Source organism: Aythya fuligula, chromosome 14 (genome assembly GCF_009819795.1).
Source record: "Aythya fuligula isolate bAytFul2 chromosome 14, bAytFul2.pri, whole genome shotgun sequence".
In the NCBI taxonomy this organism is placed as follows: Eukaryota; Metazoa; Chordata; class Aves; order Anseriformes; family Anatidae; genus Aythya; species Aythya fuligula.
Window position 1 is genome coordinate 5,642,763 of NC_045572.1, and position 421,511 is coordinate 6,064,273.

Sequence of the window (421,511 nt, forward strand, 5' to 3'; positions counted from 1 at the left end):
TCCTATTTGCATCAGGTTTTGCAAAGCCTGCAGCCTTCTGCGAGCAAGGTGCGAGCACGGCATCGGCGGAATGAAGAAAGTGCTGTCTGCTGGCTTCCGCGGGCCTGAGGAGAGCGAAACTGGCTACCTAGCTGTGAAATCGCCTGGGGAAGGAGACCGAGAGAAGAGACTTGAAGCAGCCGCCGATGTTTGCAGCAGCCACCCCCCGTGACTCCAGCGTTAGCTGCTGCATTGGCACTGCCCGCCGAGGCAGCCTGCAAAGCCTGGAAGCAAGCTGCTGCTGCTGCTCCTCCTCTTCATCCTCCTCCTCCTCCTCCCCTGCCCGGCTGAGCTGCTCCCTGCGCTGAACAACTTCCAGCAGGGCATCGCAGCAACCGTGCCGTCGTGTCTTAACGCCAGGGGGATGCGGGGCTCGCCTCTGCAATCCTCCCTCGGAGCGAGCCCCAGCTCCGAGCTGAGGCTCGGTGTGTGAGAGCGGAGCGCTGTGCCTTGCCCCAGCTGTCGCCTGAACTTTGTCAAGGACTCTTTGCTTTGTTTTGTTCTGTTATTTCTGGACCTTGTGAGAGGGAAGATCTTCCTCCACGCTTCAGCCATGAGCGGCTGCTCGAAGAGGTGCAAGCATGGGATCGTCAAATTCGCCCAGACCATTTTTAAGCTCATCACAGGCACTCTCAGCAAAGGTAAGAGAAAAGATTCTGATTCAAGTTGTTCCGCTGTGCTCTCAGCTCTGCGGGAGTTTTGTAGCCTCTAAGGAAGCTTGCGGTAGTTTATCGTCACTGCTTCAGAGGTGCTCTGGTGCAATTCAGGGAATTGGCTGCTCTGGAGAAGTTCCTGCGTGTGGTCAGGCTTGGAGCCGAGCTGTGAGCCTTATGTAATTGTTTGGAAGTTGTGTAGTTTGTAACCTCTGGTTGCCGACTTGTTATAGTCTGTGTCTGTTCCAGGCTATTTCGGTGTGCTGGGAGATGCTTCTGGGGGAGCTGGTGTGCAGCTTCAGATTTGTGAAGAGTTCATAACTGCCGGCGGATCAGTACTTCTCCTGGGTGTCTTTTTTTTTTTTTAAACTTTACTGTTTCTATTAGTTGTTTGAAACGTCTGTGTGTTGGTTCAAAATCTAGGTCACTGCTTATTACGTGCTCCTGAGTATCTTTGGTTTATCTACAGTCTGCTTTTTACGTACACCTCATACACCTTTACCATGTGCAGGTGGAACAATACAAATCCTAATTACGCTTCTCTCTTACCTCAAATCAAACAATAAAGGACAGAAGTCCTCTATGCTTCTCCGTATTCATATAATCTCAGTGGTAGTGTACTGAGGTAAGTTATCACACTGCTATTTTTGTTAGTCTCTTTTCATAGTGATGCTTCTCAGCGCCCTGTACTGGATAAATGCCTGTTGGTGGTTTGTTAGGGTATTTCGGATAATAGTGATATTATGCTCTACTGCTGCTTCACCATTGAAATGTGGACGGTATTTAGGTCAGGGGCAACCTTGTACAAATTCTTACAGTGTGTTTCTGGGGGTAATTTTTAGAACTTCCAATAAAATTCTGACTAAGTTATCAGAGGAGAGACTTGTGTAAGGCTGAGGAGTCGCTCATGCATTTTGCAAATGTCAAATCTTCTATTTTCTTAATCTTTTCATAGCCAAAGAGCAAAAAAGAAGTGTGTACTTTCCACGTAATATTAGTCTTTTGTGGTGTTGTGTGCCTGTCTGGAGCACACTTGCTCCTGCATGAATTGTAGTGTTTGAGTTGTTTCTTAGGGTAAACTATAACCAGGCAGAGGTGACTTCTAAAACAGAAAAAGCGCAAGTACCAAGAACTGAAATGTAATTGTGGAATCATAGAATGGTTTGGGTTGGAAAGGACCTTAAAGACCATCCAGCCCACCCTGGCACCTTTTTGTAGGAACTGGGGAAACTATTGTGTATCTGGAAAAAATACAGTTTGAGGCAACTTCCTCATATAAATCTGAAAGCCCTGTATTTCACATCAAGAATACTGGACAGGTTAGTTGTTCTTACAATTTTAAATCAATCATGATTTTATCTTCTTGTATTTATTTTTTCTCTTCCCCCCTTTTTTCCTGTCATTCATAGACTGTCAAACATCAGAAGAAAAATTAAATATTTTTTTTGAAGTCCCTCAAAGAAAGGGAGGAGCTGTCAGGTGTTGGTTATAATTCAGGATTAACACCAACATATCTCTCTAATGTTATAAGCAAAGGAGAAATTCAAGTAAATATAGCAAAAGAAATAACTATTAGTATAACTAGAGAAGTAATGGTAGGATACTAACTGCAAGACCTCATTTTCTCCATTGAAATTAGCATGTCAGTAAGGTATATTTGCTGTACTTTATTTGTATTTTTTTATGTATGGTGTATTTTTATGTATGCTGCTATATTTGCTAGTGATGGACAACAAACTGTTCTCTTTGCTTGAGCTCCCCTTCAAAAAAAGGGGGAAAATCTGGGTTTGGGCGGTGCTCCTTAAAGGTAGGGCAATTCATCTAATGGGGCATTATCAAGCAGTCCTTGTGTCTTTACTGCTTGTCTCCCTTTTGCAAAGGGCTACATCAATATTGGAGTCGGACAGTAGAACAGCACTCTGCAGTGATCTAGAAATCACAGTGGAAAATGTCCAAGGCTTTTTTTCATTTCTTCTGAAAGATGCCAGAATTGTGCTATCATTGTCTCCCTCCTTGGCAGCCCATGCAATAGTATAACACTGTTCTACCCACATCTTTCCTGTGACAATGTCTCATTTCAAGCTGCTTGGACTAGATAAGAGTGGTGTTCTGGGATTCAAAGTACTTAAAACTCTGATAAACTATTTTTCCCCCTACTCATCTGCTTTTGTGTTGTACTGGAAGAATCAGATTCAGGAAGGAATAAACCATGGGAATGAGTTTGATTCATAGGTATTAGAGAGATGCTGTAGTGAAAAATCAACATCTTGATAACAGTATCTGTGAAACTCTTAACTAGAAAGAAAATAACTGGAAATCTGAATTAGGGGTTCTAACTGTAAAAAAAAAAAAAAAAAAAAAAAAAAAAGTAGATGTTACTTTATACATTTATGCCACGCTTATTGTTTTGCATTTCTTCTAGTGAAACTTCTGCAGGTAATCAAAAAAACAGAAACAGCTGTGCATTGTTTTGTGTTCTTTAATTTAGGCAATCTCCGTGCTAGTGAATATTCAAGTTACATCTTCTGTGTTCTTTACCCCATTGTTTCATTGCTTTCATACTGTTTAATGCCTTTTTTTTTTTTTTTCCTGTTTTTAAACACATTTGATAGGTCAAATCCTTTGTGAAGCACGTGATTCATTCTCTTCTCCATACTTCCACCTTTTTGAGGTTTATTAGAGTGGGAGATACTCTGCAATTCAATGAGGTGCAATCCTTAGCACTCAGTGGTTTCTTCTTGTCTCAACAGCAGCAGTTTTTTCCCCTTGATTATTTTCAGTAATAAAAGGAGGATCTCTGAGCTGCAGCTATTAGGTCCTTCCTTCATCAACAGAGTGTGATGAGACAGCAGCCGCCTCCTGGTGTGGGCAGTGAGGGGGAAGACACACCTGGTCTCACAGTGTGTCACCAGCCTGTTGGGTATGTCCTGACTTAAATCTACAGTTGCAGCAGGTCTACAGGGCTTTAAGCCAAGGAGTTCATAGCTGGTACCTTTGCAGAGCTGGATTAGCAAATTTTGCCTGCATCCCAGGTTCATTCTTGCTTGGAAGGGCTTAGTGAGCAGAATGATCGAGCAAGTCTCTTCTGTATATATATGAAGGTACTGCTGATGCCTCTGGAAACACAGCCCTGCTCAGTGACCAAAACTGAAGCTGGAATGAGACTGCTTGGTCTCTGTTAATGTGTTCTGATTATCAATGCATGAAAAGCAAGATTATTTTAGGGATCAACTCCTTCAAAATGTTCCTTTGCTGGGGCAGATAAGCTTTTGCAAATTAACTACCCTTTCACCTTCATTCCCGAGCTGCCCCTCTTTTAGTTAAATGCTTGCCAAAGGCTCTCATTTGTGATTTCTTGCTTTTCCCATTTCTGTTCTGCAAAGCAATTCATCTGGAACTGTTAATTTGTCCACTTTTCATAGTTTTAATTGCCTAATTATCTGTTCCAGTGCAACGATAAAGTCTTCAAACATTTTGCTCTCCCCACAGCCTTCCCTAGTGTGAAAGAAAAGTTTTATTGCACTTGGTCTGTTTCGTTGCTGCTTTGTGAATCCAAATTACAGCTCTTCTTCTGAGATGTTATATGAGATGGGAAAGAAAGTGCATGGTCCCCTTTAGTCATACATGGGCTCTGTCTTCTCTCAGTGGAAGCTAATCTTGTTCCTTTGGGCATTGCATTAGATTTGGCTTGGTTTCTTCAGCCTCTGAAAATGTAAGGATAAATGTTGCTAGATGCCCTGAAGACATAGGAAGGTTCACTGCAGTTGTTCAAGTGATGCCAGGGATCCTGCACCCCTGTGCCATTTGAAGACATTTCATTCTTCTGTTGCTGTGTAGCCCCCCTGCACCCCTGAATTCTGGATACTGCCCTCAAACTTATAGAAGCTGTTATTCAGAGAGCTCTTGTAAAGGCTTTAATGCACATTCCTTCTTTATAAAACTTTCTGGGCTTTGTAGTTCTTCCTTAGTAAGGAAGGTGGTTATAGAGGCCAGGCAAATGTTAACGTACTTTTACACTGAATGTCTGATCTTGTCCGCGTGTTTTTATGACCACCTGGAGTAAATGCAAATTTCTGTACATAAAACATTGCTGTAAACTCTCATTGAGAGAGGGGCTGCCAGTACGACAAGCGGAATAATTGTCTTTCCCATGTGTATTGCAGAGAAGAATCTGCAGCTAGTGAAGCTTCAAGGTTCAGTACCTGATCCCAGCTCCACCTGATGAAGATCTCCAGTGTAATTGCCTCTTGCCTGAGGCATGCGTGTGATGCTTGTGTTTTGGTTTTAGAAAACCTAGTTAACTTTGTTCCATAGGTACCAACCCTTGCAACTGTATGAGTTAATAAACCAAAGACACTTCTGCTTGGCATGTTACACATGTCTATGAAAAAGCACTACAAGCAAATCCATCTTTTCTACGAATGCTACTAACCTTAAGTAGTCTGAATATACATGTATGTATAGATATGTATGTGTGGTTTGTCTTTGTCTTGCTCCAAATGAGATTTGAGAACCAAGAAAGAGGAGGAGCAGAAATACCATAGCCTTCCTTTTAAAACTTTTGCAGACTTGTCCTTGTAGAAACTAGTATCTCTGCAAAGACAGGGCTGAATGTGTATAAGAAATTTATTAAGAACTTAATTGTCTGCGAAGGTATAGCCCCAAAGAGTGAACATGTAATACCATTTATCTGAATATAACAAGAAAATGTGTTCTTGTCTGCTGGGAAACTGTGCGATAAGGTTTTGTAATGGTATTTTGCAATACGCATGTGTCTGTGGTGTCTTAGAGCCATGAAGGTTGTTAAATCTTGTTAGTAGGTAGGTAACCTGTCAGTGGGAATACCAGCAACTCTTCTGTATTCTGCGCTAATGACATCCTAATAACGAGGTTATTTTTTGCATAACTAATGAATTGATATATAGATTCTCTAATGAAAAAAGGGCAACAAAGCAATGCTTAAATTCTACAGTGTTGAGAAATGTACAAGAATGTAGTGTCTAGACTTGTGGGGCTTCTGTTTGGTTGGTTTTGGTGTTTTCTTTCTTTTTATAGCTAGTGGACTACATGGGAGATATGCTGCTGGCAAATGGGCTAGGGAATTTAGACCGTGCTGTAGCTTATTGATATGCTAATTTACCGTGTCTGTTCTGTCACTTAAAGTGGAGTAAAATGAATATTCCACAGTATATTTTGACCTATCTGACCCTGTTATTGCCCACTTAATGAAAGGATATAAGCATAAATGGGTAACTTCTGAAGGTAGCTCAACATAAGTGGATAGTGACAGATTAAATAATCCTAGTATTAGGTTAAATTAGCACATGAAGTGCAATTTCAAGACATAGTTTTCTTTTATCTCCAGTAAGTTATCTCTAACAGCACAATGCTAAAAGGTGAAAATAAGGTAAAAACTTGTCAGTTTGTTTGGTGCTCACAGCCAGCCTTGAACTGCAAGTCAGTCCTCCTTTGGGGCAATCTCCTGTATGCATTCTCATGAATTATCCCTGTTCTGTGTAATGGTTTTATATGCTGCCTGCTTTACTGCTGGCAACAGAAATTTGAGGTGCTTCTTGTCTATGCTGGGTACCAGGTAAACCTGATGGGAACTGAGCAAGAGTCCCGTGGTTAGGGATGCAAATGAAATTCTGGCCTGTCTTGACTTTATGGTGGTATTTGTGGGGTTCCTGTCCATGTAACTTTGTTTTCACTGTTTTAGCATGATTAGTAAAGCTAATGAATGGAAATGTAATTGGAAGCAGACACTGAAAGGTTTTAACTGTGGTAGCACTTAAGCTCATGATGTAATTGGGATGAATATTCATGGACAACTTCTTCCACGCTTGTACAGCTTTACTACAAACCCAATATAATTTGACTTGCACTTCTCAGCTGGTTCTAACTTCCAATTTAATTCTTAGTAATGCCTGCTTCACAATGTTTGGTTTGCAGGGCACGTGGGTGGAGTGTATTAATGCTGATAACTGAAAGTTAAGTAGTCTGGGGTTTAAAATAAGAGTGATTAATGCTGTCCTTTATAAAAGTGAGACCTGGTGAAACAGCCTTATGCTGCAGAATGAAAGGGAGAAATTACTTCCCCAGGCTTGATGAGGTGCTCGTCTTGTGAAGGTGAGTTTTAAGAATTTAAAAATGCAGTCCTGTTATGGAACTGGAATAACTGCATCTAGCAAAAGTTAATACAGTTTTGCATCTTTTGCAACCTGAAAAATGTCACTAGCATTTAAAAGGCTAGTAAAGAGCAACTGTGTAATGTGCCTGCCTTTGAGAGCTTTGAGTGACGCCTTCACCTGTTAGGGAAGTTTCTTTCAGATGTGCAGTAATGGCACAATGCTTTCTTTAGGTTATCTGAAATGAGGGTGTTTTAATTTGCCACTTGTAAACTTTTTATAGGTAGAAGTTGAGATGTTTGCATTATCTCAGTAAGACTGTTTAAACTGAGCCATGGAAGAAATAAAGAACAAACGCATCCTTTGTGGAAGGCATACATGGTGTTTGACTTGGTTGATCAGCAACCATCTTAGGCTGAAACTGCTAACTCAGGCTGTGCACTGCCCCTCTTCTTTATGGGCTTCTGAGAGTCACATGTTGTAAAAAAATCAACTCAATCACTTGGTGTGGGGTGACTAGCAGGAGTCAAAACTGGACTACACAGTAAGGACCCAGAAGTGCATTGCCTATGTCTTTGTGGATCCAGCTTTACTCGCACAAGCTCACCTGATGCACTGTAAGTAATGGCTGAAATCTTTGTGACGTTTTCAGACTTTGTACTAAGGTTCTGGTCTTCATCAACCAGATAAAGTTTTATAAATGTGTTTGGTTTAGCTGTGGTTTTGTATGATCTGCTTTTGATATCACTGGCGGTGACATTTATGGTTTTGTTTAGTTTTGCCTATGCCCTCCTAGTTTTGGTATAAATGCCTTTTAGTCTTTGTATAATGCCTTATCTGTTTCATTTATTTATTTATTTTTATTACCAAAAATTGTATGTTTCTGGACGTGTTCCATAATGTTCTGTGACTAAGGCAAATATTCACCCTAGTGTCACTTAATCTGTCCATTTGAAATTGGAAATGTGTGTTGTCTATAAATGAAATCAATAATAGACAGAAGGAGCCACATGACTGGGAATACCATTCTCTGTTTTAAGTGGGTTTTGTATGTTGAGTTGGAAGGGTAGTGACGGAGGAGGAGGAAGGTGGTTATCCCAATTAAACAAAATGTTTTTGATGTACGTGTGTTTCACTCTTCCCTCTAGGTTGCAAATAGGCAGCATTTCTCATGGTCTGTAGGCAGTGCTGGTGGAGCATCACTCAGGTGTCCTGGGAAGCAGAGGGGAACTTTGTAAGCTTTGTGACCAGTTAAGTAACAAATTCCTGCTCTTAATTCCCAGTGTTACCCTGTGGCTTTGGTACCTATAGGATAAAATAAGTAGATTCAAGTCTTGAAACCTGGGTAGGTTGTGTTTAAATACGCTCACTTTAACACATCATCCCACATTTGTAAAGAGTTATTTAGCAGTTTGGAATGTTCAGTGTCTCCTTTAGTGATAGTAAACAAAGTAAATGATAAATATAATGGATCATCTGTCTTTCAAGAACTAATGAAATGATAAATAGCAGTGCTTAGAGAGGTGCAACGTAAGTTTTTGTGAATGTAAAAGGCAAAACCACTGGCAGCTGTCCATGAAAAAGTGCTGTAGTACTGCATGGTAATGAGTTATGGAAATAAACTCCCAGTTTAAAAAGAGGATGAGCAATTTTATCACATACATTTTGGTAAAGACAAACCTCTTACTTCAGAAGAATAAGCATTGATGACATCTATATCAAAATGCTTAGCCTAATATGATAAATATGGCTCTTGTCACACCATCCTTAAGTAGTAAAAAGGCAGCTGTTGATTGAAAAATTGAATAAAACCATCTGGATTCACTCTAAGAGGAGGCTGACACAAACAAAAAACTCATTTCCAAACATAATATTGAGGGAAGCTAAGTAAGCTTTAAGGTAATAAAAGACAAAAAGTGAAACAGACTTCTTGAATTCCTTCTGCTTGCTGTGATGTATGGATTGCTGTCTCCTACCTGTTGCACCTTATTGAGGGAGCAGCAGTTGGTTGGGTTGTGTGTTCTGGGGAAACTCGTAACTGTCAGGAAGCTTTTGGCTTGGCTCTGAAAATGTTTACAAGCTTTCTGACTGATGAATTGTGTGTTTATGTTGATGCTCTGAAAGGGATATTATCTCGTGCTTCCTGAGAAGCAATTTGAGACTCAGCGAATAAAAGCATCGGACGAATGCAATCCATGCCGCAGACGCGGTAACTCAGGATGCTGCCGTGATTGCCATCGGCAACATGGTGAGCGGTGATAACTCGAGTCCTTTCACTTCTCAAAAGGCCTCACTCGTGCAGCCATGGGGATGCTAATCACTGCTTCAGAAACTGAAAAGTGCAATTTGCATCAAGGGCTGGCGTTTGAATTTATGGGTTCATACCTCATGCTGTGTCCTGCGTTCATCTTGAAAACAATTCCGCTCAGTGTGAGTTTTCTGTCTCCTCATAAATACAGGAAAATATGAGAAGCATTTGCTTGACAAACATTACCCCTGCAAAATCATCACTACAAGCATAACATATTTGCAGTATTTCATGAAGATGCAGAACATCAAGGCCACAAGACACTTGCCTTCACAAGACAGCTTGTGGTGAACCAAGTGTGTGTTTGTCATTATGTCTTTAGGATGAGATATCACTGCAGGGGAAACTTACTTAACCTGCAGCATAAAATATACTTCATCAAGGCAGGAAAAAAAGGGTGCACGTAGCATATCTTACTTCTTAGCATCACTGTTTTTTTGTTTGTTTTTTAGGAATTTTTTTGTGGAGAGGGGAATTATGGCTTAAATGCTTATTTAAATATTACTGTCTGACATGAAGCTCCTAGCACAAACAAGGAAATGTTACTTAAACTGAGAGCTGCTTGAGATGGAGTGCAACAAATCCAGCAGAAGGGTGGTGGGGATGTGCTCCTGTAGCTCTGAGAAGCGTCATCCCGCATAGCGAGGGAATGGATGTGGAGAGCTGGAGTCTGCTTCTGTGCATCTTGCTCTTGTTTGTGGTTCCTTGTTAGTTTCAGAGAAACTCAGTGTGCTACCAGTCCTACAGAGCACAGCTTAGCCTCTTTTTTTTTTTTTTTTTTAAGTGCTTTTTAGCAGCTTAATTATTTTAGTCCATTTCAGGACTTACCTGGCTTTGCTGCACACTTGGGGCATGACAAAGATACATGTAGGTATCTAAACTGTACGTATAAAAACAGTTTCAGCAGAGGTGGCACGAACTGGATGTTGTTTGATACGGTTTGGTTTGGTTCATTTTCTCCATAGCACAACATCTGCAGGCTTGATAAGCTCAGGTAGCTGAAGAAATACCATGTGATTTTGTAGTGATCTTTACTTGAAAGGATGATGCTCTGGATCAGCTTCTATGGAGCGAAAGTCTTAAGCAAAAGCTCTTCTTGTGATTTCTGTTTGTTGGCAACTGATGCCCTGGAAATCCCTCACCATGCATAGAACTGTAAAGACAGAGTATGTTCATTTCAGGAGCTGTGTGTTTTGACACTGACTTTAACTCCTGTTGAACTTTACATGTTGGGGTAAATCCCTTTACAAAGAATTGAGACCAGGAGAAAGCGAGTTTTATGACAAGGCTATCTTTTCCCAACGAGCAAAGATACTTGCTTTGCACTTAAAGGCTCTGTACCAGAGGCAGCAGTGTGATCTATAGCACATACAGTAAGCCATAACCCTCACAGTATGCAAATGATAGCCAATTTATAAAAGAGCTTTTTGACCAAGTTATTGTCTTAAAATCTACAGAGAACTTTAATGAGATTTGCATACAGTTCTGAGCAGTATTTATTTTTAAATGACTGAGACTTAGCAAACAACTTGTCCTGTAAAACAGCTTATCATCAGAGGAGTTAGCCCCGTAACGAATTTGATGCCCAGTATCTCTTGCTTGCTCTGTTGATCTGCCTTCCAAGAAAGATCTTCCATGTAAGTGCAAAGTTTTACACAAATAGCTGTAACAAGGGGTGCAAAATGCCTGATCGATAGCTGTAGCAACAACCAGACCTCACGGCAGAGCCTGTTGTCTCTAGCACGTCTGCATTTTTTCCTTGAACAAAACTAAAGGCCTTTAGCTAGTCAAAGGTTATCTATGTTATAAAAAATCTCTTTTCTGAGAATAATCTGATGGATGCATCTTTCTGTGTTGGAGAGACTAGCCTGAATACAGACTGTGCTTGAAAACGTGAGTGCCACAGAAAGCAGTGGTTTGATGGTAATTGTGAACTTATTCTTGGGCTATGTGGTCTTTGGTCTTGCCTGTCGTGACAGCTGCATTCAACAATACTGCTTTCTGTTGAGTCTGTTCCAGCAAGAAATGCTTAATATTAGCGATCCGTAGACACGGAGATGCTTCTTAGAGGTCCATTTTCCTTCTGTTTGGGAGCACCATGACTATTGCAGCATTCATCTATTGTGCACGGAGCTCTAAACTTAAACCACTGTGGTCTGGTCTCCAGCACGTGTGAAGTGGCATTGCTCTGTGCAGCACTTCCAGATCTGTCCATTCATTCTGGTATGTGGTGTTCTGCTGGAGAACAAACACTGTCATCAACATTTCTGGGTGGTGAGGGTTTGTAAATACTATCCCAGAAAAAACATAATGTTCTTGCTGAATGTATATATATTTGCCAAGTACAAGACCACTTGGTTTGCATTTGAAAAGTACAGCGTAACTGCTTTGTCTTTGTTCCTTGGAGGTATTTCAGTAATTTCTGTCTACTGTGGGTATATTCTAAGGGACAAGTGTTGGACAACATTTGAAAACCTGGTTTCTCTTTAATTTGATGCATATAAATTGCGGGTTGTTCCTGAAATATTTGAGGATTAAAAGGAATAAGGTATTTCAGGGGAGTTTCTAGGTTATTGTGAGTACAACTTTGATTCTTTCTGACTTCTGTTTGGCTCAAATTTCTGTCCCTCTACGTGGGCAAAGATATAAAGCATTAAAAAAGAAAGCAACTAAACAACAACAAAAAACACATTTGCATGGTAATGTAGCAATCATATGTGCACTTAATGCCAACTGTAGAACCCAATGAGTTCTATCAGTGAAGAAAATAAATAAAAAAAACTAGCATTGTGTATCAAAAAAACTAGTATGTTCTTTATACGTTGCTGAATATTGCAGTCTGAAGTAGTGTTTCTTGCGATGAATTAAACTAGTCAATAACACTTTGAAATTACACAACTCAAGGAAGTTTGATGTGATTAATTTCTGACCATTTGGATTGGTTGAGATGTTCCAAAAGAGCTAAAAATAGTCCCAGAAGCATGGTGAGGAGCTGCAGAAGAGGATGCAGGGAAGTGTTTGTGCTAGGTAAGACATTTGTTAATTTATATGTAGGTTTTTGGTTTTCAATAAAGCCTTTGTTTTCTGGTTTGAAGGGGAAGGGAAAAAAAGACTTCTGGTACACTTCAAGTAACATTGCAAGTACTGCAGTGCAACTAGAAGGTGTGTAAATGCTGGCTTTAATAAAGAGCAGCTTGACAAAGTGCCATAAACATCCTTTACCTTTTAAGAAGTAAGTGTGGTATAGAGTTTGGCATGAGGCTCTCCTAGCAGTAGTATAACACAAGCTCTAGAAGTGCAGTTCTTATTTCCACTCATCAGATGAAAGCGGGAGGTACCCAGCTCCTGGATGGAGGGGATCTCCAGGAGAGCGCACACAAAATGTTTCTGTTGAGCAGAGCTTGCTTAGGTATTAAATTCCTTTGGCCTTGCTCTTGAATTTGACTGATGCTATTTTGTAGGGCCGTATCTGACAGATGAAGAGTTGAGTCCAACCTCTGTTCTTTGCCTTCTAGCCAGGGTAACTGAAGCTGCGTGAAGCAGTGAGCTAGCAGAGGGCTCTGTTTGCCTGCCACTTGCAGTTAGTTCTGCTGCATGCAGTAAATCCTGTTTTCCTGTAAACTGAAATGCTTCCTTCCAGTACTCCAAAAGTGTGTAACTGTACCTTTTTCATCTCTTAACCCACTTTCACCTTTTTTCTACTTCATTTGTTGATTAAGCCTCCTTCTAGTCTTTACAGACTATCTGGCAAAATGAGAATAAACCTAAAGCCTGAGAAACGGCTCACAGAAAAAAATGCATTTGTTTCCCTCCTTGCAGAACACAAAAATGACAACTTCCATTCAACTTGTGTCAAATGGTCCTCTATGCACCAAAACTAAGATGAAAGATAATAGTTCTGAAAGCAAATGGAATAAACTAGGCCATAAATAACCCAACTCTGGGTGTTCTTCCACTTCAAACACCTCAGCCGTTACAGAGGTTCCAGTGTGCACTTCAGGTCAAGACAGTCAAGAAAAAACAGCGAAACATCTGTTTGCAAAATGTCGTATCCCATCTAAACATGATTACTTCATGAAGGATTCACTTCTGACACCCCCTCTAAGGTAGAACATCTTTTGTTCTTAGACAGTCTGCTACCTTGTGTCTTTATTGCACTCTGTAACTTCCCCAACACAAGCCATTTGCTGTGCAAGCAACTTGAGTAAGCGCTGTGTCTGCGTACCGAGCTGCTGGGGCCACCTGGTGCCCTTCAGGGATCAAACCAACTGCTGCCCCTGGAAGTATGACCACTGGGGGAGTGAGACTGACTGCAAGTGAGTTTCAAAATGTGACATTGTTGAGGTTGTCTTTCTATTAACGGTTTTGTTCACTTCTGTAAATATCTTCAGTTTTGTTTCTAAACTTTTCTCTATGAATTGGATGTAACTTTAACATATGTAACTGACAGATTTTTACTGAGGCTGTGCAAATTCAGTTCTTCAAGGGTTTTCTTGCTGTTGCCTCTTTATACTTGTGCAGTCATTATCTTGCCTGTGTCCACTGAAGTCCTTTTGCACAGCTACAGTCGTGCTGTGATGTAGTCCACACTTTTATCTCCCGTCAAGGTAGGATGTTCAACTGACTGAAATACTTCCTGCTTAATGAAAAAGTTCTTCTAAGAAAGTTAAATATGTTTTACGTCGTTCTGCTTTCTATGGCAGACGCTGATAGTAACCTCTTGACAACAAATATATGGATATAGTTCTGCTGCCTCTATAAAGCACTCAGTAGCTAGAGTCAGATGAATTGAAAGCCAATTAAACTAGTAGTGTATGTGCACAAATACTACTTGCAAGCTGAGCCATTCCTCTTTAGGAATTAAACTCTAGGTGGAATTGAACTTGTTGCTATAGGAATGCCTTGTTGCTTCTTGTTTTACACAAACTCTGAGTTCACTTGCAATGGTTTTTTGGTGTAAGAGGGCGTAAGGCAGTGACTGTCAAGCATTGGATTGTAGGCTCTGAAGTCAATACCACAAGCACAAAGAACTAAGGGAGATATTGGTTGAAATCCTTAAGAACTAGAAAAATGTGTGTGGCTCTAAAACATCCTCTCGTAAGTGAACCTAGATTTAAAATACCGTGGAAAAAGTTTGTCATTCATACGCGGCTGTAAACTCAGACGATTACACTGAATTCCACTACTGCAATAATATGTGGAGTCCAGTAACAAATGCCTCCTTCTTTGTAAATACTGGCTCTTGTCAGCAGCCTTAAACCTCTTAGAATAAGCCCTGTGGACTTACCAAGGTAGTTAAACAAGTTTTTGAAAATGGCATTTACACTGTGAACATATTTTGGCATGTTATAAAACTGGTAGATCCAACAAAACTGGTATCAGTGCATCCTACTGCTGGAGATGTACTGGCCAAGTCCTATGGGCTCCAACTGATGGTGCACGCTGCGATGACCCCGGAAGATCGGCAAGTAAAGCATGAAGGTGTGTAAGGGACACAGGAGGAGGAAGGATGGTTGGCTTGATAAGGCACAATAAAGCCAGCCAAAGAAATATTCCATGCAAGCAGTTGTCGTGGTTCAACCTTACTAATATGTGTCTTTGCTCTGCTGCAATGCTACACTAATATTAAACAATGCATTACGGAGATCACAGCACTCCCTTATGTATTTCATTAAAAAAAAATAAAAATCCACCCAAGCCAAATAATATGCGGCAGCTTTTAGATAGTATTTTATCCACTGGAAGAAAGTTTGTTGGTCCATGTTCGTGCAGTAAACGCAGTTTCCATAGGCCAATAATCAACAGAGTTGTTTCCAGCAGACTCCAGGAGCCCTAGTGCAGCTATCAGGGTAAGCTACTTTTACTTTACTCTTCTAAAGTCCTCTGAGCAAAACTGGTTTTTGAGCTTAAATCAACTTTCTTTTCTGTATGGAAGCCATTCTGTTTCCTGTGCAGGAATTCAAGTTGGCATGTTTTTTTATAATGAGGGCAGCAATAGCCCCTTGAAAACATGGTGTGAAATCTCAAAACAGAGGGTTTGCTATTTTTTTAATAGTTTTGTTGTTTCTGGTTTCAGGGAATTGATGGCAAAGGATTATTTTTTTCTGCCTTGTTTGCTGCAGTGTGTTACCACACATAAGAAACTGCATTGTATTCTCATTTTTTCAGCTTGCACAATATTTAAGTTTTTTGTTTGCAATATTAATGTTACCATTGCATGAGAAGTTCCTGTTGCCAACATCATAAAACTGGTATTTCAGTTTGGAGATGTTGTAGGAGCAGGCAAGGGAAATGAAATAATTTAGGTGCCGGTGTCTACATTTTAATGGAGATGACCCTGTCATAACTAAAGAATGGCTTCAATTTACACTCAGTTCCAAGTCCTCTGTGTACTAAATTGTCTTGGTTGCTATCTCCCCTCCAGGTAAAATGTGAACAAGAACTTCAGCTTGTTTGTTGTTCTCTATGCTTGGTCATAAAATGGATAAAACTTTTCTCTGTAACTTAAATTTTACATCTACCTGCCTGTATGTTTTCTTCCTAAGTTGATTAGTTCATTCGCTTTTGCCCTTGCTTCTTGTTGAATTTCCAGTAATATAATGGGAGAAAGTGAAGAAAACTGTTTGCTGCAGACATTTGTTTCAATGATTTTGTGCTAGTGCTCCCGAGCCCCCGCATAGAATTAATTCAGTAAGAAGCCTTTATAGGCAAACCTGTCTCATGCCACTTGGCAGGGAGGACAGAATGCTTATTGTAATGAACATCAGTTGGTTTTAATTTGGTTGCTAAACATTAAGAACCAACTTTCTTACATTGGTGAAGGAAGATATGTGCAAGTTGTGACCCCCATTCTCCTCCTACATGGGACTCCCCTTGTTGGAGCCATGCAGACCATGAGTGTGCAGGGTGGCTCTTGGGTGGAAGCCTAGGCAGGTAAGAAGAGACCCGTTGGCTCAGGGCATCACACTGCTGCAAACTTATCTGGATCCCCTAACGGGATGCTTCTCCACATGAGTTGTGGTTTGAGAGGAGGAGGGAGACTGATTCAGCATTGAAGGAAAACTTGGTGTGCTCTCTTACCTGGTTCCAGAGTCACGGTCATGTCCAGAGTTTTGCTTTCACAATGAAGTAACTACAGGTTTGTTTTGTTCTTCCATGTGGCTCCCTTTAGCCCATGGACAAGTCCTGTATGACTACAAGTGGTTTGCATTCTTGCTTCTGTGCTGTTCACCCAACTACCAAATTTTAAATAAGTTTAAGAAAACTTCAGCCATTCTTTCTGATGTTTTCTTTCAGGAAGAGTAGGGTCTAAGGTGTCTTTAAAAAAAAAAAAAAATGAGAGAGAAAAATAATGGGGTTGTTTGCAATCTTGATTTGGTATTGGCTGCACATCTGAAGCAGCTTAACTGTTGCAGCAATTCCATTACAGGTGCAGAATTAATTATACATGGAGAAATCTTGTAGCACACTTGCTGGATTCACCCAGTTGTACGCTGGGCTAGTGCTGGCTGATGGTGTTGTAGCTGGGATCCTCACCTGTGGTCTGTCATTGCATATACATAGCAATCAGCTGCAGTCCTGTGCCATTTTCAGATCAGAGCAACATGGTTTATAATGCCTTGGCAATGCTCCTAATGCCATTTCGAACTGCTGCACTGGGAGTTCATGTCTGCAGCACTGCATGTTTTTTTGGGACTGCCAGAGAGCAGGGTGCTGGTCGTGGAGCCCCCTAGCATCCTGCTAGTCTCATCAGTGATCAGAGACATTTCTGAGCAGGTTGAAGCAAGCAATAAAAGAACTCTAAACACTCAGACTAAGTGTGAGAAGTCACTTGCTCAGTGTATTATTTTTAAAAAATACATTATGCTAATCTTTCCAATGGGGGACTTTCTGGTCTCTGCATGATGTTCCTCTGCTCTGTTGCAGCAGGAAGATTTGAACAGCTAATGAAATCAAGGAACAAGAAGTTAATGACTTCTTGTCAAATTCATTAAACTTGGAAATAATCTTTTAGACCATCTTCACTCATCCAAAATGAAATGTCGTAAATGCAAGTCTTTTGTAAGCACCCTAGTATCCTCTGGTTTTAATCAAAATGTGATGCTTCTGTAATCATGCCTGCTGGGGGTATGGGAAGGCAACATCGCTGCCCAAGCTGCTCTCAACACTGCATTGTTACCAGGCCCTGCTTTTCTCTCCTCTGGGCAGCTGCATGGTGTGGGACTGATTGTGTTCCTGTGCCTGGGGCCTTCCTGCAGCACGCTAACAGGAGCTGGAAGAGAGGAGAAGCATGCTTCTTCCTGACACCCCAATTACTGACCAGGGCTTTTCCCTACAGCTTAAGGTATGGGGTACCTGCCTGTTTTTCAGGAAACTCTTTTGAAACTCTTTTTAACCATTAGCTGGTATTTGGTGCATCTCTGGCTATCCCCAGATGATCCAGTGGAAGAACTCCTGTTCCAGACCTGCCTTTTGGGCAGGATGGAGCCGTGTGTGTTGATGGATTCTCACTGCTGGTCCAGCAAGTGCAAAGCAGAGGATGTGATGTGCTTGTATGTGTGGTGTAGTTTCCCTGTTATGCAAATGCTGCAAGTTATGCAGGCCAAAGAAATTATTTCAGTCCACCTCAGAATACACTTTGATCTTTATTTTGGTGTTGTATGCAGGTAGTTATACTCATAATTCTAACAAGTCCTATTTCCATATGTCTCTGTTTTGAAAATGCTTAAAATAGTGTGAGAACGTGTCCTAAACTTGAGTCTGCAGCAATACATTTTCTACCAAATTTACCTTGTATCAGAACAAGACTATGCTGCACTGTACATGTAATATACATTTTACAGACATAGAGATGAGAGCTGAAGGCTTTGAACTCAGTGCAGGATGGAAATACTTCATGGTGAAAAGTTTGGTGTGTAGCAAGCAATTTAACAGCACTTGTGCTGTGACAAGCACCCAATAAATACATGTCAGCACAGCTTGTTACACGCTGCTTTTCAGAATGAATTAAGTAGTAAATGGCACAAGATAGCAGCCAGCAGAAGCTGATTTAAGAAATGAGGGCTAATGGCTGCCTGTTCAGTACGGGGCTCTGTACAGCACCTGTGTGGGAGCCTGCTGCTGGAGCACAGCTGTGGGAAGGCAGCTGACTCACGTCTGAATCAAGCCTTGGCTCCTCCAAAGGGCTAGAATGATTACCTTCTCCTAGTCATCTATTTGATTAATAATAAATGATGTCTTCTGCTAATTTAAACTAATTGAGATCTTGGCGATTGGAAAGGAGAGATCAGCAGGTCCTTTCTTCCCTAAGGAAGCCGCCTTCGGGGCAGAGGTGATGGCCTGTGCGCAAGCAGGAAGGCCCAGCTATTTGGAACATACCTGGTTGGTAGTGGCAGGAGGTGTGTAAAATCCATGCCCAAACCTGCCAATTTACTTCCTTATTGCTTGATAAGGAAACACTGCCAATGCTGGCAAGGGCCAGAGGCTGCATCAGAGGGGATTGTTGCTGGCAGAGGGGCAGCGTGGGTCTGTCCCCTCAGGCCAAAGTGCTGGGTCACATTGCTGCAGCCCGCAGAGCACTCCAGCCATCAGGCCTTCAGGGTCTTGGGGTAGGTAACTGAGCCTGCTGGGATCCTTGAGCATTTTAATTTTTTTTTTTTTTCCATGACTGGAGGTGACTTGGCAGCCTGACTGAGTGCCAGTGTGTTTACTGACTCCTTGCTTTGGGTTAGGTAAGAACTGACTCTCAGGCCAAGACCTCTCAATCCCCAAGAGCAGTATATGCTCAGGTGAGTTATCTGGCAGTGTTTAAGAGATGCAAGTTGCAAAACGGTCAAGCAGTTGGTTGTTCTTGGAGAAGCTTCAATTTCTTGGGTAGAGGACCAATCTGCAAGTCCAATGGGATTGAAAAATAGATGGTGAAAATGTTATGTTATGGCTTATATTATGAAGGAAGAGGTTTATCATCACTTTTCTACCCATACATAAAGTATATCTAGTATTTGCTTAGAAAAGCCAAGTTTGGGATGCTTTGTGTCTGTTTTTGCATGTTGTGTAATCCGTCTTTTCCCTGATGGTATTGCATAGGATTTTCATTCTTTGTTTCCATGATCCTTGTCTATAAATACTTGTCAGAAGATGTATTACACTGAAGAACTAAACCCACGCAGCAATACCATGTTTCAAATGACACTACATTGACAATGCAGAGAAGATTAGAGACTGAAGTTGAGATTTAACATGCAAGTAGCTGTGATTAATGACAGGTATCCAAGTTGGCTTAAATGAGAAGTGAGTTTTAATTTGATGGGTTGATTAGTCTCATTATAGTTGCAGCAGGTACAGTACTTGTGTTCTTTTTGGGTGGGGAGAGAGCAAGGGAAATGGCCAGAGCTGCAGTAGAAAACCAATCCTAAAAGTATGCCCCGAGGCTGTGTTGGTATGCTGACACACAGTTGACTCCTTCCTGTCGAGTATGGTGTTACAGGGTCATTTTGCTGGGATTCAGCAGTGATGTATTCAAAAGTGAATTGGAGCAAGGTGCTTCTCTTCTTAAAATGGTGGTGTGGTGATAGCTATAAAAACAGACTTGTATTTCTCATCCTCTGAATTCAGCACAAAAGGGATTCTAACTTGATTTGGACTCATGGTTTTCAAGACAGACTGAGACTGCCATCTCAAAGCAAAGTATTTTTGATGAAGAATTAAAGGTCAGAGAGGCAAAGCTGCAGTAGACTTGGTAAGGAATACATTTCTACCAAGTTCCACAAAGAATGGTCATGTGAAACAAACTTCTGTCACAGTGGTTTTTCTTTGCATAGAGCCTTTGTTGAACTATTCTCTAAGCATATAGTTGAATGACATTGTAGATATCTTCCTTTGGAATTTATAGGCTGAGCTTCCTTATGAAGGCGGTTGTGCAGGAGGGAAGTCATTGAAGTGAGGAAAATAAGTCTCCAGCAAGTGGAGAACAGAAAAAGAAATCACTACAAAAGCAAACCCCACGGAAGGGGAAGATAAATTGGAGCAGAAAGAAGAAAATAAGTGCAGCAAAAAAGATATGCCCAGTGCTGCATCCCTGCTTAGGCAAGGTGAGACGCCCATTTGTTTCTGCCACACCTGCACACAAACAGCAAAGAAATCCCACCATTTCCTGATGGAAAAGAAGTATTGATATGCAGGCTATACTCTCCAATCTGAAATGAAAACTCAGCGTACCTTCTGCTTATCTCTTCAGACATGTTCATACTTTTAATGGTCCTGGAGAGCAAATTAATATTACTTAAATCAAATTTGTTTTACAGCCTGCTTGTAACTTCTTCCAGAAAAGCTGGTTTTTTGTGTGTGCGTATTTTTATTTTTTCCTTTTTGCTTGTAGCTGCACGGTGAGAAGTGCAGAGACGTTTGGGTGGTAGGTGTGTGTGTAATCTGTGTGAACATGCTGGTATGCTGAAGGATTGCTACTGGTAATATTCAATGGCAATGTCCAAACACTCTTTTACCGTATTCAAACCCCAAATATTGTATTTATTAACGTGTGTACAGGCAAGGGAGTCAAAAGTTGCTGTCATAGTTGAACACTAGCTGGATCTTGAGGGCTGGGGATCGGTCTGCAGAGAAGTCCCCTGTTATCAGCTGAATAGGCAGTTAATAGGGGTTTTCTCATTAAGAAAAGACTTTCTTTTGCCAGATTGCAGTGTCTGTAGCTCCTTTTGATCTCCCTGAAAGATATGGTTTGTTGGGGTGTGTTTTCCTGTTTTATCTTCATCAAATGTCAATGCTTGTACTGGCCATAAACATATTAAGGGCAATAAATGGCTTGTTATAATTCTATTAGTTATGCAGTGGATTAAATATTACGGTATGCTGGATAATACTATGCACAGGTAAAACGAAGGTGAAGAGTTTATTAGTGAACTGAATTTTGTTTTTTCTTTATTCGGAGCTGCATAATCTCAGAGTGGGCTGAGGAAAAGTGGCAGTTTCAGGTGAAGGCAGTTAAATGACAGGGATCACAGTCGTATATGAAGAAAGGGGAAAACAGCAGGTTGGGAACAGTGGGCATCAAGAAGAGATTGCAGCAGGTCTGGGAAGCTGGGCTGCAGAGCCTCCCGGGAAGATGATATGTGAAAGCTGCTTGCTGCTGGAAAGGGAAGGCGATGATCCTGATTGTACAAGAAGATAAGACGAATACAGATAGAGCAGTGGAAGCATGTAGGGATGAAATCAGAAAGACCAAGGAGCAAAATGAGTTATTACAACTAGCAAGGGACTTAAGAGATGCAATAAAAGATTCTAAAAATATGCTGCAAATGAGAGAGATGGCGGGAGAGGAAGATAAACACTGAGTGGCTCAGAGCTGAAGTGATGGCTGATTCTTCCTTTAGCCTCCACAACCCAGCTAATTGTGACTGGTTGCTTCCCACCATTAATTGCCACAAGGAAAGAGAAGCAAGATGGGAACAAGGGCTAAAAACGTTAGCTAAGTCAGATAACTTAATTTAAAATCTGTGTGACCTTATAGCTGTTAGAAAATACTGCTGACAATGGGTAGAGAATGGGGGAAACTGAGCAAAATCAACTGTATATATGATGTGGGGCAGAGAAATGAACTTTGGAAGTTATAACCCATTTGTGCTTTCATTAGCAAAACTTCCCTGGTGGGGATATTGGAAGCAGTCAGTGCAGTGCTTCTTTCTTTATTAGTGAGGCTTTGTTTTGAAATGACTGTACCTGACACTTCATAACCCAAGTTAGGATATACCACACTATTGACATTGCTGTTAAAAATCCATTTAAAAATTCCATTTTCCCTGTGTCACCCAGTACTAATAGAAGCTGGATCTGGTGATTTACTGCTCTGGGCAGGTACGTGCAGCTGGAGACACTGCGTTCCTACAGTTGGCAAGGTAAATTGACAGAAATTGGCATTTGGAATATCACAGCTCTGTACATGTTCATAGAATAAGTGCTAATACTTCATGCAGTAGTGCATAAAAATTATCAGTGTTACAGGAGAGGGGTTACACTTTGTCTCTCCTTTGGCTGGTGATGTCCGAGCTCTTACCCTTAGCTTCCCAAAGTGTTTTTATCTGATTAGTTGAGAGGTGATTAATTTGGTCTTATGCTTTTTTATCCCTTTCTTAATGTTCTTCCTAGCTTGGCAGTGGTCATGTAGAGCATTTGGTGATGTGTGTGGTGTATTTCAGTGTTTGTTTTGTTCTGGTAGGGCTTTTTTTTTTTTTTTTTTTTTTTTTTTTAAACTGTGCTACTTGCAATAAAGTCAGGAGCCAGTGGCTGATTTTGACGTGGAATTGAGTTGGGTTGAGAAGACGGGCAACAGAACTACGCTTGAGCTGTTTTTTCTTCTTTCTTTTAATTCATTTTTGTCCTCTGAGAAATATTTTTCCTAACCTCTATGTACAGCAATATACTTATGCATATTAATTTGGGATCATGAAGTGTCATCAGCTTGTCTTTACGTTTAAATTTTTTATGCTACCTTTCCATAGTCCTGATATTTGAAGGCTGTATAAGATGCATGCTCTGAATGCTGTCTGAGAGTCTTTAAATGTCACCTGGTTGGATGATTTGCTGCATTTCCATATAGATAAATTCTGTACCAATGTGAACCTAAGCAGTGCTGATCTTCAGAACATAAAGTAATGGAAGAAGCATGTTGTTAATCTTGTTCCAAAACAGCTACTGTAGCTTTTATTCATAACTTTTAAAAAAAGAATAAAAATTGTGCTTTTCCATTTAAGAACCAGCTGGGTCCCAGACTTCCTAGAAGGAGCTCCTCAATTTTTTTTTTTTTTTTTGAACATCTGGGTACCACAGGAGCCTCAGTTATGAGGTGCTCGATGCTGACAGCCCCACACGCGGCTGGCACAAGCTGGGATTTGAATCCCCTGGTGCGTAAGGCATGGAGCTCGCAGCTGCTGTCAGCAGTGCCTCACTTGCAGCCTGCTGCAGCTCCCTCCCAGTGGCCTGCAGATTACTTTTACCAATGGGGCTGGGAATGTCTAGGATATGACAAGAGATGTGTGTGTTTAGGGTTCACCTTGCCTGGAAGGCACCCTTTTTTCCCCTTGGGGGGGAAAGAAGGGGGAAGAACACCAGCAACTTGCTTTAAGAACCAACTTGCTTTAAACTTTCCAAGCTTGTCTATTCCTAAAACAGTCACCTACAAATAGCTGCGAAGTAGTAGCAGGATTTTTTGGGATTGTGACAGCTTTATGCAGTACTTCTTTACGTCCATGTAGATTTCTGAGGTTGGAGTGCAGGGGTGGAAGTGCTGCGTTACCTTCACCTCCTACCTTAACCCTCACTGGTGAGACTACTGGTGTGGTATTGTCCCAACAGTTCTTAGACTACAGCTTTAAATCCTGTTCTCAGTATTGGTCTGCCACATGAGTTCAATGTGATCTGTGTGTTTCTGTCATCTCCCTTGTGTTTGCAGGCTTCTCTGTGCCCTGGCCAAGCAACCTCTTTTAGCTACTAAAAAGTTTTTGTGGCTTTTTGAACGCAATTTACTATGTGACTTCAGAGAGGTGATGTGACAGGCTGGAGTTTGATCATCTGTATGCAGTGCCTGCTTGGACTAAGGTAAAAATGAGGTGTCATTCAGCAGCCCTGGCCTGAAGCTGCTGCTGCGGCTGAGTCAATTAAACATCTGATGTTTCTGCTGAAATCAGCACTAACAGCACCATTGACACTTATTTCTCATCACTGTGGTGGAAATGAGATGGCTTGTCCTGAGCTGGTGCCTCAGGAAGCTGCTTGCAGAGCCCCAGCCTTGAGCAGCTTATGGATGTGGTCACAGCCAAGTCAATTCACTTCTTTCCTCATCTGCAGAGGCAGAGCCTCTCCGCTCACACATGTGGCTATGCCAAGACCAAGCCAACAGGTCCTGCACTTAACACGCAAACAGTAGGACATGGTTAAAGAACTATCACCTCAGGAAATGCAGAAGTACCTCACCGGATGGCAACTTCAGGGGAACACACCTTGGATAAATCACTTCTTAAGCCTGTGCTGAGCATTTACCTGAGGGATGCTGGCAGCGTATCCAGTCTTCTCCCAAGCTTCTGCTTGGGAGAAGACTGGAGTGCAGCCCTGCTGGGGCTTTCCAGGACAGACGCTGCCAGGAGCGTTTGCAGTAGGGCGAGCAGTGGTACTTGGTACTTGGCCAGCCCTGCAGCACACAGCAAGAACACTGGGGAGCTGGGAACACTTCTGGGATGCAGGCAAGGGCACAGCACCATAGGCTGACAAACCCATTTCTGTCAGGATAACTTGATTCTTCCAGTCTAAATCATCTGCTTGCCTGGGGTTCTTTGGGCAAGAATCCAAGGTTAGGCAGTGCTTTTACCAGGTCATAAAGAGCCACCAACTGTTTGCCTGAGGTGTGGGGAAGTACTTGAATGTGCTTTCAGAGTGGTGAGGCTCCATGTTAACCTGGCATTTCTGAAGAGGGAATCAAAAGGTATTCCAGTTCAGGCAACTTGTTTGACTGTAACTTATTTAAACACCTTCAAATGTTCTGTACGTTAGTGCCACCTCGTTGCTCTGCTGAAAGCCATCAGGAAAGCAATGAATTATTTCCTGTCCACTAGTGAGGCATGAAGAACTATTTCGGTGGCTATAGAGGGAAAGAAAAAGCAGCTATAAAAGGAACAACGGAGACTTCTCAAATTAATATCTGCAGAAAGGCAGGCTAAATCTTCTGGTGGCAGTGTAGGACATCTCCCCGTACCCTGCTTCAGTGTAGTGTCCTACCTATAGGTGGAGCTGGGAAACCTACACTGTTGTAACCTGCTGGCAGAGTGGAGCAGCCACTGGTGTGCTGCTGTGCTTTCTGCAGCAGTCACCTCGTGGTTTGGTTTTTACTTAGTAGAAACACTTAAAGAACACCTTTGGAACTTGGAAGCTATGTGAGTGTCCAACTGATTTGCATTTATACTCATTTATTTGTCCTGCATCTGAAAATCTGCCTAGAAAAACTGAAAGACCTGCTTTTTGTGGATTATAATATTCCTCATGGAAATAACTGCTGTCTTTGCTACAGAGAGATCATTTGTCTACTTTGGCTATGAGGGATAATGGTGGTCCTTGCCAGAGAACGAGATTTGGGCTACTATTGGTTGTCTAGCATTACTAGTGACTGATTTAGCCTATAATTAATGAATTAAATACATGCATTCTGTTTTGACTTGGCTGTAGACAGTCTGGAGCCCCCAGGTCTATTGCATTTTTGAACAGGACTTTACTGTTGCACCTTGTGTACCAGAGGTATGGTGATTAAGGAGGCATTGGGGAGGCAAGGACAATCGCCAGACAAGGACTGTATATTTTGAAACAAGACACTGGAACTCATGATAAGGAAGCGGCATATGGACAGAGAAACAAATGGGACTATAAATCTCAAAACTGGACATTGGAATTCATGATAAAGATATAACAAACAGAAGAATTAGCAACAACCAGCTCTTGCAATTAAGAAACATGCCAACTCAGCAGATTCCTGACCAAAGGTGAAAAGTACACTGTGAGGAAGACTCGGGGTCTTCCTCCCAAAGACCCCTGCCCACGTCCCGAAGACCCCTGCCCACAATTCTTGGGAGGCTCTGCGCAGGCGCAAGGTGCCAAAAGGCTAATTAGCATGAGAAGCGAGGGAAGGTGGGGATAGGTAATGAATATGTATAGGTGCTTGTAGAATATTGATAGATTGATTGTATAAAGTCAAGACTGCTTTCCGCTTTGGGCATGCACGATAGGTGGAGAGATCTCCCGTGCATCCAGCGCTGCAATAAAGAATATACCACTTAAAGGACTTTCGGCTTCGATCTTTGAATCAATGGCATACGGTCATCTCCAGAAACAGGCAGGATGAGTGTAAAACTTGTATAGGGCAGTCGGGCTGCATAGACAGAAAGTGTTCTAACTTAAACCATGGTTCATCAGGCTGATGCTTTCCTCCTCCTGTGCCCTCTGAGAAATTACAGATGCCCTGGTGCTCTGTTAAGCTCTTCGGTCGTGTTCATATTTCTCGTTGATGGAGGCCTAAAACTGTACCGCCACAAACTCCGTGTGGGAAAGAAGACAGGCAAGGTTTGAGCTGAGGAGCTCTCTGCAGATAGTCCCACGCATCCTGAGGTACAGCAACAGCCAGCCTAGAGGGGACCTCACTCCAGAAGCATCTTGGAAGCAAGGGGAGACCCTCTGGAAGCAGGCAGGCTCATTACAGCTCGGCTCCAGGGCCTTAGTTCATGCTCTGACAGCCACTCAGTCACCTGCACGAGCACTGAGGGATCTAAACAGCCTTCATAAGTTCTGTTGTGGCTTTGAACCACCTTGCTGTGTAGAAGTGTATTATTTGGGTTCCTTTGGAGATAATCAGTCAAAAGGATTTTGATTATTTTCTCATTTCATAGGTTTGAGTAATTATTTTTATTTTATTGATGGATGTTCTTGGTAGTGTTCCGAGCTTCTCTCAAAACCCATTTCAACAAGCAAAATTAGGGTTAGGTGACCAGTAGTCTGTGTTAGTCAGTGTGCTCAGTCCTTCTGGTCCTTCCTTTTTTGAGATCTACTGGCACAGGCATGTAGATACACCAACATCAAATATAACAGTATTAATCCCATTTTATATAAATAAAGTAACAGTAAGATATATATGTTTATAATACAGCTGCTTTAAAGCTTCTTGTAATGTATATCTTCAGGCACCTGATGCTTCACAGGGGAAGTGTTTCTGCTTTTGTGTGAGGGGAGTATGAATAAAATGAGATCTTTGGGTTGATTATAGATAGAGGCATGTGATCAAAGGGAAAAGGAACATATCTGTGCTGGTTTGGGTATGGCAGCATGTGAATGTTTTTCCTGTGTGACAGCTTAATTTCTCTGCATGTGTCATAAGACACCTCTAGGGACTGAAGTGTTGGGTGTAATGAGACTACTTGTATTTGTTTAAGAGGTGTATGGATATTTTTAGGAAGCTTTGAAAGAACAGCTTGTCAGTCCTTCAACTTTGACAAGTTTTTTTTTCATTGCTACTTGTTCAAGTAGAGCACAATAATAAATTGCCACTTCGTTTAATCTGTGTTTCCTTGGCTATTCTACTTGGAAGTTGAGTAGTCACCTCTCTTTATCTGCTTTTCACTAGTTTTTTTCCTTTTCCTTTATTAATACTCTAAAGGTTTGGAGAATTGGGGTCAACAAGGAGAAAAAACATCTAATTTAGCAACTCCCCAGTATAAACTGTATTTATCAAAGCTGACACTTAAGCCTTACAGAGGTGCTGTAAAAGAAACCTTGCTCCAGGAGAACTAAAAACACCCCCACAAAACCCACAAGTGCTTTCACAGCATTTTTACAGTTCACAATTACTTGAGGGGGGTAAAAAGAAAACTGCTGTTCGCTCAGCGGCTCCTTTCACGTCCCCCTTGTGCTCCTGAGTTTCTGAAGAACCTCTGAGATATTCCCAATTACTGTGGTGGCTCAGGTGCTGTGAGCCTCCATCGGAAGCAGCATTCACACAGTGGGTGAAGGGCAGTAAGCAGGTCTGTGGAGGTTTTGTGGTGCACAGCCATCCCTTGGGACCGGGCCCTGCTCCCAGCTTGGACTGAGGTACTTCATAGGAAGTATTTTGCTGCCTCTCAGAATAGCTTTTTATTTTTTCCCATCAGATCTATTGCAGACTCGGCAGTGTAATCCAGTCACATTAAAGCAAAACCTAAAGGGTTTAGAGCTTCCTTGCATGCTGCTGTAGGAGGCTTATAGAGTTCTCTCAAAATTCACTCTAGTGAGTTACAACTCAGCAGATGGACAACGAATAGGAAGATGTTTACAAAAAAAAAAAATCCAGAGTAATTCAGTAACCTGGCACACTGCTAAAATACTTTTCTGCTCTGAGAACACGTCAAGGCAAAGGCTCTGTGACTGCTTCTCGTGAAGCAGAGCTGTACATGGGTGATGTGTTACTTAAAAATAAGAGGAGGCTTTTGCAGTGCTTGTATGCCTATGTATCTTGCTTTTTTTCTGCATTAGAGTTTTAGCCTTCCTGCATCGAAATCCCTCCTTTTCATATGGATTTGGAGTTTCCAAATTGGTGTGTGTTTTTCCCCTGCACAGCTGTTCTCAGAGCATCTCCTGCCCAAACAGGAGCTGGTACCTGACTGAAGGAAGAAGTGAGGGTGGTTCTTTGTGCGATATTTTTCATCATGTTCTTGCAGTGTGTACACGTAGGAAGGAAAAAAATGTTTTCATGTAATAGTTTATTTTTGGAAGGGGTAGATCTGGAAACATGGCTTGCACTCTGGATTTTCCCCTGGTGCTGTCAGGGGAGGCCACGGGCAGGGACAGGAGGAGGATGGGGCTCCCAGGTGGGAGCTGCAGCAGGAGCTCCATGCTGTTGCTCTTCCCACTGAGCTCAGTGAGATCAGGAGCAGCGGCTGCTTGGAGACAAGTCGTCACCTCCTGAGCATCACAGAGTCACCAGGACCCTGGGGATACGGGGCACAGGGACCACTGCCAGGAACAGCAGCATCCAGCCTTCATTCTGCACCACCCAGCGGGGAGGGCAACAAGCTGGGGCAGGGGCTGTGCTGAGCGAGTGTAGTGGAGACATGAGCACCTTCTAGTTGGCAGATGGAGGAGACTTTTTAGCTGCTGAAAAGGAGTTTTGGAGTAAAGTTGTGGAAGAACCTGTTATATAAATCTCTCCATCTCTTTACAGTGAGTTTGTTCACCTCCATTTGTACCAGACCAGCACATTACCTTTAATACCTGTCTTTCGCGTTTGCTTGCTAGATTTTTTTCAAGCATTTGCCATACTCTTGCCTCAGCTTCAGGTGGACTGACAGGGCAGGATCTCTTCCCCTTCCCACCTTACTGGTGAATGCATGTGTAAGTTGTACTGCCATTTTCCTGAATGAGAAGGATCAGAATTGTACACACACAGTGCTTCAGATGCATTTCACCATGGTGTTGTATGGGGATGTAAGTGCTTTCCTCCTTGTTGTGGAGATAATTTTCCTCCTCTATGTGATGTTTTTACAATGAACACTCCCACTCTTTAAGTCTCAATCTTGAAGAGCGGGTCATTTTTCCCTGTGGAGATTTCTGGTAGATAACCATTCAGATTCCAAGTGTTGAATGAGCATTGCTGATGTTAATTGCTCTTTTGTACCATCCTGCTCTAATTTTGAATCGCTGATCACAATGAAAAGCAAGTTCTGATAACACAGAACCCAGTTCCAATAATAATGTTGTAAAATGCACATAATGGGTTAACATCAGCCCTCCTGTGTGGTATTTCTCAACAATAAGCAATAGAGAAATTGGAGCACATTAATGAGAGTAACTTTTTTTTTTTTCCAACCACAGATTCACAAATTTAAATTTGTATCTGTGCCTGAAATGTTCGTGTGAGTGATAGCTACTGCCTAGTTCATGAACTGTCTGATCCCACAGCTTGTGTTAGTGGTGACCCACGCGCCAGGCAAATACGGCAGGCAGGATGCAGCTTGTGTTCCTCCTGTGTCTGGCAGCAATTCAGAAATTGGTTGAAAGCTATTTTCCGAGAAGAGGAAACAAGTCTATGCGTGCATCAGAGCATTACTAAGAGTCTGGGTGCTAGAAACAAACACGTCTTTAACATAAAATATCATTGTGCTAGGCAGGCATCCACGGTGAGCATCATTTGGTTTTTGGAGGCTGCCTGCCCTTCTATTGACACCTGCAGTATTGAACAGTCACAAACTGCAAGTAGAGATGGACAGAACAAAGGCAGTTTAATATCTAGCAACAGTCTGAGCTAGATATTTATTTTCTACTGCCAAGCAGAAAGAACAGAAACATACTGGCTGATTTTTACCAGGATGATAATCAGACATCCACCAGTGAACATGAGCGTAGGCCAAAGGAAAGTGAAGAGGAGACCTCTGGGGGGGTAAATTCTGCTCAAAATGACATTGGTCTGTGTTCCTCCGGGGTCATAGTAGCACGGGAAAGTCTGGTATTTCTTGAAATTGCTTGCGATGGTTTCTATTCGTGCTTGAACCTCTTTGGGGTTCTCAGAGTTGCCTGGCACATAGGAGCACTGGAATAAGAATTCAGAACACTTTGTTGTAATGGATGCTCTGACACAGGGTTTGCAGTAAAGTCACATGGGGTAAAACAAGCATGCTAGTGCTGACAAAATCTTCTGCGGCTTGGCTAGCATCCCCAAAGGTGGTCTTGGCCTGCCTGTGTCCATAACCCCTTTGCCCTGCTTCCCCGCTGTCTGCCAGTGTGTAGATATCCCAGCCCTGCAGACTTGCGGGTTTGAGTGATGTTAGTGGCAACCAATACTGCATATGTGCTCAGTTAAACTGCAGCTGTGGGAGGTGCTGGATAGCAGCTGGGGGTGATAAAGGAATGTGCTCCAGTACCTTGGGATTTCTTTCCAGCGTGTCTTCAGTCTGATAGAGCATGACCTCCTGTCCCAAAGCTGTCAGATTAACCCACACCTGGAGACAAGGATAGTGAGTGGCACCCTCGTCCTCTGAGCCCTTGCTGTTTAGGCAGGGGTCTTTGTCCTCGATGGTGGCTCTGAGCACCTTGCACACGGTTTCTGTTGTCCAAACACTACAAAGACAAAACAAAAGGTATTGCTTTGAAATGCTTTGGCAGCACCCATTGTGGGTCGTGTGCTGGAGGTGTGTCTGTAAGGGCCAGCCATGAGTTGGCACTGGCAGCGTTTGGGGCTGCTCAACACCCATGTGGTGAGCTCTGCCCACCCCAAACTGATGGCTGCCCTGGAGAAGGGCTGCCACAGGGCAGCCATGCAGGAGTCCTTACAGTTGTTTGTTGGGCATTCTGTTAGAAAGTGAGGGTCTGAAAGTAGGAAAGGTTCATGCCTCGTTTATTGGCTCACTCTGCTCTTCTCTTCCATCTTCCATTCTTGTGAGCTCACCAAGACTATAATGTTTATTCATTGTAGAGTGTGCTAACATAATTTTTGGCACTGTTTTAATAATTATATTTGCAGACAGCAAAAAAGAATCGGCCTTGTATTCACGATCAAGTGACTTACTACCTTTTAGTGTAGAATGGCACAATGGTGATCCCAATGAAGAAGTACATCATCATGGAGCACGCAACCATCCCCAGCCCCAGGCACAGGGCTCTCGTCTCCCCTCGCTTCTGTGCGGTCACCAACTTTTTTCCCAACATGACTTACTGTTCTGAAACCTGAGGTGTCTCCAATCCTGGTTTTTAAGAAAAGAAACAAGGGCAAATCATTATTAGGACTGGCTACAGATAACGCAGTTGAATAACTTTCTGAAATATCCCTGACATATCCCATTTTTACACAACCCAGAACTTAAAAAATGCTTCTTTTTTTGTTGTTACAAGTAGATTTATTTATTTATTTTCTGATATTTATCATATACTGTTTAATAAAGCAGGGGATGAGGGAGCAGGGAGGGAAGGCTAGAAGGTTGGGTTGGAAAACCCCCAAAACCCCGTTACTTTCAGGGAAAAGTTTTAACGGCTCAATTGTCCTCAGCCTTGGTTTGGGATGATTTATGCTGCTGCTCCTCTGAAGTAAGAGGCACTGTGTTGTGTATTGGTGGAGGCTGCATGAAGGGAGAATCCTCCCACAGTTGAATCCTTTTTATACTCCGTCTTCAGTATGAGTCCGAAACATGGTTTGCTCATTCCATGAGAGTTGAAATAGTTAAAAACTTCTTTCTGGTGTCTATTGTTTGGCCCTGTCCATTTGGGGCTGCTTAAAACTTGCTATCCAACCAGATAGTGGAGAAAAGCTCTTTTTTTTTTTTTTTTTTTTCATGACACAAGTGGTATGATGCCACTGCCCAGGTGCCCACGATCAGGGAACACAGCATTACAAGTGCTGCTGTCCACCACAGGTGTGGGGGCATGGCTGCTGTTGCCACTAGTGGATGTGTGGAAACCCTGCAGTGGTGGTGGCGCACTGGGGAGCTCCTGGGCTGCTCCCTTGGTAAAACATCAAAGCATCAACACGGTCATTTTTACATTGCTGGAGAGGTCCTGAAAATACTTGCTGTGAATCCATATTCTATTAAATCACTGCAACTGATGTATAGGACTTACGAATGGGTTGAACTCTAGGATTGTTATGTCCTACCTATCTCCAGGACCTATGTCTAGCTGACAGCTGTAACTAAAGGCTTGTGGCTTTTATTTATTTATTATTTTTTTTTAATAAAAACACTTTGCAAAGCATAGGTAGGGAAAATGAAAGAGACTGACAAGATGAGTGTGTGTTTTTTTTGGGGGGGAGGGGGGGGGAGAGGGAGGTGTGAAGAAGTGAAATATTAGGAGGAGAAAGGGAAATTGTTACACATATTCCACAACAGGTTTCAGTCCTGTTCTCATGTGCAGGACCATGGTGCACAGCTTCATGCAGTAACTGGTGCATTTTCAGGATTTCAGCTCAGGTGGTTTTTTATACATTGAGTTGCAAGTACATAATATCGAAGTGACAAGGTTGTCCTGAGGTGTCACTGGGAACAAAAAGTGTTGCTATTGGAATAGTGAATTTGGGCCCAGTCCATATTTAATTCTGCCATAAGTAAAATCTCAAGGTCCACTGTGAATTTTCAGAGTGTTCAAAATATTGGGCCGTTGTACAGCGCAGAATCTCCTTGGTGTTAAGCCACAGTGCGTGCCTTTGCCTCCTGTGCAACTTGGGCAGGGGCAGGACAGAGGGGAGGAACGTCACAGGCTATGACACCAGACAATACCCGAGCTCCGGTTCCTCCTGCCACAGCGGGGAGCTGGTGATGGGCACCTGACAACCTGCTGTGTTGGCCAGAAATCCTGCCAAGCAGTGAGGATGATTAATTGTTAATCAGTCCTGTTGGAAAAGGAACAAGTGAAGAATTGGTACTGCCAGGATGACTTGAGGAGAACTTGCCGTGCTCTGGCACTGCCAATATCCAAGTTTTAGCTGAGCCACAATGTTTGCTTAGCTGTCCTGCTGGTGGTGAGGAGTATGGGATCGTCAGCCCCCAGGTTACGTGCAAACAAGAACTATGGGGCTAGTAGCCAAAGAATTAATAAGAGGTGTAATTGCCCCATTGGTGTGCTTAAATGTCAGGCACATATATAGCTGATGTCCCACTAAGCTCATCCTTCCTGGTCATTTCAAACTGCCCAACCACCTCTACGAGATTCTACGAGATGAGAGAGCCCCTGGATGGGAAAGTGTGTGTGGTTCAGGGGAGGGGAAGGCGTTTGCCCAGCACAGGGTGCGGTGCTGTTCTCTGTCCTGGCACCACGTGCTCTTACCCAGCTCCTGAGATGCCTGCTCTGCCCCACGAGAATAAGGGCACATGAATTATGCAGAGAATGTTAACAAAGATTGCTCTAAAAATATCTGAGTGCTTCTATAAACACTGAGCCCAACAGGCTGGGTCTCGAGGCAGTGTAAATCAGAGGTGCTGACACCGCTGTGGTGCTGTTGGACCAGGCGAGCTGAGGAGCGAGGTGCGTGCTGTGCTGCCTGCGGAGCTCTCGGGGCTGTGAAGTACAGTGGGGAAACCAGCAGAATCTGTAGCACTACCCTGTCTGTGTGCAGAGCTATTTCATTGGAAACTCATGGAATAAAACATGGGAAAGTTACTGAAGTAAACCCCGTGTGTGTTTTTTACTCCCTTTGGGGTACAGATATCTTATGCTGTGCTGAAAGCCCGGCTTGTGTTGGTTCTCAGGACACTCGCCTCCTGCATGCACGTGCGTGGTGTGTATGTGGAGTTGCCTCAGTGTTTAGAAGGTGAATTATTTTTTTTTGACCATAAATTATTCTCTTCCACCTCTGAGCCCCATCACTGTATGTTAGGAGGAGTGTTGAGAGAGCTCACTAAATGTTTCCTCAAACAAAATCATCAAGTGTTTGAGAACTGAAGTGCTGCAGAAGCCTCGCTAGGCCCATGACGTCTGTGAGTGTATTTGAATTAGAAGATGTTGGAGCACGTAACGGGGGTTTCAGTCTGTCTTTCAAGAGCAAATATAAATGTATCTTTTGCACTGAAGATTGCAGGGTGCCTCCATAATTACTGGGAAGATGGAAGCTCCAAATCTTTTCAGAACGTGCCTTCTCCCTAATCTTTCTCCCTCAGTCTCGTTAAATTATACAGTACATTAGCTGTGCAATTCCAGCGTATAATCACGGCATTGACAGCTGCTGGTGCTGATCTGAAGGATGCCATCTGCTCAGGTCTGGAGCCGAGGCCCCTGCTCAGATTAGCAGCTGTGTGGGAGGCACGGGGGGAAGCCCCTGCCTCCTTCCAGCTCCAGAGGAGCTGCCAGTGCTGTGGCCTCTGGGTGGGAGCTCTGGGCTGCCCCTGGGTGCAGAGGTAGCCAGGGGATTGCAGCTCTGAATGCCTGCCTCTCTGCTGCCTCTCCCTCAAGCAGAAGGAAGTGCTGAACCCTTCTCTCAAATGTAAGGTGGGAATAAATATTAACAGGGAGATGGTCACTTGTTTGAGCTGCTTTATCCTGCACCATCTGGTGAGTTGCCAGCCAGCACTTCTCTGCTGTCAGTTGAGCAGCGAGCGATGCCCCTTCACGCTCAGAACAGCGCTGCAAGCCGTCTGCCTCTAAAACAAGAGGAGGTTTCAAGCAGGCTCAAACCCTTTGGCCTCCACTGCCTCTGAACACCAAGTTGACATTTGCCTTCTCATATTGTGCCAACTCCCTGGTTGTCTGGTTCATTCTCTGAGCACCTTGTGCAGATGCGATGAGCTGCTGGTGTTGCTGGCTGTTTAAGAACAGTGTGTGCTTTGCCAGTGTATTGGCCAAGTGCATCAGTACAAGGCAACTGCAGCTTTTAGGCCTAAAAATATAAGTTCGTTACTGGTTATTTTGCTGTGGCAAAGCTGTGCAGTTAGTGTTTTCACTAGTGTCTCTTAATAGAATTAGTCTCATCAGTTGCGTGCGCTTATTTGTTTCTGTGGATGTTTTTAGCAGTTTGGATTCTTCTTCCTTTGTTTCAGTCCTGTCCTTAACCTTTTTTCTTCTCCTGCCCCACCATTTACACCCTAAAAAACACTTCTTACATTCCAGAAATGAAGTCAGAACTGCATCACACTGGCACTTGGTTCTTCCTTCCCTGCCCATCTCCTTTTTTTAGCATTTAGAACTACTTCTTGCTGATAACAGGGTTTTTTGTTTATTTGTTTTTTTTTTTTCCCAGTGATGCTGGGTCCTGAGAGTACCGATTTTACTCACTGCAAAGTAAGAGACCCATCGCTTAAGGTGTGTTCTGCACCTCTGGGACCACCAATATTGCATGCACAGTAAGGTGATGCTGAGCCTCAGAAAAGTGTGCACAGAAAAGCTGATTCTACAGCATACTCGTGCAGCTGTCTTGGAAACCTGAAGAATCAGTATTACATCTGCATAACATGATACAATTACATCCATTTTATGAAATATGCAGTGTCCATTTGCTTTATTTAAGAGCTGTTTACCTGATGTGACACCAGTGTGAATTAAGTTAGCTTTCTGTTTAAAAAAAAAAAAAATGCAGTTTAAGATTATATTAATGTTAGATTTTAAATCCGGTGCTTCTTTTTAAAAAACAAAAGTAAACTAAAAGCTCAGTTTAGTACTTCTGAAATCTTTCTGGGCACCTCTCTGGGTTTCTGTGTAGCACAGGACTGTACAAAATTATAAAGTTTGAGGGGGTTTCAGAGAAGGCAGCACCCAGTTCAGGTGGTTCCTCTCGCACTTGCTCTAGAGGTGAGAGGAGCACTCTGCAGTACTCCCTTAGGGGCTGTGCTGAGCACCCGAAGCCACAAAGCTCCTGGGAGTGGAGATCCCCTGCGGCTGTGGCCTCCTGAGACCAGGGCTTGCGAAAATGCCACCGTTACCTTTGCTAGTAATTATGGAGAACTATCAAATCGCATATGGTTACAGAAGAGAGAACAATTTAGCCTGTGTACTACAGAAAAGTTGTGTGGGTTTCCTCTGCAGTTTCCCACTGCTTTTCGAAAACCAAAGCTATTGCATGCTGAGAAGGAAAAAGTTGTGTTAAAAGTATACTTACTGTTTCTGATGAAATGCTGCTTTCTGTGATGAGAAACCCTTCTGTTACATGACAGACCAGGTATAAGGCCTCTTCTGGGCGAGGCAAAGCCGTGCAGCTTCAGGCTGAAAGGGATTTTTGGGGGTGTTTGCAAGTTTTTTTTTGTTTTTTTTTTTTTTTTCCTGTACTTCTCTGGGTTTGCATTGCTGTGGCTGAACTCGGCACAGAGTTCCCTATTGTGAGGCTGGCTGTAACCATACATGGTAAGGTATGAAAGTGCTGTCCTTTTTCAGATTAATTGCTGAAACCAGGAAACTACAATGCTGAGACCAACCACAGCTGAAGGGACTGAGCTTTCTCATGCACCAGGACCCTTTACCACACGTCCCACATCCCTGTGGCTTTGTCTTCAACTGCTCTCCTACTCTTTTTGTGCAGCCTTTTAGATTAGAAATCCATTGGGTCCTTCGGGTAAGATTGGAAGAACTGACTTAAAACTGCCTGGAAGTGTTAGGAAATGTTTTCCAGAAGTTCCCAAGCTGTGCTCTATAGCAATCTGCCCCTCCTGGGGTCCCAGGGAAGGTGACAGGAGGGCAGGGCAAGGGCTGGGGGGCCCTGCAGGATGAGGGCAGCGGGGAGCTGGGGCAGCAGGAGCTGGGAAGTGTGGGGCATGGGAGGGGAAAAGCCGATCGCGGCCTTGTGCAAATGTCCGTGTGCTTATGTGCATGGGTGGGTGTGGAAGCATGTATCACATTCTTCTCATGGAGGCTACCTGGCTCCTTGTTCTCAAGCTGTATGAGACCTGCAGCAGGGATGCAATGAGCACAAATCCCCTGCGAGCTTCAGGGCTTGGCTCGTTCCTTCCTGTAGGGCCACGGGAGTTCACCCCGGGCTTCGGTTGTGTTCCCAAAGGTGCAGGTCGCCTGCTGGAGGTATTGGTGATTAACACACAGGAAGGTGAGAAGTGCTGGGGCCGGCTGGTGGATGGATGCCGTGAAGCAGTGCCAGGCTGCACGTGTCGCTGTGTCACCTGTGCCCAGGGAAGGGCCCCTGCAGGGTGGCTTCCAATGGAGCATTGCTGTGAAATCCAGCAAGGAAGTTAAAATGCACACTCATTTGGGGCTTTTTTAGTTCACCAGGAAGCAGCAAATGGATATCCTGATATCTCCTGTATCCAGAGTAAATAATGAGCAGCAGTGAACCTTTCTGACCTTTCCCCAGTATTCCTCAACTTTCACCTGGGAAGACAGAGGGAACTTGGGCAGCAGCGGGAGATGATTCCCGTGCATGCCAAACCTGAGCAGTTGGTCATTAAAGCTGTTTCAGCGTAAGCTGGTCTTTCATGCTTGCTTTTGATAAAAAATTGGAAGCTGGCATGTTCACAGAGTTCAGGCTGTCTGAAGTTTACAGATGAATCTCCCCCCAAATTACCTTTTTTTATTACTGATGCGGAAGAGAGCACACAGAGGTAACATGGATTGAGATAACTGAGTTAGACATTTACAGCTAAGTAAGATGAAGCCTGCTCGCATCATTTAGATTGGGAAGATTTATGATTGCAGTCATTTTTTAATATTTGAGAAATGATGTAGCAAAATCTGAAGAATGGCATTTGAAGCTTGGAGAAAAGCCCTGTGAACAAAAGTTATTTTCAGCTAAAACGTCATCTGGTTTGGTGGACTTCTCTGTCCTTGTCTGATACTTAGGAAACCAGCCTGGACATTTCCAAGATGCTTGCTCTGGCTCAAGCAGAAGCCATGCTTTTAATGAGAAATTGTAGGAGTGATTTTTGGGCTGCCTGATTCAGGAGTCAAGGCAGAAAGCAGGGCAACCCCTGAGTCCAGGTCTGGCTGTCTCCTCCTGCTGTCCTTGATTCAGCTGACAGATCAGGGCGGTACAGTAGCGGGCCTGTATTTAGTGGCTGCACTAAGGAGTTTCATCACAAAATTAACACAGACCGTTCCACAGGCAAAGCACAGGTTCACTTGTGAAGTTCCTCGGTGACCGAAGGAGGCGGTGTTAGTGCCCCGGCTTGGTGTGAAGGCCCCTGGTGCTCCAGCTGAAGGGAGGAAGCTGTACTCCAAGTGTGGTGCTGCACCTCGCCTCTTGTGCTGCTTTTGCTCTCAGGGGTCCCTGCAAACTAACCCTCAAACCCAGTGTATGTGGGCTAACGGGAGGCGCTGTGCTGGTACCCACTGCTGGCCATCAGACATCTGGCAGGCTGCTGTCCCGTGCTGGGTGACGTGTGTGTGTGACAGCTGCATCACTGCAAGCTGAACGTTTGGTATAATGTGAACTGTAATTCTCTGCTAGTCTAAAATAAACCTTGTCGTATTAGAAGCACATCGAATATTTATTTATTTATTTGTTTGTTTGTTTGTTACTTGAGGAGGTGAGGAGCAATCCTTGTGTTCAGTGTTCAGTCGCTGACTATAACTTGGGAAGAAAAAGGAAGAAAAACACTATCAAGGGTTGACTTTCTGGAACTGCCAGTGCTCAGTTTTGAACGTGAACAAGTTTTCTGTCAATCTCTTGCATCCCACTAACTTTATTTTAATGTATGAAACCCTTGGGCTAAAGCAAAAATAAACAAAACTTGAGGGCTGATTTCCTGTGTTTCTTTTTTTAAAATAAGCAGTGCATCGACTTGAAAAAGCTGTGGTGACTGTGAGTTAGTGAAGCATCTGCGTTTAAAGTAGAGCTCCAGAACTGCGAGAAGCTGTCAGACCAAGAGGATTAAGATAGATATTCCTGAGGAATTATTTTCTTTGCAAGTGCTAGTGGAAGAAAAAATGTGAGAGAAAGCATGAGTTTACAGCTCTGAAAGAGAAATCGTGCAAACGTTAGCATACAAAGACTGAACTTCTGTAATAAAAGATAGAAAAATAAAAAAATTAATATAAAAATATAAGGGATCTGCAGACCTTACAGCAGTGGCAGGAAAAACAGCTTCTGGCTTTTATTTGTTGTACTACTCTGCAGTGGGTACGCACATCTTTGTCCTTTGTGCACTCTCTTTATTGCCAAGTGATTTGTTCCATCTCCTTTTTGTGTTTGTTAGGTCCCAGCCATCCTGGCTGTGTTTCAGGGCAGAGGGCTGTTAATTCTCCCAAGGGGCTGGACTGACTCTGCTGTGAGCCTGAAGCTGTGAGGAAATTCGAGAGAGCCTAGATCGACTGCACGTGCTGCTGAACAGAGCAGTTTGTTGCTGTGGCGTTTCAGAAGTTGCTTTGTGCCTGCAGGTGACCTGTCACACAGGGGGCTGTCCTACGCAGTGGGCAGGCTCACAGGTAGATCTCCTGCAAGTCCTAGTCACAACTTATAAATAGTGCCTACAGGCAGGTAAAAGGGACGTGAGCTTGCAACCTGTAAGCTCCCTCGTAGCTCTAACACAAAGAGCAGCTCAGGAGTTAAATAGAAAACAAGTTTCTCTTAGTTGGTCAGATCTGCTCATTTTGTGCCGATCATCCATATGGGTTGTTTTCATGTTGGAGAAGAAGAAAAATTGAATGGCTGTAAGGCAGAGGCAGTTTAATCAGTTTTGCCATTTTATTTCCAGGACTTTCTGTTGCTTCTAAAGAATCAGTGAGCTGTGAAATGAGAACAGTTGTTTGGATCTTCAGAAAGCACTGCAAAGTTATTAGCTTCCCCCTTCCTAATTGAAATGTATTCATAGGGTACTACGTTGTCATTTTTAATGGGCATCATAAAGAGAAGCCGTGGCTCTTGAGCAAGGAACAGACAAATCCTGAGAACGACGTGAGCGAGAAGGGGCGAGATGTCCCAGGCATTGGCATGTCTCTGTCAGATGCAGGCCAAATTCCCAAACTTGGCTGCTCCTGTTAAATAACCAAATTAACAGGCTGCCGGGCGGATTTGCTGGTAACTCACCACTTTCAGAGCAGTACTCAGACTTGTCTGCAAATATTTAAGCAGGAACTTTGTATCATTTGTTCGAGGTCCCACTTCAGTGTCGTGGCTGTGTGCTGGGGGTGAACCAGCGAGTGGAAGGCAGCAGGGCCCTGGTGGGTGCCCTGTGCGGTGCTGTGCCTGCCGTAAAGCTGGGGGACCTCGTTTCGCTCTCAAGTTCTGAAACTCTACTGCTGTCTCAAAACTGGAGCCAGAGAAGATGCTTAACTGGTTCCTGAGTGGATGCTAACTGATTTCTGAGAATAAATGCATGGATTTTATTCAGGGAATAGGTGCATATGCTTTTATCTCAGTTTGGATCTTGCATGTGTAATCAGTTCTTAATAGCATTACTCCTGACAGAGGAGCTTCAATAGCAAGAAATAAACAAAAACAATCCAATTCTGCAAGCCCTTCCTCCTTCCACTCCTCCCCCGCCCCCCAAAACAAAACAAAACAAAAAAAAAACGGGGGGAGGGGGTGGAAGTTATTGATGAAGGAAAGTCAGGATGGGCCCAAGGACCTGGCTCCTGTCACTGTCACGGTCTCACTGTACTGTGCCTGGCCGCAGTGACAGTCACATGCAAATCTGAATAGTGTGTTCTCAGCATGGTCTGGACCTGGTGCTGCTATTGTTGGAAGGTGTGTCACAGGCGTGTAACGCCTGTGGTTAGCATCCTGGATGCTGGTGGGAGCTTTCCGTGAAGGCAGACCAGAATCTGCCTCCAGGGAAGGAGAAGCAGCTGGGAGCACAGGCTCATGATCAGCTCCTCGTGCTTGAGTTAACACTGGCACAAGTGCGAGGCCTTTCCTGAACTTGGGAACTTCTTGCAGCAACTCTCCGGTAGCATTAAGCACAGTGCGTAGGGTACACGATGCTCCTCCGAGGGGGGTGGAGGGCTGGCGGGCAGTTGGTGCTGATGGGCTCTGCTGCCAGCTCTGAAGCTGCTTGCTGCAGCAAAATGGGTAACTTGTGCTTATTTCTTCTGTTAAGTGTCGGTACTATGCCTGAATAAGGGCTTTGAACTCCTTATCTATTAAATGGCAAAGATATATCTGTTCTTACTGTCTTAAGGCCGAATAGATTAATGAAACGTAATTCCTTAATGGAATAATGGAAGGTACTCACCATATTAGCTGCATATATCTCAGTATGTAGTGAAAGGAAAACTGCTTTTTTCCCATGTATTTTGTAGTGCTCCAAGTGACAAAAACACAAGTGGAAAAGATGAAAAATGTAAAGACCCTTTAACAGAAGGTAGTTAGACATAACAGTTCATGGTGTTAAGTTAGCGGATGGCAGTAACGTTTCTGAATAGATGAACAGAACTGCACGGTACTGTATAGCAGAAGAGATCAGAAGGGGGCTGTTCTCACTCCTTTCTTTTCACTGTTTGTACTGAAGCAGAGGTCTGGTCTCCTGCCCAACGCAACCCTGAGAACACCAGGACTATGTGCAGTCCAACAGGTTCTGGAAATTGCCCATGCAATTTAGAAACAACTGCCCTAAGTTAATCAAATTTAGTGTCATTTGAACGATTTCATTTGCTGCTTAAGTTCTGGACATCAGGCAATCTTGTCACGGCAGGTTGTGAAGAATTATTTTTTCTGGTTTGGGGGATAACTCCTGTGTTTTGGGGAGCCTGGATATCAATAACTTTTGTACAAGCATACAGCACGTTTAAGTGGTGTACTATGTTGCTGCCTATCAAATAATACTTTGAGTCAGTGGGTAGGGCTCACATGAGGTGCCTGTTGAAATCCCCCGGTTTGAAGAGCCTCATGTTGTGTATCCAAACCCCAAAGCTGTTCCCTTGCTGGAAGCTCGGCTCCCAGTGTGCTGCTGCTGTCTTGGGCTGCCTGGGGCAAGGTGGGTCCTGCCTCCCTGCTGTGCCCACATAAGGATGCCGCTTGCCTGCATTGGGAATGGGAGGTTGAGAGGGGAGGCTCTCCCCTTTGGCTGCCCATGCTCCCCAAACCTAGTCCTGGAAGGGTATCGCGCCCTTGCTGCTGTCAGTTACTCTCCCTCCAGAAAGAAGATGTAAAATACAGCATTGCAAAGGGCAGCTTGCTTCTTTTTTTTTCCCAGAATTAAATTGCTTAAAGGCAGGATTTAAAAAAAAAAAAAAGTAATATGAAATGCCCTTTGTTTCTACATCACACCTGTTCTATAGGGAAAAGTTCCCAGCGTTTTCTTTCTTTCCCAAAGTTCAGATTGATAGAAGGAAAGCTTCCTTTCCTTAATATTATTCTTTTGTTGCAGAGGGTTACTGTAAGGAAGATTGTCATCTATAAATAATAGCATTGATCTTGTGTTCCCTAAAGCAGTTAAATTTTCTGTTGGAGCACAGTCCCAATATCTAGGCGTTTTATGTGCTTTGCTGTACACTTTTCATGAAAGTAACACAATTACTTTTAGTTTTTCCTATACCTGGGGAATTTTAATCTATTTCCAAGTACCGTTGCCCCTAGAAGCTAACTGCAGACACATTGCGGGCTTGTGGAACTACATCTGCAGTGATTACAGCCTCGCCGAGAGGCAGAGGCCGTCGGGTTTGCCTGTGCATGGGAGGAGGTGGGCAGGCTGCTGGCTGCCAGCTGCAGGGTGCCTGCGTGGGGTGGCAGCTGGGGGGCACAGAGCCGTGTGGGGCTTGGCAGCTGCACTGGCTGAAGCTTGCTGGGCCATGTGGAAATAAAAGCCTCAGCTGCTGGGTGCAGAGTACAGGAAGGGAGAGCTGGAGGGATAAGTGGCAGGAATTTGGGGGGGAGAATTGATGGGAAATGGTCTTTTTTTCAAGCATCAGAAGCCCTAACGTCCTGTCTGGACAGAACAGAGGCAGAAAGTGAGGTTATTTCCCACCTTCCCCACCTTTTTCTGCTGGTCACACTACTGGGTTGGAAGTCTTTTTATTCTGCAATCTTGGTCTTTATGAATCTAGTACAATGTCATTCCTTTTTTTTTTTTTTTTAAATTGATAACTAAAAACTGAAGTTATCAAGTCTTAAGGCCCTGACACTGGGCAAGAGGAGCATGTATTCGGGGAAGGCAAAGAGGAAAGCTGCTGTGCTGCTTGGTCACTTCAGGGCTGTTTTGGCCCACACTTGTGCTGCAGGGCTGTTTCTGTTGGAGCAGCATCTTGGTACTGTGGCGTCCTGGTGGCATGAAACTGGCAACACAAGTAGCTCTGGTGCCACAGGGACGTGTTTGCATCTCGGACAAGGGAAAAGTGAGCTGATGGAAATACCTAACACTCTCACACTCTGCTACAGAGAGCCCAGCAGAGTTGTGTGTGCATATCTAGGTTTCCCAAACAGAAAAGTGGAAGAAAACCTAAAAAAAAAAAAAAAAAAAAAAAAAAAGAAAAAATATTGTTGGCCCTTAGGATGTGTATTCTACTGGAAAGATATAAATAAGCTGTATTTGTACACAAGCAGCTGACACCTGGAGGTCTTACCCAGCTCCTCCCTAGAAGGGAGGTTTGAGTATATACCAGCACAGGCTTGATTTAGGTTGCCCAGGTTCAGTTAGAATACATTGGCTTCTTTTTCACCAATAAAAAGGTGCTTCAGTGGGAAAATTGCTTCTCCTGTCAACGATTATATGTAAATGTAGAGAAAATCGATTGACGTTGGGTTTAATTTTAATAATCACCTTGGTCTGAGTTTGTCACACTTCAAAGACGAGGATACCAATGTCGCTGCTAGAGGAAGTAGCAGAGATTAGCTTTGCAGAGAGAAGAAACCGCCAGACCTTACTCTGTAATGGTCAGCTTTCCTTACTTGAACTCCCCTGGACCATGTGGCTATTACTTCTGGTTTCTAGTTTCTTGGTTTCTGTGTTATTGCTGCTGACCTTGCACTGCTGCAAGAAGGAAAGGGTGATGAACCAAGACCGAAACCTGTGATCATCCACAGACATTGATGTTTGTGCATCCTGCTATCTGCAGGAACTGGCACTTGTACAGGAGAAGGTTCTGCAACACCGGGAGGCTTTGCTTGGAGGGGAAGGAATGAGTGCTCCATTTAGGAGGTATGATTTGGCTTTCTGCTTGATTTTAAAATGAGAGAATTACTGAACGGTCACAGCCAAAATATTTTGGCACATTCTTTCCTTCAGGAAGGGCTGTTCTGCTCTCCAGGGGGCAGCTGGGGGGCTGGCCATGTTCAACAAGCCTCTCTGAGAAAGATGTCTGACCCAGGGCCCGGTGGGATTTCTTCTCTCTGATCTATCATTCTTAACCATGAATGCAAACGTGACTACAATAAGGACACTCCTTCTATTCCAGTAAATCCAGGTTGATTTTTTTCCCCCTGATCTGAAGTGCAGCAAGTGCTGACGCTCACAGTTTGTAGCCTCCTTTTACAGATCCATTTGCTCACAACAGCAGCTTGCAGGAGGGAACCTTTGCAGCTGAGCAGAGACCTGTCCAGAGTGAGATGTTTGTTGCATTAAAAATAAATACTTGAAGAATTGGATCCCGATAGTCTGAATTTCCTTTTGCCTGCAGAGCAAAGGAGCTGAATGCTAAAAATTTACTCTTGGTCTTCTCAGCCTCTTTTGGATCCTATGGCACTGTAATTGGGGAAGAGCTCTGATTTGCTAGAAGACATTGGAACCAAAACTTCATAACACTTCCCTTGGCTTTGTGCTATCAAATCTGCTGGAATATCTTACCCCTTCCAGTGTCCTAGGGGAGCTTTTTAGTTATATAAAGTAGAGATGCCTTTGAGACGGGACTAGAAACTGGCCATCCCCAGCCCCAAAGCAATGATCTGGGCTCACAATACAGATACTTGCCTCTTTCCTGAGAGAGAGATTTTTTCTCTCATGGGTTTATTTGTGTGTGAAGTAGAAAAGCTTCGGCATGAGTGAGAAATTCAGAGGTGCTTGTCTGTCATGTTGTAAAAGTGAAGGGAAGAGGAGGATGCGTGTGGATTTGGGAGGTGAACCCACAATGCCTCTGTCCAAAACTTTGCTTTGAATTAAGAAAAATATCTTTTTTATTTGAGCTTGGGAAATAAATCCAAATCAAACATATTAGTTCAGCCTGCACGTGAAATTATCAAGTGTTTGTACATGGCTAATTATCAGTGGAGCCTAGCAGTGACTTAGGAAAACACAAGACTTTATGTTAAATTTCCACTGGTCTCATTTAGGGTGGAAACTGAGCTTATAAACCCTAGCCCTTCATTAGTGAGCTTCATTAACAGTGCTATGCGCTTTACTGAGAATTTCTGAAACATCTTACAGGATTCGAAAGCTTCTTGATGAAATGCTATGGCTCGCTACTTTAGGGCACAAACAGTGGTGAGGTTTAATCTCTGTTATCTCCTTTGTACTTGCTCAGCAGTTCTGCATTCCCCTTGGATTTCTTTGTTCTAAGCGAAATTATTTTATCTCCCTCAGGTTCTTTCAGTCTGTTGCTTTTCTCATTCAATTTTCAACTGAAAGAGCAGCTTTTCAGGCTGAAGGGTGAAAACTGCTGCCTGAACTTTGTGTGTGACCAGTTAAGGGACACTGCAGGGTTCATGAGGGATGCAAGTGAAATCGGAACGCTGCTGTGGTAGGCTTGGAACCGGCTCCTGATTATAATAAAAATAAAATAAAAAACAGTGCTCCTGATTTTTATTTTGGTGGATGGTGGTGTCCCCAGTGATAGTTAGATAGTTTTTAAGCATTCATCTATAAGGGAGGATGAACACTACGTGTGAAGCAGAATGCTGTCTCCCTGGACTCAACCAACTTGAACTTTCCAACTTGACTTCAGTGGCAGCAGGAGTTGTGCTGACAGCCTGTGCACACCTTCAGTGGGGTTATCTGAAACTTGGTGTGATCAGCTAAAGTGGGATTCTGACAAAAAGGAGAATCTGTAGCTGCAATATTTCTTGCAGTGCCTGGTTTGCTGAAAAGTGGCTAAAAGGAACTGGGGGAACCAAGCCAGTGCTCCAGGAGATCAGTGTCTGCAGTGTCTTTTCTCCGGCTGAGTACGGGTAACTTTCGGACCGACAGAGAAGCTCACAGAGTAGTGAATGGGAGGGGACAGACCAAGTGCATCTGGTGTACCATGAGGTACTCTATATACATGGCTAGAATTTGGCCCCAGTGCCCAAGTTCCCCCTGACAAGATAAAAGAAGGCTGCTGTCTGTTTTTCTGTGGGCGATAATGAAGTTCTTGTACTGAAAATCATCATCGGGTATTACTGCATAAATTGTTGGAGGCTAATCAGGCTCGTTATGGAAATGAGAACCAATAATGTATTCAAGTTATTTCCCCCACCCTGCCTGTGGTGCTGATGCTCTCCAAAAAGCTTACGTATGGATTGCTAGTGCTGACACGGTAGGTGCAGGAAGCAGCGGGAGCTTCCTGGGGCTGCCTGTCCTTTTTGCCACATGCTAAACAGCTGCGTGTGTAAGGTGCCCTTTACATCAAGTGGTTTACATCTCGCAGTTGAATTTACAAGATCAGATTTCTGCAAAGGTAATTATGCCAGGGTAACAGCTGCATATGGGAACATCTCCACAGTTTCTTCAGTAAAATATTTTGGAAATAACTACATGCTAGCCAAAACCTCTTCGAAGTCTGCGCATACTGGCAGGTGTCTATCCTTGGGAGCAGGCGAGAGACTTTCAGCAGGATTTTTGCAGGGTTTGCAAACTTCTTGTAGGATTTTAGAGCCAAGTGCAAGATGGCAAAATGATCCATAAATGAATATAATTGAAACTTGGATAAAAAGACAGATACAATCTGTAGCCATGTCGTGTGCTCGTAGTTCAGAACCTGCAGCACCTGTCTGCATGTTGTTCACCTGGTGAGACCTCTTTGATGCCTAAAATAAGAAAATGGCATGAGTTTCTCATATGATGCCCTGCGGCTTTCTTTCATGGGCCAAAAAGCAAATGTATGCAAACTGTTAGAAAGCCGGACTCTGGCTGTGCTCCTTGGGTTGGTGTTCGGGAGACGAGATGGCACCAGAACCCGGTGCATGCCAAGGCCTCGTGATGGTGCAGCATCCTGCTGTCCTGACGTACTGCCTTGTTGGCCTGCGTTGTCACCATGGGATGCATCAGAGCCCCTTGCAGTCCCCTCATGTTCTGCTTAGAGCGCGGGTGCTGAGAAAATAGCGGGTACCCACAGCAGGTGCTCTGCAAGAGGAGCGTTTTCTAATTCCTCCTATTTTTCTCTTTGCGTGTACAAAGTAAGGCTTCTTCAAAGCATTGGCAAGCAGACAGATGCAGTTAACTGTTTCAGCTTTAAATTCACTGATACTAGGCTTACAAGCTCAAAGAGAGGTCTCTGCCAGACATATCTGTGGGGCAAAGCAGGTGGTGTGCATTGCACTAAAAACCCTTGCTTCCTGTAGGCTTCTCTCATGTTTTTTACATTGCAGCCTTCTGGAGATTCACACTGAGCCTTTTGGACTTGCTTCTAAGACTCCAGTCAGTCTTCCGAGTCCCTCTGGCAGAGCCTTCCCCCACTTTCCACCTCAGGAGCCCAGGCTGCTGTTTACTGCCAGCTGGCTGGCCTTTCCTGACCTGCTTTATCACCTCCAGGCCTTGCCCATGTGACCCGGTAATGCCTTCAAACTGCTGTCCTTTTGCTGCAGTTCTGAAGAGTGGTCAGTCCTTAAAAAGGGAAGGAGAGGTGGAGGAAAGAGTGATGCTTTTCCTGGTGGCAGCAGCCCAAGTGAAAACAGGCCAAAGCTTGTGATGTTTGGTGAATGGAGCCAAGTCCAGTTGGAGGCCAGTCACTAGTGGCGTCCCCCAGGGCTCGGTGCTGGGGCCGGTCCTCTTTAATATCTTCATCGATGATCTGGACGAGGGCATCGAGTGCACCCTCAGTAAGTTTGCAGATGACACCAAGTTAGGTGCGTGTGTTGATCTGCTTGAGGGTAGGAAAGCTCTGCAGGAGGATCTGGATAGGCTCGACCGATGGGCTGAGGTCAACTGCATGAAGTTCAACAAGGCCAAGTGCCGGGTCCTGCACCTGGGGCGCAATAACCCCAAGCAGAGCTACAGGCTGGGAGAGGAATGGTTGGAAAGCTGCCAGGCAGAGAAGGACCTGGGAGTGATGGTGGACAGTCGGCTGAATATGAGCCAGCAGTGTGCTCAGGTGGCCAAGAAGGCCAACGGCATCCTGGCTTGTATTAGGAACAGCGTGACCAGCAGGGCTAGGGAGGTGATCGTCCCCCTGTACTCAGCTCTGGTGAGGCCGCACCTCGAGTACTGTGTTCAGTTTTGGGCCCCTCGCTACAAGAAGGACATCGAGGTGCTTGAGCGGGTACAGAGAAGGGCGACGAAGCTGGTGAGGGGCCTGGAGAACAAGTCCTACGAGGAGCGGCTGAGGGAGCTGGGCTTGTTCAGCCTGGAGAAGAGGAGGCTCAGGGGCGACCTTATCGCTCTGTATAGGTACCTCAAGGGAGGCTGTAGCGAGGTGGGGGTTGGCCTGTTCTCCCACGTGCCTGGTGACAGGACGAGGGGGAATGGGTTTAAGTTGAGCCAGGGGAGTTTTAGGCTAGATGTTAGGAAGAACTTCTTTACTGAAAGGGTTGTGAGGCATTGGAACAGGCTGCCCAGGGAAGTGGTGGAGTCACCATCCTTGGAAGTCTTCAAAAGACGTTTAGATGTAGAGCTTAGGGATATGGTTTAGTGGAGGGCTGTTAGCGTTAGGTCGGAGGTTGGACTCGATGACCTTGAGGTCTCTTCCAACCTAGAAAATTCTGTGATTCTGTGATTCTGTTTCTTGAAATTAGCTTGACTGAAAACAGCGTGGGATCTCCAGCACCCACTGCTTCATGCAGCATTGTAGGGGGATGCTGAAAACACTAGAAACAGGCTTGTGAGAGACAGCGAGAATTGGTGCTTTGGGCACAGAGTAATATGGCCTAGAGAATTTTGAGAAGCAACACCCTTTGTAGACAAGTGATATCAGCATGTGGAAGATGGTCTTTCATTTAGCGTAGGAGCTCAACAAAAAAATACACGTGCTCAAGTTGTAAAAGACGTGATGGCTCTGGGGCAGGCCTGAGATGTCGCTGGTGTGTGCTAAGTCCTCTGAGCCTGCCGGTGGTCTTGTGTGAAGGCTTCCAAGTAAATGTGCTGCGATGCCTTGCTCTAATACTAAATGTCTTAAACCCAAAGAGCATTAGTCTGCAGAATCTAAACCCGAGGTGAAGGATGGCTTCCACACTGGAATAGCGCTGCTGCCACCGCCTCCCCTCTCTGATGACAACAGGCTTCAAACCAGGGCACATGGTTGCTGTCTTCTGCTGGCAGCCAGCTTTGGGGGCTTTGTTTTTTCCTTTCTTTGTGGACTGTGGTGTCTCTAATGACAGTCAGATTGTTTTGAAGCTCTTATCTGTGAGGGTGGATGAACACTTGCCATGATGAATGTAACTGCTCAAGCTTGTTGCTATAGGGGGGCTGGAATGGCCGAAGCATGTTTTTGATGCAAGTATTTTTCTGCTATGTCATTACAACCACTGTCTGTTCTACCAAGGAACAGAAAGAAGACCAATGGAAAACGAACAACAGGAAAGAAGAGAAATTGTGAGAAAAGAGTTTACTTAGAGGGGGAAATAGAGGATGATAAGGAAGATCAGAAGAAATGAACAACGGTATTCGTGCTTCCTTTTTCATGCCTGTGACAGCTGTGGAGCGCAGTAATCGGGACTCTGTGGGGATGATATCTGGCTAGGAAGATTAGTAACAGGAACCAAAATTTGTCATAAGACACTGTTGAAAGCCGATGTTTCCATAAGTACGTGTTCAGATCACACCCCTCACTGAGCTTTGCTTATCTCTAAGCCTGTGAACAGCTTTTGGAAATGGATGCTTGTTTGATTTTTATTCCCCAGTATACTGCAAAGAGGTAGATAAGGAGCTGAAATACTTAAAAACTTCTTTGTCATCCATCACTCCATCTGGTCCAGGGCTTAGCGCACGTACCTGATCCTCCTCTGCCTCCGCGGTGCCACAGAGCTAAACCTCCTGGGCCATGGTGGGCCTCTGGTGTTTATTTGGAGTCTGGAATGGGGGCAGCAGTGTGAAATCAGGAACTGCCTTGATTTGTTGAACCTTTTGAATTTGGCTTCTCTCATTAATTGCTTCAATTGCAAAGCACACTGCCTGCTAAGTAAGCTGCTGGGAAGTCTGTCTGTTACCCATGGGGCCTCCATAACAGCAGGAGAAGCACAGCTAATGCCAGGTACCCTTAGCTGGATGAGGGAACCCAGTTTCGGGATAACCTGTGATTAACTGGAGATAAAATCTTTGTTTACAGTGAATGGGACTGGTTTCTTGTACAGATGTCTGCTAGCAGCAGATCCTAACCAATATTGAGATTTACACTGTCTGCTTAAAAGATCTGTTTTATTTTTGAGGAAGTAGTAAAGCTGCCTGTTTAGAACCTATTTAGGACAGAAATCTGAGTTTTGTGAGCACTCTGTGTGTTTGTTTCCAAAGTGCAAGTTACAAAATACTACTTTATGAAAATCTTTTTTTTCCACGCTTGCTGTTTCAAATTCTTCCCTGAGAAACGGTGACCCCAGTTTTGAATTCCTCCTGTTTTGTAGGCGTATTCTGGACTTGCAGGTTGAAATTTACTGGGCCAAAATAACTTCTTTTGTTGATGGTATTTTATCAATGATTAAGAAGGGCACATCATAAGTATCTTAAAAAGTAAGGTAGGATGAGGAACACAGACTCTGACAACCACTATAGGAAAATTAGGATATCTGCTTATATTCGGTATTTTGTATTTAAAGCAGCACAGAGCCTTTTGGATTTGGGAAGCACAGTATGTTTCTGTGAACACAGCCAACACTTCAGGTATCTTATCTGTATTACACTGATATTTGCTGTCCCTTAAAAATAGGTTTAAATATGGGGAAAACAATCAACCAAACAAAAAAACAGAAATTGTTCTTTGCCCCTTGCCACCTGGGCTGCTAAATGAATCTGTGCCACTAGGATTATAAATTACTGTCACGGTCACTTGAGTTGGTTATGGGGTCTTTAAAGCTGGTTGGCTCCCATCACTGGGGTGAACGCATTGCCTTGATGTCAGGGATTAGCAGCGCTGGTCCTCAGCTGAAAGGGAGGATTTACCAGCAGTGAAGGATTCCAGGTACTTGTTGACAGCTTGCACTGCAGAAGATCAGAGTCCATGGTGCTTGTATTTATTTATTTTTTTAAATAAAAGTATTCGTTAAGCTTTGAAAACTTATTGCATAAAGGATGTTACAGAAGAGAGTGTACAAGAGGATGGATTGGTTTGGCTGTAGCTGTACGAGTTCTAGCATAGTACAGATATCTCCTTACTTTCCTTTTGTAAATACGTTGATTGGGAGGAAGGGAAGATGGTGTAAATGTTGTATAAATATGATTTGCAGTGAACAGGATTAATCGGTAGCTGTGACTTTTTGTGCTGAGGATGCTAAGCTATGAAGTTGTGCTGGCAGGGAAAATTCCCCAGAAACCCTTATATAACAAAAATTGCATTTGTCCCAGGCTCTCAAATGCTTGAGGAATGTCTAATGAGCTGGAGGTGGTGCGATCCTGCTGGAGGCTGCTCAGAGCCTTGGCTTGCCTCCGTGACCTGGTGCGGTTTAGGCGGTGGGGCCGATAGCACTCGTTGGGGCGGTAGCTGCTGTTCCTCCTGGCCTCCAGCACAGAAAGGGCTGCCCACACGGGCTGTGGTCAGCAAAAGTTTCTCTTCTGGGTTCTTCTGAGATGGTGGCAGTGGTTAGAAAGAGCCTTTAGGATGGAGCAGGATCCATGAAACAGCTCCACAAAACTGGGAACACTTTTTCATGATTATGTTTTTAACCCATTTGTTGTGCTTAAGTTATCAGCCTCAGCACAGGGCAGCTGTACTTCTGAAACCTGTACTTGTGAAACTCCTTGTTGCTGAAATGCAGCAGATGAGCATGCATACAGTTCTTATTCTCTGCCATTGCTCTCTTCAGAACTGAAGGAAAAAGGGGACTCTGAAGTTCTTTACATTAAATTGGTTTTAAAGATCTTTGGTCCTTCAGTGCAAAATGGAGTCTGTGGAGACTTGGCCCACAATTTGTTTCACTATTTAATTATTTATGGTCACTAACTGATGGTAATTTGAGGAAGCTGACTTCAAATTTCAGCAGTTTTCAGGAAGTGATGTATAGACCTTTTTATTCCTAAGATGAATTTGCCTGTCAATTAAGCTCAAGGAGCTTGTTCGTGAAAGTTGCACTTTTAATATTAATCAGAATTACTGCCTGGTATTGCAGCTACCTTTTCCATCAGAATGAAGGGAGAGAGCTTAGCGTTGTTTCCGTTGGCATTGTTTTCTTCCTTTCCCCTTGCCTCCCCTTCTCTTGCATTTTTTTCTTCCTCTTCTGAAGTCAGCAAACACTTTTTCGCGCTGCTGGGGATTGTTTTCTGGTAACACATCCTCCGCACAGAGCACCGTGCCTCTTTCTAATGGATACCAATGACACAAAATCAGTCTTAGATGTGTAAGCACCTGCTGCACTCTGCAGATCTCACATTAGTTTATTCTGTTTTGTTCTTGGTTTTCTTCATATTACACTACTCATGTTCCCACATGGGAGACATTCTTTGGCATATTGTTTGGAGACTGCACTTCCCTAAGCAATGTAACATTTGTGTGAAATTCTTACTTCTTTAATCCCCACAATTCGGACTTTTATGTGACAATTTGTATTCGGTGTAGATATAAGTAAGGATCTGAGTTATTCTGTGAAAGCACCTGGTCATTTCATAGAATCATAGAATATCCTGAGTTGGAAGGGACCCTTAAGGATCATCAAGTCCAACTCTTGACACCGCACAGGTCTACCCAAAAGTTCAGACCATGTGCCTAAGTGCACAGTCCAATCTCTTCTTAAATTCAGACAGGCTCGGTGCAGTGACCACTTCCCTGGGGAGCCTGTTCCAGTGTGCAACCACCCTCTCTGTGAAGAACCCCCTCCTGATGTCAAGCCTAAATTTCCCCTGCCTCAGCTTAACCCCGTTCCCGCGGGTCCTGTCACTGGTGTTAATGGAGAAAAGGTCTCCTGCCTCTCGACACCCCCTTACGAGGAAGTTGTAGACTGTGATGAGGTCTCCCCTCAGCCTCCTCTTCTCCAGGCTGAACAGGCCCAGTGACCTCAGCCGTTCTTCGTGCGTCTTCCCCTCCAGGCCTTTCACCATCTTCGTAGCCCTCCTCTGGACACTCTCCAACAGTTTCATGTCCTTTTTATACTGTGGTGCCCAGAACTGCACACAGTACTCGAGGTGAGGCCGCACCAGCGCAGAGTAGAGCGGGACAATCACCTCCCTTGACCTACTAGCGATGCCGTGCTTGATACACCCCAGGACACGGTTGGCCCTCCTGGCTGCCAGGGCACACTGCTGGCTCATATTCAACTTGCTGTCTACCACGACCCCCAGATCCCTCTCTTCTAGGCTGCTCTCCAGCGTCTCATCACCCAGTCTGTACATGCAGCCAGGGTTTCCCCGTCCCAGGTGCAGGACCCAGCACTTGCTCTTATTGAACTTCATGCGGTTGGTGATCGCCCAGCTCTCCAACCTATCCAGATCCCTCTGCAAGGCCTTTCCACCCTCATTCGAGCCCACAACTCCTCCAAGTTTGGTGTCATCAGCAAACTTGCTCAAAATACCTTCTATTCCTACATCCAGATCATTTATAAAAATATTGAAAAGTAGCGGCCCTAAAATGGAGCCTTGAGGGACCCCACTGGTGACCGCCCGCCAGCCTGACGCAGCCCCATTTACCATAACCCTTTGGGCCCTGCCCGTTAGCCAATTGCTCACTCATCGTATTATGTTTTTATTTAGCTGTATGGTGGACATTTTGTCCAGTAGGATCCTATGGGAAACCGTGTCAAAAGCCTTGCTGAAGTCCAAAAAAATCACATCAGCTGGTTTCCCTTGGTCCACCATACGGGTGATCTTATCATAAAAGGAAATCAGGTTAGTTAGGCAGGACCTACCCTTCACAAACCCATGCTGGCTGGGACCAATGACTGCTTTGTCCCCCAGGTGCACCTCAATAAGTTCGAGAACCATCTTCTCCATGATTTTACCAGGCACTGACGTGAGACTGACAGGCCTGTAATTGCTAGGGTCTTCTTTCTGACCCTTCTTGAAAATCGGCACAACATTTGCCAGCTTCCTGTCTACCGGGACCTCTCCAAATTCCCAGGATCATTGAAAAATAATTGAGAGAGGTTCTGCGATGACGTCTGCCAGCTCTTTCAGCACCCGGGGATGAATCCCGTCCGGACCCATGGACTTGTAGGGATCCAGGTGGAGTAGCAAATCCCGCACACGTTCAGGGTCGGTTGGGAGTTTGTCATCCCCACCGTCCCGGTCCTCCAGCTCAGGGCACCCTGGGTCCCGAAGCCCATCATCGGCATTGAAGACAGAGGCAAAGAAGGTGTTAAGCGTCTCTGCTTTGCCTACGTCATTGTCTGTGAGGAGACCTTCCCTATCAAGGAGCGGCCCTATGTATTCTTTAGTTCTCCTTTTTCCATTCACATATCTAAAAAAAACCTTTTTATTTTCTCTCACAGACACAGCCAGCTTCAACTCTAGGTGTGCTTTGGCCACACGAACTTTCTCCCTGCAAACACGAACAGCATCCCTGTATTCTTTCCATGACACCTGGCCCTCCTTCCAGTAGCGAAACACTCTCTGTTTCCGCCTAATCTCCATTAGAATGTTCCTGGTCAGCCACGCCGGCCTCCTGCCCCGCCTGCCTGACTTGCGATATTTAGGAATTGCCTTATCTTGTGCTTCTAGGAGGCATCGCTTAAAGAATGACCAGCACTGGTGGACATTGAGGCCTTCAAGAGCAGTTTCCCAGGGGACCTTGCTGACTAGTTCCCTGAGCAGCCTGAAGTCCGCTTTCCCCATATCTAGGGATGAGGTTTTGGTGGCACTTTTCCTTCTGTCACTGTAAATTTTGAACTCAACCACTTCATGGTCGCTATGACCAAGGCGGCCACCAATCACCACATCTCCCACCAGACCCTCTCTGTTTTCTAGCAACAGGTCTAGGAGGGCTCCTTTCCTAGTTGGCTCTGTTAGCACCTGCACCAAGAAGTTATCATCTAGGTGCTTCATGAACCTCCTGGACTTGCTCGTGTCAGCTGTGTGGCACTCCCAGTTAACGTCTGGCAAGTTGAAGTCCCCCATAAGGACAAGGGGAGTTAATCTCGAGGCCTCTCTTAGTTCTGTAAAGAATAATTTATTGGCGCTATCGTCCTGGCCAGGCGGTCTGTAATAGACTCCCACAACGACATCCCCTTTATTCGTTCGTCCCTTGATCCTTACCCAGAGGCTCTCAACTTTGCCATTGCCGACCTGAAGTTCCACCCAGTCCAGCCCCTGCTTCACATACATCGCCACCCCACCACCTCGCCTACCCTGCCTGTCCCTCCTGAAGAGCCTGTAACCATCTATCGCAACACCCCAGTCACAGGACTCATCCCACCAGGTTTCGCTTATGCCGATGATGTCGTAGTTGCGGGACTGGGCCAGGACTTCTAGCTCATCCATTTTATTCCTCATACTGTGTGCGTTCGTGTAGAAGCACTTCAGGTGCGTCTCCTTACACTCAGCACCTTGTGGAGCTGACCGAAGGACCTCACTGACACACAGCCCCTCTGATTCTAGCGTACCATCCCTTAGGTCTTCACCGGCGTGCCTGGTTTTAGCCCCTTCCCCCTTCGACTCTAGTTTAAAGCCCTATCTATCAGCCCTTCCAACTCCTGACCAAAGATCCTTACCCCTCTCCGAGAGAGGCGCATCCCATCCGGTGCCATCAGGCCCAGTGTAGCATAGACCTTCCCGTGATCAAAGAACCCAAAGTTCTGCCGGTCACACCAGTCTCGAAGCCACGAGTTTATGTGAACAGCACGCCTTTCAGCTTCGATCCCCCCTATCGGAAGGACAGAGGCAAACACAACCTGCGCCCCTGATCCTCTAAGTAGTCGCCCCAAATCCCTAAAGTCTCTTTTGATCGCCTTCGGACTTCTCGTTGCTACTTCATCGCTACCAGCCTGAAAGACCAGTAGCGGGTAGTAGTCAGTGGGCCATACCAGGCGCTTGACTTTCTTGGCAAAGTCTCTCACCCGAGCCCCAGGGAGGCAACAGACTTCTCTGCGGGTTGGGTCCGGTCAGCATATCGGTCCCTCTGTCCCTTTCAGAAGGGAGCCCCCCATAACAGTAGCCCTTCTTTCTTTTTTGAAGGATGATGTGGCAATGCGATGTGTAGGTCGCCTTGTCTTAGGCACCCCCTCCAACTGGGACGGGTTTTTATCTACTTTGTCATTCAGATTGTCTTGTTCTAGTCCTTCATATCGATTATTTAAGGGTAGATGAGAAGGTGAGGTGGGCAGAGAGAGGGCTCGCCTACCACCCCGAATAGGCACCTGCCTCCATTACCCCCCTTGATCTAGGTCTCCTCCCGCTGCCTGGCAGGAGGAGGGAACCTCCGTCTTCTGCATAACAGGAAACGCCTGTGCTGTGGCAGGCTCATGAGCCTGCCTCAGAGAGGGTAGAGTGCACCTCCACCAGTCAATTTCCATCTCTGATTCCCTGATGCTCCTGAGCCTGTTCACCTCCTCCCGGAGCTCCGCTACCTGGCTGAGCAGTTCTTCAACCTGGGCACACCTCCCACAGGCATACCCACCACTGCTGTCAGACACCGACAGAAGGCTGGGGCACACAAAGGAGATGCAAAAATTGTTTGCTTTCTCAAATCTTGGGGATCTTGTTACAGCCTCTCTGGCAAGGCGTTTCAAACCAAAAACATCTTAAAGAGGAAAATTCTGCGCAGTTTCTTGTAGCCAGGATGTTGCTCACTGATCTGGAACTGCAAAATATACAGCTTTTAATACCTGAAGCTAGGTTAGCCTCTGAATTGAGTAGATAATACTTGCCTGTATAACAGAGTTGTTGAATGTTTTGGATTTGCATTTTTTAAGCTTCAGTTCTCTGATTTGGTTCACACATATTTAATTGCTGTTATTTTAATTACCTGTGTTACTTGAGAAAGATTTTTCAGTAAAAAAAATGATTTTTCAGCCAGCACTTCCAAAATTAGTCTCATTTGATTACATTGGCCCTTTATTTCTAAGAACAATTTACCTACTGAGGATCAAAAGGAGCAAAAATAGATCTCTGCAGCGAGGTGTATTTGTCAGTACGGGAAAACATGCCTAGCTTTCTTCTGTCCTTTTAAAGCAAGCAGAGAGAAAAGTCAGCAGATGAGCTGGTAGAAAGGACCCGTAATGCTAAGCAGTGAGCGGGGCTGAGGGCGTTGAGCAGGACATGGGAGGGGTCCCAGCTGCAGAGGGTGGCGAGGGCGACTGGTGCCTGTGCGCAGCGGCCGAGCTCTCAGCGTGATGGGGTGTCCATCCCATTGTCTTCTGTTTTGGGGTTGAACTTGGCTGATACTGCTTCATACAAGCAATGCTATTCTTTATGTCAAGGTATGGCTCTGTGTTAGAGGAACAGTAGTATTTAATGATTGCAGGCCACCCATCTGTGGTCTTCCATTTTACCCAACAAGCTCTAATGTCTGGGCAGCATTAGATTAGAACGTCCTAAGAAAGTGTCATAGTTTTGTTGGGGATTTGGGTTGAGAAACCCAGTCACCAGTTAAAAGAAGTGAAGGGAATAACGATGAGTCTTTATTAAAGGAAAAAAATCTGGCTGTCAGAATCGGTAAAGGATGAGTGTCTTTTCCACGTGCACACAGATAATATTGAGAGGATTATGAGCTTACTCAAGAGTTCCCAGGACTCCTTCAAGCAAGGACAATCCTTCACAAAGATGATGATAATAAAGTTTCATTTATTACCTTTTTTTTCTAATATTAGTATTCTAGTAAGCACATGGACATCCAAGTATGCTATGTATGATGTAGAGTTATTTGCTTATTCAGGTACTTCCAATAGGATCAATTTGAGATTCTGTGTATGTTGGGAAAATTTACTGTCCTAAGCAGTATTAAAGCATGTGCTGTTAGAAATTAAAGTTATGAAATAAAACAAATTTAGTATATATTCACCTCCAAAAGTTATAAAATAATGAAAACAGGGCTGTTGTTTTCTCCTGGGGTTGTTGTACAGGTAGGAACGAAGGTTGTTGTAGGAACGAAGGTTGTTGTAGGAACGAAGGTGACTTGCAGCAGGCTTGACAGAGCGATGTGACCAGATGTGACCACACAGCCGAGTGTGTAAGACACAAATACATCTTTCAGCTTGGTGTCCTGGCACATGATGGAACCAGGTGGAACCTCCACTCATGCTTCAAAAGAGGCAAAACTCTGTGTGTGTGTGTGTTTTGTGTTTGGTTGGTTGCTCCCCTACCCAGGTTTTCAGCAATGAAGGATGTCACGAGGTGATGAGGTCCAGCAGTCCGGCTGGTTAAGTGTTGGAAAAATAAACAGGGAACTGGCAGAATAAATTATCTGAGCCATCAACATGGTGCTGGAGACAGAAAGGACAATGTAAATGTATTGGGCTGTTCTTACATAGAAGACGTGGAATTAATCTGTCAAAATTGTCCCAATAACTTCATTCTCTGTTGTGTGAGAGTTCCAGTGAGGAGTCAGAGCCCCTCTCCTTGTCTCACCTTGCAGACTGTGCATACCCTCACCGGACTGGCTAACCAAACCCTCCGTCTTGCTCAGGCCCCATCAAACAGGAATCCAGGCCTGCTCTGAAGCCAGGCTTCCTGGTAACAGGGTTGACCTCTGTAGAAAGGAAAAGGAATATTATCCTGGCTTTCACCTGCCTTCATTTATTTTGTCATAGAAATAAAAAATGCCAGCAAAACAAAGACCAAAAATTCTAGAATAATTTTTGTGTCCTAAGTAATAATTTTAAAGGCATTTGCCTTTGAGTCTTTATTCTATTAGAGTTCAAGAGATGTTTGGACAGTGATCTCAGACACACAGTCTGATTTTTTGGGGCGGTACTTTGAGGACCCAGGTGCTGGACTCAGTGACCCTTGTGGGTCCCTTCCCACCCGGAGATCCGGTGGTTCTATGGTGCCTGCACGGTGTGTGCCCCAGCAACTCGGCTGCACTGCCCAGGTGTGCTCTGGCTCCTTTGCACATTTCAAAGAATTAAAAGGGTGGCACCAGCTATTGCCCTCGTGCTGAGCGACTGAAGTCCAGGATTAATGCTTTCAGGCTTAATACAATTTTTATAACAATTAGTTTTTGTGTATGAATTTTTTATATTTACAAATTGCATTTTATATTGGTGCAAGGAAACAAGCCAAATGTAAAATAAATAGATTAACTCTGCTTCTAAAACAAGTGCTGAAGGTAAAAATTTATTCAAGCGCTGAGCTTGTTTTTTGCTGATCAGCCTCACACTGAGGGGAAAAATCAGCAACATGAGGTTTTTTAATTATTTTCTTGTGGGAATGTGCTCGTTCCTCAGCTGTGGGCCTGTTGTCAGTTTGTGGGCACAAACCTCCATTAAAGCGTGTTGCTCTGAAGCTCTGATGTACATAATTGAGCAGCAAGCCTCATAAATATCCTTTTAAATATTTACTCAATTATAATTTAATTTTAATCTTACTGGTGTGTACCATTATGTTTTGAGCGTCTTTTAAAGCAGTATCTCAGTTCTGTGAAAAGGAAGTGTTCAGGTTTTAGTAGTACATCAGTGGTATAATGCAGGCTAAATTAGTTTACATTTCCCTGTTCAGAGGCTTTAAAACACTGTCTCTGCTGAAATATGCATGCAGTAATTGAGATGGATTAAAAAAAAAAAAAAAAAAACAACTTTGAATAAAAATTAGAGAGGTGAATGGAAGCCAAAGTGTGAGTGTACTACATTGAACTAAGTGAATTATTTCAAGTAGTTCAGATGAAATCTTGGTATTATGGAATAGCACTGTGCGTGGCAGCTGGGGAATGAAGCTAGGTGTCAGCAGAAGGAGAAACCGAAGCCACAAGGAAATGTTGCTGCTTGAATGCAAGAAAGTGCAAATAACCAGGAAACAAGCTGTAAAATCCGAGCATTTTTTGTCTCTGTCTCAGATTGCAGCATTCTTACCTATCCGGAGACTCTGTTGCCCAGACTCGAAGCTTCTGTTGAAATTTCACATTCGATGCTATAAATTGACTTCTTACTTAATGTTAAACCAAGGAGCTGTTGAACAGCAGCTATAATTGAAGGTGTAATTTTGTATGCATTAAGAGTTCTGTGTAGGAAAGCATGCAAATCTGGAGGATGCTGTAAATGACTTCAGTGGTACTGCTTTATGGAGATGTATTTACCCATTACACTGTGACTGCTTTTTACCAGACAGTGAAAGCATTAAAAAAAAAAACAAACTTTTGTATACTCTTGTGCTTTTCAAAAGCCTGGCTTTAGTGTGCATTAAAACACTGAGTAGTAACTTAAAACAGTAAATCTCAAATGATATTTGAAAGGGTCGCCTGTTTTTTTAGTTTATTACAGAGAAGTGCCAAGCGAGTGCTCAGCTACAGGCCTGTGTTAGTACCCTGAGACATTGTTTGCAGTTTTTATCATTGCTTATTTACACTTCTGTCTGCTCATATCTAAGGCAAGCGAAGAAAATCTTTCTTTTGCACTTCAAATATTTTCCTTTGGAAATGTCACCAAACCACATGCCTTTGCATGCGGCAGTGTATCTGTATTAATAGCAAACGGATCAATGCCTTCGAGTAAAACATCAAAAGGGCATTCACTTAATGTACATGTATTTAACTTCATTTCTTTGTTTCTGAGCTTTCTAGCTATTTTTATTACATTGCTTCGGCTTGTTCTATATAATGGCATTTGTTTGCAGCAGAAGGCACAAGCACAGCATGCTAGGAGTACCAGCCAGGACGATTAGTGGAGGAGATGCTGTCATGTGGGCTTCAGGGACCCGGGGCTAGATTCCTTGAAGTGGCACAGCCTTCGCTGAGCCGGTCTCCAGTTGTCCTCTGTCTCTGTGCCGTTGTTGCAGGGCCAATGCGGAGTGCAGGCTGCTCTGGTAAGCCTGCATGCACTGTGTTCACTGCTGCCACCGCTGCTGCTGCTCAGCTGCGTGTGTGGGAGCAAGTGACTCGTGCCAGGTCGTTTACTGAGGCCAGCAGTGAGGTGAGCTCATGTCTGGGTGCTTGGTCCCAGCTCTGTTGGGTAGCCCAGCAAAAATCTTCTCCACAGGGTTCTGTGGCCAAGAAGGCCAACAGCATCCTGGCTTGCATAAGAAGCAGTGTGGCCAGCAGGGCTAGGGAAGTGATCGTCCCCCTGTACTCAGCTCTGGTGAGGCCGCACCTCGAGTACTGTGTTCAGTTTTGGGCCCCTCACTACAAGAAGGACATCGAGGTGCTCGAGTGAGTCCAGAGAAGGGCGACAAAGCTGGTGAGGGGCCTGGAGAACAAGTCCTACGAGGAGCAGCTGAGGGAGCTGGGGGTGTTTAGTCTGGAGAAAAGGAGGCTCAGGGGAGACCTTATTGCTCTCTACAGGTACCTCAAGCGAGGCTGTAGGGAGGTGGGGGTTGGTCTGTTCTCCCACGTGCCTGGTGACAGGACGAGGGGGAATGGGCTAAAGCTGTGTCAGGGGAGGTTTAGGTTGATATTAGGAAGAACTTCTTTACTGAGAGGGTTTTTAGACATTGGAACAGGCTGCCCAGGGAAGTGGTGGAGTTACCATTCCTGGAGGTTTTTAAAAGACCTTTAGATGTAGAGCTTAGTGATACAGTTTAGTGGAGGACTGGTTACTGTTAGGTCAGAGGTTAGGTGATCTTGGAGGTCTCTTCCAACCTAGGTGATTCTGTGACTCTTGCTTCAGTCAGGAAAGCAGGGGGACAGTGTGCTCTGCTTAACACCCACTGATGGGTAACAGGGTCATCAGTCAAAATGCTGCTTGTGGTGGTTTTATTTCTTTAAACATTCTCTACATGGAAGATGTGGTTGTACCAGGTTGTACATCCTGTGGGTGAGGGATGAGAAGCAGTGCGGCCCTGCCTTCTCCCTGCCCTCCTGGAAGGTGATACTGGGGTCTGTCCCCTCCAGACCTGCTGCTGAACCTGTGACTGGCTCTGCTCAGGCTGAAATCCCACTGGAATTTGGGGTTCTTGGGAATGGGATCTGTAAGAAAGGGGGGTGAAAACGGTGGTTCAGTTACGGTGGTCTGCCTAAATGCACCTATAGCTCTGAGTGGTGGAAAATGATTCACAATCACCACTCATCAAGCTGCTCAGCTGCTTTCTTTGTTGTTTTTCTAAGCCCTTTAGGAAGGAGATGGCTAGCAACCCTGCTCCTCTCACTGGTTGACACAAGGAGACCAGGAAGGGAAAGTGGAGAGGAAGCTGAATGTGAGCCCTGCCCCAGGGCTCTGTGCACTAGGTCCTTCTCCACCCTGAGTTTTTTTCCCCACCAAGAGGCAGTGCTCCCCGTGAGGTCAGGGAATCGTCCTGGTGCCTTGCACACCAGTTGGGAAATGGGAATTTATTTTGTCTTTCAGGTAAAGCTTTTTTGTGCCAAGTCTGTGTAGGTAGATGTGAGAGAATTGACCTGTGTGTCAGGCAGCAATAACAGGAATCCTTTTATTAATAAACGAGTAGCTTTTATCGTCTGAATAACAATTATAAGGGAGGAAATGTCCGGCTCTGAAACCCACAGCTGCAGCATGCCAGCAGGACGGCTCAGGCTGTAGTTTTGATGCTGCTCACCCAGAGTCATGCGATTTTCTGTTATCCTAGAAGGGCTGCAATCCAAGCAGCATGCCCCGTTCAGCTGATCCCATCTTGGCATCTCTTGGCTTCAGAGGGATCCCCAGCCCAGCCGGGTGCCTGCGGGGCAGCTGCAGTAGTGCTGGGCCCTGCAGCTGCCCCGAGCAGAGCCAGGCTCAGTCCCCCGGGAGCTCCTGGGCAGTGGGCATGCTCTGAGTGATGCCTTTCTGAGTCGCTTTGTGCACCTTCCTGCTGGTAGAAGCAGTCTTTTCCTTTGTTTTCCTCGCCCCCAGACCCACATTACGTGCCATGAGTGACACCTGAAGCACCTTTATTTCCAGAGCTGGACAGAGGCTGCTGCAGAAGGGAAGGCTGCAGCTCCAGCGAACACAGCGGGGCTCAGGCTGTTCCACCAGGGGTGCATGTGTTGAATTTGCAGTGCTGCTTGCAGAAGTGTTTGCTGTTGGAGAGCCCAGCTGCATGCAGACTCCTGGAACATGCTTAGGAACCTGCCGGGTATCCAGCTTGGAGTTAGCAATGTGCCTGCTTCTCCTGGCCCTCGCCAAGGGAGGACACCAGTGCACCACACACATCCGTATTCATCTGAACATTAGCAAGCAAATGCAGGAGTTGTGAGCTTCGGTCTCTATACTTTTTTTTTTTTTTTTTTTTTTTTTTTTTTGTAATGAATTCCACTGTATGAAAAGTTTATCAGGGGAAAAAATGGTTCAGTGTTCTTGGATCACCATAGGCTAGCTGTAGGATCCTTTCTCACCCTCACACAGAGTGCAGCAGCTCCCCTGAACTACGTGTTGCTGTGCTATGTCCATTTGCTGGTGAATGATTCGATTTGGCTGAGGCAGGACAGGCTGATGCCATCGAGATGCTGGATGCCTCGTCCAGATCCACCCTGTGCCTTGCTACGAGAGAGGGAGCTTAAGTTTGCCAAATATTATTCTGTGCTCGCAGCAGCAGTCTGCCTCTCTCAAATGAAGATTTATGTTTTAGCCTATGTTAGCTGCTGAGGTTTCTAAAGAATTTGTTATTGAAGACTGTGGAACTCAGTAAAATTGTCACTTTTCTTTTCCTGGGTGATATTGGCTTGGGTATTTGAAACAAGTACTTTTGTCATAAGTTTCTAGTTTGGTCCCAGGAGAGAGTGTGGGCTGTAATGCGTTCATGGGGGAAAAAAACAGCAAACTCTTTTAACCTTTGAGAGGATGCCCTTGACTACTCGGTGCTAATTTTCATTAATATTGATAACTGTAGATGATGCTCTGTCAATGTTACAACTCCAGAGTGAGATATCACATGTTTTATTAAAGCATTTTCTTTCCCGAATATTTAGCTACCATGTCATTCAAGATCCTTTTACTGGTAGAGAGAAATTCTGCTGTGTGTAGATCTGTAATACCATAGTTTTAAAACCTCACCTAGTAAAACAATTATTTTTAACAGTGCAAGCCATCTGAAGTATTTTACAAGTTATGCAAATGTGGATAACCTTTCAGGATTCATGGCTATGCAATTGGCATCGCACAGTAAAATGCTGTAGCATTCCAGTACACGTTTGGGGCTGCTGCGTGAAACTTCCCTGTGAACACGGACGTGGTGCTACATCTGTTGTGTGCCAACCAGGGAGTAAGGTACACCAGGGCAGGGAGTAAGAAGCTGCTCTCCCTCCTGCAAGAGTGCAGTGGCTGGGTTTTCAGTATTGGGATTCAGCGTGGTCTTCTCTAACCCTGGAAGTTGGAGCTGTGGTCAGGTGTGAGGAAGACAAGGAAATGTGGGAAAAAATGAAGAAAGCTGGGCTGGTTCAAATAGACGCAGTGAATTCAATGCAAGCATCTTTGACAATTGAACAGGAGGTGCAAAATTTCTATGTGGTTAATACTAAGTTAGTTCAGTTGGAGTGGCCATTGGAGAAACCAGAGCTACCTGTGAACAAATCATTTTGGAAAGTATTTGAAAACTGGATTTCACTTTGGGCCTTCAGAGGATGTCAGTAATCTTAGTCGAGCAGTTTTCAAACCTTTTGTTCTCTGGGCAGTATTTATTTCACTGCAAATTTGAAGAAACTGTGTTATTACAAATAAAATGAGTCATGCTTAAATATTTCAAGTGGAACAATTCTATATGTAGTTTAATTTCATGCACTAATACTTTTCCTTAGAGAAAGTCTTGAGTTTTCAAAACCCTTAAACCTGTGGGACTTTTCATTTTACTGACGTTATGCTAGAAATGATATATGAAAACCAAGCCATTCTTGCGAGTAGGGTTCTCAGATTAGATACCCTAATTATGTCCTTCTATGCCTATTGTAAGTCAAAAATGTGTAGAACACAGAAAAAAACAATGCAAAGCACCCTTATTTAAATGCATATGTATATATTGTGGAACACTGGACTATTTTCATTAACGATTTAGGGTGAGAACAAGATTTGCTCTTCTAACATCTTGCTTCATGGTGAAAACTGGCAGTCATCTCCTGTGTTCGTAGCATTTTTTTCAATTAGTTAATGGAAGGATTTGAGTGGAAAAAAAAAATATATTGGGCTTTTGGTCTCTCCAGGGTTATTGTTCTGTTTTTCAAATTTTTTAACAGCTGTATTTTTCAATGGCAAATACTTGAAAAACATTGAAGGGTCTGTGGAACTAAATGTGGACAAACTGGGCTCGATGGATTTAGATTGGACTGAAGTTTGGAGATCTTCATTAACAAAAAGCAGGGGGTCTTAAGAGTACCTGGCAAGCTTTTGACACTTGGGAGCTGTCAACCCAAAGCACCTTGGTACCTTCTGTTTCTAACCTCCTTCCAAGTTCACTCTTCCCCTGGTTCCCCAAGCTGATGTGAGCTCTGCACCCAGGCAAGGACAAGGGACAAGCATCCCCTCGGGTCCAGTGACAGGGTTGTAGGACGTCCTGCCATGGTCCTCAGTGCTGGAGCAAAGGATCCCTTGAGCTCATCACTGGTCCAGTGACTTGTTGCATTGCAGGTCCATCTGCCAGTCAGGGCAGTGAGCTAGGGGATTTTTTGCCTGCTGCCTGTGACCCCTGCGTTGGGAGAAGGCAAGGCGTGGGCCGGTCGAGGGTCCCTTCATGGCCACCCCTCCAGAGAGCGGCCAAGCCCCAGTTGTTTTGGCTGCCAATAACTCCGTGCTTTGTGTGCTGCTGAATAGAAAGGGCTACAGGAGATTGCTTCGCTGCTACTGAGGAGCCTGAATACTTGAGAACGTGCTGCGGTGCTGCTTGTTTTCTGATGCGTGACGCTGCTTGGATTCACTGAAGGGTGCCTGTACGGCTGCAGACAGCTTTTTATCTTTGTTAAATCCTGATTACTTTTTTGTTCCATTTGGGTTCCATTTTTGGATTACATAAGGTCATTTTGGTACAGTAGGAGCTATTAAAAATCTTAATATTGATTGCGCGTTGAAGTTAAATTGACTGTAGTCTGAAAGTATTCCCTGAGCACATGGTGCCACAAATAACCAGGGTTCAGCAAATGAGTGTCAGAGCACGTCTTGCTGGGTAAAATGCTTGGAGAAGGATGTAAATTGCTATTGTGTTTAACTCTGTGCAGTCGTGATCTAGGGTTGAGAGATGCTGAAAAAGCCTCTTTTGTATCAGTTCTGTAACTTCTATTGGAAGTAGAGGAAATAACACTGGAAAGCAGAATGAGCATTGCTGAGAGGGTGTGTGGGGATGGCTGGAATCAGATCTCATACCTTTTTCTTTAGGTTTTCTGTACAACTCCATTGCATCAGATTATACCCTGATAACACCTGTCAGGTTCTTTCTTTTCCTGTTAGTGTCTCTGCTGCTGCTTTTCCAGATGCCAGCAGGCCCAGCTGGCACAGAAGGGAGCACAGAGGCCGAAGGAGCCAAGTCAGACCAGTACGCCTGCGTGTTCCCGGGGCATCACAGGGGTAAGAGCTCAGAGATGACTTGGGTTTTCAAAGGCCTTAACTGTGAGTGAGCTTTAAAACAGACATCTCAGGACGAAAAACACAGTAGTTTGAACAGATGCTTTTCTGCTTTTGTATTCTGAGCAACCTAAGTGGGGGAAGGAAAGTGACTACAAGGACAATAAAGGTAATATTAAATTTTGAAGCAATCTGTAATGATTCTTGTATCAGGTAGCTTCAAGCAGGAATTGTTTAGAGGAGGTTAGTGAGGATAGCAAATGGGTATATATGCGGAGCATTAACTGGCTGATTCCTCGAAAGTGAATCCTGAAATTACTGCCAAACTAGTACAGGGTGCTGGGCACAGGAGACTGGCTACACAAGATCCCTGGTTCACCAAGTGCACCCCATCCTGTCCCCCGACCCCTCAGAGTTCCCACATCTCTGCTCTGCCTTCCTCTGGAGTCTTCCCAAGCCTCTTCCCTGTGCTTGTCCTCCTCCCTCCTGAGCTCGGTCTCTCTTCTTTCACCTTCTGTTACCCTTCCCAGGCTGTTGGACAGAGTCTTGCCTCTAGGCTTATTTTCACCTCTTTTCAGTATTTTTTTTAATACATAAATGTGTGAATGCACCCACATGCATCAAAATGTGTGAGCTGTCTACCAACAAGCAGGTGTGTATTGAGTGGAACAGGGAGTGCAAGACTTAACAGCTTTCTTCTTCCATCCCTCAAGGTTTAAACGTGAGCTCAGAAGAACACGTGCTCTGTGCTCTGGGTGCGAGCCCCAGGAAAACAGAAAGTTCAGTTGTCCACTCACTGCTGGGGATCACCTACATCCCAGCTCCCTGCAGACAGTTTCACTTTTTATTCTACTTTCTGCAGTGGCAAGGAAAGGAGAGCACTGCCTACAAACAGGCCTGAACATTAGATACCTGGAAAAACTAATGTCAGGTTGTTGTTGTTGCAAAGACCTGCTGTTCCGTGAGGCCCTGTAGGTTTACTAATCCTCACCAGCAGCCTAACGCATTCCCCTCTGCCAGTTCCCTGGTTTTTGTTTTGTTTTGTTTTGTTTTTTAATAGTCCTTCCGCAGCTGAGGAACTCCTAAATGTTTTTATAACAGCCGTCCATCTAACCCAATAACCTTCCATACACAACGCTGAGTTCAGCACTGAGAAATTGCTGTGTCTTTTAGCATTTTTTGACTTCTCGGTGTCAGAGGATGTTGAAGAGGTCTCCTGATTGCCTCCTGCACCTCCTACTGCCACTTCCAGACATGTTTTGGCTCCTAACAAAGGGCTACTGAGAAATAAAAATGATTTTCTTTTTCTCCTCTTGAGCTCCAGTTAAGAGGTTCATGTCTGATAGGACCCATGGCACACCTCTCTGCATTGTGGTCACAATTTAGTATGGGAGCTGCAGATCTCATCACTAGCAGTCAGCTGTGTGTTACTCTAGGGCCAGTGGGCATTCAGCTTCTAATTGCAGCATGTTTTGTTGCTCAGCTCAATTGTTTCTGCTGCTTTCAATAATGTAAGCCTGCTGCAAGCAAGTTCTGTCTCCATTATGCCTAATTAATAGTCGCCTTTTCCAAAGAGTTTCATATGAGGCTTTGCCCAGAGCCAGACACTTCAGCATTGTCCAGCTGCAGACCTCGTGGAGAACTCGGCCAAGAGAGCCAGATGTTACCTAGAAGCAGTTCTGCACACTCCAGCACTTTCTGTGCCCTTTATGCTCTTCCAAATGGCCATTGTCACGGTCATTCTCTTTTTAGACCAGCACAACTTGTTAAGTCTGGTGGGTTGGACCCTGCTGCTCTGGAAATCAGCGAAAGGAGGAGCTGAAAATGGTCCTACATCTTAAAAGTGATCCTCACAATGTATTTCCTGAGGAAGTTCTGTGCCGGGGTTGCTTTGGCCTAAGGTGATAAATATTAATAGTTGTGTCAATCGCAGCAGCATGCTGAAATACTGTCTGTATTGCAGTCATCACAACTTTTAGGTGCTGAGAGCAAAGACAGAGAGGAATCAATTAGCTTTGCTCTGCTCTTTCATGTCTCACACAGCTTTATGCCTTTTCATTGATATAACTTTCTCTAAAGTTCAGTGATAGTGGGTTTTATATGTATATATACACTAAGACACTTGTTTATCTGTTCCTGGTAAGCAGTGACTATGAATTCTATGGGAGGGAGCTTGAATTTGTCCTGGTGCTTCTCTTTGATCTGACCAATCGTGTCGGAGTAAGAGAAATCACAGCAAGGAGAAGTTCTGCGTGCTGTGTCCTTTCTGCTTGCCACTGCTGAGGTGCTTCCTGTTGCCCCATTTTTCCCGAGTGATGCCTGCATCTGCACACAGGTCCTTGGGAAGCACCAGGACCATGGGGCAGGGCATCCCTTGCAGCCTTGTGGTATCACTGCGTGTGCTTCGCTTTAATGCTCTATCTCTACTGGGAGCAAGAGAGGAGCAGGGCCAGGTCCTGTGCCTTTCAGTTCCTTTGAATTCCCAAAACAAGAGGCTATTTGATTTTCAAGTTTGCAGTCTCCAGCTCAATAGAGAGCCCATTTTGTAAGATTAGTGGCTCTCAGGGAAATGGTACAGAGAGAATGGCAGTTTGAGGTGGCAGGGGGAGAAGCCAATATCAAGCTTTTCTTCTTAATGTGGGATCTTTTGCAACTGAGAAGTGTCTCCTGAGCATTGCTGAAGTGTGATTCGACCCGATTTCCAACCTTCTTGTATCATATTAACCATTTCTGACAAATGCCTGACCCCAAATGAGAGCAGAGGATATTGCATCGAAGCTTGCAGGTTCCCCAAATTACTGAACTATCTCAGAGTAAACAAAGCAATGACTGCCCTTGTTGCTCACTGAGTTGATTCTGGGATGCAGTTCTGGTTTTGGTCCCAACTCCACCACGATTTTGGAGATGCCATGATCAGGGCTGGGAAGGGCCTTTCAGTTTTGCAGCTGTGTACCCAGTGTTGGCAAATGGGGAACCATTTTAGACTGGAATAAACATATAATTTTTTGGTATTTTAGTTGCCAGATATTATGCTGGAGAATTTTCTACATTTTAAGGAAATTTCCCATTCTTTCCGAATGATGGGTTTTACTGTGGACACATGTAGAATAAATGACAGAAATAAAAAGAAGCATTTGGAAAGGGTAGATACCAGCTACTGCAGGACTGAACAGTGTTCAGTGAGGGTGCAGAGATCCAAGTGCGGGGGAACGTGTGTTGGAGCACACCCAAACCCTCCTCTTCTACCTTCTAGAAAAGCCAAGAGACAAAGTTTGTTGGACAGGAAGGGGGGAGGCTGTGTTCCTTGTGCATCTTCAGTTACTAAATGCACTCGGGTGGGAACAAGTCAGCCTCTGTAGGAACAGGGACCGGGACCCAGGGATCCCCCCAGGCCATTACTGCCACACAGACAGGGGTGATGCACTGCTAGGGGCTCGGCTGTGTCTCTTGGGGTTGTTCCCGGTGGCCAAGGCAGTGCTTTGGCTGAAACTTGGTGTTCAATTTGACTTCAGTTTGCCAAAGCCAATCACAAATTTCAGTTCCATTTCTGTGGTGAAGGTAATAGTTACAGGGAAAAGATTTCTTGGGCGTGACCTAGCTGGCCAGGTTATTACTGCTGTAGTAACATGAAATGAGAGGAGAAGTGTTGTTTCTCTGGTCGTCTCTTTGCTGGGAAGCAAACTTCTTGTCATCTGTGGCTGTAAGGAAAAAGCCTGAATCAGAAAATGGGCAAATTTGGAATCTGTGCATGCCTAAAGGAATTACGTTACTTCATAATATGGAAAAATAAGTGGTATCTATTTTTCAGATGGTGAACAAAACCACCATACGGGTCCCTGTTAGCATATTCTCTCCGGTAAATCTTTGGAGACAGCTTCCTTCTGCTGTGGGAAGCAATGCAGAGCCATTATCCGATCTGCTCCATGCTATAATTTTGTAGTCTGTAGAAGTTTGCTTGAATTTGGACTCTTTTTATGCCTTGCTTTCAATACCCCATCAGGAAAATGTGAACAACAGTGCTGTAAACAGCAGGGAAAAAAAAAAAGAAAAGAAAAAAAAAAAATATATATATATATATACATATATACCAGCTGGTGCCTGGATTGTGGCCCTTGGCCTAGTATGGCTTTGAAATGCTGCCAGCAACACCATGTGGCGGTGCGGTGGCCCAGCGCTGGCACAGGTGCCTACGCCACACTGCGCCTTTTCCTTGGGCATAGCATGGAGCATGGCTCCTGGTGCCATCCCCAGCCTTCCCCCCGAGCATTTCAGCCCCGCTCGCCGTGGGCTCTGGGTGCCTCTGCCTGGGGGCTCGGGCCTCCCGGCCTCCTCCCTGCCGCAGCATGGAGCCGACAGCCCCAGCTCCTCTGTCACAAAGCCCGGTGCTTCCACCGGTGCTGCCTGGTGGCAGGGACCTGCTGCTTCCAGCTGGTGTTGCCTCGCACGTTGGGGTCGGATGGGGTCTAATGGGTGAGAGACGTTGGTGACTGAAGCCTTCGTTCCTTTGCTCAGTTGTGTGGATTTTCTGATCAGTGGTATCGATCACAGCTTGCCCTTCGTGGAGGGATTAAGAACGTGGGATCTCACCTCTGTCTGTCTCGTCTGTTCTCTTGACTTTGGAAGGTGTTTTTTGTTCTGGGGGTCTGTTCTGCACTATCAGAATGAGCTGAAACTTTCAAGCTGGGGCAAGAGAGGTGGGATGAGACAGGGAAACGAGCTGTAAGAAACCTGGCCAAATAGCACTGCAAAGGCTCACTTCTCCTTGCGAGCAGCTGTTAAGTACAGTTCACTACAAATTCAGGTCAGAGGCCTGAGCAGCTGCGTTTCTGCCTTCCCCTGGTGCTCTCACAGGGAAGGCTGTGAAGCAGGAGGAAGCAGGACGGCTCTGCGGGAACCTCTGCTCCCTGCTCAGCTCTGCGAGCCTTGCCTGTGGGGAGCAACATCCACGGCAGGGTCTTATCTTGCTTAGCCCTGCTCCAGTGCTGCTGGCTCGGGGGCTGCAGGTCCCCGTGGGCCGTAAAGAAGCTGAATAGATCCTGTAGCAGCATTGCCCGGGCCAGCAGGAGTGCTTCTGCCCATCCCCTTGGCCACTGAATTTTCCCTGAACACCAACCATGATTTCCTCTGACCCTCTGTGTTTTTAGCCAGCTCATCTCACCCACCCAAAAAGAATGTTTAACAGCAACCAACAGGCTCTAGTAGAGATTAGGTCAGTGGGGTCAGTTCCAAAGGGCTTTTTTCCAGCTTCATTGACCTGGTTCCTTACAAATCACACCCTGTCCTAACACAGATACCGGCCAAGTTCCCTCCCTTTTCTCAGGATAAATCCAGCTCCTAAATAAGCAGCCTGATCATTTCAACCATCAAATAGCTTGACAAACATTTATACTCCAGTAGTAAATAAGAAGTATGAACAGTCAAGTTGAATATCTCTGAGAAGAGTATCAGTGTATGTTGTATCATTTTCAAGAATTTGAGATAAATGTGTTTTGAGCTAATCTGAAGTATTCACCCAATTTTTTATGGAAAATACTTACAAGATACTGTGTGGCTGATATCCCGCAGTGCAGGAGCTGCCGGTTTCAGCTCTGAAGTCACTGACGGCCCCTCAAGAGAGGTCTGGAGCTCTGGAGACTGGGACATCCAAGTGTCAGAGCACTATTAGCAACAGTGTGGAAATAATCTTTGTGTTCTTAAAATAACTACACCTCCAGACTTCTAATAGATATGTCTGAGTAAGTAGTGGTGATTCCTCCACCCTTTACCAGGGATTAGCTTTGGAGTGGTGCCTTTCAACACATCCTCTAAAGAAACAACGTACTTAAAAGATATCTTAATGTGAACACAGCAGCAAGCTGCAGCCTGTAATACAAAGGGTGCTGTGTTACAATGAGAGGATTTTATATTTAATACAGCCGTAGGGAAATTCTCCCCCTTTTGGGTATTTCTAAAGCTTGTAGTAATGTAGCAGTGCAGAAAGAAATTGGAGATTATTAATCTGCTAAAATAATGTATTCCTTCAGCCACGCTAGGGAGTTTGAATGTTTAATTTCAATATTTGTCTGGGGAGAAGCAGGAACAGTGCTGAGGCTGCAGCACTTGGTGCTGGCTGGGGATACTCCCCCAGCTCCCGGCAGAGGCTGAGGCTGCAGCTGCACAGGCTTGGAGTAACTCAGCCATGGCCGTATTTTGTCTGCTGCCACGTTTCTTATTTATTTTAATTCATCTGCATGGTGCTTTATCAACAGACAGGACTAGAACCAAGAAATTCAACCTGAATATCCCTTTTGTGCTTTGTCTGGCTTGTCTGTGCTGTTACTTGGATTCGATGTCTGTGTAGGAGCCCAGCTGGGAGAGGTGCAGAACTGCAGTGACTGGAGGCTGGGGTGAGAAGATGCTTTGCATCCCTCTGCTTGCTGTCCTGCACACGCTAAAACAGCCCTTTGAGAATGAGCTTCGTCAGCAGCTGGCTTTACGAGAAGCTGCACTTTGAGCTAAACCTGGGTGGAAAAGTGCGGATTTTCAGAGGCCTGAAGAGTTTTGTGCTTTGTGCCCCGACAGTCAGTGAAGCTGCTGGTCAGTAAGCCTTAGGGTACAGTCAAACACCAAATCTCTTTGGTGATTGTCAGGAAATTCCCTTTTCATCTTCCTGGGAGGGCGGCAGCAGATGCTCGCAGCACAGCCAGCACTCCTTTTCAGGGCAATGCTGGACTCTCAGCTCTGGAGTGAGCTGACTTTGCTGGCCTCGGCTGTTGGGCAGATGGCAGCAGGGATTATCCAGCACAGCCGTGCCATTAAACGTGTGAAACAGCTATGGCACGGGCCCTGCCGTTAGCGTGTGAGCTACGCCTGGCTTGAGAATCGCAGGAGAGCTGCTCCCAGTGGTTGGGCTGGCTTGGGCCAGAGGAAGCATCTGGCCTGATGTGTACAGATCACTTTGTGCTCCTCATGTCCTCCTGTTGTCCAGTGCTTGCCATGGCGGTCTCTGGGCTAAAACTCTCCTTAAAACCTTTGGCATCCCGTGGGATGTGAAAGTTGTTTCTGCAGTGAGAGACAGGTCCGTATGGTACAGTGTGTCAAGGATGACAGTCAGCAATGTCCCTGTGCCACATATTGCTGGGCTCGGTTCTGCCTCGAATTGTCTACATGGTGCCCGGAGCAGGAGTGCCCCTGCTCAGAGGACAGGAAGTGCAAATTCAGCCTGACATCACCAATGCATCCCCTTTTTATTTATTTATTTTTTTTACAAGAATGTCTCCCTCCTTTGTTGGTGTTCTCAGACAGAGCTGTTTTTATGATGGATATTCATGTTGTGGAGGATTGCAGAGCATAAATTGCTATCCCCCTCTGTCTCTTCTTTCGGTTGTGCATTTCAGGAGTGCAGAGATCCTAGCGACAGCTCACAGCGGCCATATTACAGAGCTGCTTCATCTTCCCTGGGTGCACAGCACAGCGGTAGGAAGGCTTCTGCTCCACACGTTTCTTCAGAGCATGCAGGGACCGCAGGGAGGTGTGCGTGATCTGTAGCTGTGCCTGGCACTACAGCAGCCCGATGCCACTTACACTGGCACAAAGATGAAAACCTAGTCCTTGTCCCCACGTGTCGGTGACCTGCTCCTGACCTCATCGACCCAAGCTTTCAGCAGACAATGTGTGGTGGCCATCCTGATGTAAGCAAAAAGAACATTTTCTTTATGATGCGCCAGACTCTTAAGCAGGGTCATTTAGACACTTGTGTTCGTAGTCGCAATAGCTTTTGGCACAGCACAGTATTTAATGCCTTCTTTAATGTTTTATTGGATGGCAGCGTTAGTTCGTGGTGAGGCACCTAGATTGTTGGAGGAAACAGAGCCATAAAAATAAGGAAGCGCTATCATTATGACAGCAACAGCCGTTGCTGCCAGCCATTAGTAGCAAGCTGACTGCATCTCAGAAACAAATTGTACCCTCCTGTGGGCCGGGGCAGTAGATTGTTTTCATTATGTATGCACTATATACAGTGTAGTAAAAACTGATGGCAGTCACTTTGTTTTATAGCCACATGGCACGCTACTGGGTAATCTTAAGGAAGAAGCTCAAGTCTTGGCATCGCTATTGAATTTGTTCAAGTAAAACCGACTGTGCTCTCCTGTAGCGTGGCTGCAACACGTCATCACCTGCGGGGTGGTGGTTGTGCCCTGCACAAGAGGTCAGAGCCCTCATCCTATCCCATCCCATCCCATCCCATCCCGTTATCCCCAGCCATGGGGCCGCAGCCAGCCCCCTGGTGGTTCAGCAGTGCTGCTCTGGTGCCCACGCAGGTGTCTGCCCGCAGACCTGGGCACTACGCTGTGTGCCGTGCCACACTGTGCCTGCCCGCGTGTTGGGGAGGGCCAGCAAAGTGGCTGCCGTGCCGGAGGGCAGGTTGGGGTTCTTGGATGGACAGTGTGGCTGAGGCAGTGTGGGGCTGAGTGGGCATGTGGTTGAAGGAGTGAGGATGAAGTAGGTAAAGGAAGATGGGCAGAGTTTGGATAAATTCATATCTTTATCTTCACTGGATTGCTGCTCCACTTCACAGTCTGTCTTTCAAAAACGCTTTAAGTGTTTTGCTGAAAGCCTTGGGCTTCCTTGACTACATTTCTCACTTCTTATTGGAAATAAATGAAGAGGAGAGCTTGCACCTGATCTTTCTCTATCCCACTATGCAAGGTCTTTTTGGTTCTCTACTTTTACCTTGTAATTTCCAAGTGAAAAATCTTCTGAGACTTCACTGAGACTTCTGGCTTTGCTTTAGCATCCTGGCTCCTGCAGCAGCTGTCGAAGCTTGAACCCAAGTGCCTTTTCCTCTCTAAGTCTCTTAAGAGGATGCCCTCAAGTCACAGGAGCCATGGTTTGCAAGTAAGTGACTGTGGTCCCTTTTCTTCCTGATGCTTGCCAGATGTATGATGATGTGTTACCAGAAAAAGTTAATGAACGAGGAAGGTGGTTGTTAAAAATTCACATTTAAGCTAAGACAAAATTCTCCTCAAGTGCTCTGCCACCATACAGACCAGCTTCTGTTAACGTGAGATACAAAGAGGGATGAAAAAGCTCAGGTACGCAGCTCAAGCCCTTCCCTTTTTGCACTGATTGACCCTGTCCTGTGTGAGCAGGGACTGAACTTCAGCTCCCCAGGGTCACGGTGTCAAGGGCTGTAAAGCTGGGCTGGCTTCACTGCACCAGGGCCAGCTCACCCTGTTGGAGGTCTGGATCTCAAAGCTGCTGTGGAAGGCCAAGTTACTTGAGCACAGAATGTCGAAGCACAAAGGATCATGAACTTGTATGCAGAACATGGGCAATGCTTGCATGTTACCTGGCTGTGCAGAGGCTTGCCAAAAGGATGCACTGATCATGCAAGCAAATCAGCAAAAAATACACATTTGCTGTCTTGAAAATAATGCAGCCCAGTTAATTTAGCCCCAAGTAATCTGTATAGTTGCCAGTTGTAAATGGAGCTCACCAAATAATAAAATGCAGATAGGAAAAAGTAAGAGACTCTTCAGGATGAGAGGAAATCTGGACACGAGTGTGTCTGTGAGATGGCGTTTTTGCCTGTTCTCTCACTCCATCTGTGGCTTGGTTTTCGGAAGGCCTGGGTTACCTCTGGGCACAGCACTGGTTCTTCCTCACAAATAATCTTTTTCTGAGACTTGCATCCACTTGGCTGTGCCGTGCTGTGTTGTGCTGCATGCGTGCTCACTTGTCAGGGTGCAGTTTGTGCTTCCAGTGGCTGGAACGAGCCTGAGCTTCCACGGAAAGTGCTGAGCGCTGAGCTGCTGGTCTTAGTTCCAGAGGGGGGCACAGTGAAGTCTGGTTAAATCACCCTCTCTTTAGTGTGCAGCCACTTAAATAAATGTTTCACGTTGGCTGCATGATGCTTCCAAAATACAGCAGTTGTCTGTAACCGCTGCACAGGAAATAAATAATCGATGGCATTTATAGCAATCAAAGTGTAATTTCTGCTTGCATTTTCATGATGGAGCGTTTCATAAAAATAATTTATTTCCCACACTTGTGCTCAGAAAAGAGCCCTAGGCTCTGTGGAGTAAGAAATCCTACAGTGTTACGAATTGTGCGAAGTTCATTCCCAGAAATGGTCAGGATGCTTGTGAGTACTTAATGAGTAATTGTGAATTATTACGGGTGCCCCATGTGAATGTCGAGCCTTTTGTTTGTTTGTCTGGGGACTCTTTTTGCTTCTGTTTTGCTGCTTGCAGTAGTTCACTTTAATGAAGCAAACCTAGCTAATAGTAAACAAATATTTCTTTTCTCTCCCTCTTCCTCTCCCTCTTCCTCTTCTCTCTCTCTCTCTCTTTTTTTTTTTTTTTTTTTTTTTTTTTAAATATGTAAGGCATTAGGCCAAGTTGCAGCACCTTTGTTTAGTGTTGTCTTAGTGGGCTAAGGACCTAACTGCGTTAAGCAGAGCAATGGCCAGGTGTGACTGCAGATGTTTTACAGCCCCCAGTGGCCCAGGTTTGGATGCTGCAGATGATGTGAGCGATGGGGACGGGACAGGAGCAGGAGGCAGCATGGTTGCTGCCCCGGGCTGTGCATGTCCGACACCAGGAGCAGGTGATGCTGTGTCACTGGTGGCACCCTTGCTGCTGGTTCCCTGAGACCTTTTTGGTCCCTTGTGTCTTTTTGCTCCATCTGTAAGCAGAGCATGGAGCTTGCTTTCTTTTGTACGAGCGCAAAGCAGTGTGTAGGATTAGGGGTTTCCTCTGTGCTGGTGTTCTCACTCCGGTTTACTTGAAGAAGGAAAAAAAGACTTGTAGGGAATTCTTTCTTGATTGTTAGTAAGACTGTTGTTATTCCTTCATCAGAAGAGAAATCCCCAGTCCCACAAGACTCACATCACCTTTCAGCCTGCAGGGCCTTGCTCTGGAGCTCCCAGTCCTTGGCCATTCCTGCCCCGGGACTTCATAGGGCTGCCATGCTGCATGCGTGCCTCCAGGACCAGACTCCTGGGGCTGCTTCTGTGTGGACAGGCTTGGGCAATGCGGCTAGCAAACGTGACGCCCATCTACAAGAAGGGCCGGAGGGCAGACCCGGGAAACTACAGGCCTGTCAGTTTGACCTCAGTGCCAGGAAAGCTCATGGAGCAGATCCTCCTGAGAGTCATCATGCAGCACTTGAAGGGGAAGCAGGCGATCAGGCCCAGTCAGCATGGCTTTATGAAAGGCAGGTCATGCCTGACGAACCTGATCTCCTTCTATGACAGAGTGACGCGCTGGGTGGATGAGGGAAAGGCTGTGGATGTGGTCTACCTTGACTTCAGCAAGGCTTTTGACACCGTCTCCCACAGCATTCTCCTCAAGAAACTGGCTGCTCTTGGCTTGGACTGGCGCACGCTTCGTTGGGTTAGAAACTGCCTGGATAGCCGGGCCCAAAGAGTCGTGGTGAATGGAGCCAAGTCCAGTTGGAGGCCAGTCACTAGTGGCGTCCCCCAGGGCTCGGTGCTGGGGCCGGTCCTCTTTAATATCTTCATCGATGATCTGGACGAGGGCATCGAGTGCACCCTCAGTAAGTTCGCAGATGACACCAAGTTAGGTGCGTGTGTCGATCTGCTTGAGGGTAGGAAAGCTCTGCAGGAGGATCTGGATAGGCTGGAGCGATGGGCTGAGGTCAACTGCATGAAGTTTAACAAGGCCAAGTGCCGGGTCCTGCACCTGGGGCGCAATAACCCCAAGCAGAGCTACAGGCTGGGAGAGGAATGGTTGGAAAGCTGCCAGGCAGAGAAGGACCTGGGAGTGATGGTGGATAGTCGGCTGAATATGAGCCAGCAGTGTGCTCAGGTGGCCAAGAAGGCCAATGGCATCCTGGCTTGTATTAGGAACAGCGTGACCAGCAGGGCTAGGGAGGTGATCGTCCCCCTGTACTCAGCTCTGGTGAGGCCGCACCTCGAGTACTGTGTTCAGTTTTGGGCCCCTCGCTACAAGAAGGACATCGAGGTGCTTGAGCGGGTGCAGAGAAGGGCGACGAAGCTGGTGAGGGGCCTGGAGAACAAGTCCTACGAGGAGCGGCTGAGGGAGCTGGGCTTGTTCAGCCTGGAGAAGAGGAGGCTCAGGGGCGACCTTATCGCTCTTTTTAGGTACCTCAAGGGAGGCTGTAGCGAGGTGGGGGTTGATCTGTTCTCCCACGTGCCTGGTGACAGGACGAGGGGGAATGGGTTTAAGTTGAGCCAGGGGAGTTTTAGGCTAGATGTTAGGAAGAACTTCTTCACTGAAAGGGTTGTGAGGCATTGGAACAGGCTGCCCAGGGAAGTGGTGGAGTCACCATCCTTGGAAGTCTTCAAAAGACGTTTAGATGTAGAGCTTAGGGATATGGTTTAGTGGAGGGCTGTTAGCGTTAGGTTGGAGGTTGGACTCGATGACCTTGAGGTCTCTTCCAACCTAGAAAATTCTGTGATTCTGTGATTCTGTGACTTCACCCTGGGTCCCAGATCTGAGAACACAGGGTGAAGGGATCCCAGCACTACGCCCTCCGCTCCCGCAGAGCTGCAGGAGGGGGCAGTTGGGCAGTAAGGCCCCAGCTGGGCTCAAATGGGTGATCAACTTGGTGCCTACAGTGAGAGGGTGCCAAGGAGAGCAGGGAGCCTGTGTCTGGGCACAGGCATGCCTGGCGCAGAAGCTGGAGCCTGCAGGTTGTGAGCAATAAATACAAAAAGGCAGCAGGGATAGGTGTGGAGTCTGAGGATCAGAGCAAAGGAATTGAGACCAGGGCCAGGAAGTGCATCTTGAGCAAGGCCCGGTGTTAATCTGCCAAAATCGCCCCAACCCTGCAGCCAGGTGCACTGTTCGATGCCTCTGCTTGGCCATTGTTGGGGAGGTGGCCAGGAGAGCAGTGTGCTGCACTGCCATGTGTAATTACATCAAGCGTTACAGTAATCATTAGAGGAATTGTTTCAATAAATTCAAAGTTTGGTTTTTAAGATTCTGAGCTTTGCAATTGAACATATTCCTCAGAAAATACCGCTGGCCTCGCGTCTCATCTCATTTGCTTGCAGCAATGTATGAAGCGAACACAAGCAGTTATTTATCTGCGTGGGTTTGGTTTATTATCTTTCCCCATTAATTGCTTTTCTTCCCCCATTCCCTGAATAACAAAAGTCCCATAGGCAGACACAGCAACCACTTCAGGGTGTTAGTGCCTTATGGCTTTGTCACAAGCAGAAGGGCTGCAGCAGTGTCTGTGCAGTGCCACGTATCGTGGGTGCACGATGTGCCCGGGGGACTTGTTGGCCTCCTGATGAAGATGAGAGCAGCCAGGTGAGCGGTAGGTGCACACGTGTGTCAGAGCTGCGGCACAGGGACATCCCCACCCTCCTGCTGCAAGAGTTGCTCATCTGCACATTTCTTTCCTGAGTGAACAGTGGTTTTCAGAGCCATTTGGTTAGGCTGTCATTCACTCAGGGGCTGCAGAGTTCCAAAACCCCCACTAAAGCATTCTCCTCAAGAAACTGGCTGCTCTTGGCTTGGACTGGCGCACGCTTCGTTGGGTTAGAAACTGGCTGGATAGCCGGACCCAAAGAGTCGTGGTGAATGGAGCCAAGTCCAGTTGGAGGCCAGTCACTAGTGGCATTCCCCAGGACTCGGTGCTGGGGCCGGTCCTCTTTAATATCTTCATCGATGATCTGGACGAGGGCATCAAGTGCACCCTCAGTAAGTTCGCAGATGACACCAAGTTAGGTGCGTGTGTCGATCTGCTTGAGGGTAGGAAAGCTCTGCAGGAGGATCTGGATAGGCTGGAGCGATGGGCTGAGGTCAACTGCATGAAGTTCAACAAGGCCAAGTGCCGGGTCCTGCACCTGCACCTGCGCAATAACCCCAAGCAGAGCTACAGGCTGGGAGAGGAGTGGTTGGAGAGCTGCCAGGCAGAGAAGGACCTGGGAGTGATGGTGGATAGTCGGCTGAATATGAGCCAGCAGTGTGCTCAGGTGGCCAAGAAGGCCAACGGCATCCTGGCTTGTATCAGAAACAGTGTGGCCAGCAGGGCTAGGGAGGTGATCGTCCCCCTGTACTCAGCTCTGGTGAGGCCGCACCTCGAGTACTGTGTTCAGTTTTGGGCCCCTCGCTACAAGAAGGACATCGAGGTGCTTGAGCGGGTGCAGAGAAGGGCGACGAAGCTGGTGAGGGGCCTGGAGAACAAGTCCTACGAGGAGCGGCTGAGGGAGCTGGGCTTGTTCAGCCTGGAGAAGAGGAGGCTCAGGGGCGACCTTATCGCTCTCTACAGGTACCTAAAGGGAGGCTGTAGCGAGGTGGGGGTTGGTCTGTTCTCCCACGTGCCTGGTGACAGGACGAGGGGGAATGGGCTAAAGTTGTGCCAGGGGAGTTTTAGGTTAGATGTTAGGAAGAACTTCGTTACTGAAAGGGTTGTTAGACATTGGAACAGGCTGCCCAGGGAAGTGGTGGAGTCACCATCCCTGGAAGTCTTCAAAAGACGTTTAGATGTAGAGCTTAGGGATATGGTTTAATGGGGACTGTTAGTGTTAGATCAGAGGTTGGACTTGATGATCTTGAGGTCTCTTCCAACCTAGAAATTCTGTGATTCTGTGATTCTGAAAGGTTTACCTGAGCTATTTGAGATCTTTTTGGCCATTGTATTTGAGCCTCTCAGTCTTTAACAGGTTTATTTTTTGTGGAAGCTTTGTGGTGAAAGGAAATGCTGCCGTTTCTGCAGTGTAAATGAAATATGGAAATGGTCACCCAGGGACTGCAGTGCTGAGAAGGTTCCCCAAGGGGCCTCCTCCGTCCCATCCCCTGAGCCATTCCCATTCATTTCCTATCCGAGGTCACTCTGGGACATGCTGTGTCACCAATGTGTGGGTTTAGTCGGGCTGTTCCTGTGCTTCAAATTTTAGAGCAGATACTCTCTCTCAGAATTGAGGTTCCCTTAACCTTTCTTCTTTTACTTCACTTTCAAACTAAAATAAAATTAATGCAAGGACGGGCGCTTTAGTTTTGGCTCAGGACTGTTGGCATTAGGAACGACTGGGTACAACGCGTGGTAACTAAGCCACTTCTGAAAGCAGTGTGGATGTTGTTTCCTGACTGTTCCTGTGTAGATAAAACCTGAGGCTGCAACTTTGGAAAATCCCTGCCTCTTTTCACAGAATCCTTGCAGCTACACCGTTTTCTTCATTTCCTTTAAACTGTGCAGCCCCAAAAACATTTTTCTCATCTGCAGGTGCTGCCATACAGGGTTAGACCAAAAACCCCCAGAGCTCGGAGACCCATTTTAGGTGGTGCAGGCACCAGGTTTATTTCCCTAAATAAACTCTCAGGCTCTAGAGGGCAGCAGTCCTGCAGCTCACTGAGCTCTAGGGGTGTGAATTAATGAGACTTCGTGGACTTCTTTTTTGTCTGTGATTTTTTTGTCTTTTTTTTTTTTTTTTTTTTTTTTTTTTAAAGAATAAGAATTTAAGTCTTGTAACAGCTGTAGGAAGCATCCCCCAGCCCAGCTGCATATTACCCAGTGAAATATCTTCCCTGCACCCAGCTTCCACACCCAGCAGTCTCACCTGATGCCTCTGTATAGCTGCCAGTGTTTCTCTGGGTAGCATCTGTACTCTGGGGCTTGCTCTTCCTTCCTAAGCATGGCAGGCTCAGACCCGTGCTCTGGGCTGCAGGGACCTGCTGCTGCTCTTTGCAAGCTGCTGGATGGATGTGGACAGAAGCTCGCATCTGATGGAGGATGGCTGCTTCTACATGGAGAAGGCTTTGGGTAAGCAGGGTCGGTAGATGTGTGTGTGTGACTTTGCTGAAGATGTTTATGAACTGTGACTGCCACCTCTTTTACCCACGAAAAGATTTGGTGCCATCTGGTTTTGCACAGACCTATGTGAACGTGTGAGACATCACATGCTGCAGTGCGGGAGCTGCTGAAGAACCAAACTACTAAATAATGTGGCTTTACACTGTACGTGTGACCTCAGGTACCCTTCAGCCACCTCAGCTCTTGCTCCAGAGCTCTCTCTCACACCTGTAACCTCACCTCCCACGTTCTCATTCCCCACGGGCACGTACCTGCTGCCGGGGCAGGGCACTCCCTGCGGGTACTGTGCCAGCACCCAGACAGCTGCAGGGAAGCCCTGTGTCCACAGCACTGTGCCTTGAACGGCTTGAGTTGTTACTGCTCTCATCTATTCTTTGCAAAACAGGGGCTGGAGTTGTACTGATGCAGTTTGAGCCATCTATAAATTTGTCTTCTTGGCTTTGAGCCCCTCCCTGCAGCCCAGCTGTGCTGGGGAGCTCAGCTATGGGTGCTGACCCCTGCCACTGCCCTCGTGACACCTCTGATGTATCTAAAACCGAAAGCATCATCCCTCCATCTATACAGCTATCCGCAGTGCTTCTGGCTCTTTTCTTTCTCAAAACTGGCAGCAGCAGTACCTGGGGCACGGTAGCTGAATGCTCAGTTAGTGGGCTGAAAGCCAGCTCCAAACCTTCTCCATTTCACCCCTTTTCAGCAAATCCTGCCAGGGGCTGAGCTGTGCTCGCCCTGTGGAGGTTGAGGGAGGGAGCAGGTGCTGCTTGCTCAGTCGGGTCTGTAAGGCAGCTAAGAGTGCTCTCTGCTGTCTGCATGCTGTAAAGGTACGCTGTCCTCATGGAAAGGAGGGTGGCCAAGGGGCCAGGAGAACCCCTCTGCACCAGCTGAGGGGCCCTGGGAGTGGAGATGCTTCGGCAGCCCTGGGCCTGCTCCTGGGGCTGAGCCTGAGCTGTGAGCTCGGGGCTGCCTGGGCTGGTGATGGCAACAGGAGGACCCTGCTGCTGTTCTGCCTCCTAGCAGCAAAATACTGGGGTCCCATCACTCACAATTTGGGAAGGAAATGATGTGGTGTGTGGGGAAAGGTTAACAAGGCTGAATGTAACTTAGAAATTATTTATGTAGAACGTGAATTATAGATGGATATAAAGAAGAACAAAAGCTCGAGTATATATTGCATTACAGAGATGCTTGAAAATGTGTCATTCAGGGTGCTTATTTCTACTGAATTCCTGATACTCCTTAGGGAACCCGAGCCTCGTTCCTTAGGGACTCCGAGCCTTGCTCCCACCACTTTGAGCCCGAGCTGGTGGCTGCGGGGCCGCCTGGGGCACAATGTGTACCAGACACCTGGAACCCCCCGGCTCCCTGCTGCCAGCCCAGCCTGGGGCAGCACCAGGACAGCCGGGGGTACCTCTCCGGGTAAGCAGCTGAGCCCTTGGCCTGGGTGAGGAGGAGACAGGGACCAGAGGCTTCCCCCCAGGCCAGTGGCAGTGCTGGCAGCAGCAGTCCAGGCAGGCACTTCGTGGTTTCCTACAGCAGAGGGTAGTGTTAGCTCTGCCTCTGCTGCTGGAAACCCGGATCAGTTCTGAAGGATCAGCGTGCCTCCAGTCTTGGTGTTCCCAACTGCCAGGAGCTGTAAATATTTATAGCGGGTGTATGTAAGCATCTTTGCCACTTTACTGACAATGTTTTTTCCATGAAACAAATGTAATCCATTAGCACTCTAACTCTGTACTGCAGTGCAAATGTTTAGCCTGCAAGGCTTTCCGGGCTGCTGATTGCCTGACAGCTTTCTTGCACCACCTGTAACAGCCTCCTTACTTGCATTTTGTCTTCATTCAGGTAAAACTGTCACGCCTTTTGCAGAAATATCTATCCTCTGATGATGCCACTTCCCAGATGTATGAGATCAGATATGCAAGATCCATAAAGCAAAACCTAATTAATGACAACCACATAATTACTGTTCCCATAGCTCTTGCCACTGGCAGGCACATCGGGGATCTCCCCCTGGCACAGAGCAGTGGGCAGGAGCCCTCATCCTGCATGTCCCCTGTCCTGCAGCGCTGCACTGGGGTGCTGCAGGTGGTCAGAAGTGGTGCAAGACTGACACAGACTGCTCTGCCAGCTTCTTGGGCTTCGGAGACACAGAAGTTGCTCCCAGCAAGCTGGAGGCTCAAATCTTTGAGCAGCACTGTGTGCTGCATCCCTGGGGCACCCTGCATGCCTGCCATGCTTGGAGGGGTATTGACAAATAAGAAATAGCAAAATAGTAAGCCTTTTTTTTTTTTTTTTTCGCCCTCAGTAGTGTAAAAGCAGTGTCCAACTTGATGCTTCACCTAGAGATAAGATATTTGCTCTTACATATTGAGATTTGCTGGAGAGGAGGAACAAACCCCACTGACACAGCTGAATTTTTAAACTTCAAAATGTTTCCTCTTTGCTAGAGAGATGCTTGGGTTCTGTGGCATCACGTCAGCCCCCGCAGGGAGTTCAGGAGCTGCTGGGGTCGGTGTGCTGCTGTATCGCAGGGCTGTGCAGCGACTTGCTCCTGGTGAGTGGGGCGCGTCTGCTGTGCTGCATTGCTGTTTCCACGTGGCTATAAGGATGCTTCCCTGTAACGTATCATTGCTGTTTCTGGCACACATTTCTTTCCTGTCTCTTGCCTTAGAACCCAGTGGTTCTCTTTCCCAATCCCCCCTACTTTTTAAAAAATTCTTATTTTTATTTTTTTTTCAACTCCTGTTTGCTCCTGTCAGGCTCCTTTGGTTTGTCTTCTGCTGGCCGTTGCTGCTGGCTGCATGGCGAGCTGCAGGCCACGTGCTGGCCCTGGGGTACATGGCTGATCTCCCAGGTAGGCTGTAGAAACGTGGTGTTCAGTGCTGCCAGGAATCACGTTTTTCATGCACCTTTGACTTCCACCCACACTCTGTGCTCCTTTCGACATTCCTACAGAGACTGGTACCAGCTGTTCTGAAGCTGTAAGCACATTCCTACAGCTCTTTGTTTAGGGGAGAAAGGAAGGGAAAAAAAAAATCGGAAAAGCCTGCTTACCAGAAAGCTGATTCTGTCACCTCCCTGAAGGTAAGCCTTTCCACACAGAAGCAGCCTGGTCTTGAATGCTGGACGAGGGAACGCTCAGTGCTGAACAAAGAACAGGTTTAGGGCCCGACTGCTTTCCTTCCCTAAAGGGCTCTGACCCCCTGAGCTGGAGCAGTCAGACTGTGCGTCACTTTGTGTGCTCTTCTTTCTGTGGTGAACGCAGAACCTTTGTCACTTTGCATATCTTTTTAATTCTTTTGAGAAATCTTGAGAGATCTCTGCATTTATTAGTTTAGCTTCAGTGCTGTCAGTACGTACTGCCTGCTTTCATAGAACCATTCAGGTTGGAAAAGACCTGCTGTATCATCCAGGCCAACCTTAGCCTAGTACTGAAGCCCACCACCAAACCATGCTGCTGGGCTCTACAGCACCATGTTTCTTGAAGACCTGCATGGATGGTGACCCAACCACTTCCTTGTGTGGTCTCTTCCAATGCCGCACAACCCATCCAGTAAAGAAATCTCTCCTAATATCCAATTTCCCGCTATCTTCTCCTGAACTTCCTTGTAGATACTTCTACACTTAGAAACGCGAAGGTGCCCTGAATATGAAAATCAGGGCTGGAAGTTGCACATGGAGCCCAGGAGTCAAAGCCTCTCTTCTTAAGAAAGAGTTGTTCTTGTAACGGAGAAGGGAAAAGGATCCTTTCCCAAAATATCAGTCTGAAATCATCACGGAGTTCCAAATGAATTCTTGTGAGCTAGAAAGATGAAGTATTCAACAGTATTTGCCACAGAAGATTAAAACTATGGGATTTGATGTGACGAGTGAATTACAGTGCTGAAAATAAATTCTGGGCTGAATTCTGTGACTCTGGTGTTTCCAACCAACTGTGTTCAAGCTACAGCAAATCTGAGTGGTGTTATACAAAAGCCAATGATCTTCTGAGTGGTAAAGGACATACATCATCAGCTGTCACTGAATTTACCGCAGTCAATTAGCATATAACAGCTCTGCCAGGTTACAAACGAACACGTGAATTATTGTATGTATTTACGTGTGTGAAAACAAATATTACTTGTTTTCTGTATAAAAAAGTTTCCAATGGGACTGCATTCAGAGAAAAAAAATCCTCCTTAGCAGGAGCTATATCCTGCAGTGCCTGCTGCTGCCTTAGTGCTGCTGGTGCTGCACGGAGGGGAAGGCAGCAGGGGCTGTGCCGCAGGTGTGTGGCTGGAGGAGGTGACCAGGAGCCGTGTCAGGTCACTGAGACATTCCCACAGGGCTCTGCCAGCAGCTTGCAGGTGGTGTGACGGGGTGGGGAGGCCAGGCAGGGACAATCACAGTTCTGTAGGCCTGCAGGGAATTTAGTGAGGGCGTCTCTCCTTGCAGGTGTCAGAGCCATGATCTCTCCATGGGCCCTTTCCATGCAGGGTGCAGAGTGCTTGTCTGCTGTGACAAGTTCCTGTACGTAAAATGTGCCTTTTTATTTGGGAGGATGCTTTTATTGGAGGGTTAAAAAAGGGGAAACCCATATGGCTGTGCTTTCCTTTGTCTGCCGTCCAAACTCTGGTTTGGTCAGGATTTTAAATATTTCCCTGTTACCTTTGGGACTGAAGCTGTAGTGCTATGGCTTGGAGTGACACCCCTCTGAGGTATGTCTGCATTTCGGGATTCTCTTATGCAGGCTCACCAGTCACAGGCTTATGCAAAAGAGAAGTATTTTGTCAGCTTTACACTGAAACCTGTGTGCCTTCACCCCTCTGCAAGGCTGGGCGGTGGGCCTGGAGTGGGGTGGGAGGCTGGGCTGACCCAGGCAGACCCGGCCAGTTGTACTGGGCCTCCGCCCTCCCTGAGCATCACTGCTGGGGAAAGAAGGGTGGCAGCAAGTGAGAGCCAGGCAGCTTGGCTTCCGAAACCAAATCACTTTGAGTCATCTGAGCAGAGGAGCAAAATTCTGCACTTCAGACCTTCTCCTGGTCCCTACCGCTTGCCACTGACGGAGCTGTGTCTGTCTCTGTTAAGCTGCGAGGAAGCCCCCACCTTCAGGACGGATGGAGGTGCAAATAGGCCGTCACCTTGCCTGTTGGCAGCAGTGAGGCTGTGCCGTGTCCTCAGGTCACACAGCAGGCGGCTGGGGCCTCCGCAGCTCTCTGGGGCCTGTGAGCTGCGAATGCTGCTGCACACAGCCCTCAGCAGGGGGTGGTTCTGCTGGTTTTTAACTTTATGGGTTGTTTCTGTTCCATTGACAAGCACCATAAAAATGCCTGCTCTGTTGGCAGCAGTATACGTGACCTGGTTTGGGGGGTTTCTTTTTCTGTTTTCTAAACAGCCGCTAAGAGTTGGAAAGCTCTAGTTGTGCAAATAATACTCGTCTGTACCTGCCGTGTGGTCATCCACAGATCTGTGTGTGTTTACCTAAAGCAAATCCGACAGCCAGCCCTGTGGGTTTCACGTTGCCCTGGGGCAGGTGAGGTGGCCCTGTGCCAGCCCCCAGCCCGCAGGTACCGAGCTCCTGGTCACAGCGGGGGGCAGTGGGAGCTGCTGTGCCCTGCAGCCCCCAGGCACCGGGTGCAGCATGGCAGCCACAATCTCTCCTGGCGTTTCTAGAGCACAAAAACTGGTCTGAAGAATGAGTTCTGTGCAAAATCGCTGATGGAAGATCTTCATGGTCCCCTCCTGCCAGAACAGCAGGGAGAGGATTGCCCTGCTTGCACCAGAGAGTAGCGATGTGCCTACCTGCATGCACAGTGTGCCTCTGCTTCGCTCCTCGGGTGATTTGTGGAGGACTTTCTGCATTTGCTCTGTGCTTTACTGCCTTCTATGCAGCTTGGGCATGGTGCAGAAGAGTTGTTCCATTGCGAAGTAAGAAACCAAACTTACCTTCCACGCTTTGAGCACTAAAGTTAAATATTGCCAGGAGAGGTCAGAAAGCTCACCCGAGAGGCTGAATGACCTGACTGCCCAGAGGAGGCCCTGGAAAGATGTGCTCCTTGTGAACCATCCCCAGGGATGGCCCTGCCTGCTTCTCCTGGTGACTGCTGGCAGTCCCTGATGGCACCAGTCTGTGCTCAGCTGTCAGGCAGGACATGTTATTTTTCCAGTTCACTTGTCACTCTGCACTTGATGAATATATAAGTTCTTCCACTTGGTTCCAGCAGTCACCCTCTGCAGTTCTGCCATGAAGAAGCGGGATGCCATGTGCCATACGACCCAGGGGCTTCTTTCACAAACGCGGCAAAAACACGTGGCAAAAGGTGGTAAGGGAGGTGGTCAGTCCTGTCTGACACGGCGAGAGGCACAGCTGCCCCACCATCTGCATCATTTCAGCAGCCCCCTCCAGTCTGACATTTCCTAAAATCCAGGGTACTGCTTTCTGTGTGCCAGGCTCTTGGTGTGCTTCTGTTTGCCCACGACACTGACGGAGCTCACAACCTGCATTAATATTTGTGCTCACTGAAACTCATTAATGGTTTGTGTGAAGCTCAAAGCATTTTACAATGATATTTTGCTGACTTTTATATCAGCTTCGTGAGTCTCTTTTTGTCATATAAAAATCATTATTTCAGTGTTTTGTTTCAAAGTTTCGGGGTCATTCATACCTGTGATAGAAAGCAGGGTAAAAGCCAGCAGCAATTCCAACCCCTGAAAGGTGCATTTTTGCCTTGTTGCGTGGTGAAGTCCTTTTGCAGGCCATCTACAGGCAGCTACAAGAAGTGGCATTTCTTCCCATAGTACCGTGGCCATGTTTGCAAGGGTTCCATCCAAAACTTGCATGTATAAACATCATCTTCAAGTGGTAAATGGGACTGTGAATAGGCTTGCTCTTCCTACAGCCCTGGAGAGCTGTGCTTAGTAAGAATTGCCATCTCTTCCTGGTCAATCTGAAATATCCCTATTTAGGCCAAGGAAATTATAACCTGATATGTTCAAAACTCCTTGAGGAGTTCTGAGGCCATGATCCTTTTCAAACAAATGGCATCAACCAACCCTTTTAGCTGTCAGGAGCGCAGTGGCACACGAATGGCACTGACCCCATGAGTTTCACAGCACCTGCAGACACTGCCCTGACCTGCCTGCCTTCATGACTTTCAGCAGGGTTCTTTTTTATTTCTTCCCGTGCCTTTGTCATGTATTCCACATTGTTTTGAGGACTGAGTAATTGTTTTCTGTCTCACAGTGTCTGTTCACTGAGTCAAGCCCAAAGCTGGGCATGCTTTTAATCTTAATATTGCCAGTAATTATACCAAACTGCACATCTTTCTTTTTCCTCTGCAGCTTGTATTGAATCAGTCTTTCAGCGGGAACTGTGCTTTCCTTAAATGTTCAGTTTCACCAGGTTGTGGGCTGTTTCATTCAGACGTCCACAATAGTTTCAAGTTGACCCTTTACAGGAGCACCGACAGGTAATTCCAAAAGTGTTGTCAGAGAGCTGTGTTGTATCATCCTCTGCTGAGAGCACCCAGGCATCGCTTGGGCAGTCCCCCTGCCTGCAGCCTGGGCTGCCCAGCCAGAGCTCTTAGTGCCCTGCGTGGCTTTCTCCTCTCCTTCTGCTGCTCCTGGGCTCTATTTTACTTGGTGGTTATTTTTGTAGTTTTGGTACAACATCTTGGAAATGCTGGAGATTATTCAGAGCTGTGCTTTTCCTGTCTGTTGCACAGTTTCTTTTACATTTCTCTTGTTATTTGATCTGTGAAATCATTTCTGAAATCTTACTCTTATGACCTGCTGTTTTTCACTTTTCTCTTTAAATCCAAGTCTTTAGTCTAGTTATGCCTTGCTTTCATTGTAATACTTTCACACAATGGGATTTTTCTGAAGGCAGACACAGCCTTGCCTATAGGTCTGTATTTGTCAGCAGCCTCTTCTGTGAGCACGGTCGCTGTCTTACAAGAAAAGCTGCCAAAGTACCCCGGTTCTGTCTGGCTCATTAATTTCAGAGCAGTCCAAAATGCTTCAGCAGGCTCTCTCTGCTTCTGCAGGCATCTTTAATATTAGTCTGTCTCCTAACAGGTGCATTTCAGATCGGCGATATTCTTCAGACTTGCAAACTGCAGGTTAATAGCTTGCCCTCTCGTCCTGGTTTACTTCAAAGATATTTAGGAAATCACTGTCTTCAGGGCTTCAGGGCAGCATTAAGAAAGAAATCTGTCTTCTACGTGTCTCCCCTGTGCTGGAGTCCAGCTCCTTGGTGTAGACACCAAGCCTGTGTGTAGATGTTCCAGGGTCTTCACGTTTCCCCAGTGAGTGTCACCTAGGCCAGGAGCTTCGGTTGTTCCACCTCTTGCCTCTTTTCTTTCTGCCTGGTGGCATCTTCCCCAGCCACAGCTTTGGGAAACTCCCTCAGCCATTCAGTGCAGGTGTCAGGAAGTGTCTTTGGCCAGAAGGATGGAAGTGTTGATGTCAGTTTTAAGCCTGTGAATTGCTTGAGGGGTTTGGAAGGCGCCGAGGACTGATAGCACCCGGAGGAGTGCCGCGGTACCCTGCAAGAGCTTGTCCTCTGAGCTCCTCTCCCAGACGTGTCCGTGGTGGTCACTCGGGCTCTTTGTGGGCTTTCTGTTGCTGTGTGGGGTTTCTCACCAGGGCTCTCTCCGGTGCCCAGTCCCAACCAAATCAGCACGGAGCAGGTTCGTTGGCTGCCTCACGTGTGTCCTTGTTCCAGGAGGTGATGGCTTGCACAGGGCCTTGTCTTCACGTGCCCGGAGTGTGTTCCAGGTGAGGAGGTAACCGAGGAGGGAGGCGATGCCTCAGTGCCTGGAGATGTCCATGCTCAAGGGGCCTTGTGGCCTTTTAGCTGGATCCAGCAATCACAAGCACCTCAGTCACGTGGAATTGAGCTATTTATATGCCAAGAGAGCCGTGTATGAGGTGGATGCTCCAAAAGAAAATGAACCCAAGGACCCATTTGAGCGCTGTTTCCTTAGCGGAAGGGTGTTAACTTCTAAAAGAAAGGAGTTTTCACCTGCCACAAAGCTCATAAATTATTTTTCAGGTGAAGCTGGAAAGCTGGAGAATAAAAAATGTAATGAAGGACTACAGCCTAGCAGGGAGGTAGTTCCTGGAGGCTGGAAGTGCTGACGGATGTTCGCTGTGTGCCTGGGAAGCATTATTTACTTCAGAATGCGCCTTAGAAAAGAAAACCACGTCTGTTTTCTGCCGAGATGAAATGCTTTTCCTGGCTCTTTATGTATGTATGTGTGCATTGGGGGGGACTGGATTCATGGTGTTTGGAGGCACAGGCTGCCTTCCTCGCTCCTGGAGTTCCTGCTCTGCTCCTCCAGCCCCCAGCACCCCATTGGATCCCGCTCCTTGCCCTGCTCTGCCCAGGCTGCTGGTCTGGGACATCCCCGTGGTGCCCAGGCTGGGGCTCACTGCCCGTGCCCAGCCCGAAGCAGCTCCGAGCTCCTCTCCCCGCTGGCAGAGCGCTGTCCCAGCCGTCCCGATGGAATAATTGCCTTCTGAGCGGCCCCGTAACTGCAGCAGCACAGCGGGAACTGTATTCTCTGTGCTTGTTTTACTGCTGTTTGGATTCCTTTAACATTAGAGCTCACTTTGAGGTTTGTTTCCATTCAGCAAGCTGTGCAGGTGGCAGATGTGACTTGAGAAATGAAGAACTTCCCCTGGCTGCCCACTGGCTGCAGCCCGAGTCGATCGCAGTTAACCCAGCCCAGCTGGAGAGGACTCGGGCAGCTCTGCGGCCAGCTAGGCTTTACCTGCCTCTGTGTTTGGGGGTGCTGCCTGTGTAAGCTGGCTTGATTTTACCTGCAAGTTTGGGGTGTGCTTGCTGGGAGTGAGGTGAGGAACCAGCCGCAGCAGCCCCACGGGGGCAGCGAGCACAGCACCAAGGTGGCAACGCCGAGGAGGTGAGACCCAGGGGTGAGGGGGCTGCTCCTGGGCCACCTGCGGCCACCAGGCAGCCTCCAGCTGTGCCGCAGTGGGAAAATGGGAAAATGCTCCCCAGGCAGGCACAAGGCTGTCTGCGTTGCTCTGAGGGTGTCCGCGCACTTGAGGTTTCTGATAGCTGAAGACAGTCCTCGCTGCCACGTTATGAAACTGTCCCTCTTCTGCAATTGTGCTCTTAGCAGCCGTTCTTTAGATGACACCAGAGGATGCTGTTCTTCGCTTTGCGTCTGCAGAAGGACACGGATGCTTTAGGTTTGCTGTTCTAATTACAAGCAGGGCTATTTGAGTGTCTGGTTTTGAAACAGAGATCTGTGGCAAAGCCTACGAGTTTCTCCATGCCATTTGTTGGAACAACACGGCCAATATCGTTCTGATACTGGAATAATCAAGTCCTCCTCACACCATTGTTACCAACCTGGAAGGGGGCTTGTGTTAAATACATTTTTCTTTGCCACAATTTACTGTGTGCCCAGTGGGTAGGCTTCAAACAGTGAATTACTTTTTGAACTTCAGAAAATAAAGCTGGAACACGTAGCCACTAGTCTGAAATACCTCAGTGTGAAATAAAACCACATCTTTCTGGGCTTACTATGTCTTAATAATGCAGAAGAATATTTTAGAATCCGAAAGTGTTTCTGAATGGACACAGGTGAGGTTTCACTTTATTACAGTAGAGGTGGTATAGAAAACGCCCTGGCTTTTTAAAATATTTGCTTCTGTTTATTGTTTTCCTTTTCTGACTTAAACGCTTTAGAAGAAAGAAAAAGGCACTGATCTACTTTAATGTAGTCCGAGTCTGTATTTTTCAGCTGAATAATCTGGCAGTTTTTTCTGTCCATGGTGACAACACAGATAAGACTTTTCCCATTTCCTGGACCTGCTAGTCTGAGTGTTTCAGCAACGTGCAAGAGCTGAGGTGTCCCTCTCCTTGTAGCGGATGGCTAGCTGGGAGCATGGCGGGTTTGTGACCGGTGCCTTTCTGATACGGCGATTATAGCTATAGCCTCGAAACAGCCAATGTGAAGCACTGGCAAAGACTTCAAATACCCCATTTGTGGTTCCTGCTTTGTTTCCTGCTTCTTGAATGTGCTGTGTATGATGTCCCCAAACTGAGCTCTGACAAGGCGAGTGTTAGCAGAAAGCTCAGCCACGGCCCTGAGCAGCAGGGCTGGCACCCGGGGGGGCCTCCAGCTCCAGCCCCATGCTCTGCATGGGGAACAGCTGGGGGCTGTGCTGCGGGGTGCCCCGTTGTTGGGGCTGAAACCAGGGCAGTCCTGTCTGAAGAGCCGGCTCTCAGCACGGAGGTCTCTGTGCTTGGAGGTCTCTTTCACAGGTGTTTGGAAGCCGCAGGGGCAGCCCTCTGCTTGTGTTCAGTGAACACCAGACCCACCTATAGCTAAATTTAACAGAGGGTCCCTCTAGCTTCATGGAAAGTTGCATGAAGTAACTGTGACTGCTCCTTTCCCTGCTCCTGATATGCAAAAAATCCAGGATGATCACTTACCAGCTCCCCTGTGGCCTCTGCCAAGCAGCACATCAAAATGTGTGGGATAGGATAGAAATAAGTAGATGTTCCCAGCTTAAAGATGAAAGGGAAAATATAAGACTGCAAGAAACCTCCAAAATGGATGGCTTTGAACCAAATTCCTCGCTTTAATTCTTGACCATTTTCAAGAGGTATTTGCATAAATCGCTGTTTTTCCCCCTGACATGGATTTTCCTGCAGAGTTTTCTGCAGAAAAATTATGGAGCTCTGAGTTTTTGACAGTTCAATCTTCTGCCCTATTTTACCTTTATGTGCTCTCCAAGTTTAGCTGTTATTCACCTCTGCCAAGAGCATTCTAAAGGCTTAATATAAATCTTGGTATGTGCCGTTTAATCCGTGAAATGTATGCCTAATTTTCCTGCGGAATATCCAGCAGACACACACCCAGGTGATTTTTCCCTTCCAGCTGTAGCTTGATGTAAACCCAGAATATTCACTGGCGATTGCAGCCTGCTGGATTTCCATGGAAATGGCTCCTGCTGGGGGAAAGCTGCAGGCACGGAGTTACAGGTAAGCAGTGAGCCAGAGCCCGTTGGTGCCTTTTTGTTATGCTCCCTAAGCTGGTGGATGGAGGCAGAAGCACGTTTCCTGGAACAGAACGACAGCTGAGCCTGGCAGCCCTATTTAGTCATTGCCCTGAGCTGCACCAAGCCTGTGCCAAGCTGCCAGCGGTGTCCGGGCCTCGTAAGGGACTTGCCAAAACCCATTCTGCTTGGGAGCGCTTGGAGAGCTCACCCAGCCATCTGGTGGGGAAGAAGACGTAAACACGGGAATTAATTAACTGTAACTAGGCTCTGCTGAGCTTGAGCAAGCTGAGATTTTTTTTTGAGGGTTGGTAACGTGGGTGAAAACTACCTGGTTGCGGGTTTGTAACTCCCTGTGACGAAGCACAGGGCTGCGGGAAACTGCAGAGCAGATGGGAAGATTTGCCCAGTGCTGCCGGAGAGATGCAGCCTTCCCCGTCCTCTGGCTCAGGAGCAGCTGGATGGTTGTCTGAGAGGCTGCCAAGAAAATATTCTGTGGGAAAGCAGGTGTCTGGCGTGGTAACGTACACCTCTGATTTTATCGTGTTTTGAGTTCTCTAATGGCAGGATTGAAAATCCTTCTCCCGCCTGTTACCCCAGACTCGTAAAGGCGAATGGAGTAACCCAGGCTGTTTGAACGCCCCTTTGCTCCTATAAAATAAGAAGTGATGAGCCTTTTTTCTTTTTCAGTGACTAACTTCTCAGAGGTAGATATTCATTGTGTTGGGAAGTTCTGTCGGTGCCTCATGGCAGACCCATGTGCCTGTTCTGTCCCCCTGACAGAAACGGGACCTCTTCCTGAGAGGTGGCCGGTGGAGCCACCAGCCGCGGGGGCTGCTGCTCTCTGTGGTGGTTTCCACTGCTGCGAAATGTGGGGTGAGCTCACATCGTGGCAGGGCTGTTTGTGTGTTTGAGATGGTGTGGTCACAGAGAACAGGGATAGCAACAGAAAGGAGTCCAGTCAGCACTGAAGACACTTCTGGGGAGTCTTCTGGGTCATCTTTTTTCTCTCTTTGTAGCCCATGATGGGCTATTGCTAGCCCACGACACTACTCATGTGTAGAAGTATTTGTTATGGTGGTATATGAACAACCTCAGCTCCAGAAGATTCCAAAATACAACGCTTGATTTTTCCTTCAGGTTTTGTTATATATCTTTTTTAAAAGGTGATTTGAAGTTTCAAATTGAAATCCAATTGCATGTGTATGTAGGAAAAAAACTGATATTTTCTGAATCAAGACAACATCTGTGTATCTTATAGCTGTCTTTTTGTGACTGTCATAATGTTCATGTCTTGAGCGACTGATAATTGCTTTGAATCTTTGTAATAAATTATATTGAAATGCTTTGTGCATCTATACTAGTCCTGACCAAAGTGTTGTACCAAGGTACTTTTAAATTTGCTTTTGTAGCTGGCAAAATGTAGAGGAAAACTAATATTCTAATATTAAAAAAAAAAAAAAAAAAAAAAAAAATCATGAACTGAAGAGAAAGTAAATATTTTGTTTTGGCTTGGGACAGAGTCTAGAGGTGGATTTTTCTGTTGAAGTGTCTTTTAGGAAATGATGGAAGATCAAGCAAGCATTCAATTGCTACATAACCTACCCTTACCTTCCTTTCAAGGAAAAAACAAAACATAGAAGTATTAAAATTGAAGTATTTCTGCTTAACAAGTGGAAGTTAGACCCTGGGTTCACAGCAGTACCTCTGAGACCTGCCCTGTGCCCCTTCCAGATGTTGAGCCTCAGGTCCCTGCAGCCGATCCCGTGCTGCTACCCGTGGGCTCGTGGGCAGGTGCCGTCCGAAGGCAGAGCCAGGCAGATCTCTTTGTGCTCTTAACTCAAGTTGTGAGTCTGGTGCAGCCCACCAAGGCTTTGTCTGGGCTGGGCAGCGTTCGGTCAGTGATGTGTGTGCTGCTTGAATCCCCTGTGCATCACCACACCTGGTCACGTAGTGGCTGCTCGGTCCTTCCTGGGCTGAAGGTTTGGAGCTGCTCATGTACGGGCTGCCCGGCAGTCGGCCCTGACCGTGTCCGCTGGGGCTCCTCGGGGAGGGCTCGAGCCTCCCCACCCGGCAGGGGTGGCAGGGGTGTCCTGGTGGGGGATGATTGCACCACGGAGGGACGCTGGAGGCTGCAGCATGGATGGGCAGAGCGCTAGGGTCAGAGAAATGGGGGCAGTGGAGGCATGGATGGTGAGGAACCAAACATCCCCTGTGCAAGCAGAAGAGTTGCTGGAAAGTGGGATTTGTGTGGTTGAGGGCTCTCCGTGCAGCAGCTGGAGGCGTGCTTTGAGGAGCAGAGCATGTTCCAGCAGCACTTTACAGGCGCATTTGTGTGAGCAAGATGAAGGAGGCTGCCCGCAGAGTGCACGTGGCTCCAACTCGCAGCGCTATTTACTGTGTGGTGATTTATTTTGGACTCCTGGGTGCAGCACACCAAACCTGGAGACCCATGGGGATTTTTCAAAAAATAGAGGGTTGTTAAAGGACTGGGAGAAGCAGCTTATGCAGCTTATGAAGATGTGGGGGATAAGTCTTCGGAGGGCAAATCAAATAATATATTTTTGAGAATTGCCAGAATGAAATAATGGGCATGGGCCAGTGAAAGTGCTGGGGGAGGCACAGCACCGTGGGCTGCTTGTACTTCTGTTCACAAAGCTAAGAAAAAGAGCCACACAAAAGCAGAAATTGAAGGGATACAGGCTGATCCTCTGCCTCATTCCAGCAGACTGCTCCCTGAGTAGACTTCCATTTGGAGAAGGCGTTCTGCCACCTACAGCTGTTTGGTTGCTCTTTCTCTTTGTGCACTTTCACAGCCTAAACTTTTCTACACTGGAAGCAAATTTCCCCAGGGTTCCCATTCTACCTTGCAGTGTTGGTTGCGTGGGAGTTAGACCTGTTAGAGCAATTTGAAGTATAATCTGCTATTAGCAGTATTTGGGGCTTAAGTGACAAACGGGTAATTATAAATAATAACTCTGTGAGGCCTGGGTGGAATTAGGGAAATCACAGTGAAATGCCTGGGCTGGGGTCCTTGGAGCAGCCATGCTGGAGCTGGAGTCCCCTGTCTGTACTTGTGCACAGCAAAGCACACGGGGTTGCACTGGAGGAGCTGCAGCTGCAGGAATCCCCATGAATTCAGGTTGTTAATGTGGAGGCACAGTCCCCAGTGAAATGTAATGCCATGTATAAGAGAACAGCTCTTCTGTCTGCTTATAATCAGCTCAGGTTTGAAAGCTGCCCTCTGTATTAAATATTTCCATTGAAGTTTCAGACCAAGAAGCCAGGGATTTGTTATATTTTTATACTTTTGTCTTGTTACCAGCTATGGAAGACCTACTGCTTTCTTTTTTTTCTTTTTTTTTTTTTCTTTTTTTTTTTCTTTCCTTATGGTAAGCACACTTTAGGATCAACCTGTCTGCCTGACTGGAAGCTCATGTATGCAAAAAGAACTGCTTCTGTGTTTGAATCCTCACTTTGGTGTCTTCCTATCAGATTTGGTATTGCATTTGAAACCAGTTTTACATGATTAGACTCTTAAAATGCATTTTTCTACAGCTGGAGGTTTGCTGGCTGTCTAGGAGTGTAGGGTCCTGAAATTGTTGCTGACACCTGCGCTGTTCTGAATGCATATCCACTGCTGGGGAGCTGAATCCAGGCTGTTGATGAAGGCGCTGGTGCTCTGCTGATCCTGCTGTAGGTGAAGGAAAGGCAGCAGGAAAAAGTTTGGAGAGAAACAAGGAGATAGAGATAAGAAGTGACCTAGCCACCTTCTGTCTGCACGAGTCTCATTTAGATTTTGATAGCAGACTTGACTTCCAGTCACATCTGATCGAGCACCAGCCTGGAGGCAGGATCTGTGTCAGCATCCCTGGGGAGCACGGAAGGAGAAGGGATCGGCGTGAGATCTGCTTCCAGTCAGGTTCACCCTGGGCAAAACTCTGCCTCTCGGGGCTCCCGGCACAGGGTGTGCAGCTCACGGGAATGCCCACGGCCCTTCTCTCTGGTTGTGGGTGTCCCTCCACCGCCACCCGCTTGACCCTACGGTGGATTGCTGGGCGAGGCAGGTTCCTTGGGTCTTGTCCTTCCCGGGAACTTGCTTCCAGCAGGACCTGGAGGTGGGGACCGGAGCTGCTGCCATCGAGCCCAAAGACAGTGAGGCTCCAGCCCTTTGAGAAACACTGGGTTTTGGAGAGCTGGGAACAGGAGCAAAGTTCCTGATGTATCTATGGCACTTGCTCCAAGGTGCAGTGGCACTTCCATTCCTGTTGCCCCGAATGGGTCAATAGTTGTCACTGAGATAACGGCAGCTCCCCGCAGCTCTGGGACCATGAGCGGTGCTGCGAGGCCTGGGGCTGGCCCCTGCTCTGCCCTGCAGTGAGCGCTCACCTGCTTCTCCCGGTAGTTTCTGGCTTCTCGTGCCGCACGTCTGGGCCTCCAGGTTCGTGCTGTGCCACTTTCAGCTCTGCCAACTTCACAGCTGCTGGGAAACTCCTCCATCACATCCCCTCCTCCATCACGTCCCCTTCTCCCAGGAGCTGGAATGTTACAAAGGCTTAGTTGGAAATCTGCAAATTCATGCAAAAGGCTCCCAAGATTTCGTTTATAATTTTGGGTTTCGGTTCTGTGGGGAGTAGAAGATGGGTGTATCAGTGGTCTCGTAGAATGAGGAACTGGAGAGCATTTGTAGTTCCAACACTGGTTTCTGCTAATTTTCCTCTGGTCTGGGGAGTGCAGTCTGACCCCAGGTGTCTGAAAGCCATGGGAAAAATTAGAGCTAACAGCAAATTGTTATTCATTAATTACTGTTACTCAATTGCACATACAATATCTGAATGCCTGTGCATATATTTAAAAGAACATTGCTGTCTCTTAGGAGGAGAATTAAATTCTGCTGTTCTCGAGTTAAAAACTAATTGCTTCTGCAGAATTGAATCTGGGCTCGTTGCTTTGCAAGGGCAGCATTTCCTTGCCTTCCGTGTAAGAAAGCTTTGGGTTTGCATAGAGCTTAAGCGTGTGTATATATATATATATATATATATATATACATAGGTGCATCAAGCACGGCATCGCTAGTAGGTCAAGGGAGGTGATTGTCCCGCTCTACTCTGCGCTGGTGCGGCCTCACCTCGAGTACTGTGTGCAGTTCTGGGCACCAAAGTATAAAAAGGACATGAAACTGTTGGAGAGTGTCCAGAGGAGGGTTACGAAGATGGTGAAAGGCCTGGAGGGGAAGACGTACGAAGAACGGCTGAGGTCACTGGGCCTGTTCAGCCTGGAGAAGAGGAGGCTGAGGGGAGACCTCATCACAGTCTACAACTTCCTCGTAAGGGGGTGTCGAGAGGCAGGAGACCTTTTCTCCATTAACACCAGTGACAGGACCCGCGGGAATGGGGTTAAGCTGAGGCAGGGGAAATTTAGGCTTGACATCAGGAGGGGGTTCTTCACAGAGAGGGTGGTTGCACACTGGAACAGGCTCCCCAGGGAAGTGGTCACTGCACCGAGCCTGTCTGAATTTAAGAAGAGATTGGACTGTGCACTTAGGCACATGGTCTGAACTTTTGGGTAGACCTGTGCGGTGTCAAGAGTTGGACTTGATGATCCTTAAGGGTCCCTTCCAACTCAGGATATTCTATGATTCTATGATATATATATATATGTGTATATATATATATGTATATATATATACACATTTTTATATACATATATATATATGTATATATATGTATATATATACACACACATTTTTATATACATATATATATACACATATATATATGTATATAAAAATGTGTATAAAGTCTTTCCCACTCCTGGCAAGTAGAGAATACCCAGAAATTTTGAGCGGGTGCAGAGAAGGGCGACGAAGCTGGTGAGGGGCCTGGAGAACAAGTCCTACGAGGAGCGGCTGAGGGAGCTGGGCTTGTTCAGCCTGGAGAAGAGGAGGCTCAGGGGCGACCTTATCGCTCTCTACAGGTACCTTAAAGGAGGCTGTAGCGAGGTGGGGGTTGGTCTATTCTCCCACGTGCCTGGTGACAGGACGAGGGGGAATGGGCTAAAGTTGTACCAGGGGAGGTTTAGGTTGGATCTTAGGAAGAACTTCTTTACCGAAAGGGTTGTGAGGCATTGGAATGGGCTGCCCAGGGAAGTGGTGGAGTCACCATCCCTGGAAGTCTTTAAAAGACGTTTAGATGTAGAGCTTAGGGATATGGTTTAGTGGGGACTGCTAGCGTTAGGTCAGAGGTTGGACCAATGATCTTGAGGTCTCTTCCAATCTAGAAATTCTGTGATTCTGTGAAATTTGGGACTGGTGGGATTTTACAGTGTTCTGCTCAGAAATAAATGGATAAAAAAAAATGAGATAAGGACCTCAGTCACCCCTCTAGGTGAAAATCTAGACGAGCTCCTTTGATGTCAGTGGATTTCCAAGAGTATTGGTAGGGTGGGGATATGGCTTCAGCTCCTTAGCCACATCTTCCAAGTGGTCTCAATGTGTAGGAAATGAATTTTAGCACCCAGTTCAAGTACAGTGGTCCTAATTCAAGATGCTTTTTAATGTGATAAACTTGGTAAGAACCCTGTGGCTTTATTTGGTTGTATGATTAAATATTTATTCTTGATTTATCTGGAGTTGCCTGGAGATAAATCATTTTTCTTTGTGTGTCAGTTTCTGAGGATGCGAAAATGTAATTTATATGCACACACAGTGTTTGTGTGCTGTAATCCCGTGGAAGGAGATGTACTTGCCCAGTTTTTATGTGCAAATATGTTTGGGGGAAATGGACTGGAAGCTTAAAATCCAAAGATGGACTGGTTGAAATTGAAGATCGTCATCTCGAAGGGATAATGGGTACAAACCAGGTTGTCTCATTTTATCTTTCTGGAGGGTTTGGGTGAGCTGGAGTGAGGAGGATTTGAGCTGGGTGTTTGCAGCACTCCAGAGCCAGCCTTTTGCTCCCCAGACCTGCAGTGGGCTTGGGGTCATGCTGAGCCTGCTCGGCTCCAACCCTCTTCCAAATGAGGTCAGAGTCTGGATCGCTGCCTGCTCTTGAGAGTCCCTGGGCTGCCAGATCTACTGAAAATGTTTAAAAAGCATCTCGTGAGGCTTGCAGGAAGCCAGCTGGAGGGGGTGATGGATGCTAGCCTTTTATATTGGTATCTCAGAAGAGCACGGCAGGAAAGGAGGCATGGGACACACTCTGAACCAAAACGACTCGCGAGCGAGATCCGAGCTGCCAGGCAGGGACGTGTCCTCCTGCAGAAAGGTGGTTTCCAAGGGGCAGCACGGGAGAATTGCGCTGCTGGTCGCATTGCCCCGACACGCAGCCGGAGGGGGAAGGCTGCAAAAACGCTGCTCCCTGCACAGGTGCAGAAACTGGGGGCAGCTCCACTGGCTCCACCTGCATGGAGTGTTTGGGGAGCTATGGCCAAGTGTGCAGTGGGACCAAAACGAGTGGTGTAGCTCCAGTCTCACCGCGTGAGCCTTTCATCACAGTACCCTTAGCCTTATTCCGGGGGGAAGGCTGCTTTGAGCAGCGGGTGTCGTCACGTGGCAGGCAAAGCATGCGGGGCTCCAGCGTTTGTCCTCTCTTCTTCCTCTGAGGATGCAGAAAGCTTTGATGTTTGAACATCTATTCTAGCTTTTTGCAATAACTTAGTTTTTTTGTTTTGTTTTGTTTGCTTGTTTGTTTTTTTACTTTATTTTTCAGAAAGTGTAGGAAACATTATGCTTTCAGTTATTTATCTGTGTAATTTTGTGAAGAAATTGCAAATATAATTAAATTTTTTTGGGGAACCCATGAATTCGAATGAGGCAACAATAAAGGGAACAGGGTGATTAAGGAATTGTGATTCATTTGTTGTACATCATTACAGCTAAAGCTTTGTTGCTGAATTCCTTGCAGATGGAGTCACTGAACTATGATTATATTTCAGAAAATGAAAGGGGACAAAAATAAAAAGGCAATAAAACAAATTAGTGGATGTCTTGAGGGACGTGATTATTACTGACTATGTTTTATATCACAAATGTTCCAAAACTCCAGCACTTTAAATTATCCACCCATGAAGGAAAAACTCTTATTGGTATCAAAATCTTCATTTAGCTCTTGTTGCATTCTCTTTGAAGTTCCAAATTGGCAAGAAAAAAGTCAAATAGTCTTTTAGTGGTATTTTAAAATGAAAGTAGTGTAAAACTGTGCGAGTTCCTTGAATCTCTTAGAAACATCTTAGAAAAAAAAAAAAAAAAAAAAGTATCACCTGGGCATTTACAACTTACGTACCTTAATATGACTTATTTAGTAAAATGGCTGATATGCTTGTTATGGTGTTGTGTTGGATTTTGTCATCAGGTTAGAAGCTGACCGGATAGCTCGGTGGCTCGCTGCACCACCAGGGAAAGCTCTCCCAGTGCCATGCTTCCCACGTACATGTACGATGGCACCACTGCCACTGCTGAGGCTGCGCTGGGGCTGCAAACCTGCTGCCACGGGAGGGACCGTGCGGTAGCGTGGGGGATCCTCATGTGGTGATGGGACCTGGAGGCGTCTTGCTGGGAGTGCCTTGTGGCTGGCTGCTGCCAGCTGAAGCCCGGTCTTGCTTTGTGTGCGCGATTTACCCTTTGATCAGTGATGGAACCAAATGTTCCCATTGCCCAGTGAGTGCTAAAACCTCGTGTTTCTGTCACTAAAATATGTGACTGTAAAATATCGCCGCCTGCTGTATTCACGTCAGGAATTGCCTCGCCTGAGCTGGGCTCACAGGCAGTGCCCAGCCCAGGTGTGAGCGCCCAGCCCCTTCCCTGCAGGCAGGCAGTGAGCTCCTCGGCACGAGCCCCGCACAGAGCCACGGTGCTGAGTGGTAACGGCACAGCTACGTGCTCCAGGAGCTGATCTTGGAGAGGTTGGACCTTAAGGGTTTTTATTTGCCTATATAATATTATACAGCCATTAATCTGTCTATATAATATTATACAGATACACACAATGAGGTTTTAGTGCTTTCTCCTTGTTGTAGTCTCTCTCCTGCATGCATTTTGCTGAAGGGCATTGCTAGGTGCTTATGCAGGGTTGGCCTCACTTCATTTCCTTTTGAGGGATTTGAAGGCAAGGTTGCCTCTTGTGGTGACAAGGCTGGAAACCCATTTCTGAGGCCTGCTCATTTCTCCTGGGTGGTTCACAGAGGAGGAAGACATGTGACAGGGGCTCGCTGGCCACCAACAGCGCTCAGAGCCCGCTGCGGTGGGTGCCGTGCCATTACCCTGGGCCAAGGGCTGCCTTCGTGCTGCACCAGCAGCAAACCAGAGCTGATAGCTTGGCAGTGGTAAGGATGAGGTTCTGCTGCCCAAATGTAAGCGATGTCAGCTGGGCTGGGGGCGATGTCTCGCACACCTGAGTGGCGCAGCGCTGGGCGCCTTCCCTGCCCGGCGTTGGGAAGCAGGGCAGGACCTGGACGAGGCCCAGGGGAGCGAGGACGCCGGCTGGCATTCAGAAGCGAGGTTAAGCCTCACGGCTGCACACAGCAGCTGTGCACAGGGCTCTGCACCTTCGTGTGAGCGTGGTGCTGGGAAGGGCCTGCTTAGCTAAGCTGGGCAACAGGGGTCCTGTCCCTGGGGAGCAGCAGTGCCATGAGCTGCGGGGGCTGTGCTGCCTGCAGAGCTGCTGCTTGTTGGTAGCGCAGCTCAGAAATGCGGCTGCTGCTCCCCCTCATCTCTCCCCTCAACTGCGTTTTTCAAAGCTAATGGTCTTTCACAAAGAAACTCTGTGTTCTCTGACAAAACTGAGGTTTGACCTTTTTTGTTGGTGGTGGTGCTGTTTTCCTCTTTTCTCCCTGCTTTTCCCTCGCTTGCTTGCTTTTTGCCACAGTGGAAGAAAGAAAGAGACAGAACAATAATAATAAAAACGAGACACAAATAATTGAAGGCTACAAAAGGTGCCCAGTTGTTAGGTGCTTTTGCTTTTGAAGCACAAAGGTTGTTTTAATGGCTTTCATGGCAGGACTTTATCATTTTGTCACCTGTCCTGGCACAGCAGGGCAGGGCTCTGCATGGCTGCTGTGCTGCCTCCCCACATCGCTGGCAGCTGGGCACCACTTCCCAGCCCCACAGCTGACTTACAGCCCCGCTGCTGGGCAGGCTGCGGCTAAGCAGGTGGTTTGGCTCACTGTCATCTCTGCCATTTATTTTCTGGGGTAAAATTATTCCTTACGTAGCTGCTTGCTCCAAGAAAGACATCTCTGACAAGGTATCAGGTCGGTGGGAAGCTGTAAAAATGGCACAAAAGCGTCATGTCCTGACCAAAGCATTCTCAGGCAAGGACTCTGGAAGGCCATATCTGGTTAGGAAATCACATGGAAGGGTGAGTGTCTGGGTGTATACATGTACACGGTGTTCAAATACACACCCACACAAGTGACGCTGCCCCAGACATAGCTGCAGCCCCACGGCAGCTCTGGTGGCCAAGGCTCGCCTGGCTGCTACCGGCTGCCTTGCCAGGGCCGAGCTGTGACAGTGACAAGTGTCAGTGTGGCCACAGCCACCATGTTGCAAGGAGCAGGAAAGCTCCAAAAAATGTGCGTTAAGGAAGCTAAAAGGAAGCCTGAGGTGCCACTTGGCAGCCCCTGGTGAGATGACCTAAAGCAGCTGCCTGGAGAGAAAAAAAAATATCTAAAAGAAAGGAGATAAAGAAGAGTGGAACACTTCTGTAATGCAGCTTTTCCTTAACGAGGGAGCTCTCCAACTAGGGATCTGCTGTCCTGCCTGTGTGTTGTGCCTCACACCCAGTGGGATGTAGTGGTTCCTGGACCCACAAGAGTAATGTGTGGGAGCAGCAAACTCTCATCCTTTCTCCTCCAGAAGCCAGCATCTTCTGTCTCAGAGAGAGAACGAAGCGTGGCCAGGTTTGCAAAGCTGTACTCAGTGCCGTTCCTTCCTGACCCCTCTAATGCACGCTGAAGCACGATACTTCCCTGACCTCATTACTGCTTCTTGCATAACTCACTGTGCTCGCCCTTATGCAAGTATCAAGTCCCTTTGAAATTCGGCATCTGCGGGCCTGGTTTCAATAGTCACAGTAATGGATCTGATAATCCTTTGGAGAAGAGCAAGGTTAGGAGATTAATGCAGAGTTTGGTGGTGAGCTATTTTAATTCTCAGTAAGTCACAGATACAAGGGCGTAGAAATAAAAATCCTGCTCAGCTGGCTTGATTTTTGAAGTGTTATTTCTTGAGTCCCGGTTCAGTCCTGCCCTTCTTGGCCTCTAACCTTTCTACGGTGATAGCGCTATGTCACTAAATTTGTTATCTTCCAAATTGAAGAGCAGTTTTTTGTATGGCATTGCTGCTGAGACCGAGATGGGAAACCCACCACTCCCCAAAAACACCTCCACCTGCAGGGCACACATGGTGCTCAGGCAGCAGATGGGGACAGCGATGCCATGGAAATCAGTTTTAGGAAGCAGTGCAAGCTGCGATCACTCCTTGGGTGGAGAAATAGACTGTGGGACAGTTGTCAGCGGCGATGGATCAAGAAACAGGGAAAAGGCACTGGTGATGGCTCTGCTCGTTGCAGGGCTGTGGTTGAGGCATGGAGAAAGCTTGGCCAGGCTTGTAACCTCTTGGGCTGACAGTGGGAAGCAGAAGGGGAGCTCGTAGGGCATTCTGGCCCACCAGTGCCTGGCCAAGTGGAAAACAGTGCTGTTTGCAGTATGCTTATAGGTAGAAAGACAGAAAATTAGCAGATAGTTGGAGGTCATCACCCTCAGATCGTATGGTCATGTTCTCAGCTGGAAAAGTTTGGCTCTGAAGCCAGAGGCGGTGCGCCAATCCACAGCAGCCGAGAGAAGTGACTGGTTAAAAGTCACAGACCAAAAGGACTTTGGTGTTTTGTTTTCTCCCAAACGTGAACTCCAGAACCTGTGATGCAGCCCTTCAGCTCACTGCGTAAGGTGTGCCTGACAGCGACAGCACAAATCACGGGGGCAGTGCTTTGTAGGCAGACAACCTTCAGCCGAGCTTAAATCCCTGGTGATGTATTCCCATGAGGTTGGCTCCTTAATGCCTGGCTGTTGTGCGAGGAGCCCTGTGATGCCGCTGTGCACTCTGCGTGCCCCAGGCACAGCAGCTCCTGGGGCAGGGCACTTGTGGAAGCCTGGGGGTTGGAAATAGCAAGGAATGCTGTTCTTGGGCAGCTTGCTTTGCAGCCCTGGTGGTCTAAAGCTTTCCTTCCTGTGAAAATATTTTTAGTCAAGGTTGTGCTTTGGTTAAAATACGAGGAAGGATGGAAACAGTAGCTGCAGGGAGAGAAGTGCAGATATTTTGCTTGAATATATCGAGGCCATCTTACAGTTTCAGAATTATTTTTCACCCAGAATATCCCAGCAAGCTAAGGGGAACTGATAAAATGCAGTTTTCCTGCATTTGTGTTTTGCCCCAACCGCGTGGTGTTGGTTATCTTCTGCATCATGGTTCCTGCAGGCTGAGGACGGACTTCAGGGCACCTATACACGGGGTGGTACCCTTGTCCCCTTGCTGAGGCAGGTGTTCCTGGCTTGTGTGCCATTTTCTCATGCACCTCTGGTGGGTTCAGCTCTGAGCTAATGCACCGTGAGCTCGCCCAGAGGGAAGCCACAGCTGTCCCCATCTGCAGCATCCCGGGGCATCGTGTGCACTGCCACTCGTCGTTTTGCCGTTTCTGAGTCATTGCGGGGAGATCTGCCCCACTGTGCTGCCCTAAAACATACATAAAAGGAAGGAGATGTGCAAATGTGTGAGCAACACGGGGATGCCAGGGTAGCCTGGTTACGGCAGCTGAGCAGCGAGAGCTGACACCCGCCTGGAGCTGGGAGGCAGCCCCGTGGCGGGGACAGATGGGACACGGGGCTGCTGGCAGGGCTGGCACAGCTGCGCTAGTGTGCCTGTACTGGCAGGTGACAGCTGTCAGCAATCTCCTTTGGTTTTGCTGAGCACGGCACTAGCAGGAGGCTGTGATAGCCAAATGTGCCCGTGCTGCTCCTCATCGAGCTGGGCACCAGCAGGGGAGAGAGAGGAGCAGTGTGGGGAAGGCTGGCGGGAGGCAGGGGCTGCCATTAAACTTCTGTGAGCAAATGGCAGGGGAACGGAGCTCGAGGGCAAGGCGTGAGAGAAGGCAAGGCAGATTTTAGCCATGCCTGCTGCCCAAAAGCTCGAGTTGCACTGTGCCCAGTGATCAAGGCCTCCATGCACGAAGCCAGCGGGGCAGGAGGCTGCTCAGCGGGCATACCTGGTGCTGTGTGACGAGTGGTGCTGGGAGGTGCTGGGGCCATGGCAGCTGAGCTGGGCTTTCTGCTCCAGAGATCTACGCAGCAGAATAACATCTCTCCAGTTTGCTTTAATGGCGTTGGACCTGCTGTCTTCCCCCAGCGTGCTAGGGGCTTGTTGAAGCATCCACTCAGGTCAGCAAACACATGGAGGAGACGTGGGTTAGCCCAGCGGCTGGTTTATCAGCAGCTGCTGCCGGCTGGTTTGTAGCTGCCAGGTTTGCAGGGCTGCTGGGTTTTGGTGACCACCACGTGTCCACAGGCGTGCACGATGGCGCTGGGCTAGCTGCAGGCAGGGAGTGGGCGCTGGAGCAGGTTCCTCAGTTCCGAAAGCGGCTGGTGGCAGCCAGCTGAGGTGTTTGCAGTGCAGTGGATGTGTGTGACCGGCTGTTCAGGGGTGTTGGACAGGCTCCTGATGCTGCTGAGAGTGGCAGTAAAGCTTGGAAGGGTTAATCTGGGCCTTCCCCAGCCTCAGCCATTGCCCCTGCCTGTCCCGTGCCAGTGCAGCCTGGCCTGGCAGATCAGAAGTGTGCTGCTTTGTTCTTAATGCTGCAGGACAGCCGAGCGCCTGTGTGGCTGGAGCCGTGTTTCTGTGCCCACAGAGCTCACATAGTGCTGCACTCGGCTGCCCCAGGTCATGCTTGCACTGGGATGGCCATGTCTGCTGTTCACCTGCCAGCTTCCCTTAGAAAGGAGGGGTTGCATTCCTTGTGTAATCACATTGTCTCATGTAGACCAGGCCTGAGTAATCTGTCTTTTGGGGTAGAAAATGGTATCAGTATAACAGCAAGAATTTTTAGAGGCCAAATCCATCTTGTTTCAAAGCCAATATGAAAAGCAAGCTATGATTTCTCAAATGCTGTATTCAGTTTTACATTGTACATCTTGGTTTGTTGAGTCTTGCCCCTTCTCTGGTGTTTTAATCTCTCTCCTAGCTTCTTCCCCCATCTCTGCTTCTCACCTGGGCAATGCAGCAATTCCCAGTCTGCTGGGGCATTATCTGTCAGGGACATATCCAAGAGGAAAAACAATTTTTATGGCCCCGTGTGGTCCCAGTTCCTATCAGCTGTTCCCTGCTGCAGTGCTCTGTATGAAGCAGCTCATGCTCACGGCCCTAGGGATGCAGTGGGGAGGACAAGAATAGGTGTCAGGGGTGGTGAGTACCAAAACATAGCCAAAAACTGGAAAGTAATACAGGTTTCCTTTAACGAGTACAGGGAGAGCCTGGGTCCTGTGCCAAACCAGCAGGTCTCAGTGGAAATGGGAACTGCCCTCAAAATACTAATTTTTTTCTCTGTGGCTTCTTAAGCCATCAGGATTTGATTTGAGAATCAACCTAAATTTCAAAACAGAGCTTAGATGAAGCTGCTGTACTGAGCTGACTAGTTTCAATGCACATTTCTTATGGCTCAGATTTTTTAAAAAGAAAAGCTCTGGTCTCACAGGATTGCTTGAAACTTGACAGCTTGCATACTTTGGGAATCGTTTCTGAAGGTTGGCTGAATAAGCTGGTAAATGCAAGTTTCTTCCATAGAAGTCAGTGGATCTTCACTTTCATTGGCACAACTGCAAGCAGGTTTGGGAAATTGGATAACTTCTGGAGGAGCAGAAACAGCACCAGGCCATTGGCTGTGCCCAGTCAGTAAGTGTGCTGTGCCCTGTGCAAGGTGTGCAGCTGTAACCAACGTGCAGGTTGGGTCCCCACTGCAGGGACTCGTGGCAGGAACATCTTCTGGAGCAGCATCACACACAGGGCGTCCCATCGTGTCTCAGGGCAAGGAAAAATGTCCTGGCTCAGTGCCTGCAGGCTCACATCACTGGCTCACATCTTGTGCAGTTAGCGCCTCACACTATCTCTGCTCAAGCTGCTCGAACTCCTGGGCTACTGTGACCTTCTGGGCATGGGCCTTTCTGCAGAGCAGAGCCTGGCAAGGGAGCAGGTTCATGGATGGCCGGGCAGTGGCGCTGACCCGCTTTGTGCCAGGGTCCGGCACCGTGGGAACACCACCACGTGGCTTCGTATGGGGGAAACTTGAAATGCGTGTTGTGATTTCCAGGCCTACAGGACGGCTTTTACCCCTATACCAGAATCAATCCTGTCCAACTCTGTTTTGCCTGCTAGGCCAGTTGTGCGGGGCTCAGGGTGGTGTGAACAGATGCTGCAGGCTGCTCAGTGGAAAATGAGATTTGGCTGCAGGTGTGCTGCTGGTGGAGGGGTTTTGTCAGGTGGCCAAACCCATCTTCAGTCCCTGTGCAGCATGTGAAGGCAATCTGTAACCTCACACCTGCACGCTTGCACTTGTTCACACAGTTTTCTTTTCATTCTGTAAGTAAACAAAAAAAAAATGCTATTCTAAGAGATGGCTGTACTTCAGCAGCAGGTTGTTATTCTATTTTTCTCTTTATTTTAGTATTCATCCATTAAATATCTCATAATTGAAACAAAAGTTACAGATAGACATAGTGGATCATGTTTTTCTGAGGACTCCGTGCATGTTAATGTGCTCACTGTGCGTCAGCAGTCATACCCCGTTGCTGGTTTTTTGAAACGATTTGCACGTGCAGTTCCCCAAACAAGTAGTGGGGCTGCTTGTGGTGGGCCGAGTTGCAGGGATGCTCCAGCCTTTGCACGAACATTGGGGTATGCTCTGCAGTGTTTGTCCTGACTTTGTGAGGTGCCTTTGGTTCTCCGGTGGGTTACATAACCCTGAGCTCTTATCGTCACAGCCCTCTGCTCCCAGCTCCGACCAGACTTCGGACTGGTTTCTCAGAAGTAACTTGTGAGAGGGACGTAGTAATTGAGGTCAGAGGAGCTGCACATTTGATGAATTGTATGCTAGGAACGGCATTAAGTGGTCAACATCCAGCTGGAGATGAGTTTTTATCGCAAGCCTTTGTTGCTGAATAATTAACTGCGCGCTCGCCTCTGATGGCCGTTACTGCAGAGAAGTGGCTCCTGCCTTCACAATGGGCTTCCGCAGCTTTTGCCTCTAAAAGCAAGATTGTGATGAGCTGCTTTTATGTCTCCTGAAGGCTTTTTTTCCCATTCTGTGGCAGCCAGCTAGCTTGGGGGAGGGCTGCGTTTTGATTAAAACCTCGGAGCCTGCACACCGCAGGAGGAGACGTGGCCTCCTGCGAGCCGGTGCTGCTAACGAACCGATCGGTGCTGCCAGTGGAGGAGAAGCCCTGGGATTCCTCATCTGCGTCTTGTGCTTCTGTGAGGGAGAGAGCCCGGGGCTTTGTAGGTAAGGCGAGACTCTTTTGTGCCTTTGGATGCATCCGGGCCGCTCTGGGGCTATAAGAAGGCACCCGCGTGTGTCCCAGGAGGAGCTTTGTGCAGCCACAGCCCAAACTTTGCCTTTCAGCTCGTCCTCACGTGCACACTGGGAGACCTGGAGACGTATCCGTCGTACAGTTTGGTGTGTGATGTGACTCAAAACCAGAGAAAATCTGTTGCAGGAGCCTGCAGTGCTTGAAATGGTTCATTTGCCAGCAGTCACGGGTGGGTTTGCTGCTCTGATGGAACAAGTTTGTGTTGCTGTGTGCTGCACGGGTCTGTGTGCAGGCCTGCTCGGTGTCCGGCCAGCCTGGCCTGTCCTTTATCCACTCACTGGTTTCTTCTCAGTCTTGCTTCTCGGTTTTTGTAGATTTTCTCAGTGATAAGATGACAAGCGCTCAGGTCACGTAGGGGGTTTCGTGCTCTGACATTACTTTTCGCTGAGGTTTTTTATAGCCGGTAAGCAGGCAGTGTGACAGGTTTACCCGTAAGGAAGTCTTCGTCCAAGAAAAGTGCTCCTAAAAGTTTCCTCTTGAATGAAAGAGCTGGGCACAGCTAATGAGAAATTATCATTAGAAATTAAGGAAAGAAACAAGCCGGTAAAGTGCATGCAGTGATAACTGAGCCAGGTTATGCCATGCGATGGCATGCTGATGAGCTGGTGATGGCATGGAGTACTCACAATGAGGACACAAATACAGAAAGGGAGACTTGGGATAGATCTTTCCTAGAGTGACAGATTAAATTGTCAGACAAAATCCCCCAAGGGAATTTTCCTGCTCATTAATTCACGTGGCAGCAATCACAGGTGAATTTAGAAGGGCAGAAGTAAATTCCTTCTTTGTTCTCCAGCCCAACCCATTTTTCCTTTGCTGGTCCCCGGGACTCCTGCAGGAAGGGCTGGTGAAGGGCAGTCCGTGATCAGCCTGGCCTGGGGTGTCACCCCTGCCCTCTCCTTCCTGAAACAAACCACGATGTGAGGGGGGAGGATGGATGTCACAATAATTGGTGCCAACGGTCATGGCTGGGGCACGGAGGAACAGCGAAATTCCCAAACCGCCCTGTCGGAAGGGGCTGAGCAGGTCACGCAGGCTGAGCACGGCAGCGGGCAGTGAGGAGTGCTCCCTGGAGCTCCGGAGCCATGAGCAGCGCTTCGTGGCAGCTTCACTGGTCAAAGGTGGTGGCTATGGGTTAGAACCTGCAGGTGGCACTTGGGTAAGGTCACGGATCTGCTTGGTGCACAGCACAGCTACTTTATGCCTTCCAGCTGCTCATTATACTAATGAGGCACTTGATCTAGACAGGCACAGCACCGCTCCTGAGTCATTTAATACTTTTGATTTAAAGTTTGCTTTCTCTTTGCTTCTGAATTCAGAATGTATTTGTTGTTCTATCTGCATCCTCTGGGGCGGTTACCCCAGTTTTGCCTGGGTAACAGCCCCACATGGGCAGCAAGGCATCGCCTGCTCAGGTCTCTCCCTGACCGCCCCCAGGTCATCACCTGTTGGCACAAACTCAGCCTCCAGGGGTGTCTCGAGGATCATCCTAAACTTCGGAAGGCCCAGACTCCAGGCATCTATGCCCAGAGCTGGTCTCTAAAAACCAGGCGGGGGGGACTCTGTCAGTGTTTCACATTGCTTCTTAGCCACGGCTGCTGAGCCAGCAGGCAAGGACTGCTACTTGCTGTGCTTGGGAACTCTTTGGGGCTGCTGTGTGATAAAGCTCGCTTTGCTTCCTACCAGTAAGGCAGGACTAGAATGTTTGTGTTTGAAATATGGATCCTGCTGCCAGTAATGGCACCGCTCTGAATTTCTAAAAGCTGCTGGTGTGGGAAGACAATAGGATTTTAATAGCTTCCACTGCGTACAGGAAGATGTTTTGATCCCAATGACTTGTTTGGGGCCATACAAAGCAGTTGTTGCCTGGGAACTCTTGCTGTTTCCTAATGGCACGAATCAGTTGTGTGCTCTTTGCTTCCAGACATAACCTGGCTCTGCGGAGAGGACACTGAGCTGTGTGTGGGAGCCAGCCCCGTTTCCTGCCCCGGCACAGCCCAGCCCTGCAGTAGGATGCAGCTCCAGGCCTCCCCTCACTGGCCTGGGTTTAATAGTACCTGGCTGCTGGTTTCCAGCACTGCTTGGGTTGGGGTGGGGAGGCCAAGGCAGAGGGGAAAAATCAGGCTGCTGATCACACTGAGTGACCTGCAACCAACAGAGGAGTGCAGGCACATGGAGCCAGTGACAGGCCGGGCTGCCTCGCTGTGCTGAGCGGGGCCAGCCTCATGCAGACACCGCCTGCACGCTGCTTCTTGAGCCGCTGCTTCCTTAGGCGCTGTCGGGCACCGGACCAGAGGGGGTTTCCATCCCTTGGCTGTGCTCCAAGACAAAAATAACAAAGATCTCAGCTTCTGAGCTCTGGAGGCATGCAAGCAGGGAAGGCAGCTCTCACCTTTTCATAAAACTTAAAGGCAGTCAGGCTCAAAACTGGGGCCTGATACAAGCATCATTGTATCTGGGAAGACTGTTTTTGTTGTCAGAAACCTGCAGCAAAGACCAGAAGTGTTGTGGTCAATGAGAGTATCACCCAGCTGCCTGCCCCAAGCTGGGAGCAGCTCACGGCCAGAGCTGCCTGTGTCTGGGTGCTGTGCTGTGGCAAAGAACCACTGGGATGGGATTTATGGCCGAGCGTTTCTGCTGGTTGAGGAAAGGAATAAATCCACATTCCCTGCCAGTGCGTTGTGATGAAAATAATCCCTGCTGACAGCAAACGCGGAGGTGGGTGTGAGCCTGTGCTGCTTAGATAGAGGCAGGTGCTCACAGGGGCCGAGCCCAGTGGGGTGAGGCTGATCCCTGGGGCCTCAGCACCCAGAACAGAGGCACAGCCCCCCAGGGGACCGGGGGCAGGAGCCCCACACAGCCACCCCAACCACCCCGCTCCTGCTGGAGTGCCCCAGGCCTGAACACGGAGCTGTTCCGTGTGTGAACTGGAGCTGCTCAAACACATTTAACCTGCTCTTAAACCATCTTCAGGGCGGCAGGTCCTCAGATTACAGCTGCCTGCCTCGCACAGCCACGTCTGTCCCCCATCCCTCAGCCCGAGTGCTGGAGCTGTGCCGCGGGGCTGACAGCTCCACGTGCAAATCCTCCTCATGTCAAACACAGTGGGGTGTTTGCCTCTTTTAGGATAAGAGGAAATGATATGCAGGGCTGGGACTGATCACTCACATCAGGTTTTTTTTAAGCTGTCAAGTGCTGTGAAGCAAAGCAAGGACAGAGTTAACAACGTTGGTGCAATTTTATTTAGCTCCCTTGTGTGTCTGCCTTATGACAGCCTCAGTTACATGATCACACCCTATTTTTTCCACAGGGCACCATCCAGTGAATGGCAGCTCGAGCTCGTTCATTATTTCTTTGTGCTCATCTCTCAACCCCTGCCTCTCCCCAGCTAGTTTCTGGGCCTCCTCGAGGGCTCCCCATGCGCCCAGGAGGCTGCCTCGTGCCGCGGTGCCCGGAAGCTGTGTGAAAGGTGCTGGCACGTCCCAGGAATGGCAGGGGTTATTCTCCATCAGCGAGCTGTGCTCAGTGATCAATAACACTGCGTGTATATTTGGGAATAGAAAGAGCTCAGCTGACAGTAACGTGCATTTGTGCAGTAACTTAGTTTCATTGCAAAATCCATCCTATGCGTAGATGGTAATAGAAAACGGCTAGCATTGAGTGTGTCATTTCCAAGTTTAGGTGCAATTAACTCAGACAACTTACTTTTGGCCTTTTATTTCTCACTCGTGAAATCCAAAATTCTTTGTCAAGTGCAAAGCCAGCGCTCAGCTCTGCCCCGTGGCCTTGCCTGGGCTGTGTGGGGCTGAGCCTCCTGCCCCATTACCTGGGATCAGGAGCTGGGCTGTTCCCCGTGTCCGGCCAAGGCTCCAGCTCGGCCCCTGCAGATTCAGCCAGGATGGCAAAGCTGCAGGGGCTCGGCAGCAGGAGGGTGGGAGCTCTCCTGTGCACCAAAGGGAGTGTGCTTGTTGTTTGTTACCGACCTTAGCTCTATTCCCCATAGCCCCAGGGAGATAAGTTGAATTACCTGTCTTACCTTACCTGACCCTAACTGGCACCCCGAGCACTCAGGAGGATGGCAGCCTCCCCGTGTCCTCCAGCACAGAGTCGAGGCCATAGCAGCGTGCAGTGGCGGTGTGATGTGGTGCCTGCACTTTTGGGTGCCTCTGCAGCCTGCTGGGGGTGAGAGGCAGCCCGACAGCACTTCTGAGTGCTGGGGGAGAAGTGAGGAGCCGGACCCCCGCAGAGGCTGTGCCATAGCCTCCAGCAGGGAGACTGGGACCAGAAGCAGCTCCCTGCCAGCCTGGGTGCACGCAGCAACCCGTCGTGTGTGAGCGAGGATAAACGCTGCCGTGGTAGGGCCTGGGGAAGAAGCGAGCAAAGTCGGGCTCAGCTGTCCCCCGCGCAGCCGGCCGAGCCTCCTGGCAGTGCTGGGGGAGGCAAAGGGCAGAACCCGCAGAGGGATCCTGAGGTGACCACTGCTGAGTCCCCTCTTGCAGCACCGCGACAACATTGCTCCGGCTGGGAGCAGCAGGCATTGCAACCACGGAGACTACAGGAGATGTGCCCCTGCCTTTAAGAAAATATATTAAAAAAAAAAAAAAAGATTTTTTTTTTTTCCTCAGAGCATCTGGATAGTTTTCAACTTTCAAATGTGATAGGTAGATCTAAAAAAAGCTGCAGAAATATTTTCACATCAGGCACCTGACGTGCCTAATTCCTCTGTGTAGTAATGACTAATGGCTTGAAAACAATTGCTGTATTTTTTTTTAAGAATCCCTATATTGGTAAATTTGCACTTCTGTGATTGTAACACTTCACTAAACTATACAAATTTTATTTATGATATAAAGGAAGAATAAAATCTTTTTTTTTTCCCCCTTAAATTAAGCTTATGACCCCTCCATTACTCCAGCCTGTCTCCTACAGCTTTTCAACAGGTGAGGAAATAGTCATCAGAAAAACTTAAAAGCTTTTGGGTACTCAACATCCTCTTTAAATGCAGCAGAAATAATTTCGGGCTGGGGAGAGGCGAAGCCTGCCTTCCAGGGGTGAAGCCTTTCTCCAGGGGTTAGCTTTGCTGCGCCGAGCTACTACTTGTTACTCATAACTGGCTGAATATTTCTCTGAGCTGCTCCTGCTGTTGGAAGTCCCTTCTGTAGGCGATGCCATCACAGTGCTTCTGGAAGCACGTGGCAAATCACAACATAGTGCAGGCAGCATCTGCATCAGGCTCCCTGGGAAGCCTGAGGCGATGGATGCTCGCTGGGCACCGCTGCACTAGTAGGCAGATGGAGGAAGGCCTTTGAGCTATTTTTGCCTTCTCAGTTAAACACGTTGGTATTGGAAACAAAACCCAAACTGCAGAGAAGGGAGTGGGCTGACTGCAGCAGGCGTGGGTCCATCCTGCCAGCGGGGCTCCCTGAGCCAGCGGGAGAGCAGCTGTGGTCTTGCAACAATGGTGTCTTCTGGGTTCAAGCTGTTCCCTGTTTCTCTTTTCTTATCTTTTAATTCCTGCCTCTCCTCTCACTTGCTTTTCCCTGGCCTTTCAAGACCTCCTGCATCTGAGCAGTAGCTACCAGGAGCGAGGTTTCATGGCCAGCGCATGAGTCCGTCCTGCAGCGGGCAGAGCACAGCGCAGGCAGGGGGCGGTTGCATCCCCAGAGCACCCATCCTGTCGTCTCCTAGCCGTAGAGCAGAAAGAAGGGAGGAAATCAGCTCTGCGAGGCAGGCAGTGTAAAACCTCAACTGCAGACCTTAAAAAACAAACGACAGAAAACATTTATAAGAAATAAGTCTTAGGTTGTGGTTTGTTTTTTGGTTTTGTTTTTGTTTTCCATTAGCTGTTGTTTTAAGTGTGATGGCTATGGAAGGAAAGAGAATGAGCTGGCCCCATTGTATAATTAGTCCAAATTAATTAGGAGCATAAACGAAGGGAGGGAAGAAGCAGCGCTGACTGGTTCTGCTCTGCAGAGAAGGGCGACGGCAGCCAAGCGCGGTGCGCACCAGCTCCCAAGCAAGTCACATGCATCTCAGGGGGGTGTGTTTCCATGGAAATTTTTTTTATTTCTGGGGAGGCTGAAAGTCTCTGTAAGAAATGGGAAAAGTCATCCGAAAACTACCATTTGAGAATGCTGCTTTGGAATAATAATGTAAATACCCCAGAGCCACAGAGAGCCTGCTTCAGCGTGGGAGCCCAGCGCCATCTCCGAGCACATCTGAGGAGTTTAATTAGAGGAGAGAGAGACCAGAGAAAAGGGGCTGTGCTCGGCTCCTCCCGCTGCCTGCCTGGAACATGAAACAGCTCTTTGAGGTTGATTCACATGCCTCAAGCCTGGCTTAGGGAGAAGAGTTTTCCCATGTTAATATTTTGATTTTCAACCACGTAATGGTTTGGGGAAAGAAATATTGATAATTTTCCAAGCCTCTGCCTCGCGCAGGATTTCAGTGGTGAGGTGTGTGCTGCTGAAAGGCACCTGTGTGCAGCACACTCCCACTTCCCGATGCTTTCTGAAGCTTTTGTGGTGCACTTCTTCAGCGGCTGTTGGGTTTTATACGAGCTGTGGGTTCGATACTTTTATCCCTGGAGCAGTGTAAAAACAGCGATGTCTTGTAAACAACTTGAGAGCGCCAGCCTCTTTCTGCTTCACATTAAAAACTGCTAAAACACACAGACACAGAAGACTCTCCATCTGTGCCACTGAAAATCAGCATTTTAATTGATGTTTAAGAAACCCCAGGCTGAGGGAGCAGAGCAGGGGAGCCTAGGGGAAAGGCGTGTTGGAAGGCTGTAGGAGCTGATCTCCAGTGACCCGGTTGCAGGGTCCCTGCAGGCAGCTGGGACCTGTAGGGCACACTGGGGCTGTAGGGGCTGAGGTGGGGACCTCAGCCCCCAGCTGCTCAGGGGCCATACGTGGTGCTGTGCTGGGATGGATTCCTTAAAGTCTTCAGTCGGTGCTTTTGGTGCGCAGGTTAATTTTATCGATAAGATTTCACATGAGTACTGCTGAGGATAATGTTTATTACTGACATCGATCCCATGATTTAGTCCAGCAAGGGATTCCTGCATGGTTAACTGGGCGTGGGGCTGGCACTGGGACAGGGAAGGAAGCCAGAGAGCCAAGGAGGTCCTCGCTTCAGAGACTGGGCAGGGGCTGTGGGGTCACTCACCCCCTGGTGAAGTACCCAGTCCTCCTCTGGCTGCAGAAGGACCCGGGAAGCCAGGGCTGGCAGCTCCCACTGCCACACTGGGGTCTTCTGTGGGTGCAGGGACTCCTGGCGGGTTCCTGCAGGCCTCTCCCGCAGCCCCGGCTCACCAGCAGCTACCTGCAGCTACCTGCCCTAAGAGCAGAGATGGAGTGTGCAGGTGAGATGCACGGGAAAAATAAAGTAGCAGATACCGATCCAAGTGAGGAGGAGAATATGCCAAGGTACGAAATGTTTTCCTGCTCCAGAATGAATGAGTTTTGAGGGGCAGGATGGTTTTTGTGCAAAGAAAGAAGGAGATGAAAATCTCGCCCTGGGAGAAGTCCGTGCTGAGATGTCTGCAATGAAGGCAATGGCAAGAGAGGGGAAGGGAAGATCACCACAGGTGTGGAGAAAGAGATCTGGGGGAGAAATTTAGATGGGGGAACACCAGAGAGAGAGTTAATTGAGGTGAATCAGAAATTAGAAAGGCTGTAGAAGAAAGAGAGGACAAGCAAAATGGACTTCAGTGAGATCCTGCAAGTTGTACCGCAAAGATATGGGTGTCAAATAGGGGGTGTGTGTAAGAGGACCACGTTTACTGGGTTCTTTTGTTTGGTTTTGTTAAGATGGGTAGTAATTCATTTGAATGAGATGAGATGAGATTGTGAGTCTGTTTGGGGATGAGGAGAAAGTTGCTGGAAAAGAAGGAAAGGACAAGTTGCTACATGGCTTCCTTGCAGTTTGGTTGTGCATATCCACACCCGGAGCAGTTGCATCTCCCCTATGGGGAGAGTTGATTTGTAGGAAGATAATGTGTGTCCTGTGACATTGGCTGAAAGGTCTGGCATGATTTGGGAGTAAATTAGGTGTGAAATGTTTGGGGCCTTGCAACAGCAGTTAATGCTCACAGTACAGTAAGAAATGGTTAATTTCTTTGGAATAAAAATGTAACATTAAGTGGGTTTAGAGCAAGACCTGTGAACCGTTTGTGTTGTGTATCCTGTTTAAACATCGTGAAGAACCTCACGGAGCTCTTCTCCTGAAGCTGGATTCAGAAAAATCGCCACTTGGCCCAGCAGGCATTTTTCATTCTTGATTTAAATGAACTTAAAATTTCCAACAGGGTTTTGAAATGATTCTTTTGGGACAAAAATTCTCTCCCCTTCACTTCTGTGTTTCTGTGAACACACCGAGCTTCTCACGGGCAGCTGCGTGTCCTGCCAGTATCCGAGCTGGTTGTTAGAAGTGGAGAGCTCCTTGCTGAGGGTTTCCTACCTGAAATTTGCTTCCTTCCATCCATGAGAGCATCTCGGCTGGCCTGTGGGGGACACGCCTGCCTACGTGGGAGCAGAGGCGCAGCCGAGGGGCAGCACCAGGGCCTCCGAGTGTATTTGGTACTGCAGCCTCCTGGTCTTAACGCATATCTGAGCAGCGGAACGTGAAGCTTGCCTGGCAGGCATTGCTCGAACTGTCTCTACCCAAACGCTGCACTTCAAAGAGAAGCCTTCTCACGCAGTCATTTCCCCTTATCTTTTCAGTGCTGCAAGGCAATATATGTCAGGAGATTTCCTTGTACTAATCTAAATAGAATTCTTAATTATTGAGACAAGCTAGTCAAGTCAAAATAAATTTAATGGCTCATATTTAATATTCTTGTTAGACTCATTATGAATCAGGCAGAAATGATAAAAAAAAGATTTCAGCTAAGCATATGTCAGTAGTAAATAACAGAAGCCTGGATTGCGCCCAAGTCAGGTCCTAAAGTGACATGGGCTGAAGTCTCCCCTGCGCTCTGCCGCTGCTGCGGCTGTGCTCCCAGCGCTGCAGGAGCCTGCTGCTGCGTTCCCAGCAGCTCCTGGGGAAGGCGAGGGGGAACCAGAGCTGGGTGGTGTGTCTCGGCAGCCTGCGTGCTGTTCGCCTTCTGATGCTGCCTGGTGATCGGTACCTGCTGCTGTTGGGGGTGGCAGCAGGCCAGGGTAGAGCAGGAGGGGCTTTTAAGTGCTGAAGAAGAAGCCAGGAGGTGTAACAGGACAATTCTTAGGGCTTGTTGCACAGTGGGGCCGTGCAGGAGGTGAGGGAGTTGAAGTCAGTTCCCTGAGCCAACCTATGTGGCACAAGGGGGTTTCCTTCACAGTGCCTCCAGGCCTTGCTCAAGGGCTCGTTCAGTGTTTGCACCTCATGGTCTGGGATTCCCCGCATCTTGGGAAAGTCCTGTAAAGGTTTAGTGGGGTTGAAGAAATGTGGATACCCAGTCACAAGGAGCCAGCACGAGCTCCTTCAGCCTCCCCGTGCTGCACTGCTTGGAAATCAGCCACAGCAGCACAGCAATCCCTGGGGCCAGCTGTGGGCAGAGCCCTGGGGCTGCCTGGACACACGCTCGCTCACCTCCCTCTTACTTCTTCGTTTGCAACGATGTTAGTCTGGCACGGCTGACTGCCTGATTGCCACTGGGGTGGTGCAGCTGGATTGCACTGCATCTTTTAAAATACTTCTTCTCTTCAGGTATCTGCTTTAACAGCTCCCCCGTGCTCTATTCTGAGTGTGTATCTATAAATGGTCCTGACCAATTTGCTTTCACTTAATTATTGCTGTAATTGCTTCAGTGGATTAAGAGAACGCAGCTCGTGATAGATTTAGATTTTAATAACTCATTTGATATTTTCTCATTGAGTTTTCCATTATAAAGAACAAGCCCCAGTTGGTTTGACTAGGACTACCCCCAGGAGGACTGGTGGCTGGCGGAAGGATCCTGAAGGCATTGCCTGGGGCTGGGGAAGATTTCTGGCGGGGAGTCACCAGAATCGATTGCAGACATCGTGAGTTCAGGCTGATGGGGAAGTTGTGTTAGGGCATTATTGTCACGTGCACATGCTCCTAAATGGGAAGCCATTACAACACCAATGAAGAGAGACATTTAAAAGGTATCGATGATCCTTACTCAAATGAGCAGAGCATGTACTCGGAGGTGATTTGCTTTAGAAAAAGCAAAGAGCAAGGGAGCGCTTCTGCAGGAAGCCTGCCACACCTGATGCTGACAGGGAGGAGAAAGCCTGGGGGCAGAAGTGCTGCCGGTGGGTGTCTCACTGCACAGCAAGCCCTCTTTCTCTGCATTTGGGGCCGTGGAAGAGCCATTGTTATGTGGGGCCCTGTGCCTGCAAGATGCCTATCTCAGTGCCGGGGCCAGCAGCACGGCGAGGGCAGGCACTCGCTTGGGTTTGCAACGTTTCCCCTCTCCGAACCCGCACCGCTATGTGGCTCGGCAGGAGGGTGTGGGGCTCTGGCTTTGGGGTTTATGGCAAAGGTCTCCCTCACCTCCACAACTGAGTGGCAAATTCAGACTAAGCTGATGTTCTCTGGACGCATACATGCAGTACTGCCGTGACACAGCCGAGGACTGCAGGCTTGCTGTAGGTACTGCCCACGAGTCGTAGGGGATGTTGCTTACAGGTGCTGTGCTCAGAACAGCCCTGTTCGTTGTCCTTAAGCTGTTAAGTGGCTTTTCTTGTTTCCAGTTCTTCCTTTCCCCATTGCCACGATAACAAACTTCCTTTCGCTCTCCCGGAGTCAATACCAGAGCAAGTGTTAGTGCACACTGCTGGTAATCCCAGGATAGCCGTGTGTATTGAGGCACCGCCCCGCCTTATTAATGGAGATCAACAGCACTGCCGATACCTAACATGGCCCCACTAGGACCCAGTGGGTGTTGTTGTTTGCTGCTGGTGTCCATCAAAATTCAGATTTGTTTCTGGTCTATTTTAAGGTTACTTTTCCTACTGATTTTTAGCTTGTGTTCAGTGAAGTGCTCGTGAATCTTTTCTGATCTGATGCACACAAGCTTAAGTGGAAAACAGCTGATAAACCTTACCGTGAACGTGGGACTGTGATCATGCTGTTCTGAAATACTTTAACCAAACATCTGCTACTTGTGAGATAGAGGCTTCTGATAAAAGAAAAAAAAGAAAAAAAAGAAAAAAAAAGAAAAAGAAAAAAAAAAGCAATTAATCTGGATTTTTAAAATGTGTATAGGCAGAAAGTTAAAAGAAAATCTCTTTTAAAAGAATACAGCAATCCTGAAAATGTCAGTTGTGAAACTTTGTGTTCCACACACAGGTGTAAATGTTTCAGTTTTGTTGTTTTTATCATTCAGACTTTGTTAGTCACTCATTGTACAAAGCCAGCTGAGAACTTGGGTTATCCCGTGTGACTCTCAGGTACTGCAAGGCAGTGCTTATGCTCTGGAAGTTCATGCAAAAATCAGGAAAAATGAAAACCTGTATTTTCATGGCAACCGGATGATTAAATCCAATATGAAGTTGACCTTTCTCTGCTTCCTTCATGTGCTACCCATGCAGTTTGTGTTCTGGTTACTGAAGTTTGGAGATGGATTCAGTGGAAATAAGTAAATAGTCGAAGTTAGGCATGTCCCAGTCCTCATGCCCCGCGATGTACTTGGGCAGAGGGTGAAATCTCCATGTGTTTGCAGCAACATGAGGTAACCTGCCCGCATCTGGATGTGACCACGTCTGGTGCTGGCTGCAGGTGCTGGGCACTGCCGAGCTGCTTTCCTGACAGCACACAGTGGGTATTTGCCTTTCCCTTCGGTGGCTGCTGGTGATTAAACTTCTAATCAACCACAGCGTCCCTGGAAGATTTTAATTACATTTGCTCTTTCTAGGCTGTTTTGATATCAAATGAACTTCTAAAAAGCCACAGTCATCTTCCACAGAACTAAAACCAAATTGACATTCTGCTGTGCAGTCTCGAGCTGACATTTCCCCCCGCAGAGGAGCAGCTCCACCAAAGCAGTGCTCTGAGCCCCGGGCAGCACCTGAGCCCCGGAGCCGTCCAAGTGTGAGGCTGGAGGTGCTGCTGCCCCGCTGCTGCCACCTGAAGCATGGTGCAAAGCGCTGGGCAGCTCGCCTGAAGATCTCTGGCACGAGGACGGGGATGGTTAAGCAGAGATTAATTTGCACGCACGGTACGGGGGGTGAATAGCGTTGGTTTTCCCACAGAGCTTTCACACTGGGTTATTGTATTAAACCCAGGTGCCTGCGATGCTGAAGCTGGTGGTATTGTGCTCTGGTTCTTGTGTGTTTTGATCCTCTATTGAATGATATTTGAGAGAAATCTTCCCGATTCTGTTCTGTCCTGACCCTTGGCACTGTTCCTGGAGGAGAGTACAAACTGTGCGCAGCACTGCTGCACCGCACGGCAGCGTGGCCTCAAGTCCCGAAATAAAAGAAGCCAACTGTGCAAGGACGTGTGTTAATAGGATGTTAGCAGCAGCACACCAAAGGAGCTGGGTTGGAGTCTTTTGTAGTGTAGTTCCAAAACTGTGTTTATTTGCAAACATACCTGGCTCGGAAGAGCCCTGGAGCAGGGGTATAGCAGCAGTGTAACAGTGCTGCCCTTCGGGGTTCTCATCCTCTGCTCAAGCCAGTCACACTGCCCAGGGGCTGTAAGACAAATACATGGCCAGATTTGGATCTCCCACCTTTCCTGGCTACCAGAATTGTGGATTTCGGGGTTCCTCTGCTGAGGCAAGGCGTCCTCTGCCCTTTGAGACCAGATAGGTTGTAGGGGGGGGTGGCGTCAGTCAGACCTCGTTGGCTTTGCAGTTTGCTTCCCCCTTCTATTTCTCAGGCCCTGAAAACTGTCAGTCAGCAACACAGTTGTTCAGGGAGAGGAAACTTGCTGCAGGTCTGCGTGTTTGCTGAAGGGATAAGTTCAGCATCAGCTGGGTGTGCGCACAGCCCGCCTTGCTGCTGAGCTGGATAAAATGCCAGAGCTGCACTGCCCAACAGCAGCTTATTTAATCCTCTGCTTCTGCAAAGTCTTAAATAAATATTGTTCTTTTCTATGTCAAGGTCTTAATATTTGTTTTAAAGAGTTTTCAGTTGGTTTGGAGTACGAAGCCCCCTGGGTGGAGTGTCAGCTCGAAGTGCAGGACGAGGAGGCTGCCGTGCACGAGGTGTCTGACCCTGCAGGCACAGGACCAGGTGGCTGGGGAGGTCCTGGCCTCCTGCCTGCCCATCACCCCTGTGCTGGCAGCACCGGGGTTTGTCTGTGCTGCCCGTGGGCAGCAGCCTCCTGCTGTCTCCCTTCCACGCCCCCGGGATGCCAGAGTGCAGGGCCTGTGAATAAATGGCCCCATAAAAGTGGTGGGATGAAGTGTTTTACTTTGTGGTGGGTGACCCAAGATGGTTTAGGTTTTGCAGACGTGGCAGGCTTTGTGTGTGTGCAGTGAGCAATGCGAGGTCCTGTCTGTCAGCTGCTTGTTGATGTCAGCTCGGGTACATGCCGTGTCTGGGTATGTGCCGGCAGAAGTAACCCCACTGCTGCACTCAGAGCCAAGCCGCAGAAAACACAGGTGGCAGCTTGCAGACCAGGGGAGCAGAGCTCCCAACCTGCCTGCAGGAGTGCTCCTACCCCCTTAGATACATTCATTCATTCCAGCATCCCCACACCTACAAGAGCTGTCAGCTCATAATCAACAAGTTTGGATATTTTGCAATTAAACCGCTAATAAGCTCTAATACTACAGGAAATAAAAGTTTTGTTGGTCTTCCTTACTGGTTTGCTGGATAGCTCATCAGTGGTGGAATAAATGTGGGCTGCAGCACTTAACTAGATTGGAGGAAAATGGCATTAGTGGCAAAATAATAAAAGGGAAGTGTTAATTGCAGGGAATAATTGCGGTACATCTGAAGTTGCTTTTTATCTTCCTCCAAGTAGAGATGGAGCCGTGATACGAGATCTAGTTAAAGCCCTTCCACCTCCTGAGGGAAACAATTAGAAAATATTACAACAAAAATAGCTCTTCGAATCCTTTGGCGTCACCAGCATTAAATACAAAATGACAGTAAAGATCTGATTGTGGGGGCAGGCAGGAGGGGAGCCGTGCCTTGTTATGGCATCGCTGCTGGCCGAGGCTGTCCCTGCTGGGACGCGACCTGCCAGGGGTGACAGCCTCGGCTGCAGGGGTCTGGCCTGGCTGGAGGAGGCAGCTCGCACGACTTCAGCCTTCTCTTAGGCAGCCAGGAAAAATGTTTTTTTCCTGCATGAGGAGCCTTTTGTAGAGGGGAGGGCAAAGCAGGGCCCGTTGAAGTCCCTTATTCACGAGGTCAGACCAGCAGGGGTTGCGCTCCTGCTGTTGTGCTGTGGTTTCCTACCTGGCTCAGTAGGGCTGTGTCCAGCTGTTCTGGCTCAATGGGCAGGCAGTGGGCTTGGTGCGAATGAGAGCAGCTGCCATCAACCCAAAGGTGAGGGTTTCCCCTTCTCTGCAGGTCCCCTGACCTTCTCAGTGGTATTTTCAGGGTCAGAGCATCTCCCTGCAAGGAGAAGTCCCACTCCTCTACCCAAGAAGAACGGTTTTGCTCTTCTCCTTTCCTGAAGCACGTCCGTGTAAATTGTCCTGTGGGCTATGTTTTCACTGCAGGGTTAACCTGAGCCATCCCCACTTGTATTAATTAGTACGGAATTAATTTAGCTTGTGTGCGAGTTGCTACACCACAAACTAATGTTTGAGTCACGCTGTGTAAATACATTAGCAGCTGGTGAGTTGTGTTAACTTCAGCTCCTGGTTGTAATCCCTGGCAGGCTAATAAAGCTCTGTTTCAGGCATGGAAATTAAAGGGGATTTTCAGTGTCCTTTGGAATGGGATTTGAAGTAGAGGCAATGGTGTTTGATCACAGGAATTTGAAACACAGCCCCGGGACACCTCAGTGCTCGGGATGCCCAGGTGAGGCGTGCAGGAGCCCAGGGCTGTGCACAGCCAAGGTTCCCAGGGGAGCAGAGTCCATCAGCTGCTGGGGAAACCATTCTCAGATACTTGCTCTCTCAAACCAGTTGGCTCCAGATACCCACATCTCACTGCTTCAATAAAGACGTCAGTTCAAAATGAATAGAGTGTTCTAAGAGGCATTTTCTTAACATCCCTTAGGTCTAAAATGAAGTTGCCATCTCTTTAGTATCTATACTAATAGTTGAAAAATGCTTCTATTTATTTTTACCCCAGCAGTTCTTTAGTTTGTCTGTTTTAGAGGTACTTGTCAGTAAATCCTTATTCTCTTGGCTCCAGAAGCACTGGCCAAGAACTCTCTTTGAAGATACCAGGCTGATGGAATTGCAATTACCATGGCAAGGATAAATGCCATCCAGCACAGAATCTGTTCAGGTTTCTACCCAGAATTGCTCTGTACCTTTGAGTTATAGGTAACCACACATTTAAAAGGACAGCTCGCTAATCTCTGCAGTTTGTTTGAACCATGGTGAAGATTCAGGCTCCAGTAACAGCTTCACAGAGGTTCGGGTGAGTGGAGGCATCAGATGTAATTACAAAAGGATCAGAGGACCAAAGAACAAAGCTGAGCACAATGTAGGAAAACACTGCAAAGGAAAGCTGGGGTAAGAAAAGATTGCAGATGAAGTTAAATAACTTGCAGTTTTGCAGGTACAAAAGGAACAAGAGGTCGCTAAAAAATTCAGCAGGGCTTCAAGAAGCACTTCATTGACACAAGCAGCAGCCACTTCTAAGGATTTGATGAATTCTCAGCCTTGGTGCTCACCTGGCAAGGTGGAGGACAGAAGCCAGCAAGACAGAAATCTTCCAGGAGGAGGGGAGAAAATGCTCGAGGACATGAAGCTCAACCCAGGATGAGCCAGAAAGTGATGAGCCTGTGATTCCTGCCAGAGCCAGGATAACAGCATCCAGAAGAGACAGCTCCATCCCTAGTACCTCCAAATTCACATCAAGTGAGGCTTCATCAACCTCGAGCGGGCCAAAGGATCAAATCATTTCATTAAATTAAAAAAAAAAAAAAAAGTATTTTTAATACTTCTCTGCTGGTCTTTGTTTCAGCTGGTGTGAGCACTCTGTCTTAGCCTCCACAACAAAGAGCATGCCAACTCTTTGTGTAAAAGTTTTCTCATCTGTAGTTAAAGTCTGCCTTCACTGCCCCTGAATTTCACTAACCTGATCCAGAGGAGAGATTTTCTGCCCATCACGAAGGCAGCAAGCCCCTTTTCAGGTGACTGCACAGCGTGGCTCAGCACATCTTACACGTGACATCCCTGTCTGGAAGCTATTGCTGTTGGCTTTGGTTTACTGGTGGCATAATTTCAAACGCTTGTGCTGCTGGTGACACCTCTTGATTTTGTCTGGACCAGCCATTTTCACCTGCAAATACTTATGTTATGCTAATCCACACCTTGTTAATATATTTAGTGTCAATTAGCATAAGCAAGGTTGCTGAATGCCATAATTTAAATGCTAGGCGCAGCTATTTTGCCTGTGACAGGAAGGTATGAAAAATAATTTTCACAAATATTTGTAATCAAGAAACACTGGAGAAATTGCTTCTGAATGGCCCTGTAACAAGCAGAACACGAGTCCCAGCGTTTCAGATGGATGGCACAGCGCTCTGCTAACTAGCGCAGGGCTGCAGACGGGAAGGTTTGCGTGCTCGCCAGCATGAAAAGAAATGAAGTTATGAGGAATGCTTTTTATTACTCATTTTTATTTTTTCCTTGCGCTATAAAATGCATCACGTTGTAGCTTTATAAGCTCCACGCTGTGGAGCTGCCGTGCAAAGTGGAGATGAGCAGAAAAGTCCCTTTGGGCTCGGCTCTTATCTCCAGCTGAGGATGCCAGCACCAGCCCGGGGCTCTGGGAGGAATCTGGGGGAGCTCTGGTTTGATAGGAGCACCCAAGTGCCCAAATACCGTGCAGGAGGATTTGAAATCAGCGCCGTGGGCAGGAACACAACGCCTGTGGCCCTGGGCAGAGCTGAGCGGGAGGTGGCACAGGAGGGAAAGGGATGCAGGGTGCTGCTGATGGTCTCATATAAAAGGAAGGGGCAGCAGCTTGGTGCAGGGGAGCTGTGGTTAGGATTTATACATTGTCCTGTTCCTGATGTGGAGAAAGGTTAAACTTCTAACTCACTTTCACGGCACAGGCAGATCCTTCACGTGTTTGGGGCCAGGCACTGACTGTGCCTGCTGCACTGTGGATGTGCAGCCATGGAAATGGACCTGTGTGTTCGGGATCTGGGGATAGCAGCACTTGTGCAAGTGCTCTGGTAGCTGGGGTCTGCCTGCAGCTGTGCCTATACACGCATTTTTCTACGTCCTGTTTCTAGAAAAATGGCTACCCCTGTATTTGTGTCTATCAGGTATTTGGCAAAGTGTAACCTAAATTTCAGTTTGGGATCCAAGTCTTTATCTTCATGTACAGCAAGGAGAACTAAGAGCTTGTTTTGTTGCCCACAAATGCACGTTTTGAGTGTATGTTAAAAATGTGTGGCAAATATATGTATATATTATGCTTGACTTTCGTGTAGCATTTGTTCAAATTTCAGTGGTTCATGAAAACGGCATTGTGAGTTTCCCCAAAATTTATTCCATAGAAAAGGGCCAGTCCTGGTGCACCAGAGATCTTTTTTTTTTTTTTTTTTTTTTCTTCCTTCCCTTCCCATGTCATTAGAAATAATTCCTGGTTATTACATGGTATTTCTTTGTTTAGATTGTCAGCCCCATATTGGAAGGACAGGAAAGGTCAGCGCATCCTGGTAGGTGTTTTATTGTAAGTGGCCAGGTAAGCCTCAGATTTATGTTCCTGGAGCGCTCTGATATCCTGAGCAGGAACAAAGAATGACTTTATTTGAGTGGTCTGGGCTGCTGGATCTTGCAGCAGTGAAGCCAGGGACTCCTCTAACATCAGAAGCAGCAGAACTAGATTCCTTTTTCTTTTTTTTTTTTTTTTTTTTCTAAGTGCTGTTAGGTGAATTTAGATTTTTTTTTTTGATCTTTACATGTGGAAGGCAGGCAAGTGTTAGACTTTGACATCTGGACTCATCAAAGAGAAGACAGTGTCTAGTGCAGTTTTTTAAACGGTTCTGTAGGCTGGAAGTCGATGGGAGAATGGTACCCTCATCCACAACACCGTGCCGTGCTCGTCCGGCTTTGCATGTGGCACCTGAAGCCAATGCTGTCCACCTCTCTGCCTCCTTCCCTGCCCAAAGTGATGCACGGTCACTGTCAGGGTGCTGTGCTCTGGGGGCTCCCCTGAGGATGAAGTGAGCAAGGGTTAGGAGGCAGTGGTTGGGGTCTTGGCTCCCCTGGGAACCCCACAGAGCTGGGACCATGCTCAGATTGTCCATGTCTGGGGGCTGCTTTATGCCAGGTGCTTTTTACCCTAGATGACTGAAATCTTGATGACAATCTTCACAGCTGAAAAAGAGGATTGCTGAAGATTTGTTTCCTATCAGTTGGATATTAATTTTTTTTTGCTGTCACTCCATTGCCAAGAATCTAATCAGAAACAAAGAATAAGTCTTCTGCAGAAGCCATGCTGAGGGGACCTGGAAAGAAAACCAAGGGCTGCCCGGAATTTAGTGACCTGCATCTGATGAGAAATCGTTCATCAGCTTCAGCAGCAAGTTGCCAAGGCCGTAGTTGGCCAGGTTTGCAATCCACGCTCCCACCCCGCACAGATGGGCAGCAGGCATTTTGCTGAGCAAGGGATCTGGAGGAAAGTTCCTCACTTATCCCTTGTCCAGCACAGAACCCAGACAGGAGCTTATTTGCAAGAACACAGATCAGGTCAGACGACAAAAGGCTGATAATGCGTTTGCTGCTCCTCTGGATGCTTGGTTTGCTTAAAGATGAGTACCTGCTCCTGGGGGTGTGTGGGCTGCGATCCTTTCTGTAAGGAGCCCCCCCTAACAAATATCTGACCTTGCGTGCAAATTGCACTCCTCCTATCTGGGTGAACCTCACGGGCTGCTCTGAGCTGCAGAAGCGTGCTCTGGACGCTGTCAGAGGGAGAAAAACAGCAAAAATAACCTTCCGGTGTCCTTCATATGCGAAACCCACTGGCAAAATAAAAAAATAAAATCCCCTCTGGCCTGAAGCTGAATTTGGGTCCGTTGGCTTTCGTTGGGGTTATCACATGCACCAGCATGCTGCCAACAGCGGGGCTCGGTGCTGTGTCCACCCTGCTGCTGGTACCTCTTGAACTGGAATAGTTGTAATTAGTTAATGAGACCGGAGAGTATCTTGATTGCTGTATTGGACAGAATTTGAATGCAGCTATCACTGATGGTGGGATCTGGGAAGCACTTCAGCTTTCAAGACGCAAGTTGTTATGGACGTAATAACAATAACTCAGCCCAGCAGCCAGCACTACGGGACCGGCATGCGTCCCTTTATTGGAAGCATTCTTCATCTGCTGCAACCTTAGTTCTCTTGCTTAAATGAAGTTCAGATGGAGTTATAGATGGCAACATGCATCAGTACCGTGTGGAGAAACCCGTTACGGGGACACTGCCGTTACTCCCCCAAAGCAGGGGAGAACTGCCATGTGCCGAGACCTCCAAACTTGTGATAATTGCAGTACCTTAACTGTATATTTTTCACAATGTAATTTTGCATTGTAGTTCCACGTGATGATGCACCAGCGTGCAAGTGAAAACTAGCTGCATTTCCAAAGGCTGTTTCCCAACCAGGCTGCACTTTCCCTTTGGCAGAGGAAGGTCGGCTGCTCCCTTACTGTGCACCCACCGCGCTGCTGGCTGCGGGAACACGAAGTAGGGAGCATGAAGTTGCTGTTCCATAGGAGTGAGCCTGAAGCCTTACCTGGGCAGGTGTTGTCCCTGCTCCTGCAGGAGAGCAGTGGCAGTGGGTGGCCTGAGCACGTTGGAGGTCAGCCAGAGTCCCCGGTCCTCAGGGAGCGCTGCAAACGCTGCTGCTGGAGACCACAGGGTTTGGCTTCCATCATGATTTCAGGATTTCATCAATCCTGGACACGTTTATTGTAAGTGAAAAATATTGGTGATTTTAATTATTTGGGAACTATATGAAATAACCATTTTTTCCATCAGAACACCACTGTTCAAACCCTGTTTTGCCCCTGGGTCCCGTGGTAAGGAGGTTTCGGTCTAAAGGCCCCCCGCTATTGCACTGCATTCTCAGTCACCCCCAGTCCTGCCTTATTTACATTTACTTGTAAATTTTACATTTACTTGTATATGTAAGCTGGAGTCTGATCCTTCTGGTGCAATTTAGGCTTCATTTTAATTTGGTAAATGACTTCAGTGTATTAACTGCTGGCAGTAATCACTGTGCATGTCACAGACCTTGAGGTTTCCATAGGGACGATGTGATTCCCCATGATTGCTTGCATAGATGCTGGTAAACCACTGCCCTGCTCGCATCTGAAATTTGTTACCAACCTTGCTTTCTTTGGGGGTTTGCTGGAGCTGTAACAGGGTGTAGGACACAATCTGCCGTTAGCTGCCTATTAGGCAGATGCCAGATCCCGGCTTCAAAACCCGTTTATGCCCAGTGCACATCAGAGCCTGCTCCATCTCACACAAAACTCATGCAGTTCAATACGTGTTAGCAGTGAATCAAAATATTCCCAGGCGATCTGCTAGACCGATGCTCGTGTACTGAGGGGCATCTTTATATCAAAGAGAAACTCGTTTTCCTGCAAGCAGCTTTTAAAGGTGGAGGGAGCACCAGAAGATGTGCACTTAGAGGATGGAAAAGGAACCAAGGCGTAAACCTGGCTGTTTGGTGCACAGGATGCTGTGAGTTCCGGAGGTGTTGCTGCTCACCTTAGCTCAACAAAATTTACCAAGCTAATCTCCATTTTAATGGATTGTTTTATCCGGCTTCAAACAGCAAACACTTTATGGGAATAGTCCTATTGTTTGTTTTTTTTTCTAGCAGGGAAGATTGCAACACAGAACATGAAATCCTGAACCTTCATTAAGGAAGCCGTGCTTCTAAAATTGTGAAACGACACGGCAAGTATTTTGTGTCCTTTTGGTTAAAGCGTGTTGTTGTTAATGATGAGAAAAGTGAGCCCAAGGTCACCAGGGAGCCCCGGTGCCCACTGTGCATCCCTGCCCGTTCGGCGCAGAGCAGGTGCACAAAGTGACGGCCGCTGTGTTGAGCTGGTTCTCCACTGACGTGATTTAACCCGACACAAGCAGAACTTACCTGGGGGTGTCTGATGGCTGCCCTTGCTCTCTTTTACAAGACTACGTGGTGAGAAGTGAAATGTGAAACAGCAATAGATGGTTAGCTATCCCCGTTAGGTCCACGGCGGTATGTGCATCTGCTCAGTGACCTGAATTACATGGGGGTAGTTTGGCACGTTTCCTTGAAGTGCTCTAAAGCAAATGGAAAGAAGAGATCCGAGATCATCTGAATGTTTGCTCTTCCCTCTTCTCCTCCCTAAAGCAAACTCGTTGACTGTAGAATTGTTTGGAGTCAATTTATCAGTCATCCGTGGAAATACAGAATAATTAAAATTTGCTCTTTCTCTTTCAACAAGGCCTCTTGGACCATTATCCTGAGAAAGAAACGAAACTGGCTGTTAACCCAGATTGACATTTATTGTTCACATTCTTTATGCAGTTTTGACATATTCTCTTTAATGCTCCTGGGAACAAAACAGCCTCGCGTTCCCGTCTGTCACTCAGCCTGCTTATTTGGTGCGTTTGCAGAGCTGGGGGCCGATGGAGCACGCACGTGCCCAGCGCCGGTGGTGTCTGTCCCAGCTGCTGGAGAGGTGTCCTTGTCACCACGTACAGGGCTGGGACATGGTTCCCCTTTGGTCACAACGTGTCTGTGAACGACATTCACAGAGGCTGCCAATGTGATCAAAGCGCTCACACGTTACAGGAAAAAGGCTGTGTGAGCTCTGGTTCTGCGCGTGCGCCTGGCACCGGGTGCTGGCCGCTCGGTGTTGCAGTTTCTAGCAGCAGCAGCAGTGTTTGGTCACTGTCACTGCTGCCAGTGCCACGTGGGAACAGTGACACGATGCTGCCTGGTGGCTGTGTTATTTTGGGCCCCTCACATCGGCCCATCTCCATCAGCCTCGGAGGGACGCGGCAGGCTGCAGCTCCAGCAGTGCACCCCCGCCTCCCTCCCGCAGAGGGAAAAATTGGGGGGATTTTCTGTCACTGCCAGCCTCCAAAATTCCCTTCAGAAGCCCTCACTGTCCTCGTGAGAGGTGCCGTGACATGGCAGGCTCACATCAGCACCCTGCTCTCCTCGGTGCGGCGCCCTGGGGCTCAGCCTCTCGCCGTGCCCCCCAGGCCTTCCTCTCGCAGACTGCACTGCGGTTTCTCCTCTGCAGATTTCATTACACTGGAAGGCAAGGCTTCACTCGGCACAATGTTTGGACGGATTTCGTGGGGTAATGGCTGGTTGCCATCACTGAGGTGTGAGCTGCTTCATCCTCAGGCGTTGCGATGAGGGCAGCATGCGAGCAGAAGGCTGTGGTTCAGCCCCAAAGCGCCTCCCCCAGCCTCCTCCAGCTCCACAGCCTTGTGCCGGGCCTGACCCCGTGCCTTCCTCCCGTCCCAGTGGGTGCCTCTGTGAAAACCACCCAGCAGCCACAGTCTGGTAGCCATCCCGCAGGGCTCAGCACCACTGCCTGCTGGCGGGGCCCTGCCCCACGCTCCCCTTGTTCCCTGCTCTGCCCCCCAGCTTTTCGCTCCTTCACGTTGGTTCGTGGTGTGCTGGGGATGTTCTCTCCCCGTTTACAGAAGAAATAATCTAGCCAGAGGTACCAAACGGTACCTGCCTTGTGTTTCATTGAAGTTGTCAGAGGGAACATGAAGCATTCCCTTCCCCAGCTCTCTGTTTGCCAGGGTGATGTCCTTAGGGCAGGCAGTAGGTGTGCTCCGCAGAGTCCTGCTCCATTTTATTACTAAGCCCGAGACACACCAGCAGACAATAATGGAGTTTTATTTCCAGCCCTCCTGTGCTGCCTCACCTAGGCAGAACAGCTCCTCCATCTTTCTGCTCTCCTGCTCCCGGAGCACCCACACGGGCCTGGTTGTGCTTCTGCAGCCCCCAGCCCGCCTGCTGCTCTCCAGGAGCAGACCGAGGCAGAGCAGGGACGCCTGCCCTCTGTATTTCGGGAAGGGCTCGGCTGCTTGCTCTGAGCAGCAGGGGCAAAAAGCCAGCCCTGCTCTCTGCTCTCCTTCTCAGGGCGCTAACCAAGAGGAGCAGCCCCGATTGCTCCAGCCTCAGTTCCCGGCTTTGTGTTCTCAGTTCGGTGGCATTAGGTGACAGTAGGTTTTATTATTATTATTATTTTGGTTTTGCATAGCTTTATGTGCTCTAGTTTGGCAAGCAGGTGGCTTTCTAACACTTCAGTTACTGTTGTCGGTGCTGTATTTACATGGAAATCTAGATGATCCCCAAGCTTCGAGCCTCACCTGTTCCATCTGATTTCTCGGCGTTATTATTCACTGGCTTTCATGTCGTAAAAAATACATTTCCATCAAAATGAAAGGGAGGACCTCTACCTTTTGAGATCTGGCAAAACTAACTAGCAGGAGAATTTGCTTTGGGCCTGTGGAGGTGCAGTAATGAATCTTTTAATAGCTGTTCTGCTGCCTTGTCCTTACAGAGAGCAAAACGAGTTCTTTGAAAACATTCCCGTTTATTATAATGGCTCATGAATGGAGGAGAAGAGGGGGAATTTAGGCTCGTCTTGCATTGGTGCTGGTCTGGGAGCAACATTTTTTTAAAAAATAAAAAGTAAGTTTGGGGGAGAAAAAAGAAAAAAAAAAAAAGCCAGTAACGTGTGGTGAATTCCTACTGAAAATCTGAGTAGGAAGACCCAGTGCATCCTTATGTTGACAAAAAGGCAAGTGAGGATCCCCAAAGGTCTCCAGGTACATTTTACAAGTATCGACCAGCAAAAAACGACCCCACCTTGGTCTGTCTATGATTGAGCTGGTTTCCCAGTGGCAGAGCAGCTCATCTCACACTGCTCCCAGGTTCCCCTCGTGGTCTTTGGGATGGCTGGGTTTGGTGCAAGGACGTCTCTTAGCTCTCTGTCTTCCTGCTTCAAGCTGGGATGACTTCAGGCAGCTAGTGACACGTATTTCTCGTTAACACACACTTTGTTTGTTCTGGTTAGTGGAACAGAAGCCTTAGCAGTCTAATCAAGGAAGTATTTTTAAGAATTGCAGAGAAATAAAGATAAGAAAGACTACTGCTGTATTAGATGTGGTACACGCCCCCCTCTCCTGCCCCTCCAAGCCCTAAGGCATCCCTTGGGGGGCTGTGTTATGGGGGCTGTCAGCATCCCAGCTCTGTGCGCGTGGTCCTGGTGGTGGTGGTTTCTTCCTCCTCTCCAGGGTCCAGTGAAGTTCAGAGATGCTCGGCATTTGCACCTCCGGGCCATGTCTGAATTGCCCTGGGTTCTGGTCTGGGGAGCCCTGGGCCTGAGGTCAGGCAGCGCTTGGCAGAGGATGTGCTGGCACAGGCAGCCGAGGGCAGCAACTGGTTAAAAATTTGCTAAGCAACAGAAACTCTCATTTCATCCTCTTAGGAAAGGAACATTTTTCCTCTTGCTTTTGATTTTTTTTTTTTCTTCCCAGATAGCCAGTTCTCCACGTCTCATGTTTTAAAAATCAGAGAGAGCTGGAGGAGAGGGCAAAAGCCCCCGGGCAGCATCTGCAAGGGGGCTGCAAGATGGCTGCCCGGCCGATCGATGCACGATTCCCATCTCCTGCTCCCCCCCAGCTGCCCAGCCTTGGGGAGAAACCCACAGGAGTGCCTGTGCTGCTGGGGACCCGCGCCTGGGGAAGGTTTTGGGCCAGAGGCGTAACTGGGCTGGTGTCGGGGGGTTCCAAACTGTGAACATCCGACCAAGCCCAGCTCAGTGGGCACCACTGAAAGCAGGAGGGCTGGTGTTTCTGCACCAGAGCTCATGTGGCAGCCCAGCTCCCTGGCTGCTCCTCGCGTGTTCTCTGCTGCTTGCCCAAAGGGCTGTGGCTGTGGATAGGCTAAAGCCAAACAGAGCTGCCCAGGCGGGCAGAAAATGCCCTCTGCTTTAGCTGAAGCACTCTTCATTGGTTAGATGTTAAACGTGTTCCTGGGACAAGTTCTAGTTACTGGGATATGAGAGGTGAAATTCCTGAAGTTTTATATAGAAAGCAACTCCGGTCATCGCTGCTTAGTTCTCATACCTAAAATACCCAAAAGGGAAAAGGAATTGGTAATGTCCATCTTTTGTAGGCTTTTTAAAGCAGAACTTACCTGGGACCACTCTAAGCAAAGAGCTGCAGAATGAAGGCCAAGGGCTTGCCCTAAGGAGGCACTTTGCTGGTTTCGGGTTGCTGTTAGACAGATGCACAGTGCTGTACTTTGGGAGACCAAAAGAACAAAACAAAACAAAACTACAACAACAAAAAAAAACACATCAGAACGCATTTCACTGGTGACAGGGGGTTAGAGAAGGTGGTTCATCCTGGTCCCAATTTCAGCCTGGTGGAAGAACTCCAACCTCTCCATCTTCATTCCTGCACGTACCGCAGAAACACCAGAGATGCAGAGCCAGGACAGATCTGCCACCAGTGTGGCCCAGCTCCATCCTGCCCCCGTTCCTGCAGGGCTGAGCTGCAGCAATGCCATGCTGCTCCCTGCGGGACCTGTATGGGGGCTGCTGAACGGTACTGGGTGCTGTGCAGCAGTGGTATGGGGATGGGATGGGGTTTAATTGCTGGCAGCCAATGATGATAATTAGCAGTGTCCCATGGGACATGTCAGCCCTGCAGCCTTGGTTTGGGTTTGGCATGCTGTCTGTGGCTACGTTCTCAGCTGGCCCAGCGCCTGTCTGCTGGGGTTGGGCCCCGGCCCTCTGGGAAACCCTCCTGGGGAGCTGTGGGTGGGTTTAGGCAGGGGTAAGGCACGAAGACAGTGTGCAGCCAGCTGTGCAGGCAGGTGCTGCAGCATTGCAGGCAGATTGGGCCAGGAGGGAGCCAAACCTCCTGCAACCTTAGGTGTCAGCCTGTGCTGGGGAGCGGGTGGCAGAGCTCTGGAGCCTGGCTCCTGAGTTCAAGCACTGGAAACAAACACCCAGGGTGCAGCCAGGCTCAGTGCAGCATGTTATCTCCTTCCCCCAAGCTGCTTTTGATCCTACAATAGCAGCCTTTATGATGCTGTCCGCACAGCCAGAACTGGGCATCTCACCACCCAAGGTGGAGCTCGGTTGTCCTGTGACCTGTAGGGGAAACACCACAGCAGACATCCAGCTCCCGGGTGGGGGTGTCTGTCAGCATTTACCGCATCTCGAGCGCGTGTTAGCTACTAGGTTGGTAAGTCTGGATGGTCACCTTTGGAGAAGAAAATTCCTGCTTGCTGTGTCACATACACTGATTCATTAGTGTTATGATGCTTCTGTTTCCCAGGGATCCGGATTTTTGGCTGAGAGAGAGAAAACAGCAGCTTGTGAACTCGTGGTCTGGGACTCCTCTCGCTTGCCCAGACACAGATACGGTCTCTCCTCTTGTCCCCGTTCTTGCATATTTTAGTCATACAACCAGAAATGCGTGTAGTTTATTCCCATGATTTCATAGGGATCTGTCAATATTGGTTTCTAGCCAAGACAAATCTTTTTTTTTCTTTCAAGTCTCAAAGAAAAGTGAGTATCCATACTTGCCCTCCGCCTCCATATACCATGCTGCTTCAAGTAAACAACAGCACAGCATCAGGGCTGAAATTTTATCTTCAAAAATTACTTTTTCCTCGGTGTCTCACCATATGGGCAGCCAGATCTGTTGCTCCCAGTCCAAGCTCCCTCTGCATGGCTGGGATCCAGTGGGATCCAACTCCTGAAGCCACTTTCCATGTGATGTTGCTGCATTATCTCCTTGTAACTTGAGTGGCAGCCATGCCCCTGGGGTTCCCTCATGTCGGCCACCCGACATGCCCACCAGCCCGAGGCCCCCACCCAAGGGGCCAGGGAAGGCACCCAGCCTGGGGGAGCCCTGGGGCGGACATGGCCCTACCCCGTGGTGGCCAAGGCGCTTTGCTACAAAGCTGCTGGGTTTCAGTTTGGGACTTGGGCATCCAAGTGAGATGGATCCTCAGAAGAAGTCCGACTGTTGTATTTTGAGTTGTAAAACACGGAAACAAAATGCATCGTGTGCAGTGCCACAGTCTTTTGCAAGTAGAAACTACTTGAAAGCTGTTTGCTGCTATGCACAGGGGAGGCAAATGCACCTGTGCGTGCCAGGAGAGCATTGCTGGCCGTGTGAGAGCAGGAGGCAGCGCAAGGCTTCACTCCAGGGAGAGTGGAGCTTTGCAGCTTCTGGTTTTGGGGCTCTGGAGGATGCATTTGATAAAATTGTCCTCTAAAGTTAAAGGAAACCTGTTGAGAGAGGTGCTTTGGTCTCTGGTGTGGGAACGAGGTTTTTCAGACAAACACAGTGTTTGCACAGATGCTGCCTTAATTGAACTCACCGTGAGCAGTGAGCAACGAGCAAATTAATTCTGGTTCTGACAGCTGCCTCGCTGCCTTTAACTCCTTCCCTACCCGAGTCCCTCCTGTCCCCACCTTCTGAGAAAACATAAGTGCATTACAGGTATGTTCAAATACTGACTGCATAAAACCCAGGGAACTGTCCAACCTCCTCAGAGCCACCAGGTGTTTGCAGGATTTTGTTTCATCAGTTCACTGCTTTAAAATCCCTGAAAGGGATGTGTCCGTACTTCGCAGGGAGATAAGTTATTGACCACATTGTGCGTGCCTCTGGCAGGTGAGAAAGTGTGCGAAGCGAAGGGATCAGGGAGGAAGGCTCTGTCCATTTTCCCACGTAGCTCTTTATTTTTTTTAATCCTCGACTCTAGTGCTGGAGCCCATCGTTAGAGATCGCCGGCTCCTACCTTTCTGTCAGACTCTTAATTAGCAGAGCACGCAGCCCAGGCAGCTGGGGCTTTGACGGCTGGCTCGCCGGCGCTTCCCACGCGGAAGGGTCCCATTCATTCAGAATTGGTGCTGAGCCCAAAGCCCTGGCTCCCCCCGCGCCCCTCACCATGTCTCCAGGACTCGGCTGTAGCATTCGCTGGAAGAGATGCATTGAGGCTCTCCCCGTAGACCTCCAGGCTGCTGGTTGGAGCCATAAGGGAACGGGAGGAAGAATTAGCCTGTGTGTTTATGTGGCTGTGCTCCAGTAAATATTTTGATGCATCTGCTGCCAGCTCTGGTCTGAGGGAATCTACCTAGCATTTAAATTTTGATGGGGAGCTGTTTTGAATAATAACAGTGCAGCCGGCTGTGAGTCAGTGCATGTGTGTTGACTTAAAAAAAAAAAAAAAAAAAAAAAAAAGCCCTCAAAGCTTAACGCTTGCTGAACGCCGAGCTGCAGTGCTTTGCCTTTTCCCTCCTCCTTTCTTCTTTTCTTTCTTCTCTTGACTTCCTCTGTTTTGTTTTGTTCTGGTGGGCATTTCACGTAGATTTTGTTCGCTGGCAGTGGGAGGGGGGGGAGTGAGAAGAATCGGAAAAACCCCAGCCAAAATAAATCCTCCCCAAAAACTCACGAGTAGCTCTTGCGATGGGTGCTGTAATGGGTACGTTCTCCTCTCTACAAACGAAACAAAGAAGACCATCAAAAGGTAAGATCTCCTGTTTTGCTTTTCTTGCCTCTTCTGTATATTTGCTAGGAGAAAAAATGTGTATTGGGAAGGGAGGAGAAAATGAACATGTGCCACTTGCAAGTAGCCCAGCAGTGTTTATGTGAGGTGTAATTTGCAGAGGAGAGGCGAGTGGGATGTGGGGTGGTGGAGGAAATGAGTGGGTATCAGGATATTGCTGTGGAGGGGCTTTGGGGGTGAAAACCATCTGAAATCTTGTAATCCTTCACCCAGGCATGTACGAGGAGGAGAAACTCAGTGGCTCCATATGCAGAGCACTTGCAGAAGAGACCTGTTTATTCCCAAATCCCATGCTTTGTAAATCCACTGAGGAGGGAATAACATGTAGCTACACGGCAAATCCTTCCCGCTACCCTGTGGTTTCTTTCTGCGAAAGTATTGTTAGAGGCGACGTTGTATATTCAGAAATCCAACAGCAAGTGTGCAGTGCTAATGATGTGTGTTTTATGAAGATTGTCAAGAGGAAAAAATATTAGGATATATTCAGAAGGAAGGGGAGGAGGAGAAGCTCGTGAAAAGCATGAGAAAGCAAGCAGCGATCGCAGGGATTTTAATCCTCAAATCCATAAATGCTGCCTGCAAAATGCTGATTTTTCAAGAGGTCTGGTTTGTGTAGTGTTTGCTTGAGCTCTGCTCCATTTCTTTCAGGGTTAATTCAGAAATTCCAGGGTGCTGCTGAGCAGAAAGTTGAAAGCACTGTTGGAGGCTCGTCTGTACAATACAGAATGAGTATTGTTTAGAAAGCGACAAAAAGGCAGACCCTGGAACTTTGGCAAGTCTTTCTGCTATTTGGAAATGTTGCTGCCAGAGCGTCTGCATTTACCAGTCTGCCAGTATTTTTAGGGTAGGTCTCTGTTTCCACTGGGTCCGTTGCTCAGCTGTACGTACGCTTTTGAATTGCAAGTTGGTATGGATTTTCTATCAATTTAAAAGAAAAAAAGACTGAGGAAATCTCAAACATCAAGTAATTGCTGTAAGGAGAAGTGGAGAAGGGCTGTGCAGGGGGTTTGATCACCTCAGTTTGTGAGCAGGTGTAAAATTCCGTGCTCCTGGGGCGAGGCGGGCAGTTGACCTGGTAGGGTACAATTTACAGCAGTGCGTGTGTGCCTGCTTTACAGTTCATCTTTTTGTGCTATTTATAATGCAACCACGAGTGTACAGCTGCCTGGGATGTTTGGTACTGACTGCTACAAGCTGAGCCCTATGGCTGTCTATGCACCGCTTCGCACGTGGTCGCACTGAGGCACAGCGAGATGGCTGAGCTCAGAGCCATGGGCACGTCGTTCACAGTGGCACCACAGAGCATCCCATGCCCTTCTCAGAAATCTGCAGGCTGCGTCTGGTTTACGCTAAGCGTAGCTCATTTTTGGCTGAATGTATCTGTTCTCTACCACTTTGTTGTCGTGAGATTGGCTCTACTCTCTAGTGGATGGAGGAAATTGCTTATTGTTGGAGTTTGTGAGCAGTAAAAACCCAGCATCTGGGCACACGTTTTACCATTTACAGGGGGATTCAATCTTGCTGATACCTGCTGGCAGTGGTTGTTCACCTATATTTATCAAATCCCATGTTCCAGGAGTTATCTCCTCTTGGCTCTGATGTGTTATCTGTGTGTTGTTGCTGATTAGTAGGACATTTGGTTGGAGTGAGAAAGTTGGAAGAAATTCCTTTGATTTTCCAGGATACTTTCAAAGCCAGTAGAGAATTTCACACCTTTCAGTCACCACTTACCTGGCCGACAGGAGCTTTACAGAGCAGCACTGCTGGTTTCAGCTGACTTCAGCCAGCAGCAGATGTTCCTCTACACCTAGTGCCCAGAGGAGGTCCCAGATCTTCAGGCAGAAGAGGCCGAGGAATGTGTGCCGCATGTGCCCCTGGGCTATTTTATTTTCATATTTTATGCTGGATGTGAGCACTCCAGCTCTCAACAACCAAACAGTAACGTGCTGGGTCTGACTGCAGTTCTTTGCCTGTAAGCTCAGCAGAAGTCCGTCAGCACTACCCCGCTGGTTTCACTTTAGGTATAGTCTGATGGATCCACAGTGTTGCCCACCTGCCCCTCCTCTTGTGAAGGTTCCCTTCAAGAAAGCCAGTCCCTTCCCCTGTTCAGATTGGTGGAAGTGGTTAAAATATGATTAGGATGAGTTAATGCTCTGGCTTTTCCAGAGACTCTTGTTTTCTGCAGACCACATAGACTCAGAGAATGCATCAGGTTGGAAGGGACTTCTGGACGGCTGTAGATGACTTCTTTCAACCCCTGACCATGCTGGTGGCCCCGGCTGGCCCATGCTCCTGTGTCCCCATGTCCTTGCACTGGGGAGCCCCGGGCTGGCCGTGACACTTGGGATGTGCTATCCCAAGCATGAGCAGCATGGCAGGCCTGCTTGTGCCCTCGCACTGTGCCCTGCCTTCTCTGCCGTGTCATGGTGCCAGCGGTGCCCACATGTAGCTGCTCCCTTGGATATTGCTGTGTCTGTCTTTTGGTAGGGGAAGTGTTTGTTGGCTATTCCACTCTTCGATTCCCTGCTATCTAGTATTTGGTTTCAGTATGTTTACCCATGTGTTTATTTGAATATTTCAGGATTTATCTAGGAACTAAATACTGCTGCAAAAATGAGAGCCTGAAGAAATCGTTGTAACGGGTAGATCCACACCTCTGCAAATACTCTGTAATCTTGGTAAATACGTGCTCTTCTAAGTAGCTTGAAGACTATTTGTGTAGCCTTGTCTAGCTAAGCAGCTCACACGTGTGTCTTAGGCTGTTTTGGGGTAATACACGAAAAGCAAAACACATCCATGTGTCCTGGTTTAAGAACAGGTGAAAGAAGCAGGTGATGCCCAAAGCCCAGAGTTTTCCAAGAAGGGCTGATGTCCATGGGCAGGTGGTGGGTGCTGGCAAAGGGGGCTGAGGTACTGTCTGCTGAGTCCATCAAATTTTGGTACAGGAGAATGCTTCACTTGAGCTGCTGCCCCTTGCACTTTGTTCGGGACTGTGGCTGTGGGACTGGTGGCTCATTTGGTCATTGCAGCTGGGAGCAGCAAGGGTGTTCACAGCACAGTTCAAAAGTACAAGATTTGTTCCTTGCTTTAATGGAAGTGGGGAGTCTGAATCAGTAAAGGTGGTGGAAACTGCCTTCGAGTCAAGAGCAGTGGTCCTTCAAGCATAAGACCTCTTCTCCTGGAGTGGGCAGCGTTGTTTGTAGAGGATCTCATGCCTTTGGCTTGAACATGAAAAATTATTCCAATATAATGCGGTGTTTTGTCTAGGCAGGTTATGAGCCACGTGGCCTTTCCTGTGGGATAAAGATTTCTGCTTCCAGGACTCGTGTCAGAGCTGCAGAAGCTTTCCCTGGTTGCTGGAGTGTCTCTCGATCGTCTATGAGATTTGTGCTGTTTGCTTCGGTAGTGCCTCGTGGCAGTTCCACGGATTTGTATGTTTCCTTAGAAATTATTTCCTCTGATCTCCAAAATTGATGGCATTTTAATTTCATTCACTGTTGGGTTTCTTCTTGTCTGACTTTTCCAGCTTTTTGAGTTGGCCTAATAAAAGGTAACACCTCTTTCTCCCAAGTCTTCTTGCTTCGCTCATGTCATTGGATTGATGGAGCATCACGGCCTTTGTGGGGCCTGGGGTCCTGGGGGACGAGTTGGCCGTGAGCCACCGCCTTGTCCTCCCCATGCTGGCATTGCTGCCACCTTCCAAACCCCAAGGTGGAAGGTTTGGGGATGCTGCGAGTGGTAAGAGCCACTGAGCTCAGTGTGCACCAAACCCCGGCGATGCCCGGAGGACTGCCTGGACTGCTCCTAGTGCATTGGCAGTTAGCACTGGATACAAGATTAAGATGGACTTGAGAATTTCAAGTTGCTTGTATATCCTCCAGCAAACATAAGTAATAAAACAGTAAATGAGTTAGGGGAAAAAAGCCGACACCAAACCAACAAGCAACGCTAAAAAGCAGAGGGCCAGCACAGCAGATAATGCACGGCACAAATGCATTCTCTGTTTTCAGCTAGCTGCTGAAATAGAGGTTTCTCGTGTGTTTGTACAGTCTGCAGCCAGTCATAACCAAATTGGTGCCTAGAATCAGCCCTTTCCATATTTGTCATGGAAACGTTCAGATTAGCAGATTGTTCGAGCAGGGTGAATTTCTTGTTTTGACTGCCTGCCGTACTCCCCGTGTGCGGTGGGGATGTTTGCACTTCCACTTGTGAGCAAATTCAATTCCAATAGAAGAGACCAGTTGAAGAGTAAAGGATTAGTTGTGTTTGCTCTTTCTTTTCGCCCTCCCATCCCCAAAGAAAGTGAAATATAACTCAGATATTTCCCAGTACCTGAATCTTGTTGGCCATAGGCTTCAGGCCCCAGCTCTTACCCTGGCTACACCAGCAGAAAGCACCAGTGTTGCTGAATGCGAGTAACCGTATTTTGATCCGACACCAAGCTACCAAGAGGATAACCGAGAGGATAGCTGTAGCTGAGCTAACAGCATGAATTCACTTCCTTAAGATGGCAGTTGAACAGATGTGCCTTTTTTCTGGTGACCAATTTTGAACTAGTTTTGAAGTGGAGGTTGATTTTCACTGTCCAAAGGCATTAGATTCAGTGTCTCACCAGCCGTATTTTGCTGTGCCTTTCTTACCAGGAAACCATTAAACATTGCTCAGCAAGTCAGTCGAGAATTTCTGACTTCAGCCCTGGGATTTTTGCCCATGGGGATACTGTTTCAGGTCCCCGCACTAGACCAACCTGGTTCCTTGCCAGAGGGAGAGCAGCGGGGTCAGTGGTGGTGCGGGGACTCGGTCTTGTGCAGCCCCACACCTGCAGCTGCCAAGTGGAGTGATGGATATGGCTAGGGGAGCTGCCCTGATGTTTGCTTTGCCTGATATGTACCATTACAAAGTAAGTTTTGGTAAGCTCTTTGCAGCAGCTTTATCCTCAATGGGCGTTTGAAATTTGTCCGGGTGCAGCGACAGACTTGCTTTTATCCCTTGGAAGCCTGTTCAGGTTGGGCAGAAAGAAAAGCTTTGAAAGTTGCCTTTCTCTTGCTTCTGCTTCTCCAAGAAACTCGACAGCCTGCTGCTGCTGGGGTTGAAGGTGTGTGACCAAAGGCCTGGACTGTACAACCGTGGCTCTTGGGTATTTTACTAATGGGGAAAGGTCTCTGTTAAGGTCTCTGTTTCCCTCCCATTTACCTCCTTGAGCGAGCAGGGGCAGCTCCGTTCTGTGCTCGGCAGCCCTGTGCTGCAGGTGCTGGAGGGAATGGATGAACTGCCTGGTTTCGCTTCTCTTGGCTGTGCCCCAGGGCCAATAAACTGTGCTGACACAGCATTTTGTCTCACCGGTCCTTTCTGGTCATCACCTGCTGCAGCCCGATGGGCAGTCAGGTGTGCAGTCATTGTGCTGCAAGCTGAGGGTTTGGTAACAGCAGCTTTTTCCACCGAATTATCTTTGTAACAGGTGTTTAAAGCAGCACTCAATAACAAAACTGTGTGATGTAAGCAGTCGGAAGTGATTTGGAAATATCCCGATTTCCTGTTTGCTTCCCTATAAACCCAGCTGCTGGCAGCCAGGGACAGTGATCCCAAACAGTTGGTCTTAAGGGCGGATAGCCCTGATTACATTAAATTCAACTCTGCGTGTCCCTGATTGCTTCCCACAGGTGTCCAGTGCCAGCCTGCAGTGCTGTAGTGTGCCCAGCTTGGGGGTGTGAAGAGCAGTGGATGGGGGTGCTTCTTAGGAATCCAAAAGAGTAAAATAGGCAGTATTTTCCAAGCTAAGATGTGCAGCCTTGGTGATCTTTATCCAACCTTTATCCTCACCAGTTCTTCCAGTGTGAGTTACTGGGTGTCTCTGCGACAGCTGGAACAAGCAGCGAGAAGCACTTTGATTTTGAGTGAAAATATTTAACTATGTAGATGTGAAAGCTTGGGACTTAGTATTGAGCACAGGTTTTGGCCACATCTCAGCCTCACAGCGGGTAACATCGACACATTTTTAAACTGGAGTCAGACAGGGTTCTGCAAATTCTTTGAGGAAAAACGTATAAAACGCAGATCTAGGTCAACCAAGTAAGTTATAAAGTCATGCTGATGTTGGTCAAATGAGGAGAAAAAAGAAAAATGTTGCATTTCCCCACCTACAAGCCTAGCATTGTTCCCCAGTCACAATGTTTATTTTGATGTTTAAGCTTTGGTACAAACCCTGAAGATTCACGATAGTTTTCAGCAATGAAGTGAAATATTTTTCAAACTGAAATATTTCAGTAATCGGGATTTACATGAATTGTGGGCCCGCCCCACGACTCTCAGAACACTTTGCTGCCTTGCAGCTGCCTGCTGCTCTTAGAGGGGCTGCGAGCAGCACAACCACTCACGCGCTGCCTTCATCGCACTGGGAGAGCCCTGGGTTTTGTGTGCCCTGGGTATTTGTGTGCCGTGATTCCTATTAGAAAGCATTATGCAGAGAACGTGAAGGGACAGTGATGCAGAAAGCTCGGGTACCTGCATGTTTGCCACCCTCAACTTGTGTCTGCATCCAGCCTCACCCTGTCCAAGGCGGAGCAGTGGGGAGCTGGGAGCTGGTGCAGCCAGCCCGTGGTGCGATGGGGCCTTGGGGCATATGTGGGGGGACGACAGACCCGTCCCCAACAAGGGGGGATATCCTGCATAGCTCTGCTGCAGCTTTTTGGATTTCCTCAATGCAAACTTTGCTTTCGTGACATGTTCAACACCCGCCACTCTTCGCACACACCGGTGTTTGCTTTTCTCTTGCTCCAGGAAAGCTCTCCTCCCCCCGAGCTTGTTCTTTGGGCAGTAGATGGGCAGCTGCCCCAAACTGCTGTAGCCAGGCAGGGCTGTGGGCTGTGGGAGGCAGAACAAAGGCACAGCACCTCTTCTGTGGTGGCTGAGAACAGCTCAGGGAAAGTGCAATGGGGTGCTGCCCCACAGGCTGCCAGGGATCCCAGGGATGCCTTGGAGATGCGGCCACACGCTTCTTGGTGGGAGCAGCGAGTGTCACCTCTGAGCGGGGGAATGGCATTAAGGGAATGAGGCCAGTGCTGAGCACCGGGCTCCTGGTGCTCCAAAACCTATTCATCTGCCTGTCAGTTTTAGGAGCAGGACGACGTGGATGAAATAAGCCATGTTCACAAAATTTAGTTGGTTAGATGTGGTGCCGTTTCGGAAGCTGAACTTGGAATGCTTTGCACCTCACCTGTCTCCAGTATGGTGCCAGACTCCCCGGTACTGGCTGTGCCAGCGATAACTCTGCACAGCCCCAGGGCTCTGGGGCCGTCAGCTGAGCCCTGGCACGGCCCCGGCTGTGGCTTGCTCACTGTGGGACTCGTGCTGTTAGCTTGCTAGCTGCAAAACTTCGGGAGCCACCAGACATCCATGGGGAAGGGCAATTTTTCCTCTGGGAAACCACTTCTTCCCATGCAGGTGAAGCTCAGGATGCAGCAGGGAGCAGCAGCCCCACGCGCTGTCTTCTCAGTTCAGGGCCCTCACCTGGTGTCCTCGGAACAGGGAGCGGTATGTGGAAAGTAACAACGTGAAGCAGGAAACTTTTGTCAGTGCAGGAAGGATTCTGCCTGCTAATCCCAGTAAGGCCCGAGTGCCTCGGCACGCTCCTTTATGTGCTTCTCTGGGAGAGCCGGCTGTGCCCCCAGGCTGCGGTACGGGTGCCAGGGACTGGAGGTGTCCCCTCGCAAGGACCTGAGTCCCTTTCTTTCTGATATTGTACACGTGAGCTGACAGAGGGCCTGGTTCGCAGCACTGTGTATACAGAACTAAGCAGGCTGCAGGCACCCAGACACACAGCTGCACTGGGGCATGAGGAAAATCCCCCCAGGGGTGTGAATCTCGCCAGACAGACAGGCACAGGGATTCAGCCCTGATCCCACATGCCCCATTCCTCTCCATGGGGCCAGCAGGGGGGTCTGTGCACAGCAGGTTTGGAGCCGGGATGGAAGGCTGCTCCTCCATCCTTTCCTTTCCACAGCTTCAAAGCCTCCCCAGGAGCTGCTCCAGCCAGTTGCTGAGCCATTTGCAACCCAACGGTGTGGGAGGTAGGAAGCTGCAGCGAGCAGTTGCCCCATCACTGTAACAGCCCCAGCAGGGAGCGCTGCGCTGCACAGGGCTCACCACAGCCCGCCTGGGAGCAAACAGTCCTGATGAGGGTTCCTGGGCGATGCCATCAGCTCTAGCACTTCGCATGGCTTCCTCGGCCTTGTTTGCACCAGCCAGGGGATCGCTGGGTGCTGCTGGCGTGTGAAGTTGGCAACTCACTGCCCTCGGGGCCCTGCTGTCAGACTTTCCAAGATCATCTCCTGCCCCAGCTGCGTCCTTCACTGCCAGGCTGCTGCTTTCACCTCCCTTGCTGCCCGGCCTCCAGCGGTGCCGGAGCTGAGAGGCGCAGGTGCAGCTCTGTGTGCGTCTGCTCTGATGTGGGCACCTGTCGCTGCCGAGGGACCTGTTCCTGCTTGGAGAGCGGCACCATACAGCGCTCAGTGTGGCTTATGGTCAGGCCCCACATTTTCAGTTAAGATGCTTGGATTATATGTCTAAAGGTAACTAAAAATATAAGCAGTTATAAGATGTTTTTGCATATCCGGTAATATTTTCCACCAGCAAGAACATTTCAAGCTCTCCTGAATCTCTGAAGGAAAAAACAAAGCAACCAGAGGGCCTTCCATCACCTTCCCATGCTGCTGTGAAGAGACGCCTCTCCACTGAGCACGCACAGGTTGTGCCCATTTCCTTAATGGCTGCATTTCTCCCCTATTAGCCGGGATGTAAGGCAGTCTGTTTAAAGAACTCCCTTTCCTTATAAATCAGACCCCTGGGGAAGGCCAGGCTGGGCCAGAGAAGCGCTGCAGCCTGGGCTGGCTGGGGAAGGTGCCACTGCCGAGCTGCAGCGTGCCGGTGGCCGTCCTCAGAAGCATGCTGTCCTTCTGCATGCAATAACTCCCACCCGTACAGTTCTGCTGCCTTAACTCGTCGTCACCTGCTTGCTGGGATTTAGCTTTACTGTGTCTTGTTGAATGCTACAGGTCCCAAACCTGATGGGGTTGAGGGGCCGGGAGGTCCAAGCCCTCCGTTACAATCCCTGTGGGGGTGCCATTTCCCGGCAGCTGTCCAGTAGCACGGGGGCATCTGCGGAGCCCCCCGGCTGACCTGGATCCCGTGGGCTTGCTGGAACCAGGGCGTTTGGCTTGGGGGGGCTGTGGCTGGTGCCAGGGGTGTGGCTGGCGCCAGGCAACCTTGGTGAGGCGTTCACCTGCAGCAGCTTTGTGATGCGGGGCTCGGGGCAGGCAGGGAAAGGTTTGCTCCCATCTGGGGTGGGAGGTCTGGCTCTTCCCAGCAGCTCGGGAGAGTTGATTTCCCCTGAGCCCCTTGGGTTTAGGGAGTCTTTTACTGTCTGCATGGACAGCAGAGAATGAAGCAGTTTCATCCGTTGTGGCTGAAGGAGGTCAGGGCAGGGCCACTCTTGCAATACTGGTAGGTTAAATAACATGGCAGCAAAACAGATGAGCTGTCTCCATCCCTGCAAGACAGATGTGGAAGGGGCCTGTGCCAATTCAGGAGGAATAAGGAAGGGGCCTCTACCAATTCAGGAGGAATAAGGGAGACATCCTGAAGGATGAATGAGATATTTCTGTGGCGTGGTGAGTAGCTGGGGAAGGGGCCAGCTGTGGGGATGGGGAGGGAAGGTTGGGAAGCTGCAGGGCTGGGCCACGTGTGCATGGAGGTCAGCACCACCTTCCCAAGATCAGTTTGTTACCATGAAATACTCTGTGGAGTCAACGGGACTGAGCTGTAACTGCTCCAGTAATTGCAGTGCCGTACCAGCTCTGTGCACTTTGATACGTCTCCTTAGGCCCATCTGGGGCAGCGCACCTAAGTCGAGGTGAAATTGCCTCAAGCTAAATGACAGGGAGAACCAACACAAGCTTTTCTGTTCTCATTTCTCCTTGTCCCCTGATTCTCCAATGCTCAGTAAATATGCGTCGGGTTTTAACCTGTTTGCTGCTGCAGAAGGCGGTGTGAAGGAACCATAGCAGAAAGGGAATAGCTCAGGGGCAGGGAAGCGGAGGTGCTGGTGTCTGTGCGGCGAAAGGCAGCAGGAAGCGGCTCAAAGAATTCTAGCAAAGGGAATATTATGGTGGTTTCCAGGTCTGGTGCCCAGAGAATACTGCATTTGTTAACCGAATATTTATTGTACTAGTGAGAGAGCCTCAAGTCGATTTGCATTTTATGGTTCACATAAATGCGGGGAAGCTGCCAAAATTGTCTCTTCCCCTCCTCTGTTTTCATTGCAGGCATTCCAGAGAAGGGAGCAAAATGTTTTTCCCCTCCTATTTGGTTTTTAGTTTCATGCATATGCATTTCTGGGACAGACTCCTGGAGCATGCAGCAGATGCACATGCTTGGAGTCTCTGCAGGCCTTGGTAGCTTTGAAGCAAAGAACCTAAAACATGAGGTACTTGCAGAATTAAAGAGGATTTATTGCAACGACAGTAGAGGTTTCCAGTCCTTGTAAATAAGTTCAGTTTCAAGATCAGTGATGGGCTCTCACTGCCCTGCTGCTTCCATCTTAGTTACAGAGATGTGTATTGGGTGGAAACAGGAGAGAAGGTGTTACAGAATGGAGATGCTCAGAAATGTGAGGGAAATCGCTTGCGTTACTGCTTGCTGCTGCTGTTGAGAACAGCGCAGCTGGCTGTTTGCATGAGAGGATGGCGCTGGCATGCTGACACGGGGGATATCGCTGTGAGCAGTCCCGGGCGCTAACCCTGCCGACACACGGCGGTGTCAGGGAACACCGCAAACAGGCTGGGTGAGTCACCCTGAACACCTCCATTGAACAGAAATGCAGATTTGTGAAATCCAAAATCTCCGTGCTTCCAGCTGGAGCGTATGTAGGATTTGCAATTCGAGCATCTCAAGCTGGCACGCATCTTGTTTTCCCCAAGCCTCAGCTTCTAGACTTCAAGTAGCTGAAGGATGTGAGCCTGCCTTTCACAGCGCCTCTCTCGTGCTGGGGGAAGCTCCAAGGCACGAGGAGATGGCCCAGGAGCTTCAGGACTGGTGGAGCCGGGGTCAGTCCGGGAAGTTTGGGCATGTCTCTGCCGCAGCTGCAGCTCTCTCCAGCGAGTCTTCCATTTCCATTTAGTCTGGAGTTCTGTACCTTGGTACCGCAGGCAGGCAGAGCGACAATTACCATGCAGGTTAATTCACCAATTTTCTGGCTCTTGCTCCCCTTGGTGGCAATAACCTACTTGAAGGAGTGGAAACGAGGCAGTCTGCAGCTTCCTTCATGTCGTTGAGGGCTGGGGGGATTTGCCAGCCCCGGTTCTCCAGGGGTGTTGCAGGAGCACTGGCTGGAAAGCAAGGAAGAGAATGTAAAGCAACCAATGGTGCCGTCTGTGCTGGTGGGGGAGAAATATATTTGGATTGAGAGCAGCCTCCACGAGGCCCGGGGCTCCTTCAAAGCCAGACAGGGCGTCCTCCTCCTGGGCAAGGGTGGCAGACAGAAGTAGGGCAGGGTTTTGTCCCTTTTGAACTATTAATACGGATCAGAAAAATGTATCAAGAGAGATGAAAACTTTTAAAAGAAAGAAGAAATTTTTGGTAGTATCTTTTTTATTACAGCTAAGGTTGTTTGGTGTAAAGCAGCAAGCGGACTTTGGTGCAGTCCTTCCCTGGCAGAAAGGACGGCAAAAAGGAGCATCCAACTTTACTCTCCATTAGAACCTATTGATTCCTCTAAGTCTTTTCCTGTAATTAAACAATATTTTTTTCTTCCCAAAGTCCTCTTCCAAAGGACGTTTTTCATTTCCGAAGCCCAAAGGCCAAGTGCTGCTGCCTGCGGGAGCTCCCGTGTGCGGGCTGGCAAATGGCCCAGCAGCAGCCCCGTGCCGGGCTTCATCTGACGGAGCCGTTCCCTCCCTCGTCATGCAGAAATCATCACATCAGCTATTTTAAAAGAGCATCTGCATGAGCAATGTCTGTATGATTTACAGGCTGATTTAAATACCCGTGGCTGCGGCTCTCGGAGGATTTCTGTCCGTAGTGGCTCGTGTTTTCTGCTGTAGCCTGATCTGTGCTTGTCAGCTTTCACCGAGCGATCCACAAAACTTAGCAGATTTTTGGTAATTAATTGCAAATATTAGCTCCCTTGTCAGCGGCAACAGTTTGGATTATTTTATTGTAGGGAAGTGGGAGGGAGCTGGTGTTTTGGCAAGTGCCGAGCAAACAGTGCATTGCTACGAGCCAAGGGCTGCCTTGCAGCCGCTACCTCCAGGCAGGAGGTGCTCGTTTGAGGTGCACCTCCCCTGCACCCCAGGGCCCTGTGGAGCCTGCAGCCACCCGCTGCCCAGTTTCCCAAAGCACCCGGCAGCTGGTTTGTCTTCTGATGGTCGGTGTGTGGTTGGTTTCCTGCATCACCCTGCATAGGCCTAGCCACGAGTCTGGGCAAGCTGCATGGATGACCAGGGCTGTCTCTAAGCAGCCTCTAACTCAGCTCTCAAAAATCAACCTAGCCAACAGCTCCATGCCCAGCATGATGTGGGGAGAGCTTCCTGACTGGCAGCATGCACTGGCCCAAATTTTCCCTTGTTCTGGCCGAAGCAGGGCACCCCGGTGACTTGGCCAGAAGCAGAAGCCCAGCCCTGCTGGAGGCAGTGACCAGCACCGCAGCTCCAAGGGCCTCAGGGCACTGCCGCTCGGGTACTGCTGGTGGCAAGGTCACCACACACATCTCAGGGAGCCATCTGTGGGCTTCTCAAGAGCTGCACACGTTTTCTTATGGAGAAAGATTGCTGAAGTAAGGCTATACATTTATAAAGGCAAAAGTAATTTGTTGTTGTTTTTTTAAAAACAAAATTCTATTGATTTCAAAGATCTTGCCTGTTTGTGATGCAGCCCTTATGAATAGGTGACAGCTTTGGGATCTTTGTCCTAGTTTGTAGCTTGCTTTTTTATTTTTTTTAATCAAGCACGGTAGGACTATGAGTGATTGCTGTGGAGAAATATCTGTAGCTAGCTGCCTTCATGAGTACACGTCCTGTCTCTGAGAGCTGCGCTTCTGCATTTCATCCCGTGGAAAAGCAGATTGGATTTTGCCTGGACTCATTGCATTAAGCCTCTGGGCGTTGAAGGTTTCGCTCACTGAGCTCTCAAAAAGAAGTGCCGAGTCCGGCCCCATGTCTCACCTGCCAGGATGGGCTGTCCTGGCTTTCGGGGCTTGAGGAACAAGGTGGGATAGGAGGCAGCAGCTGGCAGGAGGGTCAGGGAGCTGCAGCCCTGCCTGCCCCCGGGGTAGCTTGGTGGTGGCTGGGGCGCAGGCAAGAGACGGGGACCTGAGCAAGAAGGGGTGGGGAAAACCCCTTGTGAGAGGGGGAACTGCATCTCTGAACACAAGGGTGCGAGCTGATGTCGGGATCCCAGGCCTTTGGTATTTGCATATGGTGTTAGTCTCTTGCTAGGACAGCCAGGTTTGCCTTACTGGGGTTTAGATACATTTATAAGCTAAAATGCAACCTAACAGACAAACACTGTACAAAGGCAGCTCAGTGTTTGGGTATGGGTACATGCAAATGGCTCTAAGGGAGAAGCGAGGCCCTCTCTAAAAAAAAATAAATAAATAAATAAAGTACAAATTTCTACTATCAACACCATTTATGTGATTTTTTTTCCATTCTCAGTTAAGGGACCCGGGGTGGCTGGGCTTGGAAACCTCCCGTGCGTGCAGCGAGGTGTGCAGAGCCTGGGTGGGCAGGATCAGGCCCTCGCACTGCTCTGAGGCCGCTCTGGGCTTCTGATTTGGGCTGGGGACAGAAGTGACCCCTCCGGCAGGTACCTTGCTTATTCTCGCCATTCGCTTTGGGTTATTCTCAGCGCCTTGCCTCATGCACCAGAAGCGAGGAGCTCTCTGGAGAGGCAGTGGCTGATGTAGCCTGGGCTATTGTATTACCCCGGGTAAAGCGAGGGGTAGGTCACAGAGACCTCGAGGTCTATTATTGTTTTAGAGGGGACAGGTGGGGACAGCAAGTGGCAGCAGCAGCTGGGCACGGGCAGCGCTGGTTTGCCATGCGCGGGCATGGGTGGGCTGGTCCCACGCTGCGGCAAAGGCTCAGGGCCTCGTAGCTGTGGTACAGGACTGGTGAGCTGGGATGTGCAGGAGGCATCTCTGGAGGCCTTTAACGAAGCACTGAAGTGCTTTCTGCTCTTCCACCTTCAAAACTGCTGCATTTTGAATAAAGAAAGGGCCCCGGTGAAGAAGTTACTCCTGACGCAGGTTCTGCCAGCGCTGTTAAGCTGCCAAACCTCTGGGCTGGTCTCCAGGCAATTCGGCGCTGATTGTTTTAATTGCTTCTTGATTTAAACATCCTGCTCTTTTCTAAACCTTTCTTTTTCGTTTTCTACTTTTTTCCTGCCATGTGATTCCCCTTCATTTCTCCCCGGCTGCGTTCCCAATCGCTTCTTCCTCTGGATGTTTTTACCTCCTCCCACCTCTCGTGCTGCAGGAGGTAGCTGCTGACACCTTCCCATTGCTGCGCCTCTGCAGCTGCTCAGGACAGCAGGCACTTCTTTGGGTGGGGGGTTAGAGGAAAGACCATGGATGACAGCTTTGAAAGAAAGACTGAGCCCCCCAAACCCTCTCTCCAGCTACCATCGCCCTCCTGGCTTTGCTATTTGTGCTCTGCCCAAAGCAGTGACCATCAAAAGATATTGCTTTTCTTTTTTTTTTTTTTCAATTTGTTTTTCCCCCTTGGTTGCCCTTGTGGTTCCCTCTGCGTGCTGCTATTGATTAGCCTGGGGGTTCATGGCATGAAACCTGGCATGTGCTTACAGCTGCCTGCTAACTGCACTCACCTTGCACACCAAGCTCCCCCTCGCTGCCTGCCTTTGTCCTCGCTTCCTTCCCTGCCCCAGCACGGAGCCCTGGGGAGCAGCACGGTGTTCCCCCTTTGGATAGGATTGGGCAAATTAATTCTCCATAAGAAAATATACTTGTGGCACTGTCATTCCCCATCCCAATGATTAATTCCTTAATTTTACAGTTTCTTAGATGCCTAACATGGCATTCTGCGTGTGAGAGACTTCTCCTTGCGCCTTGTCTTACCGAGTTCCCTTACGATGTTTGGAGATGACATTTAGGCTCTGAGCTGTTCTGCGCTGCTCGTGTCCAGTTCGTGTGACATGGGGACACTGAGTGACAGCTACTGAGAGCTGCAGGGGCACTGCATGCCTTACTGCTCTCCAACGCCAGCTGCTCCAATGCCAGCTGCTGCTTCAGGAGAGCATTTTCCATGGTAGGATGAAACTGAGGTGTCTGCACGGGCTTTCTTCAATCCAAGACAACAACTTCTAGGTCAAGAAGTCCCTGAGTCACAAATAGCTGGCGCCTGGGAGGGCAGATCTCTGTGTTTCCCTTGGTCTTGTGCTCTTCCCAGAACATTCCCTACCTTTGTTTTGCTCTGATCTAGTATTTATATGAGGCTTTGCCTCCCTCCCAAACACCGCTCATCCTAAACACTGGGCACAGCAACCCGGAGGAGACTCCTCAGGAATTTTGCCAGTGACAGCATGAGCTGGTGGAAAAGGAGATGCACTCAGCTCATTTCCCCACCCACAGGTGCAAAGCAGAGCTTTGAGGCTTTGTTCAGCCTGAGAGGAGTCATCCCCAGAGCTAAAAAGTCCTCACCTGCCAAGCTCCCACAGCTCAGCTGTGGGGCACCGCTTCTGAGAAAGGGCACGGAGAGCCTGAGCAGAGCAGGGCAAGGGTGGCGGCAGGAGATTTTGGGAGGGCAGGGGGCTCCAGACCCACATAGCCCAGCTGCTGTGGTCCTAGGTGAGCAGGGAGATGCTGGCTGTGCCCCTGAGCAGCTGCCTGCCTTTAGTCCTGGATCTCAGCAGCAGCAGCAGCGTGCTCCCAGGGATACCCGAAGCTGGGCAGGTGAGAGGCGTGAGGGGGTGAGCCTGCCGGGCTGCCTCTTACTCCGGCTGTTAGAGGGAAGCAAGATGTGTCAAAACGATTTTTTTTTTTTGCGTTATTGGTACATGCTTTTTACCCAGATTCGGAGAAGGCGTGAAATCCATTTTTTTCAAGTGCAGTCAGTGTGCTGCTCTCCCGCCTTGTGGAGCTTTGATCTGCAGCCTGGGAGAGCCTGGCAGGCTGTGGTGTGCTTGGGACAAGAACTGCTCAGCTTTGGGGGGTGAGGCAGAGGATACAGAAGACAGTGAGTAGCCCCCTGCTTGCCTGGGCTCGTGGCACAGGCTGGTGGGCACCAGGGGCTCATGCTGCCGAAACACAGTGGGTGCTCATGGATGTGGCATCCGCTGCATGCAAACCCAGCTTTTAGTTAAAAGAATCACGGCTTGCACAGTGGGGCAGAGATGCTGCAAGGCATGCTGAGCTGCTGGACGTGAGCTTCCTGAGAGAGGCACTGATTTGTGCTGCAGAAGCCTCCCTGCCCCTAGCACTGCGCGCCCCTGGGGGTGCCATGACAACAGGGCACTCTCGGTGTTCACCGGGACTTCGGACGAGTGTGTGATAGCTGCTGTGGCTGGATTTGAAATACAGGAGCAAAGCAAAGAGGTGGAAAAATATAGAGCGTGTTCTGGGAGGCCAGGAAGAACGTTCCTGCTGCCCGAGTTTGGAGGAGCTGCCTCCTGTGTGTCTGGGAGACGTGCCTAGGGGATAGCTCCCAGGTCCTCACATGGTGGCTATACAGAAACAGACCCAGATGTGTTGGTAGTGGGGAGCGTGCACTCTAATAATCTGCAAAATCTGTTTTTTTTAAAAAAGGTGAAATGGTTGGTGAGACATCAGAAGGGAGCAGGTCACTCATGCAGCTCTCTCCCAGGTGGGCAGGTTCCCCCAGGGAGCACGGTAAGGGTGAGCATGGCACTCCTGTTCCTCAGCCTGTTGCCTGTGTTGGCAGCGGCCACTGCTAGCCTGGTGTTACTGACCAGGCAGTTACAGCAGTAGTGTAAAAGCTTCGTCTGTGTTAAAAACCTGGGCAACCCTCTTTGGTTCCCCTGTGGCACAATCTCTTCCCAGCCCCTTGGGCTCTGTGTGCTGGACGCACACCCTGCACCCCACACCTGGACGATCGAGGCGACACAGTTCTGGCTCTCAGCTTCTCTGTCGCTTTCTGCAGTGCCCGGTCTCTCTCAGCGGGTTCAGGGCTGTGCCACCATCAAGGTTAATGCGATGTCAGGACTTTATTCTGAGAGTTTTGTTCTAAAGGGTCACGAAGAATCAGCACGTCCGACAATGGGGTTTCTTGTTCTGCTCTCAGGCTTAACCTGATCAGCAACCCCCTGTGGCAAGTCTGTTACCTGTGCAGGATGTTGTGCTGTGCTGGGAGGTACGTTGCTTGGAGATGAAAATCCCTGCTGTGTTTAATGTGTGTGTCTGCAGCTCGGGGCACCTCTAGCACGGCCTCCAGTGGGGATGGTCAGTGCAAAGTCACCGCAGGAAAACATTTTCAGTAAGTGTGAGCAGGTAACTGCTGTGTGTGCCTTCCTGCGCTGCCCATCCCTGCGGCACCGTGTGCGTTACAGCCCTGGGTGCCCCGACCCTGACAGCTCTGTGGCCAAGGCTGCGATCCCACTGACCATCAGCACACTTGGCCATGCAGGGAGAATATCGCCGGCCTCATTTTTCAAGTTATTCCCAGCTTTGTAGGTGCTTTAGAGGATCAAAGCACAGTTTGCATCGACTTCTGCTGAAGCTGCCGAGCACTCAGCGTTTTACAAATCAAGTCCCAGCCTCTCATGCTGAGCACAAAATGATGAAGGTGCAATTAGTGAGTGTCTGCAATTAGTGCTTCAGCAGCCCTGTAGCAGAGGGTAACCTGTGCCAGGAGAATAACAGGGCCTGCATTTTGAGACCACCCGTTCCTCTCCCTCCCTCCCACCCCCAGCCCTGTACTGGTAGAGCCAGCAAGTTATCCCCAGAGCTTTCCCACCCTGCAGTAGGGATAAAACCAGGGTCCCGCTTAGGAATAATGTATGATTACACCCCGAGGCATACGTGGATTTAAATAGTGTTGCACAGACACCTTGCTTCTGACATCTCTGAGGCTCATGATGAAATGAGGTTGGAATAGTGATCTTCTTGTCCTTATTGTCCTGAACTACCAGAAGTCAGTTGAAAGGACACAGTCAGGTGTCTGGCACTGCACTGTCATCGCCATGGGCATCAATGTGCAACTAAGGTCACCACCTCGGCCTCTGCAAAGAGGGCGGAGAGGAGAACTGCTAGAGGGGGCCCTTCTGCCTTGGACAGGCCACACCAGCAGAAGGAATAGGGCACCCCTCCCTCTGGTGGTGTGTCTCATGAAGAAACAGCCAGGATGTGGGGCAGGGTGGTGGATCTGGAGCTGCCAAACCTGACATTTTGGGCCCCAACCGCATGCCGCAGCACGTCGCCAGCAGGACACGGCTGCCCTGGTAACACTGGTGGCTGGTGCACGGGGCCAGATTCCTCTCAGCTTTCTGTGAGTGAAGAACAAATGGAAACGTTTTTGAATTTTCTTTGCTCTGTGAAGCACGCTTTGGCTTGACGGGCTCATATAGATGGAATTCAGAGCAATGCAGCGGTGGTAATCGCACCTCTGTCCTGGGCGGGGGCCCATGTAACGGGCTGGGTGGGCTGCAGAAAGCTTTGAAATGAAACAAGAGGCTGTGCTAACAGGATGTGAACTGATCCACAGACCCAGCAAAAGAGCAAAGGAGTCCCTGCAACAGCAAGCAGGATTCGGTCCCCCACGATCCGGCTGAAAGTCATCTGGCTTCATTTACTTTATTTGTTCAATCAAATTTATTTTAATCATATTCCAGGCAGTCTGTTTCCCACTCCTGCGTGTTGGTTTTTGATTCATTATTAAATGGTGCTACTACATAGTTATTCAGGGGACTGGATCTAAGCCACTGAAGCCCAAGTGGGGCCTTGTGTCAGTGGGTATGGATTGCGCCCTCCCTGCCCCCTAGGACAGCTGGCCTTCAATGCAGCACCAGGGTCCTTAAACAGATTTTGGAAAGATTTCGAATTCAAAAAAAAAAAAAAATTAAAAATCCCTATTTTTAGTGCTGTTTTTAAGGTTGGGATCCTGTGTTTCACTCTCTAGAACGTTTTAGAGGCTGTGACAGCATGGAAACCAAGCCCTGGGCTCACCCCCAGCAGTGCTCCTCCACGTGCCGCAGGGCCAGGACCGAGCGTGTCTCCCAAAATAAATTCCCATCCTGCTGCACTGCTGGGTGCTGCCTCGCCAACCTGCCGTGTGTGACATGCCAGGGACATGTGGGCTCAGAGCTGTGCTTTAAAACCAACGCCAAATGGCAAGTTTGTTCACAGAACAGGCCTAAAGATTGGGTCTTGAATGGGAGCCTTGCACTCTGCTTTTTAAATTCTTTTTTTTACCGTATTCAAGTTTTTCCATGCTTCATCTTAAATAATATTGCTCTCAACATAGAGGCGATACAACGAGGTTCGCCCTAGCTGCAGCTTTAGGAGGAATTGTAATTATATTTAAATACCCGGGGCTAACAAATAGCTCGATTAGCATCAGCAGAGACCGCTTGCTGCTGATAGTTTGTTCGCGAGGTTATAAATAGTGCCGCCAGCGCTCCAACACGGGCTGGGCAGATATTTGATCTTTAACATTGACTGAGCTTGCAGGCCAGGAGGAGAATGATTTCCATCCAGGACTGACTGTGGAGCTCAGAGTAATGCAGCCAGCAGCAGCACCAGTGCCTAAAGCAGCTCGGAGCCAGCCCCGCCTGCAGGCGCAGGGCAGCTGCTTGGGGCCAGGCTGCTGCTGCCGAAGCTGGAGCCTTGCTTCACCACAGCTCCTGGGTGTGTGGCACTGTCCCCACGCTGCTGTCTCTGTGCTCCAGGATGTGTGGCTGTAATGCCCTCTGCTCGTAGCTGGTGCCGTGCTCTGCGTCCCTCTGAGGCACAGGCAGGGCCCGGCTGAGCCTGGCCTGCTCCTGGCCGCAGCTCAGCACAGCGTGGAGCCCTTGCCCTTGGGCTGTTTTCGATTTCAGAGAGCTAGTCAGATCTTGGTACGAAATCCTGATGCTGTGTTTGTACATTGGCTGCTTTGGGCAGAATTTTCCAAAGTTATCAAGTACTACTTTTACTAATTATTACTTGTACACTTCATCTTAGAGGGAAGAAACCTTATCCCATCCTGTATTAATTAAACCAGAAAATTATTTTCACCTATTCCTTCCTTCCCACTCAGCCATATATCCAGAAGACACTTGGGGGGAGGCCCTTGTGCGTTTCCCTTCGCCTGGGGGCTGCTTCTCCCCTCCCCGGGCTGTTACCCGTCTGCAGACAGGAGCTGCTGATGCCCAAGGTGCTCCGGAGCATCCTTCTAAAAATGTGTCTTCTAGCATGTGCCAGCAAGAAATCTTGGAATTAAAAGTCTGCCATGACTGGTGTTTTGGGAAGAACGCAGAATACGGTGACAGCATGTTGGCAATTTTTCAGAAGGCTGCTGCCTTGCGGAGTTACTAATTAACTACGGGGTTTTGTGTTGGCACTGCGGAGGGGGCACCTCATAAGGAAAAATGTAACCGAAGCCAAGGGCTGGCTGCCTCAGAAACTCACACTGTCAGTCACTGTTACTGCGCAGTGCCAAGCCCGTGTGCTGCCACACGCCCAAATAGCGTTTGGAGACGCTGATTGTAGCACCGCTGAAGGAAAGCATGTGGAAAGTCTCCATCTTCGTTAATGCGTGGGGCTGTCTGGGAGACCTCCCAGGCTACGTCTGAGTCTTGATCCAATGAAACTGCGTTTTCTGTCTCGTACGTGTAACGCATTCATCAGAAGGTGGCAGGGGTTCCCATGCGGCGTTATGAGACAGCGTGCGCCCAGCCCCTCCCGTACAGCACTGGATACTCCAGAGATGGACTTGGTGATGGCCCTTGGCACCCTCTCCATACCATTTGGGGTGTGTTTTCAGCTGCTGGGCTTTGGTATTTTGGCAATAGAAACAACCAGGCATTTACAAAAGAGTTGTTTCTTGCACTTCCTTTCTTTATATGATTTGAGCTTTCGGTCTGAGCAGTAAAAAATATTTAATATCTCGAGTTCTTTTACATTTCAACTTTACACTTGGGTGAGAAAATAAAACGCTGTGATATAACACTGTGAATGGAAGATACTCATCATTTTAAATGTGGCTACAGTGCCCAGGGTTTGAACTCAGTGTTTTTGAACAACAGATCAACCATTTTATACCTGCTGCTACAAAAGCATGGTTATCATCAAAGCACCCAATACTTCAGAGATATTGGTTCCAGTGATCCTGGGATATGGGTTATTTCTGACAAATCTCTGTACTTGCTGGAGTCGTGTGAACAGCTGCCATTTTAACTGCTCCTTTTCCTTTATTTTCAAATAGTCTACAGACGACTGAAAGGTTTAAACACTGAAAGGACTACGTACAAAACCTTGTTCCTGTTTTTGCTATGTTGGCTGTGATTGCAGGATTACTGAAGTGAGAGCGGAGTCAGGGTGTGACCTGTCATCGGGCATGGGCAGAAGGTAGCGCAGTCAAAACCTTGGTTGATTTTTAGGCTAAGCACTGAATTTGGGGTTTGTTGCCTAGCAAGAATGAAAGTTTGGGTCTTATAATGGTAAGAAGTGGTGAAATTTCAATTCTAGGTGTTTCTGTTCTGTAGGTATTTATGATAAAAATGGAAATAGTTAATGGGAAATACCCCAACAGAGCTTACTACAAGCTAATGCGAGATCTAAAAAGGCTTCACTCAGTTGTGCAGACCATTGCAGTAAGTCTGTCATGGGCAGGCAGCACTCTGTATGTCTTTGCTGGCGGCTCTGTGGCTCTGTTCACCTTGCTCCTTTCCTGCAGCCGCTTGCTCCCTGCCCCACGTGCTTCCCCAGCTGGCATGCACCGGCGCAGTGTGGATGGCAGTGCCCTGCTCTGAGTGCCCTCGGCCCCGGGATGTCACCGGCTGGATCCGCTCTGATTGGCCCTGTTGGTCTGCAGTATGATGTTTGCCTTCGTTTTTGCTTCTGTTAGTCGTAGTGTTTTGCCTCAGCAGACATAGTCTGGGGTGCTAAAGGGAGCAGGATTCAGGAAGAGTTTGCCAAGGTTGTTTGCAGGCGGCTGTGTTGGCTGGGGTGGTGCTGGGCAGGAGGAGAAGGAGGTGGAGAGGCAGCTGCAGGGGGCACCGCACTGAAACCAGGCAGAAAAGCACTCGGTGCTCTCGCTTGCTTCACTGCAGGATTTCTCCCTGCTGTAACACAGTGATCTGGCTTGGCTCATGGTTGGGTGAAAAATACGGGAGCACAAATGAGAGCTCCTACCGCGGCTTTCTCTTAGGAGACAATTACCTCCTGATGGCCTGAGCGTTTTGTACAAGGACTTGTGGTTGAGCCCCTATCCCCATCCCCTCTGGTACATGGCACACCTCCTCCTCTCCTCGCTGCCTGCACTGCTCACTACTCGTGCAGAACCTTGTCTCCAGGACGAGAGGCGCCCTGGGGCTGGCACCTTGCAGATGGCAGCAGGGCAGTTGGACGCACTCAGTTGCTGAACCTGGAGCAGGTGATGCCAGAAGGACAGCCGGGAATGGTGGTGGCTCCAGCCCTGCAAAGCTGGACGTTGTCAGATCACAGCTGTGCCAGGTTGTGTTTGGGCAGGGCTTGAAGCAGGCAGGTAAAGTCCTGTGGCAGAGCTGCCGGCTTGCTGCCGCTGGCCAGGCTCAGTCCCCGCATCCTACAGTGTACGGTCATTGCCATGGCAATGCTACAAGTGTTCTCCTGCCAGCTTGCTTTCCCCTCTCTGTATTTTTCTCAAGAAAAATAAAAGCTGAGACGCGCTTTAGAGCAGTTTGGCTGCTTGTGGAAACTGCGATCGTAGTTTGCAGGTCCCCAAGGAGTTGTCCTTTTGTCTGCTCCCGGCTGCCTCTGCTCCCGGGTGGAGGCCCGCGATGCCTGAAGTGTTTGAGCACTTTCAGTGCCTTTTATCTCCTTTAAACACCTGACCTTCTCTGGCTCCTCTTAAAATCCGAGCAGGTGCCTGTCTGCATTTTCAGGTACCTAAATACATTTAAAAATTGGTCCACTCCTTTGTTTTCTTCTCTGTAAAACAGAATAGGGTGGTTCGGAAAGGACAATTCCTAATAGTGAGCACAGGAGAGGCACGAGGACTATTTGGAGATAAAATAATGTATATGAAATTGTGGTGAAGCCTTTACCCAAATAAGATGTTCAGCAGTGACTGCTGCAGGCATCTTTCCATTGCCTGCGACTCCATTACAGGTACGCTCTGTGACTCCTGCTTAGGGAAACATAACGGATGCTGAAGGGAACCTTTCTGGCAGGTCAGTGCTGTTGCACCAGAAGTGTAACGACTGATGGATGGGCAGGCTCACAGTCAAATCCCGGAGGCTCTGGTATAATCTCAGCTCTGATATAATTCATGGCTTTTCCTGCGGCAGCATCAAAGCTTAATATTTGGAGAACTATTTCCCAACAGTTCCCTGAAGCTGTTCAGTCACTCTTTTACTCTAATAAAAACAGCAAACCAGGTCTTTCCTTCCAGCTGTGTTACCCTCGTGCCTCCCTGCAGCTTTGTCGTTTCAGAACACATCCATCCAAAGTCACCATATGCTCTCACAACTATAAATAAGGCTGTTGACACCGGAAAACTTTTCCCAAAGACTTCACTTTAAAGAAAAGAAAAAAACAAGCTGTAAAGTAGTATCGCTTATGACTTTGAGGTTTGTACTTTGTATATGAACAAAAACCTGCAGGAGTTTTTGATATCTTTGGGTTTAGTTTGAAGTTATGATAAACAGCCTTGCACCCCGCAGCTTTAGGGTATGTACACAGCGCCTTCCCGAGTCTTTGTGTACAGCAAGACAACCCTTCCCTTCACCGATCTCAGAGCACTTTCCTAGTAACTACACTGAATTTCAGAGCACGCAGTGCTATCATGAACAATTTTGCCCTGTCTGTGTCACACAGCATTTTTGGAAATTTTTGGAAATGCATCTTTACCCAACTTTATTTTATATCTGAGACATTCAGAGGGGGCCACCCAACCCCCCAGTACCGCTGGCTGCTCAGCCAGAGAGCAAAGCTCTAAATACCCCTGTGGCTGTGCCTTGCAGGGGACAGCCTTGTGCTCGGGAGCACCCAGAAAGGCAGGCAGCTGAGGACTTGACATGAATTCTGGCTGAATGTGGCCATGTCTGTGGTAGTCCCAGTTGTCTGAAGGAAGCTCTTAAGGAAATATTTTAGGGTGTTTTCAAGAAGAACATTTTTAATCCCTAAAATCTATTAGCTACAAAACCGAGTCAAGAAAGATATATTTCTGAGGCATCCTGTGCTGCTTATCTAAAGCATTTAAAATGTTTGTTTTAGAGTAACTGCGTGCTGAAGCACCCAGCAGTCAATGGCAATTTAAAAGAAAGGGTCATTTCATGGAGAGCTTCTGAACAAAAACCTACGTGGAGAGCTGCAGGTGCTTGACCTTTGTGGAGAGGCTCATGACTGTGACAGGCAGCAGGGACGTCCTGCCTCCCCTGCCAGCTCTGACTGCCAGGGTTGGCAGTGCTGGAGCAGTGACCCGGTGTGCCTGGCTGCTGCTTGTCCCTGTCTCGACTTGCCATTCCCAGTGTCTGGGCAGGGATTTGCACAGCCCGCTTCCTTCTCCCTGTCTGGATGAGATGTGCTGGGTCTGCTCCGGGACTTGTTTGCCTTTGCTGGTAAAGGTGACACCACCCAGCACTGCCTTGCTCCTGCCCCTAACTGGGTGCCGTGTTTTGCAAGTGAGCTACAGGTGAAACCCTGCCTCTGTTCTGAAACATCTTCCTCTCGTTAGGGGCCGTGTCGGGGGAAGGCTGGGCAGTAATGAAACAGCATCATAACAACTGTGTCACCAAGGAGAATCGGGTCACTCCTGAATGTCCCTTTTTTGTATGCTGTCAATCACTGAACTGCCCAGGGAATGATGGAGTGAGTTTGTAATCACAGCAGAACAGACACGAGTTGTGTTTAATCCCGTTTGACTTGTCATTTTAATGGCTCGGGTTTGGGGTGAGCTGTTGCACAAGGCTCCCAGAGATGCTGCTGCTGCTTTTAAATTCCTGTAATTTCACATGGTGTGTGATTGATAAACAGGCTGTGGTCTGCAGGGCTGACTCGTTGTGAATTCTTTAGTTCTTCCTCCTGTGCCTGAGTTACCACTCACGTCGCTGCAGAACTCAGAAGCAAGAACAGAATTTAGAAAATGAGTTGAAGGGACCTTACCTGAATCAGATTCGGATCAAATCAAGGCTCCCTCTCATTTAAATGGGTTCTGCATCTGCATTCCTTCAAAGCAAAAAAATCTCCATTGCTTTTGTTTGTAGTATCTTTTTTTCCATCCCTTTTAAGCCTCATTTTCTCAGCTGGGGGTTACACATCAGAGCGGAGCACAAGTGATCCGTTCCAGGCACGCTGTGGGTGCCCGGTGCCAGCAGCACAGGGGGGAAGTCCCCGAGCTCTGCCCGGCCCCACTCCCTCGGGCACAGGGCTCATCCCTCTTTTGTACATGGTGAGACTTTTGTTGTTTAGATGCCAGCAAACCTGGGAAGCTGTCTCCCTTAAAAAATACCAAATCCCACTGCAGTTGGCTGCACCCACCCAGTTTCTGTCTTTCATATCAAGTGTCTTGTACTGTAGACTTCAGGGCTTTCTGATCTCCTGACTATATTTGAACATGGCTTTGGATACGAATTGCCCTTCTAGTTCAAACTCATCCTGTCTGTAGCATCTGGTAGGTATTATCCATCCAGACTTGCATTTGAATGGTAGGTACTAATTTCAGACAAGTGTCTGTCACTTGAGCATAAAGTGTGCAGCTGCAGCAGCCCCCAAATGATTATTACCTCTAAGTGGCAGCCATTTGGTTCTTTCCTTTTCTTTTTTTTTTTTTTTTTATCCTGTAGTATTTGTATGAGTTCCCACCCTGTGATTCACATCCCTGCTCCCAGCCACCTGAAAGGTAGGTGTTGAGATCAGCTTTTACTTTGGGCCCAGCTGCAGTCCAAGGGGACTATCCAGAGGACAGTCCATCAAAGAGAACCAGGACAGGTTGCTTGTGGCTCTTCACTCACTGTTCTTTAGATGTGATGCCTAAATTTTTGATGGGCAGAACAGGGAAAATGAATCCAAAAGAAAACATTCAAGTGATGGAGGATGTTTGTGGCTGTTCTGCGCGTGGTTAGGAGGCATGGAGATGAGTCTCCCTGTAGCTAGGGGAGCTGCTACACCTCGGACTGAGATGTGACCACTGCTTTTATTTTCCCATTTTAAAGCAGCAGCGACCATTAGGCTGCAGAGCCCTTCTTTTGCGGCCGGTACGGAAGCGATCTATTTTAGAGTTTCTGAGGACATAATGATTCAAACAGAGAGAATTTCCCTTTGTCATCAGAAAGGTGAGGTGGGCTCCTGGTTAGGAACCGTGGCAGCTCCCGGGCTGCGTGCTGGGCTGGCAGGCGGCTCTCGTAGGTCTGCGCAGGAAAATTAGCTCTTCCTGCAGGCAGTTTAGTCTCAATTATTTGTTCAACCGGTGATTGCTTGCTGACTCATTCAAAATTTGGCATTATTAGGCTGTGTGGTGTGATCAGGTTGTAGCTCAAGCCACCGCCTTCAAGTGCAAAGCAAAATGAGCTGCAGACCGCTATGAAGGTATGTAAGCTCTGAAAGGCTTTGGAAAAAAAAATCATTACAATTTGACCTGTGTATCTTTAAAAAATAAACATAATAATAATAATAAAAAAAAATCACTTGAGTGTGCAATTTTAGTAAAACATGTTTTTTCTTTCACTAGTAGTGAACACGGCCAGTAGTTCAATATGGTTTCTGCTCAGTACCATGCTTACCAGTTGGTGCCATGTTATTCTGCAGCTATCTAGACCACTGGTTCTTTTGCACGCATTTATTTATCAACCATTTACCAATGTGGGAAGAGGTTTCCAAGTGTGACATGCAGCACAAAGGCACTTCACAAACACCCACTTCTGACCAGAACCACTTCAGGTACCTGAGCTGTTAGGCTCAGGGAAGGGATTTGTCTTGTAGCTGGCGTGTAAGTGCTCAGACTGATCTCAGTTCTCAAATCTAAACAAAGCATGTTGTACTTGATCTGAGCTTAAAGAAACATCTGGTTTTAGTGAAAAAGATGCATTTGTCCCAAGGATCCTGCAACTCCTTTTTTCTGGAATTTGGCTCTGAGGACAATCCCTGGGTGAGGTCGGTTTTACCGCTGTGCTCAGGGCATTCCTGCAAGCAAATCCCCTGCAAGTCCGTGACCCACAAACCCAGTAATGCTGTCAGCTGAACAAACTGCAGTGTTAAATGTCTTTAAAAGCTGACCAAAATATTCCCACCATCACTGCAGCTGGCTGTCCCTGAAGTTCCTGCATGTGCCTCAGGAGGAGCAAGTGAAAAGCCACAGCATGCAGAGTAAGAAGCGGGAACGTAACACGCATCCGTGTGTATCTCTGCCTAAGTAAACGTCGTTTTCAAATGCCAGCTTCTACTTCACTAGAAGCTACATTTTATTTTTACTAGCTTTTTACTAGGTTTTATTTTTACTAGATTTTATTTTTCTGAATGATTTACCTTGATTTCCACTGCACACTCCTGTTGACTCGTGCTGCAGATCGCACCACAGTGCTGGTAGCCCGCTGCGGTGCTGCGTTCATGCTCCGAGTCTCCTTTACAAGCAGCACAAGACAAGGGGCAGAAACAAGTGCTGCCTGTGCACGAGCAGCGGCTGCAGCAGGGCCTCCTGCTCCCCACTTTAGCTTTCAGCCCGACTCTGCCATTTGCCTTCAGGGCCGTACCCTGCTGGCCTGGGGCCCTGCTGCCCTGCAAGCGCATGCAGGCCGGGCTCCCCCTGTGCTGTCACTGCTTTTCTGAACTCCACATCTCATCTGTAGGACTTGTGCGTGCAGAAGATGATGCTGTTGCTTCTCTCAGGCTGAGGATCATCACTCTTCCTCATAATTTAGAAGCTCAGGAACTGGCAAAATGGGTGTAGGTATAGCCTAGCCGGGGCAAAGGCTGAACCTTGGGAAACAGCTGACGCTTGCCTTTGGTTTGGAAAAAAGTTTTTCTAACCTTGCAACTTATTTTTGGTAAATAAGCTTAGATTTCTTGAAGGCATCTAAGCATCTCTTACAGTAAGACACACATACAAATGCATGAGGCGAAATTTCAGGTAGGCAGCTTTTAAACTGAATACAGAGGTGCCAAGTGTTGCTGTTCAGATGGGGATTTTCCTGCTGTTGCTTCATTTTGGAGAGACTTGGGTGTGGATTCATACCGCTGTAAACCTGTAAACTATAGAGAACCGTGCTGATAACTGATTTTTCTCATTTGGATGTGTCTGTCAGGGAAATATGTTGAGACTTGGAGTTTTCTGTTGTATGTACAGCCCGAAACAAGGCTGCTGCAGGAAGCAGGCTGGCTGCGCTGTGTGCTTGCTTTTGCTTTCATTGAAAAAACTCAAGAAGAGGGTGCGCTCATCTGAGCGATGTCCTGCACCATCCTCTCTGAGATCAGTGCTGGGCACAGTAGGCATCCATTCCATCTGCGGGAGTGTGCCATGACATTTTTTTCCTGCTGGCACTGAATTGATTTTTCAATTGCGAGGGAGATGTGAGTGGTTTTATTCCCTGAGTGATGATTGCTGACATAATGGAAGGAAGAGATGCAAGAGGAACGCTCCCGCAGTTGTGCACCCCCGGAGGTGATGGGCAGCTGGGTGATGCTGTGGGCAGGAGGGAAGGCTCCTGGCACCAGGGAGTTGTGGTGCTCACCCCCTCTGCTGCTGCCTGAAGCCCGCGGCACTGCTGTTCTGCTCTGACAGTGCCGCACGTTTGTAGAGGAGCAGATAAGGTGGCAGAAAGCTTCAAAATATTAGTCCTTTGCTGCCAGGCTTCCCAAGCTTCCCAGGGGGTTTGGGGCACTTCACTGACTGTGCTGCCCCTCCCCAGGGGGGTCTTGGTGGCGTTGCAGACCCCGTGGTGCAGCTCCCTCGGCACCAACCCTGGCTGACCTGGATCTGGCTAGGGGCAGCTTTCATGCTGGCCATGTACTGAATGCTTTCCGTCATCCCTTGTGCTGCCATGATGTGGAGTTTGAAAGTTGATATTGAGCCCAGGACTCAAATTAGAGAGAAATTTCCTAAAAGTGGAGCGTGTGCCCTCTTGCACCCTTGTGCTCTCTGTTCCACTGCTTCCGTTTGTCTGCTCTCCTTCCTTCCTCTTCCTCTTGCTGTTGGTCAGAGACCACTTCCATCCTCCTCACCTGCAGTTAGGCATAGAAATGACTGTCCAAGTGGTGGCTGGTGCTCTACAAACATGTTGTGTTTTCCTATAGTCATTTTGGAATCCTGGGCAGCAAAACAAATTTTTCTACCTGGAGTGTTTGGAGAAAAATTGATCAAAAAGATGGAAAAGCAACCCTGTGTGAGGAGTGATGATTTTTGCAACTGCAGCACATGTTATTTGAACCTAATCACATTTGCAAATGTTACCTGGATACGAGCTGTTGTTTTCTGACCTGCAGCAGAATTTGTGGTAATGTCACCATGCATGCTTCCTGCGTGAATTAAATGTCCGCAGCTTTGCAGAGAGCCATTTTAGTGTGATTTGGTGCAATTTCTTGTCCATTTTCAGGCTTTTCAAAGAGCTCCAGGCATGGCCATGTTTGCCTCAGGTCAGGTTTTCTGGCTGCCCTCCCTGCAGCTCCCCCAGCTGCTGCCAGCGGTGCCAAGGAGTCGCCTCCTCTCTGTTTGTTGGGTCAGCTTCTCAGCCCTCAAACCTCTGTGTTCATTCAGATACCTTCCCTCCATCACATACTCCTGATGTGTGGTGATTTTCTTCCCAATTATCTGGCATTTTCAGCTAGTTCCTTTCACATTAGAACAAAATCTGGACTAGGGATACCCTAATAGAATCAGTTCTCAAAAGAGGAAAAAATCCTGCACACTCCAAGCATTTCTTTCGGGTGTAGATTTTAGGTGAAGGAACGAGCTATACAGATCCTTGTTGCTGGCTTCAGCCCAGTTAACTGCTTTATTTTAATAAATCACAGAAAGGTTCAAGAATGACATTCATCTTCTTGGAGCTGCTTCCCTGCCCTTCACTCTAACGTTTGCTTTGTGGATAAGTGGTACCCCTCTCTCTGAAGGCTTGTTCAGCTCACCTTCCCTTGTCCTTCTTCCCCGACAGCTGCGTGCTTTTATTAATTTTTTGGTTGTCACATGTTAGCCAGGAATCACGCTATTGCTTTTGATTAAGAATTGCACTTTCCCGGTTATTTTCATGCAGTTCTGCTAAAGATTATAAAGAGGTTTTGCAGTAGCCTTTCATTCTTCTTAACCCATCCCCTGTATTTTACTGCGTGATTGCAGGGAGATGAATGTGCTTTGGTTCAGTGCTGATGCCATCTCTTCTGTTTCCTGCGCTGGAACACAGCTGATGTGTCAGATAATGCCACTGGTTCCGGCAGTTTCGTTCTGGTTTGGCAGGGAATTGCTGCATAAAGCCTAATTGCTTACGCTGTTTTTAAGACTGGGAAGTAAGTTGCATTAATCACTTTTTGCAAATAGTCTCGAAGTTATAAACCATTGATCAATAAAGGTGAGCGAAAAGACTGGGGCCTTCAGGGAGAAAGTAATACATTCATTACTGTGAACAAATTCAATCCCAGGAATGAATCAATGTCATAACTTGCTGGGGATGTATTACACACTGTCCCACATAATCTGCTGCAGAGCGGCCTGGTATTTCTTTCATGTGCTATCTGAAGAATGATTGTCCGTCCTCACGTGAGTTGCTGTTTGATATTTTCCACAGAGGAGAGTGCAGAGCCATAAGGAGTGGGTGTGACGCTGCCCTTCCCGGGGCAGGGGTGGCTTGGTCAAGCCCCCAGCCCACCTGTGGCTCTTCTCCACGTGCCCACCCACCCCAGTGAGGCTCTAGATCGTGGTACTGGTGACAGCCCCGAGCCACAACAGCAGGAGCAGTGCCTTGCACGTCACAGGGAGGAGCGCATTGCTACCCGTATATGTGGCAGTATGGCCATTAGGTAGCAAAGGGGCTGTGCTGGGGACTGCCCACTAGGATCCGCACAACGCACTTGTACCTTTTCCTCTCCTCCCTCCTGAAGACTCATACGTCCTTTTTTTCATTATTTTCTTTTGGAAACCCTGGTACAGGCTGCATTTTGGTCCACGCTGTCTCAGTTAATCTGCCAATCTCTTATTCTGGAAATTCACCCCGCAGGATTTATGATGGCCTTTTTGGGTGCCAATGATCTGTGAAGTAAAACAACCCCGAACCAGCAAATTGATGGATTATGTTCTGAGCCCGCATTACATTATGGAGCGTCTTTGTGAGCCTCAGCTCCGTGGTATTTTGTTTTCTCCCATAACAATAGGAAAGGCATTGAAAGTCTGCTGGACAATGCATCTGTGGGAAGGCTGGGGATTTTTCTCAAGGGTAGTGTAGGCTCTGTGTACTGCTGAATGCAATCAAGTGTAAAAAACAAACCAAAGAGCAAACAAAACAAACAGAAACTGCTTTCACATCTGACATAAAAAAGCGCAAAACCAGACAGCCTGTACGAAACTTGGTGTGTAGTCCAACCTCCCGTGTGTTTTGTTATTCCTTGGGGCATTCGTCTTCAGGGAAACGTAACTCAAGTTAGCTGGAGAGTATTATTAGAGAAGGAAGCATGGATATTTGGCATGGTTGAGAGGTTAAAATAAAAGTGTTCTCTTATCAGCTGTAAGAAACTATTCCCAAATGGTTACCAAACTGATTAAAGCAAATGTGACCAACCTACTTCTGGTTTTGCTCAGACAAGCTCCACGGGCTTCTGTTTTCCATGTTTCTCTGGTGAAAGTGTCACCTCACTGCCACTGGTGTCCCCTCACCATCTCATGCCCTTGGATACATCCAGACTCATGATGATAAGGGATTAAAATGCTTCGAAACATAATGGCACTGGGCGATGTGCTGAAAGGTGTGCAGTGAGGGGCAGCAGAACGGCGTACTGAAGAAAGAAGGAAAAAATCATCCCACAAACACTTACTTGCTGCTGGTGGTAAACAGATTAATACATTCATTAAGCTAAAAATCCAAACAGTGAAAAGGTGAGTGAAAAAATTATGTTCTTTAATGTACATAATGAAAGGAATAGTCAGAACACATTAGACTCCATCAGCAAAGAGCTGAGTGTCTCTGTGCTCACTTCTCATTATTGGTGTTTTGCTTTCAGCCAGAATGCAAATAAAAAGCTAACCAAGGACTAAGCTATGACAAAATAGTGCAGAACCTTGAAGCATTTAGCACAAGCTGGGCTTCGTTTCATAGAGTACAGACCATGTGGTCTGGCTCTGGCTTATTTTGGTGTTTGCTACTTCATCGTTGCACATCGTGAGATCCCCCTGGGGAGGTGTTGAGGCTTGCTCTCCTTCCAGTCCTTTCTCCAGGCAGCACCAAGTGAGGTGTTGGAGAACCACCTCAAGACTGTGCAAGGAAGGAAACGGCTGCAGGATGGTGCCCGTGGGTAGGCCCAGACCTGCGGCACTGCTGGCTCAGGGGTGCTCTGCTGGAGCCACAGCTGATCGCAGCAAGAGGCACTGAGGGGACAGCACGCACCGTTTGTGAGTGCCTTTTGATGGCAGTTCATTGTAGCTGGGATTCTCCTGGCCATTCCCTTGTCTCACTGGGATAAAGATAGGGCTGGTGCACAGGGATGTGCTTTTTCTGTGAGATAAGCCGTGGTGTTTCTCTTGGGTTGTACTGAACCCAGCCGAATAATGCCAGACTGGATTTCCTATCCCTCACCCCAGCCCTGCTAGGACCGAGGAGCATCGCGCGGGTCCGTCAGCAGCAGTGCCCGGCTTGGCATGGGGTGCTCTGACTGCAGCTGATGGAGGATTCCTCGCAGAGTCTTTAAGCATTTTCTTCACGTTTCAATTCTCCTTGATATAATAGCAACATTATTTAGCTGCCATTTGCTGTCCCCAGCTTTATAAGGTACTGCTATCTTATTAGGTCAGGGAATTCAATAAGGAATAGAAAGATTAAATTAGATAAAATGAAGAGTATGCATCGTAGGAAGGAAGGTCTAACTGGGAGGAGATGTCAGAACATACAGAACAGTTTAATGCTTAGAAATATGTGGGGAAAGGCATAACTGTCTGGATCAACAGGATTGACACCAGTGACAGCAGGGATGCAGCGCGGGGCAGCGGGAGCCCCGCACGGCTCCTGCAGCACGTGGTGACACCTGGGGCTCTCCCGTTGCTGTCATCCATCTGGGTCCCAGCAGGCTAAGCTGGGACATGTCCCAGGCACACCTGTGGCTCCCTGAAAAGCTCCTTGAAAGCAGTTGGTCATGCCACTGCACCATGGCCAGGCTGCTCCTCGTTGTGCCCCAGCTGGGTGACACCTGGGCCACCAAGTGGCTGCGGGGGAGAATGAGGCCCCAGGGAAGCAGCATTTTGTGGTGTGAGTGCGACAACCCCTCCATCTGATCATCTGCTAACTCTTGTGCTAATGCAACCCAAAAAAAGGCAAATTATACATCCGAAGGGAGTGATGGTTGGGTTCCCTCTCTCCTTTGGGTCTGTACCATGACCAGAGACCACCGAAACTCCCGTCCCACATTGGGTAGCTGATCCTGGAAGTGCTCAGAGCCCCCCACCTATTCCTTGAGCTCTGCTGAGCATTTACCAGCAATCCCTGAGAGCAGTACACCTTGCACGCCGTCGGGGTGGTTGTTGTTATGCTGGCTGTGCACAGTGTTTGGGGTTTCAAAATTCACAGCAGAGGCTAAAGAGGGAAGAAGGGGTTTTAATCTGTCCTGCTGGTACACGTTCCCTGAATGGCCACACTGAAGTGATGAATTTAAGCTTCTGACAGGGTCTTCACTGCAATATTAATAGCAAAGATTGCTGCAGCTGATAGCAAATTAGATAAGGCAGGGCCCCCCAAGCTTACTGCCTGCTGCTGAATTAGGGTCGGCTTTAATATTTCACCTGATTGAAGAGAGGTACTTGGGGTCTGAATAGTGCCCAACAGCTTTAACTTGCTCCAAGCAACAGAAAAACTCGGTGTGGGCTGCGGTTGGGCCATTGGCATTCACGTCAGCTGGGAAGAATTGATAATCATGCTCGAGAGCAGTGGGGTCGGAGTTAGCACCGCCAGGAATGGGGCAGAGGCCGAAATGGGGTGAGGGCCTACGGAGGCCAGGCAGAAGGCATTCAGCAGCAGCCACGGCAGCCAGGGTAGCAATAGGATTTCTTCGTAAAAAGCAGAGTTGACAAAAAACATCTCAAGAGCACTTCAAAAGGCTTAATGAGGAGGCACAGCCACGTAAGCAGCTTCAGGAGTCCCCTTCGGCTGCGCTGTACAGGATCGGGCCAAGCCGCCCTGGGCAGGGCAGGGACCCCCCAGAGGCATCGGGAGCTGCGGGGAATCTCGAGCCAAGCGTCATGCTTAGCAGCAATCGGTGTGGGTGAATTTATGGAAACCCTGCTCGCTGCCCGTACAGGCCATTAGCTGTTCATTGCACCGTGTGTGAATTACGGTGCTGCAGAGGGGGAGCCTCACAGGAAGGATCTGGAGAGGTTTTAAGCAGACGGGTCCACTGCCAGGCTGTGGCACTGAGGCAGGACCCGAGCAATGGGGCGTTTGTTTTCCTGGTGGTTAAAAGCCATGGCAGAACTTCAGGTACTTGTGTGACTGATTTGCGTCTGGACCCATGCTATGTTGTGCTGTGGATGTAAGGATGAGCAGGATTCGGTCATTCCTACAGGACACGAGAGCAGTACCAGTGCTGTTTGCTGGGGAAGCTCAGCTGTCTTGTCTTGACTGCCACTGCTGACAGGTGTATCCTGTCATCCCAGTTGTAGCGTGCCTGTTAATTTGATGAAAATTTCATTTTGAAGCTTGTTCTCGCAACCTGACCTAGGCTAATTAAGTGACAGCAGCCTCACGCTGCATCACAGCGTGCTGAGGGAGGCCCTGCCGCAGGAAGAGGCGAGCGCCGCACCTCTGAGTCCTTCGGGGCTGCTCCTGGGTTTGGTTTTGTTGAGACATTGACTGCAGGCAGGAAAAAGTTAAAAACACTGTCTCCCTCTCTGCTTTTTTTTTTTTTTTTTTTTTGCTGATGCTTCACTTTACACGAAGGATTTAAATAATTGATGATTGTCTTAATGTAGAAAAGTCAGCATTATTTTGCCAGGAAAAGGCAGCACGTGATCCTGGACCAAAAGAGCAGAGAATGCTACTTTGTGCATCATTTGTATGTGATTTATGTGGGGTGGGCCACCCGCAGACACGGCTGCCTCCTTACTTGGCACACGCAGTTGCAGAGAAGGGCTCAGGTAACACCAGATGTTGCATTTCTTTATGCTTTCCTGTAGAAAATATTCTCACATTTGGGCTTTGAGAAGTACAGATGTTAGGGGAAAAAAAACAAACAAACAAACAAAAAACACATCATGTCCTTTGAATTATTGTTGATTTGGGATAGATTTTATCCTTGCCCTCAGTCAACACCTGGTAGCTGCAAACAGCTCTGATTCAGCACGAGCTTGCATAGCATCGGAGGCGCAGTCGGCAGGAGGCACACAGTGACTGCCGTGGCACGTGGGACACTGCCTGTCTGTCACGGCACATGCAGCAGTGGGATCACATCAGTGGGTTTGCATAGTCCTTGTTAGACTGGTAAAGTAGTGCAGCCAAATGGGTCAGGAAAACAGGTTTTGGTGTCTTTGGCTGAAACTTGAAAGGAACCTAATCGAGGTTTTGGTGCTTGGAGAACAGGGGGGATTCTGTTTATTGTGTGACCTAATTTATTCTGTGGGTTTTGTGTTTTTTTCTTGGTTTTTTTTTTTTGTTTTCCTATTAATTGTTGAAGGATTAATTTGTGCCTACATTTTCCCTGTTTGCCCATTTCCTTAAATACAGTAAGAACTGTAAAGACTTCTCTGGACTTATTAAGGGCTGATGGATCCTTCTGTCCCTGTTACTAAATGCTGGACGCCTTTGAACAGCCAACAGGACTCAGCCCTGAGCAGACATTCTGCCCCTCTGAAGCCCTGGCTTGTACCAGCTGCAGATGCCATGGCTTTTCTTACACCATGGCTTTCCTTACACCATGGCTCTCCTTACACCTGCTGAACCAGAGGGGTAGTGTAGCCAGGCTCAGTTTAACGCAGCCAACTCAATTGATACCGGGGTGTATGTGCCCAAATATTGTTAAGCACGATGCAAATTTAAATCGTGTGTCCTCTATCAGCACGGGTCCTTCTGCGACGCTTTCTGGCGTTTAGCACCTGGCACCTGTGCATGGGCTGTTTGAGGAGAGGAGCCCATCATGCCAGACACGTGCAGTAGCTCCTGTTTGACTGCAGGCCAGCCTGTCTTAGTCCCACTTGGGAGAAATTGTGCAAGAGTTGAAATCTGAATTAAAAAAAAAAAAAAAGCATGTAAATGCTGTGCTAATATATTTTCCTTGAGAAAAAATCTTTTCATCCATTTTTGTTCTCCTTACCAGCTGCTCTTCTGTTGCATGGTTTGCCCATGCTGAGGACACCGGCTGGATTCTCCCTGATGGGGCTACAGAAAAGCGCATGGACATCATTTCAGGGACTCCCTGGCCTCACAGTGTTTTGGTGCTTTTTCAGAATCATTGCAGCTTATCCCTAACTGCACTGGGATCCACGCGATCAGGTCTTATTGATTTCAGTGCCAGACGCACGAGTGCACCTGAGAAGTGAGTCAGAAACCAGGGGCTTTAGCTGCTGATGGAGGGGAGGTGCCCTCATCTCCCTGATGGCTTGATTTGCTTCTGCAGTTCATTCTTCCAAATGAGGGGGAAAGAAAGCTCCTGCTCATTATGGGAGCATATGCAGTGCTGTAACTAAACATCCTGTTCCAGACGGGACGTGTCAGCTACGGCTTAAGCCCCAGAGGTTTGCTCTTCCAGCAAAATGAGCACCTGCCTCTGCCACACTCCATAAAGCGCCTGCTCTGTGGGTTGCTCTGGAGTAGCTGAGAGGAGAGGGATTTCTCAGCCTCATTTGTTTCACAGTCTCCAGGTGCATGAAAAGCTTGATTAGGAAACACCAGGAAAATATGGCTTGTGAAATGAGTTTGTGCGTGGAAAACACCTAATCCCACCTCCTGGCTGGGAGCTGGGTTTCCCAGTCAGAGGACAGCAGGTAATCTCACTCCATCCATCTCAGACCTGTGGGACAAACGGGGTCACCCTCACTCAGTGAGCAGTGCCACCTTTCAGGGAGCCCAGGTCAGCCCCCATCGTGCCTCCCCTTCGTTCAGAAGCAGCTTTGGTACACGGAGCGCACTGCCTTCAGGTCACGGGTGGTTTCCCCAGCTCTGCTGCTTGTTCAACACCTCACCGCAGCAATAACCACGCCAGCTTTCTGGCTTTTAAGGAACTGATGGCTTTGTTTGTCATGCTGTGTTCATCACTAGCAAACAAGATTTTAGTATAAACTCCTCCAGATGGTCCGTCTGAATTGTGGTGGCTGCCTCCTGTCGCCAGGGGTTGTGCTGCTCGTTCCTTGCAATCCTTTACCTCTGGCTGCTTTCTGGGACCTCTGGCCTCAGTGCTATTTCCAGGAGGGCATGAAGAGAATGTCCTCAGGCTGGTGCTGCCAGCAGGAGGTTACACATCGCTGCTTTGCGACGTCCCCGCACCACTGGGCACAGAGGGCAAGGCACCCAGCACCCTTGGCCTGTGCCCACTACGTCACGCAAACAGAAGGCAGCAGCTTCGTTAGCAAGACCCACAAAGTTGGAATATTTGTGAAGTTTTTTCCCATGTAGGTAGAGACATACGTTCCAAGCCTTCCAAGTAAATAAATAATCCAAATTAGGTCATGACGGAGGGTTCACACAGGCACTGCTGGCACTGAGCTCGTGGTAACAGCATTGGTGCTTTGTGAGACCAAGATGCACCAAAGGAAAGGAGAGGTGGGCATGCTGCGGTCAGAGGTTTGTAAATATTCATGTGGTTCACGTGAGATATTTACAGCCCCTGCCATGTTGTGCAAAGCAGGACCCTGTATTTGGAGGTTAGGTGACTGTGAGCGCAGAAAAGCAGTGATGCAGGCCAGGAGGGGATGGCAAGGTGCAGAGCTGGGCACCCCGGACTCGTGCTGGGTCACTGCGAGCAGCTCAGCAGGGAGACCTGAGGCTTGAGTAAACAGTCAAGCCGGATTGAGATTTTGCATTTTATTTGTGCTTACCCATTCCTTCCTTAATAGAATAACCAAAGCAACCTTTACCTGAAATATTAAACCCTAAAGATTTGCTGCCACAGTAAATATTACACTTGAATTGATTAGGTGCACTTCAGAAATCAAGCCACATTCTTAATAGAGGAGCAGTGCATATTTTCAGTGTTTATCATACTGTATTAGGTGTTTAATTAAAAAGAGGTTCCCGGAGGATTAGCCAACTTCATGTTGATGGCAGAAGCAGATCTGTTAGCAATTTTTGGCAGGTAATTATAATGTGGAACTGGATGGCTTGAGCTGAATATTTTATGACAGCAGCTCTAGTTGGAATGAAGGAAAATATAATCACTCCTTTTGCTCGGGGAAAAGCTAATCAAACAAGTACACACACCTGTTTGCTCCTGCCGGTTTGCTGGCTCGCTGAGCGGGGCAGGAACGAGTGTTGGTGCTACCCCAGCCCCGGGCTGAGCTCCCCAGGAGGGCACAGTCTTGCCCTACTCTGGCGGTGCGCTGCCTGGCTTGAGTTGTGCTTCTCAAGGGGCTTGTTGAGGTCAGAGTTGTTTAACCCAAAGCAGCCACTGCTGTGTTTGACAACCCCAAGGCTGAGCAAAGCTGTCTGTGGCCAAAGTTTGTTGTGAGAGGGGAAAAACAATGTGATTAGCAGGCTCTGGCCAGCAAGCTGTTCCTGCACCAGGGGTTCCATGGCAGATCTTTGGGATGGGTTGGTGCATGCCTATGCTGCCACAACCATTTGCTGCTGTTTGTCTTGCTGGAAAAGCTGCAAATGAAGGGGCTGTAGTGGGTCAGAGCATTGGCCCCATAAGTCCCGCAGCAGTCCGTGCTGATGGCCAGCACCTGAGGTCTCGCAGAAGAGCAGAAGGAGCCCGCTCTGGCAGCGCAGCTGGGAATTTTCTGCATGCCATCGGTCTTCTAGGCAAAGTATTTGCTCTGATGACTCTCACAGGAGCAGCTTCTGCAAGGCAATTCTCAATGGGGCATTGACTTAACGTGGCTTGAATCGCTCAGCTCGTGGAAAGGAGGGAGATGGGAGAAGGGAGGGAGAACTGGACCCCGTGCTGGCAGCTGTTAACCTTGCCCTCTGTATCACCTCTGTATCGTGCTTCATTTTGGTGGTGTTGGGTGTTGGCTGGGCGCTGGCTGTCCCCGTGCCACCACGCGGGGAGCCACCTGGCAGTACTGCCAGCAACGCTCAGAGACGCCCTGAAACATCAGGCTCAGCGTTTTACGGGCATTGGGTTGAATGAGCTGATATAAGGAGAAGGAGAAAACAGATGGGAGCAAGCATTTATGAAGCAGCTGCCTGTTAACCAATAATTTGGTACATTTCCTTCAGTTCTTTTCATTAAGCCACAATATGTGGATGTCTCATTTTCCGTGAGATGCATTGAATGTTCAGAAGGCTCGGCTATAATTACGCAAATGCTGAAAGAGCAGAGACACGCAGTGTCAAGAATAGTTCCCTCTCTTTGTGTTGGGGATACAACACCCAGCTCCAGCCTCCTCCTCCTAAACTCATCTCTTCTTGCTGAATTCCTTCCCGCAATTAGCAGGGTAATGGGGTGAAGTGATGATCTGCAGCAAATATTGGTTAAATCTGACAGCTCTGTGGGGAAGGCTTGGTTACAGGTCTTGGAGCTGTTGGTGGCAGCTCAGTGGGGTATCCCTGAATTTATCCATGCTTATGGAAAAAAAAAAAAAAAAAAACTGCTTAATTGTCTGTAACCTGTTGTGGGAGAGAGTTGGAGCTTTCTCTCTGATAATAGCCAGATATGGTCAGTTTTTGTGTTACAAATCTGAGACCCCACGAGCCTGCAGTTTAAAAAAAATAGGAGTGAATTTTTGTAAAGCAAATTAAAAATACCACTGATTTTCATACATTGTGGCAGAGCTGGTAGCAGCATTATGCCAATGGCTCTGCCTCTCCCTCACCAAGGTTCCTGCCCTGGGGTTAGCGGGGAGAGCCGGGAGGTGCAGGGCCCTGCAGCGGGGTGGGCAGTGCTTGCCTCCAGGAGCTGGGAGGGAGATGCTGTGATGTTCCCTGCTTTTTTTCTGCTCCTTCAGGCCCATCCATGGGTTCCTTGACTCGTGCCTGCCCCAGGCAGCAGGAGGGAGCATCCTTCCCCAGCTTGTGGCTCAGGGACGCAGTTCCCTTGGTGACTGTCCCTGCGGAGCCCAGTGCTGAAGGGGCAGAGGCAGCGGCTCTGAGTGTGCTGCTGGAAGGGGCAGAAGTCCTAAGGGACTGCAGGCAGACAGGGCTTTAACATGATGAGCCGTGCAACCCCAGCTTTCCCAATGCGGAGCAAGGTGCTCTGTTGTGTTTGGGGTTTGTGTGTGTGAATTAAGGCCCTGGTTCCCGGGTTTGTGGCACGAAACTCGCCTCGTCGTTAACTCAGGGTTGGCAGTAAACCAGGGCTCCGGCACACGGCGTGGGTGCCACCTGCTGCGGTGACCTGCCAGGCAGCCCGGCTTCTCAGAAGCTCTGTGATAACTCTGAAGGAAGGCTTCCATTTTTGCACCCTGTTTCCAATGCTTGTCCAGCAAAGTTCGCAGTGCTTTTTCCTCCTGGGGCTTTTGAGTCCAGGGGAGACATTCCCGAGGGCAGGGGACTGTCAGAGCTTCCTTAGGGTCAGTGCCATCCTGCAGACCTGCGACAGCTTCTGCCACTGGAGCCTCTCCCTGGTGGGACACCAGGGACCTCTGTAACCTCCTAGCCCTGTCAGCTCAGAGGCTGATTTCCATTATTTTTGAAAGCTTTGCAGGTGTTAGTGTCAGATAATAGTAACGTTCTTGTGAGCTTTGGGTGGTGCCACGTGCAGATGCGGGAGCACAGCTGTGCAGTAAGTCAGGTCGTGCGCAGCCATCTCAACAGGCAGGCCGCTGCGTCTCCTGGGGTAGCCTCAGATCTGGGTGGCTGATGCCTCGGATTAATCATTAGCTCCTTATCAGCCTTGGCCATTAATTTCACTCATTTTGAGAGACCATTAGGGACTCTGAGACTACCCGAGGATGCTGCCACCTTCTGTGGCGGCCGAGTCCCGTGGGTACGTAGCACCTGTGGAACCCAGGGGACCTCCAGCTCACAGGCAGCCCTGCTTCCCGATGTCCCACACAGGCAGCTTTTACTGCCCAGAGTGCCCTCGGTCCCCAGACCCACCTGTTTCAGCTCTGCTGTCGGTGTGGGCAGCCCTTGGTTTTGCGGCCAGCCCCTCCTGTGTCGGGAGCTACTGCCTCGGCACGGCACCAGGGCCAGGGGAGGCTTGGGCATGGGACCGGCTGTGGCTCCCCGGGAGCGTGACTGGTGCTCAGCAGGCTGAAAGGGAAAGGGGGGCTTTGAGATGAGCTGCTCACGCCAGCTTTGTTATCTCCTGAATTTATTAACGCCGCAGAGCAGCTCAGGGTGCTTTAAAAATTTCCGTGGGATTTGCTGAAAACCAAAGCCTAAGCAGAGATGAGTGTTATTTACCTCCGGTGCTTCTTAGAATTGTTAGTCTGGAGCTTAAGCAGCAGCAATTTCCCCTCCTCCTCTGAGTAATGGTCCTCTGCAGTAAAGCCCAGGCCGGCTGCGTGTCTGCGTGGCCCTGCAGACGTCCAGGCTGGTCGGGCTAAGCCGGGAAGTGCCGAGCTGGTACAGAGGGTGCCAAGGAGGCGTGCAGAGAGCCCCAGAAGGCTTCTTCCTGGGAGAAGTCAGGCCCATCTTCCCTTCTCTCACTGGCCAGCTGCAAGGTCTGAGGGCTGGGAGGATGGACATCTCCCAGGTGGGATGCGCAGCCCGAGGCCTGGGGCTCTCTGAGCCTCCTCACAGCATGTTCCCGTCTCCAGCATGCTGGAGGAAAGCTGCAGCTGGGCAGTGACACCTGAGAGCTGCTGATGGAGGGCGCCTGCAGCATGCCAGTAGGAAAATGGAGTAAAAATCAATTCTTCTCCTTTTTCTTGAATGTCATCCATGCATCTAATGGGGCTTAGGCAGCGTGCCAAGTCATGTCCACCGCTCGCAGCCTCACCATCCCCATTGCACTTGGAGGTGTCTGAGGCAGGGACTGGGGGCCTGCACAGTGATGGGCCTTTCTGTTCCCTGCTGCATGCTGTTCTCTGGTCTCGTGCTACCAGGAAATTACTGGTTGTGCAGAATCCAGATCAACTAACAGGTAACTGGATTAACAGAGATAGCATACTGTGCAATCAGTATTTTTTCTTCCCATTTCTGGGGATGAAAATAAGTGAAATCGAACGTGGGCCAAGGTACTGTAGCTACAGCACCACTGCTGGACTTATCGAGATAACTTAAACGTTTCCTCCTCTAATTACAAGGATAATGATTACTTCTCATTGTTGGCACCAGGTGCCTTTCTGTATGCATCAGACAGGCTCTGTACAATTCATTTTAGTCATCATACTCCTTAAAGTTGGAAGGAAAAAGTCATTAGTGTAACTGAGGATAACAGAAAGTTCAAGATACTCATGATCAAATTTTGAATAGCTTTACGTACAGTTAGCAGCACTTCAGCATCGATGGCTTCAGCAGAACATGTAGGCTTCCTACATCTGACGCTTGAGTGCCTACCGTGCTGGAGTTTCTATTTCACTGTTAATTAAAGCATTCTGTTAAACTACTGAAATCATAATAAACATTCTGCAGTTGGTGTAATTGATTGTCACGTTTATCTAGCTGAAATTGTGGCTTTATGAGAGTCAAAATGTATTACCAGCTCTACGTTATGCCTCTACACCACAGCCTTACTGCTGGATACGTACAGTTATTATCAAAGCCCTCAGATGTACGCACTGCTGTAATCAAAGGTGAACAGCCTTTAGAAACTAAGAAAGATGAATGCATTCAGTACTGGAACTGATTTGTAGCTTAATTTTTTAAATATATATGCTAATGTTAAAGTAAACAGACTCTAAAGAATTGCAAAGTGAAAAGAAAAATAGCTTGCTTAGCAAGCTTTATTAGTTCTGAGTTAATTAGTCCTGAAGTAGTCCTGAATAGATAGACACAGGGAAAAAGGGGGGGGCTGGGCTTTTCTCATGGGCTTCAAACAGGAATTTCAAATGCTGTGCAAAGGCAAAAACACGAGAGATTTCCAATAGCAATTCAGTGCCAGGGCTGTCCGTAACAGCAGACTCATAATAAATAAAGTAGCCAGCAATAAACTATCTCTGTAGTGGCATTTTATTGGTGTGGAATACAATATAAAACGGCTGTCCATAAATAAGGCATCGACGTGGCCACACTAGAAGGCAGTTTGGGGAAATGGGAGTCTCAAAGTGCCGTTTAGGAGCAAACCTCTTCCTGCAAAAAGAAATAGGAACACTAGAAGAGGGAAGAGAAATAGTGTGAAGAAAATTAGCCGGACCAAAGGAAAAGGAAGGCATTGCTAACAGGAGCACGGCTGTATTTTTAATGAAGTTGGTTACCAGGTGTGGCAAATATGTGCTTTGCAGCCTGTGTGTCACACCAAGGCAGGGGGAGAGGAGGGGTGCTGTGCGCCCCCACCCCAGGCAGCCCGGTGCTCGTGCTGTAGATGCACGGATCAGGGGTGTTTCCTACGGGCAGTATAACTGGGAACAGAGCTGGCCAACCTCCTTTTAAATACTTTTCTCTACCAAGATTTTAGAGAGAGGAACAGGAATTATTGTGCAAAGCCCAGGAAGGCGTCCTGCAGGCAGGGAAATCTGTGTGTCCCGCCGTATTCGCTCTTTCTGTGCTACACTGAGCACAGATCTGAAACGTGCTGTGGTAATTTTAATAGAAAGCCAGCTAAGAGCAACAACTAGCAGTCATGGTATCAAAGACTTACATACCGTATTGACCCTAACCTGCCCCAAAATGACTCCCCCCAGCTTGGTTGGCACACGGGGCCTGCTGCTGGAGCAGTTAGGGCTGCGTGCTGTGTTGTTCCGCAGGGCACAGTTTCCCTTCAAACGTTGAACACGTGAAGCAGCAAATGCTCTCCCCAGCAGACACTCATGTTAGCTGCCGTCCCCCTGCCTATTTCGGGGGGTGAGGGTGGGATATGGCACCCATCCCCTGCCACCTCCCTGTGGGAGCAGCCCCAGCACCAAGAGGGCCCAGGGCTGGGTGGCTCCTGCAGCCCAGTGTGTCTGGAGCGCCACGAGGAGCACCCTGCTCGTGGCCTTGGGGCTGACAGCCCGGGGCTGGAAGGAGGCCGGAGCTATTGGTGCCACTCCTCGGGTTAAAGGCAGAGCCTGGGCATGAGATGAGCCTGCAGGAGTGCTGCGAGTGTTCCTGCGGGGACTGCAGGTGAGCTGGCAGCAGAGACAAGATGACCGTGGATAGCTTTCCTTTTGTGGTGTTTTCATCAGAAAGCCAGGATGGGGAAAGCCAGTGGTGTGTTTGCATGGCTTACGTAAGTCTTCTGGGCATTTTGGCTCAGCAATATCAACTGTAACCATTAAGATTACAGCTTAATTATCCACTTGGGCACGGGTACAAAATAATAATCCTGCCTCACTTGTCAAAACCGAGCTGATGGCTGATGGCAGTTGTGGGATTCTGCCTGCCCCAGCCACGACTTTCATTAACTCTATCAGTGTGACAACTGCCAGAAACTACTGACAGAAACTCCATGTTACATTTGCTACATTTCTGGCTAGAGATACAGGATCCGCTGTCTGTGCTGCTATTCGGCTGTGTTGTGACGCAAGGATATTTTAACAAGGTGCAAAAGGAACCCCAGGAGTTGTGCTTATTGCCAAATGATCCCTGCCATAAAGGCTCTTCCGTAATTTCTTAATCCTATACGAAATGTAGAAAGCAGTCACTGAGCTCCTGAAAGGAACAGAGCGTGCATGGAGTTCACGTCCCCAGCGAGGCATGGTTCAGCACTCGGCATGATACGATCATTTATCAGTGACAATACTGGAGGCAATTTTTAAATCCAGCACCTCTACCATGGCTGCAATGAGCATCGCACATTGCTTGGACACCTGTCAGCTGCTCGGTACCAAGTCATTTGTTACATCTTTTTATAATTCCGGGTTCAGCCCTTCCTCTAACAAGTTTAGCTCACTTCTTTAATCATGATGCAATCTGCACGTCGGCCCGCAGCCAGTAATGCACGCATTTGTACCTCCTGGTAATTTGACAGGAATTGCATTTGCATAGCGCTGAAGATTGAAAAGATTAATGTCTTAATTGTATTCAATATTTTCATTATTTTTTGTACTCCTAGTGATGGGCAGGAAAGCCAGCTCATCTTCTCAGATAATATCCTATCTTTGGCATTTGTTACCGTGTTTTGCTGCAAGGCTTCAGGCCCAGTTTTGACTGCGAGTGTCAGAGGGAAATAAGGAAAGCTGGTTGGTGCCGCATACACGGCCCTACGGGAGCGTGTGTACAGGCTGGCTGCAGACCTCAGCATGTTGGGGGAGCTCACCTCTCTCCTAGTCCCGTCTCTTCATTTCTCAAGGCGAGGAGGCATACAGGAGGAGGTAGGGTCAGGCAGAAGGCACCGGAGGGTATCAGAGCAGCACAAACTGCTGGTTATGCTCATCCCTCTGCGTCCTTCCCTGCTCCTGCCAGCCCCTGTCTGGGGTGAGGCTGCAGCGCTGCCCTCCCCAGCACCGCCAGCCGCACACAGGCTGGTGTTTGGAAAGCCCAGGGCAGGGCTGCGCCTCGAGGGGAGCTCGAGAAATGCATAATTTTGGCCAGCAGTTATCCTAGAGCATCTCTGACTAATGAAAATGAAAATTAGCAATTGGACACGCTACATTTACTCCCAGAAATGACTGTGCAATATTAACAAATGCTAACAAATATTAGCACATACCGTGCGTGTGATCGCTGTTGTGGGCCCTTGTCTGACAGCCACGGCTGGCTCTCCAGGGAGAGGTTTGGGAATGCCAAACATCGATCTCAAATCTCTCGGTACTCCCTCGGTGGCTGTGGTGTTTTTACATCTCTTTTCAACACTTAACTCTTTTTTTAGCCTACTTTTGTAGCTTTGAAAGACGTCTTGTTGGGTGTGCCAAGCCTGACCTCTTCATGTTCTACCTTTTTAAGAACTTCTTGGATGGTGGTGCAGTAGTGCAGAGAGGTTTTTGTTCATTCCCCTTGAAATTACTTGTACTAGGCTGAGGGATCATTTCGGATAAATGCAGATTGCAAATGGAGCAGTGCCACTGACAGTCTCCTGGGCCAACACATGGCTGTGGACAATGAGTCACTGCTCTCCCTCGAGACAAATAAAGCAGATTCTCACTAGTGTTTGGTCCTTAAGGCTCAGTGTTGTCACAGAGGATACCAGTAAGATAAGGGCAGGCTCACAGTGAGTAGAACAAAAAGAAACCCTGGCAAAAGGATTTTTTTTTTTTTTTTTCTGAAAGAATGAACTCATTATCCTTGAAATAATTATTTTGATAGACTCCCTGTGGTCTCCTGGAGATGTGTGTGGGTTTGCATCCGTGCAGCTGAATCAGGTGGATATCCATCAGCCCTGGTTAAACATGTCATCTGTAGTTGCCTTTCCAGGTGCCAAAGCCCATCAACATTTAATGGGGCTGATTATTAAGGAGCTTTTGATGTGTTCATGCTTCTCCGGGGCTGAGCAATGCAATGCCCGTAACACTCAGCGTAGCGCTGACATTTAAATGTCAGTTAAAAGCCTTTCTGAGCTGGTGCCATCTCCAGGGGGACGTGTGCTTTATTACTGGGATGGCCTCGCAAATACTTGGATAATGTGACTGCGATTTCAGGTCTTTGCCACAGTTTTGCTCTACAAAGAGAGGATTTAAAACTAATTATTCCCAGGACCCGCATAACTTAGGGAGTTGGTAATGAGTGGTACAGCAGCCACTGTGCGCAGGGGGGCTGTGGGGACAGGCATGGGAAGCTCTGAGCAAGAACCACGATGTTCTTCTGAAATACGCCCAGGAACGCTTGTAAAAATGGCAAATGTTTAAGTTGCTATTGCATTAAAACCTTCTTGGCACACCCTCCTTGGAAACAGTGAATGACCACAGTAGGGGCAGCCTCCAGACCTGCCCCAGGTCCTTGAACGTTAGCCTGCACTAGAAGGGGGCTTCCAGCAGGATCTGAGGCATCCCCAGCCCCCAGTTTCACTCTGGGTGCTGTGTCCTGCCCCGCAGCAGGTTCCTTAGTCCTCTTCTCATTGTGCAATAAACCAGCCCTGGTCCCACTGCAGGGAAACAGCAAGAGAGCCAAGAGCAAAATGTGCCCTTCCTGCCTTTCAGCAGCGTTCTCTTTAATTTTTAATGATTTCAAATTACCCTATTCACGGGGCTTCGGAATAATCCATAATGTATGCACGTTTGGTGGGGGACAAGTGATGTCATCCATCTTTTTCAAGCCTGAGATTATCATGTTAAATGTGGTGCTGACAGTTTGAAATCCTTTATAAATGAATTAAATTGCTTTGTAACATCTAAAAAGCATCGTCTGCACTTGATCACAACTGTTCCTTTTTGAGGTAATAAATAAAGTAATAAAAGCATTTTTCATTTAATTGTTTGAGGCTTGGAATCAGATTTGGGAAGAAAAAATTGAATATAAGTATGAACTCATGTTTCTAACAGCTGTTTTATCTCGGGAGGATCATTGGCTCCCTTTCATTAAGAGCAGTTGTGCTGTATTGAGAAGCCTGAACCAAAATTCGAGCAAGAAAAGGGAAACCAAGGAAATTAACCCGTCCTTCTTCCTTAAATGACTCTGACTGAAAACAAAACTGGGTCAGCCTGATCAGTCGAACACATTGAGCCACTGCACCGTGCTGGCACCAGTGCTGCCGGGCTGTTCTGGATGCATGGTGAGGGTACAGGCAGTCATCCCCCAAAGGGACCCACAAAGAACAGAGGCACCTTGAAAGAAAGTTCCTTACTTTCAGTCTGTCCATCCAGAGATGCACATGAGCAGTAACTGGGAACTCTCCTCACCCCGAGTCAGAAATACCTATACAGAGTACCTGTGTATTTGTGTAGCCCAGGGCCAGATAGTGTCTGTTCTTGTTCAGAAAGTTTCTGCAAGGAAATCTGGGCATGCCGTTGGCACATGAGGGCAAGTTAGTGGTGTTGATGTGCCAGTGACCGAGTGTCAAATGCCCCATTCGTGTTTGCAGCACAAGCAGACTGCACCAAACTCTCTGCTTATATAGTCTCTCAGACACACTGCAAAGAAATCAAGGTAATTAGGAAATAATTAGGATCTATATTCATTCACCTGCAAAAATGCTTTATTTTCTAGAGCTTCTCAGATTGATCACAGAAGGTAAAGGGGATCTCTCCTTCCATTCACAAATCTGTCCCTGTATATATGACAGAATTAATTCAATACTAAGCTAAGATTTACTGAATAAAACTGCCCTGAGATGTAAGGCATTGGCATGGAGGCAAGTGGGAAGGAGTGGGAAGCAGGAAGGTCGGGAGAGATCTGAATGTTTGAGCCCAAATCTGGAAAGGAAAAGTTTGAGTCTCTCTGTTTCAATTATTTCTTATTTATTCACCTGAGCAGTCATTTTTAACACTCTGGCAGTTGCTGTTGGATGTGATCAGTATTCACCCTGCTCTCGGTGGCAGAGCGGGTGGGCGAGCTGCACACCATTCTTCTCCCTCGCTCTGTTTTGCATAAGCACTATTAAAATATAACTATTCACTCTGGTGCCATCTATGCTAAACAGAAATGCAAATCACTGTCCTAAAGGCAATTCAAAGGATTACTGGGCACTGTATACTTTTTAATCATCGTCTTGTTACTCTTATTACCACTAGCAACAACGGCGTGTTCTTTTAATCTGGCGATCCCAGTGCTGTGAGGGGCAGGGGCAGGGCACCGCATTCAGAAGGGCAGGGATGCCTGCACGGAAGGAGAGTAATGAGGTTTTAGCCTTTGAATTAATTTTGTATTGGGATGAACTTGAGACCTCTTAAAATTCAGCTAGAGATGTTTACAAGATGCGGAGCAGGCCTGTGGACAGAGCCAGTGGGTGTGGAGCTGGCCAGGCCTGATTCAGCCCCGCGTTTGCACCCTGGGGACACCAGGTCCTGTGGAGGGCCTGGGCCCCCGTCAAGCTGTGAGCTCACAGGGATGCAGCTCAGGAGCAGAGCTGGTAATGCAGCCCCAGGAGTTAATCTATCTGCATTCCAGTTTACAAGAATAAAACAGGGAGCAGGAAAGCATTTTGCTGCCACTCCCTGCAGGACTGCAGAAGTTCAAAGAGACATGCAGCATTTGCAGCTCTGGGCCATGTCTGAATTACCTGTGGTTCTGAGCCCGCCCCTCCCCAGGGAATAGCACCTTTTTCCTATTTCTCTACTGAAGCTTGAGGTTTGATCTCTTCCACCTGATTCAAAACCAGTCAACACACCAGGTGCTTCAAAGTCAGTGCTGTCAAACCCAAGACCTGTGCCTGTGTCCCTTAGGCTGGCACCTGTTGCCCGCAGGTGCCAAGTGAAGTCCTCTGCTCAACTTCTTCCAGTTCTGCTCTGAAATGTAGGTGAGTTTTTAATTGGAATGTTCTTTGTGAGTTGATTATATTCCTGGTTCCTTGTTCTGTTCAATAATAATTTGCAAAGGCTAGAGTTAGCTGTATTAATTCATTGTGCATAATTAATCTCGCATAAATTAGCAGTGTAAAAGTTCAGTGCTGTGACTGGGCCTGTCAGCCAGGCTCGGTTCTGCCTGGAAAAGAGGCAGCTCCGAGCATGTCTCCATCCCACCTCCTTTGGGCACCTATTTCAGTGCGGGATGAATCACATGCTTTCCTTCTCCTTGGGGGAGAAAGAGCCTGGATGACTCACAGACACCAGCAAAGTGTTTCTAAATGTTAGATGTCCCGGTTAAGCTCACCTCCCTAAGCTCCTTCCGAAAACACAGAAGAAAATGGGCATTTCTGAGACAAGCTCAGTGGGCTTACTTTGGAGGCCTCATACCTGGCCCTGTGGAGACGCATGAGCTTTCCATGGGAAGAGCCCAGAGGGAGTGGGGCTGGTTGCAGATGCCTGTGTTAGGGCCTTGCTGGGCTGCATGCGGTGTCAGGCTGGGGCTGTGCCCCACAGCGTTAGCTACAAGCCCAGGGGAACAGCTGCCGTGCCTGCAGCTGTTACAGATGCTGTGAAGTATGACCCCAGAAGTTGAACCATAAAATCCTATTCTAGTCCTTAGGAAGGCTCCCGAGTTCCTGCTGGGCTGCATAGGGTGGGCGGAAAGACTTGTGTGGTGCTGCAGTATGGGATTTTCGTTTTCTTCACTCTCATTGTGTAAACTTATTGAGGAGGGAGCAGAAACCTTTTTATTGTTACTATTGTTGCCTATGAATTAAATTAATAAAGGAAATGCATGACTGTGGTTGCCACACCGGTACCACTGCTGGGTGTGGGTGGTGAAGCCCTGTTCCAGCAGAGTACTCAGCTGCGCTTTGTGCCCTCGGGCTGCAGGTCCAGGACATGGGGTGGCTCTTTGTGGTAGTTCCTTGGCCAGTTTGGTGCTGGGCAGCAGTTAGCTGTCTGCCAAAGGATTGCTCCTAATGTGGGTTGAGGTTGTGTTTTCATTCTGTTAGATGGCATGGATATCTTGAACTCTTTGAAAGCCCCAAATCATCAAAACACATCAATTCTTATTGCATATGTCCCTTTAGGTTTGAACATATTCTGCCAAGCCTGCATACTCTTTGATTTCTACTCTAGTACTTCTCATTACAATAAATTTATCTCCCTTATAAATATAGTTAAGATAATTGCTCCTTTTACAGCCTACACTTACCTTAAAGCTTTTAGCTGAGGGCTCTGGAGAAGCATTTCGCCATCACAGCCACAGGAGTGTCGCACAGCCCTGCTGCTGCTGTGCCCAAGCCTGAGTCAGGATCTGTTGAGGGCTCATCGGCTCCCTGAGAAGGATTCAGCTCCTTCCCAGGCCTGAAATAATGTTGATCACAAATGAACCTGTATACCTGCAAACCGCTATGTGGTTTGATGAGTGAGCTGCTATTTGCCATGGGAGGTTGCACTCTCTGTGCTTGCCTGCGTTGTGCTCGTCATTGCTGCTCGTCTGTTTGGCTGTGTAATAGTTGGCCTTCTGCATGGGTAGCTCACTGCGGTCAGTGTCTGGAAGAGGGTTGTTGGAAGTGAGTTAAAATCTAACAAAGGAATTTAAGAAACAGAAGAAATGTTTTGCACTTCACTATAAGGAAGGTCCCCTTTCAGCTATGCAAACAGCAGCACCAAGATCCTACCAAAAAATGGCATATCTGGGAGAGCTGGCTGAGCACTGCCCATTTGAGCTATTTTCTCAAGAGAAAATGCAGCTCTCAGAAAAGTAATTTCTGAGAATTTCATTTTTACTATTATATATTTTACCATCATTTTGACCTAACTCTTTTGCCAAGATGGCCCAAAGCATTTCGTAGCGCGTTGGTATTGCCCGTACTGCTGTGCACCAAGCCATAGCTCAGGACGCCCCGTGTTTCGCTGCTTGAAGAATGGCACCATCCTCATCTGCAGGTTTCTTGCTGGCCAGGGCCTGTCACTGCTGTCAGAGGGTACACAGCAGGGCCAGGGCCCGGGCAGCCACAGGAGGACAGGAGCAGCAGGGCCCTGGGACTTTGAGCGCTGTCCCTGAGCACGGAGCCAGTGTGGCCAGGGAGTTGCACTGTAGGATGGGTGGAAAATCAGCAGAATCAGGCTCAAAGCCAAACTCGCTGGATATTTAAACTCTACCAATGAGTCAAGTTACTAATATTTTCTTTTGCTGGAAGCAGTACCTTTGGAGGATGTACTCACCGCAGCACTAAATCTGTTGCAGCAGATTAGCAGCATCGTTACAAGGGAAAGCAGGCTTGGGAAGGGATGGCTGGCAGAGGGGGGGAGGCTGAAAGCATCCACAGTCCCTCAGGAGGATGAAGTTAAATCATTTCAGCCTGTAAAAAAAAAAAAAAAAAAAATCAATTCCCAAGTTGTTTTGCTTATTTTATCCTGGTTGCTGTACATTTGCTTCTTCATTGCAGCTCGGGATATGCTGCCTGTAATCTATCTGCCAAACCATCGCGTTGATTTACACCCCTGCTGCTCATGTCCAGTTTATCTCCCTTGTGAGCAAGGCGGCGGTTCTCTTCCGATGTTGTGACTTTTTTATTATTGGAATTTATCTTGGGCTGTGACTACAGCACAGCGTACTCGCCTCTTTGGGGGAAGGAAAAGCTTGTTGGGTCCAGAGGTGCCCTCTGGAGCATGGGGCATATGCAGAGCATGGCTATTGACTCCATGCCTGCCCCAGAAGCTCTGTTCCCACTGCGTTAATAGAGTTTAAGGAGGCAAACAGGAAGAAGAAAGCATTTTTCTTATCATGACAGATCAATTTAGGATGTTGTTTCCAACTTTGTAATGCTCTAGATGCCATTTCTAACGAAAATGTTTTAATCTCTGTGGCAGCCTAAATGCACCTGATAGACTATATGCTGTCTCTGGCTTGCGTAGATAAAATAATTTTACTGTTAACATCAATAATTCTCTCTGTTTCCACTAAAAGCTCTTCAGCATTATTCACGGGAATTGAAGTATAGATCCAGAGGCAGCGCAAGGTGCTGTGAATGGGAACAGCCGTGGCTCCCTCCCGGCTCTGCGGGGACAGGTTTCTGCAGCTAGGGGAACGAGAGGGATGCCCGCAGGCAGGGTGAGAAGACGGGAGCACAAGTTAGTCCTGTGCCCAGCTCCACACCAAAGTCACCATTTGAGGAGGCAGTAGAGTGTTGGCAGGGATGGGAAAGACACAGCTCAGGGAAAATGTGCTCTGAATATAATGCTCTGAAAGGCTCCCAGCACTTCAAAATGCTGCCAAGTGACTCAGGCATTGCTATTTTTTGTAGTTACTTCGCCATCTGAAAAGCACAGAGCAATTGGAGAGGTTTTTAAGGTAAAAGGATGCCACCTGCATTTCACTGAAAATAGGGAGATTTACTCGAGGCTGAAAATGTACTTGGTAGAGGCAGGAAAATGACCCCTGGGAGGGAAGGGGAGGAAAGAGCCCTGCCCCAGGCACACACCTGTATCAGGACACGGCTACCCGGCCCTGTCTTCAGGCAGCCACATCCCATCCCCAACCTGCCCGAGCTTCTTTGCAGAGGGGCACAAAGGATGCAGGAGGCTGTGTGCTCCTGAAGGCCAGTACATGTTGGGTACGGCACAGTGCTCAGGCGGGTCACAGGTCTCCAGCCTTCCATGCCGTGTGTCCCTATAGACCCAGAGAAAAACGCCGATGGAACAGGAGGTTAAGAATGATGCATTTTGCCTGCCTACCTTTTGGGAAGTTCTTGTTCTGATTTCTCCTCCTTTCTTTCCCCCTTTTTTCGATGTGTCAGTGCACATTTCTACATGAGTCTTTGTGCTTGCATGGAGAGGACTGCAAATCACACATCAGGCTCAGCTGTTTCAAAAACCAATTACAAAAGATAAAAAACTAAAGTACAAAAAGGGAAGACCTAAATGAAAACTGCAAAATGAATCAGGAGGGGGAAAACTGAGTAAAAAGAGAAACATCCAAGCTAATTATTGGAAAGCCTCTGGTTTTGAAAAGGGACATATTTGATGGGGGAAAAATATGTGTTGTTTGATATCGTTTGATTCAGTGCAATCCCAAGATGCTAATTAGCATGCAGCAATAGGACAGTGCTCCTCATAGCTTACCTACACCTCTAATTTCCAAATTTCTCTGTCAAGCTGTTTTGTGTAAATTAGTCTGTTTAGTTCAAGAGCTTGTGCCTCGTCATTATTGTCTGCAGTGCCTTATTAGACCGTCCCTCTGTAATGATCACTTCACAACTAATAATATCTTCAGTTTGGGATCTGTTCCTATTCCCTGATCTAAAGCAATAATCATTTTCTGTGCATAAGGAAATTTGCTATCCATTTCACTTATGCTGGCTGATTTCTTTCTACGCATAATAAGAGTTTTAGCACGGCCCATTTATCTCCAAACAGCTTGACTTATCACAGAGATGCTTTGGAAGCCATGAACTTGGGTTTGGACATAGATGGGAGCATGTGGGCTAGCACCTTCCTTGGGAGCTCAGCCCCATTCTGGCTGCAGATGAAGGACCACCAAAGCCGTAGCGTATCATCTCTGCCAAGGGGTACTGTAAATATCATGTGCTTTTAGCTCCTGCCGTTGAGTTGTTAGCTGCTAACACAAATCCTGTCACGCTTGGGAGCCGGGCCATGTAGGATGAGGGTTTTTGTGCCCCCTGGCCCCACACTGTGCGGGGGCTCCAATGGCCCCAGGCTGCTGCTGGGATCGCCACCGGGATCAGCACCTGGGGAGGATGAGGCTTTGCTGGGAGCTGCAAGCTCAGAAGGGATTTTTCACACTGCATGGACCTCCTCACATGCACAGATGAATCAGGTTGTGCTGGTGAGGTGACACCAGGCGCCACAGACAGTGCCCGTGTCGGCGTGTGGGCCCGTCTGACATGGCCTGTGCGGCCGCCCCTCAGCCCAGGCCTTCTGCCACTGGGATGCTTTCCCTCAACAGACAGATCTGATGAGAGAACCTCGTGTGTTGGCACGGCACGGTGTTTCCTATCATGGATTCAATATTTCTTTGAGGTATTTCAGCTCCTGTGAAGTGAAACACCATCTTCCCTTCCCTTCCCTGCCTGCTGCTATTCCTTTCCAAGAATAAGCCCATAATTCACTTATTGAATAATAACTGTCACGTTTCCTGAGAGCACAAACCTTATTTATGGCTTTGCCCCCGGGCAAGAGGAAGCGAAGAGCTGCTGACAAAGACCCAGCCAGCTATTTATGTCGAATTTCATTTTAGGGAAGGAGCATCTTGACCTGCTTTTGTGGTCTCTGAAGCGGTGCCAGCAGCGTAGGATACAGGGACCGAGGTCCTCAGGGGACTTCCATCATGCCAAGTGGAGCTGGAGTGTCAGCTCCTGCCTTTACCAAGACGAGGTGGGCTCCAGCACTTGAATTGAAGGATCCAGGCCATACTGGCATGGGGAATGGCACTTAGCTGGTGAGGGGCTTGTGCAGGGGTCCTGCAGGTGGAGGATGTCCTCAGATCTCCATCACGCCCTTAAAGATTTGGGCATGGCACCCTCTGCTTCATCGGCAGAGTGACTGGGGGTCCTATCATCTCTTGTATGTTTAGAGACTTACACTAAATGTTGGAGATCTAAAGTGAGTTTAAATGTTTTAGTAGTTAATTATGAAACAGGGAGGAGCTGCAAGTGTTTTGGGCTGGTGGAACCATCTTCTAGAAGTAACCCGTCAGGGTCAGACTCTCTCCATTTTTACGGAGGCTTCCTGAGTAAACTCAGGTATTTATGCATGTGTTTGCCATTCACAGGCATTTGGAAGTGGCTCACGGGCCTGATCTACCCTTGTGCTTAATGTTTTGCTGGTTTATCATTGGGCACTGTGCAAGCCTGAGCTCCCTGTCAGGGATAAGAGAGGGCATGGAAGGGGTAAAGCAGCAGGGGCAGCGTATGGGCTGCAATTCAGCACAAAGCCCAAAAGGGCCTCGGAGCCCCACTGATGGGCTTCATCTCTTCGGGCAAGGACAGATCTTTGGCACCTCGATCTTCCCACCAGCGGTGGGGCCCAGCTGTCCCCAGGGAGAGGCACAGCAGCTGAAGGCAGCTCTCAGAGCTGGGCACAGGTAGCCTCGAGTCTGGTGTCCAGCTCTGTGCCCAGAGAGCCCCAGCAGTTCAGTTATGTCCATTCTGCACCCAAAATCGGTGTTATCGTAAAGACCCCATCTACTTTACAGGGCTTTAGAATAACTTGGTATGTGGCTATCAAAGCCTGTAGAAGTCTTCCTGTGGGGATGCCATAAGTAAGTATAACAATAATGAGAAATATCCGATGTGAAAAGCCAGGACAAGTGCACTGCAGTCTATGCTGAGGATTGCAGTGAGATGAAAATATTCTGGAGAAAGAGCTTGCCTACAAGAATAGTGGCAGGTGACCACCTGTAGCTCACAATGATTTCTCCATAGCCGACACATGTATTAAAAGCAATTCATCACTGACCACTCTTGCTTAACGATGCCGTGGAGCAAAGAGATCCCTGCTGCCAGAAAGTGACTGGAGAGATGGCTCCAGCTCATGTGTCCCTTGGGGAAAACATCACCAGTTAAGCAAAGCATCTATGAGGGATTTTAATAGTGTTAATACTCAAATATTTGGATGAACAAGAACATATCTGTTTGCTTCTGCTTCTCTGGCATGGTGCACTCAGTGGAGACACTGAAGTTGGTGAACCTGTAGCAGAGCTATAGGAGTTGGATGGTCCACGATGGCCATTTCCCACTGATGTTGTGCAAAATGGATGTAATTCTATTTCTTTCCCCAAGTGCTCTGAAATTGTGTGCTCCGTGTTTCAGACTGAGACTCATCGTGGGAATTCTTTTTCTTGTCCAAGGCTATGACTCCATACTGCCACAACCACATTGCAGCTGATGGAAAATGTTTTTTGTGATTTAAGAAGCCCAGAAATCTTTGTGAGCTGAGCTGGAGATGCCTCACTGAGATGTTTAACTTGATGAAGCGTTTCTGAGAACTGGGAAAAGAAGCTGGACGAGAGCGTACAACGTGTCCCTGGGGTTGGCCTCGATGCTCACACTGAGCAGTACAAACTCAGGTATAGGATAGCATATTAAAACAGCTCCCCACAAACCAATTTAATAACAACAACATGTAAACAACAGCACGGCAGCAATAAGGCAATTAGCAGTAAACTGAGTTACACAGCAGCGGCTGAGATCGCTCCTGGTGCCGTTGCTTTGGAAGAGCAATGAGCGGCCAGCCCAGCATGCAGGGAGCCGGGTGCTGCGAGCGGCAGCTCTACTGCCTGCGGGAGCCTCCTTGGCCATGGCACCAGTCCCAGACCAGCACCATGCTGTGCTCCAAGAACCCAGGGGCCGGTGCTGCAGCTCTGGGAGCAGGGTGCTGGGGTCTGTGCTGTGCTGCACCTTACCCAGCTGCCAGAGGCTCAGGGCAGAGCTCCTCGCTATCAGTACTGCAGTGTCGTGCTCCTTGCCTATCTCCTCTGCTTGAACACAGCAAAGGGGCACTGGGAGCCTGCAACTGCAGGTGCTAGGGACTTGCTCTGCGTTGTAGTACCGGCCCTCATCAGGCTTAGATTTCCTGCTGTCACTTTGGTCCTGGTCACTGGGAAGTGAGCGTGTAGGTGTGCTAAAAGCTGTGAGAGCAGGCTAGCAAAGTCTGCAGCTCCTGGGTAGGTTTGGTGATAGCAGCTAAACTGATGTTGGTGACAGTAAGTGAACCACAGTGAGTAACAGAGTGAGGGACCCTGGGCCCGGCAGCTCAAAGAGTTGTGGTGCCCGTGCCGGTGTGTGCTGGCAGCACGGCCTGTGGCCTTACCCAAGGCAGAAGGCTGTGCAGCCAGATGAGAAACACAGCTCAGCAGATGCGTGTGGCACAGGAGGAGATTTTCTCTACCAACCCGTGGCCCCGCAGGCCAGCCCTGCTCCTCCAGCAGCTGGCAGGGTGACGGTGTGGGTGTGACGCTGCCTGCTGAGCTGCCCGGGAGCAGAGAAACCTGGGCAACGCTGGGGCTTCTGCAGAAACGTGGGTGCCTTTATACCAGAGGAGGCTGGAGGGATCGGCAGTTCTGGCTGGAGATGAAGCCAGGCTCTGGTGATGAGCGTTTCTCATCCCTGTCGTCTTTCCTTGGAGAAAAGAGGAGCAAGGGGAAGTGGCTTTGTCTTCGCTGGAAGCTGGTGTAGATGAAAAACCAGGCTCTTCTGCTCCCTAACCATGCTGGCTCTGATAGCCTAAACACTTCCAGTGAAAAACTCTTGGTAAAAAAAAAAAAAAAAAACAAAAAAAAAAAAAAAAAAAGCAAAAAAAAAAAAGCACAGACATTTATTGTCCTTTTTTAGAATAATTTTACTTTAAAATGAAGGTTGTCAAACAATACTGAAAGTGAAGATAACATAAAAGAGAAGACTTTGCACCTTGGCAGGCTCTTTTGTCTTCGAAAGAAGATCTTTCAGGGGTGGCGGTGTAATATCCAAAGGACTCACGGCTACACACAACAAGATTAGTTTCTCTCATCCGAAGACAAATGAGATATTTGTGAGCAAATGCAGAGAAGCGTCTTCCTCCTGCCTCTTCCTTGAAAACAGAAAACCTGCTTCCAGAGCTGCCTGATTGACTGTATTAGACAGCAGCGCAATTCAGATGAAAGATTAGCTGACATTTTAAATATCTGTAAGTTTAATGTAACAGGTAAAGACTGTCTCGCAGGGATATTATATCTATGGAGTCACAGTTTTACGAGGTGATTATAACGCAAGCAATTGACTGCCATGTGGAGTATGTGCTAAATGATATCTTGAATAATGATGGTTCACTTGGCAGCCTGACAGGTCCCTGATCCATTTATAACAGCATAGAAACAGGGATGCGCGAGCAGCTGCCAGGTGGCACTGCCAATGCACTGGGATAAAGCGGTGAAACTCAGCGCCGTGCAGAAGTCACCATGCAGCATTTGGAGGCCCGCAGGTGGACAAGGCAGTGAACAGTGGTCACAAACGCGGATTTCTGTTCCAGGCTTCCCAACGTGATGCAGTGCCCGTCCTGCGAGGGGCTGGAGCCCCCAGGAGCCATGTGGAAAATCTGTTTTTAATGCTTCCTGCAAGGAACCAGCTCGGAGTCGGGCCCAGGTTCTGCTATCTGAGCTTGAAGCCATTCCTCTGAGGTTTTAGGGGTCTGATCCGTCTGCAATGCCTGCATGGAAACCATGCTGCACAACTTGGACACTGGGGGAAAAAATAGTCTGATAAATTGTCTTTTCCCCGATGTAACTGTGTCACTGCTCCCTGCCTGACAGCCCATTAGATGTGAGAACCCAAAGCTAATGCACGGCACAGATCTTGAAAGCAGGCCTCGAGTGCTGCCCAGGTGAAGTGGTGGGGGCATCACTAGCACCCGGCTACTCTTGGCTTCTGAGAGCCCCCTCCTCTCACAGCGGGCCCAGGACCTGCCCTCTGCTGCTTACAGGTTGCTGCTCCAGCCTGCGAAACGCTGGCTGCGTGGCCACTTCTCCCGTAATCAGGGACTCTGCTGACAACAATGCCCCGATGCAGATAAAAGCCTGACGAATTACAGCTCCTCAAGTCTTGAGTACAGGCAAATGTTATGCAAAGAAAAAGAGCAAGAGACCATTTCAGAGCCTTTTGTGGTGATTCATCTGGGAAATTATCTGGGAGCAGATAATTTAATGCTAATGGCTCTTTTTTTTTTTTTTTTTTTTTTTTTTGTCCAGCATCATTGTGCGATGATATTCCAGCATCCTCTCTCCATACAAAGTGGGCTGCTTTCTGCTTTGAAATTCCTCTGCTGTGCAGCCAGTGAGGGGTGGGAGCACCGAGTCCCCAAGTACAGGACACATTTTCCTTAGGACTGCAGCACCTCCTGGGGACTGGAGGCTTTGCTGAATGCATCAGGTACCTTCTGCAGAGCACTGGCACAGGCCAGGGCCTGACGTCTCAGTTGGTGCCAGCAGGGTCACTGCAGGGAGTTAAGGACCTGAGCACCAGGCAGGCATGCAAGGCCCCAGCAAAGGCACTGCGTGCAGAACGGGAGAAAGCGTGACTGGGGGACAGAGGACAGGCAGAGCAGGGGAATTGTTTGTTGATTCCTGTACTGAAAATACTGGATTTTTTCATCTGCCTTGTAAACAATGTTTAGTTTTCAAGCTGCTGTGATAAATCAGCTGTAGCTGTTAGGATGTGGACTCAGCCCCCTTCCTGCACTGCCCTCCTCCAGGACCGTGCCCTCGCCACTGGTCTCTGCACTCTGTTTTCTCTCCTTTCTCCCCTCGACACTTCCATCTGGCAAGGAGAGCTTGCACAACTAGACTGCCCAAGCAGCCAGGCCTGCTCCCAGAGACACAGGGAGAGCTTCTGCCCAGAGGCTTGGCAAGGAATGATTTTCCATCCAGGTATGGGATGTGTTTTTGTTGCCCTCAAAGTTTTCAAACTCTCCCTGGAGGAAATCAGAAGCCAACCTCTGCATTTGTTGCTGCAGGAGCGCAGCTGGGAGGACTGGGCAAGTTTCCCTTTCGGGTGGCTGGCACAGCACTACACAGGAGTTGGTCCCCTGCAGTAACCCTTTCGGCTGGGCTGTGTTTTTGATGTTGACCCCAGTTTTTGCTGGGCCATCGTCTTCAGCATGCCCTTCTTCCCTCCCTTGCCTCCTTCACTTTACCATTCCCCACAGCTGCTGAAGAGCTCGTGATTTCTGCTGTTCCTCCTTACAAAGAACAACCCTTTGGTCTAGGGAGTTCAAACCAAATGTTTTCCAGTGTTTTCCAGCACTGGCTCCACTGCCCACCCTCGCCCCCTCCAGCCCTGGTGTTTTTTCAGGCAATAATTAAACCCAGTGGTATTCTGAGATGTGGTGTATAACAGAAAATAGACTGAAACAAATTAGAAGGAAATGCATTTGCAATCAAAATGACCCCAAGGCGTAACACATGCTCTTTCCCCCATGTGTCATGATGAATGGTGATACAGGCACACCGCTGCGATGTGGAGACTGCGCTGGCAAACGGGTTCCTGCAAGTGTGAGAGCGACGCAAAATCACTGCTGCTGCTTTTGTGCCGGGTGGTCAGGAAAGCCTCCAGTGTGAGAGCTGTAGCTGAAGAATAGAGGGAACGTTCGAGCCAGCTAATACAAATTCTTTAAGATCATAACTTCTTTCGGCATGCACAAGGTAAAGGAAAATAGCTACAACTAATTGCGTTTCAATTTTACACACCCCTTGGTGCACCTGTAGAACTTCCCACTTAATGATATCTTAGGTGTGAAAACCTCTGGGTAGAGAGCTTTGTGAGTTTGAAACTCCATGTGTGTTTTCAACATCATATTTTGTGTTTCAGAAAACCTTTGAAACTCTTTTATTCCACTATCTTTATTCTCTTGTGGTACAAAGGAGAAGCTGACATGATCATTTCATAGCAGAAAAGTAAATTCTTTGATAACGAAATTCAGGGAAATACCTTTTTCTTTTTCCTTCATTTTTTAACTAAGAGTGTTTAAACATTAGCTAGAGAACAGGAGGGAGATGGGAAAATACACAAGAGCTGTTGTTTAATCTAGACTCCGCTACCTGACCAGTCTTCAAAACAGCAGTAATCAATTCCATGGCAAAGCCTTTTGGTTTCTGCTACAGTCCTGGGAACCTTAACTATAAATAAAATATAAAATTGCAGATGTCAGAGCTTGCAGACTAATTAGCAGGATAAAAGGCTGGTTGCAGATTTGATGCTGATCCTGGGATTTTCCTGTGGACGGTTTTGCAAGCCTCAGTGATAACTTAAAACCAGGGTTCCTGATATTTTGGATGGCCTCACAGGCATTGGCTTGAAATGTGGGTTAGAAAGGATAGCGCCCTATGAATGCTTAAACAAGGACGGAGGATTTATGTGCTGCTCAGGGAGCATCTCGGCCTCCTGTACCACGCAGGGGAGGCAGGGAACAGCCCCTGGCAGGTGGAGTGCTTGAAGCTGTGGGGAGCGGTGTGGCAGAGCTTCAGATTTCCTGGCAGGCAGCGTTTCTGTATAACCTCCCAGGGCTACTGCCAGTAGCTGTGCGGCTGGTTTTGTCCTGGGGGCAGATGAGCCCTGTGGGAAGGGGCTCTGCCAGCGGCCGGGGTCCATTTTGCTAAATCTTTACTCCTGTAAAGCTCAGCATCTAGAGATATAAAGTGTAAGGATAATAAAACACAAACGTTACAGGTAGCATTAGGCAGAACAGAACTGCACAGCCCCAAACTGCTGCTGGGCAGTCCCAAAGGAAACCAGGATGGGAACCAGGCTCAATTCATCTTGCTGTGAAGCATTCCCTGTCCTTGTGCTCTGCACCTCGTCTTGTTACGGTGTGGCTGGGGGCCCTTGCTCAGGTTAACAGCATTGGGTGCTGTGCCTCCTACGGCCCTCAGAAGTTGTCTAAACACCGCGTCCATCCAATGCAGGAACTTGCTCCTTTGGGGATTGTCTGTGGCTGGTGTTGTAAGCAGTAGCGTGTTAGTGGAATTTGGCAAATATTAAGAAATTAGGCAGTATGTCCTGGCTTTGTGTATACAAAATGCTGTGATAGTTCTTTTGCATTTATTTAGATTTGAAAGCAAATTTCAGCGAGTCACTCGCCTGTCAGTATCGTGTATGGGGCTTTGCTGGAGGTGCCTGTTGGTATCGCTCGGGTCTGGGTGCACGCAGCATCTCAGCCCCATCTCTGGCCACAGCCTGGTGTCTGCTGAGGGCCACAGCTAGCAGAGCAGAGCATGCAGTTAGAGGGCTGCGTGATGCCTGGCGTGGTTATAACCAGCCCGTTGTCCTCACACCACCATGCCTTGACTCGTGGGAGCTCCTCGGAGGAAATCCAGCAGCATCTTTTGTAGAAGTGCATAAAGCAAAACGTGAGATGGCATTTCCCTCTTTTCCCTGGCACTGTATAGCTGTCTGTTGGTCTTGCTGGGGTGAAGCGATGCGTGTCTACCTATCGCCCAGGCACCAAATGCTCCTTCTGCCACCAACAGGGCTCCCCCTGCTTAACCGTGGTGCAGCGGGGGGCTGCAGACACAACAAATATGAGTAGTGCAGGTCAGCACACACAGTGCTTTCCCCAGACAGTCCTTTCTGGGGCTACCAGGATCTGCAGAGAGATGCCTGTGAGACTTGCAGCGAGCAGGGCTGCAGTGTGTGACGCTCGCTCTTGACCGATCGGACAGAGTTTACCAGCGGTAAGGAGCAGTCGGTGTTTGTGCTCCAAACAGCTGACTCGGCAACCTCCAGCCCTTGCTTACCCTTGGATTTATTGGAAAAGTGCTCTTCCTTCAGCGTCGTGAGATGCACTTGAGCTGTTATAGCTGCATAAAAAGTATGATTTATGTTCCCTCTTCCATGGTGGTTCTTCCATTAGGGACACTGGTTTAACGTTGATCTTCCCTCACCTGCAGACAGGTCCTCCCCAGCAGCACATGAGCGGTGCCAAGTTGAGCACCCAGAAGATGGTGATGCCAGGATGGAAGTTTCCCATACACAATGAACTTGCTGTCTTGGTCACACATCTTGGAAATGCAGCTCTAGCGGGGAGCAATGCATCAGGGTGCCAAGGCCCAGCTGAGTGGCCAAGAAACCAGATCACCCAAATGTTTTGATAAAAGAAAAAGGAGGTGATTTTCTGTATCTTCACCTACAAAGCCAGCTGACTTGCTGGGGCTGGATTTCCAAATAATAATAATAATAATTAAAAAAAAAAATCCAATTATAAAAAGCTTTAGCCCAAACCAGTGAGCAGAGAAGCTGTCTTGGGCAGCGTCAGGCAGCAGTGCTGGCAGGCTGCTCCCGGCCCCATCTCCGTTTCACAAATAAGTTCATTACAAATATGTGCTCCATAATGTGGTGGAGTGTCTGTGTGATTTAGGCCCCAATTTGTACTTGCATGATATACGTCCTCTTGCATCTACTCTTCTTTTACTTACTGACTCTGTAGTCAATTCTGGGGATGTTATTGGAAGTTTGTTTGGCAAATAGAGGAGCTATTACCAGGCAGCGCTCATCACAGGGACTTTTCAAAATTGCTTTTCCAGTAGCAAAACATTAGATAATAAAATGACAGTACACAACCCATTTTAAGAATACCCTTCCTTGTTTTCTCTGCTGTAGTATCTACAATTGATTTATTTCACAAAGTTCATCATGTTTTAAAGGATGGGACCATCAATCACATACCTTGGGCTGTCTCATAAGCAGAATTCAGTTGTGACAATCTGAATGAATACAAATGGGTTGCCAAAGTATCCGTCCCTGTGCGTGCTTTCACAAAAGCTGAAGTAAGAATATTGTTCATTCGATCTGGGAGGGGGTTGAGATCTCTGAAGGTGTGTTGTCTAGAAGAAAGCAGCAGAGAAATTAAGGCCTATCAATCAAATCCAGCTTCAGAATGTTAATTGATAGTTGCCAGGCATCAGATGAATGTAATAATCTATCAGCCAACCATAACAGCAAACCATTGGCACACTGGTACCAAATGTCTATTGAAGTCCATCGGGGATTGAACACGAGAAGAATGCAAAGGCAATGCCTGCTGCCTCCTTATTTTCTTTCCTTTTTTTTTTTTTTTTTTTTTTTTTCCCACCTAAAGGTCTCTGTTTATTTTTCCTATGCAGAGTGAATGGCTGTTAACTTCTTTCTTTGCAGCACTCCAACTTGTTAACTCCCATTCAGAAAAAAAAAAAAATCACAACAGAAAGAAAAAGCAAAAAGAATGAAAACAAAAACCTGCAGAAAGCCTTGTTTTCATTTCACAGACAAGGTGGTAACTCGGATCTTTGCATTCAGAAGAATATGAAAGGAGTATTGGAAGAGGAACAGATTTTATTTTTGTTTGTCTTCTCAGCTTTGTGCACATCCATTCAACATGAGAAAGAGTAAAACAGAAATATTCTCCTGCATCCTGGCGTGGTCCAGGAAACAAAGTGCAGTACCTCTGGGGTGCTGGGGCTGCAGCGGGAGCTGCTGGTGGCTGCGGGTGGAGGAGCTGATCCCTCTGAGCCGGCCACGTCGCCTTCCCCCCATCCGAGGCTCAGTGCTTTGTCCCACCCTGTAAAACGGGGGTGAGCTGAGCTAAAGCTTGGCACCTCGTGTATGAATGTATCACAGCTGAGGGAGCTGCTCTCAAACATCCAATGGTTAAATTACAGCCAAGCCTCCCTTGGGCTGGCTCCTTCTCCCCTGGGTACCGCCTTCTGCCTCAGCCAGGTCGATGTCATAAGGGGCACGTGCCCAAAGTTCACCATGGGGCCATGATCTAGTGGCATTGTGGAAATGTAGGAGCAGCAGTGAGGGAATGCAGGAGCTCAGCTGCCAGCACAGCCTGCTCTGAACAGCGGTCAGAGTGCTCAGGTACAGACAGGACAAATCAGAGAACATTTTCAGTGTACCTGATCAGGAATCTGCAATAGGGCAGATTTTTCCCTATCTCTTTTGCCAGATTTACACAGTCATTTAGAAACAATGTAATTGAAAAATCTCTAGCTCAGGATAATATTTGACAGTAGAAAACAGAGGAAACATTGGTAAACACACAGGGTTTTTGTGCCGTGCGCTAGCAAAAATTGATTTGTTTGTTTTTGGGGCAGGAGATATTAATATTGGCCAACTTCAATCATATTTCTTTGAGAAAGGCAGCTGAAAGATGCTCCATCAGCTGTCGGTCCTCACCTATAGCGCTGCGTGTCAAGAGCCACCCGCCCAAATGGAGCGTGCGAGTAGGGCAGCTCCTGCAGCTCCTGCAGCTCCTGCGCATCTGGGCTCATGCACCAGTGCACAGGACACTTAACTTCCCTGTTGACGGTGGGCTTTTCTGTGCTTTCAGATGGCTACCACGGTTAATACGTTGTGTGTAATGTAAATGAGTGGCAAGTTAGGATGTTGGGCTTGGTGCAGGACACCACAGATGCCCTGAGCTCAGTACCCAGAGGATGACAGAATCAGGCTCCTGAACCATTGGCATAGCCAGACCCGTCTCTACTTGTGGGATTGTATGAGATCTCTCTGTCTGCTGCCATTTCATTTACTTAAACAGTTTGGTAGAGATGAGAGCTTTCTCCTTCAGTGTGGGCGTTATGCATACATAGGCACCGGGAGCAGCTTACACCTTTCATTTCCATCCTGGCAGGAACAAACGCCCCTGGGCAGAGCTTTATGTGAAACCCAAAGGCAAGTGTTTACATGGAAATCTGCTAAATGCAGATTTACATGGAAAACCTCCTAAATAATTTTATTTGAGATGTGAAGTTTTTATCCAGACCTGACTTTTCAGAGAAAAAAAAAAAAAAAAAAAAAAAAAAAAAAAAAAAAAAAGCAACATTTAGCACTAAATAAATGAGATGCAGAGAGAACTAACTGAGTTTCATCTGCCAGAATTACTCAGCAGTAACATTTCATTAACATTAAATGCTCATCAATAGCTTTACAAATTAAAGCGGTCTAGCAACTTTCCATGACTCCGGGCAACTGCCAAACAGTAAGGAGAGCAACGAGACAATGCTGAAGCAAGACTTTGTTAGGCGTTGGGTCTCTTTTCTGGACAAAATAGTTTTCAGATTAATGTGGTCCAGAGAATAAGTACGTATGTGTATGAATGTACATGCACATGAATTTATACACATATAAACAGGACATGGAGATGTTCAGTTGTGTAGACTGAAGTGTCAAACTACAAATGTAATACTGTGCCCTCCAACAGTTTCTCGGGAAAAGCCCGTTAGTGCAGGATTTGATGGTTGTTTATGCCACGAGCTCCACCACCTCGAGCTGTCCTGCCTGAAAGATCGGTGGAGCAACCCCAGCATTACTGAACACTGAGCTACAGCTGGGTTTAACCACATACGGATTTGGGGCACCCTTAGGTGTAGGACATTTAAAAATAACTTCCCTTTTCAGAGATGTACCAGGAAAACATCCAGGCAGCAACTTGTTGCAGTTGTAATGCCATTTATATATCAGTGTTCCTTGGTGTTAATATAATGGGCCAAGTATAGAAAATAGCTGGGGACATCAAGGAGAATATGGCTTCATGAAAACAACATTTGGAGCTAATTACAAGACCTACGGGTTAGAACAACACTAAGCTGCCAAAAATCCCTGGATAGTTACTTATTCATACTGAAATGAAATCCAGCAATTGAGTGGGGAAATGTGGCCATAATAGAAATCATGCCTGGAATATTCATAGAGAAGTTTATCAAAGAGACTTCTGTGGAAAACACGGTATTAACATTTATAGGCTCTGAACATGTCCTTTAGGACACTCTCCTAATTTCACTTTGAGCTACATCTTCTTTATGCAGCATTAAGTTTAACTCAGCAGACCATGTTTATTAAAAAAAAGAAGTACTTAAACGGAAACGTATGTTATGAAATCTCAGGCTGGAGAAGGACAGATACCTGCTGTAGTGTTAACCATGTGTGGGATGTGGTAGAGGGGTTTATATTCAGCTGTGTCTGCAGCTAGGGTTAATCTTCACTATTCCTACCGTTACACCACAAAAAAATCGTTTTTTCCTTCAATGAGAAAATATTGAACTTTGTCATTGTGCAGAGATTTAAGCATCATACCTCTTCAAACAGTAATATATTGTGTAGCCCTTTGATTACTTGTACAAAACTGAGCTGCTCCAAGAGACTATGTATAGGGTTTTCCCTTATGTTGTGTTCTTGTATGACTTTTTTTTTTTTATTGAAGATTCTGGCCTTGAGTCACACTAGTGTTGGTGGTAGTGCAGGATTGAGTGCAATGGCATTCGTTCCTAATTCTCTTTGCAAAAGAGCAGAGGAGCAGGTTGTAGAAGAGCAGTTGCTGGGCATTGTGTTTGTGTCCTGCAGCTGCAGTCATGGGGGGAAGTTTTATTAGCCTGAAAGAAAGGCAGTGTATGGGATTGCTCTGAAGCTAACCTGTCGTTTTAAGTCCTGCTCAGCCAGGAGTTACAGCTGTGATGGAGCTTGGTGCTCCCGAGGAGCACGAGAGCAGTTGCAGGAGCTCAGCATCTGCTGTGCCTGGGGCACGCAGCACTGTTGAGCTGCCCTGCAGCAGGGTCAGGCACAGGCATAGCTTGGTGGTGTTGATTGTGCTCAGGGGAAAGGAAATCCAAAGCAGTAATTGCATGTACCTTTCAAAAGGACTGCTTCAGCATGCCTAAAAAGCTATTTTTTACCCAGTAAATATGAGAGAAAGATGTGAGTGATAATTGGGAATTAATTAGAAGTAGTTTAGAAGATGCTCCAATATGGCACCATCCCCACAACAACGAATGAGGCTGCTCTCATTATAAATAACAATAACAACTGGCTTTAGAAAGGAAATGAAAACATCTCTGAAAAATAATTAAAACAATTTGTTCCATGAGCAGAAGAACTAGAAAGACCACGTTCCCGCACATTTGCGTCCTGTCTCCCCTCGCCACCCTCCCACTTCTCCGCAGCCCACCCGATGGCAAATCCTGTCCCATCCCGAGGTTGCTGCTTCTCCTTCGCTGAGGTTTTGCAGAGCAGGCAGGACCTGAGTACCAAGTGCTTCACCACTGCTGGGGTGCAGCACGGCTGCTCCACGCTGCCAGCAATTTTCTAAAAACTTGGAGGAACTTAATAGAAATCCTCTAGCTCCTGGCAAAATTTGATTGACATCAGCCAAATTAAATCTCAGGAGGGACAGAAGGAGCATCGGGACTGATGGATGTGTGAACGGGCAGAACATGAGAATGTGAATCTCATTTGTAGATTTTTGTCCTAAGAAAAAACAGGAAATGAAGAAATGGGAACTCGAGCCTGGTGGCTACAGAGCCCCCTGCCACACCTCCTCGTCTAGCACTGCCAAAAGCAGGTATTGAACCAAAGAGATGGAGACAAACATGTTCATAGCAGAAAGTCTAGGTCATTATAATTCATACCCAAGGAATATTTTTTTAAATAGTGTTCTGAAAGCTTTCAGTTTGGCTAAAAGGTTTGGGAATTGCATTTGCTAAAGAGCATAAAGAGGTTTATGGGGCTGTACCGCAGGCTGCTTTCCCTCTTCATTTTACTAAATACCCATAAATTGAGAGCCTCATGCAATTTTGACTATGTTTAGCGTTGTTTCAGGTTGTACAGGCTGTAGAGAATTGGAAATAGTTGGCTATTTGATAGCATGAGGTTTGCTAGCACAAGGAGCAGTTGGAAAAAGTTTCTGAACATTTTTTTTTTCCTTCTAGGATATCTTGGTTCTGTGTAGAAAGCAAAGCAAAGAGGAATCCCTACCTCCTCATCTCGAAATGGGGGATCTCATGTTTTGCTTGTACCTATAAAGAGTTATAGAAGATGGAGACACTCCATAGAAATTTCCTTTTCATTCACAAATGTGTTTTGTTTCTGACAAGCTGAATACCACTTTCAGTCACACTGTAATGCATTGTGAGTGTAGGCGGTGCAACCCCCAAGTATCTCTGTACTGAACTTGGGAAAAGGCTTGAAGTGTAAATATTTCCTGTCAGCATCCACAAGGCTCTGGTGCTCCTTCACAACCCTGGCAGTGCTTTCAGCATCGCTGTGGCCAGGACACGTTGGGACACACAGCATGTCCTTCTTGGCAATGTTCAGCCATCCCTTTGCTTCTTTCCTCCATCTCCCCCTCTGTCTCTTAATATCAACAGCGCAAAGAGCGGTCACAGGGGCTGTCTGTGTTTTTAGGGCAGACTTAAAGGATATATGAAAAAGGGTTGTGTCACCCACAGGTTCATGCATTGCACTACCCCTAAACAGCAAATTTGATGGCTCAGAAGGATTATGGTGGCTGGCTGTGGCAGGGGGCCCTTGTATCCAGGCAGTGCTCAGCCTGGAAGCGCAGGAGGATCCTTCTCTGCCCTGCATCGAGGGCACCGTCGGGCTCGGGTACTGCCACGCACCCCGCTGCTGAACTTTGTTATCGAGCCAGCACGCTGTCTGAGGCACGCAGACTTTCTCAAGACCTCAGCCCCTTTTCCTATGGCTGAAGCAAAAGCCCTTTTTCTTCCTGAGCCGGGGAAGCCCCAGGGGAGTGCAGAGATGAGGCCGCAGCTCTCCTGGGAGCAGCTGCCAAGGCTCAGACAGTGCCCACAGCAAGGGCAGCCCTGTGGTGGGTGGGTTGGTCAGTCAGTGACACACAGCTGATGGCCATCACTCCACCACCTCAAATGGCAGCTGGCATCTGCTGGGAGCTTCATCAGGGTCCCCACCTGGCTGCAGGCTGTGTCCTCCATGCCCCCAGGCACCGACACCCGATGATGCGGACAGAAGGCCCTCTATGTCAGAGGTGTTGCCAAGGGCTGGTCAGCCTACCCCCATGTCACAACCATCACAACCGCCTCTGTCACAGATAAAGAAGGGCTGTTGCCACCTGTGCCTCCCTCCTGAGGGCAGCAGCAGCCCCCATACACCGACCAGGCCCACCTCGCAGGGAAGCCCGCTGCCTCCCCAGAACCCAGGTAAAAACAAGGAAACTTGTAGCACGTAATGGATAATGTTAATGGATAATGTAACCCCCAGGTCATTACCCACTGTTGGTTTTGCACATGGGCAGTGGTGAAGTTGTGAGAAGTTCAAGGTTGATCAAAAGAGGCTTCGTGGCCCTGGGACTATAGGTTAAAGGTTCAGGAGCACAGGTAGCATTTTTCTCTCTCCTTCCAGCTGCAGGGGATGACGCTGGCAGCAGCAGGCAGACCCAGCTGGCTCTGAGGCTGGTGTCATCAGCAGAATTATTGAGGTTTTTAGGTCATGGGGTGGTCTGCACAGCACTGGGCATGGCAGGATGCGCCTTTCTCAGAGAGACTTTTGTTGACAAGTCAGCAGGGCTGACTGAAAGCACTTTAAATTCGATTTGAGGAGGGTAAGGGAGAAAATCAGGCTCGCTGGTGATCAGCTGTGTAACAGCACAGCAAAGGTGGAGTCCCTGCTCTGAGCAAACCCAAACGGCTGCCCCTGCTTTGCTCGGAGCTGCCTGCCTCTGCCAGCCTGGTGCTTGTAGAAGGGGAGGGAAAGTGAGTCTGGCCACAGAAACCCTTCCTCTTGCTGTATGTACACCTGGCTGACTGAAATCTAAAGAAAAACCTTACTTCTGTGCAGAAATCTACAGAATTAATTACCCATTGTTATTATGTCGTTAAAAATACAGATTTTAACATCCTGGGCAATCTTAACACTGAATTGTGAAAGACTCTCTGCTGTCATTATCTGAGATGATCTGAGAGGGCAAGGTTTGATAAGAGTGGAGTCATCTCTGTGTTCTTTTAAGTCTGGCCAGTGTAAGCAGCAAATAAGACAAAATCTGAATACTAAACACATCAAATCCCTTTGCTGTTTTAGACTAATTATTTCAGTTAATCTAAGAAATTACACTGCCTTTTCTTACAAATCTTGTCACCTTAACTCCTGCTAACAGGTCATTATTTTTCACCATCAGGAAAAGCCACTTAAAGCACATCTTCTTTCAATAAAATTATTTTTCTGTATAGGGAAAGCCCTTTCTGTGTAGAGAAAGCCTCTTCTGTAATGATCTGGTAATATAGAAGTTTAATTTTAATGTTTCATGCTGCTTGGGATTCTTTAATCCTCACTTAACCCTGATAAACCCTAATTTGTACTGCTGCTTATTGGACTATACTAAAAGGAAAGGTTTAAAATCTGTATTTTTATAATTTACCTGTATTTCTGGTATACGTTGTATCTTGTCTGTCTGGTTTAAAGGCATCAGAGGGGCTGCTCGTGTTGTCTGAAGCCACTGATGTGGTCGTTGGAGGGCTGGGACTGTACAGATGGGCCCAGTCCCTGCGGTTTTGTTTCCTTTGTGCCTTTTTGAATATTCTTCATTTCAGTCTCTCACTAAAGAAAAAAAAAAAAAAAAACTGGGAAAATGCTGAAGCTTCTATCCTCCCATGCACACCTGGCAGGTCTGGATTTGAATTAAATGAGAAAGCAAAGTATTTGTGATGAAACAGGACAGTTACATGCCAAATGATTACAGAGAAATGGAGCTGCTTCAATTATTCATTTAAAATTTAGCCTCTTCTTTTTGGTTTCTGTGCTATTTTCTGAATCAGTTCCGATTTTGGTGAAACTGGTTGTTTGTTGCTAAGTGTTCGTAAGAAAGAAATTCTTAGTCTGTGCATGTTTTCTTTGGACTATTTGCTGCAGTGATGGGTCATCTAATTACCTGGTGATGTCTGTGCTCAGTGCATGGGTCTCTGAAATCTTTAACTAAGGAAGTGAAGTGAATACAAAACAGTTTCAGTGGGAAGGTTGGGGAGGGATTTTCATTTATAAGTGATTTCAGTGCAAGGCTGAAATTCATGCGTGTTCTTCCAAATACACTTCAGGCTGCTTAACCAGTGACTAAGAGTCCTGTGAGTAAGAACACTTCTGTATTGATTTAGCAACCAATTATTACATTATTTCATCATTGTCACAGTAATTAAGAAGGATTTCTCGAAGTCTGATATCTTAAGCTTCTACCTTGGAAACACAGTCAAAAGCTTTCACACTTCAGTTTGGCCTTTCTCTCCCCATGATACTGCCTCCCTGGGCATTTCTCTCCCTTACAAAGCCTTACAAGCAGTGGGATTTCGCCAGCTCCCTGTGATGCCATGTCTCTAGTAGCTCTCAGCAGTCAAGTACTTGCAGTATTATTCTCCTGTTCTTACTCAAAATCCAACATTTCTCAGACCTTGGTCTTCAGACTTTCAGTTGTATTTGCTACCAGTGAAATCTTCTGTTGGTGCTGAAATAAAAGCAGGGTTTTTCAAAGGGAAGGAGGTGCGTGTATAGCTTTAACGTTAGGCAACTTGGCACATCATTCCACTGAGTACTGAGGACAGCAAATTCAAGCCCCTGTATGCAGGCTTCTGGTGATTACTGACCTGCTGCTGTGTGAAGTGAACGGGCCCTCTGTCTGCAGGTGTGTCCATGCCTGATACCAGATTTCTTGTAAGTTTGGCTGGGGATACTGAGGCTCTAAATATCCTACCTAAAGTAAGATATTAATGAGGCTGTCTTAAATATTGCATTGCAATTAGGCTGGAATTAGCATAGATAAGGATGTGCCTGGATAAGTCAAGAGTGAAAGCCCTATAAAAAGATGCACTGGGGTCTCCTTGCCCTAACAAGTCTTGTTTGGAGCTGCAAGGTGTGCTCCTGTGGTGATGCTCTCTGGGATGAACATCAGTAACCGTGATGTCCACAAAGCTGGACTGAGTATCAGCCCTCCTGCTTTGGCATGGTCTCTGTTCACCTGAGGCAATTTGTAGCACAGGTAATTTTATAAAGCCCTACATTTTTGTGTCTCAGATGCAGTATGCCTGTATTTGGTCACTTATTAGCAGTACAGCAATTTCAGGATTGATGTTTGGTTTTACAATTGCCAGCAGAATTCAGATGGATCATCCTGGCATATGGAAAGCCCTGCTACTTTGGTAGCCAGCTCCACACTTGCATCAGGCCCGGCTCCTGCTGGCTGCCTGGCCAGCTGCAACTCCTTGCCCAGATGAAGGAGATAACGTGAGTAGGCAGCTGGTGCCTAGCACTGCAATTTGCAGAGATACTGCTGTTTGCTGGGATTTCTCCTGCTCCACAGCCCTGGAGAGCCAAAACACAGTTTAGCCTGCAGCCCCTGTGCCTTTGGGAGAGCACAGAGTGCCCAGGGCCTCCTGTGTGCTGTTTCTCACACTGAATTCTGCTTTAAAACTTGGCAAAGTATTTCTGGACTAGCACTGTGTGAGTGCAGGCAGCTGGTCCCCACTCCACATTAACAGTGCAGGGAACAACAACTCCACCAAAGCAGATGGGGGAAAAAATGTCCTGACCACCAGCTTGTGAGAAATCAGGCAGCCCACAGTGAGCTATGGGGGGCTAAATTTAACCCCCTGAGTTTGTGACAGCCAAGTGGAGAGATGGAGAGGTGACGAAACAGTCCTTGCAGGGCACTCGCAGGGTAGCAGCTTGTTCTGTTGTGCTGCCTCTCCCCTGCGGCAAGGTCTGGTGTTGGAGGAGCCTCCAGCGTCTTTCCTCGGGCCACCCCTCTTCAGGGAGTTTGCAAATGTTTTGTATGTGCTTGAGCAGGGGCATTTCTGCAAAGCAAGCTGATAGGAAGTGACACCAGGAGGGAATTTTTAGCTCAGATGTAGCCTTTGGAAGCAGAATGTACAAGATAAAGCTACGAGCCTTGACATGCAATCCCTGAGACTGTGACGCTTTAGGTGGTTTGTTGCTTTTGGTCCTTGTTTTTGAAATATAGGCTTAAACACAGACTTCTGCCCAAAATACAACAGCAGAATGTCATATATAAAAAAGTAATCATTTTAGTATCCTCTTCTGCCTTTTACTACTAATATCACATATGTTAATCAAGGTTATTTCATGCCAGTGAAGCTTCCTTAAGCTGTGGGAAGCAAACTGCATATTAGATGGAAATGATGGATCTTGAGCAAATAATAGAGTAAAATAGCATATGTTTTCCTATTCCTAAAATAGCAAAATGCAGCTTTATCTTGGTGTACTGTGATTCCTGACTCGCTTTTCATGCGCACGTGTGCTCCAGGAGGCTGTCATATGGGGGAACTGCTGGGGTAGCTGCTGGAGGCAGGCGCTGGCAGCAGTGCCCAGCGATGGGCACCAGTTCAGACCTTAGCACTAAACTGATTTCCTCAATCACTTCAACCAATCACTAAATCAGTTTCTTCAATCACTCAATTTCTTCAGGATTTTCAGTTTCTGTGAACATCCCCCACAACCAGTTCCTCGGGAGCTCCCCAGGCGTTTGCCCTCCAGTAGCTCTGGCTGCATTAGGAGCCAGAAGGCTGCCATTAGGGGTGGTGCTGAGCATCTGGGTCACCGAATCCACGCCTGCTGCATGGGAACTGGCCTTAATGAAGCCGCTCCTGCTCCAGGCAAAACTACTGAGGAAGCAGGATTGCTGACAGCACGGCTCCAGCCCGAGGGGTGAGAGGCCCAGGCTCCTGCTCAGGGCCAGGGCAGGAGTTTCTTGCTTCCCTCCTGGAAAGGGGAAAAAGGGGAAAAAGAATAATTGCCGTGCACACGCAGGAAGCAGGGTGCCAGTGATGCACGGCTGGCCGCAGTGGGAACACCCAGCTATCGCCTGGCTCTTGGCAGTGGTTGTCTGTAGGGGCAAATTGTTCAGAAAAATTTGTTCCCTGGCCTTTGCTATTTATGTGCAGCAGCCCAGGGCTCTCCTTTTGGCTTGCTAGTTCTGCAGCGCTCTCACTTGCCCTGTGCTTGGAGGCAGATGTGCTGGCTTTCCCTAACTGATAGCAGGGACTGGCGATCCGCCTCCCTGCTCTGGGAAGGGAGGAATGCAAAAATACTCTGAAATGAGAGTTGTTTTTCCCTTTTTGTGTATTTTTTTTAATGCTTTGTGCAGACTGCTGTTACTTGTGGATCCTTCACAAATCTAGGACCCTCTCCCTCCCTAGGTGTTTGCCTGCCCCCAGAAGGGCAGCAAGCAGTAGGTGTAACTTCATCCTTCCCAGCTGCTCGTCTATCCCCAGCATTTCCAGCACTGGGTGCTGTCTGGGCACCACCTCCCTGTACCCAGAGCCCCATCCCACTCCTGCCCCCTTGCAGGGGATTTTTCCTTCTTGCTCACATCTGGGCTGCATTCCTCCCTGTGTACTGCTGCGCACTGGTAAGGAGAAAAATGTAGGAACACTCCAGAGCATTGAAAATATCTTTCCTTTAATATGGACCCGATGGGAAGTGAGAGCAGGAATTGAAATTCTACTGGCAGATACTGGATGTTTCAGCTTGCAGCTGCATTAAAAATCCACGGTGTAGGAATAAATCTTTCAAATGAGGGATGTGAGGTTAGTATTAAACCTCGGTCTAAGCAGTCCTAAGGTTAGCAGTGTCACCTCTTCCAGCCCGACCATTTATTAATTTTAATCTTGAGCTAAATTCTCCAAATTGGACTGGGTCTGTAACTAAATTGAGCTCTTTCTGAAGCTGCAGCAGGCCTGACAGCGGTTCGCTGCCCTCCGACAGGGCTGTGACCTGCCACCGCCCCCATTAAATTGGTAGTCTGGCTGCCTGCGTGCTGCAGCCTCTTCCTAGAGCAAAACTGTCCCATTTTATCACTGCAGTCTTCATGAAATGAACTCTGTGAGACAAAACGACTCCTTAGTGCATGCTACAATTATTTCTACTTTTCCATTTTACTTTTTTTTGACCTAAAAAGACCTTAAAAATCCCATTTAAACCTGTACTAGCTCTGTAAGCACGTGGGTTTTCCCCCTTCAAGTGACAGATCACTCTGTCACGCAGAACAGTTGCCAGAGAGGGGCAGCTGCCTGGAATAAAAATATTTTAATATTTGTTTTAACATCACTCTGGTCAAATGGACCAATATATCTATTGTCAAACCCATCAGCTCTTAAGACGTTTACTCTGTGGAAAATGAAGGTAAATGTGGCTTACCCTGAAGGACAGCAGAGAGCTGTGACTCATCCCTCAGGAGGAGCTGTTCTTTTGAATCCTGAATTGAGGCACCGTAGGTCAACCAGGAAGGTAATTCAGAGAAGTACACAGCAAAAAGTCTCTAAACTTAAAAGCAAGTTCTTGCAGTGACAGCACAAATTATATAAGTGATTTGTTTGAAATTAGTACTTTCTCTAAAGTAAGTCATGGCTCGGGAGATGTTCTTTGGTTAGAAGTTTTCTCATTTTATGAACAGATCTGCTTCTGTTAGCCAGTGAATCACACTGCTCCCTCCAGCTAATACAGAGTGATGCTTGTGATTATGGGAGCTATCAGCTCCTTAATGATAAGGATTTTAATTTGACTTCTTCTAAGACACACCATGAATAGAAATCACAAGGGCCTCAATTCCTTCTGCACAAATCTTAATTGCAAGTGAAACTTCAGCGAGTGCTTCACAGCACAGCTCTTCTTTTAAGGTACTGCCAGCGTGGCTGTTTTCATCAGTGAGGTCTTGGGGAGACCTGCAGGTCGCTGTCTAGCAGTGGTAGAAAGCCCTGGAAACGAACTCTTCTGCCAAAATTTGGTGGTGAGCTGCACTTCTGAGACATCCGAACCAGCGGCATAGGCAGGGAGGGGACAGGGCTGAGTCCCCAGTGCTGCCTCCAGCTGCGGGCACTGGGCTTCGGGCACCACGCTCAGCAGCAGAGCTGCTTCCAGCCCTGACTCATGGCAGCAGCTGCCCGTGGAGCCTTCTGCTCTGCTTTTAGTTGTGTGGCTGTGATGCAAAGGCACAAAAAGAGAAATAAAATCATCTGTCAGAAGATATTTAAAACGTAGATCAAGAACGGCTTATTCTGATTGTTGTCTTACTGCTCTCACAATTTTCATCCTGGTTTGATTTAATTCTGAGCTTCTTACCTAGAAATGCAGTGTTTTTTTAAGGACCACCATTCTTATCTTTCTACAGCAGGACCACAGATGTATCACGTAACTGCTAGACTGCAGGAGACCCCCGTGTTGCTGCCTACAGTAAATATTGTTGGTGTAGTTCTCTCTCTCTGCCCTCTCTGAAGCAGTTGAAGCCCAGTCTGGATGCTGAGCCATGCTCAGTATTAATGTCCATCTCCTCATGAGAAAGATTTGCTCACGTCAACAGGGAGGGGAATAAATGACATTGACCCTCACAGGGGCTTTGTTTGGGAACATCTTCAAAAGCACCCACCTCCATCAAAAGCTTCCTTTTGTATATGGCTCAAGGCTTTCCGCTTCTGCCAGCGATGGAAGCTCCGTGAGCAGCAGTGAATCACGCTGGCCCTGCTGGCTGCCACAATTACCGCGGGCACACGCTGCCTTCCTGTAATCACTGTGCACTCGGGGGGGACACGGAGCCATCCGTCAGCGCGCCGGCTGCTGCAGCCACTCTGAGCAGCCTGGCTCTCGTGGTCCTTGCGCCTCTTGTCCTCTGGGTGTCACAGCCTGGTGAAACAGAAACCGATTTCTGTAAATAATTTAGATGTCCAGGCTTTTGTGATTCTTTTTTTTTTTTTTTTAGTCTTTTCAATTTGTTTTCACAGCAGGTGTCATGCTGGTTGCTGATAGCTGCACGCCTTGTAGATGGATAAGCAAGTTTTACACTTTCAAGCAAATTCTCTAGATTTGGGATGGAGGGAGAGGGGGCAGTGTCAATTGGTTTTAGTTGAGACAAACCAAACCCGCATTTTCACCAACCTGAAAGCCTCTGGGCACTCTTGGCATGAGCTTGAGTTTTGCTGAGGGTTACAGAAGCCTCACCCAGACATCAGGGCAGCTCAGCAGCTGGATGGAGGCTTGATGGCCTGGCGTTGATTGCAGCCAAAGATTTCCCACCAGCCCTACTTCTAGGCACAAGCCGATGCTCTGCATACAGTCACGTGTGGTGTTTACCTCATCCTGAGAAAAATCATCACCTACAGTCACCTGCAGGAGTGTGTGACACCGTGTGCTCCCTTGTGCTGCTGGAAGGTCCTTCCCTCCTATTATTCATTAGGGATTTATGGACGTTTACTTGGCAGTGCATATCCAATGGCTCTTGGAAAATAAGTGTTCCCCTCGTGCTTGGCATCCTTCTTGGCAGAGGTACCGGTGGCAGAAGGGGGAGGATTCATCTCCTGGTTGTGGCCTCCAGGCACCGGCGGGGACAGAACAGGGGCTTGGTGCTCCGGATGCCTGGAACAGGGCTGTGCTTCAGGGGCAGGGCTGGCCAGATTCCAGCAGCACAACATTGATTTCTTCTAGACAGATATAACATGTCTTATGGTTTAAGATATCAAATTGACATTTCAGACAGTTTCTGAACGTAATGGTCTTCTGCCAAAGGGTTTTTATTTAGAGAACGTGTCCCTTGGAGCCAGAGTATCCTGGATCCTTCCTGGTCTTTTGTGCCTGGTGTGGCGGGCCTCTTGCCGTAGCCATGACTGCAAACAGCACTGATGTACTCGAGAGTTAGACGTAGGAGGGGATGTAACCTCACGTGGTGAGAGAAAACCTTCTGTTGGACTTCTGTTTGAAGAATCCAGATGCTGCCTCATGACGGAGCCATCTCGAACCACAGCTCCTTGACTTCACAGATGAGCTTTTCAAAGCGTTTACCCAAACTAGCTGTGTGCCCCGGGGAGCGTGCAGTTAAGGCAGTGTGGCCCTGCTGTGTGCTGCTGACTGATCCCCAGCTCCCTGCGTTAACTGCCGTAAGCTCCGCTGCTCGCTCCTGCCCAGCAATGGGTGCTCCTGCCCCTTCCAGGTGGGAGGAGGAGGGAAAGCACAATGCGATGAGATGCGATGAGAGCTGCATGTCACTGAGCTTTAGTGCCTGAAGTGGGTTCTATGCATGCTACACAGCTTGCTGTGCCTGTCCCAAAAGATGCAGAAAATGGGCTGAAAGCTCCCTCATGCACATTTTGTTTTCCTAAGAAGTTCCCTCCCTGAGGCTCCCAAGAGGGCTGGATCTGCGTCCAGACTTTGGGAGAGGACTCAGAGCATGAGAAGACTCAGTTGGGTGTGGGGAGCACGAACACTTGGTGTTTAGGCACATGCACAAATGCAGAGGTGGGAAACTGCATTTTGCTGTGGGGATTTCTCTGGGTTTGAAGGAAAATGAGGTGCTCCAAGCCAGCATCTGCTTAGCTCTTGGTACTGGGGAAGCGTCTTTCCGTGGGGCTGACAGCAGATCTTTCCTGTTGTGCTAGGAAACGTAACTCCATCAGCCTCAAAGTCCCCTTCAGTTATGCCATTTAAAAATAAAATAATCCTAGCCCGCCTCAAAACAGGCAGATTTGTTCTGCCTCTGTTCTGAGAGGAGCCAATTAAACATAATTATTTGTCGTGATCAAAGATCAGCGTAAGAGACGCTCATGCTCTTACACTCCCTGTATCCAGGGAGGCCTGAGGGGAAAAAAAAAGGCCGATGTTAAAAGGAGACATGCAAGGAACCGAGCTGAGCCACGAGCCCGTGGGGCTCCAGCCGCAGGTTTGGGGGGGAAGCCTGCAGCCACTTCCCCACCACATGCTGCAAACCTTGCTTGCGACCCCCTGAAGGTTTCCACGTGCTGCTGTCCAATAAATGAGGTGTGTGATCAGGGCGTTGCTGCCTCCCTGCTTGTGGAGCAGCGGCCGGGCTCACGGCCCTCCAGCTCCATGCCTGGTCCCGGGGGGCTGGGGCCGGCCTGTGCTGGAAGCTGCAGCATCACAGGTGCCAAAGGCTTCACAAAGGAATAAAAAAAAAAAAAAAAAAAAAAAAAAAAGGAATTCTGCACTTACAGCAGCGTACTGAAGGATGGCTTTTAACTCCCTTTGTTGGACAAATTTTGCTCAGTCATTAGGCAAATCCCTTCTGCAAACCCATTGGTTCTGAGGCTCACAAGTACTGACCTGCATACATCATGTCATTACCTTCGCAGTTTACAAGGACAGGGATTTACATCTCGCTCCAAGATCTCCCGCTGTGTGGTTGTGTTCTCTGGTTATTAAGTTTTTGCGCTCTTTAGTTGGTAAGTTCGGGGAGGCAGAGCGCGTTTCTCCAGCACCAGCCCTGCTGCTGTTACCGCTGCCAGACCCCTTCCTACTTCACTCTTGCAGTGGCAATCCACAGCCCGAAGCCACTTGGGCTAGTTTCCCACTGACTTCTCAATAGCTCTCTCTGCATTTTGGTATGGAGTTCTTTGGCTGATGGTGCCAAGGAAGTCTCCAAGCTGATGCCTCCCCCGGAGGGCAGCAGTCCGGCAGCCTGTGCTCCGTGCCATTGCTGCTGCTGCGTCCCGAGTCATCCGGTCTGAACGGCAGACAAGTGTCCTTCAAAAGCAGCTGGTCGCCTCTAACAAGGTTAAATCTATGTGCAGTGGAAAAAAATGTACTGTAAAAATAGTTTTTATTATTGGCAGGAGCATAAGCGAGAGTGCAGCTTCAGGGAACAGTGAGGAGCTTTGGCCTAATTACTGGAAATTTGTGTTTCAGAGTAAGATAAGAGACTCAGCAGCACGGGGCACAATGCACAGATCAGTGAAGGACAATTACTGCAATGAGCAGTGCAGGGAAGCGCAGTGATTCACTCCGTCCCTCTCTGGTTTCTGTACCAGCGGTTCCTGGTGCGTTTGGTGACGATGGGCAGGGCCGGGAGGGATTGTGCTTGGGATGAGCCCGAGGCACCCCGCGAGGTGCTTGGACATGGAGAGAAAGCACGTGCAGGAAAACAAAGTTTTCACTGTCTTTGTTGGGTAGTGTGGGCTATTTGAGGTGTGTGTGGGTATAAACGCAGCTGTTTGGCTGTGTGCAGATGTACTTGTGTATGTGTGCACATACACATCTCAAAGCTCAGCAAGGAGCAGCGTAAGCAAGCTGAGAGCTAAGGCAGCAGGCAGCTCCTGGGGCAATCCTGTTCCAGAGGATGAGGCAGCCTGTGATTTCAGCAGTAGCACGGGGATCTATAATGTGTGTGTTGTAGCATCACCTCTATCATTTAAAAGCCACGTTAATGCTTTTTCATGGAAATCATCAGCGTGGGTTTCAGAGCAGCACCCAGCAGCTAACGGAACTGGTCTTTGGGAGGGAATCTGCAGGTTCCTCCGCTCTGGGCTCAGGTCGGTGGGGCTGGAGGCTCCCCCTCCTCCGGCCGCAGTGCTGAAGGCGCCCTGGTGGCCTGTCCCCTGCTCAGCAGCTGCCTGAGACTTCCAGCCCCATCCCGGTGTCTGCAGGTGACTCTTTCCCCAGCTCGGGTGAGACATTTTGATGCTATCCCAAGGTGAGACCAAGCTGAAATCTGTGTTTTCTTCCCTGGTAGCAATCCAAGCATGAATTATTTGTGCAGCTGGCCTGTAGAGTCACGCTGGAACGAGGGGAAATCCCTGTTACCTCTTTGGCTATTTCAGGATGCTCCAGCAGTGTGTGTATGCCTGCATGCACAGAAAGAGGCAGAGCTAAAGAATTTAAACTATTTAGGGCCCCCCTGGAGCTGTGCCATACTTGTGCCTGGTGACTGGCAGCTGTGGAGGGAGCTGCCTCACCAAACACCAAGCCCGGCACTTCTGATGGGAAGAGCTGAGGACGGAGAAGGAAGCCTCTAGGACGAGCCCCAGGCAGGCCAGTTCCTCCTTGTGTGACGTGCCAGGGTGCCACAGTGGTGCTTAGATTTAGGTTTGGTGGCCTTAACAGGTTTGTTTTAGGGAAATCTTTTTAAAAGAGAGCTGCTATTTTAAAATTGTGGAAATAAGCATATTGAGTGAGTGCGTTTCAGGTCAAGTGACAAGAAGCACTAGAAGATTTGCTGATGAGAGGAGCAGTAGGTGGTAAATGGGAAAGGCTTTTCAGCCCCTGCCTGATGGTGTAAAGCAGTCAGCTTTGTAAGGCCTGGTGCAGGTTGCTCCATACAGCCCTCGGCTGTTGGTGGTGTGAACACCTGGTGATAATTGCCACAGCTCCAGCGCACCCCTGTGTGCCCTCCTGCTGCCAGCTCTGTGCCCACGCAGGACAGCAAACCAGCACTACAGCAGGATCAGAATCAGCAAAAGAGACTCAGAATAAAATTTAATATTTTTAGGAGTGCTTAGGTGTATGGCAATTATTGCCCTTCAGCGTGGCGTGCTGTACAAAACTGAACTGCAAAGCTCTGTGTGTCCTGAGGACATGGCACTGCCAAGTCCTGTTAGGGTACCAGCGGGCTGAGATGGGTGAGGGGAGCTGGGGAAGAAGCTCGGGGCCGTGCAGGTGCGATGGAGCTGCTGCGAGGGATGGCGGCTGGAAACGGCATCGCTGGGTACTGCTGACCTCCTCTGGCAAAAAGCAGGCAGACACTGAGGGAAGGCAGCTCCATCGCTGCGGGCTCGGGATGGGGACAGGGTAAAAACCCTGTTCTCATGCAGGAATTAACGTTGGGACTGGAGGAGCTGAGGCTGCTGGCTGCTATTGGGAACGTGAGGGTAGGAGCAGAGCCATCCAGCCCCACAGCTCCCGTGCCACGGGAAGACAAGTCCTTGAGGGGCAGGGCTGCCCCCCACCTAAGTTAGACCAGCCTCAGTTGTAGTGTCATTTTAAATGAAATGACAGGATTTCCAGTCCCTTTCAACTTATTTAAATCTATTATTTAAACTTCCCTGGGAAGCAGCTGTGTTTCATCACCATTCATGTGTTCTAAGTACAGGAAAGCTCCAGACCATGTTACCAGAACAGCTTCGTAGAGCAGCATTGGTGTGCCCCAGTACTGCACCTGCTGATCTGCTACACCTCCCTTCCCCACGCCAGCAATATTCACGCCAGCTTAGTGAGTGCTGCTCTTTTTTCATGTGAAACGTGGTGTTTGGGCTGGCACCTCTACGAATGCCTCCTTGTCCGTAACTCAGCCTGTAGCATAGAAAATAAGTAAATAGTGGCTCTTCTGGTCCGTGTCCACTTTGGGCTGACTTTACAGCCATCTCCTTAAATGTTTCAGTGTCCATATAGTGCCCAGGATCTCTGCAGCACAGATTTTCTGTCCCATGAAGGGCTAATCTCCGGGGAAGACAGTTTTCAGTTAAACAAGTTCTTGTATCTCTTTCTGAAGCTGTTGTCTTGGCTGTAGTTTTTTGCACATGCACAACTTTATGAAAATAGTGATTGGGACCCAATATACATTTATGAATGTCTGGGGTCTCAGCGTTACACTGGCTGTGGAAGGCAGCAGGTCATTTGGCTCCATTCACATGCTGTTTGCTCACTAATGGCAAGTGACGTGTCCCACCCATTTAGATACCCATACGTGCCTGTAATTTCTCTGAATATTTTTCACTGCAGTTGCACTATGGAGAATGAGAGGAAACCTCAAATTCAATACACAGAGAACGTAAATGGATTTGTCACATAGAAAGCTGCTAATTCCTTTGCAGGCATTTCCCTTCTGGGGTTTAACCACCAAATTAAAAAAAAAAAAAGGGGGGGGGGGATAATTAAATGCAAATATCTTTAACTTATGTCCTTAACAAGTAAGACTCACTGGAATTTCTGTTTCTGCAGCGCAAGCACGTTATCATCCATCATCAATAAATCTGTAATCATTTTAATAGCTCAAATTCAGTCAGCCCTACAAGCCTCGTCTTCCATAAGTTTCTGCTATAATGGAGCTAGTAATTTCATATTTAAAAAAAAGATCTTTTATCTCATGGGTAATGACTGTAAAATAACAGGAGAGCCGTAACAGGATCAAAGGGCATAAGATACAAGGATTGCTTTGATATACTGTGGGTTGTGACAGATGGGGAGTAGCCAAACCTCCTAGCTCTTGGAGATGCTGTCTAAATTTTTCATGGGACACTGAGCACACCCTCCCTGCACCGTGGCTGCTTCGCCTCTCCCCAGAGAGGTCCCCAGCACACGGCTCCATCCTCCTGACGCCCCCCAGCCCCACGAGGTGCCCTCTGTCCATGCCTTGGCTCACACCAGGGCCCCAGGTGGTGCTCTGGTGCTGCTGGGTGAAAAATGTTCAGCTGCGAGCCGCTCCCAGAATCACAGCCGGGTTTTTGGTTAGCAGGGCAAATGTGGCTCACCACCAACTAAACATCTCTTTGGGGGTTAGATCATTGAAACATGGCTTATTGTGTGCTGCTGGGCACACAGAGCGGGCTTCACAGGGACAATACACATTAAAATCCTCAAGATATTTACTGTGCTGGCTGTGATCAATATGATGGTAATTAAACCTAAATGATTTGAGAATACATTGCAGCACTGTGTGGTTTTGGTAGGTTTGTGGAAAGCACTTCTGTTGAAAGAATTTCAAGTAAGATTACCAGCAACGCCTTCACCACAGGCACACACGTATATCCAATAGTTGGTACTGCTGTCGTGTTCAGAGCCACTGTGGCACTAAGGTGGTGCTCAGTGAAGTGTAGGGTGGGCAAGGTTGAAACCCAGAGGGTTTGGGGGGAGTAGATGGGGTTGCCAATGGACTCATTGAGAAGTAAGTGTTTGCCTGCTGGAATTAATGCTGATAGTGATTTACACCGCTGTTGTTGCAAAATGACAGCTCTTTTACACTAGATTATGATCAATAGTAAGTAATCCTTCTCTGTGCTTCCTAAACCTTTCCAAACCTCCAAGCACGGCTGTCACAGCACTGCTGGCTCTGTGGGATTTTCCACGTGCCTCAGGGCTCCTGTTTGCAAGGACGTGGGGCAAAATTTTGCCCTTCCAGAGCAGCAGGGCCTCTGCACCCCCTGGGCAGAAGCCAGATGGTTTGGTCCCATTAAGACAACAAAGTGGGTCAGTTTGGCATGCAAAATAGAACAAAATCATTGCTTTATGTCTAAAAAATGTTCTCCAGTGACATTGTCAGAACATCTGAGTTATTTCATGTGTGTGATGCATTTTAAATCAGTTCAATGAAATCTTCAGGATGATTTGCTGAACTTCTTGCAATTCTGCCCAAGCTGAGCAGTAGGAGGTTGCGTGTAGTTGTTGAGCATAAAACAATGGGGAGAACACACAAAACAGCAGATGGCTTTTCCATCATGCTGTCCTCTTTCAGAAGGCATTCTCAAATTGTGAGAGCTCGGCTCAGCGTGTTGGGCTCATTAGGCTGGTGTTGGACCTGCAGCCGTCCCGATGCACAACACCTCGTCATCGAGGCTACTGGGGCTTTTACCACAGAGCCCTGCGCAGCATCGCTGTTCTGCCAGTGGGACTTCACATCTCCAGCTGTGCAGAGCTGGCTATTTCCATTGCAGGTGTCTCAAGGGACGGCAGAAGACTCTCACCTGGCAGAGGAACTGTTTAAAGCACAAAGAATCAGAATGGCAAAACGCTTTGTGATCAAAATGACATGTTTCGGGAGCAAGGCAGAGAGAAACACCTTTAAAAACAGATCCTCCTGGGCCCAGCATGGTGCAGCCACATCTGCAGGCATGAACTTCCCAGATGTTTGTCCACAATTTACACGTAGCAGCTCTTGGGCCATGCTGTTCCCAACACAGGGCCATACTCGCAGCAGTCCTGCAAAGCGTGGTGGGAGTTCTTGGGATGCTGAGGGTAAGCCTTGGGGGCATTGTGCTGTATGGAGAACAAATACCTTGTGCAAATTAATCTGCCATTGAGTACTTTGGCTCCAGAGGCCCCTTCCAACCTCAACTATTCTTTGATCAATGAGACACCGAAATGGCTCATTACAGCAATCACTCCGGTCTCATTCTGCCTTTTCATCCCGACATCCACAATGTGCACAGTCACTTACAGCCCGAAGCAGGTGCACAGCCCTTAGGCTGACAGTCTGCCCAAAGGGGAGGCCCAAATGCCCTCTGTGGCTCCTCGGGCAGCGGTGCTGGCAGCAGGACTGGCACAGCCTGGGCACAGCCGGCTCTGCTGGAGCACCAGGGGCTCCATCTCTCTGCTCAGTGCCTGAGCCTTGCAGCCCGGGGCTTTGGTTCACTTTACGGAACAGCACCCTGTGTTCTGGCAGTGTTAAAAGAAGGGTCGGGGTTCTCCACCATGGATCTGCCATTTCTTGGTAGAATTCAGTGCAAACAGCACAGATTAGCTGCTTGACTAACTGTAAGCATGGATTATGGGAGTACAAGATACATGGCAAATGGTTGGAAACTTGGTAATGGTTTGCCTTGTGGTAGTGTTGGCAGCAGTGCTAAAAGTTCAGGTTCTTACTGAGACGGAGAATGAGCTATTTGTGGTTCTGCTGCCCTTTGGGAGATGAGTTGAAGGACTGCTCCCAGCTTCTGCCAGACAGCTGTCCTGTTGCTTCTGCTGTTGGTTCTCCTTGCCTGGCATCACACCAGCACCACACCATCTCTCTGCTTGGCATCATACCATCAAACCTCGTCTTCATCAAAGCAAAGGCTGTTCTTGTGTTAGCGGTATAAATGCTGGGCAACTGCTTAGATAGTCACAGCTAATTGAGTTAAGAGACTTTTCCTGTTCATTCTTGAAAGAAGTGGCTGTGAGAAGGCTCGGACCCAAAAATCCCATATGTTGGTCTGGTGCAGTACCCGCAGTAATGCCTGTCCGCTGTGGCAGCTGCCCGGGTAGTGCTACCAGGGAGTAACGCTGCTCTCCAGCCTCTGTTACCACCACCTTGCCTATCAACACTCATTTCAGAAAGGTGCTGTGAACTGGAAGACAGACGTGCTGCCAGAGGAACTGAAACCCCTTCTGCTGTGCAAGGAGACTTGCCACCACGTGGCTGGTTTCTTTCTTTTGGTACTTCACAGGTTGTTGCTGGGGGTCATCCCTTCTGTTTATAGCCTCTGTAGTGTCTCTAAAGCTTGTTCTTAGGGCATGATCTCCCCTTAAAAAGAAAAAAACTTGCGGTGATCTTCTGAAGCAAACCATTTGCCAGCAGTGATGCCAGGACCTGCTGCTGGGGCACCTCCGTGCATCACAACTGGCTGTGTCCCTTTAGGCGTTCCCTTTGGGGGTCACTGCTCCTTTCCCAAAGGCACAGCATTTGCTGAAATCAGCGCCGTGGTGGGGTTTAAGTCTGGCTGGAGCCAGGGGACAGACTTTTTCTGAACCAACCCCTTTGCTGTCAGCAGCACCCCGCAGGACAATTTGGATTGCAGTGCGGTTACAGGACTAATTCATTGCTTTTCTTTGGGATTGAGCACATTTCTCTGCCTGACCTTAATTGCTGTCGAGGCAATGATTCTTCTTGCTCAAACACTTGTCGAATTCCTGACATTAAAATTTTAAATTATAATTAAGCTGAAATAAAGAAATCACACGGTGCCTCTCACAGCCTCATTATTTCGTGCTGATTAATGTTGCTGCAAACCCGCTGAAGCTGGTGAGCTGCGAGGAGCCGAGGTTAGGTCCTAACCTTTAAAAGCCCCGCAGAGTTTAATCAGGGGCAGTCGCCTCTCAATAGGATTTTTGAGACCAATCTGTATTTTTCCTAGCAGGATAGAGCTCTGCGTTTAATTGCATAGGAAGGTCTAAAGAGCCTGCAGAGAGGAAGCAACTCACTGTCAGGTTCTTTAATTTTTAAAAGCAGAGTTTGAGAACACAGCTGCTGGGTTATGGGGTTGCTTTCCAGCTGTACGGGCTCCTCTTCAAACCTCGTGCAAGAACCACTTGGCTGAGGGTGATGCGAAGAATTTCACAGGCTCCGTGCAGATTCATTTTGACATTTAAATAATTCAGGGAATGTTGTATATAATATTATAAACTGTGAGTCATCCTTGTGGTTGTAGCTCATTGTGCCAGATAACACAGGAGCAGAAAGGTCCTTTAATCGCACGTAGAGGTGATATTTTTCATAGTGACCATACTTCTGGGCTTGGAATAAATGTTCATTTCCACAGAGGTCCTTCCTGCAAGTTGTGCAGTGTTTAACCAAATGGCAAGGTTAAAAAATATCTTGTTTAAAAGCAGGTTTTACACTCTGATGCTGCTGGGTGACTTTATCCACAGGGATCCCCAGTTATCGTCCAGCTCCCAGTGCTGATTTATGGCAAACTTTCTAGAAGTTGAACTGATGAGGTCGCTCTGAAGGGTTGCCCAAAGCTCCACAAGTCCTCTATGGGCTTTGTTCTGTCTAGTAAGGGCTTGGAGCAGGAGAGGTCTAAGCCAGCTGAAGACAAAGCCCATTTCTGTTGTGCAATGACTGTTTCAGTGCTTTGCACCCTGTACGAAGCTAAAAGCAACTCTGGAAAGTTTTGTAGGAAAGCGACATTACCCCATCTAGGGAAGAGATGTCTGCCCCATAAACCTGAGGCCAGCAGTGCTGAGAAAGGAAGGTTGGCTTCATTTCCCTGCTCCTCCTCACTCCATGCAGAGGTTTTCATCTTTGATTTGGTCAAAAAGAAAAGACGTGAAGGAAAATGAACATCCCTCCCTCTTCCTCACTGGATTCAGGCACACAGCTCAAAAAGCCTTCAGAACCAAACCCCTTCGTGAGCTGCCCTCCTCTGCTCTGGAACACCACACGAGGCCCAGCCTGCATGACAAGGCCTCTCTGCTGCTGATTTTAATGCTACACAAGCCTGAGAAAGGGCCAACGTGTAGCACAAAGCCCTTGGTAGCTGCTCCAAAACCTTCTCCCAAGGAAGGTTGCTTGATGCCATCACTTTTGTAAGCTTCTCACTGTGGTAAGGGAAGGGAAAAGAGGATGGAGCCGGGCTCTGCTCAGCGTGCCCAGGGACAGGGGGCAAAATCCAGAGCACCGGAGGTCCCCTCAGACCCCAGGAGCTTCCAGCACGAGGTGCCGGACACCCTGCTCAGGGTGGCCCTGCTGGAGTGGGGCTGGGGCTGGACGGAGCCCAAGGCCCCTTCCCACCTCAACCAGACAGCGATGCTGTGAAGCAGCCTGAGAGGTAGAAATGCGCACATCCGTGTTCCTGCAGGCCAGGGCTGAGCACACCCACGGTTTACAGTTCCACAGTGCAGCACAAGCAGCATTTACTCATCGTTTTTTATCATCTGATTAAGAGACGAAAACAAATTGTGGCTGTTGAGGTTTACTGTGTAAACCTGAGGAACATGAGATGGGAGTTTAATGGGGTCTCGACTTTCCTTGCTAAACCCGATGATTAGGGCTATAAATTAAACGCTTAAGGAAATGAACTGTTCACTAAGAAGTAGACTTAAAATAATGCATGCGTTGAAAAAGCTTGGTATGAAAAGTGCTATCTCGTGTTACGCACAGCTGAAGTTACACCGGCTGGTTTTTAGTCTTGAAAGTAACCTGAGGTTTGGCTTATTTTTGGCATCACTGTGGTGTCTGTCAGTGGGGGTGGCATATCATGACAACACTTCATTTTTTTAGTTGTTCACTTGAATTTACATTTCTTTACTGAGATGCTAAAATGAACCTAGAGAAGTGATACAAGCAGGCTACAGCAGATGCAGTCAAAACAGCTGACTGGGGGAAAAAGGTTTGTGCCAAATAACATCACTTAGGTTAAAGCAAGGTATTTTTTTTCATTAAACTGTATTGCTGCTTACAAAATATCCCATAATAATTCTTTCTTGTTTAAAAAAGAAGAAATTGCTTTTACTTCATTTCTGCTCTGTGTTACCTGGAGATGCCTGTGCAGTGTCACAGCGGAGGGGTCACAATTTTAAATACTGGGCAGATGCAGCTAACAGTCAACTTGTTTCATCGTACCACAGACAGGAAAAGCTTCTGTTTAAAAATAAATTGGGAAGAATATTTGGGTATCAGCTTTTGAACATGATAACAGTGGCACTGTAATGTCTCAGGACTCTTTCTCCAGGAATTCAGTTTCACCAATAAGCTCAGAAAGTTCCCCTCACTTCCTTACATCCAATGCAGAGACTGGAAAATGCAGAGACTGAATCAGATTGCTGATTCAGAGAATTTCAGTAAATGGATAGATTTTTGCTAGAGCAGATCTTTAAAAATCATAGTTATTGCTAGTCTTTGTGGCATACTGACTGCAGCCAGTACTGGCCACGCCAATACCCCAGAGGTGAGCTTCAGCCAGATACACTGCACCTGCATCGACTGCGAACCTTCTCAGCCCTTGTTGTGGTTTACTCCTGGAGCTGCTGGGTCCTACCAAGGCAGTCATTGGAAATAACATTTCTTAAATTGCTCTATAAATTTAAAATTAATATGGAGGTCGTGCATGTTCTTGTGGAAGCTAAGCCATTTTTAATTGATTCATGTTCTCTGTAAATGAGCTCACAGCTGAAAAGATCACTTCATTAGTGCCCCAATCACACATTTCTCAAGTGGGATGTTTTCAATGCAGATGCCACGAATTCACAGAGCTGTGTACTAGCAAGTTGGAGCAAAACTCTTCAGTAAAATCACTGAAAGGTAGATGCAGCCTTAAGGGTGGGCAGGGGCACTGCTGGAAAGCCCTCTGCTTCCAAGTGCCAAGTGTTGCCCTCTCTTGTCCTACAGTCCCGGCATCTTGCAGGGTTGCACAGGGACTGCGGCCGCTGATGGTCACTGCCTGAAATCCAGCAGGCAGTGCCCAGAGCGTGCCTTGTGTCACCAATACCAGCCGTTGGGGCATTCGGAAGCACAGGGGTGTCCTGGGAAGTCACACTGTTAAAACAACAATTTGCCAGTGGTGTGAGGGACATGTGGAGAGCTGGACACCTGTAATATTCATCCCCCTCCTCCTTGCTGAGAATATTACCATGTTCTGCCCCCAGGTGCTGTCCTGGTAATCTCGCTGGAATGAGAACCACTGCTTTCACCTGATTAGTGGCCTGGCAATCCGGTCTCAGTGTAGCTCTGATTGCCAGTAATAAAGGCAATTCGATTCTCCCCCTTGCCTGAGCTGCCTCGGAAATTCACTTTGGACAGATAACCAGCATTTAGCAAAGGCATGTTTAAAAAATTGAAATGTTATTTCCCACAAGAAGATCAAACCGCCAAATATCCCCTTGGTTTAAATTTGAGACACTCGTCAGAGGACGCTAAGAGCTGGCTTAATGCTGCAGGCAGCTGGGCACAACTCTTTTTTTCTCTTCTCGTTTCGCATGCAGCATCGAAATCAAATCTGAGCAGAATGGATTTGCTGAACAGGTAATGTGTGTGCTCCCACAGACATGCCTGTACTTTGTGCCCTGCTACACTGACATCAACAGCTCTGACCTTTTATACCAATGAAGCATTGCAGCATTTGGTAGGACGTGAGTAAATCCAGCCTCAGAATAACATGTGAATGTAGAAACACCACAACACAACTTCAGGAGTCATTATTCTGTATTTATGTGGCAAATACTGCAATTTGATGTAGTGCAGTGGGGGAAGTTCCAGATTTTACCGATTACTTATGACCATTTGGAAGAGCTGCCTGCTGAAGTCAGCTCTCTCAGAAAATAAGCAGAGAGTAATGGGAATCTAACATCAGAGAGTAATGGGAATCTAACATCAGCCCAGGAACTGCTATGACCCTGAGTGTTGCAGCCAGTTTAAGACTGCGGGCCCAGGAGGCTGGAGATGGAGGTGACAATTTTGCATAGAATGTGTTTTCCTCCCTATTAAATACAGTGGCACAGCTTTGCAGCCAAATTCAGCACCAGTTGTGTGAGGTATGTTTGAAAAGTCATACACAGATGTGCGCTTGGAAACTTCAAGAAGGCAAATGAAAATACATTGCACATTACCACGCTTTTTATCAGAAAAGAGTTTACCGGCACTCCCAGCTTTAAAAAGTCAGATCAATGGCATGTCAGGGAACAGGCTCCAGGGACTGAAGACCTTTTTGGTGCTTGCTAATGCAGTGATGATTTCCTGTCTAAAGCCAAAGGGATCAATAACTCCAGTTAGCGAGAGAACCCTTCAGGGGAAAAAGAGCTAGTGTCAGAGGGGCTCATTGGGCTGTTTAAGTAACAATATTTTATAGATCCAACAAACAAGCTATTCCCAGCCCAGTAAGCAGCATTCCTCAGCTGCAGGTCAGCTACAGCAGAAATTAATTTAGCTCCAAAATGCATGTAGCTTGTAGCACCATCCACGGCATTGCAGAATTAATTTTCTGCACTCCCCATTCAAGCCTGGCTCTCCGTGAGGCAGCTCCCAGGGGGTGATCACAGGCTTGCCCTTAGCTACACGGAGCACTTTGGGAGCTGCCGTATGTAATTCATCCCGTGTGGTCGGATAGGTATTTCCCTTTGGCATCAACTGTAATAGGGAGGTTTTATCCATCCCAACAGATCAATGCCTGCTTGAAATATAGTCACAAACAAGCATCAGCTCTGCCAGATTAACAGGTCAGAGAATGCCTCCTAAAGCAGACCTTTGGAACAGTTTGAATTGGGAAAATGTTTGCTGATGAGGCTGTGTTTTGCATTCACGTGTAGATGGTATGGAAGTACCCGTGCAGGTCAGCTCCAATCCATTCCCTCTTGGCATGCTTGATTGCCATTGTCTGATCTCAATCAAGAGCTCGTGAGGAGTTGTATATATTAAAAGCCAGCTATGGTTTCAATTTACATGTTGATGCAAAGTATAAATCCAGTGTATGAAAAGGCTTTCTGCAGAGAAATGCACAGTAACTGGCTAGGGAAAGCACCCCACTGCCCTGCTGTTTGTTAACAGGGAAAGCCCTGTGGGTGACACGGTGCTTGGAGGCTGCCTTGGGCACAGCTGCCTCAAGGTGATAAAGTTCTCGATCCTTGGGAAGCAAGGGGGGTGCTGAGCAGAACTGCTGCTTTGGATAGGGCTGGTTTGGGTCTAGTTAGGGACTGCCTGATGGGATCCTTTGGGAGGCAGCTGTAAAGGGTAAAGGAGGCCAGGAAGGCTGGATGTTCTTCAAGGATGCTTTTTCTTTTTCTTTATTGTGCATATTCTGTATGGTCTAGATGCTTATTTGTTATTTGTAAGGTAGCTGAGCCCAGCACAGTGGCACATTGCTGCCAGGTGCCAGAAGGCAGCAGGATGGGTGCCCACCTACCCACACGGGCTGCTTTGGGAGCTCTCAGTGTGAGAGTCTCCGAGGAAGGTGCCTGGCTAGGGAAGCCTCCTGGCATTTAGACATTCAAGGACCTTCCTGCAGCCAGGGTGCTGTGTGGCAGAAGGTTGTGGCTGGAAGCCTTGGATTTGAAGGCGTTTCTGTATGTGCTTCGGTGCAGTAGTCTGCCCAAAGTGGGCATTGCTAGCGTTTAGCTTAATCTTAGACTGCCTCTGGGAATGATTCTCCTTAATTTGCTTTAGCCAAATATATTTCTAACCCTACAAAAATGGGTCGTGTTGGTTTTGTGTGTGTGTTTTTTTTCCCTCTGTTCACACAGATTCTTTTCTTGCCATGCAAATATTGATCTTGGATCAGTGTAGGTGTATCTCTACTCCCACTGACCTTGCAGAATAATTTAGAGGGACTGCAGTTAAAATAATTCAGTGTTTTTGACTACCTCATCCTTAATATGAAGTGACAGTTCTTCTTAATGCGTGATATCAAATCAACAGCGTTGCTTAGCCTATCTTAACCCTATGGAGGAATATCACTCTATGCTTAGCAACTGAAATAGGATTTTAAGTTTGAATGCTGTATCCAGCTCCCTATATTTAGCTCTTCTTGTTTGAAAGGTATTCAACATGCAAATCCCTGTGCTTCTATTTTATATAAATCCTATTTCAGTTATTTGCATTTAAAATTTGGTTGGAGTTGCACGAAAAAAAGCTCTGCATAGCTTAAGACAGCTTGCTTTGGAGGCAGAAAAGGAGAAATACCTCCCACTGAGAAGTAACGACCAGGAGTTCAGAGCTGTTCTTCAAAATGGGGCAGAGATGACGTGTCTGACAGTGCTGTTTTTTCCGTGGTGAGTAATGCTGCCACTCCAGCTCCCCATCTTTGTGGGTACAGACGATGGTCATTGACGCTTGGCGCTATACCCACGGATGGGAATGCCAAGAGCACTTAGTAGCCTATGATTCAGTTCGGCAGACCGAGCTAATGCATTCTGTACATAAAGAAAAATATGCTTTTGGTCTACTAGTAACCTTTTTCGTGGAAAGGAAAGGAATTATCTGAGCAGGGTGTTCTTTAAACAGCTCTGCAGAGATGAAGTGCCTGTGTCTGTATACAGCCAGTCCTTGGGGGGAAATGTACCTCAGGTAATAGGGGGTTATTTCTTGCCCCTACATGTGCCACAGAGGCATTTGTTTTGCCAGTCTGTGGTCACCCCTTCTCCTTTAATCACATGCAGTGATCTTCCTTGCAGCATGGGCTGTTTCCAGCCTCTGATAGAGCAGGAGTATTCCAGCACTGCTGAGAAGAAGGGAGTCATTGGGATGCTCCCCAGTGTTGTCACTGCAGTAGAGAGCATCTGACACAGCCCTTGCAAATGGCAGGACTCATGAGTGAAAGCTGCTGATCACTGACCAAGAGCTGTGTAATCATCTCCTTCTCTGGAGAAGAAAATTGTTTCGCTTGGAGGTGAAATCCACGGAGAGCCTGAAATAATTTATAGCTACACTTTACAGAAATCAGCACCCAAATAATAGCTATCAGGCTCTGGGAGTTTGTGCTTCTGTAAGAACACCTCATGGCATGGTTGAACGTGCTGTGGGACAAGGAGCAAGAGAGGCAGGGTATCTCCTGCCAGCTATCGCACTGGATAAGGAAGGGAGCCAAGCTCTCTTCTTCCTACCACCCTGGTTAAGATGGGACTGTTGCCCTTGTTTGCACCGGATAGCTTTATTGGAGTTAAGAACATTCTGATAGTAACCTGAAGAGCAGCAGTGTCCCAGCATCTCTGTTAGAAGCCATAGGACCTGGTAGGTCTGTCCTATTGTTTCTGTCTATTGAGTTTATTTTTCTGAGATGGACAAGGAGAGGGCCTTGATACACTTGGTGACCAGCCCTCTTTGGTCATGCAGCAGGTAGGCATCCAGGTCCATTAGACACTAGACTGTTCCCAGGGGTCTCTGGAGAAAAAAAAAAAAAAAAAAAAGGTTAAAGTTGCCTGTGATTTACTTCAGTTACACTGGGAAAGTGCAAGTTGGGCACCAGTGAAAGACAGCTTGTTTCACTACGTTGAGATTTTGTTTCAGTCCTCTTGCTTGGAGGATGATTTTCAAATTAATGTGAAAGCAGCAGGCTTTCCTGTTGACAATAACTTGTGACCTGTGTATTCAGTGAGTTGTACTAAGGATCAAAAAAACCCATCCAAACAAAAAGCAGCAGCAATAGATGCAATATCTGCTTTATGAAAAAATGAACTCACAGTGTAATAGAGTGCAGATGCCAGAAAAATCAGGGCTCTTGTACACGAGATGAGAGCTCTGTCTATGAAACACCTAGCATGTGGCTTTTTCCTAAAGCAGGGCAAGGATTCAAAAGCTGTATGGACACAGTTCTGGGCAAGGTATTCCTGCCTGAGCAAGGGGCTTGCACCATGACCTCTAACGATTCCTTCCAAACTTACCAATTTTGTGATTCTGTGAAACGCAGTTAATGGACTATCAGTGTGCATGCACTGGTCTTTGGACAAATACTGAGAGGCAGATTGCTGTTAAAATACCGGCTTTGTAGAGGTGATATTGTGGTAGGAGATATCTAATCACAGATTCAAATTCTACTAGCCAAAGCAAACCATCAATAAATAAGATTTTGGTTTGACCAAAATTTCACAAAGAGTAGGGGTGTCACTATCTTTGGGGAGAGAATTAAAATAAAAAGTTAAATGTGAGCCAGTTTGTCCTTCAACATCATTTCAAAATTGAAACCATTGGCACATCTTATTTTTATTTTTATTTTTAACTTGGATTTAGCGGCTGAATACAGTACCAATCACAAACAGATGAGATTGCCCCCAAGCTATTAAACATATACGTGTTTTTATGTCTTTTATTTTTCTGTGAGTTTTTCAGTGTTGGATATTTTGAGTGGGTTTGGAAAACATAAAGCGATGCTGGCCCCATCCCTGCAGGGCAGAGAAGAACTTGAATTTCATGTTTTTGTGACAGTGGGAGTAACAAGTCCCTTCCCTCCAGAGTCAGCTTTGTGGGTGGACTGCTGTAATATGCTGGTAGGATATCCAAATTACTCCCCTTGTATTGTGCGCTTTGTCACTTGTAAAACCACATTTTATTCTTGCTGTGAGATGTAATTCAGAACAGAGCAGAGAGGAAGAGGATCTTTGGCTCTTAATTTATGTACATAAGTTAAATGAAAGTGCTCAGGACCAGCTGTTTTGCTAATTTAGCTAGCCAGCTGCCTCTTGTTGTCTGTATCAGCCTGGTGCTCGCCCAGAGAGCTGGTGCCCATGCACCCGTGGGCTGATGCTGTTGTATATCAACTGCCATCACCTCATCTGTAGGGCTGGCTGCTTCTTCTGTCCTTCTGTAACACATAACCCTGGTGATACTTCCCAGCGATCAACTCATGCTGAACGTGTAAGTTCAATATTGCAAAATAATTCTGTCTTCATTTTAGTTATGTCCTTGGGTTCTGCTGCACAAGTCTGTGTCTGTTCTCCCCTTCTGATGAGGTTATTGATCTTTCAGTGGAGTGATGGCCTCTGATAACCACCTTCCTGAATCAGCTCTAGTGGCAACCAAAGAGACATTCCTTGTACACTACTGTTCTGTCATCTCAGCTGCCAACATCAGCACGTTTGGGTGCCCTGTGTGCTTGGTGCTGTGCAGACGTGTCTCCCTCCCTAAGGGAGCAAAGGGTTAGTTGTGGTCTTTTTAACACAGTAGGCTCTTAACTGAAAAACAAGCTGTCTAACAAAGCTGGGATGCATAGAAGTGCACAGAAATGCTACCCTTTCCCCATTTATAAATGGATTATCACTTATAGTAAGTGCTTCATCATGCAACATACCATAAAGATTGAAGAGTATAATAAAATGACTTACTTGTGTGGAAACGGCGAATGCTCGTCTCTGCCAGCAGGGCATGGGCTTGAGCACTGATCCTTCTGGAGGGCTGGTGCCTCTCAGGAGCAAGGATCTCATCTCAAGAGCTGGAATCCTGTCTTTTGTAAGGTGTGCAGTTATGAAGTTTGCTTGTGGGCAAAAAAAAGATACACAGTAAGCAATCAGTACATGTAATAGGCATAGTGCCTGTCGTACCTGAAGCCTAATTTCTTACACTTTACCCCCTAACCATGTATTAACTGTATAAAAGACCTCACTGATTTTTCGTGGCTGAAGATGAGGGACAGGATTTCCTACTGTGCTGCTGCGTGTTCCTCCCTATAGCTGCAGAATCCACAGGCTGCTTCTGTCCTGACCCATCCAAATTGTACAGTGGTTGTTTTCCATGACGTGTCAGATACAAATCTTCTCAGGCTCCAATGTCTCAGAAACAGGGTAGACTACAGGCAACGTGGCACGATGATAAAACCAGAACATGAGATGGGGTCAAGTAGAGGGAACAAAGGAAAAAGGACAGGGAAGAAAGGCTGAAGTAATTGTAGTCAACTGGAGACTTGAAAGCCTACTTATGGCCAAGAGACCTACTCTGGCTGGCTGCACTCACAGCTGCACACCCCATGCTGTGGGACGGCTGTTTTCTCAGCAAGCTCAGAGCCATCAGCTGGCCACCAACTCAGGGGTCTCCATGCCTTCATTTTCCAGAGGGGCCACCTTGGTGACCTCCGTTTTGTCATTTTCCAAAGGGACAACCTCAGTGACCTCACTGTCACTTTCCTGATTGTCCACAACCATGGCTGCAACATCATGTTCAAGATTACCCACTTCCACAGCCTTGATGCCATTGTCTGGAGGGGCCATTTTGGCAGCCTCACCACTGTCATCCAAAGGGGCCACCTTGCCTCCTGCTGACATCAGGACAGGCCACAAGGATAGGTGCCTTTGACTCCATCATCTGGAGGGGCCACCTCTACACCCCCAAGTGTTATCATTTTCCAGAGGAACCACCTTGGTCACCACCACACCATCCTTTATAGGAGGGGCCACCTCTGCCTTGACATCATATTCAGATTGTCCCCGACCACAAGTTCAGTACCATTCATGAGAATGTCCACCTCCATAGTCTCCACATAGCCATTTTCTGGGGAGTCTGCCTCCCTGGGCTCTTTGTTGTTATCTGGACAATACACCTCCCTGGGCTCAAAGCCCTCATCTAGAGGATCCACTTCCAGGGGCTCTTGGTCTTCCTCTGGATGATCTACTTTTCGTGCTCTTGATGATCCTCTGGAGGATCCACCTCCATCTCCTTGTCATCATCCTCTGGAGGATCTGCTTCCCTGGGCTCTTCATCGTCATGTGGAGGATCCACCTCTGTCAGCTCTTAATTGTCAAACAGGGACAGGGCAGTGTGCAGGGCAGGGCACATGAGAAGGTTGGGCACTCTGATACTGCTCCCACACAGCTCTGTCCCATGGGATCCATCCCCCAGGAGCAAATTGCTCCAGCACAGGTCCCCCACAGGTGCTGGCAGCTCCCCCCAGTCCCCCTGCTACTGCGTGGGCTCCTCTCCACGGGCTGCAGCTCCAGCCTGGGGCCTGCTCCTGTGGGGGCTCTCCATGGGCCGCAGCCTCCTCCAGGCCACATCCACCTGCTCCACCAGGGGCTCCTCCACCCTTGGGGGGGCTGCAGCGTGGAGATCTGCTCCATGTGGGACCCATGGGCTGCAGGGGGACAGCCTGCTCCACCAGGGGCCTCTCCACAGGCTGCAGGGGAACTGCTGCTGTGTGCCTGGAGCACCTCCTGCCCCCCTGCTGCACTCCCCTGGGGACTGCAGGGCTGCTTCTCACCCCTCACTCTCCCAGCTGCTGTTTCACACAATTTTTTTCCCCCCCTTTCTTAAATATACTCCCAGTGATGCCAACCAGCATCACTTACTGGCTTGGCTCTGGCCAGCGGCAGGTTCCCTGTGGCACGGGGCAGCTGCTGGGCTCTGCTCACCCCTGCAGCACCCTGCTACCAAACCCTTACCATGAAAACCCACTACATTAGGACATGTGGGAATGGCTCAAAGCCACACCGGAGGGGTTCAGACTGGACAGTAGGAAACATTTCTTTGCCATGAGGGTGGTCAAACAGTGGAACAGGCTTCCTATAGAGGTGGCTAATGCCCCATGCCCATCGGTGTTCACGAGGCATTTGCATAATGCCCCCAGTACTGTGCTTTAATTTTTGGTTGGCTCTGAAGAGGTCAGGCAGTTGGACCAGATGATCTTTGAGGGTCCCTTCCAACTGAACTGAACTGAACTGAACTGTCCTGTCCTGTCCTATCCTATTCTAAATGTGGTTGTAACAAAACATTAAAAATTGGGGAATGATTTAGCTGGTGCACTGTAACTTGAAAAGAAAACCCCAGGAACTTTACATTTACTACAAACTCCTGAACTTTAAGCAGCTCTGTACCGCAGAAGAGGTTTAATACTTTTTCTCATTTTGATGCTATTGTGACAGAACACTTTTCATATCGTCTGAGCCACGCAGGAGTATGAAATGAAGATGGCCTTTGAGATTATAGAAAACTGGAAGTGGAAATGAATTCACTGGAGATAAGTTAGTTCCCGTGAGTCTCTTTATAAAAATGTTTCTCTCAGTCTGTTAAGATTATCGGCTGCTATGCCAATTGCCTGTGATAACACAGGAAATGAAAAAATCATGGTAAGAAATCTCCAGCTGCTTATGAAGCCTTTTTTTTTTTTTTACCAGTCCTACACAAACCCAGGGAGCAATGTACTCCGAGGAGGATTGCTCAGTCTCTCAGCAGCACAAACACCACTGCGGGTTGTGCCGCACTTGGTACCTGGGTAAGGGAAACAGTTCTGTTTGTTAATTTGTTAATGTTCCTAATCTGAGAGATGTTTTTAGTAACAACCCCCCCCAAAAAAAACATCAGGTAACAAGTTTACATCTCTAGTTTCTGTGGCTGGTGTCCTGTGTCCCCTTAGCTGCCTGTTGGCAAAAATATGGTTGGGAATGGTTGGCTGAAATGTGCTTTCTGTTCTTTTTCTTACATCTCCAACAGAAAGTTACGTGTTTTGGGTCTTCTGTAAAAGCCGCTGTTACCATATGCTGTGAGGGAAGGACTAGAGTAACAGAAAAGCAGGTGTTTGGGCTTTGGCCTTTCTCCATCTACTCTTTGGTGCAGCCAGAAACTTGAGGGGCTTATCTCTGGAGCTCCCCAAACACATCTTTGTGCTTTTGTAGAGAGTTCCATACTGTAATCTCTAGGTGTTGATACAAAAGTGGTGTTGCAAGCATGGTTCAGCTGTATGGATTTCATGAGGCTTACAGGGAACCTCCTTCGGCCTGGTTCCTCCTCCTTCACCCCTGCACACTGTCTCAGCACAATAATGAGGAGTTTCCCTAGAGATTTCCAGGGACTGCAGTCTTCAATTACTCATCTCTGTACTGGTTGTCAATTATTGGCTGATAATGAAAACACTTGGCCTGTGCGTTGGGCTAGTTGAACAGAAGCAATACTAAGGAGAGCCTTTCATGCCATAAAACCAGGAGCTGTATGGCTTTGTTTGAAATGCATTGGGTTACGGGTCAGCAGCCTGCAGAACATTCTGACCTAGCAGCTACACAGGGTGTAGCTCATTCAATTTAGCCACTCACTTTTCAGAAGATTTTGCTTTCACTTAGGATTTTGTGCCATATCCATCACTGCAGTATCTCCAGACCTTTCTCACATCGGCAATTAGACACGTGCTTAGGTCTCGTTGGCCAGAGAGCTCTGTATATCCTTGAGTGATCTGAGTGGAGCTGGGAATACCCACATGCCTGAATGCTTTACTAAATGGTATTAACCACATGGAATATAATCCATCCCATAGCATTTGCACTATGACAGTTCATCTTTGATGCAGTGGGATATCAGTAATGTTAAGATAAACCGTGTCTTCGTGACACCATCTGTACCTTTTCTTTATTCCTGCAACCCCTGAGAGTGCTCTTAAAACTGAGGCTGTTTGGTTCATCGGCTGTGTTAGAAGGGAGATGGAATGGACAAAATTGGACTCATCTCCTACAAGTTTTGAGCGATATTTCTGAAGGAGTCGGGCAAGGAGGAAGCTGCTTTGCTGTGCTGCATAAGAGCTGGGGTTTGCTGGGGTTGATCCTTGCTGCCTTACTCCCAGCAGAGGGGCCCAGGGGGCCCTGACTTGTTAACCTGATGGTGCAGAAACTGCCATGGGAGAGGATTTGGGGGGAACCTGCAGGAGATTGACCGCCTGTAGCTCCACATGTCTCAGCTGTGAAGAAAGGGTCAGCCCCTGGCCCCCTGGGGTGGGCTGTTGGGCTGGGGTCTGCTTCCTCTCTCACCCACCAGAACAGCTGATTCCCAGCCTTCAGTCTTTCTGACAGCGGCTGAACATGGTTTGCATTTACACATACAGGGTACTAAAACATCACCATGTTTGTCTAAATCTGAGGTAACAGCTTTACATCCTTAGCAGATGTAAGAGCGAAAGGAATAAGTCACAGGATAACAAGTTTTCTTGGGAAATGCAAAGAAAATGGAAGCGGGAATAGAAAGAACTGGCCCAATATTTACTGTATTTACTGCAGGCTGACTATTCGTTGTTTCTCTGTCTGGAGATCTGGTGCCTGCCTATGCCACTGCCAAATGTTTGGTAATTTACTCTGAAAGGCATGTTATATTGCTACAGGCTTTTTTCATAAAGCAACCCTATAACACAAAGCTGCTCTAGCTTCAGGGTCATGATCTCCTCCATGAGATTGTTCCTTTGGTCATAAATGGAGAGAAGCTGTTAAGGAGCACAGTGATTATGCTATGGAATAAACCTTTCTTTGTACCTTGAAGATAATGTCTTAGCAGTCTATACAGCAAACTTTCCAATAATGAGGAGGTTTGGCTTTTCTTGCTTTCCTCCTAAGAGGTGTGAAATGCGGTGTGTGTGTATCCCAGAGCCGCTGTCAGAATGACCACCCCATGGTGACTTGCAGATGGCTCCCCTGTGCCGGGGAGGTGTGCTCCTGAGAAGTGCTGCTTTGTGCGTTGCTCTGCTAAAGGTGGATGCAAAGCCAGAAAGAAGGCTGGAGTGTTATTGCATGTGATTTTACAAAGAGATAGTATTAAGCAATGCAGAGCCCATCGTTTTTGACAGTTATCAGAGTCACTGCTGACTCTGCCTGTATGCTTCGTGCTATGTGAGAAGCTAAGTCAGGTCACCTGCTGCAGCTGGCCCCAGCCAGAAGGCAATACACACCGATCTTCAACTGCAGGTTCAGTGTCTGCTTCTTCTGCAGCAACTGGTCTGCAGGTCAGAGTGGTCCTTAAGCACTTTGTCTTGTTCTGACCTCACATAATCTTCTGCTTTGCCATATGGAAAGAAAAATGGTGTTTAGGATATTCCCGAGTAAGAGACCAATGAATGTTTTTAATGGTCCTGACTTGGATGTCACTCCAGTGCTGTGCTAGAGAAAAGAGGATGAGGAGCAAAAGCTGTAAAGGACCTTGCGGGTGCTGCCAGCTGCTGGCACAAAGGGCCCCTTGGCACATCCCTCTGTGCAGTCTGCACTTCCTATCTTCTTCCTACATCCTACCACCTCCTCGCAGCCTGATCTAGAATACATCTGCATCAAACCAACACTTACTACATTTCATTGCACCCTCCCCTATTCCCTTCTTATCTTTTACCCCAGTCCTTTCTTCTCCATGGCCATTGCTCTTCAATCCTCACTGGAGGAGGCTGCGTCTGGCTGAAACCCCTGCCAGGGGCAGGGGCAGGGAGGTGGCCTGGGAGGTGCTCCAGGGCTGGGACAGGCACTGCCATGTTCTTATCGCCTCCCAGCACCCCGTTGCCAGTCGTTACTTTTAAGGGCAGAAATTCAATAATGCAAATAAGATGGGATGCTTATGACCATATTTGCATGTTTTAACATGCATTGACTTCATTTGAATGAAAGTTATAAATGCTTTGACATTGAGCCTGGCGAGGTTGTGGTGTGAAACAAGCCGTGGAGGATGCTCTTGGCTGGAGCCAGCATCTCCCTGGGCCGCAGGCCAGTCAGCACTGGCTGCTCCAGCTTGGTGGCTCCCAGAGCAACTCTGGGGCTGAGCTCTCTGCCGTGTGCCCTTTGCCTGCCATTATCTGGGGTTGCTTTGCCTGAGGGTTGGGGAAATAAATAAAAAGCACTAAAAGAGGCCCTACCTGCTGCTTCCATGGCTCCTGCTTCTGCATTCCTTCCTCCGACTCCTGCCTGTAGCTGGCTGTGCCTGTGCAGGGGCAGAGCGCCCTGTCGGAGGGGCTTGGCGGGGTGCTGGCAGTGAATGCCACCCCCTGCTCCTGCTGGGGCTGCCTCTGCTCCTGCTCCGGCCAGCACGGAGCAGCGGTGTGCTGCAGCCCCTCTCAGTCTTGTGCAAGCTCGCCATCATGCGCCGAGGCTTATTTGTTCTTGTGCATGTGTTGGGGGTTGGATGCAAATGCAAACTGCTGTAGGAAGACCAGATTTCTCCAGGATTGCACGCAGGTATGAAAACCTATTTGTACAGCGACGTAAGGTTACTGCAAATCGGGCGTTAATGTGCGAAGTCAGCACAGCACCAAGTGCAGTCAGTTATTCACCAGGAAAGGAAAAATCCTGGTGGGGAGAAACCCAAATTTGTCTCGTTAGCACCTTTTTTTCCTCCTTCCCCGTGCTGCTGGGCGGCAGGCTGAGGCTGTGTGCTCGGCAGAGGGCAGCAGCCTCCCACCAGCGCCCTGCCGAGGGGCCGGGGGTGCCCAGGCAGCGAGGGGAGCGGCGGCGCTCGGCTGCTCACCGGGCCGAAAGGTCCCTCGGTAGGGTTGGACCCCAGGAGCCTGAGGGTGCTTCCACGGGGCCTGCAGCCAGCTGCCAGGGTTTGATAAACAGCGCGATTCCCTTCTGGTGAGGCTGAAATGCAGCTTGGAGAAAGCGCTGTTTGCAGGCTCAGGCTGACTGCCGGCTCTGCCGGTGTTTCTTGACAGTTATGACAAAGCCACCAGGTGGGGGTAAGATCCCTCTTAGTCCTGGCTTGGATGTTCCTTCCAGGGACTTCTTGGTCTGGGTCGCGTCAGTGGCAAGTCCCTGCTAGGCCAGCCAGCAGGCAGGGCTCTGCGTGCCTTAGCTAGGGGTAGGGTTAGGGTCAGCAGCCTTAGGGTTAGCAGCTTTAGGGTCAGCAGCCTTAGGGTCAGCAGCCTTAGGTGGCTGCTCGAGGTTAGCCATTCCCATTGAGTCCTTGTGGACACTGAGACCCCAAGCACATGGCAGTACAGGGCCGTAGGGTGTGGGATTTGCAATGGGATATCCTGGATTTGGCAGCTTCTAAGGGACGGATTATTTCAGACACTTCTGATAGCATATTATTTTATTATTTTTTTTCAGATAATGTGGAAATTCATGGTTTTAATTTTCCAAAATCTCTATTATCAGCATTACATCTTTCTTAGAGTCTATCAGTAAGCTGTGTTTTAACCCAAAGTCCCTCTATATTCCTTTAAATAGAGCTAACTGCCCTAAATTGCACAAGGCTATTGCAGCACATTAGGGAAGCATTTCCAGTGCTGTTTGAATTATCTCTAGATATAATTCACTTTTAATATGAGCTGTTGCAGATGTCCTTTTCCATAATATTCATAATCAAATGTCCATCTGGTCAAAAGAGTACCGTGTCTCAATAAACATCACCTGCTGTGGTTATTATTCGGTGTTTATCTAGACAACATTGGCAGAGCCTCCTTATACCAGGTTCTGTTTAATGGTGAATGAAGTTAGGTATTTCCCAGTCCATATTATTTATATATACATATTATATATATATATATATATATATATATATATATATATATATAGTGTCTAGATGAAGATTTCAACTCTTATAATGAGAGAAACAATGAGTTATCACCAAGTGGGGGTGAAAGGCTTAGCCTGATATTATTCCATCTTATTTTTATTCCTTGAGTCCCTAGCAGAGAGGTATAAAGCCATCATTTCCTATTTGCTTCTCCCTGTTTCTCTGAATCCTTCCAACCACAGCATCCTCCTTGAGCTTCTTTCACTGGAATGATTTGCATATACTTATGTTTTTGCCCCATTCCCCAAGAAATCCTTTACTTCTTGAACTCTTGTGCAGATGTTGCTTTCTGTGTAAATACAAATGGAAATATCAGAAATGGGAATTGTGTAGCAGCTGCCAGACAGAATAGGGCCACACACACGGGCTGTGAAACAACGGTGAGAAGATGCACGGCAGGAACTTGGGAAGAAACTTGTCGTGCCATTAAATTCTTCTTGAGCTTATAGTGTTTACAGTCTCCTTTTCAGAGGATGGCAGATGATACCTACTTTTTATATTATAAGCAAAATCACCACATACCTCTTATTTAGTGTCAGCTGCCAAGTCCATGTATCTTGTCATTCCTGAGGAGTCTAATGAAGGAAAAATATTCTAGAAGTGCACAAGAGAATAATGTGAAACAAAGTGTTTAATGAAGATGGACAAAGTCATGACAGGCGTTATGGGCTTCTCTTACACTAAGTTGATTTTTTCTCAACAGAAGAATAGCACATAGCCAAATATCAGCATGGGTCTGATTGGCCCTACTGTTCAGAAATTCAGCTCACAGTGTTGGATTCTTTGCCCTAAAATCTTAAGAAATTTCACTAAGCCTGGTTTTGGGAGGCACTCTGTGCAAATTTAATAAAAATAGGAAGTAGATTTTTACTGCAGTTGTTTCAGCAGCCCAGGGTTACGCCAAATGAGGAGGTCCCCACGTTTGCACTGTGATTCTAGCATGGAAAGGCAGCAGCTGAGATGCTTCACTTTAAGCCACCAACTTTTGCCTTGGCTTTAGACCAACTCTTTTGAAATGCATTACTGGCTATAGCACAGCACAGAAATGTCCCTCAACTTTAAGATTGCCAGAATTTGCCTTGCTCCTCCTCTCACAGCTCAGCAGGAGTTTGCTGTTTGCTACGCGATGGAGCAGCCCGACGCACCCTGTGCAGTGGAGGATGCGCTTCTCTGTCCCTGAGGCTCACTGGGCCTCTTCTCCAGGCTGCTGCACGCAGGCATCCCGGAGAGCCGTGGTTTTGCTCCTGAGGAAGGCAGCTGTAGCAGCAGATCCTCCTTCTCACCACCTCCCTCACGACAGATGATGGCACATTTTCCACACTCGGCTAAAGCAGTGAAAACAAAAAGCAGTGAGGAGTGAAAATGTCCTCGGGGCGCACAGCATCATGCACCTGGCAAGCAGTGTCACTGCTGCTGTCCCACCTAGCGAGCACAAGGTGTGTGGAGCAGTAATAAAATCTCAGGGGCGGAGTGCCGAGCCTGAAGGCATTTTGTGTCAGCACCTCTCTCTGAGCTTGTGGCAGAGGAGCTACCTGTCCCCATTTCGGTGACAGGACTGCTGTCCCCTGCTGGCAGCCCCTGCCACCTCCCACTGCCCACAGTGGGGCAGCGTCCCCGCTCATCATTAATGAATGTGACAGGAGAAAATACTGCCCTCAGGCATTTTCTCCCCAAGTCCCCTGTAAAGGAAACGGTCGGAGGCAGATACGCTCGTATTGCAGGAGAAGCTCAGCTGACTCCACTGCGTGGTGTGAGGTCCAAACACTTGCTTCCTCTGTAGGAACAGAAGTTGGCCATGTGGCTGGGGGCTCATTACCTTCCTTCTATGTAACAGCTTGATTAATAGTGCACAACAAGAATCTTTCCCAATCTGCTTGTCCCAGTCACGTTGTTTTAAGCAGTGCTGGAGTGCTGTGTTGCATTGTGAAGCAGCAGGGAAGGGAAGCTGAGGAAGGGAGCGAGACTATTAAGAGACAAAACAGTACTCTATACGCAAAAGAAAGTTAACGTATTATATTTTACGCTTTGAAGGTGCAACCTTTTATAATTAAATTGTCAGGATTATCAAAAAATTATAAAGGAAAAGCTATCAATGATCTAAAGGCTGGGGGAAACAAAAAAAAAGTACAGTCAAATAATTTATCATACTGCAAAAAGTTATTTCAGCTGTAATGACTGTGACATTTTTCAGGGATTCATTATATATTTTCACTTCTTAGTGACAGATTTTTGCTAAGTTTCAAACTTAAACATTTGTATTCTGTTTTCTTGCAGGTAAGTCTGGACTGGTCTGTTTGAACTGTGCAGTTTGGGAATGTAACTGAACAAAGTAAGCCTCCTTCAAGCTGTCGCAGCCTGTTAACAAGGTCAGAGCATTGTCTTTATTTCTGAGCTCTAATGCTGTAAATGAAAATGAAACTGGAATGGAGAACATAACTGCAGATCCATATAGATATGCAGACACAAAGAGATCTGTCTTATGTCAGATGTGAATATCACATAACAAATGCATGTTTGTGAGAATTATGCATGCGGCTGCTTCTCCAGTTCATTCTTAAACCGAGAGTGGGTGGAGATAATATGAAGTATTTAAGTTACTGATACCAGAAAGGGTAATATAGCTTTTTATATTTTTTTCAGTGATCTCTAGTTCAGGCTTCTCTAGTTATGTCAGCTTATATGGTACAAATTTCAGTCTCCTCTTGAACAGAGCCAAGTTAACAGGTCACATGCTGAAAAGCTTACTTTGTGGATCGTTCAGAACTGGTTGTCTTTTATTAATCAACTGGCAGTAGGATTGTGCTTTAAGTCAGTAAGATGCAGCTGTTGAACCGGCATGCTTTGCTTCCTACCTAAACCTCGCTCTGTGACAACTCCTGCTAGCAGTAAGAAACCTTGACCTTGCAAGCTTCCTTGCATCGGAATGAGCAGACTTTGTTGAGATGTTGTTATGTTTATTGTGTCAGAGTTGAAAATGATTTTCTTTGAATTTTTCTTCCTTTCTTTTTTTTTTTTTTCTCCCATTATCTCCAGGAACAGTTAAATTCGTATCTCATCAAATTCAGGCGTTGGCTTTCTTTTGAAGTGTTGTCTGGGTAAATCAAACTATGGCTTCTTTAGATGCTCAAACAATGTTGTCCTAATCTTTGATTCCTATTTTGTATTCCAGCACCAAAACCTTTTTGCAGCATTTAGGCACACCCATGCTGTAGTATCTGTTCATATCAGTGTCACTGCAATGCCAGTTAGCGGGGCAGTTCCTGATGGTCAATATACAGAAAACGGTACACAATGCAAGTTCTCTTGCCGCCATTTGTGAATCTTAAATGTGTTCACTTTCCAAATACAGATTTTTTAATATTTCAGCTGGACGCTTGTAAAAGCTTCTCACTGTCCTCAAGTTCATTGATTAGTTCTGCACCACTTTGGATTTTATGTGTTTGGTTATCTCATCTCAATCGCTGCTCAGATCAAACAGAAATATTCTATGTGAACTTTTTTATGCCGGCCTTTTTTCCTTTCCTTTCCACTTCTGCTGACTGATGTTAAGATTTTTTATTTTTTATTTTTCCTCAACTGATAAAAGGGGCCATGTGTCCTTTTCAGATATATCACTACAACCATTTTAAGGATGAGATAACAAGGGAATATTTTCCCCTGCTAGTGAGTGCCTCACTCCTGGAATGAAGCCAAGATCTTATGCGGTGACAAAATGTCACTAGATTCACATATGCTATATTTCTGTCTCTGAATGACCCATAGTTTTGTAGTAGCTACTGTATTTGTAATTCTTTCTTCTGAAAGATTAGCATGGCTTTGATTGTGCTCACCTGTCGCTTTAGATGTATTAGATGTAACTTCCTCAACATGAATTCACATCCAGTTTTGAACACCTTCTGGCTACCAGTGTCACTCCTTAGCTCACTCTCTGAGAATAAACGATTCACCAAAGAAAGGTTTCACTTTGAGTTCAACTCTTTCCAAGCCTTTGGATTCCAACTTTCCATTTTTGGTTTAAGAAAAGGTTTCCAAAACCTGGGTTAGCAGATTCTTTTCCTCCACGGCAGTTAATCAGCCTGTAAAGTTAATCAGCCTGTAAACCACTGGTTCTGTCATTACAGGCAGAAACTTTCTGTGCCTTTTCTTACACAACATACTGAACCCTACCTTTGGTACCCAACTGTACTCCCCCTTGGCACTCCTTAGATGCCCTTATCACTCTGTCTGGGGAGTTGTGCACAAGGAGCAGTCCCCACAGACTTTAACCAATTTATTCATCGCCTCCCAGAGTGATAAGGATCGCTATGAATCAGGCACATTGTGCATTATCAATGGGAAAAAATATGCTGCAGTGTAACAAGGCCGTGTAGTATTTCCTCATATTTTAAGGCACTCTGGAACTATTAATGGGCAAGGGGTTAGATGTGAAAGAGCCATCCATCATGTCTCATTGCAATAAAAGGCAGGCTTGTATTTCAGCATTTCTGTTTGAAATATATAAATGCCTCTTCCAAGGCTTTTTAGATGTAAGCATGTCAGAAGTTAATAGATGTGACTATGAATACTGATAAATCAAAAATAATGCCTTAAAAATAAACATCTGATGTAATCTAAGTTATAAGTGGCATTTTGGAAAGAAGCTCAGATTTAAAGAAATGCACAAAAAAAATTAGCCTTCTCTAGAGCCACTGGAGTCAAAATTAATATTCAGGTCATAGCATGCAATATGGTCCTTACATTTACTGCCAAAATGATGCTGAGGGGTTTAGGAGCTAAGGTAAAAATGACAGCTTTTGAAAATGCTGTCCAAACGTAGCTATTGTTTACCCCCGTGTGTCTAAGAAATCAGCACCGTGGTAGAATTTAATAGGGTTTAGAATTTCATTTTAGAAAACATACCTCTTCTGTAAGCCTCTCAAGAAGAGCTGTATTCCTTTGCTGCCCTCGGGCTAACCTTTAGCATGCAAAGGAAAATCTTCTGCCTTAAGCAAACTGAATCCTGAAAAACAGAAGACTGGGGCTGGCAGCTGTCTTCAGCAGTAACTCCTCTGTGTGGTGTCAGTAGAAAGCTGCACTGCATGTTTAGACCTTAATAGGCCTTGAAACAAGGAGCATTGGGAGTATGTGTACGTGGGATTCCTTTGTGGGAAAGCAAATTGTTATGGGAAGCATTCCCCCAGCTCAGCTGGTGGGGTTTGCTCTGAAGATCGATTGCTGTATTGCACTCCGAAATCTGCTGTGACAGCCTTTGGTTTGTCCTTTACATCTTCATGTTGATGGCAAAATCCTCATTGTCATTGTTTCAGTAAGAAAGGGAACAAGTCAGAACCTATTGTTCCTGGACAAACGTAGGCAGGAAAGGCTTTGAGATGAGACTTGTTCCAGCAGGTTCCTGGGATATCAGCGATGGGAAAGCTACAAGGCTGAACTTAGCGGAGAGAAGAGGTGAGGTGGATTCCTACTTTTGAGATGGTTGTAATTTTTGTGTTAAAAATGAGTAAGTTTATTTCTTCTATTTAATATCAAAACAGTAAATATAAAGGCTATATTTATTCATAAAGAGAATCCTGCTGCTCAGTGGTGGTTTAACCATAGCCCTGTGTACTGCAAGTGTTGAGCACTTTTCCTTTTACTGCAGGTCTTCAGGTACCCACGGGTTTGGAGACCGTGCTCGCATCCATGCCTATAGACTTCTCTGATCTTGAATCAAAGGAAATACGAGATAGAAATATTCGCTCAGCTGTAGCCACAGAGTCAGGATTTCACGCTTTTCCTCCTGTAGATTTCTGTATTTGGTAGGCTTTGGTCTTGAAAGCACTGGTATCATGGAAGATGCTGGAGAACAGAGTACTTGGAATCTCTGAGCAGGCTCAGCCATTCTGGCCCTTGAAATGCCAGTCAGCTCCCCGGGGCCTTTCTAGGTGGAAAATCGCTGATACCCACTGAGGCAGTGCCTCAGCAGTAATGCGGCAGTGGAAATGCTTTGCCCTTTCACCTTCAGCTGAAATATAAAGTAACCAACTTTAGCAAAGAAAAAGAAAACAAGAAAAAGAGAGGAAACTTCAGGCTACTTCTGGTTTTCAGCTGCATTTCAGTAGCTGCTAAATCAGCTTATCTCGCATGCAACAAAACTGCTCTCTGCATGCCTTTCCACACAAGGTAGAGATGCTTGGTGCTTTGGAGTTAAATGGCTTACGTTTGGTGTGAAATAGACTGTGTAGGAGAAAAACAGGGCACTTTTTTGGTGGTAATGTTTTGTTCGGTTTTGTTTTCTGGAGATTTGTTCCTATCTTGCACTGCTTTGCATCATTTCTCAATGTTCCTTTTCCTGGGAGACCATACAGCGGCCTGCCAGTACCCCAGGGGCCTTCAGGAGAGCTGGGGAGAGACTCTTTGTCAGGGCGTGCAGAGATAGAACAAATGGGAATGGCTTTAAACTGAAAGAGGGTAGGTTTAGATTAGATACCAGGAAGAAATTCTTTACTCTGAGGGTGGTGAGGCCCTGGCCCAGGGAGCTGGGGGTGCCCCATGCCTGGCAGTGCCCAAGGCCAGGCTGGATGGGGCTGGGGGAGGTGTCCCTGCCGCGGCAGAGAGATGGAATTAGATGGGCTGTAAGGTCCCTTCCAGCCCAAACCGTTCTGTGATTCTGTGATAACAGTGTGTTCCTTGTGTCACCAATTAAAAAATAAATAGAAAAATCCTGACAAAAGAATTCTCCCTGAGATAATTTTTCTCTTTCTCTCTGTATGTTTGTACCGCTGATGGACAGAGGTATGTACCTCAGGGTTCCCAGGTAGCCACTGATTTATGAAGCCCACAACATGATTCTGGCAATAACAAATGTCTGAAAGACAAAGCAAGTTATTCTTAAGATTTCTGTTTAGTAATTTATGTAAAAATTGGAACTTTCAGTTGGAACCCCATTTTACCATCTGTTCTTCAAATGTTTCCTTCCCTGAGGTGTAAGCTGAACGCTCAGCAGTCATTTCTGTATTGGGGAATACACGGGTTTTTAAAATAACTTCTTTCTCATTGCACACACATGTATTAAATGCCACATCATGAAGACAGACACAGCTCAGTTCTTGCCAAACTCAGAAACAAATTTGTTTTGTTCTGATGTTTGTTGTGAGGTACAGCTGTAAATTCCTGTGTCCTTCTCAAGCACTGGGTAAGTTTTACAGAGCTTCAGTCCCATTCACAAGGGGCTAACGTTGCACCAGGGTTTGTGAGGGAATAAAGACTTACTATACCGGGTTGACATCTATTTAGTTCACAGCACCATTGCTGGTCTTCTGGGGAGAAGGGATGGCACCTCGTGGCCCTGTGCAACGCTATCTCCTGAAGTTAGGCCATAACAGGAATGCAAACCCTGCCAGCTATGTGTGACAGTGCCTTCCTTCCTGACAGCAAGTTTAGATTCCCTCCAGAAATACTAAATCAGGTAGTCCCTGGTTTGTTAGACCTCCTCATCCTGCTAGCTCAGCTTTGCTTCGGTAGGTTCCTGTATTTCAGATCTCTTTCAGCATCTCTAAGTCTGAAATTATCCCTCTCTAAAAAAGTGGAAAATAGAGTATGTAAGACAAAAGATTTTGGTGCCTCCGTCTCCTGCGTGGCAGTATCCTTACAACCAATGGATATCGGCGATGTTTGGAAATGATCCCATTACCACCCATCTGCTTTCTGGTTCGGTCGTAGTGTCACTTCCAGTAAAAATGGAGAACCCCAAGGCATGACTGCATGTGCGCTCATGCTGCTCAAGCTGTTATCAGTGTCTGGATCACCAGCGGTGTGCTCACAATAAATGCAGTATTTTGCCATGGGGAAAATGTGCGGCAGTGAACAGACAAGTGCTGCACACTGAGAAAAGTGTTGTGCCTTGCACCTGGAAAGCGTGGCCAAAGGCAGCGTGTCTGTGAAGCTTTGGGCAGCAGGCAGGTTGGCCACTTACCAACAGTCTCATACATGCAAAACATCAGCTTCGATCTCTTTAAAATTTGTCTTTTCTTGTGCAGATGGGCCCTGAAAGACGATGCATCTGTTCTTTTCCATGGTGCAGCATATTGTCTTCTGTGAGTTCAGGTACCACATCGTAACTAGTTTCTTCTGTCAGCATCTCCCTCTGGTACTGCAGTGTGCAGCCCTGCCTGTAGCCCCATGATGTTTGTCTCTCCTCCTTCGTTAGAGCCATTAACAGGTCAATGAATTGCCGCTGTGATCCAACATTGTGACAAAACATGATTTCCTTATTCTTTACAGTTTTTCTAGATCCTCTGGATGTCTGTATCTGTTGGAGATCACTAGAAGTGATCTTCCATTGTTGGATTTGGTCTGAGATGAGCAGTGTCAATGAGCCCTGCACACTGACACACTTAGGCGCTGCAGGAAAGCTTGGTTGTTGGTATGTGTCTTAACTATAAGCACCGTGTACGGAAGCACTAAACTTTGCCTCACCAAATGCAAAGGATTTTCACTCCGAGTTAACAGCTTGTCTGTAATTTAGCCAAGGCCAGGACATGGCACTGGGCCTATCAGGCAGCTATTAGCGCCGCCAGAGCTGTGAGGCCAACCACTGCTTTGGGAGGAGAAAGCGGGGTTTGTGTTAGAATTCAAGGTAATCAGTCCATGACGAAGTGGGGAGCTTGAAGGTTACCCACTGTGTGGCATAAGAGCAAGGCTGGGGAGTCCCAGCAGCTCCCTGTCCTGTGTCTAGCCCAGTGCTGTCAGGTTACGTGAGGGTTGCGAGTCCGTCGGCTCTCTGAAGCCTGTTGAGTTTGGTTTTAGAAATGAGAAAATCAGATTTAGTTCTCTTTTCTTTCCTGTCACCTTCATCCTGTCTGATTCTGGTGTCTGTTTTGAATTAACTCAATACTGTGTGTTTGTTCAGTGACAATTGCTGTGCTAAGGACGAATTCAGGAAAACGGGTGGTGTCCTATGTTCCCCCGTGGGATGTGGGGAACCTGAGGGCGGGGCACCTCGGTGGAGCTGGGACACCTTGGTGCATCTGGGACACCTTGGAGGTGCTGGGACACCTCGGTGGAGCTGGGCCCTGGCCCACCAGCAGGCAGCAGTGTGTGCACCCCGAGCAGTGCCGGGTGGCCGAGCCGGCAGCGCAGGGGCTGTGAGGAAGAAGAAATCTCATGAACGGGGATAGCAAAGAGATCCCAGCCTGTGCTGGTGTGACGGGGAAGGTTTGTTTAAGCCCTCAGGCACTTGTGTTTGTGACAGGAGTTTGTGGCAATAATGAGGGTTTCAGTGCTTCCTCACGTCTCCTTGTTCACTCCTGAGCGCTGCCTCCAAGCAGCGAATGTGGCTGCTCAGAGTAACCCCCAGGGAGAGCGTGGGAGTGAGGAAACCCTGAATGATTTGCCTCTCTCACGCCTTTAACTTAGAAGTTAATTCCTTGTCAACTTCTGAACTCTGAAGACATGATTTGCCTTCCATGTGTGAAGAAATTGGACAGCTGTCATTAGAAAAAACAGAAACATTGTCATCATAAGGAATTATTATTCAGTACAGAATATCTTAGTTATTTACAGTCTCTTAGGACCTAAAGAGACCTAAAGAGACCTAAAAATAAGCTACCCTAGTTAGTGCATTCTTTCTGGGAGCCTGATAGACTCTTTTTCCCTGCAGCCCAGTACCAGCAGTTGGCACAGCAAACTATAGCCCAGTTCCTCTGTAAGATATGTGTAAAGCAGGGTTGCTGACAGTGTTTGCACACTTTTCATCTGATGTTCATAGAGAATGTTCTAGGGGCCCCGTGTCATTCACTGCTCTGTACCAAAAAAGATCAAACGCCGCATTCAGGTTTCCCCCACGCTGGAGGGACGTGTGCGGAGCCTCGCTGCATGGAATTAGGTCTCTCATTTCCCTGGGATTTTGTTCTGGCATCTGCAGCAGAGAGCCTCCATCGCACGCTCCCACATCTCAAAGTATGCCCCATGCAGAGTGCCACAAGACAAGGAGAGGTGAGTCAGCCTTCCAAAAGTAAATGATCTCAGTGAAATGCATTTTTGTGTCCCTCATCAGTGGGTGCAGACTTCATTGAATATTTCAGGAAATCCTCATTAGCTTGGATACAGAGTACTCCGGCGGTGTAATTCTGTGGGTCTGAGTTGGAGCCCTGTCTGTGTATGAAAACCAGGATCGATCAAACCCCTGCTTTCCTTCGGCACTACTTCACTGCATTTTTAGTTATGCACCGTAAACCCTTACAGCACTTTCTCTGCCTCCTTGCTATTTATGCTCTTTAAATATAAATGGGCAGTTAACACCTTTTCCTGAGTCAAGTTATAAATATTTATTTTTGCAATCTATCTCCATAAGTCATCTCTAGCAGCCTGGTGGGTGCAGCCTTGTCACTCCTGCGGAGGTGCAGGACGAGGCACCCCGCTTGAGCCTTGCTTGGAGCAGTTGGAAAATGCCTGGGGCTGTGGCAGTGCAATTACTGTGTGGTGTGCGAGCCTGGGATGTGAATTTCTGTGACCTGCTAAGCTGCAGAGGGCATACTTTAATATCTCCTGCACAGCTCAATTTACAGCTCTAATTTCTGCAAAGAGAAGGGAGAAAGCTGAAATGCACCACTGAGTCACTTTGAAAAGGTCTTACTTGCTAAGCAAGCCTAATGGAAAATGCTGTGGAGAACTGAGTGCTTCCAACACTCAGGACAAGCTAGGAAGCTTTCTGCTAAGCCTGCTTGTCAAGCAGCAGGTTGCATCTTCGTTTCTTAAATGTTCTGTTCAGGGCTACGATAAAAGGGAAATGCTGCAAATACACAGGCTGCCTTCAAATGTGAGACGTCTTTCAGAACAGTGGCTCTAAACAAATCTGTCCTTTTCCTCCAGTAATGGATAACCTTTCCTGAGGTCTTAATGAGTGTGGTCTGACATGGCATCAGCTAAAGTTGCTGTTTGAGTGAGCAGTGGTCAAGTATAAGGTTTGATTCCCTCAAAAAGGAAGCAGTATTCTGGATTCGCTGGTAAAATGGAATCACCAGGAGCTTGGAGCAGATCTGGAAGCAACACCAAGGCGGTGGTGCCCAGGATACTTCTGTGGCCGTGGTTTTGGTACCAGTTTAAAAGTACACCAAGACTGATATATTTGGTGAGACTTCCCAAACCAGAGGATTCTCAGCTGCTTGGTGGTTTATCCCCAGCACCAGCATGCCCCGAGTTCCCATCTCACGGGACAGACTCAGTTTCCCTGGGCCAGGGCAGGGCCTCCCCTGAAAACAGTCCCACAGCTGCCAGCAGTCTTTGGACTTTCTGCCATAAACCGGACAAACCTAAATCAAACGCCAAGTGCTTTGAACAACTAATTATCAGCTCTGGGGGAGCTGATCTGCTTGTAGGCAATATTGGATGCTTTATGTTGTTTCTTTTCCATTAAGATTCACTCCCGGTGTTTGAAGCTTGAACTTCCACAATTGAAATAACAAAATCTACCAGTCATATATAAAGAACTATTTCCGCCCTTAAACCTGTTTGCATTTATCCTTTGGAAGGAGAGTGCAATTGCTTCATTCATTGTTGTGAAATGCTTTACGTCTTGCAGTGTTTTGTCTAACCAGAAAGCTGAAGTTGCAACTGTCTTCAAGCTATCGATCGACTATTAGGGTTGAAAATATATTTTGAATAGGCAGGTTAAATATTATATTAACTAGCTGTCTGGGTGATAGCAGAGTGCTATCAGCAGCTCATCAGTAACGTGGTGGGTAACTCGGTTCTATGTCTGACACCAGCAGCTGTAGGTACTAAATGGCTCAATAAAGTATGTGCAGAAGAGGCTTTTCAGTGGGTTTCTCAAGTTGCAAAGCTTTCTGAATGATGTAAAGAGAGCTAGATATGAAATTGTTATAGTTAGAAACAGAAAGTGAAGGCAATTGATGTACGAACGCTACCAGGCAGCTTTACAAATGAGTGGCAGCAGCCCCAGGTCAGGCACTGTGGCCGGGCTGCACCCAGTCCCTGGGAGGGCAGCGTGGCACCGTGCCACCGCGATGTTTGTTTGCTGAAATGAACACAGGGAGGTGAGCACTTCACGTTACTTTAAGTTAAAGATTAAAACCAGATCCTTTTTTTTTGTGTTTTGTTTTGTTTTTGTTTTGTTTTTGTTTTGTTTTGTTTTGTTTTTTACAATCTGTATGTTGTTGTGGGCTAAGAACAGGCTTTTTTGTTCAAAAAGGCAGTCACAGTGTTTGGTGGTTTGGCTGTGGCCCGGCTCTCATTGTCCTTCAGCCGAGGGAGCTGAGGAAGCCCCAGCAGGGTGCTGTCCCCAGCTGGACCAAAGCTTCGGGAAGGAAGGGAGAACCCATGAGCACTTCTGCAACCAGCACGTACCAGCCTGTGGCAGCTGCCTGTCTTCACCTCAATTTCATGCTTCCTCTGGAACAGTGACAGGTTTTTACACGAGGAGGCTTCAAGGTCACCCTCACACATGAATTCATTTTAATGGCAGAGGTTGGGCTGCGTGCTGTGCCCGCTGTGATCTGCCCTCGTGCCAGATCCAGGAGAGCAGAACGGCTTCGGGTGGGTGGGAGGCTGGGGAATGTCATTGCAGGCTGCCAGCACAGCCTCAGGGACCCGAGCCGGGTCTCTCCATTGCACCGGGCAGCCCATGCCCTGCCTGCAGCCTGGGTGCAGGACACAGCAGAGCTCTCGGAAATGCTTTGTTGGGTGCCGGGTGCCGCCTCCCAGTGGCTGCAGCCCTTCTGAGCTACTGATTTTGCACGCTCCTGCCATGGGTACACGCGCCCAAAGCCATGGGATTTCACTTCTGAGGCAGGTTCAAACAGCCTCTGTAGAAAATGCACCTTGCTGTAACCAGAAGCTCAGTGCTGATGTTAATTAACCATTGCTTTGGAAGCAAATGTGGGTCTTGTAATCACTTTGGAGACCACTGGTATCATTGAACCCTAATCAAAGCATAATTTTAAGTGACTCGAGCTGAAATTTCTCCTCAGTGTTCACCTGAATATTAGATCTCTACCCGAGATGTCCTAATTTAATATTTTATCATTTATTTAAACTGAGAAACCCACAGAGCTGCCGAGATCAGAACTGTAAAAATAATGAATAAACGTGTGAGCTGCTGGCAGACCCTGGGGGTGGTAAAACTTTACAACGCTTTGCAAGTGTTTTGCATTGCCTCTTATGGGATGGAGTACAGCCAGAATAGTGGCACTTGCTGTATTAAAGGTGTAATTCAGCTTTCATACTGATTGGTCCTGGATTAAAACATTGAGCAGCGCTAATAATGTTTGTATGAAGGACGTGGTTAGTTCTCTGAGAAAAAAAAAAGTGTGTGGCCAAGCGTATTGGTGAAACACTGAAAGGTGAAAATACTGCCCTGAAAACCTAAACAGTGCTCCCACGCTGCTCCTTACATAGCAAATAAAGTAGGAAAATAACAACAGTCATTTTTTCAAAGACTTAATTCCCATCTGCATTAGATCCTCACTGCATCTTTTTGTATGACTCCATTATAAAAGTAACGGATGTGGATTTTTTTCACTGAATAAATTGGCCTGGAATTTAACATTATTAGCATTTGAGAAAATACTGAAAGCATTAAAGGAAATATTGAAAGAGCTGGAGCTGACACGTTTGCCATAAGTTTTAACAGAGCTGTATTTAAAGAAGATGTGCATGCAAAGATACTGAGGCATAATGAAGCCTCCTACACACCACGGAATGAAATATTTATACCGTAATCATGCTATTAATAAAATGATGGATCAGCAGGAGTCTGCTGCAGCAGGACTGCTGTCTAGAGAACTGGGTACTGTTTAGAGAAGCTACGGGAGACGCGAGGAGCAGGAGCACGGGGATCGGTTTGGGAATCCCTGCCCCGAGCTAGCGGTGTGGCTGTGTGGTGCAGTGGCTTTGCAAAAGGCTGCAGGACGTGCAGTGCTCTGCCCTGTTGGCAGGTGCCGGCAGATGTAATTCTGTTGGTTCCTACCCTGGCCAGAGTGCTGCTGTGCTGCTGAGCAGGTCTTCTCCTCTTCTATGGACTTGGCCAAGTTTCCAGGGATTAATAAATAAATAAATAAAGGTTTGTGTAGGGGAGGAACGCAGATGGAAATGAGAGGAACAGGGTGTCTGGTCTGCAAACCGGGACAGTGGGGTCAAACAGACTTGCCCTTGAGGTTAGCTGCCCAGGAACATTTAACTGACAGATTAGCTGGCTGTCTTGGTGCTCTCCTGATAGATTTCCCTGTCGCTGCTGTCCGAGGTGTGTGAAAGTTAGCTTGGAGATCTGTCGGTGTTCAGTGGGGCACAGGCGGGCAGTGCCATGAGCCGTCCACCCATTCTGCCAGCCCTGCACCTCGCACCCCACATGCCAGCCCCCTGCATGCCCGGTTCTGCACCACTTCAGGCTTACCAACATCAGACAGGGTGTGGGAGCATCTCCAGGAGCATCTCCCAGGGAGCCCAGCCAGAGAAATGCTGTCAGTAGTTTGAATTGCTGAAGCTCAAACAAGAGTGATGGCGAATTATATTGAGGTTTGTTACAGACACGATATATTGCCGGGAGGAGGTAGCTGGCATGAAGCACACAGCCTGCAGCTTTGCTCTGTTGGCATGTCCAAGCTAAATCAGTTTTGATTGGAGTGTATTTGAGTGGGTTCCTCTTCCCTCGACCCCAAAGGCACTTACTGGTGGCTCGGGCTGGCCAGGCAGCAGCAGGGAAGTGCTCCGAGGTTTAAAAACTGCTGTGCATGAAAAAAGAGGAAACCTTTCAAAGAGCCTCTGAGCAGTGGGGTGCAGAGGCACCAATAATTCGGTAAGGAAAGCTTCCCGAAAGGAAGGGAGAGCCTGTGGAAGTCCCTTCTCCATGTTTTGGGGTGCAAGAGCTCCCTGCCAGAGCTCCTGCCCTGCCCGGGCTGACGTGGGGCTTGGGCTTTGCCCCCCAAGCCCAGGCAGGGAGAGTGGTGGTGCCACCACACCAGGAGGCTGGACAGCTCTGGAAGCACGGCCAAAGTCAAAAAAATCCATTTCTGAGGAGCATTTTATTTTCTACAAAGTAGTTTTTTGACAAGAAATATAAATTCCTAGTTGGTAATCAGTTACATTGGGAGCTCAGCTAACAGCAGCAGCAAACAGAACAGTACAAGCTCTCTGGGCTGTGAGATATCCCCGAGAACCAAAATTAATTTTGAATTCTTATTGGCATCACGTCCCCCTGTTCATCTCACTTTTACTTAGGAACAGAGGTTTTAAACTTGGCCAAAACTAGGCTAAAGTCATTTCCTTCGTTTTCCCCTCCGTCCCAGTCCATTTCCATCAGGTGGTGTCTCCTCCTTTTCCCTTCTGCACTAAAACATTGGTTGTTGTTGTGCGTTATCACACCTCCCGTCCGGGCTGTCCCAGAGCTGGTTCCATGTCCGTGTAATTGGATTTGATACCTCAGCAGCTGCTGAACCTCCCCTGCGGGGTGTTCAGGCTCAGGGAGAAACTGGGGAGGGAGCTGCGAGGTCCTCAACTGAAGTTTGATGGAGAAGGGAAAAAGGCAAGGTTCGTTTTTGCATGGGATGCTGACAAAAGCTGGGGATGCTGGGGATGTTAATTGTATTAATGATGGAGGAGCAAGTCTGCAATATTCATACCTTGGAACAATCACGCGGGTAGCAAAGCTTCATTTGGGCCTTTAGCAAGACACCACAGCACAGCCAAGTATTGCTGAAGTGAACAAGAGACCGCGTACGGCTTTCAGGAGGCTCCGTGGGCCTGGTTCCTGGCCGTGCCCCAGAGGTGCCCATGGCAGGCCAAGTAATGGAGCCCCTGGGACATGGGGCCAGGATTGCAGGAGGGCTTTGGGAGAGCCGAGTGCAGGCGTGCTCACATCTGCTGTCAGCTTGCTCGGGGCCTTCAGAGGTCCTGTCCCTAATTGCCAGGGCCAGGGGCCTGGGAGCGATTTCAGTGGGAACACCAAGTGCTCGCGGTGCTGGCCCCAGGCACAGTGTCCCCGCTCTCGTCCCTGCCCTCCTCTCATCCTAAACGTGCCCAGGGAGCTGCAGCTGACCTCCAGCAAGGCTCCTTTGTCTCCCACACGTCCCCAAAGCTTCAAAATGCGTTTCCCCCTAACAAGTCCCCCCGTACCCTGTTTGCTGTTGTACCAAGTGCCTGGATTTGCTGTAAAACATGTCTGCAGTGGGGGAAAACAAGCGAATTGAGTGTGTTGCTAACAGGCTGTAACTGAACCCAGATGGATGTCCCCCAATGGGGAAATGCAGCAGTGGGTCATTTCCTAAATGAAATGATTTTGCTGTGAGTTTGCTCAAGTTCACTGTAGGATCGAGCAAAGGTTGTGTTTGCACTTTTCCCCGGGTGTTGTTTCAGCATGGGATCTCCCTAAACCTGTAATTCAGTGTGGAAAAAGCAGCATCAGGCTTTACCAGATACCAGGCAGATTTGGTGAATTTTGGCTGTGACTGAGAGGAAATGCAAAACAAAGTGGTTACTGTATATTCTGTTGCCTTAGAGACTGAAACATCTGTATCCAGGCAGGCAAGTGATGCAGACATGGTAAGATTTGACTTCCTTACATTCCTGTGTTCATCTTGCTGTCAATAGAAATGTTTTATGGTGGGAATATGCTGGGCTTCATTGGCATTGTATTTATCTGGTCGTGTGGCATGTCTTGGGCTAGGAGGGCTTTTTAATTAAAGTCTAACTCCGAAGTCAGGACGCTCCCTGAGAAAAGATGCTTTTACGTGAATAATTTTTCAAGATGAACTTGGAGGGACTTGAAATGATTGTTGTACTGGTGATCATTGTTGGATTTGTGAAGGCTCTTGAGCATCTGGGTCTCCTAGAAGGCAATTATGAAGGTAGGATGATAAGAAATAGAAAATATTTTATTCTGAAAGCCATTTGCTGCAGAGCATTGTACTTTAATCTGTGCATGTGCAGTGTTTGACTATCAGAGGAGCTCAGATAACTTTCAGATGCTTTCTTTAGACAAATGCACTGTATTTTCTGTGTCAGAATAGCATTGTAGCTTTCACTGCAGCTCTGAAAACAAATGTCATATAATCTTAAATGATTCTTTGCCTCTTTGAGATTGTTTCAAGAACTTCAGTACAGATCCGAATGCTTTAGTAAACAGCAGCTTGCGTCCTGGAGCTCTGAATGAAAGGAGGCTTTGCATTTTAGTAAGTTTATCCTTGTAGCTTCTCAATTTGTTCTAATTGCTGGAAATGTCATGGCTGATTCTTAGCTTTTGGCTGTTATTAACAGAAAATCCAGAAATCTTACTGAGCTTATTTGGATGAATGTTTCTATCAGGATTTACCAGAATATTTATCAGTAACAAATCTGCCCGGTCTTCCTCTCTAGTCTCGGGAATGCTTTACAAAAACACTACTGATAGAAATGTAAATATGCTTTGCTGAAGATAGTTTGAGGGAGCTGACTGCCGGAGATGCTTTAATTCTCGTTACCTCTCTGTTTTTATAAACAGTGTAATTCATGTAGAAACGTGGAGATGGTACATAGAGGCAGAAGGGATGAATTTTAGACAGCGAGCTCCATAAATCAAAACATGTCTGTGCAGATAGACTCACTGTTTAATAGGAAGAGTAGATTTACAATGTAGTCTAAATGTTCCTGAATGTGATATACATCAAACAGCTGCTTTTTATGGAAACTCGAGGGTCGTTTTTCATGGCGAGCGAGTAATACGCAGGTATTAAAGTAACCTTCAGCTCCCCACAGATGCCAAACAATTACTCCTTTCTGCTTCAAAGCTCATGACAGCCTGCTCGTCTCATATTAATTACTTGACAAAATTTAGAACAAGGTTCAAAGAACCTTGGAGACTAGCAGCAAGTATTTACTGGAGGAAAAAAAGTTGTAAAACTTTCGGTCCGTTGGTTGTTTGCTTTAGTTTTTACTTCTCGTGTATGTGTGTGTTTCTCTTACATCCTGCTGCTTTGATTATTTTCCCTTAACCTCTTAGATGTTTGGACTAATTAGGAGGTGCCCAGCAATAATTGTTGCACAGCATCGTGAAATGGCATTTTGAAGCTAGGGCAATAGATTCGCAATTGCTGTATTTACCAGCTCAAGCTTTGCAAGGTCTATGGAAATGATGAAATTGTGCAAGCAAGACAGGATGGCTACAGAAAAATGCATTTATTTTTGCTTTTATGAGTCTTCAGGTATCTGGGTGCTCCTGGTACAGAGAAGTGTTTTACGGTGCCTCATGTTCAGTTAATTTCCCGTTGGCAGCTCCAGCAAGGTCCATACTGAATCAGTCCTTCTGAGCACCTGTTTTTTTGGGATCCTTTTGTTGTCTGCCTGCATGCATTTGAAGGGCAGATGCTATTTATAAACTTGGGTTAAAGAAAAAAGAGAGAGAGAGCGAGCATTGGAGAAGGAAGCCTTAGGAGAGACAGCTGCTTGTGTTTGGGCGGCTGCATCCTGCCGGTGTCACGGCCCCTCACAGAGCTGGGAGCTGTGTTCGTGTCCCAGGGGAGGAACTGCTCATCTGGTACCCTTAGCCCCTAGGGAGGGGGAAATTTGGGATATTGGAGTAATTCAGGGCAAATCATAACGATGTCTAGCTGTTCTCTGATGGAGTTTAGATTAAAATACAGAGCACAAGGTTGGAGCTACTTTGTGGGTTATGCTGGAAAAGATAAATTTTGTGGATTGTGCTGAGTAAGATAAATTTTACTTATTTACTAGGACTTCAGGTGAAGTTGGCACATTCATCCTCCATAGTTTGAACACATACATAATTATAGCTTCATCCCCGTTGCTTCTGCAGTGCTGACCCTGTGTAGGAACGTGCAGCACATACATACTGTAACAAAGTTCTTGTCCTTGCGGAGGCTGCTGCTTGCCTTATTTTCATGTTAAGGTAGCTTAAATCAGGTTGACACATTATTTTTCAGCAGAGACTACTGACTATTTGATACAATAATTTTTATTCCTTGCATGCTAGTTGTTATACAAAGAAATTATACTTAATGTTCTACTAGGAAAAAGTTTTAAGTGGTGTTGGCTTTTATTTATATTAGTAGCCCTGCCTGACCCCGTAGGACTCTCGTTGTGTGCTACTGCTGAGGAATCTGCACTGCCACTACAGTGTAAATGTCTCGAGGCTGGCTTATCCTAGCACAAAACCAAAATTCTGTGGTCCCACTGTCAGCAGAGCAAATATGTGTGGGGTACACGCAGCAGTGCGTACTACGCCTCGAGCAGAGCACACGGACTGCCAGCAAGCAGCTGAAGAGGCCGGAAGGCGTCTTTGTCCTACATCGCTCATCACTGCAGTTCGTAGCTCTTGTAGTGGCTGTGGGCCTCGTTTATGCTGCAAAAGTGCCCCAATACCATGCTGCCCGTGTGTTGAAACACTGTGACTGTCGTTTATGTTCATCAGTACTACCTGTATAGAGGTTTTCCAAGTGACTTTTACAACTATGGGTGCTAAAATCTGTAATTTTTCTAATGGAGGAAAAGGACCAGAATGACCATGGGCAGAAACGGGCTCAATTTTGTGAAACACCCTCCAGGCAGCGATGGATTTCTTCTTCTGAAGGTTGGTTACTGAAAGGAAATGCTAACTTTGGGGGTTGAGTTCTCAGATCTAGCAGTCCTTTTGCTCTTAATCTAATGCTCGTAGGCATCTGGAGAGGAGAATGTGCTGAGGAGAATGTGCTGAGCAGACTTTGTGCTGCTGAGCATCTTGTGGAGTGCTCAGACTTGTAAACTGCTTTGCAAAAGCATTAGCCCAAAACACCTGTCGTGTAACTGAGCAAAGGGGAGGTCTTCAGAGTTTTCCTGAGCTGTTGTCTGCATCAAAAAATGGTTCAGAAACAATATTAAAAAGTTTGCAAAAAAAAAACAGATCTTCCCAAGCCATTCCCCATCTGCTCCATTTGTATTAAAATGTAGCAGAGAACAGTTTCTGTAGCAGCTGCTCAACAGCTAGATGTTTCTGGGGAAAATTACTGTCTTTCAGCTTCAGCCTGTGGTTTCTGGGATGCCAGGATTAGTTCTGGGGCAGAGGGAAGGAGTGAAGTTTCCCCTGACAGCCCAGGCAGTAGCTTCCCTGTTACATGAGGTTTGCTGTCTCCTGGTGATGAGGAGCCACAGCTCCCGTTCAAAGTCCCCTGCTCTCTGGCTACGGCTTAGCAGGGAGCATCAAACTCAAATTTCATTCTGGGCTGTCGAAACCCAAACCAGTACTTTTTCACTGAGCATAATGCCCGTCTCTTCTGCTGTTGGAAAGGACAGAGCTCTGATGGTGTGAATGATTGGTATCCTCTCCCAGCTACTAAATAAATGTTTAGGCTGGTAAACCATTTTTGTTAAAGTCAGAAGATCACCATGGGCCAGCCTGGACCAAATGTGAGTAATTTGCACCAAGAGCACGTGCTTGTATTAACAGATCTCAGGTATCACCCGGTGTTCTCCCAAGTTTCCTCCTGTGCCTTGCATTACTCACATGCTCTGTCAGCCCCACCAACGCTGCTGTAATCATTTGTTGTAACTACTTAATGCACCAAGCCTTAGCCCTTACGGGGACCTCTGTGTGCTGGCTTCAAGCAGCTGCTTCAGCAAGGTAGGGCTCCAGCCACCCGTCTGGGCACCGAGGAGGCTGCTCTTGGCAGGGCGAAGTGCTGCGTGATGTGCTCCTGGCTGCTCTGGGGAGGGCAGCGTGTCTGCCCCTGCCTGGTGGCAGGCCACAGCACGGAGCTGGTGCTGCTGGGCACAAATACAAGCCACTGCAGGTGTGCACAGACCCTGCTGGCTGTTGCTGGGCTCTCAGCTCCTCTTCATTTTCCATTTTACTCACTTTAAGAAGGCCCCTTTGTAAGTCTAGGCCCAGGCTTGCTTCCTGTACGTTGCTCGCTTGTAGGGCAGCCCCTGGCTCTTGGGTCGGGGTTTTGCACTGCCAGCTGCTGAGCTCTTGTGGCAGGGGCCCAAATGCCCCAGCTGCAGTGTGCTGGGCTGCTGGGTGGCCAGCTGCGGCCTGTGATGGTGGGCAGGACGCCTCGGGCTGCACCAGCTCGTTTATGCAACAGTAGGGGAGTGCTGCAAATGCATGGCCACAGAATGGGCTGAAAGCTCTGATTTTGTGTTTTCTGTTGCCCACACTCAAGGTTCTCCCTTTCAGGCCCATCTGTGACCGTTCTTCCTCTTAAAAAAAAAAAAAAAAAAAGAAAAAAAAAAAAAAGAAAAGAAAGAAAGCAAGCAAAAATCCATCATGGCAACGTCCCTGACTGAGCTCAGAGGGCTGTCCTTGTGCTGGAACAGGACTGCCCGTGGGCAGGCTGAGCCCAAGCAGCATCGTCCAGAATAACAGCCACGGCAGCCCTGTGTCCTTTGCGAGCGGTGAGATGCTCGCTGCAGAGCTGGCCAGCTGTCACACACTCCCTGGCTGAAAGAAAATCATTATCAGGGCTGTGATATTTTTGTTCAGTTACCCTGGCAGTTCTAGCACAGTTGTCTGCTGCCTCTCCTCTTGTCCTTGGTGGTGCTCGGTACGCACCTGGGGCCCAGCCTCCTGTGCCCGCAGCACGCCCCCCAACCTGCCCTCCTGCTCCTGGTCGCCACAGAGTTGTCACAGACGATCTGAAGGAGGGCAGCAGGGGCGGTGTGACTCGGTGTCCTGAGTGAAAATGTTTTGGGGGTTAAGCTGGAGTGGTGCAGTCGGTGTGAGCTGTTTGTAGCAAGTACCCAGTTCTCTGTGCCAGCTTTGGGATTTTTGCCTGTTGCCTGTTCTTGGCTTTCCTTAGGAAGTGTTTATATTCACAGAGAGGGGCTCTGGCCTGCAAACCACCTGTGCACACCGAGGTGAGCTAACAGGACTGTGCCCCTCTTTGTGAGCACAGAATAAGCAAGGGACGAGGACTTTCTGAACAGAAACAAGCCTCTTTGCTGCTGTCTGCCAGGGGTTCCACATCCTAACCATGGCAGGGCTGGCAGAGTTTCTATTCTCACTTCTCCACGTTGATGCTGGGACAGACAAAATGTCTTTTTCTCTGCGTATTTGATTTATTTATATGTAAAATGGAGCTAACAGTAATGACCAGATTCAGTTTCCTACAAGGTTAACATTGACCATAAAATACGTGGAACTTTTAAATGGAAAGGTACCAAATCAGTAGAGATGAAGCCCTATGAATTTGCTAACAGGGCACACTATTATGTACTGCTGTGCACATTATAAACCTCTCTCTTCGCTCTGCCACCACTGACAGACTCACCGTAGTGATCATCTAATTCACTCCTTAGAAGTTGGCTGAGAGATCGTCACGGGGGACTTGATGGGTTTCATGCACAATGAGGATCCTACCTTTTTCCCACTAATCTTACATCGCTCTTGATTTGTAATATCAGCAGGATATTTCTGCTCATCTCCTGTAATTGCAAATTTTTTCCAAAGAAAGTGCGTAAGTTTCCCAGGTAAACATAGAGCCCCACCTTTCTCAGATCCAGTGAATTCTTCGGGCATGCTCATGTCCTTCAGGTGCAGAAAGTATCAAAATAAGATCTCTCAGTGTGTAAAAAGCTGTCAATACGAAGAAGGCAGCAAAGCAGGCTAGGGCAGAAGAATGTAGCTCTTCTGTTTGGTGGGGAGGAGCCTGCACTACAGACAGAGCAGAATGGGCAAGAATGAAGTCTTTCTCTGACTCCTATTACTACCTAAGTTCTAAAGACATTACAACAATTCTGTCTCCTAAATGCATTTTTTGGTGTTGTCTTGTATCACAGTGACTGAGCAGAGTCGATTTCCCCCATTGGCACAGTGCTGTCGCTCCTGGTCATCCTCTCCATCAAGCAAAAAGCTGATTTTTATTCTGGCAGGCAGTCTGTGTTTGCGTCGGCTGCTGTCTCAATTTACCAAACATCCTAGATAGGGGACATCAGCAAGGAGGGTGAGAGGCTCTGACGTTTCTGATAGGAGTGGGATTGGTTCTGGGGAGAGATAAGGCCTGGTTCTCACACTCTGCCTAGATGTTCCTGACGTCTTCTCATCGGGCAGCTCAGGGCTGGAGGGAGAAAAGGTGGCAGGGAGAGTAACCTTCTGCAGGTACCAGGGGAGACCAAAGGGTAAGCACTTTGTAACTGAAGGCCAGATGGCTCCTGGCAGCACAAACAACAAGGATGCATTTAACCAGCAGTGAGCATCATTTCCTTCTTTCCTCCCAAGAGGCGACGCTCCAAACACTTTGTGTCAGCTCTGTGGCTTCTTCCTCTGGCTCCTTCAGTTTGAAAGGTTTTGTTTAATTCCTTGGAAGAGCCTCCACCACTGAGGGCATTTTTAAATGGAAAGCTAGATAGCTTAGTCTCTTGGAAATAAAGTGTCTAGCTTTGGGACACGTCAGCTGGAGCCTTGGGTCAATCAGTGACTGCCCCTCGGGAAGCAGCCTCGCCTCGCCTTGCCCTGCTCGGCAGCCCCCCTTACCCGAGCACCTGCCAGCATCAGGCTGTGAGATGCAGCCCAAAGGATCTCAGGCTCCTTTCTGTTCCCATTCATCAGGCTCCTTTTTAAACAGAACTCCAAGCCAATTTCCTTCATTTTTCACAGCTCTGTCCCATGCTGAGGGCTTCAGTCTGGCAGAGAGGTAGAGCTGGTGGTGTTCGAGGTAACTCAGCTCAGGTTTCCTCTGGTCTCTCAGAGAAGTCAGGGCAGAAGGTGGCACGTCTAGCATCCCATGCAAAAGCAGGGAAACAAACAGCCATCCAGAATCGTTGCACAAACAATGCACAACTCTCACACTGTTCTTCACACAGGTTTTCACCTGAAACTGGAAATGCTGCATTAAGGCAGTGGTTGTTGTGAGTGTATCTGCACAGCTTCCAGACCGTGTACACACACCGGGCAATGTAAGATTAACTTATTGGCCCTTAACATAATACTTTACAGAGTTTCTACAGCCGTTAAAAATCCCACTTAATATAGGTATTATCAAACCACTCTATATTCTTATTTTGTGAGATAATGAAGCAGTTTGTATAACATATATCTTCTGTATAATATACTTTTTGGTGTTGGAGAAGCCATACACACTGTCGTTATGCTCTGTGGCTGCTACGTTCCTGTTTGTGACTGTCCCTTCTACTGCATGCAGGGTGGCTTCTTTGCCTAAGCACCAAGCAGAGGCATTAAAAATAATAGTAATAATACAAAACTCCTTGCAAATAGCAAAAACATCACATTCCAGCTGTAGAAACTTCTGCCCCAGTGCCCAAGGTCCTTGAGCTAGGGGTTAGGGAGCAGCTTGGTGCTGTTGGGCTGCAGCTAACACACCGTGAGGGCAGCCAGGCTGAGTGCTGCAGGCTCTGAGGCTCACCAGTGATGCCTGCTCTCGTCCTGTCTACGTTAACTTACTCGTATTTATCTGGTGATACCACCGAGCACGAGCAGGCATCTTGGGACACATTGTCCTAGCAGGCTCTGTAGGAACACTTCAAAGCTTAAGAGGAGCTGGGAGAACTTAAAGAAGAAGCTCACGGCTGAAACAGCCTGGGTTTTGTCTTCCTGGTCCATCTCCAGACATCACGAGACCATTCTTTTCTCAGGCAGGAACTGCTAGTATATGTGTGTGTCCCCGGTGGCGATGGTGTCAGCACGAGAAGGGGTGAGATCTGAGTGTCACCACAAGCTGTCACATGGGTGGAGCTGCTGTGAACATGCCGGTAGTGGTGCCTGGCTCCAGGTCAGCTTGTACCTCCTCTCACCTACATACATACTGCTGAAAAGGCCAGCCACAGGACAAGGCAGGCAGAAACTGCATGCAAGATGCAGAGAGCTGACAGGAATGCCTGTCTTCATCAGTTCAGGTCTCTCTGAGAGGCCAGGGGAGCTTCTGTGCCCCACAGTTCGCAGGAGCCCACCGTGACAGACGGCATCTCTCTGGGGTGCTCGCTGACTCCCCTAACCAGCTAGTGCGGAGTTCGTATCGACAGAACGTCAGTCGCATTCCTGTATCTCACAAACCTCTAGCTTTGGGCTTGCTATTCAATCCAAGATTGCTGTACTGTGAAGTGGAAAAAACCTTTTTGCTTTAGTCTGTGCTTTTCCATTAAACACCTGACCCACTTCTGTCCTAACTGGATGCTTCTGTGCTTAAAATTGCTTCGGAGATCAGTTCTCCTGGATTCAAAGGATTTTACCAGTCGTCAAAATTGTCCCCTTTTTTGCCTTTTGTCCTGACCTCTGTATTGTTACTATTCTTAAAGAATTTATTCTCCTGTGTCATTTGATGAGGAGGAAAAATATGAATTCAATAAACATCCCAACAATGCTGAGATGCCCTAATTCTGACATCTTCAGAAAATTGTGTGTTTTTTCTTTTCCTGGCTCATTCTTGTGAAAATTTCACTGTACAGTACGCATAGACTGTAGGGTGGGAAAATGCTCCAGTAGCAGGGAAAAAGAGGAAGTCTTTCTTCTGTAGTTCTGTTGGATTGTCCCAGTGCTATGTGCTGTATGAGACTCAGAGCTATCTTTCAGGGGTGGTCTAGGACAGCAAGCGAGCTGCTCAGCCAGTCTAATATAACTCAAAAACTTGCCAGGATAACAAAAAAAGCAAAGCACGGCACAGTACTGCAGCCTGGGAGGCCTCAATCTGTTGTCCATGCTTTACCATACCCTGTGACAATTCTTCTCCTTTTAAGCAAGCCTAGCTGCAGTGATTGCTTTGTCTGCTTTCCTTTCCCTGCTTCCCGTTGACCTAGGCTTATTTCCTAGCAGGACTGAGGACTGGCAGTTAGCAGCTGGTGCTGTGTGCCTGCAGTTGTTGCCAGGAGGATTGCTGGCTGCTGGAACTGCTGCGCACCCTCTGCTGCTCCTCACCACCTCCTGGACACTCACTGCCCTCGGTTTTAGTCTTCATATTTAGAAAACTTGAGGCCCGTACCCTGGGAGTCCCCACAGACCACACAGTGTAATGACAAGTAGGGAATGCAGCGAGGAACAAGTTCCTGCCCCCAGCTGGCCTCTGCGAAGCTGGTGGGAGAAGCCTGTGGAGGGCTCTGTTGGGTGCAGGCTGGTGGCATCGCCGTGCGCACACAGCCTGGCTGCCCGCTTGGCATCCCGCACGACAGCAGCGGCTGGGCAGCCTGCACCGGGGCCTTTGTGCTCCTTTCCACCTTCTGAAGGATGCGGTATCGCTCCCTGCAGCTGTGTGACCTTCTGCTTCTTAATTGTAAAAGCATCTTTTTGAGCTCGGCTGCTTAGAAATCACGGCTGGGTGTTTTAAATACAAAAGGAAAGGGCTGAAAGCAGCTCCAGTGAGTCCTGAGCACAACTGACAACACCAAATGCAGCATGCGTGTACTTGGGGAGAGAAGAAAGAAAACAAATGTGCTAGGACTTGTATGAGAAACTTGAGGGCCACCGATGCAAGCACCAAAGACAAATTAAAAAGTGTGCCCTGTGTGTGCTTTCCTGAAGTTAAAGACATAAGTCTTTTAACCTGGCGTTACTTCTGGCCTCTGTCCTGCCTAGTTAGGGGCTGGCAGCCCTCCCCACCCTGCTAGGAGGTCTCCCACCTGCTCTCAGCAGGTCTCAGTGCGTGCTGAGCAGATTGTTTCTCTAGATTTCAGCTGGGGACACTGGCTGTGTCCCTGCAGGAGGCTTTGGAGGTCTCCCCAGCACCCTATCTTCAGATTTCTCACGTTGCCTTCGCAGGGAGGCCAGTTCTGCCTGTGAACGGGCTTTAGATGGTTCCTGTAAGCAAAATTGTTCTTCCTGGTCTCTGCTTGGACACCCAGGACCTGGCCCACTGTCAATCCGTTAGATAGCTGTGCATCTGACCATACAGTAAGCTAATAACGTTGTGCTGTGTGCCCACAGCCACTCTTGTAAGGAAGAGCTTTCATTTAATGTAGTGTTCAGACTATATTACATGTACGTTAACACCCTATGTAAAAAGGATTTTGCATTGCCTGAAAATTGACACTGAGGTTTCAGCAAAAACTTCCATGGTAGGTTACTGGAGGCTCTGGCAAAAGCTTTAGTAGTCCCTGGCTAAAAAAGTATCATTTACCATAGGTCGTAAAAGTAAACACAAATGCGGCAAATCCAATTACTGTGGAAAATCAAACATCTGAGTGTGAGATGAAGGAAGTCGTACATGAATGCCTGACAAGAAATCTATTGAACATATTAAATTATACACCTCTCCCAGAATAGCTGGAGTTTTAAAAGGAATACAGTGCAGCAGTACTCAATCAAGAACAAAAATACAAGCCTGGTGCACATCAGACTCGGGACAGCTTACACGCAAGGACTACTTTCAAAGTGAGAAAACAGCTTTGAACTCCCCAGCATGCCATCACGCAAAGACACACGCATGCAAATTATAAAGAAATCTCTCAGAAAAGTGAAGAGGTGTGACAGCCACCCTCCACCATAAACCAGGACACGGGCGATGCAAGTGGGAGAGGGCGGTAGGGGGAGCAGAGAGCACGGTCAGCCCCAGGGGCTCTGCCGGCTGACTCCAGACCCAGCTAGGAGCTCATCTCCTCCAGGGACCTGGGACAGGACGATGCTCATGTCAGAGCCCAGCCCTTTCTGGTCACAGCCCCCAGGTGCCCACTTGTGAAAGATTCCCAGCACACCTTTTTTTCTGTTTCCTGGGCTGGGAAGTGAGTGCTAATTCCAGCAGAGGGGATTCAGGATGGGCACGTCTCAAAGTGGCAACTGGCTGCTCCAGAGCTAGCAATTCTGTAGCGTCTAGCTTGATTGCCTGGGCTCTGATAATTAACAATTTACTGTCCAGAAAATTAAACTGGTTCTAAATTTATGCATGAGAACAAGATACCAATAAGTTTCTGAGCAGCTCGGGAAGGTGGACATGGAATTTAGCTTTCTGGTCCGGTGAGAAGGTTAATGAATGTTGTACATCTGTATGAAAATAGCGGAGGGGAGGGCGAGCAGCTGGCAACAGCAAGGGTGTCTGAGCCAGAGGACACTGCTATGTGTTCTGTCGCTGCCTTTCTGTGTGACCTTGCACATTCTTGCTGGGAATTTTATCCGTGCCATTTCCCAACGCCCCCTAATACTAATGCTAAAGCCTATAGAGCTTTAGCACTTAGGGCACTGTAGATGTACGGGGTATCAAGGTGTTATTGAAGGGCTTCAGAAGGAAAGCTGAAGCTACCCTTTCAGATGAAGTTTCCATACCAAATGCAGGGGATCTGCTTGTGATGAGCTCTCCGTTTCGCTATGACAGTGAGCTGGCGGGCTGCAGAGCGGGCATGAGGCAGCAGAGGCACTGCGATAGCAGAGACCCCTCTGGACCCAATTTGATGCACCTGTCTGCCCCAGGGCAGCTCCCTGGCAGCTGTTCTGTGACTCCTTCATGAAGCCCTCCCAACACAGACTGTCCACAGTCTCTCTAGGCAATTTATTTCGGTGCTTTGTTACCTTCTCTAGTGGAAAGCTTTTTCCTCAGACCAAATTGATTCTTCCCTGCAAAACCTGAAGCTCGTTACTTCTATCCACTGAGGACATGCAGAACAGATTAACCTCTTCCTCAGCACGGTCTTTTGTGTACTTGTCGTCTCTTTTCAGTCTGTCCTTTCCTGAGCAACCTCAGGTTGTTCAGGTCTTGTTTATTAGACTATTGATCATTCTCTCTGCTTTGGACTTTCTTTAATTGGCTCATATCTTTCTGGGTGTGCATGACCCAGAATGGATGTTGTACTCCAGCTGAGGTCTTCACAGCATGGAAAAGAGTAGAGGGGCTATTTCATTTGTCTTGCAAGCTGTCTCTGTGGCTGTACTTCTAGAAGAGTATTTGCCTGGTTTTTGTAACATACTGTTTTGATGCTTAACACAGCTCCCAATTTTTAATGGAGATTTAATACCAGTAAGATTTCTCTCCCCTACATTTGTGCAGATGATTATTACAGCATAGGGATAGATTTCTGCTTTTTTTTTTTCTTTTTGAGTGGAGTCCTGGTATTTATTTTAGGAGTTCAGCTTCCACTTTTAAGACCATTTTGAAGGCCATATTTGATCCTCAACCTATTTGCCCCTTTCCCAGCTTGGTATTATTTGCAAATCTAGTAAGTACACTCATTCAGCTGCCATTCATAATGATTGATGACAGACCTAAGACAGCCCCCATGAAGCTCAGGATTTTTATTTCTTCTGTTTTGTGAATGAACCTTTGACACTGCTCTGAGTAGTTTTTCAAGCAGGTCTGCATTCCCCCCACTCCCCCTCCCCTTTGTTTTCTTAGCTCACATACAAGAAACTGATATGAAACCCTGTGAAAAGCTTTAGAGAAATCAAGATGTGGCACAAAATCTATTATCTTCCTATTGAAGGAAGTGAGATTGGTTTGACACCAATTACTCTGAACAGATCCAATCGAGCAGCCACTCATTTTCTTTGTGATTTTCTCTCTGCTTACCCATTGTTTGGTTTTATTTGTTTCTAGGAACTGAAGCTAAGCTGATAGGTATCTAATTCCCCATCTCCCCATCCTCTGCCTTTTGTAAAGACAGGAAGTGTGTTTATCCAGTTTCAGCCTTCTGCACCTTATCCCTGTACTTCAGCATTGCCAATATCTGCTAAGAGCCCTGAGATTTCATCAGCAGAGCATGAATTGTATCAGGCGCAGCCAATTGCAAAACCTAAGCATCCTCTAACCTGTTCCTTCCCTATTAAAAAATCTAGTCCCATGTCATTGATTTTATCACTTTCCATACTTCTGGGTAGAATCCAGTCCGGATGACTCCTTTTCTAGCTCGGTTTTCCACATCCTATGTGAAAAAATAATACTGAAATTGACAATCTTGCTGGCAATATTATTTTTTTTTCTGGGATGTGTGTATATGATCCCTTCCTAGGTGCAGCTTTCCTTGTTGTTAAAGGCTTACAAAAACAGAAAACCTCATTCCTCATTCCCAGGAACCGGCAGTTCTAATTAGTAAACTTTCTACTATAATGAGGAGCCCTGTTCTCTTTTTTCTCAGCTAGCACCTTCTTCTCCAGCATGGATTTCAGATGCGCATCTTTCAGATAATCTTCCTGTTGATTTCAGAAGCAAAATACTTTCAGCAACCAAGTCGCTGCCCTCCTTACAGCTCTCATGGCAGCAGTCCTGAGCATCTTCTTCAGGGCACTTGGAAAAGTTGCCTGCAAAGAGCGTGCTGCTCAGCCCTGGCTGCAAGCCTGCTCTGTTCCTGCAGTTCTTCCGAAAGCACCGATGCAGCCAGTCATGCTCGTCTCCTGTTTCTCCTCCATTACCTGGTGACTTGCAGTGAATGCTACAGAGGCACGAGCAGGAAACCTTGGAAGTGTTAGGGTTAAAAAACAAAACAAAACCAACCAACCAACCAAAAACACAACCCCTCTCCCCAGCAGCTGTGAGTTAGCCATCTGGGAGGTGCTCTCCGAACCCTGCACAGCTTATTGTTGGTTAACAGCCTAAAGCAGGCGTGCTTCCAGCAATGTATTTCTGCAAGCGATGTGTAATGATGTGTCTTCCCTCTGCATGCTTTTGCAGGGTGATGGAGGAGAAAGGGGTGCTGCGTTTATTTGGAGCACAGGTGTGTTTGGAGCCCCTTCTTGCCCCACAGCGATGTTATGGTTGTGGGGCTGTATGAGCTGTACGCAGCATTATTTCTTTTTAAATGGCCTGCCTCTGAATTTCAGTGCATCTCCACTTGCAGATTTTCATTAAATCATGATGAAGAGGGAAGAGGCATTGGCAAGTTGTGTCCTGGTTGCTTGTATCTCCTCGCCCATATGTTCATTCTCTTTTAACTAGGTCTAGACCATCCGATCTCTCCTCATGTAGAAATCTTCCCATGCCTTAGCTGTTTCTATTGCCAGCGTTTGGACCTTTTCAGTTTCTTTCAGGGATCTTGATGTTACACCCATGTTTCTAGGCCTTATTAAGGGTTAAGCACAAAATGCCTTGAAAAAAATGTACATTAATTTTCTGTGCAATGTTTTATCTATTTGTAGAGTAAGGATGATAATGTGCACCCCTAGAAGTTGCTGAAGATCAATGAAATATGTTCGTAAAGCATTTTAAAAGCTTGGCATGGTGTGTTACTCCTTGAAGTGCAGATTACTGAACGCTGTTTAAAGAAAGAACTAACAAACCAAGTGCTACCACATGCAGTATTAATTGCATATGCAAATACAGCAGACTTCATTATAGGATTTGCCGACATTGACTGTGAACTCTGTGATACTTTTCTATAACAGCATGCTTTTATTTGAAGTGAAAGCAAACAAATGAACCAAAACTACTTTGGGATATCTTTAGCAAATCTTTCCTTTACTCTGAGCTAGTCAATTAGCCACTGTTCAATTTTTTTATTTTTTTAATCTGTCTAACCAGCCATCCCATACCAGAAAATGTTAGAAGTTAATAGCTGCAAAGATGTTTCTGGCAAAACTTTTTGTTGTAACAGATGACACCAAACTGAAAAGGGTGGGATACATCACCAGCTGCAGCCTGCCGTTGTAAAGAGCTTGGGCAGCTGTCTGCAGCATGAAAGGAAAACCTCAGTGAAGACCTACAGGAACAAGGAAACCAGAAGACAAGAGGATCAGTTAGGGGAGAATTGTCTGGAAATATAAATACATAAATAAATAAATAAATAAATAAATAAATAAATAAATAAATAAATAAATAAATAAAAGGGCTTTTGAGGATGTGTGAAGGGAAATAAAACCTGGTGGGAACTGGAAGTACCGTGAGATTCTAGGGAGTACGAAGGAAAGTGGCTAACTGATGCTGAAGGAGACAATGAAGTGACCTTGAGTTAATCTGGGAAGGTTAATTCAGACAGGCAACTGTGATGTTTCAGCTGCAAATGGGATACTTTGGGACAGTGGCTGGAATTAGTGCTGTGATGACAAATTTCTGCTGCAAAGCAAAACTTTCTAAATAGAGAAGGTCATGGCACAGAAGTAGCAACCTCTCTGCTTACTCTGTTCTCCACAGGAACCAAGTTGCTGTATTTGCAGAGCAAACTTGCTGGTCAAAAGAAGAATATGGTAAATGGCATATTTTAATTTTTTAGAAGCTTGTAATAGATGCAGCTTTGCAGTTGTGCTAATTAATGACAGAGGATGAGATGCAGATTCAGTGGAAGTTTGTGACAGCTCTTCACTTTGAATGTTTCCTATTAAGCAATGCGACAAAATTACATAGAAGCAGAAACAGCTTGTATGATTTAGATCTGTATGTTATCACATAATTTTTATGTGTTTTTGTTTGTTTGTTTACATTGAAAACTAAAAGCGTGCTTTCCGCTTTGGGATTATTTGTTCTCCCAGCTATATCAATTGTAATTGCTTCTTCGAACCATGAGACAGTGCAGTACTTCAGAGCCACCATTCTTTGTAAACCCTGTCAGTCATTTTACTCGCTGAGAATTGATATACTTTGGGTTAGTATGCTAGAAATGAAGCTAGGTAGCAAACCCAGTTTGAAAAACTTCATGCCACTTAAACCTGTCAAAACTGGAGGGCCATATATTTAGACAAAGGCATCATCACCTTTGAATGTGGATTATCTTGGGGGTTTGTGACCCGAAGTGCCTCACACCTGTATTTCAGACACACTGAGGGCACCCCAAGATGCTTCTTGTTCTGGAAGCTGCACTGGACTGAAGTCTTGTGACAGAGATGAGGGTTGGCTCCAGCAGTTCAGGGAGCAGCTGGAAATGCAGCAAAATGCGTAGATGCAGGGCCAGGACTGGGCAGAAGGGAAGCCTGCGTGATGGACAAGAGAAAACGAGGTTTCCTGGCTTGAGGTGCTCTCAGAGCCATGAGAGTGATGGGGGAGTGGAGGTAGAGTGAGGGTTTAAATGGATAAGATCTTACCAGCAGTTAAATTCAGGAGCGATACTGGAGGAAGTATCGGTACAAGTCTGGAAAAAGGAACCCCCAGGTGGGATGACCTGCTAGAGAAAAGTCTGGTGGGGGAGCCAGAAGGAACTGTGAGAGGGAAAGGAAGGGGAAGCAAGGGACCTGCTGGGGTGGGCACAGGGAAGCACACGCCATCCAGCTCTGTAACTGCAAGACAGGAGACAGGAGAGCATCATGCCCTCAGAAGGGGGTTTGGTTTCTGAATGTTGCTAACGACAGCCCGTAACGTTTGTGTGAGCATGTGCTGTGTGGCACAGTGCAGAAGTCCCAGAAATTGTAAAAACAGGCTCACAGAAAGTTAGAAAATACAATAATAAAATTTCCCAATTGATCTCTTACCCATGCAGTCCTATGTTTTTGGTTTTGTTTTGTAATTGCACAGCAAGATGTTGCCTCCTTAATCTTCTCTGACTTTCTACAGAGAAAACAATGTGTTTTACTCCTACCCATGATCAAACGCATAGGAGCTTGTTTTGACTTGAGATTTTTTATTTTTTTCTTTCATTTCCTGTTTTCTGTGGCATCCTGATGCAGGTAGATACCCTTAAAAATCCCAGCTACAAGCAATTACAAGCAAAGTCTGATAAGGGAGAGGGTCAGATAAATTGAAGGATGCAGGTCACAAACACGTAGTATGGCCTCCTTCTAAAATATAATTGATTGACAGATATTACTGATAAAGAACTACAATCCTGCAGCTGAAGGTCTCACTGCTAAATCATTAACATTGCGCTAATGTATTTCAATGGTGAAGAGCTTATTTAAATTAAAATATTCTCTCAAATGTAAGTTGCATGCAAATACAAAAATCAATTACCAACTTTAATTGTGTCTTAAGGAAGAAGTTGTGCATAACATAATTAATTGGTTCCACAAAAGTCTAGATTTTTTTATCTTTAAACACCATTTTGAACAAATTATTGCCAAGAATTTCACATGGCTGTTGAGCTCCCACATCATTTGCAAAGATTCAACTGATGTGGTACATAAGCCTGTGCAGATATTGCTAAAGTAACTGGTCAGATTTCATACATGAGAGATAAACATTGTAGACACTCAGATAAGATATTGCTGAGTTTTAAACTGACTTTAAGATCCCATGAAATGGGCACTCAACACTCAATTTAGTTCCCAGTTTTTAACGTCTGGTTACACATGTCGGCTGGGACAAGAACCTCCCATTTCCACTGATGATTTCAATTCCATATTAGACCTTCTGGGGGCCCTCATAAAGGTACATTTTTGTTTCATGTTGTTTCCAACTGATTAGCAATTTAACTGTAGGGTAATTAAATGTTTGTCATTGAAATTGAAGATAAGTTCCAGTAACTTTTTTTTTTTTTTTAATGAGATTTCTTGGTCAGATGTTTGGGGAGAACATAGCCTGTGGTGTCCTCTGCAGCACATGTTATGTTCTGTTTGAGCAGTTCAGTTTTCCCACACACGTAACTGGATCTCTTTTTTCTATGAGCCAACATGAAATTGGTGAGAAAAAGGCATGTAACAGCAAACTCGTTCTTGTCATCAGCAGAGACCTACAGCTACTGGCCGTGCAGACATTCATCTTGCTGTCGCCAGCTGGTGAGAGGAAGCAGAGCAGAGAGGACTCAGGTTGGAAGACCACACAGTGTGCTTCCAGACAGGAACGTTTCTATTTACTGAAACACCGCCTGTCATAAAAATGGTTTGAAGTGTCACTCTCTGCTCTGCTGCAGGCTCTGCCATCCTGCCTACCCGTCACGTCTCTCCTGGTGCCTATGGAAGGAGGCAGCAGAGGCTGCCTCGACCTTTCAGTGTTCTGCAGCGGGACAGGCATTTCCTGCTCTCCCTGATTTACAATCTTGGCAACATTTGTGTAAGAAAGATGAGCCAACTAATTAATTGTTTAAAATTTTTGAAATTACAATTTTTTTAATTTTACAAAGGTGAAGGTCTGGCTGGCTGGATGGGCTGAGGTGGTACATTTCCAATTGCTGATTCATGAGAAAGTTTTGAACAAGACCAGAAGCCGTGCCTGAGCCTGTCCTGACTGGGAAGAACTCACCTGGAAAAGCAAATGCTTGTCTACAGGGAGTTTTGATTTTTTTATGTTTTAAGAGAGTCTTTTGACAGGAGATAATGACAAACGGTATCCAAATGGGTGCCAACACCAGGAGAACATTGGCTTCCTTTTCATCCCTCTGGTGAAATGGAGTATTAATACAAACCATGAGGTGTTACTAGAAATATATTGTTTTTCTGAATGTACATGAAAAGCGGTTGTTATCCCTCCTCTTCTCTGCTGTTCTTAAATACACCAATAGTTTTAGCTCTGCTGAACACTGAGAAAAATGAAACAAGAGACTAACTTTTCATCCTAAAACGCCTCATTTCTGTGATTGTGGTGGGTTTGCCTCAGCCAGCAGGCAGACAGCCACGCAGCCACCCTCACATGGGTGTACCTCACGCTGTCTTTCTCAGCCCACCCCCCCCACCCCCCCCACCCCCCCCCCCCCAGCAGGCTTTTGCCCTTTCTTATATCCCTTCCCTCAGGAGCCCCCAGCCCAGCTGCTGGGTTCAGCTGGGCCCTCCCAGAAAACTCTGGAACGTTTCCAAACCCTCTGGAACCATGCGGAATGTTCCTGAACCTGCTTGAACTTTCTGGAACCCTCTGGAATGTTCCAGAGCCGGCTGGGACCCTCAGGTTCCATCTGGAACCTTCTGCATCCCTTTGGAACTTTCCAGAACTGTCCAAGGGAGGCAGGGGCAGCGTCATCTCCCCTTACAGTGGCGCTGCCACATGCGCGCGTGGTCAGGCAGGACACTGACAGACATCTTAGTTTCTCTGTGCCCTGCTGCATTCAAAAAGGATGTGTTTTAGTCAAGGGAAAAGTTCAGGCTGAAACGGGAAGGGTGGGAGAGCAAAACCTGGCGCCCCAGAGCTGTTTGGGAACAGGCAGGTCAGAGGGGCACTGGAGCACGAGGTGGCCCAGCCTGGAAGCAAGCTGTGGAAATGCGGCGAAGGAGGCGTTGCTCTAGAAGAAGGTAAGCTGGTTCTCAGTTGCAGTGCAGTTTTCAGATAGCAATGGCTTTTCTCAGGTTAAGGTAATACAAAGGCTTTCGCAGGATATTAGCGGCCATCAGAAACTCAAATACAGAAACATCAAATGATATGACACTCATGACGCTGTAAAGAAAAGTCAGTTCTGTTTCTTCCAAACAAATCGTTGAAATTCCCCATCGAACAGTTCCGGCAGCAAGAAGGCAGTTTTCAGCACCTGGGTGAGTTTTTAACCAGAGGCAGTTTTTCTTGAAATTGTAATGAGATATTGAATGAGTTGTAATAATTTCTAAGCAGGTGATTTACCATTGCTGGTGAACACCCCCAGCCACGTTTGTGTCCCTGAGCTGAGGGAGGAGAGGACCGCGGGGCCTCGCACTGGCAGCAGGCTGACCGGCTTGCTGTCCTCATCGAGTTTTAAACAAAACTCTTCAAGCGGCATAAACAAACACAGAATGATGCTATTTGTGACTTTTGCCTTTAAAAAAAAAAAAAAAAGTACAGAGAAGATAATTCATTTCACTTGTCATCTCTGAAGATTAGTGCTAATGTGGGTATATATGTAGTCACAGCACGGACCTGTAAAATCCAATGGGCTATCTCAATTAAACATATGTTTGAGTGCTTTCTCAGTAAAAGCCTTCAAAGGGTTTTCACCCAGATACACTAGGCTTAAATTTTCTTCAATAGTGTGAATAAAACAGCTGTTGTCTGTAATTACAACTTTCTCCTGAAAGTTCTGGTACCCATTGTCCCTTCTAAACGAGTAAACAAATTACTCATTAATCCGAGAATTAATTCAAACAAAATAGTGGATCTTACAATGAAATTGATTCCGGCTACTCATCCTGCCATCCATAAGAAATGGAGTGTTGGTGACAATCTGATCCTAAGCGAGGAACAAAATGTTTAAAAACTCGCCTCCCTGGATGTCTGTTGAGTCATGCATTAAAGCTGGGTAGCATAAACGTGAAAGCTGGGACTTTGAAAGCAGACAAGGAAATTCACCCATGTCAATTCTATGTATTTTAATGAGTTAGTAACAAAACACTAACTCACACTGGCTTTGCAGACTCTAATCTCTGTGTGCAGAGTACTCAGAGGATTTGGTAGTCACAGCTATAAGCACCATAAATTAATACTTTGGGGAAGTTTGCTCATTAACTAATTTTAATGCAAGTCCTCAATCATTCAGTTGGATTTGTGAGTTTTGCTTTTGTTTGGTATTACAGCAAGTAGCTTGAAAACTCAGTGTTGCTTTTAAGACCAGTGGGGGAATGTAACAATTATCTCTGTTATCATTGCCTGCAAGTGAGGAGGCTTCCCCTGAAATGTGAACGGGAAATGGTCGGTACTGGGCATGCTCTGATCCCCATGCTGGGACCAGTACGGTGCTCCGTGCTCTCCCCTCCTGCTCTGGTTTCCATACCCAGGAGTCTGGTAAGGGTTTCATGGCTTGACACAGATATTCCTTGGACATTTCAGAAACAGAAGAAATAATAATTTGTAAATGGCTGTGCTTTTTTGTTAGATAGAAGTATCTACGAAAACCTCATTATTAATGAATATTGCCCAGTACCCAAAGGAACAAGTAGTTTTAGGCAACGCAAGTATTTATAATGCAGAGAATACACAGATGTGTCTTTTTGGATCTGTTTTACAACAGCCTAATTTGTAAATGAGGTTTCTATGTATTCACAACACTCCTGGTAATTTGGCTCACACACCCAAGGAAATGCAATCATCAAGCTGTGAATAGTTTCTGGCACTTCCACGCTTCGTTTCCAGGGAAAGGATCATGTCTGAGTTACTTAAGGGGAGAGAGCTGCTGAGACATACAAATAGATCTATAATAAACCCTGCTTCTTAGAAGAGTGCCTGCGTCTCACTGAAATTGTGCTGTGAGCAGTAGTGGTTTCTGCAGAAAGGAAATCTGAAGGAGTCATACAAAGGTCTGCAGATGGGAGCAGAGCCTGCTGTGTGGGGCGAGGTTGCACGTGATCAGGGGTATGGTACCTGTGTGTACTCACCTCATGTGATTAGAAATAACAAATGCTACTAAAGTTTCCATCTGTGGGATTTGTAAATGCCCTACAAAAATGTCCATGTGTGAAACTGTGTGATCCATGCAGAGTTGGGTTGGGGCACTGAGCTGCTGTTTAATGACTGTAGCTTTGGGTAGCTGTGGATCTATTAAGACAATAACACATCGATGAGTAATCATGTGCTGTTGTGATCCATTAAAACATTGATGTCTTCTCCCCCTGCACTCTGTCTCTCAGATTACTTTGTTTCAGTGCTGAACAGCCATAAATAGGAAAGAATGCATTGGTTTGGGAATGCAGCAACAGATTCAGCTGTGGAATTGATGTCCATTTTTTTCTGTAAAATATCTATGAATCAGAACCATCAAAATTATTCAGAAATTTGACACCTTTCACTAGTCCTAGCCAAAAAGAAACTACTGAAGTTAAGTATGTGTAACATTTCATTTGAGCTTGTCTTAGAACTTAAGGTAGTTCACAGAACAGTAAGACGAGTCTAGAATGGTGTAAGAAAACCACGAGCTAAATCTGTAGAATCTGAGGAGGAAATTCCTTTCGCAAGAGGCTGGAGCTCTTACCTGTCGTCAGGGTGAAGTTCCTTCTCTATGAACGTAGTTTGAGCAGGTGTCCTCCCTTCCTAGAATATATGTCTCACCCCGAGAGGTGTTCTGGTCCAGGTCTTTTCCAGACTCTTTAGTTGGGGTTTGCCACAGAATAAACAGTTTTAATGTTCATTGAGTTTCAGATACCACGATTTCACTTCATGGAAGTGAATACCCATCATGGAGAAGTGCCTGGTTCCCGTGGCACAGCATCAGTTCTCCTCTTTGCCTTTCCCAGGACGTCCTTGCTGCCTCTCGAAAGCCTCAGAGGAGCCTCTCACCCCACGCAATGAAAGGCACACTCACGCTTAGGTTGGAAGTTCCTCCAGGTATAGCAGCTTGCTGGAAACTTCAGTAGTGCCGAAGTGCTTCATCCTGCTCCTTGCTGTCACAAAGCTGATGTTTAAAAAAACACTTTGCATCAGGATTTTGCTGCATTTGAGCTATTTTGCATGAAAGGCAGTGATTACAGAATGATAATGTTTTGACACAGCGATAGAAGCCAGGAAATTCACCATTAGTGGTGGTGTTTCTCTCTCTCTTGCCTCTAATGCATGACAGCTTTAGTGTAGGCTGTAACTGAGTAGAAATGACAATAGCAATTAACTTATAACCTTCTGCTTCAGTACACGTTTTAGCATTCATTCAAAGAAAAATGTCCAGTGAGAAAGTAAATATTTGTATGTGAATGATCCATGATAAAACTTCATACAGCTTGCAAAAAATTGCTGTTCGTGTTCATTAACATCAATAAACGTTAGAATACAATTTGCAATTTCCCTTGCAGGTTTTACCATTAAAAGTATTATGAATCTCTTCCCCCCCCCCCCTTTTTTTTCTTAGTTTCATGCCTTCTACATTACAGCAATTAGTCAGAAAACTGAAGTTTATGTAATATTTTTATGCTGTTACTATCAATTGACTAAATAAGCCACTTGGGTGTGGATTTTTTCAACAATAAGTTTGTTTTTTTTTTGTTTGCTTGTTTTGGTTTGGTTTTGGTCCATGGTTTATTACTGCTTGTTATTAGCTGGGTGGGAAAAGACATGGAAAATGGTGATGTATGTTTCATGAATGACAGTTTCCTATTTCTGGTTGCTCCTTATCTGTGGCTTAAAGCCTGGATTATTAATTAGTAAGTAGAATTTCTCAGCATCTTTGATCACTGATAGTATCACACAGAATACTGAATATTTAAAAGTAGTTTACAGTTAATTCCTGGCACATGTACTGTATCAGAAGACAGAACATCACCTTACAAGAGCTGTCTCAGTGATTAAATAAAAGAGATGCTCACTTTCCAATTTGGAGCAAATGTATTGTTGGTGAAAGTGATAGGTTTAACACTGATTTGAATCGATCGAGTGCCAAATAGACTATGGAATGTCTCCTTAAAATAGCTGCTGAAGAAACTCAAACAAGATTTAAAAAAAGTTCCCATTAATAGCAACACCTGAAAGGAATAGCCTGCTTTTTGAAGTCCTTAACCTTTCAGAAACATTACGGGCATTGCTACCTCTAAAAGTCAAATTATTTAATTAAAAGCAACAAGTTTGACTGCTGCTTTGGAAAAATAAACCTTCAACACCAGACAGCACCAGCTCCTGCTGTTTTACCTCTGGTTTGTGAGGACCAGCTCAGCATGGAAACTGCTCGTGAAGCCATGGGACTCATGGCCTGTCCGAAGGCAGCACTTGCTACCAGCTCACGCAAAGCAGGTGAATTTTAAGAGGAACCTTTGTGCGTGGTAGCAAACAGCAGTAGTCATCTAAAAAAGTTTTCCTTTCTATGCAGGCTGCTGGCTGGAGCCTGTTCTGCCCTCTGCTCTGGCACACTGCTGGTAAGGAGGTGCCCAGTGAGGGGGGCTGGGCTGGGGCACAGCACAGCTCCCCTGGCTGCTGCACAGGCCTGGGGGCTCACCCTCTGACAAAGTGAAGCAACCTGCGTGCCTGGACACACTCTCTGTCTCTCTCTCTCCTTCTCATGTTTTAAATGCATGCAACATACTGCCAGCGTGCAAACCGAATCCAGATGGAAAAGGTATTCTGTACTCGAGAAGGCAGTCCCTGGGTGAGACATGGGGCGTTAGGGTCACCCACACTGCGAGGCAGTGCTTGCTGAGGGGCTGCCCCATCTCTGTGCCCCAAGCTCAGGCTCTGATCAGCTCCAGCTGCTGTGAGCAGAGCCTGGCTCAGGTGAGGGCTTGGCTGCCAAGGAGCAAACCCCAAACCTCAGCCCACCTGCTGGTAGTTTATCTGCAGCTGCTCCGTTAAACCTGAGGTACTGAGTCCAGGTTCATAGAGGGTGTTGTGCCCTACTGTGAGGGCATTCTGGTGGTGTGTAGTCTTCTGTTAAATGTTAGTTACGTTTGTTGCTGTAGCATTAGCCTTATTATTTTGATTTATTTGTTACGCAACATCTCTGCTTAGAAAAAAATATTTCTGTGTGAAATACGGCCTCTTGGTAGGAGAAATTCCTGCTGCTGGGTGAGTACCTGAGCTGAGCCCTGACATAAGGGAGGCTGGATGTGGAGAAAAAGCTCCAAGGGGTAAGTGTGATGTCCCTCTGCTGTGGTGCTCCTGGATGGCCTGTAAGAATGTTTAGATGTGTCCTGGTTTAGGTATGTTGGTCTTAGTTATCTTCTGCTAAGACCATCTGTCTAGTAGTCAATTTATTTCTTCAGGTGTCTGTAAGCTAGAATTTCTCATGTGCATGTCTCAAAAGGCAGGTGTTTCTGGAACCTTCCTGTGTACTGCTTTCTCCTTACGCTGGTCCTTGTCTGTGAGTAGACCTGCTGACTGCTTTAGTCTAGGAGGATCTCTGGGTTGTGTGCCCTAGCTGTGCACATGGATCAGGCTTGTAGGGAGCAGGAGTGCTCTGAGGCTGACCTCCATGTCCTGCTTAGGCTTGGTTTCCTGCTAAACTTCAGTGTGGCACCTAGGCCAGGTGGAATGGGGATGGTACTTCAGAAGAAAAAATGTGTAAGGTTGTGAAGCTGTTTTAGGCCTCTATGTTTTCAGTACTGAGTTCTTAATTCAAACCCTTGATAGTTCTCAAGGGAATTAAAAGGGCTTTCAGTAACCACTTTGTAAATGCCTTGCTAACTCAAAAAAAAAAAAAAAAAAAAAAAAAAAAAAAAGCGCAGAAAATTTCCTTTGTTTTGTTTTAGTGGCGGTAGAAGCTCGGTGGGAAGGACCCAAGCCCCTGTGTGAGCTGCTGCCTGGGGGCGCACCCTGGCTCCCGGGGGGGCTGCTGGAGGCTTCGGAAGCAGCAACTCCTGGCAGAGGATGGGGCGTCCCGCTGTGCCTGCCTGTCCTGCAGGCCTTTCCAGCGTGTTGAAAGCCGCTTAGACAGCAGGCAATCAGGTTCTGAAAGTCGGATCCGATTTGTCTCCTTGCTGTGGGTAAAGCCGCGTTTTGCTATTGCGAGGCTGCTGTGTTCAATAACAGCAACGTTTGCGGGCAGCTGCAGCTAGAGGAGGGAGTGCTGGGGGTGATGGAGGAGCTGGGGCACGGGGCCGTACTGACGAGGTACCTTCAGGCTTGTTTTGCCCTCTGCTGGCCGTGATTTTGGTGTACTCGTGTGTGTTCCCGTGGCTGTTTACAGCCAGCCAGTTCTCCCAGCTCTCTGAGGCAAATGCAGGCGGTTTGGGCCGGGCGTGCTCTCCCCACCTCTCTTTCCCCCGGCACATCCCCGTTGGCAGCTGAGCAAGGAAAAGAAAGGGAGGCAGGGGCAAAGAGCAGGCGTGGGGACAACAGGGGCAGAACTGGCAGAAACAGCGTGGAGCCAAGCGCCTCTGTCTGCGGCTCCCGTTCCTCCACAGGGAAGAGGTGAGGGGGAGCAGGCAGGGGCTGCCCTGTGAAACCGAGCACGGCAGGGCCCCTGCTCCCTGGGTGCCCTCCAGGAGCTGGTCCTGTTTGCCCTGCTAGCAGGAACTGCTGCTCCATCTGCGGCTCTGGCACCTGTCTCATCCCATACCTTCCTTCTGCTTCTCAGTGTTCCTCACAGAGACATCACAACCTCACAGCCAGCAGTCGTAGTGGGCAGGCGTGAGGGACTTGCTCTCCCCTTTGTGTGAAGTGTGATGGTACCCAAACCAGGTGTTAACAACACCTGTGATTTTTTTTTTTTTTTTCTTCAAGCAATATCTTTCCTTGTTCAGAGCTACCTTACTCATCAGCAGTGCTTGGCCACCAGTGTAGTGACATGTGGCAGCTTTTTCGCAGTTGGTTTAGGACATGAAAGAAATGCTGTGTCTTACTGAGAAGCGTTTTGGCAGTGTGAATGGCCAGAAAGTAATTAAACACTTGGAATGTCACCATTACACAAACTGACTAGAAAAAAGTCTCTCTTCTTGAGAGTGAGAAGTAGTTCAGGGACACCCAGCTTGTCTGCTAGGCTAGAAAAGAAATTTAGCTTTTGTCCTGCTCAGTTATTGGAGTGAATTGGCTCTAAGGCATCAGACAAGCACCATAGCTGGTGCAAAGCAGGGGGCGGGAGCATGGGGCCAGCAGCAGAGGGAAGAAAGAGGCCTGTCCTTTCTGGCAGTGTTTGTTAGTGTATATGTGAGTCTCCCACTCAGATACCGAGTGGGACTGAACGGCTTAAAAGCAGGATGTAATCAAAAACACAGCGTGAGCTGTAGGAGTGTCTGCACTAGTGAGGAAAAGCCTTTCTGTTTTGCTCCAGCACTTGGCACAGAAAGCAGGGGATGTATTACCTACCTCTGAGTCTACATCAGCAACTCATTTGTCAAAGAGCAAGGGAGAAAGTGAGTAATGAAAGTTTATGGAGTATATTTTCTTCTCAATGTGCTATTAGCATTAATGTGAAATGTACTCAGAGCAAAGAGAATATGCCCCCTTGTGTGTTTAATGATCGAGCTCCCAGGTCACTGCTAAATCTCACACACTTTGTGGTCCTCTGTGCGATGTTTCTGCACAGTAATTTAAAAATGGGTAAATTATATTGCTGCCCTTAGTTAATTGCTGTCAGGGAAGCAATATCATAGCCAAGATCAGGCTGCATCAAAATGACCTGAGAGCAAACTGTAATTTTCTAAAAACACAGCTATCGAATATTCCCGATGATATTAAAAACATAGTCATTCTGGATGTGATATTTTGATGAAAGCAGATATTTGGTCAGAGGGTCAGAAACTAGTTTGTGGTCAGCTGTGTTTTCTCCTGAAGGCAGAAGACTTGGTCACTGCTTCCACTTGCAGGCAGAAGGAGAGCTTGCAGGCGCGGGGAGCCCTGTAGCTGCTGTGTGAAGGGCTGTCAGGCCCTGTTGAGGGTGTGGAAGGACAGCGCAGTGTTACTGGTTCCTTATGTTAGTTGAGGTAATGCCCTGCCCCTTCTCTGGGGGGAAAGAGAAGGGGAGCCTCAGGTACAGTCACGAGGTGGCTGCTGTCTGCAGGGCAGCTTGTATTAAAAGCCGCTTTGTCCTGTTCAGCCTCCACCAAGTAACCTTTGAGGAAGGTGAAACGTGCTGCGGGTTTGTGAGCACTTCCAAATGGGGTCTTGTTCCCCAGGGCACTGTTTTTTGGGGGCTGCACGTACAAGCAGTGTGCCGGCAGAAGGGTTTGCTGCTCTGCTCCTGGGTTACAAAGCCAAGCCTCCCCATTAAAAAGGGAGCCCCAACATTTTCATCCTTCTCAGGCAGTGTGTGAGTACCTCATCCTACATTCCAAATGCTCATGAATAGTGCATGGCTTTGCTCTTATAATGCAGCGCATCCAAAATGAATTAGTAATGATTAACAATAAGCACTGAGATGCATGTAGCTGGGGTTTGTTTTTAAAAAATCAAAGGGATAATTGCTTTCTACACATACTCTATTTGCAAGCACCAGCTCCTTCTTCTCCTGTGGAGTGCAGAGGAGGGACCTCGATGTCACAGTTCTCTGTGGGCTGATCACCAGGGGAGCTGTGGCTGCGGGCAGGTGTCGGCATGGCTGTGCAGTGTGGCACGGGGCTCCCGGGCACAGGCCGTAGTAAAACTCATTTGTAGTGTACAATAGGCTCCTGTCGGTTATGCACATCCCCAGGCCCTGGGAAGCTACGTGGAGGCTGCTTGAATCACAGGATGGTGCTGAGCCAGATGAGTAAGAGGATTTTTACCAAGTGACTTTATAGGAGCTGCTGTAAGGCTCCTCCTCTTCCCTGACAGAAGGAAGAGTTCTTCTGCAGCACCAACAGCTCCCAGGGCACTACCTTCTGGAAAAGGAGGCAATTCCTTAAGGAAAAGGAAAAAGTGTACTTAGGGAAAAGCTCTCAGATAAACTTTTGTTACATTAGTGTTGAATCACCATAGTTGAAATACTACTGAAATTAAAAATAAAAGTGGAGGGGATTTCACTTACAGAACTGGTTAAAATGCTGTGTCTAAATTGTTAAATTGTGTCTAAATGCTTGTCTGTATTTATCCTCCCTCTGCTTAGTTGGTCTAAAAGATTGTTTTAAAATAATTAAGCCTCAGTGTTTGCATCCAGATCTAGTTAGGGAAGCTGTCACACTGCGCTGTGTGAATCTGTCAGAATTGCAGGCTGAGAAAAGCTCCAGCTATTGCCACTCATTTTCGTATAAATCTCTTCCTCAGGCTCCCCTGATACCTGGATTTCAGTTTCTGTTAGGCAAGCTACAGGAAAAGAAGTTTGCAAATGGAAAAAAGCCTGACCCAATCTTACTGTATGTGCATATCCTAATGTGTTCCTGGCCTTTGCTGCATTTCTGAGATGCTCAGGTATGATAGATTTCTCCAGCCTGGACTCAAATAAATCTGAGACCTTCTTGGGTGGGTTCAGAGCTCGATGACTGTCCTGGTGCCTCAGTGCTGCTAACAACTCCTCCTTCGGTGTTTTGCTGTGGTCAGGGAATGGGGCCATCGCTTGGTGTCACTAGAGAAATTGTGACTAAATCAGGGGTGCGTAACCTCACAGGAATTGTGATTTAAGTGCTCTGTGGTTGCAGTACAAGTAAGATAATGCTGTAGAACATATTTTGAACCAACTGGGTGGGTGACATGCAATGTCATCCGAAGCTTTATGGTGGTTCTTCTTGGTCTAAGAAGTTAATTATTCTGTCAGCTCCTGGACGCTCGGTGGCTTTAATTGTGGGAGGGGGAGTGACCGAACATCCAGGAAGCCGCTAATCAGTCCTCTTCAGCTGCTTCGCCTCTGCTGAATGCAGTGCTAATAAGCTAGTTCCTATCAATCTGTCGTATATAAAATTGCCTAATTGCTTGCCTTTTATACAAAACAGATCATGTTTTCAACCTAAAAATGTGGCTTATGGGGCCAGGGGAGGAGGCGTTGCTCAAAGAGAGGGCCTGAAGGGGAGCACTCACTTTCTCTGGGGCAAGAGCTGAGGGAATCCCCTTGGAGGGGTGGCTGTCCTGCTGCTGGTGTGCCACCTGCGAAGGAGCGAGCAGCTGGCTGTGGCTGTGGTAGAGCTCCCTGGAAAGAGCAGCCAGCTATGGAGAGCCCTTCAAGAGGAGCTGCTGCATGGGCCTGACGCCAGTGTGACCAAAGCTGTGCTGAGGTGGTGATGTGCCAGTGGTGAGCAGCTGATGGCAGGCTGCAGTAGTGAGGGCAGCCGTGAGCTCAGCCCGTGCGCTTGCTCCAAGGCTGAGCCCTCATGCAGAGCAGCCCGTGCATGAGGGAGCACTGCATGAGGCTTCATTCTGAATTTTTGCTTTTGAGTAGCTATCATTTAAAAAAAATAAAATAAATTCTTGGGGAAGCTTCAACTAACAGAGGCTTCAGAATGCAAAACTGAAAACGGGGAAGTGTAAAGGTTGATAAGAGAAACATGCTTCTGTGATAAAATACAGTCCACAGGAAAGGATGTCTGCTAGCATCCACTCTGAAGTGGGAGGAGGCAAGGAGTACAAAAAAAACATTTCTAACAAAAATGTGTATTTATTCATTAGTTAAGATTCTTGTAGCATCTGACTTTTTTTAAAGTAATCATCTCTGTGGCACTTTTTCAGCAAAAGTGCTTAGGTTCTACACCACAGAATCATCTAGGTTGGAAGAGACCTCCAAGATCACCTAGTCCATCCTCTGACCTAATGCCAACCAGTCCTCCATTAAACCGTATCCCTAAGCTCTACATCTAAACATCTTTTAAAGTCTTCCAGGGATGGTGACTCCACCACCTCTCTGGGCAGACCATCCCAATGCCTCACAACCCTCTCAGTAAAGAAGTTCTTCCTAATATCCAACCTAAACCTCCCTTGGCCTACCTTTAGCCCATTCCCCCTCGTCCTGTCACCAGGCACGTGGGAGAACAGACCAACCCCCACCTCACTACAGCCTCCTTTAAGGTACCTGTAGAGAGCGATAAGGTCGCCCCTGAGCCTCGTCTTCTCCAGGCTGAACAAGCCCAGCTCCCTCAGCCGCTCCTCGTAGGACTTGTTCTCCAGGCCCCTCACCAGCTTCGTCGCCCTTCTCTGCACCCGCTCAAGCACCTCGATGTCCTTCTTGTAGCGAGGGGCCCAAAACTGAACACAGTACTCGAGGTGTGGCCTCACCAGAGCCGAGTACAGGGGGACGATCACCTCCCTAGCCCTGCTGGTCACACTGTTCCTGATACAAGCCAGGATGCCGTTGGCCTTCTTGGCCACCTGAGCACACTGCTGGCTCATATTCAGCCGACTATCCACCATCACTCCCAGGTCCTTCTCTGCCTGGCAGCTCTCCAACCACTCCTCTCCCAGTCTGTAGCTCTGCTTGGGGTTATTGCGCCCCAGGTGCAGGACCCGGCACTTGGCCTTGTTGAACTTCATGCAGTTGACCTCAGCCCATCGGTGCAGCCTATCCAGATCCTCCTGCAGAGCTTTCCTACCCTCGAGCAGATCGACACATGCACCTAACTTGGTGTCATCTGCAAACTTACTGAGGGTGCACTCGATCCCCTCATCCAGATCATTGATAAAGATATTAAAGAGGACCGGCCCCAGCACCGAGCCCTGGGGGACGCCACTAGTGACCGGCCTCCAGTTGGATTTGACTCCATTCACCACAACTCTTTGGGCCCGGCTACCCAGCCAGTTTTTAACTTGTTGAAGCATGTGCCAGTCCAAGTCATGAGCAGCCAGTTTCTTGAGGAGAATGCTGTGGGAGACGGTGTCAAAAGCCTTGCTGAAGTCAAGGTAGACCACATCCACAGCCTTTCCCTCATCCACCCAGCGCGTCACTTTGCCATAGAAGGAGATCAGGTTCGTCAAGCAGGACCTGCCTTTCATAAACCCATGCTGACTGGGCTTGATCGCCTGCTTGCCTTGCAAGTGCCATGTGACGACACTCAAGATGACCTGCTCCATGAGCTTCCCTGGCACTGAGGTCAAACTGACAGGCCTGTAGTTTCCCGGGTCTGCCCTCCGGCCCTTCTTGTAGATGGGTGTTACATTTGCTAGCCACCAGTCAACTGGGACCTCCCCTGATAGCCAGGACTGCTGATAAATGATGGAAAGCTGCATTTTGTTTTCCAACTTGTTATGTTTTGTTGCTTGTTCTGCTATGATTTTTGTTCTAGTACACTTTACATGACTTGTTTTAATAGAGAAACTAGCAATTTCATTTGCTCAGCAAGGTGTTTCTGTTATTGGAGCCCCTGGGAAGTTCAAACAAAACGTACAGATAGATGAGGGTATTTGCCATTTCTGGTCTTCCAGTGCTTTGGCATCACTAACCAATTATTCAGGGTTTATGCTGTGAATATCCACATGGATCTCTGAGTTGTTTGTACTGAATTATGCTTAGAAGATCATGCAAATTGAATGTGACTACATGATATTTCACTCAAAAGGAAATTAATGATTTCTTAATTGACTGTTTAAATAAAACAAAAAATCTACGTGTTGCAGGGAAAAGCCATTTGGAAAATGCTCCTTAACTCAAAAGCCTTTGCAAGAAGCTCAATTTTTATCAGGGATAAAAAGCAGTGCTGCAGAAGTTGCTCTGTAAGCCAGCAGACTGCTCTGAGCACTGATATTGATGGTCTGCTTGTTGATTCTGTTCACGAAGGATATAGCAGGGATATAAAGGAAAGGGAGCAAAGCAATATAAGTTCTAAACTTAGTAGCACAGTCACCTATTGCAAAACTAAACAACACTTTGTTTAGAAAAATTGAAAAGGTAGGTAATAAAAATAGGTTTTTCTTAAAATGTTTTCTTAATTACCTAGAACCCACTGCTTTTGTAAAATTCCCTATATGCATATATAACTACTTCTTCAGGGAAAGGAAGAAATAGATAAATACTAAAGAAATATCTGATTAATAGCCAACCACTGAATACACTTTTTGTCTACGTCTCATTTGTAGCAGACGAGTTTAATCCTTGCTCTGTCAAATCCCTGGAAGAGCAGGCTTTGAAGCAGATGATGCAGGCCAAGATTCTTGGTGTGTCAGATGCTTCGCTGCACCTGCCTCAGTTCCAGCCTCCTCCTCCTCATCAGAAAGCTACCTGCATCTTTGAAATCATCTCTTCAGCTTGCGCAGTGCACAGGAGAAAACTGACCATGTTGTGGTGTTCATCATATAGGTGAACATGAGGAGAACAAAAAGAATCCTGCAACATTATATAAGATTGAGGAGTAGAATAAGAGGAAGTCCTCGCTCTGTTTCTGTCTGTGAAATCTTGAAATTGTTCCTCTTCTCTTGAAAATCCAGGCCTTGCCTTTATTACATTTTCTAACAGGTGGACTTATAATGTGCCTTACCACGATCTCTGCCTTACGCTGAGTCATTTAGCTTAATTAAACCGCAGCCGAAATGGTAATGCAGCTGATAGATGCAGCTCCAGAAAGAGAAGTCTTAATTAAAGATGGCCACACGTGGCTGGTTAATTTAAATTAAAATAGCAGATGGGATGACTTGGATTTTTATTGGCTTTAGCAGCTTAAACATCTCTACCTTGAACCTCAGCTTTTGTCCCCAGCTAATTCACCTTGCCCACACCACATGAGGGGTCCTAGTGCAGCTGTGCAGCACAGCCGTGGTGCCCACCAGGCCAGGGCCAGCCCCATGCACTGCTCGCTCTCCTCCCCGCACCGCGCCGCAGCACTTGGCAGCGAACCGCACGCCTTTCGTTCAGCCCGACAGGCTGCAGCTTCGAAAGATAAGAAGCGCTTCTCAGCGTGACTCAACCATGAAATGTGTTTGAGAATGGAGCTTTTGATGAGAAATTGCATTTTTTTAAAAAAATCACCCCAAAATTCCATTTCAAATGCACTGCACCATTTATTCCTGTTGTAGAGAAGTAAGGCTTATCTTCTGAATTTCAGACAGCTGTACTGAGCCAGGCTTTCTGAAGTAGTTTTCATGGCAGTTGGCCACTGGGGGTGGCCATGACAGCTGGGGGTGGGGCTGATTCTTGGGTTTTCCTTTCTGCAGGTGTAATATCCCTCGAGTATTTAAGGCCAGATGTCCTTCCAGCACTACAGAAGCAGAGCTTTTGACTCTGAAATGGTTAGCTGTCCTGTAAATAGCACTGCAAACATTACAGGAGAGTTATCTCCAAGCAGATTTTCTTTCTTGGTTACCTAAAGATATATCTGACCATGAGCATGTTTAGAGATGAGTATAACATCAGAATTGCTTTCCTACGCATGTACAAACGAAGTGCAGTAGCTAGGTGGCTCACTACCACCTGTGTGCATTTGCATGAGCTCCTGGGAAGTACTTGGTCTTGTGTGAAGTAACAGCAGGAAACTGTCCAGTTGTGATATGGTCTAAGCAGACCTACTTGAGAAGAGTTGCCTTGAAGCACTGGTTTCCTGTTCTTAGATGGCAATTTTAGCTTTTAAAGAGTGATAAAATTCTATTGACAGCAAGCTTGAAAAGTAAGTTGTCAGCTCTAATACCTTTCACAAGCTCTAGTACCGTTACAAACATTAACAAATTCTACTTTTGTAAAAACATGTGGTAAAACTCTTCTGAATTAACTGTGGTCCATATGCATTTGCAGGTATCATTTTTAAAATAACAGTTTTGTGGCTTATATTTTGCATCTCTCAGTGCATGCCAAAGAGAAGAATCGATGCTGGAGCTTTCCTCATGACACATCTTGCAGGTGCCGGAGGGGCAGGTGCCAGCACCGCCTCCCTTTTCCATGCACCGATGATCTGTCTTCCCTCTTGCATGAAGCCTCTATCAGACAAGTAACATGTCAATGTGCCGGCTCTAGCATACCCAGAAAAACAGAGGCACCATCAGGAGGAAGCACTGTTCCATCCTACTGAAGGAAAAAATCTTTTGCAGCCCCTAATCCCATGATGCCTATTGCTATGTTTTAATTTCTCAAATCTTCCCGTGCCCCCAGGAGATGCCAATAACTCCCTTACTTCACCCATGTTCATCTGCCACAAGTGCCTGGCAGCACCACGTGGCTCTCCTGGCATCTCCTGGCTCACGGACACAAGTGTGCTGTGTCCCCCCATCCTGCTGCCTGCGTGTGCCTAATACTGACAGTGCTGTGCTGTCAGCAGCAGAACTTGTGTTAGACGTGAGCAAGACTTTTAAGGTGGTAATTCCTCAGGGCTGGCAGGTGGAAGGATTAGGGGGTCTGTCAGGGAGTGAAATGTAGAGCTGCACTTGAAATTCTGCTGACCAGGTAGATGTTATTGAAAAGAGATTTATATGGCTGTTGGGGGGAGGAAAGGAAGAAGGGGGAAAAAGATGGGTGTTTTGTATGTGGCTTTGCTTGTTTGGGAGCAAAAAGGAGAAGCAGAGGCAGCGCAGGCAGGCTGACTGCTGTGGCCCTGGTGCAAGGGGCAGGCAGGAGCAGAGGGCTGAGGAGTAGCAAGCATGGGGGCCAGGCTGGCTGCTCCCCCCAGAGGGGTGCAAGCAGGGTCAGTCCTTCTCCCTGATCACACTTGCCCTGGGCCCTGCTGCAGCGGAGGCAGCAGCAGCAGTCGCTTGCTGCAGTGCGAGTACTCATTGCTGCCTCAGCTTTGTGACGTGCAGGGCACCCCTCAAAGCACACTTCTCTCTTGATACATATTTATATATATGTATATACACACACATACGTACCAAGCTCAGAACTGCAAAAGATAAGAGCTTTGTTTGATTCCAGAGACCTGAGCATAAAATAAATGGCTGTTTTTTCTGTTTAGAATGGAAAAGGAAGCACTTTCCAAGATCTGAATGGATCGGAGAAGTGCAGTTGCAGGCAGTTCTGTAGGGCGTTACCAGGGATTGCTCAAGGCCTGGAAGCACAGTTGGTGTTCACCCACGTTAGTTGATCGCTGTCTAAAAGATGGCATCTCTTGGGGGCTGTAGTGAACGTGCTTGTGTGGAGCCTGGCTCCGAGCTGCTAAGTGTTAGCTGGTGGTCATGCAGTGGCCCACAGGAGTTGCTCTCTTTCTCTTGGTACAGCAGCTGGAGTGGAAAAAACCAGTGATACAGCCATATAGTGTCAGAAGGGCTGTGAAGGAAAACACGCTAGGAGGTTTCAGTGCGTGAAGGGAGGAAGGCAAGTGACTTGATCCTGTATGTGTTCTGTGCGGTGGGAAGGGGGAAAAACAATCGGTGACCTGACTGCTGTCTTTCAAGTCTGTCCTGCTCTGTGGGTTTAGGGAACAGAGATTTCCTTTTTTTTTTTTTTTTTTTTTTTTTTTTTTTAAGGTAAGGGCTGTATCCAAATGAAGGTAGCCGGAGAGTCTTCCCCAAAGCATGCAGCACGTTGCTCAGAGACAGCAGGTACAGAAATGTCCCGACGGGCCCCACAGAGCAGGGCTGGTGCAGGTCGTGGCTGCGGGTGGGGATGCAGCACAGACATGCTGTTGTGCCTGGACTGAGGATAGATGAAAGACCTTTAATTCCCATGCTTTGTTTTCCTCTTACCAGTTTATGTGCATTCTCTCAAAGATGCAAGTTCCTTTTGTTCAGCATATGTTCTGTGCAGACTTGTTCAGTAAGCAAGTTGGAGTTTATTCTGTTTGCAGCAATGGATGGAAACCATTTCTAATCCTGAAATCTCAATTCAGCTGTCGCCAAAAGTGCCACGCTACCCAATAATATAAACTTTTATTTCAGTGCCGTCAAACAATTCTGCATTCAGATTAACCACAGAGCTCAAGAAAATCAATAATACAATTCTGCTTGAAACAAAGCATGGCTTCTCTTCAACAGAACCTACTTGTTTCCAGCGTATTCTGATTCAGCAAATCTTTTAATGTGCAATCAGTCTGCTTGATAACAGATTTATTTTTACTCTGTGGGAGCAGATAGCTCAGCACTCTCATACTGGGGTATAGCATTTTCATATGCGAGTCCTTCTGGTCAAGGATGTGTTAGGCTGTTTTTTTTCCTTCCCATAATGCGGGGGAAGGATATGTTCCCAAAAGGTATGAAATAGAGGTGAATTCCTCATTATTGGGTGGGTTGAGTGCAGCTTTGCTTTGGCTTTAGGGGAAGTGCAGTGTAGCATCCCTGTGAACAGGTGGAGCTAGGAGCCTCTCCCACTGGGTTTCAGAATCTTTCTGAAGATTAAGGATTAAATTGGAGACCTTGTATTCCTTTTTAATTTTTTTTTAGAGTATCAATCTTTCACCTTTAAAACAGGAGGTTAATTCCTCACCTACAGAAGTTGATCACAGTGATGCATTGAAGACCAAGGCATGTGTGTAGCACTGGGGTCCTGCTGTGCCCTTCCTAGGTTTGCCTTCCTTTGTGTAGGTGATGAAGAACTGCAGAAGGAGCTTCTATGTTCAGGTCTGAGATGTGCTGAGAGAAACAGCAAGTTTATGTTCCCTCAGTTTGGGTCTGGAGCTGTGGTTGCTTGTCCCTGAAAAATCAGGTATAGATCAGCTTTAGAAGGCGAGGAGTCAGAAAGGAGATATTGCTCAAGTTCTGTCTTCAGAGTGTTATTATTTTTGCTGTGACCATAGTAGCTAGTACTTACATGAAAGCAGTACCCTGCTTTTATTGTATTTGTATCCTCATGCTTGGGTATCATTGTGGCTTGGCTCATTTGGGCTTTTGCGGCTTTCTTGTGACAACCACAAGCTTTTATCTAGTTGGTGAAGACTTTAGCAGAAGTTCTAATAGTACTGGAATTGGTCTGTGAGTACTGTTTTTGTTGGTAAGTGGTTGTCGGAATCTAAGTTTTAGCTCCTTGGGGACATAAATGATTTGTCCAAGGTTGCTTGTGAGGTGTGTAGGAGTATCTGTCACACATTTAGGTATTTGGATCAATCTCTTCCTCATTTTGTCTCATTTCTTTTTCTGTCAGTGAAAATAGAACCAAATCCTTTCGATCCAAGCCAATTAAGAAATCCAATTAGCACTACAACTTGCAGGGCACTATTATCATGTTGAGTTTTAATCACACTACTATGCATGTGTTTCTTTTCTGAGCCCTGACTGTTATGGAATAATTAACTGGAACGTGCTGAGGCAGAACACTTTTTTAAAAAGGAGTATTTATTAGACACTTAGGCAATGTATTAAGAAAAATAAAACAGCTATCCAGACTGAAAAAGTGAGCTTAATATCAACTTTGCAGCAGTCTTCCGTGAGTGGAACAGGCTGCCCTATGCAAGGAAACGCGTGTTGAATAATAGAAGCTGCTGGAGGACTCCAAGCTGAGCCTCCCTGCTCTAAGAGCTGACCAAAACTTCTGCTGTCTCTGAAGGCTTGTGTAATTGCATTTCATGGCTGAGTCTTAGTTATGAAATGTTTTCTTCTTAATTAAGGATCAGCCCTCTAGTAAACACCATTTTAATTTCGTTTGTAATTATGGAGAGAACTAATGCTATGCATTGTTTAGCACTTATTATTCTCCAGGACACCAGGAGAATAATAAAGAGCTGCACAGACTGTCAGATCTTTCTGGTATCTGCTCCAAATCTTGTTCCTACATATGGATTTTATCCATGCTGTAGTTTTCTTGCTCATGAGGTCTATTAACCCTGCTATGATAAAGATAGACAAACAAGAATTTTTGTCAAAAAAAAAAAAAAATCTTTCTATAAAATAGGAATTGGAAGAAATATAATGTTTTTGATAATATAGGTCTGGAAAAGTCCTTCCTTGTGGTATGGATGCGTTTGCCTTGCAAATATGGGAAGCGCAAGGGATGACAGCACACCATTTCCTGCCGTGCTGCACCCATACTGGTATCCAGGGGAATGCACTGCCACGTTTGGCAAACCTAACGAGAAGGGAACCAGCTTCATGTGATGAAGGAGTTTATTTTTAAACCTTCTAAGTCATGTTTTGTTCCACAACAGTGCCTTTCTGGTAAAGATAGTAGTGTTTATTCACTTAAAGAATTCACTTCAGAGAACAGAACGAATAACTTGCATCAACAGGAAGTTGAAATGTTTGCTTGAGGCTTCTGGACTCATTGGCCAGAATTGGGGGCTAGCAGTGTCTCATGCTCGTCTGAAGTCTGTCAGTGGGGCAGAAGGACACAAATCCACATCTGCTCCAAGAGAACTCACTTCTCTGTCCAGGCTGTTTAGATTTAGCCACAAAGTGTTAGCTTTTTCTTTTAAGTTCATGCCTTTTATAGATCTAGCTACCTAAATGTTGAGTGGCAGCTGAGAAAATCTTGTTGCTCTGTGAAACTTGTTGGCTTCTTAATTACAGCTTTTTCTTGACTTTCTTATTTGTATTGTCTTTAACAATGAAGTGGTGCCTTTCTAATACAAAACTCTCCTCCAGGCTTTGGTTCCAGATGATGAAAAGCTGATGGATTTTTTTTTTTTTAAGAGTTAGCTGAAAGTGCTCCAGTTTTCTGAAAATACTGTTTTTGTGATGAGGTTATAGGAATTTTGTAACCTTTTCACTGTTTTATTTGATTCAATTAGTGAACTACTACAATGATATTTAATTAAGTCATAAGTCAAGGTCTTTCCATTTGATGTTATTACAAGACCTTAAAGTCAAAGCATCTAGATAAATTCAGTAAAAGACAGAAAGCAGGTTCTGCACTTCTTAAATTGTGAATTATGAGAGCATATTTGAGAGATTTACATAGGTTTTGGCCTTCAAATTAGATGTGGAGAATGATAAATACACAGTTGACTCCAACTTGTGCTGAATGATTAATGTACTGTTCCCATACCACTGAATCAAGCTGTCTTATGAAATAGAGTGCAAGAACATTTCAGAAAGCATCTATGATCTTTTTACAGTATTTATGAGCCTAAATAGCAAATGGGATCATGCAAGGTAACGGGGCAGTTGTTGAGTTAGCAGCAGGTTGGTTGTTGACCCCAGTGGTTTTGAGGTCATAGTGACTGGCACACCATGGGTCACGCTGATCAAGTAGAAACACTGACAAGCTGAAATATCTATACTGGTGCATGAAAATGCAGAAATGTGGTTATAGTGCTGTAAAAACATAGTTTAAAGTCTATGCAGAGCATGGATTCAGAAACCTCAACCATCCCCTTGGGTCTGTATCCAGGTGCTGTGGTGTGGAACTTTCCTTTCTTCTGGGGAGGCAGATTTGGGAAGCAGAGCTGTCTGACTTCTTCACGTTATCATGAGCATCCTTGCCAGAACATCGAAGTCTTCCCTGTCTTACCATTTTGCAGAATAGAACTATAAAAGCTGATAAATATACTTTGCAGTTATTAGGCCACCTTTCAAAAAAAAACGTCTTACCTGTGCTTGGTCTGTCCCTGTGGGACTTGCAGATGAATGCCCTGTGGCTGCTGGTTACAATACTGCTGTAAGTGGACTGCTCAGTGCTGTCTAGGTGCTTAAGCTTCTTGACGATAATTTAGGATTATGAATTCTGGCTGTGCAGTTTGAGACAGCAAGACGTCCATGGTGTGTCATCTGCTTCTCTCTAGCTAACTCAACCTCTAAAATACAGTCTCCAGTCATCTCTTAGTCTCCATTCTTGGAAGTGGTCAAAACCTGACAGTAAGCTACTCTGAGCAGCCTGCTGTGCTTAGCCCTGCTCTGAGCAGTGCCTACCAGCCTCAGCTGTTTTGGCAGTGTCAGCAAGACCAAAACAAACCAAGTCTCAGTCTTCCACAAGAAGATTGAGGTGGTGAAGTTGCAAAATGGAATATTTAATAGAATTGGGGTCTTATAAAGTGGATACTGTATTTATCATGGAATAAGTTAGGCTTTCCTGGCTTATTCTAATGAAACGAGATAACTTAAGGAACATTCCAGCAGGGATAAAGAGAGCTTACAGGCTGTATTACACTGTGTGCTGCATATAACAGGGAATGAGATCTACCCTCTGTGTAACTCTGGTTTCCATTGGGCATGTAGTAGAGACAGGCTGTAATTGTCCTTGTAGGTGATAAATTAAATGTTGGTTCTGTCATTACCAGCTAACTGCTGGATTTACCATCTGTGAAATAAGTTGGTCTTACTCCAGTTGTCACTGGCCAGGGGAGTTCTTTTCTCCCTGCTTCCACAGCTGGATAAAATACATGCTTATGCTGATAATGTCAGCAAAGAGATCACGTGGAAATATCTGGACTTGTGTTTTGCTAGGCATTTCAGCAAGGCTCTTCAACAGGATGTACCAGTGTCAGCATGGTAGATTTGTGCTCAGTGCCATAAACCTCATAAAGTCAGACTTAAGCTGAAGTGTACGTGTGGTTTATGGTCCCCCCAGCTCTTGAATGAGATCAGCAAAGTTGAAGTAATTCTGTATTTGAATAGCAGAACTGCTACCTTGAAGGTGAAATTGTATGTTACAGCTCCTCTCTGGAAAGAAAAAATTTTGTGATTGAGGGGCAGGTGGATGGCCATCTCTGAGAGGACAGGCAAATTAGTCCTCCAATTGTGAGTTGCCAAATTTTTGAGGCTGGTCAAAGAGTCGTGTCCTTCGGTGATCACTTGGAGCTCTAGCAGAAGTTTCCTTCTCAGCATCAAGTTTCAAGAGCCTACGCACACAGCAGCTACTTAGGAATGCTCTAAAGAGTGCAGCTCATCAAGGTTCCCTTCCCCAGCCAACACGGTAATTAAAACTGCAATTGTTAATCTAGTGCAGAGTTTCAAATGCATACAGAATTTTCTGACTTAAATCCAGTCACATTCAGATAGTCTTTGTCATGTCCTGCTCTCGTGCATGGGTTTGCAGGAACCAAGTCTTGTTCACACCTGTGCCAAGTCCATTAGCCCTCCTCTGTGCCCTGCCTTCAGTTCAGTCTTCCCATCCTGACTCTTTGGTGGTGGTTTTTACCTACTCCAAGAGGATAGGAGCAGGTCTTTACCTCCTCTTTGTGTATTACAGACAGCATTGTCTGTCCCTCATAATCGGTACGTAGTTATGGTTCCAGCTTTGGGGGACCTTGGTGCAACCTCTTTGACACCACTCCTCATTTGTGGCGCTGTTCTGCCCCACAGAGGCATGGCGTATTGCTCCAGAAGTGCTCTCAGCTCTGTTCTCTGTGCCCCCCGCTCGCTTTGTGGTGTCTCCCACATCTGCAGTGACTGGCATCAGTTTTTAGAAGTTCCTGTTGTCAGCAGCATGTATCTTGTACTTCATCCTCTAGAACCCCCCCAGGGGCTATGAAACCCGCTGGGGCATGCGTGGCCAGCACTGTGCTGTGCTGGCCAGGCGTGGCTGTGTGCCCAGTGCCAGTGTCCCTAGCAGAGTGTGGGTGCCCTGTGACACTGGGCTGCAGGGAGATGCTGGGGGGGGGAGGATCTCACCTTCACCTGCAAAGGGGACGATCATTTGGACTCTCAGATGTGTGCCCAGCCCATTAGGAGGGGTTACTGGTGGAAAGCAGCATGGGACACTTCTGCACTGCTGATGGGCTGAGCCCATCGCTTGGGATAGAGGGAGCAGCCCAACTGGCTAGGAAGGGTTTATACTGGTATTTTCCCTCAGTTCCTTGTTTGTGAGATCGCTTTCTGCATGAACTCACATCTAGCATGAAAATGTACATAACATCTTTTCTGCCGCTTCTAATGCTGACAGACTTAAGAGCCTGCAAAAATGGGATAGAAAGTTAAAAACTGGGGCCTAGGTCAAGTTAGGGCATCCTGTGAATTGGTGCAAGGTCTGTTGCTGTTTCTTAAGTGTTATTTTGGGTACAGGTGGGGCTGAGACTCACCAGAGCAAGCTCAGCACCAGGTACAGAAGTTCACAGCCAGATGCAGGGAAATGGGGCTGTCTGAGGCACGTGTCTGCTCCCTGCTGTGTTTGGGTGTCAACAGACAGCGTGGTCCCCCTGGGACTGCTCCAGACACATCCTTTGGTTCTGCCTGGCCAGCCACAGTGCAGGGCAGCTCCTGGTGCACAGAGATCAAGGGCAGCGATGGGTGGCTTTAGGGTAGTTAGCTGGTCAGTTCAGCAGTTGGATTTCTGCACAGGCTCCGCTGCACTGCCAAAGGCACTGGGTTTATTTTGTTTGGAAGATTCCCCGTCCCCCCTCTGCCATGTCATGGGCAAATTAGTCCTTTGGAGAATCGTTTTAGAACGGGGGCTGTGTGACAAGAACATATGATGTGAAATGCGTGGTACTTCTGTTTTCTGTTAATTAGAAACTTGAGATCTCCTCTTACTAATAAAGCTTCAGGTTTCTGTTCTTTGAAGCAGACAATTTTCCAATCAGATGTAATTACGGAGAAAAGCTCTTCAGCTGGATCCATTAACTTCCCCTCCCATTTTTTCACCTCTCCTTTTCTTCACATCTTGGCTGGGAGACAGCAAAAGATGTGGCAAGCCTCCCATAATTACCTGAATGGCAGACATTTAATAGCTTTATAACGCGTCTGAGTGAAGGCTGTTAAATCTGCTACGCTGGGCTTCCCAGCTACAGCTATTCTCTCTCTACATAGGACTTTAAAAATTCTTTGTGCAAAAGGAAAAGTATTGCTTTTCAAATACACGTTAATTAATTGTGCATTTATACTGATCCTGAAATGCCGCTTAGTTACAGACTGCCTACTTCTGTCAATTAGAGTGTTGCTTTCTGTGGCGCAGTGAGAAATCATGGATCTCCAATTCCTTCCCTGGAGCTCGTCACTCCACAGACATTAGCACCATTGTCTGGTTGTAGCCTGCTTTATTTTATGATGTTCTCGATTGTAACTCAAGAGTCCAGAATTAATTTCCTGTTTTTAAGGGCTGGTGTAAAGCCAGTTTTATTTATTTATTTTCTTGGGCTAGTTAAAAAATGACAGAGAGAGCTTGTGATAAGACCTGGAAAGAGAAATGCAGACATCGTTGCGGACAGCGCTTACAAATAACCTGAGAATTATACTGGCCACTTCTCTGAGAAGCACGGTGCAGAGAAGTCTTCTGGTGTGTCACTGAGCAAATCCTGGTGGCGTGATATCCGTGCATCTGAGGCATGGCTTTTCAAGGCCTTTAGACTTGTAGCAGCACAAAATATTGTTGTAAAGGGGCTTAAAATACCTCTGCACACCCACAGAGCGCATAGCTGTTGTAGGCAAGGGCCTGGCTTACTGTGAAATGGGCTTCAAATTGCTATGGCTGAGGTATTAGTATGTTTTAAAATCACCAACTTAGAGGCATGCGTTTAATTTAGAGGCATGCTGCTAAAGCTGCAGTGTAAGTGGGGTGCTGAAAACTGCAGGACGATGGAATAGATGGCTCTGAGCATCCAGGCCTCTGGCAGAGGGCAGCTCTGACTTGCTTTAAGAAACTGAACGTCATTAGACCTTTTTTAAACTCGTAACTAGACCTGTTCAAATGTACTTCTGTATTGGGGGTACCCAAAAATACATGTGAGTTGAGGAACAACTGCATGAGAGTTGTGTTCTTCTGTCCCAAAGACAACTTCTGTTTTGAATGCGATACTGACCTTCTGCATTGAATGGGTGGAAGTAACTGTTTGATCCTGAGGACTGAGTAACAGAGGTTTGGAGACAGGCAGTTCCCTATTGGTATGAACCAAGTGACCAGGTTTTAGATCCTATTGTAACATTGCTGAGAATGTGCAGTTGGATTATCTTTATAAGTAAATTTAAACACCTCCTGATGTGTGTTCTCTCCCTTTCTAATACTCTCATTTAATAAAAAACAAAGGACAGAAACCTTGCAGATGTGCCTAACAAGAACACTTCGTTTTTTCAAATTTCTTCTGGTTCAAATCCATTGTCTTAAACTCTGCAGGCGGGACTGGTTGGTACACTTGATACAAGGATGACAGCTCTCTTAAACGCTACCGTCATGGTACAAAACGCCCAGCTTGCTGGAAATGGGAAACCTCCCTCAGCCTGCATGCATGCGCCTCATGCTGCCTCAGGGTGCTTCTACCCTGCATGTGCTTCCAAGGAGGAGAAGCAAACAACCACTGCAGACATACCATGTTTGTGTTTTAGGACAACCTTTTTCCTTTGGTGAAGTGACTGCTGCCTCAGTCATCTAAAATGAGCTGAGCTTGCTCGCCACTCTCTGGGAGATGCGTTGGTACAGCTCTTGGCACAAGCTTGTCCTTAGAGCTGAAGGAATCACTATTGTTAATCCACTTAGCGTGTGCTTGCCTGTATTGTACCAGAACTCACTCCAAAAGTCTTCTAAAGAGAAAACAGAATTTGCAAATTCTCTTTATTTCACTCCAACGAGTAGCTTCCCAATGAAGTTAAAGCCTTCTGTTGTTCAGAGAAGGATTTGTGGGTTTTGCACGAGCTCAACACAACACTCAGCCCTGAGATAAAAGTATAATACTACTTTCTCCTGTAGTGTTTATTCCCCTTTCAGCAGTCTCCAGCGTTGGTGGTTCTGTGGTTTTGTGTCTCTCATTTTTATTTTTCCCCGTAATTGTCTTGTTTCATTGTTGTGGTTTTTTTTGTTTGTTTGTTTGTTTTTCCCTGACTTCAGAGAGTCAGAATGACTTCGTAGGCAGCTGAGGAAAAGTCAAGGACCTTAAGAAATGCCCTGTAATCCTTAGCCAGCTCCGACCTGCCTGTCTCGCTCAAGAATTGTGAGCAACTTCAGTCTTTGTTCAGTGGGATGGCAAAGGTACCCCTTGAAATGAGATCCTGCAGGGACAGCCATGTGCTGACCTTTGTTTTGTCGCTGTCTGTCCCCCAGTAACACACACGGGGCAATGACAGCTTTTGTTGGGTAACTGTGGGTTTAAACCAGGAGTGCCTGGCACTTGGTTGTGCTCCTACCTCTGGAATGATTGGGATGTGGATAAATGCTTTGCATCTCTCCTGATTTTTGAAAGCTGTGGTTTTACTGCAGCTGTAGTAGGTGATCTCCCTATTTTTAACTTTCCTTCATCTGACTTTGAAAGGCATTTTTTCCTCAAGGCTGGCTCAGTAAATTGACACACTTCTCCTAACAAAGGCAGGCATCTCGAGGGTTAGAAGAATAATCGACACGAGTTTGGCTGGCACACATGGCATGGGTAAACTGGCTTTTTTTCTGATGCTTCTCTTTGCTTTTCAGTCTTGATTGATTATTCAATTTTCACTGGTTCCTCCTGCCCTTAGTCTCACCCCCACCCTGTATATTGTTCTTCTCTGTTTCGAAGCTTTGCAGAGGATTAGAGTTCCCTGGCAGCCAAGGAATAGCAAAGCTTTCAGATTGGTGGTTTTGAAGTGCTGAAGGAACAAAAGAGTAGACCTCAGTGCACAAGTCACTCCAAGCAGAATCGAAGTTAAGAGTGAACAAAATGAGGGCAGGGTCGTGTGTAAACCTGACCAATTTCAGTTATGGGGTTCAGGTGAGACAGTGGGAGGAAGGCAGCGTGCTGCACTCAGGGGTCCTCACTGCTGCTCCTGGCTGCTTCCCTGCAGGGCCCTGGGCAAAGTTCTCTTGCTGTCTCTGTCTCCCTACTAGGATTTTTTCTGTAAAGTATGCCAAAGCTAAAGGTGGAAGCTCTGTAATAGCAGTGGCAATTATCTCCTGGTTGATATTAACATAAAATTAATTTCTAACTGAAGCATTAGCCCACTTTTTTCTTTTGCCCCTATTAATGTATTTCTTGTGTGGACACTCATCTCTTAGCCATTTGCTAAGTTTTTATGCTCTGTGTATTTAAAGCCCATTTAGGCAACACCACCTACAAACTGTCACCTGTAAGAGGAAAAAATATCCATGGATTTACTGCGGAGGGGAAGTTCTTGGGAATTATTTCCATTTAATTATAGCTGGGAAATGGGGACCTTTGTGTCAATTTGCTTCTCGTGAAGTAATCCTAAAATAACACCGAATTGCAGTGCCTGCTCCGAGTACAGCCAGTGGATGCTTTCCTAGTCAACAGAGGCTGAGACAGACTTTGTGGCTTGATTTACAAGCAGAAATGAAATCAAACCCAGCATTTTTGCATTTTTCCTTTAATGCTGAGAAAGGAGGCAGAGAGCTTGAGCTGATCCCTCAGAACATTTGCTGTGAGAGGGAATTCTCTCTGTCGGTGACTTTGAGGCAGGGCTGAATCGCTGCTGTACTTACAGTCTTTGAAAACTCCAATAAAACTCCAAAGCTCCAATATTTGAGCCTGAATCTGACGCAGACAAAGGTGCGTGTCTTGCAGCTTCCTGTCCCTGCTCCTTTCTCTTTGCTGATTTCTGTAAGTACTGAATGTGCGTGGGGTTGGCAGATAGGGCCCTGGGGAAGCTCTTTAAGACACCCGTAGGCGTTGCAGCCTGGGTGTGTTGATACCCAAGTGGGTTTCCCCATGCAGAAATGTGTGCCACCAGGTGCTGCTTTGTTCTGGGCTGGTTCCTGCATGGCTACCACCATGTTCAGGCTACCGAGTCCTCCACGCCGTGTGTAACAGCAGCTGGCTCCAGGCGAACCTGCCAGCAGAGGGTTCCCCCAGTTCCCGAGGAGCAGGGATGACCGCGCGGTGTGGGTCAGTGGCAGAGCGTGCCTGGGGGCTGCAGCAGCCGAGCTCAGTGTCTGCTGCTGGGCCTCACCTCTCCTGCCTTCTGTGCCACCAGTCCTGGCTGGAAAGCAGAAAGTGGGAGGAGAAATGAATGAAATGAGGACGTGCGGCTTCTTAATGAATTGGATCCAAGATAACTAATTGGCTAATTACAGGGACTTGTTAATTCCCCATTACTGTAAGTACTTTCCCTCAGTGGCACCTTTTGTAACTGATGTCTTTATTAAAATGGAAATGTTGGTCTGCGTCTCCCCTAAAGTCACAGCAGACCCATACCACAACGTGCCTGGCAGCTGGCTTCTTACTGGCCACGCCGGTGTGGGCAGTCCCCGAAATGCAGTGAACAGAAAACGTTTATTTCTGACCTGCTGGTAAAACAGGGGGATGTGTGGGTGTACGCGGGCAAAAATGTTCTGCAAGAAGTCTTTTTCAAAGTTATGCCAAGGAGACTTGGGTAAGGGAGCTCATCTAATCCCAAGGGACTTTCTGGAAGACACGTGCCCTTGGCTGCTTGGGCAGGAGTCAGCAGTGATTTGCCAAGCTCTGCGATGCTGGAGTTCACCTTACTGAGTTTCTGTGACACATTCACTTTCTTGAACTAAGGCTGGGTTGATGACAATGGTTGTTTAATGGCTGCAATTTGTTGTATTGTGCACTTAACATCACTTCATCTGCACAGGTACTGTCTTGCTTGTCCTGCTTCAAGACAAAGTGCCCCCACAGCGTCACCTCCTCATGTGTCGCAGCCGGCAGTGTGCTTGTGCTGTAAGAGCCCTCTGGGGCCGTGCCTCACAAAAGGGGGAGCCAGGCCCAGAGCTCGGGGTGCACACACAGCTCCTCCCGGGGGCAGCTTGGTCTCCATGCCCTGGCCATGGTTTCACTGCACCCCAGTAGAGCAAGGTTTCCAAAGTCCCAGGCTGGCACCCCTCTTTTCTGTCTCATCGTGACTCTGTGGGCTGTTAGGAGCAGGCACAGGCAGCCACTGAGCTCTTACCAGTGTTCGTGGGGTAACTGAGGGGTGCCAATAGGGTGGTGATGCAGAGCAGCATTTCAGACGTGCGAGCTTAGAACATCAAGGAGAAAATGTCCATTCATTATCAAAGTGGTGCTGGCGCAGATGTACTGAGAGAAAAATAAAGGGGGCAGAGATACAGCCCTATAACTGAACCAAACCATTACTGCAGGTGTTGTAAGGCCATCCGGACAGAATATGGGCATGCAGGTGAGGACCTTGTGTGCCTCCCATCCAGGTCTCATTGCTGGTTCTGGGGGACCTGTGACCAGTCCCCGCCTAATCCCAGTGGGGCCTCAGATAACTGAATTTTTTTGATGTGAAATGTCAAGGGTTTGTTTAGCCCACTCCTCTGTGGCTGTGCATGTGGGAGTCTGCATCCTCGCCTTGCTCCCCGCTGAGGGAGAGGTATTGAAGGAATTTCTCCTGTGAAGGCTCAAACTCAGGTTCAGTTCATTGCAACGCAAGCTGCAGTCCTTCACCTGTGCATGGGGTGGCTTTCCCTTCAAGTAAAGGTCTTGCATAAGATTTGTCAGCTCCGTTTTTGTGATGCCGTTAATTCCACTGTCTCTGTGCTTTGGAGTCGTAGCAAAGGGACCAAAAGCAAAGCCTAAAATGACGTTGTGCTATGAGAGGCAGTTGAGTGTCTGTGCAGTTAGCGCTCCCATAAACAAGAGCTAATCGGCACCCTCAGCTGCCGCTTGGTTCCAGCCTGGTGTGGGGCACTTCCAGGGCTGCGCTGCCTAATGCGCCATCCGGGCGCAATTACTGCATAAACTGAACCGACTGTAGTGAGTAAATACGCTAATGTCACCTTCTCTTTCTAGAGTTATAACAGTGAAATTTTTAGTAGGTTTGAGACTATGTGCTGAGAAGATGCTCTTTCTCTTCTAACTGACTCTCCAGACGCTCTTCTGTTGTTCAGGAAGATGTATATGTTTCCCACTGGTAACAAGTTTATGCCTGGGTCTGAATAAACCTAAATATTAATGCTTGCTAGTGCTTGGATGTGTGTGTGAGCTTATTTCCTACCAGCTACAGACTGCCTGCTTGGTATTCAGGAGGAGTGCGCAGGGAGCCGTATTTCTGTGCACGTTAGCACAAAAGGTTGGAGCTTTGCAATCTGTGCAGCAAACTAGACACTAGAAAATTCCTTCCTGTGCAGATCAATTATTTAGCAGCGTCCATGAAATTTTTCTGATGTACTTATATGAAATCAAGTGCTTTTTTGTGTTTCTGCCTTGATAGCACTGAAGCCAGCAACTGAAATGGGATTAGTGCACTTGTGGAACTGGGCAATTTGCAACCTTGCAAACTGTTTTCAGGCTCACAGAGCTTCATATATTCAAATATTATATATTTGTGGGCTTTTCCTTCCAAAAGGATGTGTGATGTATGGGTTCCTCCATGATGAATGCCTTACGATTCAAATGCTCGTATTTTAATCTAAAACCCATCCTCCCTGTAAGAAGGGCATGCAGCTAAAACGGCACAGCGAGGCAGGAAGATGGGAACTGGGCAAGCTGCACCTCTGTTCCAGCTGTGCTGTAGGCCCTCCCCAGCCTGAGGCCCACCTCTTCTCGTAACTGAATAGTTGAAAACAAGCAAAAGTGGGAATGGAGGGTGGAAAAAAAGGTACGTTCTTAGCGTGGATTATCTCAAGCAAACTAAACCTCTGCAGCTGCTTAAATGGCTGAATTCCCATCACCAAAGAGCTCGACCTCCCCTAAGCTTACAGTGGCAGAATGCCTGTGGTCTGCTGGAGCTGCAGAACTTCTGCCTTCCTTTGTTTGCCAAATGGCTTTCTTGCATGCTTGTGTTTTTTGCAAGCTGAGAACTGTCCTTCGGTTTTCCAGGCCATCTGGAAGAGGGATACTGCCCAGTACATGCTTGTTGGGGAAACAGTTAAGTGCTGTAGTGTTTTGCCATCTTTTTTCTGCTCTGGAAATGGCAGAAATGTGTGGTTGTATCTCTAGCATTCATAACGATACTTGAAATTTTGTAAGCTCTAGCTGAAAGTTAGATCTTGTAGCAAAACAAACTTCTTGTAGTACATGGCTTGGCAATGGTTAACAAATTAATTATAAGTAGCTACTCAGTGTGCATGTAAAATGCTGCAGGATAGAGAAGGCTCTACACGAGGATTTTTCAATGTACCGAAGGGTGTTTTGCATTTTAGATGAAATGAGCATCTCCAGTACCTCCAGACATAGTTTGGCGTCATTGCTAGATTTGGGGGAAGGGGGTGTGGTTGAGCGGCTGTGAAACATCGGTGAAGCATTCACTGATTTGTCCAAGCTTGTATCTAGTTTAATAATGGTGATTAAATATTGTAATTTTTTTTCACAAGAGCATACCTAGCAATTAATAAGCTGCAGTCAAAACTGAGGGGAGAGAGGGAGGGCTGAGCAGTGTCTGCTATCATATTCCTCTCCCTTGGGAAGAACATGCTCCAGTCAGCAAACTGACGGGAGTGTATTTATGTAGAGGCAGAGGTTTATTAAAATCTCTACAGAATACTATGGACCACCCTGGAAATATGTGGTTACTTGATAAGGACATCTTCCAACTTTTCCTTTAAAAGCTCTTGGATACCCAGTAATACGTCCCAAAACGCAATGATCTTCTTGTGCTGGAAGTGAACAGAACTTAGGTGGGTGTTGGAACTGGACCAGCACCATTCTGAATGAACTTGGGCCTTTCACCTTAGTTCCTCGCATGCTGTGTGATTGTTTTTCATGAAGAATTGGCATAGTACGGATGATGTACGTAGATCGCCATGCAATAACTGTATGTACATGTATACAGGAGGGCAGAAGAGCAAGCTGACTTGATGTCTGACTCACAGCGCCCACGTTGGTGTTGGGGCTGCTGCAGTGCTCTGGCTGCTCCTCTTGGGCAGAGACCCTCTGGTGCTGAGGGGCAGTGCTCCGGGAGCTCCTCAGCTGTATGTGATGGAGCCTGTACCGGTCCCACCTGATGCTGCTGGTAGCCCAAGGGATGAGCAACTCTCGCTCCAGAGTATCGGCCCCTCTGCGATAAGCCTGTCCTGTGCTGGTGGATGTTTCTTTCAGTAAGAGCTAGCACAAGTGTATTACGCCCCCTGAGAACAAACACTAGTGCTGGAGATGTGCGTGTGGAGGACTTTGGGGAAACGAATCCGTGCCCTCCCCCATGTGTCTGCTGTAACCTTCGACTAGAAATGTGATGGGTGCATGGTGCTACTCGGGAGGAATGCGGGTTGCTGGAGGGGTGTCGTGACTGCTGGAGCGTGTACAATCTGTAATGCACCTCCAAATATGAATATTTACAGGGCTGGGATGAGCTGTGTACAAATCATTCTTCTGCCTGTGCTGCCCTTTCCCCGATGTGACAGTCATAAATTTCCTTTGGTTTGCTTTTGCCCTTGAATTTCAGCTTAATTTCCGAGTTTAAATCTGCTCGCTGGGGTTTGCTCATGGCTTTTTTCCCCTTGTCTGTGCTGGGGAACTGCAAATACAAGCAGATGCTGGTAGCTTGTTGCTTTCCTTTGCTCTTCTGCTGTGCGACTGGTGGCAGTGAGTAGGAAGCTGGCTCCATCGCCAGGGTCCAGTTTGCTTTTAAATACACAGAAAGGCAGAGGCTTGAAGGAGGTCATTTATCCCAGGCTACCATTTAGCTTTAGCATCGCATCCTTTCTGTAGTTTCTGTGGCATGCACTTGCATTACTGCCTTTATTTCAAGCTCTTTGTTGGTCAGGAGCATTTTCCATCTGTGCTGTGCCCAGAACTTAACCAGTGGGGCCACTAGAGGAGCAGAACAGCCGGAGCCGTGCTCGCAGAAGCCAAGCCATTTCCCCTCTCTTTTGCATCCTCCAAAAGTTCTCTCAGTTTCCATGCATTTTGAGAAACAGCATCAACTGCTTTTTTACTTTTTGTTGTCTGTTGTACTTTACGAACTTGATATTATTTCTTTAGAAAACACAACTTCAGAGAGACGTTGGCTTTATAGATTGACCGCTTTGTTCTTGGTTTCTGTTGCGTTGCGAGGCATTAATTGCTGAGAATTTTGCTGCTTTGCCTGGGTTTTCAAATGCTTCAGGGATGATGTGATTTGCGACGATGCTGTACATAAAATACAGTTAGTTTTCCTCTGTTTTGTAATTCCTTCATGAATACAGTACTCTGATCTCCTATTAGCCATTTTTGTAGTGCTTTATTTTTCAGAATAATTATGCAAATAACCAATTAAACTAAGCCTTCTTTCAAGCTGGGGGGAAAATGGAAATACAAATTACAGATAAAAAAAAAAAAACTTAAATGCAAGTAATGTGTAGATGATGCAGTGAGGATGAGATCCTAGTGAAGAGTCAATGAGTGTTTAAGGGTATTTCCTCTTGCAGCACATTGCTAAGTGAAAAATTCGGGTTATTTAGAAAGGCATATGCAAGTGTTCATTGCTTGAAGCTATTTAAAAAATAAGTGCAGAGCATTATGAGAAGCGATGAGAAAACATGGTTTAATAGATAAAGGAGCAGCATTCTACAAGTGGGGAGTGTTCAGTGCTTAGGCTTGGAATGCGTGTGCTGTAACTAGGGCAGAAGCTGGGACGTGATCTTTACTGGGCAGTGTTTCACCTTATTCGTATGTGAAAACAAGAAGATGGTTTAATATTGCCCTGGAGCATCATTGGAGAAATGTACCACATAGACTGCTTGTTCAGTTCACTACTTGAAAATAAGGGGAAAAAGGTAAATAAGGGGTTGAGAACAGATACCTAAGTTGGAGTTGCTGGTCAGTGCTAGCTTGGCACTGGTGTCCCCAGGAGAGCTGTACCATGTGGCACTGGGGGTAGTTGGGTGGATTTTCCAAGGGACACTAACTGCTCGTACAGCCAGGCTTCCTCGCTTTCTTAGTTCTCCAAGCCTGCAGCCGTTCCAACAAAGCTCCCAGAATTCCGAACTTGAATTTCTCTGCTGGCCTTTCATGATTATTGGGGTTCTGTTTCCCTAAAGACAGGTACGAAATGCTGATGATCTTTAAGGTGCCAAATCCACCCCTCCTGGCACTGTGGGCTGCACCACATTTCAAGTCTGAGTACCCAGGATATGGGTGAAACACTCCAAAAGTGCTTTCCCAGCTCCTGATGTTTCTAATGCTATTCTGCAGTCAGACATCTGTACATACCAACCTTTAGGGCTACAGTCCCAACCAGAACCTTCCTTGCTTGCTGCCTGGAAGACTGCCTGAATGCTTCCTCTCTGAAAATGGCCCTTCTGCGTGTTTTGCAGCCTGAACCTTGGCGGGGGGAAGGTAGGCCGGGTAACTGAGCTCCTTTCATCTTAGTGGAAAATGCTCTGGTGAGGTAGGGAAGGAGAGCCCGTGCTGTTGGCCGGCAGTCCAGCCCTTCTTACGATAATGAAGAGGTTTTGGCAGCAATGTCAGCAGTAAAATGGCTTGGCCTAGGTTCAGGAGCTTTCTCTAAAGAATACTCTCAAATGTATTAGCCTTAAATGCTGCCTTTCAAAGAGCAGCCTGTATATTTCATGGGTAGGAGCTGGACAAGAGGAAGGCTTTGCGGCTTGCAGGTGACCACATGCACGCACTGTTGACAGATACCTGGCTTCACAGCAGAGGGACTAGCGGCTGTACGTGACAGCTTCAGAGGCTTAGATCAGGTGCTAGGAGGTACCTCCTGCCTAGGAGAGCGATGTGGTGCTGGGGTCACCATCCCTGCGGAGCGTGAGGCCCTGCCCCGCCTGGTGAGGGGGGAGCTGGCAGCGAGGCAGCTCCTGCTGCAGGCACTAGCTGGCCTAGAGGGGACCCGCTGGTCCTTCCAGAGATGGTCCTGGGGCATCAAGGGTGTCTCCAGGCATGTTGTAGCTGAACAGAGTTGTAGTAGAAACCCCAGTAACTGTCTGCCTCTTCTCTCGTTGTAACTGATGCCAAGAGAAGATCCTCCAGGGAGATGAGTGAGAGAGCAAAGCATATGTAGTGCTGCATCCTTTCACTGTGTTTTTCCCTCAGGGATTTTTCCTTCTTCCTTAGGATGTAGTAAGCAAAAGACCTGGTCAGAAGGAATGTCTTAGTAGTTATCAGCAAGCTGGCATGCATTGGAAAAGAAAGGTACTCGCTATTGCAGAAACTGTAAGCAGGTGCAGCTGTATCACATAACTTGGTATAGTTCATGCTAAGAAATTCTTATTTTGTGGGGTTCTTCCTGTATCAGTTTTCTTGTGGCAAAAAATCCTGATCTTCTGAGCCCTTGGGGGAAAAAAGACTAGACTAGCTGTTCTTTGTTATTCTCATGCACTTAAGTCAATGTGAATCTGGAAAAATGCAGCCCATTAGAAAAAAGTCTGAGAACAAAGGTTCTGTGTTATTAATCATCACTTTTAATAAAACTGAGATAGAAGTTGTGGCAGTCTGATGGGAAATAAATAAGATGGGGGAAAATCCACCTGTGATGAGAAAATCACAGCCAGACTTGACAGCGGAGGCTTCCAGCTTTATGCCTCGGGACTGCTTGGAGACCCTGCAGAGCAATAGCCAGTGTCACAAAGGAGGGGTCACATCTCCTCTTGCTTGTGCAGAAATCCAGTCAGCCAAAGCTGCCGCTGCAGGGCACGTACGGCTTGTGGCAGGCTCAGCCTTTGGGTCTCTTGGCTCCCAGCAGTGACATGGACCTGCTGCTGGGGAGAGTACAGAGAGTGCTCACCTCCGAGCATGGGCTCTGGGGAAAGCACCCAGCTGGGACGGGGCCTGGCACGGGTCAGCCGGGTGGGAAATCAACCCCTGGTTGAGCTGACATCAGGTGTTTCATTTTTGTGCCCAGTTTCAGATTGGGTAAAGCCCCCTCCTTCCTAGATCGGATCTGCATGTCACATCACCTTAGTGTTCCTTATTTCAGGCCTGAAATACCCTCTTGTGCTATGCCTCCTTTTAACTTTCCACTTCCTCTCCCCTACCCTCCTTTCCCTCCCAGCAGGTGTCCTCAACTTTTGTTGCCAGTCAGAAAAGTCGGACAGCAGCACGGAAGCCTTTCCCTGGCTCCCTCACGGTGCAGCAGGCATCACTTCTCAGTCACTGGTGCTTCATCCACCCCGAGCCAACAGCCCTGCAGAGGGCAGGTCCGGAGCTGGAGAACTTGTGGGGCAGCTGCTGAGAGCAGATAGTGTGCATGTAAACTGCAGTTCAAGTTAGTCCTCTGAGGTTACGCAGTTTCTATATTCATTGCTGGTCGACTCACCATTCACAGCTCGATGGGAGGCTACGTGTGCATCATTAGCACCCGCCGGCTCCTGCTGTAGTGGGGTAGGTACAGGGTGAAGCCGAGCGCTCCATTCAGCAGTGTGCAGAACCTTCAAGGCCGGATATTCTTGTCTGTGCTTCCCGCTGTGGCCTAGAAAAAGTCAACAATGAGGTATTTGATCTCTGGGGCCTTTCTCTGAAATGTATTCCTGTGCTTTCTGAAGCTGTTGAGGCCATTTGGGATAATAGGCTGGGAATCCCAAGGTCGATCCCTCTTACGGGAAGAAGTGTGGGGTCCTCCTGCTCCTCTGCATGAACGCTGTGGGTCCTCAGACCTGCCGGCTTCATTGCATGGCCAACAAGCAGGGAAGCATGCACAGCGCAAAGAGTAGCTCCTTCACATGCCTCAGAAGAGGAGAACCAAGGGGAAACATTCTGATGGGATTATAGCTGCCTTCGTTAGGGCAGGAAAATGTGTACTATGGCAGGCAAGGGTTTGTCTGCTGGTTGCTTCCTTGAGCTGACACAGCGAGAAGATGGCAGGCTGAGGCACGGAGCTCCTTGCTCCCAGCTCCCTGTGCAGCACTAAAACCAAACCAAAGTGAGACATCACAGACCTGTCATTATGCCGAATGCATCTCCAGTGACAAAAATAATAACTGGTAATTAGCCAGCACTTCCAAAAACACTCTGGGCTGCTGAATAACTGCTGGAAAACACAAATGTGATATGAAGCCTAAGTAATTTGTGGGCAGAGGGGTTGGGGTGAGATTGTGGTAGTGCAAATGGGTCGGGACCTGAGCCTGTTGTCAGTGAACAGCTGTTAGTCTGGCTGGAGATGGTTCATGGTTTAGGTTGGGACCCTAAACCATTAGTTACTTGGGTGCTAGACTTGTTAACTTGACTCATGGCATATTTTTATTCAATCATAGTCTGTAGTTGTCTCTCCACATAATTTGCAGAAGGTACAAATTCCTTAGGGATAGTCAGAGCCAGAGAAATATGAGAAAACCCAAATCACATGGGGCAAAAGGAGGGGAGATGAATAGCTGTTGACCAAGGCAGGCTGATAAAACACTGAAATTTAAACAATATCATTTGCTCAGGTCTAGGTGACTTAAAATCACTCAGACACATGGTTCTCACTTTGGTTTGCCTGGTTGAAAATGAAAACAGCAATAAACCCCCCAACTTTATGCACACACAAATTATATTGGATAAGTATGCATGGAATAGTAATTTAATATTTTTGATGTTACAGCTACCTGCAGTACCGTGAATGATCTCATTATGCCATTTCTAAAATACAACAGAAGGGGAAGAGCCTCAGAGCTCTGCAGTGAAAATAGATTTATGGGCAGTGGCCATGTGGGAAGAGTGTTCAGGACTGCCAGGTATGGGAAGAAGATCCATAAACAAAGGTGTTCTGGAGATATTTGAAATAATGAACTGCACAGGAAGAATCAATCAGATGTTCCTGTTTATTCTTTATCATAACACGAGAACAAAGGAATAGTCGATCAAAATGACAAATTTAATATTTTGTTTTATAACAGGCTAATCACAGAATAACATTGGAGGCTTTTTACAGGTGAGGGTAATGAGAACCTGTCATGCTGTATTTGTTTTAAAATGAAGAAAGGAGATGAATCCTCCTTGAAAGTACAAATGTGGTCCAAACAGCTTGGCTGCTGGGAGAAGCTTCTGCGACGGGAAGGTTATTCTCCTTTTTGCTGTGATTGTTGCACCTTCACATGATGTATCTTTCCCCAGCAGATTTAAAGAGCATTTTATAGATCACATAAGTCATTGATATGATTCACCATTGCAATTCTTTTATTACCTCAAAATCCTTTTCATTATATGTTATTTTGATTGATCTTGATGAAGTTCTTACTCGTGTTCCCAGAGGGCACAGGCAGTGCATACCCAGCGCAAACCTTCCAGAGTTAATTGAGCCATTCAACCCCTTTTGCTGTGTGCAAGAGATACTTAGGCTAGGCATTAGTGAGACCATCTATCTCTATTATCAAGACATCTGGTATTTTAAACAGACCTGCTTAATTCCTCTTTTTTTTAGCGTTTTGCAAAAATAAAGCTATTACTGCTTCACTAGGAAGCTTAACCTCATCCATAAATATCTAAAAAAAAAAAAAAAAAAAAAAAAGCTCTTTTTCTTCTAGTTGTTGCTCTGCAAAGTTTTTTGTTGGCTATAGTAGAAAACTGGGCACTCAAGTTTGTGCTGCTAGTTTTGTGTGATTCTAGCTGGAAACATTTAGTCCCTGGAGTTACCCTCTGTGAGTATAACAGTATGTATTATACAACAGGTATACCACTGCTTGGGAAAAATCACTCCAAAGGCTGCTGCAGCTCTGCAGGATGTTTTATAGCCTGTAGAATATTTACTCCAAAGAACTCCCAACTTTGAATCCAGCTATTTATTTGGGATTGACTCAGTTTGGGTTTTTCTTTGATCCAGGCATGATTCAAATAAAACACCTCATAAGCTCTTAGTTAATATTTCTGCTTCTTGTCCAGAGTTGGTGGTGCTCTGTTTTGATACTGAGGATCCACTCTTGGGCTTACAGCACAGAAGCAATTTCTTGCATGAGCTCAGTGCTGTGGCAGAGAACAGATGGTGTGGTACCTGATGGGCCAAGCGGGGAGCTGAGCTTTTGCTGAGAGGTGCTCATAATTAAATTGTTTCTTAAAAGGGAAGCACAGATCCGGGTCTGCAGGGTTTGCCACTGGATTATGCACCTGTAGCCAACTCCCTAATCAGTTGTGTTTATTTAAATGACTAAATAGCAGCAGAAAACTGGTTTGGTTTAACTAAACACCATGGTGATAGGTCAGCATAGGGCTTAAAGCTGGAGGGATGGAGGAACCTTGTCTGGCATCTGCCAGCCAACCAGCAGCCCTTCCGCAGAAGGGAAGCACAACCTGGGGCTTCTGTGTCCCCGCACCGGGGAGTCCCAGTGCCTGGGGTGGTAACAGCCCCATGCCAGCAGGGAGGGGAGCTCTGGTTAGGTAGCTGCTGGTGGCAGGGAACCCTCATCACCCTTGCAAATGCATTCTGCTGCTGTTTGAGCTGTTCATCGGTCACCTGCGCATGGAAATAAAGCTCCAACTCAATTCAAGTGTTCCTGATGACTCAGGCATGTGGGAGCACTCCATACCTCCTCCACCCTGGCTTCCACAGAACGCCTGTGTGATCAGAGGGCATCCCTTGGTTAGCATGATGGACAAAATCCCGTTGAGGTCCTGCCCCCGGGCATGGCTGCACAGTGGCAGCAGGCCCAGGTCCTCCAAGCCCTAGGGTTGCTGCTCCCCCCAGGGCTGGCAGCATGGGGCAGGGAAGGACCTTGCCTCTGGGCGCTCCCCTGCACATCCTAGCATCCTGCACTACCAGCGTGGTTGAAAAATCTGGTTTTAATTATGTTGCAGCCTTGCGACTGCGTGCCTTGCTGCCTCAGTGTCCTGGGGTAATGTAAAGGAGGAAGAGGATTAGGAAAGGGAAGGATCCTTCCTTTCCTCCCCTACAACCTGCTGTAGTCTCCTATGCAGTACAGAAGAGGCATTGATAAAAAGCATCCAAATTGGTAGGATTACTGAGAAAATCCCCAAAGCAAATGATGACTGGTATCACAGATATGTTTAAAAAAAAAAAAAAGTATACAATGAAAACCATGCGAGATGTTGCTGAGGTTAGGAGCCCTGCATTAAGTTGTTCAGGGGCAGAGTAAGCTCTTGAGAGAATTACCCTAAAGTGAAAGAAATTAAAACCCAATATTACTGCTAAATGCTGAAATTGCTTGGATGTTTTTTTAATTAAAAAAAAAAAAAAAAAAAAAAAAGAAAGGCAAGAAGGGGGGAGAGAGGAGAAGAGAAGCAGAACTAGGGGGAGAGCCTGAGAAAGAGAGGGAGTGCGAGGCCGGGGGAGGGAGAGGGAAGGGGCTGCACACTCAGCTGAGCAGCGGGGAGGAAAGCTTCCACCGGAGGAGTTTGCAGCTTTCCATGTCTGCCAGCCGGGTGCCGGCAGCCAGCAGGTGCTGCCTGGTGCCTTGGAGGATGTGGACTAAAGGCGAGTCGGAGGGACTGCAGACTCTAGGCATTGTGGTGGTGGTGTGCTCCTCTCTGAAACTTTTGCACTACCTCGGGCTAATTGACTTGTCGGATGGTAAGAGAACTTGCAAGTTTTCCGGCTCCTGTTTACTTGTCTTTAAATCTGTTTCAGGGAAGTAAGCGGCAGGCAGGCAGCAGGAAGGGGAGCACTGGTTTCTCGATGTTGTCTTCATCATTATTAAGTCTTTATTAAGATTCAAACAGGCTGCAAGGAGGGAATAAGGCTTGATGTTTTATTGAGGACCTTTGTTTGCTTTCAGTATATTACCATAGCCAGCGAGGATCTGAAGCTGTGATATATATTTTTTTTTTTGCCTTATTACTTTATCTAATTCTCTTCATTAAATGTTTTGTATTTATTAAACCTTTTTTCTCTCTTGAAAATAAATTTAATGCCAGCTTGGAAAAAGGAAAGTCTCTCTTGGGGTAACAGAAGTACAGCTGATAATTAGGTGTATGATTTCATACGGATATCAAGACAAAGTAAACAAACAAGAAATTCTGTTGTGACCTTTGTAAATTTAAGACAAGATGGAAATAAAGATTCTGAATGTCAGGAGAACAAAGAAAACTTTTCTGTATTTGGTGCTGCAGACACTTCAGTAAAGTAACCAGAAACAAAATAACCTGGAGGGAAATGTTTCTGTTTTCAAGTATTGAGTTGAAAGATTTGGTCTCTTCACCTTAGCAATGTGAAACTTTTCCTTAAAGGCTTTTCCCAGGTGAGGAAAGCATATGTATTTCAACAGTAAAGCAAACTGTGGTGATCATAGTATCTAATCATAAGGGGACGTATGCATCTCTGTCAATTTCAAAAGAAAGGACTTCTTAATGAACCAGATGAGATTTTAAAAAATAAAATAAAAAATGGGCACACACACGCACCCCAAGTCACTGAGTATATTCTTGCTTAGATCACTGACAGTGCCAAGTTTGTCCACAAAGCGCAAGCAATGATAAAATACTAACATGGGAGTTTATGCTAGTTTGTTTGGCCATCTATAAAATACGGGTTAGCTAAGGCTGACATCAGATCGAATAAAAGTAGAGGACATATATATACTGAGTATGTTTTGCTGGATAAAAAAGCAAGGAACGCATGTGGAATTTCTATCTTGCCTCTGTAAAACCAGTACTGTCAGGTAATCCTAGCAATCCTCCTGCAGGATTAAGGAAAATAGGAAAAGTGGCCTCAATTGGAGTTATTTTATTTAGACTAAGAGGAGATGTAAATTGTCATGTATTTGTTGTTACACATGTGTTGGTATTCCACAGGGCGTTTAGTTTACTCCTAGAGTGACACTGGAGTTAATTACAAATAAATTAAAATATCTGACAGTGACAGCTATTTTCAAATAATAGCAGCAGAACAGCTCAGCTTAAAAATGAGCTGTCAAGTCAAACGCTGAAGCAATTGCATTGCTACCTGTTTAACAGCATGAACACTTTTATCCCTTCTTTCTAGATCTAATTACTGTAATTCCAATGTCTGCTCTTTTCAAAGCATTTTTTCCCCAGAAGATTCTGCACAGTTTCTCCAGCAAAGTCAAATGCATGACAGGTGAGAAAGTTGTCTGTTCACAGATGAAATGAGCAAAACTGAGCAAATGGTCCTAAAATATATTCACTGAACAGCTCTGGATGTGCATGTTTGCAGTCATCAGTCAATAATCACTCAACCCATTCAAGTGTAGAACAGTATATAACATTTTCTTTCAACTCCATTTGAGGGAGTACCATAATAATTTCTAATACCCATAATACCTGAATTCTGATGGATTATCTGACAGATAGAAGCATGACTCTATAAAACTTGCCAGCTCTGACTTTTCTTTTTTTTTTTTTTTTTTTTTGCTGTAGTTCTTCTTGTTTGAGAAATATCTTGGCGATCCAGATATATTTATTTGGCATTTGTTAAATTATATGATTTTGTTTTTTTCCCCTTCTGACTGTACTTGTACTGAGTATTAATTACATCTGTAAGTAGTAAGGTTAATGTAACGTAAGTGCTTGCTAATGCAGTGCGATGCAAATTTCAATCATCTGAAAATCTCTAAAGGTGGTATTAAATTCTCTTCTTCGGTGTGCTGTGATTGGGAAGGTACAGTAGGTGTTTATATTATGCCATAAATATTTCTTATGTCTTTATATTCACTAGAAGCAATCACTGCTTTTATTTATAGAGATCCAGAAATTCCAGGGGCTTTCTTATGCCTGTGTGCAATAGCACTGAAGGGAGCTGTTGGAATTGGCTATATTCCTCTTGCTTTTCAGAACCAGTATTATTCTATCTCCTGTAGCCAGAACAGACCTCCGCAAGCATTGTTCCTTTGTATGGCGAGGGGGGGGGGGGGGAAAGCTGAGTGCTGATTCTTCATTCATATAACATAAGAAGCAAGACTTAAGGAGAAGAAAATAGTGTAGATAGAAATTCAGGGAATGTGGAATTTTAGAAGTGGCTGCAGCTGAATGCACATTTGTTCAGCTCTTTCTCTGACAGTTATATTCCAGATGTAAGGTTTGGTTCTTGCTAATAGTTCAGGTGATTGACAAACTGGCTGCAACCAGAGGCATTAGTGGCAGTTTTAATTCCAGAGAACGACCTAGAGCTGTGTGCAGCAGTTTTTTTTAAATATTAATCCAAGTGAACAGGATCGTTCTTTTTTTTTTTTTTTTTCCCCTTCAATTCTTTTGTCCCACCTGAAATGCAGGTGGAGTGAATCTATTTGAAATTATCCCATAAAACTCAGCCAAACACAAGAGCCCCAATAAGATCAGACCGTGGCTTGTTATAAATGTTAATGTTTTCCAGAATTCTTCATTAATGTGTTTCCTATTTGCTTACAACCAAACATTGAAGGCTGGAATCTAGATACAGTTCTAAAACCAAATTTGCTTGACTAAACAGAAGTTGCACAAAGCATGGGATGTATTTTTTGTGATCCAAGTAGGTAGAGGATCACGAAAGATAAATTGTTTTATGCTTATCTGACACTGTTTTATCTTTTGTGGGCTTTGTTTCTTGGCTGTGTTCTTGCTGCTATCCTGTGCTGGGATAAGGAGCTGCTGCAGTCTCATGAGGTCAGGTCCCAGCTCCTGATGAGTACACACAGTCACATCCAAAACGGTGGGCCACGAGTCCAAGATGTATGTTCTAAAGTGCAGCGAGACATCCGCCAACAATTAAAGGTATTACGTGACACCTAGCATGTAATACATCTAGCAACATTTTGTATTGAATCATGCTTGGAGACCAATAACCCTCTCTGTAAAGCAAGAGTAAATTCTGGCTGTACAGTTGTTTTATGAGTTTGGCTTTAACCCAGCTTCTTTGCTGATTATACATCCATCCTTGATGCACTTGAAGCATTAATAAATCATATTGCTTCAGAAATCATATTTCTTCAAATTAAAAGGATCCAGAGCAAATACGTGCAGTGCTTTTGGACTAGTTCAGTATTGATTCAGTGACACCCACAGCAAGGTGCAAAATCCTGCAAATAAGTGGAGTAAAAGATACAGACATATCCCAGCTATGTCTGGGAATAGCCCAAGACAAATCATAGCTGATTCTTGAGGTACTGCATGGTTTAACTGTGTGTGTAAGGTTAAAGCCTCTGAAGAGCAGATCAGTTGGGCATGTGGAGCACACCAGGGTTCCTGCTCCAGCTCTTTGGGCCCAGCCCTACAGAGACAGTCGTTGCCCAGCTGCTACAGGTGCTAGCCAGTCTGCAGTGAGACGGATCATGTGAAATAGCAATATTCTTTTGTAAGAGCTCTTGTGAGAGCGTGTTCTTTCCTACAGCTTCAGGTGGGAACTTCAGATAGGCTTTGAAGAGAGGGAAATAAGGAAGTGATTTGAGCAGGTTGAAAGCTGGAGTCCTTTCGACTCCAAGGCACCCCAGGAAGGTAATGAGCTATGGGGGAAAAGGGACCAAACCCATCACCTTCAGCATGTTACAGCCTCCACGCCATATGATGTTATGTTGCAGCCGAATCAGTGTATTTCTGTATGTCGTACTCGGTGATTCCTTTCCAGCTGTCCTGACCCATGCTGGTGTGCAGGGCCTGGTGCTGGGGGACACTTCTGAAATGCCAAATATGTGTCAGTGCTGGCAGAGCTCGAGCAGCACACACTTCAAGTAGAAGTCTGGTTCCTTTTGCCATTAGGCCAATTCCTCCATTTCATGCAATTATTTTTACTTCAGAGGGAAATTATTTGCAAACTATTCAAAGGGCTGAAATGAGAAGGGTTATAAAAATGCCACTTGTTGTTACGGTGCATCTCTTCTGATGTGCAGGGTAGCAGGCACCTGAGCTTCTGCACAGCGTCCTGCAGCCCCAGTTACTCCTGCTGCGGGATCCTGTTCCTGTTGGCCTCCTGGATGCAGCTTCTGCCCTGTCCCTGCCCACCAATGTTAATTGCCAAGTTTCCCTAAATAGGACACCTGATGACAGTGCTGGCTGGGTCATGCTTCTTACAAATTCTGTATCTCATGTTTTTCTGTACTGTGTCCTACTATAGTACTTTTTTTTTTTTTTTTTTTCAGTCATGGAAGTTACAACACAAATTCAAAACTTTTACCTTTGAATACAAGAGAGCAAAAACTCTATGAAAATGAAGTTCCTGAGAAGTGACCTGCATTGCTTCATGTACCTGCCTTCCTGGCATGGTCCTGCAATATGTTTTTATGGGCAAAACAGAAACCTATAACACTTCTAAATGTAATGTTGTTTGTATTTTAAGGAAAAAATGGTTAGGCTTGAGGATTGCTTGGTCACACTTCTGAATACCCTACGTAGTTGTATAATAAAACTTAATGCCTTGTGATGTACCGCTGAAGTGAGACTCTTCTCCTGCCTGCTCAGGTGGGGCTGGCCCTGCAGGATCCCTGCTCTTAATTGAAATTCTGTATTTTTAAGGACTGCCCTTTGCCTAGTGAAGTGGCAATTTTGTGAACAGTTCTCTACTGACTCTGATAGAAAGCATGTGTAGTTTGATCTGGGATAGTGATGTTTGGTTTTGCTATTACTCGGTAAAGTTTCATCTGGCTCTTACATATGTGGTCATCCATGTGCCAGGTGCTGAGTCCTTTAGTGGCATACGTGAAGTCATGTAAGTAGTCACGTTACAGGACTCTGTAGCTCTGCCATGAGACATCTGTTGACAAGGCCACCCTGGGTTGTTTCCCACCTGTATGAAGAGTGTTGAGGGTGCAGCAGATCCCTCTTGGTTCCATCCACTTCCATGTCTTGTAGCAGTATGAATTTCAATATTTTTACATAAGCCCCACATGAACTCTGGTAGTGTACATAAGCAGGCCTTGTCTTCATGACTCATTTTTTTCCATGTTCATGACAATGTAGACTAAGTGAATTAGTCTGGTAGATCAGAATTTTGGGCTACAGATCTTACTGCAAATAATAAATTGCAGTATCTCCACTGGGTCTTGTTTCTTTTTTTTTATATGATGGTCTGAGTTTATGTAGTGATTCACTGTTCAGTTGGAAACAATGAGACCTGATTTCTGAGGTACAGCAGTAAAATACCTTTTTTTGGTTTTCTTTTTTTTTTTTTTGGGGGGGGGGGGAGGGGAGGGAAAGAAGTGGATTGTCCATCTCAGAACCTCAGTTTTCCATTGTCAGGGATATATTATGATAGCATTGCCTGTCTTTGCATAGTCGTACTGTGTTTGCAGACAGTCAGCTAACTTGCCTATGTTGATAACTGGCTGGACCAAGTCCCACGGCATGAAGGGAAGGAGTCAGCAGTCACCAAATGCCCCAAGTGCTGCAGCTGAGCTTTAGTGCTTTCGGGCATGGTCTTGCTTCGTGAAGTTATTACTCACGTCTGTATGGGGAAATGACATACACCCAGGAGCAGACAGAGCCAGGGGTATGCAGCCAAAATTAACTTCACAATTCCTGGTTTTCTGATGTTTTGTGTTCTCCTTGTGTAGGATTATGACCAAGTAAATCTGGGGAAGAATATATGTGCATTTATAATCACTGAGTTTTTACAAAGTTATCCTGACTAATCATTATGTTTCCTGTAGTGAAATCTCTGAATTTATTGCAACACTTCCAGCTTTCAAGGTTTCATCTCTCACATAATTAGCTGGCCCTGAGACTTCATTATCTAGTCTGTGGCAGGAGCTCTCGTGAAGGCTGGGAGCCCTGTGTACAGCCTGAGCCGTAGGCTCCCAGTTGGAGACGTTGTTTGCTCCACATTGTCTTCTGATTTCCCTTCAGCACCTGCTAGTGCTGAAGGAGCCTCTCCAGATCAACTCCTGACACTTGCTTCTGATGTTCAGGGGCTTTCCTCTCAGCGTCAGCTCTGCTAAGGAGAAAGTTTGTCATGGTGGATTAATTGCAGTCATTGCGCTCCCTGAGGAACTTGAGTTGTTCATGCCATTGCTGTGTTAACACCGAGGCAATTAGTGTCTGGTACTCCTTCAGACAGGCAATTCGAGTCTTTTCACTCCGAAGGATTCATTCTAGCAGCAGCAATTCTGCTTCAACCATCGGGATGCATGGAGTGATGCAGCTGTAATTACTCATGGCTGCATTTGGAAGAGCACATGGTGCTACTCCGCTGTTTGTGCGCTGATGTTTGTTGTAGTTGCCCTACTGATAACCTTTCTGTTGAAACAGAAATTTCTTAATCATTGATATTCATGTTACAGTAATGCTTCATGTTTGCCTGCTCCCCATCCTGTTTGCTGTTGGGTCTGTGAGTAAACCCTCTGTGTGTGTGTATCTCTGTAAGCTTTGTCTTCCTGGCTTCACAGCTCCCCTCCGCTCTGCGTGCAGCGCTCCTCCAGCTCTGCATCTAGGTTAGGTTCGTGTAGTTCCTGTTGCTACTGCAGCTGCTACATCTGGTTTCTTGCCCTTGCAGGGTTTTGTCTGCTGGCACCCTTGCAGTGTGCTGGGGTTGCGGAGCTCTCTACTGGCTGTCTGTGTCCCCTTGGAATACAGCACTGCCTTAAAGAAAACAATCTTGTGCCCCTGTCATTCTGCTTTTTGTGAGAAGGCTGTAAGTGTCACTGCTGTACAGAGGCTGGGACCGGACCCGAGGTTCTGCTCTTCTGGACTCTCCGCCCTGGGGCAGTGCCACGCTCCCAACTTAGCCCTAAAGCCTTGCTTATGTGGATTCCCGTGTTCTTTAGCGTGTAGTCTGGTTCAGAGACTTCCCTGCAGATGTTTGGTGTCTCCTTGCTTGTTTTAGTTAGTGAGAAAAAAAAAACAATTCATTCACTTACTTAAGCACTTCCTTTCCAAATTAAAGGTTTGCATCAGAAGGTATAAATGTCCTACAAGTACCCCATCACTTGCACGGGCACAGAAGCTGAAACTCTCTTTGAAGCATTGTACCTACCTGGTCAGAGCCAAAGCTGAGGGTTTTAGGATTGCTGGGCGGGGAGAAGTTGTGATGGGACAGGTAGAGGAGTGCTTCTTAAAATAAAGGAGATGAGAAAGGTAAAGAGTCCATCCCGCTGCCTCACAGCAAGGTCATACCTGCCTTAGTGAGTGCAGCACTGCTCTTTCTCAAAGCATTTGTCAGTAAACCATTTTATATTTTTTTTGAAGCTGTGACCTAACTGCCTGTGAGCACAGCAGGGATTGCTTCACACACCTGGCCCAGTGTATTCCTGTTTGTACTTCTAGTGAGGTGGTCGTCTTCTGTGCAGCAACGTGGAGCTATTCATTTATGTTCAGCTGCTTCCCCACAGTTACCTGCAGATCTTCAGCCTGGACTGCTATTCCTCATCTTCCCTTTGTGCATTTGGTTCTCTTCTCTGCCCTGTAGCCTTTTGCGTTTGCCTTTATCAAGCTCCACCTAGATATTTTCAGGCCTTTTTTCACATTGCTGACCTGTTTGAATTTTCCTGCAGTCCTGTCCAACGTGATGCTATCTGCTCTGTCTGACCAACCAGGCTGGCAATAAACAAGTTGGCCCAGGAAGGACCTCAGTGGATTCCCATTTGGTGCCTTCCGTTCTCCTGATGCTGAACCCCAGAGGCTGCCCTCTGAGCAGCTGCCCAGCCAGCTCCATCTGTGTCAGCAGCAGCTCCATAGACTGTTCTTCCCTCGGCTGCCAAAGGAGAATGTTGTGTGAGACAGGACCAAAGCTGTTATTCAGATGAAGATGTAATGCATTCACTGCTTCTCTCCTGCACAAGGATGTGCTATATCTGTTCAGTTTTGTTTCTCTCTGCATTTTTGGCAAATCCGTGACCTCTGCTTGTAAGCATACAGCATTAGCTGTTCCAGTGTAGCCTGAGAACTGAAGAGTGAAAGATGGGGAAAAAAATTTACATGGTACTGTAGCCACGTGTCCCTGCCAGGACAAAACAGAAGATCCTGCCTTTGGTCTTCCAGTTCTTTGAAGATAGGGAAAAGTCAGAGATCAGCAATCCTGGGAAGTTAGGAGCAGGACTTCCTCATCTTTTATGCAACAAAAACACACCACCTGTGTTTTACAGTTCCTGCTGAAGTAATCACCTACCAATGTAGGCGATCAGCCTGAGATCTATGACGTTTTGTGGGACCCTCACAGGGCTGTAATTCAGTCAGTCATCCTGTAGGAAGTAGTGTTTGTGATCTTCTGCTTCAGCACTTCTGAACGAATAGATGAGGATTGTATTTCTCGCCCATTGGTGCAATAGTCGTTCTGTGTGCAGCATGGCCAGCCTTCCCCTTCAGAAAGCATTTCAGGCTCACCAGAGCCAAGTAGCATTTGCATCATACATACCTGGGGCAGCACAGAGGCTAACAACTGTCACTTTAATCCTTATTTCTGCTCTGGTAAAAAGAATGCATTAGGGTGTAGTGGTGAAAGATACGGGAGTGAATTAAGACTGTACAAGAACAACCTCCTTCTGAAAGCACAAATCCCATGTTTCAGGAAATGCTACAGTTGTGGCATCAACAGGCAGCCTGAGCTCAGCAGGCTGCATGCATGTTTGCTGGAGGACTGCGCGTGGCTGAACTGCATGGAGGGCGCTTCTGTGCTTTATGCAGCAGGTGGCTGAGAGAAAGGGATCTGTTTTCAGTGGGATGAAGTGCTGGGGGGGAGGATAGAAAGTGAAATTAAGTGCTTATTGCTTCACGCATTAGTGTTTGCAGGACTTCAGCATTGAGCTGACTTAGGAGTTTGTTAATGGTTTGGAAAGTGCAGACCTTTGTGATCGTGATGAATCAGCAGGCTAACTGTCTTAATTAGCTCTTTTGGTAAGCATAACTTCGAAGGGGACAACTTGGGTCTTTTATATTGTTATTTTTTTAATAATTTTTTAGGCATACAAAAAGAATATACCAACGTACCACAGCAAAACTGGTAGCATTTCTCACGCCGTCATTCCATGATTTCTGTGCTTTTATTAACTCCGTAAATGTACAGAAATGCAATAGCCCATGACTTCTGTACCTACTTACAGTTTTTCCCCTCCAGTTGGCTGCTCTTCATTCAGACTCCCTCCCTAAATTAATCCATTTTTCTGCTGGGTGGAAGGATGTGGGAAGAGACTGATATCTGTGCATTTTAAAGGAAGTTAAATAGAATTGAATAAAACTTGATGGAAATCCTCATTTTCTTGCAAGGATTTTTGTTTGGTTTTATGTGTTTTTGTTTGTTTGTTTGTTTTTTGGAAGGTAAGGTGTATAGAGGACAAGCTGCTTTTTCAGATTTCTAAAGGGTAGGATCTTATGCTTTACCTGTTCTCTAGAGCTGCAAGGAAGACTGGACTGCAACACGCTGCATCAATTCTGCCCTTGCAAAATAGCAGTCTGCACAGAGCTTCAGAAACACAGCAGGTAGGAGGCGAGACATGGTGCTGTGTGATGCACTCGTTCATGTACCCCCGCATCATGTCAAATGGCCACCGTGACAGTGGTGTAGGCGCATTCAATGCGGAGACTTCAGTGGATGTAGAGCCTGCAAAGCAGATCCTTGGTTTAAGGAAAAGCTAATGTGGGTTGCGAAAAATAAATGTACAGCATTTTCTAAACTGAATGTTGTACATTGAAGATGTGTTTGCCCTTGTGCAAACTTTATTTCCGAGAGGTTCTCGAAGGTGTTGTAACTCGTGTAGGCACTGGCTGTGGAAGCTGGCAGTTCCCAGTGCTGCTGAACCGGGCATCAGGCTGCTTGGCTGATGTTAGTGTCTGATGGATCAGTACTGGTCAATCTGGGTATATGTGATAAGCCTGGCCTTCTGTTCCCTCATCATTTATTACCCTTCCACTTGGAGCCCTTTCTCTGATGTGTTATGGGATAAAGAGCTGCTGGGTATGGGGGATTCAGGCAGGAATGTCCTCCAGCCCCATGCAGGTTACTGTGTTGCAGGGACAGTGTTTCCAGAACAGTGTAATCAAAGTAAGCAAGTGCTCCTGGAGGTTCAGGCAGGAGATTGAAAGTATAATCTGGATTTAATTTTCTTGAGAAGGTTTTTTCTTCCAAATATATCACAGCATTAAAGTTGCATAGTGTCAACTGATGTGAGGGGTTCAGTCTAACCTCTAATTGTCCTTATCTACTAATCCTCAGGAGTGTAGATAAAATCTTCTGTAAAGCACATCCTTGCCAGTAAATTCAATTAAAATATATCAGCAAGAGATGTGAGCTGAAGAAGTATGAAATGGAAAGCTAAGTCCATCTTGACGCTCACAAGTTTCATTTCCTTGCAGTAAGAGCTTGTCACGTTGCAGGGGGCTAGAAATGGATGTCTGAGTGTTGAGCTGCTCCTGAATGCCGCTGTCCTTTGCTGAAGGTGATGAGAGAGGCTGGGGGCTGTCACTGGAGCGGATGGAGAGCACCAGCACATGGACAAGCTTTTTAAGGAAGCCATCTCATGACATTATATCTGTCCAAATATCCTCTTCTTCGGGTAAAATTGGCTTTGGAGATGGATTCAGAATCTTTCTGAAGGAGGTGAAATGTCAGCCGGTTTTGTCTGGAAGGAGTTCAGATCTCTTCAATCCTTCCTGCTCGCTCAGCTACTCGTGATGCCTTCAGGTTTTCAGACGTGTAGACCCTAGCAGGGCGCTGTCATTGCTCCTTTACTGCCAGCTGGGTAACTGCGTGGGTGCCGAAGGGCCCTGTAACAAGATGCTGATCTTATTAAGGTGTGTTTCTGAGGTAACTTGGTGCGTGTACTGGTGGTACAATATTGTATTCCGTCTGTTTTAATATATTTAATGTCTGAATTCTTCCTGTGCAGCAGGCACTGGAGTAGCGCATGACTGTATCAGTGGGGGAGCACTAAAATGGTTCTTAACAAATCTGAAACTCCAAACCAAGTAGCAGAATATATCTGCTCTGGTTATTCTGGTGCTTACTGTACTGCCTCGTGGGGCATATCACTTGAACTACCACCTGATAGGTGAAATTCAGGCTGAGGCTTGAAAAGATCTTGATTTTAATCCAGTCTGGCTACTGCACTGCTGGGTAAGTTGCCATGAGGCCAGTCCCATCAGAAGGTTTGGGTAGTGAAGATGAATTTCTAATGTAACTTCACCTGCTAAAAGGGTCCAGGGAGTTACTTGTCTGAAGCCAGAAAGGAGCTAACGAACTTTCTTTTCATCCTATTCTGGAAGTACAATGCTTACATAATGGCCATTAGTTTGATTGTTTTATTTGGCATCAGTTAAGTTCTCTTCTCAGAACACTGCTTACGTGCCTATTCATTTCCATTATATCAACACTTCTGTGGTAACAGGAAAAATAAAAACAGTATCTGTTCAAGGCCAGCGATGAAGAATACTTTTCAGACAGAAGTTCTTAAATTCTGTTGCTGTCAAGTTTTTACTCTTACCCTGAGCTTCAAGATGCTGATCAAGGCTTTTTTCGTGGAACTGAAGCATAATGGCATCTGACTGAAGTGTGGCAGCTATGCAGATGGGCATACAGCACAAACAGAGCTAGTGTTTTGTTGCAGGTTATCATACAAATGATTGAAAATGTTTATGATTGTTACATTTTTTTTAGCAGGGTGTGATAACAGTCTCAGACTGCATGTAGCCAAATGTGTATCTTTTCTTCCAGACCCCTCCTGCATTTCAGCCTGGTTTTGCTGAAAACTTAATATCCCCACAACTCCTTAACGATTTAAATAATTTATATATACCAGTTAGCTGTCTGGAAGATGCCAAAAGCCATTCATTTCATCAACCCTGAAATTGTACCTTCTTCGCAATTAAATCAAAACACTCTGCAGTATTAAAGCTATTACAAACTTTGTAAGATAGTTAATAGCATAGCAAATGGATTAGGCATATGTCACTCTGCATTTACGGACTGCAGCATCACTTGGAAACATGGAGCACACAGAGGCTTCGTCCCTCTTGAGTTCCCTGTGACCCCTCCATTCGGGTGCATCTGTGGCCAGAGCGCCCCTGAGCACAGGGGATCCTGCACCACAAGACCTGCGTGTCATCCTGCTGCCAAGCAGCCAGCAGCGACAGGAATTGCCGTGTCGCTGGCTAAGTACGAGGAGATGCTGTCTGGTATGAAAAGCTGCTTTGCGTTTCACTGGCGTTGGTTGAACTCCTCTGCCTGGTACTTGTTTCTGGATTACACTAGTGGGAAGCGAACCTGTCCCCTTCAGCTCTGTGTGTACCCCATAAATTCCCATTTTCTGTTGAGAGGGGTGCCAGAGAGCATCAGCTGGGGTAATGCTGATCACGACCAAGCTGCATCCAATGCTGTAGTGAAGTTTGGACTAAGATACCCAGCTGGTTCTCATTCCATGGCTTTCTCAACCATGAAACCCACCCACGCATTGAGGTACAAAATAACAGGATCAGTTTCATAAAATAATCAGGGCACCGTGGGCAGAGTGAGTGTATGGGTAAGAGAGAGGAGAACAAACCAAACACAGCACTGTCTGCAGGTACTCCTCACCTGGGAGGGTTTTCATCTTGAGGATTTCTTCTCTTGAAGGAAGGTGTGCTTTGTGCCACCCTCAATGCATTTCTCTTTCCTTGTTGTATGAGAGCACAGTCCTTCCAGCAAAGAAGAGAGCAGCTTGGCTTGGCCTCCTGAGGGAGAGCAGAAGCGAGCACCACGTAATCAGCAGTGTGACCAGGGTAAGTGCTGCTGCAGGTTCTGCCCGCCTTCGCTTCAGGCGTTGGTGAGATCGCGGTGCACAGCACAAAGCTAAGTGGAGCTCAGTGCTGCCATCAGGAGCTGTAAAATTTGAAAGAACATGGAAGTAGTTGACTGGAGCATAAATATATTTTTTTGAATGCTATTTAATGAAAGTTTGTATTAAGCCGTTTGTTTAATGAAAAATTTTGGAGGAAGCATTTGTCTCAGTTCACTCGAGGCCATGGGATACAGAGGAAGCTGGATGAGAGGTGCTCTCCTGACATTTCCAGCTACGTGGTTTGGTTGCTTTTTTTTTCTACATATTTCTAACAAAATCTCAAGTCCTTGTTCTGTGTTTCATCCCTTTAGATCATGGGGAAAAAGATCTAACCAAAACGTGATGTTTACCCCTTTCTTATAGACTTGTTTTGTGTCTGGCTTTGGCAAAAAAAGAGAATGAATTCCTGCTGGTACTATGGGACAGGTTTGTGCAATTTGTCTGTTGCGGTGGTCACATCTGGGCTGTGTGGTTAACTAAATGCAAATATCTAATTATAATAAAGAGGGAGGAAATGAAATGCAGTCTTTCCTGGTGAACAACAGGGTCCAAGCTGGTCGCAGTGATTAATTAATGTCACTGCAACAATAATCTAAATAAAGTTCTGCTTGCCACACAAAAACTAGGTGCCCTGTAGTATCATGCACTAAGATTCATCGCAAGTAGTTTTTTTTCAAGCCCACCTGTACATCGATTATCGCACTGCAAGCTTTATCAGTGGGGATGTTGCTGGAATTCATACCCAGGGCCTGTATTTTATTTTTTATCTGCCGTGAACCTGAGCAGTGTCCCACAGGGAAAGGAGAAAGAAGCAGAAAGATTATTTCAGGAACAAAAATGTGAAAACAGAGATCCTGTCTAGCGAATGTTGGTTATTAATTTATTACTCGGCTGCGCAGGGTTATGTCAGCGTGAAGTTTGGCAGCTTCTCTTGCAGTCTCAGGTGATGCTGTAGACGAACTCAGTATCACAGAGCTCTGGCTAGCTGCTGGGTAGCCAAACAAGAGACCAGCAGTTTGCTGACCCTGAGTCGCATCCTGTATTAGTAATGGGGTTTGGCTTCTGTAACGTCAGAGGGCTGCTGTGACCTGAACGTTATACAGCAAAAGGTCAAGGTGAACACGCTTGTGCCATTTCTCCTCTGCTCCTTAAGGTCGGCTGTGGGGCAGAAGCTGTTGGCAGAGCCTGGCGGGGTGACTGAAGGTGTGAGCTTGTGAAGCACCTACCACGGACCGGTTCCCAGTCAAGATCAGTTCAGCTGGTCAGATGAATCTTTCTTCCTTGATGAAGGGCAAAACTTTGTTTTAGAATGTAGCTGAATCCAAGTGCTGTAAATCTCTCTCCAGTCCTGCACAATTATCTAGCTGCTGAACCGAGAACTTCCAGTGTGTGTGTAAGGTGGGACTTGCACCAAAGCTGTTCACCACATGCTGAAGTTCAGATGACCAAAGCACCCACACGAGCTAAATACAGCCGGACATCTGAGATGACAGAAGATGCAGTAAGAGCCTGTAATGCTGTGTGAAGTGAAACGGCCCCACTGAGCACTGTCTGCTGGGCGAGGGCAGCACCCTGTTGTTGGGGTGGGTACCAAAGTGGTAGCCCAGCCTTCCAGAAAATTAATTTCTCAATGTGTGTTTTATCTTCTTTCTTTGTTTCTGGTTCTGTCAACACATTGCAAGCAGAAATAATTAAATTACCAGACATTACTGGAATTGTTTTCCTGAGTGGAGCTCGGTGAGCTGGGCTCCTTGGATCTCCAAGGAGCAAGTAGCTGGGAGGCTGGTAGTGCTCAAAGAGCTGACCTCTCGCCTGCGTGATGACCAGCAGGCGCTTCTAAAGGAGGAAGGAAAAATCTGCCACTCACAAAGAAATCCTCATCAAACTTGCTGCTGGTTAAAGGTGCAATATTAGCATATGTGGGAAGAAAAGGTTCTGTATACAACCTAAAGGGAAAGATGAGAAGACAATTTGCTTTTTGTTTTCATACAACAAAATTAACAGAAAGAACAGATAATGTTTTGTGAATTATAGAAAAATTTCTTCCTCCTTTTGCCTCTGCTTTCTTCTTGGTATTTTAAAGTGATGATATGAGGCTCTTCAAACCCGTTTCATTACAGTTAATTCTCCTTCTCCTCGGGCAGATGCAGCTTTATCTAGCAAATTTTTATTATACCCATGAGCTTTTTGCTTGCTTGCTAATAAATAATAGTGGTAGACTTTTTTAGTGAAATAAATATGGTCTTTCATTGCAGCAGAAAGGAAAATAATTCTTTTTTTCTCCATGCATCTCTAAATTATAGAAATTAAATAATGTGAAAACTGCATTCATTTTAAAGACACGTGGCTAGGTTACAGAAAGAAGGTTAAAGTTCCTTGACTTGTGCTGGTAATGATAACAGCTCATCGGTACACAAAAGGTGCTTGAAATTTCATTTGTTTGGAATCTTGTAAATGGATGTTTTATTTTATTTTTTTAATTGTGTACAGTGGGTGCAGAGCAGCCAGTTGTGCCTTCTGCTCAGGGCCTTGTTCCTGAAGTGGGTGTCCGTGAGTGGTGCCTGAGAACAGGTGAGCGGTCCCGAGGCACCGCCAGCAGCCACAGCAGCAGATTTGCCTTCAGCAACAGCAGCAGTGAAGGAGGGAAAGAGGCAGCACTGTGGGAGAAGAAGGGTATGACCTGAGGCTGAGAAATTGAACTTTTTAAGGACCTACCTGGGTTTAGAGGCTGCATCCTTGCACTGGCCCCTAGGGAAGCCTTTGAAATTGCTTTGCTCTTCTGGGATTAGCTGTTCTTTTTCACTTATTTGCCCAATTATTGTGGACTCTCTGTTACTAGTAAGCATCAAAATGAAAGTCGTGGTCCGGCTTCTTGTGTTGCTGACAGGAACCATCACTCTAAGTGCGAACCCCCCTGCGGCTGCCTGCTCATCTCCTTGCTTTCAAAAACTTGCAAGCACCCCAGGAGAGCTCTTCTGAACTAACACGCCATGTTTTGAAATCTGGAATCATTTCACTTGGCTTGAATAAATTTACGGCTGTACGGGGAGACGTTTCTTTTGGCTGAAGAACATCCTTGAGAATTTCAGGGTAAGGATGCTTTTCTTCAAGAAACTGAGTTGGAGAGGCTCATAATTGGAAGGGGATAGCTATTTAAATAGTCAATATAAATGGAACATAATTAACATTACCTTAATCCCTCTCCCATGGTTCTTAAATCCACACATGGGAAGCTCAAATTGAGGATTCATGTCCAAATGTATCTTAATTAAGTCCTAATTAATTTAACTGCTTAAACAGTTAATCCTTTCCCTCATAAAAGGAGATATCACGCTGCGGTAAGAGCACAAACTTCCATTTGTCCACTTTCTGTCTGCCCCACTTCCCAACAGAGACGCAGCGAGGGTCTGGGATCCCATGGGGAGCGAGCGATGGGGGCGGTGGCTGGACACACAGCGCCCATCTCTGCCCCGTGCGTGCTCCAGCTGCTGCAGCTCTGCACCCTGGTGGCATTTTGGGTGCCTGTTAGGCACCAGTGACCACAGGGACAGGTGAGGCTGCCCAGCCTGTGACTGAGGCCAGGAGGGGCAGCGGTGCCCTGTGCCCTGCCCCGGGGTGTGAGGGTGTGCAGTGGCTGGAGTGGGGCTGGCAGCACGCGCTGGCTCCAGCTGCAGCTGCCCTCTGTGTGAGCTCAGCTCTAGCTCTCTGATTTTCTGTTGTTCTGGGAATACGCCTAAGCTTTATTACACTTCTTGTCGATGATTAAAAGGGGAATTGAAATTACAAGAGGAAATGTGAAGCATTCAGAAAGGGAGATTGTCCTCCTTTAGTCTTCGCTCCCTCCAACTAAATTATTTCAAGCTAATAAATGTTTCTTTTTACCCCAAACAAAAAGAAGTGAGCACCTGCACAGCCAGGTCAGAGCCTGATCAGCTGCCATCAGCACTCCCAACTTGGTGACCTCTTCCCTTTGTCCTGTGGCACACAGATGGCAGAGCCCAGAGCAAAAGGGAAAGAGCCAAAGGGCTGATGTGCACGAGCAGCTCTGTATTTGGGATGTTCCTAGGCTAACGTTGGGATGAGCTTATCCATGATGTCATGTCCATCAAAATCTGTTTCTTTTGCATCTTGCTCTTACAGAGTTCTGCTCATATAGAATAGATTAGAGCTGCTCAGCGTTTACATTTCAGACAAAATATCCCAATTTAATCCCGCTGGTGTGTGTTAGGTTTTTGTAATTCCTTGTCGATTTTTTTCATTGGTCCTTAGCAATGCTTTCCTACTCCTCACTCATTTGTGGACTAACCTGTGACTCCATTAAAACAGAATGGAAGAAACCAAATTACGAAATTAATATATTAAAATGTTTTCATGGCTTCTTTAAAATCAAGTCACCGGTAAGGGCTGGTAAGTGTACGTGTGAGCACTGTTGGATCTAAGTGACTGGTTTCCAAATCTTGCCCATATTGCTAGCTATTTCCCAGTACTCGCAGGCACTACAGCTCCCAGTCCTGGTTGCACATCTGTGTTGCTAAACGAAAGTAATCAGAGTCAGCATGAAAATTTAATAAGCTGCGTTCTGGCGTTGGTCATGTTCTCAACTGCGTATTTGTTTTCTAGCCTCACAAGTCCTCAGGCGGTGTCAACCAGAATAGCTGTGGTGTTTACAAGCCCTGATGTTTGTTAGCCTCAGATTGCTCTGTTGGTGGTATTCTGAACACAGACCAGAGCTCTGAATCTGCCAGTGTTTTTAGGGGTTTTCATCAAAGGCAGGAGCCAGCCTGGGAAGCCATAAACCTCATGGCCTTCCCCTTCCAGTCTGGAAATGGCTGTTTTGGAAGCAGAAAGCACTGCAGACAAATTAGTGGAATTTAAAGTTTGTAACTTTAGCACAGCAAAGTCAAATAATTATGTGGTTTGATTTCATGGCAACTCATTGAGTTTAGAGTTGGTTGCATGCTGCATCCTGGGCAGGGAGCATGCCAAAAAATTGCGCCTAACCATCCTGAGCCTTGGTGCAGTCCCTGTTGCCCTTCGAGGAGATGCAGGATAAACACAGAAAGGAGCAAGCACTGGGCTTTTGTGTATGCCATTAACCTTTTGCCACAGGAGTGGGACAAACTTTCAAGGTTCCCAGCACTGCTAGCTGGGCTGAATTTTGGAAATGATCAGGCTATTGCCAGTCTCCTGAAACTTTCCAGGGGTCTTGCCTCCGCCTGCTTAAGTTGCTGCCAGGCTGGAGCTGCTATGGGTTGGCTCCTGCTGGCTTCTGTGCCCGGTTGGGTGCAGGGTGAGGATAGCAGCATGATACCGGCAGTGACTGGAGCTCTGAGGGTCGCTATTGACTGCAGCAGAGCATTACCCTGCTTGTTCTGCCACTGCATTGCTGTGGCTGGCTTGGGTTTTCACTTCCATTGTATGGGCTTGTTTGTTGCTTGAGACCAGTGTTCTGGTCTCTTGGCTTCCCCTCTCCCCCCAGCTGTTTATGCTGTGCCTTGTTGTGATATCCAACTTCTCAATGGGGCATAGAAGCCTTTGTAAAACATCTTTCCTTCTTCACACCACGTACACATTTCCATTTTTTTTGTCCCATGAAAGGCACAAGGAGAGATGCTGGTGTGGCTAAGGGCACTCCAGGAAGGGTTTTCTCACTGTTGAACCCCTCAGTGGGTACTGCAGGGTTTTGGCAAGCTGCTGCAGCCTGGTTGAGCAACGGGAGGGAGATCTGAAGTGCTGACTTGAAAGGCTTAGCTGGAAGCCGTTTGCTTCCCTGAGTGCCTCTGCGTCACCTCTTAATGAAAAGAAATCCCTTTTAGCAATGCTTAGAAAATCTCCCCCTGCAATCCTGGGAGAGATGGCTTTTGTGATCTTTTACTAATTCTCCAAACACTTCAGACTGCTCCAGTGAGATGGGTTCTGGCCCCCACATCAACTTTCAAGCCCCTGCTGTACAGGGGCTGTGTGGCAGGCAGGTAAGGAGCTCAGCACAGCAGGCTGGCACGTGCCTGCCGTTCCCTGGAGCACAAGTGGGACAGGACATGCCCTGCATCGCTGCCTTTCCCTGGGGAGGCTCAAACCTACAGAAGCGAGGAGCGGCCTCCCCTGGGCACGCAGGAGGCAGTGCCTCTCCTAGCAGGTAGGAGCACAGGGGACTGCAAGGGGCCAAGAGCAGCACGGACGTCGCGGGGGCTTGGTGGCCAGTCCTGGGAGTGTCACTGCGAGCCGGGTAAAAAAGGGACAAATTCCTTCTCAGGAAATACAGTCTGTTTGGGGTCTTGACACAAACAGCTGCTGCCACACTGTGCTTGTGCAAAAAGTCTCTTATGGGAGCGGTGTGCTCCTGTAAGTTTATCATGTCCTGTTTGAAAAACCTGGGTATGTAGAGAAGCAATATTTTCTGAGCAGTTTCTTGTGTGCAAATAGAGCTTAATTGGTACTTATCTTCTGCTTAATTGCACTTCAAAATGTGAAGCAATCTGCTGAAGTTAAACAAAGGTTTTTGCAAGATGGAAAAACGAATTTGTTTGGGTGATGCTGTCTCATTTGGATGTGATCTGTAGCATGCTTCTTTAGGATCAGTGTTTCACTCCTCGATTCTGCCTTCTCCTGCTGTGAAGGGGTCCTGTGAAGGTGCAGGCAACTTCACTGTGTTTCTCTTCATTCCTCCAGGCTGCCCTCGGTATCGTAGACTACACCACAGTGCAGTGTTAGCCACCAAGGTGTCAAGCCCAAAGGGAACCCCCTGCAGTTCTCTAGGACCACCTTCCAAGGTCCTAAAGAACTAAGCAGTAAACGGATGGGGCTATGCCTGTGTAAAGTCAGATTTCTAAAGAAGCTCTGCACGTTACCTCTCATGGTGCTTCCACTCGTCCTTTTTGGCAGCTGAGGCTGCCAGCATGCCCTGGAGGTGCAGCTCTCCGAGGGGCCGGGAAGCTCCTGGTCACTTCCCAGCAATGAAGGCTCTGCCCATGTTCCCCTGCTGGTGCTCAGCAGCGGCTTTAATCCTGCCTGGCAACCAGAGAGGAAGAGAAGGGTTTGGGGTCTTGGCTTCAAGCATTGACCTGCTGCACAGAGCTCCAGCCTTCACGTGGGGCCGTGGTCCCCCTGAGCGGTCGGTATTTTGCTTCCAAAGCACCTGCCACTGGTGAAGTCAGTCATGGGAAAAAGGGCTGTGGTTAGCAGCTCTCACTGAACTCATACTCTGAGCAGTATCTTTAGTTACATAGCAAATCCTGCTCTTTGCTGCTGCTGTTTCCAAAGAGGGTAAAATGTAAATGCAACAACACTTTTTGGTTTGTTCAGTAAGTGGGAGCAAAACCATGCATAGGGTTTCACTTTAGGAAAATCAATCTTTATTTTATTAAAAAAATATATATATGCAGAAACTTCATTTAAAAAACAAATTCACTTTAATAGATAGGAACTCAAGAAGTATGTATTCATCTAGAGAAATGTTCAGCATGAAACCTGTTGTGGAGTTCCTGTGTGGGTGGCTGGCTGTGGGCATGGTATTGCAGCTCTCCTTGTTCAGTGTGCACTTCCCCAGTAGGTGAGAAGCCGGGGAGCCGGGCACCCCGACACACAGCTGCTGCACTGCCAGGGGAAGGAGACGAGCTGACTGCAAGCATGGCGTGGGGGGAGATTCTGCCTGTATTGCCACAAACTGTCAACGTTTATGAGAAATAAAACTTGATAGGCTTTCCAAAATGAGGTTTCTAAGGCGTAATCAAAACTAACGTCTCGTGGAAAATGAGGTTTTGGTTTTTCTTCCTTCCTTTATTTCGTTTTTGTTGTGTTTTTTTTTTTTTTTTTTTTTTTTTTTCTTGTCCCAGTCTGGAACATAACGTAGGAGATGTCATTTCCAAAACAACAGTCTGAATTCTGAGCAGCGTCAGTACCCAGTCTGGGAGCTCAGCGCTGGCTGCCCACGCTCCCTGGGGTGCCCTGGTTGCGCTGTCTGTTCACGTTCAGCTTCCTCACATCTGCGTGGGGCTCCTCTTACAGGCTGTGTGCGGGCAGCACCAAGTGTATGTGGTCAAAAAACTCCCCTCTGAGGGGGAAGCAGCTCAGTTCTTAGGCTGCAGTTAAAAGTGGCCTGAATGCGCAATTATAAAGTTGTATTTTTCTACAATAACCCAAGGATAACGTGTCCTTGGATTAGGCACTGAACTAATTACTATTTGATTGCTTGATTCTCCCACATTATATATTCATTGATTATTGTTCTTCCAAAAGCCTTTTTCTAAGTGAAAGCTGGAGCAAACCAGCACTCGTGGAAATCAGCGCAGTCATAAATCAGGGACTTGAAGTGTCTGATTTGCTTTTCAATGAGGAAAAAAACATTGGCAGCGGTAATTCTTTTCAGGGAGAATAAGTCCATTTGTAATGCATTGTCTTGACTCATCAGAGGTTTTTGATGAATAACCTATTTCAAAAAAAGAAATTTTTAAGTTCAGTTACTTCATTTATAATTCAGAACTCTCCTGTGACTATTTCATTTACTAAGTGCCCTCCAAAGAGCTTCTGATACTTCTGAAAACATCATGCTTTGACCTAACACATTCTTGCTACTTTCCTCTTCCCTTGCTGCTGTGGGATCGAAGCCGTGCCATGGGCCAGGCCCACGCTCTGGTTCCTGCCCCTCGAAGCCGCCGTTAAGACCAGCACTCGCTGCTGGTGCTGCCTTCTGAGGGGGCTGCAGCCACTTTCCCCTTTGTTTCCCATCTCTGCCCCGTGCCAAAACCTGCAGGAGGCTCCCCTGCTCTTTTTCCAAGCCATGATTACTGATCTGAATCTGACTCCAATAAGTGCATAGTAATGTGTTTAAGCTATCAGATTAATGCTGTGAGTAGCAGTGGCAGGATTTTTCTCCTGGGCTAGTTACCCATTGGTAAGAAATGGCTCTTCTGCCAGCATGGTGGCTACGGGGAGCCTGTGCCCTCCCTGGAGGCTGGGGCTGCTGCTGCTCGCTGTGTGCCCAGCCCAAGGGAAGGTTCATTGCAGCCAGACAAAAAACACGTTGTCAGGAAATAGGTTTTGCGTGAATGTCCTTACATTTTGTGATCTTCATCCCCATCCACAAGCAATTAAAAAAAAAAGATATGTATTACTGATGGCCTTCAACAGCTGACCTCCTTCCTCTAAGCAGGTGCCCCATACCTAATAAAAGCCTGACTTTGCAGCACAGAAACAACTCTAATCACTGACCAGAGCCTGCCGAGGGCAGAGGTGCGCCTGTTGTAGGCTTCTACTTACCTGCTTGGTAACAAAGGTAACAACTGCAGGACCGTAGTTCTTCCACTGACTCTGCCCTCAGGGAGAAACATTTCTTTCATACGCAGGGAGGCTATGGTGGGGCTGCTGGACCACAGAAACCAACGGAGCTGGCTGAAAACAAGCCTGGAGGTAAGGCCCCATCCCTGTGGTATGTTTGGCAGTGAGGGATTTGCACATATCTCATTTTATATCTATTCTGCTGAGTTCCTTTATTCCATTAAAAAGCCAATTACTCTTGTTTGAAAAGCTGCCTTCTGATTTTGAAAACCTTCTTGATAAAGAAGAGATGTAGGCAGAGGTGCCTCTGGCCATCTCAGTTTCCATTGCACCCAGTTACACTGAATGGTTCTGGTTCCTGAGAGTCAGACAAAAAGGAAAATATCCTCTTTTTCCCTTGTACCAGAATTGCTCAGAAGTTGCTCTTATTTCCACTGCCCAGAGAGTAATCTGTAACATGGATGTAATTTTAGGGAGGAAAAAAAATATCATGAGGCACTTATTGGGAGAGATGGCAAACAATCAAGGCCTAGGTGACTGTGCTTGCATGTTTTAGGAAGAGCTTTTCTAAGTGTTGGTAGCAATGTGGTAGTTTGTTTTATTTGTACTACTCAGTTAGCTAAGCAGATGTAAGCACATGAACTTGGGATGCTGATTAAGCATTCTGCTGAGCTTAGTGAAAAGGGCAGTTTTCCAAAAAGTAATTCACTGGTAAATAAAAAAAAAATAAAAATAAAAATACAGACTGAATAAAAATCTTAGTTCTTATTTTAATAATCAGGAAAGGAGTTAATCTTCAATTAATTCACTAAATCTTGACTTTGTGAAGTTTTTCATCCAGTGAAGAAAAATGTATTGTTACACAAAGCTTTTTTCTTCTCCCCTCCAAGCGCTTTGTTTCCCATCTCTGCAGAAAGACAACGTTGTTTATACCCAGAAGGTATTATCTACAGGCTAAGGTTTTGATAATCCACAAGATTTCCCACTACAGAAAAACGGATTGTGCTGAGGGGAGGGAGAGAAGGCATCTATTGTCTTCTTGCTATTTGTTAATCATCTCTGGTCGATCTTCCTATTTTCAAACCCAGCGTTACACTGGAGCCTTTCCACGTACTCCAGCTCTTTTCATGCATTGATTTCACCCACAGTGAATCAGGCCACCATCATTATGCATTCTGTAATGGCTACATTTACATTTCTTTGTTCTCATCGATGGAAATTAGTTTCCAGCTAGTGTTAAAATGCAAATTTAAAACTATGCTCATTAGACTTGAAGTGGGAAATCTTTCTTTCCTGTCCTTGGGTTACCCGGCAAAGCAGGACTGCCCGAGCAGCGCGTGGTTTCCTGCCTAGTGGCTCAACCCCTCCTGCTTCAGCACAGGTCCAGGAGCTCCTTAAGCAACCTGCTCGTTCTTTCTTTATTGCAGACCCATCTTGGTGATTCAAGAAGGTCGGAATGTCTTCTGATAACAGTGCAGGTGGTACAATGGAGTGTATTAAACCTTGATAATTGCTTTTATATGCTTTTGGTAAAGCTCCTAATGTGTACTGATCTCTTTAGCATGTGTTGTCATCTACGTCTGTGCTTTATGTCCGTGGATTATTGTAGGTGCTTTGAGAGCAGCTTCTCTCAGAAGTATTCTTGAAGCTTCAGTTCAGAAGGGGGAAGTGTGGAGGTGTCAGTAGTTGCTAATCCATCAGCGCTATTCCTGGGCCAACAGTTGGTCATTCAGCATTCATTTCTGCTACTGGTTGTCTCGTCTGAGTGTCTCCTGTGCCGGTTTTTTTTTTTTTTTTTTTTTTTTTTTTTTTCCCTGCAGCAGCTCACTGGAGTGTCTGCTGTGCTCTCCTCATGTCGTTCTTGTCCTTTTGAATGGTTCCTCCGCCGGGCCGAGAGCCGGCGAGGCTGGGTGTGAGGCTCGGCAGTGCTGCCTGACCAGGCCTCTGCTCGCTGTGGAGGTGCTGCTGGTGGGAGCCCTTCTGGTGGCTTCCCAGCACTTCCGCTGGTTTTATCTGTTGCCAGATACTAAATTCCTCCATTCTTGCACTACTCGAACTTCCACTCCCAAAGACACGTAATCCAGTTTTGCCTCCATTGAGGACAAGCTGGATTTCCAGCAGTGAAAGCTCGGTGAGAATCGGAGCCCCTCCAGCAGCCTCATGCTGTTGTAACGTGTGGGCGGTGTAGGCCACGCTCTGCGTGCCCCTTTCAGAACACGGTTATCTTGATGTAGGGGGAAAACACTGAGCATGGATGTTGTTCAAATGGCTTTAGAAAATCACAGTGGAATTTCTCAGCCTTGAGATTCCAGGCACAGGCCCTGAGTTGGTCACAGCTTGCTCGGGGACAGCCTGGGGCTTTGCAGAGGTGGGGTGCTGCAAGATTTAGCAGGAGAATGCGGTCTTGGGCTCTCTGTCTGCCCAGAGAAAAGCAGTGGCTGGTGCAGCTACGTGACGAGGGGGGAAATGGTGGGTGCCAGACTGACCGAGGGCAGGAGCTGCCCCTGATGCAGGTAGGGTCAGGGAGCCACAGGCAGCAGTGCCGTGACCAGAGCTCTATGCGTTGTGAAGGTTATGGTTTGTCATATCACACACCAAATTCTTTGGCAAAAAGAAGCTGATACCACAAGAAAGCATATGCATATCTTTAAAATATATATATATTTTGGTACTTTTAATTTGTTAATGAAACTTTCATCCTAGGGGATGTGAGGATAGTAGAAAGTGACCACGTTACACGTGCAGTGACTGCAGAGAGCACCAGTTACACGGCCGTCCAGACGACCTGAGAGTTCTTCACCCTTACTAACCATTTTTTATTACTTCATACTTCAGCTCTTTGACAACTGTAGAGAGGAAGCAGAAGGCTGGAGCCCTTCGCATTGCTTGTTAACAGGCTGCAGAAACTGCATGCCGAGTCCTCCTGGCCCCTTACCAGAGCTTCTAGGATGACTGCTGCATTGCTGCCTTGTTGCATGCATGGATGCTTGCATGGGTGCATGACTGCCTGCATGCTTCCTTTCACATGCTGCCCGAATTTCATGGTCATGCAGGGGACAGCGAGCTCTGACTTCCTTTTCCTGCCCCTTGGGGTAAGGGAAAGAGGCAGTTCAGCAAAAAACCCTGTAAAATACACATGGAAAACCCTACAGTCACTGGGAAAGGGGACCCCGCAGCACTTTTGCAGAACCCCTCCGATGTCACCTTAAAGTTAAGAAATGACTAAGTTGTGTGTGGTTGTCACTTTCTTTTTGTTTAATTTTTTTCTTTTTCCTAGACCCTGCTCGATGGTTTTACGTGTATCAGAGAGGTAACATTTATACCAGTTTGACTATATCGGTCATATAATTTTTGTAGCAAAAGTTTTCTTTAGCCAGGAAAACAGATCCTCCCTTCCCTCCAGGCTCAGGTTGTTCTCCCTTTCCACGCTGGCAGCAAACAAAATTCAAGGTGCTTAAAATCCATCTGGATCTTAGTGGGGGGAGCAGCCAAGTCCCCTCTGGTGAAGGCAGTCCCAGCTTTCGCCCACCCACTGAGTCCTTCTGTGTGCCCACTGCATCACTTGACGGGCTAAGTCACGTTCTTACCTGTTCAATTACTCTCCATTTGAAGTTTTAACAAGGTACGAATAGGAATTTTCCAAAAATCAACAGAGTGAAGTGATTTTCTAACCCTCCTAGTGAGGTTTATTTGCAAATTCATCTCTGAGCAGCTGCTTGGAGGAAAGCACTTGCCCAAAGGAAGGTTTTCTGCAGCATCCCCATGGAAGAACAGTAAAGCACCCGGCAAGCTTTCAGTAGATCTCCACCCATTTCCAGAAGTTGTTTCCCTTATGTTTCACTTATAAATGTTGCTATCTTTAGGTGGGATAAGCAAGGAAATAAGCAAGGAAAACAAGAATGAGTGGTTATTTCCAGTGATAAGTAATTAATGCAGTGTCTGCAGAAACACTGTAGTGTAGCATGTTGTGTAGCTTATGTTCAAATCACTCTGCCTGGTGTTAGTTGTGTGCCAGAAAGACGTTTTGCTTGTACCTGTGGCCTCGGAGCTCCTCCTTGTTCTGAGTTTAACACTGTTCTAGCTTCTCTGGATGTATCAGTGGAAGAAATTAAAGGAGTAGACATAAAGGAAATTATTTATACCTGACATTTTGCATATATCATTGGAAGAATTAGCCAAGAAGTGCTAAAATTCTGCTTTCTTTCTTTTTTTTTTTTTTTTTTTTTTCCTTTTTTCCTCAGTCTCAGGACTTTGTTCAATGTTGGTTCTTAATGTAGCTTTTCCTGCAGCTGGTGGTGGCCCAGGTTGATGTAGGCAGCACAGCCCAGCCAGGCCTGCCTCTGTGTGCAACAAGCTGGGCATTGCTGCTTTAGTGGGGAAAATAGAGCTGAAAGTCTAAGGAGTTTCAGGAAAAGGGAGCTCCATCGATCCCCTTCTGCTGTTTTATTGGCTGGAGAGTCCCTTTGGCTTGGAAATTAATCTTTCCAGCCAAGACAATAATAATAATAATAATAATTTATGAATAAAGACTGTTAAAGTTTAATTAAATTCATTTAATATTTGATACATCAGTAGGTATCTGAGTGTCATTTTTATTGATCTATTCATGAGCAGATTTTACTAAACCCTTTTTTTAGGGTTTGCAGATGTGCAGGCACATGTTTGTTCGTTATCTGAGCTGTTGTTCTGGGATCCTCAGGAGGAACAAGCCCGTGGCTTCTTCTCTGTCTGCCCCACTGGTCTCATGGATTCCTGTTAGCCTGACTGGGTTGCATACAGCCTAATCCTTAGCTTCTGTCTGGGTGGAAATACACCAAAGTGCCAGGAATTCTGCACCCGTCCCAGGTGGCGGAGCCCTGCAGGTACCAGCTGTTTGTTTCCCCCTGGATCTGGTTCCCATGAGGTCTGTCTAGGCAGGAATTCTGTCTGGAGATGGATTTTAAAGATATTGTGGATAAACTGCAGTTAATTTTTTCTGCAGGTCCTTGCTACTCACGCATAGCTAATCTTTTTTTAATAAAAATAAAAGGCAGTCTAATAATTCTTGCACATAATTTAATACCGTTCTGCTGTATTTGTAAAATTACCGGTTTCATCTAACACTTGTCAGTTTTACAATTAACACTCGGCACATTAGCTGTGGTTTACATTCTAGTAGTTTTTTGTTTAACCAAACATGAATTTATTATAAGCAGAATATTTTCGAAGTCCTCCCCCATTCTTGTGCAGCCTGGCATTGCATGGCTTCACCTCACAGCCTTCAGAAGCTGGGGTCATTTGCATTTTTATTAAATCATTTCCAGCTTCCCTTTAAACTCTTTTAGGCTCTGGGTTGTCCTTAGCCAGCCCTAGGGATGCAGGGAGGCATCACTGCTGCTCGGGCACCAGGCTCTGGGAGTGCTGTGGTGTCTTTAGGCACTTCACCAAGGCGGCTGCCTCTGGTGCAAGGGCTGCTTGTGGAGAGGCAGCTGCTGGCCAGAGGACGGATGGGCAGGTTCATAAATTTGGGCCCAAGGGTCAGTCAAAGCCACAGCCAAAAAAGCAGCTATGAAAAAAAAAAAAAAAAAGAAGAAAAAAAAAAAAAGCAGCTATGAAAAAAAGCTGTTATTGTACACAACTTGAGCGTTGTCTGTGATAAATTTAATTTGTTCCCCTTAGGCAAAAAGGACTGTTGGATCTCGACATTGATCAGATGTTTTTGTATGGAAATCGGGAGCTCATGACTGCTAGATGGTGTCCTATCAGCACAGGGCCTTACAGGGACTCAAATCATGCCCTGCCCCACCACCCGCCCCTGCTGGTGCTTTTTGCCAGGCGGCTCTGGGCAGTGCCTCCCTTTTGTTGTCTTGGTTATGCCGGACAGTGCTGGTGGTGTTTTAGGCTCAACTGCCAATGAAACAACTTTTTCTGTACCGTGGCAGATAAATGTACCCGTGTCCATTGGAATGGAAAGATCTGGGAAAGTGAAATAGTGCAGCAGGTCATCCTTCTTCAAATTAAGTAGATTCACTGTCTTTAACATGGGACTGAGTCCCTCTCTCTGCTTCTGTGATATAAAGCAGTAGGCAGATGTGGCTGAAAATCTGTTTCCCTCAATGGTGAGACTGTTTTGTCAAGAAGCACGTAGCTGTACAAGACAGCCTTTACATGAATGGGCTTAAATTACTCTGGTTTATCACTTGGAGAAATGCAAATTGTGTTCAGCAGAGCTTACAGCAGTGAAAGACAGGCGTGTTTGCAGACAAAGTGTGGAAATCTTCAAATTGTGAAGATAACAAAGGTTAAAATTAGAACAGATATCAAAGGATGTATAATCCAAGTCTTGTCAAGTAATTTCCAAAGTGTATTCAGTTAAAATATTGATCTACTCTAATGAAAATTCATTCTCTGCTCTTGAGCAAGCAGAAGAGAAATTAAATGCAATATCTTTCATTAGCAGCAATCCATAAAATATGCATGTGCATGAAAGGGCGTCAGGAGTATTTTTCTTTGTGAAGTGAAGCCACTATTTATTTTGTTTGATACACAGAATGTGCCTATCCGATGGCCTTAAGCAAACAGAGATGATTTTTTGCCCCCAAAATGTAAACTTAATCAGTTATTCTAACCTGGACCTACTTTGTGGTAATATCACCGCGGGTGCTTTTGCCAGCCCCAGGAATTCATACCCTGCTATTAAAGCAGCCATAAAAATATGCCCAGGGCAAACTCTATACCTGAGAGTGCCATTTCCCCTTTCTCCAGCCCTAAAAAAATCCCGAGCACACCAGTGTGAGTACCCAAGCAAGTGGTGTCCCTGCCTAGCTGCGTGTGCTGTCTTCAGGCTGTGCAGGGACCATGCACATCCCTTGTGTTATCCACACCCATCTGGGTCTGGGCACTTGCGAACTGAAAGAGAAGAAGGTGTAAATTGTTTAAAGCCGTGCCATGCCTGTTTCCCCCATTGAGATCTCTCCAGAGGTTAGTCAAGCTTTTACCAGGACGAAAGCCAGGAAGAACAGGACATTAGGTAAAGTATCTTAACACCATGCTTTCCTGGTGGAACTGTACATCTCCACGTGTCGTTGTACAGCCACTTTTACTTGTGCTCGTCACTATAAAGCGAGAGTCATCTGAAGAAAAGAGGGATGTTTGTAAGTGTGGGGCTTGTACTTCATCCAGCGCCATCCTGGAGAGCTGGGAGGGCCTGAGCCAGTGCGGTAATGAAAATGTAAATAAGGGGAAATACAATCTGTGTGATGAAAGGCAGTGGTAGATGGGGAAGTGACAGTCTCCTTTTTCACCATTGAGATTACTGTGGGTAATTTGGTGGGTGTCAGAGAGCAGAAGATAAAGGTTTATAAAAACTGACTTAAAACGTGAGACAGAAACAAATAATGACAGAAACCTGCTGGGGGGGGCAGCTGAGTTGGAAGGGATGGATTTGCCCTTAGGGCTCTGCAGGCAGGTCTTCCTGGCCCACGGGTTGGTGCCAGAGCCAAGTGTGTTCACTGGTAGGGAGCAGGGATGGAAGAAGACGGTGCTGAGGAAGGCACGAAGTTTAAATGTAGGCACCTGACAGACATGAGGGAGGGAAGGTTTGGTCTGTGAGGCCTTTTAATGTGAAGTTAATCCTAAAAGAAGAGTTTTATCTTTTAAAACAGATCGGTATGATCATGAAAAAAACACAGACGATGGCTTTTTGTTAGCAAGTGATAAACAAAAGGACCTAAAAATTCTCTGTAGTATTTATTTTCCCCACTGAGGTGCCAAGAAATGCCCAGGACTGCTCTGTTGCATCAGGGCGTGTTCCACTATAGGAACAATTTCCCCTTTTTACAAACTGTAAGTATTGGAAAATTGCTGTTCTGGTATTGTTTTGAGTGCCCCCTTGGCCAAATCTAAAGCTTCTCATTTATTCATTTTTATTTTTTTAAGGTAAGTTGCATGATATTTCCTGTGGGAAAGGAAAAAGGAGCAGAATGCAAGGGTTAACCTGCGGGCAACCATCAGATCCTCTTCAGAGGCAGAGATTAATGCCGGTTCTGGAAGAGAAAACACAGAAAAAAATAGAGCATCCTTTTAAAAGGGATGAATTTTTCATACTTTCTGTTTTACATTCTGTTACAAAGAAAAGCAATGCATTTCTCAGTATGGGAAAAGGAAGGGACCTGCAACAGTAACGTGGCTTAGAAATACCTGCTTTGTGGGCCCAAAGCCCGTGAGCCAACTGTAGGAACAACTTGCAGGGCAAGCTGAAGGAGATGAGTTGCACTCTTTTGGAGTAATGATTCATTGGGTGAGGCTAGTACTATCAAAGACAATACGTCCTTATTAAATTAAATATTTATCAAATCATATTTTATTTTAAAATGTTTGGGGAAAAAATTGCAAGTTCTAATTTTCAGTCTACTCATATACAGGACATCTGGGTAAGTCAAAAGAATGAGCTTTGAGCTGTAGTCCCGCAGATTTTATTTTTTTAAACTACATAGAGCTATTGAGCCAGTTTTCCGTGAGTGAGACCTTTCTTTAGTTATTTGGCTTTAGAATAGAACACAAATTGCAGTAAGTGCCTTGGAAAACTGGTTGCTTAAGAAGGAGGTGGTGGAAAATAAATGGCAAATATACACATAAAAATTAGTCATCTCGAAAACCTTTTTGTTAGGAGTGTGACTTTTCCCAGATGGACCTTTCTTGCCTCTGTAGAAACAATGTGACTAACCACATCCTGGGGGGTGCAAATAAAATATGAGGTTAATCCCCCAGGCTAGCTCCCCTTACTGGCCTCGCTGCTTCTGTGAGCATGCTTAGGTTTTTCTCTTTGAACTATATTATAGGATATCAAAACTAGATAGCCAGCATTTTACTCTTGCATTTTACACTGAAATTGTAAAGAATTAAGAGGAACTCAGTAGCAAATGTCAGTGGAAGGCTGGACATCCTCAGCTGGTTACAGAGCAGAGGAAGGCTCAGAGCCCAGCTTACACATACGCTGCCAGTGTGGCTTCTGGCAGAATAAAGCAACAAGGGTCAGGGTCCCGTGTGAAGCGCTTATTGCATTGCACGGGGGGCAGTAGGGAAACACAGGGGAAGGAGTCTGGGCTTGTGAGCACCTTGTGAAGGACTTTGGGTAGTTCACAGTGAACCAACAGTTAAATAAGAAGGTGTTTGCCATGCAGTGTCTGCATTAGTGGTGACTCTCCTAACCTGGCTCCTTGCTAAATGGTTTTGTTCTCTCCCTTTTTCTACTGCTCATTCCCTTCCCTCATTCTAAGGATTTTTTTCCCCACTGTGTTTTTCTCTACAGCTTTTTTCCACATTCTTTCATTTTGTGGCATCCGTTCTCATTCAAAGAAAATGGGCTTTTCGCCTTATTTCACATTATCTGTGCTTCTTCCTCTATCAGACATCCCTCTCCATCTCCTTTCTCTAACAGCAGTGAGAATTCCTAGACTCTGTGTTCCCTTTGCAAGGAGAAGGTGCCTCCTTCAGGTCTCTTCATGCCCCTTGCTGCTTTGCAGTCACTTTTTCTGCATCATAAATGGTTGTGATACTCTCATTCTGTGCCATGCTATTACAAAGCCTTTATTCCGCTTCAGTTTCCCTAAGACCTCCAACGAGACATATCTCCTGCCTATATATATATATATATATGTATATATATATATAATCTCTTCTGTCATGTACATAAGAATTAATGACAGTCAATCTGCACAAGTTTCCATGAGGTACCTCATGGAGCTGTATGCACTCTCCTGACTTGAACTTGTGTAGTTCCATAGGAAAATTTGAAACTAGAATGAACATCTTGAAGCCGCTCATGCTGAATGTGCTGATGACTGCAGCACATTTAATACTATGATAGGATTGTGTGCTTGAAATCCACAAGGCTTCAAATCAGTGTGCACTGTTTGACACACACTATGACATTTATTGTGAACTGGACAAGCACAAGAAGGATTTCACTTCCTCCCCACCTCTTCCAGTCAACAAGGGAGCAAGTTCCATTCTGTATCTTAACTATATGTAGATACACAAATGGGCTGTGGTTTACCTTATGTCAGCCACCAGATTTCTGCTCTGCCTTTGGAGAGCTGTGCAGAGTCACTGATCTCCATCGCTTCTCTCTGGTGCTGACTTCATGGTTCTCATCGATGGGATAGCCTCTAACTACTGAAAGGGCTGAAATAAACCATGGCTGCAAACCCCAGATTTCATCCCAAGCCCCTTTGGATTTCATGTATTTCATGTGTAATTAAGCTGCTCTGTCTGTGTGCTCTGACCTCTGTGGTGAGACGTAGGCCGTAACTCCAAGCAGGTCAGATGAACCAGCTGCAGCGGCACCTTCCCTGGTGTGAAAGAGCAGGCAGGGGCACGGCAAAGACTGCCCCGTGCTGGACAAGGGGCCTGCACTGCTCCAGCCCCACACGTGCTGGCTGTGAAACCCCAGAGCCTGGGGACAGGAGGACTGATCATAACCCAACCTGATCTCACCAGTATTGCATTTGATTTCTTAATCCAGAAATAAAGGACCAAGGTTAATTAACCATGATGACTCACTTATGTGTGTCCTCCCTTAATAATGTTCACTTGTAAGTACAGAATTTATTAATTTACAAAAGAATAGCTTTGTTATGGTCTGTTGATTCCCTGAGCCAGTCTGCTCAGAATTCATGCCTTGCCTTTTTTCAGTGACTCCATTTTCTTGCACGCTCCTAGAGCAATCCTTGTCTTTTAGCAAGAACTACTATATTAGACTTGAACCTACCAACCTAACATGTTTTCACAAGGCAGATATTGAGTTGTTTTGATGATAATGTGTGATGTGTAGTCCATGATAATGAAGCAGTCGATGACCACTTTAATGAAAGCAGTTTGAAGAGGAGTACTAGTTTTTATGCCAAATGATGTGTGGATGTAGATGAGATTTTTATGTCAGCTGAAATCTGCATCTGGTCTTTGAAGTTTAGATAATCTTAATAATAACATACACTAAACACCTCTATGTTTTTGGGCATTACCTGTGCTGCTGCAGAAAATGACTTGACAGGCAAAAAGGCAACTCAGAAAAGAGGTGAGGTTAAGATATCCCAGGATGTGATATATCGCAAGGGTTTTTCTTACTTGGGGGAGAGTGATCTCTTGAAGAAAATACACATACGTATTTTTCACTGCTTATCAGTTTCCCTAAAACGCCCTTATAGATGCAAGCTGGTGTTATTCCAGATTCAGCAGCAGTGGATGTAATTTGAATTTCTCCTAGGAGATTTTCAATAATATCCAACAGACTGGTTAGTGTTAGGGCAGAGGTTGGACTAGGTGATCTTGGAGGCCTCTTCCAACCTAGATGATTCTGTGTTTCTGTGAACGTGACCTTTAGTGTCTCCACTATTAAGCATTTGGGTTAGTGTACAGAAGAGTTTCCCTCTCTGTTTACCCTTAGTGTAAGGTCATTGTCTAATATGCTTAAGCATGTCTGCTCTCGTACTTATATTTGCACAGCTTTCTTTAAAGCGAGTACTCTGAAAGGCCTATTTCTCAGCGTTGTTTCAATATTTAGACAGGAGATATCTGGTGTTGCCTTTTGGAGCAATGTATCTGCTGCCTATCCTTCTGTTCCCACCATCGGTTTTGGCTCTGTGAATGGGGTGCCAATTGGCAGCCCCAATAACAAACATGAGCCATTGCTTTACTCATACGGCTTTTATTTTGCTTTCGAGAGGTTGAATACAGTTATACAGATCAGTTCCATTGATGGTTTCTTTTTTTTCTCTGTTGCTCTTGAAATCCAATCTGTCTTGTCCATCACGTTAACAGACTAAAGGCAACAATCAACATAAATATTTTCCTGTCTTCTCTTTCAGATAAAATTGAAGATGAATTAGAAATGACTACGGTGTGCCATAGACCCGAAGGACTGGAACAGCTTGAAGCACAAACCAATTTCACGAAAAGAGAACTTCAAGTGCTTTACAGAGGATTTAAAAATGTAAGAACAATAATGCAGTGAACTAAGTCTAATATGTATGTATCCCTACCAGCCTGAACTGCTCAGCTGCATTATCATTCCCCCACTAAACATCAGGAGGTTTGCACTATATCTCTGCTGCCACAGCAAAACGAGCTCATGATCTCCCTCACCATCTAATAATTAAGTCACCATAATCTGCCTAAAACTGGGTTTGGATGAACATTCAGCACACAATACTCATTAAGTTTGTTCCCTGTCAGTAAACACACTTGCAGTTTCCTCAGCTGTGTCTGTACTTCACAATAATCTGAAAATGTTTTCATGTTTGTTTATTTAATTCTTGTTAGTTCCTAATGCTTGAAGATGAGTTACACTGTTTGCTTGTGATTTGTTGTTGCTCAGGATTTTGTCCCCCCCATCCCCTTTCCCTAGCTTGGAGAGTTCTTGCTCTTCTAGTAGGATGTTATTGGAGCACGTGAGGACTACAAAGGCAAGTAGTGAACAAGGCTGGAGTGGCAGGAGCCAAATAGACATCAAAAGTAAATGGATATCAACACCGAGGGGATAGGAGAGAGCAGGTTTAGGTGAAAGCAGGGAGCATGCCAGCTGGCACAACTGCACGCATAGAACAATGCTGTGCTGGTCTTTGTCAACCTCAACCGCAGTCAGATTCTCCCTGACATGGTCTCTGCAGGTCTGTGAACCTCAACTTTTAGGTCACCTGCTGCTGCCTGTTAGAGATGCATCATCATAAATAGAAACTGGAATTTCGAGGCTATGTGGAGCAGGTGTTTTGTGGACCCTGAAGACTGAATGCTCATTACATGATTGCCTGAGGGTCTGGATTTAGTCACACAGGTGTTTTGTACCAGGTGATGATTTATGATGATTAATAGATCAGTACTGAACTAGCCCAGTAAATATAACGTCATTTGTAAGTTGCCTTATAGGACAGTTGCACTATGACAGTAGCTGAAATATTGAAATGCTGATTTTTATTTTTTTTCTATTTTTTAAATTTTTTTCCTTGCCAAAATAAAGCTGAGATATGTTAAATGGGTTTTCCCACAAGGAAACCTACTGGACATTGAAAGGAGCCTTTTGTATTTTTGACGCATTCTTGGAATTGATTGAATCCCATCTCCCATACATACTTGAATTTCCAGCCAAGACACAGCACAGCTCTCCGTGTTTTTCTGTTTGGTATGTGTGTTGTGTTTCTGCAGGCTTGGCTGGATGTAGGAAGTCATCATTTTATGTGCAAAGTTCAGTCTGACTACTGACTGACATTCTAAAACCTCTTCATGCTTTGACCAGTCAGTAATAAAACACATGGCTTTTAACACAGAGTTCAAAAGGTTAATGCATGGTATAACGCGATATGACCACCTTCAGCAGGGACAGAACTCAGTGCTTTCTTAACCAGTGTTTTGCTAGGATCTCTGCAGCACCTGCCTTGCTTTGCTGGCTGGGAATCCTCCCCAGGAGAGCACTGCTCTGTGCTGAGCGGAGGAGCTGGCTTTGCCAGCAGCCAGGATGCAAAACAGACAGCTTCAGCCTTGCAGCTCTCTGCAGGTCTGATGTTTACCCCTTGCCCCTCCTAATTTTGGTATCATGCAGTACCAGAGGCATTACCTCGCAGGGCAAGAACAATGATAAACAAGTGCGTTTAACTTGTGACCTAAACTCGTTTGAAAGACCTCACCAAAGGTCTTGGTATTAATTGGGAGTGCTGGTAAGATGCTGTGTTATCTCAAGTTGTTAGGAAAAGCAATTTGTTTTCCTCCAGCTGCTAGGCACACAATATGCATGAAGCTTTAATATTTAAGATTTAAATTGAAAGGGCAGCTTTAGCTTTTGTGGCCTATAAATCATGGTTTCAATGCAGTGAGTAATTATGCACAGTAGTCAAATTGTCTCAGCTGTTACCATATTTCCTATTGTACCAAACCATCTGCTTTTTGGGATGATGTTACAGTGCCATCTGGAGATTCAAAATCCCTATGGGAGTGTAATCATTTTTTCTCCCTAGCTTGTACTTTCTGCTTGCTCTCAGGGATCTCACAGGTCCTGTTTAATCACAAGGCAACACCTGGGTTACCACAGGGCCTTTTACAGGCACCTGGAATGGACACGGGGAGAGCAAGGTCCCTCTTAGCCCAGCTGCAGTCTGGAGCTACGCAGCCTGGTGTAGCCTCCAGACTAGCGCGCTGTCTGACCAGGGCCCTAATTCTCAATCCTTTTCCTTCCTAGCATTCTTTTGTCTCCAAAATCTATTTCCCTGTGCCCCACAAGGCTGGGACCATGCCAGGCAGCGTGGCCACAAGGTGTGTTGGCTCAGGGAGGTGCCGGCATGCAGGAAGCAAATCTCTGCTCACCTGGAGTGCTGCAAAGCACCTGAGGGAGGTTCTGGTCTAATACTGCTGGCAGCACCAACCGATCAGGGTACAGCAGTTGTCAGTTGCTTGAGCAGAAGAAAGTCCTAAAAATACGTGATTTCTAGGGTAGAAAAGATGTAGAAAAGATGTGGAAAAGATGCTTCAGAGTTTTAGAAAGAGTCAAATGATTCTAACCATTCAAAGTTGCTGATAGGCTTTTCTATGTGCAGTTGGTTTCTGCAGCCAGTAAAGCTGCTCAGCAAAGAACTGAAATGCTGTTAAGGCTGTTCTTTCTCACCTGTTCTTTCTCTGTGTCATTAAAAATAAATGCTGGCCATTCACACTGCTCTGAGAGCAAATCCTGAGGCACAAAATGAGTCTCCCCGTACATCCTGATGCACACCCTGCCCCGGGAGCTGACCCCCCAGGGTGCCCAGGCTGAGTGAGAGCTGCTGCAGGAAGGCGGTGAGGAGGGGAGGGCAGGATGTCCTCTTTGGTGGCAGCCAGGGGTTCTGCTGGAATGAGCCACGGACTCGGTCTCTTCCCAGTGTGTCACTGGTCTGTCAGATGTTTCTGCGCTGGGCTGATGGAAGCTTTCACCAAATTCAGATTCTTAGCTGCTCCACCAAAGCAGAGCATGCTAACCTGGCGGGCTGGCCAAATGCCCCCTCTGTCTGTGCCTTCCTTGTCCTTTCCAGTTATGCAAGGGTGCTGTCTTCCAGTATCTCCTGATGCCAGGACCAAAAGGACTCACTTATTTTGGCAGATCTCCCCACCCCAAGGTGTGTTACACAGAACAGTCTGTTTTGCACCTCGGGGTTAGCTGCTGCCAGGCTGGAGCCAGCTTGACACAAGGCCTTGGGGCTGACTGCTTTGGCTGTCCGTCTGTAAGAGCAAGATAACTGAAACATCTAAAAGCAGAGCCCTGGGTGGATCCTGCCTTGATTTAGCTTAACAAAACAAAATGTGATTGTTTCTGTCTGTAAATCCATCAGAAGAGAGAATTATTTGAGCTAAAAAGCAAAATTGGCATGAACTGGAACTAGAAGAAAGTTTCCACTCCCCAGAGAAGTGAAGTTTGGCATCAGCTATGGCATAGGAGGGAGGAGAGTGAGAAACTATTTTTAAGATTAAAATTGATAAATTGGCGATTAATCTAATGACCACCAACAGCAGAGGTTTGGACTCAGTGATTCAATACATCCCCTCTAGACTGTTTCTCATGACATGTTATTTGGATTAAGAGCATAAATGTAAAAGGGTTGGGATCTTTCTGGAGTTTTCTGCTTGTTTCAGGAGAGTGTGTGCTGTTAGAGGAAATGGCTGCCAGGGATACTTTCCTAATACTAAATCAGAAAACAGCAAACCAGAACAACTGAGGGACTGTTGGAGATGTTCTGACTTTTAGTGCAAATATTGTAGCAAATCTGCAGTGAATGAGCATAGTGTGAGATGTAATCGTCTGGAACAAGTCAGGCTTTCGGAGACCAAGCAGTGTGAGCAAGGTGGGGGCTCTGACATTTTTGTAATTTCCCAAGTATACCCATGTCTCTGGGAGAGCATGGGAAGGTGAATAAATATATGGGATGTTTATTTGCTTAGAGATGCAAATCTGGATTCTGGAGGCTGACCACAGGAAAGGCTGTGGGCAGGTAACTGATGCTTGCAGTTCAGCAAAAGCCGTCCCTCTGAGCACTCCTTGTCCCACGCAGGCTGAGTTAGGCAGGAGCAGTCCGATGGGCAGGTTACGTTATGCTTAGCCCCCCTTCAGCTCTGCTGATCATCCCTGCTCAGCTGCGTTGCACATCTTTGGAAACAATCAATGAAGTTAATTTCTGATTCCAGCAGAAGAAAGTACAACAAGTACATTTTTCTTTGATTTTTTTTCCTCATAATGTGGTTTCAGCTCCTTTGTGGTTTTAAAAGAAGTCTAAGAAGGTAGATTCATATACGTGGCTTGTGCTGTCAGTGCCAATGCTCAGTCATTAGGTTCTGGAAAATGCAGGGGTTTTCTGCCCTTGACAACAATATAAGAAAAAAAAGCATTCACATTTTGTGCAAGGCATTTTGCTAGAATTCGTAGGTTAAAGAAATGAGAGATCTGAAATCTAACCCACTGCTGCCGAAGGAAGGCTTTCTGTATGCTAGACTGAAGGATTGTGCTTTTTTGTACTGCCAAGAAATTTTTCTTGAATGAGTAAACCTCTGCTGTCTGCAGTGGAATTTAAACTGGCACGGAGCTCACCTGCTCCTTCTCACAAGAGAGATTTCCTTTGAGTCAGCTGTATTAAGTTGTGCTGTAGCACTAATGAGGCCTCTTGAGCATTATTTGACTCTTACAAAACAAAATTGTGATCAATTAAGTGCAAATGAATTGGTACTAGCATATGTGTCTGAAAGCAATCCAGTTACACAGAGCTAAGCAGGGTGATCAATGCCAGCACTGCCTCTCCCCAGCACTCCTGGAGGCTTGATGCAAGTGTTTGTTTGGCTTCCAGATGGAGCATCAGGAGCAGTAAGGATCAGGTGGAAACTCAGAAATCGTGATCGGGCCTGATGATAACTGCTACAAGAGGCCCCTCCGCCATGAGGAGAAGGCCCGCAGCAGCCTGCCTGCTCTCCTCAGGCTTGGGCTCATGGGTCACTGGTGTTGGCTGCAGTTCTTGGCGATTTCTTGGCAATTTCTATATTCATATTACCCAGACGAGATGAAGAAATGCCTCTCTGTGTCGTGTGCAGGCCCCTGAAGCTTGGCAGAGGCCCAGAGTGAGCCTTGGGGTGGTTCAGCGTTGCTGTGGTCAGGAGGGAAACTTCTACCCATGATTGGATGCTGTCTCATGACAACAAAACTAGAAAGTTTTGCTAGTTTTCTGTGCAAAAGACAAGCTGAGGTCCTGCAGCCCCTGGTGGTGGATGCCCCAGTCGATCTTTTCAGCCCCTTGCTCTGGAGCAAGCCCTGCACGCTGGTGCTGGAGGAGGGCGGCCCCAAGGAGGGCAAGCCCGCAGTGTCTGCGTGTTCAGTGCGACGCTTGAACCAAGCTGATGGAAGGGCAGCAAGTGAAGGATAACTTCAGGGCTTTTCAAGCAACAAATTCACCTTTATTTAGCTAAAATCAATCCCAAATCAGTAACGGCTTTCTACCCAAATGGCAGGTCAAAGACATCAGGATCTCTTCTGAACTGGGGAAAGGAACCCGGTCTAATTGCCCCAGTTCAGACAGGCATGGATTGTGTGTGGGTAAGGAGTTGCCTCTGGTGTTACCTAAGGTACCCCTCCTTGCTCCTCTTCTGGGACTGTGCAGGATAAAGCCATTTCTCTCCTTCATTCTGTCCTTTTCCTTGGTTAGTGAATGCACAGCAGCAGAAGGTGATGCTGGCAGATCAGAGGCTTGAAAAAAAAGCATTTTTCCCTTTATAGGCTTTTTGTGGCGGAAGAATTCCTTGTCAAAGTCCTTTCTGTTCTTAAAAGATAATCAAAAGAACTCATGAATAAGTAGTCAGAGGCTTGAATCTTCTTCCAGCTTTCTGTGCCACCAATTCAAAGGGATTTTCTTAAACTCCCTAAGTTTGCTCATCCCGCACAGAATCACTTGTAAGGCTACCGGAGTGAGCACTTGTCTGCCTCTGGTCTGCAGTGCAGGGTGCCGTGTCTGTGCTCTTCAGGGCACGTGTTGGCCACGGCTGAGCAGTGGCACTTGCTGCCAATGGGATCGGACACCTGCAGATGGGGACAGAGCCCGGGTGTCTGTGCCAGGCGGTGTTTCTGAATGCGGGAGAAAGCTGTCTCTTTTTGTGCCCATCAGCCTGTGCTCTGCGAAGGGTCAGTGCCATGGTTAGGTGGCATTTTGCTCCAGTTCAGTTTTCAAACTGGTTGATGGGTACAAGTTGGAGGAATGGCTCAAGGTGGCTGAACAAAGGAGAAAGCAGCTGTGTTCATAACCACAGGGCTGGAAACTTCCCTCTCTGTTTTGGCACAGTTTTCTTTGACAGACTCCTTAAAAAAAAAAAAAAAAAATGGGGTTGATCGGGCCAGCTCCCAAAGGGCAGCTGAGGTTCCAGACCTTCCTCTGGGGTCAGCTGGGGCAGGCTCAGAGCTGTGTTTTGGAGGAGTGGGGTCCCTTTCCCTGGGCGAGCTGTGGAGCTGGCACCAGCACAGCGGGGGGGGGGGGGGGGTCAGGAACTGAGCTGGGTCCCCAGGCTGCAGTTGTCCTCTTCACTTGCACGTAACCAAGCTAAACTTGTTCCTGAATTTACTTGAGTTGCCCAGAAAAACAGGTTAAAATGGTTATGTTCTGAAGCCTTATACTTGTAAGCTTTTTTGCAAGAACTTGCTGCTATGTGCTGTTAGCCTCCATGGAGCTGGTGTCAGGGCAGCTGGCTACAGTCTTATGCTGAAGATTAATGAATTAATTTATGTGGAGGCAAAGGATGGGGAAGTGTTAGCTGGCAGTAACATCACTTAGAATTATTAGATGAGGGCTTCGTGTGACAGAAGGCATGAGCCACCTTTCCAGGTTGTCTTGTAAAACAGGAGCTAAACACTGCTGAAAACACTGTTAAAAATGTTGGTAATGGTGAACCAAGTCTATGAGATGCTTAAGATGAAATGGCAGTCTGAATTATTTTAATTTCTTCAGCTGCACAGCTTGTGCATCCAGAGCACTGTGGGAACGGGGATGCGATTTGTGTAATTGCTCTCTTTGGGCTTGTAGAGTTTTGCAAATGAACCTTTACAGAGCTGGGGTGGTTTTTTGATTATTTTTTCTTGTTTTGGTTTTCCAACAGGAATGTCCTAGTGGGGTTGTTAATGAAGAGACATTCAAACAGATCTATGCACAGTTTTTTCCTCATGGAGGTAAGCAGAGTACTTTGTGAGGTTTATTGAAGCATGCCTTAACATTCATTATGGCCAACTGGCTGCAAAACTACTATTTTGTGCTAGAAATAAAACTACTTTGGATAATCTGTGCTAGAAAAGTTAATTGAGCCTAAGGTCTGCAGGATCTTAAACAAAAACACAAACAGCAGTGGAAGAAAATTTTAGGCCCTTTGAAAAGTTATTTCACAAGAGTATAGACAAACTCACTTTAGAGATTGCTAGTTGTTGTCAGCCCTTTATTCTCCACTAAGCCGCTCTACTCTGAGAAGGAAATTGGGGATTGAGTCTGTTTTCTGTATGGACTTTCTGGGCAGCAGAAAGGTATATGCCTTCCCCTCAGTGTGCTCCTGCTTCCCTGCTGTTGGACTGCTGTGCGTGTACTAGCTAGCATAGAAGGATTTCAGACCTCATTTTGGCCTGCAAATTAATAAAAACTTCCCTGACATCTTTGGTGCAGTTCTTAGTTGATGTGTGAACACCTCACTACTTGAAATGATCATTGCTGATGTTAGTGTGACTAAAGCAAGGTCACTTCTGGAATATTGAAGTATTGCATTAAAATGCACAAATTACATATGTTCTTGCCTTTTAAAGCTGTCAAGAATCTGTATGTTCTTCTAACTGGTTACGGCCTGCGGGGATATTGTTCTCCAACTGAATGAAATAAGCAATGGGTGAGCAGCCCCCCACCCCTCCCTTATGGTTTGTGAAACCTCAGTGTTATAAATTCAGAGGTATCAGAGTTCTCAAAGACTGTCTTTCATTTTTATGGCTTGCATGGATTATCTTGTGCATCCCAGAGACAGTGAAGTACCTCTGACTTACTAGAAAGTGTCATCCTGGCTGTGATGTTTCTGGTACACCCTGCTCCTCTTCTGGACAGGTTTTTGGTTTTGCAAATCTGTCACTGGGTGTTACCAGCGGTCTGGTATTTCTTAATGTGTGTTATATGCTATTGAAAAGCACAAAACAAAACAAAAGCCTTCTAGTTTAGCATTTTATATAATCAGTTTATCTTAATAAAACTTATTTTGTAGGAGTGTCCCACTAATAATTCTGTGCTTTTTCTGGTAGAGCTATTTTATTTCTGAATCCTTCTCTTAAAAATGAAGTAGCTAGTTGTTTTTTTTTTTCCCTCAAGTCCGAGGTATTCTATCTTTATGGATGACAGTAACTTAAGTATTTAGGTTTTCTGCACACTTTTACAGTTCCCCAGATTTGAATAACGTGGAATTATTTAATGATTTCATAGAGATGGGAGCAAGGAGGTGCTGGGTCATTCCACCTGACTGCGGGCATAGTGCAGGGCACCAGGCTTCCCGCAGGCACCCATACACGGCCTGGGGAGACTTGGGCTTGACTGATGCTGTGCTCTAAGGCTGTTCAAATAGCAAGGAAATAATTATGTGCATTTAATGTCAGCTACTTCCCTCTTCAAAAGGTGGTCTATAGTAACCCAGAGTGCTGTGAGTTGCGGAGAACAGGCCAGTAAAGGTCTTAAGGTCACACCATGATTTTATTTTTCTGCATACCATTACTGCTTTCCCCGGGTAGCAGCTCGCCTTCATGTGGCCATAGGAGCTCTTCGTCTCAATAGAAAAGATTTTCTGAACCCATCACCTTCAGATTGGAAAGGACGAAGAAGTCTCGGATGAGATTGGTCTCTAACAGCCGTGGGCCAAACTCGTGTTACTGGAACTAGATCCCGCTGGGGCTGGACAGTCCCTGGGGACCTCTGCTGTATTTCAGGCAAAGCAGAAGGCAGAGGAAGGAAGCACACACGATTCAGTCCCTCTTCTGGTGCTGTTCCTGCTTCTCCTGCTGAAGCTTGTACTACATGTGCCTCAAGATGCACTTACATGCTGGTTTTTGCTGATTCTTTCAAGCACAGCTCCGTGATCCGGATCATGTCCACCATAATACAAGATTTTGCATCCAAGGCTGTTTTAAGTATGGTGGTGCAGGGTATACACAAGTCCGTATTAATACTTACTAGCTCATAGAATATCTGGCAATAATATACAGTTTGTTTTTATCCTGAAAGAAAACGAGGTCGTGAGTGTTGCTTACAGTATTAGAGTATAAGGAATGAACTGTTGTACTGATCAGTGCCCTTTGTGTTTTCCAGATGCTAGCATGTATGCCCATTATCTCTTCAATGCGTTTGACACTGCACAAAATGGCTCAGTGAAGTTTGAGGTAACTGTTGTGCATTTTGTTTTCTTGCCTCTCCTCTCCACCTTGTGTTTTAGCTTCTCCATCTGGTTTTCATTGTAGGCTGGTAGGATTTCCTATGCATCAGAGGTCTGGCTGAAACCAGCTGATTTTTAAAAATCTCATTCCGTTTAATAAAGGCTTTTAGTGCAGAGGGTGTTGCATGCTTCCATTTACTGAACAAGCATACAGGTCATGTTAGTCAGTGCCACAGGAAATCCTACAGGGAGGAAGTGCAGAGATGTATTTTGGACAAAACATAGGTCAAGAATGGTCCTGTATGGAGAGAGACCAGTGGGTGGCACAGATAACGTGGGTGTCAAAGAAAGGCCGGTAAGTCTTGTGCTTTCTGCAGCTACCATACGTTGCAGGGTTACATTGGTATGTTCCTGGTACTACATATTTTTTAAGCTTATTTGAGATGTTGAACAAAGCTTTCAGCTAGCTGGTTCCTAAGGAAAGCCTAATTCATCCCATAACTAAAAGGCTTGTGGCTACAAATAGCTGTCCTTCGAGCTCAGACGCCTAGTGGTAGGGGTGCAGGTGGCAACAGAGGGAGATGCTAAGTCATAGACTGGTGAAGAATGAGCTTTGTGGTTTTGAAGGCAGTTTACTGAGATGATAAAAATGGAAATCATCAGCAGTCCTGCTTTTGCCACCAAACAGCCAAGATCTTCATTAGTTTCCAGGTGCAACTGAGGAAATTATTTCATTTATCAAATGTAAAGCAGGAATGTTGCCACATGCATATGTGCATCTCTGTAGCAATGGCTGCAGTGGGAGTTTTGCATATGGCAGCTGCTCAGGAGAACGGTAAGAGACTTCCAGAAACCTAAATAGACTACGACACAGCAGAATTCTTAGGCAAGTATTAAAAAAAAAAAAAAAAAAGTGCTGAGCTTTCCTTCCTGGCAAACCTGTCTCTTTAGTGATTGTCAAATATAAGCATTTTGTCCCCTTTTGTATTGTTCAGCAAATCTTAATTCCTCTGAGCCTTGGTAAAAAGGAACAAAGTGGAGCACTGCCCCATGCAGAGCCAACAGAGGTAACATAGGGAGGACTAGGTACGTTAAATGAAGTACCAGGAGTGGTACAGTTGTTTTAGTTTGAAGCTTGCCTCCTCGACTAATAAATCCCTATAGCGGTGCTGCTTATGGTGCCTGAGCCATTGTGCAGTAGAAACAATAAATCAAAGTTATTGGAAGCAATAACTTCACTGTAAATGAAAAATACAATTAAAATGCTGCGTCCCAGGCTGAGCAATTAGTGGTGGGAATCGCATCTGGTCAAATCTGTTGTATTTTGCCAGAGGACAAAACCCGAGGCTCCCTGCGTTACAGAGGAGCCTGGAACCTTTCCATCCCTCTCAAGGTGGGCACAGAAAAGCTGCTGGATCTTCCTTCTCCTTTGTCCCATCCACACTGCTAGCACGCTTGGGCAGGGGGTAGAAAACATCAGCTCCTGCTGCTGCAGTTGGAATCCAGCTGTGTTTAACCAGCAGGCAGCAGTCTGCACGGCTGCTTCCTGCAGCAGCGCATTGCTAGGAGGGGCATTGCACTGGAGCATCTAGCGATGCTCTTAAAAATCAGACGTTCTCAGCCACGCCTACATCTGTGCAGAATTTAGAGTTTGGAGATGATAAATGTGGATGGGTAGCAAGGAAGCGGTCCCAGCTCCTGGCTTCATGCATCCTGTGCTGCTCCTGGCAAGTCCAAGCAGTCGCTGCTGTGATGGACCTTGGGACCTCAGTCTGCCTGACTGGGGCTGGGTCTTCTCTTAAGCCCTCACTGTTTCCAAATCCCTTGCCCCAGGGCTCGGGAGATTTAAGGCTGCAGCACCTCTTAGGTCTTCCTGCCCTCTGCGCCTTGCTCAGCTGCCTGATCCATTTCATAAGCTCAGCCTTCACAGTGGCTGCAGTTGAGTAATTGAGGACTCTAGGGGTTTTCCTAGTCCCCTCAGGCACGTTTATTAACACTGCTCTGGTCATCTTATGGGTGGTGCCGTGTCCATTGAGCATTGAGTTTAGTCAGAGGATACATCTATCCCAAAAAGATCCATCTTTTGACTGTCATTATGAAGAAGGTGAGTTAGAAAAGGATGTTAAGAAAAATTCTAATTTCTCTCTCTGCCTTGAACCAGGATTTTGTGATGGCACTGTCCATTCTGTTGCGGGGAACAGTTCATGAAAAGCTAAGGTGGACATTTAATCTGTACGACATAAATAAGGATGGCTATATAAACAAGGAGGTAAGGCTGCTTCTCACATGTGTGGTTGATTTCTGAAGAGCTGATTTCTGTTGCATTGCACGTTTACTTTTACATGCAGCTAATTAAATGCATACGAGACTGGACTTGAGTATCTGTGCCTAAGTAAAACGCAGTGATCTTGCTTTGCATGATTTTTTAGATGTGTGTTTCTTTTCTTCTTCTGTATTATACTGCCTTGTAAGCAAAATCTTGCTTGCATCTATGAGCAATGCAACCTTTCTGAAGGGAGGAGGGTGATGGTGACAGCAGGTACCTGAGGCATGAGGAGCTTCTGGCAGTGCTGGGAGGATGATGTGGGCTCTCCCAGAGCACTGCTTCAAAATCCTGTGTTATCTGGTTTTATTTTCTTGTCTTGTATTGCTTGTTCCCACAGTGGGAAGCCTTGTTTTTGAGCATGGAAACCTGAATGTTTTGCAAATACATCTCAGTCTATTTTCTCAAAACCATTTTGTGTACCTGGAGCATTTGCAGTTCCTGCTGCTGGTCACTGAGTCGTGCCACAGCTGGGGTAAAGCATGGAGAAGAGCCAATGTCCCAGTGACTGCCACAAAGATCCCTGGCCTCCTGGGAGGCTTTGGGACAGGGTTGGTGCTGCAGTGCTCAGGACCAAGCATGCCGCTCGCAGCTGAGGACCACCCCCAGGAGCTCCTATGTCACAGCACATGTCCTGCAGTGCTGCCCAGCCAGAGCAGGGAACTGGGCACTGCAGGAGCCTCTGCCACAGCTGTGGCAAAGCTGCAGTGCTTGGTTTTGGGATTAACTCATATTGGTTTTGGGGTTAACTCATATCTGTTGATGCATCTGTCTGCATGCACATGCACAGGCCTTCTTGGGAGTGACAGCAGCTATGAGCTTGAGGTCTGTGCTTTTCCATAATAGGAGAGGTTGAAGAAAAGGGCAGTAAAAGAAAGAAATGTGCTTTCATTTCTACTAATTTTCCTGTTGTGCTTTTCCTGTCATGTCACTACTACAGGAAATGATGGATATAGTAAAGGCAATTTATGATATGATGGGAAAGTACACGTATCCAGTGCTCAAGGAAGATGCTCCGAGGCAGCACGTAGAAGTGTTCTTCCAGGTACTTACTTGATTTCTGATGATGATTTGTTAACTCTTGAGCTCTTCATTGATCTCCTTTACAGTAAGGTTAGTCCCAAGCTGATATCTGTTCCCCACTATGCGTGCCAAAACAAACCCTAGCAGCTTTCCAGCCTAATTCAGTGTCTGCTGAATTCCAGAGTCCAAGGTGTCCAGTTGTCTTAACCCAGCCCTTTGCAGTGGGATGTAATGAATCCAGCAAGTCTGGAGCCTCTGCACATCATAGTCCTTTTGTTTCTTCTCTCAGCTGCACGTAAAGAGAGACAGGGATATGGGTGCTGGTTAGCGAGGCTATGAAGAAATAAATGATGTAATATGGGCAGAGGTTGCTGTATATGTTAAGGAGGGAATAGGTGGTGATGTCCTCAAAAGTTCTCCAAGTACCAGAGTAAACAAGTCCTTAGCTGTCAGCAAATTTAACCAGTGACACTGAGTCTGTAATCTAGGCTTGTCAAGGGCCCTAGATTTATTCCAGTTGCATCAAATGTTATTATATGTAACACTGCAGTGTTATCTGTCGAAACAAAAAATGTTTGTTCTTATTTTGCAGAAAATGGATAAAAACAAAGATGGTGTTGTAACTTTAGATGAGTTTATTGAATCGTGTCAGGAGGTAAGGACAAAATTCTAACTGCGATGAAAGGTCTAGCTCATGCCAGTGTTTGTTTTCACGTTGGACAAACTCCATTTGAAGGAGATGTTGCTCAAGATCCTGGGTTTCTTTTGTTCTCTGAGAAAAATAAGAAACATTTTTAAGATTGGTGGTGCCTTGTGAAGCAAGCAACTGATCAGGGAAGAGGGTTGGACTGACTGCAGGAAAGGTCCAGTGCTGGTAGCCAGTGCAATTCACTCAGGGAAATAAAAGCAGTACCTGATTCTGTGACAAGTACATAACTCTTGAGAAAGCTCATGGTGCCCTCAACCTTCCTCAGTATTTTTCTTTTTTTATTTATTTATAAGAGGCTGGCATAGTCTGAGCATGCTGCCCTTGCATGTTGTCACCAGGTACTGTGTTGCTGGAACTGTTGAGAGCCCAGCGTCTCTAAAAACCTTGTAATTATAGCATTGACTTAAGAAACTAGTTGATATTTTCAAGGTCAAACATTAAAAGCAAATGCTATGATCATAGCAGTAGGTTTTTTTTCTGTTTTGGGAATGAGCTTTCTCTTGCAAATTCCATACATTATGTTGGCTGTGATAAATATTGGCTGGTATTGTTAGCACTGGCACAAAGACAAGCATCCGCATTAACATGCAATTGCCCAAGTGTCTGTTGTTTTGGACTGTAATTAACTGTGTGAATGTTTGATCAGAGATATATCTTCTATTTAATGAGTACAATAATGGTTTAGCAAGTTTACATTGGTGCAAGTAATTGCATACCGGCCCTCCTGTGCATTTTACTTTCCCAGGAGAATTTTTCTTGCTCTGCAGTCAGACGTGAGCTCTGTACCTGAGCAGTGTGAACGCTCACCCCAGGTTGCCAGGCTGGCTTCCCACCCGTCCTGCATGAAGTCTGGCTCTGGCAGCATGCAGGGCTCTCTCAGGAGGGGATGTCAGGGGCCAGATCCTTGGTAGCAGAAGCATAATGCAAGTCTCATTTTGTTGGGGGGGTTGTTTAGTTTATTTTTGGCCTCATCTTTAATTTGAGCATTTGTGTTGTGGTTTGTTCTTCATATTCATTATTTGTCTTCAATGTGTGATCAGTGGTCTCGATGTAGAAGCAGCTTCACTTCGCCTTGAGCAGTTAGAGTTTGGGAAATTGGTTTTGTGGTACAGGCAAGCAGTTGTTCTAACTTCTGGAATCACAGTTCCTGGGGAAAAAAGTCATTGTTTTTGAATATTACTGTGGTTGTTACCTCAAAGTAGAATTTCAGAGCTCCATGAAAAGCAATCTAGTATTTCCCTAGTGTGTCTCCAGCTCTCTCGTTTGGATCTACAAACCTCAGAGAGGCTGGGATTTCCCGTGCTCTGGTTTTGAGCTGGTGGTGTTTCTGGGAGGAAGCGGCCCTTCAGGGCAGCTTGCTTAGCAGTTCAAAAGCTGCAATTTCATTTGGGCTTTTGAAGCATATTAAGCTAAGTACACATCTTCATATTCCGGATTGGTGCAGTGCAGTGGCACTGATGTCTGAGGGCTCTGTACAGTCACCAGCTTCGATGCTGGTGTCTGGCTCCCTTCAGTAAGGCACAGCCCGTGCTGAAAGCCAAGCTTATGAGAAAAGTCTGTGCTTGCATGCCTCAAACCAGCTAGGGTGCCAAAGTAAGAGAGGACTGTTCTGCTGACTCAACTACTGACTCAATTTAAACTCATCGAGGATGAGCTTGCAGAAGCAAGCCTTGCTGCAGTAGCACCCGCAGAGCCCCTCCTGTGCCATGCCCAGGTAGGAGTTGTGCTCATCAGTGCTGAAAATGTCTTCTCATTGCTTTCAGGATGACAATATCATGCGATCCCTACAGCTCTTTGAGAATGTGATGTAGCCATGTCTGGAGAGCGCTGGAGGAGTCAGAGACTGTGTGTGTAACAAAGACCTTTCTGGGTGAAAGCTTTTTACAGTTCAGCCATGGTCGATTCAGCCAGTGTGTGAGGATTTTGTATGACATCTCCAACCAAATGGCAACCAATTGCAACTGATCCCATCTCTCCTCCCCAAGAGACGTCGGTGGACCTCTATTTCATTTTGGAAGCATGCAAATACTTTAATAAAACCTGACAAGAGAGAGCTGCTGCTCGAAGTTCTATGAGTAATATACACCCTTCTGTTTGCTAGCCACAAGTCCTGCTTTAATCTAGCAAGCTTGATTACATATGATAGCACATGTTGATAGCTTACTCAGTCACCTATTACAAGTGAAAAGCTCAGTCCATACTACCACACGGCAAAATGTCTTATGAATGCCTTGCCGTTAATCTGCTTTGACAAAAAAAATAAATCTACCAGGGCAATCTGTAGAAATGAACAGTAAATGTACATAGGACGTTAACAGACAGCCCATGTAGCCAGTGTCCCCATTTCTGCAGAGATCCTGCTTCTCTTCTCACATGCACTGGTGCCACCATGCTGAGTTTGGTGGTTATTCCTGAACACATTAACTAGAGGAACTTCATGCCAGGGTTAGCCAGAAAGGAGCAAAATGTGTTGTACGTAAATTTCAAACTACAGAACAACTCCTGTTCAGTGATGGTAAGTTCTTGCAAGATCAGGCAGGTTTAAAAGGGCTGGTACACGAAGACAAATACCTTCTCTGGTCCCAGTCACCCTCTGCAGTCCCAGCACACAGTGGGACACCAAGTGATTCTCCAGTGTGCGTCTCAGCAGCACCATGTGGTGGTCCTTTGGCTGTATTTAGGCACATGCTTCCTAGATGCCTCATTTGAATGCTTGTATTTTCACATTGGATGTTAAAGAAAAGTGTTCTTCACTTTATGGATTTATTTAAGCTTTCCAGTTCTACTTAGGGCAGAAGAAAGCTAGGTGAGGCAGCTGTTTTTCCACTTAAGGACCTTGGCATCCGCAAAGTGCCCTGTAAGATTAGTTGGGGTTACTTGGTTGACATTAGTGTCAGAATCATCTGCCCGGCCCACGTGTCCCTGGGGTTAATTTAATACCTTCTTTATCAAAATCTTTATCTTACAAGGCAATTGCATGACTTGTAAGGAAACAGGACTTGTACTAATGCTATGTAGAGCATTGGGTTGGGGCTTGTTTGTTTTTCCAATAGTAAAACAGAAAAAATCAAGTAATGGATTTATACCAAGGTTGGATTGTGCCCGGTAGATCCTCAGCTGAGGAGCATGTCAGAGCCTGATTTGCAAAGGACTCTAAGAAAGGTAACACACCAGAGTGCTGTCGCAGTTTCCAGGCAGCTGGTGGTTGAGAAATGAAGGGAAGGAACGAACATCTTTGCCAGCTGCTCGAACCACACACAAAAGAGAATCCCCTGCCATAGTCCAACATTGCTCCTGTCCAGTAAGCATATATTTTTATTATATCAGATACTATATTACAATTATACTGTTGGCACTGAAGATATATTTTAAATATTATGTAAGTGGAAGCTTTTTATAACACAGTATATAGAATGCCTAATTTCTGTAGCCCTATGTTTTATAAAAAATTTAATCTATTGAAATATTCCTGATTATAGAAGTAGGATCTGATCAGTACTAGCGTAATACTTTGCTTATTCCTCAAGATGGGACATTTTCCCCTGTTACTGTGCTTCTGCATATGCTTCTATGTGGTCCTTCACTATATTCCATTGAGTTACCAGTGGTCATCGAAAGTGGCGTTCGTCTGGGAGAAGCTACGTGCACACAGGGATATGGCACCTCCGTCTGTCGTGTTTATTGCCTTCATGCCAATACCATCCACTCCTAGCAAGGATGTGGAGCGCAGAAGCTCCAGTAGCAGCTCCAGTAGTGTGCTGGGATTCACATAAGCGATGCAGTGCTGTGAGAGTAGCCTTGTCCTCTAGTTATGCAGTGTTGTCTATTTGGTTTTTATTTAATAGGCACTTGATAAAGACATCGGTTATAGCTGAAGTAATGCACAACACTTACACTGTTCCTTCACAATTCTTCTTGCAATCACTTGAGAGAGTGACACGATTTGATCTAATAAGTAACCTGCTTTTTTCCCTCCATCTGTCTGTTGTCAGTCTAAGCAGGTAACTTCATTGGTCAAAAGAAAAAAAAAAAAAGCATTTGTATTGAGCTAGCGCAGTGCCTTTCTCCTCTCGCAGTGATGCCCCAGGTGTGCTCATGAGATGGCATGTGTAGCCTGAAACATTGCCAGAACTTGACCATGCCCTTCTCAAAAGAACAGAAACATGGTTAGTGGTGTGATACTGTGGTCCCTTGGGGTTAAATTAATTTCCTTAATCACTCTGATGAATTTGCTGAATCCAGGGTACTGGTAGTGACCATTGGTCGTGGTATCTCCTCTTCTGCTCAGCTGTGGCTGTCTGCGGTTCCCAGTAACGATGGGGCTGTGCCAGACAGAGGGAGATGCTGAAAGCCACGGCCCTGATTGTGCCCCTGAGGCATAACCAGCTTCAGTTGTGGTCCTGCAGGAGCCCAGGGCCTGCCTGCACATACCCGGTGTTGGGGCCTAGATTGCTACCTCTCTGCTCCCCTTGGAGTCTGTTGTAGCTGAGCTGGAAGGATTTGCCAAGTACCACACAGCAGCATTTCACATAGCTCTAATTGTAAATTCTGGCTGTGACAGTCATTGCCTTTGTGAAACCAGTTATTATCCTGTGTTTGTCTACGATCCCACTCATTCCAGCCAGAGACTTGTGTGCATCAGTGCCCAGAAAGCCGCTGGGTTTTCCGTGAGCAGCATCTATGTACATGGCACGTGTGCTCCAGCCAGCAGATAACAGAGATCCAGTGACTGTGAGAGAGTCGTACTCTGCATGGAAATGTCTTTGGGTTTGCTTTTTATGTTCTTGGTAAACGTTAGTTTGTAAACTTGCAAAGCCTCCCGTCACTCATAAATGGGGCTTGCAATATTTATGGCAAATACTTAGTACTACAGCTTTCTAAATAAAACATAGTACGCTATGCTAATCTCATGCCATCATAAATCCTACTGCCAGCACGTGGAAGGTAGTTGCTATGCTGGCTTCTAAGTTACAGTTAGACTATCTGTCAGTGCTATCAGCTGTGCAAATTTTCTCAAAATTGTGAATGTTTAAATAATGTCTGAATTGTAAGTCTGACCGTTTCACTAGTTACAAGCATTAATCCGCATTTTCATGCCAGCGTTTTCTAGAAAAGCCTTTCTAACATGCATTTTTGGCAACAATCTGTTGAAAATAGGACTGTGATTAATGATAATGCAAAAAGAAAAAGAAAATACCCAATGTACCATGTCTGTTACTGTCAGTGTTCGTTTCCTTGTTACTTTGAATGCATTGCAATGTTGTGCACAACTGCGAGTCGAGCTATAGACCTGCGGGCACGGATATCCCAAGGTTCAGGCGCTGTGGGCAGAACTTTGGCATTGCCTGGCTGCAACACGGCGAGAACAAACATCTTCGTGTCCGCGCATGGTCTCCGGTAAGACAGCAGCAGCAGCCTCACGACCTTTTTTCTTTTCCATGGAAGTGCCGTGAAAGACTTAAGGAAAAGTGCAGATAATACAATTTGTGCTAACTAAAGCCATGTTAATGGAGCAGCAGCGCATAGCTTCACTCTTACAAATGCTGTTATCTGATGGCAGTTTGTATTAAATTTTGTTGAATGGTTTTAAAAATATTGCTTTTAATAATAAAAAGAAAATATCTGTAGGAGGGTGTCCTTTTGTAAGCCCAGTATGTATTTTTCTCTTAAGGGACACTGTCAGGTTAAAAATGTACAGCCAAATCTTTAAAAGCGAAACTCTGTTGTAAACATACCTAGCTGCATAGAGCCTGTTAAACTGCTGAACTCTGCTGTAACATTTACATGCTACTGATTTATTTCCGTCACGGGTTCGGGGACACTCTTATATTTGGTGCAGTGGCATACACCTATCTGATAGTCTGGCCCTTGTAAATAAGAGTTCAAAGATGTTCTACCTGCATCACTGATAGTATTTTGGAGTAGTAAAAATTGAAATCTTATAGACATCTCTTTTCTCTTCAACGTTTTTTCTCAGGTACATGCAGATGACAGGTAATTAAGCTGAAGAAAACATGAGCACTGTTTTAGAGATGAGAAAAGATAAAAACAAAACCTGTCAGTGTCCCTTTATCTCTGGTTTGTTGAAAACATCCATTCTGGCACACGGAGAAATGCAGAAGAAATTTTGCTAGACTATATATATGTGTATATATATACATATATAAAAACTTGCAAAGCTCCATTATATAGGGTACAGCATATCCACCAGCACATCCCAAGACAACGAACATTGTCTTGCATACATGCAGAAATGTGAAAATAAAGCTGTCTGTGTGAAACCTGGTCTTGGTGTCACTCCAGTGCCTGAACAGGTTGGCGTCAGCATTGCCCCACCAGCCGCTCACCCCAGCCAGCTCTCGGCCGCGCAGGCAGGGAGCAGCCTGGGGACAGCCACTGCTGCCCTTGGAGGCACCCTCGGAGGCATCAGCCCACTGGAGGAGATGGCCGTTCCTGTGGGAAATGCCAAACCTGACTTCGTGCTGTTGAAGCTCTAATTCAGCACCTCTCCGTAGCATCCAACTGCACCCAGCTGCTGCTAGACCAAGCATGGTTTGGCTCCAAGGCACGTGCGTATGCTTTTCGTTCATTTTTCAGCATCAGATTTGCTCAAGTGGATATGCGCTGACCATGAGTGCGGTCCCCACAGCATCTCTGGGAACTTCCCTCAGGGTGTGGTTGGGTGAGGCTGAGGCATGTGCTGCATCTCAGCCTATGAACATAGTTGCTTTTGAAGTCGATGTGAACTTTTGCTTATTGTGAGATTAATTCTGTAACCTTTGCTCATCTGTGCAGGCCCAGCAAAGCTGGAAAGGAAGGAGGCCTGTCCTTGGTGGTGCATTAAGACCTACTTCTCTGCACAAGCAGAAGTCAGTGGCCACCAGGTCCTCTTGTGTTTCAGGCCAGAAATTGCGTCTGAGACAGGAATGCATAGAGAAACCATGCGGCGTGCTGGAGGGAGTGAGGCTTGTCCCTGTGCTGGAGTGTGAAGTGACTGACAGCGCGGAGATAGCAGGTACCTGTTGGTCTGCACCTAGATTTAATTGAACAAGTTGCCTTGAGGGAAATAATCCCAGAGCATCACCATCACTAAAGCCAAATATTTGGCACAAAGTGTGAGAGCTTGTGGTGGTTTTACCGTGCTGGGCAGCTAAACCCCACAACCACTCTCTCACTCCCCCTCCAGCCAGACCCAGTACAGAGCTCCAAGCCTAAGTGGTGCTGAGCACTCCCGCTGGGAAGAGGGCAGCTTGTTAACGTCCTGCCTGAAGGGAGCGCGTAAGAAGGTCTTTAAGTAAACGGTACTAAAAACAAGTGGAAATGACTAGACAAATTTGAAGACAAAGCTACTTCTTGTCTTTGTGACGCTAATCAAAGAGAAATAAACTGCAGTTAAAGAAGAAACAAATTGGTAAGGTAGCAGTAATAGTGATATTAGATCCTGAATGGATTTAAATCATCAGGCTAACACGGCAGCCTTCAACCACGACAGGTCTGCCAAGGATGGATGTGTTTATAAATCACTGCTGTAGTGCAGCGAAATGAGGTGTCAGCTGAAGCCTCATGATTGCTCCTTTCCAGATGACAACACTGAGGCCAGCTGCAGTGGCACATCCTTACGTGGCCCCGTGGTGGTCAGCCTGGTCTGCACAGCGCAGGTACAGCGTGTGTGGGTTTCCAGTTGGCAGCTTCCCTTTGGGTTCTGTCTCCTAACCGTGCTTCTCGCAATCAGGAGCGTGGGCTGGGTAATTTAGGTGGAGGGGACCAGGCACAGTCACCTCCCTATGGGGCTCTTTTGTTCATATAAGCCCAATTGCTATCGAAGAACTGTCAGCCACATAGTCAGCCCCTAAAATAACCAAGTCGTGAAATAGCTCACAAAAATTTTTTCAAAGTTGTTGGTGGGGTGGAAGGCAGGTTTAAGAGAGCTCTGTACATCCACAAGGTCTAGATCCTTCACCCACATTCATATTTAATGAATCCAAGCATATTGTGTCTGTATATTTGTTTACTGCTCTAAATTTTAATTTGAAAAAGAATATTAAGGCTATTATGGAACTGAGACACCTGTAGTTTGCTCTAAATCATCTGCTGCTTTTTTGCAATATTACCATTATAATTTTTAGTAGTGCTCATGGCTCCTCATAGCATAGGCCCTGGTGCCAGCGTAGCTGACCAGCGATGTCCCAGTAACCGTTCTGGCCATTCTCAGCACTAACACGTTCAGTGCCCAGTCAGTGGTACTCAGCCCGTGCGCTGTCAGGTGTGGGAACAGCTTTGGTTTCTGTAACAGTGAGTTACCTTCATCATGATTCAGAGCTCTGCTTAAATAACTAACTTCGCGCTTAAGCAGAAAATAATGGCTGGATTTCAGGAGACAGGGCCTGACCTCAGCAAGGCAGCGATGTGCCGAGGAGGCTGTCCGTGTGCGCAGTGATGTTCACTGGCTGCCGAGCTCAGGGGATCGCTAGGTGTCACTGGGTGCCTCCCGGTGACGTGGGTTCCAGCGTGGGCTGCGTTAGCTGTGTGAGGGGCAGGAGATGTCAGGTGTCACAGTGCTGCATGAACCGCTTCCATACAGAAACTCCTTTGACAACTGGTCTTGGGAACTAGCTAAAAAAGCAACAGGTTTGTGTAATATGCTGGGGTTGTTACTTTGCATATTTGTTTGTTTGTGTGTGTTTGTTTTTTTGTTTTTTTTTTTTGTTTGTTTGTTTGTTTTTTTTTGTTTGTTTGTTTTTTAATAAAATGGTCCTTAGCTATATTTGCATTTTAGTCTCATCTTTAATGTAGGGAATATCAATTTTTAAGAATCTTGAGGAAATTATTTAACATGTGGTGTCCTTTTGCCTCACCAGGTGTGCACTATATGGGATTAGGCAGGGGAAGTGCATAAGCAGCAATCCTGCACGTCCTAGCTGATCAGAGAGCTCACAGTGGACCTACCCCTGCTGCTTGGCTGGGAGTGGCCAGTTCTTTGTAGACATGGATGTTAGGAGACCTGTCTAGCTCTAGTTCAGCATCCTCCTCCTCCCCGAGGCAGCTCTGAAACTCACTGACAGTATCCAAATCCAACATGAGCCGAAGGAGTCATTCCCATTCATGCTGCAGTAGCTCCAGCAGGTGTTTGTCCTACTGTGTTTTGCAGGTAGCTCTTTGGGGGGTGTAAGTGTGGGGATCAGGAAGCAACTGAATAGCAGTGCCGGAAAGGGTGAGTCCTCCTCTTTTACAACACATTTCCTTTGTACTTTGCTAACTATAGGCATTCCAGTCCCATTAGGGTATTTTTGTATCTAAAAGTCATGTGTTGAAGTCCTTGGCTACAGTGGGACCAAACTGCCTGTTGTATGTGAGATCCTCAGGTCCCATGGTGTTTCACATGGGGTCAGCTTGAAATCCCTTTGTGGTTTGTGTTTTAATGTGCCTTGATGCTGCAAGGGGCTGCTGGGCTCAGCTCTGCCCCAGACTTGGCACGGAGGCAGCAGATGGAGACCATCAGCTTCCAGGCAGGTGTCCCAGCAGCCATGCAGGGGTGTCACTCTTGTCCTTCCTCTTTTATACTTAACTACTGGAGCTCAAACTGTTTTATGCAGAGTGACAGGGCTTTAACAGAGGTTCAGGATTCCACTCCTTCCCCTGAATGGCTCCAAGCCTGTGGGCAGAGCACCCCCAGGAGGCAGAAAATGAACTGAGATTCTTCAGGTTCTCAGTGGATGCCGTTATTCCCAGCCTGTTCTGTTTAACTCTTCCCTTTCGTCTCGTAGAAGTCTGTCCTGCCCCATCCGTTAGTGCAGGGACTGTGGTGGGGGCCTCTGGCAGGAAATTTCCCATTGGGGAGGGTACCCCCTGGCCCCACAGAGAGAATTGCCATATTTGAGTGTGAAACTCCTGCCCCAGGAAGTACTCTGATGACGCCGTGTTCTCAGATAAGGCTGGGAAGCGCTGCCTCGTGCCAGTGTTTGTGCAGGAGCTGAGAACAGCCACACAGCTGGGGAGGTAATTTGGGCAGAGCTGGGAAATGAGCGTATCTTTGGCATAGCTGCTCCTTCCCCTAGGGACAAGGCCCTGGAGCAGGAGATGCCCTAAAAGCGAATGGCAGCGGGCTAAAGATTGCCCAGGGCAGGGGCTGGAGGTGCCTCAGGGTGCTGCTGAGGTCTGGCAGGGGTAGACAAAACCCCTTCTATGTGTTAGAGAGCAGGGAGAGCGCAGCAATGTGGCAAAGCTGGCCCGACCTGTTCCCGGGCTGGGATTTTTCTCCTTTGTCTTTTTTTAACACTTGGCAAAGGGGAGAAATAGATGTTGTCTGGCTGGTCTCCTATGGTTTCGCTCTGGAGGTATTTTTAGTGCACTGATACATGGGCACCTGGGCCCTGGCTCTGCGGGTTTCTTCCTTGTTTGCAAGGAGAGGCAGCCCGGCAGCTCCCCCACAGCCCCTGTGCAGTCAGGAGTTAAGCCCCGATCCGGCTGGCATTCAGGTACCGGGGATGGCCTTCTTAGCACAGCAACAAGCAAATGGCCCAAGACTTCTGTGGGGAACGGGCTGTCCCCATCCCGTGGTTTGAGGCACCTCTGAGCACACTCCCTGCCCAGAGCTGCCCCAAATATCCAGTGTTACCGTGTCTGTGATGATGCAGGAGATTTGACAGTCACCAGCATTGTCCAGGAAATGTTCCCACACATTGGTGCAGCCTGAATTTCCTGGTACAATGCTCGCTGTTTGTTTGTTTTATCTTAACACCAAAATGTCATTCACTAAAATAAAACAGCCTTCAAAGGCTCCTTTGCTTACGCTGCTCGTGTTGAATTCACAGAACAGCCATCTGGGATCTGCAGCTGAATTGCCCAGCACTCAGGGAGATTTTGGAATATTGCTGGTGCTCGATGCTCAGGTGAATGAGCAGAGGGAGGCATGCTACTGCACTGGTGGCTTTGGTGGTTCTCAGACAGAAAGGGAAACAAATTTTAGATGTTAGAGTAGTGGGTGGGGGAAGATCTAAAGAGCAAGGGCAAAATGGTGTGAGAAGAAATATTTGGCTGGAAGGTTGTTGATTTAAGACCATGAGAATCAGATGTAAGTCTGTCTGCTCTGGTCTTTGACAGGATCCTTCCCTTCTAGGTAATGTTTTTTTCTTTGGCAGTGGTTAGTTCACAGTGGGTGGGGAAGTATTTTGCCTTTTCTATTCTGTGCCCATCCTTAGCTGTAAGATGGGAGAGCAGGCTCTGTTCGGGTCTGTCAGTCCCCACAGCTGGTATAATTCCCTTGTTTGATGCACTTAACACCTATGAAACTTAAAACAATCAGGACTAATTTTCTCAACTGTGCAGTTCTTCTAAAGATCTGGTGTTCAATAAGCTAGGAGAGAATTGGCTGGAAAAGAGAGCTCCTCCATCTCCTTAGCTTTTAAACTACCCACAGGCTTCCTGGTTTCTGGAAGAGCTGCCAAAGGCTTGAGCTCCTGGCTAATGAGATCCTGCTGCCTTGCCTCAAATTGGCAAACCCCGTGGCATCTTAGATCACTTTACAGAGCAAGTCCCACAATTTCCTGCGTTTTGCCACCTGAAGCCAGTAACGCCTGCGTAGCTGGAGCCGGCTGGTCCCAGCATAGTGTTCCTTAGAGACATTGCCAGGTGCGTGGTATAACGGGTCCCTCGCAGGAGGGGAAGTGGGGAGGCTTTCTGCAAAGCCTCAGTCTCTTTGGGGATTCCTTCCTTCCCAACAGTAAGTTTGGAGGATGACCTTGGAGAAGATGCTGCGATTGCGACGCACGAGGCTGAGCCTGGTGCTGAGCCCCCCACAGCAGCTCCCAGGGGGCTGTGCCGGTGGCCCCAGTGTGGGCGGGTGCTCGCAGGGGGGGAAGGATCCCCTTCCAGCCACAAACAGCTCACTGCACTGCTTCAATTTGGCACAGAAATTTTTCCTCTAGGCAGAGGCTGTTGCAGGACATTTTGGAATCAAAGAGCTTGGAGTATCGGAGTCGTCAGTAGGTTTTGCTTTTACAGAGCAAGCACTGGCTGTGCCTTGTGCAGCCCCTGGTTTGAAAAAACAGGAAGGAAAAAAAAAAAAGGCCGTGTTGTTTTGTCTGAGATTGCTGAGAATGTTAATGAAAGGCAATTAGAAAAAATGTGGTGGTGAGTCCCCATCTATTAATCTTTATTAGAGTTAAGTTTTCCCTTGCAAATGTGACATGTCATTGGGTTTCTGTCTCCAGAGTACGCTTTGTGGGATATTACAGGGAAGAGTGCTCAGGGTTCCCAAAGTAGCTATTAATTTCTCGAAAGTGTCTTTAGCAGACGAGTCGTGCAGAGAGCCAGCTAAGCTGAGCCAGGGTGGCACCTGAGCCACCGGCAGGAGCGGCTGGGGACGGTGCTGTCAGTCTGTCCTTCTTACCCTTAATGCTACCCAGCAGCTCTGAGTGATTGCAGCTCACCAGGGTTCCCAGGATAAAAGAAAAACTGCAGAGTGCATTTTGGGGATGGTGGGGTTGCTGGTGTAGCTTCTCTCAGCAGCTGTTTCCTTTTGAGTGGTACCAAGGAGGAGAGGCGCTGGGCATGCACACACATACATGGCTTGGTTATCTCACAGCTTTAACCTGGTGATTTGGAACTGGGGTGGGACTGGTGCATTTGTGATTTTTTATTTTTATTTTATTATTATTTTTTTTTTAATCTGGACTCCACTGGAAAAAGGTGGGAGAGGCACAGGATGACAGCAGTAGCTATGCAGGCGTGGTGATGCTGTGTCAGTTGTCAGGTCTTCATTTCCTTGGAGGCTGGGGGTCAGGCTGAGAAGCTGATTCCCTGGTCAAGAGCAGGAGCTCTGCAGCAGTTGGTGCAGATAGGAACTTCTGAATCAGTATCTGGCTGTCCCTCGACGTGCTCTGGGGCTGCAGCTTCTACCAAGAGCTCCTGCAGGCGCTCCTCTTTGTGGCCAGAGTGAGGAGGGTGAGCACACTGTCCCTGCTTTGTTCTAATCCTGTACTGAAGCTCAAATACCAGGGCAGAACTTCAGTATTTAGGTTTCTGGAACAGATCCCTCATTGGAAAATACATCATTTAAGCTCAGATATAAATTGCAGATAGCCTGTGGTGGAGTGGTGCAGCAAAGGCACTGATTTCAGGTCTTCATGTGCTGTTGAGATTTGCTGAGCAATCTGAGATACACCACTGAAGTATTAACGTTTCCTTCTCTTAAAGCCTGCTGTCATGAAAGGACAGCTTCCTGGCTCCTCTTCCTTCTGTTTTTTGACTATTCCATACAGACTTTTTTTAATGGGTGTGATTTTAACCTTACTGATATATATAGCTGAGAAAGTAACAGCAGGGGTAGGGATGCCTCTGGGCCCAGACTGCAGGGATCAGAAAACACTCTGCCACCTCTCGTATCACCTTGCATGATTGATGGAATTAATTACGATGTTTTGTCTTGCTCAAGTCTCGTCTGCCCAGCGGCTGCAGACACCCCCAGCCGGGCTCTCCCCGTGCTCCCTGGAAGGGCACAATGACAGTGCACCCAAGCTGGCTGCAGAAGCCCAGGGTGGCACAGGAACAGCACTGCGTGTGCCTGGGCTGCCAGGACTTGCCCTGCACGTGGGCAGGTTTGCAGGGCCTCACCAAATCATGTACAGGTATTTTCCAGGTGTCTGACAAGCTCTGAGGTCTCAACATCGCAGGCTACAGTGTGGTGGAGGTGTCCTGTGAAGGGGGCACCAGATACTGACTGCTGCCAGAGAGCGGTGCTCTGCTGATTAAAACCTGACACTCAGAGAAACAGGCTTAGATCTCTGTGCCATCTGTAAGGGAGATGCTTCCATTCAGATCACATTTTTGGCTATAAAACTTTCCCGCTGGTTTTGTAAGGATAAAAAATATATTTTTCAAGCATGCTTATTCAACTAAAATGTAGTAAGGTCTTAAATGTGGAAATGGTTAGTCCTGTGCACAGGTTCCAGCATTACAAATGATCCCTTTGATCATCCATTAAAGCACTACTAACGTACTAGTACTAAAGTACATCGCACACCATAGCACCGTGTTTCAGTGCTGTGCCAACAGCTTGGCATTTGATGTGAGGTAGCAATAAACTCGTTTAAAGTACTTTAATGTGGTAATAGAACTGAACTGTAAATAACTGTAGGAGTGACAGTGTTGGTTCTTTTCCTTTTCCTTCTCTTAGCAGGTTCCTTTTTGATACAGTGCACGCGTTCCCTGGCGGGCAGATGTGTGGCCCTATCATAAACCAATTCCCTTCAAATGTGCTGAGGCTGCAGCAGGGCACCTGGGTGCCGACGGTCCCGTGGGGACATGACTTACTGGTCAGTACTTTTCCAGTCCCACATAACTTCTTCAGGTGTGTGTGATGATGTGCCCTGACTGGAGGTGCAGCAGTAAATAGGCTATAGGGCCTTTCAGGACACCGGGCATTTTCTCTTAGTCAGATAGTTATCAGTATCACACAGAAGTAAGGTCAGCTCGTGTTTCAAAGATTTTTGGTAACAGAACTTGTTATTTTATTTGTGCCAGGCCTTGGAGCTACTTTAATACAGTAACAAAACTGTAAATAATCATGAGTGAAAATGTCAGGTTTTTTCCTCCTCTTTACGATTTCCTTTTGGTTTGGTGTGGGCATTCCCTGGTACGCAGATAACGTGTCCCTGACACGTTTAAAATAATCACGAAAGACCCTGACGAGGAGCAGCCTGAAACCTGCTTTACTGCAGATGCACGAGGAGCATAGATCTGGCTCCAGCCCAGAGCTCCATGACATGCAGAAGTGGGAAGGGAGCCCTACAGGTAGCACATTCTGAGCTACGTAAATGCTGTTAAGGCTTCTAATTTTTTGAGATGCAAAACTTGAAGGAAAGCTTGCTATTTTATTTATGTTTTTAATCTCTTTAAAACATGTTCATATGCCTCTGGGAAACCTCCATCATATACACCTTTTCTCCTTTTCCTTGTTTCCACAGTGCTCAAAATCATCTCCTCCAAAGGTAAAAGCTTCAGTGAACACTGGAATAAAATGGAAGGTCTGCGTTGTGCTACCGTTCAGACTTGGCTTTGAAGAGTCCAAGCTCATGTCCTCAAAAGAAAGCCCACAATTTTGGGGGGCTCTTTTACATCCCATCAAAATTCATGTTTCACCTCAAGCCCCAGTAAGTTAGCTAGAGCAATATTTCCTCATTCATAGGGTAACACTTAGCCTTTTACATTGTCCTCACTGCCATGTTGTGCTGTTAAGGGCAAAAAGCATTGCTTAATACCTTCTAACAACAATTGAGGCTATTTTTAAACACAAATATGTTTCTGTTCTGCACTGCCCATTGCTGGGGCATTTTCAGACTGCTAAGCCTTACCTCTTCTAGGTTACCAGCTGTCTTTCTCATGGCAAACCTACCACAACTATTTCATAAGCTAAATATAATGGTGAACCCATGCAAACATCAGGGTCAATTTTCAATCACATTTTGTTCTCCCCAAAGCAGAAAATGCTTGTTGGTTGGAAGTTGATCTTGGAAATCATTCAAGTGCTCTCTGAGGTTTTCAGAGATGTCCGTTCTGAGGAGATACCAAATGTGCACACGTGGGCCCGACACAGCTGACGAATGTGCACCTGACAACTTCCCATACTCGCTGCGCCAGAGTCAAGCAGCTGTAGGACTGAGACTTGGGGTTTAACGGTGAGCAAAAGCTTCAGGTAAGACATTTATCAGCTTTTACTCGTCTGCCGGTAGCACATATCGCTACGTTCATATCCCACGTGGATAACCTGGATCTAGTGTCTTCCACTCTCTGTAACTCCTCAGCTCAAAATTAACATAGAGCAAGAATTATTATTTTTGAATGGTGAAAATAGTACAAAAAGTCTGCATATAACCAACAGCCAGACACTTTAGCAGCACAACACTGGATCTGTGTGTATCACTTCTCTGTGAGTGTTCGGGCTGAAATGAAATACAAGTACAGAAAGATTTCCAATCGGCTACGTCACCGCAGTGCTGTGTGAGACATGTAGAGGTACAGTGGGGTCCCTGCTGCATCCATGCCACCCCCAGGGCTTTAGGGCTGCTTCAGCAGAGGCACTGCATGGGATGAATCCCCCTGGGAAGTGCAGTCTTTTGAGAGATGAAACATAAAGCATCTGTGCAGTGTGTTCATTTAATGTGTTCATCAAACTATTTCAGCATTCTCGTTTCTTCTTGAAGCTATCTTTCCCACCTTGGAAGAAAAGGTGCTTTGTGGGGGAAGTTCTTCATTTAAAAATTAAATAAAGTTAAGCCTTCACTGCAGCTTTTATGTTTATGGTGTTCAAAACAGTTCCAAAAAACATGTACCACCAGTGGAGATAACTTTACTTTTCATCAACGTGCAAACCAGAAACCGGTGCTTACTACAGATATCTAATTAAGTACATCTTGATCTCATCTGCTGCAAGTGTGTTTCAGACTATCAAAGGAAAAATAAGCAATTCTTTCCAACAGATCTTAATCTAGTGCCAGTTTAAATATCTGCCCAGCTTTGCTAGCTGGAGGCACTTGTTACAGACCGGATACATATCTAATAAGTGAGTGAGGAGGAAGGAATGGCATCGTGGCATGTAAGAGTTTTGGCCAAAGATTAAACCACAGTTGTGCATTAATTTGAGACAATAACAAAATAGTGTGTGCCTGAAATTGTGCCCAATTAGTTACCTGCTCCCAAACTGATTCTTGTATCTGACAAGAGGTTGTACCGACCTGTTTTTTTTAAAGCGTATTCTTTATGTTTAAAATGAAGTTGGAAAGATGTGCAAGAATCTAGGCATGAACATTGGGTGCTGATGTGCACACAGATTAAAATCATGTTTTCAGGTTGCAACAGGCAGTATCATAATGGAAATAATTACATGGGGCTTGGGGTTGGGGAAAAAAAAAAAAAAAAAACATGCCTGGTACCAGTCCAGAACCTTTTTGTTCCTACGTGAAACGTTTGTTTGGTTCCAGTACCAGCAGACTTGGCACGTTTGTCTTGTTAAGAAGAAGATGTTGTTGGTGATGGGGAGTTTGTTGTTGGCACCGATTGCTTCTCCAGGAGTAGCTGGAACCTGGCTGGTGTTTTACAGCAGATAGCTGCCTCACCACAAATGATGAGCAGTGCTGGGTAAGATTTAGCAGAGTGCTGGGCACAGGCTGCCATGGGGTTGGCTCAGGACTGCCCCGGGCTCTGGCTGCTCTTGCGGACGCATCGGCTGAGGCAACGTCACTGACAGGCGGCCGTCCCGCAGCCCCTGCACCTTGCATCTCCATTCAATCTCTGCTCATAAAGTGCCCACACGTTACAAGGGCTGTAAATACTGGCTGTGAAGCAAGATGTGGCCTGTTGCTTCTATCACACACAAGCTGGTTTCTGAAGTCGGACACTGTGCTGCTGGGGACAGCATCTGCAGGCAGCTGGTCTCACACCAAAGCTGGATGGGGAGCCTGTCCTGCCTGGGTGTGCCAGAGGGAACAACAAATCCTGGAGGCTGCAAGTCCAAACTAAGAGATGCTCAGCAGCAAAGCGTGTTTCCGTGCGTCCTTGTCTTTAAAGGTCGCTGGCAGATAGCACGAACAGTTATTTCCATTTTTCACATTTTGGGTAGCTAAGGCACAGAGCAGGAAGGAATTTTTCAGGCAGGAGTCCGGTTTGAGGTTGTGTTGCCTTATCATTACACCCAAGAAGAGTATACTGGTTATGATTCAGTGTTTTATTTTCTTTGTTGCTGTAGACACCGTTGTCAAGTCCCAGAGTTTGCTGTAAATAAGCCTACAGTATAAATGACATTTGTTTTTCACAATATCAGTTTTCTGCCTCCTCTCTCTATCCTGTCTTTCCAGCACTTCCTTTAGAAAAGCTACAAAGATAAGTCATGCAGTGGGTCTGACCTGATGCTTACACGCTGCGATGGGGCAGGAATACCACCGGTGTGCTGCTGCCTGGCTCCACGGTGCTGCCGTGGCCACGCTGCCACCTTGCCCTGCACACTGGGCAGCCACCGCTCTCGGCAGGTGGCAGGAGTCCGACCTTCACCTCTCTTCACAGCAAGAGTGGGTGTCTCTGTTTTGAAGCTGCCGGGAGCCCGGCGCATAGCTACCGAAAATAAATGTGGCAGGAACCGATTGATTTATCTGCGTGTTCTAGCCCAGCAATTAATTCTGCTTTTGGGAGGCAGAACCAAAGCAGCAAACATGTCGTAATGCCAGATCGGAGCTGATAATGGATTCCTCCCTTCCTCAGCCCTTCGCTAGCGCAGAGATCAGCCTATTAAGGAATAATCTCCCAGAGCATCGGGGCCGGCTCCAGCGAGGATCACCACCGGCTGCGCCGTGGCAGCGTGGAGCCCAGCCGACGGCTGGAGATGGAGCCAGAACCCACAGGTGCTGGGGCTGGGAGGGAGGAGGCAGCGGGGGCTCAGAGGGGTGGCTGCCCACCCACCGTGCTCCCGAGGGGCCGCGGGGCTGCACAGAGCAGGGAAGTCACTGCTCTAGCTGTACTTTTTGCCACGTTGCTTTGAAACTTATTATTACTTACGATTTTACCCCGTGCTGTTTGCTGATGGTATCTGCATGGGTTGGCCCCAACCCCGTGAGCTGGGCAGCGGGGCCAGCACACGGTACCTGCCTCCTCGCGTTGGAGGCAGCTGCAGCTGATGGTTGTGTGCAACTGCTAAATGGGAGCTTTGTGGGGAAACCGAGGCCACCAGGGTGGTTCTGGTCTGGGAGCAGTGGTTGGGGTGTGCTGCCTACAGGCACTGCTGGATGTCTGAGGGCCCCGGGGTAGCACGGGTACAGCAGTGGGCACCCGTCCTGGTGGTGTAGGAGCAGGGGAGAGGAGGGAGCCTGCCTCACACCCTCACCCTGCCCACACACTTGTGTGAGCTGTGGGTTGCGTTTGGCCAAACCATTCAGGGTGCCAAGGAGCCAACTGAGATGCTGTCGTTGGGAGCTGCAGCACGTACCGCTCCCCAGCAGGAAGGCTTGCTTGCCTGTCAGCAGCACAGCAGCTCGCTGAGGCATCAGCCACAAGTGCAGACTCAGTGCCTCAAAGAGGAAGCGCTAAGGAGAAAGCTGCTGCCAAGGCTGATCTCTCTGATCCTCCTGTAAAATTCCCAGTATGTACAGTGACTCTGGAGATGGCTTTTGATAGAATTTCTCTTTAGCTAAGGCAAAAGAAATAAGTTGAATCTTTGGTCTCTTTCACAAATCTTTCTGATACACTCAAGTAGAACCAACGTGGCTACTTTTTCATCCTGACTTGTCTTTTACGTGCATATTGCAGTGTGGGACTGAACTTTTGATGTAGTTTAGCATGTACAAATTGAAATGTAAGAGCTGAAAACGTTGCATCCATTTTCGAGAGATGCCCTGGTCCTGTTAAGCCAAGACCAAGAAACAGTCCTGTGAGCTCTTAACCCAGAAACAACAGGGCTCTGGTTGTCAAAGCACACGGACTCATTAAACGGGTACCTGAGAACAGAGAAAAGATAAATATTGCAGGGAAGATAAAGTCTCAGATTCTTTTCTGCAGACCTGCGTTGTCACAGGAACATGCATGTCTGCATGCTGCGTTCAGAGCTAAGGCAGATCCTTCTGGGAGGTGTTGTGATTGTCTTTCACTGCAGCACTGATCGAGATACGGCTCTTTCTGCCACAGGACGGGGCTTTGGACATCCCGCAGGCAGGCAGTGACACCCAGCAGCTGACAGCAGGCAGATAACCAAGCATGGGGTACTCCTGACATCGCAGACAACCTGTCTGGGGCTGTCCCGTCCCTAAGGACAGCGCAGACAGAGCAAAGCAGGTGGTGCTCATTTGGGAAAATCAGTTCCTGAAGTGATGTGTTTATAGCAGTACAGTCGTGGAGAGAAAAGGCAACGTCTTTGGGGGTGAAACTTCTATGAAAACTCTGTGGCCAGAGATCCAAATGGTGTGAGTATGTGTAACAGGCAGCCAAGATGTTACTCTGCTGCTGCTCTGGATTCATCTCACCAGCTCCAGAATTTGTAGAAGGATGCAGAGCTGGAAAACTCTTCTTGAAACAGAGTCTGGTGTGAAATACGGCTCTAATGAAATGTGACAGTGTGGCTTTTGTGTTGCTGCAGTCAATTCATCAATATGAAGAGGGCAAACGCTTTGACAGGAGGCGTGGGATGATTAATGGGCTGCTACATGCTTCGTGTTTTGTTGAAATCAACACCACCTGCTAAGGCTGGAGCTTCATTAATTGTAAAGGTTGTTAACAGGCACCCTCTGAACTCTGTCGGGTTTTTCAGGCACACGTACGTGGCCATTTGGGGGCCACAGGCTGACAGACTCACACTGAGCCAACCGCCACTGCATTGGGCCTCGTGTTTTTGGTGTGCTCTGGCCTTGGCTGAAGCTTAGGTGACCTGAGGCTGGGTGAGAAAACAGTAGCCCAGCAGTCCAGCCGGGTGCCTACCTTTGGCATGAAGGGCAAAGTTACACTTGGTGTTCCTTGGGTTATCTAACAGGTAACGAGCGGGTTTCTTGCAGGAGGTGGGAAAAGCAGTGTTAAAGCTTTGTGGGGCTGCTGCTGCGCCCTGAGGATGCTCTGGGCCTGGCGCAGTGCAGGCAGTGCCACGCTGTGTTTCTTTGCCAAGTTCTGGCCCCCGGGTGAGCTGCTGCCGGGCACTGCTCTGCTGCTGCCTCAGCTCCCGCTGCGCAATCCTGGTGTCCCTCCTGGCACTGGGAGGACCTCACGGCTGCAGGACGCCAGCGGGGCCAAACCACCAAACCTCAGCCTTGGGGCCAAGCCTCGCCTTAGGGATCTGGATTGCCCTTAGAGGCAGGTGCTGCCGTTGGGGTTGAGCACAGGTCTGTACATTCGCAGAACTGAAAGCATAAAGCCCAGCCTAAGAAAAATGTAGCAAATTAATTTTCCAGAGACTTCCCCCTCCCTTCTGAAAGGGATGCCTTCAGTTGGGGGGAAAAAAGAAATGTCAATTTAAAACAAAAGACCAATGAATATGGTGGCCCTTCTTCTTTTGCAAGTTTAAACACCTCATCTTTCCTTAGAGAACAGCTCTAAATCATTTTATTTGCAAACCCTAAGCAGGAATTTGTATTCATGGTAAGACATTTATTGAATTAATTTATTTAAGGCTGGGGCATAATTTCTAATAATGGAAGAGTCTCTAGGCCCAGTGAAATTGTCTCCCTGATAGGACATTAATATTTTAAGGGATTATAATGCTGTGTCAATTGATCTGTGTCTTTAAGGGAGTAGGTTAGAAGTTATTGATGAACACTCATATGAAAGATTATCTTAAATAAATCTGCTGCTCTGTAGACTGATGCCTGCCACAGGGCTGCTTTGCCACGCTGACTGCGAGGTGGCTTCGGGGTCTGGGCAAACGGGGATGAAGGAAATAAGGAGGAAAAATAACGCGATCCGAGTCTATAGGGTCTCTCGGTGGCTGTATTTCCCCATTCTTAGCAGTGGGGACCATTTACGCTGTTTGAATGATTTAAAAAGAGGAAACACCATTGTTTGTTTTATTGCTGTATAGAATGGGATGTTGCACTATTAAAGATGGCATTGAACAGTCTTTAAGAAGAGGTTAACGAAGGCACCGTGACCAGACCATTTTAGGGGCAGCGTGCCCGAGGGAAGGGCTGGCAGCACCCACTGCTTGGTGGCGGTGCCCTCACCCCAGGTCATGGCAGCAGCGTAAGCAAAGTACTGGCAAGAGCCTGAAGCCTGGAAGGGCACCGAGGCGCTGTCCCAGGCTGTCACCCCACGGTGTGTTGGCTGGGGTAGCTTCTGAGGGGCCTCGTTCCTGGGAAGCACTAAATGCAGTCCTTGCAGCCAGGTGATCCCACCGTGCTGAGGCGTTAGGGTAACTCTGAAGTGCAGAGACTCCTTGCACAGACAGCTGCAGGGTTCCTGCTACGCTGCTGGGGGTGTGTTCACTGGGCTCCAGTGTAAGGTTTTATTTACTCATGTACGAGTTATCCCTCTTCATGCAATAGGCAATGTATTTATCTATTAAAACAGCGAAGTTCTGCTCTGAGAGAAATGCTGGCAGTCTGCTTCTATGTCCATGGCAGCACTGTGGACATTGGACATTTATTGAAGAAAACTGAACTTCAGCATGGAAGGAAACGCAGTCACAAGGCAGCTTTGCGTGTGCTGCCTGCAACAGCAAAATAAATGTGTTAGGAAAAAACGGGCCGTGGGGGCCTTCAAGACATTACATGTCTGTTTTTTTCCCTGAAACTTACTGTGGAGAGGAGCATTTCACTGCCCTACAGAAATTCAGGCTGATATGTACATAAGATGAATGCTCAAGTCTGAACTGTGCTCCTTGGGGCCCCATCCAATATATTTTTTTCCTACATGCCTGTTCATCAGTGTGTTGTCAAGCCCTCGATTAATGAGCCACTGGCAGCTCTGTTTGTCCTCACTCCCCTCCTTTGACCACGCTGGGTCCTTTCCCTGCAGCAAGGTGCTGCTCAGCTTGGCACACGGCGACACGTCTGCTTGCAGGAGCCAGATGCTTAGCGAGGACAAATTAAAAAGAAAGCGAGTCCTTCTCTTGCTCCTTTTGTCCTCCGAGAGGTCAACGAGTCCCTCCTGCTTTTCCTCCCAGAGGGATGGGCCAGGGCAGGTAGCACTCGCTCACCTAAATCACGTCGTTGCTTAATTGCCCTATGGGCCTGCCGCAGTGCACGCCTCAGCTCCACCATGGAGACTGGCCAAGGAAGTGCTGTAACAAAGCAGTTCCCCTTTGTCCTGGCTGTGGAAGATGACTGAGGAAAGCAATCCCAAAACCACCCAGCACATCTGGAGATTTCTAGTTTTACATTTACCCGTTCAGTGTTTTTGAATCCCTGTTAGCTTGGAAGAAGCAGCTCCACGTGTTGGCTGTGTTTCTGCTGTAGCCTTCTGGTAAACTGACTGTGCTGACCATGCCCTTTGTGTGATATAATGGGAAATTAATTAGAGATGAAGTGTCTGATGCATCTCCTCTCCATTCATTTATCATTCTGACCCTCTAGTTCCTTTCTGTCTAAATGGCACCATCTCATTATTATCAAATTCTGCTCACATGTAAATCTTTCCCTAATTACCTTTTGTTTCCTGTTTTGCTTTATTTACTGTTAGTGTAAGAAGATCCTCTGACCTTTATCCACTTCTTTACATGTACAGTTTGGAAGGGTGTATTTTTTTGTGTCCCACGAGGGAGTTAATGCTGTGCGTGCTTGTCTCAGCTGATAGGAACAAGAATAATTACGTCTCACATCAAATACCTGCACATACACAATGGAGGAGACTGAGCGAGCAGAAGTGCTGAGGTGGGAGGGACCGTATATATAGGGTTACTATTTCAGGGTTGGCAAGTAGAGAGTGAAATCATAGAAAGCAATGTTGCTTGGCTTGTGATCTCTGTGCCTGTTGTGAGCAGGGAAGATGAACTTTCTGCACCCAGCCCTGGATCCCTGCCTGCAGTGAGGGGCAGGTTTGCCGAATGAATGAAATCTGTGCTCTGAAATAATTGCCCAATGTGACTGAGCACAGACAGCTGTGAGCTCACGGACCTGCAGCCACAGGAGACTGAAAATTGCAGGCAAGTTTAGATTATAGCTTGAGTTAAGCTATCCATTGTAGGAGAAAAAGGTGCCTCAAGCATGCTAAATTACTGTATAAATGGTAATGACTTAGAAGTTTTACATCCATTGTATTTGTTTAGAGTAAATGAATTGACCAGACAGAAGGCAAACGACATTTTGGAGGAAGAATTTCACGTAAGTAAATCTCAGTAACCTTCATTTTGATATGATTTAAGACTTTCTGCACGTATTTAAAGAACTCAGCCCTGCAAGCTGCAGGCAGACCTGTGTACGTGCTGGGTGGGCAGATGTGAGCATAAGCTGGCACTTCTCAGAGCAGCTTGAAGGATGAGAGTTTACATCTTGAGAACATAAATGCATTACCTGGGTGTGGTTTTAACACTCTTACAAAAGGACTGAATCTAATTTTATGTAAACTCTACTTGCATCTTGCAGTTACTTCTGATCTTCAGTGGAATGAGTAAGGCAGGAATCAGGCCTGTAGCGTATGGGGGTGAGGGGATGTCATATAGATAACAGGACTGTTTCCCCTCTCTCATACTGCCGTAAACTGAAAGGAGTACTACAGTTAAGGTCAAGGCACATAAATGTGTGTGCTACTCGCAGTACCAGCACATAGGAGAGGGCTCTCTGTTTTTATATTACCCTGGTTGGTATGTGTCATGCAGCCTGGGACTCTCTGGGGGTGGTTGCTGTTGGCCTGTCAGTGTGGGTGCTGCTGCCCGTTGCCCGCTGAGACCCATATGTGGGTGCTGAGCATCTGCCCTGCACTGAAGCACAGCAAGGACTGCCTTGAACACGTGTAGGTATGCGCTACAGCCTCAGCCAGTCACCTCAGCAGTGCCTGCTTTTTCTGGAGCTGAGGTCATTTTTCATGTGATGTAATGACAGTGACACGGATGGAAAGAATCTACTTTTTTTTTTTTTTTCCCCAAGAGCAAAAGTTCACAGAAGTTCTTGAAGGATTTCTGTGGGTACCATAAAGTTGCCTGATCACCTGCCCGTGACTCCAGATAACCACTTAAGGCAAGTGAAAAGCAAAAAGCAGAATACAGCGGGCGGCATCCGGCCCTGAGCAGCCAGCTCTCCGTGCTAGGGTCACTCCCTGCCCCAGCCAGCACGTGCCTTGCTGGGCCTGGGCTGCCATATCTGCTTCAAAGCCCACCTCCTGCTCTTCCAGGCAGATACCGGGCCAGTAATGACCTCCTGGACTTGGTCCAGTTATCAGCAAAGTGGCTGAAATTAGAGTTCTTCAAACAGAAATCAGCAGGACAAAAAAAAAGTTCAGATCAGGAAAAAGAAAAACTCAGATTTGGACAGAATACTGAAACATGAAAGGCTTAAGAAAATATTCTTTGTTCTACTTTCTCTTGCTTAACACTTAAACTCTTTTCTCAATGACTTGTTTTATTTGGAAAATACTAAAAGCAAAAAGATTTTAAAGCTAAAAGGTTAGAAAGTTCATTTTGGTATTACCCACTTGCTGGTACTGGTGCTGTTTGCAGGTCCTCCAACCCCCTTTTTCTTGCACCCACCTCTTCTGTCTCCTTTTGTCCTGGCCAGCTGAGGTCTGAGCTCCTGTATCTGCTGGCACGTGACAGCATCCCACTAACTTTTTAGTTCTGTAACAATAGGATTGATTTTGTGTAATTTGATTTTAGTGTCAAATAACTAAGAGTTTCCAGTAAGAGCGGCTTGCAGAAAAATACAACACACAATTGTTTTCCTGTTAACTCTGCCTTCTTCTTTGTAGCAGCTCCATGTTTTCTCCTGGGCTCCCAAAATAGATTTTTAACATGAAAAATTAAAAAAATTAAAACTTTGTTCTGGGAAGAACAAATTTTCAAGTTAAAAACAACAAGCAGAAACAATTATTTCATGTTAAACTTTGAATCTGAGGAACTTGAGAGGTAAATCACTTTGAATGAACTGAAACTGAAAGCTTTTCATGATTTGTTTGGTCAGTAAGTTAAAATTTGAACAGCTCTCAATCATGAGAATGCACAACTCCTGCAGCAGCTGTGAGAGAGCAGGTCATGCCATGAACCTTTCCTTACAGAAGCCACTGCCCACCCACATCCCCCAAGCAGGCATCTCTCAGGATCCGACAGCTGCTCGTAATTCAGGCTAGGCAGGGCAAAGAAGGAAATAAATAAATTTGGCTTCAGTCACTCAAAACCATGCCTAGATAAACGTGCTGACCTTGATGTGAATTCTTGGTTTCTACAAAGCCAGTTAGGTCTGATCCCAGGGTACGTGATGCTGTTTGCTTTGTGCATCAGCCTGTAATTGTGTTTAGCAACTACTGCATTCATGCCAGTGGCCAAAGAAAGCTCAGCACGGGATGGTGCAGCCACGTGGCAGTTGTGAAGCTGGAAACTCCCAGTGGTGGTGGTACAGGGATACCTTTCCCTGGAACATTAATCCCTTGAGAGAATACAGGGAACAAAAAGGCAGTCGCTGGCTGTCCGGCCTGTGTGTGCAGCACAGTTCCCATCTGCTGCCTGCGTTGACCACAGATGGGCAAAAGAGGTGCTGAAACTGCTGCCTGGGTTGCACTCTGGGGTTTTCTCCAGGAGACCAAAGGCAAAGCCAAATGATCCACGTCTTTCTGTGCCCAAGACAGAAGAGTCCTGACAGGACGTGCCTCAAACCTTGGCCTGGGAATGAAAGCCTGGGAGTGAAAATGGCTGTCCTGACATTTCAGATGTGGGCTTGCTTGTGTTTGGTTCTGGCAGGCTGAGGCTTCAGGTGCGAGGGTGTCCGGGTGCTGCAGGGTCTGTGTGGGGAGCACAGGGGAAGGACACGGGGTGCCTTCGGGCTGCCAGCAGCACAAGCTGCTTGTCACGGCATTTCCTGCGGAGCGAAGGAAATGCAACAGGCAGGTTATGCCCAAGTTCATCAGGAAAAATTTTCCTTTGTGTTATAAATAGAGGCAGCACCTAAATGGGCAGAGTAAATGCAATGTTTTTATTTCTGCGTTTATTTCTTCTGTCTTCCCTCAACAGCTTTTATTCTCTGCACATGTGCCTGGGTGGCAGCTTCTGCAGTTTGTAGCAGTGTGGCTCAAGGAAACCTTGTGAATTGCCACCTGACACTTAGCAGCTGATCACATCGGGCTGCTTTTCTGGGTGGCTTTCTAAATCCTTGCAACAGCTTCCTCCTTTTGCCTGGCATTGGGATGCCATTTGCCACGAGGGTATCAGAGAACATGCTCATCTCCTGCTCTGAGTGAGACGCAGGCGGTGCTCCCAGCTGTGAGGTGGGAGGCAACGTGGGGCTGCGCTGTGCTGCTGGGTGTGCAGGAGCCCAGCACCAAGGGTGACATGGGCAGCAGCGAGGAGGAGCCTGGATACCTCTTGGGGCCCCATCAGGTGGCAGCGTACCTTTGTTACCTCTCACTCTGTTCACTATGAACAGAATTACTGCACCTGCCAGTGGCTTTCCTCCTCTCATGTTTTCACTCCTCTCAGCCCTTCAAAGTTAGGGGATGGAGCAGATCTGCTGTCATTCTTGGGCTTCAACAAAAAGCACAGTCTCACAGTTTTGGCACACCTCTCTCTAGCTATTTCAATAAATAGCTAAGAAATGCTTTGGTTATATTCAGTTCTGGGCACTGCTGTCACCTTTTTCTTGCCATTGAGTACTTCAGGATGCTGAGTTTCTAGCTCTCGGGTACTTACAGAGCACCCTTTCACTGCCTCCCAGCCTTTGATATACTTCCCTTCACAGCTGTGCTCTGAAGAAGGAGAAAAGATTTTCCTTGTTCTGTGGAGAATTAGCAGAGGCACAGAGAAATGGAGATTGTTTAGCTCAGGTCTGTGGCAGCAGCAGCAGCTATAAATTTATCCAAGTTGCTTTGTTTCCGCTGTCTTTGCTAGATAGCGGGTTGCAGTGTGTGTTTCGTTTTGGCTAACTGGTGGCACAACAGGGTTGTTAAGACAACCTTTTACTACTTATGAGGTCTCCATCCACTAGCCATCAAAATAAATAGAGTTTGGCTTGCTTTCTTCAAAATAAGGTCTTAGTAACTAGGATCAGATGCAATAAAATTGTTCAGACACCAATGCACAAAAATGCAAGCAACCACAGCTCCTTTGCAAAATGGATGTTAATGAAGGGTCCCTCAGCTGAAATTCATAAATTTCCATATTTTGACCAAATGCCACTTTATAGCATTATCCTTTCTGTCTTAAGTTCTTTTAATGGGACTGATTCTTCTTTCTCATCAAAATTGTGGCCTTATGCTGTGTAAGCAGGCAGATGATTTCTCTAGCCCGATATGATTGTTATAGCAAGGAGCCCTTGGTAACATCTGGAAGCATCTGAACACCATGTTCAGGCAGAAAGCAAAAAGGCTTGTTAGGAATTTGGACATTAGATAGATATTACAGCATATTTCATTTTGAAAAGCTTCCTGTCTTTCTGCAGTGGGATTCTCATTGCAAGGCCCTGCATTTGTGGTGCCTGAATGCTCAGGTATTTTCACTGGCTCTGCGTGGGCAAAGACGTCCCGCTCCCCTGGAGCACTGCTGTCCCATGGCACAGCACCAGAGCTGCACAACAAGCTGACAGGGCAGCGTGTCCTCTGGGCAGTGATGAACTACCCCCACAGGAAGGACCTAACCCAAGCAGAAAATGCCTCGTACTCGGGTTACTGTGGAACAGCCGAGCTTGAAGCTGAAGTGCTCACTGCCGTGCATGATGAGGAAGACACAGAATCTGAACCTGTGATTGTGCTTTCACCAGTGTCGGGGCACAGGGACTAATGACTCACATTGTCATTCCCAATTTGTAATGGTACAATCAAGAGGAAAGCTCCTGCCCATTCGAGAATGACGGTGCTTTGCCAGTATCTGCAGGTATTTGACACACAGGGTACATGTCAAGTAACAGTGGAGCAGGTCAAGCAGCTCAGTATCTCCAGTATCCTCACCAGCCCATTCCTGCAGCAGCTTGCTGTGGGAACACCAACAGGCGAGTGGCAGAGCTGTTGGTGCCCCCAGTAAGATGTGTGACTGCAGCACTTCAGGCAGAGCAGCGGTGCTGAGCGGCGCAGAGTCTGGGGAGTGTTCCCATCGTGGTGCCAGCTCCAAGGCCAGCACAAGCTTGTGGGAGTCTCAGGCTAGAAGCCAGGATTCGGTTCCACTCCCAGAAAAGTCAACGAAACCCATTTGAAATAGAATGATTTCATCCTGTACTGCATGCTGAGTGACTTGCCAACATTACTATTAATAGCGTGGGTTTACCCCAGGTACGAGCTAATGGAGTGCAAAGCTACAACATTTCTGGGTAGGTGATTAGTGGAGCATGCAACCATGAGATGCTGAATCTGTCATATGGGAAGGATTTCACATGGCTTCAGAGTGCGATTAGCTTTAGGAACTTCCTAAATACTTCTCTATTTAATAAATCTTTTCTCTATGGTGTTACTCTCAACATTAGCTAATCACCAACCCATGCTGAAAGAAAATCCCCTTCTAAAACAAAGTGGTAGCTAAAATCTGGTCACCCTGTGAAGGACCTTAGGAGCTGAGTTGTCACCCGTGTCTTTTACCTGGTAAGTGTTAAGACAGCATGGTGCTGAAAGACAACACAAGCTAGAAAGAAAGGGCAGGTGTCCCGATGTGCTGAGAAAGTTCAATGTAATTGTGGGGTTCTGTCTCTGTGCAGCATTTCTTTTCCCTGTCCCCTTCCCTTAAAACAGTTTTCCTTAAACCACAAAATTTTAATTTTCTATTTCACAGAAGAGCAGCGCAAATACTGAAATAATCTCCAGAGATGTTCTGCAGATATTTTTGCTTCTTCAGTCTGTGGCTTTTCCTCCCAACCCAAAGGTAACTGGAGTGTTTATTTTGCTGTACAGGTCATCTGAATTGTGTTTAATATAAATACTGTGGCCAAAAAGGAAATTATGCATCCAGTTTTCCAGCCCATCCAAAGAAAGCTGGGTGCTCGAACAGCAACCTGCATGGGTCCCCAAAATACAATCTGTGTGTTGACAGCACAACTCCTTTTTCCCTGTTCAAGAGCAGGAAAGTCTGCTGGTTTTGCTGGAAACGCCTCCCCCCATGCCTCCCAGCTGAGTTATTGCCATCCCTGGACTGTGTTCAAGTCCTAAAGGCTCTCACACAGTTTATGCTAAGCAGTAGCTGCTCAGTTCTGCTGTTAGGTTTTGGTCTAAAACCTGCAGCAAATCTCCAAGGACTATTAACTCAGCTTTAAAGCAGTTTGAGACTGGGGAGAGAGACGGCTCCTCCTTCAGCCCTTCACAGAGCACTAACAAACTCAACGGGTCACTCACGTTTCCATCAAGTGAGCACATGAACACAGTGCCCGGGGACACTGCACCATAAAATTCACCTTTTCATGGTCCCCAAATCCTGTTTCTCTAGCCTATTGATATGATGGTACAGCTCTGTGAACCTCACAATGCCAGGTACTAGCTGTATTGTCTGTCCACAAAACGTTAATTTTGACCTTGTAATAGTAAATTGGGGTTGAACCCTCTGTGTGCACAGAGGTGGGGAAGTCAAGCTCACAAAACTTTCCTCGTGTCTATGAGGTGCTTGCTGCCTTACCTCTCCCCTTCCAACATACTCGGGGATTTTACTCCTGATGGTAGCTGTAGAGATGCTGCCTGACACTAACAAATGAGGATGAAAGCTTGTTTAGGGTAACAGTGATTAGGAGGGAGGAGCTGTTGGGCAGTAAGATTTGTCTCAGGCTGTCATAAGCAGGAGGAAAAAAATGAAATGTTCTGTATATACATTTTATGAGGGGGAATGGGAAGGGAGAGATTACGGGTGATTAGTAACTCGGTGATATACTGACCTTGCTTGACTTCTCTGGGACATTTAAAGAATGACCTTATGCCATGGTGTCTGAACCCTGTGGTTACTTGTTGAGGTAATTTGCTATATTCCTATCCCTTTAAGGTTTTAATTATTCAGCCAAGTTAAGTAATGTGACTAAGTGCTCATGATTTCAATTAGTTACTTATTTTTAGTAAGCATTTTATGCAGTTTGATTGTTTGAGCACAAGCTGGGAAAGCAGCTGCACACCTGCTGTGCCCAGTGTGCTTGGCCCCATGTAACAGGACGTTATTTGTGTCCCCAGGAGGTGCTCGCTGGGTCATGCATCCAACCTGGGCGGCAGTGACACGACATCCCTCCCTGGATTTGAGAACCTCACCGTGGGATACAACAAATATCTCAGGCCCTACTTTGGTGGTACGTTGGCTCTCTGCATTTCATTGTTTGAAGAATGGTCTGTAATGAGGAGGGGTGAACATGCTCTCAGCTTTCATTAGCATGCCCCAGTTTAAAAGGTTGTGTCCCTTTTAAATTAGTTCGTAACCAAAGCTGCCATCCTCCCTGTGCATCCAGTGGTGTCTTGAATATGTTGTGTGCACGTGCAGGGCATGAGAATGTGTCCATCTATGAAGAACGTGGAATTTATAAAAACTTCAGCACCCCTGTGAAAGATCTGACAGGAAATAAATTCTGCACTAATTGTGCATGCTTTTGCTTAGGGCCTACCCCTTGTGATTTTCTGCTTTATTTTTGTGCATGTACATTTATTTAGTAGACAGCAAGGAATAAGTCATTCTCCTTTCAAGAAATAATGCCTTTTTGACAAGTGCTTTCACTTCACACTGGGATGCAAACTAAACCTACTTTAAACCCTTGTGAAACTCCAGATAGTGAGCACCTGGAGGACAGTCAGTTATTTAGGAACTCATCTGAGGCTGTTGTCTGGCTTAGGTGTCAGGTCTCCCACCTCCCAGATAAATGCTGCAACCACTTGGAGTAACGGCTTTCAGAATGGCAGTCAGCACCTGAAAAATATTGATTAAAGCTTAAAAAAAAAAATCTATGAAAATTTTGATCAATTCTGCTTGTCTGCCAGAACCTGTTACTGAAACAAAGCTCAGTAGAAAAATTCCCCATCAGCTTCCTCCAGGAGCTGCATGTTTTTCCACTGTAGCTCCTGCAGACTGACCTTCTGCTGCTGGCATCTTTGAGCCCCTTCCTTTTTTCTGACCATGGTGATAAATTTCTGGGACAAGACAGAATTTAGCAGCTTGTTATACCCAGAACGTCTCATGCAGGAATAGAAAAGCTCTATTAGAGCCCGTCATATAAGTGAGCAGATGCTTCTAAATTGCTTAACAGCCATCTATGCCAGACTATGCTTACTATAACCATTAAACAAAAGTGGTTGTAACTTATGTTTGACCTCCTCCAGCGTCCCCAAGTCCTCACAGTTCCACCCTCTGGTCATTAATTTTAGTAGCAAGTGTCTAAATATCTAAAAACAAGATGGAAGTATGTAAATGACAGCTACCTGAAACAATATGTATCTTAAGTAAATGAAATACATTGTGGAGTATGGAACACTTCAAAAAACAACAAAACCACAAACCCTTCTAACCTGGAAAGAGATTTAGAAGCAAGTGTCCTGTAGTCTTCCCTACAGGTGACTTAGAGATGATGAAAAGGAGTTTCAGCAAGTCCCACAAAGACGGCTCTGCTGTGTTACCACCTGGGCAGAGGGCAGTCGTGGAAAGCACCAGGCCCTACTGCTAGTAGCTCTGTGTGCAGCAGCACAGCAGGGACCTTGTGCTCCAGGGGACAGGCTCAGATCTGTGGGCCCCAAAGTCATGCTGGAGCCGCTGGGATTAAACAAATGGGGCCCAACCTAAGGGACAATCTGTGTCTTTCTGCTTGTATAATAATGACCCTCTTTCAGAGCCACCTGTTCACCCAGCCCATTGCAGGACCTGGTGAGTGCTCTCCAGTCATTTCCTGGGGAGCAGCTGCCCTCTTGTGGTGGATTTTAAGAGTTAATAATAGAAAATAGGGGCTAAGTACCAAGATTAGGATTTGAAGGCTGAAAATTTGCTCGTAAATAAAACAGCAATGTAATAAAAAGGCCAAGGCTGTTGCATTTCTCGTTTGTAACCCAGTATGTGGTCTCAGGAATCGCTGAATTTTTCTGACTCTTTGTTTTCCTCGCTGAGGAACAGGGATGCTGGTGGACACCTGCTTGTGGAGAGTCCTCAGAGGGCTGCATGTGTGAAACAAATTGTGCAGTGCTTGCTGTTCCTCCCACTGTGCAAACATTGTGCACTGGGTAACAAGGAATAAACTGGCTTTGGCTTCCCGTTGGCAAATGCCACTGAAATGCTCCTCATTTAAACGGCTAATGGCGATGGATATTTGCTGTCTGGTACCATCACCAAATACAGAACTCCATTTCCCTAACAGCAACAGCTTCATTTTGGACGATAAAGTCATTTGTGAGCATAGTGTTTGGAAACTGTGTCTAGCCCTTTGGGCTTCTGCAGTTTTAGAGATAATGTTGTGTGTGTGGGAAGCTGGAAACAGTGCCCACACTGCGGCATCCTGACCGGTTCTGTCTGCTTAAGCTTTCCTTTCCCTCCCCAGGAGAACCTGTTCAAATCGCAATGAGCCTGGACATTGCCAGTATTTCTAGCATATCGGAGAGTGACATGGTAAGGGAAATAATTTGTGTTTTGTAAGAGAGGAGAATGGGATCTGCCTGAGAGACTCGTTATGTTACCATATGTTCAGCACAGAAACTGTCATATTCCAGCTGCTTTGCTTGCCTGTGTCTGACCACTTTCAGGGGTGTGAGGAAAAGAAGGCTCAGTTATGGTTGTAGACTACATAGATGCCATAATAATGTGGGCTTCTAAGTAAAAAGTGATGACCCCAAAAGTCCTACTGGCTTATAAAAATCAAAATAACAGCAACAACAAAACCACCTGAGTGCCTCTTGGAAATTTCCTCTCCCTTCCTTTTCCTCCACATAGCAGCCCTCTGTGTGGGGTAGGGCTGGCCTCGGTTGGACATGCTGGTGCTGTATGAAGACAGCCAGTGTCTCTCCTCAGGGAGGATAAATGAGGTTTTGAGCTGAGACAGGCTGAGGCTCAACGGACTGGTCACCCCCCCTGGAAAAAAAGTAACAACAATTTTCAAATGTGCAGAGACCATCTTCCCACCACTGATGAGTCTGGTTCCTTCCACTTCTGGTTACAGCTTGATTTCAAACATTGCTGAGAATTCCTCATTCAGGTTAAAGCTCCTTTTCTGTTAAACCATCCTACAAATTACAGATTAAATGAAACAGAACTGCAGTGTCCACCACAAACAAGCAATGTATCTGTGGTAAAACACAGCAGATTCATGCTGTTACACAAACACCAGGCCTTCTGAAATTAAAAGGCGTTATTGGTTGTATTTACTGCATCTGTAAGGAGGGAAGCAAAATAATACAACAGAGTCCTGTCTCTGTCCAGGAGGCTCTTTAGAGCAGAGCACTGCATGTTCTTTTATGGTGGAGCAACATACAAGTGCTTCAGACACTGCAGATAGATCTTGGTAGGCTAAATTCAAGCCAAATTAATCACTTCAATTCAAAGTCCTGTTTAAAAAAAAAAAAAAAAGCTACAAGTTTCGTGTGTTTTTTTTTTTGACCTTACTTATCAAATAACCGTTTGGATTTTTTTTTACCTTTATTTCTTCCAGATGTCTCTCTCATTATGTATGTAACACACATATAATTTTCCAGCTCTAGACAGTGGTTGGTTTTTAATATCAGTGACTTGCTGAGTGGCCTCAAATCTTCACTTCCCATCTGTTTTCTTACCTGCAAAACAGACACAGAAATATCAATTACAATAACTGCTCATTTCAAAATAAAAATAATTTTAAAACCACAATGAAATAAAACTGAAGCACTGTGAATATAATCTCTAGTTCTCATACAGAACACATCAGAGTTCTTATATATACTTATTTCCCATTAGTATATGGGAAATGTAATACAATAAATAAAACAATGATGAAGATCTGTTGGTTTTACTGCAATGCATTTGGTGCTGAGCTTTGACGGGTTGAACAGCTGTGAGTTCTGCATCTTGTCACACATGGCATGTACCTGCTGTTTATGCCATGCAGGTGTTCTGGATGCTCAGCCTCCTTTTTTTCTCTCTTCCCCAGGATTACACAGCTACCATATATTTGCGGCAGCGCTGGACAGATCCCCGGTTAGTCTTCCATGGCAACAAGAGCTTCACGCTGGATGCCCGCCTAGTGGAATTGCTCTGGGTACCAGACACATACATCGTGGAGTCAAAAAGGTCCTTCCTGCATGATGTCACTGTGGGCAACCGCCTCATAAGATTGTTCTCTAATGGTACCATCCTGTATGCCTTAAGGTAAATCAACCTTTGCCTTCACTGATGGCAGTGGTTCAGAATAGATTTCCAGAATTATGCTAGACAGGAGCAGATAGCAACTGTCAGAGGTAACGATGAGCTTGGGGCCGACAAGACAACTGTGACAGTACTCTACTGATCTGGTACCCACAGTCCTGGCCACCTGGAAACTCCTGCCGAGGATCAGGCAGGATTCCACAACACGACACGTGCTGCGTAGAGCAGGGTCTGCTCAGAAAGCTCCCAAGTTCGGATGTTATGTGGGACAAGGCAAGTAGAGTCACATGGAGGCTGGAGAGGAAGGGAGAGAGGACAGCTTAACAGTAAAAGTTTAACTGATGGTGGGGAATTACTTCCTTATCCAGTGCCACACAGCCATCATTTCTTACCTTTAGCAAAAAGCGCACGTGTGTGTGCGCTGCAGAAATGCGCACAGTGATATGTTAGCAAGCCTCAGATCTTCCTAGCTAGATGTAACGGAGCGTGTCTCAGTCACCTTCAATGCAAGCAAGCTGCTATAAGCAGACTCGTTCACCCTCCCCATCAAAGCAAGCTAAGGTTTATGCACCATTAGGTGCTGTGCCTCAGGTGACAAGGGGTAACTTGTTAAACATGTTAATCTGCACTGAGGCTCCCACCACAGCAAGGCAAAAATCCTCCTTCAGTTAGATTTTCATCAGTATGGCTGTAGAGAGCATATCTTAAAGAGGGTTCTCTCTGACTGTAGCATTCCTTTCATTTTATAGGTCAAAATTTTCTAAACGGAACAGGATCCTCGTGGTCTAGTAAGCTATGAGAAATAGAAATATTCTGTTACATGCTTTTATTGCAACTTTAGAGTTCTTTCTCTTCTTACAGAATCACTACTACTGTTGCTTGTAACATGGACCTGTCAAAATATCCTATGGACACACAAACATGCAAACTGCAGCTAGAGAGCTGTAAGTATAACACTCCAGGGGAAAAAAAAAAATGAAAAAGACTTTAAATTTGTTTATTCAAAGACTAATGTATGTAAGTATGCATCTTGAATATTTCAATATTAAAATATTAAATATATCTTGAATATTTGTATTTATCATGGTGGCCTCCTGAAGCAGTAAATGATAATGGTCAAAAGAAAACAAATTTGTTTGATCATTTTTCAAATGCTTGTGTTGTAATCCACAGTTTCAAGTTTTTTCTGTCACTATGAAATTTATATTTAGGAAAAAAAAAAGGTAATAAATAGTATCTTCATCAAAGAGTAAATTAAATAGTTCAGTTCTGTACAGAAAGGGTTAAGTAGTAACTGCTAGGTTTCCAAATTTGGTCCTTTTTGCACACAACTTCAAAAGCAACTTGTGGGGATAAGTGCATGGGATGGAGTAGAGAACAACTTCACACATTTTACCTTAAACCTGCTGCATCTCCCAAACCAATCCAGCCCTGTCTGTGAGAACTGTCTGTTACAATAATGGAGATGGAGGGACCCTCATCAACAGGAGGAGTCTCAGGCTTGGAAGCCTCAAAAAAAAAAAAAAAAAAAAAAAAAAAAAAAAAAGGAACAGTCAGGGAATTCTGCTCCTAAATTAAACATTTGTCTACAGAAAAGTTGGCTGAGAGCTGGTAACAGGTAAATGCACAGACCCCAAGAAAAGCTAGGGTACTACATGGCTTTTACACAGGAGCTCAGCAAGAACAGTGCTGCTGTTACGTCGCTGTGAAGCTCCCCAACAAGCAAGCTCCCTTCTCCTGCTTTGTGTCACAAAAAGCAACATCTACGATCTCAGAGCTGAAAAGACCAGATTAAACTTCTGGGGTTGCAGCATGAGGCACCTAAGGAAGCACGTATTATTTTCACATTAAAATCATATTAGTTCACTATGGTTAACTTTATTACGAAGGATAGCTCCTGAAATAATAATGATTGGCCTCTTCTGCTAAAGCATAGCTTGTTTGGGCCTGCTTTAAAAGTGATTGGGTCCTACATCATGCTCACTTGCTGTATAATTCCAATGAAATTACATGCACATTGCCCACTGGAGGTTTCATTAGGATAAGTGCCCAGAAATAATGCTATTTAAATATATGCCAGATGAATTAACAACAATCTATCATTTATTATAAAATTTTCCAGAGTAACCACGATTTATAAAACTGTTTAGAAACTTCGAAAAGTCACATGCTTAGGATTCTACGCAGGGATTCGTTCCCTGGACACCTAATTTACGAGTTCATCATACTCAAACTCTGGTAATTTGTGTCTAATAAGAAAACACAATTAGATAAAAATAGAGCCGCAACTGCATCTGATTCCTTCTACCAGGATGAACAGGTCATTATCAGCATAAACGTGTCCCTGCTCGTTTTCTCAAAGAATGGCACTTAATAAAAGGATCAAATTAGTGAGATTGATGGGCTTATTTACTAAATTAAGTGAAAATTTTGAAGTGAATGGCTAGCTGGTGACAAGCTTTATCCCTCACATTGAGGTATCCTGTAGTCCAACCTGAGGTCACGGAGTGCCATCATTTACATGCCTGGTGGCAATTTCTCAGCTAGCACACGTGGAGGTCACTGATCACTGCTTGAGCTGTTGGTCTCATCTGTCCCATTGATTTGGGGCAGGAATTCAGGGTTGCCTAAACATTGGATGTGTTTGTGTGTCACCTTGCGTGACTGAAGAATATGCTCAAGGGTTGAGCACTGCAGCAGCTCTATCCTGCAGTGTGTAACTGATCTGGGGATGGCAGGAATATTAAATTATCTTCAAAAAATGTGAAAATATTTTAAAATTGGAATACCCAATACAAATGATTGAAACGGGTTCTTTGCATCACTTGCAGTGATCCATGTTCCCAGCCAAATCTGAACTAACAGACTGAAAATATAGCAATGAAAATTCCCCTGATGGTGTGACATGGAAAGAGGGCTTTTGTCCAGCCCAGGCTGCAGAGGTGCCATTTCTGCTCCTAGCCAGGAGGCAGGGCACAGCAACACCTGGCAGTTATTGGCTCACCACAGTAACACGGCTCTCTGTTCTCCTTAGGGGGATATGATGAAAATGATGTCACCTTTACATGGCTGAGAGGAAACGACTCTGTCCATGGCATAGAAAGGCTGCGGCTCTCTCAGTACACGGTGGAACGTTATTACACCCTGGTCTCGAAGTCACAGCAGGAGACAGGTAAAGCAGTGAAAGAGAAAAGCAGGTAAAGCTCTCTTAAGGATCTCCCCTCGCACCTCCTTCCTTCTATGGACCTCTATCTTTTGACTCAAGAAGCCTGAATCAAGGAACTCTCGAGCAAATCTCACAAAGAGAGACAGACAGAAAGACAGTAAAATCCAACTTGCAATCGGGCATTCTGTAGGATGGAAGCCATGGAACGATGGATCTTTTAATATACTGTATTCACTTAATCTGTCATGTTTTTTTCCTTAAATTCTCTATTTCTTTCTCTACACACACCTGAATATACTCCCTTCCCTCCTCACAGGTCTGCAGTCTATAAATACTGCAAGGAGCCGTGTTTACGGTGACTGGGAGTAAAATTAGCTTTCTAAATATACTTTTTTTTTCCTAAATGACAGTTCTGTCGTGTTTTTGATGGATTAAGATCCCTCTGTTCATCAGAATTCAACATCCTTTTAATTTTCAGCATAAATACTCTTCTATCACTATGGAAAGGGACAAATCTCCCTTAGAATGATCAGGTTTTAAGAATAATCATGTTTTGTTGTTTACTGTAGTGTACACAGCCCAAGAACAACATGGTTTTTGTTTCTACACTTCAAAGGGAGCTATTGTTTAAGCAGCAGAAATATCTCCTGAAAATACTTGCAATCCAGCCCCTGAATGCTTATGTCACTATAATGACAAACTGATTTTTAAAAATGGACTGAATTTTTTTAGAGTATACAAAGATCAGTTACCAAAGATCACAAATTACTAATGAATACACGGAATATAAATCCCTGTGATGATAAGATGCTGGGATGCTTTGGGACATGAGCCAAAGCCTGCTGAAATCAAAAGAAAATCTTGTGTTTATTTCTCAGCCATCAGATAAGAATGAATTTGGCAGTGCCTCTTCAAAGTGGGTCTTGGGAAAAAATGCATTGTGCTGAAAAAGAGAATCAAAGAAAGTATCAGCTCATCCCCACCCTGAGCTACAATGCTAGAATAAAATATTCCCACTGTGGATTAAGTTCTGCAGCCCCACTGCAGGCCACACATTGCATCTCCTGCCAGCCACCTTTGTGTATATGTACAGACATACAGATGTTTGTGTATACATCCTTTGTCTAGGATATGTTAGATATGAAAGGTTTCTGAGACAAGAAGTGAAGCTTATGTAAGTAATGCATCTGCCATTTCAGTGAGGCTCTGCTGATGTCCATCAGCTGAAGGTTTGGTGCTGGGGGGTCCCGATTTCAGTTTGAGGGTCCTTGAGAATCTCACGTTTGCTGTGTTTCTCCCTTTGGTGAACAGGCAATTACCCACGACTGATCCTGCAGTTTGAGCTGAGAAGAAACATCCTTTATTTCATTTTGGAGACCTATGTGCCATCTACTCTGCTTGTCATGTTGTCCTGGGTTTCTTTTTGGATCACCCTGGATTCAGTGCCTGCCCGGACCTGCATTGGTGAGTTGCTGCCTGAGGGAGGGAGAAGAGTTCGGCAGGGAAGGGGAGCCTCCACGGCAGGGCAGATGGCAGTTTTCTCGAGTTCTCTGCTGCTGCTCATGTTCTGCTTTTACTGGTGGCAGGGCTAGGTTAGCAGCAGGAAGCATGGAAGAGATTCGGTGCCTGGCGTACTTGCCCCCTGCAGAGCTGAGTAGGGCCAAGGCTCCTGTTAGCCTCGCAGTGGAGGACAGAGCACACATTCCTTGTTACAGGCTTTGGTGGACGGAGATTTTTATTTGCATTTTAATTGAAAGTATAAAAAGTATGAGCCAGTTGTTAAAGGCATGGAGAGCCTCTGCAAAGCTAGTAGTCAGTGCTACAACAGCAATTCAGCTGACGGATGATTTGGATCTCCTAAATGGTGCTGCGCTGTTTTTGTATAGCAGCAGCGGGTGACACCGTGTACCCTCTGTTGGGTATGTGGACAGAGGACAGGCCAAGTCTTTTCCTAAGTGTCTGTAAGAGAAGGTCTGTCCTTTTTGCTTTCCAAGGTGTAACAACAGTGCTTTCCATGACTACTCTGATGATCGGCTCACGAAGTTCACTCTCAAAAACCAACTGCTTCATTAAGGCCATTGATGTTTACCTTGGCATCTGCTTCAGCTTCATCTTTGGTGCCCTGGTGGAATATGCAGTGGCTCACTACAGCTCCTCACAGAAATGTACAGTGAAAACACCTCAGGAGGTAATGTCTGACCTACCTTCATAAAACTAGTTATCTCGGATCAACACTAATTAGTCCTTCATTAACTGAATAAGACCAGTAGTCTTCCTGCTATGGGCACCGTTAACAGCTGCTTCTCCTAATTGTCACTAAACATATGGGTTTTTTGTGCTACAAGTGCCATAGCAGTGATCACAAATAGCCCTAGATCCACAGTGAATTGTTCAAAGTGATCTGCTTCAGTGGCAGAAATTAAATATTCCAGTATGACTGTAGCTTGGTCGTCATCAAGGGTCCAAATCCTGTCAGGAGGAGGAGAACTATCCCACATCCCTGGTGAGTTCCTCACCTGGTTACCGTGCAGACATGAGGGCAGCCTGATGCCTTGCTGAACAGTGGGTTGCTCAGTGACATCAAGAATGAGACTTGTTCAAAGAACTCAAGATCTCTATAAATACAGTATGGAAACAGGCACCTCTGGGACTTGGGCACTTTCAAAATTAGGCAGCAGCGGGAAGGCCGGTTTGCACACTGTTTTTTTGGTGAATATGCATGAAGCATTGTGCTTGTATCTTCATCCATACGGTCTCTTAATGGATAAGCACTCTTCTTCTATAGGAGAGGCCAAACCCTGTAACTGAATGCTCTTGTTTCTTAGGGGCCTGCAAATGAACTCACTGAAGAAATGGAAGAAGTCAACATCGCTAACATCTTCAACAGCTCCATCGCCAGCTACAAGCGGAAAATCAGTTTTACAAGTATTGAGATTTCGAGTGACAATATTAACTGCAGTGACTTGACCATGAAAACTCATGAGAAAATCAAACGTGTCTTGAGAAACAAAATGCACAGAATTATTGGTTATTTCACAATTCAGAACCCCAGCAATGTGGACCACTACTCCAAATTGCTTTTTCCATTGTTTTTTATGTTGGTCAATGTGTTTTATTGGGCTTATTATTTATATTTTTAGTAGAAACAGATTGCGTTGTTCTCCCACTCTGGTAGGAGAGGGATCCTGCCAGCGAGCCTCTAGGTATCTGACCTCAGTGAATCTGCCGTGGACAAAATGCTCTGTTGTGATTCCTGAGGTACGGAGCAGAACAGCGCGTGGGGTACGTTAGATGCAAAGCCTTCGTGCTCCAGCAGTAGCAACACTGACGCTGGACACTTGCTTGTTCAGCTGAGTGGCTCTGCTGGGCCCTTGTGCTTGTGCTGGCTCTCCGCTCCAGCCTCCAGACTCTCATCTGGCCAGGGATGGGCGCACAGGACTGCATGTGGCAGAGCACGGACTACAAGAGGCGACAAAATTTTCCTGGTAACCTGGAGTAGGTTGGAACCTTCTGGTTTCTAAGAAGATGTAGGATTATAGATGTTGTTCTTTGTTTCCAAGAAATAACAGCAACAGAGGGACCGTGGAGGCTCAATAGCTCCTCTGTTCAAGGAAGTGAACCCAAAGGCAGCAGCGTGCTGTGCACGGAGGAAGGGCTCCCGTGCGTGGCGCTTCCTTGTCCCGGGGACGCTGCAGTGCCAGAGCAGTGATTTCAGTGCTGCTGGCAGCAGTGTGGTTCTGTGCCCCGCTGTTTGTAATGCCTGCCTGACTCACTGAGGTAATCCTCACTTGCTGAAGTTACCCATCCCTGAGGCAGGTGGAGGGGCTCTTCGTTGGTAGAGCTGTGTTTTTTTCAGAGATTTGGGAACAGGAACTAGGGGCGGCAGAACTGTTTTGTAATCCATCTCCTGCTCTTACTGTTGTGCTGTTTGCTGTTGTGCTGCAGTTGAGCAGATTCTGCTATCTCCACGTCTTCCTCACAAATAGATTCCTCTTCACCCTGGAGAGTGCCTTATGAGCAGCTCTTGTTCCTTGCCAGCCATAAACAAGAGCGGCCAATTCCTGTCCCCTCTTTGTACGGCTCTGCAGCTGCGGTGAGTCAGCAGTGCTGCTGGGGAAAAAAACCATGCGTGGGGAGCCAGGGTACGATGATCCAAATCAATCTTTTACTCTCTATTTAAGGCTGAAAAAAACACTAAGTTTCTGCAGCAGTTCATGTTCTAAGTGGGCTATGGAGACTGCCAGTGGGCTTTACTCATTCGTCAACTAGCAGGACTGAGAGCTCTGTTACAGAAATGAGTTAAATATGTGCTGCACGCTGCAAACACTGAATCTTTGGGAACCAAATGGCATTTGGTGCTATGTATCTTTCGGCTACTGGATTTTAAAATGAACGTTTTATGGCAGATTTTTTCCCCTCTTTTTAGTCTATGTATCTTTCATAAATGTGAGGGTGCAATCCCAGTTTTGTAGGCAAAACTGTAATTGCCTGCAGTGGCTGCTAGTCAGCAGGAGTTTTGGCTGAGTGAGGCCTCTCAGCATGTAGTTCGTATTACAGCCTCACACATGCAGTGGGACCTGCTATAGAAGGTGGGCAAAGCACATCAAACTATAGATTATTTTTTTTTTAACTTTAATAACTTTTTATTGAACCACTCCACCACACTATATTGTGAAGGACCTAAGCCACATATTCATAAATCATAGATTTTACAAAGAGCAGCACAAAAAGACAAAGGGGAACAGACTGACAATGGCAAGTGAATAAACACAAACTCCAATAATGAAATGTTGGCTTGTATATACTGGCATTTAAACTCCATTCCATAAAATGTAATAAAGTGAATATTGGTGATATGAACACAAACCCCCCAGAGAGATCCTCTATTAAAAAAATCATTGCCTTCTTTCTGTGTCAATTTCTTTCTTTAAAACCCAACTAAAATGCCCTTGTGCGTTCTACACCGGCTGCCAAATATTAATGTTAACAAAAGGATTTTTTTTGTAGCAGAGCAGGTAGGAGTTGCCACTCTCAATGCTTGCTTTCGCTAGATGCTGCTTTACTCATTCATTCTTCTGTGGCTTTGAGGTTGCTCAGGACTTGATCTAACTTACACCTCTGTGCAACCAAATGTTGTCTTGGAAAGTGACACCTCAGTCTGCTGCTGTTGGTAACTGCAAGAAGGGAGGGAGGGAGAGAAAAGGGGTTGGGAAGGAGTTTTTCTTCAGGTGGCTTAGGGTATTATTATTAAAGAACTGTTCGAGTGGCCAGAGGAAGATGTTTTGCTCTAACATCAGAAACCTTTAATATCTTGAAAGTGTTGGCTCCTGATTTATTTGCTTTTACAGATCATTTTTGCTGCTAGTGATGGATTTCACCACTTTGTAAGTAACACACTTCACGTGACTGTCTCCCTTACATAGTCCTGCTGTAACACAAGACCTTCACTTGGTGGTCCTGAGACTACTTCAGTGGTCAAATCAGTTCTCAGTGAGGATCAGATACCAAAAACAAGAGACAAACTAAGCAAGCCTCCATCCTACTGCAGGTACATCAGGCATGTCAGAGGGACCAAAGTTAAGTTTTGCTATTACACGTTCTCAAATGAACCAAGTCAGCTGAGCCTCACTGGTGTCCTGGAGCAGCCCAGTGCCATGACTGCTGTTGCTGTGGTCCCACACGTGCCTGGCAGAGGGCAGTGACAGATGAGCATCACAAGCCCACGTATGTTCTTCAAAGGGGTCAGGATGATGCACTGCATAATCCTGTCCCTTTCAGGTGTTGTCTACCACTAAATTCAAGAAAAGGTATTTTCATGTTCTGAACGGTGTGAAGCACAGAGCAGCTTCAGACCCAGTACCTTGACAGACATTGAACTGGAAATCCTCCCCCAGGGACTGGCGTGTAACAGGTACGCTGCAGGTGAGAGCAAAGCTGCAGGTAAGTGCTGCACTCAGCCTCTGGTTTGCCTCAGGCATCAGTCTTGTGTATGCCGTGTAGGGAACAGGAAGGATTCTGAGCAGCAGCCCATGCTCTGAAAGCTCTGGGCTTCAGGCTGATCATTCCTCAGCTGAGAGATGTTTCACCTCCCCCTGACCACATCTGCCCTACAGCACTGAAGGAACTTGGCTGCACAGCTCTGGAAGAGCCACAAGTCTCAAGAGTCACCCTTAATGTTTGCTATTCCACCACGGTGCCAGTTTGTTGTGCTTTTAACCACATGCACATGTATGGAGGAAAAGACTGGCCTGATTTTTAGAGGTGATTCTGCTGCACTGTGATGGCCTGCTCTGCTGTAACCTTTCCTTGCACGTGTTTCCTACAGCTGCAACTTCTAATCTTTGTGTCTGTAAGAACATTTGTGTGCACTCTAAGCCTTTGCAGAGAAATGTTTGTGTATTACCACAGATGGACAGTGAGCAGCAGCCAGGTAATGTGAGGAGCTTTCAAGTGATGCAAATACCTGTATCTGGTGCAACCCAGAGGAACATAAAGCCTTGTAATATGCTACGTAGAGCTGCCCTACCTAGCACGGACCAAAAGCAGTCTAGCCATGGCAGCATAAAACATTTTGGTGATTCATTTACTAGTTTAGAATATGAAGCTGCTGCACCACAGAGGAGAGGGCAAACCCAGGCTATCACAGCCGATGCAGTCCTTCTCTAGAGCTAACACAAGGATGTCTGAGCGTAACAGTGAGGGACAGATACGCACTGCCTTTTAGCACATCCCAACATCATCCTGCTTCCTTCTGTGTCGCCCAGCCTTGCTTTCCCCCCCCCCCCCCCCCAACACTTGTACCCACTTCACCCCAGCACAAGCAGGTCCTGTGCTGCAGCAGCCACCAGTTTGAGCTCAGAGGGTGTTATTTTTCAGTTTTAGGAAGACGAAGGGTTCAATTCAGGAATCCCATTGTTTCAGCGCATGTGGTTTACATCATGATTTCTACAAGGTATTTATTTGTGTATGCAAACACTACCATCTGCTGCAAGGAATACTTTGCATTTTTAAAATGTTAATTCCATCTCAAACCTACGCATTGAACTGGTAGCAGAAATCACTCCTATTTGTTTATAGCATTTAGTATTACAGCACAGAGCAAGCCAGAAAGCCCTGCCTTGTCAAGACTGCTTAGTGTTGGTAATTACCACAGGTGTTCTCCAAGTTCTCACTGAAATAACTTTTCTGTTCATTGATGACTAAAAGCATTTTTAAATTATGATCTGTTGTTGCACTTGGGATCAGACAATGGGCTTCTTGTTAATCTGAGGTGAGTGCTCAATCAATAATAAATAATTTTATATTTTTTTCCTTTCTCCTTTCTCTTTTGAGATCTGTGTCCTAAACTATAGTTTTTCTGAAAGTTTCTGTGCTTTGGAACTTTTTAATTGTCTTACTTGCTCAGGTCAACACTTCAACAAAATAATTCAATATTGAACTGCAAGTTGCTTTGTTTGGGCACATCAGTCTGCGTTACATCTAATTTTCTTGGTTGGATTAATACAGATACATATAATTACAAACAAAAAATCCTTACTTTCAGAGTATTCACGCAGCTAACATTTGGGTGACCATCTCTGCTGATAAGCTAAATGAACAGAAGAGTTATGATTTGTGAGCTGAAAAAAAAAGAAAGCAAAATTAATTCCAGGTATGAAAGGACTTTTCCTCCCCTTTTTTCCCCAAAAGGAAGGCCTTTGTGTGATACCAGCGTACTGCACAGAGATCCCAGATCCCAAGCAAAGGTGTGCTGAGGTGCTGACTCCTTCCCTTGCAGGGACAGCACTTCAGCTGGTCCCCGTGCAGCTGTGTCTGCTGAGCACTGCACTGTCTGGAGGCAGCACTGGGACCGTGCCCCACGGGAGGTGCGTGAAGCAGCCCTTCGCTCCGTTTCCCAGCACGTTGTGTGCTCCTAGTGCCAGTCACGCCGCACAGGCCCTCTGCTTACTCACACCTTTACCTGAGGAGGGATGTGGAGGGAAGTGGCCTGCACTTGTTTCCATGTTTTTTTAGTTCCACTGTATTACAAAACATGATGGTTTTTAATAATTTAGTGTTCTGTTATGTTTTATTCCATTGAGAGACCCAGAAAACAAATCCCAAACTTCAGAGAACATGGAATTAAAGCTCTGAAGGTAGGGTCAGATCATGCAGGTGGCTCTAGGACCAAGTTTACCCACCTGAAATATCTTCTAAAATCTGGATTTATTTCTTTCCTCCCCCAAGGGAGACAATAAGTTTGGTTTTGCACTGCCAGCTCAGATTTCCCAGGAGATATCCTGCCATTTTCATTTGGCTTTCCCTGCAGTCCACAAAGCCTAGTTCCAAAGTCAGCAAAGGAGCAGTCTGCCTTCCCCTTGTGCTGTGGCGTAGGAGAGGAGTCATTCACAATTATGCAGTCATGTCTTACAAGACATCATCCTTTTCACTCGACTGATCCAACGAGCACTCCACTTCTGCAGCATCAGTGGATGCTGTTACACTGGCATTTTCTATAAGCTCCAGTGTTCACCTATAGGAAAGCCTCTTCAATGCAGATTTAGATTCACATCAGTTCAGTTATCATCAAATGTAATCACAAACCTAAGACCAGACCAGCTCTTCAAGACAGAGCTTGTGCTCTCAGACATCTCCTTCAGCACAAGTAGGTCAGCATTTCATGCAAAAGCATCATGGCTTTCCGTGCCTACAAGATGTTTGCGCTCAGTATCTCTAGCTGCTCTGCGGCTAGGACAAACTGAGACTTCTAAGAGTGTTTCATCAGCCTTGACCAAAAGAAAAAGTAAATCTGACATACGCCCTGCTGGACAGGGACAAAGACCATTTGCCCTGCCAACTCAAACAGGAAGCCAGCTAAGCAAAACGGGCTGGGTAAAATCCTGAGCACATTTAGGTTAATGAGAGTCTGGCTATTGATTTAAATGGACTCTGGCTTCTACCCATGCTTCTTAATTCATGCATGTTTTTCACTCAACACTCTGTCCAGCTTTCATACCTTTTGTTAGGAACAGGCATGCAGATCTAAGAGCTACCATGGATAAACTACCCAACTTACTGCAACCCTCAGAAGTAAGATAGTAAAGGGACCAGGAGAAACCATGGACTACTCAGAGCTGGCAAATCCAGCTCAGAGCCCTGCTCCAGCCTGGCCCTGAGGCTGTAAGCATTAACAAAGGGCCCTTTGTGGGGCTGTGCTGGTGCAGAACCTCTGAGGTGAGTGTCCCTGAGGCCCCTGGGGCAGATGCAGCAGGGTGCAATATTTCCCCAGGGACTCCTGATGAGTGAGAAGCAGCAGGAAGGAAGGGCCTTGCTAGAAAGGTTGAGACCAAATTCTTCCCATCTGCACTTCCCTCCTTGGGTTTACAACACACGTGGGCTTTATCTGGCTGCTGTTCAGATTCTGGGGAAAGGGAGGCCTTTGGTTTGGCCCTGGCCCTGAGCGTTAGTGCTTTGTTCGTGGCTCCCAGCACTACTGATCTCCAAGTAAAGACTCCCCAAGGGGTCTCGCTTTCTAGGAACTCACTACACAGCGGTCCAGGAGAGAAACTAGATGAGGACTGATCTGCCGAAGAAGGGAGAAGAGCAAGCCAGCCATACAGTGCATCAGACCTGTGGGTCAGTAGACAACGCAAAGTCCTGAGCACAGCAGGAATCGAGCAGCAAGGGGCAGTGCCTGTGCTCCCAGGCCTTCCCAGTGGTAAGTGCTGTCCCTCTGAGCTCGTCACAGGCTTTGCTTTCTGTGCTTATTCACACCAAAGCCTCCTCCTGCCATCTCCCCCACCTCCTTACCTTCTGCTGCTGCCTACCTACCTCACCGGTGCCCACGCTGCCCCAGATCAACGCCCCAGCAAAGCCTCCCCTCCTCACACACAACCTGCACATCCCTTCTGAAGCTGAAAGAAAATCCCTGAAGTTCCCTCTCTGTGCCTGATTTCCTGGCTGCTTTTAGGGACAGGTAGTTTTTGCTAATGAGACTTTCCATTATAAAGTTTCCATTGCTTTGGAAAATATTAACTTTGCTGGGTAGATCAAACAGGCCCTGCAGTTATAGTTAGAATATCCTAAAGATTTAGTTCCCGGTAATAACAGGGCTAAACCTCAGCATCGCCAGAGGCAAAAGCTATATTATTTGAAATGAAACTTCTCATAAATATCCAGCTATAAAGTAATTTTGTATCAGCTGCTCTTCTATAAACTGGACAAGGCAAACTGTTCTATCCATCAACATTAAGGTTGCCAAGCAAAATGACTCCGTATGCATTTCTGCAAGTTCCAGAGAGCTCCCTCTCTATTAGGCTTCCCCAGCAAACACTGTGGCTTCCTCTTTTAAAGAACCTTTCTGGCACAGGCGACTTTGAATCACCAGCATGAGTCATCTTTGGGCTTCAAGCTGTCTCTGCGTCCCCTCACTGTCTGGTGGGAAACAGATGGACAGGTATGCACAAACACAGCTGGCCCTCAGTGGCAGCTAATACTACTTTCCTAGTCTTTGTTAGGACAGAGCACCTCAAAATATTGCCTAGGGCCAACACCATGTTTATTTTTTCCTTCCAGTCCTTCCCCAGCTGCCTGGAGCACGTTCATTGCAGGTCAGTGATAAGCACCACGTTAGTCTTCCAACACCCTGCTGAAGGAAGGAGCTGCAGCCCAGGTGAGAAGAGCAGAGGGCTCACACAGACACCGCCTTCCCCAGGTGACGGGGTAAGTCCTGGGACAGGCTGGGCTTAGCAGGGCCTCACCTCTGCCTCCCACCCTCCCTGCTCACTGCCTCAGGGGCCCCCTGCCCATTGCCCCACGTCTGTCCCCAGGCCTACAGCTGGCAGGATGTGTAGGACATGCCTTTCTTGTGCTCTTCTATTTTATGGAGTTGAACTCCATACTGAACTGCAGCATCAGCTGCAATAGAACTTGACACCTGAAAACACTGAGGTCTGTACAAAACATGTGGAGGCTTTGCTTTTAGCCCTAAAATTAAGGCAGACAAACCTTTGTGCCTGCCTCCCTCCCTCAAGAGGAAGAAGAATGGCGCTGGCTATAGCTTCTATCTTTTATTTGTGATTAAAGCATCTGGAGAAAGATTAAAACAAATAACTAAGATTTGCAGGGGTGGAAATGTGGGCAAGACACATGGGGAAATGCTCTTATCATACTTTATGTGCAGGTTTCCTCACTACAACTCACCTTTCAAAAGAATGGCTTTAGAAAAATGCTTGATTGCCTACTGCTGATTCCCTAAATGTTTCCCTGTCCCTTTCCTGTTATAGGACAGGAGGCTTGGCTGTTTCTGAGCAAACCTGCAAAGCTTTCAGAAGTTTGGTTTTCTTAAAGCATAGCAGAGGAGTAAGGCAGAGCCTAACCCTTGAAGTACCTGGAAGGCAAATTAACTTGTGTAAAGGACTTTTCAGACGTATTTGTGTAAAAGCAGTCAGTAAGGCTACATTAATCAACCCTGAGCATTTTGTACTAGAGCAGTGCTAGCAGGCCTTTCTTTTTGTCACTGCAAGTTGAACTTTGAATGCCTACAGTCACCAACAATGATGATGATGAAACATGAATCAGCAAAGAATCTATAGGCAGCTACTGCTACAGACAGGTCTAGGATGAGTCAACAAAAGCCTAGCCAAAGCCTTCGATGAAAATAATCAGCTTTCAGGAAGGAGCCATGTTCATTTTTTCTTTTTTGGTAACTGAGATGTAAGAACTAATAAATAAATTAAAATAAACAAAAATAATGATTCCCATTTTAACCTTGCAAAGAAAATAATTAAAATATATACGTTACATTATTAAAATATGGAAAATTTATAATTTTATTATACAATTACACAGCCTTATAGTCTAAAAGCCCCACTGTATTTTGCATATCAGTGAACAATTGCTTTCTTAAAGCTCACAGTAGAATCATTTACTTGATGCTGGAGAATAAGTTAATTACGGATCTCCTGCCCTTGATTAATGGATTTAATAATGATGTTACAGTAGAATTAACCTATACTTCATGCGCTTACAGCACTAATGATGAGATTCATGAAAGCAATGTGTCAGCAAATACGATTGGCACCAAAAAAGAACATACTTGGAGATTCCAGGATTGCCCATACCACTGCTGGTCAGCACTTCTGATGCAAACCCACAAATGGCATCTAAACACTTCTGCCTCATCGGTCATTAGTTTCCACCATTTGCCCCTTATTTTTACAAAAACAAATAACACAGCTCAATTCTTGATACTGTGGGAGAAAAATTATCCTCAGAGGTTGGTATAGTGTCAGGTAATGCTTTATAGGACTTGCACACAATGGGCTTGGCTACCTGCTCTCTGCCATTACCCAGCAGAACAGACCAAACATTAGTTTTCTTTAACACTTCTTTTGTGTGTGTGTGTGCATGTAATAGCATCTAAGGTTTCTTGGACAGAAACATGTTGAGTCAGCTAAGATTTACTCTCTCTAAAGGAACCTCAAGAATCGGTACCTGATATAGCCTAAGAGACTCAACACTAATGTTTCTTAACTCTACCCATTCAACAAAACAAACCATTGCAGGACTGAAAAGATAGAAGGGAAACTTCAAAACTTCTTGTTTTGTCATTACACAAGAGCTCTGCAAGGAGTATCTGAAGAAACCAGGTCTGAGCCTGGCAGGAGCCAGATTCAGAAACCCTTACTTAAGTAAAACTTCTCCTGACACAAATAAATACAGAATGAAGACCCGAAACATATTTCATCTGAAAAAGCAGTACCTCAGGAATCACTAGCAACAGGATTTCAAATTGCATCAGCCACGTACCTTATCTATTACCATGCAAATCAGAATAATGCAATACAACTCAGCAGCTTAGCGTAACACCGGCCCCAAGAAGAAAGCAGGAAATGAATAGGAATACAATTTCCTTAACAATTCACTTACAGGAATTATTTTGCAAGACCTTTCCCGTGTCCTGGTAGAAGATGAAGTCTGAGGGTATGGAAAGAGTTGGGCTGTTTTGCTAGGCCTCTTCACTGCCCACTGCCTCTTCCAGATGGGGAAGGTAGAACTCCTTGTGCTTACTACGCCACACAGAAACACCAGAAAAAGGGCCAGAAAAAGTATGTTGCATGCTCAGCATTACCCTGCCTGTTGAGATGGAGGGAACAGTAACTTTGTTCAACCTGCTGTTACTGAAGTTGTGCACCAAAACATTCTTACTTCACAGCTGGTGGTAGAGAGCTCCCCTCATGCGCCTCCTGCCTTTACCAGAGGGGTCGTGCTGGCCTCATGTGCACTGCTGGTCAGCTCTCCAGGCAGTATTTGGGGGATGGTGTCCAAAAAGGAGACAGTGTACTTCTGTTCTTGTTTTGCTGTTCCACCAGCAATGTTAATCTATTGATGCTTGTGTTTCTTTCTGGAGCCTGGGAGTAATTTAGAGTGAAGATAAACCAGGATTCACGGGGGAAAAAAATCAACGCTTTTTTCACTTAACCCACCAAAGAAAGCTTCAGGTACTGAAATAATGCATCTTATTACTGAACCAGATGGGACAGTCCCTTCAGATATGCCTCTCAAACCCTGTTGCACTCTTTCCTTGCTCCCACCTTCTCCTGTACTGCCACGTATCCATCCTGTATGGAGAATTACAGAAATGTTCTTTTCAGCTCCTCACAGCTGCCATTGCTAACAGAAGACATTTGGGACAGGTGTCCATTCTCTCTGTTGCACTACTTTGCTTTACACCCCCCTCAACCCCCCGTTGTTCCAGGTGAGCTCAGTTATCAGTGGCCAAAATAACCTTCAGCTGTAGATCACCTACCAAGTGGCAGCTGTTCAAATGAGACCACACCTATGCCCCATTCTTAATTTATAGGCTAAATCCATCAAGAACTCAGATTACATTACTCAGATAAATGTAAAAAATGTTTTCTAGGATATTTACAATGGGTTTCCTTAATGTCAGGATGCAGGAAGTAATTCCTAGTACCCTTGTTTTACAGCCCTCAAATCACATTTCCTGTAAGAAGGGTTAAGTTCAGCCTTGACAAGGGTAGTGCTGGCCTGAAGCCCCTCCTAGCTTTGGCTCCACTTTGTATGTATATTTTCACCACTACAAACATTTTTTACTTCATATGGGCCTCAGCAAATCTTTATCCTTTAGATACTCATCCCCTACAGCTGTAGACACAGTAAAATATAGTGATGAGTAGATTCTATAATGTAAAACTAAATGTCTGATTAGAATTTGATGAGGAAGTGTGAAATAAAACACATTAAAAAGCATAAGAAGGTGGGACAAGAAATCAATCTCCCATTAAATTCATTGGTTACTTTTTGCCTGACTCTGAATGTTAAAAGCATCAATTACACACATAATGTACTCCTTTGGAGTCTGCTTCTGTGTTCAAAGCCAGCGTGCAGTACAGAAAATGAATTAGTCCAGCCATCACTCAGCAATGAGCAAGGCCCTGTAGGTCTCCCTAGGATGGCTTTAAGAAGTGCTGTACTGATGGAGGTCAGAGGGAAATTGCATTATATGCAGTTCGGCAGGAGAAAGCGATCTTGAACCAGCCTATTTCACTTCAGGCAAGCTCAGTTGGTGCAGAAGATATGAAGCTAAACTTAGGAAAAGCCACTGATACATTCAGGATGGAAAGTAAACACACGTTGCTGTGAGATTTGTTTTAATGGATGTGACCAAAGGATGTAAGGGTGGTACAACAAAATGCATCCTTTGTAATTCAGTGTAAGCACATCTTAAGAAACAGAGGTAGAAAAGTGCTCTGAAAAGATCAGTGATGCATCTAACTTCAGCAAAGCCTCCTTCTGGTGTGTCTGAAGATGCTGCAGTGGCTTGTTTACGTTGGCGTATGTTCTAAATCATTCGCACTTTGTTTTGAGAGCCAAACATGTGGCCCACATTATTTTGGGTTGCAAACCACAGGCACCCATAAATGCTCAAAAGAAGCTAAATGGGCAGAGAACAATGAGTTCTTTAACGGATCTAGACACCCCT

The 421,511-nt window shown here is 46.7% G+C and overlaps 3 protein-coding genes across 5 annotated transcripts; 2 read left to right on the forward strand and 1 right to left on the reverse strand.

Moving 5' to 3' along the window:
- The first annotated feature begins 368 nt into the window (after positions 1-368).
- KCNIP1 (potassium voltage-gated channel interacting protein 1) lies at positions 369-370,560 on the forward strand. 3 transcript variants are annotated; one of them, XM_032196761.1, is made up of 9 exons: positions 139,271-139,795; positions 346,328-346,360; positions 354,897-355,021; positions 362,167-362,236; positions 364,389-364,459; positions 366,614-366,721; positions 367,716-367,820; positions 368,391-368,453; positions 370,271-370,560. In XM_032196761.1, the coding sequence occupies exons 1-9, from the start codon at positions 139,735-139,737 to the stop codon at positions 370,316-370,318; spliced, it is 684 nt and encodes a 227-aa protein (XP_032052652.1). In that variant the 5' UTR covers positions 139,271-139,734; the 3' UTR covers positions 370,319-370,560. The 3 variants fall into 3 exon arrangements, with proteins under 3 accessions (XP_032052653.1, XP_032052652.1, XP_032052654.1); XM_032196762.1 differs by lacking the exons at positions 139,271-139,795; positions 346,328-346,360 and adding an exon at positions 369-680; XM_032196763.1 differs by lacking the exon at positions 346,328-346,360 and having other exon boundaries at positions 139,272-139,795.
- On the reverse strand, positions 29,960-36,298 carry KCNMB1 (potassium calcium-activated channel subfamily M regulatory beta subunit 1). The gene is made up of 4 exons (XM_032196764.1): positions 36,214-36,298; positions 31,210-31,381; positions 30,563-30,758; positions 29,960-30,231 (listed from the first exon to the last, which is right to left on the reverse strand). The coding sequence occupies exons 2-4, from the start codon at positions 31,344-31,346 to the stop codon at positions 29,962-29,964; spliced, it is 603 nt and encodes a 200-aa protein (XP_032052655.1). The 5' UTR covers positions 31,347-31,381; positions 36,214-36,298; the 3' UTR covers positions 29,960-29,961.
- A 27,960-nt stretch (positions 370,561-398,520) lies between the features above and the next one.
- Positions 398,521-409,842, forward strand: GABRP (gamma-aminobutyric acid type A receptor subunit pi). Its single transcript, XM_032197111.1, has 9 exons — positions 398,521-398,552; positions 399,234-399,346; positions 401,567-401,634; positions 403,145-403,362; positions 404,221-404,303; positions 406,394-406,531; positions 407,837-407,989; positions 408,520-408,713; positions 409,351-409,842. Exons 1-9 carry the CDS (start codon positions 398,521-398,523, stop codon positions 409,663-409,665), a joined length of 1,314 nt encoding a protein of 437 aa, XP_032053002.1. The 3' UTR covers positions 409,666-409,842.
- The last annotated feature ends 11,669 nt before the right edge of the window (positions 409,843-421,511 follow it).

Bases quoted from the DNA above. Each gene is read 5' to 3' on its own strand.
- KCNMB1 (XM_032196764.1), bottom strand. From the start codon at position 31,346: ATGTTGGGAAAAAAGTTGGTGACCGCACAGAAGCGAGGGGAGACGAGA. The intron at 30,759-31,209 runs GTAGTAAGTCAC...TTGTCTTTGTAG, and splicing joins GTGCCATTCTACACTAAAAG to TGTTTGGACAACAGAAACCG. The intron at 30,232-30,562 runs GTACTGGAGCAC...TTCTTATTCCAG, and splicing joins CGCTGGAAAGAAATCCCAAG to TGCTCCTATGTGCCAGGCAA.
- KCNIP1 (XM_032196761.1), top strand. From the start codon at position 139,735: ATGGGTGCTGTAATGGGTACGTTCTCCTCTCTACAAACGAAACAAAGA. The intron at 362,237-364,388 runs GTAAGCAGAGTA...TGTGTTTTCCAG, and splicing joins ACAGTTTTTTCCTCATGGAG to ATGCTAGCATGTATGCCCAT. The intron at 364,460-366,613 runs GTAACTGTTGTG...GCCTTGAACCAG, and splicing joins ATGGCTCAGTGAAGTTTGAG to GATTTTGTGATGGCACTGTC.
- GABRP (XM_032197111.1), top strand. From the start codon at position 398,521: ATGGTACAGCTCTGTGAACCTCACAATGCCAG. The intron at 399,347-401,566 runs GTACGTTGGCTC...TTCCCTCCCCAG, and splicing joins TCTCAGGCCCTACTTTGGTG to GAGAACCTGTTCAAATCGCA. The intron at 407,990-408,519 runs GTGAGTTGCTGC...TTGCTTTCCAAG, and splicing joins GCCTGCCCGGACCTGCATTG to GTGTAACAACAGTGCTTTCC.